The sequence below is a fragment of the Salvelinus alpinus genome, chromosome 1 (genome assembly GCF_045679555.1).
Source record: "Salvelinus alpinus chromosome 1, SLU_Salpinus.1, whole genome shotgun sequence".
Taxonomy (NCBI): domain Eukaryota; kingdom Metazoa; phylum Chordata; class Actinopteri; order Salmoniformes; family Salmonidae; genus Salvelinus; species Salvelinus alpinus.
The window spans coordinates 68,815,412-69,392,127 of record NC_092086.1 but is presented as its reverse complement, the minus strand read 5'-3'; the positions used below and the strand labels follow the sequence as shown (position 1 = coordinate 69,392,127).

Sequence of the window (576,716 nt, the reverse complement as noted above, 5' to 3'; positions counted from 1 at the left end):
TGTGGAAGTTCACGTTATATATAGGCTTCAGTTCTCAACATGGTCTCCGATCCATGTCCATTACTCATACCAATGTGCTTGTGAGGGACGCTGTCAATATCCTCTCCGTCAGCATCAGGTTTCCCAGGACACTCATTCCCTTCCCAGGCAGAGCCGACCGGATCAGTGTGTCGGCTCAAACCACAGAGCATGTGAATCTGATCACACGGCCAATTACCACCCTATTCACACCCCTAGCGTCCCAAATAGCACCCTACTCCCAATGTAGTGCAGTACATTTGACAAGGGCAGGGTCGAAGTAGTGCACTATATAGGAAAGAGGGTGCCATTTGGGGCGCATCCCGCCACCATCTCCCAGGATTCCAAACATCACCAGGATAGAACTCTTCGATCCATCATGCAGTCTTCCAGGCTCTCCTGGGAAAAGTTGGCAATGAGATTGTGATGGTCCCAGGGAAAAAGAAGTAAATGTTTCATCACAATAAGAACTTTGAGATGATGTGAAGAAAATATGTGAAAATACTGGATTTGTAGTGGATGCTTGGCAAAGCTCCAATTATGTGTGAGTGGTAGGTAGGGATAGTTATGCAGACCATTTTCAATATGTTTTTGTCTGCCTGGCATTTTGTACAGGAGTTTCATATTAATATGTTTAATATACTTAATTATAATGAGTTGTTTGGGAACATGAGGCTATGGTGTGATGTAATTCTGACAATGTACAAAGACACACTGCATAGCCTGGTCACCATATCTATAGCATTTGTGACTATATGGACTGACAACGAACAATAGATTTGTTTTCTAAAGCAAAAACAGACAGGGCGCCCAGGCTAGGTATAGCAATTTGCAGTTCCCTTTCAGTCGGTACTCTCGGTAGGGGAGAGTGGGGTAAGTTGAGATAAAGGGTTAGTTGAGTCACCCCTTGTTTCGAGGAAACCATACACAAAATTCACAATTTGACCAAATATTTAGGAAAAGGTCATCATTTCTGTGAAGGAAGAAACCACATGGAAAAAGTGGTAAGCATCTTATGTCCAAAAAACTGTTTTTCACCAAGTCAAATTCTCACACCCTGATCTATTTCACCTGTCTTGTGCTTGTCTCAACCCCCCTCCAGGTGTCATCCATTTTCCCCATTATCCCATGTGCATTTATACCTGTGTTCTCTGTTTGTCTGTTGCCAGTTCGAGTTGTCTCGTAAAGCCTACCAGCGTGTTTTTCCCGTACTGTTTCTCTCTAGCCCTTGTTTTCTAGATTTTCCAGTTTTGACCACTCTGCCTGCCCTGACCCTGAGCCTGCCTGCCGTTCTGTACCTGTCTGACACTGCCCTGGATTACTGACCTTTGCCTGCCCTGACCCTGACTGCCGTTCTGTACCTTACTGACTCTGCCCTGGATTACGGACCTCTGACTGCCCTTGACCTGTCTTTTGTCTGCCCCCCGTTTGGACAATAAACATCTGTGATTCGAACTGTCTGCATCTGGGTCTTATCATGAGTCGTGATAGTACGAACTAGCCATAAGTACCAATCAGACTCGGACCAGCTCCGCAATGCAGTCTCCTCCCAAGTAGCCACCATTGGGAGACACGACGAGTTACTTCGAGGTCTTATGGAAGGACTCCAGACCTTGGCGGAACGCCACGACCGTGCTTAAAATACATTGCTGGAGCAAGTCCGCGGATTGTCTATTAGACAGCCAGCCACTATTGTAACCTCCCAGCCTCTCAGTAACCCCACTGTCAGCAGCGTATCCCCACCACCCACCCCGGCTTCCCGAGAACCCTGCTTACCTCCTCCGGAATGCTTCGCTAGAGATTCAGGGACCTGTCAGGCATTTTTCGGTCAGTGCCTCCTCATCTTTGACCTACAGCCCTCTTCTTTTCCCTCAGACTGCTCTAAGGTAGCGTACCTTATAACACTGGTGCCCAGGAGGGCTCTCGTCTGGGCTACGGCGGTGTGGCAGCAACAAGCCACCGTGTGTTTCAGTCTAGAGGAGTTTATGGCGGTGGTGAAGAAAGTGTTTAATTATCTGTTGTCAAAGAGAGAGGCTGCTCGGAAGCTACTCCGGCTACGCCAAGACTCCCGTAGTGTGGAAGACTATGCGGTCGATTTCTGCACGTTGGCCGTCGAGAGTGCCTGGAACCCGGGAGCCCTGCTCAACACATTCCTTCACGGGTTATCGGAGGAGGTGAAAGACGAGCTCGCAGCCCGGGAGCTGCCCATCGATCTCGACTCTCTCATCGCCTTGACCATCCGGATCGATGGGCGACTACAGGAACATAGAAGAGGTCTGTTCCACTCCCCCTCGCTCGTCCATGGATCCCAACTCGACTTCCGAGGAATCCCGGAAGTCCTCGGTGTCTACATTGCCGAGAGAATCCAAGGTTACCCGAGTTCCCCAACCAACCAATCCTCCGGAGCGTATGCAACTTGGCAGAACTAGATTGCCTCCTGCCGAACAGGTACACAGACTGAACACCAACAGCTGTGTGTATTGTGGGACTACAGGCCATGACATTTCTACCTGTCATGTAAAAAGACCTGGTTCATCAGGAGCTGCGAGTAGGCTGATGGGCATTACAAAGAATGTACCCGTACCCCTCTCCATGTCATCCTGCTGTGGGGTGACTGGTCCAAATATCTCCGGGTGCTCATTGACTCTGGGGCCGACGAGAGTTTTATGGACGCTACCCTGGTGTCTGAGCTAGGAATCCCCATTCAACCCCTCTCCATTCCCATGGACGTCAGAGTGCTGGATGGGCGATCATTTGGCAGAGTCACCTACAACACGGTTCGTATCAACCTGCGAGTGTCAGACAACCACAGCGAGTCGATCCAGTTTCTACTCATCGAATCCCCTCAGGTACACGTTGTGTTGGGGTTTTCAGGTCTCCAGACACAATCCCCTTATTGACTGGACTGTGAGTTTGATAAAGGTTTGGAGCACGTTCTGCCTCGCTCATTGCCTGAAGTCGGCACAGCCTGCCCGGGATATCTTCCTGCGCGCTTGGGAAAAGCCTCTCCACCGTCCCCGCAGAATACCAGGACCTCTGGGAGGTTTTCAGCAAGATCTATGTCACCTCGCTTCCTCCACATTGGTCCTATGACTGCACCATCGACCTTCTCCCGGGAACTACACCACCGCGGGGGCGGCTTTATTCCCTGTCGGGTCCGGAGACCAAGGCGATGGAGATGTACACTGAGGACTCCCTGACTCAATTGGGTATCTATCCGCCAGCGGGGGAGAAGGACAAAACCCTGGGCCTGTGTGTCAACTACCGTGGCCTGAATGACATCACGGTTAAAAAACTTTACCCGCTTCCACTCATCGCCTCAGCTTTCGAGCCTCTCCAGGGGGCTACCATCTTCTCCAAGTTGGACCTCCGGAACGCCTACCATCTGGTACAGATACGGAAAGGGGACAAGTGGAAGACCTTCATTGACACGGCTAGCGGGAACTACGAATACTTGCTGATGCCATTCAGACTGACGCTCCTGCTGTGTTCCAGGTCCTGGTTAAAGACATTCTCTGTGACATGTTGAACCGGTTCGTGTTCGTCTACCTCAATGACATCCTCGCTCAAGAACATGTCTGACATGTCCGACAAGTCCTCCAGCTTCTTCTGGAGAACCAGCTGTTCGTCAAAGCGGCGAAATACGAATTCCATCGCTCCACCATCTCCTTCCTATTATACATCATAGCTGCAGGCAACATACAGATGGATCCTGGAGCCAACTCCTCCTGCGTTGGGATCTGTTGTCCCAGGCATGGTTTGGCACCCTCGGCCAGAGATTTTGGATCAGTGGGCTTAGCCCTCGAAGGTCCAATCTGACGGCTAGAGGGGATTGCTACTACTCAGTTCACAAGGGCATATAAGTGGCAGGCATGCAAGCTTTGGTGCCAACATAGTTTCTCTGGGAGACATTTTAATGTTCCTACAGGATTCTCCACTTTGAAAGTGTACATGGCGGCTATTTCAGACTGTCATGTAGGAACTGAAGGTGCCACTCCAGGGCCTCATGCCCTGGTGGTGCGGTTCATAAAAGGTGTGAGCCAATTTCTAAACCTATTGCTCCCTCTTGCGATATAGCTTTGGTTTTGGATGCTCTGTGTGAGGCCCCCTTTGAAACACTGGAGGCTGTGGATCTGAAGATCCTCTCCTACAAGACGTCCCTGCTCGTGGCTTTGGCCACGGCTAAACATGTTGGGGACCTCCGCGCGTTATCCGTACACCCTTCCTCCACTCAGTTCACCCCTGGAGACCCATAGTTGACATTGCGTCCTATGGCAACCTTTGCCCCGAAAGTCCTATGTCCATCAGATCATTAGCTTTTGAGCTGTTTGCTTTTTCTCCTCCTACGATTGCTCAACGGGGGTTGCATGCCTACATTGAGTGGATCTGGAATATCCGTTTGGGTGACCAGAGCCTATACTATAAATGTAGTTTGAAGAGTTAGCAAGGTAACTTTGGTCAACTCTTAGTTAAACTTGGGATAACCGGTACCACGAAAGTGTCTCACCATTTAGCCAGGTACATTTGTATAGCAACGAATCCTTCAGATCTAACCTGCTCCGGGTAGTCTAACTAAGGGCTAACTACATTTAGGACCAATTAAATCAGATTCCCTCCCTCTAGGAAAGATTGCATCACCATCCACTTCATCTCAGGAAGATATCTGATTAAATTTTGTATTAATGAAATGTGTTTTTGTGTGTTAAATACCTATCACATTACACATTTAGTAATGACAAATGCATTTCAAACTTTACGCACAGTAAACTTCATGAATTTATTTTGGTGGGATAAGAGGTGCTCATGCATTGATAACCACACCAAAGTAATAAAATAAAGATGGCACTTCTGAAAGTATTTTTAACACGATAGCCTGCTGAATTTGCAAGATAACTTTTCTTTCATTTTGATTTCGACACAACTGAAAATGTGGCACTGGATTGATGTTTCAGCATTGTCTCTACGAAGAGTTCGTCCTGATTAACTATCCACGTGCGACATGCATGAGTGGTTACAGGCCTGCTAGAGTTAGCAGCAGGCAGACAAGTAACAGGAGATTGTCATTAGGCAGCACGCAGTTTGCGCGTTACCAATGCTACCACTTTTTGCGGGTTGGAGGTCTGGGCAGTCTGCCATGGACCATTTCATTTGGTATCTGTTGGGGTCGGCTTTGGGCCAAGAGTGATGTGTTTCACCGAGAGTATCGACTGAAAGGGAACATACTGGTATGAGTATAACTACAGTTCCCTGAAAGAGGAAAATGAGGTACAACACCTGTTTGGACCCGCCCTGCTCGGTTCTGGGCTTGGTGAAGAGCGGTACTGACTTTAAGGAATGAATCCAATCCTCAGGGTTATGACCTTGAAAGGCAAGGCTTCCACCGAGGTACGGTTTTCATTGGCCTTCTCAGGTGTAAATGTAGTTCTTCAGTCGAAGTCGCACGAATGCGACTCCCCCATAGTGATGTGTCGTACATCGTTGCCCTCCTTCAGGGAACAGTATAATCAGAACGGTACGTTATGATGAATGTGTTCCATGACAGAACATGGTTTGGTTCCAGCAACCTATCTCTGCTCTCGCGTGGCTGAAACCAAGTTATGCTTATTAGAGGAGACACATAGAGCTGCACCTAGTTCGGATTTGATCATTACTGCGGCCGTTGTTGCCTCTCTCTCTCTGGCTTTCTGGTCATGGTGAGGGATATGATTAGACAGCCATGTTTTCTGAGAATACAGCCGGAATTAAATAGGTCTACCTTTCTGTCTGTCTCTGTCTCTCTCTGTCTCTCTCTGTCTCTCTCTGTCTCTCTCTGTCTCTCTCTGTCTCTCTCTGTCTCTCTCTGTCTCTCTCTGTCTCTCTCTGTCTCTCTCTGTGTCTGTGTCTGTGTCTGTGTCTGTGTCTGTCTGTCTTTCTCTGTCTCTCTCTTTCTCTCTCGGTCTCTCTTTCTCTTGGTCTCTGTCTTTCTCTGTCTGTCTGTCTTTCTTTCTATATCTCTGTCTATCTCTGTCTTTGTCTCTCTCACTCGCTGTCTCTGTCTGTCTATGTCTCTCTCTCTCTCTGTCCCTCTCGGTCTCGCTCTCTGTATTTCACTGTCTCTCTCTGTATCTCTCTCTCGCTCTCTTTCTACCTGTCTGTCTCTCTCTGTCTGTCTCTCTGTGTCTCTCTCTGACAATAGTAATAATAAGCAGACAGCAATCACAAACAAGTCAGAATGAGAATGATGCTGCCTCTCCATTACACTTAGGACAAGCATGGTCCTCTAATGTGTATGTTGGATATGGCATATACTTCTGAGTTTAGAAACACCAGCAGGGCAGCGTTTGAACAGTGTGCCTGTATTCCTCTCCAAGTCTGCTGAAGGACCATTGATCTGGCTTTTGAAGACACCAACCATACTTCATTCTAAAGGTAACTATTTCATGCTGAGGTCAAGTGAATTGGATGAAGTCTAAACCTGTGACGTTGACATGGATTATTGTCCACTGGTTTTATTTGTTTGGAATCGTGCTCTGTTTCTGAAGGACAATGGACACATTTTCCTGGAAATATCAGAGAACTAAGGAACGAGTGCTAGATGTAGGCTTCCGAGCAGCAGTAAAGCAGCATGCTACCTAATGACACATTATATCTTCATTAGGACCATAGAAGGGTATATGGATGTCCCCATTTCCATAGACATCCAAGACTAACATCAACATAAGCTCAAGCCCTCTAAGTAGTTCTGCAGAAAGCATTACTCTTATGTTATTCTTAAAAGGAAATAGAGGAGGGTCAGTCGATGTATTAACACTAATGCCATTATACGTGGTAAATGACTGTGATAACAAAACAAGTCACCTTATCTCTTAGAGCAAGCAACAAAATCCGATTGCAATGTGCTATGCTACTGTAGCTGTCAATAAGTTGGCCACAAAAAGGCTCAACGTTAAATCGACAAGCAATGTTCATACTGTAGACCCCTCAAACTCAACTCTGGACCTCAAAGCCCGTTCTACTGCATTTTTTCATGGTTGCCCACTAATCAGGGCTGATTTGGACCTGTAACACCAGGTATGTGTAATTTATTATCAGGTAGAACAGAAAACCAGCAGGTTCCGGACCTCATAGGGTAAGAATTGAATACCCCTTTGGTAGACCATAAAAAGAACATAAGGTCATATTTTAACCAATACTGTAAATCAGTTCAAACCAGTAAAAGAGCAGCCATATTAAAACAGACAGTATAGCAGCCCCAGCGATGTCCTGAGCTGTGGCTCTGATACAGGATCATTGTGAGTTGCTGAGCGGTTTGGCTTCTTCCCCTTCAACAGGCAATCATCCAGGGAATAGCCATTACAAACCAGCACTGCTCTGCATGTGGGATTGGAGGAGCTAAAACTGTCTAATTACAAATGCTTAGACATTAGATTGTATTCAGCCAGAGTATTAGGTATACAGGGCCTTCATATAGTATTCATAACCCTTGACTGTTTCAATTTTTTTTGTAATACAGCCTGAATTTAACATTTACTAAATTGAGATGTTTGGTCACTGGCCTACACACAATAGCCCATTATGTCAAAATGGAATTATGTTTTTTGACATTTTTACAAATTACTTTTTTTTTTTAAGCTACAAATGTCTTGAGTCAATAAGTACTCAACCCCTTTGTTATGGCAAGCCTAAATAAGTTCAGGAGTAAAGATGTGCTTAACAAGTCACATAACTTGCATGGAATCACTGTGTGGAATAATAGTGCAAACACCTTAGTCACATAATTAAAAAAATACCCATGAAAATCTGTCAATTTAACCTAGAGATGTCGGCATCCGCCGATGTCGCACTTCCACGTCTGCGGTGAAAGGTGACAGAGCTAGAGTGGTGTTTGTCAGACCATGAGACATCCCGAAAATCGGTCCTCTTACGAAACTGTCTGTAGCGTCCGAACAGTCTGTCCTACATTATGGAAAGGGGATACTCTCTCGAACACGATGGAGGTCTCCATTTTGCTCTACGACCCCCACAAGTGTCAGGGTACTCCTCTGAAGTCGTTACCATCAATGTGCCAACTTCTGTTTGTGGCTTCCAAACCGTTTGGGCTACAAACTAATGTGACGCCGCTGTGGAAAGGGGAGATTCTCACGAACACGATGACTGGAAGTTTGAAGGTAGTTTTGTGCCTACCCAAAAAAAGGGGTTAAATATGAGTAGAAAAATATATATACAGTATACAGTATACTGAGCAAAAATATAAAATCAACATGTAAAGTGCTGGTCCCATGTTACATGAGCTGAAATAAAAGATCCCAGAAATGTTACAATTTGTGCACAAATTTGTTTACATCCTTGTGCACATTTCTCCTTTGCAAAGATAATCAATCCACCTGACAGGAGTAGCATATCAAGAAGCTGAGATCAGCCGCCCGGACAGCTGTCTGTAATAATGCCCTTTTGTGGAGAAAAACACGTTCTGATTGGCTGGGCCTGGCTCCACAGTGGGTGGGCCTGTCTCCCCCTTTACGCCTTTACATGTTGCCCAGTCATGTGAAATCCATAGATTGGGGTCTATTTAATTTACTTAAACTGACTGATTTCCTTATATGAACTGTAACTCAGTAAAATTGTTGAAATTGTTGCATGTTGCACTTATATTTTTGTTTAGTATATATATTCCTAAACATTTCTTATGATTTATTTTGACTGTCTTTTTGCCATTTATGAATGCGTTATTCAATGCGTTTCTCTGGGCTATAGTACGGCTAGAGGCCAAAAGGGGTACTAAACCCCCCCCCCCCCCCCCAAACAGCTTAGACTTTTAAGAATAAACATGATTTTTGAATGACCACCACGTCAATGTACCCCACATAAAACATGCAGTTCTAGATATTATGAAGGTTTAATCCATGGTCTTGCTGCTACTGTCATCCTCAAGAACTATATTATGACTTTATTTTTTAACAGATGGCTTAAATGTTTAATGAACAGATTCATGTTCTCTTTTCTACTCAATTAAATCTTTGAGTTATAGAATTTAATAAGGATTACAGCCCCCGTTGCATATTGCTATTCAAATCGGTTTGTGTAAATGAGTTCTAAAGTGACTAAGTTCGAGAAGACTTCATTCTTCAGCGGAGTGAGGCTGAGCCGAGAACGAACACTTATAATATCAACAAACTTAATTTCCATTGTTGTTTTCCCCTGCATATGTTTTATTGATGCAAGCGTCAGATATGGCTGCCATGGGGTAAGTGATCAATGAGCAGAGAAGGATTCTCTCCTGGCCCCTCCTTCACCGGCTGTCGTACGCTAATCAAGTCAGAGGCTCATTATCTGACACTCCCCAATAAACACCACGTTAATCCTTATGAAGGAGAGACGGAAGGGAAATTAGTATTGAGAGAAATTTGTAAATCAAATTTTAACAAGGCCGGCTGTGGTAATATAATGGGGCCTAATGAAAATAATGTTTTGCCGCAGCGCTGACAGCATGGCTTTTACCCAGCTGTGCCTGGGCCTGGTGAATAAAGGGAAGGGGAGGGGTGTTGAGCGAGCAGGAGGGTAGAGGCACTAATAGGAGGGGGGGGGTTCATTGATGGATTTAGTGAACAAAATCCCATTTTGGAGCTGCTGAGGTGTTGCATTGAGGCATCCCGAAGGGGGCAGCCAAAGATTGAAAACCTTGACCCTTGATTCCACTCTGCCAGTGCCGAGTCACAGTGCATTGACTTGATGCATGAATGCCGCCAAAAGAGGAAATTAAAGGGAAGTTTAAGCTAAAGTGGGTGGACTTTGAACTGACAGACACTTATTGTCATCACCAATTCATTTGGGTATTGGGGGAGGAAGAAAGGGAGCAAATGAGGACACAATAAAGCTGGAGGTAAGTGAGTACAGTGTAATAGAGGTGTAATAGATATGTAATTGCATGTTAATTACACCAGTGGGTGATATAAATGTACGTAATGAAGTCATTGTCCCCTATTTACTTTCTTTCCTCATCTAATTGACCTGGTACAATTGTGTGAACGAGTAAACTCTGGAAAATGTGGATATATTTGTTCTGGATATCAGACTTTTCTGGTTTAGCGCGCACTTCACAATAGTCCTAAAGCCTAAGGCATTCCAGGTCGGGAGTTAATTGTATTCTCACAATTTGAAATAAATCCATTGAATCAAAAATCCTCTGAAGGACTGACATATTATCCTTTTCACACTGTGGTTAATCATAATACAGTCAAAAGTACAACTGTGTGAGTAATTCCTCAAAGGAGTTGAAAAAAAACCCACAAGAAGCTACTGTACTCTGGAGCTAAAATCCTCCCCAAAATATTTTCTGAGAAGCTATAGATAATTGATGAGGGCTCTTATTTTCTGACAGGGTTGCTCTCGTGCTGCTGGAATAACCTGTTCTAAAATGGGGATAAAGTGGCGTTAAAGTGCTGCAGAGTTTGTCAGATGTGTTCCGACAAAAGCACCTGCCAAATAGTTGACAACCTAACTCCATCTCTCCGCTGCGGCGCTGCTGCTGCAGTAGCTGCCTCTGTGTGTCAGGATAGACTCGCGGTTCAACCGTGTAATTTCAGCTAGACAGACAATGCTGCATAAGCAGGTGTAATCTTCAAAGAAAATCCTCCACCAATTACCCCTCAGAGCTGGCAGGCAGTCTTCTTTGGATTGCCAGGTAGGACGTGAAAGTAACGGGAGGGGAAACATACAGACAACACAAAGTTCATCAGCTAACTCTGTTTCCTTGAAAGTATCAAAAAGCGGAAGGAACTCTCTGCTTGACTCTAGAAAAGGGTCACGACAGGGTAGCTCGGATGGCACGGAGCAGAGCATTTTGAACGGGTGCTGTGTCTTACATGTAGGGAAAGTTGCAGAGCCGAAAGGATTCGAGGATCTTTTCCTGCAGATCTTAAAACACGAAGACACTTAGGCCTAGATTCATACTGGACCGCGGATGATCGGCGTCGCAGCTCAATCAACATTCCAAGGAAAAGTTCCCACCTTCGCGGAGACCGCGTTCATTGTGAACGCCGCATATAATCGGCTCAATCAGATAAATATCTTTAAATGTATATTGCGCTCTAATGCAGATCTTCCACGGTCCAGATTAAATATAGCCGTTAGAAATACAGCAAATGTGAGCATTTATATGAAAACAGTGTTATGAGATCAATTGTACTTAATTGTTATTCTAAACCCATTTAGACCTACAGGTAACTGCAAAAACAAAGGAAACACCAACATAACGGGTCTTAATAGGGCGTTGGGCCACCACGAGCTGCCAGAACATCTTCAATGCGCCTTCCATAGATTCTACAAGTGTCTGGAACTCTTTTGGAATGACGCAACACCATTCTTTCACGAGAAACTCCATCATTTGGTGTTTTGTTGATGGAGATGGAAACACGGCCTCAGGTGCCGCTCCAGAATCAACTGGGTTGAGATCTGGTGACTGAGACACACAGCATTTTTATTCATGACCCTAAGCATGATGGGATGTTTTAATTGCTTGATTAACTCAGGAACCACACCTGTGTGGAAACACCTGCTTTCAATATACTTTGTGTCCCTCATTTACTCAAGTGTTTCCTTTATTTTGGCAGTTACCTGCTTTTCAAATGATGTCAACGTATCTCATATGGAGACACATTAACACCTGAGTACCCTATACAAGGTGTTAACACGGGTGCTTTCACAGGTCGCATTTAGAAAGCCAAATGTAATCGGGCATGTTAAGTCGAAGGTGCTAATAGGTGCAGGATACAGCCTTGTTGACAGCAGGCAGGCAGAATGGATCGTGTCTCAGTGAATATGTTATGAAAAGGCTCCTCAGCCTGTTCATTATCAGGGCCGTCAGACAGGCAGGTATTTGTTTGCTCATCGACAGAAACAACTTGTCCCTCACACTTAAGATACTGACGCTCTTGTGTTCTGTTAGGAAATCGCAGAAAGTGTTCTGTGATGCAAGCTCGTGATTTCTTGTCTCTGACTTTTCTTCATTTATCATCTAGGCTATCTATCTGCCTACGTTCACATAGGTTGTTCAACCACTCTGACCAGAGTGATGAAATGTCACTTCCTTATGCTATAAAATACATTTAACAGAGATACCCTTGTTTTTTCAAATGAATATAAAAGCATATTCTAAAATATGGAAATACTACATGCATTGTCTCAGGGCTCATCACGTATTTCTTGTCTGGACAAAAACATAATATGCTTAATCCTTTAAATTCTCTCATATGACGCTGTCACTAGTTTGACAAGGTACATGCACCATATTGAGTCCAAGGCTGAGTGAAAGAAATGAGAAACCACTCTCCGATATCGGTTTATCAATGCTAGGACAAATAGTCAGGGAGAGAAGGTGAAATGATTGGAAAACAAGACAATATACCCTGAGAACTTGAGTGCACAGATAATATTGAGTGATGGCACCGACATAGGAAACCTGTCTATGATGCCTTTTCACCTCTTTTTCCTGTGTAAATGAATTAAAGCTGAGACAATATGGCTGTGCATTTTACTTTTCAATTAGAGACGGCGCTGAGACTTGGAGTTTCCAGACTAAACGTTGTAGCACTTTTTAGGCCATTCACCACCGAGGCTGTGATCAATAGGTCATCAGCTACAGCAGCACACAAAAACAAAGAGGCAATCATCTGTGAATGAAGCAGTACAGCGCAGCGCTACATTTTGGCAAGAACTCTTCTGCCACAACAATCTCATCCAGTGCGCGATGTACTCATCCTCTCAATCTCATCCTCTCACCACCGCGTGTGCAAACACGGAGAAACGTCTGTTGGCAATATGAAAGCTACCAGGTAAAAGGCGATCTAGTAAAATACAAAAATGTCTAAGATGTATTTTTGTTTTGATGAAATGGCTGCTAGCTTTATTATGATAATGTGTTTTCGTTTTATCAACAAAAACAGACCACTTGACTTTTTCCACATTACAACCTTGTTACATTACAACCTTGTGCTTAAATGGATTAAATAAAAACATTTCCTCATCAATCTACACGCAATACCCCATAATGAAAAAGTGAAAACAGTTTTTTGAATTTTTTAGTAACATAAGTATTCAGACCCTTGATTGGAATCCACCTGTGGTAAATTCAATTGATTGGACATGATTTGGAAAGACTCTGTCTATCTGTCTATATAAGGTCCCACAGTTGACATTGCATGTCAGAGTGAAAACCAAGCCATGAGGTCGAAGGAATTGTCCGTAGAGCTCTTAGACAGGATTGTGTCGAGGCACAGATCTAGGGAAGTGTACCAAAAAATGTCTGCAGCATTCCATTCTTAAATGGAAGAAGTTTGGAACCACCAAGACTCCTCCAAGAGCTGGCCGCCCGTACAACTGAGCAATAGGGGAAGAAGGGCCTTGGTCAGGGAGGTGACAAAGAACCCGATGGTCACTATGACAGAGCTCCAGAGTTTCTCTGTAGAGATGGTTGTCCTTCTGGAAGGTTCTCGCATCTCTGCAGCACTCCACCAATCAGGCCTTTATGGTATAGTGGCCAGACGGAAGCCACTCCTCAGTAAAAGGCACATGACAGCCAGATTGGATTTTGCCAAAAGGCACCTAAAGGACTCTCAGACCATGAGAAACAAGATTCCCTGGTCTGATGAAATCAAGATTGAACTTTCTGGCCTGAATAACAAGTTCCAAGTTGGGAGGAACCTGGCACCATCCCTACGGTGAAGCATGGTGGTGACAGCATCATGCTGTGGGTATGTTTTTCAGCTGCAGGGACTTGGAGACTAGTTTGGAGCAAGGAAAAAAAGTGACAGAGCATAGTTCAGAGAGATCCTTGATGAAAACCTGCTCCAGAGTGCTCAGGACCTCAGACTGGGGCCTCACCTTCCAACAGGACAACAACCCTAAGCACACAGCCAAGACAACGCAGGAGTTTATGAATGTCCTTGAATGGCCTAGCCAGAGCCCAGACTTGAACCCGATCTAACATCTCTGGAGGGACCTGAAAGTAGCTGTGCAGCGACGCTCCCCATCCTACCTGACAGAGCTTGAGAGGATCTGCAGAGAAGAACGGGAGAAACTCCCCAAGTAGGTGTCCCAAGCTTGTAGCGTCAGACCCAAGAACACTCGAGGCTGTAATCGCTACCAAAGGTGCTTCCACAAAGTACTGAGCAAAGGTTCTGAATACTTTTGTAAATGGGATATTTCAGTGTTTTTTAAATTCATTTTAGAATAAGGATCTAATGTGGAAAAAGTCAAGGCGTCTGAATACTTTCCGAACGCACTGTATGTAAAGGCCAGATCTACTTTCTAAAAATAGAAGTGAATGTTCTGTAAGCTTAATTCTAATCAATCATCTGAACACAATAAGAAGCCCATCGACAGGGGTGTAAGTACTTAAAAATACTTGGAAGTACTACTTCAATAGTTTGTTGGGTTAATTATACTTTAATAATTATATTTTTGACAACTTTTACTTTTACTCCACTACATTCCTAAAGAAAATAATGTACTTTTTACTCCATACATTTTCCCTGACACCCAAAAGTGTTCGTTACTTTTTGAATGCTTAGCTGGACAGGAAAAATGTTCACACACTTAAAGAGAAAATCCTAGGTCATCTCTACTGCATCTAAACTGGCGGACTCACTAAACACAAAGGCTTTGTTTGTAAATGATGTCTGAGTGTTGGAATGTGCCCCTGGCTATCCGTATTTTTTTTAATAAAGAACATTGTGCTGTCTGGCTTGCTTAATATAAGGATTTGAATTTGAAATCCTTTATACTTGAAATGAAATGATTTAAACTTTTACTTTAACTTTAGATGCTTAAGTATATTTTAGCAATAACATTTACTTTTGATACTTAAGTATATTTTCAACCAAATACTTTTACTCAAGTAGTATTTTACTGGGTGACTCACTTTTACTTTAGTCATTTTCTATAAAGGTATCCTTACTTTTACACAAGTATGACAATTGGGTACTTTTTCCACCACTGCCCACCAAAACCTGATTGGCCATCAGTGGGACAACAGTCTCTATGATGTTTTGTCGGCAGCCGTTTAGTGCACTATTTATCAGCGATTTATCAATGATCACGTCACCAAAATGATGTATGCAATTGCAAAATTGAATGCTTCAATAAGTTAACCAAAAGTCACCTTAACTTGACGAATCATTAATGTGGTTTTTCACATAGCCGCGGAAAGTAGGGGTGCTGGGGGTACAGCAGCCCTAACGGATGAATACCCTGGGCCTGCTGCATCTAGGACTTGAAGGATGAAAAGAGTGTCATGTAGAAAACAGGAGCAAAAACCAGGGGACTGCACAAATATGCACTCAATGGAAGAACCAACTTCGGCACACTGTTCGGGCCCTGTGAGACAGTGGCCAAGACCCTACAGAGCACCAAGGCGAGTGCACACGGCGCCCTCGAATGTGCCAATGTGCTTAGGGAACAGGTCAGGGCATTGAGAGATGATCGCGTTGTGGAGGAGATAATGGCCAAAGTTCGTAACAAAATACAATTTAATTAAATGAATGACACACATGGACCACACAAGGTTAAAAAACGTTCAAGACAAACACTACCGTTCAAAAGTTTGGGGTCACTTAGAAATGTCCTTGTTTTCGAAAAAGAAAAGCTACTTTGTTTGTTCATTAAAATAACATCAAATTGTTCATAAATACAGTGTAGACATTGTTAATGTTGTAAATGACTATTTTAGCTGAAAATGGCAGATTTTTTATGGAATATCTACATAGGTGTACAGAGGCCCATTATCAGCAACCATCACTCCTGTGTTCCAATGGCCCGTTGTGTTAGCTAATCCAAGTTGATCATTTTCAAAGGCTAATTGATCATTGGAAACCCCTTTTGCAATTACAGTTGAAGTCGGAAGTTTACAAACACTTAGGTTGGAGTCATTAAAACTCGTTTTTCAACCACTCCACAAATTTCTTGTTAACAAACTATAGTTTTGGCAAGTCGGTTAGGACATCTACTTTGTGAATGACACAAGTAATTTTTCCAACAATTTTTTACAGACAGATTATTTCACTTCTAATTCACTGTATCACAATTCCAGTGGGTCAGAAGATTACATACACTAAGTTGACTGTGCTTTTAAACAGCTTGGAAAATTCCAGAAATGTCATGGCTTTAGAAGCTTCTGATAGGCTTTGCTTGACATCATGGGAAACTCAAAAGAAATCAGCTAAGACCTTCCATCCTTGGGGGCAAATGCCTGAAGGTACCACGTTCATCTTGTTAGGGTTGCGTAAGTTCAACTGAGATAGGAACAATAGGACACTTGAACTTGATTAAAATAATTGTTTAATTCAAAAGTTAATAAATGGCAAATGCATTTTTCGTATATACGGGTCCACTGCCCCACCCTGCAGGGTGGAAACAGAGAAGACACTTGTTACTGACAAAGACATTATAATAAATACTCATGACAGAGATAGTTCCCACTTCCGAGCCGGCCTGTCAGAGTAGAGACTGGGCGTGGTTTAGACTTACCCAGCCTATCGTTGATGTTGGCACATAAGCTAGTCCTAGCCCCTTTGCGCTCTCTGTTGTCCCGTCGCTGTTGCTGTGTAGATTACGCTTCTTCACCCCAAAGACTGGGGTCAGACAGCTCTGTAATATTGTCTGAGCTATTCACACCTGTTATACAATGTCCACTGTTCTCGCTCAAGGCTAACTACAGCTTCCCAGCTTCTTATCTGAGCTAACTGTTACTTTCGGCACACACACACAGACACCCAGGCGCCCAGACCAACAGTTAGCTAATATTCAATCACGTTTGTTGTAGTATTCAATCACATATCATACAGTTGCTAATATTCAATCATGTTTGTTATAGTATTGGGTTATAGTGCATGACTCAGAACCTCACATATGTTTTTCGTGTGTATAGTTTATCTGTTATTGTCTGGTCAGCAGTCTCCTGATTCACCCCCCTCCTGTGTCTCTCTAAGATTAGCACAGTCTCGGCCACACAGTACAGCTTCACACTACTGATACATTTGTTGCTTCTCTCCTTTTAACACACACACATTTCAGGCTGATATTCATGGTTAGGCCCTGAGCACTGGTAAGAGTGAGAACAATGGAAAATGCAGGTTCACAAGAGTCAGCAATTCAAACTTTAATGCATAAGAAGCCCTACTAGCTTATAGTTAGTTAAGCATGTCAAAAAACCTTTATAAAACCCCACAATCTGTACAAACAATAGTACGCAAGCATAAACACCATGGGACCACGCAACCGTCATACCGCTCAGGAAGGAGACACGTTCTGTCTCCTAGAGATGAACGTACTCTGGTGCGAAAAGTGCAAATCAATCCCAGAACAACTGCAAAGGACTTGTGAAGATGTTGGAGGAAACAGGTACAAAATTATCTATATTCACGTGTCCTATAACGACATAACCTGAAAGGCCGCTCAGCAAGGAAGAAACCACTGCTCCAAAACAGCCATAAAAAAGCCAGACTACGGTTTGCAACTGCACATGGGGACAAAGATCGTACTTTTTGGAGATATGTCCTTTGGTCTGATGAAACAAAAATAGAACTGTTCGGCCATAATGACCATCGTTATGTTTGGAGGAAAAAGGGGGAGGCTTGCAAGCCGAAGAACACCATCCCAACCGTGAAGCACAGGGGTGGCAGCATCATGTTGTGGGGGTGCTTTGCTGCAGGAGGGACTGGTGCACTTCACAAAATAGATGACATCATGAGGGAGGAAAATTATGTGGATCTATTGAAGCAACACCTCAAGACATCAGTCAGGAAGTTAATGCTTGGTCGCAAATGGGTCTTCCAAATGGACAATGACTTCAAGCATACTTCCAAAGTTGAAGCAAAATGGCTTAAGGACAACAAAGTCAAGGTATTGGAGTGGCCATCTCAAAGCCCTGACCTCAACCCTATAGAAAATGTGTGGGCAGAACTGAAAAAGCACGTGCGAGCAAGGAGGCCTACAAACCTGACTCAGTTACACCAGCTCTGCCAGGAGGAATGGGCCAAAATTCACCCAACTTATTGTGGTAAGCTTGTGGAAGGCTACCCGAAACGTTTGACCCGAGTTAAACAATTTAAAGGCAATGCTACCAAATACTAATTGAGTGTATGTAAACTTCTGACCCACTGGGAATGTGATGAAAGAAATAAAAGCTGAAATAAATAATTCTCTCTACTATTATTCTGACATTTCACATTCTTAAAATAGTGGTGATCCTAACTGACCTAATTCAGGGAATTTTTACTAGGTTTAAATGTCAGGAATTGTGAAAAACTGAGTTTAAATGTATTTGGCTAAGGTGTACGTAAACTTCCAACTTCAACTGTATGTAAGCTCAGCTGAAAACGGTGGTCCTGATTAAAGAAGCAATAAAACTGGCCTTCTTTGGACTAGTTGAGTATCTGGAGCATCAGCATTTGTGGGTTAGATTACAGACTCAAAATGGCCAGAAACAATTAACTTTCTTCTGAAACTCGTCAGTCTATTCTTGTTCTGAGAAATGAAGGCTATTCCATGCGAGAAATTGCCAAGAAACTGAAGATCTCGTACAACGCTGTGTACTACTTCCTTCACAGAACAGCGCAAACTGGCTCTAACCAGAAACAGACGCCTCACCATTCCTCAACTGGCAGCTTCATTAAATTGTACCCGCAAAACACCAGTCTCAACGTCAACAATAAAAGGTGACTCTAGGATGCTGCCCTTCAAGGCAGAGTTCCTCTGTCCAGTCTTTGCTATTTTGCCCATTATAATCGTTTATTTTTATTGACCAGTCTGAGATATGGCTTTTTGCAACTCTGCCAAGAAGGACAGCATCCCGGAGTCGCCTCTTCACTGTTGACGTTGAGACTGGTGTTTTGCGAGTACTATTTAATGAAGCTGCCAGTGCAATTAGAAGTGGAGAGACGATTCGAGGATATCAGCAAGATGCAGCATAAGGAAGCACATTTCAACTGGATGCACAGTCCCTTGACTTCCTCCACCTCCCCATGAAGCTAGACACAAGCCGCCTGCTGCGCCAACTCCACATGTTGGGAGACATCACCAAAATACCCCATGCAGCTGTCCCAGATGTTACTTCAACTCTGGCCAAAGTTTACCCACAAACGAGAGGTCTCTTCAGAGAAGGAGAAACCCTAATCAAACAGTGCCTCTGTCTTCCGATCTCTGTCATGTCCTAGGAGAGGACTTTCGCAACCCTTCGCCGGCTAAATACGTGGGTACACAGTACAATGAGTCAGAAAAGGCTGAAACACCTGACCCTTATCCAAGTTCACTGAGAAATTCTGGACACATTGGACTTACATGCCCTGATGAGGTCCTTCATCAGCGGCACCCTGGAGCACAAGGCCACTTTTGTTGTTTTATGAGTGCTGGTACACCTGGCCCTGCAGCATGCGGTAAGACCAATGGTTTAATAAGCTTTATTTAATTTTCTTTATTCAATGCATTTTGGGGATGTATTAATAGTTTTTTTCTGTGTTACAAAATGCCATATTAATGCATTGTTAATGTATTGGATGATGGCCGAACTCCGGTTCGTCAAGCCATACTAGCCAGATGAAGCTAGCTTGGGTCATCAGGGATAGGTCACTATTTTGTATATATTTTTCAATCTAAATCTTTAATTTTGCATTGTTAGAAGCATTTCGCTGTTAGTCTACACCTTTAGTTTACGAAGCATGTGACAAATAAAACGAGATTTGATTTTGAGGTAGCTGGCTAGCTTGTTTAGTTCGTTATTGAGCTAGCTACGTAGGTAGCTAGTTATTTTCATGAACTGAAGTTTCATTTCAATAGGAGAACAACAAGTGTCTGCCTAGATAATACTTAGTCACATGGATTCCTAAATTATTGCAAAGAATATTGATAATGATTGCAGTTTCTGGTCATTGTTTTCAGGCTGGTTGCATTGGTGCTAGGCTAGCTACTGTAGGTACCAAGCTAAACCTAGCTAGATACGCCAGAAGCTGCTAATATCATCTGTATCAAAGCTGTCATACTGCAAGCCAAAGTCAACTTAATATGGGGAGATAGCTTACCTCCAGATTCTAAGCCGTCATGGATGTTGACAAAATTCTTGATTATTATTATGTGGTTTTTACTAGCTAGAGAGAATCAGGTGCAGCTGCCTGGGATGTGGCTGGCTGGCTGGCAGAAGCAACAGGATCACCATTCAGTCAAACAAATTATGGTTTATTACCAACGCAGTACTGTAAACACATCATGGCCATTGTTTGTACTTGTTTGCGGACCTTTTTTAGGGCTTTGACAATGCTACTGAACATAGTGGTGGCGCTTGGCTTGCGCATGCAAATTCAGAGCACCTCAGCATATTGTGGAATACACATATAAACAATAGGCTAAATGTAGGCATATTTTTCTGGGGGGCAATGGGGAGATTTGGGATGGAGACGCAGGTGGGAAAACTGTGTAATCTTTTTACTTCATGCGATCTTGGCTGAGCTCCTATGTCAAGCACCGGGAGATGCTCTAGATCAGCCCTAAAATCACTACGAGTGGTGCGGTGCAGACCAATTTATTGGATGCTCACGACAGCTCCCAGAATGCTCTGACTTCTGCGGAGGCCGCATCGCAGTAAATGCTGTACGGCCACTGCAGAGGTCAGATTGACCATGCAGGGTAATAGCAGCCATGATACAAGTCAGTATTCGACCTTCATCCATGTTTGAGGACGTCGGGAGATGACGTGGAAACCGGTCACTATTGGCAACAGTGAACGCTGTTAGATTTAAGTAGGTTTAGGTTTTGTTAGGGCATGGAGATGGTGAATGCATAAGCATCTGTATCTAGTGCCAAATCTTGCGTGTTTGAATCCAGCCATACAAAGTTGTTTTTGAGATTTTTGTTTTAGCCTTTGCCAAACCTTAACCCTTACCGTAACCATTTGGAGTTATTAGCTAACGTTAAGATTTTTGCGTTTTAACCCGAACTTTAAAAGTTTGGAGATAATGCCTAAATTTAACCTTAAACACTTTGAAATTTGACGTTTGGAACAACTTAGAAATTTTACATTTGAGGATCAAAGATAAACATCTAATTCTGATGTGAGACTGTTGTAGCTAGCCCACTAGCACGCAACACAGGGCGTGGCCCTGCCGGTGCTGGGTAGAGGTGAGGTCTTTTCTCTGACGGCTCCCATCGCTGTCCAAGGTCCTCAAACCATTTATTTTTGTGCTCAGTTTTATCTTCTTTTACTTGTCTTCTTTACTTATTTAGCTACAACACCCCTCTCGTTTTCTCTCGCGCTCTCTCTCACACTCTCTCTTACACACCCTTTGTAATATGCAGTAGGCTACAAAGAAATGTGCACACTGTGTATTCAGACCTTTCTTGCAAACAGCCATGAGTTAAATTAAATTAGGCTGCAGTAATACTGTTACCGGATCGTGTTCTACGCTTAGGCTACTTATCACATTAGGAATTGTATTGTTAGTCTGCATAGATGCATGAAATGCTTTATTATAAAAGGTCATTTTTTTCGGTCAGTACATACTCAAACCAACTTCCCATGCATGTGGTTTTTATAGTAATTATGCAGTTGGTGGCCAGCTGTTTAGTCAGGCCTACATAGTTATATTGTCATCAGCTGATTCAGTACATCATTTTCTGAATGACAGTCAAGTGATTAAAAGTGCTATTGTCTGCTTTATGTTCAGAAGGATCTTGTAAGAAAAATTCAAAGTATTGAGTTAACGTCCACTGTGCGCAATTGTGTATAGGCTATCGCACAACACCCAACAATAGTTTGCTTTCCAATATTCAGGACATTTAGAATGCCATTTCATGAAAAAGAAACATTCAATTATAGCCCTAGATAAATGTTGTTAGACCCAATGTGTCTCTCCTCACTGATGTAAATGGGAAAAAATGGTAGGCGATCTAATTGTACAGGTGACTTGGTTGAATTGCAATTATATGAATAGTCTAATGATGATGATGATGATGGTGTAAGCCCAGTAACAAATTGACTGCAGCCCCTTTAATGATAGGCTATTGTTACTTTGTGTCTCCAAAATCACAATGCTTCCATTTACATAGTTGTCTGACAAATAGTCACATTTTTATAGAAGAAATGCCAGCCTTTTACCAGATATGAATATTTTCACATGAACTGTATATTTCCTTAACTGATCAAATGTCTGTAGGCTATTGGCCTATATCTAAGCCTAATATTCTGCAAAAATTAACAAATGTATTTTCTATCCCATAGCCTAAGAAACAGCATACATGATTTAATGAAAAGCACCAAAACAGACATAACATTGTTTCACATTCTTTAACAACAGACTCAAACACACACACGCAATAGGCTACAGCTCCTTCACAGCTGTTTCCCACCCAAATACAGGGAAATTCAAAGTATTATACAACGCATACACTGAGTGCGCAGAGGGGTCTGTACACAGTGTTGTACCTTCGTTTTACTCGACAAAAAGATACTTACGCATCTGCGAACACGGAAACCAGAAACTTACCTCAGACAGCCAGGTGTGTCTCAGACTGTAGGATTAGCTGGCCACCGCGGCGAGTGACATTGGCAGCCTTGGGACAATCCTGGAAGATGTTGTTCAAATGGGACCTGCAGAGTAAAGAAGCATCTTACTGTTAACCTAACAGACACCATATATGGGGCATTGTACACATAACTGTGTTTAACATTGCATGTACACACTCTATAATATGATCCCACTGACAAATAAAGATTTAGATAGATAGAAATGTAAAAAAATATTCAGAAATAGACTTACAGGAACTGTCCTCAGAAGAACTGTTAATTTATACATTGCTATAAATTAAGCTGCTTCATCAGTCACCTTCCAAATGTCTGACTTTATCACGTCGCCACATTATGTTAATTTCCAATTTTCCTCATTGACTTTCCAATTACCAGTCTGGCTGTGCAACCACAGGACTGAGAACTTCTCTGATCGCTCAATACACACGAAGTGCATTCGGCAAGTACTCAGAACCCTTCACTTTTTCCACATGTTGTTACGTTACAGCATTATACTAAAATGGATGAAATAGTTTTTTCCCCTCAATCTACACACAATACCCCATAATGATGAAGCAAAAAACGGTTTATTTTTTATTTTAGCAAATGTATATACAAAAAAAAATGAAATATCACATTTACATAAGTATTCAGACCCCTTACTCAGTACTTTGTTGAAGTACCTTTGGCAGGGATTACAGCCTTCTTGGGTATGACGCTACAAGCTTGGCACACCTGTATTTGAGGAGTTTCTCCCATTCTTCTCTGCAGATCCTTTCAAGCTCTGTCAGGTTGTATGGGGAGCATTGCTGTACAGCTATTTTCAGGTCTCTCCAGAGATGTTCAATCGGGTTCAAGTCCGGGCTCTGGCTGGGCCACTCAAGAACATTCAGAGACTTGTCCCGAAGCCACTTGTCTTGGCTGTGTGCTTAGGGTTGTTGTCCTGTTGGAAGGTGAACGTTTTCCCCAGTCTGAGGTCCTGAGCACTCTGGAGCAGGTTTTCATCAAGGACCTCACTGTACTTTGCTCTGTTCAACTTTCCCTTGATCTTGACTAGTCTCTCAGTCCCTGCAGCTGAAAACATCCCCACAGCATGATGCTGCCACCACCATGCTTCACCGTAGACGTGTAGCATTCAGGCCAAAGTGCTCAATCTTGGTTTCATCAGACCAGAGAATCTTGTTTCTCATGGTCTGAGAGTCCTTTAGGTGCCTTTGGGCAAACTTCAAGCGAGCTGTCATGTGCCTTTACTGAGGAGTGGCTTCCGTCTGGCCACTATACCATAAAGGCCTGATTGGTGGTGTGCTGCAAAGATGGTTGTCCTTCTGGAAGGTTCTCCCATCTCCACAGAGGAACTCTGAAGCTCAGTCAGAGTGACCATCGGGTTCTTTGTCACCTCCCTGACCAAGGCCCTTCTCCCCCGATTGCTCAGTTTGGCCGGGCGGCCAGCTCTAGGAAGAGTCTTGGTGGTTCCAAACTTCTTCCATTTAAGAATGATGGAGACCACTTTGTTCTTGGGGACCTTCAATGCTGCAGAAATGTTTTGGTACCCTTCCCCAGATCTGTGCCTCGACACAATCCTGTCTCGGAGCTCTACGGACAATTCCTTCGACCTCATGGCTTGGTTTTTGCTCTGACATCCAATGTCAACTGTGGGACGTTATATAGACAGGTGTGTGCCTTTCCAAATCATGCCCAATCAATTGAATTTACCACAGGTGGAGTCCAATTAAGTTGTAGAAACATCTCAAGGATGATCAATGGAAACAGGATGCACCTAAGCTCAATTTTGAGTCTCATATCAAATGGTCTGAATACTGATGTAAATAAGGTATTTCTGTTTTGTATTTTTAATAAATTAGCAAAAATGTCTAAAAACCTGTTTTCGCATTGTCATTATGGGGCATTTTATGTAGATTGATGAGGAAAACATGTATTTAATCCATTTTAGAAAAAGGCTGTAACATAACAAAATGTGGAAAAAGGGAAGGGGTCTGAATACTTTCCGAATGCACTGTACGCATGTTGAATGTCAAAAATGGTAAATTAACAGGTTGCACCTCAGGTAAATAGTTAATGCTGGTATCTTTTGACAACATTTAACAAGATACACACAACCAACTGTGTTTTGATGATTAGGAAAAAGTTAAAAGAGGGTGTCTTCTAAGCAAGTAAATTACGTCATCATTAACATGGAGTCATGTTGATCATTGTCTGACTCACAGAATTCTGTTATATAACCTAGACTGTATTGCTTTGAAATCCTCATAGCCCACAGTCAGTACGGGAAGCACTCAGGTTAGTGCAGAGAGTAGAGGGACTATTCTTTCATCTGTATTTGAGGCCTTACCCTTAAGCCTCTCAAATCCTGCTCTTAAGAGAAACCAAACACACACTGGAGTAGGAGAGAATCACAGGTGTCTGAGTGAAGTACAAACAGGATCCGTGTGCTAGTACTGCTCAGCACTGCTTACTGCCCAGCCTCACTTCATGTGACAAAAACTTTGCATTGAAAGAATCGATAACATTTGAACGTGCTTGCTTTGTTTGCAGTGTTTGAAGATGATGCACTTGTTTGCATTTACCTGTATATAAAATATGCCGAAAATAAGTCTTCCCAACGCACATTTTCATCAATTTTTTTGTTGTTGTCTTTGTTGAAGAAATGTGTTCGAGTCCATGAATTATAAGTAGTAAGAGCTAATCCACTACTAAGGATAGATATGGGTGTCAGCTGGCTTGTCTGGGGGAACATGATATACAGACCTTTCTGCCTGTTATCGGGTTTCATTTCGGTGATGGCTTCTTTGAGCTTTAATATGGTTTCTGAATGATGTATGCCAAGGCCGCTTCTCAGCAATCTCTGTATTCTTAAAATTTTGTGAAGGCAATGAACTGGACACAGACGTCGATTTAACGTCTATTCTACGTTGTTTCAGCGGGATTTCATTGAAATGATGTGGAAACAGTGTTGATTCAACCAGTGTGTGTGTGCCAAGCGGGAAGCTAATGGGTCATCCACAAAATGAGTCCTTTTTGTGTCCCTTTGATATTTTAAGTAGAAATTGTGCACCAATATGGAATTTTAAAAGCCTGTTATATTAAAAAAAGTGCCCTTTAATAAAGATCACATGTAAAATTCAATCAGTCTTTTTAATATGAATAAGGACTTGCTAAAGTGCAAAAATTATGCATTCTCTGTGACTTATAGGAGGATTTTAACCCACTTAACCTCAAAAAGTTTTCACCATCATTGTAAAGCCTTGGATATTTTGTTCCTTCGACAAAGTCATTTCCTAGAGATTATTATTTATTTCATTTTTATTTCATTTCATTAGTGATTCATTTTAAGGTAATAAAAAAAAAAACCTGTCCCTCATTTTAAGGTCAACCCTGTAACACGAACAGAACTCTCCTTTTAATATGGTGAAACTATAATTGTTTTATAAATTTTTTCAAAAGAAACGTTGAACATCTAATAGCAAAATCATAGGGTAAGAGAGAGAGAGAACACACACTCACACCTTCCCTCCTAACTTGTCTGTGTAGCTTAACACATCTCTCTGGATCTGACATATCTGTTGAAACATGAGCAGTCATCTGTAGACCCTGCTCTACTACCTCCCACTAATGAGACAGTCACACTTCCCTCAACTCAAGAGGAAATAGAACACGTTGTATTGTCTTTGCTCAGTTCAGGGGCACAATGGCGACTACAACAATAGCGAGTACATTAAACGGCGTCACGGATAGCACCCATCTGTCGATTTCTAGTTTAGACTAAGAAAAATTAATGAGCGGGATCATAAACTACAATAGTCTGAAGAGAGCGAGGGAAAAATCTGTGAAGATTTAGCCAGAAGGGTTCTTCCATTTGTTTTGCTACTCTGAGGTTTCAATGAGAGGATGTCATCCTTGATCTTCTGCACTGTATGATCTCTGTCGTGTCAGTTAGCTTCCTTATCCTTATTGCTTGACGTCTGTTCAGTTAGCAAGTTCTTAATTGGCATAAGATGTTATCTTTCTTCTGGTACTCAGTGTCTACATAAGGGCACAGGTTGTGAACACTCACAAAAGCTCTGACGAAGGCCTCGAGGCCGACACGTAAAGCTTAAAAATGAGCAGTGATACTCGCAAGAGCAGTGTGCGGGATTCTTCTTTTTTTCCTCATCTTATTCAACTGTTACCATGCACCTGCAACAAAGCGAGCTCAGATGTGCGAGTGCCTTTTGAATTTTTACTCTTGAACTATCCCAAAGCCACAGACATGGAGTGATATTCAAAGAGGCAATCAGCAGTTGCTACAACCTTGTAGAGTCCATGCCCTAACGAATCGAGGCTGTTCTGACAAACACTGTATAGCCTCAAGACATGGTTAAAACTATACTTTTTGAGATCATGGATGCTCAGACCTTGCATCCAAAGCTCTGTTTATGAATTTGAGATTGATCACGTTTCTCCAGCCCCATCCCTCAGCTTTTTACCGAAACAGTGGCGGGGGAAATGCTTGGTTATTGCTTCTACTGCTGAGTTAAAGTACATGATGATTATATAAGAAGTGCATGAATAAAAATGAGACCATTTTCTAGGTCAGTCTGTTCAGTCAGTGTTCCTAAAACAACAACGAGTGGCAACGGGATTGAGCGATCTGACGCAAAGCCAGATCATGTGCAGTGTGTGCAGCACTCACATCCCTCAAAATGCGACTCGTCGCCAAACTGAGTCAGGCACCCACTCTGTGTAAGATGTCATCGCTCTGTGGCCAATTGTCCTGCCTCCAGGAGATTAGTGGTGAAGGATGGAGAAGCTGATCTAAACCCACAGGCAGGCAGGCCGCAGCCATGCCCTCTGCTTTGTGCCAGTCTCCCAGCCAGGCAGCTAAGGTCCAGACTGACAGAGACAGAGGGATGGGGAGACACGAGGCCCCGGCTAGCATTGTCCTGGGCTGTCCCCCAAATGGCACCCTATTCCCTATATTGTCCTCTACTTTCGACCAAAGTATTTCACTACATAGGGAATAGGGTGCCATTTGGGACACTGCCCTGGTCTCCCTCTGCCCAGGTCCGCCTGGGTATCTCTGGACATTAGTCTCTGACTGAGGGAAGACAGTGAAGAGCAGGCCAGAGCACAGAGCAGATGTACTTTCATCCTAGAGAATGGGATTGGTCTCAGATGAAATTGTATTGACACAGATTTTAGGTTGGGGGATAAATAACACTCATGGGATATTGAGATGATATTCCCCACAAATATTGAGTTGTGAGCTTCATTCAAACTTAACAGAAATGGTCAAAAGTATAGAAAATGTAAACAAACTTGCTAACCCCCCAAAGTGTAAAATGAATAATTTCCTCTGCAGTTTATGTGAATCAATATAAGACCTGATCATCTCAGATAATCTGCGGACACTAATAAATCATTTTTTGGAATACACTAAAACCAAAACACAGAGTGGAAAACAGAGCGACCCTCTAGAAGTCTCATTTTACGATTGATTGATTGAAATACCATCAATTGTGGAATCTTCCCACACCCAGTGTCAACCAACAGACGTTCCATCTATGGCCTTTTGGAGGGAAATGTCAGATCAACAGAGGGAGGGAGGGAGGGAGGGTAGGGTCCGACGAGCAGAGCAGTCGATGGGCAATTCAGCATACTGACAAACTATCACCAGTTCTCCTTTCCTATGAAGTGGCTGAGGCAGCACATCGCTTACATACAAGTCAAGTACCATCTACTATACTGTCTAAACACAGATTCAGACATAACTCAATTATGAGAGCCAGATGTGAGGAGCATTGTGACTGCAGTATATTAAAAAAAACACAGCACATACTGTTACTCTATTGTGCATTTTGATGATCAGGAAACAGTGGTGCACAGAGATTAAACCGATTCATGGTTTGATTCACAAACTGCGTATATAAAGAACTGTTGCTATGGCAGCAGGCTCTCAAACAAATTAGATGTAGCTTTTACATTCCAGGTCCGTGTGCAGATAAGACAGTTAATTACTAACATAAACATTAGAAAATGAAATGGAATGACAACCTATAACTTTAATGTATGAGCTGTCATCAAGAACGTGTAGCCACTCTTGGAAAACAACTTCCATTGTTCTCCAAGAGTGGTTACATGGCCTACCTCTCTCATAACAAATTGTTTCTCAATTATTGCACATTGGTTGGACTGCAAGGTATTAAATACTGATTCCTTATCCTAAGAATGTAAGCCATGTACATTGGACATGACAGTGGCACATTAAACCCATCCATACTACAGTACATGCATCAGGGATAGTTCCAGACTCCACCGCAGCAGCTCAATGTGTCACTGCACAGTCTGCTAGACCACCCAAGCCAAGTGCCTTCGGAAAGTATTCACACCCCTTTACTTTTTTCCTAATTGTGTTGTGTTCCAACCAGAATTGAACATGTATTCAATTTAGATGCTTTGTCACTGGCTAACACACAACACCCTATAATGTCAAAGTGGAATGATGTTTTTTATGATATCTTTTACAAATTAATACAAAATTGAAAGCTGAAATACCTTGAATCAATAAGTATTCAACCCCTTTGTTATGGCACGCCTAAATAAGCTCAGGAGTGGAAAATATGCTTAACAAGTGTGCAATAAAAGTGTTTAACATGATTTTTGAATGACTACCTCATCTCTGTACCTCACACGTACAAAAAAGGTCCCTCAGTCGAGCAGTGAATTTCAAACACAGACATGGGAGGTTTTCCAATGCCTTGCAAAGAAGGGAACCTATTGGTAGATATTTTTAAAAAGCAGACACTGAATATCCCTTTGAGCAAGGTGAAGTTGTTAATTTCCCGTTGGATGGTGTATCAATACACCCATTCACTACAAAGATGCAAGCATCCTTCCTAACTCAGTTGCCGGACAGAAAGGAAACCGCTTAGGGATTTCGCTATGAGGCCAATAGTGACTTTAAAACACTTCAAGTTTAATGGCTGTGATAGGAGAAAACTGAAGATGGATCAACAACATTCACAACAAGATGGATCCACAATACTAACCTAATTGACAGAGTGAAAAGAAGGACGCCTGTACAGAATACAAATATTCCCAAAACATGCATCCTGTTTGCAACAATGCACTAAAGTAATACTGCAAAGAAAATAGGCAAAGCAATTAACTTTGTCCTGAATACAAAGTGCAAATCCAATACAACACATTGCTGAGTACCACTCTCCAAATGTTCAAATAGCGGTGGCTGCATCATGTTATGGGTATACGTGTAATCATTAAGGACTGGGGAGTTTTTCAAGATAAAAAAAATACATGGAATTGAGCTAAGCACACGCAAAAGCCTAGAGGAAAACCTGGTTCGTTCTGCTTTGCACCAAACACTGGGAGATGAATTCACTTTTCAGCAGGACAATAACCGAAAACACGAGGCCAAATCTACGCTGGAGTTGCTTACCAGGAAGACAGTGAATGTTCCTGAGTGGGCATTCATACTTTCTGAAGGCACTGTATATTCCCATGTTGACCTGAATCGTTCCCTCTACTTCAATATGAAAGAAGAAACAAGCAACAGCATTTGAAAGTCTTTCGTTTATCACGGGTGCCTTTGGAGAAAGACATATATTAAAAAGAGAGTCAACTGCTGTTGGTACGCAACAACTACCTACATCTAATTAAACAAAACGCAATCAAAACTTTTCATTTTCAGCTGGTGGCAAAACGGTAAGTTTTAGAACTCGTCCAAATTTAAATAAATAAATAAATGTTGTGATGGCCAACAGCCAGGAGTTGTAGAGCTTTCTCCTGAATTATGCCATTTGTTTTCCAATTCTAAAAGCCTCCAAGGGCCGCTTTCAACATATTTCAGAAGCTCTGCAAAGTGAGAGGGAGGAGGAGCGGGAGAAGAAAAGAGGAGAGGATAGGGGAAGAGGTAGAGGGAAAGGAGAGAGAGAGAGAGAGAAGATGAGGGAGAGAGAGAGAGAGAGAGAAAAGGCGGTAGAGGGAGCAGAGGGGTTGTGGGGCATCATGTATTCCTAATAGAGCTGGCTTCAGAGGGTATTGCATCCTTCTGTGGAAAGAGAGAGAGAGGAAGACTGAGTGTGTTGCCCATGCAGCCTTCCTCTCTCCCCTTCTTCCCTCAACACAGAGCCCAGACAGACACACATTTCATGGTTTGATGGCTTCTCTGTGTGATGCCACCGCCTGATAGCTTATCTGCAGGGTTCTTTGGTTGGAGTTCAGTCCAGTAATCAGAGGGGCGAGGGGGGGGGGGGGGGACAGCCATTGACAAAGGCCCGCCGATGAGGAGATCAGATCAGGTGATAGAGAACACTGGCACAAACATGGGAGGTACAGGCTGGGATGGTATTGTCCGGGAGGATGGCCCGGCATTAGAAAAGAGTTGGGCGTTCATGGTAAACGTGATCTAAATGTGCCATAATTGAGCGTTACCTGTCCCAGTGGCCCAATGTATGAGTCACAATGTGAGCCTTATCTCTCTCAACACATGGCTGCACTCGGGAATCAAATCTGCAGCCAATCACTCCCCTCAAAATAAAGAGAAACACGGCATCAGGCAAGCAGGCAGCCTATAAGCCTCGAGTCAACCGCTCCAGCATCCAGCAGCTCGCCTTCAGCCGGCTTCGCCTCCCTCACACAACTATCGCCCTCCTCTCCTCATGGTGCAATAAGTCCCTGTGCCAGAGTGGAGCTTCTCTGGACGGTATTGTTGAAACACGCGGCGGCAGCCTGAGCCTTTCCTCTGATTAAGTCATTACAGGCCAGGGGAAGAATGAGCAGAGCAGGCCCTGGGTGGAGGAAGAAAGCCCTGATAGGGATTATGACTGCACCCTAGTGGCCACAGATGGATTTAAAGAGGCCCGGGCCTGCAGGGATTTGTTTTACATCTCCTATCATGCTCTCAAGTTGTATTGTCTGTGACTTTGAGATTGGGATTTTCTATTGACTTTGAGTCGCTTAAGAAGGCTTGACATATACTCACCATTCCCGCCAATGCGAGACACAATCACACACACACACACACGAAACAAAGCAATACAAGCAAAACAACAAATTCTGAGACCTTGACTAATGAAGGCAATTGTGTTGATGTTTGTAGCTCTGAGGGCCAAGAGAATGTACAGCACAGCGTGTTTTACCTTGTTTAGCCCATTGTACCATTTGAAATGGAGTTAGGAGAAATAGCCATTTTCGTCCGGCGCACAACAGCCCATGTTTTTTTATGAATGTTAATGCCCTCCCAGAGCACACAAAGTAGTCCGGGGGCTTCCAGGGAGGGAAGGCTGGTGCCTGATCGAAAATAAGGCCCAAGAAGAAAATAATCCAGCTTTTCTATAAAATCCTTTTTTCCTAAATGTCACGTTGAATCCGGACAAAGCCTTTACATGGCAACGTGTAACAACGTAGCATTGTTTTCCAGTTAAGATGTCAAGGGAGTGATTTAGTTGTTGGCCAAGTGGATTTGGAGCATGATTCACACACCCTTTCTGTCGGAGTGGAATGAACAGCATGTTTACAAGGCAGGTATCGACCCAGTCCACTGGGATGAGCTTGTTTGATGCTTGTCTGGTCTGGAGCATTTGACTCAGATTACTGTTCATTTGATTGATACGGGGAGAGAATTCCATGTAATGTCCTGAGGAACAAAAAATATAATTATATAACAGGTAAGACAAAATTGATCACAGGATTTAGAGTCACTGCTACGGTCCCCGCAATCAATTTACTTGCACGTGATCGAACGTTACATTATAGTTGGTTTCATCAGATAACTTGGCACATTAGACTTAACCTTACCAATTGACAACACATTTTGCATCAGCCTATCAAAGAGTCTTTATATCCACCAAACAATGGCATTTCTTAAAGGTGCAATATGCAGAAATCGTTCTGCCATTTCCTGGTTGCTAAAAGAAGAAAAAGATTAAACTTAAGAACGGGAAGCACAGAAATAGCGCACATAGAACATATCTGCCACTTCTTAGACTTGCTTTCAATGAGAATGACAGATCTATAACTCACATTACTATGTGAATTTGGTCAGGTCACACACAAAATGACATACAGCAGATTTAAAATAGGTCAACCCTGGCCACAAGAGGGATATTTTAAACAAAGGTTTACTTTTGTTCCGTGGGTCTGTAATAAAACATTGTGTGCCAATATTGCATTGATACATCCTTGACTAAGCTACTAGTACTAACATTAGACAAAATGTTCACGTTTTCACATATATAACAAAATCCCACGTTTCTGCTTGCCATAACCATTGCTTCAAGGTGGCACACACTGCTAAAGTGGTTGACTTGGGTTTGAGCCCCCTTGCGTCAAGCGTTCACTGCTGGTACTCGATGCTCGATTCAAAACGCATATGTGACAAAGTAGATGATTATAATAACGCATACTAAGAGTTGTACATTTACACTGAGTATACAAAACATTACGAACACCTGCTCTTTCCATGACATAGTCTGACCAGGTGAATCCAGGTGAAAGCTATGATCCCTTATTGATGTCACTTGTTAAATCCACTTCAGTCAGTGTAGATGAAGGGGAGGAGACGGGTTAAAGGGGGATTTTGAACCCTTGAAACAATTGAGACAGACTGTGTATGTGTGCCATTTAGAAAGTGGAGCATGCAAGAAAAAAAATGGAAGGGCCTTTGAATAGGGTACGGTAGTAGGTGCCAGGCGTACTGGTTTGTGTCAAGAACAGCAACGCTGCTGGGTTGTTCATGCTCAACAGTTTCCTGTGTGTATATCAAGAATGGTCCGCCATCAGCCACCAGCCAAAAATGGACATCTAGCCATTCAGCATTGCTTGATACATCCAGCCAACTTGATACAACTGTGGGAAGCATTGTAGACAACATGGGCCAGCATCCCTGTGGAGCGCTTTCGACACCTTGCAGAGTCCATGCCCTGACGAATTGCGACTGTTTCGAGGGCAAGCGAGAGGGTGGGGTGCAACTCCAAAAGTATTAGGAAGGTGTTCCTAATGTTTGGTGTACTCAGTGTAAGTTTAGCCTACATAAGAAATGAAGCTGTGTTTTTGGTCTAACAGTGTTGTTAGCATAGGGTTAAGTTTACCAGGTTATCTGATGGGAAAAGCGAACAAGTGGCGTTTTATCACGGGAACTACACCAACGATTTTAATTGGCTGATGTGGATTTTGAGGCTGAGAAACAGTAAACTGTTGCTAATGTTCCCAGTATATTTTGACAGCAATTTTATGCACCATAAACTAAACCATATCATCCAAGCACCTCACATTAACATAATCTCCCATTTTATATGACTGGTTTTACCTCAGCAGCCAGCGTAACAGTCAAATGTTTGATGCCCAAGGTTATTGCCTGTATGAGATGTGCAGTATGAAACCAGGGAAAGCTCTGTCAATCATCACTGTGTTAGCCATATATTGTACATTGAGACTTTATTCAGCTAAGCATAGTCTTACAGGGGGGGGTGGTCGGTCTCTGTCTGACTAGTCCTCTGGGTCTTTCAACAGTAGCGCACATTTCTCCTCCTGTGCTCCCGAGACCATGGGAGAGAGTGAAATTAACATTTCATTATACAAGTATTGATTTGTAGCTTTTCATGTTGCCAATGTACATTTTCTCAAGGTGATGGAGATGATCATATGAAGATGACGTCTGGAAGAAAAATAAAATATATATTTTCAAATCAAGGAGGTGTTGAATGGAGAGAGGTGAACAAACACCCACACATCAGGTCAGAGAGAAAACAGAGGAAAGAGAGTCCCAGGGGAAAAGACAGAGAAACATACAGTATACTCAGTTCCTGTCTTCATTTTATATCAGTGTTTCACATACTCAGGTCAGTAAAGTGTAGAAGTGGTCATTATGAAGCCCATGCTGCCTATTTTTCATCCCTAAAACACTGGTTGTCACTGGTTTGAGAGGTAAGTGTCAAGAACAGATAGCATGGCTTCATGTTGCTGCGGCAGAGACTGCCAATCAAACACACAAGCAGAATGACCATGAGATCCCAAGTGGATGGAGTGGCTACTTGAAAGGCTGCAATGGAAGATGAGAAAAAACAAAGACTCCGCCTGTCCAGCCTTCTCTCTCTCTCTCTCTCTCTCGTGGTTTGACAGAAGACCTCTGTTTTTATCCTCAGACATTGCCTACATATTACATCGAGAGGAACACAAATGAACAGACTTTCATAAATGGGCTTCCCTGTAAAAGGTTTCACGATGACGACGATTCTGACTAAGGATGATGAGAGTGAGGAACATGGTTCTCTTTTGCATCCTCCAAAACTCTAATCCTGCCATTCAGTCAAAGTAATACAGCCTCTCTTTAGGGATCACAAGTTAGAGCAGGACAGAGAGGAACTTCAATTGTCACTACCACATCGCCCCAAATAATGCATTGAGTCCTTTCCTAGACAGATAATCGGTTACAATTTGTTCAAGCCCCTCTTGACAAACTGCTCCATTTCTCCTGTTTAGAGCAGTGTGTAGTGTTGTAGTCGAGCCTGGCACTCCTCAGCGACTATCATTGTTTTCCATTTGTGACGAAAGCACCACCGCCTCCACTCAGGCAGCACACTCCGGGGAGACGAGGCTTCGAGATCTGCCGCCGATCTGCCGTGCTGCCGCACTGCTCCAGCGGCCTGGGAGTGGAGTCAATCTGCCTCCCGAACTCCATCTCCATATGCAGCAGGAGGAGGGAGCGACAGACACCATTGCGGCACTGTTCGAGACTGAGAGCGCCCAGTGTGAAACTGCTGTACCGTGCCACGCTACCGGTGCTTACAGGAGTGGCCCTGCTGTGCATAGAATTCAATTTATTTTCCTTTTTTACATTCAGGGGAAGTCTACTTTACGCTTGCACATACTCTGTTCCACTAGTAGACCTTGATTTTGCCAGGAAACCTCTCTGATAATGTAAGAAAGTGTGTACTGTGTGATCAACTGTGAAATCCTAGCACTAGTTTGATCTTAATGTGCCTCTTTTCAAACAACTGCCTCAGAGTTTTGGTATGAAAGATAGAGATGATGGACCATCACACACATACACACATAGGGGAACTCAATTATAAAGCCTTTAATGGGTCATATGTCCTATGATGGAGTCTATATGATGTATTGGGCAATCTCTGCACTGCACTGCCCCGAGCCCTCAATCCTCCCCCTTTCAAAACATTCACATGATCTAATTCCACCTGCAGCGCTGGGAAGAGTGTGTGATGCATGCCTGTGCCAGCCTAATGTTGTTGCAGAGGGCTCAATAACCCTGTACCAGACTCCCTGGATGACACAAGACCCCAAAACTGCAGGCTTTACAGCCTCATGCTCTCCACTAGGCTCTGGCCATCAGTCATCTTATTGAGGTGTGATTCCCAGGTAATGGTCTTATTTGGGTGTGTGCCTCAGCAGTCACACTTAGCTTTCAGTAGGGGTCTGTGATGATGCCGGTTACCTCTGCTCTCTCTCCAGCTCGAAAATAACAGAAGGGACACTGCAGGCCACTGTGTAGGGTGGAGACAGGAAAGAGGTCGAGGTATAACAAAGATTATTTACTTCTATTTACCAAGTCTAGTGAACGCTAAACATGTTGAAATACAATAACTATTAGTTCAAAGTGACTTGTAACCTGGACATCAATCATCATAAATGGAACATACAGTGTAGAACGGAAGGTTAGAATGTAGAATGTGTGTACTGTAATTCATACCTCCGGTGTAGAATGGAAGGTTAGAATGTAGAATGTGTGTACTGTAGTTCATACCTCCGGTGTAGAATGGAAGGTTAGAACGTAGAATGTGTGTACTGTAATTCATACCTCCGGTGTAGAATGGAAGGTTAGAATGTAGAATGTGTGTACTGTAGTTCATACCTCCGGTGTAGAATGGAAGTTACAGCATGAAGTTAGTATCGCCAACAGCCATCCCAGAGACAGCCAGACACTTTCACGGTTCCAGTATCATGGGCACCTTGCAGGGTTGTGCACCATATTACCTCAGTCCCACCTCGTCTATACTTTTAAACAAACTAGGACGTGGCTAATCACTTGGTTAATCAGGAAGTGATAACATGCGTATTCTGAATATGCACATGTTCATAGCGTACTTAGCATGCTGTAGCTTTAAAGCAAACACATAGAGATAGAAATAGACATTTGCGCTGAGCTCAGTCAGACATAAGGGTTTAGCCTGACAGATTGACCACACATGCACTCAGTGGGCCATTAGTGCTAGGTCAGCACAAGAAGACTCAGCGTATCTACAGATAAAGACTCGACTAGTAACTACCCCAGTAAGAAACACAGTGGATACGTCCCAAATGGCTCCCTATTCCCTATATAGAGCACTACTGTTGACCAGGGCCCATATGCTGTAGGGTGACATTTAGGACAAGTACTCAGTGAATGGTGGAGGGATTATACAACAGCAAGCATCCACCGCAAGTTGGGCTTTTAAACGCACCATAGATATATAAAAATAGAAAGGATTCCATGTGTAATGATCTAAACCTAACCCAGCCGGTGACTAAGCCTACTATCCTTCAAAGTCAACTCTGATTGATTGATCTTATTTTAACGAATACACCAGAGAAATATTGTTCTACCGGTGTCTTCGCCCCCTGAGATATTCGTTAAGATTGCCCAGTTTCTTTGTGTTAGAGATGTAAGAATACAAAAATCTAAGTCTTGTGGTGTCATCACAAGGAGGAACTTTAAAAACTTCAGTGAACAGGCTTTTTTACATGATCTTTATTTTAGTGACCTTGATTGTACTTCAGCTGTCCCTGAACCGGATTTAGCTATCAGCCTTTTTGCAGGTGTCTTCAATACTATTGTGGATAATCATGCACCCTTCAAAAAATTAAGGATTAAAGGTAGATCGAATGCCTGGTACACTCCGGAATTATCAGAAGTCATTCATAAAAGAGACAGCACTTGGGTCAAGGCCAGGAACACCGGTTTAGACCTGGACTGGCAAGCTTTTAAGCAACTGAGGAGTCATTGTGTAAGACAAATCAGAAAATCTGAATCGGATTATTATGTAACCGCTCTTTTGGATTGTATTGGGTATATGGCTAAATTCTGGAAAACTGTCAAATGCCTGAAGGGTTCTACTTCCTCCTCTCTGCCACAACAAATTAATTCAGACTCTGGCCTCATTACAGAAAAAAATATGTAATTGAAACAACTTTGAAAGAACTTCTAAACCTATTCACAATGATATTGGGCTTGATGCTGATATGGGAAACTTGCTGAATGACCAGATAAATTAGAGTTGAAGCTTTTCTTTAGTAGATAGTAGTGATCAAAAATAATTACCGCCTCATTTCAAGGCATCCTTATCTAGCTAAGATTCTTGAGTCCTTGGTAAATGTACAACTTTGCTCATTTTTATCTGAGAAATGTATTTTGAATGTAAACCAATCAGGGTTTAGGCCTGGGCATAGCACTATCACAGCAACCACTTTAGTTGTTAATGATCTTGTCAATTCCTTAGACACTAAAATGAAATGTGCTGCTTTGTTTGAGAACCTGTCAAAAGCTTTTGATACTGTTGATCATGCTATTTTATTGAATAAGTTGTCCTCGATAGGCCTGAGCTCTGACGCCTGTTCGTGGTTCATGATTATCTTAGTGACAGAACTCAGGCCATCGTGATTGATGGGTTTAAGTCTGAATTTCTTGATGTACATAAAGGTGTACCAAAGGGGTTGATTTTGACCTGTTCTCTTCACTATTTATATAAAACACCATTGGTCAATCTGTTTAATATTGTAAAGTTAACCTATATGCGGATGATACTATTATGTATGCACTACAGATGGCTATATCTATATTGGTGTGCTAATACAGGACCAGTAAAGTCCCAGTGCACTACGAACAAAACAAACCCCTCAAAAATATTCAGATTTTTCAGGGGGTGCTGCAGTATCCTCAGCACCTCTACTTTCCACGGCCATGTACGCAGGAACCCCTTGCTGATTTTAAACTTGTGCTTAATACCAGTAAAACGAAATACATGGTTTTTAAACGCTTGTAAGAATGTTTCCGATGCACTACATACTCAAATCATTAGATGGTTCTCCAATCGAATGTGTTCCCGCATATAAATACTTTTGAGCATTTGGATTGATACGGATTTGACGTTTTATAGATGAGCTGGTTCAGTGTTCCTACGGAAACAGATTTTTCACTAAGCACTAGAAAGGAAGCAGATGATTCAGTCAACCTATTTACCTGTTCTTGATTACGGTGACATTACTTATCAAAGCGCAGCTGCTACTACTTTCAAACCTTTGGATGCCATTTACCATAGTGCCCTTCGTTTTGTTACAGGTGGAAAAGTTGACACTCATCACTGCATCCTGCACCAAACGTTAGGCTGGACTTCACCAAAGACCCTTAGATCTCTACATTACTCCCTTTCTGTTTACATGGCCCTACGTCATAAAACGTACGCCTTATCTAAATTTGTTGTTGAAGTATAGACACCTGATTTGCCTAAACCACTCACATGATTGGTTAACTCATGGGGCTCCTAGGGTCTCCACCGAGCTAGGTAAATCTGCATTTAGTTTTAATGTACCGTATTGCTGGAACAAAATTTTAAATGCATTTAATCTTGATATTCTGGTGCCGTTCTGGCAATTGAATGTATTGATTGGGGACATATTTGTGGAGGAATGTACGTGCTTTTCTGGGTGTTTTGTGATGTTTTACTTGTGCTTCAAATGACTGCGTTTATATATACTGTATATATACATACAAAAATAATATACACCCTATAGATACAAAAGTATGTGGACACCCTTCAAATTACTGGATTTGGCTATTTCAACCACACCCGTTGCTGACAGGTGTATAAAATCGAGCACACAGCCATGCACTCTCCATAGACAAACATTGGCAGTAGAATGTCCTTACTGAAGAGCTCAGTGACTTTCAACGTGGCACTGTCATAGGACGCCACCTTTCCATCAACTCAGTCAAATTTCTGCCCTGCTAGAGCTGGCCCTGTCAACTTAAAGTGCTGTTATTGTGAAGTGGAAAAATCTAGGAGCAACAACGGATCAGCCGCAAAGTAGTAGGCCACACAAGCTCACAGAACGTGACCACCGAGTGCTGAAGTGCGTAGCATGTAAAAAACACTCTCTACCGGGTTCCAAACTGCCTTTGGAAGCAACGTCAGCACAAGAACTGTTCGTTGGGAGCTTCATGAAATGGGTTTACATGGCAGAGCAGTCGCACACAAGCCAAAGATCACTATGAGCAATGCCAAGTGTCGGCTAGAGTGGTGTAAAGCTCTTCGCCATTGGAGTCTGGAGCAGAGGAAACGTGGTCAATCGTGATTCATCACATCACATCACATCACACATCTGGCAGTCCGACGAACAAATCTGGATTTGGCGGATGCCAGGAGAACGCTACCTGCCCCAATGCATATTGCCAACTGTAAAGTTTGGTGGAGGAGGTCTGGGCTCCTTTGTCATGATTCAGGCTAGGCCCCTTCGTTCCAGTGAAGGGAAATCTTAACACTACAGCATACAAGGACATTCTAGACACTTCTGTGCTTCCAACTATGTGGCAACCGTTTGGGTAAGGCCTTTTCCTGTTTCAGCATGACAATGCACCCGTGCACAACGCGAGGTCCATAAAGCAATGGTTTGTCGAGATCGTTGTGGAAGAACACCTTTGGGATGAATTGGAAAGCCGACTGCGAGCCAGGCCTAATCGCCAAACATCAGTGCCCGACCTCACTAATGCTCTTGTGGCTGAATGAAAGCAATGTTCCAACATCCAGTGGATAGCCTTCTCAGAAGATTGGAGGCTGTTACAGCAGCAAAGAGGGGACAAACTCCAAATGAATGCACATCATTTTGGAATGAGATATTCGACGAGCATGTGTCCACATACGTTTGGTCATCTGGTGTATGGATGTTTTATTTAATATATTTTATAATAAGGCTGTAATGTAACAAAATGTGGAAAAAGGGAAGGGGTCTGAATACTTTCCGAATGAACTGTATGTACAGTTGAAGTCGGAAGTTTACATACACCTTAGCCAAATACATTTAAACTCAGTTTTTCACAATTCTTGACATTTAAAAATTCCCTGTCTTAGGTCAGTTAGGATCACCACTTTATTTTAAGAATGTGAAATGTCAGAATAATAGTAGAGAGAATGATTAATTTCAGCTTTTATTTCTTCCATCACATTCCCATTGGGTAGAGAAGTTTATATACAATCAATTAGCATTGCCATTAAATTGTTTAACTTGGGTCAAACGTTTTGGGTAGCCTTCCACAAGCTCCCCACAATAAGTTGGGGGGAAATTGGGCCCATTCCTTCTGACAGAGCTGGTGTAACTGAGTCAGGTTTGTAGGCCTCCTTACTCACACATGCTTTTTCAGTTCTGCCCACAAATGTTCTACAGGATTGAGGTCAAGGCTTTGTCATGGCCACTCCAATACCTTGACTTTGTTGTCCTTAAGCCATTTTGCCACAACTTTGGAAGTATGCTTGGGGTCATTGTCCATTTGGAAGACCCATTTGCAACCAAGCTTTAACCTCCTGACTGATGTCTTGAGATGTTGCATCAATATATCCACAACCTTTTCCTACCTCATGATGCCATCTGTTTTGTGAAGTCCACCAGTCCCTCCTGCAGCTTTTTATTGCGGTTATGGAGCAGTGGCTTCTTCCTTACTGAGCAGCCTTTCAGGTTATGTCGATATACGACTCGTTTTACTGTGGATATAGATACTTTTGTACCGGTTTCCTCCAGCATCTTCACAAGGTCCTTTGCTGTTGTTCTGGGATTGATTTTCACATTTCGCACCAAAGTACGTTCATCTCCAGGCGACAGAACGCGTCTCCTTCCTGAGCGGTATGACGGCTGCGTGGTCCCATGGTGTTTATACTTGCGTACTCTTCACGACTTCCGCCGAAGTCGGCTCCTCTCCTTGTTCGGGCGGCGTTCGGCGATCGACGTCACCGGCTTTCTAGCCATCGCCGCTCCATTTGTCATGTATCCATTTGTTTTGTCTTGTTCCCTTCACACCTGGTTTTCATTCCCCAATGAATCCATATGTATTTATTCCACTGTTCCCCATCATGTCTTTGTGTAAGATTGTTTGTGTTACGTGTATTTTGGAATTGTGGATATTGTTACGCGCATTACTTTTTGTCTATGTTCCGTGTTTGGGCATATTTTATGTTACTTTGTGCTGTCATTATGGACCAGAATAAAAAGTACGCCTGTTCACTACACTCTGCTCTCCTGCACCTGACTTCGCCTCCGATACACACTCCTAACAGTACTATTGTTTGTACAGAAAGAACGTGATACCTTCAGACGTTTGGAAATTACTTGTGTAATGCACAAAGTAGATGTCCTAACCGACTTGCCAAAACTGTAGTGCGTTAACAAGACATTTGTGGACTCCAACCTAATTGTATGTAAACTTCCACCTTCAACTGAACATCCCTTTAAAGAAAAAACGTTTCTATGTACCAGAGGAAACGATGGGGGATTAAAACATAAGTTTTACGATTAGAAGGCACATTTGCGCAACATATTCTCTGTCAATTTGAGCCATTTGCTCAACAATGAAACAATACTCGTATCAGTGCCAAAAATGCTTAGAATAATCTGGAGGATAGAAATACACTTCAGTATCATGGGGTGGCAGGTAGCCTAGTGGTTAGAGTGTTGGGCCAGTAAACGGGAGATTGCTGGATTGAATCCCAAAACTGACAAGGTAAAAATCTTAACAGTTAACCCACTATTACTCGGTAGGTCATCATTCTAAATAATAATTTGTCTTAACTGACCTAGTTAAATAAAGGCACAAAACATTCTCAGGGTGATGCTATGCACCAATATTGACTTTTGGGCAGATTCTGCATTTTAAAACAAAGGGAAATGGTCTGAGGATATTGAGAACAGAACATTGTGTTTGAAAAGCAGAACATTGTTTGCTGAAATATTGTGTCACAATGCTGCTTAATTTAACAATGACAACTAGTACAACTAGTACTACTCATTGCTATTAGCTATACAGTTCAATGAGCCAAATCATGCTGTCTCTTTTGTTCAAGGTCACAAATTAGCTTGAATGGTTTGAGCCCTTGTCATGTTTTTCAGTGAATGAAACCAATTGTGACAATTCTGTCCTCAATTTACAGACAAGACATGACTTGCAATCCAACAATTTGCAGGACGTTGATGGAGGAAATCCTTTTACATCCATGGTGGTTGGTGTTTAAGATGAGGGAGGACAATTCTTTTTTTTAATGAGCATGGCCTTATTTCTATTACAGCATTCTATGCCAGCATGACTGGCATTCGTATTCCATTCACCCACCACAATGTAACATCGATAGGTTAAGGCTACTACATGATACTCAAATTTTCCCTATACCCATCCTAGCCTATGAATTAATAAGGTTTACAACGCAGGTGCACAGGTCGAAAGACGTTTTAGTAAATCAATACCGCCTTGCACACTCTTGCCTGCATCTAGCTGATCTAGGGCGTTATCATTAGTCCAACAGTTGCAAACGAGAGTTCCTATTGGACAAATTGGACAAGTTTGGTTCCGTTTAAGAAACATTTTTCAACTGAATCGGCCGAATGAATACATCCCTGTATCACACGCAAACACAGTTCACTTTTAGAGCAGCCACATACAAACAGCATGATCCCTTTGATAGTTGTATAATTCCATTTTGCATCTACGCACTCTCCTCCTCTCACCTTTTCCCTTCGCTTGTGGATTTCAGTGCACAACACATCAGTTGTCTGTGACCAGGTGAAAAAATCTTTCCAAGCCAAGTCTTCATATCATAACTGCTAAGCGCAACACACAGGCTACATCGTAGTCACCACAGTCAACATAGCTACTAGAACTAAAACGTTAGTAATACCCGATACAATCATGCAGTAAGGTATGCAGTTTAGCAGCTACACCTGTGGGCCTCAGTGGCAAAAAAATTATAAAACCAAAAGCTTACCTTGACTTGGATTAGTTCCAGTGTTAAATAGCTATAGCCAGCTATCTAATATAGCATCACTCTCTATTTGAGTTGGGTGTTTGAGAAGGCTAAACTAGCTAGCTGCATTCACTAGCTAAGTAAGTGAAAGTGAAAGAAATACAAAATATAGCTAGCTCTCTTTCTCTCTATTGCTTCTTCATTTTTGAAGAAATGAATATGTTCAAAACTGTTCAACTATTGTCTTTCTCTCTCTTTGAGTCAACTACTCACCACATGTTATGCGCTGCAGTGCTAGCTGTAGCGTATGCTTTCAGTACTAGATTCATTCTCTGATCCTTTGATTGGGTGGACACCATAATCAGTTCATGCTACAAGAGCTCTGATAGGTTGGCGGATGTCCTCTAGAAGTTGTCATAATAATTACTGTGTAAGTCTATGGAAGGGGGTGAGAACCACGAGCCTCCAAGGTTTTTTGAGGAAGTCAATGTACCCAGAGGAGGCCGGAAACTAGCTGTCCTCCGGCTACACCATGGTGTTGCCCTACAGAGTGCTGTTTTAATTTAAATTGTATTAAGATCCCCATTAGCTGTTGCGAAAGCAGCAGCTACTCTTCATAGAGTCCACACAAAACATCAAACATTACATAATACAGAACATGAATAGACAAGAACAGCTCAGAGACAGAACTGTTGAGAGTACTGTAGACCTCAAATCAAATCAAAGTTTGCCACGTGCGCCGAATACAACAGTTGTAGACCTTACAGTGAAATGCTTACTTACAGGCTCTAACCAATAGTGCAAAAAAGGTATTAGGTGAACAATAGGTAAGTAAAGAAATAAAACAATAGTAAAAAGACAGGCTATATACGGTAGCGAGGCTATAAAAGTAGCGAGGCTACATACAGACACCGGTTAGTCAGGCTGATTGAGGTAGTATATACATGTAGATATGGTTAAAGTGACTAATGGTTAAAGTGACTATGCATATATGATGAACAGAGTAGCAACAGCGTAAAAGAGGGGTTGGCGGGTGGCGGGACACAATGCAGATAGCCCGGTTAGCCAATGTGAGGGAGCACTGGTTGGTCGGGCCAATTGAGGTAGTATGTACATGAGTGTATAGTTTAAGTGACTATGCATGTATGATAAACAGAGAGTAGGAGCAGCGTAAAAGACGGGTTGGGGGGGGGCACACAATGCAAGTAGTCCGGGTAGCCATTTGATTACCTGTTCAGGAGTCTTATGGCTTGGGGGTAAAAACTGTTGAGAAGCCTTTTTGTCCTAGACTTGACACTCCGGTACCGCTTGCCATGTGGTAGTAGACAGAACAGTCTATGACTGGGGTGGCTGGGGTCTTTGACAATTTTTAGGGCCTTCCTCTGACACCGCCTGGTGTAGAGGTCCTGGATGGCAGGCAGCTTTGCCCCAGTGATGTACTGGGCCCTACGCACTACCCTCTGTAGAGCCTCGCGGTCAGAGGCCGAGCAATTGCCGTACCAGGCAGTGATGCAACCAGTCAGGATGCTCTCAATGTTGCAGCTGTAGAACTTTTTGAGGATCTCAGGACCCATGCCAAATCTTTTTAGTTTCCTGAAGGGTTTCCTGAAGGCTTTGTCGTGCCCTCTTCACGACTGTCTTGGTGTGTTTGGATCATTCTAGTTTGTTGTTGATGTGGACACCAAGGAACTTGAAGCTCTCAACCTGCTCCACTACAGCCCCGTCAATGAGAATAGGGGCGTGCTCGGTCCTCCTTTTCCTGTAGTCCACAATCATGTCCTTAGTCTTGGTTACATTGAGGGATAGGTTGTTATTCTGGCACCACCCGGCCAGGTCTCTGACCTCCTCCCTATAGGCTGTCTCGTCATTGTCGGTGATCAGGCCTACCACTGTTGTGTCGTCCCCAAACTTAATGATGGTGTTGGAGTCGTGCCTGGCCATGCAGTCGTGGGTGAACAGGGAGTACAGGAGGGGGCTGAGCACGCACCCCTGGGGAGCTCCAGTGTTGAGGATCAGCGTGGCAGAAATGTTGCTACCTACCCTCATCACCTCACCATTCTTAGCTTAGTGATGAGCTTTGAGGGTGCTATGGTGTTGAACGCTGAGCTGTAGTCAATGAATAGCATTCTCACATAAGTGTTCCTTTTGTGCAGATGGGAAAGGGCAGTGTGGAGTGCAATAGGGATTGCATCATCTGTGGATCTGTTTGGGCGGTATGCAAATTGGAGTGGGTCTAGGGTTTCTGGGATAATGGTGTTGATGTGAGCCATTACCAGCCTTTCAAAGCACTTCATGGCTATGGACGTGAGTGCTACGGGTCTGTAGTCATTTAGGCAGGTTGCCTTCGTGTTCTTGGGCACAAGAAACATGTTGGTATTACAGACTCAATCAGGGACATGTTGAAAATGTCAGTGAAGACACCTGCCAGTTGGTCAGCACATGCCCTTCATTGCAAAACAGTGTGTTTTAATCAATTATTTGGTGAGTGAATACATTTAGTATCGTTTTATCTAAAAATGATAACTTTTCATATTTTTCACTATTTTCATTTTGATTAAATTCACTGAGGAGGATGGTCCTCCACTTCTTCTGAGGAGGCTCCACTAATACATTGGTGCAATGCATTCTCACCAGCAGAGCTGTAGTTGCTAGTTGGAAAATCACTTTCTAAACTGTGAAATGCCTTTGTATAGGAATGGAATACCACACTGGGATTCACCACAAGATTTTGGTACTGTGACAGAAGATACGGCTGCATCTATGGTCCACTCAGCATAAGGCCTGTCCAGCCAACTCCCCCACCCTACCTCTCCTCCTCCTCACCCATCTCCCCCCTAGCCTTACCGTCTTCAACTGTGGGGAGGAGACTTTCTCTTCCTTCCTCCCACCCTCCCTCCTCCCTCTTGCTTTATGTGCCTTTAAAAAGAGGGGCCTGGGCAGAAAAATCTAATTATTTGTTAGCTAATAGCAGCCTCCATCTCTGGTTCACCCATCACTCTGCTGGTCAATGACCAGACATAAATCCCGAAGGGCATTCAAACATGTTTACCACAGCTTCTATACTGCACAGACTGTTGTCACTAGAATACTGAGATAATATGTCACTCTAAGGGGTCACATGGTCAGCCGCAGTGACATCACACAGTAAATTACAGCGATCGTAGCAGCAGCTACTGTATACTAAACCACTGACACTGTACAGTAAGACACGTCAGTATCGGTGATGATTTCGTCCAGAAGAAACTGGGAAGATCATTACAATTTTTTCCCCCTGGTATTTAAGTCTAGATTTTCACAGAATCCTTAAATCCAGGTAAAACGCCATAATCACCTTTTCATCAATGTGTACCTGATATCTCATCCCTCTCATACCCTGAGGCCTTCTCATCTAATGAGAGCTGGTAATTCCTTCCATAGGCCCAGCTAGCCCAGAGTGCAGTATCAAGACATCAATATCCACTAAACTACTATAATTTAAGTCAAAATGGATTGTGGAGAGGACCGTTCCCAAAAGTGGATTCTCATTGGCTTGTCTAAAAGATGTAATGGTTTCTCTCAACGGACCAGAACATCCCAGTTTACACATGATCAGTTGAAAGAAGTTATATAGACATCTGAAACAGCTGAGTAATATGGCCGCATCCCAAATTGCACTCTTTACAGTGCACTACTTTTGATCTGGGCCCATAGGCCTCTGGTAAAAAGTAGTGCACTATGCAGGGAACAGGGTACCATTTGGGGATGCCGCCTATCTGTTCTCATTGAGAAAGACTGTAGTTTATAAATGTGTTGTGCGTGACCTCTAAACAATGATCAGACCTCCAGTTGTAATGGCTATGCCCTGGAGAGGTTAATTAACACAGAATAGAACATTTTCAAAGTGAGAAAACAGCAAACTATTGTCTATTCTGCAGTACATCAAAGACAACTAATGCACTATTGGAGGCATTATCAGGGCGGCGCGGCAGAAAGTACGAGCATACAAGCATGGTATGCTGAGGCAATTACTTTAGGATCACGTTTGTTCTGGTGTCAAAACATTTAAATTAATCTAGTTCGTACTGCTGCGCAGCTTAATTCATGTTTGTCTCTCTTCTGAACACGATGTCTGCAGCTGCAGAGTCTCAGTAAATACTCAGTCAGAGACAGAGTACAGAAGCTAGCAGCACTCCACCCATGCCTCCCGTCTCTGTCAATTCCATTCACGGTAGGGAGACATGTACAGAAGGAGGCATCATCCAATACTGCTGTGTCATAACCACAAACATCCAGACTGAAGTGTAACCACACTGAGTTTAAAAAGAAAAATCACACTCACTTTAATTTTTTTAATTGATAGAATAGGCATGGAAGGAAGAAGGAGGTCTCTTTTGATCCCATGGCGGTAGAAGGCAGACAGCTTCAGGAGAGTGCGTGGGAGGGAAAGATTAGATGAGTGGAGGGGAGGGAAGGAGGGATGAGGAGTGGATGGGGAGGGAGGAAGAGATGCCCTGACTTATTAGAGAATGGTACATCTCTTGGCCTGATTTCCATGTGTTGGGTGCGGAAGGAATGGAGGGATGACAGAAAATAAGTGGGGAAATTAGGGAAAAGAGGGATGAAGGGAACAGATGGAGGGAAAGGAATGATGCAGTGGGGGCTTGTGGTAGGGGAGATCTGCATGGGCTATTGATATCCCTCTGGTGGTGTGGGGACAGTGTTTTGGCCAAGTGTGTGGGGTCATGTCCTGCCTGATTGGCTCTGTCTGGGGGTATCGTCAGGGAGGGTCAGGGCCCAGTCTGTCTCAATCTCCAGTATCTATGCTGCATTAGTCTATGTGCTGTGGGGCTAGGGTCAGTCTGTTATATCTGGTGTAATTCTCCTGTCTTATCTGGTGTCCTGTGTGATCTTAAGTATGCTCCCTTTAATCCTCCCATCTCGCTCTCGCTCTCCCTCTCCCCTCCCGGAGGACCTGAGCCCTATGACCATCCCTCAGGACTACCAGACTTGAGGACTCCTGGCTGTCCCCATCCAAAGTCCATCTGGTTGTGCTGCTTATTCATTTCTGTTGTTCTGCCTGACGTCAGAGTGCGCAGCTGGACACTATGCTGGAAAGACTTGGTTTGTTGTTTTTAACTAAAACATAACCAATATTTGTTCAACATAAATACCAAACTTGTTTTTGCATGGATTCCGCAACGCGGGTAGCTTTTAACAGCTAGGACCGCTATTTCTTGTCCCGCTATTTCTTGTCCCGGAATCCCGCTTAACTGAGAGGTTAAAGTCCGCTTGAAACAGCCGCTAGCCATCAAGCTAACGAAATTAGTCCCAGATGAGTTTTCCAATGGAGACCTCCAAGTCTGGAGAAGTCAATGAACGGTTCCAGGGCTGTAGGAGCTGTATCTACTGTGCTTTGTTTTGGGACAAACTGTATCATTCAGATTTACAATGCGGCATTTGTTTGCTTGCCGAGGATTATAGGCTTGAGATGGCTTCCTTGATCACACAGGTCGTCAGCCTACGTAAGGAACTGGGGAAAACGCAGAGTGGAATGTTTACCTTTTCTACACCGGTGGTTGAGCGCCGTTCTCGCTTGTTGGATGCATCTCCGCCTTGTTGTTCGTCTTTATCCGACTGGCCAGTGTTTCCCGGTGTTCGTTTGCCAAGGGAGCCATCTCCTGCCTCTCCTCCCCCATCTGATAACGGAGTTGAAGGAGCACAGCAAGAGGAGCATGGCAAATCAATGATGGTCGCATGTAGGAATGCGGCAGTCATGAAATTTCGTCAGCCGGTGATTGTCAAGCAAATAACTGTCGGTCTCACGGTAATTTACCATTGATTAACATAAACGCATTTAGCAACTCCTGGCTTCCATACATAGCCTACAAGCCACTGATGCAGACCTTTGGAACATCTACATTTTAAAAAGTCTAATAAATCTATGGTGGCAAGAAAAAGTATGTGAACCCTTTGGAAATACCTGGATTTCTGAATAAAATTGTATCTGATTTTCATCTAGGTCACAACGATAGACAAACACAGTCTGCTTAAACTAATAACACACAATGAATTATACGTTTTCATGTCTTTATTGAACACACCGTGTAAACATTCACAGTGCAGGGTGGGAAAAGTATGTGAATCCTTAGATTTAAAAACCGGTTGACCCTCCTTTGGCAGCAATAACCTCAACCAAACACTTTCTGTAGTTGTGGATCAGACCTGCACAACGGTCAGGAGGAATTTTGGACCATTCCTGTTATGGCCATGAAAAGAAGAGGACCAAGGTGCAGCGTGGTCAGCGTACATTTTCTTTTATTAATACAAATGACGCCGAACAAAACAATAAACACTACAAAAACAAACCGTGAAACTAAAGGCTATAGTGCCAACAACATAGACAACTTCCCACAAACACAGGTGGGAAAAAGGGCAGCCTAAGTATGGTTCTCAATCAGAGACAACGATAGACAGCTGTCCCTGATTGAGAACCCTACCCGGCCAAAACAGAACTACAAAACATAGAACAGAATACCCACCTCAACTCATGCCTTGACCAAACCAAAATAGAGACATAAAAAGGATCTCTAAGGTCAGGGCGTGACAATTCCTCTTTACAAAACTGTTTCAGTTCAACAATATTCTTGGGATGTCTGGCGGGAACTGCTCCCTTGAGGTCATGCCACAGCATCTCAATCGGGTTGAGGTCAGGACTCTGACTGGGCCACTCCAGAAGACGTATTTTCTTCGGTTGTTGTCCTGTTGCATCACCCAACTTCTGTTGAGCTTCAATTGGTGGACAGATAGTCTAACATTCTTCTGCAAAATGTCTTGATAACATTGGTAATTCATTTTTCTGTTGATGATAGCAAGCTGTCCAGGCCCTGAGGCAGCCCCAAACCATGATGATCCCTCCACCATACTTTACAGTTGGGATGAGGTTTTGATGTTGGTGTGCTGTACCTTTTTCTATCCACAAATACTGTTGTGTATTCTCCAAACAACTCATCTGTTCACAGAATATTTTGCCAGTAGCGCTGTGGAACATCCAGGTGCACTTTTGCTTCAGACATGCAGCAATGTTTTTTTGGACAGCAGTGGCTTCTTCCATGGTGTCCTCCCGAGAACACCATTCTTGGTTAGTGTTTTACGTATCGTAGACTCGTCAACAGAGATGTTAGCATATTCCAGAAATTTCTGTAAGTCTTTAGCTGACACTCTAGGATTCTTCTTAAACTCATTGAGCATTCTGAGCTGTGCTCTTGCAGTCATCTTTCCAGGAAGGCCACTCCTAGGGAGAGTAGCAACAGTGCTTAACTTTCTCCATTTATAGACAATTTGTCTTACCGTGGAATGGTGAACATCGAGGCTTTTAGAAATACTTTTGTAACCCTTTCCAGTTTTATGCAAGTCAACACTTCTTAATCTTAGGTCTTCCGAGATCTCTTTTGTTCGAGGCATGGTTCGCATCAGGCAATGCTTCTTGTGAATAGCAAACTCAAATTTTGTGAGTGTTTTTTATAGGGCAAGGCAGCTCTAACCAACATCTCCAATCTCATCTCATTGATTGGACTCCAGGTTAGCTGACTGCAATTAGCTTTTGGAGAAGTCATACATTTTTAGGGATAGGGGGCAGTATTCAGAGGTTTGGATGACTGAGGTGCCCAAAGTAAACTGCCTGTTACTCAGGCCCAGAAGCTAGGATATGCATATGGTAGTATTGGATTGAAAACACTCTAAAGTTTCCAAAACTGTTAAAATAATGTCGGTGAGTATAACAGAACTGATATAGCAGGTGAAAACCCGAGGAGAATCCATCCAGGATTTATTTTTGGAGCTCACCACTCATTATAATGGCTGTCTTTGGGAATATCAATGGAATACCTCCCAGATTGCAGTTCCTAGGGCTTCCAGTAGATGTCAACAGTCTTTAGAAAGAGTTTCAGGCTTGTTTTTTGAAAAATGAGCTAGAATTTGTAGTTTTTTTTTTACTTCTTATGGCTGCAGAGGCAGTATTGAGTAGCTTGGATGAAAAGTGCCCAGAGGTGCCCATAGTAAACTGCCTGCTCCTCAGTCCCAGTTGCTAATATATGCATATTATTATTAGTATTGGATAGAAAACACTCTAAGGTTTCTAAAACTGTTTGAATGATGTCTGTGAGTATAACAGAACTCATATGGCAGGCAAAAACCTGAGAAAGAATCCAAACAGGAAGTGGGAAATCTGAGGTTGGTCGATTTTCAACCCAGCCCCTATTGAATACACAGTGGGATATGGATGAGTTTGCACTTCCTGCGGCTTCCACTAGATGTCAACAGTCTGTAGAACCTTGTCTGATGCCTCTACTGTGAAGTGGGGCCGAAGGAGACAGGAATTAGTCAGGTCTACCATGACCTGACCATGCTCTGACTGTGCGCGTTCACATGAGAGGGAGCTCTGTTCCATCGCACATCTGAAGTCAATGTAATTCTCTAGTTAGAACGTTACTGAAGATTTATGTTAAAAACATTCTAAAGATTGATTCAATACATCGTTTGACATGTTTCTACTGACTGTTACGGAACTTTTTGACATTTCGTCTGCTTTTAGTGAACGCGCTTCCTGACTTTGGATTTGTTTACCAAACACGTTAACAAAAATAGCTATTTGGACATAAATGATGGACATTACCGAACAAAACAAAAATGTATTGTGGAAGTGGGAGTCCTGGGAGTGCATTCCGACGAAGATCAGCAAAGGTATGTGAAGATTTATAATGCTTTTTATGAGTTTTGTTGACTGCACAATTTGGCGGGTAACTGTATGGCTTCCTTTTGTGGCTGAACGCTGTTCTCAGATTATTGAATATTGTGCTTTTGCCGTAAAGCTTTTTGAAATCTGACACAGCGGTTGCATTAAGAACAAGTGTATCTTTAATTCTATGTAAAACATGTATCTTTCATCAAAGTTTATGATGAGTATTTATGTTATTTGACGTGGCTCTCTGCAATTTCTACGGATATTTTGGAGGCATTTCTGAACATGGCGCCAATGTAAACTGAGGTTTTTGGATATAAATATGAACTTTATCGAACAAAACATATATGTATTGTGTAACATGAAGTCCTATGAGTGTCATCGGATGAAGATCATCAAAGGTTAGTGATTAATTTTCTCTTTCTGCTTTTTGTGACTCCTGTCTTTGGCTGGAAAAATGACTGTTTTTCTGTGATTTTGCGGTGACCTAACATAATCGTTTGTGGTGCTTTCGCTGTAAAGCCTATTTGCAATCGGACACTTTGGTGGGATTAACAACAAGATTACCTTTAAAATGGTATAAAATACATATATGTTTGAGGAATTTTTATTATGAGATTTCTGTTGTTTGAATTTGGCGCCCTGCACTTTCACTGGCTGTTGTCATATCATCCCGTTAACGGGATTACATCCATAAGACGTTTAAGTGGCTCCCATTTTGCCTGTAGTGTTGTGGCGCGCATCGGTGAGTGCGTGCACTTTGTTATTTATCTCTGGTAATGAACATACTATTCTCCGTCTTAAATGTTGTCGTTTATTTACATATTAGGGTACCTGAGGATTGATTAGAAACGTTGTTTGACTTGTTCGGTCGAAGTTTATTGGTAACTTTCGGGATTCATTTGTATGCATTTTGAACGAGGGAAACCGGTGGATTACTGAGTAAAGCGCGCCAACTAAACTGACTTTTTTTGGATAAAAAGAAGGACTTTATCAAACAAAAGGACCATTTGTTATGTAGCTGGGACCCTTGGGATTGCAAAAAGAGGAAGATCTTCAATGGTAAGTGATTTATTTTATCGCTATTTCTGACTTTCGTGACGCCTTTGCTTGGTTGGAAAATGTTTGTAATGCTTTTGTTTGCGAGGCACTGTCCTCAGATAATCGCATGGTGTGCTTTCGTCGTAAAGCCTTTTTTGAAATCTGACAAAGCGGCTGGATTAATAAGAAGTTAAGCTTTTAAACGATGTAAGACACTTGTATAATCATGAATGTTTAATATTACGAATTTTGTATTTTTGAATTTCGCTCTCTGCAATTTCACTGGATGTTGTCGAAGTGGGGCGCTAGCAGTATGCCTATCCCTAGGGGTTCACATACTTTTTCCAACCTACACTATGAATGTTTAAATGATGTGTTCAATATAGACAAAGAAAATACAATAATTTGTGTGTTATTAGTTTAAGCACACTATGTTTGTCTATTGTTGTGACTTAGATGAAGATCAGATCAAATTTGATGACCAATTTATACAGAATTCCAGGTAAATCCAAAGGGTTCACATACTTTTTCTTGCCACTGTAGGCTTATGGGCTAGGCTACATGAGGTGTGCAACTATGACTAGAAAAAGTCAACAAAAAAAGGCATTGTTTATTGCCTTAAATTGGGCATCATTCACAAGTGATAATATATAATTCACATGAGATAAGCTAATATTGTCACCCATCAGACTATTCTTGATTTAATCTGGTCTTTACATATATTATTTAGTCTTTGTGTGAAATTCGTTTTGATTTAGAATGGGACATTATCATGCATCTGTCTCAAAACAGAGGCAGGGGGGGAACATTTTCAAATAGCGAATGGAGGACGCTTTCCCTGTGGTTCGTTTTCATGCCAGCCAGGTAGGCTATACTTGGTTCATCCTGACCCGTCCCGTCAGTTCGTGGATGAGACCGTTGCTTCGGATGTCGGAGTGGGGGCTCTCCTGTCCCAGCGTTCTGCCCTGGACCTCAAGTTACATCCCTGCACCGCCTTCTCCCATCACCTCAACGCCATGGAGAGGAATTACAATGTGGGAAATCGTGAGCTCACAGTGAAGATGGAGTTGGAGGAGTGGAGACACTGGTTGGAGGGGGCGGAACAACCGTACATTGTGTGGACGGATCACAAGAACCTGGAATATCTCCGCACAGTCCAGCGTCTCAAGTCCAGGCAAGCTAGGTGGGCCCTGCTTTTCACCCGGTTGAATTTTTCCCTCTCCTACTGACCAGGATCTAAGAATATCAAGCTGGATGCGCTGTCAAGCCTCTATAGCCCGTGGCTACACCCTCAGCCCCGAGACCATTCTTCCTACCTCGTGCCTGGTGACGGCACTCAGCTGGGGAATAGAAAAGCAGGTCAATGAGGAGCAGCGTTCCCAGCCAAACCCCGGAGGGGGGGTGGGGGGGCTCAGATAACCGGATGTTTGTTCCTGACGCTGTCTGCTCTTCGGGCCTGGCGTGGGCCCACTCCTCCAGGTTTGCCTGACACCTGGACTCCCATCAGACCCTGGCCTTTGTGTGGCAACACTTTTGTTGGCCAACCATGGTCCCAGACATCTCCGTGTTTGTCACCACCTGCACGGTCTGTGCGCAGAACAAGACTCCTCAGCAAGCTCTGGCTGGTCTCCTTCAACCACTGCCTGTCCTTCACCAACCCTGGTCTCACATATCCTTGGACTTCGTCACGGGTCTTCCACCATCTGATGGTAACACCGCCATCCAGACAGTAGTGGACCGGTTTTCCAAAGGCGCCCACTTCAATCCTCTCCCCAAGCTACCCTCTGCCAGAGATGGCCCAGCTCATGGTACAACATGTCTTCCGGATCCATGGACTCCCAGTGGACATGGTCTCCGACCAGGGATCTCAGTTCTCGTCCTGGAAGGCGTTCTGCTCGCTCATTGGGTCATCGGCCAGCCAGTCCTCCGTGTTCCACCCTCAGTCCAACAGCCAGTCGGAGCGAGCCAATCAAGACCTGGAGACGACTCTTCACTGCCTTGCCTCCCCCAACACCACCACCTAGAACCAGCAAGTCATGTGGGTTGAAGTCGCCCGCAACACTCTCCCTCGCTCTGCCACTGGGCTCTTTCGAGTGTTCCCTAGGTTATCAGCCCCCGCTCTTTCCGCAGCAAGAGGTCAGCATACCCTCTGCCCAGATGTTTGTCCGCCGCTGTCACCGTACCTGGAAGAGAGCCCAGTCGTCTCTTCTCAAGACGACCGCCAGGTATCGACGCCAAGCGGACCACCACCGGACCCCGGCTCCCCGGTTTCATTTCGGGCAGGCTGTTCACTCGGGATCTGCCCCTCCGGGTGGAGTCCCGCAAACTCTTTCCCCCCCGTTTTATCGGCCCTTTCCCCCCCATCTCCAAGATTATTAGCCCCTCTGCTGTTTGTCTTCTGTTGCCCCGTACCCTCCGTATACATCCCACTTTTCATGTGTTTAGGATTAAACCTATGTCTCACAGCCCTTTGTCTCCTGTTTCTAGGCCCACCCCTCTTTCCCGTCTCATCGGCAGCCAACCGGAGTACACGGTGAGGCGCCTTCTGATGGTTTGACCGTGGGGCAGGGGATTCCAATACCTGGTTGACTGGGAGGGTTATGGGCCGGAGGAGAGGTGCTGTGTCCCCGCTAGGGACATCCTGGACCCAGGCTTATCGCTGAGTTCCAACACCGGCACCCCGGTCAACAAGGTATGCGCCCAGGTAGGACACCAGGTGGCGCCCCTAGGGGGGGTTACTGTCACACTCTGTTCTCTGTCTGTCTGTTGCCAGTTCGTTTTGTTTCGTCAAGCCTACCAGCGTTTTTCCCCCCGTGCTTCTGTCTCTAGTTCCTGTTTTCTAGCTTTCCCGGTTTTTGACCATTCTGCCTACCCTGAGCCTGCCTGTCGTTCTGTACCTTGTCACACCACCCTGGACTATTGACCTCTGCCTGCCATTGCCCCCGTTTTTGTAATAAACTTTTGCTACTTCAAAACTGTCTGCATCTGGGTCTTCTCCTGAGCCGTGACAGACATTCATATTCTGACTATCTCTGAAACTCACTTAGACAATACATTTGATGATACAGTGGGAGAGGTTATAACATTTACAGAAAACACAGAAATGCCAGTGGTGGGGGTGTTGCTGTTTATATTCAGAACCACATTCCTGTAAAGATTAGAAAGGATCTCTTGTTAAATACTGTTGACGTTAAATGGCTACAGGTTCATCTGCCTCACCTAAAGCCCATTCTTGTGAGAAGCTGCTATAGACCACAAAGTGCAGTCAGTATCTGGATAACATATGTGAAATGCTTGATAATGTATGTAATATCAACAGAGGTATATTTTCTGGGTGATTTAAATATTGACTTGCTTTTATCAAGCTGTCCACTCAAGAAAAAGCTTCAAACGGTAACCAGTGCCTGCAACCTGGTTCAGGTTATCAGTCAGCCTACCAAGGTAGTTACAAACAGCACAGGAATGAAATCAACATGTATTGATCACGTCTTTACTAATGCTGCAGGAATGTGCTTGGAAGCAGTATCCAGCTCCATCGGATGTAGTGATCACATTATAGTAGCCATATCTAGGAAAACCAAAGTTCTAAAGGCTGGGCCTAATATAGTGTATAAGAGGTCAAACAACAAGTTTTGTAGTGATTCCTATGTTGTTGATGGTGTGTAATGAGGAGCAAAAGTGTCACGACATTCTACTTCTTCCTCCTCCGACGAGGAGAGGAGAGAGGGATCGGAAGACCAATTTGCAGCGAGGTATGATGACATGATTATCTTTATTAACAAGACGAAACTAAACACACGAAGAACACTTGATAATTTTACAAAACAACAAAACGACGTAGACAGACCTGAACGAGAGAACTTACATAAAACATGAAGAACGCACGAACAGGAACAGACTACATATACTAACGACAACGAAACAGTCCCGTGTGGTGCGAACATACACTGACACGGAAGACAATCACCCACAAACAAACAATGTGAAACCACCTACCTTAATATGGTTCTCAATCAGAGGAGATGAAAACCACCTGCCTCTAATTGAGAACCATATCAGGTCACCCATTTACCAACATAGAAACACATAACATAGAAATGCCCACCCACACTCACGCCCTGACCGACTAACACATACAAAACAACAGAAAACAGGTCAGGAACGTGACAAAAAGAGACATTCCACTTGACACATTTCTGAAATTGTTTTTCCCACTTACTAATAAGCATGCACCCATTAAGAAAATGACTGTAAAACTGTTAAATCCCAGGGGATTGAGGAGGAATTGAAAAATTGTATGGTTGAGAGGGATGAGGCAAAAGGAATGGCAAATAAGTGTGGCTGCACAACCGATTGGCAAACGTACTGCAAATTCAGAAATGTGACTAAACTGAATAAAAAAAGAAACTACACTATTAAACAAAGATAAATGACATAAAGAATGATAGTAAAAAGCTTTGGAGCACCTTCGATTACATTTTAGGGAAAAAAGCCAGCTCAGCTCCATCATTCATTGAATCAGATGGCTCATTTATCCCAAAACCCACTGATATTGCCAACTATTTTAATACTTTTTTCATTAGCAAGATTAGCAAACTTAGCCATGACATGCCACCAACAAACGCTGACACTACACATCCAAGTATATCTGACCAAATTATGAAAGAAAATAATTGTCACTTTGAATTCCGTAAAGCGAGTGTGGAAGAGGGGGATTTTTTTTGCCTATCAACAATAACAAGCCACAGGGGTCTGACAACTTGGATGGAAAATTACTCAGGATAATAGCGGACGATAATGTCACTCCTATTTGCCATATCTTCAAATTAAGCCTACTAGAAAGTGTGTGCCCTCAGGCATGGAGGGAAGCAAAAGTCAATCCGCTACCTAAGAATAGTAAAGCCCCCTTTACTGGCTCAAATAGCTGACCAATCAGCCTGTTACCAACCCTTAGTAAAGTTTTTGAAAAAATGTAGTTTCACCAGATACAATGATATTTTACAGTAAACAAATTGACAGACTTTTAGCATGCTTATTTTGTATTTATCCGTTATTTTACCAGGTAAATTGACTGAGAACACGTTCTCATTTACAGCAACGACCTGGGGAATAGTTACAGGGGAGAACACTCAACAAGCACAGCACTTACACAAATGACTGATGATTGGCTGTTTTGTTAGACATTATTGATCATAATCTGCTGCTGGAAAAACGTATGTGTTATGGCTTTAAAAATATTGTATTATTTCAAAAATTAATAGCATTGTATTTGGGACAAATCATTCACTAAACCTCAACTAAATCTTGTAATAAATAATGTAGAAATTGAGCAAGTTGAGGTCACTAAACTGCTTGGATTAACCGTGGATTGTAAACTGTCATGGTCATATTGATACAACAGTAGCTAAAATAGGGAGAAGTCTGTCCATAATAAAGCGTTGCTCTACCTTCTTAACAGCACTATCAACAAGGCAGGTCCTAAAGCCTCTAGTTTTGTCGCACCTGGACTAATGTTCAGTCGTGTGGTCAGGTGCCACAAAGAGGGACATAGGAAAATTGCAATTGGCTCAGAACAGGGCGGCACGCCTGGCCCGTGGATGTACACAGAGAGCAAACATTAATATGCATGTCAATCTCTCCTGGCTCAAAGTGGAGGAGAGACTGACTTCGTCACTACTTGTATTTGTGAGAGGTATTGACATGTTGAAAGCACCAAGCTGTCAGTTTAAACGACTAGCAGACAGCTCGGATACCCATGCATACCCCACAAGACATGCCACCAGAGGTCTCTTCACAGTCCCCAAGTCAAGAACAGACTATGGGAGGCGCACAATAATACATAGAGCCATGGCTACATGGAACTCTATTCCACATCAGGTAACTGATGCAAGCAGTAGAATCAGATTTTTTAAAAACAGAAGAAAAAAACAACTTATGGAACAGCAGGGACTGAGAAGCAACACAAACATAGGCACAGACGCATGCACTCACACACAATAACATACGCACTATACACACGTACACATGGATTTTGTGTTGTAGGTATGTGGTAGTGGAGTAGGGTCCTGAGGGAACACACTTAGTGTGTTGTGAAATCTGTTATGAATGTATTGTAATGTTTTGAAAAATTGTATAACTGCCTTAATTTTGCCTGACCCCAGGAAGAGTAGCAGCAGCTAATGGGGATCCATAATAAATACAGTACATTACAATGGAACTCTGACCTGTTCACCAGACCTGCGCTCCCTCGCTCTCTGCCTCTCTCTCTGTCACAACCTGACCTGTTTCACCTGTCTTTGTGCTCGTCTCCGCTCCACCCTGATCCGTTTCACCTGTCTTTGTGCTTGTCTCCGCCCCCCTCCAGGTGTCGCCCATCTTCCCCATTAGCCACTGTGTCTCAACATCTGCATTGCTTGCTCTTTGAGGTTTTAGGTTGGGTTTCTGTATAATACTTTGTATAAGCATCCACCAGCCCAGGGTTTAGAGTTCACACGGTTATACTTTATGGATTACATATGCACACATGCCATTTACACATTACACTAGAGTCCCTCCTACGCTCCATTCTCTTTTTCCTATCTATTTCTAGCACTATTTTCCAGCAGTACATCTGGTGACCTTTATAAGTCATGAAACCTGTCTCTACGCATGTGAACCTAAAGGTTTCCATTTAAGCTTCTTCCCTTTTCTGTCCTCCACTCTTTTCCCACTACATAGATTGGAAAGCTAGCTTTTTGAACCATTTCATTCACACAGAAAAGAGGAGGACACACATGCCATTGTGGATAAGACTAAATAAGCCATATACACTTCCTGCTCATGGAGACCTTGTGAAGAGCTTGTGGAGACCTTGGGAAGGGCTTATGGAGACCTTGTGAAGGGATTATGGAGACCTTGTTAAGCCAACACAAAATGACTGGGGGTGCGTCCCAAATGGCACCCTATCCCCTTTATAGTGCACTACTTTTTATCGGGGCCCATAGGGCAGTGGTCAAAAGTAGTGCACTACATGGCGAAAAGGGTTCCATTTGCGATTTGGTCTGTATGCCTAGGTTTATGCTGTACATCTCTGGTCCTAATCTAATGGTCCCTGGCTGCCCCACACTGAGTCACCCCTCATCTGGCAGTGTCACACACAGAGGTACAGCAGGACAGGAGATAACGGGGGTCCACACCTGAACAGCACCCACACACATACATACACATAATGAAGCACAGGCGAGAAACAGATGAATGCAAAGAGAAACATATGACCCACACACTTCATCCAATCATTACATTCCCATTTCACCCTCTCAGCAAATCAGGATGCATGACAGATTCCAGGAGACATGTGGCAGCAGTTTTATGAGCGCCCAACCAATTGTGCTATAATGTGTTTTTTTTTGCGTTATTTGTAACTTATTTTGTACATAATGTTTCTGCCACCGCATCTTACAGCAAAAAAGAGCTTCTGGATATCAGGACAGCGATCACTCACCTCGGATTAGAAAAATATTTTTTCTTCAACAAGCAGGACATTCTCCAAACACCCGACAGGGCCAACATCCCCGTTAATTGCAAGAGGAAGAGACACAGGTACAGAGGACACAGAGCGGGATGCCTCGTGAGGACCCGCAGAAGGCGAGTGGGAAAGCTGCCGTTACCGTCAATATTACTCGCCAACGTGCAATCATTGGACAATAAATTAGACGAGGTACGATCATGAATATCCTACCAACGGGACATCAAAAACTGTAATATCCTATGATTCACGGAAACGTGGCTGAATGACGACATGGATATTCAGCTAGCGGGATATATGCTGCACCGGCAAGATAGAACAGCACACTCCGGTAAGAAGAGGGGGGGGGGGGGGGGGTGTCTGTGCATATTTTGTAAAGAACATCTGGTGCACAAAATCTGAGGAATTCTCTAGATTTTGCTCACCTGAAGTAGAGTACATTGTGATAAATTGCAGGCCACACTACTTGCCTAGAGAGTTTTCAGCTATTCTTTTCGTGGCTGTTTATTTACCACCACAAACAGATGCTGGCACTAAGACTGCACTTAGTCAGCTGTATAAGGAAATAAGCAAACAGGAAACCACTCACCCAGAGGCGGCGCACCTAGCGGCCGGAGACTTTAATGCAGGGAAACTTAAATCAGTTCTACCAAATTTCTATCAACATGTTAAATGTGCAACCAGAGGGAAAAAAATTCTAGATCACATGTACTCCACACACAGAGACGCATACAAAGCTCTCCCTTGCCCTCCATTTGGTAAATCCAACCACAACTCTTTCCTCCTGATTCCTGCTTACAAGCAAAAATTAAAGCAGGAAGCACCAGTGACTCGGTCTATAAAAAAAGTGGTCAGATGAAGCAGATGCTACACTACAGGACTGTTTTGCTATCACAGACTGGAACATGTTCCGGGATTTTTCCGATGGCATTGAGGAGTATACACCACATCAGTCACTGGCTTTATCAATAAGTGCATCGAGGACGTCGTCCCCACAGTGACTGTACGTACATACCCCAACCAGAAGCCATGGATTACAGGCAACATTCGCACTGAGCTAAAGGGCAGTTTCAAGGTGCGGGACTCTAACCCAGAAGCTTACGAGAAATCCTGCTATGCCCTGCGACGAACCCTCAAACAGGCAAAGCGTCAATACAGGGCTAAGATTGAATCATACTACACCTGCTCCGACACTCGTCTTATGTGGCAGGGCTTGCAAACTATTACAGACTACAAAAGGGAAGCACAGCCGTGAGCTGCCCAGTGACACGAGCCTACCAGACAAGCTAAATCACTTCTATGTTTGCTTCAAGGCAAGCAACACTGAGGCATGCATGAGAGCATCAGCTGTTCCGGATGACTTTGTGATCATGCTCTCCATAGCCGACATGAGTAAGACCTTTAACAGGTCAACATACACAAGGATGTGGGGCCAGACAGATTACCAGGACGTGTGCTCCGGGCATGTGCTGACCAACTGGCAGGTGTCTTCACTGACATTTTCAACATGTCCCTGATTGAGTCTGTAATACCAACATGTTTCAAGCAGACCACCATAGTCCCTGTGCCCAAGAACACAAAGGCAACCTGCCTAAATGACTACAGACCCGTAGCACTCACGTCCATAGCCATGAAGTGCTTTGAAAGGCTGGTAATGGCTCACATCAACACCATTATCCCAGAAACCCTAGACCCACTCCAATTTGCATACCGCACAAACAGATCCATAGATGATGCAATCTCTATTGCACTCCACACTGCCCTTTCCCACCTGGACAAAAGGAACACTTATGTGAGAATGCTATTCATTGACTACAGCTCAGCGTTCAACACCATAGCACCCTCAAAGCTCATCACTAATCTAAAGATCCTGGGACTAAACACCTCCCTCTGCAACTGGATTCTGGACTTCCTGACGTGCCGCCCCCAGGTGGTGAGGGTAGATAGCAACACATGTCGCATGTCTCGTATTCAAGATCCTAAATGGCCTGGCTCCCCCTCCACTCAGTATTTTTGTTAAACAGAAACCCAAACATATGTCAGCAGATCCACAAGGTCTGCCATGAGAGGTGACTGTATAGTTCCCTTAAGGAAAAACACCTTTAGTAAATCCGCTTTCTCTGTGAGAGCTTCCCATGTCTGGAATACACTGCCATCAGACACACATAACTGCACCACATATCACACTTTCACAAAATGCATGGCTAAAGGTCAATCAGATTTATGAACATAATCCCTAGCTGTGTATTACCACTTTCCATGTTGTCTGTTGTCTGTAGCTTGTGAGGTGGGGAAACACTTTGTTGCTTTTATGAATTTTGTCTTGCTGCTTTTTGTTCTATGTTGCTCTGTCTGTATGCTACGTCTTGCTTGTCCTATGTTGCCCTGTCCGTATGCTATGTCTTGCTTGCCTTATGTTGCTCTGCGTGTGCTCACTGCTCAATGATTGTCTATATTGTAATTGTTTTTAATAACCTGCCCAGGGACTGCGGTTGAAAATTAGCCGGCTGTCACGGCTGTTGAAGGAACTGGACCAAGGTGCAGTGTGGTGAGCGTACATTTTCTTTTATTAATAGAAATGACGCCGAACAAAACAATAAACACTACAAAAACAAACCGTGAAGCTAAAGGCTATGTGCCCTAAACAAAGTCAACTTCCCACAAACACAGGTGGGAAAAAGGGCAGCCTAAGTATGGTTCTCAATCAGAGACAACGATAGACAGCTGTCCCTGATTGAGAACCCTACCCGGCCAAAACATAGAACTACAAAACATAGAACATAGAATACCCACCCTAACTCACGCACTGACCAAACCAAAATAGAGACATAAAAAGGATCTCTAAGGTCAGGGCGTGACACCGGCTGACTAAAACCGGCACTTTTACTGAATCGTTGATTAATGTGCACTGTCCCTGTAAAAATAAAATAAATAAACTAAACATCTGCCACGCTGATCCCTAACACTGTAGCTCCCCAGGGGTGCATGCTCAGTCCCCTCCTGTACTCCCTGTTCACCCACGACTGCATGGCCAAGCATGACTCCAACACCATCATTAAGTTTGCAGACGACACAACAGTGGTAGGCCTGATCACCGACAATGACGAGACAGCCTATAGGGAGGAGGTCAGAGACCTGGCCGGGTGGTGCCAGAATAACAACCCATCCCTCAACGTAACCAAGACTAAGGAGATGATTGTGGACTACAGGAAAAGGAGGACCGAGCACGCCGCCATTCTCATCGACAGGGCTGTAGCGGAGCAGGTTGAGAGCTTCAAGTTCCTTGGTGTCCACATCACCAACAAACTAGAATGGTCCAAACACACCAAGACAGTCGAGAAGAGGGCACGACAAAGCCTATTCCCCCTCAGGAAACTAAAAAGATTTGGCATGGGTCCTAAGATCCTCAAAAGGTTCTACAGCTGCAACATCGAGAGCATCCTGACTGGTTGCATCACTGCCTGGTACGGCAATTGCTCGGCCTCTGACCGGAAGGCACTACAGAGGGTAGTGCATACGGCCCAGGACATCACTGGGGCCAAGCTTCCTGCCATCCAGGACCTCTATACCAGGCGGTGTCAGAGGAAGGCCCTAAAAATTGTCAAAGACCCCAGCCACCCAAGTCATAGACTGTTCTGTCTACTACCACATGGCAAGCGGTACCGGAGTGTCAAGTCTAGGACAAAAAGGCTTCTCAACAGTTTTTACCCCCAAGCCATAAGACTCCTGAACAGGTAATCAAATGGCTACCCGGACTATTTGCATTGTGTGCCCCCCCCCCCCCCCAACCCAACCCCCTTTTATGCTGCTGCTACTCTCTGTTTATCATATATGCACAGTCACTTTAACTATACATTCATGTACATATGTGTCAGGTTTTGGCCAAGACTGTTCGGGTTTTAGATGTCCCCATTGCACCTTTTTTGTACCTTTTGTTTTTTCTTGCTCTAATTATTGTTTGCACCTGTGGGTCGTTCCCTTGTTAGTATTTAAACCCTGTGTGTTCCTCAGTTCCTTGCTCAGTGTTTGTAAGTTAGCACCCAGCCCCAGCCCAAGCCTTGTTTTATACAGATATTTCTCTTGTTGGATTTTCCAGAGGTTCTCTAGTTTAGTTCTTGTGTATTATTTGAGTAGTCTTTTAAGGTTTGTTTTTCCCTGCTGTTTTTTACCACTTTGTGGAGTTTCTTTTGTATTTTGGAGGATTTCCATTTTGTGCCTCTTGGCTTTATTTTTGGACATTGTGGATTTAGTTTCTTTGCCTGAAGATTTTGTTCTTTAATTAAACCACCATCTCTAGTACTGCTGTGTCTGCCTCATCTTCTGGGTTCTGACGATTATTAGTGACTGTTTCTCGCACCGGGTCCTGACAGAAACACTGAGCCATTATAATGAACCCAGAGGCAGCCAGTACCCAGGATTTTTTTTCCATGCTGTCCCACCACGAGGGGACTGTCCAACGCCACGAAGCTGCTCTGGTTCAGCAATAGGCCTTAATGGCTAGACATTCTCAACTTCTGTCAGAGATGCTGACTTCCATAAAGCAGATTTTGGATCGACTTTCCCCGGCAACCGCTTCTGCTCCAGTTCATCCGATTCAAGTGCCCCTGGCAGTTAACCCCCTGGCTGAACCTCGTCTGCCGCCTCCCCAACGGTTCTCAGGGGATCCGAGTGTTTGTAAGGGGTTTTTCACCCAATGTTCTCTCTCCTTTGAGCTGCAACCATCGTCGTTTCCCACCGACCGGTCCAAGATAGCATATATCATCACCCTGCTGTCGGAAAAAGCCCTAGCCTGGGCTACTGCTGTGTGGGATGCCCAAAGTCCCTGCTGTGCCAGCTACTCTACCTTTGCTGAAGAATTCAAGCGAGTGTTTCAAGGTCCTACCAACGGCCCTGACTCAGCCAAACAGCTCCTGACTCTCCGCCAAGGTCGGCGCAGCGTGACGGACTATGCCATCCAGTTCCGCACTGTGGCAGCAGCAAGTGGCTGGAACGACGAGGCGCTCACAGTGTGTTTTTTGAAGGGTCTTTCTGACACCATCCAAGATGAACTGGCCACTCGGGAACCACCGGACAACCTCGAGTCCCTGATCAAGTTGGCTTCACGCATAGGCCAGCGTCTGAGAGAGAGAGAACTCAACCGTAGACCGCTCACCCTAGCTCCTATCGGTTCCAGCTCCGAGTCTCCACCTTTATCCTCGCAACGATTAAAACATTCCCAAACCAGAAACCGTGGATTGACGGCAGCATTCGCGTGAAACTGAAAGCGCGAACCACTGCTTTTAACCAGGGCAAGGTGACCGGAAACATGACCGAATACAAACAGTGTAGCTATTCTCTCCGCAAGGCAATCAAACAGGCTAAGTCCCAGTACAGAGACAAAATAGAGTCGCAATTCAACAGCTCAGACACAAGAGGTATGTGGCAGGGTCTACAGTCTATCACGGATTACAAAAAGAAAACCAGCCCCGTCGCGGACCAGGATGTCTTGCTCCCAGACAGGCTAAATAACTTTTTTGCCCGCTTTGAGGACAATACAGTGCCACTGACACGGCCCGCTACCAAAACCTGCGGGCTCTCCTTCACTGCAGCCGAGGTGAGTAAAACATTTAAACGTGTTAACCCTCGCAAGGCTGCAGGCCCAGACGGCATTCCCAGCCGCGTCCTCAGAGCATGCGCAGACCAGCTGGCTGGTGTGTTTACGGACATATTCAATCAATCCTTATCCCAGTCTGCTGTTCCCACATGCTTCAAGAGGGCCACCATTGTTCCTGTTCCCAAGAAAGCTAAGGTAACTGAGCTAAACGACTACCGCCCCGTAGCACTCACTTCCGTCATCATGAAGTGCTTTGAGAGACTAGTCAAGGACCATATCACCTCCACCCTACCGGACACCCTAGACCCACTCCAATTTGCTTACCGACCCAATAGGTCCACAGACGACGCAATCGCAACCACACTGCACACTGCCCTAACCCATCTGGACAAGAGGAATACCTATGTGAGAATGCTGTTCATCGATTACAGCTCAGCATTTAACACCATAGTACCCTCCAAACTCGTCATCAAGCTCGAGACCCTGGGTCTCGACCCCGCCCTGTGCAACTGGGTCCTGGACTTCCTGACGGGCCGCCCCCAGGTGGTGAGGGTAGGTAACAACATCTCCACCCCGCTGATCCTCAACACTGGGGCCCCACAAGGGTGCGTTCTGAGCCCTCTCCTGTACTCCCTGTTCACCCACGACTGCGTGGCCATGCACGCCTCCAACTCAATCATCAAGTTTGCGGATGACACTACAGTGGTAGGCTTGATTACCAACAACGACGAGACGGCCTACAGGGAGGAGGTGAGGGCCCTCGGAGTGTGGTGTCAGGAAAATAACCTCACACTCAACGTCAACAAAACAAAGGAGATGATTGTGGACTTCAGGAAACAGCAGAGGGAGCACCCCCCTATCCACATCGACGGGTCAGTAGTGGAGAAGGTGGAAAGTTTTAAGTTCCTCGGTGTACACATCACGGACAAACTGAATTGGTCCACCCACACAGACAGCGTTGTGAAGAAGGCGCAGCAGCGCCTCTTCAACCTCAGGAGGCTGAAGAAATTCGGCTTGTCACCAAAAGCACTCACAAACTTCTACAGATGCACAATCGAGAGCATCCTGTCGGGCTGTATCACCGCCTGGTACGGCAACTGCTCCGCCCACAACCGTAAGGCTCTCCAGAGGGTAGTGAGGTCTGCAGAACGCATCACCGGGGGCAAACTACCTGCCCTCCAGGACACCTACACCACCCGATGTCACAGGAAGGCCATAAAGATCATCAAGGACAACCACCCAAGCCACTGCCTGTTCACCCCGCTATCATCCAGAAGGCGAGGTCAGTACAGGTGCATCAAAGCAGGGACCGAGAGACTGAAAAACAGCTTCTATCTCAAGGCCATCAGACTGTTAAACAGCCACCACTAACATTTAGCGGCCGCTGCCAACATACTGACTCAACTCCAGCCACTTTAAAAATGGGAATTGATGGAAATTATGTAAAAATGTACCACTAGCCACTTTAAACAATGCCACTTAATATAATGTTTACATACCCTACATTACCCATCTCATATGTATATGTATATACTGTACTCTATATCATCTACTGCATCTTGCCATCTTTATGTAATACATGTACCACTAGCCACTTTAAACTATGCCACTTTATGTTTACATACCCTACAGTACTCATCTCATATGTATATACCGTACTCTATACCATCTACTGCATCTTGCCTATGCCGTTCTGTACCATCACTCATTCATATATCTTTATGTACATATTCTTTATCCCTTTACACTTGTGTGTATAAGGTAGTAGTTGTGGAATTGTTAGGTTAGATTACTTGTCGTTATTACTGCATTGTCGGAACTAGAAGCACAAGCATTTCGCTACACTCGCATTAACATCTGCTAACCATGTGTATGTGACTAATAAAATTAGATTTGATTTGATTTGGCTCCACCAGAACCCATGCAGGTTGGACGCATCTCCCAGGCTGAGAGAGACCGCCGGATGAGGGAGCGATGCTGTCTATATTGCGGCAAACCGGGCCATTTCCGCTCCACGTGTCCCGGGCTCCAGGGAAACGCACTCTCCCGTGCAGGCCTCGGAGGACTGTAACGGGAAACATAACCTCCTCCCATCCATCCAACTCCCGCCTGCTCATTCCAGTTACCCTTTCCTGGGACGACCACGAGTTTTCTCTTCAAGCCTTGGTAGACTCTGGAGCCGCAGGTAACTTCATGGATGGGGTCTGGGCGAAGGAGAATGGCGTTCCTTCTGAACCTCTAAGTGACCCCATAAGGGTTACTACGTTGGATAGAAGCCCTTTGGGATCTGGACATGTCACTCGTGCCACTACCCCCTTGCGACTTTCAGTTTCCCAACACCAGGAAGTGATGAACTTTCATCTGATCTCCTGTTCCGAGTTCCCTCTCGTCCTTGGTTATCCCTGGCTTCACAGCCATAACCCTCACATCGACTGGTCTGTGGGCACTATCAAGCAGTGGGGTCCTACGTGCCAAGCCACTTGTATCTTCCCGAGTTCCCAGAGTTCCCCTTCCGAGTCTCTAGAATCCATCGACCTGTCCCGAGTTCCCGAGTGTTACCATGACCTCAAACTGGTATTTAGCAAACAGAGGGCCACCAAACTACCACCCCATAGACCTTACGATTGCACCATCGACCTGTTTCCGGGGACCTGCCCTCCCAGGGGTCGGATCTTTTCCCTTTCTCCTCCCGAACGAGCTGCTATGGATACCTACATCAAGGACGCTCTGGCAGCAGGCCTCATGCGTCCATCTACCTCGCCGGCGGGAGCAGGGTTTTTCTTTGTGGCCAAGAAAGACGGTGGATTACGACCTTGCATTGACTACCGGGGACTCAATGCCATAACCGTCCGTAACCGCTACCCGCTACCCCTTATGGCCACAGCCTTTGAGCTGCTCCAGGAAGCAGTTGTCTTCACTAAGCTTGACCTGCGGAACGCATACCATCTTGTGCGGATCAAACCCGGGGACGAGTGGAAGACCGCTTTCAACACGCCTACTGGTCACTACGAATACTCGGTGATGCCCTTCGGCCTGACCAACGCCCCGGCTGTGTTCCAAGCGCTCATAAACGATGTGCTTAGGGATATGCTTAACATCTTCGTGTTTGTTTACTTGGATGACATCCTCATCTTTTCGAGCTCCCTTCAAGAACACACTAAGCATGTCAGACAAGTGCTCAAACGCCTCCTAGACAGCCATTTGTACGTTAAGCCGGAAAAGTGTGAATTCCATTCCTCTCGAGTACAATTCCTGGGATTTATAGTGGAACCCGGTCGAGTCCAGATGGACCCCAAGAAGGTAGGGGCGGTAGCGGATTGGCCCACCCCCAAGTCCGTTAAGGAAGTTCAGCGTTTCCTGGGCTTCACCAACTTTTATCGCAAGTTCATCAAGAACTTCAGCTCGGTGGCAGCCCCTCTCTCAGCTGTAACCAAGGGTGGCAACACAAGGTTTCTGTGGGGAAGAGAGGCTGAGACGGCCTTCCAAGGACTCAAGCAGCGCATCCTCTCTGCTCCCATCCTGACACTACCAACGGCGGATGAACCTTTTGTGGTGGAGGTAGACGCATCAGAGGTTGGGGTTGGAGCTGTCCTGTCTCAGAGGGGTGAAGACAAGAAGCTTCATCCTTGCGCCTTCTTCTCTCACTGGCTTACCCCGGCCGAGAGGAATTACGACGTGGGGGATCGTGAACTCCTAGCGGTTAAGATGGCATTGAAGGAATGGAGACACTGGCTCGAGGGGGCTTCTCAACCGTTTCAAGTGCTTACGGACCACAAAAATCTGGAGTATATCCAGCAGGCGAAGCGGTTGAACTCCAGACAAGCTCGATGGTCTCTTTTCTTCAGCCGATTTCAGTTTATCCTCACCTATAGACCCGGGTCGAAGAATCTCAAACCGGACGCCTTGTCACGAATCTACTCTCCTGCCATTCGAGAAGATACTGACATGACTGTCCTTCCGGCCGCTAAGATCGTGGCTCCGATCTCGTGGCAAGTGGAGGATACCGTGAAACAAGCTCAAGCCATCGAACCGGGTCCTGGAGGAGGTCCGGCCAATCGGTTGTTTGTTCCCAAGGCAGCAAGGTCCCAAGTCCTTCTGTGGGGGCACTCCTCTCGCCTCACCTGTCACCCGGGCGTAGGTCGCACCTTGGAGTTCATCCAGCGTAAGTTCTGGTGGCCCACCATAAAGGACGACGTTGCCACTTTCGTCAAGGCCTGTTCCGTGTGCTGCCAGGGCAAATCTTCTCACCTCCGCCCTCAAGGACTCCTTCACCCTTTATCTATTCCCCACCGACCCTGGTCCCATATCTCGTTGGACTTTATTACTGGCCTTCCTCCGTCCCATGGTAATACTACGATCCTAGTCATCATCGACAGGTTTTCTAAGGCGGCCAGGTTTGTTCCCTTGACCAAATTACCTTCTGCCAAGGAAACAGCTGAGTTGGTGATTAACCATGTGTTCCGAGTCTTTGGCATTCCGCAAGATATGGTTTCCGACAGAGGTCCACAGTTCGCCTCAAGGTTTTGGAAGGCCTTCTGCCAACTCATAGGGGCCACGGCCAGTTTATCTTCAGGGTACCATCCGGAGTCCAATGGCCAAACTGAGAGGATGAATCAGGAGCTGGAAACCACCCTCAGATGTATGGTTTCCAACAACCCGTCCACATGGTCATCCTTCATTGTTTGGGCCGAGTACGCGCACAACACCTTGTGCTCCTCCTCCACTGGTATATCCCCGCATGAGTGTCAGTTTGGCTATGCTCCTCTATTGTTCCCGGACCAGGAGGCAGAAGTCAGAGTGCCTTCAGTCTCGAGGTTCATCAGACGCTGTCGGCTTACGTGGAAGAAGGCACGTCTTAATCTTCTGCGTTCCTCTCAGCAGTACCAACGACAAGCCAACAGACGTCGCCGTCCCGGTCCTACCCTGTACCCCGGCCAGAGAGTATGGCTCTCAACAAAGAACTTACCACTACGGGTGGAGTCTCGCAAGCTGTCCCAGAGATTCATCGGTCCCTTTAAGATTGCCAGGAGAGTCAATCCCGTTACTTTTCGCCTGCACTTACCCAGATCCCTTAAGATCAATCCGACATTTCACATTTCTTTATTAAAACCTGTTGTTTTTTCTCCCCTTATCCCGGCAGGCAGACCTCCCCCTCCGCCCCGTGTCATCGGTGGCCAGTCGGCTTATACCGTCCACCGGATACTGGATTCCCGCCGGGTGCAGCGGTCCTGGCAGTATCTGGTGGACTGGGAAGGCTACGGTCCCGAGGAGCGCTCCTGGGTTCCTGCCAAGGACATACTGGACCCTGACCTCATTCGTCAGTTCAGGACCCTCCACCCTGAGAAGGCTGGTAGGAACGTCAGGAGCCGTTCCTAGGAGGGGGATTCTGTCAGGTTTTGGCCAAGACTGTTCGGGTTTTGGTCACTAGATGTCCCCATTGCACCTTTTTTGTACCTTTTGTTTTTTCTTGCTCTAATTATTGTTTGCACCTGTGGGTCGTTCCCTTGTTAGTATTTAAACCCTGTGTGTTCCTTGCTCAGTGTTTGTAAGTTAGCACCCAGCCCCAGCCCAAGCCTTGTTTTATATAGATATTTCTCTTGTTGGATTTTCCAGAGGTTCTCTGGTTTAGTTCTTGTGTATTATTTGAGTAGTCTTTTGAGGTTTGTTTTTCCCTGCTGTTTTTTACCACTTTGTTGAGTTTCTTTTGTATTTTGGAGGATTTTCATTTTGTGCCTCTTGGCTTTATTTTTGGACATTGTGGATTTAGTTTCTTTGCCTGAAGATTTTGTTCTTTAATTAAACCACCATCTCTAGTACTGCTGTGTCTGCCTCATCTTCTGGGTTCTGACGATTATTAGTGACTGTTTCTCGCACCGGGTCCTGACACATATGTACATACTACCTCAATTGGCCCGGCCAATAAGTGCTCCCGCACATTGGCTAACCAGGCTATCAGAATTGTGTCCCACCACCCACCACCACCTGCCAACCCCTCTTTACGCTACTGCTACTCTCTGTTCATCATATATGCATAGTCACTTTAACCATATCTACATGTACATACTACTTCAATCAGACTGACTAACCGGTGTCGGTATGTAGCCTCGCTACTGTTTTTCTGTTTCTGTCTTTTTACTGTTGTTTTATTTCTTTACCTACCTATTGTTCACCTAATACCTTTTTTGCACTATTGGTTAGAGCCTGTAAGTAAGCATTTCACTGTAAGGCCTGTTGTATTCGGCGCACGTGACAAATCAACTTTGATTTGATTTGAATCACTTTTATTCAAATGTAATTCATGTGTTGGCTTCCTTGTGGCGGCAATCGCGGAGAAAAGCGCACACAGGCCGCTCTCTTGAAAGCAGTATTACCCTTGCTTAACCACCAAACATCATAATGTAAAAGTAGATCATAATGCTCAGCAGACTATGAAACAAGCGATGTTGTAGGCGAGATGTTGATAGGATGTTTTTTGAACGAGGGCTCCTTTTGGCACTGAACAGCAGATATTTTGCAGGGTTGCTTTTGCAGATTTCTTTTACACTAAACTAAAAATATAAGCGCAACTTGCAAAAATGTCAAAGATTTGACTGAGTTACAGTTCATATTAGGAAATCAGTCAATTTAAATAAATTAATTAGGCCCTAATCTATGGATTCCACATGACTTGGCAGCCAGGCCCACACACTTGGGAGCCAGGCCAAGCCAATCAAAATGAGTTTTTCCCCACAAACGGGATTTATTACAGACAGAAATACTTTTAAGCACCCACCCCACCACAAACACCCCTCTCAGACGATCCCACAGGTAAAGAAGCCGGATGTGGAGGTCCTGGGCTGGCGTGGTTACACGTGGTCTGCGGTTGTGAGGCCGGTTGGACGTACTGCCAAATTCTCTAAAACAACGTTGGAGGCGGCTTATGGTAGAGAAATTAGCATTCAATTCTTTGGCAACAGCTCTGGTAGACATTCCTGCAGTCAGCATGCCAAATGAACGCTACCTCAAAACTTAAGACATCTATGGCATGGTGTTGTGTGACAAAACTGCACATTTTAAAGTGGCCTTTTATTGTCCCCAGCACAAGGTGCACCTGTGTAATGATCATGCTGTTTAATCAGCTTCTTTATATGCCCCAACTGTCAGGTGGATGGATTATCTTGGTAAAAGAGAAATGCTCACTAACAGGTATGTAAAATTTGTGCACAACATTTGAGAGAAATAGGCTTTTTGTGCATATGGAACATTTCTGGAAGTTTTTATTTCAGCTCATGAAACGTAAGACCAATACTTTACATGTTGCATTTATATTTTTATTGAGTGTATTAATGTTCAGAATTGATCTAAGGGCCATTCTAAATTGATAAAGGGGCCGGATCTGGCCCGCGGGCCACCAGTTGAATAGTCCTTCTGTATGGCATATACCAGCCAGATGCAGTGTTCAGGGTCGAGTTCAAGGTGTCCGAGTGGGTTTCAATTTCTGTTGATGCTCCAAATCTCAGTGAAGTATGATGCTCGATACGCTCCCCCACAAATGATGTAAAACCCAGCTGCAAAGAAACTGATCTGAGATGATGTTCAGGCATCACGATCATCATAACCATCATCATTACCACTATGGCTTTTAATTGGCAGAGGCTGTCCTCTTTTGGCTGGGGGCTTTTGTAGAATCTGTGAAAAAGCCAGAATGAGCCAGCTGAAATATGGCAGTGGGCTTACAGGCAGATCGAGCAGCAGTCTACTAGGACACAAACTCCTGACCCTACCTCATGAATCCGGAGCCATCACCATGACTCCAGACAGAGTGTCCTTGAAATGGCTTTGGCACGCTGTTTTGACCAGCGCTATAGGCTTGCTACAGCGACATGTTTTTATCCTCTTCTCTCTGCTGACAGAATGTAGCCATCCATGAATGACTCTCTCCATTCACAGACTGACCTACCTGACCCACTTTACTACCAGCAAGACATTTTGTTCTCCTAAAACAAACACACGCACACATGCATGGTTGATTGCAAGCACTAATGCACCCACATGCACATGCACATGCGCACACACACACACACACACACACACACACACATGTTTGTTGTACTATCCTTGTGGGGACCAAAAAATGTATTCCCATTCAAAATCCTATTTTCCCTAACGCCTAACCACTAACCCTAAACCTAACCCTAACCTTAAACCTAAAACTGTCCTTTGATGCGTTGTCAATTTGAAGGTGCTTTGTCCTGTCCTGATATCGGTAATAGGTTAGTAACTTTAGCCGCCTGAGCAGTTCATCCTTTCATTGAAATTAAGATACAGTGCGTGTCCTAAATGACAACCTATTCCCTATGTAGCGCACTACTTTTGACCAGGTCTCTCCCTACACCCAAACAAGGGCACTGCGTTCATCCACCTCTGGCCTGCTCGCCTCCCTACCTCTGAGGAAGTACAGTTCCCGCTCAGCCCAGTCAAAACTGTTCGCTGCTCTGGCACCCCAATGGTGGAACAAACTCCCTCACGACGCCAGGTCAGCGGAGTCAATCACCACCTTCCGGAGACACCTGAAACCCCACCTCTTTAAGGAATACCTAGGATAGGATAAAGTAATCCTTCTAACCCCCCCCCCTTAAAAGAGTTAGATGCACTATTGTAAAGTGGTTGTTCCACTGGATATCATAAGGTGAATGCACCAATTTGTAAGTCGCTCTGGATAAGAGCGTCTGCTAAATGACTTAAATGTAAATGTAATTTGGGAAGCACACTGCATAACGTCAAGGTGAGGGCGTTCAGAGGAAATATAACTTCTGAAGGCGTTTGGGCTAGGACATGAACTGATAAATGCACCCGAGCCAGCAATAAACTGATGCTTTCACTGTACTACTATTTGAAACTCAGTGGCATCAGTCTCCATTTCCCCCTGAAGTGTCTAAAAGCTTTGACATTCCCATAAGAGTTGGCTCTCGGGGAGGAAGCCTTTTTTATAAACCTCTCACTAACCCATGAGATATTACGTTGACATATAGGGAACCATCGAGGCCTTTACAAGCCAAACAAGCCCCTGACAGAGAGTGTCCGTTTCCCATCAGGTCCGGGGCGAGCCGAACGCTTCCGTACTGCGCCGTATGTAAATGACAGAGGGTCTCAGTGGAGCACGGAGAGCATTGACACGCTGGTCACAGGCTTTTTAATGTCCATTAAAAGCAGCAGCGTGACAGGCTCTCCATAAAGTAACAGCTCCATGACAGAGGAGCGAACCTCTCCCCCCCGAGCAGAGCAGGATATGGGCCCTGGATGAGTTATGATAATGGGTGCTCTTCAGCCCATGGCGAAACCAAACGTTACTTTGCATACTCCCCTTTGGCTCCTTCCATTGATTTTTTTTCCGCTGAAGAGGGAAGTTGATTGGATTGACAGTTTATTGGATTGATGCTTCATGACATCTGCAATGGAAATGTAATTTCCTTGGTCTCTCAAATTCGATTGGCACCAATCGCCTAACTGCTGAAGGTACACTTATTACATTTAAGCAGCAGAATGCGATCGACATTTTTTTTTTTATGTAAAAAGCATCGTATGTGACTTTTAGAAAATGTCTTGATACTATTACGCAAGTCGATTGATGTCATTCCGGCGATACAAATAAATTCAAAAGTTGCCATAAAGGTACGTATTACATTGAAACGTTGCGTAACGGCTTTATGAACCCCTACTGCAACGCTCTGGCTGATAAGGACCCGTTGCATTTGCTGATATAATATGGCATGCTTAGTCTCTAACAGCAGGCCTGAGTACACCAGACTCTCACCAGGCAGTGATGCTGAATGGCAAGCCAAAGCACTCTGAGACTCGTATCATTTATATTCATTAGCACATGTTGCTGCCAGACCTCCAGATCTCCCTCCATCCCGCGCCCTCCAAGAAACGTCCGTCAAGCGGAGATAGTGTTACTCCCCATCCACTAGGGAGGGGAAAATAAAGCAGACACATTCACACCTGCATTGTTCAAAGACATACCTAGACACTGGTGGTGCATAGCGGAGGCAGCTGTTGGGATTCATGCCAAATACTGTAGGCGAACTCATCCAGTGGCCTAGGAAATAGCATTGTGCCTCACTGCAGGGCATAGGCTTACTCCTGCTACACATCCAACACACAACTTAAAATAGCTGGCGAAGAAGCAGACAAACTAACAATCAATTTATTTGGTCTGTGTGGCTATTTCCAGCGGATCAAATCAGATGTACACGCATGGCGTCCCCAGCCAGGCTACAGCCCATCTTCTAAGCCTCCGAGCCCCGGCCGCCCGACACGGTCTCAAATGGACACAGAGATGGACGCAAAGTGAAGCAGATCCAAACGTCTATGGTTCTGTGGCAGCTGCACAGTGGCCAACGCCATCCCAGCCTTGACAGGACCAAACTAAAAGCATTATCCTGCAGCAACACGGTCCCGCCATCTGCTCATGAGAAAGGACTACGGCTGCGTCCCAAATGGCACCCTATTCCCCAAATAGTGCTCTACGTTTGACCAGAGCCCAATGGGGGAAAGCACTACATAGGGAATAGGGTGCCATTTGGGATTCAACCTGACTGTTCCTCCTCACTGAAGGCAATCTCTGAGAGATAATCAGCATGTAATAGGAGCAGGAGACTCTCCACTTCAAACAAACAGAAGCACGACAACATAGCCTTATAGAGATGTGGATTTATCAGATGGTACATGTTTCAAACCCATTTATTTCCTTTTGTACAATACCAGATGAGATTGGCCTCCACGGGACAGGCCAGCCTCTCTGAAGGAAGAAAGAGAGAATCAAAGAGAGATTGGTTCCTCTCCTATGAGGGCTGCAGATAGGCCTTTCTCTCTGTTCAGAGGAGATTACTACTCAACACATAAAGCAGCTATTGAGACATAGCCACATAGAGGACATGCACTGGTGTACGCTAGTCTTCAGAATCGACTAATTTGGCACGATCAAAGAACTTTCCAGACAGACAAGCGGAAATGTTACGCAAGAGTACAAATCCAGAATCAGTGAACAAGTGCTTCTCAGAACAGCAAGAGGGGGAGGCAGAACAGATGCATTGTGTGATGCTCTAGGTGTCCAACAAAGATTTATTGTGGTGCTGCAGCTATTTACAATATAATTAGGGGAGAATTTATGCAGCTGCTCTTCTTCAGCCTTGCCCAGAACCCAAAGTTTTTCCTGTGGCTAGTTTGATGCCCTTGCAGAAGGGCTGGGTGCCATCACACCTGGCACAGCTGGGGAAACAGATTAGGCAGGCATATGCAGTGGATGCCCGTTGGGTTTTCGAAACGCCGCACGGGGACCAGCAGTAAAAATAGTAATTCAATCACCCTTACTCTCCTTCCTCTCCTTCAACCACCCTCACTCCTTCCCTCCTCACCCCCCTCTTCTCCTCGTTAGCCAGCGTGTGCCAAGTGTTGGAGATCAGTCAAAGATACGACTGCACACAAAACCCGCCAAGCCCATTAAAGCGGGGTCCTCCATGTTAATAAAGTGGAGTTCATGGAGTAAGGAGCTATCATTTACGTCTCATCTGAGCTAGCCTAGCTGTGTGTAGAGCTCTATGCTGTGGTGTGGTTTGTCCACCGGCCAACCCCTAGCTCCCCCCCCCTCTCCTCTGGACCTCTCCCTGTTCTCTTTAGAAGTAATAGCCCTGGTCTTAAACCTCCTCATAGACATGACCTTTTCACTGTCTCAATGTGCAAATTATTCTTCATTGCCAAGTACTTTCCCGCATCAGAAATGGGCAGTGCACGAGTCATTCCATGGCCAACCAGTCATATATCACATTTGTAATCTGGGGGTTGTATGGATTTCTAATATCCCGCTACAGCGGTTGTACAGATATGGGTTCTGAGCACAAAAAAACGATTTCTGTCTGGGAAATCCAAATAGCCTACGGTATATACAAGAGATATTAGATTAAACATTTTGTAGTTTAGAGGACCTTGGTATACATTTTGGGATTTAAAATGTACTCGAACAAGCTACTACTGCATTGTGTGGGATACAGGGCTCTATTTTCGGCTGGCGTTAAGCCAGCGCAATTGTCAAACGCGTGCTCGTTTCCAATTACCTCTTCTATTTTTTAACCTTAGTGCCAGGATTGGTAATTTACCTGTATTATATGAGCTTGCTTGCGCTGAGGTGGGAGGGGTGGCAATATCTGAGCTGTGTCCTTAAAAACGTGCGCCAAAGTGTCAATTTCAGTATGAGATGGTGGAGATATTTAAGACCAACCGAAAGCTGGTCTTAGCGGTAAAGTGGTTGGTTATGGCATGTATTTGGACAACGGAAGCGCAGCCTATCCAGCCGTGACATGGAACAAGTGCTTTTTGTGCCTTAAATCTCGTATTTAGAAACATGGCTTGTGAGACCACTTTGAAATAAATCTTAAACACCAAAGCTTTATTGAAAGATTAAGTTTGGCAGCAGCAAAACAGTGAGCAGACACCCATTTTTATGTAAAACAGTAAGCGAACGTCCCCTTTTTATCTACAGAGCTTTCGGAAAGTATTCAGACCCCTTGACTTTTTCCACATTTTGTTACGTTACAGCCTTATTCTAACATTTATTAAATACAATTTCTTCAGCAATCTACACACAATACCCCATAATGACAAAGAGAAAACAGTTTTTTTAGACATTTTTGCTAATGTATTAAAAACAAAAAACAGAAATACCTTATTTACATAAGTATTCAGACCCTTTGATATGAGACTCGAAATCGAGCTCAGGTCAATCCTGTTTCCATTAATCACCCTTGAAATGTTTCTACAACTTGATTGGAGTCCACCTGTGGTAATATCAATTGATTGGGCATGATTTGAAAAGGCACACACCTGTCTATATAAGGTTCCACAGTTAACAGTCGAATAAATTGTCCGTAGAGCTCTGAGACAGGGTTGTGTTGAGGCACAGATCTTGGGAAGGGTACCAAAAGAATTCTGCAGCGTTGAAGGTCCCCAAGAACACAGTGGCCTCCATCATTCTAAATGGAAGAAGTTTGGAACCCCCAAGACTCTTCCTAGAGCTGGCTGCCCGGCCAAACTGAGCAATCGGGGGAGAAGGGCCTTGTTCAGGGAGGTGACCAAGAACCCGGTGGTCACACTGACAGAGCTCCAGAGTTCCTCTGTAGAGATGGGAGAACCTTCCAGAAGGACAACCATCTCGGCAGCACTCTACCAATTAGGCCTTTATGGTAAACTGACCAGACGGAAGCCTTGGAGTTTGCCAAAAGGCACCTAAAGACTCTCAGACCATGAGAAACAAGTTTCTCTGGTCTGATGAAACCAAAATGGAATTATTTGGCCTAAATGCCAAGCGTCACGTCTGGAGGAAACCTTGCACCATCCCTACAGTGAAGCATGGTGGTGGCAGTATCATGCTGCGGGAATGTTTTTCAGCGCGAGGGACTGGAAGACTAGTTAGGATTGAAGCAAAGATTAACATAGCAAAGTACAGAGAGATCATTGATGAAAACCTGCTCCAGATCGCTCAGGACCTCAGACTGGGGTGAAGGTCCACCTTCCAACGGCCCTAAGCACACAGCCAAGACAGCGCAGGAGTGGCTTCGGGACAAGTCTCTGAATGTCCTTGAGTGGCCCAGCCAGAGCCCGGAATTGACCCCAATCAACCATCTCTGGAGAGACCTGAAAATAGCTGTGCAGCAACGCTCCCCATCCAACCTGACAGAGCTTGAGAGGATCTGCAGAAAAGAAATGGGAGAAACTCCCCAAGTACAGGTGCGCCAAGCTTGTAGCGTCATAACCAAGAAGACTCGAGGATGTAATCGCTGCCAAAGGTGCTTCAACAAAGTACTTCGTAAAGGGGTTGAGTACTTCTGGAAATGTAATATTGCATTTGAGGTTTTTTATTAGCAAAAAATTAAAAAAATTAATGTTGCTTTGTCATTATGGGCTATTGTCTGTAGATTGACGAGGGGAAAAACATTTAATCTATTTTAGAATAAGGCTGTAACCTAACAAAATGTGGAAAAAGTCAAGGGGTCTGAATACTTTCCGAAGGCACTGTATGTAGGCAATTACATTATTTTAGCGATCTCTTGTTTTTACTTTGGATGTGAGTAAAAATGTGCAAAAAAATTCTCATCATAGAACGAGAGATGAGATAATTTGGTGACACTCATATTTAGAAACATTTAAGTTATTTTCCTGCAACAATTGCTTGTTTTCCGTTTAGTTTTATTAAAAAACAAGCCCTTAGCAAAACCGTGCGACCATTTTATTCGCATATGCTCCCAAACATTTTGTTGTGCTACCTGGAAGGATCGAACCCTTTTTTCAATTTTTGCCTAAAATGACTGCCTGTAGCTCAGGACCTGAAGGATATGCATGTTATTGATACCGTTTGAAAGGAAACACTTTGAAGTTTGTGGAAATGTGAAATTAATGTAGGAGAATATAACACATTTGATCTGGTAAAAGATAATGCAAACAAAAAACATGCGTTGTATTTATCTTTGAAATGCAAGAGAAAGGCCATAATGTATTATTGCAGTTTAGGCGCAACTTAGATTTTGGCCACTAGATGGCAGCAGTGTGTGTGCAAGTGCAAAGTTTCAGATTGATCCGGTGAAGCATGGCAATGCTGGACAATATTTTGTATCAAGTCTGCCCAAATGTGCCGAATTGGTCAATTGATACATTTTCAAGTACTGTACACAACTATAGAGATCATACATAAATGATATGCTAATACAAAATGTAAGTTTACACACACCTAGAATGTCATACATGATGTATCATTAGCTTATACACTAACTTTCACACATCTAGATAACCGGGCGGGGTGGGTGTGGAGCCAGAGACAGCAGGGGTTCAAACTATAGAACCCAGTTCCTACATTTTAATATGAAAATAGATTTTATCAAACAAAACTATGCTACATCTTATCTCTGGGACCCTCGGGATGACAAATCAGAGTAAGATTACCGAATGTAAAAAAAGTAAAGATTTTACCTTCAGAGGTGAATGTATCAAACCAGTTGCCTTGATAAAAGTTGTTTGTTGTTGTGCACTCTCCTCAAACAATAGCATGGTATTTTTTTCACTGTAATAGCACTGTAAATTGGACAGTGCAGTTAGATTAACAAGAATTTAAGCTTTCTGCCCATATAAGACATGTCTATGTCCTGGAAAGTTTGCTGTTACTTACAACTGTCATGCTAATCACATTAGCGCACGTTAGTTCAACCAACCCAGTATAGGGACACCCATCCTGTAGAGGTTTAATTTAGGAGTGCCTAGAAAAAGTAAGGATTCTAGCTTTATTATCTCAAATATTTTTCATTGTGCTCCTACATAAATGTCTTTGTGTGTGCATACATTTTTCAACTTTGGCACACCTGTGCTCCTAGTAAAGAAAATTCAGCGTTGAGCCCTGCTTTAGCCAAGTATCCATAAAAGACATGCTTTGCATTATTCACAATTCACATAGGCCTACCTGCAATAGTCCATTCGGCTTGTATCCATCCACATTTTCAAAGAGCGCCTCTTGTCCAGTTGCCTAAGACGTGCTCCTCCAAACGTAGGCTATTCACATTTTTCAGTCCTATAATGCCATATCAACGGTAGGCCTAGGCTATATCTTGCTTATTGAGAACCTGCCTCACACATACAATACAGTTTATGGGAGCCTAGTCCTAGCACTTAATGCCATGCATTAAGAACTATACTCGTGGAAGCCAATTACAACAATGATGACTGTCAAAACAAATTGAGCAAACACTGGACATTTGTATTTTTCTGTTGCTATCACGTGTTACTGTGGCCTATGCGATTTAATAAGCCGTAGACTCAATCCACAATGAACTAGGACAAGACTATTCGGGAGTTGATGACAAAGCAAAGACCGTCAATAACCAACAGAACTTGAGACAAACGCATGCAGTATTAAGCCATGGAACGCCTTGATTGGCCTGTGAGTGTCCAAGCCCTCATCAAACCTACAACCTATTTATTCATAAAACCCCAGGTCTTTCGCACCACCACCAGCTATTGCGCTCATAACCACTTTAAAATTACCAATCCTGGCGCTAGGGTTTGAAAATAGAAGAGTGAAATTGCAAACAAGCCGTGCGTTTGACACTTGCACTATGATCGTGAGGATGTTCCATTTTTATGTCACCTAGCAATAAAAACACAGGACGTTGCAAAAATGAATCTCTCTCAACAAGTTGAGGTCAGAAAGGTACAAATCTAACATTTCAGAAGAGAAAAACTAAAATAACACCTTTATTCTCAGGCCTTTCACTGAGAGGTGTGAGAGAGTGATTAGATTCCTTTCTCCTCCAGACAGCCAGACAGTCGCTGATCTGCTCTGCACCACCATTCATTTGATCTACTGTTCTCTCACCTCAAACACCAGGGCTGCGTCCTTAATAGCACCCTATTCTCTGGTCAAAAGTAGTGCACGATAAAGGGAACAGGATGCTATTTGGGACGTATCCCTACTCAGCCCACTGGGCACAAACTGGTTGAATCAACATTGTTTCAAAGTAATCTGTCAACATATTGTGATGGGATCTATGTGTAAAATACATAGTATTTTTTTTTAAAGTTATCAACGTAAACTGTTGTTTTGAGGGTGAAATTTCCTCCACAAGATTATGTCATCATGGTAACCAATTTTCAACATAAACAAACCTTGTATAACATGTGTTGAATCTGTACCATCAGATCTTCAAAATTGTATCCACTGTCAGTATAAAATCAATAGACTGGGCTGCACCTCCTACTTCAGAGTTAATCTACAGATTTTTGGTCTCCCATCTAGGGTTTTAAGCAATCCCAGTCCTGCTTAGCTTTGATGTATGTCACTGACTACTATCAAATCAAATCAAATTTCATTAGTCACATACGCCAAATACAACAGTGAAATGCTTACTTACGAGCCCCTAACCAACAATGCAGTTTAAAAAAATACAGATAAGAATAAGAAATAAAAGTAACAAGTTATTAAAGAGCAGCAGTAAAATAACAATAGTGAGACTATATACAGGCGGATACCGGTACAGAGTCAATGTGCGGTGGCACCGGTTAGTTGAGGAAATATGTACCTGAAGGTAGAGTTATTAAAGTGACTATGCATAGATGATAACAACAGAGAGTAGCAGCGGCGTAAAAGAAGGGGGGGGGGCAATGCAAATAGTCTGGGTAGCCATTTGATTAGGTGTTCAGGAGTTATGGCTTGGGGGTAGAAGCTGTTTAGAAGGCTATTGTACCTAGACTTGGTGCTCCGGTACCGCTTGCCGTGGGGTAGCAGAGAGAACAGTCTATGACTAGGGTGGCTGGAGTATTTGACAATTTTTAGGGCCTTCCTCTGACACCGCCTGTGATGTACTGGGCCGTTCGCACTACCCTCTGTAGTGCCTTGCGGTCTTCACGACTGTCTTGGTGTGCTTGGACCATGTTAGTTTGTTGGTGATGTGGACACCAAGGAACTTGAAGCTCTCAACCTGCTCCATTGCAGCCCCGTTGATGACAATGGGGGCGTGCTCGGTCCTCTTTTTCCTGTAGTCCACAATCATCTCCTTTGTCTTGATCACGTTAAGGGAGAGATTGTTCTCCTGGGACCACATGGCCAGGTCTCTGACCTCCTCCCTATAGGGTGTCTCGTCGTTGTCGGAGATCAGGCCTACCACTGTTGTGTCGTCTGCAAACTTAATGATGGTGTTGGAGTCATGCCTAGCCATGCAGTCATGAGTGAACAGGGAGTACAGGAGGGGACTGGGCACGCACCCCTGAGGGGCCCCTGTGTTGAGGATCAGCGCGGTGGATGTGTTGTTACCTACCCTTACCACCTGGAGGCAGCCCGTCAGGAAGTTCTCACATAGGTGTTACTTTGTCCAGGTGGGAAACGGCAGTGTGGAGTGCAATAGAGATTACATCATCTGTGGATATGTTGGGACGGTATGCAAATTGGAGTGGGTCTAGGGTTTCTGGGATAATGGTGTTGATGTGATCCATTATCAGCCTTTCCAGGCACTTCATGGCTACAGACGTGAGTGCTACGGGTCAGAAGTCATTTAGGCAGGTTACCTTAGTGTTCTTGGGCACAGGCACTGTGGTGGTCTGCTTTAAACATGTTGGTATTACAGACTCGGACAGGGAGAGGTTGAAAATGTCAGCGAAGACAGTTGCCAGATGGTCAGCACATGCTCGGAGTACACGTCCTGGTAATCCGTCTGGCCCTGCAGCCTTGTGAATGTTAACCTGTTTAAAAGGTAGATAGTGTGGTCTATAGCTTATCATGAGATACTCTACCTCAGGCGAGCATTAGCTTGAGACTTCCTTAGATTTTGTGGACCAGCTGTTATTTACAAAAATACATAGTCTGCCGTCCCTTGTCTTACCAGACGCCGCTGTTCTATCCTGCCGGTGCAGCGTATAACCAGCCATTTGTATCTTGATAGTGTCATCGTTCAGCCACGACTTCGTGAAGCATAAGATATTACAGTTTTGAATGTACCGTTGGCAGTTTAATCTTCTGCGTAGGTCATCTATTTTATTGTCCAAAGATTGCACATTTGCTAGCAGAATGGAAGGAAGTGGGGGTTTATTCGATCGTCTAGGAATTTTCAGGAGGCAGCCCGCCCTCTGGCCCCTTTTTCTCCACAATACCTCATAATATGAAATTGGAATTATGTTTATATATATACAGTTGAAGTCGGAAGTTTACATACACTTAGGTTGGAGTCAGTAAAACTAGTTTTTCAACCACTCCACAAAGTTCTTGTTAACAAACTATAGTTTTTGCAAGTCAGTTAGGACATCTATATTGTGCATGACACAAGTCATTTTTCCAACAACAGATTATTTCACTTATAATTCACTGTATCACAAATCCAGTGGGTCAGAAGTTTACATACACTAAGTTGACTGTGCCTGTAAACAGCTTGGAAAAGTCCAGAAAATTATGTCATGGCTTTAGAAGTTCTGATAGGCTAATTGACATCATTTGAGTCAATTGGAGGTGTACCTGTGGATGTATTTCAAGGCCTACCTTCAAACTCAATGCCTCTTTACTTGACATCATGAGAAAATCTAAAGAAATCTAAATATCAGGAATTGTCACGGCCGTCAACAGAAGTAGACAAAGGTGCAGCGTGGTGAGCGTACATAATCCTTTATTTATTATGACGCCGGCCAAAAACAATAAACAATCCAAAACAACCGTGACGCTAAAGGGCTATGTGCCACAAACAAAGTTAACTTCCCACAAAGACAGGTGGGAAAAAGGGATACCTAAGTATGGTTCTCAATCAGAGACAACGATAGACAGCTGTCCCTGATTGAGAAGCCTACCCGGCCAAAACATAGAAATACAAATAATAGAACATAGAATACCCACCCCAAATCACACCCTGACCAAACCAAATAGAGACATAAAAAGGATCTCTAAGGTCAGGGCGTAACAGGAATTGTGATGTATTTGGCTAAGGTGTGTGTAAACTTCCGACTTCAACTGTATATATATATAAACTATTTTCAGGACCCTGACTTTCAAGGATAATTTGTAAAAATTCTAATAACTTCACAGATCTTCATTGTTAATGGTTTAAACACTCTTTGTTCAACGAACCATAAACAATTAATGAACATGCACCTGTGGAACGGTCGTTAAGATACTAACAGCTTACAGATGGTAGGCAATTAATGTCACAGTTATGAAAACTTAGGACACTAAAGAGGCCTTTCTACTGACTCTGAAAAACACCAAAAGAAAGATGCCTAGGTTCCCTACTCACTCTGCGTGAAGGTGCCTTAGGCATGCTACAAGGAGGCATGAGGACTGCAGATGTTGCCAGGGTAATACATTGCAATGTACGTACTGTGAGATGCCTAAACGCTAAGCGCTACAGGGAGACAGGATGGACAGCTGATCATCCTTGCAGTGGCAGATCACGTGTAACACCTGTACAGGATCGGTACATCCGAACATCACACCTGCGGGACAGGTACAGGATGGCAAAAACAACTGCCCGAGTTACACCAGGCACGCACAATCCCTCCATCAGTGCTCACACTGTCCGCAATAGGCTGAGAGAGGCTGGACTGAGGGCTTGTAGGCGTGTTGTAAGGCAGGTCCTCACCAGATATCACCGGCAACAACGTCGCCTATGGGCACAAACCCACCGTCGCTGGACCAAACAGGACTGGCAAAAAGTGCTCTTCACTGACGAGTCGCGGTTTTGTCTCACCAGGGGTGATGGTCGGATTCGCGTTTATCGTCGAAGGAATGAGCGTTACACCGAGGCCTGTACTCTGGAGCGGGATCAATTTGGAGGTGGAGGGTCTGTCATGATTTGGGGTGGTGTGTCACAGCATCATCGGACTGAGCTTGTTGTCATTGCAGGCAATCTCAACACTGTGCGTTACAGGCAAGACATCCTCCTCCCTCATGTAGTACCCTTCCTGCAGGCTCATCCTGACATGACTCTCCAGCACGACAATGCTACCATCCATACTGCTCGTTCTGTGCGTGATTTCCTGCAAGACAGGAATGTCAGTGTTCTGCCATGGCCAGTGAAGAGCCCAGATCTCAATCCCATTGAGCACGTCTGGGACCTGTTGGATCGGAGAGTGAGGGCTAGGGCCATTCCCCCCAGAAATGTCCGGGAACTTGCAGGTGCCTTGGTGGAAGAGTGGGGTAACATCTCACATCAAGAACGGGCAAATCTGATGCAGTCCATGAGGAGGAGATGCACTGCAGTACTTAATGCATCTGGTGGCCACACCAGATACTGACTGTTATTTTTTATTTTGACCCCCCCTTTGTTCAGGGACACATTATTCCATTTCTGTTAGTCACATGTCTGTGGAACTTGTTCAGTTTACACATGTTAACTTTGCTGAAAATAAACGCAGTTGACAGTGAGTGGATGTTTCTTTTTTTGCTGAGTTAATATATATTAATTAAAAATGAAAAGCTGAAATGTCTTTAGTCAATAAGTATTCAACCCCTTTGTTATTGCAAGCCTAAATAACTTCAGGAGTAAACAATTTCTTAGGAAGTCACATAATAAGTTACATGGACTCACTCGATGTGCAATAATAGTGGTTAACATAATTTTTTTAATGACTACCTCATCTCTGTACACAACACATACAAATAAGGTCCCTCAGTCGATCAGTGAATTTCAAACACAGATTCAACCACAAAGACCAGGGAGGTTTTCCAATGGCTCGTGAAGAAGGGCACCTATTGGTAGATGGGTAAAGAAAATGTGCTTAACAAGTTGCATAATAAGTTGCATGGACTCATTCTGTGTGCAAATAATAGTGTTTAACATTATTTTTTTATGAAGTTATTAATTACACTATGGATGGCGTATCACTGCACCCAGTCACTACAAAGATACAGGCGTCCTTCCTTCTTTACTACAAAGATACAGGCGTCCCTGAGCGGATGACTTCACCATGAGGCTAATGGCGACTTCAAAACAGATACAGAGTTTAATGGCTGTGACAGGAGAAAACTGAGGATTGATCAACAACATTGTAGTTACTCCACAATACTAACCTAAATGACAGCGTGAAAAGAAGGACGTGTCAAACTCATTCCATGGAGGGCCAAGTGTCTGGGTTTTTTCGCTCCACTCTTGCACTTGATGAATTTAGGTCGCTAATTATTAAGGAACTCCCCTCAACTGGTTGTCTATGTCTTAATTGAAAGTAAAATCCAAACCCCGCAGACACTCGGCCCTCCATGGAGTGAGTTTGACACCCCTGCTGTACAGAATAAAAATATTCCAAAACGCATCCTGTTTGCAACAAGGTACTAAAGTAAAACTGCAACTGTTTGTTCTGAATACAAAGCATTATGTTTGTGGCAAATCGAACACAACACATCACTGAGTTCCACTCTTCATATTTTCAAGCATGGTGGTGGCTCCATCATGTTTTTTTTTAATGTTTTTTTTATCCCCTTTTCTCCCCAATTTTCGTGGTATCCAATCGCTAGTAATTACTATCTTGTCTCATCGCTACAACTCCCGTACGGGCTCGGGAGAGACGGAGGTCGAAGGAGGAAACACCGTGCACCTGGCTCCCTTGGTTAGCGCGCACTGCGCCCGGCCCGCCACGGAGGAAACACCGTGCACCTGGCTCCCTTGGTTAGCGCGCACTGCGCCCGGCCCGCCACAGGAGTCGCTGGAGCGCGATGAGACAAGGATATCCCTACCGGCCAAACCCTCCCTAACCCGGACGACACTAGCCCAATTATGCGTCGCCCCACGGACCTCCCGGTCGCGGCCGGCTGCGACAGAGCCTGGGCGCGAACCCAGAGACTCTGGTGGCGCAGCTAGCACTGCGATGCAGTGCCCTAGACCACTGCGCCACCCGGGAGGCCGGCTCCATCATGTTATGGGTATGCTTGTCATTGGTAAGGACTAGGGAGTTTTTTAGGATAAAAAATAAAAATAAATGGAATAGAGCTAAGCACAGGAAAAATCCTAGAGTAATGCCTGGTTCAGTCTGCTTTCCAAAAAACACTGGGAGATGAATTCACCTTTCAGCAGAACAATAACTGAAAACACAAGGCCAAATATACACAGGAGTTGCTTTCCAAGATGACAGTGAATGTACTTGAGTGGCCTAGTTTTAAAAAATCTATGGAAAGTCTTGAAAATGGCTGTATACCAATGAACAACAACCAACTTGACAGTTTGAATAATTTTTTAAAGAATTATGTGCAAATATTCTACAATCCAGGTGTGCAAAGCTCTTAGAGACTTACAGCTGTAATCGCTGCCAAAGATGTATTGACTCAGGAGTTTGAATACTTATTTATGTAAATGGTGATGTCTACATTTCATTTTCAATAAATGTACTAACATTTCTAAAAACATGCTTTCACTTTGTCATTATGGGGTATTGTTTGTAGATGGATGAGAGAAAAAACTATTTAATGCATTTTGAATTCAGGCTGTAACACAACAAAATGTCATGTAAGTAAGGGGTATGAATACTTTCTGAAGGTATTTGGTATTTTATTAGGATCCTCATCAGCTGTTGAAAAATCTGCAGCTACTCTTCCTGGGGTCCACACAAAACACGGCATAATTGTCACGTTCCTGACCTTATTTCCTTTGTTTAGTCTTTGTTTAGTTGGTCAGGACGTGAGCTGGGTGGGTGTAGTCTATGTTATGTGTTTCTTTGTTTAGGTTTGTCTTATTGGCCTGATATGGTTCTCAATCAGAGGCAGGTGTTTTACGTTGTCTCTGATTGGGAACCATATTAAGGTAGCCTGTTTTCACTGTTGGTTTGTGGGTGATTGTTCCTGTTCTTGCGTTCATCTGTTTTTGTGTTCTCTAGTTCGGGACTGTAGCTTCGTTGGGTTTTCGTCTGTTTATTGTTTTGTTCATTATAGAAAAAGTATTCTAATAAATATGGATACATACCACGCTGCGCTTTGGTCCTCCTCTCCTTCTACCGACGGAAGCCATTACAATAATACAGAACATTAATAGACAAGAACAGCTCAAGGACAGAACTACATCAATTTAAAAAAGGAACAGGTAGCCTACATATCAATACATACACACGACTATCTAGATCAAATAGGGGAGAGGCGTTGTGCCGTGAGGTGTTTCTTTACCATTTAAAAAAAAAAACAGGTTTGCTGTTCATTTGAGCAATATGAGATGGAACGGAGTTCCATGCAATAATGGCTATATATAATACTGTACGCTTTCTTGAATCTTTTCTGGAATTTGGGGACTGTGAGAAGACCCCTGGTGGCATTTCTGGTGGGGTAAGTGTGTATGTCAGAGCTGAATGTAAGTTGACTATGCAAGCAATTTGGGATTTTCAACACATTAATGCTTCTTATAAAAAGAAGTGATGCAGTCAGTCTCTCCTCAACTCTTATCCAAGAGAGACTGGCATGCATTGTATTTATATCAGCCCTCTGATTACAATGAAGAGCAAGATGTGCCGCTCTGTTCTGGGCCAGCTGAAGCTTAACAAGGTATTTCCTTGTAGCAATCGTCCACACGACTGGACAATAATCAAGATAAGACAAAACTAGAGCCTGCAGGACTTGCGTTTTGGAGTGTGGTGTCAAAAAAGCAGAGGATCTCTTTATTACGGGCAGACCTCTCCCCATATTTACAACCATTGAATCTATATGCTTTGACCATAATAGTTTACAATCTAAGGTTACACCAAGTAATTAAGTCTCCTCAACTTGTTCAACAGCCACACCATTCATTACCAGATTCAGCTGAGGTCTAGAACTTACGGAATGATTTGCTCCAAATACAATGCTCTTAGGTTAGGGTTAGGGTTATATACGCATCAGCAACCCCTGCATCTAAACCTAACCCTGTCGATGCAGGGGTTGCTGATGCGTATATGGTTGAATCATCAGCATACATGGACACACATGCTTTGTTTAATACCAGTAGCAGGTCATTGATAAAAATAGAAAAAAGTAGGGGGCCTAGAGAGCTGCCGTGCGGTATACCACACATTACATGTTTACATTAGAGAAGCTTCCATTAAAGAAAACCCTTGGAGTTATATTAGATAGATAGCTCTGAATCCATGATATGGAAGAGGTTGAAAAGCCATAACACATACGTTTTTTCAAAAACAGGTTATAGTCAATAATATCGAAGGCTGCACTTAAATCTAACAGTACAGCTCCCACAATCATCAATTTATTTAAACTAATCATCAGTCATTTGTGTCAGTGCAGTACATGTTGAGTGCCCTTCTCTATAAGCATACTGAAAGTATGTGGTTAATTTGTTTACAGAGAAATAGCCTTTTATGTGGTCAAACACAAGTTTTTCCAACAGTTTGCTAAGAGCTGGCAGCAAGCTGATAGGTCTGCTGTTAGAACCAGTAAAGACCGCTTTACCACTCTTGGGTAGCGGAATTACTTTGGCTTCCCTCCAGGCCTGAGGAAAAAATACTATCCCCCTGGCTCATATTAAATATATGACAGGTAGCAGTGGCTATAGAGTCAGCTACCATCCTCAGTAGCGTTCCATCTAAGTTGTCAATGCCAGGACGTTTGTCATTATTGAACGACACTAACTTAACAAAATTCAAACTTGCAATGATTAAGACTAAATCAAATTAAATCAAACTTTAAATGCACTTTAAATAAAGTTTGATTTGATTTAGTACTATTCTTTAACTTGAAATTCTGTCATGGAACTTTGTCATCAAAGTCTGGTATTCTCTGGATTTATGTGGCTTTCAAGACAATTGGGAACTCTGAAAAAAAACAAGGTTGAATCATGATGTCAGTGATCTTCCGGTTGGAGCTCTAGAAAGAGGCCTGAGTTCCCGACTTGGAATTCCGAGTTGGATGACCGTTCAAAACGTATTTTCCCAGTTGGAGCTCGTTTTTTCCCCCGTGTTCCCAGTTGTCTTGAACTCACTGAAGTCTGACATTTCCCAATTCCAAGTTTCCAGTTGTTTTGAATGCAGCAGAATTCATGCTGGATTGACAGCATGGCCAATGTATTTAACCTTTTCTGGCCCATGGCATGTGAATGTTTATCTGTTTAAGCTTGGAAAAGAGACCATTAAACCCAGAAATGGGACCACACACCCACTCCACTGAATAGCAGACTAGTGATTGCTTTGCAGAGCTTGCAGTTAGCCACTGATTCCTTCCAAACCACTCATTTCCAAACCACAATTTCTACCTTGTTGTGTAATGTTTATGTCCAATGGGCGATTGAGCACCGATACCTTTTATTTATAATTTAACTTCATATGACAAGGATGGAAAAAGATTTGCCAGTAGATTGTCAACTTGATTCATGTTGACGACTGCTTGGCTAACTTGTCTAGCTTGCTAGCTAATATTTTGAAAGTGTGATGTTGACATGATCAGTCCAATAAAAGCTATGGTAGATATAACATGATTTGACGTAATTTTATCTGTGGCCAATGACCTTGAGCCTTCTTGGATGGGCACTTCTAACGTAACTCTATTGCAGCACCCAAGAGGCTTGAATTTCGGAGCTCTCCCAGTAGATAGAACACTGAGCCAATCACGGCGCAACTCATATTTTCCGCTGGCTGCCCCACCACCACAGAAAGCACTGAGCTAGGCTGAAACACCTGCATTGTGAAGCTGCCTTAAGAAAGCAAAAAAGAGACCATGTTTGTATGAGGCTCAACATTTTTTTTATTTTTTTTATTTTGCAAACTGATATATGACACGTATTAATGCCAAAATAAGATGCAAAACAGGCAACAACAAATAATATATATATATATATATATATATACAGTTCCAGTCAAAAGTTTGGACACACCCACTCATTCAGGGGTTTTTCTTTATTTTTACAATTTTCTACATTGTAGAATAATAGTGAAGACAACAAAACTATGAAATAACACATATGGAATCATGTAGTAACCAAAAAAGTGTTAAACAAATCAAAATATATTTTATATTTAAGATTCTTCAAAGTAGTCACCCTTTGCCTTGATGACAGCTTTGCACACTCATGGCATTCTATCAACCAGATTCATGAGGTAGTCACCTGGAAAGCATTTCAATTAACAGGTGTGCCTTGTTAAAAGTAAAAATAAAATCTTGAACAGCATTGATCACTTGTGCCATGTACTTTTTATGTAATCTCAACTGCAATCCAGGTCATTTGGTTGTGCTACTAGATGAAGCGCAGTGATAACACATGAAGTTGTATAAATACAAAATATCTGACATTGTATTCCCATTTGTTCTTATAAATGAATCCACTTGGTGCAATGTCAGCTGATGCGATCAGCCGATGCCACCACACTCGGGTTTCCCTTCTGAACCGGCTTCGCTTTATTTGGAAGCTCAGTGATGACACATTTAGATGACAACTTAACCAAAAATCAGACTTTGTTTTTCCATTGGAATTTGGCTGTGCTTTTAGACGGTTGAAAGCATAGTGAGAACGCATTGGGAATTCAACAAACTTCTGGCTGTCCTTTTTGAGCGGGTGAATGAAGGGTGAAATCTCATTGATCAACATCCCAACCAAATATTACCCACATTTCCACGTTGAAATGACATGGCGTGCCCAGTGGGAGGAGCCTTCTGTGCTTCACATCAGCTCTGTGCCATTTATATCTACATGCCATCGTCACCGCTGGAGAAAAAAGAAAAGGTACAGACCGCCGGGACGTCCTTGGTTACGGCAAACTCAGGTCATTTGCCTTCCCTCTAAATAGCAACTTCCCTGGCTGATGATAGACCGCCCCGGGTGACATGGAATGCTGCATACTACATTACTGAAATGTTTGCCTTAGCACGGGGCTATGATCCAACACCACTCCTCCCCGGAACATAATTGCTGTTGAAGGAGCAGTTGTAAAAGAGGGCCGCCCAGGCTTGCAGAGTGAGAGTAATAGAGAGGTCTCAGAGAGTGAAGGACGCCACCCTTTTCCAGTAAGGTATTCATGTTTGAGGGAACTCTATTAACAAAGATGAAAAAGCCATTGTGGTAACAGCTTGTGATCTTACCTAAATCACAGGCTCTCATTTCACGCGCAATCCGTCAATCTCCATTTTGTGATGAGCAAGGCCTGATCGGGACGACCTTCTAGACCTCAGTGGCTCTTTAATCTCCATTATGAGAGTTGGCCACTGCACCTGCCTGCCTCCCTATGGCTCCTTCTAAACAGTCACAGCTCGTAGGGAAGCTGGTTTAACCTCACACTTTCAGGCTATTACACTCTGCTGATATTCGATAATGTATGGCTGCAACAATTTAGTTGGTCTGATGATGCTGACAGTGTGAATATAAAATAGAGACTGGATGGAGCACTAATGGATGGCTTATATTTAGGAATAAGTGTTATGCACCTTTCATAGCTCTCGGAGCACAGAGCAATTTGAATATTTTGGGTTCATCGCAGCGTGGTGTGCTGCACGGAAGAGAGAAAGATATCTGATCCTCCGGCATGAAATTGTACATCGAGGTTAACATCAGGAGAGTCGCAATGTGCTCAGCAGCTACATAACTGAGACGTCACCGAGGCCTACTGGAATACCATCACACTGAAATGCTGTCATGACAAATCAGAAATATCTCACACAAAAAAAGAGCCATGCAAACATGTTCTACATTCCGCTGAAGTCCGGTTCCCTTCTACCCTCAACATGGACAACATCAAACCGTTGGAGGCCCTTTCTGTTTTAGTCAAATATTGATCTTGGCTGCCAATACACAGAGAGGGAGTAATTGGGTTTTATCTTGATGGCTGCATGTTTAATTATGTTGGCGCTGGACATCGATCCTGAGGCTCAGCGCTGCAGTGGAGGCCTTGGAAGACAACGCATGCCAAATACAGTTTGCCCAAGCCCAGAATAATGGCCGGGACATACACGCTGCTGGCTGGCAAGATGGTGGGGAATGATCATGACCATTATTATGATTATAACTCACCCACTCTGTCACATCTGTATTGCCATCACAATTGTTTTGTTTGTCTGAGTGCGGCAGGCGAACGGGCTGCGATGCCAGACAACCTCTGAGATTTCAAATGAATCCTTCAACTGCCAGGGATAGAATGTAAACATGTATTAGGGACTGGGAGAGGGAGCCGGTTTATTTATTCTATGGATGCGTCCCAAATGGCCCCCGATTCCCCTCTAGAAGGCCCTTTGGGCCCTGTTAAAAAGAAGTGCACTATATAGGGAATAGGGTGTAATCTGGGATGCAGTAGGTGGGAAGCAGTAGGCAGATTATAGCAGACTGTTTACCTTCCCTTTATAGGCTAGGATCCTGTTGACATCTCCTCGCTATAGAGTTAGTCATATGCAGTACACACATGGGAAAACCCAGGTTTATATATCCAACTGTTTGTCCTGGGATTGGATATTATTTGATCTGCCCCTGCGTAATGCCAGATCTTTATGTCCAGCTTCCATTTTACCTGACAACTTGGCTAGGTACGGCATGACACGAATGTTTGCACTCAAGAACATAGTAGTGATGTGTTCAGCTATACAGTATACAGTACAGGAGTTGAGGTGAAAGGTGATGAACTGAAGGCAGGGCTGGCTCCAGGCCAGTCAGGGTCTCAACTTACTGTTGAGAGTTAGAATAGTAGAATACACAAGGTATAAGTTCGACATTTGGTTGTGCTCAGCAGTCTCTTATGTCAGTCACTGACAGTGACTCAATTAGCAATGTCAGCTAACAATTTTTAGATTAATTTACCAATCTAGCCAGCTACTGTATCTAAACTTGTAATAATCATGGCCAAATACCGACCGGGCACTCAGGACACATGCCCAGGGGCCCTGACCACCAAGGGGCCCCCATTGTTAGTCACCTTTACTTAGATATCATTAACATGGCATAAGTCATGGCAAAATGTGTAGAATTACAGGAAATGTACTTAAAAACTGCAAAAATGTATCTCCACCCCATGGCAAAATGGGTAGAATTGCAAGAATTGAGCGTTATATTTTTTATATTTTTATTCAGCTGCATGACAAAATTAATAGAATCGCCAAAAAATTGCTCTAAAATGGCAACATTTTCTCCACCCCATGGAAAAATGTGTAGAATTGCAGTGCGGCCAAACATTTTGGGGCCCACGAGGTGGGGTAGGCAACCGAATCTTGCTTAGGGCCCCCAAAAGGCTAGGGCCGGCCCTGGCTGAAGTTGTCTCCCATCAGAAAAAGATAACATGTCTGGCATGGAGAATCTCTGGAGATTGGCTGTGTGGAGCTGAATCTCCCTGATGGAAATGAAGAGATGTGGAGCTGAATCTCCCTGATGGAAATGAAGAGATGTGTAGAGTTCCTATAATGGAGCCGGAGGTTGCCAGTGATCCACCATGCATAGAAATGTCTCATATCCAGCCATCGTCACTCCGCCCACCTCTCAGAGGACAAAGTCACCAGAGGGCCGTGTCATTTAAAGGTGACAGCAGTCAGAATTACCCACTCCAAATATTACTTTTATCAATGAACTCCCCTAATGATTGAAAATGTCAACCGACTGTAGTCTAGACACTGGGGTGTCGATGTTCAATCACAAATTTATAACAAGTTTATAGCTTGAAGTGAAAATAGGATCTACCGTCCGGCACAGACACAGATGCCACAGACACACTCGCCTGCCCACACAAAAACATGCACATGTATACACACACACACACACACACACACACACACACACACACACACACACACACACACACACACACACACTTGCCCGCAAACCCTCATACATGTCCACAAACGCACACACACGCACACATTAGTTTCAATCCAAACTTTGAAAACAGAGCATGCTCTATCCCCAGGGGTCTGTCTCTGACCACACCACAGTGAGGGGTAAAATAATGAGGTGAAAGTAATCTAAATGGTGTGGAGCGTGGAGAGTGGTCGTGGTGTCCAGAGAGAGGACTCTCTCCCCTCAGTACTGTGTAGGATCCCCAGTGTGGTGCTGAGGATTTTCCTGAGGACATGGACACTCACGGGGGGCTGTTTGTTGAAAATGAGTTGAACCCTACAGAGAGGGGAGGTCACTGTGTTTCACTACTTGTCTCAAGGTCAGTAATTGAGCAGCGAAATTGGTAAATTGCCATGAGTAGAAACACAGTCACTAAACAACTTTATTTCACAACCCACATGATGATGTGAGAGGGAGACTGGGAACAAATGAGAAGAACGAATGTGTTTTATTTGGTTATTTATTTGTGTTTTGTCCTGTCTTTGGTCGTCTGAAGTAATGTCCTCTGTCAGTTATGGTTGTGTTAGTAAAGACATCCTCTAAGTCCCCGAGCTGTTTATGTAGAGCAAGCTTCTCTAGACATCTCCTTCACTAAGTGCATCTTGTTTTCAAGGACAAGGTGACCCAATAGCCAATGGGACAAAAATGAATTGAGTTCACCAAATCTTAAGGGAATGTCAGTGGAGAGGAGCAATTTAGAAATGTCCACAAAATGGTCTAGACCTATACATTTGCAAATTATTTCATTTGTATGATTGTTTAGCTAGTTAGAGAACCAGGTAAGGCTAGGTCATAATAATTAACTTTACGTTTCAGCTAGGTTATGATGTTTCAATATTTGTCCACATCTTCTCTTAACTTAAAGTGGAACAAATAGGTATTAGGTTAAATTATCCATAGAAATGACAGATAAAAGTTCCAAATTATATCTAGTGTATTAGTGCCGTTTTTTGAAGCAATGGAGCTGTTTCATTTGAGGCTTACAACTTCATTTTTGCCTTTTTAAAAGAACATTTCCATGTTGCTTTCTTTTCATCCTTTGCTTGCTGATATATTAAAAAATAAAATAAAAATGATACCTCAGATGCATAAGATCCTGTCCCAGCGATCTCATTCCTTTGGCTTTGTATCCATAGAAACGTAATCTATGTCTATATTCAAATTCATGGAGACTGGAGACACTTTCATCAAAATCATAGTGTGAAAAACCTCCAATGAAAACCTTAAATGCCGATCCAACTTTCAAAACGAGTCATTTTTGGCTAACCACAACAGTCAACAAGCTAGTTGCTAACTTTGCTAACTACCCACTTGGCACACATTGGTTGAATCAACGTTGTTTCCACGTCATTTCAATGAAATTGCGTTGAACCAACGTGGAATAGATGTTGAATTGACGTGTTTAGCTTGCTGAAACACTCACTAAATAGTTTGTACCCACAAACAAGTTAACACACGATCTTGTCAAACTGTCAACAAAGTAGCTAGCAATTGATAATATATGACAAATAACAGACTAGAATCGATTCACCTCATCAGGGCGGGACAAGGGTTGGGGCATTTGGGGCAGAGCTTGATCAGGTACGTGCCAGTGGGCATGGGGCAATGGGGGTGGCATGTCCAGACCTGTATCTCTCTGAGGGCATGGAGAGGTGCCACCTGTGTGGACGACTTACTCCAAAATAATCTTAACCGTCCCGGGAGTCACTCTGGACCCTTTTTTAATTTTTAATTTTATTTTTTTCTAGTTTGATTCATTACCATTGACCCTCCATTACCTCCAAAGCAACGTGGTGTCTGCTGTCATTCATTACAACGGGACTAGGTTGTGTTGTTTGTGTCTGAACCACACACACTGCTCACTGTGCAAAAACTAGTTGAATCAACATTGTTGCCACTTCAATCCAACCCCAAAAAATCTATGTGATAACATTTTGTCTTTACACTGCTACTACTCGCTGTTTAACATCTATGCACAGTCACTTTACCCCTACCTACACTACCGTTCAAAAGTTTGGGGTCAGAAATGTCCTTGTTTTCCATGAAAACATACATGAAATGAGTTGCAAAATGAATAGGAAATATAGTCAAGAGGTTGACAAGGTGATAAATAATGATTTCTAATTGAAATAATAATTGTGTCCTTCAAACTTTGCTTTCGTCAAAGGATTCTCCATTTGCAGCAATTACAGCCTTGCAGACCTTTGGCATTCTAGTTGTCACTTTTTTCCAATCTTCCTCTGTCCAGTGTCTGTGTTCTTTTGCCCATCTTAGTCTTTTCTTTTTATTGGTCAGTCTGAGATATGCCTTTTTCTTGGCAACTCTGCCTAGAAGGCCAGCATCCCGGAGTCACCTCTTCACTGTTGACATTGAGATGGGTGTTTTGCGGGTACTACTACTGTATTTAATTAAGCTGCCAGTTGAGGACTTGTGAGGCGTCTGTTTCTCAAACTAGACACTAATGTACTTGTCCTCTTGCTGAGTTGTGCACCGGGGCCTCCCACTCCTCTTTCTATTCTGGTTAGTGCCAGTTTGCGCTGTTCTGTGAAGGGAGTAGTACACAGCGTTGTACGAGATCTTCAGTTTCTTGGCAATTTCTCGCATGGAATAGCCTTCATTTCTCAGAAAAATAATAGACTGACGAGATTCAGAAGGAAATACTTTGTTTCTGGCCATTTTGAGCCTGTAGTTGAACCCACAAATGCTGATGCTCCAGATACTCAACTAGTCTAAAGGACAGTTTTATTGCTTCTTCAAACAGCACAACAGTTTTCAGCTGTGCTAACAATTGAAAAAAGGTTTTCCAATGATCAATTAGCCTTTTAAAATGATAAACTTGGATTAGCTAACACAACGTGCCATTGGAACACAGGAGTGGTGGTTGCTGATAATGCTGCTATACAGCCTGATCTCTGTGTGAACGAGGTCCTGTTCCCCAGTCTGGCTGCACTTAACAGTGGAGGTGATTGAGTGAGCCGATTGGAAGCTCTGACTGGTGCGATACTTGCGACCTGCTAGCGGGTCAATAATCAACTAATCACGATCTTCAGTTTAGAATGCAATTAATTTAAATCAGCTGTGTTTGCTAGGGATGGGGGGAAAGTGTGACACCAATCAGGCCCCCGAGGAAGGGAATTGCCCAGGCCTGTGCTAGCCCAAAGCCACACTGTAAGTTTCATAGGGCCTACCCCCATCTTCTGGCCCCCCTCTTCTAGCCCCCACGTACCCCTTTCCTCCCTCTCCCTACCCTCTCCTCCCATGGTTGCCAGGACTGCAGTTAGTGGCCCTTCATACAGTACAGAACCATACAGCCAAACTAAACCTATTTAGACATTCCATAAAAAATCAGTTTCGAGCTACAATAGTCATTTACAACATTAACAATGTCTACACTGTATTTCTAATCAATTTGATGTTATTTTAAATGGACAAAAAAATTGATTTTCTTTCAAAAAGAAGGACATTTCTAAGTGACCCCAAACTTTTGAACGGTAGTGTACATGTACAAATTACCTCGACTAACCTGTACCCCCACACATTGACTCTGTACCCCCACACATTGACTCTGTACCCCCGCACATTGACGGTACCGGTACCCCCTGTATATAGACTCGTTATTGTTATTTTATTGTGTTACGTTTCATAGAATGTTTTACTTTCGTTTATTTAGTCAATCTTTTCTTAACTCTATTTCTTGAACTGCATTGTTGGTTCAGGGCTCGTAAGTAAGCATTTCATGGCTAATTTGATTTGAACATGGAAAACGGGTTGGATTTGCAAAAGGTCATCAACTTAAGGGCATTTTTTTCACCCAACTTGTAACCTAAATCCAATGACATGGTGACATGTGTTGTTGATTTCCCTTTGAATTCACATTAGTTGACAATTCAACCAAATACAAATCAAAACTAGATGTTGAACTGATGTCTGTGCCCAATGGGTTGGGGGAGACTGTTACATGTTGACATCGCATTGTCTCTCAGGTGTCATTTTTACACCATGATGAGATATTAATCTCCTCCTGCTTCCTGCCATCCTGCTTATTTGTTGGCTGATAAATATCTGATTACTGTTGATGAGGTTCTTTGTGCAAATACAAGAGAGAGATAGAGACAGGGGGGAGAGAAAATGACAGAGGGGGATACATAAATAGGGAGAGAGAGAAAGACAGAGAGAGAGAGAGCGCGAGAGAGACAGAGGCATGAGAAATAGGAACAGACAGAGAGGTAGAGCTAATGTGGTCACATGTACAAAAGTCTTATCAGGGGGGTCTCAGCACAGGATTGGAGCAGAGACAGCACTCTCTTTGAACAGTCTGCCAGTTGAACAGCTGCATACACCTCAGCTACGACTGTGTGACAGACAGCCTCTGAGCCTTGGAGGGATATTAAGACGGCATGCATCCTCTCTCCTTCGTCTGTTTCCATCTGGGGTTATACATTAATCTGAGGCAGGAGGAAATCACACAGACCAATGTCCTCAGGGGTATAAAGGGCTGCATCCCTTTCATATTTAAGTGCCTTTCAAACGCATTATGTTGCGGTTACACGCTTCGTTTGTTGAATCAGAGAGATGTCGTCGACATCTCTGTCTTGGCGCTGTTTGTGTGGAGATCAAATTAGGTAATGGTCTGTCTTTGCCTACCTGATGCCACTAGCTAGGTTACCTGTATCTGACTGCCTCACAGCAACATAACTGTACTAGAGATCTGGATTCTCACTATTGCTCAAGGTGAGATTTTCCACCTCCACCCCACCATTCTTTAGATGAGGTAACACAGAAGTACCAGTACTCTACAGCAGAAGAGTTTCCCAACTTGGTCCTCCAGTACCCCAACAGTACACATTTCTGTGCTGTTGGGAGCACTCGAGGACTGGAGATGGGAAAAACAGCTATACAGCCTGATCTCCGTGTGAACGAGGTCCTGTTCCCCAGTCTGGCTGCACATAACAGTGGAGGTGATTGAGTGAGCCGATTGGAAGCTCTGACTGGTGCGATACTTGCGACCTGCTAGCGGGTCAATAATCAACTAATCACGATCTTCAGTTTAGAATGCAATTAGTTTAAATCAGCTGTGTTCGCTAGGGATGGGGGGAAAGTGTGACACCAATCAGGCCCCCGAGGAAGGGAATTGCCCAGGCCTGTGCTAGCCCAAAGCCACACTGAGTTTCATAGGGCCTGCCCCCATCATCTGGCTCCCCTCTTCTAGCCCCCGCTTACCTCTTTCCTCCCTCTCCCTCTCCTCCCCTGGTTGCCAGGACTGCAGTTAGTGGTCCTTCATACAGTACAGTACAGAACCGTCGAGTGCAGGGAGAGTCATCAATCACATTGACAACGCGATTGACCGCAAGCACCTCCAGTAATCTCATCAGGAATATTGATTGATATGGAGGTTAAGGACTCTGTATCATAATGCATCGATTGATTTGGAAGGAACCAGTTTGGGAAATCTCAAGTGAGTTGCACCTCAGTGACCTCTTGAGCAGCATTTGAATACCTGGCAACCATTCTGCCCGGCTCAAATAATACCATTTTATTAAGCAGTTGGGAATTTAAACCCATCTGGCATTAAGTAATTGTCTCATTCCCTGAAGCAGCCTACAGTTTATGTTTGTGTTAAGAAATATATTACAACGTGTGAAGTGAAATACAATTAATCATATTTTCAGTCAAATTGTAGTGAGGATGTCTCAACTTTTTATATTCAGCAATATATATTAGACTAGTCTGCAGTGGTCCCTCAGACTGATTATGTACAGACTAGTAGGACTACTATCCCACCTTTACTCAGTCAGACAGACAGAGTAGCCCTTCTGCAGCCTGAGTCATGCTGTGTATTCTGGGAGGGAGGGAGGGAGGGAGGGAGGGAGGGAGGGAGGGACTGAAAGACTAAATAGCCCTCAGTCAGTCTCGGTCTAGACAAAAAAGATCAACGGAGACAAATTTGGGCATCTGGTGAACCTTGCTCCCTCTCTCACTGAGATGTGTTTCATCCATTCTCCCTGCATGACCAGAGCTGCAAGCCCCAGCGTGTTGCCCTTCGCAGGGGAAGGACAAAGTGAAGCCCATTAATCCAGCCTGATTGCAGGCTCTTTACTGGGAGGGACACGTAAGTAGAGGAAGAGGGGGAGAAATCTATATGTCAGGATGCATCACTTCCATCCCTGAACAGGCCTATCAATCAAGCCCATCTGGAGCAGCTTAACTCCTTTATTTATCAGCCCCTGGTGCACTCCTGTAAATAAAACACCACCACGTATGGAGAGGAGGCCAGAGAGAGAACTTCCCAGCAGCACTTCCTGGGTGAGAGTCGGGAGATGGAGGGGAATCATTAATAGGTGTGTGTGTGTGTGTGTGTGTGTGTGTGTGTGTGTGTGAGAATTGACACACACACACAGACAGAGAGCAAAGCTAAGCATCGTGATTTGTCCCTTTCCTATTACGTAGGTCTGTAGCTAGCTTGAACGTGCATTACACACCGTATCAACACATTTCCAAGGTGACTCCGAACGAAAGCCTTTAAATCGACTTCTATTTCGATCAGTCACTGAAAACCTGCACAGTGGTTAGAGCCGCTCGACGGTTCTCGTTTTCCATAGACCTCGTTACAGATCCGTCTCTCCTGGCTGCTTGTCACAGGTCTTCTCTCTCTCACTCGCACAATAATAATTGTGCACTGTATAGGGGATAGGGTGCATTTGGGATACAGATATACTTTGGGACTGGGTGTATTCCCTGCTGTGGCATGTAACAGAGGCAGAATGCTCATTACCTGCTAAATTACACCTGTACCGTGGGGAGGCTGTCCCTCTGTCACCGTCTGTACTGCTCCACCAACACCATGGCTCAAGAACTGACTGCAGACCGCACATAGCAGAGAGAGAGCGCATGACAGAGAAAGAAATTAGAGAGATTGTACCGATATACAGCACCAGTCAAAAGTTTGGACACGCCTACTCATTCAAGGGTTTTTCTTTATTTTTTTACTATTTTCTACATAGTAGAATAATAGTGAAGCCATCAAAACTATGAAATAACACATATGGAATCATGTGGTAACCAAAAAAGTGTTAAACAAAAATCAAGGTATGTTTTAGATTTTAGATTCTTCAAAGTAGCCATCATGGGTGTCTGGTTGGCTGGGTGTGCTGAGGAGCAGAGAGGGCTGTCCTATCCAGGGCTGTCTCAATCAGGCCAAGCCGAGCAGGACGGTCCTTCACCCTCACCTGTTCCACTCAGCCATTTTGGATCTACTGGGGGTTTTATGTCCATGTCAAACTCAGTAAGGTGAAATGCCGCTCAACTCTCTCCCCACCTCACGCTCCATTGCAGCCAAAACATGCACGCGCGCACACACACATACATGCACGCACACACACAGAAGCTCACACAAACGCGCTTTTCTAGGGTGTGGCTCATCAGTGTAGCAGGTCGCCAAGAGAGCCCATCAAAGAGCACTGTTCCACAGAGCCACGCCTGGTGCCAGCTCTGTCAGCCCAGCAGTCACACACGGGCTGTCTTTCTCTTGTCTTTCTCTTCAAAGTCTGCGCCTGAAATTAGGTTTCACATCCTGTCCTTTAAAAAGGGAGCGAGGGAAAAAAAAGGGAGCGAGAAATAGAAAACAGGAAGTAGGAATCCATTCATTTTTATCTCTGGTCCGAGCTCCACTGTAAACACAGCTACATCAATCAGTCCAGTAATCCGTTGTCACTCCAGCTGCACACTGACAGATGTCTGCACAGACTGCGTGCTCCATGGGCACCGGGCAGGAGCAGAGAGCTAACTCAAGCAGATACTAAACATATCCACATTCAAGAGGAAAGCTGCATATGAAGACCACAGCACACCCATCCGATAGAAACCATTTGCCTTTACGATATAGAGACCCATATCAATGGTGAGGTTTGCTGTCAAATGAAGCCGGGTTCAAGCTTCATTTAACAGACATAGTTTACACCTCCTAAAATCATTTACTTGCTGAGCTGTAAACTGTTTATCCCAGTCACTAAAATACCCACGGTTTCACTGCTTAAAATGCCATTTGAGTTTACGGATTGTGGATTCGAATGGTAATTTCAGCAAATAGCATTTATGGTTTCCACTTAATTTCCTTCAACCTGAATTCGTAATCTACTGGTAAGTGAGCACTTTCGCTTTTATGGAAGGTTATTTAAATCAGGTGAGAGAGAGTAGACCAAGAGAGAGAAACAGAAAGTGAGTGAAATAGAGAGACAGCACGAAAGCCTGGTATCACCACCATTCCCTTACCTCGCCACGGAGCCAGTCCAGAGCAGCAATGTACAGAACACTTTGCCAATAGAACCAGGCTGTCAGACTGTAGGTAGCCCCCATATCCTATCCTATATTACAAAACCCAGACAGAACCTAAGCTGCCTCCCAAAAGGCACCTACACATTCCCTACATTGTGCACTACTTTCGACCCAATCCCTACTGACAGAACCTAAGCTGCCTCCCAAAAGGCACCTACACATTCCCTACATTGTGGACTACTTTCGACCCAATCCCTACAGACAGAACCTAAACAACTTAAATTAGACACTGTAGCTTGCAGACTAAATGTGTTATACCTTTGAACAGAGGCAGTCCAAACAGAAGCTGTTGCTGCCACTTTTTGAATGCCAGACAAACTCCTGCTTCCCTTTGCTCATGTACTGGATAAATCATTAGACCTGGGCAATCAGCAGCCCGGGCAGACTGACAGTTGTGACTAATGTGCCCGTGTATCATACTGTAGCCTGGGCAACACAGCAGAGACTGAAAATATTGCACATTCACACTAGACGTAACATAGTAAACATAAATCCGGTAGGATAGGAGTAGGATATATTACATTTGGTATGGTTACAGAAGACTGTTGGTTGGTTACTTAAGTCAAAAATAAAAGTAGGGTGGTTGGAGTGTACGGGTGGGTGTATAAAGTGAACGTCTAGCAAACCCAAAGGTTGAGAGTTCGAATCTCAATACGGACAACTTTAGCATTTTTGCTCATTAGGAACTTTTCAACTACTCACTACTTTTTAGCTAATTTGCAACTACTAAGCATGTTAGCTAATCCTTCCCCTAAACTTAACCCTTTTAGCTAACCCTTCCCCTAACACTTTAAACAAACTCCTAATATTAACCCTAACCCCTAGCCTAGCTATTATTAGCCAGGTATCTAATGTTAGCCACCTAGCTAGAAATGGTAACATACTGTATCATACGTTTTGCATATTCGTAACATATAGTGCAATTTGTGAACTTGTAGCATATAACACAAATTGTCATTCGTAACATATCATATGAAATGGGTGATGAACATCCACAAATGAATACATACCATTCTCTTGGATTTACGTACAGAATAATACAAAATGCTCTGAGACCAGGTTGTGTGCACATACACACACACACACACACACACACACACACACACACACACACACACACACACACACACACACACACACACACACACACACACACACACACACACACACACACACACACACACACACACACACACACACACACACACACACACACACACACACACTTAAAGTAAACATGCTGAATGTCACGCAGTGGTGTGAACAAGAAGGAGTTCTTTGAAAACACATGAACGTAACAGTCAACTCCAGGCATTAGTCCTTATATTCCATAATCACACTCAGATCTCATCACTGTGTGTGGGAGTAGAAAGAGCAGACCTAACTCACACTAAATTAATCAAAACAGGAACATTTTACATTTGGCTAGAAATTCAAAAGGAAATGATCTCAACAGAGAAAAATGTCCTCCTGTGTGCTACCTATATCCCCCCATAATTTAATGAAGACAGCTTCTCCATCCTGGATGGGTAAATCAATCATTTCCAGGCCCAGGGACATGTACTAGTCTGTGGTGACCTAAATGCCAGAACTGGACAAGAACCTGACAACCTCAGCACACAGGGAGACAAACACCTACCTGGAGGTGACAGCATTCCCTCCCCCATATGCCCCCCTAGGCACAACTACGACGACATAACCAACAATAACAGGTCACAACTCCTGCAGCTCTGTCACACGCTGGGTATGTACATAGTCAATGGTAGGCTTCAAGGGGACTCCTATGGTAGGTACACCTATAGCACATCTCTTGGCAGTAGTACTGTAGACTACTTTATCACTGACCTCAACCCAGATTCTCTCAGAGCATTCACAGTCAGCCCACTGACACCCTTATCAGATCACAGCAAGTCTACTTGAACAGAGCAATACTCAATCATGAGGCATCAAAGCCAAAGGAACTGAATAATATTAAGAAATGCTATAGATGGAAGGAAAGTAGTGTGGAAACCCACCAAAAAACAATTACGCAACAACAAATTCAATCCCTTTATGACAACTTCCTGGACAAAATGTTCCACTGTAATAGTGAAGGTGTAAACTTGGCAGTAGAAAACTTAAATAGTATATTTGACCGCTTCCCTATCAAACCTAATGATGTCAAACAGAAAACCGAACAAAATGAACAATGGCAAACGGTATGATGAAGAAAGCAAAAACCTAAGAAAGAAATTGAGAAACCTATCCAACCAAAGACATAGAGACCCAGAAAACCTGAGCCTACGCCTTCACTATGGTGAATCACTAAAACAATACAGAAATACACTTCAGAAAAAGAAGGAACAGTATGTCAGAAATCAACTCAATGTAATTGAAGAATCCATAGACTCTAACCACTTCTGGCAAAATTGAAAAACACTAAACAAACACGACATTATGTACACAAATGTACACAAATAACAAGTGTGCAGTTAAAATTGGCAAAAAACACACACATTTCTTTCCACCGGGTCATAGGGTGAGACAGGGATGCAGCTTAAGCCCCAACCTCTTCAACATATATGTCAACAAATTGGCAAGGGCACTAGAACAGTCTGCAGCACCCGGCCTCACCCTACTATAATCTGAAGTCAAATGTCTACTGTTTGCTGATGATCTGGTGCTTCTGTCATCAACCAAAGAGGGTCTACAGCAGCACCTAGATCTTCTGCACAGATTCTGTCAGACCTAGGCCCTGACAGTAAATCTCAGTAAGACAAAAATAATGGTGTTCTGAAAAAGGTCCAGTTGCCAGGACCACAAATAAAAATTCCATCTAGACACCTTTGCCCTAGAACACACACAAAACTATACATACCTCGGCCTAAACATCAGCGCCACAGGTAATTTCCACAAAGCTGTGAACGATCTGAGAGACAAGGCATGAAGGACCTTCTCCGCTATCAAAAGGAACATAACATTCGATATACCAATTAGGATCTGGCTAAAAATACTTGAATCAATTATAGAACCCATTGCCCTTTATGGTTGTGAGGTTTAGGGTCCGCTCACAAACCAAGAATTCACAAAATGGGACAAACACCAAATTGAGACTGCATGCAGAATTCTGCAAACATATCCTCTGTGTACAATGTAAAATACCAAATAATGCATGAAGAGCAGAATTAGGCTGATACCAGCTAATTATCAAAATCCAGAAAAGAGCTGTTAAATTCTACAACCACCTAAAGGGAAGTGATTCCCAAACCTTCCATAACAAAGTCATCACCTACAGAGAGATGAACCTGGAGAAGAGTCCCTTAAGTAGCTGGTCCTGGGGCTCTGTTCACAAACACAAACCACAGAGCCCCAGGACAGCAACACAATTAGACCCAACCAAATCATGAGGAAACTAAAAGACAATTACTTGACACATTGGAAAGAAACAGAGCAAACTAGAATGCTATTTGGCCCTAAACAGAGAGTACACAGCAGCAGAATACCTGACCACTGTGACGGACACAAAATTAAGGAAAGCTTTGACTATGTACAGACTCAGTGAGCATAGCCTTGCTTTTGAGAAAGGCCACCGTAGGCAGACCTGGCTCTCAAGAGAAGACCGGCTATGTGCACACTGCCCACAAAATGAGGTGGAAACGGAGCTGCACTTCCTGCCGAATGTATGACCATATTAGAGACACATATTTCCTTCAGATTACACAGATCCACAAAGAATTCAAAAACAAACCCAATTTTGATAAACTCCCATATCTACTGGGTGAAATACCACAGTGTGCTATCACAGCAGCAAGATGTGCGACCTGTTGCCACAAGAAAAGGGCAACCAGTGAAGAACAAACACCATTGTAAATACAACCCATATTTATGTTTATTTATTTTCCCTTTTGTACTTTAACTATTTGCACATAATATGACATTTTAAATGTTTTTATTCTTTTGGAACTTTTGTGATTGTAATGTTTAATGTTAATTTTTATTGTTTATTTCACTTTTGTTTATCTACTTCACATGATTTGGCAATGTTAGCATGCCAATAAAGCCCTTAAATTGAATGAGGATGAGAAGGAAGGGAAGAGTGAATCTGAATCTACATCTCAACCACATAGGCCCTTTATATCCCTGTCCACAGCTCCGGTGTCAACACCACTGAGATGGGCTGAGACGAGTTGTAAGGTCCTCGCATGGTGCCACGCGCCGCCATCTTATCTCATGTTTCAAAAGAATAACTTCTGATAGATCTCATGAAGGTTCGTGTGTTCTACCCACCACACTCTCAAATTGCCTTTGCGCTGAATATTTTTTACACCGTCCGAGGTAAAATAAATGTGTGTTAGCTTAAGGGATAAAGACGGAGGTTTGAGAGGAAAGGGTAATGAAAGGGGAAATGAAAAAATCAGCGGGGATGTAACATCCACAGGCGTGACAATCACAATGGGAATTGTTGGAATAGAAAACTAACAAACAGGTTTTAAAACAGAAACATTCATCTCTTTATATATCAGATAAAGTGTGACTATTCCTGTAAAATACTGTGAAATAGACCAAGGTAGCTTCTGGCAAAAAAAAACTTTGTAAAATACAATGAAATAAACACTGACAGTGGTAAGGACCACAAGAACAGTATTCTTTGCAAAACAGGAAAATGACACAGGTGTCATCTCAACCACCATCTTAGCCTACCAATGCATACTGTATGCATCTTTCAGACTCAACCCTCCAAACACACTCTACCTAGACAGACGGCTTACTTCCGAGCTGTTCTCAGCCCAACGACACTACCTCGTGTCACTTTAACAAATCACATGGCGCTTTAATCTAGCTCTGCTCTAATGTAATGCATCACTTCCTTTCACGCGTAAATGAAGTGCATCCTCCTCTGGAGACAGATCAAAGCCCTGTTTCCTGCTGGGCCAAGCTGGGGGCACAGAGGGCTTCACACTGAGTCAGAGACCTCTTCTCCTTCCTCTCATCCGCTTTCTCTCACACTCCGTTTCTCTCCTCTTCCAGCACCGCCTCTGATCCCTCAGGTGAAGGACTGCCGGGCAGAGAGTGTGTGTGGTGTGTGGTGTGTGTGTAGGGGGGAAGCAGTTGGAGTTAAGGCAGTTAAGAAAGTGAGAGAGGGAGAAAGAGAGAGAGAAAAGAGCACCTTTTCTTTTCCATGCGACCACCCTTCAGCCCTCACTCTCTCGCAACCCGCCTGACCCCCCTCATTATTGAAACGCGGTGTAAGGCAACCCCCCCACACCCTCTTAGTCATGGGTGGTGTTCTGGAGCCACACACACTTGGTGTGCTCTTTGATTAACCTTCCACTGAGTGAAGTGTATTTCTTCGTCGGAGACCAAGACAGAACTAATCACGTCAGGAGATGAGAGATTTACTGTGTAGGCCCTACAGCTCCCACAACGCTAACTACGCAATATCTTTGTGTGTATTTAGCAAAGGACCTCCCTGTGATTATATCCTGTATCATTTAACACTGGATAATTGGCATTCTGTGGGAGGGACCTGGGAACAGTTAAGATGCCCTATGATGCTGCTGACTGTGTATACTAACTTTTGTTTTGAAGTTAGGGCCATAGCTGCACTCCCTAAATGAAAGTGATGGTTCTCGTTAGGGGAATGATATAGGTGCTCCCCATTATCAGGTCTATTATGTGCTGCTCTGACCACCTCTGTATGGCTGAGGAGGGAAGATTATAATGGATGATGGCTTCTCTGTTCACTTCAGTGCTGCACTGATGAGCGGAGCCATACACTCTCAAATAAATACACAAACAGAAACAATTGCGCACACACAGGATCACACACACGCACACACGTTCACATAATTACACAATGTCAAATGCACCTCAATGCCCATTAATAGCAATGACTAAAATGACTGTGTGGAGGACAGGGCCATTTCCCTGGAGTCAACGTTGACTTGTATTGGGAGAAAACCCCACAAAGGGCAAAGACAATTGTGACAAATATAATCACTGGCTCGACAAAGTCAGAATGGAATTGTTTCAACACAAACCAATTTTGGCAATTTGTACCTTAATGGGAAGGGCAATCTCCCACGGAAAATATGTTTTCCAAATTGTCCTCCTACACAAATCTTCTTGATTAAAACGTGAGTTTCAGTTTTAGTGGCAGACAAGCTGATAATCAGAGAGCTGGGCATCTGCAGAGGAGGACCACTGCCCCCTGGTGGAGGACAGATGGTTTTATCCCATCAACTCCAGGCAAATCAGATGATGAACTACCCTTTAAGCTTTGTTTGAACCTCTTCTTGCCTGGCGACTGTGCCCGGGCAGCTACTGTGGGGAACAACGTTGTTCAGGATGTGGTAATTATGAGGCAGATCTCAACTATAGCCTTAAAGCTGCACTAACAGCACAGGAGAAGCCTTGTCCGAGCCAGAATGTTGCACAGGGCAGGAGCCTATCTCCTGTTTCTGTACCGTGAAGAAGCTTAATGTACAAGACAAGTACACTCCCTGTACAGGACGCTAGGAGGAAGAGGTCCAAGGCTGTTCGCAGCACAGGACAAGGAGGTGAAAAGGGACAAGGACAACCTTGGCACCTGACATGGCCGGTGAAGAACGTCACGCTCAGAGTAGAACTTGTACTCTGGAACACTGGGCTGTCTGGACAGTCATTGATCACCAAGCTGCCCTCTGCTCCGGATACAGGCCAGAATCACCCTGTCCCCTTCCTTCTTTCCACACTAGTCTACAGTCAGGACATAAATAGCACTGTCCAGACAGCAGGGAGGCTAGGGGCCAAAGGCTGGAACACACAAAGGACACTCACTACCTCCACCTTCTCTCAGGAATTGCAAAGGTCAATCCTGCAGACAGACCCAGCACAAGGTTAAAGGCCCACACCTGTAGAAGTCCACTTTTTCCGAGCTGAAAGACAATGGCCAGAGCTTACATGATCAAACGATTTAAGTCAATAAGTCATCGTTATAGTCCAAGTATGATATGTTTGGGCTTGAAGTGACAAATCTGAACTGCCCACTTCGTGCAAATCCGTGTGAATGTGGTGTCTTTTCCTATGATATGACATACAAATTATTTTTGGCTTACGTTTCATCAAAGATAGAACAATGAGACAGATATTTCACCGGATGTATAAATGTGATGCATTCGGTTGCCGTTTCCACTCAGTACCAAATATGGTGATAAGAGGAAGCCCAGTGGACGGCAGTGGGAGAAGATGGAGAGAGATGGATTTTGGCAGATATTCTGCTAATTTTCTCGTCAATTAAATATTTGATCTCCATACAATTTTCTGTTTCCAAAATTAGAATCTGTAACAGAGTGGACTGCATTTTGTAGACTTTACCCGTTGGCAAAGTTTCCAAAAACTGTGTTGTTTAGAAGGAGTGAAAGGGCGAATGTAGTTATTGCACAAGGGCGCTTCACAGAGTAGGTGTTCCCTAACGGAAATATGTAAATAAATGCTAGAAAGCGCCAATAGGATCTCACTAACTTGTGCTTGGCACCTCCTTGCTTGTTCTGCCCACCATGATTCATTTGCTCCCATTGGAAACGGCAGGATCTGGTCTATCTTGGGTTAGTTATAAATATCTTTGGTTTTGTTTCAGGGCTGGGTTTTATTTGAATGTTACCAGCATGGCATTGTTTATTAACCAGAAACAGCTGCAAAGTTATTCCTATTTGTGACAAAGCTGAACCAAACAGCCTTGTGTCCACTTGCTGCCTGAGCCATGGAGAATATTTATTTATTTATCAAATCAAAAACAATTCACATTTATTGGTCACATACACATGTTTAGCAGATGTTATTGTGGGTGTAGCGAAATGCTTGTGTTTCTAGCTCCAACAGTTCAGTACTATCTAACAAGTAAGATCTAACAATTTCACAACAATACACACAAATCAAAGTAAAGGAATGTTATTAAGAATATATAAATATACGGACGAGCAATAACAGAGCGGCATAGACTAAGATACAGTAGAATAGAATAGAGCATATACAAATGAGATGAGTAATGCCAAATATGTAAATGTTTATTAAAATGACTAGTTTTCCATATTTACCAGAAATAAAATAATAACAGCAGAACATGTTCATAATCCATTGGATAATTTGTCCATTTTGACTTATTTCTGAGCCAGGTTGTATTAATGATATGACAACTTTATAAGTGGTATAATTGCGTGATACGATAGCATTTTGCAAACCCGCTCCAAGATGAGTGGTTTTGACCACCAAAGTTTTGCTTCACTAGACGCTCCACTGCTTTGATTGATGCAACGTTAGCTAGAAACCACAAGTGTCTATCCAGATAATGAAAAGGCACCAGCGAAATAACATTCGAGGAACTTATAGTTACGTGTTATTTGCGACGTGCATGACCATGAGCAAAGTCATTGTAGCCTATCATTTCACTTCCCCGTGAGAACCATGAGCACAGTCTTCCTTGTTTTGCTCTAGCGCAGCCAAAGCCTGTCTGCAGCCTACCAAAGGTTGCACTGTGTTCATTGCAATGTAGAAAATACACATATCTGCTATCTTCCAATAGTTATACATATTACCTGAGCGTAATCTTTATTTTTTATTATTTCTATGGGGGATTTGCGGCCGCAATTTATGGCCACAATTTATGGAAGATGGCAAAACTTGAGATAACAATAGATGGCAAAGTCAAAGACAGGACAGTGGTTTCCATCTGTGGCAAAGTTTTCCCTAAATCAATGCTTATGACAAATCTAGCTCCACATCCAGCCGGCTAATATTTTGAAAACTGTGTAGTAAAAAGAAACCCAGCAACAACATAACATTAGCTAGCTAGATAAGGTTAGCAAGATAGCTAGCTAGCTAGATAAGTAGCAACGGTCATTTCAATTGTTAAAATGTTTTAAAAACAAATTCTAATAAATACAACAGCTGGACAATGAAGATAATTTTCTTATAAAAATCCATCTGATATTGACCGAATTAAAGCACAAAATATTTTACTGGCACGGACAAATAATGAACGGAGTTCAGGGATTTTTTTGTATGGGAATTCAGGTATTCAATTTGTCAAATGTATTTATTTATATTTTTAGAACACACATTACATTTCTATTTTAGTCGTTTAGCAGACACTTATATACATTTTCTTATTGTATCAGAGATTTTTTTATACAGTATGTTGTGTTAAAATAAATTATAATATGTGCCTAATTTCCTTAAATACACAGGTGTATTTGCATATATGAAACCTTAACATAAAGGGGTGGAACAGAACTTCAACCACCAAACACTTGCTCTGTCTACATTACCACCTGTGCAGTTTAGACTGCCTCATTGATTACTGTTGTTGTCACGTTCTCTTGCATAATTCTACAGGTATGTCAATATCAGGATACCCTCAAATTAAAAATCAACACGCTTGGCTCTAAATTCCACCTATCTAAACATACTTTACATCGTTTGCGAGATCACACATAATATCACTATAATCCGAGTGTTCATTTTCAGAAGTTGCTTTCATTTCAGCAAATCTAATTGGCAAACATTTCAACTGTACTAAATAACACCTTTTTTCAATTCTTCTCCTTCTTGTGATGTAAATTTCCTGATGAAGCTTTAGCATTCTTATAGATTCAACGGACAGACAATGTATTCCATTGATCCCATTTCAGCCATTACCGGGGTGTGTTTGACAGGTCATTACAAACATTTCCGTGGTCGTAACATTAACGGGGGAAAACGAAAGGCACAAGCAAGAGTATGAAAGGGTTGCAGGAGCAAAATTAAAGCAATCAATTCAGTGAGATTTAAGTGACAAGTGGATTTTGAACCCCTCAAACACAGGAAATATATGGCTGAAGAAGACAGATCCTGAGGTGGGCGGGGCATGCGTGTTGCTAAAATAAGGTTAGCATGTTAGCTAGTTACACTGATGGCCATCAGTGCCTTATTTCGTGATGTTTATCAACTCCACGTGGAAATTCCCATACCCAATTTGTGAATATCTGTAAGAAGCCTTTGTCATTCTTCGGAGGTGGAACCTAAACATGCATTTCATCTCTAGGAAAGGAAATTATGGGGGGGGGGGGGGAGGGGTCAGGTAGATCTGATAGAAGTAAGTAAGGAAGTAATGTACAGTGCAGACACCAAATGTATGGCGAGTCGAACTGAATAGAAGTTAAGAGCTTTGCTTGACATACCAATTGTTTCATACAACCGCTCTCAACACGCAGCAGAGAGGCAGAAGGACATAGAGAGGAGCGGCTACATCTATGAGCCTCCAACCGAACTCCATCCCTGGGCCCGGCTCCATGAGGGGGCTAAAGGTGGTCTTAGCCCACTCAGTTGATACTGTTTTATGTCCCTAAAGTTAAAATGTTTGAGTGACAGGTTGGCGCAAAATCTATATCTAAGCTGCACTTAGTCAGCACAATGGACAGAGCGTCCCCCCTCCTCCCTCTCTGCTGATGACTTCGTCAACCATTTTGAAAAGAAGGTCGACGACATCCGATCCTCGTTTGCTAAGTCAAACGACACCGCTGGTTCTGCTCACACTGCCCTACCCTGTGCTTTGACCTCTTTCTCCCCTCTCTCTCCAGATGAAATCTCGCGTCTTGTGACGGCCGGCCGCCCAACAACCTGCCCGCTTGACCCTATCCCCTCCTCTCTTCTCCAGACCATTTCCGGAGACCTTCTCCCTTACCTCACCTCGCTCATCAACTCATCCTTGACCGCTGGCTACGTCCCTTCCGTCTTCAAGAGAGCGAGAGTTGCACCCCTTCTGAAAAAACCTACACTCGATCCCTCCGATGTCAACAACTACAGACCAGTATCCCTTCTTTCTTTTCTCTCCAAAACTCTTGAACGTGCCGTCCTTGGCCAGCTCTCCTGCTATCTCTCTCAGAATGACCTTCTTGATCCAAATCAGTCAGGTTTCAAGACTAGTCATTCAACTGAGACTGCTCTTCTCTGTGTCACGGAGGCGCTCCGCACTGCTAAAGCTAACTCTCTCTCCTCTGCTCTCATCCTTCTAGACCTATCGGCTGCCTTTGATACTGTGAACCATCAGATCCTCCTCTCCACCCTCTCCGAGCTGGGCATCTCCGGCGCGGCCCACGCTTGGATTGCGTCCTACCTGACAGGTCGCTCCTACCAGGTGGCGTGGCGAGAATCTGTCTCCGCACCACGTGCTCTCACCACTGGTGTCCCCCAGGGCTCTGTTCTAGGCCCTCTCCTATTCTCGCTATACACCAAGTCACTTGGCTCTGTCATATCCTCACATGGTCTCTCCTATCATTGCTATGCAGACGACACACAATTAATCTTCTCCTTTCCCCCCTCTGATAACCAGGTGGTGAATCGCATCTCTGCATGTCTGGCAGACATATCAGTGTGGATGACGGATCACCACCTCAAGCTGAACCTCGGCAAGACGGAGCTGCTCTTCCTCCCGGGGAAGGACTGCCCGTTCCATGATCTCGCCATCACGGTTGACAACTCCATTGTGTCCTCCTCCCAGAGTGCTAAGAACCTTGGCGTGATCCTGGACAACACCCTGTCGTTCTCAACTAACATGAAGGCGGTGACCCGTTCCTGTAGGTTCATGCTCTACAACATTTGCAGAGTACGACCCTGCCTCACGCAGGAAGCGGCGCAGGTCCTAATCCAGGCACTTGTCATCTCCCGTCGGGATTACTGCAACTCGCTGTTGGCTGGGCTCCCTGCCTGTGCCATTAAACCCCTACAACTCATCCAGAACGCCGCAGCCCGTCTGGTGTTCAACTTTCCCAAGTTCTCTCACGTCACCCCGCTCCTCCGCTCTCTCCACTGGCTTCCAGTTGAAGCTCGCATCCGCTACAAGACCATGGTGCTTGCCTACGGAGCTGTGAGGGGAACGGCACCTCCGTACCTTCAGGCTCTGATCAGGCCCTACACCCAAACAAGGGCACTGCGTTCATCCACCTCTGGCCTGCTCGCCTCCCTACCTCTGAGGAAGTACAGTTCCCGCTCAGCCCAGTCAAAACTGTTCGCTGCTCTGGCACCCCAATGGTGGAACAAACTCCCTCACGACGCCAGGTCAGCGGAGTCAATCACCACCTTCCGGAGACACCTGAAACCCCACCTCTTTAAGGAATACCTAGGATAGGATAAAGTAATCCTTCTAACCCCCCCCCCTTAAAAGAGTTAGATGCACTATTGTAAAGTGGTTGTTCCACTGGATATCATAAGGTGAATGCACCAATTTGTAAGTCGCTCTGGATAAGAGCGTCTGCTAAATGACTTAAATGTAAATGTTAAATGTGCGTAGGGGGGCTATGGAAAGCCATAAAAAGTGGGATAAAATGCTTCACATCTGTGGTATGCTAAGTGAATAATGTGATACACCTCCGCCTGTAATATTTGATTTTTTATGAGGGGGGGGGGGTCAAGTTTACCATTGAAGGTGCTTCATTCAACGCTGCTTCACACCCCTCCACTACAGAGTTTAGGTAGCTTCTTAGCCTATTTAGCTAGCTGGAACCAACTAATCTGCCACTGCCACGATTGATATCAGAAATTGGCTTCGCCAAAGTACCCAAACAAAGCCAAAGGAGAAGGGGACATCTGGCTAGTTGTTGTTAAAAGTTGTGACAGCATTTTGAAGTTCCTCTTTGACATAGAACACACGCCTTTCGTACAACACAGAAGTAAGACTCGAGGCCACAGGGCTGTTGAAGGCGTTGATGGACCCCGGCTTTAAGTTTACAGTCACCATGGTGCACAGAATCATCATCTCAATCCTCCAAACAAATTTCTCCAGTCAAAAGCAACGTGTCTTTACACTGGAGTCAAAGTGGTCCACAGTGCATTGGAGTGCATCAAGAAGCTGAGGTGTGACATCGAGTCACAGAAAAGCCAAGAAGATCATCAAGGACCTCAGCCACCCGAGCCACGGCCCGTTCACCCCGTTACTATCTAAAAGGCGAGGTCAGTACAGGTGCATCAAAGCTGGGATCGAGACACTAAAAAACAGCATCTATCTCCAGGCCATCAGACTGTTAAATAGTCACCAGTAGCCGGCCTCCACCCAGTACCCTGCCCTGAACGTAGTCACTGTTACTAGCTGGCTACCACCCGGTACTCTACCCTGCACATTAGAGACTGCGAACTGCCCTATGTACATAGTCATTGAACACTGGCCACTTTAACAATGTTTACATATTGTTTTACACACCTCATATGTACTACTGCTGTACATTAGAACGAGCAATGTCGGAGGCCGGGATATAAATATATATGTACAGTACCAGTCAAAGGTTTGGACACACCTACTCATTCCAGGGTTTTTCTATATTTTTAGTATTTTCTACATTGCATGTATTTATATCCTGGCCTCTGACATTGCTCGTTCTAAATGTTGCTTAATTTCGCTGCACCTGCTGTAACATGTATATAACAAAATATGTGTACACAATTTCTTGTTAACAAACTATAGTTTTGGCAAGTCGGTTAGGACATCTACTTTGTGCATGACACAAGTAATTTTTCCAACAATTGTTTACAGACAGAATATTTCACTTATTATTCACTGTATCACAATTCCAAAGGGTCAGAAGTTTACATACACTAAGTTGACTGTGCCTTTAAACAGCTTGGAAAATTCCAGAAAATTATGTCATGGCTTTAGAAGCTTCTGATAGGCTAATTGACATAATTTGAGTCAATTGGAGGTGTACCTGTGGATGTATTTCAAGGCCTACCTTCAAACTCAGTGCCTCTTTGCTTGACATCATGGGAAAATCAAAACAAATCAGCCAAAACCTCAGCAAAAAATTGTAGACCACAAGTCTGGTTCATCCTTGGGAGCAATTTCCAAATCCCTGAAGGTAACACGTTCATCTGCACAAACAATAGTACGCAAATATAAACACCATGGAACCACGCAGCCATCATACCACTCAGGAAGGAGACACGTTCCGTCTCCTAGAAATAAACGTACTTTGGTGAGAGAAGTGCAAATCAATCCCAGAACAACAGCAAAGGACCATGTGAAGATGGTGGAGGAAACAGGTACAAAAGTATCTATATTCACAGTAAAACAAGTCCTATATCAACATAACCTGAAAGGCCGCTCAGCAAGGAAGAAGCCACTGCTCCAAAACCGCCATAGAAAAGCCAGACTACGGTTTGCAACTGCACATGGGGACAAAGAACGTACTTTTTCGAGAAATGTCCTCTGGTCTGATGAAACAAAAATATAACTGTTTGGCTATAATCACCATCGTTAGGTTTGGAGGGAAAAGGGGGAGGCTTGCAAGCCAAAGAACACTATCCGAACCGTGAAGCACGGGGGTGGCAGCATCATGGTGTGGGGGTGCTTTGCTGCAGGAGGGACTGGTGCACTTCACAAAATAGATGGCATCACGAGGGAGGAAAATTATGTCGATATATTGAAGCAACATCTCAAGACGTCAGTCAGGAAGTTAAAGCTTGGTCACAAATGTGTCTTCCAAGTGGACAATGACCCCAAGCATACTTCCAAAGTTGTGACAAAATGGCTTAAGGACAACAAAGTCAAGGTATTGGAGTGGCCATCACAAAGCCCTGACCTCTATCCTATAGAACATTTGTGGGCAGAGCTGAAAAAGCGTGTGCGAGCAAGGAGGCCTACAAACCTGACTCGGTTACACCAGCACTGTCAGGAGGAATGGGCCAAAATTCACCCAACTTATTGTGGTAAGCTTGTGGAAGGCTACTTGAAATGTTTGACCCAAGTTAAACAATTTAAAGGCAATGCTACCAAATACTAATTGACTGTATGTAAACTTCTGACTCACTGGGAATATGATGAAAGAAATAAAAGCTTAAATAAATCATTCTCTCTACCATTATTCTGACATTTCACATTCTTAAATAAAGTGGTGATCCTAACTGGCCTAAGACAGGGAATTTTTACTAGGATTAAATGTCAGGAATTGTGGAAAAACTGAGTTTAAATGTATTTGGCTAAGGTTTATGTAAACTTCCGACTTCAACTGTAATTCCAATGCAAGAACACAAATGACACCCCTGGGCATAACTACATATCAGTATGTTTCATCATAGAAATAGATACATTCTATTATGGTGTTCGTGGTTGTAAGTGGAACTGTACGTATTGGAAACGTGTTTATATTAGGCTGTCATTGTTTAATTGAAGTGTATTGAAGCCATTTCAAGACGTGTTGCTGAACTCATGAGCACCTTGATTTTTCATTTTTGAAGCGGACCTATCGGCCTATTTAATTGGCATGACAGCTGTGCATGGCTGCATCTCACTGTAGTAGGCTATAGGCTGTTTTGGATCTCCGTTCGCCTTTTGTTTACTGTTAATGTAACTAGCCTAAATATAGATTGTGTCATGCCTTTATCAATCAAATGTTTCGCTTACTAGGCCTACAGTACTTGGTACCGCTGTTTTGTTCTGTTTGCATTCATTCGGTCGCATTTCTCAGTTGTGTCGGTATTCTAAGCCAAACTGCTATTCAGTGTTTTCGTTCAGTGTTTTTGTTCATGCATGAATATCTAGGCTACTACTTACAGCATTTCGTTTACATTATTTTGGGAAGACAGCTGTGTGTACAGCTGCATTCTCATAGGCTGTTTGTAATAGGTGAATTGCCTCATCTTGTAGTCTATATTCTTTACCAAAACAACCTTGCTCAGGGCGCAGTCCATTGTGCTGATACATTGCAGCTGAGACAGGCTACAGATTTCACGCCAACCTGTCACTTCAAAAGCACTTAATCAATGGTCTCAGAGTATTTAAACTTTATGTTAAGCAGAATTCAATATAAATCCAATGTAAGAACTCCTAAAAAATGTGGCCCCATCACCGATTTCAACTGCCCCCTTAAAGGATCCTGGACTTCCTGACGGGACTCCCCCAGACTGGAGAGGGTAGGCAACAGCACATCCGCCACGCTGATTCCGCCCCAACAGATCCACTGATGACACCATCTCTATTGCACTCCACATTGCCCTCTCCCACCTGGACAAAAGGAACGCCTATGTGAGATTGCTATTCATTGACAACAGCTCAGCGGTCAACACCATAGTGCCCTCAAAGCTCATCACTAAGCTAAGGACCCTGGGACTAAACACCTCCCTGTGCAACTGGATCCTGGACTTCCTGACGGGCCACCCCCAGGTGGTAACGGTAGGTAACAACACATCTGCCACGCTGATCCTCAACACGTGGGCCCCTCAAGGGTGCATTCTCAGTCCCCTTCTGTACTTTCTGTTCACCCATGACTGCATGGCCAAGCATGACTCCAACACCATCATTAAGTTTGCCGACGACACAACAGTGGTAGGCCTGATCACCTACAACGATGAGACAGCCTATATGGAGGAGGTCAGAGACCTGGCAGTGTGGTGCCAGAATAACAGCCTCTCCCTCAACGAGATCAAGACAAAGGAGATGATCGTGGACTACCGCCTGATATGGCAACTGCTCGGCTTCCGACCGCAAGGCACTACAGGCTTCCTTCTTTTAACTCTGTCAATTACATTAGTATTGTGGAGTATTTGGAACCATCCTCAGTTCTCTCATCACAGCCAATAAACTCTGTTTTAATGTCACTGTTGGCCTCATGGTGAAATCCCTGAGTGGTTTCCTTCCTCTCCGGCAACTGAGTTAGGAAGGATGCCTGTGTCTTTGCAGAGACTGGTTGTATTGATACAACATCCAAAGTGTGATTAATAACTTCACCATGCTCAAAGGGATATTCAATACCTGCTTTTTTTTTACCCATCTACCAATAGGTGCCCTTCTTTGTGAGGCATTTGAGACTGAGGGACCTTACAGATCACAGAATGAATCCATGCAACTTATTATGTGACTTGTTAAGAACATTTTTACTCCCTATCTTATTTAGCCTTGCCATAACAAAGAGTTTCGAATACTTATTGACTCAATCAAGCCATTTCAGCTTATAAGTTAATTCATTTAAAACAATTTCTCTCAACAACAAAAAAATATTACACTTTAACATTATGAGGTATTGTGTGCAGGCCAGTGAAAATAAATCTAAATTTAATCCAAATAAGATAACAACAACAAATAAGTCAAGCGGTGTGAATACTTTCTGAAGACACGCTGTCTATCTCAGTTAGCTCGTATCAAGCATGTGAAAAAAATACAATTTGATTTTGATATGACTTTATCCTAGCGCTGGGTCTGTCCATCTATTCTTCAGTCGAGAGTTACACACGTGTGTCAGGGCAGCAGCAACACAGGTAGTCTACACTCTAGCTAACTACCATCTACTAAAATATCTACACAAGACATTGGCCAGACAGCCATATATAATGAGTTAGATTATTATGGATGTTAGATGATGAAGTTATTATTTAAGAGCATTAAAGATAAATCACAATCAGTGAAAATAACAAAAGAATTTAGCCATGTAAGGCTGGTATATGTGATTTTCCCTCCACTTCCCAACGTAACTCAGAGAGACAAAGTTAAACTTTGTGATGTATAATTCATTTTTGTGTGTAATTTTCAGGGAATCATTTCCAGCCAACTCAACTGGGATGTGAACTTTTACTCTCCGTTCTGATCAATTCTCTGTGAACTCCATCCTTTGAATGTGCTGCTTAACATGCCGGTAGCCACCAACACAGAGAATAGTGAGGCGCTGGACAAAGGCAGACTCAATGCTCCGACATTGTTTTGAGAATACTGATTGGAATATGTTCAAAGATTCATGCACCCCGGACTCATCAATCAACATTGAGGAATATACGTAGTCAGTCACAGGCATCATTAGGAAATGTGTTGATGGCGTACCCACAATCCCGACATACCCCAACCAAAAGCTCTGGACGAGCTGCGATATTTGTACAATGCTGAGAGCCCGTACCGCAGCATTCGATGTCAGCAGAACGAACCCTGATGACTCGGTGGCACGTGACACATACAAGGCAAGGCAAGGCAAGGCAAGGCCTGTAAATCTATTAGGGCCGCAAAAAGACAAATACAGACTCAAACTTGAATAGATGTTCGACAACTCAGACTCGCTGCGCGTGTGGAAAGGACTACAGACTACAAAAGGCAAATCCATCTGTGCGGCGCCCACCAAAACCTCCCTTCCAGACTAGCTTAACAAATTCTATGCTCGCTTTGAGGCAGAAAATACTGAGCCATCCAGGAACACTCTCGCTCCCCCGGATGACCTGGTGTTTTCACTCTCCAAGGCTGACATGAGGAAAACTCTCAAAATAGAGAATACTTCCATTCCAGCCATTACAATGAGCCCATTCTCCTGTAGCTCCTCCCACCAGCTTCTACACTGACTCTTAACACAGGGGCTCCCCAGGGGTGTGTCCTCAGTCCTCTGCTGTACTCCCTGTTCATCCACGATACCAACTCCATCATCAAGTTCGCTGACAACACCACGGTTGTAGGCCTGATAACCATCGACGGGTCAGCCTATAGGGAGGTAAATGAACTGGCATTGTGGTGCCAGGTCAACAACCTCTCCCTCAATATCAGCAAAACAAAGGAGTTGATTGTTGATTTCAGAAAGCAAAGGAGGGAACATGCCCCGATCAACGGGACTGCAGTAAAGAGAGTCAGACTTGTTATTGACCAACAACACCCCTGCTCTTGTCAAGAGGGCGCAACAGCGTCTCTACTTCCTAAGGCGGCTGAAGAAATTCGGCATGCCTCCTCGGGTCCTCTCCAAATACTACTGCTGCACCATCGAGAGCGTCCTGACCGGTTGCATCACGGCCTAGTATGGGAATTGCAAGGTACGCAGCATCATCAAGGATGCCACACACCCCAGCCACGAGCTGTTCTCTCCCTTACCGTCGGGCAGACGGTATCGGAGCATGAGGTCTGATAGAAACTCTCTGAGCCTGTTATCATTCACAAGCCATCAGACTGCTGAACACTTGAACTGGAGTGACCACCTGCTCTGATTCTCCACACATGCACGCACCCACACTGAGTGTACAAAACATGAGGAACACCTGCTCTTTCCATGACATAGACTGACCAGGTGAATCCAGGTGAAAGCTATAATGCCTTATTGACGTCACCTGTTAAATACTCTTCAATCAGTGTAAATGAAGGGAAGGAGACGGGTTAAAGGATTTTTAAGCCTCGAGACATGGATTGTGCATGTGTGCCATTCAGAGGGTGAATGGGCAAGACAAAAGATTTAAGTCCCTTTGAACGGGGTATGGTAGTAAGTGCCAGGCTCACTGGTTTGAGTGTGTCAAGAACTGCAACGCTCCTGGGTTTATCACGCTCAACTGTTTCCTGTGTGTATCAAGAATGGTTCACCACGCAAATGACATTCAGTCAACTTGACTCAACTGTGGGAAGCATTGGAGTCAACATGGGCCAGCATCCCTGTGGAACGCTTTCGACACCTTGTAGAGTCCATCATGACCGACTGAATTGAGGCTGTTCTGAGGGTGAGTGAGGGAGGGAGGGAGGGAGGGGATATTTTAGGAACGTGTTCCTAATGCTTGGTATACTCAGTGTAGATGTACATCTATTTTTCTGATTTCTCTTCAAAGGTGATGGTGAACAATGATACTACAGTGGGTGCTGTATTGTATATAGGATTCTGAGGAGGAATGTGCAAAGGTGAGTGGAATAGAACCTTTCAATATCATTCTATGATAGAACCCTCCAGCCCTGTAGATCATCGGTAGGGATATCAGCTCTGAGAAAGAGAGGATGTTGCCACACTTGTGTGAAAGCAGCAGACACTGATAAAAATCACTGTTCCTGGTTGCGCTCAGTGGGATGCAACATCACAGAACCCCCAGATAGAAATATATTACGTAGAACAGACGTGCTTCTTTCCAGTGTGTAGTAAGAACGGTCCACCACCCAAAGGACATCTGGGAAGCATTGGAGTCAACATGGGCCAGCATCCCAGTGGAACGCTTTCGACACCTTGTAGAGTCCATACCCAGACGAATTGAGGCTGTTCTGAGGGCAAAAGGGGTGCAACTAAATATTAGGAAGGTGTTTCCCTCATGCTACATACATACACACACACACGCTAAAATGTTTATTCTATTCTACTGCTGCTTACTTTAAGTTCGTATACTTATCTTTTATTTCTTGTTGTTGTTGCATTGTCGAGATGGAACCTGCATGTAAGCATTCCGTTGGAGTATGTATACTGTAATGACCTGACTAGATCATAAATGAACAATTGTCCAGACATAGAATTGAGTTTGCGAATCGACGGTTTATTAAACCAACTTTACACAGGCTACTGTTTGGCCGTAACCCACGCCAAATAAATGACAGATAACCCACAAGCCAATCGTGACCTTCTCTTGTGAAGCCCAGACGTAAAAAGAGAGAGAACAAAGGCCAAACTGGGTCTTAACCTCCAATGCTCCATCCCCCTGCCCAACCCCCCTCCACGTCACTCCGCCAACCGCCAGGATGCCCGGCATCAGACATTCCAGGCATTACCGTGATTGGCAGATAGCAGGTTGATTGACATGTCGGACCCCGCGAACACTGGGCACTGGTCAGTACAACACAACCACCTCCTAGCCTAACACATAACACACAGCTGTCTGTGCGGGTCGCTACAATACTATGTGTATCCCGTACATACGACTAATACAACTTGTGTGACTAACAAACTCTGAGCACAGCGAGCCACACACACGCCTTGCCTCTCCCTCTGACTCAGGCAATAAACCATTAACGACTTTAAAAAATAAATAAAAAACTGACTGACCTTGAAAACAGCATGCGCGCCAAATGATTTTCTCCCAGCTCAACACCTGATCCAAACAGATATTGAGCATTGCAGGAGGGGGCCCATTTTGGAAAGAGGGATGATTTCCAAACGCCGGTGTTTGCCTTCCTCCGTGTAAATACTATAACAACATTGATGTGAGCGTATCTGTTTTCTCATGAGAATAATATAGATTAGATGCTGTAAATACCAAGCATCAAAATTACATCTCTGAACAGAGAAAACGATGCATTGATTAGTAATATTCAAAGCACACATGATTGAATAGGAGGCTAAAGGGTGAGAGTGAGCTGCTCGCATTATTCTGATACACATAATTAGCTATTCACTGCAGGTGCAAACAGACAAAAGAACAACGTTTACCAGTTTATTATTGTCCAAATTCATATCAGTAGACTTGGAGAAATAAAATTAACTTTTGCTTTTAAACATTCTCTTAAACAAAAATAGAATAAGTATTTACAATCACTGGTGAAAATACAAAGAAGCATACAAGCAAATAATTGTCTTTCTAAAAGACATAAGTTACAACAGCTATGAAAATGGTCAACCAAAGTAAGCCACAGACCAAATAATATCTTTGTAACCGACACTGTGCAGTACAATTGCTACAGTCAAGCTTACAATTGTGCAGTTCTGCTAAATGCCTATATGTTTTGAGTTACATAACATTTCACATCTCACTTATTGCATTCCGGGTAATATGACAGAACCAGAAGCCAGCGGTTAGCGAGCGGTTTATTTAATAATGCCTACGGAGAAAGCCACAGTGTTGTCAGGGGCAACCTTACGGGAATTAGCTTTTGGATGAATTCCTACTAACGTGACATAATCGCTTCTATCTGTGTGGTCCATTACAGATCTATCTGGAGTGGGATTGGCTTTAGCCCCAAAAACTGTTATGATAACAACTGCTATAATAACATTGGAGTGGATGCAACTGATGCAGGGAAAATATCATTCCGATATAAAGTCAGAGTACCGTCGGCAATGGTGAAGGTGATCAGCCAATCGAATCTCGACACAGGGAAACTGAACGTACTGATTGAGAAGGGGCCGTTTCAAAGCAAAACTGTTCTAATTGACTGCAGGGGGTGTTTTAGTTTTCCCAATGTGCACGGCATGCTATTTATTCAGTCTAGTAGTGGGTAAACAGAGGATTGGTAGGGTTTGGCATCAATCAATAAAGTGTTCCCTGATCAATATGACCAGCTGACCTGAAGGGCAGAGAGGAGCACAGTGAGCCGGGCCATGCAGAGGCAAGCCACACAGTCAGAGGGAAAACACAAGTCAGAACAATATCATCATCCATCGACAAAATTGATGACTTCTCTAGTCTACGGTAAAGCAAATGTCTTGACATTTACACAGCTCTACAGCTGTATACTTAAATAAGGCAACTTATTTAAAATACGAGGGAACATTCCCATATACACTGAGTATAGAAAACATTAACACCTGCTCCTTCCATGACATAGACTGATCAGGTGAATCCAGGTGAAAGGTATGATCCCTTATTGATATCACTTTTTAAATCCACTTTAAATCAGTGTAAATGAAGGGAAGGAGACGGGTGAAAGGATATTTACGCTTTGAGACATGGCTTGTGTATGTGTGCTTTAAGTGCCTTTGAACGGGGTATGGCAGTAGGTGCCACGGGTTTTTGTCAAGAACTGCAACGCTGCTGGGATTTTCACGCTCAACAGTTTCCTGTGTGTATCAAGAATGGTCCGCCACCCAAAGGACATCCAGACAACTTGTGGGAAGTATTGGAGTCAACATGGGCCAGCATCCCTGTGGAACGCTTTCGACACCTTGTAGAGTCCATCATGACCGAATTAATTGAGGCTGTTCTGAGGGCGAGGGAGGGAGGGAGGGAGGGGGGTATTTTAGGAAGGTGTTCCTAATGCTTGGTATACTCAGTGTAGATGTACATCTATTTTTCGGATTTCTCTTCAAAGGTGATGGTGAACAATTACACTAAAGTGGGTGCTGTATATAGGATTCTGAGGAGGAATGTGCAAAGGTGAGTGGAATAGAACCATTCAATATCATTGTAATTCTATGATAGAACCCTCCAGCCCTGTAGATCATGGGTAGGGATATCAACGCTGAGGAAGAGAGGATGTTGCCACACTTGTGTGAAAGCAGCAGACACTGATAAAATCACTGCTCCTGGTTGCGCTCAGTGGGATGCAACATCACAGAACCCCCAGATAGAAATATATTATGCAGAACAGACGTGCTTCTTTAACATGTAGACAAGTGAATACTGTCAGCTCTGCACCTGACATTTCTATCTGAGAAAGTGAATGTTGTCCCCTCCAGAAAGTGACCCTGCTCACAGTGTGTGGGCTAGTTAGGGGCGGGTGGCAGGGGCTTAGGGCATGTTCAGGGGAACTCTTTCAGCGCAGAAGGCAACTAGGCCACAGCCAGTGATGGACCTGGGTCCATCTGTGCGCCATAGGGAACGTGCGTCTTAAATGGCCCTCTATATTCCCTACATAGTACACTACTTTCGTGTCAAAAGTAGTGCACTACAGCCAGAGGCTCTGGTCAAAGTAGTGCACTAGAGCCCTGGGCTCTGGTCAAAAGTAGTGTACTATATAAGGAATGGGGTGCCATTTGGGACGCGGCCGAGGTGTGTGTGAGACAAGGAGGCAGTGATTGCAATGAAACAGGTGAGGGCGGCAGAGTCAATACATACAATAACACCTATACAACAACGTATCAGAAGGAGTCAAATCAAAAACAAAGCAGCATATAGATATATACAGAGATGGCAGCAAAAACAAAGAGAGAGAAAAAAAAATTCCTTAAAAGATTCCTGCCCAATGACAGAAAAGGGGGAATCACAATCTTGGATTTTATTATAACAAAATATTAAAAATAGTCTTTATAGAGGACTCTCTTTTCATCTATACATGATCAGTAACATTCATTTATGACAAACCAAAAATATATGTATGCACTGTATATATCGCCATTAATATTTTCAAGTCTTTGTATGGCAAAAACATTTTTTAAACAAGCATCACGTACAAACAGCCAAAGAAAAAGATCTAGATGAGATACTCCAGTTATATCCATAATTACAATACCATTCTGCAGTTTAACCCTCAACCCTAGAGGGTAAAACCTGTTCAGACTGTACAAATAATTAGCCTTCGCTTGCAATAAGAACAATTAAAGCAAATTCTTTAAAATACTCTACAAAATGTACTCTTCTTCAAAGTGTGGCTACATTTTGAACAAGGAATGTAGATGCATTGCAAACCTGGCGTTTAAATACATTTTGCCTTGACGAGCATTGCTTTTTCTTTTGTTGCCCTGACTATAAAACAAGAAATGGGATAGATCACACACACTTAATAGCCAAGATGGAAGAGGTACATTAAAACAAAACACACCAAATGTGTTGTTTAAGCTGCATCCACATATTCCTATCGCATACAAAAAGACTTTACATATCAAATTAACCTGAAATCATAATGTTTTTACATTTTAGCCTGTAATTTAATAGACAACTGTTAGTCTAACAAACAAACAAACACTGTAAACAAGTTTGTAAGCATCTTTGTAAACAACTTGGGCTGTTGGCTGCATGCCTAGCATTTAACACTTGCCAACTCTAATGTTTGTACAGTGCTAATACATTGTTTTACTGTACTGCAATAAAGTAACGACATGTTGTGCTATTTTACAGCAGTGAGCCTTTTTGTTCGTCAACTCATTAAAAACTTATAAAACCATTTATTAAACATAAACGTGGCAGCATGACACTAAAGTACCTCATGTTACTGTGGGTTCACAAGAGACAACAAGAGTTAACAAGAGAGAGAGCCTCAATGGATGAGGGTGCCTCATACACAATGATATGAGATGCGCACTCATTCACTCCCCCCCTCACTCACTCACTGCCCCCCTTACTCACTCACTGCCCCCCTCACTCACTCACTGCCCCCCTCACTCACTCACTGCCCCCCTCACTCACTCACTGCCCCCCTCACTCACTCACTGCCCCCCTCACTCACTCACTGCCCCCCTCACTCACTCACTTCCCCCCTCATTCACTCACTTCCCCCCTCATTCACTCACTTCCTCTCACTCACTGACCCCTCACTCACTCACTTCCCCCCTCACTCACTCACTTCCCCCCTCATTCACTTACTTCCCCTCACTCACTCACTTCCCCCCTCATTCACTCACTTCCCCCCTCATTCACTCACTTCCCCCCTCATTCACTCACTTCCCCTCACTCACTCACTTCCCCTCACTCACTGCCCTCACAATAAAAATATTTGTGGAGAGTTTCTGCAGCTTGCTTGATCTCTGCTTCATCAACTAACGAGAAGAAACACGATTGTTCAGATTTTCTCCCTTCCTGGATATTCTCATTGTGTCCGCATGCCATTTAGAACTGAGAGCTTCAAGCAAACGGCTAAAAAACAACAACAAAAAAACACTTTCAAGCAACGACTGAGGAAAAACTAATTCAAAACACCTGGGACAAGAGAGCACAAAAGCAAATGGAGGTACTGTTAAAAAGACAACAGCGGGCATCGTCCATCCCTTCTTCATCCTCAGCACAGCGTCCCCAAATGCCTGAGCCATATGCCGCGACGTCACACCACATCTCAGTCTGTATACAGTTATGTTTCAGGGGTGTGGGAGTCTAAAACTTGGGAGCTTCTAAACCAATTTTAAAATGGAGTAAAACAGATGATTGTACAAGTTCTGTGGGGCGTCGTTGGTTTAGCATTGAGCAGCTGTCAGCCGAGCCGGGGAGGGCCTAGAGAGGGGCGTGAACCCAGAGGAGAGGCAGCAAGGAAGCTGCTGTAGCTTAGACCACCCCTCCCTCCCTCTCCAACGGCCTGCGGTGTCCGTTCAGGCGTCCAGCCAGCTCTACACCGCGGACACCTGCTCATCTGCAACAGACCAGAGAGGAGAGAGTTAACCCCATGACTGACACAATGATTTCAGACCAAAAAATCTAGGAGGATCTTACAGCGGTGTCATAGACACTATGACACGCTAACTTAGCAGCTCGCATGAGATCGTGTCACTCTAGTTTGACCAGAAACATGAGAAATACTACCGTTCTATACTGTGACCTCTTCTTTTTTTTTTTGATAACAGACAGAGAAGAACCAAGAAGCTGAGACTCAGATTACAGATAGCATGAACAGTAGGCCAGGTACATCCAAAACTGAGCCCTTCAATGGTGAACCATCTGCCAGGAACCCAACTCTGACAGTAAGGTAACTACAGCACTCCAGCAGCATCACATAGACCCCTGAGCTATAGTCTAGTCTAGTACGACATGGCTGGCGCTATAGTCCTCCATGTTAACCTTGGCTGGGGCTGGTCTCTGTCGTTCTCCACGTACCATCCTCACTATCCCCTAGGCCCTGTAGGCAGACGCTGGCCGGCCGGGACTGGCCCTGGGATTCGTGGTGGAGGAGGTTCACCCCCAGTCTCCGGGCCTCCACCAGGCCTCCGGGGCTATGTAGCAGCTTAGACCTCTGCAGGGCCACGCTATAGTCGGGCGGCCGCAAGTGGGGTGGTCGCAGGGGAGCTCCATCCTGTCCATCGACCAGGGTGAGGCCCTGGTATCCCGGAGGGGTGGGGGGAGGCCCCCTGTACCTATCGTCCTTGGTGGGGGAGGTTACACAGTACACTGGCCGCCGGGAATGAGGGAGGAGACGGGAGGGGGTGTGACGGTGGATGAATGGGGGAGGAGACGGGAAGGGGGTGTGACGGTGGATGAATGGGGGAGGAGACGGGAGGGAGGGTGACGGTGGATGAATGGAGGGGGGTGTGACGGTGGATGAATGGGGGAGGAGACGGGAGGGGTGTGTGACGGTGGATGAATGGGGGAGGAGACGGGAGGGGGGTTGACGGTGGATGAATGGGGGAGGAGACGGGAAGGGGGTGTGACGGTGGATGAATGGGGGAGGAGACGGGAGGGGGGTGTGACGGTGGATGAATGGGGGAGGAGACGGGAGGGGGGTGTGACGGTGGATGAATGGGGGAGGAGACGGGAGGGGGGTGTGACGGTGGATGAATGGGGGAGGAGACGGGAGGGGGGGTGACGGTGGATGAATGGAGGGGGGTGTGACGGTGGATGAATGGGGGAGGAGACGGGAGGGGGGTGTGACGGTGGATGAATGGGGGAGGAGACGGGAGGGGGGTGTGACGGTGGATGAATGGGGGAGGAGACGGGAGGGGGGGGGTGACGGTGGATGAATGGGGAGGAGATGGGAGGAGGGTGACGGGAGGGGGGGGGTGACGGTGGATGAATTGGGGAGGAGACGGAGACGGGAGGGGGGTGTGACGGTGGATGATTGGGGGAGGAAGGGAAAGAGGGAGAAAAGAAACAAAAATGGAGAAAATAAATCAATGAGATGTTTCACCAGCACCATGTAGCAACTAAACCACTCACATAAAGAGATACTTAGGCGTGGCGGGTGAGATAAATGGCAGCAGCAGATTTGGCCCGTACTGTACAGTACTGCACTTCTCTTTTTAATCCTTCTGTCCATCCAGTCAGAGGACAATACATTGGCTACGTCCCAAGTGGACTCTGGTCAAATGTAGTGCACTATCTAGGGAATAGGGTGCCATTTGGGACGCATCCATTATCTCGGTTCTCTGCTCCATTACCAGAGCACTGTGCTCCATTAACAGAACACTGTCTGTGCTCCATTAACAGAACACTGTGCTCCATTAACAGAAGATTACTGAAACAGGAAAAGCCTGATTGACAGGTTAGATAATGGACCAGCTGAAGAATTAAGTATGTGAGCGAGTAATAGTACATGCTTATGATGAAACTACAGCTGTGCAAATAGCAGAAGCACAAGCAGGGGACCCCCACTGTACTGCACTTCCAACGACAGTCTCACGCAGCATGAGTGAAAAAACAGAAGCATTTGAGACTAGTGGCCAGGCACAGCAAGTGCATCCAAAACAACAGAATCTGCTTTTGTCATTCCTCCACACACACCACACCATAGCACGTCACAAGTGGGGTTCACAGTTACACTAACACAACATCACAGTAGCGCTGATGGGAGAGACACACAGAAGACCCTCACCTATGAGGCCTTTCTCTGTGCTTGAGGTGACCATTTTGTAGACGGGATCTGTGCTTTGGGGTGCGTCAGGGCCCTCCCCAGGGGCGGCGGAGACGCCTTCGGCAGTGCGGCGTTTGATGGTGCCGTAGTTCCCCTCGTAGGTGTCTGACAGCGAGGAGGATGAGGCCCAGCTCTGCCGTGATTGGTTTAGCTCTGAACTGTCTCTGGAGAGCCTCTTGGCGTCCTCTCCTCCCCCGGACCCCGCCCCCGGTCCTCCCGCTACCCCAACCCAGGCCGGCCCAGCCTCAACCTCCACTATAGGCCCTGCTAGCTGGGTGTGGCGGAAGCCCCCAGGCACTAGGTGGTCCCAGGTGGGGGGTCGGCCCAGCAGGGGGACAGGCAAGCTCTGAAAGCTGTCGTGGGAGTTGGAGGAGCAGGAGGTCCAGCTGCCCCGCCCGCTGTCGGCCACACTGTCCAGGGAGACGTGGTCGGGAGTCAGCTCCTCTGTGGAGGTGGAGGAGGTGAAGGTGGAACCCCGCATCACCTGGCCCCGCGCCAACGAACTGACCAGGAGAGAGGAAGAAACACAATGAAACAGAGAAGAACGATGAACCCAACAGAGAAACAAGTATCAATAACTGACCAGGAGAGAAAACACAATGAAACAGAGAAGGAAGCAAGAGTAAACAAGAGTTCATTTCCTGTCACCTTGGAGGACAAAGCAACAAGGTGAACGATTCCTGTTTAATATGTCCTGCTGCCTCCACCCTCCATCCCAATTCCTCTCAGTCTCACAACACTGCAGAGCGCAAGGTGTTTCTAGGATTTTATCACTGTACCCGCCATATAGTAAAGTTGTGCTCCTCTCCTTTCTTTCATTAACCAGACAGCGTTTCATTCACTGAAATGTTTATTACGAAGCGTAAAAAATAAAATTGATTTAATGAACCGACTGACGCCGCAGCAGGTTCCCAGGTAATGAAATATTGCACAAAATAATAATATAATATAATAAGTGTGGTCAAGAAGTAAATGGTTTATTTATTTATGTCAGGGATGCCTCGTCGTGGAGGGACAGTAAAAGGCGGTTGTTGACCTGTTGGAGTTTTAAAAAGCTGTGCACATAAAATGAGCAACACAGTTCATTTGGGACAGAGAGTAAACATGTGATGCTGATAAACAGTGGCCCCTTTATGATTCCCTGTTCACAGTGTGAACGAGGACATAATTAGAACCCCTTATTGGAACTCCTTTGAGGAAGTATATTGCGTGTGTGTGTGTGTGTGTGTGTGAGTGTGTTAGCGAATGAGTGAGTGTGTGTGTGTTGGTTCTTCTATCCTTGTGGGGTAGATAGTAAAACAAAGAAAATTCTCCCTTGTGGGGACATTTCCCTCATCCCAATGAGGACAACGGCTATTTTAAGCTTAGGGGTTAGGTTACAATTAGGGTTAGTGTGAAGGAACATTTTATGTTTGTGCTTTACTAATAACCAATTTGACTGGGTTCATACAAGTGACTGATTAAACGTGCCTGGGAGGAATCCTCACGATCAGTATCTGACATTTGGCAGTATGGCCAGAACATTGTTTTGAGAACGGAAAGGGATATCTCAGTTTCAAGGTCTCAGCTTGGAGAGGCGAAGCCTCGTGAGGTATTGGTCGGTCACACGCACAAACCAAACGTTGATGATGAATTATTTATGAATAAGCTAAATCAGGCAAATATAAATTGTTTGTGTAAGTAGTATATAAGACATCTAACGGGACTGCCCCAACGGAGCTCACTTCAGACTGGTACTTTATGCATTTAAGATTGAATGTGACCTCTCCAGCTTGCTGTTAATAAAGAATAACTCATTTAAGATTGACTTCAGGTGTCCCTAGTGGTAATTTCCACAACAATTCTGGTGGTAATTTCCACGACATTAGGGTAAAGGGTTAGGAGTTAGGTTTAAAGTTAGGATTTTTTTATGGAAATACATTTTAGGTCCCCATGAGGATAGAAGAACAAAACGTGTGTGTGTGTGTGTGTGTGTGTGTGTGTGTGTGTGTGTGTGTGTGTGAGAGAGTCTAATACTATGTGTATTACCTGGTGCTGGGCTGGCTGCAGTCAGAGTCGGTGTGTGTGAGCTGCGTGGTGGTGCCTGGGGACTCAGTGGTGTCCCTGGCCTTGGTGCCTTGGCGCTCCTCTGCAGGGCCAGCAGGCATCGAGTCCACAGAGCAGTTACTGACGATGCTGGAGCGGGACGAGATCTCACTGTGGCTGGAGTCGGACAGGTTGTCGGACTTCACTGCAGGCATCAGGGCATAGCCTGGGGAGAGAGGGCGAGACGATCAGCCTGGAGTCGTGTTCATCCACACACAGCCTGTAACAAACTAGATGGGAGACACTGCTTTGTACTACAGGCTCACTATATAGGTAGGCCAGCAGCATGTCCAACACTGATCCTGACTAGTTCAATGAAAATCTTTTATTAAATCGTTCAAAAAATGAGTCATTGTAAATAAGAATTTGTTCTTAACTGACTTGTTTAGTAAAATAAAGGTAAAAAAAAAAAATATATATATATATATATATAGTTGAAGTCGGAAGTTTACATACATTTAGGTTGGAGTCATTAAAACCTGTTTTTCAATCACTCCACACATTTCTTGTTAACAAACTATAGTTTTGGCAAGTCGGTTAGGACATCTACTTTGTGCATGACACGAGTAGTTTTTCCAACAATTGTTTATGGACAGATTATTTCTCTTCTAATTCACTGTATCACAATTCCAGTGGGTCAGAAGTTTACATACACTAAGTTGACTGTGCCTTCAAACAGCTTGGAGAATTCCAGAAAAGGATGTCGTGGCTTTAGAAGCTTGATAGGCTAATTGACATAATTTGAGTCAATTGGAGGTGTACATGTGGATGTATTTCAAGGCCAACCTTCAAACTCAGTGCCTCTTTGCTTGACATCATGGGAAAATCTAAAGAAATCAGCCAATTTTTTTTGGTTTAGCCCTCCACAAGTCTGGTTCATCCTTGAGAGAAAATTCCAAACGCCTGAAGGTACCACGTTCATTTGTACCAACAATACTGCGCAAGTATAAACACCACGCAGCCGTCATACCGCTCAGGAAGGAGACGCGTTCTGTCTCCTAGAGATGAACGTACTTTGATGCGAAAAATGCAAATCAATCCCAGAACAACAGCAAAGGACCTTGTGAAGATGCTGGAGGAAACAGGTACAAAAGTATCTATATCCACAGTAAAACGAGTCCTTTATCGACATAACCTGAAAGGCCGCTCAGCAAGGAAGAAGCCACTGCTCCAAAACCGCCATAAAAAAGCCAGACTACGGTTTGTAACTGCACATGGGGACAAAGATCGTACTTTTTGGAGAAATGTCCTCTGGTCTGATGAAACAAAAATAGAACTGTTTGGCCTGTTTGGAGGAAAAAGTGGGAGGCTTGCAAGCCGAAGAACACCATCCCAACCGTGAAGCACGGGGGTGGCAGCATCATGTTGTGGGGGTGCTTTGCTGCAGGAGGGACTTGTGCACTTCACAAAATAGATGGCATCATGAGGGAGGAAAATTATGTGGATATAGTGAAGCAACATCTCAAGATATCAGTCACGAAGTTAAAGCTTGGTCGCAAATGGGTCTTCGAAATGGACAATAACCCCAAGCATACTTCCAAAGTTGTGGCAAAATGGCTTAAGGACAACAAAGTCAAGGTATTGGAGTGGCCATCACTAAGCCCTGACCTCAATCCCATAGAAAATGTGTGGGCAGAACTGAAAAAGCGTGTGCGAGCAAGGAGGCCTACAAACCTGACTCAGTTACACCAGCTCTGTCAGGAGGAATGGGACAAAATCCACCCAATTTATTGTGGGAAGCTTGTGGAAGGCATCCCAAAACGTATGACCCAAGTTAAACAATTTAAAGGCAATGCTACCAAATACTAATTGAGTGTATGTTAACTTCTGACCCACTGGGAATGTGATGAAAGAAATAAAAGCTGAAATAAATTATTAAATCACTATTATTCTGACATTTCACATTCTTAAAATAAAGTGGTGATCCTAACTGACCTAAGACAGGGCATTTTTACTAGGATTAAATGTCAGGAATTGTGAAAAAACTGAGTTTAAATGTATTTGGCTAAGGTGTATGTAAACTTCCGACTTCAACTGTATATTAAAAAAAATCCAGTGTTTCTTCCATCTTCATCAAAAACAACAACGAATAATCAACATTGAAACAATAGAAAACGGGAGCTCCCTTATAATCACATTGCCGTTGACCTGTGAAGTCTCTCAAACACAACCTACTGACCCTAAAACTTTTTTCTATCCTGTGAATGTAATAAATACAGTCCAATATCTCAGAATCAGTTATTACATATTGGAATAGTGACATTTTGAATGAACAAATTATTAAAACGGAAGATCGTACTTCATATTAAATTGAGCTGCATTTTATGAATAGCTATGCATAGGTTGTCACATTGTTGTAGATCTACTTGGACTGAACCTGAACCAACATGTACCATACAGTACATGAACACGTTCACCATCTTTCAATGGACTGCTGAAAACTCATGACAAAACTTCAAGTACACACATAGAATATTTCCTCAGTTCCCTTCGCACAGAATGTACTTTCTCAGTCTATCTCGGTACTCTAAGCCAACTTGTGTTCCGTATTCTGCACAGGGAGTATTGTAGTCTCAGTCTGTCTGTCAGATAGTTTTTCTCCTCTTGTGTCTGTCTCTGCAGAGCCATGCAAAGGCCCTGCTGGGGCTGGCTGACCTCCTGGCCTGACCTTTAGCCTGCTCAGCACGTCCCTGTCCTGGGCTACCCTCCTGGGCCTTAGAGCACCCTGTCTGCCCCTGATCCTCCACTGGTGGCCTAACCATCACCAACGCAGCCAACTTCTCCCTAGACTGACTCCTCTCCCTCAGCATCCTGAATGGGGAAAGCTCCCTCAACCTCTTCTTCAATGGAGAATCTGGAGGTTTGGGCCTGGGGGGGGTTGCAGGCACTGGCCCTTTCTGGTTCTCTGTCTGGGGAGTGGGCGTCCCTCGCCTGGTGGCCTTTGCGGACCCTGATCCTGGGTCTCCATGGGGCCCGGAGTGGAGTGGAGCCCTGAGAGGGCTCATCATCCCTGACCTGGGGCTGAACGCTGGACCTGCCTGGGGGCCTTGGGAGCTCCATCTCCCTAGCGCTGCCTGCTCTGTCTCCACCTCTCTGTCCCTGTCTTCCTCCCTGTCTCTGCTGTGCTGCCTGGTCATCTGCAGTAACCTCTTGTGGAGGAGAGCCCCACCTATGCCGTAGCTGCGGGTGCCCGCCGTGCCTGCCTTGGTGCTGGCCTCGCTGGTCAGAGAGGACGACGAGCCAGACATGTTCATCTGGCTGTTGGAGTTATGCTGGGGCTTGGCCATGCCACCCACTGTAGACAAACAGGAGAGACAGGGAGAATGATTGAGGAGCTTGATGGTAAAGATTACACTAAATTACAGTATGGATAGGTGAGAGGAGGGGAAAATAAGATGCTTGAGTGTATGGGCAGTGTATGTATGTGTGTGTATTTTGGGTGTGAGGGATGTTGGTTTTGAGGTGCTGATACAGAGGGTGCCAACTGTGAGGTACAAACCTTGAGGTATGGGTACGAGATGGGTTATGTTTAGTTGTGAGATGAATGAATGGATTTGAGTAGATTCTGATGTGAGAGGTAATGTGCAGTAGCCAGGATGAAAGCGGTGCAAGTTACGTTACGTAGCCAGGATGTAGACGTTTGGGGATGCAAGGTAATAATGTCAGCTGTAATGTAAATGTGCAGCAGCCAGCAGGGTTTGGGTCAATTGTATTTAAATTGTAGTCAATTCAGCAAGTAAACCAAATTCCAATGACACATTTTCCTCATTTAAATAAAGCATTGAAGAGAATTGGAATCGGTGTACTTCCTGGATTGACAGGAATTGACCCCAACCTTGGTAGCCAGGATGGTCATGTTTTAAGGGGTAGGTAATGTAATATGCAGTAACCAGGATGTAGACCTTTGCGCGGGGAGCCCTGTGGCGAGATGGTGGGGCTGGAGTGCAGGGAGGACACGATGGACACGGTGTCTTCAGCAGACCTCTTCCCACTCCAGGGACTGTCCTCTGATTGGCAGAGCTGGGAGCTGGGAGGCTTCTTTATCACTAGGGGAGAGCTGGAGTCTGGGAACGGGAGAGAGACAGAGATATACACTGTTGGAGTCTGGCACAGACAGGGACATACACTGTTAGAGAGTGAGCCATACAGCGGGTGTGGCACCATTAGTGTACTACAGAATATTATCCATTTGGCCACGTCTCCCTTGTAAAAGAGGTCTCCTGGCCTCAATTGGACTTCCTGGATAAATAAAAAGATCACCCACAAGACATCACAATTTCATTTTTAACAATGACTCACTATAAATGAACTCACTAATACACAACATGTTTACAGTGACAAAGAAATAGTGTAGTCAAACTCGATTGTCCTGGAATTGAATACCATATCTTCTGATGCTATTTCTAGGGACCAATATATTGTCAGTATACTGTAACTAACAATTCATTTGGAGAAAAAAAAATGAATGAAGGGATACTTAGTCAGTTGCACAACTGAATGCATTCAACCGAAATGTGTCTTCTGCAATTCGGTAAAATCCTGGGTAACTTTTCCCAAATTCCCATATTTTACCTGAAATCCTGGTCGAAAGATTCCTGATTTCATGCTTATTCCATCCTGATCCCAAGGATCTTCCAACCTCGATTTCTGGAAAACCTGGGCATTTTGTGAAAGGCACCAGGTATTTCGCAACACTAGAAGAGTGTGACAGTTCCAGTGACTCACTGTGTGCGGCGTGAATGTCCTTGGCGGTGCTCTTCCTCCGTTGGGGGTAGAGGGGTACCTGGATCTGTAGCACCTGGGACACGCGGTTCTGGGCCTTCCCCCCGGGCAGCGCCGAGCGCAGCGACACAGGCGAGATGTCCGACTTGGTGGACCGTCGCTCGCTCAGGTTCTTGGACACTGCAGTCATGGAAACAGGAAATTATTCATCTTGCACCAGGCATCGCAAGATTATTATGTTCCCGACAGTAATAACAGAAACCGCAGCGCTTATCAATGGCCTGACCAGGAGATGAGTTACTTCAGAGGGTTGGTGTTTAAATATAGTAAACACAGAGAGAGGAAAATTAAGAAGGTAAGTCACGCAGACAGGAAATTGAAATGTATCTTACACATTTATAGGAAGATTAATGAAATGGGTATATCTGCATGAAAAACATTTATTTGTAAACTTGACTCATTTCTAAACAACAAGGCATAACCTCCTCTCTCAATAGGGCAACGCAGAAGGTTCTTCTCAACTGTGAAACATCGGACGCCCACTAGGTGGCAGTGTTGGGCAAGTAAAACACCCATGTGAAAAACACAACTTCATTACAAGTGCATTGAGGAATTGTTGTCCCCCAGCTCTCTCCCCTGAAATTACTATTAAAGTGTGCCTTTTGTAGGAGAGTAAAATAACCTTCAGTTCAGTGAGAGTAGAGCTCTGCGGGAGGCTGGGAGCATCAGAGTTGAGAGAATACCCAACCCTGCCACAGTCCATGACGGCAAGGGGACGACATAGCCTAGTAACACTAAGTGATTCTAGGTGACTCTAAGTGTCATACGGGGTTGCATTTGGCCACCGACATTGTGGTCACGGTGTAGACTCACAGGTGCTGTAAACGGGCTCGCACTGTAGAGACATAATCTGGTGTTTCTCCTCGTCCGTCTCCACCGCCAGGTTGGACAGGTACTGCTTGACCTTACGGGCCATCTGAGCGTCCTCGTACAGCTTCTTAGCGTTGAGCAGCGAGCTGCGACGCACACGCTTCTTGTGGGCCCCGCCCTGCACGTCCAACATGTTGGAGTTGGTGCTGCCCTGACTCAGAGACCTGGAGAGAGGGAGGGACAGATGGATGGAGGGAGGAGAGGAGAAGCGGATGGAATGAGGAATGGAGGGAGGGAGCCAGGGTTGAGAGGAAGGTAGGGGTGAAGTGAAGAACGGAGGGAATAAGAGAGGAAGGGAGGGAGACGGGTCAGTTCTCCAGGACGCCAGTGGTGACACTTAATAGACATGCTGCGGGTTATGGTGATCGTGCAGCCTCTCAGTATCAACCCCAGCACTACCTTGTTAAACAGTCACTGTGGCATACACTCTGGACATTCAGAGAGAACACTTTATAACGGATGGGCAGGTCACTAAAACCCCATTCTGCTGCCGACTGTATACAGAGCACTGGAGCGCAGCAGGTTATAACAACCATGCAACAAGACCGTCTCACGCGGATGCACCGTGCTTAAACATGGGTCGATAAATAACAAAAATAACATTCTGTTGGACGAGGTCAGTCGAAAAAGGGTTAGAAAATGAAATGAATGAAAAATCAAAGTCAGGAGAAAATGGCAGGATGCACACACACACACAACGCAAAACGGACTCAAGAGTCAATGGTGACCTTTGGGAAAGGATGGACACAGGCGCACACTGTGAATGAAAGGGTTAGGGACTGAATGATACATGTAGGGGGGCATGCGGTTTGGGAGGACACTGGCCATGTGGGGGGGGGGGGGGGGGGGTGCATAGTGACTGGATGACTGGACCATTACCAGGGGACTTACCCTAAACTCTTCCACCTCTTCTTCCTGCAAGCAAGACCCAATGACATTGAAGCAACGTGGCTTACAGAGACAGTACAGTCAAGGAAGGACAGGGGCACAGTGACCACATGAGGAGATTGGGACAGAGCACGGGGACACACCAGGAACTCTCCACATTCCCCATATCAACTGTGTGTGTGTGGGACATTTCGTGCCGAATGTAACTCTGTGAATCCACCTTGTGTTTTGACATTATGTCCAGTAGCAGTGAGAAGTGTGAGAGATGGGTGTGTGTACTTTCTGTTTTGAGAATGGATGTACAGTGCATTATGAAAGTATTCAGACCCCTTGACTTTTTCCACATTTTGTTACATTACAGCCTTATTCTAAAATGGATTAACTTGTTTTTTCCCCCATCAATCTACACACAGTACCCCATAATGACAAAGCGATAACAGATTTCTACTATTTTTTTCACATTTATGACAATATAAAAAACAAATATCGTATTCAGACCCTTTGCTATGAGACTCGAAATTTAGCTCAGGTGCATCCTGTTTCCATTGATCATCCTTGAGATGTTTCTACAACTTGACTGGAGTACAACTGTGGTAAATTCAATTGATTGGACATGATTTGGAAAGACTCACACCTGTCTATATAAAGGTGCCACAGTTGACAGTGCATGTCAGAGCAAAAACCAAGCCATGAGGTCGAATGATTTGTCCGTAGAGCTCAGAGACAGGATTGTGTCGAGGTGCAGATTTGGGGAAGGGTACCAAAATATTTCTGCAGCATTTATGAGTAATCGGGGGATAAGGGCCTTGGTCAGGGAGGTGACCAAGAACCCGATGGTCACTCTGACAGCACTCCAGAGTTCCTCTGCGGAGATGGGAGAACCTTCCAGAAGGACAACCATCTCTGCAACACTCCACCAATCAGGCCTTTATGTTAGTGGCCAGACGGAAGCCACTCCTCAGTAAAAGGCACATGACAACCTGCTTGGAGTTTCTATAAAGACACCTAAAGGACAAAGACCATGAGAAACAAGATTCTCTGGTCTGATGAAACCAAGATTTAACTATTTGGCCTGAATGCCAAGCGTCACGTCTGGAGGAAACCTTGCACCATCCCTACGGTGAAGCATGATGGTGGCAGCATCATGCCTGAGGAGATGTTTTTCAGGGGCAGGGACTTGGAAACTAGTCAGGATCGAGGGAAAGATGAACGAGGGAAAGATGAACGGAGCAAAGTACGGAGAGATCCTTGATGAAAACCTGCTCCAGAGCGCTCAGGTCCTCAGACTGGGGCGAAGGTTCACCTTCCAACAGGACAACGACACTAAGCACACAGCCAAAACAACACAGGAGTGGCTTTGGGACAAGGTTCTGAATGTCCTTGAGTGGCCAAACCAGAGCCTGGACTTGAACCCGATCAAATAAGCTCTGGAGAGACCTGAAAATAGCTGTGCAGTGACACTCCCCATCCAACCTGACAGCGCTTGAGAGGATCTGCAGAGAAGAATGGGAGAAACTCCCCAAAGCTTGTAGCATCATTCCCAAGGAGACTCAAGGCTGTAATCGTGTGTCAAAGGTGCTTCAACAAAGTACTGAGTAAAGGGTCTGAATACTTGTGTAAATGTGATATTTCCTGTTTTTTTTATATTTTTTATATATACACTTGCAAACATTTCTAAAAAACATTTTTTCTTTGTCATTACGGGGTATTGGGTGTAAATTGATGAGGATTTTGTTTTGTTTTGAATCCATTTTAGAATAAGGCTGTAACGTAAAACAAAAAGTGGGTAAAAGTCAGGGTTTCTGAATGCTTTCCGAATGCACTGTATAGGGGGACACTGGTGCTGCTTGGTGTGGAGGGAGCCTGAAGGGGGCAGGCATGCACTGTCTGTGACAGGCTGGACTGTAGGACACACTGGGTAGTACAGGGGGCGGAGAGTAGGCAGATGACACCTGATCAGCTATTATTTCATCCCCCTAATGGTTAAGGGTAGGATTGGGAGAGGGCCCATACTCATAAAGCATCTAACTGATCCTAGATCTGTGTTTAAGGGCAGTAAATGTAGCCAGGGGAGCGAGCACCCACCTCTGTCGGAACATAAGCGCTGGGTCCATGTTGGCTGAGGTCATACGGACAACGTGACGGATCTCCTTGGCGATCATCCTCAGCTTCTCAAAGTTAACCAGACCGTCTACTTTAGAGTCATTACCTGCGGGGAAAACAGTCAGGTGAGCTTTTCTTCAACTTCATTAAATGTGCAATCTGGGTTTTCGAAAAACAACAAAGCGTTCACCCCATCACTTGTTTCGGTAAATATCTGAGGGATGGGGCTGGAGATATGTAACACTCAAACACTAATGATTGGTTCCCTCCTTCAGCCTGTTTAATTGGGTTACATTTAAGAGTCGAGCACTGGTTTTTGAACCAGAAGGGAGTGTGTGCCACTTAATGTGTAGCTGTTGATGTGTTCTCACAGCTTTTCGCATTAGATGGGAGTGATTGATTTACTTCTCACATTATCATGCATCATCTGCACTTCTGTTAACACTGTGTGATAACAATGGGTTCCCTGGCCTGTGCAACACATCTCACTGTGAGGAGATAACGGCAAACACACACTAATGGGGAAATCACAATAAATGTCATTAACGTCTTCCATCTGTCATCCCAATCACCAAACGATCCGTTTCCTGTTTGAGTACTACACAATTTTTGGACTTTTTAAAAACTTTGCATAATACCGAAATCTCTGTGGTTGTTCTAACTTGGTCTCACACGGGATGCCGAAGCAGAAAGGGAAGCAGAAGTAAAACCCCCTGAGCAAGCTTGAGAGTGACCTCAGTTTCAGCTGAGCCAGGGGGAAGTGGAAAACCAAAGGCCCATATGGAAACCGCCCGGAAACAACATGTCAATGACCCCAATATGGTACGAAAGCTTTTTCCATCTTAAACAGCAAGTCTGTGAAATGCTAATGTGGCTAATGGACAGAAGATTAGTCCTTTGTCTAATGAGTGCCTGAGCTAGGCATGATTCACTGTATACAGTGGGGAGAACAAGTATTTGATACACTGCCGATTTTGCAGGTTTTCCTACTTACAAAACATGTAGAGGTCTGTAATTTTTATCATAGGTACACTTCAACTGTGAGAGACGGAATCTAAAACAAAAATCCAGAAAATCACTGTATGATTTTTAAGTAATTAATTTGCATTTTATTGCATGACATAAGTATTTGATACATCAGAAAAGCAGAACTTAATATTTGGTACAGAAACCTTTGTTTGAAATTACAGAGATCATACGTTTCCTGTAGTTCTTGACCAGGTTTGCACACACTGCAGCAGGGATTTTGGCCCACTCCTCCATACAGACCTTCTCCAGATCCTTCAGGTTTCGGGGCTGTCGCTGGGCAATACGGACTTTCAGCTCCCTCCAAAGATTTTCTATTGGGTTCAGGTCTGGAGACTGGCTAGGCCACTCCAGGACCTTGAGATACTCCTTAGTTGCCCTGGCTGTGTGTTTCGGGTCGTTGTCATGCTGGAAGACCCAGCCACGACCCATCTTCAATGCTATTACTGAGGGAAGGAGGTTGTTGGCCAAGATCTCGCGATACATGGCCACATCCATCCTTCCCTCAATACGGTGCAGTCGTCCTGTCCCCTTTGCAGAAAAGCATCCCCAAAGAATGATGTTTCCACCTCCATGCTTCACGGTTGGGATGTTGTTCTTGGGGTTGTACTCATCCTTCTTCTTCCTCCAAACACGGCGAGTGGAGTTTAGAACAAAAAGCTCTATTTTTGTCTCATCATGACCTTCTCCCATTCCTCCTCTGGATCATCCAGATGGTCATTGGCAAACTTCAGACGGGCCGGGACATGCGCTGGCTTGAGCAGGGGGACCTTGCGTGCGCTGCAGGATTTTAATCCATGACGGCGTAGTGTGTTACTAATGGTTTTCTTTGAGACTGTGGTCCCGGCTCTCTTCAGGTCATTGACCAGGTCCTGCCGTGTAGTTCTGGGCTGATCCCTCACCTTCCTCATGATCATTGATGCCCCACGAGGTGAGATCTTGCATGGAGCCCCAGACCGAGGGTGATTAACCGTCATCTTGAACTTCTTCCATTTTCTAATAATTGCGCCAACAGTTGTTGCCTTCTTACCAAGCTGCTTGCCTATTGTCCTGTAGCCCATCCCAGCCTTGTGCAGGTCTAAAATTTAACCCTGATGTCCTTACACAGCTCTCTGGTCTTAGCCATTGTGGAGAGGTTGGAGTCTGTTTGATTGAGTGTGTGGACAGGTGTCTTTTATACAGGTAACGAGTTCAAACAGGTGCAGTTAATACATGTAATGAGTTGAGAACAGGAGGGCTTCTTAAAGAAAAACTAACAGGTCTGTGAGAGCCGGAATTCTTACTGGTTGGTAGGTGATCAAATACTTATGTCATGCAATAAAATGCAAATTAATGACTTAAAAATCATACAACGTGATTTTCTGGATTTTTGTTTTAGATTCCGTCTCTCACAGTTGAAGTGTACCTGTGATAAAAATTACAGACCTCTACATGCTTTGTAAGTAGGAAAACCTGCAAAATCGGCAGTGTATCAAATACTTGTTCTCCCCACTGTATATGCTAATACAGTATATGCCAATAGGAGTATACTGGTGCAAGGTGCAACATTCTAGATGTAAAAACACTGGACTTTAAGTAGCTAAGAACTCAACATGATGAGGTTTCGGTCAAAACAATGACCTTAAAACACCGTGACAGGTCGCTCATGCAAAATATATTGTATAACATCTTAATCCGACAAGCGTGTATAAATAAAGGTTAGATAAACAGGTAACACTTTATTTGGATAGTCCCGAGCAGATGGTTTATAGATGTTCAGTCGATGTCCAATAACTGTCAACAACATTTCTACTAACCATCTACTTAACCCCTATCCTAACCCTAATCTTGACCTTATTACCCTAACCTAACCCTTTTTCTAACCTTAGCAAGCAGTTGCTTATCAACAGATGGTTTGTTGACAGTATGACCATCTGTAGAGCATCTTTATGGGACTATCCAAGTAAAGAGTGACCAATAAGTTAATCCGATATGGTTTCCAATGGACAAGATGAAGGCATTTTAGGCGGACACTGAGAAAGGCATCCATACCTTCATGTAGGAAGGTGAGGTCCTTCTTGACGACGGGGAACAGGGGGATGATGGGCGGCTGCATGCTCTGGCTGCTCAGGACGTTGCGGTACTTGGCCATGTTCCTGGACGGGTCGAAGATGTCCTGCAGGTCGCGGAACAGCTTGTCGTACTTACTGGGCAGCTTCTCCCACGACGACCTGAGACGAGCTATTGGAGCCAGATTTAGGCCACTGTAGGGCAGGAGACAAGGAGGAGAGGTCAGGGGTTAGGGTTCGGACCACTGTAGAGGAAGAGACAAGGAGGAGAGGTCAGGGGTTAGGGTTCGGACCACTGTAGAGGAAATGACAAGGAGGAGAGGTCAGGGGTTAGGGTTCGAACCACTGTAGAGGAAATGACAAGGAGGAGAGGTCAGGGGTTAGGGTTCGGACCACTGTAGGGCAGGAGACAAGGAGGAGAGGTCAGGGGTTAGGGTTCGGACCACTGTAGAGGAAGAGACAAGGAGGAGAGGTCAGGGGTTAGGGTTCGGACCACTGTAGAGGAAATGACAAGGAGGAGAGGTCAGGGGTTAGGGTTCGGACCACTGTAGAGGAAATGACAAGGAGGAGAGGTCAGGGGTTAGGGTTCGGACCACTGTAGAGGAAAAGACAAGGAGGAGAGGTCAGGGGTTAGGGTTCGGACCACTGTAGAGGAAATGACAAGGAGGAGAGGTCAGGGGTTAGGGTTCGGACCACTGTAGAGGAAATGACAAGGAGGAGAGGTCAGGGGTTTGGGTTCGGACCACTGTAGAGGAAATGACAAGGAGGAGAGGTCAGGGGTTAGGGTTCGGACCACTGTTGGGAAGAAGACAAGGAAGACAAGGAAGAGTTCAGGGGTTAGGGTTCAGACCACTGCTATAGAGGAGAAGCTAGAATGGCCTATAAGGCAACAACAGCCCATCTCCTGTTTCTGTAGCGTGAGAGTGAGGCTGCTTGATGTACACCCTGGACAGAACGCTAGAGAGATTGGTTAGGGCTCAAAACTTTCCTTCAGTGGTTTTCTAGTGGTTTTCTGCCCTGGTCTACTTTCCTTCATCCACACTTATCCAAATGTAGTGGACAAGTGAGAGGCAGCCCACTGTTAGACCTCACCCTCCTCTTACCCTCTCAGTCTTTTCACATCAACGCAGATGAAAGAGAGGAAGCAAGGAAAGGAAACGACATGAGAGTATTGGAGACACCCAGAGGCTAGGAAAAGGTGAGTCCGCTCTGAGCTGAACGGGAGAGGAGTGGGGAAGCGGGGCAAGCTAGCCAGATGACCACTCCACTGCCCAGACCAGCCCAGACACAACATGCACACAGCACAGAGACACACTTCAGGGAATACAGAAGTGAAAGCTGAAAGCAATGTGTACCACTTAGGGGATGATGCACATTATCACAATTGAGGAGTACTCTCTTTCTTGAATGTACACCCATTCACTCGCTAGGGTTGGGCGGTATGCAGATTTTCATACCGTTCCTGTACCATACTGGTGTATAAAGCTGTATTGCATACATTTCTGCCGTACCTTACATCATTGTTAACCTATAGATGTATAGGATGCTGGACCCGGGCTCAGGGACGGCCAACTCTGGAGATCCGTTCCATCTCTACTGAGATGAGTCGATCTGCTTTTAGTTTTTTTTTGCACCTTAAGTGTGGAATGATCTACTACCGGAAGTGCACACAGGGGGCGCTATTTCTTTCCAAATATATATAAAACAACGTCAGGCAGCAGGGATCTTGATCCAGGGGGGGATTGATTATCTCTGGTGAAACCATGAAGCTTGGTCTTGCAAGCTAGCCACTTAGCTAGCAAGTTAGCAAACTAAATCCATAGCTTGAGCCCTGAGCTGGAGATCATTTATTTGGCACATCTGAGATAGTCAACGTATAATTAGTTATAAGCAGTGGCGTAGCACTCCCCCCTGCATTGTTTTTATTATATATAATTCATTTTTACAGTATTGAAAATCATACCGTCTGTATTTCAAAAAAACCCGGTATACATAGTATACTGCCCAAGCCTATGACTCATTCGCTCACAACAAAACACGCCATTCAAAAACGATGCATCTTCAGTGTTTGTTTTCCCATTTCCTCAATGAAGTCCTGTGGCTTTGTGACCTCAGAGCAGATTCATTTAGAGAGCTGCAAATTATGACTGGTGTTTCCTCTTTCCTCTCCTCCCTCCCCCCAACCCCCTCCTTTCCCCCTCCCTCTCCTGACAGACCTGGCAGCGCTGCTCTAGAATTATCCTCCTCATTGTTCTCTGCTCTGAAGTGGAGTCTCCAGCCAGCCAGCCAGCCAGCCAAGCCCATCAGCCAGCAGGGGTACTGACTGATCTGACTGCTCTAAAGAGGGCTTGAGACAGAGGGCCTCGTTACACATTGGATGACAGACAGTAGGGAACACACACGACACAGACACGCACACATGCAGAGTCAGGCAAACACGCACCCGCTCCGGCAGCCAGGCCGTTCCATGGCTGAGTGAGGAGACCACAGCGAGCCTAACTAGATTCCCATTGTCAGAAAGCTCTCAGAGGACATCCTCTGCCTCACACACACACACACACACACACACACACACACACACACACACACACACACACACACACACACACACACACACACACACACACACACACACACACAACAGTTCCCTGAAGATTCATGTCAAAGTAATAGCACAACGGACAACAGAAGCTCAATGTAGCCAAACCATAGAAGGCAGAGTTAACAACATAACAAAGCAGAAATGACATAACTGCTTTTGGACTCAATTTGGACAGGCAATAAGTCGTAGGGACAGATGTAGGATTGCGGGGCACGCTGATGCAACGAACTGCTTCGAATGGGAACAGATAGGAGGACAGAACAGGGAGTGATGCCTTGGGAGGGAGGAACTGGTCTCCTGGTCTCCAGCCCCCAACTAACTCACCTGATGATGGCGAACATGGAGTTGAAGTTCTTGCACTCTCTACAGTTCAGAGCGATCTTGATGAAGTGTTTGATGGTCTTCATCCTTTTCATGGCGTTGGGCTCCCTCAGGATCTCCGTGGCGACCCAGAAAGTCTCCTGGTTGATGACCTCCTCAAACTGCTTGAGGCGCGTCTGCTGGACTCCCCCCGACGAGTCGAGTAGCTTGAAGAGGTCGTCCACGTACTCGGTGGACTCGATGTTACGGAACAGCTCAAAGTCCCTCATGGAGAGCTGGGCGGCCACCTGAAGAACAACACGGCGACTTTATTAACGCATGCGAGACGGGGGAACGTGTCTTCTGCTGTACGGTCTTCAACCCCTCCGTTAAAACACACAGAAATACACAAACACACACACACACAAGCACGTAAATACACCAGATACACACACCTCCACGGTGCTGAGCTGGAGCAGGGTGATGTGACTCTCCTTCAGCAGCTCCTGGGCGTCATCGTCTGAACACAACGTCTCCGTATCCATGTTGTTCTTCAGGTAGTACCTGGGGACAGGGGGGGGAGGGGGGGGAGGGGACACACACACGGTAATAATGAAGGTTTGTACCGGTAAAACGACGTGTTGATTACAAAGCAGACATAACATCAAGACCACGTCTAGAAACGATACGGGATCTTTATTTTTTTCCACGACAAATGAGTTATTATGAGCCCTGAATGATGATTGGCTGAAAGCCTGAATGATGATTGGCTGAAAGCCTGAATGATGATTGGCTGAAAGCCATGGGATATCACGGAAATGACAGAAAATGACTAACTATGTTGGTAACCAGTTTATAGTAGCAATAAGGCACCTCTGGGGTTTGTGGTATATGGCCAATATACCACGGCTAAGGGCTGTTCGTAGGGACGACGCAACGCAGAGTGGTACGTTGGTCATGCACCACAAACCCCAGAGGTATCTTATTGCTTAATTATAAAATGCATCATTATCATTAGAAAATATATAACCACATGAATAAACATGCCGGCGTTATTGTATGTATTGTCTGTATACTATGTCAACTCCCTGGTCGACACCACCAGGGCAGCAGCAAACAGCAGCAGTATTAAGATGTGTTGGGGGGAGAGAGAGAGAGAGGCCCTGACAGTGGTGATCCATTACAGCCATACATTTTCCCATGGGTGGGTGAGAGAGAGAGAGAGAGAGAGAGACACATTTCTCCCCGATGCCCTTTTCTGGGAGAGCGTCCAAGAGCAGCACATTAGACTAGCGCTTCTTAATGGAGCCAAAATGTGTCTACAGCTAAACCTAGAATGCAACGCAGCGGCCAGCAATACATTTACAGTGTGCCACTTTTCAGGGGCAACGTCCGGGCGCCCGTTATTGTACTTGATGTGTACTTAAAATGCCCTGGCCGACGCTGCCAACTCAAGGCATCAGGGATGGGGATCTGAATAAGTGATGGGTACAGTAGAGGGGGCCAGGTCTCTGCTGCTTGGCCCCCTGGAAGGAGGCCTGCTGCTGCTTCTAGCCGTCTGTGGCTGACTGGAGGGCCACTGGGGCTGATGCTGGGCCAGGGGCTGATGCTGGAGCTGGTTGGGGAGACTCCCCTGGCTAGATGAGTGTATGGGCTTGTCAGGAGTGAAGACTGGAGGGTTTCTGCTGGCTAAGCTTGTGTATCACCCACCAAGTCAGATCGAGGGTCAGTTACTCAACGCATAGAGAAGTCCCAACAGGTCGAACAGGCACAGCTCTATTTTCATGGATAAGGGGGGCAACAAAGAGAGGGATGGTGGAAAGAGGGACATGTATAATACAACACCAAACAGATGTTGAATGTAACACGGTGGGCACCCGAGTGGCGCAGCGGACAAAGGCACTGCGTCTCAGTGCTAGAGGCGTCACTACAGACCCTGGTTCGATCCCGGGCTGTAACACAACCGGCCGTGATCGGATGTCCCATAGGGCGGCGCACAATTGGCCCAGCATCGTCCGGGTTAGGGGAGGGTTTGGCCGGGGTAGGCCATCATTGTAAAATAAGAATTTATTCTTAACTGACTTGCCAAGTTAAAGGTTAAATACTATATATATTAACTTGGCAAGTCAGATGCTGGGCCAATATATATATATATATATAGTTGAAGTTTGAAGTTTACATAAACCTTAGCCAAATACATTTAATCTCAGTTTTTCCACAATTCCTGACATTTAATCCTAGTAAAAATTCCCCGTCTTAGGTCAGTTAGGATCACCACTATTTTAAGAATGTGAAATGTCAGAATAATAGTAGAGAGAATGATTTATTTCAGCTTTTATTTATTTCATCACATTCCCAGTGGGTCAGAAGTTTACATACACTCAATTAGTATTTTGGTAGCATTGCCTTTAAATTGTTAAACTTGGGTCAAACGTTTCAGGTAGCCTTCCACAAGCTTCGCACAATAAGTTGGGTGAATTTTGGCCCATTCCGCCTGACAGAGCTGGTGTAACGGAGTCAGGTTTGTAGGCCTCCTTAATCGCACACGCTTTTTCAGTTCTGCCCACACATTTTCTATAGGATTGAGGTCAGGGCTTTGTGCTGGCCCCTCCAATACCTTGACTTCGTTGTCCTTAAGCCATTTTGCCGCAACTTTGAAAGTATGCTTGGGGTCATGGTCCTTCTGGAAGACCCATTTGTGACCAAGCTTTAACTTCCTGTCTGATGTCTTGAGATGTTGCTTCAATATATCCACATAATTTTCCTCCCTCATGATGCCATCTATTTTGTGAAGTGCACCAGTCCCTCCTGCAGCAAAGCACCCCCACAACATGATGCTGCCACCCCCGTGCTGCACAGTTGGGATGGTATTCTTCGGCTTGCAAGCATCCCCTTTTTTCCTCCAAACATAACGATGGTCAATATGGCCAAACAGTTATATTTTTGTTTCATCAGACCAGAGGACATTTCTCCAAAAAGTACGATCTTTGTCCACATGTGCAGTTCCAAACCGTAGTCTGGATTTTTTATGGCAGTTTCAGAGCAGTGGCTTCTTCCTTGCTGAGCGGCCTTTCAGGTTATGTCGATACAGGACTCGTTTTACTAAGAATATAGATACTTTTGTACCTGTTTCCTCCAGCATCTTCACAAGGTCCTTTGCTGTTGTTCTGGGATTGATTTGCACTTTTCGCACCAAAGTACGTTCATCTCAAGGAGACAGAACACGTCTCCTTCCTGAGCGGTATGACGGCTGTGTGGTCCCATGGTGTTTATACTTGGGTACTACTGTTTGTACAGATGAACGTGGTACCTTCAGGCATTTGGAAATTGCTCCCAAGGATGTATCAGACTTGTGGAGGTCTACACATTTCTTTCTGAGGTCTTGACTGATTTATTTAGATTTTCTCATGATGTCAAGCAAAGAGGCACTGAGTTTGGAGGTAGGCCTTGCAATACATCCACAGGTACACCTCCAATTGACTCAAATGATGTCAATTAGCCTATCAGAAGCTTCTAAAGCCATTACATCCTTTTCTGGAATATTCCAAGCTGTTTAAAGGCACAGTCAACTTAGTGTATGCAAACTGCTGACCCACTGGAATTGTGATACAGTGAATTATAAGAGAAATAATCTTTCTGTAAACAATTGTTGGAAAAATTACTTGTGTCATGCACAAAGTAGATGTCCTAACCGACTTGCCAAAACTATAGTTTGTTAACAAGAAATGTGTGGAGTGGTTGAAAAACTAGTTTTAATGACTCCAACCTAAGTGTATGTAAACTTCGGACTTTTTTTATTTTTATATACTGTTGTTTACACAGGCTATCTGTACGCTAACTAGACAAGAATGTCTTTCGATTTCCATTGTCTAGCCTAGGCTGCTCTATTTTGGCCGCTACCCGCCGCCAAGGGGCTGTCTATTACCCGTAAGGCACCAGGGCTCTTTGTGCTGCCGCTGGCTGTGTATGTATGAATTATTCCAAGCGTGCAGTCAGTCTGCAGAGAGAGGCACACACACAGTGACAGAGGATCAAATATTCATGCTAACCTAGTTGGGATGAGTCTGATGTGGGACGAGAGGAGCAGGGGCAGAGACGGAGAGCGGCGGCAGAGAGGGAGAGCGGCGGCAGAGAGGGAGAGAGGCGGCAGAAAGGGGGTGCGGCGGCAGAGAGGGAGAGCGGACGCAGAGAGGGAGAGTGGCGGCAGAGAGGGAGAGCGGCGGCAGAGAGGGAGAGCGGCGGCAGAGAGTGGTGGCGGCGGCAGAGAGGGGGAGCGGCGGCAGAAAGGGGGTGCGGCGGCAGAGAGGGAGGGCGGCGGCAGAAAGGGGGTGCGGCGGCAGAGAAGGAGAGCGGACGCAGAGAGGGAGAGTGGCGGCAGAGAGGGGGAGCGGCGGCAGAGAGGGAGAGCGGACGCAGAGAGGGAGAGTGGCGGCAGAGAGGCGGCAGAGAGGGAGAGCGGCGGCAGAGAGGGGGAGCGGCGGCAGAGAGGGAGAGCGGCGGCAGAAAGGGGGAGCGGCGGCAGAGAGGGGGAGCGGCGGCAGAGAGTGGTGGCAGAGAGGGAGAGCGGCGGCAGAGAGTGGTGGCAGAGAGGGGGAGCGGCGGCAGAGAGGGAGAGCGGACGCAGAGAGTGGTGGCAGAGAGGGAGAGCGGCGGCAGAGAGGGGGAGCGGCGGCAGAGAGCGGTGGCAGAGAGGGTGAGCGGCGGCAGAGAGCGGCGGCAGAGAGGGAGAGCGGACGCAGAGAGGGAGAGCGGACGCAAAGAGGGCAGACATTTTAACTGACGAGGGCATTTCTGGGAATGAAGAGGAGAGGATGGGGAGGAAGGAGGAGGGGAGGCTTAGCAGTCCCTCCGTCTCACTACAATCTAACTAATTTTCAGACCTGATGGGAACCAACTGGGAAGAAGTTTCACCAAACAACTGATACAGGGTCAGATCATATTATCCCAATTTGTATCCCTTTAAGGTTAAAAGATAGGATTGGGGTGGGGTAATCTGATCCCAGACCTGTATTTAAGACCACAGTCCAGTGTCTTACCTGCCGTTGAGCTGGATGCGGTCAGCCAGCTTGGAGAGCTGGTCAGGTAGCCTGCGTTGTTTGATGACGCCCTCGGGGCTGACCGACACTTCACAGAGGGAGTAGTTCTCCGGGGCCGCGCTCAGGCCAAACTCGTTGACCACGTGACTGACCACGTCCTTGGCCGTGGTGTCCTTGCTGATGATGATGTAACAGCTCTGCTGGTCGGCCTTGAACACCCGGATCACCTGGTCTGGAATGTCTGACGAGCGGAGGAGAAGAGCTTCGAAGACTTAGGATGGACGGAATACCAGAATGCACCGGATGCGTCCCAAACGGCACCCTATTCCCTACAGAGCGCACTCCTTTTTGACCAGGACCCAAAGAGCTCTGGTCAAAAAGTAGTGCACTATAATATAGGAAACAGGGTACCATTTGGGACGCAGTCCTCTTTCATACAGAAGCGTAAATATAGTGACCCAAAATAAAAGTCTCCAGCAACAACAAAAAAAGTTTACAATTTCCATGGTAACCCAAAAGTTAAAAATAAGGAAGCAAACCGCCCTCGTGGCTAAAGGATACGCACGCGAGATGCATTTCCCAATATGCCAAAGGGAAGAAGCACTTCAGACTTTCTCTGCTTGCACATGAAAGTGCTTGTGGTCCATTACACACACATCAGCAGGGTAAAACAACGAGACATGAATAGCGGAGGACGCTAAGCGGTATGGGTGGAGGGGAAGAGCGTGGATAAAGGTATGACATTGGAGGGAGTGAGGACGGGGGGGGCGGAGAGGGATCGCGTGCCTGGGAGCAGTCATGCAGGGAGCCTAATGACTTCAAGAGGAAAACATAAATAAAAGGGGGAATGGGCTTGGCTGACAGATGACCGTATTGAACACGCCACTGCTCCCTCCGTGTTTCCCAGGGAGTAGAGTGAAGCGTGCTCAACGGACTGTGAGGCCACAGCCATTATGGAAGCTATGTGCTCCTCTCTGGCCTCGTCTCTCACTATGGCTGAGCCCATAACTAGAAACCCCATTCATTATTCCCATTACAGCAGCAAGATCGGGCAGAAACAAATCACTGAGCCACACCAATAACACTGCTGCAGATGAGTCTAAATACAGTGCAGTGGCTAAGCCATAATCAACCATTTCAACCTACTTAAACTAAAAGTGAGGGGCGATTTGTGCCGAGGGTCTAGACTAGAGCAATCATATACCCTCCAATCATATCTAATAATTATCTAGACACCTCCTTGACAGGACTAATGCCGCCCTAAACGAATGAAAACGATTTACAAAACCAATTATTTATTGTATCGTGAGAAAGATGGCGGCCACACAGGAAAAGCCCGTTTTCCACTGAGAAAAGACTCCTGGCTCTTGGGCGGTGATCTTCGGAAGTTTCTGCTGACGCAACGCTATTAGGGTTCCTACCACCCCCCCCAACAGCTAACGCCCCCCTAGGCCTGCCTGCTAAGCCTTTTTCCTGTTCCCTCTGTCACAGAACCACGAGATTTAAATCCCACCTAAAGCAGCATTAGCAGACAGGGGAGGAGCAACAGAGCTGGGAGGAAAGCACAGGGCCAGACGCACAGGGCCAGACGCACAGGGCACTTTAACACAAAGCTCCTTTAACATAAAAATAGTCAAACACATTCAGCCATCGCGAAGGATAGGTCCCAATTAGTTGCACTACATTTGACCAGGTCCCATAGGTCTCTTTTCAAATGTAGCGCACTATGTAAGGGAACAGTGTGCTATTTGGAACGAGGCCCAAGACCTCCACGCAGAGCCCAACTTAGACTGGGGTCCATGACGTATGACACAGAGAGAGAAGGAACTCGAAAGCTCATGAATGAAGAGGGGAAAAAATGACGGGAGGGGAAACTTGGAAGCATAAACTGAATGTTGCCAAAACGAACACAGCCCCGGTCGTCCACTGAGACTGGGAAGAGAGCACGTAGATACTTACAGTAGAAGCCCACGGCTGGGGAAGCAGACAGAGGAAAGAGAGAGAGAGAGAGAGGGAGGGAGTGAACAGTGGTTGGAAACATGGAAGAGAAAGAGAGGACTTTGAACGACAGCTTTCCCGTTGTGGGAGGACGGAGAACGTCAGCGGGGCAGAGGGACTTTCACTAAAGCATCTGTTTATAATCAGATCAGTGTAATGGAGAGAGGGAAGGCACAGTGTGTGTGGGACAGAGAGCTGGGATCTGAGTCTGCCGCAGTGACACACACACACACACACACACACACACACACACACACACACACACACACACACACACACACACACACACACACACACACACACACACACACACACACACACACACACACACACACACACACACACACACACACACACACACACACACACACACACGCCTTCTTACACCCAATCAAAGGCCTAGATGAATAACACCGTACTTAACTCCAAACTCCAGTTTCTCTGATCCCCCCCTTAATCTAATTTGAGGCCAGGATTTGTGAGGGATTACTCCCCACACTGAGAGGGCCGCTTTGAAATGAGTGGTTGGGGGGGTCTACTGGGGTGGTGGGGGGGTCTGCACTTGTCGCTGAACATCCCCCCCCCTACCTACCCGTCAGTCACAGTGAAAGAGCCAGAGCGCGGTCGGTGGAGAAGAGAAATGGCACTAATAGAAGATGATTCATCTCCTATCTCAGTGGGCTTGGCGGAAGGGGGGGGGGGGGGGGGGGCAGTCCTTTACAGGCGTGCGTGATATATTGGGGCTGCAGACTGGACCCTCTGACTGCGGGCTGCGCTGAATGACAAATGATTGGGAGGATAAATCAAAAGCATATTCCCCCCGCCACTCCCCTCTCTCCTCGGGGAGGCCGCTTAGTTGTTTCAATAATTATGGGCTCTGAAATCTGTCAGCGTTTAATCCCTTTCATATGGCTCTAATTTGGTTTCATGTCCGAGCTCTTGAAATGGAAATGCTTGAGACACAGAGGAGAAACGGAACACCAGTGTGTGTGTGTGTGTCTATGTGTCTATATGTGTGTGGCGTGCTCATAATGATCAATTCTGTGATTAACCCGAGGGCCTGCGGGGCAGAGCAGTGTGAGGAGTTTCTCCAAGCAGGAAGTGCTTTCACTCTCTGTGAGAAGTATTCCTCCCTGAGTAATTACTGCTGTTTTCCCACCGCACAGCTCCACTGTTACGCCTATTGCCAACATAACCGGGTCTGAAGAGGGCCACGCGCTTGAAAAATGAACAAGATAAACACTTGTGTAAAGTGCGCCCATCTTCAGTTGGTAATTGTCTCAGTGGAGTAGTGCGCAGTCTTCACTACCAAGCAGTGATCGCCGTGTGGCGAGCACGAGAGTGAATGGTCAGATGTTGGCCTAGCGCCAGTGAGTGCTTCTGCCTCTGTGTTTTTATCTCACCCTTATTTAACCAAGAAAATAGTGTGTGTGTGTGTGTGTGTGTGTGTGTGTGTGTGTGTGTGTGTGTGTGTGTGTGTGTGTGTGTGTGTGCGCGCACGTCTTTCACCTGCTGGATTGGAGAAGTCCAACACATTAGTGGCTGGCTGCAGCAGGTCAGGGCTGCTGGATGAGAGGCTGCCAGGGATGGGCATGATGGCCACGCTGTGCCTGCACTGCTTAGTGCCCACGATGCTGTCATCCTGAGACTGACCCACGCCACCATCACTGTGGCACAAGAGAGACAGAGAGAGGGAGATGAGAGGGGATGTCAGATCACTTACGATAATGGGCTCGAGTTTCCCCTAGTCAGGAACTCCTGGCCCCGGAGCCATATTCAATCACGCCACATTCAAATAAACAGTTAAAAGAAGCATTCCTGGTCTTCTTGATAGCTCTACAGCGCACCGCAATCACAGCAATCCTTTCATAGGTAGTGATGGATACTCAAGGGGTTGGCAAAGATCCATCCATGAAAGATCACATGAATGATGCGGCTGACGAGCAGGGCGCACCGAAACCCAACACAAACCGGGCCCAGGAATGATGGTGACAGCCCAGTGAGCACACATACACACATCAACAAGACACGCACAGACACCCAAACAAACACTATGCATGATTGATGGCAAGGATGAGGAGCCTTTGTACAGACACCGAGAAAAAACAACCTTTATGCGTGACATTCAATCTAAGACAGACATTTCAATGGGTCTGGGATGAGAGGTCTGCTTGCCTGGCCTGCCTCTCGGTGAGTATGTCTAGAGTCAACTCTCGAGGGTAAACAGGGACAGAGAGAGACATCAGCATTAAAAGGGTCTGATATGCAAATAGAATCCTTTTGACGAATGGTCTCATTACGATGGGGGGGATGCGGTGGTGTCTTTGTGGCTGGATGCCACTCCCCTGACAGTGTCAGAACACCAACACACCATCATCAGGCCTCCAGGCTATAGCTCTAATTGACTGTGTCCGTACTAAACGGCCCTCACAGCTGCTGGAGACGGAAGGGGACGTGGCTGACGTGTAAAGCGATACTTCAGCCTAGGCCTAATTTCCCGAATTGGTTAAAATTAGGTTACGGTCAGTAAGAATTTGGCTTATGGTTAAGGTAAAGGTCCGTTTTAGATTTTGGGATGCTGGTCCACACACAGGTGGACTAACTGATTGACACTTCCAAGGCCCCTCCTCCCCCAAATGACAAACACAGACTGATACGGGACCAACATAGCCTGCTGGTCCCAGATCCTTTTGTGCGGTCTTGCCGACTCCAATGGTTTGGCGTGACGATGACCATAGGGCTTGACAAGACAGTACAAAGAGACCAGGGACCAGGCTAGCGCGGTTAGCAGAGCGCACATAACAACTTACCGACATAGACACACCATAAAACCAAGACAACACATATCAGACATAACAACTTACCGACATAGACACACCATAAAACCAAGACAACACATATCAGACATAACAACTTACCGACATAGACACACCATAAAACCAAGACAACACATATCAGACATAACAACTTACCGACATAGACACACAGAAACATACACGCGTCACAGATAGGAATCTATCATATGTACTACCGCAGAAAGTCCTAATGCCAATCACATTCCTCAGTAACTTGTGATTCAACCAAACGTTTAAACTCTACTTCCTCATACCTCAAAACTCAGTCTTAGCGCTACACGGCCCAAGGTGATTCAGATGTCTACATTACGCCTAGGTTAGGTACGTGAGCACTTTTCAGAATACTATTATAGGCAAGCACCTTATGTTACACTCCAATCCCAATCAAATTCATACATGCCATGTCCTTAATACTACGGTGTGTTGCATGCATGAAGCACTATGGGATGTGAAGCCGACAGATGAGAAGAAAGCTGCACATGGAGGCACAAACGAGTGTAGAATCGCATCACCCTGAACTCGACACAATACTTCACCGCATTCTCAAGCTCTACTCTAACCGACCGTGAAGCTGCAGAGAATGCTACAGAGGGGAATAAACTGGTACGGTAGGAACAGCAGAGAACGTCTACACGTTTCACGGAGCGCTTGAATCTGCCTCGGTAGCATCAGGAATGCGTGCAGAGATTCGGAAGGATTTTTTCTCCGCATGAAGATCCCAATGCAGTCCTCCGGGCTTTCCGTTAAAAAGGTCATTGCTGAATTCCTCCCTGCCTACAATGACTATGTGCGCCCGCGTCAGATATGGCACCCTATGCCCTACGTAGTGCACTGAATGCCCAGGGCCCATATAGGGAAAAGGGTCCCATTTGGAACACATACTGCGTTTTCTCCACATTGCCAGTGAATGAGGGAACTAAATTACACAACAAGTGTCTTACCCAAAGAGTCCCCTGTGCAGGTGAGGCAGTTAGAGGAGGAACAGAGGACAGTGAAGAGCATGAGAACAACAGAACAACAAGGCTGCAGTACAGTGTGCCAGCGGCATGTTAGCACTGAGCAGCAACAACACAGACAGGCAGATAATGAGACGACGGGCAAGGCCACAGTATCCAGACACTGCACGTTAGACAGACAGACAGACAGACAGACAGACAGACAGACAGACAGACAGACAGACAGACAGACAGACAGACAGACAGACAGACAGAGACAGACAGAGACAGACAGACAGACAGACAGAGAGACAGACAGAGAGACAGACAGAGAGACAGACAGAGAGACAGACAGACAGAAACAGACAGAGACAGAGAGACAGACAGACAGACAGACAGAGACAGACAGAGACAGACAGAGACAGACAGACAGAGAGACAGACAGAGAGACAGACAGAGAGACAGACAGAGAGACAGAGACAGACAGACAGAGACAGACAGAGACAGACAGACAGACAGAGACAGACAGAGAGAGACAGACAGACAGACAGACAGTAAATGTACCTCAGTGGAGGCTGCGGAGGGGAGGACGGCTCATAATAACGGCTGGAACAGAGCAAAGGGAATGGCAGCAAACCAGGTGCTTGATACCATTCCACGGATTCCGCTCCAGCCGTTACCACGAGTCCATCCTCCTGCCAATTAAGGTGCCACCAACCTCCTGTGATGTACCTACACACATCTCAGTCAAACACACACACGGACACAAAAGTAGTGAAAAACGATTGTTTCCTTATTTAGTTGAACCAATCATCATTGACCTAACTGATAACCTCACACTAATCAGATATACTAAAAGTATTGAATATACATTTACACATCCAATATACACTGAGTGTACAAAACATAGAATGACCAGGTGAATCCAGGTGAAAGCAATGTTCCCTTATTGATGTGACCTGCTAAATCCACTTCAATCAGTGTAGATGAAGGGGAGGAGACAAGTTAAAGAAGAATTTGTAAGCCTCGAGACAATTGAGACATGGATTGTGGAAGTGTGCCATTCAGAGGGTGAATGAGCAAGACAAAAGATTGAAGTGCCTTTGAACGGGGTATGGCAGTAGGTGGCAGGCGCACCAGTTTAAGTGTCAAGAACTGCAACGCTGCTGGGTTATTCACGCTCAACAGTTTCCCGTGTGTATCAAGAATGGTCCGCCACCCAAAGGACACCCAGCCAACCTGACACAACTGTGGGAAGCATTGGAGTCAACATGGGCCAGCATCCCTGTGGAACGCTTTTGACACCTTGTCCATGCTCAGACGAATTGAGGCTGTTCTGAGGGTAAAATAGGGTGCAACTCAATATTATATCGTAAATGTTTTGTACACTCAGTGCACATTTACATCAGGAAACCCACAGGACAGCCTGCTTTTGACAAATGGCTGATATATCTACTTATACACTTTTAAACACAGATAATGAGTATAAGAATGAGAGTTTAAGAGGTTAGATGATACATACCCTGGCTATCCCTTGCAGTCGTCTCGTCAAATCCCCACCATTCATGTCCAGCTCAAACTACCTAGTCTATTGGCTGCCAATGGAATCCCAGTAAATCAACTGGTTGATCAATATATGACCCAGCAGCAAAGCCAGGCAGTCATGTGACTTGCCTACTGTAGAATACTGCAGGGAGTAGCCTACATTATTATTTTTTTTATATATATTTATTTTACCTTCATTTAACTAGGCAAGTCAGTAAAGAACAAATTCTTATTTTCAACGACGGCCTAGGAACAGTGGGTTAACTGCCTTGTTCAGGGGCAGAACGACAGATTTTTATACCTCGTCAGCTCGGGGATTCGATCTTGTAACCTTCCCGGTTACTAGTCCAACGCTCTAACCACTAGGCTACCTGCCGCCACTAGGCTACCTTCCCTGACCTGTCCATCCTCCTGCTACCATCGCCATCAGAAAAGGCACATGACTCAAGTATCACACAAGTGGAATAAAGTTGGAGACCTGTGCTTGCCCTTTGTACGGTCTTCACCACTGTTTATTACACTACGCCTGGGTCCCAAACGGTTCACCATTCCCCTATGGGCCCGGGTCAAAACAAAACGCACGGAATAGGGTGCCGTTTGGGACACAGCCTAAGTAGAGAGAAGAGGACATGTTCCATCACATCAGCAGCCCAATGAGTTGACAGCATAAGGCCAAGCATCAGAAGTGACTGACGTCTTAAATCATACACTGACTTCATTACCCCAGCACGAAGAACAACCACACACAAAGCTGTTGATGACGTGTACCGTAATCGCTAGCTACTAGCATCCGCCGCGGTGCGCTACTACCACGTTCTATCACATTATTGGTCTATAATAGATAGACTACTAAAGAAGCGTGATGCTCCCCAATCAGTCTCTCATTTCCACTCTCTCTAAGTCCTCGCAGAGTAAATGGAATGAAACATGAATGAAAGCAATGTGATTTAGATACAGTTGTTGGTTGGCTATGGCAGATCAACGGCTCAATGACACTAAATTAAATGAAATGCAGGTTGATTACACTAGAGCTGACGGAGCAGAGCGTGCGTCGAGGGGAAAGGCAGAACTTTACGTGAGAGCGTTGCCAACGTCTCCCTGGGCAAGTAACACAGTTTCGTTCTCACCCTGCACTGAAACAGTACGGATCATAATGAGTCCAATGGAAGGTATGAAGGACTAATATTTCATGTTTATGTTTTCAAAGAACAGACCCTCCCCAAAAAAGCTTTTCCTTTAATCTACAATAACTTTAAAAGCTTTTAAGGGTAGAGCGAATGAAAATGGTCCAGCTGTCGCTGATATGGAGCGAAATCGAGGATGATGACGATGACTCCCTTTTACCTTAAAGCCCAGTGAATACAAACAAATACAACACAATACTCTCCTACCTGAAGGGTTTAGGTGGTAGGATGCTGAAGCGGGTCTTCTCTAGCATCTTCCTGATCTTGTTCCGTCCCCCAGAAACAGTGTTGGCCTTCATCTTCTTGGTGGCCTTGTGGTCTGTGGGGAACTCCATGTCTCCAGGCAGGTCAGGGATGGAGAAGCGGTTGCCCTTCTTCTCCTGGATCTTGGGGATGTGCGGAACGCCATTCTTCTTCTCGTGAACGATCCGGCTCAGCAGCTCTTTGAACACTGGGGAGAGGAGAGGAGGGTTAGTGGGTGAATGGCAAGACGCAGGTCACAGAACTAGGGTTGTAAAATCCTGGTAACGTTTGCCAAATTCCCAGGTTTTCCAGAAAGTACGGTTGGAAGACTTGGGAAACTTGAGAAAGTTACAAGCATTTTGCAACCCAACACACGACCGGCCACAGATACAGACACAGACACAGACCCAGGTACAGACTACTGTTGACATCTGGCATTTTAATTGCAGATGGTCCTGCATCGTTAATGAAATAATCCTAGTTATGGTAAGAGGGCAGATTGTACTAACCGAAGATGTTGGTCTTGACTGTGAGGGAGAGGTGTGTGTTGTTCCTCAGGAAGTCCATAGCTTTGACGTAGGAGATGTTCTCAAAGTTCTGACCATTGATCTCCATTATCTGACCGAGGAAAACACAAGAGAGCTTCGAGTCAACTGCACTTGTTACTGAAACTACACCCACAAAGGGCATCTGAACAGCAATCTAAACCGTATGAAATGGAAGAAAAAAACATGGACTTCAAAAAGCAAAAGCAACACCGTTTTCTTTGAATATTAAAAGTACAACATAAAAACATTACAACACGAGTAAACACTTCCCCTACCTGGTCTCCCCGTTTGAGTCCAGCCTCCGCGGCCTTGCTGCCCCCCTCCACCGACTCCACGAAGATGCCGAAGCCCCTCTCGCTGCCCCCATGCAGGCTGAAGTAGAGCGGGGACTCTCTGGACGGTTTCTGCAGAGTGATCTGCCTCCACTTGGCCTTGGCTGCACACGCTATGTTCAGTAGCCTCAGGTGACCCTTCATTTTCTAAAAGGAACAGAACAGGCTTCAACACCTACTCACTCACTCACTCACTCAACTGATCTGGGCTAACAGCTAACACATCTGGCTCAACCGCAGAGTTGTTACACCCACAGACAGAAGCTCCGTACGTCTGTCTGACCACAGAGTGAAGCTGAAGGTGTGAGGCTTTAGTTCAGTGACGGTGTGAACACCTATTCATTATATAGTGCACTACTTTTGACCAGGGCTCAATAGTGCTTTGGCCAATAGTAGTGCACTATAGGGAATAGAGTGCCATTTGGGACGCACCGTTAAGTATAGACACAATATGGGAAAGGTGATCTTACTGTGGTTTCCAGCAGCTTCTCAAAGTCTTCAAGGAACCTTGTCATGGCTGGGTCACCTTCAAAGTCGTTGAAATGGTTGTTCACCCATAACAACACTATGCGTGTCACCTGCACAGCGAAACAAGGCTGTCAAAGCTTAGTCAACAAAATTCATAGAGAATCCTGTATATTTTCTGAAAAGCAGCAAACTCCAAACTTGAAACATTCAATTTTAGCAGAGGCTAAAGATACCTCTTGACTTATTCCACACTTTGTTGTGTTACAGCCCGAATTCAAAATGGGTTAAATATATGTTTCACTCACCAATCTACACACAATACTCCATAATGACAAAGTGAAAACACGTTTCTAGAAATATTAGCAAATGTATTGAAAATTAAATACAGAACGATTTCACTTACATTTAAGTTTTCACATCCATTTCTACTATGCTACTCCAAATCGAGCTCGGGTGCACAGAATTTATTTTGATCGTGCGTGAGATTTCACGGCAACTTGATTAGAAAGAAAAACACATGTCTATATAAGATCCTACAGCTGACAGTGCATGCCAGAGAAGAATCTATACCATGAAGTCCGAGGAACTGTCCATAGATCTCCGAGATAGAATTGTGGGAAAGGGTATGAAAACATTTCTAGTGTTGAAAGTTTCCAAGAGCCCAGTGGTCTCCATCATTGGGAAGTGGAAAAAATATGGAACTACACAGACTCTGCCTAGAGCTGGCCGTCTGACCAAATTTAGCAACTGGGAAAGAAGGACCTTGGTCAAGGAGGTAACCAAGAATCAAATGACCACTCTGACAGAACTACAGAGTTCCTTGACTGAGATGGGAGATCCTCTCCAGCACTTCACCAAACTGGGTTTTATGGGAATGTGGCCAGATGGAAGCCACTCCTGAGAAAAAGGCACCGTTTGTAAAAAGGCACGTGAAAGACTGAGATCATACGGCAAAACATTCTGTGGTCTGATAAAACAAAATCTTTGGCCTGAACGCAGAAAACCAGGCACAGCTCATCACACATCTAACACCATCCCCACCGTGAAGCATGGCGGTGGCAGCATCATGTTATGGGGATGCATTTCAGCGGCAAGGACTGGGAGACTGGTAAGGATAGGGGGAACAATGAACGGAGCCAAATACAGGTCAATCCTGGATGAGAATCTGCTTCAGAGAGCAAACAACCTTAGACTGGGGCGAAGATTCTAACAAGACAATGACCGTAAGCATAGATACAAAGCAATGCTGTAATGGCTTCAGAACAAGAATGTGAAAGTCCTTGAGTGGTCCAGCCAAAGCCCAGACTTTAATCCCATTGAAAATCTGTGAAAAGACTTGAAGATTGCTGTTAACTGCCACTCCCCATCTAACTTAACAGAGTTTGAGAAAATCTGAAAGGAAGAACGGGAGAAAATCCACAAATCCAGATGTGCAAAGCTGATACAGACATACCCAAGACGACTCAAAGCTGTAATCACCGCCAAATGCGCTTCTACAAAGTACTAACACACAGGGGAATGAATAGTAGATATATCTGCATTTAATTTTCACTAAACTTGCAAACATTTCAAAAAACATGTTTTCACTTTGTCATTATGGGGTATTTGTGTGTAGATGGGTGAGAGAAAAAAAGACATGACATCTATTTTGAATTCAGGCTGTAACACAAACATTTTTGGAATAAGTCAAGGGGTCATAGAGAACTGCAAGAGTTCGGAAATATGCAGTGGCTGAAAAAAAAATAAGAGTAGCATTGTTCCAATCTAAGCAAAGGTCATCTTCGCACACAATGAAGCAACCACACCGCAGACAGAGCTACAAACAGCGACTCTCTCTTTGAAGGGAAGGGCCCCTTTAAGAGGAAGAATGATTACACGACAAATTACATGCCAATACAGACTATTGACAGCACAAGACTAATCTTATGTTAAATCATTTATGCACTATGAGAGTATCTGGACGGGACAAATCCCCCGTACAACCAAGAACGCTGACCTGGCACAAGTTGTATTGATTACTGTGTAGTATACCCACGCCTTCACATAAGGAAGGAGGCACAACACACACACATGTACACGCTCACACGCACACACAGTACTGTACACACCGTGTCTCTGAGGCTGTCGACTTTGAACCACTCGAGCAGCTTCTTGCCGACTTCCATGGGGCTGGAGAGGAAGGTGCGGTAGGTGAGGAGGAAGTCTTCGATGTAGGTGGGGTCGACCACCGATGGCTCCTCCACCAGGTGCAATATCAAACGCTCTGGGGTGCCCTGAGTGGACAGACACACATTAAATCACGACTGCATTCCAACTCTCAATTCAATCCAATACAACTTTATAAGTCCCCTCGGCAGCAATTAAGACAGTATTTTCACCAAGGAGATCAAAGTCATTTTGGATATACTTTAAGAAAAAATGGAATTGGGTGAAAGGATAGCACTTCAAAGCAAACCTTGTGTGAGCAGTCACCTGACAAGAAGAGATCGCCACGGAAACCGAGTGTGTTTTTAGGGCAATAGTAATTAAAGTGAGCCGTTTTCAAATGATTGAAAGACGAGAATATAGAAGTGAGGATCAGATCAGCCACCCATCTGTACTGTATGTGTTTGGGGGAATGAAGGAGTCTTAGGAGATGAAGACAAGGAAAGCAGTCTAGTCCATCAGTAGATCAATAGCTGGCTGTTTACGGAGTCTTGGAGACCGATTAAGGGGCTGGACAATAGGCCGCACGCAAAAACAATAGCGTCTACAGGAGCGACAGCAGAACACGGTGGCAGTCACAGGTAGGTAGTCTCTGCATACATTCAAACAAAGCCAATTATGAACATTTTAAGACGATTTCTCAGACAGATTACACCCTAAACCTAGACTGACATGTAAACTCAATGGGGGGGGGGGGGGGGGGATCATCATTCAGGACTAGGGATTGCCTAATCTGTGTCCGGGAAAAAGGCCTTTTAACTCTTATATTTTGTTCCTCACCTTGATGACGATGTGTCCCTTCCTGGTGCCGCTGCGGTCCAGCTCGCGATGTTCCTTCACCATGACGATCTCTCCCTCCTCCTCCACCTTGTGTGTGTTCTTCTCCACATGGTTGAGGATCCGCCAGTAGTCCTCTTGGGCGATGCACACAAACTGGTCCACAATGACATGGGGACAGCGGGTGAACTTATAGTACAGGAGCCTGGTGCTCAGCACTAGAGCTGGGTACTCAAACAGTAACACGGAAGAACCCCGGGAGCAGGAGAGAGGCATGGCAGGGATGGATGACTGGTGGCTAGTGCTACTGGTCCAGCAATGCTAGTCTACAAGCGAACAGACTAGCTCCACTCCCTTGGCAACTGGTCCATCTATGATAGCATACTGCGGCTAGTGTTTACTATCTTGGTCCTGCTACTCTCCCCTAGCTAACATTCACCTGGCTGAAAGGTCAAGCTACACACCCCTGGCTGGCGTTCACCTTTCTGCCTGCGGCCGTCTCACTGAGCTGTCGTTCCGGGTGTGAAACAGTGACAGAAAACAACGCTTCTGGTGAAAGAGCTCTTCACGGAACTAGACATTGTTCGTGTAGAAACTGGGTAGTGACGGAGAGAGTAGCTCAAACCACTTCTCGAGCGGCAGGCTACTTTTACAACTGCTGTCTCCCATCTCTATATTAAGACCTGGTTCCCCTTCTGTATGACTAAGCAACAGCTCTTCAACCTAGCCCTCCTTTTGCTTGTGAAAGTCAACACCGTTTTAAAAGAGATTAAACACTATCTTAAGCACTTACGAATTGGAATTTCCTAACATATCATATGAATTGCAGATTGTAATATTTCTATTGCAGGACGTGACGTATCATAGAAATGGAATACGTCGTACACAATTGTGCTCAATTGCAGGGGACCCATTTTGGCTCTTGGGTGCTACTTTGAAAACTACTGGCTGAAATGATACAAAACCTCTGTAGCATCACTTACATTTACACCATAGATCCCAACACTACGTTTATACCACCCATCTCTGTATTCGCAAGGAATACAAGAACACCGCCTTCTTAATCATCATACCCTATTGTCAAAAGGGAATGAAAAGTTCCCATTTCATTTCTCGATGAGGCTGCTCCTTGCTCAGTATAATGGAGTTATCAGTCTGACAAGAGGTCGAGCGGGCCGCCTCGACCATTCACAGTGAAATGAAAGTCAGCGCCCCCAAACCGCAACCCTAATCACGATATAGTGTACTGCTTTTGAGCAGGATCCATTAGGGTCCCAGGGCCCGTAGTGCACTATACAGGAAATAGGGTGCGATTTGAGACTCAGGCCTAGGAGTCCAGACGCTAGGAGTCCAAATATCTCTGTGAGAGAAGAGCAACTCACCTGGCAGTCGTCCCCCTTGGTGCGCACCACTCCGCTCATGTACTGCTTGTCCAGGGAGGGGGAGATGCCGAAGCTGTTGCCCATGCAGAGGGTCTCCATGCGGCTGTCTGGGTGGCTGATCTCCACCGCCCCGTTCAGGATCACATACCACAGGTCCAGCTGGGAGGGAGGGGGGGGGGGGCACAGTGATGACAGCAGCAGTGCCAAACACCATCACTAAAACAGGGACTGACTGACTGGCTGACAGGATGACTGACTGACTGGCTGAACCTCATAATAGAGCAGACGCTTTTATGTACCTTCACTCAAAGTAATCATTGTTGCCTGGTATTATCATGTGTCTCTGGATGTGGTATACAGAGCTTGAGCGAACCGAAGACGTTCTCCAAAAGCGAAAGTGTGTTTTCCAACCTTGTGAATCTCGGCACGAACGTGCGTGGAACAGAAGACACCGGAGTCCCATATCAGACTGCAGACTAAGGGTGAGGTGTGTGTGTGCAGAACTCTGCAGGCGGGGAAGTGCTCGTCTAAGAGAGGAACATCTAGCTTATGTCCACAGTAACTCTGAGACGGCTGAACATGGCTTTTTCAACCATGAAGGCGATGACGGCTTTTTAAAAGCGGAACGCAGACAGGCAGAGCGCTATCACAGGGAAGCATTGTGAAGGACGGAGACGGAGGAAATGTGATGAGCTGCCTTGACCTTTCCCCCCCCCACCCTCCCTCTAGTATTTATTTCCTCTCCCCCTCATTGTCTCGTAGCAGCGTTAAGGATCCTGCAGTGCAGTGATGGCTGACTGATTCCCCCTTGATCTTCACACCAGCCCACAGCGGACCAGGCCAGGCAGCGGGTCTAGGAAACCTAGCATCGCCAACCTGTCTATCATACTGAACTCACATACCTCGTGTAGCTGTCCCCTGCTTTACACACATGCGCGTGTGTGTGTGTGTGTGTGTGTGTGTGTGTGTGTGTGTGTGTGTGTGTGTGTGTGTGTGTGTGTGTGTGTGTATATATATATATATATATAGACACCTGCTGCCTCACTTTAATAACGCAGATCCCATCCACTTGTGCTAAAGTAAGCGGTGAGGCCATTCAATGTAATATACTATGCTGTCGGCTGGGCACCGCCTTTTGCAGACAGCCGTGAACGATTCCCTTTTTCCCCGGGATGTAGCGTCATTCATTCGTTCTGTAAGTCTGGTTAAATGACTGAAGGCTGCTGCTCTGCTACATACTGTACATCCCATTCACTGGGAGATGAAACCTTGTGACTACAGGGTGAAACGTGGTGCTTTCGAGATGCGGTTGTGATCACTGGTGGCTGCTGTCATAGGCCGGAATAACGTTACCACGTAACCAGACCAGGGAAAACTCTGGGCCCTAGCTACAGCCCGTATAACTTCAACCCCGGTAAACGTCACATGGTCAGGGAAAACTCCCAGCTGTAGTGAGGTGGAGTGGTTGATCGGGGAGGTGTGTGTTCTGTCTATGGCCCCGTACCTCCTGTTTGTCCTTTAGGATCGTGGTCCCCGCCTGCTCCACCACCTCAAACACCATGACAGTACACAGGTCCCGCCGGACCGACATGGTCATGTTGGCAAAGGCTGGCAGCTGGTGCATGAACTCCAACAGTTGTTCTGGATGGGGGAGGGGGGGGGGGGGAGAGAACATGAGAGGAGAGAGCAGGGTCAAAAATGGGCTTAGCGGCGTGGCAGGGTGCTCGGTCGGCGCAGCTGAATTTGAGAGAACATTCTAGAGGCCCCCCCCCCCCATCGTGGCGGTGTAGATTTGTATTTTTTTGCATTTAAGCCAATTTCCTGCAATTCTACCAATTTCTCCATGCAGCGGTGAGAAAACGTTGCCGTTCTAAAGCTAATTTGGCCATGGCTAATGCTGTGCTCTTTTGCTCAAACACAATAACAAAATCTATACTGCTAAGTTCATTGTCTTGGGAATTTTCATTTCTCCCTGACTGTCTAACTTTTATTTTGGTGATTGTTAGTTCTCAAAGATGACATACAAAACATTGTAGGCCCGTTATCATTTCTACATACTTTATATCTGGTTTTGGTCTTTAAGTTTCCATCACCTTTTTAGGCGACCTGAAAAAAACGCTTAGGCGGCCCGCCCAATGATTTCAATGGCAGAAAAATCCCCAGAGAGAGAGTAAGAAATGGAGAGAAGATATGTGCCTACTGCCTAACAAGCCAACAGCAAAGGAGACTTTCAACCCATGCATCCCACAGCCTCCCAGGAAGGCCTCTCTCTGGGTCCTCTGATGTGTGGCCATGCAGCTTTCCCCCTCCCCCAGGAGGTCCCCTGGACTGGTCTGCTAATGAGGTGGCCCAGCTGATTGCCCGCGCAAACATAAAAATTAAAAAGGGAAGGCCCCGAGTGAGTGAGAGTGAGAGAGAGTGTGAGTGAGTGAGTGAGAGAGAGAGAGAGGAAGTGTGAGAGAGGGAGAGAGACCGCGAATGAGTAAAAGGGGGCATTCAGTGGAGAGTGTGGCGTGCAGCTCACCGATGTCGTCATCGTTGCGGTCCACGGGGTCCTTCTCCAGACACTCCCGGACAAGGTCTCTACCCAGTAGGGTGTCCGACGTCCTCTCCAGGTCTTCGTCCTCTTCCTCCTCCTCCTCAGAGTCCACCGCTGCCTCCGGGAGCCCAGACAGATCCACGTCACCCATCTCGCTCTCCGTGGCCTGCAGAGGTGACAGACATAACCATGGTTATTGTTTTAACTTACACAACAACAAAAAACATAACGTCAGAACAGACACCCTGTGCAAAAAAACAAGAGATTGCCAAACACGTCGCTAAGCATTACGCATACGCTAATTATTCATATTGCCCATTTTCTCCATGCTGTTTGGCCAGATGGTTGGGAGGGTTGAAAGGAGCTGGTTCTGAGGCCTACGGTCATTTCAGATCAACTGGGATTTGAACCCACAACCCCAGGTTAGGAGACTAGCTCTCCAGTCACTGTAGCAATATTGCATGCCATCTGTCTGCCCCCTAGGAGACAGTAACAGAGACTACACCTAGCTGCTCTGCTCAACTCAACAGCTTCCCTTAACACTAGAACCGCTAAAGCAGTCATTTTCACTGCTCATCAATACATTTTTTACACCGCCATTTTTAAAGTCATTCCCCCCTCCATCCATTACTTTGTCTAAATAAGTCTATATAAGACACTGCCGTTGTAAGAATCGTAGTATCACAAGCAGAACTGGAGTTATAACCCCGTTTTAGAAGGGCATTGCATTTTTTCCTGCGCTGCCCCTCCTTCTCCCGATAGTAGGATCTGCTCCGCTCCTTCTCCCGACAGTAGGGTTTGCTCCGCTCCTTCTCCCGACAGTAGGATATTCTCCGCTCCTTCTCCCGACAGTAGGATCTGCTCCGCTCCTTCTCCCGACAGTAGGGTCTGCTCCGCTCCTTCTCCCGACAGTAGGGTCTGTTCCGCTCCTTCTCCCGACAGTAGGGTCTGCTCCGCTCCTTCTCCCGACAGTAGGGTCTGCTCCGCTCCTTCTCCCGACAGTAGGGTCTGCTCCGCTCCTTCTCCCGACAGTATGGTCTGCTCCGCTCCTTCTCCCGACAGTATGGTCTGCTCCGCTCCTTCTCCCGACAGTAGGGTCTGCTCCGCTCCTTCTCCCGACAGTAGGGTCTGCTCCGCTCCTTCTCCCGACAGTAGAGTCTGCTCCGCTCCTTCTCCCGACAGTAGGGTTTGCTCCGCTCCTTCTCCCGACAGTAGGATCTTCTCCGCTCCTTCTCCCGACAGTAGGATCTGCTCCGCTCCTTCTCCCGACAGTAGGATCTGCTCCGCTCCTTCTCCCGACAGTAGGGCCTGCTCCGCTCCTTCTCCCGACAGTAGGGTCTGCTCCGCTCCTTCTCCCGACAGTAGGGTCTGCTCCGCTCCTTCTCCCGACAGTAGGGTCTGCTCCGCTCCTTCTCCCGACAGTAGGGTCTGCTCCGCTCCTTCTCCCGACAGCAGGGTTTGCTCCGCTCCTTCTCCCGACAGTAGGATCTTCTCCGCTCCTTCTCCCGACAGTAGGATCTGCTCCGCTCCTTCTCCCGACAGTAGGATCTGCTCCGCTCCTTCTCCCGACAGTAGGATCTGCTCCGCTCCTTCTCCCGACAGTAGGGTCTGCTCCGCTCCTACTCCCGACAGTAGGGCCTGCTCCGCTCCTTCTCCCGAAAGTAGGGTCTGCTCCGCTCCTTCTCCCGACAGTATGGTCTGCTCCGCTCCTTCTCCCGACAGTATGGTCTGCTCCGCTCCTTCTCCCGACAGTATGGTCTGCTCCGCTCCTTCTCCCGACAGTAGGGTCTGCTCCGCTCCTTCTCCCGACAGTAGGGTCTGCTCCGCTCCTTCTCCCGACAGTAGGGTCTGCTCCGCTCCTTCTCCCGACAGTAGGGTCTGCTCCGCTCCTTCTCCCGACAGTAGGGTCTGCTCCGCTCCTTCTCCCGACAGTAGGGTCTGCTCCGCTCCGCTCCCGACAGTAGGGTCTGCTCCGCTCCTTCTCCCGACAGTAGGGTCTGCTCCGCTCCTTCTCCCGACAGTAGGGTCTGCTCCGCTCCTTCTCCCGACAGTAGGGTCTGCTCCGCTCCTTCTCCCGACAGTAGGGTCTGCTCCGCTCCTTCTCCCGACAGTAGGGTCTGCTCCGCTCCTTCTCCCGACAGTAGGGTCTGCTCCGCTCCTTCTCCCGACAGTAGGGTCTGCTCCGCTCCTTCTCCCGACAGTAGGGTCTGCTCCGCTCCTTCTCCCGACAGTAGGGTCTGCTCCGCTCCTTCTCCCGACAGTAGGGTCTGCTCCGCTCCTTCTCCCGACAGTGCCCAGTTGATAATCACCCTGATAATTGCCTCGAAAACTGAACCTTAACCGAAACAACTTTTGTGCATATAACAAGTAAAGTATGATGGGGGAGAATGGGTGAGTTGATGAGCGAGGGGAAGCCAACGACGCATAATTATTTAACCAATTGTGACTGAAGAACAGTGCGGCCATTCAATTGTATTGGTACATTCTAATTCTAATCTCTAAATGGTTTGTACCCTGTATCAGTTCACTGAATCAAAGCAGTCTCATAAGTCTACTCTGGCCTCCTTGGAGTACACAGTGAGAGCGTGCATCATTTACAAATGGCAAGAAGACCAAGACAAATGGATGCGCGTGCTGCGTCAGCGCTGCTACACGATCTGATGAACGCGACTCCGACGGTGGGGGAAGAAATGAATCGCGACATGTCAGCACGGACGACAACTTCACTTCACCGTCACCGGCGAACAAGTTGCTGGCAAATAAAACAAGCACCGTGAACAAAGCGAGACGGGGGCTCCCTCTCCCTCTGCGCAAAACAAGGCGCCTGCACAGCCGCTGTACTCCACAGCGGTGCTGAGGAACGACCGGAAAACAGTCGCGCACCGGACAGTTGCCATCAACTAGGATACAGTACATTTATGCAACGCCTTATGCTCTTCTGTATAACACGTGCCGTTTTTCCTACGGGAAAACAATCCTAATGATTTCTACTCTATTCTGTTCCATAGGTTGGCGTGGACGTTCAAGATCAGACGACACGGCGAGAAGGAAGGCGCCCGCCGCTGGCCTGTCGCTGCTCGACTTGGCTGCTGTCAACGCACACGTGTTGTCCAAGCAGTGCATCGACAACACCCTGCCCATCAAGAGTTTGGCACACGGGCTACGTGGAGGGCCAAGGCAGTAGCAAAGATTCCACGTGCCAAATTGCGCGCAAAGCTCCCGGGGAGGAGACAGTGCCAGGTGGCCAGATGCACTAAGAGCCCAAGACACTTGTGTCACCTGCAAGCGACGTGTTTGTGGGAAGCGTGTTTTCAAGCCATTGAAAGTGGCAGGGATTTGTGTCGACTCTTAGGTCAAGGCCTAACTGCTAAATGAAATCCAGCTGATGCCATTGCGTGAAAATGCACACCTTGGTAGCATGAGCAGATAATAACTCACTATTTTGGACCGCTGTTCATAGAGACACTTTTGATCTGATTTCCACAATTTAATCAAGCACACTTGGCGCTTACAATTCCGTTTAAGCTACTGATGTTCTCATTTTTACATATAGCCTACAGTAACATAAACTAATGAAAACACTAATGTCTTATTTGAAATAAACAAAACCTGCACCTGCATTCAACCTTCATAAACACTACCAGATTATTATTTTAGCAATAGCATATAGGAAACGTATTCAAGTACATTGCTGACTGAATGACTGCTCATTAGCTTGAAGGTGGAGGGAGGGGGGGGGGGTCCCTCGAGGCCCAGCAGTTCTAGTGTTAAGGTCCAGGTATGAGTCTAAACACAGTCCTAGGTTGGATGATTGACAGCACGGTGAGGGTGCACGACTCAAGTCTTTATCTGGGTCAAGCCCTCCTATGATCTACTTACAACCAAAGTAGCCCTATTGAAAACGATCCATATATCCCCCAGTTTGACTGAAGGTAGACAGTGCTTCCTGAGAAGCACAAAAACGGTAGCGCACCGTTTTTTGAGATCTTACAACTGCCTTACAAGAGTTTACAATGGCCAAGTAGAGGCAGACAAGAACTAGGCTAAAGAAAGACTGTCTGTACAGACGGTGTGAAACCCTGAGAGGATCAGTGTCCTCTTCGCCTCTCTCCTCATCTCTGGATCCCTTGTGCTTTTGTCTGGGTGTCAGACTTTAGAGCAGCTCGGTTCTTTCAGCATGTGGAGGAGGAGGGAGAGCGAGAGAGACCCAGAGAGAGACCCAGAGAGAGACAGAAACAGAGTGAGAGAAAGAGACAGAAACAGAAAGAGAGAAACAGAGAGAGAGAGAGAGAGAGAGAGAGAGACACACACAGAGACAGAAAGCGAGAGGGAGGGAGGGTTTGGGCCCATGCAGGTCTCAGAACAGTTACCGGGGCAGCTCTAAACTGACAGGGACATCAGTTCCTGCTTGTGCAGGAGACTGAGCCAGAGCCATCACATCCGCCAGAGAGAGAGGAGAGCGAGGAGAGGTGGGGTAGAGGTACGGCTGGGTTAAAAGTATATGTAATGATGAGGGTTGGGGTGGACTGGAGTTAAAGGTAAGGGTGGGTGGGGTTAGCAATGATGATGCAGTAGGAGTAGGGCGGGGTCCTGTGTGCTCTGACCTTTAGCACACAGCGCTACAGGAGGGACAGAGGGGCCCCTCAGAACCACAGGAAGCCCAGCCAACACACACTATAATTAACAAACCTGGACGGAAGGGAGAGGAGGAGAGGACGTGTTCTTTCCACCATCGCTGCCATTGAGCTGGAGAGGCAGGGGGTAGCCGGGGAAGGGTGGGGAGAGGGATGAGGAGTGGCAACAAGAGGGCTAGGGAGAGCGCTTGGGGAGAGCTGGGTCAGTCATGCTGGGGAAGCCTCTGAGATGGCAAAGTCAACACCTTTTCTTCCTTCCTGCTTCACATGCAGATCCAGTACATTCACCAAGAAAGCATTGACTGACTTCAAAGTCATACAGTATTGAGAGAACAAAAAGGCTAGGAGCATTACTTAAAAATAATGGAACTTCAAAAGCTTTTGAAATGGGATGTTACAGGCCTACAACCAGGGTGGGAAATTAACTTTTGGGTCCACCAGCCACTCAGATTAAAAACTCTACAAGCCTTAATTACACCAAAAATGTAATTTAAATAACGATGAGCATGCTTTCTAATGTTTCAAAAACAAGAAACGTATAACTAGTAAGAAGTAAACAGGGTATATAGCTTCATTTCATTTACTTTTTGAAACCAATGTATGTTAAAATAAATCATTTACATCCAATAATAAAAACAGATAAATACTCCTACAACTGAGCATCAAGTCCTACAACAGAACATCAAGTGTTCTACAACAGAACATCAAGTGTTCTACAACAGAACATCAAGTGTTCTACAACAGAACATCAAGTGTTCTACAACAGAACATCAAGTGTTCTACAACAGAACATCAAGTGTTCTACAACAGAACATCACGTGTTCTACAACAGAACATCAAGAGCCCTGCTACAAGGAGTACATGATGTGCTCCTAAGTAGAAATGTAGAAGCACACAAATACATCTAGGAGAACGACAAAGTGAGTAAATTCAAGTTTTTGGGCGTGTTCCATGCTCAATCAAGCACAATCATTAGGCAAGACAAAAAATGTCAACTGGCCCTTTAAGGAACGGGCCGTTACCGTGGTAACTTGGGCACTAGCTTGTGATGAAAAAAATATCGGACTGCAATGTCTTCCAAGCAGCAGACAGTTGCAGCCAACACAAACTAACATTGTAGTGCTGAGCGATTAATTCTTTTTGAGGTCGTTTCGTTGGATTATACTTTGATTTTTAAATAAGAAATTATTATATATTTTTTTGTTGTTGTTGAAACATTACATTCACAATGCATTATGTGGGTTGAATGCTGTAACAACACCGAATAAAACAATGAATACAAGTCCCATGATGTTAGTGACTGCCCATTACTGCTTATCACTTACTAACCATCATTTATTCACATGACTTTATTTAATTAAATATTGAATTTGTTATGTATATTTGTTTTATTTGATGACTTTATGATTTCATTCTAAGTCGTCTCATCTCTACAGAGCTGCTGTCTGAAAGAAATCACTATTTTAGTAGTTGTTCAAAGTAAATAAGGCATACTTTTATGACTACTGAATACCAACTATCAATCACTTAGATCATGTATTTTCAGGTAGAGATACCTCGAAGCAACTGCTCTCTATGTATCCCATCTTGATCGCGCGTTCTTCTGTCTCTTAAGTAGCAGGCGTAAAAGAAACACAGACCGGACAAGTAGGCTGCAATGGATTATGGTCATTGTAGATAACTATCACGTTTTGTGTGCTAAACTATGTAGAACATTGGCCTGTTGGAAACTACAACTCCCTACTACATCGCAGAGTTCATGCAGCGCATTAAGCTCAGAGGGAGAGAAAAAAACGAACGAAACGGAATTCAAATAATTGAAGTGATTGTCAGAAAAATAACTGACACTTCGGATAATTGTTCAGCACTATAACATTGAAAAACAACCTAGAATGTGAACAAAACGATGCAACCGGCCAAGAAACACGAGGACAAAGTCACACTTTCTAGCCTTTCTTGTCAATTCGACCAACTTCTACATGTGGGCAAAACAAACTTAAGCGTTCCCAAACACTCCGTGTGACAACCCGCCAACGTGGCTGCTGAAATATGCATTCTTACCCCACTAATGACAAAATCTACCCGCATTTGGCGGATGATCATTTTAAACCCTGCCTACAACATCAGCTCAGTTGGTGAATGGTGAATTACATAATGTGTGTATAGACCTGGTAGATGTCTGATAGGCTACTGCTCCCCGAATCACTGGCGATGCTGCATCCTGATTGGCTGGGCGGCACATGCATCCCCTGGCTGTGGGGGTGGTCTGTAAGGTGCATCTTGTTGAGGTCTCCGGGAAGCTGCTCAGACACACAGACAGGAAGAGAGGACAGCTGTTAATACCACAGGACACACACAGATGAACACGCGCACACAAATACACACACAGACACACATAGACACACATAGACACACGTGTGTTGTTGCAGCTGCCTTTGTGCGGTCGACTTGGCAGCATGAAGCTTGATACAAGATTTTTTATTTCATCAAAATAAAGGAGGGGGACGGAGACAAAACTTGAGAGGATTATAAATAATGGGGAGCGCGGGCGGCACTGACCCTCAGTGAAAGGTCATACTTCTTGATGGTTTGAGGGGGAAAAAAGAGTGTTATGGTTGCCGGATGACCTTAGGGAGACTGAGACAGAGTTGTGACAGTAAATCTGGACCAGTGACTGTGCCACAAATGGCACCCTATTCCCTGTTTAGTGCACTACTTTACACCAGGGTGCCATTTGGCATGCACACACTGCCTGGCCTCCCAAACTCCTCTTTCTTACATTACCTACCCAGGCCCACTGTCTGTCTGTCACAATGTCGGTCATACCGTTTGTCATAGCTCAACAGGCACTGATCAGCCGCTATGATACAGCCCTATCAATATGACAGGCAGCAGCTCACTGAATGACTTAGTGCCTGGATGCTTTCTCTCACAAACAAACACACACACACACACACACTCAAAGAAACACTAAGCAGTTTGATCTCGTTCAAGCTTGGCGACTTCGCTTGGAAGCTAAACGTAAGAACGCTCTTAATTAAAAAACAGAGAAGAAATCTATTTGTCGTGAAAACATTTAGTCGGTTATTCCTTTCATAACAAAGACAGTAAACCAATTTGTCCCCTGGCGAAATGAGAAGGGGATAAAAAAAAAAGATAAGCTGTAATTGAAAGAAAAATGTATCACTGTCGTCGTTCTCTTTCAGGACGCAGATTTGTTCTCTGAGATGGTATATAAACAAACAATCATCAAAGCCATAAGCTAACAACACAACACATCAATACTGATCACCTCACAAAGACTGGAGGACAAGATAAACTGCCAATCAACCTGAATAACGCCACAACAGCCCCGTGTTTCATCAACCAACCAAGCAAACCATCCCACCTATGAGAGACTCAAGAAACACACTAGTCCACAAAGGCCAATCAATCCAAAAGAGACAAAGAGCGGTCACCAATGCCTTGCTAGCAACCAAACCACACACATCCAACGTGACCCAGTTCAGCTTCTATATTCCATTGATCAGGTATTCTACCAGCTCCAGTCCAGCGTGCCCAGGTCTTACCAGTCCGCAGCGGGTGAGGGAGCTGGTCCGGTTGCGTCGACAGCGGGTGAACCTGCAGCACACTTCCTCCATAACCTCTGCAAGCTTGGCGCTGCCGGCCGGCCAGACAACAAGACACTCACCCAACGCTGGCGCCGGAGCCATCGCCGTGCCACCATGCAATATTAAACAAGTTAAGTCTACGGTATGTACGGGTGGGGGCTGGGCTGCCCCACTACCTCTACAACCCATCTCCCACAGGGCTGAGGAGTAGGGCTGTGACGACAACGGCATTTGGGGTAAAGATTCAGTGTCATGCAAATGTCCGCGATTCATGTCAGAATTGTCTTCTTTTTTTTTTTAAATAACTTTTTAAAAATAATTTCATAATGCATATTTGCAAATTCGCTGTGGTACACCTACACCTAACGAATACAACACAGCTTTGGTGACAACCACGTCTTCAAAAAAGAATAGTTTTGACCACTTGGAACGTTTGAAAAAGAAGCTTCTCCTCCCATCTGTGCCGTTCTGCTCTTAAAATGATTACCAACTTTACCCTATTCATGTAATAATGAAAACAGATCATGGGTAAAGTACATCTACTTGACTATAAAGTTAAATCTCCCCTTCACCAAAAAATGAATGTATTTAGATGGTTATACTGCAAAAAAATGTTTTGTTATTGTCGGTTATACGATTATACGATAATTGTGGGGGCCCTACTGGGGAGAGCCCATCCTCCAACCATGAACCAGCAAACATCTCCAACACACACTTTCCAACACACCGCCTGTACAAGGAGAGAGGAGAACCAGTTGCAATCATGAGAACAACACTCTACTCAATAACACCTAGTTGGAGCTGCAGAAATCATACACTGACCAGAAGGTTAGACAAATGGTCATTGACCAGACAGACAGGAGACAGACAAATAGGTCTCCTGGATGGGCTGGGCTCTCCCACCTCAGTCCTATGTAAAGAGACAGGCTAGTGGGGTGAAGAGGTCCAGACGGGGCTGTCAGAGTAGCCTAACTATTAAAAGTGTTGCCAGCCAAACAGGGGCCGGTTAGAACGGACTCTTTCTCAGTGTCTCTATCAGCGCTAGAGGGGCGGTCCATTCTGTTTATTCCACAGCCAGGTGGGTCAATATTGATTCCTTTATGATGGGGTCAGGTTTACGACAATGGCCAATCTCCCCCCCTGCATCCATTAAACAAATCTATCCGATTCCCAGAGGACAAAATTAATGTATGCATCCATCCTCCATGGCCTCCAACCCATGGAAGTACATATGGAACATATAGGATCTCTATGCGCCAACCACTCAGGTTAAAACTCACACCGTCAAACCACAGCAATAACAATGCTAAAAATATCTACAATCAGGAGCATTAGTGGTGACACCAGAGCGGGTGTTGATGTCACGGGGCACGGCAGCCAGAGTCTCTTATCCTGTGGATGAAGTCTGATGACATGTGGGCGGGTGGGATTGGCTAATGAGGGTGCCAGGAGGACAAACGGACCAATGGAAAGGGAAGACCTCGGTAATAGCTGCAGCCTCGTAGAGCTCATTTACATTTCACACCAACAGCAACTTAAATCGCACTCCAGTCCCCTCCCACATACCACCGGCTGGGGAGGGGCTCTCCTCCCATTCTGCTCATGAATTAATGACGGCCGTGTGGGGTGATTAAAAATGAATGATTGCCTCCTGCTGTATGAATTCATCACATCAACGAGGGGACGCGAGTCGAGCCAGGACCGATCCTTTAACGCTCATCTCCAAACATCCAAACATAGTCTGAAGAGTCACAACAGAGAATATGTCATTTATTCACTCGTGTTCTAACCTTTTCTTGAAAATACGACTATTATACTGAACTCATTTCATCTCCGTAGACTGGCTACAGTAATTAACTGTCGCGGGGTTGAACCTGCAGTCGCCTTGTTCCCGTGAGACCTCGCCTACGTCCCAAATGGCACCCTAATTCCCTTCATGGCGCACTACTTTCTGAACAGGTCCCTGTTAGGCACTATAAAAGGGAATCGGGCGCCATTTGGGACGCAGGGATGGTATAAAGCAGTGAGAAGCCGTTTGGGTGTGATGCTAGTAATGGCTCTGGTTCACACAGACAGGCTAACGGTCCAGAATAGGCCGCTCCATCAGAGGCAGGGGAGTTAAGGCACCGCTACAGGATCCCAGCAGGGGCTCCGTCATTAAAACATAGTGGAGCTTGCCAACTACCAACTAACTGCCTTACTGCTCCAGCTCACCACAGCAAGGGAGGGCTAGCGTTAGCCTATTTACAGAGACTGCTGGGCGCGTAGCGCATTCAACATGCACGGATCCACTCCATTTCTTTTCCAGTTTTCATCCGGGGGGGGGGGTTCAAAACATCATATTCGGTTTGATAGGAGAAAAATCCTCCCATCCCAAAATGAAAGACATAGGCTGAGAGAGATAAGCCAAAGGGAGAGGCTGTCTTCCTTTTATCACAGAGCCAAGCAGTCCACGGAGACAGAGACACGTTGGCCTGAAGGGTTGGCTGTGCTCGGGGGTTGAGAGAGGTAGGACTTCTGATGATGTCACCGGAGCCATCATCATCTGTCTAAATGATTCACTCCGGCCCCCTCCCCCTAGCGTCAATTACACTCCCAGACAAACATTTGTCACCCGGAGGATTGGACTGTCCCTCCTCCTCCCACATGGCGGCAGGGCGGGCACGTTAACCCTGGGCTGACTTTGAGCTGCCGCAGAGGGTGGGGGGGATGAGATGGATCCATTTTAGATGTAGAGACTGAGAACACTGGTTACCACTGATCTGATCTCCATTTCCTATGTATCAAGACAAGAGGTAACCAGTGTTGACGCTGTATTCATTTCGCAGCAGCGCACTTAAAGTATACACTTAAATGACTAAAACCAGAGAAAGTTTGTAGAAAATATTATTGACCTACATATAAATAATATCATCTTTGAAAACTAGAAATCGCCAAAATAAAAGTTAATGCGATGAAACCAATAAAATAAAACAATGAATTTAGGAGTACTTTTGGAATAGCTGGATTACCAACCGGGATCGCAGGGCACATGCCCAGGTTCCCCAATTGAATTTGTTATAATGTTTAAGCACAAGAACACAGGATGCCAGTGACATCCCCCACCCCCCTTCCAAGACCCTTGCTAAAAGAATCTAGGGGAAACACTGAAGAAGTACTGGTTTAAGATACCAACAAACTGTCCCAAAGCCACTTCGTCTCAGCCATAGCTATTTGTATTTATTATGGATCCCCATAATAAACGCCCCTCTTCCTGGGGTCCAGCAAAATTAAGGCAGTTTATACAATTTTAAAAACATTACAATACACTCACAGATTTCACAACACACTGTGTGCCCTCAGGCCCCTACTCCACCACTACCACATATCTACAGTACTAAATCTATGTGTATGTGTGTGTATAGCGCATATGTTATCGTGTGTGTGTGTGTGTGTGTGTGTGTGTGTGTGTGTGTGTGTGTTTTTTATTTGATCTTTCACTTTTATTTAACCAGGTAGGCCAGTTGAGAACAAGTTCTCAATTACAACTGCAACCTGGCCAAGATAAAGCAAAGCAGTGTGACACAAACAACAACACAGAGTTAAACAAACGTACAGTCAATAACACAATAGAAAAGTCTATATACAGTGTGTGCAAATTAGGTAAGATTAGAGAGGTAAGGCAATAAATAGGCCATAGTGGCGGAAATAATTACAATTTAGCAATTTAACACTGGAGTGATAGATGTGCAGAAGATGAATGTGTAAGTAGAGATACTGGGGTGCAAAGGAGCTAAATAAATAAAAATATGGGGATGAAGTAGTTGGGTGGGCTATTCTACAGATGGGCTATGTACAGGTGCAATGATCTGTAAGCTGCTCTGATGCTTAAAGTTAGTGTGGGAGATATGAGTCTACAGCTTCAGTGATTTTTGCAATTCGTTCCAGTCATTGGCAGCAGAGAACAGGAAGGAAAGGCGGCCAAAGAGGAATTGGCTTTGGGGGTGACCAGTGAGTGCGTGCTACGGGTGTGTGCTGCTATGGTGACCAGTGAGCTGAGATAAGGCAGGGCTTTACCTAGCAAAGACTTATAGATGACCTGGAGCCAGTGGGTTTGGCGTTGAATATGAAGCGAGGGCCAGCCAACAAGAGCATACGGGTCGCAGTGGTGGGTATTATATGGGGCTTTGGTGACAAAGTGTGATGGACTGCATCCAATTTGCTTAGTAGAGTGTTGGAGGCTATTTTGTAAATGACATTGCCGAAGTCAAGGATCGGCAGGATAGTCAGTTTTACGAGGGTATGTTTGGCAGCATGAGTGAAAGATGCTTTGTTCCGAAATAGGAAGCCAATTCTAGATTTAATTTTGGACTGGAGATGCTTAATGTGAGTCTGGAAGGAGAGTCCACAGTCTAAACAGACACCTAGGTATTTGTAGTTGTCCACATATTCTAAGTCGGAACCGTCTAGAGTAGTGATGCTAGACGGGTGGGTAGGTGCGGGCAGCAATCAGTTGAAGAGCATACATTTAGTTTTACTTGCATTTAAGAACAGTTGGAGGCCACGGAAGGATGGCATTGTATGGCATTGAAGCTCGTCTGGAGGTTAGTTAACACAGTGTCCAAAGAAGGGCCAGAAGTATACAGAATGGTGTCGTCTGCGTAGAGGTGGATCAGAGAATCACCCGCAGCAAGAGCGACATAATTGATGTATACAGACAAAAGAGTCGGCCCAAGAATTGAACCCTGTGGCACCCCCATAGAGACTGCCAGAGGTCCGGACAACAGGCCCTCCAATTTGACACACTGAACTCTGTCGGAGAAGTAGTTGGTGAACCAGGCGAGGTTGTCATTTGAGAAACCAAGGTTGTTGAGTCTGCCGATAAGAATGCGGTGATTGACAGAGTAAAAAAAAGCCTTGTCCAGGTCAATGAATACGGCTACACAGTATTGTCTTTTATCGATGGCGGTTATGATATCATTTAGGACCTTGAGCGTGGCTGAGGTGCACCCATGACCAGCTCGGAAACCAGATTGCATAGCGGAGAAGGTACGATGGGATTCAAAATGGTCGGTGATCTGTTTGTTAACTTGGCTTTCGAAGACTTTAGAAAGGCAGGGTAGGATAGATATAGGTTTCTAACAGTTTGGGTCTAGAGTGTCTCCCCCTTTGAAGAGGGGGATGACCGCAGCAGCTTTCCAATCTTTGGGGATCTCAGACGATTCGAGAGGTTGAACAGGCTAGTAATAGGGGTTGCAACAATTGTGGCGGATAATTTTAGAAAGAGAGGGTCCAGATTGTCTAGCCTAGCTGATATGTAGGGGTCCAGATTTTGCAGCTCTTTCAGAACATCAGCTATCTGGATTTGGGTGAAGGAGAAATGGGGGAGACTTGGCAAGTTGCTGTGGGGGGTGCAGAGCTGTTGACCGGTGTAGGGGTAGCCAGGTGGAAAGCATGGCCAGCCGTAGAAAAATGCTTATTGAAATTCTCAATTATCGTGGATTTATCGGTGGTGACAGTGTTTCCTAGCCTCAGTGCAGTGGGCAGCCGGGAGGAGGTGATCTTATTCTCCATGGACTTTACAGAGTCCCAGAACTTTTTGGAGTTTGTGCTACAGGATGCAAATTTCTGTTTGAAAAAGCTAGCCTTTGCTTTCCTAACTGCCTGTGTATATTGGTTCCTAACTTCACTGAAAAGTTGCATATCGCAGGGGCTATTCGATGCTAATGCAGTACGCCACAGGTTTTTGTGCTGGTCGAGGGCAGTCAGATCTGCAGTGAACCAAGGGCTATATCTGTTCCTGGTTCAATTTTTTTTTGAATGGGGCATGCTTATTTAATATGGTGAGGAAAGCACTTTTAAAGAATAACCAGGCATCCTCTACTGACGGAATGAGGTCAATATCCTTCCAGGATACAACGGGCCAGGTCGATTAGAAAGGCCTGCTCGCTGAAGTGTTTTAGGGAGCGTTTGACAGTGATGAGGGGTGGTCGTTTGACCGCGGACCCATTACGGACGCAGGCAATGAGGCAGTGATCGCTGAGATCCTGGTTGAAGACAGCAGAGGTGTATTTAGAGGGCCGGTTGGTCAGGATGATATCTATGAGGGTGCCCATGTTTACGGATTTGGGGTTGTACCTGGTAGGTTCCATGATAATTTGGGTGAGATTGAGGGCATCTAGCTTAGATTGTAGGACGGCCGGGGTGTTAAGCATATCCCAGTTTAGGTCACCTAACAGTACAAACTCTGAAGATAAATGGGTGGCAATTAATTCACATATGGTGTCCAGGGTGTGTGTGTGTGTGTGTGTGTGTGTGTGTGTGTGTGTGTGTGTGTGTGTGTGTGTGTGTGTGTGTGTGTGTGTGTGTGTGTGTGTGTGTGTGTGTGTGTGTGTGTTTGCCAAATGGTTGGCACATGCAGTTGTGCCCGTATATCATGCAGTTGTGCCCGTTTAGCTTAAATCCCCCCAACCTAAATCAGGTGGGTTAGAATAGAGTGGATCTCTAGAGGTGTCTGCTAGTCAGTGACGCGAGGGCAGCCATCGGACACACGTGATGAGTGTTGTTGTAGGTAACAGGCTTGCCAGTTTTAGGACCGGGCAGCAGGGCGGAGCGTTGCAGGGCAGAGCACTCAGAGTGAAAGATCAGATTATTGATATACAGTCGATTTACTCCACTAGCCTGTCAGCTTTCCATCCCTTCCACGAGACCCAAACACCTAAAGCAGTGCTGGTAACAGAAAGAAAATGAGCGTCAATCCTGGCTGCCACCCCCTCTCATTAGGCTAACCTTTAATGGCCCAATAGACGGATGCACCGGAGGTAGAGTCGCGACGTAGCAGAGGACGGAAGGTGGAGACTAAACACTGAGCTGAGTCTCAAACACTGGGGCCCCTGCAACACAAGAGTCATTATGCATTCTATTTGGGTGGCGGAGAGTCTTGCTAATTAGCAGCTTATTATGGACCATTGACTGCTGAGTTCTACTGGAGGACAGAAATGAGTACACACTAAAACAAAGAGGTTGTAGAAATGGATTGGCCAGAGGAGCCATTTAAATAAAAAATAGCCTGTAGAAGTTGTCATTCTCTCGGGAATTGGAACGTCCGAATAATGACGCCACCACAACGTTAGAAAGGGACACGACATGAACGTCAATGGCACGCCAGTACCCATGAACCCAAAAACCAGAGTCCAGCGTGTGCCAACCACTTGGCAAACAGTGTCATTGTTAACGTCATCATCTCAATTACAAACCACGCAAACATACTGAGAAAGAGAACAAATCTCCAGTATTTCAACATGTTACACAACTGTTATAAAGCCAACCTAAGTTGAGAAAACAGTACAAGGCACACGCTGTCGTTCTCCTTTGATGTCGGTCAATTCTGCTCCAGAGTGGCGCAGCGGTCTAAGACACTGCACCTCGGGGCAAGAGGCGTCTTAACTGACTTGCCTAGTTAAATAACGGTTCAATAAAATATATATTCATTCCATCTTTATTTAGAGATCGCCCTCTTCCACTCACGGCATCACAGCCAAATGGAGCTAAATGCTAAATAAGTGTAGTCAGAAGTCAGGTGTGAGCAGTGCCGAGAAGGCGCACACACGCTCCGAGAAACGCACACACACACTCGGAGAAACGCACACACACTCCGAAGAGCACACGCGCACACACACACAGTCGGAAATTAGCCCTGCGGCTACAGACCGCTTCGGTTGGCTCAATGGTGTTACAGAGGTACAGTGGACCGAGCGCCGGTATGACGTCTCACACGTTAAACTCTCTGTGAACCAGCCTGCCCTGAGAGCATCCCGACCCTCCGCTTCCTACCACCCTGACCTTTTCCCCCGCTCCCAAAACACCTGCTGCACTCTCACACAACAGAGCTATAGAGCGAACTAAAGTCTAGATTAAGATACAGTAGAGGGAGTAAGAGAGAGCGAGAGAGAGAGAGAGAGAGAGGGAGAAGGGGTGGTAGTATTCTCTTTTAAGAACCCCCTTTCCTCCTCCCCCGCTCCCTCTGAAGTGAACACACGGGGCTTCGGCAGAGAAGAGACTGCGGGTGAGAGAGAGGTGTAATGAATTGAACTTGGAATTGGAGGTGACGCGTGCGAAGACAGGCGAGGCGGGCAGGGCTGGGCGAGGGGGAGGAATAGACAGCGAGAGAAACAGAGCGAGAGAGCAGGGGCCGTGCCACACGGGGAGACGAGAGGAGAGTAGGAAAAGGCCGTCAGGAGAAGACCCTCACATCTCTCATTCATCTCTCTCCCTCACCCCCCGACGTAATGAGGACTGAATCAAAGGGGTGGGTAGTTACTCTCTGTGCCCCTTTGGTTTTACGCCAACGCACAAATCAGAGCCAGCAGCATAAGCATGACAATCAAAATAGTGTCACATTTCATATCACAGCCTGGTCATCATAATATCGCATTTAACTCTCATCTCGAGAGGCTGCTCCTTGCCTAGCACGAGTGTCACAGTCCGCCTGGCCCCAAAACAGGAAACAGTAACACCAAAATAGTAATTATCCTATCTTAGGGATGATGTTCCTGGTCCTAAAGAGATTCCAGGGAGCTGAATCATCCCCTTCCTGTGTTGTAACAGAACAGAGTCAGAGGAGGAAGGGTTGGCTTCACTTTGGAGCGGGCACGGCCAGCATTGTGATAGCCAGGATGTTAAGTGGCGGCCTGGTGTTGATTCTGGCCCCGCCAGCTAAGGGCTTTGACTTTTGCCCAAGGTAGAGCCTGGAGTCAGTCAGAGTGGCAGCCAGAACTGACTAACAGACAGACAGACAGACACAGCGACAGTCTACGGGTGACGCTGTCTCTGTCTCAGGTGTGACAACAGTGACTAATAGTGTAAGGGCCATCCATGTTTAATCACCCAGCTGGAATTACACTACACAATGGAATACCAGGTTGTGTGTGTGTGTGTGTGTGTGTGTGTGTGTGTGTGTGTGTGTGTGTGTGTGTGTGTGTGTGTGTGTGTGTGTGTGTGTGTGTGTGTGTGTGTGTGTGTGTGTGTGTGTGTGTGTGTGTGTGTGTGTACAGGTTTAAAGGCATTGCGTAATCACTCATTTCATTTACCCTCTTCTGCTGGTCAGTGAGAAAATGACATGAGGTCAAAACTTTAAAGCGAAGTGTTCCTGTATCATCCCTCTTCAGGAATGGTTACATATTAAAATCTCCTGGTTCATTTACATCAGTGTGGGGGTGAGGCTGTGCTCTGTCTCAGAGGGATGGGTCCAGTTCCCTGCCAGGGAGGTTTGATGTGTCTGTCTCCAACATGAATATTCATAATGTGGCATGGCTGAGACCTATCGCAAACCTCCTCCCTCCTCTCGCCCTGGCCTGTGTCCCATACTCAAACAGCACTGGAAGGGAGAGAGAGAGAGAAAGAGGAGAGAGAGAAGATGTGAGGGAGGGAGGGAGGGAGGGAGGGAGGGAGGGAGGGAGGGAGGGAGGGAGGGAGGGAGGGAGAGAGAGGGAGGATGTGAGAGAGAGCAGCAAGATGTGTGACCCGTTGCCACAAAAAAAGGGCGACCAGTGAAGAACAACCACCATTGTAAATACAACCCATATTTATGTTTATTTATTTTCCCTTTTGTATTTTAACAATTTGTACATCGTCAAAACACTGTACTTAGCCGTAATATGACATTTGAAATGTCTATTCCTTTTGAGAGTGTAATGTTTCCGGTAAATTTTTTATTTCACTTTTGTTTATTATCCATTTCACTTCATTTGGTAATGTAAACATATGTTTCCCATGATAATAAAGCCCTTAAAATGAAATTGAGAGAGAGAACAAGAGCGATAGAGCACGGGCCCCAGACCGCCTCAATGTGTTGTGTGTTGTGTGTGTGTGTGTGTGTGTGTGTGTGTGTGTGTAAGAGAGAAACAAGAAGGTGGGAGTCTGGGCCTCTCAGGAAAGGCGGCCATGGACAGTGCTACCCGTATGAAGGACACAGGAGGCTAAACACGGCCCAATCCGTCCGGCCGCCCAGCCAAACCCAGCGAGAGGTCACTCCAGAGCCCCCTCCTAACCCCCTCTCCTCCCAGATGCTTCCTGCCCTCGTACCCCCCTCCACCCCCTGCCAGGCACAACCACAATAACAACAACAGGCCCAGGGAGGGACCACCGGACTAAAACAAGGGGACCAGCCTGCAGGACAGTCAGCCACACCCTTCTGTTCTCGTGTTGTTGCTGGAGCTGGACCCTGTTCTCCACAGTTGGTACAGTCCTCACGGCCCTCCAGATGGTGGAAAACACCGCAGAGGAGTGAGTCCTGTCTGACAGCTTAGTGTGGAGTCCTAACTAACAGAGTGGATCGTGTGGATAGCAATACAGTCCACACAAACACACTTCACAAACATCCTTCCTCAGTGGGAAGAAATCCTACTATACTACCAAATCAAATCAAATTTTACTTGTCACATACACATGGTTAGCAGGTGTTAATGCGAGTGTAGCGAAATGCTTGTTGGGGGTTTAACTGGGTGTTGTTGGTCGAACCGACACCGGGCTGTATGCGGGGGTTGGGTATACAGGCTCACACAGGCCCAAGGATCACAGTCAATTAGTACTGTATGTGAACTCCTGTAGGAGCAAGCAGACAAAGACAGGTCTAAACTCAATCTGCCTGGAAGGACAGGCACACAGCGCTCGCATTTTTGTATTTATAAATGCCCTTGAAAATGATCCAGAGAGAGAAGGGCCTGCTATGTATAGGCCTACCCAGTGGCGGAGAGAAATCAATAGCACTAAGATAATGGAAACAGCTGGAATGGGTGAAGCTACTCTGGCTGAAATATCATCAGCGCCTGGGTCTGGTGTGGGGGGGGGGGGGGGGGGGGGGGCACATGGATGACAGAGCTGTGGGACTGTGGAGGGGGCTCTCTCTCTCTGTCTGTGTGTGTGTCTGTGTGTGTGTGTGTGTATGTGTGTGTGTGTGTCAGGGGGACGGCTAAGTAATGGGATCATCTGCAGTTAGCATGTCTTTGAGGCTCCACTAGTAGTCTGAGGTCATTTGGTCCTATAATGGCAGCACTAGCAGCACAGTGGGCATACCAATGAAGAGGGGGGCCAGGGATGCATCCAAAATTGCACCCTATTCCCAATGTAGGGGACTACTTTTGACCAGGGCCCATATGAGTCTGGTCAAAAGTAGTGGACTATATAGGATACAGGAAGCCATTCGGGACGCAGGCCTAGATCAGAGTACTCAACAACGCTCATCATCACATTTATTGGACAGCAATTACACAGGCCAGAGAGCTAGACAGTGTTTCTCATCACGATACCAAATCTCTTCCACTTGTACAAAAAAAAATGAAACACAAAAGCAGAGCTGTAGGTATAACGCTTTCAAATGATACGTCGCTTCAATATTGCAGAGTAGTGCATTATCAAGATCTTACGCATCGTACTGGCAAGGAGGATGCGTTCATGCATGGTTCGAACAAGATTATGCAAGGCGAGAGTAGCTTACAAAGTCCAAATAGGCACACGGTTTCTGAAACAGCACAACTACGACACTTTAACTTTTTTTGTGGGACCAAATCTCATATTTTTTTTTGGGGGGGGGGGGATGTTATAGATTTGTCCAGATACCTTTTTGTGTGATTTGACTTGGTTTTGAGAAACTTACCCCACCACCAAGAGTTTCTCATTGCTCGTTCTGCAGTATGGGGACCACAGATACATTTCCATGTCCGAGCATGCGCGGTTTCTCGTATCATAGCATAACATGCTATTTACATAAAAAAAGAGAGCGACTTGTCATTTAAGGTAGCCAAATGCCTCGTCATCTAATCAGTGGCGTGCGTGAACGGATGAACGAGAGGCATAATTCGAATAATAATACGGATGAATAATAATACGAAAATAATAAAAAGGACAATTTCAGGCTAGTTCTTTTGTTGTTGTTGTTACTTGAAACATCTTAATATTCGACTGACAACAGCAGACGGAGAGAAGCTCTGGTCTGGGCTGGTAGACAGCTTTCTGTGTCCAGGGAGGTCTAGGGTGTCATCTGGACAGGAAGGCGATAAGGATCGATACGCCATGCATTAGGCTTTTCAATAGTTCCACAGCCAAAAATTCTAAAATGATCATAAAATATTCATGAAAACAAATATTTGCTATTCGGTCTTCATTTAAGATTAGCATTAGGCATGAGGTTAGCGGTGAGTGTTAAGGTTAGGTTTAACATTGGATTGTTAAGAAATGAAATTGAAGAAATAAAAAAGGCAGGGTTTCGCCATAATTATGACCATGCATTAGGCCTCCGGCCCATCCCTCGTAAATAACCATTCACAACATGGTTGTGATTTTGACAACTTTAGTCAAATTTAGTAGCCTCGCAAAGCCGCCTGATCCCGCGAGCTTACATTGAATGTTGCTCCACAGATATCAGCAACATTCATGTAAGGTCGCGGGATCAGGTGGCTTTGCGAGGCTACTAAAGTAGTCCACCGTAGGGAATAGGGTGTTATTTTTGACACACCCCGTCTCTCTGCTGTGTGTGTTGTGAGTCTGAAAAGGCCCTATGCAGTGTACAAAACATTAGGAACACCTTTCCATGACAGACTGACAAGGTGAATCCAGGTGAAAGCTATGATCCCTTATTGATGTCGCCTGTCAAAACCACTTCAATCAGTGTAGATGAAGGGGAGGAGACAGATGAAATATTATTTTTTTTAAAGACAATTGAGACAATCGAGACAATCGAGACAATTGAGACATGGAGTGTAGGGTGTAAGTGTGCCATTCAGAGGGTGAATTGGCAAGACAAAAGATTAAAGTGCCTTTGAACGGGGTACGGCAGCAAGTACAAGTTCAATGCGTATTCCTCTAGACACAAGTAAGTATAAGGGTCAATCAATGTACAGTAATCAAGTATTTGTGAATTAGGATCATCTTTTGCACATTGCGGCTTCACAATGAACTTCCATGTTATTGAAAATGATTAATTGTACCAAACAAGTGTTTAACAATCTTCCATGGCCAATACATCACAGCGGCAAAGATGTATATAGATTTTTCACATTTTGATTTCCAATACTTTCCCCCTCATCTAAACCTACCTAGAATACTCTTATATAATACCTCGGATAGGATCTAATGCTTCACATCGGACTTCATCCGTCCTGATAATAATAGAATATGATTGGATGAGGTCCACATCCAGTGAGAGCCAGAGCCCGGTCTCATAGACTAGACGTAACCTAGTAAATGTAAATCCGGAACACTCAAATTAGTATGTGTTACATTTGGTATGGTTACCTAAGACAGACGGTTACTTAAGGCAAAAAAACTAAAGTAGGATGGTGGGTCGGGGTGGGTGGGCGTATAACGGGAACTTCTAGCGTCCCAGAAGGTTGTAAGTTCGAATCTCAACCCGGACAACTAACGTTTTAGCAACTTTGAAACGGTTTACTACTTTTTAGCTACTTTGCAACTACTTAGCATGTTAGCTAACCCTTCTCCTAACCTTAACCATTTAACCTAACTCCTAAACTTAACCCTAGCTAACTTTAGCCTGGTAGCTAACCCATGCCACCCTAGCCACCTAGCTAGAATTCGTAACATATCATACATTTCCGCAAATTCAGAACATATTGTACATTTTTGCAAATTCGGAACGTATAATATGATTTGTAATTCTTAACATATCATACAAAACGGGTGATGGACATCTCCAAATTAATACATACCAAACGAAACGTAACATATCATGCTAGGACACCTGTAGCACCCGATGTCACAGGAAGGCCAAAAAGATAATCAACGACAACAACCACTCGAGCCACTGCCTGTTCACCGCGCTATCACCCAGAAGGTGAGGTCAGTACAGGTGCTTCAAAGCTGGGACCGAGAGACTGGAAAATAGCTTCTATCTCCAGGCCATCAGACTGTTAAATAGCCCTCACTAGCACCTTAGAGGCTGAAATCACTGAGCACTTTAATATGGGAACATTGGTCACTTTAATGTTTACATATTTTGCATTACTCATCTCATATGTAAATACTGTATTCTATTATATTCTACTGTATCTGAGTCTATGCCGCTCCAACATTGCTAGTACAAATATTTATATATTCTTAATTCCATTCCTTTAGATGTGTGTGTGTATTGTTGTGAAATTGTTAGATATTACTTTTTAGGTATTACTGCACTGTTGGAGCTAGAAGCACATGCATTTCGCTAAACCTGCAAATGTGACCAATATAATTGTATTTGATTTAAATGGAGTACCTTGGATTTACGTACAAAATAATACGAAATGCACTGAGACCAGGCTGGGCTGAGAGACAGTTACCCCACCAAGAGAGCCTGTCGATTGGGCACCCTCCCTACCTGACTGCCCTGGATCCATTTCACTGCAGATATTTCTCCCCTCCGCTTCCATTACTATTCAAAGGGGCATCAATCCAAAGTTCTGCAAGCCCATTGATTGCGGAGGTAGCAAGACTAAGCACTCTGCACTTGAGCAGGGAAACACTCTCCCCTGAGGGTAGGAAAGGCATTCGGTGGCCAAGTAGATAATAAACACCTCAACGCAGCAGAACAGAACAAGGCAACAAGCCTTATCAACCCGCTGACAGCTGTCCTGATCCCAGAGCAGAGCCGTCAACAGGGGACAATGGATGGACGCTAAAAGCTAACGCGCTCCAGGCTCCATTAATAACCCTCGACCAAGCCTGCGCCCCAAATGGCACCCTATTCCCTAATACAGTGCACCACGTCCGAACAGGTCCCATAGGGGACAGGCTGCCATTTTGGGACACAGCACAAGTTACAGGAGATGTCCAGACGGGATGGCCAATAGTAAACAGGAGGAGGCTTAAAGATGCAGGGGAGCAGCACCCCACAGCAGCAGCAGTCCCCATTACTGTGGCCCTGGCCGGAATTGTATGATTGGAGACCATTGGTCTCTCTCGGGAACCCATCAAAACAAACTACAGCCTCAGGCAGTCAGACCAGGAAGTTTACAGTGACACAGAGGGATGGAGACAGGCTCCAGGGAGGTTCACGGGGTTCAGGCCAGGGAAAACAGTGGGCCGGATATTGGCTTCTGTCATCCGAAGCCATCCACAGTGAATCAGTGGCACTTTCTACTTGCGTCGCTCACTTGTTAATCTTATTCCAGCGTGTTTGAGTATTCATTAAGGCATGACCTGCTATGTCAACATTGAAAACCAACTCATGAGCTGTTGAGCAGCCAATAGTGCTGTTTTTGCATGCTCCAGTTTGGAAGTAGCTAATTCATTCGCAATAGCATTCACATAGTAGTCTAATACGTGAAAAGAGTTTGTCCAGCACTGCCACAGATGAGAAGGACTCCGGTCGATGAATGCTGGCAGTGACCATCTTGTTCAGAGGAAAAATGGAACGGCGTAACACGACCACTTCCCAACCACATAACAGTAGATCAAAAGAGATGGGAGTCAATACCCCGGACGGCCAACCGTAAGTGAGGGTCAGAAACTCGCTCCTCAGAAAGAGGTAGACATGAATTCATCAGCTTCCTCCTTGGCTCGGGCACAACACAAATGATCATGACCTTCATGCTATTTCTGTCCATACTGTAGCTTCCGTTAGTCTTGTGCTCGGGCTGATGGGCTCGCAGGGAAACTTCATTAACCTTTCTCCTCAGGTCCGCTCGTCTCATCAACGACGGGCGGCACACGTCGACTCTCATTAGCCACGTCTTCAAACAGGCTGCTTCTCGTCTCAAACAGACGGATGATACACAAGACTCCACTGTGGATGGAGAGGTCTTGTGCGCGATGACGGGATGTGTGATCTCTTATCTCCGATCATAGACGTGTCTTAGTTAGCAGTATAAATGCAGCCATTCCAAGTTCTTTTATCAAAAAAAGCAGTGGATAAGATACTTTACTAGGCCCCACACGAGTTGGAAATTTGTCTTCTGCGTTTTCCCAACCCCCTCCAAGAAACACACACACACGTTAGCGCAAATGGTGTGCGCCTAAGGTCAAATGTTTTTCACAACACCGCGCTCAGAACTTGTGGTGCGCAGACCGAAATTAAAGGGCAAAGGCCTAACATGATCTACCCTTTCCATAAATCACACAGACATTGATTTCGGAGCATTAGCTTGTGGTTTAGGCTATGGAGCCATTTATTCATTTCAATCAACGCAAACATTTAGTCAATCTTTCGCAAATTCTGAAGAACCACAGAGCCTAAAAACACAAAATGTCGAGAACCCATAACTTGGTCAAAAGGAGTTCAGCGGAAAATGGAGTAACTTGGAACGCAGACCTGGAGTGACAAGAGATTGGCATTAACGTGTCAACCATCTTCACACCCCTCCCTCATTAAGACAGTTCTCATAACGAAGACAAGCAATCTTGGAAGCTCTCAACACCAAGATGTCTGGTCCCTTGGCGACACTGTGATTTTACTGTCAGTTGTCTGTCAGGACGCCTGAGTAACCTGTGATTAGGGGCCCTACTTGGCCCTCAGGCTGGATGGATGGACACCTTAGCACAGGAGAGAGAGACAGACAGCCACCGGTCCTGCAGCTCAGGTGGGCAAAATGTTGTCAGACAGTCAAGTAAGAGGAGAATCAACCAGCCCAGAAGAGCCCAACCAGCATAGTGACAGAGCCATAGACACTCACTCGCATTTACCTTTCATGCTGTGCTTTCCAAATTCAACCTCATCATGCATAGCGTAAAGACTCATTTCATCATTCACACCATTCAAAATAGGACATGGGCTCTACCACACAAACCTGTCATTCGGTATTTTTTTTTTTAGCAGAACGCATTGTGAAATCTGAATGTCCAATTAATAAATACACGCCCATAATCTAAATAATGCATTTGAATTTACAGCAAAGCATGCATGAATAAATGATAAAAGCAGCGGTTGATTGAGGGCTGTACAGTTCACACCTAAACGCAGAGCATCACACACACAGCATCCTAACCCAGCAGAGTGCGCTGGCCACAGAAGGGATTACGACATCGCTTACTTTGGAGGACCACGGCTGCAAGCAGTTGGCATAGCAACGGACAAGGAAAGCCATGTTCAGAGCGAGAGCAGGGAGGCAAAGTTTCCCCTTTCGACACCAACAGACAGGGGGGAAAAGGAAAAGAAGGAAAAGAAAGCAGACGCCGATAAGACTGAGGCTTCTTTCGAAGGGGCGAAAGGAAATCCAATCCTCAACGTTGTCCAAATGTCCTCGGGCGTTAGTTGTCAGTTTGCTATTGTTCATTCAGGTTCTGGCAGTGACTGTCACACGTCAATCAAGAGGGAAGCCAATGCCAATGACGAGAGAGGCATTTAGAGGATCACTAGTGACCCTCCACATTCAAATTAAGAAATGTATTTAAAAAGCTGGACTCAGAAACAATTATCCATTCGACATCTCCAGAGTGCTAAATGCATTAAATCCCAAAGACATAGCAGGTCGCATGGCCACAGCCTCAACGATCAGCGATCCTGCAAACTTGCTCAAGTTCAGTCGTGTTGTAAAACTGCAGACAGGAGGATCCTTAGAGAGAAGTCAAAGGGTTGAGGAAAAGTCATTTAAAGTCCCTGGTAGTTTTCTTTCCAACCTGTTTGTAACTATGGCTGACAGACAGCCTGTTCTCCAGGGCTGAGCCAGCGGTGCTGTCACTAGTCAATAGTCCCAGAGAGAGAGAGAGACCACTAGCAGGACTTCCAGTCAGTCAGCATGCACTCATCTGTGTCTATTTCCCTCCTCACACCGCCTGGCTCACTGCAGCTCTCTTCCTCCCTCTCTAGCTCTCTCTGTCTAGAGCGCTCCGACAGCACGTGTGTGTGTGTGTGTGAGTGTGCGCGTGCGTGCCCGTCCGTCTCCAGAGGGGCCAGACTGCCTGCTCCCGTTCCCCAACTCAGAGTGCACAGACCCAGGCTAGCGCACTGCTCCCCCCCCCCCCCCACCCGGAGAACCTCCCATCGATTTGACGGTTCACCGCAAAGAGCCAACAGCTAATAGGCGGAGGGAGGGAGGGGGGAGGGGAGCCCGGCTGAAAAAGAATGACATCACCTGGGCAGGGAGAGGGATGGGAGGAGGGATAGATGGAGGGAGGAAGAGGAGGAGAGCGCGAGTGCCAGGGGGAAACTGCATTAGACCGATTGGCTGGGAGCGGAGAGAGGGAGACCAGAAAGAAGAGGAGCGGGAGCATCTTTATTGATCAGGCAGCAACATAAAGCCTTGTGCATTCAGCCACCTCCACTCCTTTAAATAAATGGCAAAATAACTAAGGGGGAAAAAAAACATAAATCACAGCACGTTATCTGAACCCAGAACAGAGGGCGGCAGCACACAGCACGCGTCTGCTTGGGAAATATGCTAATGCCTTTCACAAACGCCCCAAATCAACGGCCTGGTTGTGAAATAGGATTTGAAATAGAGTAAATGGCTTTGATTTTGCAGCGCAGGCGCATTATCCCAGTTGCACTGTGAAGCACACTGAATTATACCTGGGCCAGAGACTGCGGTACCAAAGCGAGATACGCGAAAATGTGTACTACTAAAAGGAAGAGTACTAAAACCTTTCGCTGTAACAAAGAAACGCAAACCTATACAACCACTACTCCCTTATGGAGAGATGCAGAATGCAGCCGGCGGTGAGGGAGGAGGATGTGAAACTTTGTAAATCATTAGGTTCTCTGCTTCAGTCTGCTGTCGAGTAAATGTGTCCATGTCGGAAAGTCTTCTCTCCCTGCACCACTGTGCTGAAGAGAGGAATAACTCAAGCCCGTTTCCCCGCTCCGCGCGCTACCGCGTGCTGCTAAAGGATGACATCATTCTTTTAGAGAGCAGCCAATAGGAGGCCAGCACATAGAGCCTTTCTGGGAGCGCTGTTCGTAAAGAGGAGAGATATTTTTCTTGGGGATCTCTCCCTCCACACCCACTCCTACCTGACCCCAGCCCCTCAGCGTGAATAAAATGACCTTTCATTTAATTGATTAGAGGTTGGTAGACGAAGGAGGGGAGGGAGGGAGGGAGACAGCGAGCGGGAGCGTGTGTGACGGTGAAAGCCAGCTGCAGCCTCGTTTAGAATTGTGTGGGGGCTCTCCCCTCCTTTTTTTTATATTTTTTTTATAGGAGGCACAAACACACCTCAGCAAAGCCTGTTTTACCATCCACGACTCAAAACACAAAAACAAAGGGAGGCATTCTGCTAATCACTGAATTCCTTCTCAAACAGTCACAGAGGAACCTTGAGGAGTGCCTTTTCATGCAAATCCTTCCAACCCCCCCCCCCCCACCACAAACACAGTCATCAGTTGCATCTACTAGTTAGTAGACCAACACCATTTCACAGCCTTTTCTCTGATTCTGAGGCAGTCAAAAGGCGGCAGAGAGAGAGAGTTCAGGCAGGATGTACATCCTGTGTGTGTGTGTGTGTAAGAGAGAGTAATTTGAACAGATAAGCCTAAGCCTAGCAAGATAATGAACAATACCAACATGTCCATGATCTAAAACTGCCAACGCAGGCAGGCAGCCCCAAGGAGACACTTATTGCATCATTCCACAGGCCAGTCATCAGGGGACTTCAGTCAAACAACTGGTCTCCAGCTGCAACAGCGCTGCTTGTGAACACTCCATTAGAGTATGTATTGAGAACCATGAAGGAAGCTATATGCAGTTGAAGTCGGAAGTTAGCCAAGTACATTTAAACTCTGTTTTTTACAATTCCTGACATTTAATCCTAGGACAGTTAGGATCACCACTTTATTTTAAGAATGTGAAATGTCAAAATAATAGTAGAAGGAATGATTTACTTCAGCTTTTATTTCTTTCATCACATTCCCAGTGGGTCAGACGTTTACATACAGTCAATTAGTATTTGGTAGCATTGCCTTTAAATTGTTTAACTTGGGTAAAACGTTTTGGGTAGCCTTCCACAAGCTTCCCACAATAAGTTGGGTGAATTTTGGCCCATTCCTCCTGACAGAGCTGGTGTAACTGAGTCAGGTTTGTAGGCCTCCTTGCTCGCACACGCTTTTTCAGTTCTGCCCACAAATTTTCTATAGAATTGAAGTCAGGGCTTTGTGTTGGCCACTAAAATACCTTGATTTTGTTGTCCTTAAGCCATTTTGCCACAACTTTAGAAGTATGCTTGGGGTCATTGTCCATTTGGAAGACCCATTTGTGAACAGGCTTTAACTTCCTGACTGATATCTTTAGATGTTGCTTCAATAAATCCACAAAATAGATGGCATCTTGAGGAAGGAAAATTAGGTGAAGTGCACCAGTCCCTCCTGCAGCAAAGCACCCCCACAACATGATGCTGCCTCCCCCATTTTCCACCAAATCTAACAGATGGTTAGGCCAAACAGTTCTATTTTTGTTTCATCAGACCAGAGGACATTTCTCCAAAAAGTACAATCTTTGTCCCCGTGTGCAGTTGCAAACCGTATTCTGGCTTTTTGATGGCGGTTTTGGAGCAGTGGCTTCTCCTTGCTGAGCGGCCTTTCAGGTTATGTCGATATAGGAATCGTTTTACTGTGGATATAGATACTTTTGTACCTGTTTCCTCCAGCATCTTCACAAGGTCCTTTGCTGTTGTTCTAGGATTGATTTGTACTTTTCACACCAAAGTACGTTCATCTCTAGGAGACAGAACGCGTCTCCTTCCTGAGCGCTATGACGGCAGCGTGGTCCCATGGTGTTAATAGTTGTGTACTATTGTTTGTACAGATGAGCGTGGTACCTTCAGGCATTTGGAAATTGCTCCCAAGGATTAACCAGACTTGTGGAGGTCTACAATTTTATTTCCTGAGGTCTTGGCTGATTTATTTTGATTTTCCCATGATGTCAAGCAAAGACGCACTGAGTTTGAAGGTAGGCCTTGAAATACATCCACAGGTCCACCCCCAATTGACTCAAATGATGTCAATTAGCCTATCAGAAGCTTCTAAAGCCATGACATCCTTTTCTGGAATTTTCCAGGCTGTTTAAAGGCACAGTCAACATAGTGTATGCAAACTGCTGACCCACTGGAATTGTGATACAGTGAATTATAAGAGAAATAATCTGTCTGTAAACAATTGTTGGAAAAATTACTTGTGTAGATGTCCTAACCGACTTGCCAAAACTATAGTTTGTTCACAAGAAATTTGTGGAGTGGTTGGAAAACCTAGTTTTAATGACTCCAACCGAAGTGTATGTAAACTTCCAACTTCAACTGTATATATTGTACAATGGCCATCCCTGCTCTGATGAACAAGATTGTGACTCTAATTGTAATGTATAGAGAATGTGTGTGTGTTGGGATTTCTCCCATGGGACTCATTGTCCCTGCAGTGCTCAGGAGAATGACAGTGGCGAGACGGGATCTTTCGATATCCCTGAGCCATAGCAAGGCTCAGTGAACACTGAACAATAACACACACTAGGCCGCCTCTGTCTGTCTGTGTGTGTGTGTGTGTGTGTGTGTGTGTGTGTGTGTGTGTCTGTGTGTGTGTGTGTGTGTGTGTGTGTGTGTGTCTGTGTGTGTCTGTGTGTGTGTGTGTGTGTGTGTGTGTGTGTGTGTGTGTGTGTGTGTGTGACCATCAAGCTATATTGGGTATGCTATCACAGACAAAAGTGCCGCGCGTGTGTGTGGGGCACCGGGCTTACATTCACAGCTAATCAGTTGTGTGCGGAAAATTAGAATGTGTGAGCTGCCGAAAGCCCCTCCAGCCTGTTCAAAATAAATGGCCAGCAAAGCAGAATGCTGAGTTCTGTGAAAAGCTGTACAACTTCCACACAGATAAGGTTTTTTTCTTTCTTCACCAGCCACTTGCATATATTTTGGACCACTGCCTATTTCATTAAATGCAACAACAACAAAAAAATAATGAATACAATTGGTTCTCCCCAACTAATCTTCCCCTACCAAATACCTCCTGCAACAGTGAACGCAGAAAGTTGCTATTCTAATAATTGGTGTTACACATTTCTTTTTTTTTAAGAGCTTAGACCAGTAAAATGAAACATGCCTTTGGTCTACAGCTCTTTATAGAATCCGTATTATACAAAATAATCCCACGCTTGAGAGTCCAGACCACCGTCCCTCAAATTATTTGGGGTACTGAGCAAATGTTTGGTCTTGTGAGCGGAAACTTGAACGTTGTGAGAATTTTGTGCAACTTCCAGCGCGCGTTTACAGTGAGGCCGTACCCTTACAATTTTAGACAGTAGCCAATTGTGGTTATTTCTGCATAATGTAGACCTACCAACAAAACCAATGGAGCAAATCCCAGAACATTTTCACATGGAAATAGCTTCTATGATATAGTCTACAGTAGCCTGTATGTGGTGGTCAATGCAGGTCTACATTGCATAAGACTTCATTATTATTACGGGTTTTCTCCCCAATTTCGTGGTATCCAATTGGTAGTTACAGTCTTGTCTCATCGCTGCAACTCCCCTACGGACTTGGGAGAGGCAAAGGTCGAGAGCCGTGAGTCCACCGAAGCTTCTTGACACACTGCTCATTTCACCCGGAAGCCAGCCACAATGTGTCGGACTGTGTCAGTGTGCACAAGGACTGGCCGGCCAAACCCTCCCCCTAACCCGGACGACGCTGGAACAATTGTGCGCCGCCACCGGGTCTCCCGGTCGCGGCTTGTTGCGACACAGCCCGGGATCAAACCCGGATCTGTAGTGATGCCTCAAGCACTGCAGTGCCTTAGACCACTGCGCCACTCGGGAGGCCCGTTTTGACATTATGAAGAGCTTGACATGAATTCATGATTTTTTACTTGGTCTGTAACAACATGGGCCAAATAGGTGACTGTAAATTGTATTTTGTTGTGTTGAATGATGCAACAAACCACTTTACAAAATAAAATCTCTTATTATTACAATACAGAGAATTATACAATGTAGGCTATCACTCTGCATATTGGCTCATTTGCATATTCAAGACTGTCTCTAAATAGAACACTGCCCCTTTAATTAATACATACACTTTTTACCTGACTGGCTTTTCAAAGACAGCTTAAAATGTAGCCTACACGTTGTAGGAAGCAGTAACTCCCCATTGCTGACCTATACTTATCTATAACTGGGCTAATAACTCGCTAACTAGCAAAGAATATCAACAAATGTGCACACACACGGCTCTGAACAGAAAGACCGCTCATGGGCTACCCCCGCCGATAGAACTCTACTCCATTGTACGCCGTCTCTGCCTACAACAAAATCACAGTCTCAGTCTTGCAAAGTTAGATTTGTGTTGGTTTGTTGCATTGAAAAGGGGCTGATATAATGTTGATTCGATCACAGAGAAAACGTTGATCTATACAGTGCAAACTAATGGGGGGGGGGAACTCAGCCAAGTTCAATGTCTTGCGTCTGTGCACGGCCTGGCATTTCTTCTGCGTGGCAGTCCTGGAGGAGCTTAGAGGGAACATTGGTCCAGACCACCAATACTCCCTCGGTTTAAACAGGCAAGCCCCTTTGGCCATATGAATAGCTGATGAAGGCGCCATCATCTTGTACTTGGCCGTCACAATGCTTTCCTGCTCCACTACCCACACAAAGTGCTCCAGCAGACCGCTGTGCTGTGGTATGGTGTACTGTACTGAGTACAGGTCTACGGCTCGGAGCCCACTTCTCTCCTGCAGGACAGGAATTCCTTCCTTTTAACAGGGCCTTCCCTTCCCACCCAGTCCCTGTAGGGAGAGTGGGGAGATGAGAGGGAAGAGAGGGGGGGAGGAGAGGGAAGAGAGGGGGGAGGAGAAGGAAGAGAGGGAAGAGGAGAAGGAAGAGAGGGAAGAGGAGAAGGAAGAGAGGGAAGAGGAGAAGGAAGTGGGAAGAGAGCGGAGAGGGAAGAGAGCGGAGAGGGAAGAGAGCGGAGAGGGAAGGAGAGCGGAGAGGGAAGAGAGCGGAGATGGAAGAGAGCGGAGATGGAAGAGAGCGGAGATGGAAGAGAGCGGGGAGGAGAGGTAAGAAAAGAGAGGGGGAGAGGGAAGAAAAGAGAAGGTGAGGGGGCAGTGAGAGGGGAAGAGGAGAGAGGAGAGAGCAACGAGAGAAGGATAGGAGAGAGAGGGGAAAGAGAGGGGAGGAGGCCTGGAGGGAATGTGTTGCCTGCGTGTGAGGGTGCATGTCTTGGACTGGTGATCCCCGAAGCCCCATGGTAGAGTGCTAGCCTGGCTTGAGCAGAACAGTCCGGCTCCATAGCACTCCAAGTACTATGAAAATAAGAGCCTTTCCCTGGAGGGAGGGAGGGAGGGGAGGTTCAGCAAGGCTGTCATCTTAGCTACGATGATGTAATCACTAAAATTAGCTCCAGAGGCAGTGGCGGGCAGCAGCGGTACAAGCAGCACAGAAGGAATGACGTTAACATTTAGATGTAGGTCTGGCCTGGATCGTAGCCTGCGGTATCCTCTCAGGTCCCAGATCCACTCGCCCTGGTCTGCTTGTTCCCACTGCTTCTCACCGGTTTCACATGGCACACCATCTCCAGGGCTTTCACTTGTATATACCGGTAGTCAAAGTGCCTGGCCTGATAACAGTGTTTCACAGTGTTGTTGCTACAGCTGCTGTGCTCTTATTATGGAATATCAGAGCAGTTAATTACAGCGTTGTTAAAAGCCTTGTAGTGTTTGTATAATGGTACATCAGCGCAGGCTGGTGTTGTGTGTGTTTGCCTGGTGTGCTGGGGCTGGGAGGCTGAGGGGTGGTGGCTGGGTGTTGGGGGGCTGGTTCCAGAGGGGAAAGACATGATAAATCACCCAGCAGCCTCAGGCCTCAGTAAAGGGGGGGAGCATGGAAGTGAAAACCCCCAGAGGTCTCCTCTGCTCCCAAACCCCTCTCCCCCTTCCTCCTCTCACCACTGGCCAACATCCCTGCTCTATCCCTCACCCCAGGGGCCATTTGGCTCTGACAGAGGGGCACACTACGACCCCTGCCGCTCGGGGGTTAAATGTGCATTTTGATAGGACGAGACGGGATAGCGCTAGATGGAGAGATGGAGCGAAGTGGACGTGTGCCACAACACGTCACATCCCAGACAAGGTCGCGGAGAGTAGGGGGGGACAAGACAGAGAACATCAAGCTCACCTCTAAAAGATGACACGAGGGTCTCTGTGACAACAAGTCAGCGAGCAGCCATTTGCAGCACGACGCCATGAGACACATCCCAATGTCATCATGACCTACAGTATCTACAGAGCCCGGCGGAGATGTGGAGCTGACGTGTAAATTAGCACTGGGATCAGGGTACAGACTGACAGCCCTCTATGTAATGCAACCCAGCCAGCAGCGCACTGACTCATCTCTAATGGCTGAACACCTCAGACTCTGTGATGATCGTGAGACCGAAATACACAGAGATACAATATCCGCTGAGACCTGAGGATTAGTCACTAACCAACGAGCGACTAGCGTTGAAGCGACGCTAAAGCGAGGCTGCGTTCCATTAGCCGTGAATGTTTCCACACACGTAGATGCTAACGCTAGCTACGTGACTGGTGGAGGTGCTGGTGCCGGAGAGGTTAGAGGACAGGAAGGGTAAGAGGAAGAGAGGCACAGCCTGCAGCAGACGTCTTGCAGACTGACAGGAAGTGAAATACCGCAGACCGTTGACTAGCCTAGCGACCTGCTTCTGCTACTAGCTGGGTGTCATGCGCCAAGACAAAGCAGAGACGTGCAGACGAGTGATCATCTCTCTCCAACATGAATGCAGCCTAGTCATTCTATTCAGGCCAAGTTGAGACATTCATGGGTCAGTTACCGGGTAGACCAGGTCTCGTAGAAACGTAATGATCCATGTAATAGTGTCTTGGCTAGGAAAGCACTTAGTACATAATTCTGAAGGCCAAGTGAGGTGGTGTCCTTTTAAGGCATTGTGTGTGTGTGTGTGTGTGTGTGTGTGTGTGTGTGTGTGTGTGTGTGTGTGTGTGTGTGTGTGTGTGTGTGTGTGTGTGTGTGTGTGTGTGTGTGTGTGTGTGTGTGTGTGTGTGTGTGTAATTGAGTAAGGCAAGTAGGCAATTGATGTCCTAATAAAGTGGGGCAACGGAGTCATCCTTCCGTTCATTCGTCAGCATCCGTATATTAAATCCCATGGTGCATCATGCTAGTAATGCACCCCAGGTCTCCAGGGGGCTAGCCTGGAGGAGGGTGATATTTCTGGATCAATGGCAGTCAATGTCAACAGCACGTCATAGGGATACTCATCAATTAGGGCCAGGCGTAGACACAAAGACACTGCTTTTGTCTGGTATACACAACATAGCCTGACGGTCCAGTTTGTTGGCGCTTTAGCCAAGTCCTCTCAAAATCTATCCTGGCGGACCTTAGGGGTCCTTGAGGCAAATTTGTTCAGCATGAGGAAAGACACCTAGACACACAGTTTCAAGTATCTAGGTCAAACGGGCAGCGGATGTGAGCGTGTAAGAGAGACATGCGTAGATTTCTTCCCCCCTGTGTTGTACAACAGCTGATGAAACATTTTGTCAGTGTTATTTCCTGTCGATGGTTGAAAACACAATCTACAATGGATCTTCTAATCAGCAGGTTTTCATACGTTTTCGGGTTTTTCCCCTCCCCACTCACAGACAATCCTAGCAAAATTCTTGTTTGAGAAATAGTTTTTAAATAGAAATAGCTTTTGCGCCCATTTTAATAGAAAACAATTACAGTAAGGTACTTAATTGTTACCCAGAAATGACTTGATATCTGCATTGGGCCTTTAACATACACCGCCACACTCAGTGAAGAAGTCAAGCTTCCAACGTACCTGGTTATACGCATAATCCTAAAGGACGACCACAGCAAGCATCAGGGATGGAGAGGGAGAGATGGAGGGACGGAGAGGGAGAGATGGAGGGATGGAGAGAGAAAGACAAGACATCAGGAGGATGAACAGAGGGACAAAAACATAACTTGAGTTAAATGCCTTAACAGTGAAGTCATAAGTTATCAGTTTGGCTCTGTGATCAGGTGGCTGGTGGTGGGAGGAAGGGAGGCTATGTTTAAGCCAGACTTTATTGACTTTCCCTGGACATCCTTCCGGAAGGGCTGGGCTTCAACAATCCCAGCAGGAGAGGGGATGGGAAGGCGCGGAGATGGGGACGTCAACCGCCTTGTCAGGGGGCGTGATGGAGCATGGGCCGGGGTGATTACTGAGAACAGCAACTGAAACACGGCAGTGCCTGCGCCCAGCGATACTATCAGCAGCATGAGGGAAACTCCCCCGTCTGACAGGAGGGGAAACCAGGGAGCTGACACACACAGATGCAGATGTATCACCCACACAGGTGTAACAGACACACATGGACACAGAAACACACACACACACTCACTCATATGCTGCACTCACACGCAACACACACACCCCAACAGTTCCCACACTACTTGTCAAACACAGTGTAAAGTACTCACACCCCTTGACTTTTTCCAATTTTTCCCCCCACATTTTGTTACGTTACAGCCTTATTCTAAAACTAATTAAATCGTTTTTCCTCAGCAATCTCCACACAATACCCCATAATGACAAAACAAAAACAGGGTTTAAGAAATTTTTGCAAATTATAAAAATAAACATAAAAAATACCTTATTTACATAAGTATTCAGATCAGTTGTATGAGACTCCAAATTGAGCTCAGGTGCATCCTGTTTCCATTGATCATCCTTGAGATGTTTCTACAACTTGATTGGAGTCCACCTGTGGTAAATTAAATTCATTATACCTGTCTGTATAAGGTCCCACAGTTGACAGTGCATGTCAGAGTATAAACCAAGCCATGAGGTCGAAGAAATTGTCTGTAGAGCTTCGAGACAGAATTGTGTCGATCCACAGATCTGGGGAAGGGTACCAAAACATTTCTGCAGCGTTGAAGATCCCTAAGAACACAGTGGCCTCCATCATGCTTAAACAGAAGAAGTGTGGAACCACTAAGACCTTTCCTAGAGCTGGCCGCCCGATCAAACTGAGCTATCGGGAGAGAAGGACCTTGGTCAGAGAGGTGACCAAGAACCTGATGGTCACTCTGACAGGGCTCCAGAGTTCCTCTGTGGAGATGGTTGTCCTTCTGGAATGTTCTCCCATCTCTGCAGCACTCCACCAGTTAGGCCTTTATGGTAGAGTGGCCAGACGGAAGACACTCCTCAGTAAAAAGGCACATGACAGCCAGCTGGGAGTTTGACAAAAGGCACCTAAATGACTCTCAGAACATGAGAAACAACATTCTCTAGTCTGATGAAACCTAGATTGAACTCTTTGGCCTGAATGCCAAGCGTCACGTCTAGAGGAAACCTAGCACCATCCCTACGGTGAAGCATGCTGGTGGCAGCATCATGCTGTGGGGATGTTTTTCAGCGGCAGGGACTGGGAGACTAGTCAGGATTGAGGAAAAGATGAACAGAGCAAAGTACAGAGAGATCCTTGATGAAAACCTGCTCCACAGCACTCAGGACCTCAGACTGGGTGAAGGTTCACCTTCCAACAGGACAACGACCCTAAGCACACAGCCAAGTCCTTCAGTGGCCAAGCCAGAGCCCGGACTTGAAACCGATCAAACATCTCTAGAGACATCTGAAAATAGCTGTGCAGCAACGCTCCCCATCCAACCTGACAGATCTTGAGAGGATCTGCAGAGAATAAATGGGAGAAACTCCCCAAATACAGGTGTGCCAAGCTTGTAGCGTCATACCCAAGAAGAAGTGAAGCTGTAATCATTGCCAAAGGTTCTTCAACAAAGTACTGAGTAGAGGGTCTGAATACTTATGTAAATGTGATATTTCAGTTTATTTGGAATAAATTAAGGCAAATTTCAACAAACAAAAAAATTTGCTGTGTCATTATGAGGTATTTTGTGTAGATTGATTAAATTCTGTTAAATACAATTTTAGAATAAGGCTGTAACGTAAAAATGTGGGAAAAGTCAAGGGGTCTGAATACTTTCCGAAGGCACTGTACTTTCCTCACAGCACACATACCCCATTTCATACTGACACGAATAGCAAGCAAGCCCCCTGCAGATCATGGAACAGGCTTTATATAGCCGCGATAGTTCAGCGTAGATTAAAATGTAGAATACAGGCATGAAATCTACAAAACAATCATTCCTACGTATGTATCCTGGACACATTGGAAGCTGTAGACCAACATCTCAACCACAAACTGCTCTTTAACCTTTAACTACAACATAACAAGCAATACTTCGTTAAGCCGTGTGTCCAACCTTCATAACAGCAGTCAACTCTACTTACTCCACACAGAGACCTAAGTACACCGACACCTTGGCTTTTCCACACTGCTGTCAATGGTATCGTCCTGTCTGAGCCTAGTAGACGTCCTTTAACTTCAGCAACTGTGATAGTGAGTAAGCTATACATTAGCGTTAGTCCTTACCGTGGGCTCCTGGCCGTCAGTGATCAGTTCCCGCTCTCCCCGGGGGTTGACTTTGCGAAAGCGTCGGCGGGAACGTCTCTGGGACGCCTCCCTCTGCAACGCCCTCTCCTCGACCTCGCTGGCATTGTCCACCTGAAACACATGACCAAGCTGGGCCTCAGCGCTAGAGCTCTGGGTCGGGAGCGCACAGCCTCCACCACTACTAGACTGTCCCTGTTCTGAGCTCAGCGTCAGCTTTTCTGACTGATCACAGTTCTGACTGGCTGCTGGTTCTGAGATCTGATTCTGGATCTGGTCCTGTTCAGGCTCCTGGTTGAACATCCAGTTCTTCCACAGCACAGAGAGCCTGTGCAAGCGCAGCGTCATGGGGACGGCATCCACAAGACAGGCGAGAGAAGAGACGATATAGACGAGGACGGTATGAGGCGCTCTCTCTAGCTCTCTTCGAGGCTGTGACGAGAAGAGCTCTAGTCATTCTGTCTCGGTCTGCTGTCTAGAGTCGGGAGGCTGTTGCTGTACAACAGAACTCACAGTGAGGCCACAGTTTCCTGCAGGAAACAGTCAATATACAAATATCCTCTCTGAGCAGAACAGAGAAAAAAAAAAGAAAAGAAAAAAGATTCCGTCCATACAATTAATTCCTGTGCGCTTTGTACTACTTCGCTGTTGTTATTGCTGGGGAATTTGTTTCATTTTCACGTTATACACTGTGTACAAAACATTATGAACACCTGCTCTTTCCATGACAGACTGACCAGGTGAATCCAGGTGAAAGCTATGATCCCTTATTGATGTCACCTGTTAAATCCTCTTCAATCAGTGTAGAAAGGGAGGAGACAAGGTTAAAGAAGGATTTTTAAGCCTTGAGACATGGATTGTTGTGTATGTGTGCCATTTAGAGAGTGAATGGGCAAGGCAAAAGATTGAAGTTCCTTTGAACGGGGTATGGTAATAGATGCCAGGCGCACTGGTTTGTGTCAAGAACTGCAACGCTGCTGGGATTTTCACGCTCAACAGTTTTCCGTGTGTATCAAGAATGGTCTGCCACCCAAAGGACATCCAGCGAACCTGACCACTGTTGGAAGCATTGGAGTCAACATGGGCCAGCATCCCTGTGGAACGCTTTCGACACCTTGTAGAGTCCATGCCCCAACGAATTGAGGCTGTTCTGAGGGTAAAAGAGGGCACTCAATATTAGGAAGGTGTTCTTAATGTTTTGTACACTCAGTGTATAACCAAAGCTGAGCAAATAGTTTACATTTGTGAGGTGATTTGTGAAACGGAACTATTGAAAAACATTGAAACTATAAAAAAAAATTGAGGAAGAATGCTTCAACTGTTTAAGAGTCACATATTTTAAGAGAGTTTTTTCACTAGAACAACAAAGCTTTTTTGACGGTCATTGACATTAGGTGGGGTTTTGACCCCACCGAATTTTTTAAGTCAGTGTTGTCAGTTTTTAAAAAAGTCAGTTTTTAAGTCAGTGTTGACTTTTTTAAGTCAGTGTTGTTTGAGAGGAGGCTTTACGAGGCCAGAGAGCGGGTTTATCGGGACAGTGGAGGAGCTGATGTAACCTTCCAGTCTCTGTGGTGTGTTTGTAAACCCATCAAATTCTGCTCGTTTGGACACAGTGAGGGCCAAATGCCTCCGCCGACCTAGCTGGAGGAAAGCTGGAGCCAAAAAAAATAAAAATAAATTAAACTCAGTTAACAGAAAACATCTGCACTCGTCTGAACAATGCTGGGCTTCCCCCCCCAACTCCTCCCTCTCTCGCTTTCTCTTTCCTTCTCCGAGTCGTGAAATCCCTGCTTACGCAAATCAACTTTTTCCACTGTATTTTACGCATCACGGGTGGACAATTACGTACGCAAGAACACTTTTTATTGCCGACTGTTTCGCTACGCTCAATGACTTAGATGACATTTCTAGTTCATATAGGAGTGGGTGGGTAAAACCTCTGAGCCTGGAGTAGAGTGGGATTGAGGAGGAGGATCAGAGAGGGGAGGGTAGTCTACAATATACAAACCCAACCCAGAGAATCTGTGTGTGTGTGTGTGTGTGTGTGTGTGTGTGTGTGTGTGTGTGTGTGTGTGTGTGTGTGTGTGTGTGTGTGTGTGTGTGTGTGTGTGTGTGTGTGTGTGTGTACAGACTGCAGGGCTGTCATCTCTGTGAGCTCCAGTCATCCATCAGGATGTAATGAAACACATGATGGGCACAGAGGATGAGAAGAGATGGGAGAGGCATGACAAGGGTATGGCCCCGGACCCCTCTCATCGGCTCAGCTGGCCGGGACAGACGGTAGAGACTATATGGACACTGCTGACCTGCAAAACGACTAACCACAATCTGAAACTGACCCTTAACCCTTAACCCCAACCAAAACCTTAAAGGACAAGTCTGCCATTAATAACCAGTTATTATGCTGGTAGTATTTATGCACTACTGTAAGTGCACTACTGCACAATTCCTTGTTATTGTCATTTTGAAAAAGCCTGTATTGCCGTCGTCTACAGCATACACCGATTCCCAGGGTGCATTCCGTCTCCCATGACACAATTCTCTGCCTAGTTAGCCTGCAGTTAGCTGTCAGGCCCGGACGACACTTAGTCTAAATATATTGCTCATGTCATAAGTTATGAGCGGACTTCACATTACTTTTGGGTTGTAAATATATTATAATGCTTGCATGAACGTCTTGCTGAACAGATATGTTCATGTCATTACCATTACAATGGTGCAATACACCATTTATTTAAATGTTTATGCAGCGACGCTCCGCATCCAACCTGACAGAGCTTTTGCTTTGTCATTATGGGGTATTGTGTGTAGATTGATTAAGGGGGCAAAAAACAGGTTAATACATTTTAGAGTAAGGCTGTAACGTAACAAAATGTGGAAAAAGTCAAGGGGTCTGATTACTTCCCGAATGCACTGTATATTTCTCGAGCGGGTAAAGCTACGCGTGTTGTGTCGCGGGACTCAAGCATCTTCGGCTTTGTTTAGGCTACAGAGAAAGGCATTAAAGGAGATAAATGGACTCTGACAATAGGCCTACAGTAAAAGGCACGTTGTGTTGGGCGATGTGGTAAAGTCCGTTGCATTTTGAAAAGTAGACGGTGACAGCGTTGTGTGTGTGTGGCGTTCCCTTGTGCGTGTTGTCGCGCGCGCAGGAGGCCCACGGCTGTCGTTTCCTGCTTGCTTGGCAGAGTTCGCAGAAAAGGTCAAATTGGGAACCCCGTGACCCAAATTGATCACATATCGACTGGGCTCGCCGAATTTAGTACGTTGGCAGTGACAGAATGCTTATTTTTCGTCGTCGTAGATTTGCAGCATTCCACAAAGTTCTATCTGGCGCTGTAGCGGGGGGGAGGGGTGGATAACCTTCTGACCTCGCTCTCGCTCTACCTCCCTCTCCCTTAGTGAGACAGGTGCACACTTTGACAGACAGTCCAACACGAAGTCAGAGAGGCCTTTTCCTGCAGAGACCACTCCCATTTGTGCGTGCGTTAGCCACTAACGCGCGTGTGCGACAGCAAGGGAGAGGAAAGCCCACACGTCAGGGCCGTGCTGTAAAAGCCTGGCCATTTTGCCTGTCACTAGAGATTAACAGAGAAACGGACCCCGCTGTCACAGATACGAGGCGCAAAGATTTTCTGTCATGGTTGAAATGTACTGAATAACAACTCTAGGAGGGTTTGGTTTATGGAACAGCACATACTGCTGTAATGAAAAACCAACCAGACTGACGGCCTAACAGTGTTATCACTGCAACGTCATCAACAGAAGACTGACTGAGCATCTCAACCTAACATTAAAAACACTCTAAAGACTAATAACTGTAATGACACACATACTAGTAAACAGAACGTCTCAACTGTGAACAGTGTTGTTCACAAAGAGTCTGTCCACGTGGAGATATTTCCTGCTTGGACCATTAACAAGTTATCTCCTGGATGAGCCGACAGAGACAGAGACTGACGAACAGACACAGAGACAGAGGATGGGTAAAATGCCATACATCGCCAACGAGTCCAACCACTGGCCTGGCTACGCAAATTACGTGAGCAGTTAGTCTGTGATAATTCCCCAGGCCTCAATTAGCTAATTGGTTGGAATGTGAGTGATTTGACTGTGGTGCAGCAGCCTGAGTGAGTGAGTGAGTGAGTGAGTGAGTGAGTGAGTGAGTGAGTGAGTGAGTGAGTAAGTGAGTGAGTGAGTGAGTGAATGAGAGAATGTGTTTGTGTGTGTGTCTGCGTGTCTGCAGTGGCTCAGGTTCCCTCCATTACTACCCCTGGAATATTAAATGGGAACAAATTTCCTTTTCAGTCATGCAACATAGCTTCATTTGAACACACATGCAGTGGCTAAGCAGTAGGCACGGCTAGGCTGTTCAGGAACGCACTGAGGCCCCAATTGGGTGTGGGAATGATGCAAAACGCATGTCCATTAAAATAGTCAGTCATGTAAAAGGTACTTGATTGACACCTTTGTCAGTTTAGAACTCAAGTGATTATTCTCCAATAACTTTGCTACGACGCCATCAATGAAGGGTCATTCCCAACAGTCCCTGTCTCATTTCATTCTCTCTCTCTCTCTGCTGCCCGTGTGGACCGATCCAACAGCACCCACAACACTGCCTGTGGTTATTATCAGTCCTATGGACGATAGGGTGAGGAAATGGGCGGATAGGAACAACAAACAAACAAGCAGCTTACGTAATGGCCATTCCCCCCAGCCTACCCCCCCCCCCCACGTCCTCCCAGGCACAGGTAATCAGCCAGTCCATCTGCACACGGTGAAGACTTTCATTCCCCCCCCCCCCCCCCCCCCATACCCCTCCTCTAGTGGATGATAACCAGCGGACGGACAGAGGACTTAGGCCAGCAGGCCAAATCTAATAGAGGAGCTCATTTCCTGCTTCCTCCCTCCCTCCCTCCCTGCCTCTGCTTCAGAAGCAGCGGTGCGCCGTGCTCGCTGGGCAGGCCTGCTCAGGGAGATGGCTCTAGTAGATTTGCTGTACCTGCCCCGGCCTCGGTGTGCTGGAACTATGACGAGCTGTAGCTGCCTTGCGGACAGACAGACACACGTCAACGTAGGCCTACGCACTGATCGGGTGACTTTGTGGGCATCGCATCGAGTTGTATTATTGTCTTCCTAAGATCAAGGCTATAAGGCCTCGTTCAGACGAAGCTGATAAACTCCTGGAGAGGAGAGCTTCGGGACAACAATCTAATTCTCTAGGAGCTGTGTGCATTTCCTCTGCCTGGCGACCCAGACTCCTCGCTCCGGCCAAACGCTACGCCACGCGCCCATGGATGTTCATTTCTTTCCCGCAATGAGTCCGGATCCGAGAACGCCCCCCCCTCCCCCAATGATTTCTAGACCGCACGTGGGTAAAGCGGCTTCCTACCGCCACAAGTCACTGTTTTTGTTCTTGTCTTTCTGTACTGAGTCGGTAGATATGGAGAAAGGGAGAGAGAGAAAGAAGAGAGAGAAAAGAGAGAGAGAGAGAGAGAGCAAGAGGGACAAAGCGGCGGCTCAACTCACCACGATCATTTCTGTCGGCTCTAAAGTGATGCATTCACAGCCTCGCCTGCCCCCCAGCTGCTTGCCAAAGCTGTGGGGAGAGAGAACACACAGCACAGAGGACACAGAGTGTTAAACCAAGAGGCAGAGAGACATCTGTACATGGCCAAGGTTGCACCCACCCACGTCCTGTACTACACTGAATACACTTTGACAGCAAATTAGAGATGCTGTTTTTTAGTGGCAGTTTCAATGTATTTTGCAGATTCAGTCAATACTGATGTCTGTGTCCACGGATGCAAAGTTCCAAAACTTCCAATTCAAGCAACAATAGGCCTATTTCTAATAGTGATCCAGAGAATTCAACAATCATTCTCCGCTAAGGCATTGAGTTGAACTGGAATTTGTCATTTAGTGCCAGGCTAAAGTTGAAAAAAATGTATTCACCTTTAACTAGACAAGTCAGTTATGAACAAATTCATATTTACAATGACAGCCTACCAGGGAACAGTGGGGCTAACTGCCTTGTTCAGGGGCAGAAAGACAGAGTTTTACCTCCTCAGCTCGGGGATTCGATCCAGCAACCTCTCGGTTACTGGCCCAACGCTCTAACCACTAGGCTACCTGCCGCCCGCTCTCTCAGTGGGATGTTTTTTTAAACAAACAGAGTTAATGCTTGTTAACAAATAAATAATTGGTAGAAGGAAAGGTTCACAGTGAGTCAACAGCTCCCCTCTGGACAACAAGCTCATGTTCGACTAGGATCACAAATTAGCTTATTGATCTCCACACAGCACTGGGCAGCGTCCCAAATAGCCCGCCAAATTCCCAATATAGTACACCACTTTTGACCAAGGCCCATCGTGCACTACTTTTGACCAGAGCCTACGTAGGGAACAGGGTTGCCATTTGGGACAAACGACAGGACTCAACCGTTTTGCTGGTTGCGCAACACCAATACACAACAGGCTGGCCTGGATGGCATCCACACTTCTCCTTTCAGATCAAACCACACGGTATAATAGTATCACATTAGACAGCCAAGTCACTTCCCCATTCACAGGAACGGAGCGGTCCTCTGTACCATGAGATACCAAACCAGTCACTAACTAATTCAACCCAACGGGAAGTGTGCGAGGAGAGGAGATAGAACACAATCCATCTGCAATCAGAAAGAAGCAGATTGCGCCGAAAATAACTGCACTCCAATTAAGAGCGAAAGCAAGGACTCAGCACTGTGAAGCTACTGCTCTGTGAGACTCACTGATTCTAATTACGAGACGTGTGCTGAGCAAGGACAGTCCCGTATCGTACCTTCCTACTCTCCTTGTCGTGGACTGTGGGCCGATGTGATAAGTCATTTAAGCGTGTTCTCCCTAACCCAGTCTGTTGTCCTCACTTGCTACAAGATGTCCACTCCTGTACCCAAGAAAGCAAAAGGTAACTGAACTAAATGACTATCGCCCAGTACCACTCACTTCTTTCATCGTGAAGCGTTTTGAGAGGCTAGTTAAGGATCATATCACCTCCACCTTACCAGGCACTCTTGACCCACTACAATACGCATATCGCCCCAACAGATCCACAGACGACACAATCGCCATCGCACTGCACACTGCCCTATCCCACCTGGACAAGAGAAATACCTACGTAAGAATGCCGTTCATTGACTACAGCTCAGCCTTCAACCCCATAGTGCCCTCCAAGCCCTGGTTCTGAACCTCTGACCCCAAGTGGTTGGGCGTTATCCAGATTTTCATATCGTCATACCATCCTTCTCTCATCCCGGGATTTAGGGTATTACCAGCTGAGTACACAAGGGGGCACCATTTTTTTTTTTTTTACGCAAAAAAGCCCATTGGGCGTCTATTACCAGAATGCTAACAAAATTCTATAGCGAATTTCTATAGAGGCTGCTAGCTTAGTATGCCAATGAGCGCAAACAAAAATAAACTAAATTGCAAAGACAGCCACAAGAGCATTTTAAAAAAAAAGTGTAAATAAGAATAGGATGTTTCAAACCACTTCTACATTAATATGGATGCGGTCATGATTACGAATAGTCCTGAATGAATTGTGAATAATGATTTGTGAGGAAGTCAGAAGCACAAATATCGTACCTCCCACGCTATTGTAATGGTGAGAGGTGAAAGGGGGGGATAACTAGTCAGTTGTACAACTGAATGCATTCAACTGAAATGTGTCTTCCGCATTTAACACAACCCCAAAGGTTAGCATGTCTTGGGGATATGATATTTATGCCTCTAACTTCCTCACTCATCATTATTCACGATTCATTCAGTACTGTACGTAATCATTGCAACATCCAGATTGATGTAGAAGTGTTTGAAAACATTCTATTCGTGTTTACAATAAAAGTGACTCCAAAATGACAATACATTATTTACCATTCATTTCTATTGGGCACAAAATCATCTGAAACGCAAACCAAAACAAACGACAAAAAGCATCCGACAAGTGTGTAGAGTCACAAGCCTGATGTAATCATCGCGTGCTAGGAATCTGGGACCGAATTATACACTTTTGACTACTTTAATACACATAAGTGAATTTGTCCCAATACTTTCATTCCCCTAAAATGGGAGAACTATGTACAAAAAGTGCTGTAATTTCTAAAGGGTTCAACCGATATGGGATGAAAATACCCTCAAATTAAAGCTGACAGTCTGCACTTTAACCTCAAAGTCATTGTATCATTTCAAATCCAAAGTGCTGGAGTACAGAGCCAAAACAATACAAAACATTTTCACTGTGCCAATAATTACGGAGGGTACTTCATATAAAGTTTCTTTATATTCCAGTCTCTGACACTGCTCTTTCTGAATTTCTTCATTTTTTTTTATTTCGTGACCAATAAACTTTGATTTTGATTCGATTTGCCTGCGTACCAAAACGGCATCTTATTTTCTACATAGTGCACTACTTTTGACCAAAACGTTTCACTACACAAAAACGTTCAAACGTTCTAATGTCTGAGAATGGAATCCAGCCATCGCAGTGCACACACACACAACCACAAAGGAACGATTACGTAAACATTGGGAAATATCAAAGCTTGTGTGTAAACTAATTTGCCAGGTGAAATGGTAGGTTTCTAACTAAGCCACGGGTCTGGTAGCCTGACGTCATCAACATGGGCAGTGTGTGAGAGACTGAAACTTCCACTGTTGCAATATGGCCCAGAATCCTGGGCATCATATCGTGCCGGGGGGCACGACTTAAGGCTCTTTCTTATACAGTCAAACATATGTTTACATTGCCAAAGCAAGTGAAATAGATAATAAGCAAAAGTGAAATAAACAATAAAAAATGTAAAGTAAACATCACACTCACAAAGGTTTTTGGGAATAAAGACATTTCAAATGTCATATTATGGCTATGTACAGTGTTATAACGACATGCAAATAAAAAAATAAAGCACAAAAGGGGAAAATAAATAAGCATAAATATGGGTTGTATTTACAATGGTGTTTGTTCTTCACTGTTTGCCCTTTTCTTGTGGCAACAGGTCACACATCTTGCTGCTTTCTCACTCTTTCTCAATAGCAAGGCTATGCTCACTGAGTTTGGACTTTCTTTAATTTAGGGTCTCTCTCTGTGCACACACATCTCTCTGTGTGTGTGTGTGTGTGTGTGCGCGCATCTCTCTCTCTCTCTCTCTCTCTGTATGCGCATGCATCTCTCTCTCTCTGTGTGTGTGCGCATGCATCTCTCTCTCTCTGTGTGTGAGCGAGCATCTCTCTCTCTCTGTGTGTGTGCGCGTGCATCTCTCTCTCTGTGTGTGTGTGTGAGCGCACATCTCTCTCTCTCTCTCTGTGTGTGTGAGCGCGCATCTCTCTCTCTCTGTGTGTGTGAGCGCGCATCTCTCTCTCTCTGTGTGTGCGCGTGCATCTCTCTCTCTGTGTGTGTGTGTGAGCGCGCATCTCTCTCTCTGTGTGTGTGTGTGAGCGCGCATCTCTCTCTCTGTGTGTGTGTGTGAGCGCGCATCTCTCTCTCTGTGTGTGTGTGTGTGTGTGAGCGCGCATCTCTCTCTCTGTGTGTGTGAGTGAGGACCCATCTCTCTCTGTGTGTGTGTGAGCGCGCATCTCTCTATTTTCTATGGTGGAAGGTTAATGCACTATTTGTTTTTGGTATCCACAGGTTTTTTCAAAGTTAGGATGGAAGAGGACAGAGTTCGTTTCCTGGAGTTTGGAAGGTGTGGTGTGCGCGATGGCTTCTCAGCCTAGCGAGGAGGAGACGTTGTCGACACGGCATGGATTCAGGTGTGTTCCTGAGAATGGAGTTAAAGTGGAGGAGGTTCTCTCCGCAGTCGGTGAACAGGTAGGAGCTGAATTTATACATTCCGCTTCCAGAACGAACAAAGCTGTGGTTGTGTTCATGAAAAGAGCAAATTTGGTTGGTAGGCTAATTGTTAGTGGAATACTTGTAAGGGGTGTGTTGGTGCCATTTTTGCCTCTTTCTACCCATTCGACAAGGGTGGGAGTTGCAAATTTGCCTCTGTTTATTACGGATGGTCAAATCAGGAAAGAGCTGAGTGGTTTTGGGAAGTTTGCTAGTGGTTTTCATGTACTGTCGGCAGGTTTTCAGGCAGATGCCGTTAAGCACGTTGTTTCATTCCGGAGGCAAGTGTTCATGTTTTTGAATAACAATGAGCAACAGCTAAATGTGCATTTTAAAGTGAGGCATGGGTAGGGGCTCTACGCAGGGTTTTCCAGCACAGATTTTTGTTTTGAGTGTGGGGATTTGGGGCATAAGAGCTTTGCGTGCCCACATAAAGGCCTTAAACAAGGTGAGGGTACAAGCGCCAGTTGGGGAAATTGAGGTCAACATGCAGGGGGCAATGAAACGCAGACAGCAGAGGCTGGGCCTAGTCATGCCAGAGATGGTGGTGTAGATGAGGCTGGGCCTAGTCATGCCAGTGATGGTGGGTTAGCTGAGCCTGGGACTAGTCATGCCAGAGATGGTGGTGTAGATGAGGCTGGGCCTAGTCATGCCAGTGATGGTGGGTTAGCTGAGCCTGGGACTAGTCATGCCAGAGATGGTGGTGTAGATGAGGCTGGGCCTAGTCATGCCAGAGATGGTGGGTTAGGTGAGCCTGGGACTAGTCATGCCAGAGATGGTGGTGTAGATGAGGCTGGGCCTAGTCATGCCAGAGATGGTGGGTTAGGTGAGCCTGGGACTAGTCATGCCAGTGATGGTGGGTTAGCTGAGCCTGGGACTAGTCATGCCAGAGATGGTGGTGTAGATGAGGCTGGGCCTAGTCATGCCAGAGATGGTGGGTTAGGTGAGCCTGGGACTAGTCATGCCAGAGATGGTGGTGTAGATGAGGCTGGGCCTAGTTATGCCAGTGATGGCGGGTTAGCTGAGCCTGGGACTAGTCATGCCAGAGATGGTGGTGTAGATGAGGCTGGGCCTAGTCATGCCAGAGATGGTGGGTTAGGTGAGGCTGGGCCTAGTCATGCCAGAGATGGTGGTGTAGATGAGGCTGGGCCTAGTCATGCCAGTGATGGTGGGTTAGGTGAGGCTGGGCCTAGTCATGCCAGAGATGGTGGTGTAGATGAGGCTGGGCCTAGTCATGCCAGAGATGGTGGTGTAGATGAGGCTGGGCCTAGTCATGCCAGAGATGGTGGTGTAGATGAGGCTGGGCCTAGTCATGCCAGAGATGGTGGTGTAGATGAGGCTGGGCCTAGTCATGGGGGGGAGCCCTGACCAGAGAGGAAGGCTAGAGGTGGTCAGGATGGGAGATGGAGATGAGGAGGAATGTGAGTCTGAGGAAGAGGAGGGCATTTTTTCAGACTCCTCTTCAATGGGTCAGGAGCTGACAGCCAGTCAAGCAGAGGGTCAAAGAACACGTTGGAGGGAACTGACAAAGTTCCTGAATGAGACCAAGGAGAAAAAAGTTCATCTTGAGGCTTTTTTTTCTGATCTGAGAAAGTTGGTAAGATCAGTACAACATGCTATGAAAAATGAGGGGCATGGTGTCCTCTCACCCAGGAAACGGTTTAGGTTGAGGAAGTGGGTCACCACAGTGCGTAAGGGTCTACCTTCAGACACTGTTTAGATGTATAGTTTCGTTCTGACACTGTGGCTTTTTGAGCTTTGCTATTGGTCTCTTTCTTTGCTGGCTTTTCTCCCACTTCTTATGGAGACTCTTCGGGTAGGATCGCTCAATATAAATGGCTCCAGAGACGCGGGAAAGAGGAGTGTGTCGGGTGAATATGTAAAACCCCAAAAAGTACAGGTGTTGTTTCTGCAAGAGACGCATAGTGACGTGGTGAATGAAGTCGATTGGGGGCTCTGGTGGAAAGGGGCAAGTGTGTTGAGCCTTGGGACAAATTTTAGAGCAGTCCTTTTTGCATCAGGTCTGTCTGTAAAAATGTGCTCCTCAAAGGAGGTGTGTAGGGGTAGGCTGCTTGTTGTAAAAGCAGAAATGAACAACATGGGTTTTGTCTTTATAATTGTGTATGCGCCTAACACAGGGAGAGAGAGAGGGGTTCTATTTAGGTGTCTTAGACAGGAACTCTCACAGGTAGCGCCTGAGGAGACGCTGGTGGTCGGTGGGGACTGGAACTGTACAATGGACTTAACGAAAGACAGAAAAGGGGAAGAGCCTCATTCAGTGTCAGTGGGAGTGGTAAGGGACTGTCATTAATCAGTTCCACTTAGTGGATGTTTGGAGAACTAAACATCCCAACACAAGACAGTATACATGGGTGAAGGTTTTTGGGGCTAGGGTGAGTACAGCCCGAATTGATCGTTTTTACATGTCCAGGAATCAGAGCAATAGGCTGTTGGGCGCTACCATTCTCCCGTGGGGTTTTCGGATCACCACATGGCCTCGGCAGGCATCCTATTGGAAGATTAATGTAAAGCATTTTGACCAGGTTTCCAGACTTTTTGGGAAAGGTGGGGGCAGCGAAGAGAGGCTCTCTCTCTCTCCATGCCTAACTCTCTCCGCGCCTCCCCCTCTCTCTCTCTCTCTGCGCCTCTCTCATTCTCTCCGCGCCTCTCTCTGCGCCTCTCTCTCATTCTCTCTGCGCCTCTCTCTCTCAGCGCCTCTCTCAATTCAATTGAATTTGCTTTATTGGCATGACGTTACAATGTACATATTGCCAAAGCTTACTTTGGAGATATACAATATTAACATCATTAAAATAACTATAATCAATATTGTCAACGGGACAACAGTAAGAACACTAATCAAGGGTCAAATTAACCATACAATGAACAATAACAATAACATTGGCACAGAAGACAATATTAGGTAGGTTGGTCTCTGACACTGTCCCTCAATTTATTCTCTCTCTCTCTCTCAATTTCAATTCAATTCAATTGAAGACTTTGACATGGCAAGTTCATTATTACTTACATTGTCAAAGTACACATATAGAAAAAATAAACATGTATATCTATATAAAATATCTCTATATATATTTATAGATAAATAAATGGTGGGACCAATAGCAGTAATAATAGTAGTAGTGGACATGGGATTACCATTAACAACAACAACAATATTAATGAGAACAACAATACATTAAAGCAATGGTGGTAGACCAGTGTCAACGGGACTGAGAAGACATGACATGGTATGAAAGACAATACAAGAAGGGAAATATTATCAACATTACATTGCACTTTTCACTGGCTGTCCCTCAGGTTGGGGCAGGAGGACACATATTTGGCTGCACATTTTGGAAAAACTGCACATTTTGGCTTTTCACCGAATAAATATTAGATTTTTTCTTCATCTTTTATAGTTTCAAATTCTTTGTATTGAATTATAATTTTGGGAAAGAAATATTCTCTTAGGTCTGAGTATTTGTCACAGTGTAATAGGAAATGCAGCTCTGTCTCTACCTCTCCCCTGGAGCAGAGTGAGCACAGCCTGTCCTCTCTGGGTAGCCAGGTTTGTCTGTGACGACCGGTCTCTATAGCCAGACGGTGCTCACTGAGCACGTCTCACTCACTCACTCTCTCTATGCGCCTCTCTCTCTCTATGCGCCTCTCTCTCTCTCTCTCTCTCTCCATGCGCCTCTCTCTCTCTCTCTCCATGCGCCTCTCTCTCTCCATGCGCCTCTCTCTCTCTCTCTCTCCATGCGCCTCTCTCTCTCTCTCTCTCCATGCGCCTCTCTCTCTCTCTCTCCATGCGCCTCTCTCTCTCTCTCTCCATGCGCCTCTCTCTCTCTCTCTCCATGCGCCTCTCTCTCTCTCTCTCTCTCTCAAATTCAATTCAAGGGGCTATATTGGCATGGGAAACATATGTTAACATTGCCAAAGCAAGTGAGGTAGATCATTTTTATTGTTTATTTCACTTTTGTATATTAACAGTAAACATTTAACATACAGAAGTTTCAAAAGAATAAAGACATTTCAAATGTTGTAACGATGTACAAATGGTTAATGTACAAAAGGGAAAATAAATAAGCATAAAAATGGGTTGTATTTACAATGGTGTTGTTCTTCACTGGTTTACCTTTTCTTGTCGCAACAGGTCACAAATCTTGCTGCTGTGATGGCACACTGTGGTATTTCACCCAGTAGATAAGGGAGTTTATCAAAATCTGCTTTGTTTTCGAATTCTTTGTAGATCTGTGTAATCTGAGGAAAATATGTGTCTCTAATATGGTCATACATGGTGCAGGAGGTTAGGAAGTGCAGCTCAGTTTCCACCTCATTTTGTGGGCAGTGTGCACATAGCCTGTCTTCTCCTGAGAGCCATGTCTGCCTACGGCGGCCTTTCTCAATAGCAAGGCTATGCTCACTGAGCCTGTACAGTCAAAACTTTCCTTAAGTTTGGGTCAGTCACAGTGGTCAGGTATTCTGCATGCAGTCTCAATTTGGTGTTTGTCCCATTTTGTGAATTCTTGGTTGGTGAGCAGACCCCAGACCTCACAACCATAAAGGGCAATGGGGTCTACAACTGATTCAAGTATTTTTAGCCAGATCCTAATTGATATGTTGAATTTTATGTTCCTTTCGATGGCATAGAATGCCTATCTTGCCTTCTCTCAGATCGTTCACAGCTTTGTGGAAGTTACCTGTGGCGCTGATGTTTAGGCCAAGGTATGTATCGTTTTGTGAGTTCTAGGGCAAAGGTGACTAGATGGAATTTGTATTTGTGGTCCTGGCGACTGGACCTTTTTTGGAACACCATTATTTTGGTCTTACTGAGATTTACTGTCAGGGCCCAGGTCTGGCAGAATCTGAGCAGAATATTTAGGTGGTGATGTAGGCCCTCCTTGGTTGGTGACAGAAGCACCAGATCATCAGCAAACAGTAGACATTTGACTTCAGATTCTAGTAGGGTGAGGCCGGGTGCTGCAGACTTCTAGTGCCCGCGCCATTCGTTGATATATATGTTGAAGAGGGTGGGGCTTACGCTGCATCCCTGTCTCACCCCACGGCCCTGTGGGAATAAATGTGTGTGTATTTTGCCTATTTTAACCGCACACTTGTTTGTGTACATGGATTTTATAATGTCTTATGTTTTTCCCCCAACACCACTTTCCAACAATTTGTATAGCAGACCCTCATGCCAAATTGAGTTGAAGGCTTTTTTGAAATCAACAAAGCATGAGAAGACTTTGCCTTTGTTTTGGTTTGTTTGTTTGTCAATTAGGGTGTGTAGGGTGAATACGTGGTATTTTGTACGGTAATTTAGTAAAAAGCCAATTTGACATTTGCTCAGTACATTGTTTTCACTGAGGAAATGTACGAGTCTGCTGTTAATGATAATGCAGAGGATTTTTCCAAGGTTGCTGTTGACGCATATCCTACAGTAGTTATTGGGGTCAAATTTGTCTCCACTTTTGTGGATTGGGGTGATCAGTCCTTGGTTCCAAATATTGGGGAAGATGCCAGAGCTAAGGATGATGTTAAAGAGTTTTAGTATAACCAATTGGAATTTGTTGTCTGTATATTTGATCATTTCATTGAGGATACCATCAACACCACATGCCTTTTTGGGTTGGAGGGTTTTTATTTTGTCCTGTAGCTCATTCAAGGTAATTGGAGAATCCAGTGGGTTCTGGTAGTCTTTAATAGTTTATTCTAAGATTTGTTTTGATCATGTATGTTTCTGCTATTTGTTCTTTGTTATAAAGCCAAAAAGATTGGAGAAGTTGTTTACCCATACATCTCCATTTTGGATAGATAATTCTTCGTGTTGTTGTTTGTTTAGTGTTTTCCAATTTTCCCAGAAGTGGTTAGAGTCTATGGATTCTTCAATTACATTGAGCTGATTTCTGACATGCTGTTCCTTCTTTTTTCATAGCGTATTTCTGTATTGTTTTAGTGATTCACCATAGTGAAGGTGTAGACTCATGTTTTCTGGGTCTCCATGTTTTTGGTTGGACAGGTTTCTCAATTTCTTTTAGATTTTTGCATTCTTCATCAAACCATTTGTCATTGTTGTTCATTTTCTTCGGTTTTCTATTTGAGATTTTTAGATTTGATAGGCATGCTGAGGGGTCAAATATACTGTTAAGATTTTCTATTTTCTCTCTCCCCCTCCGCGCGCCCCTCTCTCTCCCCCTCTCAAATTCAAGCTGCTTTATTGGCATGAAAAACATTGTTGCTTTGGCAATAGACACAATGTGTACATTGGAATAAAAGTATAAACAATAACAAATAATAATATAAAATGGTAGTAAATAATAACACAAAATTAAATACAAAAATAACAACAATATAGTAGAATGTAATAAATATAAATCTCTCTATCCCTCACCACGCCCCTCTCTCCCTCCCCGCTCCCCTCCCCGTCCCGCTTCTCCGCGCCTCTCCCTCCCCGCCCCTCTCCGTCCCGCCTCTCCATGCCCCTCTCCCTCTGCGCACCCCTCTCCATCTTTCTGCGCCCCTCTCCCACCCGCCTCCCTCTCCGTACCCCTCTCCCCGCACCCCTCTCCATCTTTCTGCATCTCCCTCCGCACCCCTCTCCGTCCCGCCTCTCCCTCCCCGCGCCCCTCTCCGTCCCGCTTCTCCGCGCCTCTCCCTCCGCGCCCCTCTCCTCCTCTCTCCACGCCCCTCTCCTCCTCTCTCCACGCCCCTCTCCCTCTTTCTGCGCCCCTCTCCCACCCGCCTCTCCGCGCCCCTCTCCCTCTCTGTACCCCTCTCCCCGCGCCCCTCTCCGCACCTCTCCATCTTTCAGCGTCCCACTCTGCGCCCCTCTCCGTCCCACCTCTCCCTCCGCACCCCTCTCCGTCCCGCCTCTCCACGCCCCTCTCCCTCTTTCTGCGTCCCTCTCCGCGCCCCTCTCCCTCTCGCCTCTCCGCGCCCCTCTCCCTCCCGCCTCTCCCTCACCTCTGCGCCCCCCCTCTCTTTTTGTCTCTGCGTGGATTTGTGATTTCGTATATTTTTCCCCCAACACCACTTTCCATCAATTTGTATAGCAGACAATCATGCCAAATTGAGTCTAAAGCTTTTTTGAAGTCAACAAAGCATGAGAAGACGTGTCCTTGTTCGGTTTGTTTGTTTGTCAGTTAGGGTGTGCAGGGTGAATACGTGGTCTCTCGTATGGTCATTTGGTAAAAAGCCAATTGTACATTTGCTCAGTACATTGTTTTCACTGAGGAAATGAACTAGTCTGCTGTTAATGATAATGCAGAGGTTTTTCCCAAGGTTGCTGTTGAGGCATATCCCACGGTAGTTATTGGGGTCAAAATGAGGATGATGTTAAAGAGTTTAAGTATACTTAAAAATAAAGGAGAGCCGCACACTCTAGGAGCTCAGATGCAAAAATATTTAATTTACCAATGTTTCGACAGGCAAGCTGTCTTCATCAGGGTACAATGACCTTGATAATTTATTGTTAAAACGAGAGGCTGCTTGGATATTTAACTTAAAGACCCTTGCTCCCTTCGGTCTTAACGTGGACTTTGATCTGAAGCCATTCTTGTGATTGTTGTGACTTTGCCATTGTGGTTGTTTGTAGGCTTGTGTGGTCTTTAGTGAGTCTATGATCGTATGCCATCCATTTGTATTTATTGTATGCTGCTCTTTGTATGCTGCCATTTTAATATTTGAGAAATTAACCAATGATATTAGGCCACTCTTGGCCATGATTACAGACACCTGTGTGTCTTGACACTATATATATAAACGAGTCATCCCGCAGTGTCTGTGATTGTACCCTGATGAAGACAGCTTGCCTGTCGAAACGTTGGTAAATTAAATAGTTTTGCATCCGAGCTCCTAGAGTGTGCGGCTCTCCTTTATTTTTAAGTTTTCTACTCCGCTAGCCAGCACCTCGCCTAAATAGGTGTGCGTTTCTTTTTCTTCTAAAGAGTTTAAGTATAGCCAATTGGAATTTGTGGTCTGTATATTTTATCATTTCATTTAGGATGCCATCAACACACTCTCTCAATGTCTCTCTGCTCAGATAGGGTTGGAGGGCTGCTTGGCTTAATCAGCTGTGAGAGCCGGAGGTCAGCCTCGCTTTGACTCCTCTCTCCACACTCCAGTGAGGCTGGGCCTGGCCTTGTGCAGCCTGTCAGCTGATGGGAAATGCTGCCTGCCAAGCCTTTCTGCATGCCTGCCTAACTCCCTCCATCTCATCCCCCAGGAGCTAATATATGCCTACGCCTCACTCCAGCCCTCCATTATCTCCCCCTATCTGACACTACAGCGCCCCCACCACAGCAAAGGCATCAGCAGCTCTGGCCCCTCGGGCGAGACAAGAGTGACTGGAACACATAGATCCTATTTTTCTCTCAAACCGTTGTTATCAAAACAGTTCTGTGGTAAAATAACTGGATTACGGCAAATCTAAAAAGTCCTAACTCTGTGCAGTAAACAGTTTGGGGGTTTTAGGTGTTGAGGGGTTTCTCTCTCCAGAAGATGTCCAGTAAGAGAAGAGGTTCAACCCAAACCTCCTGACAGCTGCAAAGCCTAAGGCCCTCGGTGAGATACTAAAGCCACACACACACACACACACACACACACGTCTTTAAGCCAAATATAGACACTTCTTGAGGTAGTCATATTACCCTCCTGGTAACCAAGCCCGGTCAATAAGTAAACTCAGTTCGGGAACAGCCTGGTTAGAAACTTAAAAAAAAAAAACAGAAGTTGTTTAAAAAGACGTTGAAACAGAAGTTGTTTAGCGCCCGTGTCTCCACGGTAACGATGACTAACAGTGAAGAGAGAGAGAGAGCGACCACACACCACTGTCGAGCTGGAGCCGAGCATCTTGCTCTTAGCTCAGACTGTTCTGCTCTCTTGGACAAAACGCCACACAGTCATTAACACTACAGCCAAGACCATGTTGGCTAGCAATAAATTGACCGACATGAAAATATCACAATGCACTGAACCACCAGATAGGCCTAGTTCTCACAACATTTAGAAATACTCATCAACTAGACTAACCCATTTTAGTTACTAGAAATGCATGACTGCTACGTTACAACTACGTAAAAACGTACTATTGTTACTACGCCCAGCAGCAACAATCACAAAATAGCATCAATGTAAAGGGGGGGGGGTCGATGAAATTCAAGAAAGTATTTAGGTGAAATTGAGTGTAATTCTATCAAACTCAAGCCACAGGGTTGAATATTGACATTGACAGAAAGGACAGAGGCGTTTTGTTACCCACGACATACTATTTATATATTTATTTCACCTTTATTTAACCAGGTAGCCCAGTTGAGAACAAGTTCTCGTTTACAACTGCGACCTGGCCAAGATAAAGCAAAGCAGTGCGACAAAAACAACACAGTGTTACACATGGGATAAACAAACGTGCAATCAATAACACAATAGAAAATCTGTATACAGTGTGTGCAAATGAAGTAAGGAGGTAAGGCAATAAATAGGCCATAGTGGCGAAGTAATTACAATTTAGCAATTAACACCCCCATTGATATATGTGCAGATGAGGATGTGCAAGTATAAATACTGGTGTGCAAAAGAGCAGAAAAAAACAAAAACAAATATGGGGATGAGGTAGGTAGTTGGATGGGCTATTTACAGATGGGCTGTCTACAGCTGCAGCGATCAGTATGCTGCTCTGACAGCCGATGCTTGAAGTTAGTGAGGGAGATATGAGTCTCCAACTTCAGTGGTTTTTGCAATTCGTTCCAGTCATTGGCAGCAGAGAACTGGAAGGAAAGGTGGCCAAAGGAGGTGTTGGCGAAGGGGGTGACCAGTGAAATATACCTGCTGGAGCGCGTGCTACGGGTGGGTGCTGCTATGGTGACCAGTGAGCTGAGATAAGGCGGGGCTTTACCTAGCAAAGACTTATAGATGACCTGGAGCCAGTGGGTTTGGCGACAAATATGTAGTGAGGACCAGCCAACGAGAGCATACAAGTCGCAGTGGTGGGTAGTATATGGGGCTTTGGTGACAAAATGGATGGCACTGTGATAGACTACATCCACTTTGCTGAGTAGAGTGTTGGAGGCTATTTTGCAGTAAACAAATTAGTCAATAAAACCACTAGTCTACATTACTGAGCAAGAATACGAATGATGTTTACATTAGAAAAACACAAACAAATGCATGAGATTCTAAGGAACCTGCTCCAGTGTCAGATAATCAACAACCTCCGTACATGAGAAGGGCTGTGGTTTGACCAGAATCAAAACATGGAAAGACATGAGAAGACATGCACATCAGGTATAGGATCACGTAGTCTCGTGTTCATCGAGGCTGTGGTTAAGTTAAGATGAATCCGTTTATAAGTGAAACTGTGAGTAGAAAGAGACACTTCCAATGGGCTGTCGCTGGCTCGGTAATTTCTTGCTCAATGTGCCTTTCCCTCAGTAGTAGCAGGCTTGTCTTTCAGATGTTGAGAGTAGATTTAAATCGACATAGTACGGTATCATTTCAAACCACACAGGCCCGATGGCATCCTGCCAACGTGTGCCTTACCGCAGGGAATTCCAAAACATTTAATACATGGGTTCAAGTTCCCGTTCCCAACCTTCCTTGATTTGAGGGGTAAATAATTTTTATAATTTTTTTACAATTCGTGATTGGTATAAACAATCTTTAGGATAAAAACAAAGTGGTAAAATGTCAGCAGGAAGACGCGACTCGGATGCTGCACATGGGAATATCTTTGGTTTGTCATTCAGAAGCCGAGCTGTGTCCTAAAGTAGACGAGTCAAAGACATCTGACTTTCCTTGGGAATAATCTGATTCAAATGTGAGGATCTGTCGCTATCAATTTATCAAATCACTTTCTTTAAAATATGTATCATCCAATTTAGGTTTCATATAAATGACCATAAAAAAAACATTTGGTAGCGGAATAACATTTGGGGAAATCGGTTTACTTTATTTTGTATTTAATATAGGCTCTTAATTAACCAACCATTCAAATTAAAGGGAGGGAAAAACAGGTTGGGAATCACTGATTTCGCCCATAGCAGCATTTAGATTCCCAAGCCGGCTTCAGTCCACAAGCAGAGAGGGGGGAGTTAAACTCCTTAATGACTTACTAAGGCATACATCCACGACTCCAAGTCCTAGGGCTCAACTCCTAACAGAACGATTAACAGAACGAGGAACACGTAAACACCAACCTGACAAACAGCTACGTACAGATCTGCTTCTCTGGGTCTCTGAGGGGAGATGATATCCAGCATATCCTCAATTGTTTTGGAAGTAAATAGAATGGTACAGGTCTCGACCCAAACTGTTGTAAATCCAAGTCCAGTCTGTTTAGAGATCCAGTGGGAAGAGAAGGCGAGTCATTGTGGGCTTGAGTCTTTTCTAAGGGACGGAGTGCGTTTCTCTCTCTGGTCTGTGTGTCCGATGGCTCCAGGGCTTGTGTGTTTTGTGTGTGTGCTCATTTCCTGCCTGGATATGCTTCTGGGCTACATGCTGCTCAGGAACACATGGCCATTCCCAGTCCTGCCAGGAGTTCCGCATTCCCCACCGCCCCCTTCCCTTCCCCCTGCCCTCCTAACCCCCCCTCCGCCCCAACAACCCCATGGACCCCTGCAGAGGCAGCACCCCAACCCCAACGCTCTGCTCCGTCTGTCATCAACTGCCCTGCACATGAACGCGCCCAGACGCCATGTTCACAGTCACGCATAGTCCTACATGCACCGTCACACACACACGCATACACATTCCCACGCGCGGGCATAAACACACAGACACACACACACACTTCAATATCTCTTCAAGGCAGCCGTGGTTGCCCACCTTCTCCTTCTGCACTGAAGCACATGGCGGTCACCTCATGTGCGCCCAATTGCTGCCAGTATGCAGATTCAGCTTCACACAGAGTGTTTTCCAATGCTTTTTGTCCCCATTTCCCATTTGTTTCATCCTCAATGCTTCAAATCTGATATATGCTGTGCAGTAGGGTAGAGGAAGTGGTACCATGTGCAAATTATCTTTCAAAAGCTTTGTGTTTCATGGCTGGGCAGGAGGGGGGGATGACGGCTGTGTTGGAGAGACCGACCAGGGCAGGCAGACGAACATCATTAATAAAGCGGTGAAAATGGGCCTGGCTGGTGTGTCTGTGTCCGAGACATCTGTACTCAAATCAGCAACACACACACACACACACACACACCCCTCATTATCATTGGCTGTAGTTATTATAGCCATGTGGTGCTAGAGGAATCTCACACTTGCCTCAAAGGTGCACTGCATCAAAAAGACACGATCCCTACTTTACGTGTGTGTGTGAGACAGTGAGAGTGAGACCATGAGAAAGTGTGCATGTGTGTGTTAGAGACGTGTGCCTGTCCGGCTCTCCCGCTCCCCTCGCTCTGACAGACGAGCCAGTGAACTGTAGCAGAAGCCCACTCGGTTCAGAGCTCACTCCTTGCTCTATAAAACAGACACTTCATCACAAGCCATCTTATCAAAGCCCACACAGATCTGAAGCACACCGCCGCTTGCTGCTGCTTTCGTCCAGACAGGCCGGGGTCTATCTCCTACCTGGCAGCATCCCAAATGTCACCCTGTTCCCTATATAGTGAACTACTTTTCACCAGCACCCTATGGAACCTGGTCAAAAGTAGTGCACTACATAGGGACTAGGGTGACATTCGGGACGTCCACAGCCTCTCTCTCCTTACCCCGTCCAGTCAGTCTGTGTCTGTGTGAAGAGGCTGTGTGCTGATCAATGGACGATAGATGGTACCTACCAGCATCTAGCCAAGTACATGTGCTCCTTGACGAAGACGGAGCCGGAGAGGAGGATGTACCAACATGTGGCGAGGCTGTCTTGGCTGTAGGGGGAGACAAGATTACAAGAAACATTGTGTTAGTCTACATCAGGGTTCCCCAACTGGTGGCCCCCGCGGGTGGTTTTATTTGGCCCCCAAGTTTTCTGAGCAAATTTAAATAAAATAAAAATTTCCGGGGTGTGGAACTTTCATTTCTTAGACATAAGAAATCTGTTCCCAAGTATTCCCATGCATAATAGAGACAGTGATCGTATACAAATGCAAGCAAAGGTTTGAAATGATTCGGTTTTAGTCAAACATATGTTTGGGCTTCTTACGGTCAATTTGCAGAGGACAAATTATTTGTAATTATGTTCCGACCGCCCGACCATCCCCTCCAGAAAATAAATTCACCCACGTCTGAATCTAGCTGATGATCCCTGGTCTACATATCGCCGTTTATGGACACGTCTGCATGGTGACATCACATGTGCATTATATTTGAAAAGGATAGGCCGTGAAGTTTTCCTCAACCGGGTAAAAAAATAAAATAATCTGGGCCCTACAAACAAGTCTTGAATGTTGCTTGAGGTGGTACAGTAGATGCATTAGCGTCGTTTAAGTAGAGGCTGAATTGCCTTGGAGAAATCCACTTGCACGGCTTCGATAGTCCTGTTGATATTCTGTCCAAACAGGGTACTTCATTAGCCGTCAACCATGAGGAGAGGCAGTAGCGTCTCCGTCTCCTCAGAGAGGGCATATGCAGCCGGGGCAGCCTTATTAACAGATGCAATATGGACGGAGGAGGGTAAAGTTTAATTACAATAAAAGGTACATATACGTTGGTAGCCTAGTGTATAAACCAAATACATTAGCAGGTTCACATGGGCTTTAGTATTTCATAAGGAATCCAGATTTTTTTCCCATATGCTGTTTACTACCTCCAGTATGTACAGTATTAGAACGTTGTGTCAAGAAGCAGTGCGGCTTGGTTGGGTTGTGTTTCAGAGGACGCATGGCTCTCGACCTTCGACCTTCGCCTCTCCCGAGTCCGTACGGGGGATGCAGCGATGAGACAAGACGGTAACTACTACCAATTGGATAGCACGAAATTAGGGAGAAAAAAAAAGAAAATGAGGGAAAAATTCAACAACAACAAAAAATAAATGGCCAGAGTCGCCCCTCCTCAAGAAACTGCAGACCGGTATCTTTACTTTTCTGTTCAACAACCCTTAAGCATGCTGTCCCTGACCAACTCTCTCGCTATCTCGCTCAGAACCATCTTCTTGACCCTAACCAGTCAGGCTTCAAGACGGGGTCACTCAACCGACTGCTCTCCTCTTCGTCACAGAGGCACTGCCAAAGCTGACTCTCTCTTATCTGTTCTCATCCTCCTAGATCTATCCGCTCCCTTCAACACCGTGAACCATCAGTTCTTCATCTCCACCCTCTTTGGGCTGGCCGTCTCAGGCGCTGCACACTCTTGGATTGCATCCTACCTGGCAGACTGCTCCTTGCAGGTGGCGTGGAGAGAATCTGTGTCTGCACCACGTACTCACACTACTGGTGCCCCCCACGGCTCTGTTAGTAAATCAATTCACTCGACTCATTTCCTCATCTGGTCTATCCTATCATTGCTATGCGGATGACACTCAACTGCTTTTCTCCCCCCCCTTCTGACACCCAGGTGGCGACACGCTTCTCTGCGTGCCTGGCAGATATCTCAGCTTGGATGTCGGTCCACCACCTTAAGCTCAACCTCAACAAGACGGAGATGCTCCTCCTCTTGGGGAAGGCAGGCCAGCTCCACGACCTCTCCATCACAGTTGACAATTACGGTGTCCCCCTCCCAGCTTGCAAAGAACCTTGGCGTGACCCTGGACAACAACCTGTCGTTCTCTACAAACTTCAAAGCAGTGACTCAATTCAGCAGGTTCACGCTGAACGTAGAGTACAACCCTATCTCACACAGGAAGCAACACAGGTCCTAATCCAGGCACTTGTCATCTCCCATCTGGACAATTGCAACTCGCTTTTGGCTGGGCTCCTTGTGCCATCAAAACACCTGCAACTTATACAGAACGCTGCAGCCCACCTGGGGTTCAACCTTCCCAAGTTCTCCCATGTCACCCCGCTCCTCCGCACACTCCACTGGCTTTAGAGTCGAAGCTAGCATCCACTACAAGACCGTGGTACTTTTCTACGGAGCAGCAAGAGGAAACTGCCCCGCCCTACCTTCAGGCTATGCTAAAACCCTTCTGCACTCCGTTCTGCCACCTCTGGTCTCTTAGCCCTCACACCCCTACGGGAGGGCAGCTCCCGCACAGTCCAAGCTCTTCTCTGTCCTGGCACCCCAATGGTGGAACTAGCTTCCCCCTGAAGCTAGGACAGCAGAGACCATTTCTGAAACCCTACCTCTTCATAGAGTATCTTAAATAATCCCACAGCACATGGTGTTTTCTTCCGACACATTGGTGCGGCTGGCGTCCAGGTTAAGTGGGCATTGTGTAAAGAATCAGTGCGGCTTGGCTGGGTTGTGTTTGAGGACGCACGGCTCTCGACCTTCGCCTCAGGAGTTGCAGCGGTGAGACAAGACTAACTACCAACTGGACACCACAGAATTGGGGAGAAAAAGGGGTGAATAAAAAATGTAATTAAAAAATTTTAAATAAATCCGCAGGACATAAAATTAGAGGAAAGATGGATATAAATTGAGACGTAGTATTTTCATACTTTAGTATACACTTTTCATATTAATATGAAACTCCTGTTATTTTTCTTAGACTTTCACAAAAACAAGTGTAACTCTGAAATGTCAACGGACCACTTAAATGTTAAAGTAAGACCCCTCTGAATGATTCAGAACATGAAGAATCTTATTTGCCTTGGTAAAAAATCTATTTTATAACATAAGTGAAATTTCATCACCAGGGCAGAAGTGGGTGGACACTACCATCATCAAAACTGGGTACGCGACCAATAAATGTATTTGATGCTGCAGACAAACAGAAAAGGAAAGCAATGTTCTTCAAGAGAAGCAAAGCAGATGTTTAGGTTTTCCTGTACGTGTGTGTGTGTGTGTGTGTGTGTGTGTGTGTGTGTGTGTGTGTGTGTGTGTGTGTGTGTGTGTGTGTGTGTGTGTGTGTACTTACTAGAACAGGACGTGGTTAGCTTCGTGTCTCTCATACCTGGCTGAGGTACACATCGACCTGCACAACAACAAAACATCATCTTTATTATGACTACCAGTGCATACATTATCAGTTTCATACATTACCAGTTTTATAAATTATACGCGTATACATTATCAGTTCATATATTATCAGTGTCATAGATTATACGTTTACACACACAGGACAGGTTTTTTCTGGAGGTGTAGATAACTTCTTGCAATTTTAAACCAATTTCCTGCAATTCTGAATTTCTCCATGGAGCTGTGAGACATTTTTGCAGTTTAAAAGCTAATATCCTACAATTCTACACATTTTGCCATGGATAATGCTGTGTTCTTTTGCTCAAACATAATAACAAAATCAATACTGCTAATTTCATTGATTTTGGAATTTTCAATTCTCCTTGACTATGTAGCTTTTATTTTGGTGATTGTTGATTCTCAAAGATTATATTGCTGAAAAAGATGTAGGCCCGTTATCATTTCTACATACTTTATATCTGGTTTTAGTCGTTTCAATTTACACTGAAATAATGTCCAATCAGTGGAGAGAAAGAAAAAAAGATATATATGTGTGTGTGTGTGTATGTGTGTACACACACACATATATATTTTTTCTTTCTCTCCACTGATTGGACATTAGCGACGTGAAAAAACACTTAGCTCAGACACTACTAGTTCATACGTTATCAGTCCATACATACATTTCCTACATTATCAGCTTTATATATTACACATTTATGCATCATCAGTTCAGATTAGTGATGGGTGAAACAAATTACATAGTTACAATATATTGTTAAAAATAATATCACGCACCAGAGTCTCTGGGTTCACGCCCAGGCTCTGTCGCAGCCGGCCGCGACCGGGAGATCCGTGGGGCGATGCACAATTGGCCTAGCGTCGTCCGGGTTAGGGAGGGTTTGGCCGGTAGGGATATCCTTGTCTCATCGCGCTCCAGCGACTCCTATGGCGGGCCGGGCGCAGTGCGCGTTAACCGAGGGGGCCAGGTGCACGGTGTTTCCTCCGACACATTGGTGCGGCTGGCTTCCGGATTGGAGGCGCGCTGTGTTAAGAAGCAGTGCGGCTTGGTTGGGTTGTGCTTCGGAGTACGCATGGCTTTCGACCTTCGTCTCTCCAGAGCCCGTACGGGAGTTGTAGCGATGAGACAAGATAGTAATTACTAGCGATTGGATACCACGAAAAATTGGGGAGAAAAGGGGGTAAAATTTAAAAAAAATTATTATAATAATAATAATAATAATAATATCACGATATGTATCGTTTTGACAATATCACAATATTATTTTGGCACTAGTTGGATGTACTTGCACCAAAACTCTGCATAGATTGTTCTCCGTCTTTTTAAATAAGGAGCCAAATCGTCTTCAGCACATTTATTTCCATGACTGATCAAAACTCTCGTCCCTCTGCAGCAGACATACGGTGAGCAATATGTTTGAAAGATCGAATCGCAATAAAAAAAAATCACAGTATCAAATCACAATACATATAGAATCGTAAGAAATCGCAATACATATCTTATCGTGAGTAGTGTTGCCTGGTATACCAGCACCACGGTAATATCACGGTGCCAAACTGTCATGAAACTTATGACGCCAACATTTTAGAATACTGTAGTACCATTTCATACGACACCACCAACTTTTTCAGCCCTACCGATCAAAAGAAATATTCATAAAGTTAGTTCTGTTTATAAATTCAGTTGAATTTAAGCAACAGCCACTGGTCTATTTTATGCGGATTAGGGCTGAGAAATGCCTGGGACCTCACAATACAATATTATCACAATACTTTGGTGCCGATACGATATGTATTGCGATTTAATACTGTGATTTTATTGCAATTCGATGTTCCAAACACATTACTCACCATATCTGCTAACAAGGGACAAGAGAGAGCCATGATAAAACTAGTTTGAATCAGTCGGAGAAATAAATGTGCTGAAAACAATTTGGCTCCCTATTTAAAAAGATGGAGAACAAGCTATGAAGGAGAAAAAAAAACGCTGGAGTTTTGGCGCAGGTACAGCCGATTAGCGGGAAAATAATATTGCGATATTGTCAAAACAATACATCGTCAAAAAGAATATCCCGATATGTAACTGCATTTTTTCTCCCATCACTAGTTCAGACACATACATGACCACAACCAGACTGACAGCTCTCATATCCGAGTGTTGATTACGCGGAATGGTTGTGGTTAATGTCTCAGTGGTGTATGGCTGCGTGGCCTGGCCTGCACACCGTCCCCAGTGTGCGCAAGTCAACTCTGTCCTATGTATGAACAGGAGATTGGACTGGAAAGGTCAAGTGGATGAGTCACAGAACACTAGTTGCAGCTTCCACACCTGGGCCTGTATTCATAATGCCTCTCATCAGAGAAGGAGTGCTGATCTAGAATCAGGTCCCCCCCTCCCGACCATGTAGAAAAGCCCAATCTCATTCATGATGTTTTAAAAAAGGACAAACTGATCCTAGATCAGCGCTCCTACTCGAAGATGTGGTGTAGGCAGCTTTAGCAGGGTGGGTGTTTTGGTGTAATGGTTGGACGGAGAAGTAAATCTGACCTGAGCTGGTGCTCCCTGAGGTGGGACAGGACATCCATGTGGTAGAGGTGACAGTAAACGGTGTGCAGGTCCTGGAGGGGGCGAGATAAAAAAATACACTTAAAAAAAGGTTCAAAACAGACATCTCACCTCACCCAGAGGCAAGGCAACACAGGTTGATTGACAATTGAAAGACTTGAGAAATGCAGCTCAGGGTCAGGCTGTGGTTGGTTTGCCAAAAAGGTCTCTTACTCTAAAGCAGGAACTGGAGACCTAAAAGCGTAAGTCACATGTACACTATAGGCCTAATACTCTCAGATATGTATTGAATGACGGCGCAACATGTTTGGGCACGCAGGCTCTCAGTCAGGATTGACCAAAGAGTCTCAAAACGCTGGAGGATTTGTACGGATTACCAAATGACTGTCAATCAACCGTTTTTCACAAGACACACAGAACACACATACAGCCATCCCATATCAGAGCAGCACAACGCTCGTAAAAGATTAACCTCTGGCTGCTTAACTAGGGAATAAATTAACCTTTGTACATGATTTTTGTGTCAACTCAGCACTATGCAAACCAGACCAAGGGCACGAGCGAATGTCCATTTTCCTTGAGGAATTTAGGCCCATTGCGTAAAAACATGTTTCCTATCAAATTGACAAATTTAATCCGGAGCGACAAACACTCACTGACACACAAAGCCCTTAAAAACAGAGTCCTATCAAACACAGCTGTTCAAACATTAAGAGCAGAAAGCCTGAAGAACGCATGTGGAAACTTCCATGCGACCATATGGTGTGGTAGGACAAGAGGAGCTATTGAGCCTACGGGCAACTAACATTAACAGGTGTGGCACACTCCCTCAGTGACTTCAGCCAAGCGCGCGCACACACACACACACACACACACACACACCGATGTGTGTGGCAGCAAAACAGCAAGTGCTAGTTAGCTGAGACTGCTGAGGGACAAATTCATTAATAGTATTAAACCTCTGAGTTTTTGTCTTTGTGGACATCCTAGCGTATTTGCTGAGCGAGTCATGGTGTACCGTACTCAGATGTGTGTGTGTCTGCGCGCGCGCGCGCAGTGTAATACAGCTGGGACGATAAACCGAAAAATATCGGACACAGGCCATACCGATCACTTATCGCAGGCCTTTTGCTAATATTAGGTGATTGTTAAATGGGACACTGGATGGCTACAACCATTACAGTTGTAGTAGTAGTTTAAAGGATAATAACAAACTAAAGAATGTTATAAACATATCGTTTTATTCATCATTATCACAGCAATTCGGCCAATTTAAATCGCAATAGGGATTTTTGTCCATATCGCCCAGCTCCTCCGTGGACACAAAATAATTTCTCAGTGTTGAATAGACAGATCCTGCAGAAAACACACAAGAGTCAGTAAAAAGGAAAACACCAGGCAAAGCTGGAATGTGACACAGGAGACTGTAATAAATACAGGGAGGGGTAGAAGTGAGTGACTGTGTGTGTGGGTGTACAGCATAGACCTCCTGTCCGTGTGCGTGGGGTTTAACCATGAATAACAACAACAACATCAGAGCCATGGCAGGCTGGGCTCCTCAGCATTTAGCCTCTCCTTCCGCTAACGCTTCCTGGGAGAGCTCATCTGGCCTCAAAACCAGAGGCCAGCTAGGATTTGCTGATAGAAACCCTCTGACTGTCGGTCACTCTATACTCCTTCCTTCTACTTCACACAAAGGAAAAATCAGGAAGAACAGGTGGAGGGAGTCCACCTATTGCAGGGGTAGGTAACTAGACTCAGCCGCGGGCCAATTTTAGTCGGAGCAGATGGCTGGAACATAATTATAATAATTTGTACACAACAAATTGACCACAACTATGCCCAAAAAGAGATTGTATTTTCTATACAGTACCAGTTAAAAGTTTGGACACACCTACTCATTCAAGGGTTTTTCTTTATTTTTACTATTTTCTACATTGTAGAATAATAGTGAAGACATCAAAACTATGAAATAACACATATGGGATATATTTTATATTTGAGATTCTTCAAAGTAGCCACCCTTTGCCTTGATGACAGCTTAGCACACTCTTGACATTCTCTCAACCAGCTTCATTAGGAAGTAACCTGGAATGCATTTCAATTAACAGGTGTGCTTGTTAAAAGTTCATTTGTGGAATTTCTTTCCTTCTTAATGCGTTTGAGCTAATCAGTTGTGTTGTAACAAGGTAGGGGTGGTAAACAGAAGATAGCCCTATTTTGTAAAATACCAAGTACATAATATGGCAAGAACAGCCCAAATAAGCAAAGAGAAATGACAGTCCATCATTACTTTAAGACATGAAGGTCAGTCAATCCAGAAAATGTCAAGAACTTTGAATGTTTCTTCAAGTGCAGTCGCAAAAACCATCAAGCGCTATGATGAAACTGGCTCTCATGAGGACCGCCACATGAGGACCCAGAGTTACCTCTGCAGCGGAGGATAAGTTCATTAGAGTTAACTGCACCTCAGATTGCAGCCCAAATAAATGCTTCACAGAATTCAAGTAACAGACACATCTCAATATCAACTGTTCAGAGGAGACTGCGTGAATTATGCATTCATGGTCGAATTGCTGCAAAGAAACCACTACTAAAGGACACCAATAAGAAGAAGAGACTTGCTTGGGCCAAGAAACACATTTGACCGGTGGAAATCTGTCCTTTGGTCTGATGAGTCCAAATTGGAGATTTTTGGTTCCAACCTCTGTGTCTTTGTGAGAGGCAGAGAAGGCGAATGGATGATCTCTGCATGTGTGGTTCCCACCATGAAGCATGGAGGAGGAGGTGTGATGGTGCTTTGCTGGTGACACGGTCAGTGATTTATTTAGAATTCAAGGCACACCTAACCAGCATGGCTACCACAGCATTCTGCAGCGATACATCATCCCATCTGGTTTGCGCTTAGTGGGACTATGACCCAAAACAATGACCCAAAACACACCTCCAGGCTGTGTAAGGGCTATTTGACAAAGAAAGAGAGTGATGGAGTGCTGCATCAGATGTCCTGGCCTCCACAATCACCCGACCTCAACCCAATTGAGATGGTTATGGGATGAGTTGGACCGCAGAGTGAAGAAAAGTGCTCAGCATATGTGGGAACTCCTTCAAGACTATTGGAAAAGCATTCCTCATGAAGCTCGTTGAGAGAATGCCAAGAGTGTGCAACTCTGTCATCAAGGAAAAGAGTGGCTACTTTGAAGAATCTCAAATATAAAATATATTTTGATTTGTTTAACACTTTTTTGGTTACGACATGATTTCATATGTGTTATTTCATAGTTTTGATGTCTTCACTATTATTCTACAATGTAGAAAATAGTAAAAATAAAGAAAAACCCTTGAATGAGTAGCAGTAGCTGTCTAAACTTTACTGGTACTGTAAGTATTTTTTTTTAACTAAAAACTGTTGGGTAAAAAATAAAGTTGCGGGCCGGTTTTGGCCTGTTACCGACCCCTGACCTACAGTGTGACTGAGCCCCAACCCTCCTCCTGATAGTCTGTACATGGAGTAATCTGGACACAAGTCTGTCATCAACTCAGTCATAGTCTGGATAGAAAAATACTTCTTCCAGACAGGGCTGTACTTGGCTATTCTTTAGAAGTTAGGCTTATTTCCTGACCATGTGACCTGACCAGTGAAAAACCCCTGGCCCTATATTATCTAGTAAGATCTGTGTTCCTTATGAGGGTCTTGTTCAAGGAAACTGCTAGGAGGGGTTCCCGGTCTTCCTCCTATAACCCTTATGACCAGAGATTTACAGGCAAGCCTGTATTTTTAGACTATATTACCTCATGTTGAAAAGTAGACCTCTTCATCCATCGGCTTTAAAACACAAGCACCACTGAATTGGATAGGGAGAAGATGCCAAATGACGACCTGAAAACGCACACCACGGTACAATACATTCGCAGCACTGTCTGTATGAAATAGCCCTAGGCCTGCCCCACTTATAGCTCGGAAGAAAACTACAATTCTTGAAAACACTGGCAGCAGCATACTTACTGTACACCGACGTCTTCGAGCTACTAAAACCGTATTGACTTTCCCTCAGAGCTAACTGGGTTAGCGAGAGCAGCTTCTGCTGTGGCAAGCACTATTCTTTCTGAGGCCAGAGGAGTCGGCCGGGTGAGCGCAGCGGTTGAGTTCCAATTTGGACCCTACTCCCTAAGTAGGAAACTACTTTTTAACAGGGCCCATATGGATCTGGTCAAAAGTAGTGCACTATATAGGGAACGGGGTACCATTTGGAACAAGGCCAGTGAGTGCAGTATGGGGCCGGCCGGGCCAGGACCCAGAGGTGACTGAGGCCAGTAGTGTGTTCAGGTCATGCCAGACAGACCCCTGTCCCCTACAGTCAATGTGTCCCACATGACCTGGGGCAGGGATAGGGGTCCACTCAATATGCAGGCGCCACTTTGCGCTTCCTCTCACTGGGGGGGGGGGGGGGCAAGGCAAGGCCAATGGTCGCCTACATTTAAAACACTGATGTCTATAGGCTTAGGTCTACAACTGGCCTCCTTTCCAGAGTCCACCCCATCTCATCATGGCAAAAAAAATAAAAACATAAACTCTGCTCCCCTTCAGTCATTGATCAGACTGAAACTGATCATCAATAGCCCCAGACAGGATGTCAGAATCACCAGCGTGAACCTTTTCAATAAAATTGTCTGTCTCCCCCATGGAGTGCTGTAACTCAATCACACTACAGTCAAAGTCCAGCTCTCCTGTACTGACAAGGCTGCTTTGCAGGGTGAGGGGGTTAATTATGTTTCAATTAGCCTAATCTAAATAAATTCATGCAATAGACACATTCCAATTCTGTAGGTTATTTAAATGTAACTCACCCCCACCCTGCTTCTTTGACTTTAACTGTGTTGGCGTAAGAAGCACTCTAGGATGACCTTTGACCTATCGTCTCCCTAGAGGTTCACAAAGTGGCCTGACCCCATCTGTGACATGTGACATCATCAGAGTGTTGAACCATCCATTAAAACACATCACCAGCTAACTACAGACAAATAGCGTATCACAAACTGCACATACGATCATCTGAACTGTCAAAACATACCATTTTCCAACATGTTAGTTTACACTAAATCAAATGTACAACGATAACAAAATAATGTTCTTCATTTCACTTAGGCCTATGCTTGACAAAAATGATGTGGTAAAAGATTAGGATTGCCTATTTAATTATTTTTCATCAATCAAAGTGGGCCTAAACATAAAACACAAGAAGCTGCAAAAGGACAGCAGCAATCTTGCAAATGGGATCATACAATTGAACAGCAAATGTAAGCAATGTCCTTTTGTTTCTATGTGTAGAACAGAGTGACATGCAGGTACAGTGTTGCTGCCACCTTCTGGCACATAGGCTGCCTGCTCCTCAGGTGACCCTGTGCAATAATTACAAGCAAGCTCTTTCTCGCTACAGAAGCACCACCCTGGTCTGTAGACTAGAGTTCAAATGGTCTTCCAAGCCTACATAAAATGTACAGTATGTAGACCTTACAGAGGAGGGCATTGTACATAACACCACAGCACAGCCATTCAGGTTGCAGAATAAACATCCTCCTGGACATTTCCATAGACTTCTAAAACTTCTATCAACAGTATAAGAATAACACATCTGAAGACTTCACACATTCACTGCAATTCACCCCGGTATCTTAAACACGACGGGAACACAGCAGACTCTTTATACCTCATTTCATAATACACACATTATTTGAGGCTTGGAGTACGCCCAGGCAGAAACGAGCGTAGGCTAAGGCAGTGAATTAGAGGTCTGTGGACTCGGGAAGGCAACACGTGACCGCTTCACTGTATTATAGGGCCGACTGAAGAGATCTACACACCCGTTCAGGCATTTAAGCATTTCAGATCAAAACTCTAAAACCAGGGACGATGCAGTAGCACTATAAATCTCCTTACTTGACATTAAGAAGGCTTAACTTCTGTGAGAAAAAAAAATATGTTTCCATTAACGGTTTGACATGCACGCCTGTAAGGTCAGATTTGATTTTATTCCCGCTTAAGACCGTTGGTCATAAAGCAGCAAAGTGCTCGGGTTAAATCCTCTCTCCTGTTAGCGCTTCATCAAGGAGTCCCGAGTGGCGCAGCGGTCTAAGGTATTGCATCTTAGTGCTAGAGGAGTCACTACAGACCCGGTTTTGATTCCAGGCTGTATCACAACCGGTCCGTGATTGGGAGTCCCATAGGGCGGCGCACAATTGGCCCAGCATCGTCCGGGTTTGGCCTTCATTGTAAAATAAGAATTTGTTTTTAACTGACTTGCCTAGTAAAAAAATAATCTATTTTTTTATAAGAGTCAGAATCATGCTTGGCTTTCAGGTAGGAGTACAGCACTTACATTTTGCCATGGTACGGCGCGTCAAACTAATCAAATGATACTTAGCCTAGCCTTTATGCAGTGGTATAAAATACTAAATTAAGTATAAATACTTTTAAGTAGTATCTGTACATAATTGACAACTTTTGGATTACTACATAATCTACTTTTTACATTTTCCCTGACACCCAAAAGTACTCGTTACATTTTGAATGCTTAGCAGGACATGAAAATGGTCCAATTCACACACTTAAGAGAACATCCCAAGTCATCCATACCGAGTGATCTGGCAGACTCATTAAACACAAATGCTCCATTTGTAAATTATGTCCGAGTGTTGGAGTGTGCCCTTGACTATCCGTAAATGTAAAAATAAAAAAAATATATATAAAAAAAAGACTATTTTGCCATTTGGATTGCCTAATAGAAGTCATTTAAAATGATTTATACTTTTGACACTTAAGTATCAAAAGTAAATGTAATCGCAAAAATATACCTAAGTATATTTAAAAGCAAATACTTTTACTCAAGTAGTATTTTACTGGGTGACTTTCACTTGAGTCAGTTTCAAATAATCCATCTTCACTATACTCAAGTATGACAATTGGGTACTTTTCCCCACCACTGCCTGTATGTGCAGTATGGCGCTTTTAGAATGGGGCAGTCAGGTTCCTTGGCCCCCCCCCAAAGTCGATACTTTCAACGCGGTTGATCCCTTACGGTGTCAAAATAAAAGTGGGGCTTTAGTGAAATCCTTAAAAGCCTGTGGGAAAAAAAACAAGAAGTTTATAGAAAGCCCAGGGTAGTAATGTGGCATCATGGAAAAAAGGTAGAGTGCTCCTGTACCACCGCCACACTACAGTACAGCTGTCATCTATCCACCAGCCCCTGTGTCAGACAACACAGCCAAAAGCTCGGCTGGAAAACACAAATCCTGACGTTGGATTTTTTTTTGCCATTATGTAATCTTAACTAATTCGGCAGAGATTGATATTTTAGACTCGACGACGGCTGAAGAGAACAGCAAAGTTATGACAGCAACTTAGGATGTCAAACTTGAGCAAAGGCTCTAACTCCAAGTCATAATCCAAGCTATGAAAAAAAAACTCTGGGTTTACTCTTTATTCAAAAAAAGTTAAGGGCTACGGTTGTTCTCTCTACCCATAAGCCTGGAAGACACCTTGTGGGAGAAGCAAAAAGTGGTTCAACTACAACAACAAAAAAAGAAGAAGGTTGAGAGAGAGCAGAGGGCTGAGCTCACTTTGGTGAGGCTGTCGTCTCTCTGCTGCCAGCCCGAAAATAAGTGTTTGAGGGTGGGCGGCTGGGCTTACAGTGTCTACAAAGCATTCACACCCCTTGACTTTTTCCACATTTTGTTATGTTAGAGTACGCATTTGAAAATGGCTTACATTCAGATGTTGCGTCACTGGCCTAGACACAGTACCACAATGTCAAAGTGGAATTAAGTTCTTTGAAATGTTTACAAATGAATACAAAATGAATGGCTGAAAGGTGTGGGAGTCAATAAGTATTAAACCCCATTCGTTATGGCAAGCCAAAATAAGTTCAGGAGTAAAAATGAGCTTAACAAATCACATAATGAGTTGCATGGGCTCACTCGGTGTGCAATAAAATGATTTGTGAATGACTACCTCATCTCTGTACACCACACATACAATTATCTGTACGGTCCCTCAATCGAGCAGTGAATTTCTGACACAGATTCAACCACAAAGACCAGGGAGGTTTTCCAATGCTTTGGAATGAAGGGCACTTATTGGGAGACATTGAATATCTCTTTGAGCATGGTGATGTTATTAATTACACGTTGGATGGTGTATCAATAGACCCAGTCACTACAAAGATACAGGCGTCCTTCCCGGAGAGGAAGGAAGCCACTCAGGGATTTCACCTTGAGGCCAGTGGTGTAACTTACAACAGTTACAGAGTTTAATGGGTGTGATAGGAGAAAACTGAGGATGGGTCAACAACATTGTAGTTACTCCACAATACTAACCTAAATGACAGAGTGAAAAGAAGGAAGCCTGTACAGAATACAAATATTTTTTTAAATGCATCCTGTTTGCAACAAGACACTAAAGTAAAACTGCCAAAAATGTGGCAAATAAATGTACTTATGTACTGAATAGAGGTCAACCGGTTATGATTTTTCAACGCCGATACCGATACCGATTATTGGAGGACCAAAATAAGCCGATTAATCGTACGATTTTTTTGGTTTATTTGTAATAATGACAATTACAACAATACTGAATGAACACTTATTTTAACTTAATATAATACACCAATAAAATCAATTTAGCCTCAAATAAATAATGAAACATGTTCAATTTGGATTAAATAATGCAAAAACAAAGTGTTGGAGAAGAAAGTAAAAGTGCAATATGTGCCATGTAAGAAAGCTAACGTTTAAGTTCCTTGCTCAGAACATGAGAACATATGAAAGCTGGTGGTTCCTTTTAACATGAGTCTTCAATATTCCCAGGTAAGACGTTTTAGGTTGTAGTTATTATAGGACTATTTCTCTCTATGCCATTTGTATTTCATATACCTTTGACTATTGGATGTTCTTATAGGCACTTTAGTATTGCCAGTAACAGTAGCTTCCATCCCTCTCCTCGCCGCTACCTGGGATCGAACCAGGAACACATCGACAACAGCCACCCTCGAAGTAGCGTTACCCAAGGGGAACAACTACTCCAAGTTTCAGAGCGAGTGACGTTTGAAACGCTATTAGCGCGCACCCCGCTAACTAGCTAGCCATTTTACATCGGTTACACCAGCCTAATCTCGGGAGTTGATAGGCTTGAATTCATAAACAGCAGAGCTGCTGGCAAAACGCACGAAAGTGCTGTTTGAATGAATGCTTACGAGCCTGCTGGTGCCCACCATCGCTCAGTCAGACTGCTCTATCAAATCATAGACTTAATTATAACATAATAACACACAGGAATACGAGCCCTTAGGTCATTAATATGGTCGAATCCGGAAACTATCATCTCGAAAACAAAACATTTATTCTTTCAGTGAAATACGGAACTGTTCCGTATTTTATCTAACGGGTGGCATCCATCAGTCTAAATATTCCTGTTACATTGCACAACCTTCAATGTTATGTCAATTACGTAAAATTCAGGCAAATTAGTTCGCAATGAGCCAGACGGCCCAAACTGTTGCATATACGATGACTCTGCGTGCAATGAACGGAAGAGAAGTGACACAATTTCACCTGGTTAATATTGCCTGCTAACCTGGATTTCTTTTAGCTAAATATGCAGGTTTAAAAATATATACTTCTGTGTATTGATTTTAAGAAAGGCATTGATGTTTATGGTTAGGTACACGTTAGAGGAACGACAGTCCTTTTTCGCGAATGCGCAATGCATCGATTATATGCAACGCAGGACATGCTAGATAAACTAGTAATATCATCAACCATGTGTAGTTATAACTAGTGATTATGATTGATTGATTGTTTTTTATAAGATAAGTTTAATGCTAGCTAGCAACTTACCTTGGCTTCTTACTGCATTAGCATAACAGGCGGGCTCCTCATGAGGCAGATGGTTAGAGCGTTGGACTAGTTAACCGTAAGGTTGCAAGATTGAATCCCTGACAAGGTAAAAATCTGTCGTTCTGCCCCTGAACAAGGCAGTTAACCCACCGTTCCTAGGTCGTCATTGAAAATAAGAATGTGTTCTTAACTGACTTAGTTAAATAAAGGTGTAAAAAAAAAAAAATCCAACACATCACGGAGTACCACTGACATTTTCAAGAATGGTGGTGGCTGCATCGTGTTATGGATATGCTTGTCATTGGCAAGGACTAGGGAGACTTTTAGGATAATAAGAAACAGAATAGAGCTAAGCACAGGCAAAATCCTAGAGGAAAACCTGGTTCAGCAGGACAATTACCTAAAACACAAGGACAAATATACACTGGAGTAGCTTACCAAGACAAGATGTTCCTGATGTTCCAAGATGTTCAAGATGTCCAAGATGTTCAAGATGTTCCAAGATGTTCCTAGTTACAGTTTTGACTTTTAAAATCGGCTTGAAAATCTATGCCAAGAAAATGGCAGTCTAGCAATGATCAACAACCAACTTGACAGAGCTTGAATCATTTCGAAAAGAATATTGTGCAAATATTGTAGTCCAGGTGTGCAACGGTCTTAGAGAAGTACCCAGAAAGAGTCACAGCTGTAATCACTGCCAGAGGTGATTCTAACATGTATTGACTCGGGGGGTGTGAATACTCACGTAAATTCGATGTCTGTATTTCATTTTCAATCAAATGTGCAAAACTTTCTAAAAACATGTTTTCACCGTCATTATGGGGTATTGTGTGTAGATTGGTTAGAGAGAAAAAAATATTTAATAAAATGTTAAAATTCAGGCTGTAACACAACAAAATGTGGAATAAGTCAAGGGGTAGGAACACTTTCTGAAGGCATACAATACTGTAGCTAGCTACATAGATCAGTGACAGAGGCAAACGACAGGTTCTGTGAGGCTGTGTCCTACATGCTTTTACTTGTCTGAGTCCACAGGCTGCCTGCAAGGCCTAGCTAGGTGTTTAACTTGAAGGCAAATACGCTTCTGTTAAGACATTTAGTCAATAAGTCAAGTACAATAAGATTTTTCCAGACAACCGTGTGGGTGGTGGATATTAAATACACAGAAAAGGACACTTTTTAAAAACAGGGAACGGGGGATACCTAGTCAGTTGCACAACTGAATGCATTCAACTGATATGCGTCTTCCTCATTTAACCCAACCCCTCTGAATCAGAGAGGTGCGGGGGACTGCCTTAAAAATTGACGTCATCGGCATCCGGGGAGCAGTTGTTTGGTGGTTAACTGCCTTGCCAGCTCGGGGATTCAAACCAGCGACCTTTCAGTTACTGGCCCAACGCGCTTAACGGCTAGGCTACCTGCCACCCGAAATGAACTGCGGTGATATTATAAAAAGGGACGTCACAATAGGGATTAGCCCAAAATTTAAAGAAGAAGAGCCCTCAACCACATCCCCCGGTTTGAATACATTTGCATGGGAAATAAGATGGTATGTTGACTGAACATGGCTCCCGTGATGGTGACAACAGTGTCACTTATCACCTTGGCAGCACAAACATGTCGGTAGCCCTGGGGGAATGGCATCTTATCAGGGGGACATAACAGCATTTGGTGTACTGGGAAGGGACACGCAGAACAACATATTGTACTTCGAGTGCATCTATCGCTTGCTGCTTACTCTTTTGTTCAAGTCCCAAGCAATACATTCTCTGTGCAGGACTGATAGAAGTTCAAGCGCTGAGAATTCTGGAATTGTGATCTTGACACATTGTTACTACTAACATGATAACTGGCCAAGGGTGACGGTTAGAACACAAGGCCCCTTGAAGTCTGTTTAGTTAAGAAATATGAACAATTCAAAAGGCAAACAAACTATACTGAGCAAAAACAAAACGCAACAATTTCAAAGATTTCACAGTTCATATAAGGAAATCAGTAAATTAAAATAAATTAATTAGGACCTAATCTATGGATTTCACATGACTGGACAAGTGTACAGCCATGGGTGGGCCTGGGAGGGTATAGGCCCACCTACTTGGCAGCAAGGCCCACCCAAAGGGGGGCCAGGTCCAGCCAATTAGAATGAGTTTACCCCACCAAAAAAAGGGCTTTATTGCAGACAGTAATGTATCATCGAGGCACAGATCTGGGGGAAGGGTACCAAAACATTTCTGCAGCATTGAAGGTCCCCAAGAACACAGTGGCCTCCATCATTCTTAAATGGAAGATTGGAACCACCGTGACTCTTCCTAGAGCTGGTCGCCCGGCAAAAATGAGCAATCGGGGGAAAGGGCCTTGGTCAGGGAGGTGACCAATAACCAGATGGTAAATCAGACAGAGCACTAGATTTCCCTCTGTGGCGTTTTTTATTTATTTATTTAGGTTTTTAGGCAACAGATATTGTTGTCATTTTGTCACTCAAATATGACATGAATACACATTAGAAATGGCAAAATGTATAGAACAGCAACAAAATGTGCTTTTAAAAAAACTGCTAAATGTTCTTTGCACCCCATGACAAAGTCTGTAGAATTGTAGGAAATAAGCTTTTAAACCTGCAACATTCTCTCATGAACAGTGCTTGTGCACAAATGTTCCCCAATGCTGGAAGGGGGGGCCCCCAAGTGAAAGTTTGGAAACCCCTGTTCTACACTATACACATTGCTTGTTTTGTCATAAACTGAAATTAGGCGAACTATTCCAATTTCAGCAACCAGGAAATGCTGGAGCGATTTCTGCATATTGCACGTTTAATGTTGTTGAAATATCATAGCTCTTTTGTCATGTCTATCGCATTAACAAATATGTATTTATCATTGTCGTTACACTTTTTTTCAATTTGTCTCAACAGATGTCCCAGACTGTTTCATTCCTGACCACGTCAGTAGTGGTTCACCTGATTAGAAGAAGAGCTGGCTGCATGCCTGTGTCACAAATCGTGGACAGATGTGTCATGTTTGGTGACATCGCTGACATTGCAACCGGCGTCAGAAATACATCCAGGGGCCAACCTCTACAGAGGAAGCATCTGCCATGTCACATTTTCCAAGTTGCAGAAATGTCTACACATACAGCAAAGCAAAATAGAACCATCAGAAAAAACTATTCAGTGTCAGATGCAAGCAGGGGTGTAATCATTATGCCGATTCTGTTTTTAAAAAATGTAGTCTGTTGCAAAACCGTTTACTCCAAACAGAAAACACAAACAAGAGTTTCTATTGGACAAATTCAGGTAGGTCCCTCACCTTTTTAGTTTCTCCATTTGCTTCTGTTTGGTTCTTAAATGGTAAACGGTTTCTGTAATGAATACACTCTGGCCTAGTGAGGGTAAAAAAAAAAACGAAAAAAACATACTGAGGCGAGACTGAGCTTTGGCTTCTTCCTGTCCAACATGCAGGATGCAGTACAGGAGGGAGATGTTGAGGTTATACATTGTAGCTCTGTTGTTCTACAATGCCTATGGTCATAGCCAATATCCCCACTAGCTGGCTACTAGAAAAACAATATAACAGTTGGCCCTAAAGCTTTTTGTAGGGAGCTAAGAAAAGCAACTACTGCATGTATCAGTGATGGACACTAGCTAGAATGTGGTCCAATGCTTTTACAGCAATATAGCTAGCTACTAATACAAAAGCCCAACTTCTTGCACAACACATAAGGTTGTCACTTGGTCAAATCATAAATAATACTATATACACACACCAAATAAATTGACCAACAATAAATATATAACAAGGTATACATAATGTATTTATACTGTATGTTCCTTATCATTTACTTAGTATTATCAAACCTCATGCAGGTACTGCACTACATTGTCGATCTGCATGGAATGCAAAATTACTATTTAGCTTGTATTCTCCAAACAAAAACAGCAGTATACCTGTAACAGATTGTGTATTCTTTAATATACAGTGCATATTCAGACCCCTTGCCCTTTTCACATTTTGTTACATTACAGCCTTATTCTATATTGATTAAATAAATAAAATCCTCAATCTACACACAATACCCCATAATGACAAAGCAAAAAACTTTTTTTTCTTTCGTTTTTTTTTGCAAATGTATTAAAATACATAACTATTCAGACCCTTTGCTATGGGACTTGAATTTAGATGCAGGTGTATCCTGTTTCCATTGATCATCTTTAAGATGTTTCTACAACTTGATTGGAGTCCACTTGTGGTAAATTCAATTGATTGAACATGATTTAGAAAAAGGCACACCTGCCTATTTCCCACAGTTGACAGTGCATGTCAGAACAAAAACCAAGGTATAGCCATAAGACAAGAATGTATCATCGGGGCACAGATCTGGGGAAGGGTACCAAAACATTTCTGCAGCATTGAAGGTCCCCAAGAACACAGTGGCCTCCATCATTCTTAAATGGAAGAAGATTGGAACCACCAAGACACTTCCTAGAGCTGGCCGCCTGGCCAAACTGAGCAATCGGGGGAAAGGGCCTTGGGCAGGGAGGTGACCAATAACCAGATGGTCACTCAGGCAGAGCTTTAGATTTCTTCTGTGGCGATGGGAGAACCTTCCAGAAGGACAACCATCTCTGCAACAATCCAGCAATCAGGCCTTTATGGTAGAGTGGCCAGACGGCAGCCACTCTTCAGTAAAAGGCACATGACAGCCCGCTTGGAGTTTGCCAAAAGGCAGCTCAGACCATGAGAAACAAGATTCTCTGGTCTGATGAAACCTAGATTCAGATTTTTTATAAAATTTGTTAAAACAATTCTGAAAACATAATTCCACTGACATTATGGGATATTGTGTGTAGGTCAGTGACAAAAGAAAAAAGAAAAGAAAAAAATGGGGAAAAAGTCACGGGATGTGAATACTTTCTGAAGGCTCTGTACGTCAAGTTAACATTTGATTATTTGTGTATGGAGGTTGTTATTATAGGCTATTGGTTCCTTACTCAGCCCGCAAAGGAAAGATAAAAATCATCCGCTATTGAAATACTGCATGCATCATCAGCTTTTCTGAAAGATCTTGGCCCGGGACAGTATTTTTATTTTATTTGGGCCAGCAACTTTCGTTTGGCACTGGCAAATTTACCTACATTTCAAGGTCTGCAAAGCATGTCAACCTGGGCCCTGCATGACCCAAATGCATTTATAAACTTGTCCGGGCCAGCGAGAGAAAAAAAAGTTAACGTTGGACACCGCAGGGGTGTGCTCTCTTTTCTCAACGGCTTGAATCAACAGACCAGCCTTCTCCATTGAATCGCAGCATTGAAAGAAAAAAAAAACTGATTTCCTCCTCAAGAATGGGAAGACACTTGGGCTGGGCCCCACATGACAGGGCAGGAAGGGGGAGCACTAAGTCACTTCCCAGGTCACAACCTCCGCTCTATGTAGCCCATAGCGACAGGGTCAGTGCTTATGAGGAGCTCAATAGGATCCACATAACGCTCCCTGTTGCCGCTCCCATCCTCCTCGTTACCATCCAGCAGCACCAACTAAACAAGGGGCTCCAAAGGATGCGCAGTGGGCTAACTGGAGTCTAAACACAGGAGGACTGAAACCGACCTCATAACTCACACAGCATGGGCAGAGCCTCTGAGCCAGGAGAGGCATAAAGCACGCCGCTGGCTGCATGTAGTGTGTGCTGCTGCTGCTATTTTCTGATAAGAAGATAAAAATGTTAACAAGCATTGGGAAATACATTTGTGTAATCCTTAACTATGTGAGGTATCGCGTGGACTTTTACAATACGTCTGAACATCCTGCAGTAAGGTTAGCCTAGGTGACTTCCTTGCTGGCAAAATCATTCCAGTTCACTTTCAACTAGACATTGCATTCAACTTGAGGCACACCTTCATAACAAAAGGTACAAAGCCATGACAACACAAAAGACAACCCAATGTTTTACATGTCTCCATGTACATGTCTATTTAACAGTCTTGGGGGAAAGGTGTGCCGATGCCAAACAATCCAAAGCTAATGGGATTCCCAAACATATAAAGGGTCAACCAAATGACTGTATATGAATGGACTAAAAAAACATTGATCACGTGACACAATTAATTCCTCCCCTTCAGGAGGATGAAAAGATTTGGCATGGGACCAAAGATCCTCAAAAGATTATATAGCTGCACCATCAAGAGCATCGTGACAGGTTGCATCACCTAGACTTGGTGCTCCGGTACGGCTTGCCTTGCGATAGGAGAGAGAACAGTCTATGACTAGAGTGGCTGGAGTCTTTGACATTTTGTAGGTGCTTCCTTTGACACTGCCTGGTATAGAGGTCCTGGATTGCAGGAAGCTTGGCCCCAATGATGTACTTGGCTGTACGCACTACCCTCTGTAGTGCCTTGCGGTCGGATGCCGAGCAGTTGCCATACCAACAGTGATGCAAGCAGTCAGGATGCTCTCAGTGGTGCAGCTGTAGAACTTTGATGATCTGAGGATCTATGGCAAATCTTTTCAGTCTCCTGAGGGGGAATAGGCGTTGTTGTGGCAACTTCACAACTGTCTTGGTGTGTTTGGCCTATGACAGTTTGTTAGTGGTGTGGACGCCAAGGAACTTGAAGCTCTCAACCTGCTCCACTGCAGCCCCGTCAACGTGAATGGGGGCGTGCTTGGCCCCCCTTTTCCTGTAGTCCGCGGTCAGCTATTTTGTCTTGCTCCCGTTAAGGGAGAGGTTGATGTCCCGACACCACACTGCCAGGTCTTTGACCTCCTTGCTGTAGGCTGTTCACCCAGACGTGGGTGAACAGGGAGCACAGGAAGGGACTAAGCACGCAACCCTGAGGGGCCACCATGTTGAGGATCAGCGTGGCAGGTGCATGTTGCCTACCCTTACCACCTGGAGGCGGCCCTTCAGGAAGTCCAGGATCCAGTTGCAGAGGGAGGTGTTCAGTCCCAGGGTCTTTAGCTTAGTGAGGGCACTATGGTGTTGAAAGCTGAGCTGTAGTCAACTAACAGCCTTCTCACATAGGTGCTCCTTTTGTCCAGGTGGGAAAAGGCACTGTGGAGTGCAATGGAGATTGTGTCATCTGTGGATCTGTTGGGGCGATATGCAAATTGTAGTATTGTTAAGAGAATTTTGTTCTCAGTGGTTCATAATACCCAATTGAATTAATTACTCAGCCCGAAACCCAGAATTTGTAAGAAACTGGTTAAAATGAATCAAGCGTAGGCCCAGCTACAATTGTCAGGAATGTTTATTTAGAGAGCTCTGCTTATCATTTCCGGTACATTGGTCTATATACCTCACATTTCGTCATAAACGTCCCTCCTCCTCTCAGATACAATGGCAACATAGTTCACAAGTCTTACATTGTATAACAGGTGGCGGACAATCTACTACAAGCCCAAGGTCTCTCCCCTCCCCGTTATCAGTTTCACAGTGGTCACAAGTTGTCTGCCACAGTTCCTTGCCTACCAACAGTCCCTCTTTCTTATGGACAAACATGATTCCTCAGACAGGATATAATTCTGTTAGTTATAATTCTACGTTAAATGTATACATCATTTAGTCATTATTCATAAAAATTCCCATAACAAGTGTGTCTAGGGTTTCTGGGATGATGGTGTTGATGTGAGCCATGACCAGCCTTTTAAAGCACTTCATGGCTACAGACGTGAGTGCTACAAGCAGTAGTCATTTAGGCAGGTTACCTTCGCTTCCTTGGGCACAGGGACTATGGTGGTCTGCTTGAAACATGTAGGTATTACAGACTCGGTCAGGCAGAGTTTGAAAATGTCAGTGAAGACACTTGCCAGTTGGTAAGCACATGCTCAGAGTACGCGTCCTGGCAATCCGTCTGGCCCTGCGGTCTTGTGAATGTTGACCTGTTTAAAGGTCTTATGCACATCATCCACGGAGAACATGATCACACAGTCATCTGGTACATCTGCTGCTCTCATGCATGGTTCAGTGTTGCTTGCCTCGAAGCGAGCATAGAAGGCATTTAGCTTGTCTGGTAGGCTAGCATCACTGGGCACTTCCTGCTTGAGTGTTTGCTTGTAAGCAGGAATCAGGAGGGTAGAATTATGGTCAGATTTTCCAAATGAATGGCGAGGGAGAGCTTTGTATGCATCTCTATGCGCACGCGATATGCTGATGGAAATTAGGTAAAACAGATTTCAGTTTTTCTGCATTCAAGTCCCCAGCTACTTGGAGTGCTGCTTCTGGGTGAGAATTCTTATTTACTTATGGCCTTACATAGCTCGTTGAGTGCGGTCTAAGAGCCTGATTCGGTTTGTGGTGGTAAATAGACAGCTACGAAAAATATAGATGAAAACTCTACCTCAGGCGAGAAAAACCTCAAGACTTCCTTAAATATTAGAGATCGCGCACTCCTGTTGTTGAAAAATAGACAGACCACCACCCCTCGTCTTACCAGAGGTTGCTGTTCTGTCTTGCCGATGCACGAGAAACCCAGCCAACTGTATATTATCCATGTCCTCGATCAGCCACGACTTGGTGAAACATAAGATATTAAATGTCCCGTTGGAAGGATAGTCTCGAACGGAGCTCATCCAGTTTATTCTCCAGTGATTAGACATTCACCAGTAGGACGGATGGTAAAGGTGGATTATCCACTCGCTGTTGAATTCTCACCCCTGTATCGGCATCTCCCCTTCATGCGAATGACAGGATTTGGGCCTCATCTGGGAGGAGCCGTACATTTTTGCCCTCCGATTCGTTAAAGAAAAAAAATCTTCATCCAGTCCGAGGTGAGTAATTGCTGTTCTGATGTCCAAAAACTATTTTCAGTCATAAGAGACATATCAGAAACATTATGTACAGAAAAAGTTACGAACACAATAACACATACACAGAACAGCACGATTGGTTAGGAGCCTGGAAACCGGAACCCATACCCACCAGTGCCATAATGTCCTTATAACCTTTTCTGTGTGTGATTGTTTTTAAATTGGTTCAAGGACATAGTGCATTCGTAAGGTATTCAGACCCCTTCACTTTTTCCACTGTCAGGTTACAGCCTTATTCTTATTTTTTCCTTTCACCAATCTACACACAATACCCCATTATGACAAAGTGAAAACAGTTTAGAAATGTTAGCTCATTTATTAAAAATAATAAACCTGAAATACCGTATTTACAGAAGTATTCAAACCCTTTACTGAGACTTCAAATTGAGCTCAGGGCCATCCTGATTCCATTGATCATCCTTGAGATGTTTCTACAAATTTTTGGGAGTCTACTTGTGGTAAATTCAACAGATTTGGACAGGATTTAGAAAAGGCACACACCTGTCGATATAAAAGTTCCACAGTTGACAGTGCATGTCAGAGCAAAAACCAAGCCATGAGGTCGAGGGAAATGTCAGTAGAGCTCCGAAACAGGATTGTGTTGAGGCACAGATCTGGGGAAAGATACCAAAAAATGTCTGAAGGTCCCCAAGAACACAGTGGCCTCCATCATTCTTAAATGGAAGACGTTTGGAACCACCAAGACTCTTCCTAGAGCTGGATGCCCAGCCAAACTCAGCAATTGGGGGAGAAGGGCCTTGGTCAGGGATTTCAAAGATAGAGTGGCCATACGGAAGCCACTCCTCAGTAAAAGGCACAACAGCCCTCTTGGAGTTTGCCAAAAGGCACCTAAAGGACTCTCAGACCATGAGAAACAAGATTATTTGGTCTGATGAAACCAAGATTGAACTCTTTGGCCTGAATGTCAAGCGTGACGTCTGGAGGAAACCAGGCACCGCTCATCACCTGGCCAATACCATTCCTACGGTGAAGCATGGTGGTGGCAGTATCATGTTGTGGGGATTTTTTTCAGCGGCAGGGATTGGGAGACTAGTCAGGATCAAGGGAAAGATGAACAGAGCAAAGTACAGAGAGATCCTGCTCCAGAGTGCTCAGCACCTCAGACTGGAGCGAATGTTCCCTTTCCAACAGGACAGCGACCCTAAGCACAAAGCCAAGACAACACAGGAGTGGCTTGAGTACACGTCTCTGAATGTCCTTGATTGGCCCAGCCAGTGCCCGGACTGGAACCCGTTCGAACATCTCTGGAGAGACCTGAAAAAAGCTGTGCATAGAAGCTCCCCATCCAACCTGACAGAGCTTGAGAGGATCTGCAGAGAAGAATGAGAGAAACTCCCCAAATACAGGTGTGCCAAGCTTGTAGCGTCATACCCAAGAAGACTCGATGCTGTAGTCGCTGCCAAAGGTGCTTCAACAAAGTACTGAGTAAAGGGTCTGAATACTTATGTAAATGTAATATTTCAGTTTTAGGCTATTGTGTGTAGATGGATGAGGTGAAAAAACTATTTAATCCATTTTAGAATAAGGCTGTAACGTAACAAAATGTGGAAAAAGGGGTCTGAATACTTTCTGAATGCACTGTTCATCTGGTGTATTAGAAGCAATTATTGGTACCATGATTGTCTTCTAAACTTTTTTTTTTTACATTAAAAATCCTGTTTTCCCATTACCTATAATGGGGGATCCTGTTTTCTGCAAACAATGCCAGCAGTACAGTGATCAGCCTTTAAATTCTGTGGCTTCAATGAGGGGGCAGTTGTTCTCCTTTGGGCCAAACCATAGACATGAAAACCAGTAGATACTGATAGCGCTGCCTTACTTAGTCACCAGCAGCTCCAGGCCTGATAACTTCCATCACAATGAGTGAACAGCCTGAGGGGTGGGCACTTCACGGAACCAGCTCATATTCCCGGCATGCAAGAGGTGTGCACGTTGCATTCTTGTCGCACGCGTCAGCTAAGTTAGGGATTTAAAGAGTCAGTTCCGGTCCAGCTTCATTCTTTCATGTTAGTGCTCTGAGGTGGACTGCCAGTAGAGTCAATGTTCAGAATCGGCGCACAATCTGTGGGTGTGTGCGTCAAGTTGTCAAAATTACCACTTGTAAAGGTATTTTAAACGAGTGTTTTGAAGCAATGCCACAAAAAAAATATTTTGGTGTCTTGCCCGTCCGTATTTGTGTCCGAAAATAGTATTTTGGAGATGACAAAAGAACGTGTGAGAGGGGGCGGGTGCATAGCCTTGCAATTAAACCAAGAAACAGATGTTCCACTTCCAGAGCATTGTTTAGAGGAGGACCAGATCGAGAGGAAATGTGGGACTGACTGCAATAAGGTATTGTGTTGTACTGAGTGACTCAGCTTTTCCATAGTACCATTAAAAAGGGGGGGGGGGGGGGGGGGGGTCGCAACATTGGTCTTAAGACAGTACCATTCTGTCAATGACAGTACATAAAATTGAACCCTAAACAAGATCACTTCAAATAAAAAAGTGCCAATATATGAATTGAAGGGAAAATAAAGGCATCATGGCTCATCAGCTCAGGAAACTGTGGTTGTTTAGACTTGCTGCATGAGCAGTGTTCTACTCCAAATTGTCCAGATCTCAAATATATATATATTTTTTTAATATTTAAACTTTATTTAACTAGGCAAGTCAGTTAAGAACAAATTCTTATTTACAACGGCGGCCTACCCCGGCCGAACCCTAAACCCCGGACGACGCTGGGCCAATTGTGCGCCGCCCTATGGGACTCCCAGTAACGGGCAGTTGTGATACAGCCTGGAATCGAACCAGGGTCTGTAGTGACACCTCTTGCACTGAGTTGCAGTGCCTTAGACCGCTGCGCCACTCGGGAGCCCTATCACTAGCTTTTTTAATATAGCCTAACTTCTTAAAGGGAACACAATGCAAAAGAATGGACAAAGCCCAATGTAGACTTCTATGTCCAAAGATACTCAAATAAACTTCACATTTTCCAGGTCCTTCTCTAGTGTACCTGCGCAAGGCTTTTGAGTGGAATGTAATTGTGCTAAATTAAGTCTCATTGGGTTGTACGCAGGATGTTTGTGACCTATATATTTGAGCTGCCTTGAAAGAATAGGAGAGGAGTCGCGCCTCGATCAGACCGACAGCGTCATTGCATCAATGCCGTGTACCAAACTCTGCAGTCAAACTGTTTTCATTACGTAATCCACAGTTTTTACTGGATATGTATGCAACAGAAGTTCAACATTCACCTTCTGCTACCATTTCTGTCAAGTCTGCACATATATCCAACGTATGCGTCAAATTGTATCTAACCTACGCACCAAAAAGAACACAGAACGCACTGCAACTGCAACGCTGCAAGACAAACGCAGCATTCCATTGGAAATCAGTGTACTTCTGGTGTACCAAAAACGCAATGACGCTGTCGGTGGGAGAGAGGCGTTACAAGGCCCACTTTCCTTTTCTATAACTCACACAGAGGGGAGTCAAACTGACAGACAGGGATTCCAGACCAGTTTCGCAAAGTAATAAATACACTTTAATAAGACTACCATGGCGACAGTTTTAAAAGCAAGAGCTTGTAGTCTACTTCTCTGGTAGCCCCTATAGAGGGATAAGAACAATAATAGAGACAAACATCAAAATGACTGTCTTTTGTTGGTCCCAAAGTGTTGGTCCCATGTTTCATGAGCTGAAATAAAATACCCCACAAAAAGCTTATTTCTCTCAAATATGGTGAACAAATCAGTTTACATCTCTGTTAGTGAGCATTTCTCCTTTGCCAAGATAATCCATCCACCTGACAGGTGTGGCATATCAAGAAGCTCATTAAACAGCATGATCATTACACAGGTGCACCTTGAGCTGAGGACAATAAAAGGCCACTCTAAAATGTACAGTAGTGTCACACAACACAATGCCTCATGTTGAGAAGGAGCGTGCAATTGGCTTGCTGACTGCAGGAATGTCCACCAGAGCGATTGCCAGAGAATACAATTTTAATTTCTCTACCATAAGCCGCCTCCAACGTCGTTTTAAATAATTTGGCAGTACGTCCAACCGGCCTCACAACCACGTGTAACCACGCCAGCCCAGGACCTCCGCATCCGGCTTATTCACCTGCGGGATCGTCTGAGAACAGACACCCGGACAGCTGATGAAACTGAGGAGTATTTCTATCTGTAATAAAAGCCTTTTTGTTGGGAAAAACTCATTCTGATTGGCTGGAGCTGGCTCCCAGTGGGTGGGCCTGGCTCCCAAGTGTGTGGGCATATGTCCTCCCAGGTCCACTCATAGCTGCGCCCCTGCCCAGTGATGTGAAATCCATAGGTTAAGGCCTAATGAATTTATTTTAAATTGACTGATTTCCTATATGAACTGTAAACTCTGTGAATTTGTTGAAATTGTTGCATGTTGCGTTTACATTTTTGTTCCGTATAAAATAACAAAACCTTGCAAAGCGTCTACAATTTACTTTCAGGGTGTGTTGTTTTCAGGAATTCAACAGGAATTCCCATTGCTTCACCAGGGTGAAACGTTGACCTTTGTGACTAATGTAGCCTGCCTACTTCAGAGTGGCCCTGCAGCGTCTGCTTTCACTATCAGTACTGGCTCTGAGGGAATATGCCTCTTCACGCCCTGAGTACTGCATGGAATGCTGCTTTACATGCAGGCAGCCTTCACACAACACAGCCATTACAGGCTGGAAATATGTGCTTGTCTTGTACCAATACAAATTTTGAAAATAAATTATATCTGCTTCTTGTTTTGTTTCCTTACTACAATTCTTCCGAGTAGCGCGGTACTGATATCGTAACAACCCTACAGTAAATCATACAGTAGTGGGCACCTCTACCGACACAGCCTCTTAGTGGATAGAGCAGGATGATTAACAGGAAACTCAGGACACGGACATCATTGTGCATCACAAATGGCACCCTGTTCCCTAGCGCACTACTTTTGATCAGTAGTTTATTATGTAATATGTAGGGAAAAGGGCACCATTCTGGATGCAGCCCATACCTGCAGCATAAAAGTCACTCATAACGCCCTACATCTGAGAACAACGCGTGCAATGCCTATGTCTGCCTACAAGATAAGCACCAAGACCACATTTTCATTCATATCACTCACCTGACAAACTTACCTTCCTCAATAGTAGTTTTACACAGCTGTTTTGTTTATGTTTGAGGACCAACACATGTTGCTTAGAGTGTGTTGTCACTTTGTATTATGCACTCGCCCTCTCTCAAAAAGGTGCAAAGAGGGGTTTCTGTTCAGTGAGTGAAAACAAAACCGTGGATCAGTCTAAGAAATTGGCTTTTGAACTAGGTTGTAGGTAGGATTTAGCCAATTGTGCCTTGAAAAGTGCTTGCAATTCAAAATGTTCTGCAGCTGAACAGAGTAGGCTATTTGGGGGAAATCGTATGGCAATTCCACAGTAACAGAGTGATGCTGAGACTCCGATTTGTACACTTTTATGTGAAATGTATGTATGTGAAACAAAAACGAAAGACTGCAGAGTTAAACAAACCCTGCACAAGGACTACATTTTACAAAAACATTTACTTGTAGAACAGTGCAAATTAAAAGTTTGGTAACAGAATGATGGCACAAACAGTCATTCTGTTATAAAACTGCGCATCTGAAAATGTTTTTCAAGTATATCTGTTTTAGGTACATTTTCACTCAGTTACTGTGGAATTGCCTTATGGCAAAAGCAATGCCAATTAAACTGGGCTGAGGTTTGGATTGTCAGAGAAGAGCAGTTAATTTAAGCTGAGGTTTAGATAAATAACTTCTGCATCTCTGTGGGATGACAGGGGAAGGAACGAATCATGGATTATAATAGTATTCTTAAAGTAGAATCAAACAAGCACATTCAGAAGTCAGAGAATTTGGAAAAGTTCTATCAAATGGTACATCATATAAAGGCTACTGTTTATAAAGGATGATTGTGTGTGAATGGGGGGGGGGGGGGGGGTGTAGTTGCCTTTTTGAAACAGCTGAATATCCTCAGATGATAGATCCCTTGTAATGATGACAGTCCCACAAAACCCTTAACAGTAATGATAGCCAGAGAGAGATACTATTGAACATATGACCGGAGGCCCCCATAATAGAACAGGACAACAATTGCATTATCGTTTAATCTTGAAACTGCAACTTTTCAGAAAACTTAAAAGGGAAACCGTACTGAATGATATTTATGACGTCATCTAAATAAGATTGACAACTCACTTTCCATTGCAGTAGTTAGCAAACTTTCTCTCAGGTTGGATAGCTAGCTAGAGTAACTTCAGTGTGTGTGTGTATATATATATATATATATATATATATATATATATATATATATATATATATATATATAAAACACACAAAAGTGGTTCATTCTCACTTTCCTGGAAATAAAACCAACTGAGTGACTGGCTGGGTGAATGGATAACACATTGCTCCTCGTCAACTAGTGCGTTAGAATGCTAGCTAGCAAGATAATTATTCCAGCTAGCTAGCTAACTTTTTTGACATGAGAAATTCAAACCAAGAACACATAGCTAACGTTAGCTTGCTTACCTCTGTTGTCCTTTGTGATGGAGGTTTCTTTAAAGCTTGTTTGAAAGAAGTTTCCATCGATCCAGTCATTGTCACAACTTCACACCAGAAACAAATCCCCAAGAAATCAATGCATTGATCCCATCTCACTTTAGGCCGATGCCGCTATACACCCATCCCGTTGCTATCCCGTTTCTTCGCCCGAGCATGGAGGGAAAAGTCCTTGTTAAAATGAGAACAAAACTAACCTCAATAACGCAACTGGTTCACATCAAATTGACCGAAAGTACATAATACAAAAATGGATATGTGAAAATCCTAGTGAAGAACGATATACATGTTTAGCATCCAGTTAGAAAGTTGCCTCCCTCTGATCAATTCTTCATTTGGGAAGAATTGACTGCTGACACTACTATTCTGCTAGCAGCACTAACGATGATGTCACTTTCCTATGGTAATGTACCTTCGAAATAAAAGCCCGCATTTCAAAACATTGCAAAGAGTATAACTCATTCAAAAGATACTACATGTTAATCGATTTGTATTATGCTTACAATGAAATGCAAGAAGGAATTTATTTTGAAATATGTTTTTAAAACATTATTTTAAGACCACTGTTGACAAATACAATGTTCAGACTGGTATGTTGACAATATAGGGCTTATAGTGAAAAAACGATTATTTGTGCCAATATAAAAGTGGGGTTTGGAGTACTCAGTAGGGTCTGTAGAATCTATCAGTTGAGGCTCCTCAGAGTAGGAAGGAGAGGACCATCCTCCAAAGCGAATTTCATTTTTTTTTTAAACAGACCATTTAAAAAGTTATCCTTTTTAGATAAAACTATACTAAATATAATCACGTCACCTAATAATTGATTAAAACACACAATTTTGCAATGAAGGTCTACAGTAGCCTTAACAGCACTCTGTAGGGTAGCCCCATGGTGTAGCCAGAGGACAGCAAGCTTCCATCCTCCTCTGGGTACATTGACTTCCAAACAAAACTCAAGTATTTTTGTTCACCCAACTTAGAATACCTCACAATCAAATGCCGACCGTATTACCTCTCGAGAGAATTCTCTTCGGTTATAGTCACAGCCGTGTATATTCCCCCTCAAACCGATACCACGACTGCCCTCAAAGAACTTCACCGGGCTTTATGCAAACTAGAAACCACATATCCTGAGGACACAGTTATTGTAGCTGGGGATTTGAACCTCTATTAGATCGGTGTCCACCCGCGGGACGGTTGAGCTAATGTGCGCTAATGTGATTAGCATGACGTTGTAAGTAACAAGAACATTTCCCAGGACATAGCCATATCTGATATGGGCAGAAAGCTTATATTCTTGTTAATCTAACGGCACTGTCCAATTTACAGTAGCTATAACCATGCTATTGTTTGAGGAGAGTGCACAGTTATGTACTTGAAAATGTATCAATAAACCAATTAGGCACATTTGGGCAGACTTGATACAACATTTTGAACAGTAATTCAATGGTTCATTGGATCAGTCACAAAAAATGCACATACACTGCTGCCATCTAGTGGTCCAAATCTAAATTGTGCCTAAACTGGAGTAATACAGTGGCCTTTCTCTCGCATTTCAAAGATGATGAAAAAAAACAATATGCATATCCTTGCTTCAGGCCCTGAGCTACAAGCAGTTAGATATGGTATGTCATTTTAGGCAAAAATTGGAAAAAAAGGGTACGATCCTTAAGAGGTTTTAACAAAGCATATGAGTTAAACGCTACGGAAGTTCTATCAACACATTGACAGTAATACTCACAATGGAAAAACATTGAACCACTGCTACTCAACTTTCTAAATGCCTACAAGGGCCTCCCTTTGGCAAATCTGATCACGACCAATAACATTTGATTTGAAAGTGAACTGTGTTTACATTCCGCTGATTCTGTTGAAAAACTTGTCATAAACGGAAGCAAACGGAACAAAACAGGGATGAAGTTAACTGAATATGTCCAATAGAAACTCTCGTTTGCAACTGTTGGACTAATGATTACAACCTATATCAGCTAGATGCAGGCAAGAGTGTGCAAGGCGGTGACTGTCTGGCCTAGGTTGTAGCAACCTCATGATGGGTATAGAGAAAATTTGATACTTACGTATATTTATAGTGTTCCACAATTGTTTACACATGTTTGCTGAATCTTTGGCCCATTTTCCCCAAAACTCTATCTCTAACAAAAGCAAACATGTTTGGTTTTTTTTGCAGCAAAATGGCACACGCATCATATGAATAGATCTGTCTACGAACCAACACTGATGTGCTCAACACAAAACACTACTATGAATATCCCATCAGTAGGTTCATGCCTTTTCAGTGTTGCACTGTAGCCGGTTGTAAAAGATTACAGTAATCTACTCAAATATACATAAACACACAAATGCAATTCAGTAACAAAAACATTTCCAAAATGCTGTGTTTTGTATCTAACACTTTCCATACCCAACAAGAGAAAACCTAGAAAAAAATTCAGTAAGATAAAGGGTTTTCTGTACAAAAATAAGTAGCTCATTCTTTCAAAACAGACAAAAACAAATGCAAAATGTAAGAAAAAAATGACATTAGGCTGCATCCTATTATGGTCTGGCCACAGCACCTCATTTACATCACAAGCGATGTTTCTCCCTGGCTAAACAGCTTGGAAAGAATCTTCTGGAGTGACGGCTCCAGCCGCCGAAAGTCCCCACATCAACTTCACCACATGCATCTGCCATTGCCTGGAGAAGAAGCATGCGTGCGAGGGGATGGCGGTCATACACCTTCCATCGCCATGCCGAAAAAAACTTCTTCAATTGGGTTTAGGAATGGGGAATATGGTGGGAGGTATAGAACAATAAATTGTTTGTGGTCAATGAACCAGTTGCGGACCAGAGCAGCCCGGTGGAAACTCATGTTGTCCCAGATGACAACATACCTGGGCTGCTCTGGTCCACCCCTCTGTTCGGCTAGAATGAGGATGCCATGTAGTGTGTTCAGGAATCTGATGAGAAAGGCGGTGTTGTAGGGACCATGGTTGGCATGGTGATGGAGGACACCTTGCTGGCTAACGGCTGCGCACATGGTGAGATTCCCTCCACGCTGTCCAGGGATATTCACAATGGCCAATAATGTTCCATCCCCTTCTTTTGGCTAGGCCAGCCTCTATGTAAATATAAGCGTGCTGATGCAGTGGCATCCAGCTCCAAGACTCTGAAACAGACAAGACAATATGTGACAGACCTAGAGCAGTCAATACGGTGAGGCACAATACACGGGATTACAGTACTGTGCCTATACAGTGCTGATATGATAGTAAATTCACAGTATAGTACTTACTTGCACATATTCACAGCGCTGTTCTTTAACCCTCCGACTTTCGCTCAAATAGCACCCTGTAGACCCGTTTCATCCAGATTCGGTTGCGCTGTAATACACGGTCCAATGTAGACAAGCCCACCTGGTGAATGTTATTGAATATTGTGTTTGTCTGCAATTATGTGGTTCTGGATTTCTCATAGTCTAATGCTATCGTTTGCCACCACCATGTTCAGAAAACAAGTCTCCTGTTCTGGTGTGAACAGCCGCCATGGCGTGTCTTCCACCATGGCCTGGCCATCTCAGTTCTGCAGAAGATCAACAAATATGATTGGTTACAGTAAGCTAAAATAATCAATTTTCTTTCAATATGACATTACAGTAACATTGGTCAACAATCACTGAGTAACATATGCCTAGTAATATGTCAGACTGCAGTATACATACATAAAGAGCATAGAGTAGATGGTAGGTAACTTACCGGTTCTCATTTCTGGATATACGAATGATAGATGCAACCATGTAGCGGTTCAGGTTGGGCTGAACTCTGCCCAGCCTCCCTCATACTCAATCCATGGTTGAGCACATGGTCAACCAACGTGGCCCTGATCTCATCTCAGCCAGCCAGCCAGCCAACCAACCAACCAACCAACCAACCGTTCCTCTCTCTCCTTCACATCTAGCTCTTGCTTCACCATTGATTTCCTTTTATACTGCTAAAGCTCTGATTTCTAAGTGAACAATTCAGCAACTAGTGTTTACACCTGTGAGGAGTGGGTGTTGCCAATTGGTGTATATAGCTTGGCATTGTGATTGGCGTTGCTTTCCAAAGGGACTAAAGAGGTTTTAATGTTGAATGTTGTGCCTAATGTAGAGAACTGTGTGTAGTGTTTTGCAAAAAAATGTGATATAGAATTGAAAGCTGAGTGTAAAGCAGGAATTGTGCTTGCAATTTTGCAGACTTGGTTTAGGGATTTGGTACATGAGTTTCAGGTTTCGGTGATTGCGTTTCAAGTTCCAATTTTAGTGTGTAAACAATTGGGGAAAAACTGTAAAACCAAATACTTTTACTCAAGTAGTATTTCCGTGCGAGACTTTTACTTGAGTAATTTTCTATTAAGGTTTCTTTACTATTACTCAAGTATGACAATTGGGTACTTTTTCCACCACTGATAGTATACTGCTGCCAGGAGAACGGCAATCTTACGCCACCGTGTGATAATGCGAGCGTTTTTGCAAAGAGCGCTCCATAAACCACACCCCAGTGGGCGGATCTAGGCATGGTTGTACTGGGACACGTTTTAATACAATTGTAGGCCTCTCGTTTTAAAATGTTATGAGTCCGCAGTGGTTCTGTGTAGTTACGCTAATCATATTTGCCATATACACATGGTTAGCAGATGTTAATGCGAGTGTAGCGAAATGCTTGTTTGAGACAAGTGTATTGCAGTTATTTTTGTCTTAGACTTAATAAGTCAAATATGTTTGAGTAACAAATTGGGAAATAACGAGTTATTTGGATTTTAGTTACCACTAGTACTTGGATAAATTCGTGCTCGTTGACATTAAATTCACATTATTGTCATTGACCCGTGTCCGATCTCTGTACACTTTGGCTGCGTATTGACCAGGGGAGAACAACTGCCCACCCTCATCGAAGCCACGGAAGTTAAAGGCCGACCGAGGTACTGCATTGTTAGCAAAAAACAGGATCCCCTATTACAGTGAATGGAAATGGTCAATCTTCGTGTAAATCAAATAAAAATGGAAGACAATCATGGTACAAATAGTTTATTCTAAAACAAGAGATGTATGTCCTATAAACAATTATTTTAAAATTGCACACAGAAGAAGTTATTTTAGATGCTAATGTCAGCCTGCAGTACCCTGGTCGTCCTTCAATTTGAGTTAAGGTGTCTACATAGTAGGTTCGGTTTGCTCCAAACAGAACTCAGCTAGGCGAAGTGAACGTCTTTGCCTCGCATACGCCCTTAAAACACCGCTTGAAAAAAAGAGGCAATAGTACTTTATGTCCCTCTTGAGACGCCTTAGCCAGTATAGATTTAATCAAAATAGTCTGAGGTAATCTATGATAACTCAATAAATCTGTCATTAATTTAGACGTTTTTGCTGAGGTCTTAATCATGCAATTGTACATCTAACTATGATGTTTGGTGCAGTATTTCTCAAGTGGAAAAATGTGCATGAGAACAAGTCGTCTCGTTGAATGATAGACTTCATTGAATAATCCCTACTGTTGACCAATCACCGAACGAAGGGGTGTAGACTTCGGCTACCGAATTTCGCCTTGCCTCAAGGGAAACAAGATGTGTGTACGAACAGCCCCCCAAAACTAACAAAAACGGCACAAAATGTCATAATATATGCACCAATTGTTTTGGATGGGAAGCATGTAGACGCCTTTAGTCACTGAGAGAAGGCAGCACTGAGCTAGCATGCAAAGTCACTCCCTGGAGTAGCTCAAACTGCGCATTTTATCAGAGAGAAAGAGACGAAGCGAGAGGTTTTACTCCTCCCAAAATCTGTTCACGAAAATGAACCCTGTGAGGAACGTTTGTATGGCGGTCATTGAGAGAGTAGAATTTGGTCAACAAAAAATGTAATTGCTCATTTGCTACGTGAGGCTTATTTGATCTAACATCCGTTTCGTAATGGTTAGGTTGTTACGAATGCACTGTTACGAATCTATATGACAACAGTTACAGCTCCAATACAAAGTCGCTTTTTTTCCAAAGTTGCCAAAATGTCACGTGCGTCCACTTATGTAGTGGACGCACGTGACATTTTGGCAAGTTTGGGAAAAAAGCGACTTTGTATTGGAGCTGTAACTGTTGTCATATAGATATATTGAGAACTCATCATGGATATAACCAATCCACGCCCAGCCATCTAGATGTGTGAAAGTTAGTGTTAGTTAAGGAACCATCATGTATGACATTCCTGGGAGTGTGTAAACTTACATTTTATATCACCATTTTTGTATGTTCTCTATAGTTATGTACTTGGAAATGTATCAATTGACCAATTCGGCACATTTGGGCAGACTTTATTGTCCAGTATTGTAATTCTTCACTGGATCAATCTGAAACTTTGCACACACACTGCTGCCAGCTAGTGGCCAAAATCTAAATTGCACCTAAACTGCAATATATCAGGGCCTTTCTCTTGCATTTTAAAGATGATGAACAAAAAACACTAGAAAACACTTTTTTTTTAAATGATCTTTTACCAGATCTAATGTGTTATATATATTCTCCAACATTAATTTCACATTTTCACAAACTTCAAAGTGTTTCCTTTCAAATGGTATCAAGAATATGCATATCCTTGCTTCAGGTCCTGAGCTACAAGCAGTTAGATTTGGGTATGTATTTTTAAGCGAAAATTGAAAAAAAGGGTCCGATCCTTAAGAGTTTTTTTAAACAGACAGCCCAATTCAGAATTTTTTTCCACTCCTTGTGGCATTTTGCCACTGATTATAGCACTGGTATGTATAGCATCCGTTTTACGGGCTCCTGACCAATTCTGCTTTTTTTACTGATCATAACCTTTTTTTTTTTTTACATAATGTTTCCGCCACCGTTTTCTATGACCAAAAAGAGCTTCTGGACATCAGAACAGCGATCACTAACCTCAATTTGGATGAATATTTCTACTTCAATTAATTGGCAGCACAGGACATACTGCTCACCCCAGACCAGGTCTAATCCCTGACACTCATAAGAGAAAGAGACCGCAATACAGAGGCCGACGTGCCGGTGTCCTGATGAAACTACGGCAGTGAGTAAATAATCCGCCTCTACCCTCTGTTCTATTGGCGAATGTACAATCACTGGAGAACAAACTGAACGAGCTCTGTTCGAGACAATCCTATCAACAGGGCCTGAAGAACTGTAATATCCTATGTTTCTCTGAACAAGGACATGGATAATATTGTACCTGGTTTTTCTGTGCTTTGGCAAGACAGAACGGCAGCATTGGGTAAACTCAAGGGGGGTGGAGTGTGTCTCTTTGTTAACAACAGCTGCTGCACAATCTCTAATATTAAGGAAGTCTCAAGGTTCTGCTCACCTTTTACTTCCTCATCAATCTTTTAAAAACATTTTTGGGGAAATCTTTACCCCTTTTTCAGTCTAGTCCCATTGCTGCAACTCCTGTACGGACTCGGATGATGCGAAGGTCGAGAGCCCTGCGTCCTGCGAAACACTACCCTACCAAGCCGCACTGCTTCTTGACACACTGCTCGCTTAACAATCCTGTCTCAGAGCTACACAGACAATTCCTTCGATCTCATCGCTTGGTTTTTACTCTGACATGCATGGTCAACTGTGGGACCGTATATAGACAATATAGACAGTTGTGTGCCTTTCCAAATCATGTCCAATCAATAGAATTTACCACCAATCCAGTTGTAGAAACATCTCAAGAATGATCAATGGAAACAAGCATTCCCGAAAGGCCCCAGAGTCTGCAACACCACTAAGCAAGGGGCACCACCAAGCAAGTGGCCCATGAAGACCAAGGAGCTCTCCAAACAGGTCAGGGACAAAGTTGTGGAGAAGTACAGATCAGGGTTGGGTTATAAAAAATATATGAAACTTTGAACATCCCGCTGAGCACCATTTAAATCCATTATTAAAACATGGGAAGAATATGGCACCATAACAAACCTGCCAAGAGAGGGCCACCCACCAAAACTCACGGACCAGGCAAGGAGGGCATGAATCAGAGAGGCAACAAAGAGACCAAAGATAACCCTGAAGGAGCTGCAAAGATGCACAGTGGAGATTGGAGTATTTGTCCATAAGACCACTTTAAGCCGTACACTCCACAGAGCTGGGCTTTACTGAAGAGTGGCCAGAAAAAAAGCCATTGCTTAAAGAACGCATGTGGGAGAATCCCCAAACATATGGAAGAAGGTACTCTGGTCAGATGAGACTAAAATTGAGCTTTTTGGTCTCCAAGGAAAACGCTATGTCTAGCACAAACCCAACACCTCTCATCGCCCGAGAACACCATCCCCACAGTGAAGCATGGTGGTAGCAGCATCATGCTGTGGGGATGTTTTTCATCGACAATTTATAATTCATAAAGGTCATGTTAACTGAGAGTAAGGGTTAAGAGTTAAGGTTTGGGATAGGGTTAAAACCAGTGTCCACGACTTGGATTGAATGTACAACCTGATCCAGAGTCATAGGATTACGCCCTTTCACCACTCCGTCCACAACGCCTTAGCAAAACGCAAGCCTACTTGATGATAATAGCACTCACTGTTGCCCCTAGTGGACAATTTAAGGCATTTCCCGACATCCTCCAATTTCAATGTTAATCTTGAACGACCTGGCGGAGCTAGCGAGTTCTTCTGTAAGAAATGACATTATACTACACGTGTTAAGCTCCTGCATAAATTAAATATTAGTATACAGTATTAGCATCAGGTAGCCGAGTGTCGTTTTTTGTTACACATTGAAAAGGTAAAACCTTGATTGCATAACTTCGTTCATTTCCAAAATATTGTGAGAAAAACGTATTCCACTAATTGCATCCCTGACAACGGCCATTTCTATACCGGTGCAGATCAGGTATAAATAAATGAGTTAATCAAGAATATAGTACAGTATTTCAAGTCAGTAATTTTTTGACGTGCAATTATTTGTAAAACTGCAGTGTAGAGATGCTGCATCAGTACATCTGAAAAACTTCCACCTTTCCTTGATCGAAAATAATAACCCAGCAGCATCCCTAGTAGTTTGTTTGATAATCCATTATGAAAATCCATTAGTCTATAGTGGCTAAGTCAGGCATGAGAGACCATGAGTAAAAACACCTTGAGTATATTAGTTGTTTAGTAGTGATTTGGCACGTTGAAAACCCTCAATATAAAAGTTAACTGATAATATAAAGGTGGTTTTGTATACCAGGCTATGACAAAACTCCCAAGGCACTTCCCCAGGTTAAAAGGTAACGCAGTAAGTTGCAGTAGCTTACTGTATAGTTATGTATGCATGTACAGTGCCTTCGGAAAGTATTCAGACCCCTTGACTTTTTCCACATTTTGTTACGTTACAGCCTTATTCTAAAATGGATTTAAAACAAATCCTCAGCAATCTACACACAATACCCCTTAATGACAAAGCGAAAACCGGTTTTTGGATTAAAAAAAAAACATTAAAATAAAAAAACAGAAATACCTTATTTACATAAGTATTCAGCCCCTTTGCTATAAGACTCAAAATTGAGCTCAGGTGCATCCCGTTTCCATTGATCATCCTTAAGATGTTTCTACAACTTGATTGGCGTCCACCTGTGGTAAATTCTATTGATTGGACATGATTTGGAAAGGCACACACCTGTCTATATAAGGTCCCACAGTTGACAGTGCATGTCAGAGCAAAAGCCAGCCGATGAGGTTGAAGGAATTGTTGAGACAGGATGGTGTCGAGGCAGAAAAGATTCTGCAGCATTGAAGGTCCCCAAGAACACAGTGTTCTCCTTCATTCTTAAATGGAAGAAGTTTGGAACCACCAAGAGTATTCCTAGAGCTGGCCGCCCGGCCAAACTGAGCAATCGGGGGAGAAGGGCCTTGGTCAGGGAGGTGACCAAGAACCCAATGGTCACTCTGACAGAGCTTCAGAGTTCCTCTGTGGAGATGGGAGAACCTTCCAGAAGGACAACCATCTCTGCAGCACACTACCAATCAGGCCTTTATGGTAGAGTGGCCAGACGGAAGCCTCTCCTCAGTAAGACACATGACAGCCCGCTTGGAGTTTGCCAAAAGGCACCTAAAGGACTCTCAGACCATGAGAAATAAGATTCTCTGTTCTGATGAAACCAAGATTTAACTATTTGGCCTGAATGCTAAGCGTCACGTCTGGAGGAAACCTGGCACCATCCCTAAGGTGAAGCATGGTGGTGGCAGCATCGTGCTGTCAGGATGTTTTTCAGCAGCAGAGACTGGGAGACTAGTCAGGATCGAGGCAAAGATGAACGGAGCCAAGTACAGAGAGGTCTTTGATGAAAACCTGCTCCAAAGCGCTCAGGACCTCAGACTGGGGCAAAGCTTCACCTTCCAACAGGACAACAACCCTAAGCACAGCCAAGACAACACAGAAGTGGCTTTGGGACAAGTCTCTGAATATCCTTCAGTTGCCCAGCCAGAGCCCGGACTTGAACCCGATCGAACATCTCTGGAGACCTGAAAATAGCTGTGGAGCAACGCTCCCCATCAAACCTGACAGAGCTTGAGGATCTGCAGAGAAGAATGTAACTCCCCAAATACAGGTGTGCCAAGCTTGTAGCGTCATACCCAAGACTCAAGGCTGTAATCGCTGCCAAAGGGTCTGAATACTTAGGTAAATTATGTTTTTTATGATTAATATATTAGCAAAAAATTGTTTTTGCGTTGTCATTATGGGGTAGTGTGTGTAGATTGATGGGGGAAAAACAATTTCATCCATTTTAGAATAAGGCTGTAACGTAACAAAATGTGGAAAAAGTCAAGGGGTCTGAATACTTTCCTTAGTTTGCACTGAAATGAAACATGAATTTGAAATGAAAAATGTATACTGAAAGTATTTACTGAGACACTTGCATCTATAACATTGGCATCTTTATTGCACAACATTCCCATAAAATTGGGAAAGGATAATTTGAGAAACAATTCATATTGAAATAAAATTAATATGTACAGTTTACATTAATCATTACACACCATACTAAATTATTTATTCATATTCATGTATAAAGAGAAAAGTAGATATAAAGTCATACCTCCGAGAAATAATCAGGGGTTTCACAAAATGCAATAAGTACAACATATCCTGCAGTGGCCTAGCATCTTACATGATAAGCATGTCAAAAAAATGTTTACAGCAAAATAAATTCTTCAGAAGCCCCTGATCCATTCACACTACATGTCCATTAAAGGTAGACTCAGCGATATGACGTAGATGCATTAAGTAAACAGCATAGCGGGTCAATTTCCACAACAACTAAGAGTGTTGAAGTGCGAAGCTCAACTTCTCAGCTGTTTTTGTGCCATGGCTACCATGCTGTGAACAGCAAGAAGCGAACCTGGGCAGATACTGTGTGTGACTGTGTGAAAGCTAAGTCTTGCATCTCAATATCTCCAGTGCTGCTCTTTCGCTGAGACTCCATTGTATGGCATTCTCTCTCCAGACAAAGTACTTCAAATGCAACATCAATTTTTTGGTTGGTAAAAATATTTGTAGAAAACAACAATAAAACTGATTTGTGGTTTCACCTCTTGCTTTTGTAAAATCAAACGCAGTGTTTTTAGTTAGCCATAATTAAATATTGGAGTATAGTGTAATGAACTGATACACATATTGCTAACATATATTCCACAAACTCTCCCTTTGTAGCATTCAATACAGCCGTAAACATGGTATAATGGTGGCAAAGCGGTAAAAAAGTTTTAAACCGTGAAAATATTTCAGTTTGAAAATATATGTAGATCATTGTTTCGTTTTTTTCAACATACCGCAGTAGAAATGGGCTCTCATTGTACTCAAGAGAAATACAATAGTTTTCCCATTTTCAGGAATTCAATTAACATCCCTTTTTCAATAAAGCACAGCATTGTGTTCGCACAGTTTTATTTCCTACGATTAAAAACAACAAAATATTTTTTCCCTCAGGCATTTCTAGTGGGTAACTATAAAAAGCAGATCTGAGGTAGTGTTGTACCTGTGATAAAGTATGTCAAAGCCACATTAAGCATTTTTCAACCTTAGCTAATAATTAAAATGACTATCGATTACCCAGATATGACCTCTAGGCCTATGTTTATAATTAGTGAAAAGATGTAGTTCATTTTCAAATGAAATCCAATGAATTATGGATCATTTAGAGAGACATTTTAGGGCAAGTACACTTGTAAACAAATACATGAAGAACACAAACATAATTGGCATAAAGTGACAATATTCTCTATGATATTTACAACAAAAAAAATGCATCCTATCCATCTCCGGAGTCCGTTGCTTCCTATGACCTGGTTAAAGATTGTACAGAAACAAAGTACATGAAAAAAAAACTATTTTAGTATCGCTGTCTTTATTATTCATACTCAACAGAAAATGTCTGACTTTGGCTTTCTTGTCCTTTAACAGGGTTAAAATAGTCTGGATGCAGAGGTGGGGAAAAAAACATTCAAAAAGAAGAGAACGATTTAGGGACGCCTCCTTGGCCTGGAGTTAGCCAGCAGAGCTTCAGCACTTACTAGCGGAGAGTAGACTGTGGGCTAGGCTGCCCCCTTGTGGCAGTGTGTTTGTATGCCCAGTGGCAGCAACAGCAGTATCCACCGAGGTCTCGCATCCATCGAGGTGGCCCTTTCTTCATCCCAAATGACACCATATTCCCTACATAGTACACAAATTATGAATAGGATGCCATTTTGGATGCACACCTTGTCCAGGAGACCCTCTCTGAGAACGTCAGCAGGGCGTTGGCGGACAGGGTCAAGCCGCCATGTTAGGCCAGGGCAGAGCACAGTATCAGTCATACTCCATCTCTGGCTTTGGTTTCATCTATTATAGCAGTATTTGGGCCACATAGGGAGAGTGAGTGCTCGCCACGGCTGCCAGCAGTGGAAGGTCGCTGGACTCAATACTGAAATGATAAGAAAAGCCATACTTAGATTATTGTACATAGCTGAGCAAAAAGCCATGGGTATATTCTAACTCCGTTACTGTGAATGTTATTCAGATGTAAATAACAAAGTGGAGTATGTTAAGAACAGAAGGAACATTGATCACAACATTTATATTTGACAATAAATGGCACCCTATCCCCTTATATAGTGCACTACTTTGGACCAGGGCCCATAGAGCGCTGGTCCAAAGTAGTGCAATATATAGGGGAATAGGTGCAATTTGGAACGGAATGCCATTGTATAAGAACGGTTTAGCTGCTCACCCCAGGACCATCCCCAGCTCCTTGACGTGCACTCTAGTCTGTCCCTTCAGGTACTCTGCCAGCATTTTACTCTTGAAGTAGATCTCCTGGAGTCTGTCCTCAAGGTGCATTATGCACTGAGGAGAGTTATAATCTTGTTAGATGTTTGTGATACCGAGTAGCCAAAGTAGGGAGTACTCACACTGCTAATCACTGCATGCTAATTTGGCATTTGTATGAACTTACAAAGTTGGGGGAGACGTTCATTTTGTAGAGCTGGTGGGTGGACTGGAGGAGGCTGGACACGAGGCTGGACACCAGGACTTCCTTCCCCAGTTTGTTGTTGTCCGTCGCTCGTCTCTGGCTGCTGGCTACCTGCACTGTCCACTTATCAGTGTCTGCGATAATGCAGACAGCCTCCGCAATGGGCTCATCCAACACTGGATGCTGCAAGAAAAAAAATAGGAGAATACTTTGGGCTCAGACGGCTGCAGATCAGATACAGCATGTAAAGGATTAAGTGAGTTAGACTTTAGGGTCTCACGAAGCCTCACAATCCAGCTGTTTAGTGCTTGAGGTATATAGCAGCCTTTTACCTGTACAGCGTGGGCCAATTCTGACATGAGGCCCTGCCTTAACTTGTCATCGTTGGGCATCCCCTGCAGAACAAAGTCCGGCACGTTGGTCGGACAGTACCCTCCGAACAGGGACCTCCCAAAGTTGGCAATGCTCGGTTTGGAGAAATTCTCCACTAGCTTTGACCTGTTGATTTAAGACATGGCATAGACGACATCAGAACATATTCTGACACATAAGTCACAGAGGTTGAGTTGAAAACAATGTTTTTAATGTTGACATCAATACGCCTTGTAAAACTCAAGACGTATACTGTGTGAAAGTGGCCAAGCCATTGGTTCAGACCAGTGTGTATCTCACCCAGGGAAGGGGACCTCCACCTCCTCCTGCCACTCGTCTGGTTCCTGATCCTCTCTGTAGTAGATGTCGCTCTCGCTCTGCCTGTGGATGTCCTGCCCTGCGTCTTCGCTCTCGCTGTCCCCCAACGCACTGTCCGAACTCTCGTTCCGGGGGATCTCCCAGTCATTAAGCGGGGCCACCTTCTTTTGTTGGTCCTCTATGTTGTCCCCTTTGCGGACAGTTACTGAAATCACAATGCCCTTGTCCTGCTCAGCAGAACAGCTCCTACAGGAGCCTGCCTCCGACGTGTCTGTGGAGCCACACCTACACCTGGTCTGGACGTCTGCCCCCCCTCCACCCCCACCTACCTGTCCCATAACGCCCTGTCCCGTACCCTCCTGTCCCTTAGTGCTACTGCTGCTTTGGACTCCCGAAGGGTCCAGCAGCTCTTTCTGGGTTTTGTCCGTGCCGCTCGACAACTCTAGGCGTTTCGCCACGTCGTCTATAGTTCTGGTCTCGACAGGGTTGTCGTCACTGAAGTATTCGTCGAACAGCTCCGAGCACTCCTCCTCGCTGACAGGGTTCCACTGGGGCATCTTACTGGAGACGCGTATCAGAGTCTTCTCCCCCCCACCGTTGGTCTTGGTTTGGTCCGCTGATGTGCCGGTTGTGGACTTCACCCGTTGATCACCACCGTTACCGCTCCCACTCTGCTGCTGCTGTTGTTGATGTTGTTTTTGTTGCAGTAGCTGTTGTAGTAGTAACTGTTGCTGCTGTAGTAGTAACTGTTGCTGCTGTTGTTGTCGTCGTAGTTTCTGTTGATGTTGTTGTTGTAGCAGCTGTTGTTGCGCTTGATGTAGTAGCTGCTGCTGCCTCTGTTTCTCCATGATGTATTTCTTGTGCTTCTTAATGTCCTCCTCCACCTTCTTCCTCCTGTTCTCGGTGTCTGACCCTGGGGACTGGGGGTCGCCGATAAGAAACAGCACTTTGGTGGCAGGCTCTTCCTGGTGGTTTGACAGAAAGGGGCCGGGTACAGGTACAGGTACGGTCTTGTCAGGGGGCTTCTTCTCCAGTGGTATCCCTGAGGAGTGGAACACCTTGATGGGCATCTCCTCTGTCACCTCCTCCTGGCTGGCCTTGACCTCCAGCTCTGCCTCGGTCTCCAGGAGCACACAGGCTTGCTCCCCGGGGGAGGCTGAGCCCACACGCACCAGCGTCTCCAGCTTGGCATCCACACAGGAGGTTGGTGACTCCTTCAGCGGCGCGGGCTCACTATCATCCTCCGTGTGGACGATGATGGGCACAGCGTTGGTGTTGTGGCTGGAGTGGGCCAGGGCCTGCAGGACGCTGCTCTTGGAGCCCTGACTGTTCTTATTACTGTCCCCCTCCTCCTCGTCGTCGTCCTCCTCCTCCTCCTCCTCAGGCCCATTGCCAGCCTCAGTGTCTGTGTAGGTGCTACTCTGCAGGCTGTTGTTGCTGTCTGAGGGGTAGCTGCTGTCCTCTCGGGACTCGGGACCCTGGCTCAGGTAGTCTCCGCTAGGCTTGTGCATGGTGACCAGCACATAGTCGGACTCCTCCACCTCCCCGCGCCGCAGTGAGGTGGTGATGAGGGAGCCGGGGATGACGATAGCCTCGTCCTCAGCGCTGTCCAGCATGTGGGTCTCCAGCAGCTCCGAGCAACGGATGAAGTAAGTGAGCACGTAGAGGAGTCTCTGGACTAGCTCCTGTCTCCGACCCACCACTACCGTCCTGGACAGACGCACCGGGGAGCCGATGGCCCCGTACAAGTCACCTATAGGCACAAAACAAACACCACAGTTAACTACAGTTCATCCCAATTAACTACATATTTCTAATTTTGACTTTGTTACATATGTACAGCTACAATTCAAATGTGGTCAAAAGTGTAGAACTTATTCTTTCCCTTTTACATTTGGGAGAGTGAGGGAATCGGCGCTCTGTGCTGTGTTTGATCCTTTTCAGCCACTAGGAGGAGCTGTACACTAAAGTTGCATGTGCTAAAATGAAGCCCACTATTTGGTATTTACAGCTAGTTACTGTTAAGTATAGGAGCGTCTTTTAACAGTCGACTAAACAGAGATATTTCTGCCATGTTATTTAACATGAAGTGAGTGATGATGACTTTCATACCATTTAACAGCTTACAAAAAAATGGATCCTGACAAATATGCATGCCACGATGGGATGGAATTTAAGGATTGTGAGCACTGGCCAGCCGATTTAGTAGACCGCGATTTCTACTAACCCAGGTAACATTCGGTCTGTCCTTACCGAGCTGGGCCCACAGTGGGTTGTAGGGGTGGGTCTTGGCCAGCATATCCACGCTCTGAGAGGAGTGTTTCTCCAGAAAGATCTTGATTGGCGGCTGTCCGTTGGGCATGACGGTGGGCACCCAGGCCAGGTGGTTGGTGAGGATGGCTGTGAGGAGAGCAGGGAGGAACCTGGGAGAAGAGGAAGAGAGAATTATTTAGTGCTCTACTTTTGACCATGGTTCATAGGGCTCTGGTCAAAAGTAGTGCACTACATAGGGAATAGGGTGACATTTTGGACACAGTCACTGTCTACCGCTTCCACTCTCTGTCTGACTCATTTTTCTCAATCTCCACCCCCTCTGCAGCCTCGTGTTTCCCCTCTTCTCGAACTCATGATCATTCCGAGATACATCATAGTGGTCACTGGTCAGTCTAAATCATGTGGCAGTAGACTACTGCATCCTAATACAGTGAGTTCTATGGATGTCTTGCTACATTGGCAAATGATTAAGCTTGGTTTTGTAACCTCGACAAAAACAAGCTAAAGATTGGCAGGGATTCCTGACTTTTCAGCTCGTTCACTATTGCACACGTACAGCACTCACACAGACAGACAGACAGGAGCACTCAACTGGTTCTTTGAAGCCTGCTCAATGAGCAGGGAGAGCTCCCTCATGAACTGTCCACAGAGCTGGTTCTTCTCGGGGGCTCCAGACATCATGGTGAGCCAAACGGGCTCGGCCACGCGGGGCATGGTGTAAAGGTTGACGATGGTCGTCCTGGAGAGGGGGAGGGAGAAACACAAGCCATCATTGTCTCGGGGTGAACAAGAGGGTCACAGTTCTCAGTCCAGTCCTTGCTTACAAGGGAGACCCTCTGAGGCAATTCAGCGTCTGGAAATTTCACAGCGGGAAGCAGTTCAGAGTTTTACACAGAACTGAGGGCATCTCTGAGAATGGAGGAATGTGCGGCATTATAGTTTTAGATCCCAGATGTTTGCTGATGAGCAGGGGAAACAAGTAGTATAACTATCGAACAACAGCTATAGGTAATAGGAAGGAGATGACAGGTAGTGAGGAGATCGATGATTTGTAAAAGGTCTTTCCCTGAATGAAGTTCACAGAAACTAAAAGATGAACACAAATAACATATAGGCATATTGTGTCTCCTTTTACAACAGTAGTGTTGTTAAACATCAGATTTTGGTTTCAACTGACTGGGATCATTTTGACACACTGCTAGGAAATATGCAGACATCGCGTAACTAATAACCCTTCAACCCCACTCTACCTTATGTTATTATTCAACGAACACATAAATTCAGAACCTTTTGCTAAAGTTCATCACAGCAACACTTCTCAGCCGCTATTGTGAAGAACCCTATTAAAAGCCCATGGCGTGGGTAGTGAGGTTTTTTCCTTGACGTGGGGAAGCCAGCCCACGGTCTAGCCTTACGGCCCGTCTGACCAGCTGTCCAGGTGAACTTTAAGGCACCGACGGACGTGAAGGAACGTCAAGTCGACTGGACATTTATAAAACCGACTGAGTCTAAGTTTATACTTCATTCATTCCATGTGACCTCAATACCACTGTTGTGCGGGCAGAGCATTTTAAGTCCGTCAATCCCAATCCTACTAGATATACAATTGGCATCGTATGTGTGTTTCCATGTTGCTTCCGTGGGTATGGGTGTGTATTATACCAGACTGCGTCAATTTACACCTGACTTCGTCATCAAGCAGCATTTCTTCCATTTTGCGCCATTATGTTTCCATGACCTCAGAGACCTAAAGGTCAAACACAAATAGCCAACTATATTGGCCTTCCTGCTGATGGCACTGACATTATTTACTCTTCTGGTAGCCCGGACACTGTCTGAGGGAGATCGTGTTTCCTCAGCGCGGGGGCTTGGGTTGCCATGGCACAGCGCCAGCAGGCATATGACTGCAGCAACGGGAAGCCTTCACACTGTGCCCAACACGTCTCTCCCTCCCCTCCCACCGCGTCAGTGGCTCTGCAGCAGGGAATTTCCCAGCATGCACTGGGAGCAGCAGGGGTGTAGCTGGCCTGTCGTCACCGTGTGCGAGTGTGGACAGGACAGGTAGGGACTGCATGCTCCCTCTCTGCTTACAGTGCAGATTATTAATGAGCTTATTTTGGCCGTGCTTGTGAGAACACCCTGTGGGGACGCTGCCCAATGTTAGGAAGGTCAGAAGCTATCTACGTCACACTAACTTAAACTAAGGTATGGATTAATGATCTACTGCTCCCCGACACTTTGATATATGTTAGATAAAAGGAAATATACAGAGTCCCTATGGCAACAAATTATGCCTCCACCTGTCCTCCCTCCTTGCCCAGGCTCCTAGCTAACAAGCTAAGGGATTTGCCTCTGCTACATTGTCAGTGTGGTTTGCTTCAGTCTCAGTAAACACATGACAGTAACAGTAACTCACCTGAATTCATTGAGGCCATCCACCATGCGGCTGTAAGCCAGAGCCCTCTGACTGGCATCAGCTGATCGCCGGCTCATTTTCATGGCCTTGTAAATGAGAACAGAGGCATGTTTAGAGGCATGTACTTAGAGAGGGAGAAGATAGAGCAGGGACCCCCCCTGAGACTACACACACTGACAAGAACAGAGACTGGATACAGTGCCTTCAGAAAGTGTTCACACCCTTTTACTTTTTCCACAGTGTTGTGTTGCATAGTGGTATTAAAAATGATTTGTCCATTTTTGTCAACGATCTACACAAAAAAACGCTAATGTCAAAGTAGAAGAACAATTTTAACATTTGTAAAACATTTATGAAAAATAAAACATTAATATATCTTGATTAGATAAAAATTCATACAATTCATACATTAATACATGTTAGAATCACTTTTGGCAGCGATAACAGCTGTGAGTCTTTCTGGGTAAGTCTCGAAGAGCTTTCCACACCTGGATTGTGAAAGATTTGCCCATTATTCTTTCAAACATTATTTTTTTTGTTGATCATTGCTAGATAACTAGGTTTTGCCATAGATTTTCAAGCAGATTTAAGTCAAAACTGTAACTCGGCCACACAGGAAAATTCACTGTCTTCTTGGTAAGCGATTCCAGTATAGATTTGGCCTTGTGTTTTAGGGTATTGTCCTGTTGAAATGTGAATTAATCTCCCAGTGTCTGTTGGAAAGCAGACTGAACCCGGTTTTCCTCTTGGATTTTGCCTGTGAAAAACTCTCCAGTCCTTAACGATTACAAGCATACCCATAACATGATGCAGCCACCACTATGGATAGTGGTACTCAGTAATGTGTTGTATTGGATTTGCCCCACACACTTTGTATTCAGCACAAAAATAAAACTCTTTTAAAAAGTTACCATTTGCCTCAGCGGTTTCCTTCATCTCCGACAACTAAGTAAGGAAGGACGCCTGTATTTTTGTAGTGACTGGGTGTATTGATACGCCATCCAAAGTGTAATTAATCATTTCACTAGTCTCAATGGGATATTCAGTCTTATTTTGTTTTACCCATCTACCCATAGGTGCCCTTCTTTGCAAGGTGGGGTACAGATGGGTGGGGTACAGAGATGAGGCAGTCATTCAAAAATCATGTTAAAACTATTATTGCACATAGTCAGTCCCATGCAACTTATTACGTTAAGCACATTTTAGGCTTGTCATAACAAAGGGTCTGAATACTTAAGACTCAAGACATATCAGCTTTTTATTTTTGAATAATTTGTCAATTTCAAAAAACATAATTCCCCTTTGACATTATGGGGTATTGTGTGTAGGCCAGTGAGAAAAACTCACTTTAATCCATTTTAAAGTCAGACTGTGACAACAAAATGTGGGAAAAAGGGGTGTGAATACTTTCTGAAGGCACTGTAAAAAAAAAAACACATGGCGCTGACAGATCTAACAGAAGTCGAGATTTAACACAAGATGGTTTTTACTTTTCCATCTCAGGCCCACATACATTGTATATGTTTAACACACTGAGCAAGTCTGATTGAAAGCCTCCCCCTCTCCGTTCACAACATATCATTTTGTATATCTACCATCACTGTCAAATATGCCAGGGAGACTTCTCCACACACCGACAACAATATCTATGGGAGCAGCTCCTCACCTGTTCAATGGCACTTTTGAGTTTGTTCATGTGGCTCTCGAAGAGGGGGAAGTGGGAGAAGAAGAAGTCCTGGAACTTGCTGTTCTCCTCCTCGTCCTGGGAGAGGAGGAAGATGACGCCGATGGCTATCTTCTTCTTTCTCGCCACGCCCAAGCTAGGACCGCCGCTCTCGTCCGACATGTTAAAGCTCTCCTCCACAGACCTGGGGCAGGGGGGGAAAAAAACAGACATAATTTCTACGGGGGACACAGAGACATCGTGACTATGAAGTGAACGCCAGTATTCTTAACAGGCAAATGTCAAAGGAGAGAGGTAAATGATGCCTTGACATAAGATCTCAACCTGGAAAAGGGGGAGAACAATAGACTATAGTACTCACTCACTAATCAGGATAGATAGAACACCAAGAGTAGTTGATACTCTTCAACAGGGACAACTCCCAGAATAAACGATACGATGAAATACCTAAATGTAATTTGTAACTGGTCATGTACTATTAAGCCAACACCAGTGACAGTGCGTTTGGTGTCCTGTAATTGATAGGTGTAGATAGAATTCAGGGAGGGGCCAGTGGTCCCACACAGTATTATGATCCTCCAGTCCAGTCATTTGTATATACAGTAGCGATGCCTGCTGGAATTTGAGGAAGTCCTCAGGGGCTCCACTTCACATGGGCGTTCGAGAGGCCCTGGTGGGGGGTGGGGGGGGGACACCAGAAGGGGAATGTGTGTCATTGTGTTGAGCCGCTGTCTCACCATCTTGGGAAGACCCCGTTTTCCAGACTGGTGGTCTGGCTGCGGAGCCAGCGTCTCTGGTAGCTACTGGCCTGGCTGCTGGTGAGGGAGGAGCCCGGGGAGGGGAACGGAGTGATCAAGAGACTGCTCAGAGACGCTGTGGAGGGAGGGAGGCATGGATAGAGCGAGTAAGAGAAGAGGAATGACAGAGGGGAAAATGGGAGTAACAGAGAGCCATAGAAGTGTAGAGAGCAAAAGAGAGGAGTTGAGGAATGAGAAAGGAGAGAACAAAAGGAGAGAATAGAAGAGAGGGGGAGGGTAACAGAGAAAAGAGGGAGAGTGAGTCAGTCAGGAAGGTTACTCATACACAACAGAACAGGGGAAACTCACATAGCAGACATCTGCACTGCATTCGTTCAGCTTCCCACAGCCCTCCCTGATTATTACAGCATGGCTGGGACATTCAATATCACCTCACAGTCACAAGGAAAGCTGACCCAATACCAGGCACCACGTAGGCATAGATCAATGGAGGCATGCCAAATGTTTGTGATTGAGGACTAGGGAGGTGTATGGGTGTAGGAGAAGGGGAGCTTTTGTGTGTGTGTGTGTGTGTGTGTGTGTGTGTGTGTGTGTGGTAGAGGGGACCAAATTAGAACCTCATTTACTAGTACCAGGTTTTGGGAGGTGCTATATTTAAGCATCTGCCTGTGACGCGGGTGGTTGACAGAAAGTGAGATTCCTCTCATGCTGGCAATGCCAGGGCTGGGGGTCAGTTTCCACTGCACAAGATTTTCCAGCATCTCTCTCTCCTCCACACCCCCATGAAGGATGGCTACATGGTGGCAGTGGGGGTCAATGAATGGAAAAAAAGGGTGGCCGTTAACATCTGCGCCATGCCTCCATTAGAAAGGCCCTGGTCAAACGTAGTGCACTGTGTAGGGCACAGGGTGCCATTTGGGATGCAGCCGTGGTGACACTATCAATCCAGTTTGACCTTGAAGAGAAAGAAATGCTGTGTGGAGCTGACTGGTCTACAGCCGTGACCCAGAGGAATGTGGCTTCATCTAAACCCATTAGTTGTAAGAGCACTCTTGTTTAGAGATGGTTCAGCGAGAGAGGACACACCAGTGAGGTGAATCTAGTACTAAAACCAAGTAACCGAGGCGCAACATCTCAGAGAGACATATAAGGCTTCGGATCAGTGCAGGGTGTCTAGCAAGGCTAATCCTGGATTTAGTTAATAGGCATTACCTGATCTGGCGATTCCACTGTCTCTCTCGTCGTACAGGTTTCTGCCCGGCATATCCATGGGGTTACTGTGGCCTGCAGGAGAGAGAGAGAGGGAGAGAGAGAAGGGGAAAGACTGAGAAACAGACCAGGTCGACTCGGCCCACTGAGGAGCGCAAGCCGGGAGGGGTGCCAGTGCTTTACCCACCACCGCTCTCAAAGCAAGGGGCAACCTTCGCTACCACAGAACATTCATTTCCCAATGACCAAGTCCACCAATTACATACCGCCACAGTGCAAGACACTTGCTACAGGGCCCTCTACTAGGGTACTGTGGTTTGTGTTCACTCTAACCCCACTCTGTGTTGAAGCAGGTGCAGCAGCAGTAGCATCGGAGATACACAACAAACAACATGTACGTTCGCAGAGGTTAACCTCGGCGTGAACACAATAGGCTAAATGACAAAGGGAAAGTTCACGCCATAGTTTACGAGTGCAGAAAAATGTGGTGGCCAAGGCATTGTTTAGTGTGGTGCTGTTGATATGATTTACGGTCAAATCAACACAAGCTTTGCTGCAACGCGCCGTTGCCCCCCGCCCACCGTGGCCTGCACCTTATGAACATTCCACTATAGCATAGCTAGGGAGCAACATGCCGTGCCACCTAGCAGTGGCTTACAGAGGGTCACAAGGAGGCTATTTATACGTAAATCACCACAAGGGGAGAGGTTTCGGCGGTTCAGAGAAGGAGGGAGGAAAAGGAGGAGGGGGGATGGAGAGGTTATGGTTCAGAGGGTAGGAGGGAGTGAGGAAAGTGAGGGGTACAACAACCATAAAGCAGATATTGACCATGCCCCGTAATACACTTGCTGACACATGCGGCGTACGTACACATGCATGCAACTGCACACAAGCACATCGCAAACCTGAAAAGAAAGAGGCACTCTTGATGAGGCGGAGAGGGCCCTGCTCAGAGAAGGCCCGCCGCGGGCTGCAGAGCTGAGATAAACCTGCGCAGCACAAAACGAACAGGGAGAAGAGACAAAACAAAACCGGACATGAACCACTGTTAGTAGAGAAGCAGGAGGCCGACTACCATGTAGGCACTCTAACCCCGACGGAGACAGACAACCTGGAGCAGTCCGGGACCACAATGTGACCACAACGGAACCGCAACGTCCGTCGGATATATTTAGTTGCCACGGAGAGTAGTCGGTCAGGTGGACCAAGATCCCGCACAGAAAATACAACCTCACAGCGAAATACTTTTTAGAAAACATTCCGAAATTGTAGAGGAGAGTGTATTTTCTGTGGGGATGACAGAGAGAAAACAAGAGATGAATTTGCCAAAAGATCTGTGTTTGCATCATAAATCTCTAGAGGCACAGGCTCCAGTGGAGAACTCTTGGCAAATTCAAGTCAGCCTGTTTTAAACTGTCCTGAAATGGACGTTCAAGGAAAGGGAACAAACAGTTTGCCTGGAGAATACACATCAATTCAGGTAAAGTCAATTTACATGTGACACACGTAAAAAGAGAGCCAGTGTCTGATAAAGATTTGCAACACAGATCACATACAGTTAACTGCCCAAATAAAGGAAACACTTGAGGAAATGAGGGATACAAAGTATATTGAAAGCAGGTGCTTCCACACAATTGTGGTTCCTGAGTTAATTAAGCAATTAACATTCAAATCAGTCTTAGGGTAATGTATAAAAATGCCAAGTGGCCCATTCATTTTGGCTACCATAGAAGAAGAGTTCTCAGTGACTTTGAAAGAGGAGTCTCAAAGGAGCATAGGGGTTTTCAAGGGTGTGTCTGTGTCTCAAGTCACCAGATCGCAACCCAAGTTAACAGGTATGGGAGGTTCTGGCGCGGTGCCTGAGACTGTGTTTTCCATCGCCATCAACAAAACACCAAATTATGGAACTTCTTGTGGAAGAATGGTGTCGCATCCCTCCAATGGAGTTCCAGACACTTGTAGAATCTATGCCAAGGCGCAGTGAAGCTGTTCTGGCGGCTTGCGGTGGCCCAACGCCCTATTAAGACACTTCATGTTGGCGTTTCCTTTATTTTGGAAGTTAACTGTGTCTATGCATGGATAAAACGATAAACAAAGACATGATAGATAAACGGAGATAAACAAAACAGTGCTTCAGCACAACCAAAATAAAATAAAACCCATAGGTGTCGATATTAACAGTATACATCCATTCATGTGTGAGACATCGTAGGTGCCAGACCAGTCAGTTGTACTGTGGTTGTGGTTACCTATGTTCCCCAGTAGACCGTTGGCCACAGTGTTCTGATCCGGCCTCAGAGCGTTGGGGTCCTGACCGATGAACTCCAGGCTGTCTTGCAGTCTGCCAGGAGCACACAGACAATGGCACAGGTTCAAAGGGCATCAGTAGAAGAGATCGAGATAGATGGAGCAAGTATAGAAAAGAGGAGGAAGAGAAAGACAGGAGAGAGACAGATACATGAGGGAAGGTGGTAGTAGGGCTTACGTGTTAAGGCTGCCATAGACACTGCTCCCTGTTCGGGCTGTAAACACTTTACTCAACATCAGCTGATGGGGCGACCTGTGAACAGACAAGGGAGAAAGGGCGAGAAAAATAGGGGGGGGGGAGGATTCATGATGACTTAGTGCTCCTGACGTGTGATGTACAGTACCAATCAAAAGTTTGAACTCATTCAATGGTTTTCCTTTACTTTCACAAGTTTCTACATTGTAGAATAATATTGAGGACATGCCAAGAGTGTGCAAAGCTGTCATCAAGGCAAAGGGTGGTTACTTTGACGAATCTAAAATCTAAAATTTATTGTGATTTGTTTAAAACTTTTTGGGTTACTACATGATTCCATATGTGTTATTTGATAGTTATGTCTTCACTATTATTACACTATTCAATAATGACAACACATCAAGACAGCTGCTGTGTACATTTCTTAGAGCTCCAGTTCAAAGTGCTGTGGGACACAATCTCTCCCCCCCCGCCTGGATCTCACCGTATCTGATGGATTTTGAGTGTGGAGCCCTTGTAGCTCATGGCCACAGAGCCAAACATCATCTCCCCCAACATGTTGGCGTCAGAGGAGCACCGTGACCCCTGAGAGACAGGAGAGGAGAAGGGGAGAGAGGGAAAGGAGAACAGAGAGGGCAAGTAAATTGCATGGTTTTCTGCAGTCAAGACTGAAACATAATACATTGGATTGACATTAAAGTCTGAAAGACATTTATTTTTTGGTTGCCCAAACACTTTGATCACTTGCCCTCAAATGTAAATGAGCTATTCATGCAGAGAACCATATATTGCCTGCCTTTCACCAACACATAGGGGACAAATAAGAAATGATCCGTAAAACAATTCTCAGAGCAGGCTCAACTTGCATGACTGCCATAAATGGTCTGCCTTTCACTCAAATGGGGAGGAACCAGAAATATCAGTTGTAGGCTACTGGAAGTCGTTGCAGTTTGGTTATTTTCGCAATCACACACACCTTAGCCAAATACATTTAAAACTCAGTTTCATAATTCCTGACATTTAATCCTAGTAAAAATTCCCTATTTTAGGTCAGTTAGGATCACCACTTTATTTTAGGAATGTGAAATTTTATTTCTTTTATTTCTTTCATCACATCCCAGTGGGTCAGAAGTTTACATACACTCAATTAGTATTTGGTAGCATTGCCATTAAATTGTTTAACTTAGGTCAAACGTTTTGGGTAGCTGTCCACAAGCTTCCCACAATAAGTTGGGTGCAATTTGGCCCATTCCTCCTGACAGAGCTGGTGTAACTGAGTCAGGTTTGTAGGCCTCTTTGCTCGCACATGCTTTTTCAGTTCTGCCCACACAGTGGCTTTGGAGTGGCTTTGTGATGGCCACTCCAATACCTTGATTTTGTTGTCCTTAAGCCATTTACCACAACTTTGGAAGTATGCTTGGGGTCATTGTCCATTTGGAAGACCCATTACCGACCAAGCTTTAAATTCCTGACTGATGTCTTGAGATGTTGTTTCAATATATCCACATAATTTTCCTCCTCATGATGCCATCTATTTTGTGAAGTGCACCAGTGCCTTCTGCAGCAAAGCACCCCCACAACATGATGTTGCCACCACCATGCTTCAAACCGTAGTCTGGAGTTTTGATGGCGGTTTTGGAGCAGTGGCTTCTTCCTTGCTGAGCGGCCTTTCAGGTTATGTCGATATAGGACTCGTTTTACTATGAATATAGATACTTTTGTACCCGTTTCCTCCAGCATCTTCACAAGGTCCTTTGCTGTTGTTCTGGGATTGATTTGCACTTTTCGCACCAAAGTACGTTAATCTCTAGGAGACAGAACGCGTCTCCTTCCTGAGCGGTATGACGGCTGCGTACAGATGAACATGGTACCTTCAGACATTTGGAAATTGCTCCCAAGGATGAACCAGACTTGTGGAGGTCTAGTCAGAGGTCTTGGCTGATTTATTTTGATTTTCTCATGATGTCAAGCAAAGAGGCACTGAGTTTGAAGGTAGACCTTGAAATACATCCACAGGTACAACTCCAATTGACTCAAATGATGTCAATTAGCCTATCAGAAGCTTCTAAAGCCATGGCATAATTTTCTGGAATTTTCCAAGCCTTTTAAAGGCACAGACAACAGTGTATGTAAACTTCTGACCCACTGGAATTGTGATAGTGAATTATAAGTGAAATAATCTCTGTAAACAATTGTTGGAAAAATTACTTGTGTCATGCACAAAGTAGCTGTCCTAACCGACTTGCCAAAAATATAGTTTGTTAACAAGATATTTGTGGAGCGGTTGAAAAACTAGTTTTATTGACTCCAATCTAAGTGTATGTAAACTTCCGACTTCAACTGTATGTATGTATGTATGTATGTATATAAAAAACATATGTCCATGAGTGACTGTTCAGTTTACTTGCCTCAGGCAATAGGGAAACACTTTATGTCAAACTATTAGGGTTCAAGTCAGTGTCTTTTGATCATGAAATAGCTCTCAGTGGTATGCTTTGAGGAGCTGTGGCCCATCTATCCAAACAGCGTGTGAGGTGTCAGAGGGACCATTCTTAACCATAGAGATGTACTAGAGAGTTAAATCTCCTTTCCAATGGTGTTTCGCATGCCAAAACAGGCCTCGAGTCAAGTACGCCTCTCTGTCCAACAGTATGTTCTCACCTGGAAGCGCAGGCCCTGTTCCCTGGGTTCCCGGGGCTCGGAGGCGCAGGAGGAGGAGCTGTCTAGAGAGCTGGAGCTGCCCCCTGTAGGCCTCAGCTGGCAGCACTTCCCAAACACCTTCATCTGGGCCTCACTACTGCACATCTTCTGCTGGGGGAGGACCAAACAAATAATACATACATATACATATACATATATATATACATATACATATACATATATATATATATATACACACAAAATTATGTGGATACCTCTTCAAATTAGTAGATTTGGCAATTTCAGCCACACATGTTGCTGACGGGTGTATAAAATCAAGTCGTAAAATGTTTGCCCTGCTAGAAATGTAAGTGCTGTTATTGTGAAGTGGAAATGTCTAGGAACAACAACGGCTCAGCGGCAACATGGCAGGCCACACAAGCTCACAGAACGTGACCGCCGAGTGCTGAAGCGTGTAAAAAAAGAAAGAATCGCCTGTCCACGATTGCAACGCTCACTACCGAGTTCCAAATTGCCTCTGGAAGCAACGTCAGCACAATAACTGTTCGTCGGGAGCTTCATGAAATGGGGTTGCATGGCCGAGCAGCCGAACAAAAGCCTAAGATCACCATGCGCAAAGCCAAGCGTCGGCTGGAGTGGTGTAAAGTTCGTCGCCATTGGACTCTGGAGTAGTGGAAACGCATTCTCTGGAGTGATGAATCACGCATCACCATCTGGTAGTCCGATGGACGAATCTGGGTTGGCGGATGCCAGGAGAACGCTTCCTTCCTCAATGTCAACTGTAAAGTTTGGTGGAGGAATAATGGCTGTTTTTCATGGTTCAGGCCCCTTAGTTCCAGTGAAGGGAAATCTTAACGCTACAGCATACAATGACATTCCAGATGATTCTGTGCTTCCAACTTTGTGGCAACAGTTTAAGGAAGGCATTTTCCTGCTTCAGCATGACAATGCTCCTTTGCACAAAGCGAGGGCCATAAAGAATGGTTTGTCGATATCAGTGTGAAAGAACATGACTGGCCTGCACAGAGACCTGACCTCAAACACTTTTGGGATGAATTGGAACGCAGACTGCGAGCCAGGCCTAATCGCCCAACATCAGTGCCTGACCTCACTAATGTTCTTGTGGCTAAATGGAAGCAAGTCCCCGCAGCAATGCTCCAACATCTAGTGGAAAGCTTTCCAAGAAAAGTGGAGGCTGTTATAGCCGCAAAGGTTGGGACCAACTCCATATTAATGGCCATGATTTTAGAATGAGATGTTTGAGCAGGTGTCCACATACTTTTGGTCATGTAATGTATGTAGTAGTATTGTAGAATAAAATAAGGCCCTGGTCCTTTGAGTTTCTCGCATACACCCCCCCCCCCCCCCAAAAACAACACTAGTATTTGTCATGGCCTTTCACATAAATAAGAAGCATACTGCCTGTCTTAGGTTTGATGAGCTTCTGACTGATCTTTAAACATAAACGCTGGATATCTTTTGCACAGAGGGCACATTTATAGGAATTGTCTGACAGTATAATTACACATATACACACCCGGATGGAATTCAATAGTTTAGCGGTACAATCGTTCCCCCCAAAAATATGCACGTAGAGCGACAAAAATGTTCTTCTGTTCATGTTTGAATGATTGATGTTTATAGACATACATTGCTTAAATAATGATAATAACAAATACAGTGCATTGAGGAATTTCCTAAGAAACCAAAGTGTTAGTGACGTTAAATGTAAATAAAAAAAATAAAGAATCAAGCCTTTATCAAAGCTTTATCTCGTATTTCTACGCAAACACAACCAACAAAGAGGCTTTCTGTATCTCACGAAATGAGATTGATGTCAGAGCATTCAAAGTTATTTCTGTTCGTCTTAAATCCATACAGATTAAAACACAAATCTTATCCCCCCCCATGTGATGTGACTTAATTTGTCAGCAGAGAATGGCACCCTATTATACTGGACTGCGTGTGTTGCTTTGCTTTAGTAATGGCTCACATCAAACAAATGTCTCGCCACACCCTGATAGAGTACACAAAGGCTTGGTACATGTGAGTGCCTGTCATATGACTTCCTCAGGAACTCGTGAGCTGGAGCTGCAACCGCACTCTTGCTCTCCCTCCCTCCCTCCCCCTCTCTCTTGCTCCCCCTCCCTCTCTGCAGCACCCACTCCCTCCCCCTCTCGCACTCACTCACTGCTCACCCTCTTTCTAGCTTGTACAACCTCGTTACTCCCCCTCCCTCCCTCTCTAGCTCTCAAGCTAACTCACTCAAACTTGCTCTCCACCTCTCTAGGGAGAAACAATATCCTCAGGCAAAAAACCATCATGTGACAGGGGTCACACAGGAGCAAACTAAACCTTAATCATGCTGCAGAATGCATTGAATGGCAATGACTAACATAGTACCCACACTTGTTGCATAGACAGGCCTAGCTAATTGTGGCCATTATCCAATAAACTCATATTGCTTTTTATTACAAACATTTACAATAGGTTGTTAAAGTAAATACACATGTTCTATTTGGACACAAGGGTGATACAGGTCAAGCAGTTGGGGTGTTGTCAACACCAAAGTACATTGCAGCAACCCATGACAGCGCAATGCCAAAAGGGCTGAAGATGTGTGATAGAGACTCAGACTGGTCATGTGAGTCTGGAGGAATGTTTACACATCGGTGGCGGGTGTCAGTTGATATTATTATTATTGGAGATAAGAGGTCCAGTTCAAACCGGTCAAGCCCTCTCTAATACAGCCACAGGAGCTTTAGACAGCATTACCCATTTCCCCCACACTATGGTGTACAGCCTCATAAAACATCTTCCCCAGACAAGACAGACACATCGCCCCCCATATCCCTCACCAAAGTGTCACTCACCGAGGCAGGGGCTTCCTCTGCACTCCTCTTTTTGGCACTGGAGTCGAAGAGGACATTTCTCCCCCGTCGCTCACAGTCTTGGTACACTATCAATCTGATCTGGCTAGGGTCCAGCTGTGGGGATGACCAGCTAGAGAAAGAGAGAGAGATGGGGGGGGGGGGGACAAGCATGAAGCATATGAGCATGCTGGCACTACTAGCAATAAATGTAGACCTGTTACTCAAACTATCAAACTGACTCACAAAATATCAGCAGCACGTAAAGACAGACATTCCTTAGTCAGACCTGTCTTCACCCAGTCAGAATACCAGAACCAAGCAGAGGTCCATAATGGCCCAGGTAAACTCCATCAAATAAAGGATAAATTATAATAAAAAAGTAAAACAGTTTCACAGTGATGGACTGACAGTTGGTTAATAAGTCCTCTTAAGCGGTCAGCCCTTTCGGTCGGTGGGCATGCCCGTCGTGCCATTGCGGCCATTCCTCCCCTCATTCTGCCGCCTCCCTGATGGGGAGCAGAGACAGCTATGGCCACCCCCCAGCCTCCACCACAGGGCCTGTTTGGTTTGGAGGGCCGAAAAAAAAAAGTGATGGACAGAGACGAAACAGAGGAGGATTTTTCTCAAATCTGAGGGATGGGAAGCAGGGAGTGGATAGGCCTATTTCTAGCTGTTTATTGGAGAGTCTGTGAGGGGTCCTCTTAAATGCCACTGTTTTGAGGGGGGGTGAGGGAGCTTAGCTGTCCTAACTCCCTGTCAATACCATTAGTCACAGCCCACTGGTATTTGTGTTCTCTGCATTACTGTGGTCCTTCAGGGCCAGGGATGTGTACTGGTCTGGGCTAAGTGCGTGTGTGTGACATGCTGTTTACCAAAACACTGGTGTCAGTCACAGTATAACCTACATACCTCATTCACTTGGGGGGGGGGGGGGGGGGGGGGTTAGTTCTTAAGCCTCTAATCTAAAGGAACTTTTAATCAAGTTATCCATTGCTCATCTCAAGTCATTTGATAATTTATATCGTTGGTATTAGGGGCTTGGGTGGTACACTATATATACAGTGGGGAGAACAAGTATTTGATACACTGCCGATTTTGCAGGTTTTCCTACTTACAAAGCATGTAGAGGTCTGTCATTTTTATCATAGGTACACTTCAACTGTGAGAGACGGAATCTAAAACAAAAATCCAGAAAATCACATTGTATGATTTTTAAGTAATTAATTAGCATTTTATTGCATGACATAAGTATTTGATACATCAGAAAAGCAGAACTTAATATTTAGTACAGAAACCTTTGTTTGCAATTACAGAGATCATACGTTTCCTGTAGTTCTTGACCAGGTTTGCACACACTGCAGCAGGGATTTTGGCCCACTCCTCCATACAGACCTTCTCCAGATCCTTCAGGTTTCGGGGCTGTCGCTGGGCAATACGGACTTTCAGCTCCCTCCAAAGATTTTCTATTGGGTTCAGGTCTGGAGACTGGCTAGGCCACTCCGGGACCTTGAGATGCTTCTTACGGAGCCACTCCTTAGTTGCCCTGGCTGTGTGTTGCGGGTCGTTGTCATGCTGGAAGACCCAGCCACGACCCATCTTCAATGCTCTTACTGAGGGAAGGAGGTTGTTGGCCAAGATCTCGCGATACATGGCCCCATCCATCCTCCCCTCAATACGGTGCAGTCGTCCTGTCCCCTTTGCAGAAAAGCATCCCCAAAGAATGATGTTTCCACCTCCATGCTTCACGATTGGGATGGTGTTCTTGGGGCTGTACTCATCCTTCTTCTTCCTCCAAACACGGCGAGTGGAGTTTAGACCAAAAAGCTCTATTTTTGTCTCATCAGACCACATGACCTTCACCCATTCCTCCTCTGGATCATCCAGATGGTCATTGGCAAACTTCAGACGGGCCTGGACATGCGCTGGCTTGAGCAGGGGGACCTTGCGTGCGCTACAGTATTTTAATCCATGACGGCGTAATGTGTTACTAATGGTTTTCTTTGAGACTGTGGTCCCAGCTCTCTTCAGGTCATTGACCAGGTCCTGCCGTGTAGTTCTGGGCTGATCCCTCACCTTCCTCATGATCATTGATGCCCCACGAGGTGAGATCTTGCATGGAGCCCCAGACCGAGGGTGATTGACCGTCATCTTGAACTTCTTCCATTTTCTAATAATTGCGCCAACAGTTGTTGCCTTCTCACCAAGCTGCTTGCCTATTGTCCTGTAGCCCATCCCAGCCTTGTGCAGGTCTACAATTTTATCCCTGATGTCCTTACACAGCTTTCTGGTCTTGGCCATTGTGGAGAGGTTGGAGTCTGTTTGATTGAGTGTGTGGACAGGTGTCTTTTATACAGGTAATGAGTTCAAACAGGTGCAGTTAATACAGGTAATGAGTGGAGAACAGGAGGGCTTCTTAAAGTAAAACTAACAGGTCTGTGAGAGCCGGAATTCTTACTGGTTGGTAGGTGATCAAATACTTATGTCATGCAATAAAATGCAAATTAATTACTTAAAAATCATACAATGTGATTTTCTGGATTTTTGTTTTAGATTCCGCCTCTCACAGTTGAAGTGTACCTATGATAAAAATGACAGACCTCTACATGCTTTGTAAGTAGGAAAACCTGCAAAATCGGCAGTGTATCAAATACTTGTTCTCCCCACTGTATATATATATATATATATACACACACAAAACACACACCGCATACCGGGGTATTTGGAAAAAGCCAATGGATGTTTTTTCAACACCGTCAAAATTATTTCTTTGAAGTTTAATACAATTGAATATTTACAGATACTTTTTAAGTAAATACTTGCAGTCAACTTGTGCAGTACCTCAGAAGATAAAGAAGATAGTGTTCTTCATTTCACCTGTCACCATTTTTTATTAGAAGGCTTACCTGCAGTCCCCAGGTAAGTCCTCACGTGGTGTTTGTTTACAAGCACACGACGAAAGACCGGAGCCTTGTTTGTCACCCACTGTTGTGCTGCATGCGCCAGGTGATCTAGTTACAGTATGGAATTCACAACTAAATGTTTGCCAGCCAGGTATCATATTACTATTAAGTTAACGGTCTAAAATATGCCAAATTTTCCGCAGTTGTGCATTTGGTTTGCTAATTTAGTAGCTAGTTAGCTATCTAGCTAAGTGGTTAGCTACAGTACTTCCAAAATCAAGCTTTGCTTGGTAACAGCAGAGAATCCGCTCCTGGACCAAGAGCCTTGCTGTTTAATATTTGTTTTGTATGTGCAGCTAACTTTGAGTAGTATTTTTTTGTTACTTGTATAGTTTAGGTCAGAAACTATACAATGTTAGCAATGCCTTTGTTTGAATTTAGTTAGCATTCTTTACGGGATTTTACATGTACTTGTTAGCATTGATAACCTTCGGATTAGAGCCTCGGTGGGGTTGAAAACAGTGTCCCTTGTGTTCAACGCCAATATTACCGAATATCCCAGTGTGGTACAAGGTTGGTAGGAAAGTATGACACTGGATACTGCCCAAGCCTAGCTCGTATGACATTGGCCGAACATAACGTCTATCATTGAAATAGATTCATTATCGGTGTCCTCACAATAATTGCTACGTCCGAGTACAATATTCCCTTTATGTGCCCATCAAACCTTCACTCAATGACAGCACTAATCGAGTAGGTCGGGTAAACGAAAAACAACATTCAAGAAAAGAAACCTTGAAAGTGAATGAGGTGATGGTACACGAATCCTATAAAGTAATCATCCTTGGACTCATTCATGGAGTGCAAAAGTTGTCCATTTTGAAAGCAAGGCCTACCCTGGCGAGAATCAGCATTCCATGGCAGGCCAAGAATACTCCCCTACCCATTGCAGAGCATAGGAAAGAGCAGACTAGTCAAACTTACTGTGCCTTTGTCCTAAATGGCACCCTATTCGCTACATAGGGCACTACTTGTTCCACAGGGTTATGGTCAAAAGTAGTGCACTATATAGGGATTAGGGTGCCATTTGGGATGCAAAGAGCCTGTTACACCCCAGGCTCTCCATAGCTGGCCTATATATTCTGTTCAGAAACATCCAATTCCCCTCAGACAACCAAGTCATCAATGATGTTGGCTCCGAGTTACGCACGAGGCATTCGCTTTTTCTCATTGGGGCAAAAGTCGGTCCGCTCTCCTTCCTGTGTCGTCGTGTAGTTGAGAAGTGTCAATTTGTTAGTAGGTGAACGGAAGTGTCCTATAAATTGGACTAAATGATAGGATCATACCGTATGGACTAAATGATAGGATCAAATGACAGTAGCGCAGGCCTACAGCCTGTCAATATGTTTTAAGCACCATGGCATTACTCCTTAGCATGATACATTTACATATAGGCTAGGCCTAGCTAAAGCTAGTAATAGGATTCATTCAGCCTAACAAACAGAAGGGAGTACAAAAACTAAAACATAATATGAGCTTGGCAAATCATTTCAGCAGAGGACAACAGACAACGCAGCTCTCCATCTTATCAGAACAGAAGTCAGCAGACGAGAGAAAGTGGAGCAGTTTTAAGAACACTGTGTCCATCAACCAGTGACAGAGAGCGAGCGGGGAGAAACAAGGAAACAGACCCTATGACAGTTGGCTATTAGGAGCCATTCATAAAAGCAGCAGCACACAAGACTGTTACATACAGCAGCACAGTGCTGACCCCAATTCAGACTGAGCCTATAAAATAGCCTACAAAAAAAAGGCCTATAAACATCATATTAATTTCCTTGCAGTATCCACCTCTTAATGTGTTTCTCTATCCCCCAGTCTATGAATGTTTCAAATGTACTATTTAGACTAGGGCATTTGTAATAACAACAACATTTTGCGTATAGCTCAGCTGTATCAATCAGAGCATACAATCTACAAAGAAGCATTGTGTGAGCCGGAGCCCTGCAGTGCCAAAGTAAACTCCCTAAAAATTACAGAAGACGGACAGCCTTTGACTGAAAGGCGGTAAACACTGCATCCACACTGGTTCCAAATAGAGAAGCAACTGCAAGCTGTCAGAGCACTAATCACCACATTACATAACACAGCAGCACACTGTCACCACAATTATAGTGAAAATATATAGCCTTGCGCCACTTAAAAACAAGTAGATTCAAGCACCGCGACACACAGCTGCAGCTCTCTCCGTGAAGCTGAAAGTAACCTTGAGTTAGGTATTCTAACCACATTCAAATCCAACACGGTCAAATCCTGAACAGTATCACAAACACCTGGCAATAATCATACACACAAGCAGCAAGCTGTTTGAAATATTACTAGGTACCTGGGCATCATTGTGCATCTGCCAGTCTTTCCCCCAGCCCTCTCTTTGCCCTCTCATCCACTGCGTGGCTAAGAATAGCTCTGAACTAAATTCACACAACAACATGAGACTGTCAGGTGATCTTTGCGCTGTGCTGGACAGCGCCTGGACAAAGGCATCCCGGCACTGCCGCTGCCCACTGGGCGGGAGTCTAGTCCCCCTCTGAAACTAAAGAAAGTGACAGGCACAGCCATCCACTGGAGGTCTTCACAGGGAATAATATGTCCTCCTCGCTGTGACCGCAGAACAGCCCTCCCAGCCACCAGAAAGGCACACGCTGCAGAGGCCATTGGGACACTGTGTGTGTGTGTGTGTGTGTGGTGGGCAGCCAAGTGGGGTGAACACGCATGTTACATAAACAGTCAACCTAAGCTGTGACGCTTTTCCTCTGTCTGATAATGGGGGTTGTTTTTGAATACACAGAGGGTACTTTTCCAGATAAGCATTCTGGTGAACCAGTCCAGCCAGGCTATATTATAAAACTCTGGGCTGAAAATGAAACCCTGCTTCAGGACGCTGGGTGCTAGAATAACCTAATCACACTTTCTTATGAGTGAAAGAGGACACCTGCTTACCGACTCCAACACACAAACACCATCTCACACACACACACACACAAACTGGATCTGTGGGCAACACACACATACCCTCCCTGCTAAAACTAAAAACACAGTGACTGTGTCTGAACTGGGGAAGGGTCAGTGGGAGCTGGAGGAAGGGGGAATCCTTTCTCCAATCTCTCTCAACAGCCCCAGAGAAGCCACAAGATGCTAATGCAGGGGAGCTTGAAAGCTCCAAGTCCCCACCACGGCTGACTCACTTGGACACCTGACCCACAACCTGTTGTGTTTCCTTGGTTTCAGCCAGGTGACCGCTCACTTCTGCATTCCACTCCATGAGTCATATGATCCATGAGTGTGTGGATCACATCCACATTCTCGTCAAACCAAGTTCAACCCCTGATTGTTCAATGGAAAGGATGCCAGAGGAAACCACAAACCCAGGGGCAGTGTGTCTATGACTGAGTGGATCATGCTGCATCACACATGTGTAAGAACGGTGTAAAGTTGTGGAATGCTATTGCTGTTACATGATTGCCAAACTCGCGTTATCTCTGGGGAAAATAGTTATTCTACTTTAAGTCAAGCTGAGTGCAAGGGGACTATGCCTAATTCTGAGCTTCAGTTCTAGACCAAAGGCTGTCTGAAAGCCCCCACAATACTGAGTGTCTCTGTTTTGCCAGACTGTACCGAAAGTAGGTAGTCAGGTGATATGGGATACATCACTGATATGGGACTCTCAACTAAATAGGCTAGACCTAGATTACATTCCGAGAGGCCTTTAAGTGTTCATATCAGTTTATGGTGTAACATTACACATGAACATGATTGACAAAAGCATATTTCTCTCAAATGTTGTGCACAAATTTATTTACATCCCTAATTAAATTAGCATTTCCTCTTTGCCAAGATAATTAATCCACCTGACAGGTGTGGCATCAAGAAGCTGATGATAAACAGTATGATTATTAAACAGGTGCACCTTGTGCTGGGGACAATAAAAGGCCACTAAAATGTGCAGTTTTTTCACACCATAATTCCACAGATATCTCAAGTTTTGTGGGAGTGTGCAATTGTCATACTGACTGCAGGAATGTCCCCCAGAGCTGTTGCCAGATAATTTAATGTTCTTTTCTCTACCATAAGCCGCCTGCAATATGATTTTATTGAATTTGTCAGTACGTCCAACTGACCTCAACCACAGACCACATGTATGGCCTTGTGTGGGTGAGAGGTTTGTTGATGTCAACGTTGAAAGTGCCCCATGGTGGAGGTGGGGTTATAGTATGGTCAGGCATAAGCTACGGACAATGAACACAATTGCATTTAAAATCGATGGCAATTGGAATGCACAGAGATACCGTGATGAGATTCTGAGGCCCATTGTAAGGCATCTGTAACCAACAGATTTATTTTAATTGAATGATTTCCTTATATGAACTGTAACTCAGTAAAATCTTAAACATTACTGATACCACAAGCCCAGTTCCATGACTCACGGCAACCCAAATAGCACCCTATTCCCTATATAGTGCATTACTTCTGACCAGGACACATTGGGTTCTAGTTAAAAAGTAGTGCACTAACCTATATAGGGAATAGGGTGCCATTTGGGACAAGCTCTGACTGCCAATTCTGAGAAACAGCAAAAAGGGTTTCTGGCAAAGTTGGTATTGTAGTCAGGGTTAGAATTCTGAGGGGAGTTAAGCCATCAGCATGCTTCAGTTCAGCTGGCGCCTTGCTGAACTCGGCTAGGCAAAACGAACGAGTGTGCGTCCGCATACTCCCTTAAAAGATCAATAGTACTGTTTGTCCATTCTGAGAGAACTTCCTCAAAAAGTCTAAATTAATCTAAGATAAGAAATGTGTCATTAATTGACTGAGTTAAGGAGATCTAAGTTGCGCAATTTTCCATCAAAGATGTTTGATGCAGTATTTCAAGTTTTTTTTAAAGTGCATGAAAACATTTTGTTGAATGACAAATTTAAGAATCCCTACTATTGACCAATCACAGACGAAGGCACATAGTCGGCTGCCAACCTCAGCTTGCCTCGAGAAAAAATATAATGTGCGTGAACAACCGGGAAAAAAAACTTGCCGAAGACCAAATTAAGACAAAATGTGTCATAATATACGCACAAACTGTTACGAACTGTTATCAGCTGGGAAACATGCGGACGCTTTTAGGCCTGCATATTAAAATCTAGGATAAATGCCGGTAGGCCTACACCATTCAAACACCAGCTTTTCAAAGGCTTTGATGTGGTTTATGAGGAAGCATTGATTGTGCTGCTAACTAAGAGAGCATGGAAGAGTTCAAGAAATAGGCCTAGTTGGCTACATATATTTACATTTGATAGCCTAAATCTCACACAAATAGGCTATTCTGTTTCCATTAAGACATAGGCAACTATTAGTACTTACCAGTACCATAGGTAAAGACAGGGTGGGGTCCTTTACACAAAATATATATCTTTACCATGACCCTGCTGTTCTCAGAACTCTTGAGTCACTTAAAATAGCACTGATAGGAAGAACATGTCGACAAGCTGTCTTACAGACCACTGGCCTGCCTGATGAGATGCAACACACTCACTAGACCAACTCAATAAAAAAGAAAAACCACAAAGTAGCCAAACCACAACTCAAGACGGGGAAGCAGGAGATTGGATGTAAACAATTTTTTTTTTTTTTTTTAAAGCAACAACTTTCCCTCATCTAACCTGGCAGCTACTTTTACAGGTTGTGACTGACTAGGGAATAGAAGTGATACTGTGACAGACGTTATGATTGATGATCCCGCACATGACACACACACACACTGTTATGAAACTATGTGCAGAGGGAACTTGAGCCTAGATTTCACCTCTCTCAACCATTCCACTACTACATCTTAAAGTATCTGTCCAGTGTTCGAGAATGTTTATGAAATATTACCTACAATTAATTACAACATTAATTAAATAGATGTCCTTCCCCAAAAATATAACTAAGGACGTTAAAAAGCAGCTTTTCTCTGTGCCTCTGCTTGGCCTGTTAGGAAAGAGTGGTTTGGGAGTAAACTGCTTTGACAGCTCATCCAATGAAACTTGCATACAGCTGGATATTCAAATTAGCTTCCATGTGGGGGCACTGGGGCAGTCTGCCTGAGCCCGAAAGGACCAAGTCAAATAGTTTGGATAGATTCAGGATTTGGAAACACACGATGGAACTACTAGTGCACTTTACCATAACAGCAATAAATGCAGACAGATAATTTCACAAGTGTGAGTCGTTTCTGTCCTTTGCTTTGTCACTATATTCCTTTGCTTGAAAAACAAGAAAAAAAGCGGTCCGTGTACTGTTTGTCCATCTTTACACTTCCTCAAAATATTCAGAATTAATCGGAGATAACTTAAGAAATCTGTCATGAATTTACACCTTTTTGCAGAAGAAATCATGATGGTACAATTTTACATTAAGATGTTTGGTGCACTATTTCTCAAGTAATCTTTTGTTGCATATAAAGTGTAATTGAATGACAAACACTTCATTGAAGAATCCCTACTGTTGACAAATCACTGACGAAGGAGTGTAAAGTTTGGCTTCCCTCGAGAAAAACATTTCTGTGCACGAAGCTGCTTGCCTAATCACATAAGGGCACATCTTATCCAAAGAGGATGATGTCATTATCTAAGCAAATTTCAAGCATTTTTTAAAAAACGGTTTGCTTCAAAAACAAGTGTACTGAGTAGGGATGCACGATATATCGGTGAACATATCGGAATTGGACGATAATTGCTAAAAAATGCAAACATCGGATGTCTAGTTTAACGCCACGATGTGCAAAACCCGATGTCAAAGGTACCGTGCATACATATAACGTAGGTACATGACCGCAACTTAACCCTGTTGCCCAAAGCTAACGTTATAAGCAGCCAGCTAGCTTCATCTGGCTAGTAAGGCTCGACCGCACAGGGTTGTGTTGTGAAGCTAGCCACAATAAGGATTAGGCACAATAGTGGAATTTACGGTTTGCCTTCAAAATAAAATATATGTCATTGACAGTAATGCAAATGAATACAAATAGTAGAATTATGCCATACTTTTATTTTGAAGGCTAACTGCAAACTCCACCATTGTGGCTAATCCTTATTGCGGCTAGCTTCACATAGATGGGTCCGACCACAATTAATCAAACAAGAACTGTCTTATAAATTAGGGTTATTTTAGATGACACCTAGCTATATAGTTAGCTAGCTAACTAACTATAGCTACTGAAACAGAAGTCATGTTATTTGACACATCAAAGTGTTATTTGACGTGTATCTTTTTTGACACGCAAAGACCTGAACGGCATTCCATAGAAGTACTGGTTGAGAATGAAACAACTGAACAAGCACAGCAAGTAAATCAGCACAGCAAGTAAATGAAAGAAATAGGTTATGACAATGTTTTACTGGTAATGGGAACATACATAACTGCCAACAAAATAACTTTTTGGTCAGTGTGGTGTGTGTGTAACATTTATTTAACTAGGCAAGTCAGTTAAGAACAAATTCTTATTTACAATGATGGCCCGGAAGATGCTGGGCCAATTGTGCGCCGCACTATGGGAATCCCAATCATGGCCGGATGTGATACAGCCTGGATTCGAACCAGGGACTGTAGTGATGCCTCTTGCACTGAGAAGCAGTGCCTTAGACCGCTGCGTCCATGTGGGTGTGTTAACTATTTAACTGTACTAGCATGCTTAAAAAGCCACTAAAATTATAAATACCGGTTATCAGTTTCGCTTTTTTTGGCAAGGAAAATATCGGAAATCGGTATCAGCCAAAAATGTCATATCAGTGCATCACTAGAACTGAGTGTTTTTTCTCTAATGTATGCTTTGGCTAATAAGTAAATGGTGAGTCAACAACATTATTTGGTTATGAGCAACCAGGTTTTCATCTAGATGTTTTTTATTTTTTTTTACATGAGGCAGCCACCAACATGCTTGAAAATACGAAGTGTAGCACTTAGTGATGTGTTGTCCCGAACATAATGCTTTGTATTCAGGACATTAAGTTAATTTCTTCACTGCCTTATTGCAAACAGGATGCATGGAATATTTTGGAATATTTTTTTATTCTGTACATGCTTCCTTCTTTTCACTCTGTCATTTAGTTTAGTATTGTGGAGTAAATACAATGTTGATCCATCCTCAGTTTTTTCCTATCAAAGCCATTCAACTCTGTAACTGTTTTAATGTCACCATTGGCCTCATGGTGAAATCCCAGAGCGGTTTCCTTCCTCTCCGGCAAGTGAGGTAGGAAGGACACCTGTATCTTTGTAGTGACTGGGTGTATTGATACGCCATCCAAGTGTAATGAATAACTTCACTATGTCCAAAGGGATATTGAATGTCCGTATTTTTATTATTATTTTTTACCCATCTACCAATAGGTGCCCTTCTTTGCGAGGCATTGGAAAACCTTCCTGGTCTTTCTGGTTGAATCTGTGTTTGAAATTCATTGATCGACTGCGACCTTACAGATAATTGAATGTGTGGGGTACAGAGATTAGGTAGTCATTCAAAAATTGTGTTAAACACTATTACTGCACACAGAGTGAGTCCATGCAACTTGTGAAGCAGATTTTTACTCCTGAACTGATTTAGGCTTGCCATAACAAAGGGGTTGAACACTTGACTCAAGACATTTCTTTCCATTAAATTGGAGAATATTATTATTTTTTAAACACAATTCCACTTTGCCATTATGGGGTATTGTGTGTAGATCAGTGACACACAATCTCAATTTAATCAATTTTAAATTCAGGCTCTAACACAACAAAATGTGGAATAAGTAAAAGGGGTGTGAATACTTTCTGCCTGGGGAAGGAGCAGTGTGTTTTGAGTTCTGACTCAAGGCTGTGTGTGTTGTTCTGTGGTACAGGAAGGAAGCTGTTTGCATTCGGGGCAGGCCGGGAAGCAAACAAAGCCTTTGGCAGGTATCTCTCAGCGATATACAGTATAATGCCCTTGGTCACACGTAGCCAGGGAGTCAGGGTAATATGAGCTCTGTCAAGGGTTTTCCTCAGAGTGTCAACCAACCTGCTGCCCTGCCTGGTATTCTTATAGTCAGTCCAGTGTCAGTATCTGAGTAGTTTTACTGTCAGATAAGCAAATCAATAATTTTGTAGTAGGAGACACCAACATGCTTGAGAGTGTGTGTTAAAGTGAACTATCAGTCATGTGTGTCTGATGAATGAAGCCTGGGTGCAAAGAAATGTACTTAAGTGCGGGCCAGAAAGGGAATAGTAACCCATGCCACGATGGGGGCCAGTGCGAAATGAACTCTGCTGCATCTCTCTCTCAGCCTGGACATCTTTATGAATGTGGATTTGACACATATAGGGGAGGGTATTTAGTATCATGGGTTCTCATGAGTGACAGATATAAATGGAATCCACCTGAATTCATTGACATTTCTCTTAAAATGATAGGCCTATAATTCATAAGATCTATATTTTTAAAGGATGTTTAAAAGGATTTCCCAATGCGCAGTAACAGAAGATAAATATCAAACGGTTTGTAATTTCATAGTAATCAGAGAAACTAAGGCACAACTAATGTATTTTCTGAGCATTCACAGAGCAGCTTCAGCTTGCCAGCCATCCATTTGTCATAGGCCCATTGAACTGTCACGTGCACAGAGCACATACTGTCCCTGGTTGACTGGCTGGCTTGTGACCACATCTCAATGCCTGCTACTGTACAATGATGTATATATATATATATACACACACACACACACACACACACACACACATCATTGGGGTAGTAGCATGTATGCAGCGCCGTTGTACATTGCACCGAGTGTTGATAATAATCTGGAATTGTAACAAACTAGTTATGAATAGTTATGCATTCTAAAAATCGATCATTTATTCCACGGAAACACACCCCAATTATGAACACCCTATCCAGCCCAAATTGGTAACATTAGCATTAGAAGTTAACACTTGCTTTGTCTCGTGTTACCGAAACGTCTTCAAGTAATTGCCACCAAGAGTGGCGGCATTGCCTTATTTTCTACAAAGACCCAACATGTTCCTCGAGCGAGTTCACAAGGTGGGTTAACGTTAGCTTGCCGGTGGCAACAATAAGGGCCGCATTCAGCTGCTGTCATCAGACATTAGTTATGCTAATACGGATTGCATAGCAGTATCCTAATACAAGGCTCCGGACCTTTTGCTCACCTCTTTCACAAGATGAGCTGCTCAACTAACGTTAGCTAGCTAGTTTATTACGGATAGCATGCGCACGTACCTGAACGCGGGATCCTCTTTGTTGCATCTTGGGGGCGGCGAAAAGGCATTTCTTTTATTAAAAAGTTTATGGAAAAGAGTTGGAGGCATTTTGTACCAAATATTTAGGTACAGAACGTCTCAATTTCTTTTAAATCCAAGAGCAACGCTAGTTCCTTGAAACTAATTCCATTTGTGTCGGAGTCATATGACAAGCATTAGTCACACGAGCTGCATGGAAACCCACTACATGTTTCTGATTGGACGATGATCCACTGCTCCTTGTCGAAAATACTTGATTGGCTGATATTTTTGGCCAAGCACCACGTGGTCAATAGAAATGCTGTGTTGATGTTTTGGCTTAAAGTTACCATCTGGTCGAGATACGAAATAAAATGTACATTAAAAACTCCTAAAACATAATAAAGAATCCATATATATCCCAGGCCAGGACACCGTAGGAGATTACATATTTTGATAAGTTAAATATGGTTCATATTCAATTCCTAGCCTGAAACATACTGTATGTCACATGTCAAATAGCTCAAATACCAGCTCTTCAACAGGGTGGTAATATTATCAATGTATTTAGTTAAACAAAATCAATGTACATTATGTATTACAGCAACAGAATTTCATACATGTTTATTTTCTATTTAAAAAAACAGACAACCTGTACATGGACTGTGAAAACATTCTCTTTTTCTTTACAGAATTGTCCTAAAATAAATAATTAAAAAACAAATGTACAAACTGCCTTTTCATTAGTGTTGTATAGCTTCACAATTGTGTATTGAATTACAAGTTTGCAAAACTATTTCAAAACATGCTTACAGGGCCTTGTGAGATGAATGTGTTGTGAAAATGTCAGGTAAAATAAGGTTATATATGAGCTTCAGCCAATGTGGTTTGTTTGCTTTCTCACCTCGATTGATGACAGCATTAACAAGTTGTGGTAGCTTTCCTTCCCGGAGGGGTGGAACCGGCACACCTTGCACAGCTGGTTCTGGAACTGCAGAGTGAATAAAGCACAATATTCAATAAAAACAATAGAAAATGAACAGATGTAGCAGCAGATTAATCCTACTCAATAACCATCACTATAAATTATTATGACAAAACAGTATGTTTCATGGATAGGGTGGCAGGAATTGAGCCCAATTTGAGCCCAATTTACAGCCAATAAATAGAGACAAGTTTTTCCTGGTCCAGTCACAATAGTCGGGCCCTCCTGGCCCTACTCATGGAAATGCTTGAAAGGACATGATGAAAGGTCTCATGAGAAAGGCATGACCTCTAATGGACATTTTGAGTAATGACATATTTCTGCAAGACATTTCAGTGCAGGGTAAATAGAGTCCGAGGATGTGGAATTTACAGTTTTTTTAGAACAAAAATCTGCAAGACTTCCTGTGTAGAAATTGTGAGCATACCAAACAGCTTCACCCTCATCTTCAAATGCATCTGTCGAAGGTACACCAACATTGGCGAATATCATCTGGTGGCGAAAAACACCAGGCCCATGGTCAGTCAAACAACATTCTATGACAGCAACTCATCCAGATTGACCATTCAGAGAGAATGCTTACCCTCAGGGAGGAGCACCTCTGCCACACTTTTTTGAAATAATGTGTCCTTTTCTTTCTCGTCTGCAAAGTCAAAGAACCTGGTTTGCTCCGGGGAGTGTTGTGTGGGTCTTTTCTGGACTTTTGGGGCTTCTTCAGGGGCAGCCGTCTCTCTGTCGCCCCCTGTGTTTCCGGTCCTCTCAGTGATTTCAATGGCCGTGTGGCCACTGACAGGCTCACATTGTTCACTACCATCTTCTCAGTGGTAACAGAGTCACTGAATGTTACTCTCTTCCTGCATTTTGATCTTCCTGGGTCTAATCATCACTGACTTTGAGAGAAAGATTTCATTACTAACTGACATTCATACACTATTTTTTGTGTGTGTTTTTTTGAACCTTTATTCAACCAGGAAAAGCCCATTGATACTCAGAGTCTCTTTTTCAGATGATTCACAATTTCTCTTGAGAATGAAACAATTTCTCTTTAAATGCCACTGAGATACAGCCAGAATCTGAGAAATACAAAAAGACAGGGGAGTGTTTTCATACTCGTGGTGTTTTCTTGGGGACTGAGGGCACAGTTACTCCTCCAGGCAAGGGTGATCTTTCAATGGAAAAATAGGCATTGTACATACAGCTTGTCTACAAATACATGGAAAATAAATAATCAGTTCGATATGTGTTCTCCTGCTTTTGTTAGGTGTTTGACAGAAATAAGTCAATTATATATTACAAACAAAAAATATAAATGATAAACAAATCCCTAAAAATGTGTGTCTAATGGGCAGTGCTAAATGGCTGTGAACAAAGAAATGTCATTTGTTAGGATATACTGTTTCATTCTATGAAAAAATGAATGTGACATCTAATACATTGAATCCAATTGACCTCTTTTCCTGATGTTTTCCATCATTCATTTGGGAGATATCTGCAAAGATACAAATAACATTGTGCACACATAAAGAAGCATGGAATACTTTATATCCCAGGTTGGCAAGGTTTCACTTTCCTTTTAAAAACGACACATTTGCTGTGTCCCATGGCAACCTATTAGCTAGATAGTGCATGGCTGACATCTAGGATAGTTGAGTTCTTCACATGCAGGTCCAAAAGCTCCTCACCGGGAAAGGCCACTGTCTCTTCTAAACCGCAAGAACGATGGGATTGAATTAGTGTTGTAACGATACATTACCAAGTATCACGATACTGAGTAGTAGGGTCTGCATCCCCGCTCAGCATGACAGATAAATTATATTTTGATGGAGGAATAGAAGAGCGAACAGAGAGAAGCAGGTGAGTGAGGGCTGGTTGGGGATGTGGAGAGAAACAGGTGAGTGAGGGTCGGTAGGGGATGCGGAGAGAAACAGGTGAGTGACGGCCGGTAGGGGATGCGGAGAGAAGCAGGTGAGTGACGGCCGGTAGGGGATGCGGAGAGAAGCAGGTGAGTGAGGGCTGGTTGGGGATGCAGAGAGAAACAGGTGAGTGAGGGCCGGTAGGGGATGCGGGGAGAAGCAGGTGAGTGAGGGCTGGTAAGGGATGCGGAGAGAAGCAGGTGAGTGAGTGCTGGTAGAGGATGCAGAGAGAAGCAGGTGAGTGAGGGCTGGTAGGGGATGCGGAGAGAAGCAGGTGAGTGAGGGCTGGTGGAGGATGCAGAGAGAAGCAGGTGAGTGAGGGCTGGTAGAGGATGCGGAGAGAAGCAGGTGAGTGAGGGCTGGTAGAGGATGCGGAGAGAAGCAGGTGAGTGAGGGCTGGTAGAGGATGCGGAGAGAAGCAGGTGAGTGAGCGCTGGTAGAGGATGCGGAGAGAAGCAGGTGAGTGAGCGCTGGTAAGGGATGCTGGGAGGGGCAGGTGAGTGAGGGCTGGTAGGGGATGCAGCTGGTTGATTACAGCTGCCACACGTGATATGAGCATGAAAGTGAAGTGGATATTATTGAACCTGTGCATACAAGAGACCAGTGCCTGTTGCTTAAATTCAACTGAATTTATAAACCAAACTAACTTTATAACTACATTTTATAACAGGCGCCAGCAGGTTCTTTAGATTGGTAGGGTTGAAAACTTCAGTAGTATCACATGAAACTGTACTATGGTATTCTAAAAATGTTGGTGTCATAAGTATCATGACGTTTTGGTATCGTGATATTACCATGGTACCGGTATACCATGCGACACTAGATTTAATAATTTAATATTCAGATTTAATAATCAACAATCAACTTCTTACAGCATAGGCTGTCAGCCAGGTCTTTTTTACAGTGCCTGCTCAGTCCTAGACCAACATACACATACACACATACACACCATAGACTTCCTCTCTGCGGAACACCTCAGGTGAGATCAGACTGCTGGTGCTGGTATCGCTGGAGATAATATCATCTGTCAGTTTCATCACAATCCAACAGGAGGGAGTAAACATCCATTGGCGAAACTGCACCTAGAAAATGCATTACGTTCAGTGGTCAACTTTCTGACCCAATTACAATCCAAAACATCACAGACCAAAAGGAGCAAAGGCCCTCCATCCCTTCACTCACTCACTGACAAAAAACCCCAACATGTTCCAAACTCAACTTGCACGGTCTTCTGTGCTTGAATTGATTGTGCTCTCCTGAAAAAAAAATGGAGAGTGATAAGCTAGAGTAAATCGGAGGTGAAGCAAACTGGTTTAATTGAATGTTTTCACTCATCAGGGGAGCAGTTGACGAGACAGATCTGTTGAGGTAAGCATTGTAATGGGATGTCAAAGGGATGATCAGTCACTTTATTGGAGCTACAAATATTATCCGACTGCATCCCAAATGGCAACCGATTCCCCATTTAAAGCACTACTTTTGATCAGGGCCCATATGGCTCTGCTCAAAAATATTGCACAATATAGGGAATAGGGTACCATTTGGTACTCAGACCTTATGACTGCTATTACTTGTTAAGCAGATGAAGCAGCTCACCTGTGGTTAGCGCATATTGACTCATTTATGGGTGTCAGGACCTTTTTGCTGTGCACAGAGGGGTTTAACGAAGAGTCACTTCAGTTCTGAGAATTAAACAAAAGATGTGCTTGATGATCAGTTTGTCTGGCATCCAATTTGCTTCTGCCAGACAAGTGAACAGCAACCATAGTGTGAAAACCTACTGATCAGCTATGAGCAGGACTTAACTTCATCTGCAAGGTAGAAAACTAGTTTGGTAATGAGTACACTGGGCTTGGGTTCTTTTTTTGTCTACCCGTTGTGCTGTAGGTAAATGTGTGTAGCTGGTTGTCAGAAATTGTTCATCTAATAATGTTATAGATGGCTACTGTATATCTTTTCTGTGTAGGAATACATTAAAATAAGTCTAGGGAGATATGGCCTTCAGGTATAATCATAGTAGCTCATACTGTAATTGTTCAAACAAAACACGAATGCGAGCTAGCAAACGTGTTTGAGTGACCAGGGAATGACCCCTGCTAAACTAGTTACTGCTAGCTAGGCAACATAATTTTTTTGTTTGAACAAACTATTCTTAATAAAATTATAAAAATATTGTAATTGCCCATAGCGAGTATTTCAATTCTGGATCTTCAGCAACTTGAATGAGCTTGAGCCTCTCGAGCTATTCAGAAATTATTTTGAATGGCGGTGTTCCCCCCAAAAATGTATTTTTGCGACCCCTGCTGGTCATAAAAGTGAGATGCAAAAATAGAGTACACTTGCGCCAAAGAGTTTTTTATAACTAACCCATTTTATAACTAACTCATTGTTCTATCTGTGCTAACGCTGTACCAGGTTTGAAACATGACCTCACCTGGAGTCATGTCATTAGTCAAAGAAGGAAAAACACGGACTATTCAAATATCCAACATGTACAGCTTTATTCCTCTCCTGCCCATCATTTAGGTTTACTATAAAACATACTATTATTTATATATTTTTAAACATACTACATGATTATTTATATTCTGCCCTGTTTACATTCATCAGTTGGAATTTGACTATACATTTTTTATTGATTTCTCACCAGTCGCATGGTTTCACATGCAAAGAAAAATTGTATACCTTTAATACTTTACATTAATTTACATAAGTGCTGTACAAGCATGCTTGTTCTGCCAGATGCAATGTACACAATCCTCGTACTCTCCCCTACATATATCAATCACATCTTATCTGTGAAGTGGATTCATGTTATCCTCTGAACAGCTTGTTTGTAAGCAGAGACTTGTGATTGTGACTCAGGATAAAAAACTTTTTTTTTTATTCTGGTTAGATATTTATGTGACAGGTGTATTTGTCCAGGCAGAAATTACTGAGAGCGGCCTCAACTGGTGCAAACTTGAAATAAGTGAGATGGAGGAGGACTACCGTCAACGGCCTATGGTCCTTATAGGAGCCAAGAGCTTAAGTCAAGTATTTTTTAATAAAATGAGCTGGATGTTGCAAATGTATTATATTAATCTGTGTGATGGACGCCACGATTTGAGCCCTGGCTGACTGTGTGTCACAGCACTGTGTTAGCCTGCAGAACTAAATCATGTAGGCATGTACTTTGTGGGCTAGTCTTCAGGCTTCAGTTCACTCAAAACCCACTAAAATTACAATTGTTAGCTGTAACAGACAATGTGAGGTTCTACTGCTCACGAGCATATTTCAGAGGCTCTGTAAGTGCAGCCTTTCCCCCACTAAAATCAGACATCAAATATGATGATGAAACATCTGAGGTACTTGAAGAAAATACACCATATAGACCTTCAGCACTCAACATTGTGGTTGTTGGCTGCTGAGAAGAAGCAGGCACTAGCATTTAGTGCCTGCTTGTTGTGCCATAGTAAACTTCAACCAATCACACAGCCACGTTAACTGTGTAAAGCTCAATAGACTCCAAAAACACAGGATGAACACTTCTATGGAGACTGTGCCACCTGTCCAACTGTGTGCATGCTCATATTACCCTATATCACTATCGTGATCATAGTTAACACTTTGTCTATATCGCCCAGCCATATGAGTCAGTGTTGCAATGCAAAGGTAATCCTGTTTTAGTTTGATTGAGCATCGCTTGACATGGAAAGTAAATAAATAAAAATTATTCCAGAATTTATTTTATTTTTCTCTGCCCCATCCCTACCCCAACACACCCCTAATCCTTATTGCTGCACTCATTCAATACAAGGATATGGTGATGATTCCATATGACAGAAAATTCAATAAAAGTTACAATTCATCTCACTACAAGCAAAAAAATCCATTCATATGCTTACATCTACATCTACATAGTGATACTTTGCGACCAGAATTAACTCAAAAGCCTATACATTTGTACTATGTAAACCCAAAATGTCACTGTCCATTTTGTTCTAACCTCCGTCAATGGATGGAGCTTGTCGATATCGACTACATGAGAAAGCCTTAGAGTTTGACTGTCGACGACCAGAAAATCCCAGGACAAATTTTGAAGTATCATGTAACAACAGTCCCAGCAATGCAGAGCACACTGCATGCACTGCCCTTAGCCCATGTATGTATGTTCTTACCAGGCAAACTCTGAGCACATCATGTAGGAAAAAAAACTGATGCAATCTTTAAGTTATGTTTTGATAGGCCTACAAAGGAAAGAGGAACGTGCAGGCTATGTTGACTGTCTGTTGCTGCCGTTTCAAGATGGAGAGGAGGCTGATTTGGTTGTAGATCTACATTGGCTGCCGTGGGGCAGCGGGCAACACTCGGTCAGCGGGTGTCAAAAGAGAAATCGATTATTCCTTCCTGAACCACAGTCAGTAACTTGTTTGGCTGATTTGAGTCTGTTTTTGTGGTTTCATAGGGGTGAAGTGGAGTGAAGGAAAAATGTGCATGAGGAGTGATGTTGCTGAGAACCAGGCTTTTAGTTTGTGGTCGTGGTAGTGTTTCACATGGAGATGTTTTCGTACAGGTCTTCAATCTTCTCCTTGAAAAACTCCCTCAGCTCAGGTCTCTTTGCTTTTAGTGTCGGAGTCAACAGGCCATTCTGAATGGAGAATTGCTCATTATGGACGTAGATGTTTTTCACCTTAGGAGAAAATGAAGACATTATAAAATGTAGACAGGATCCTGTGTCATCATCGAGTTCTCTTTCAGATACTTGTCATTTGTTGAAACTGAGTGTCAGTTGCCCCCACCAATGAACACCTCACAATTGACACACCCACCTGCTCAAACGAGTGGAGGCCGCTCGCCTTGCCCAGTCGCTGCAAGTCTTCCATGATGGCTTTCTTCAGGACCTTTACACAAACAGAGACACAACACCCCCACACTATGACTCTCGAAGATGATACCATGTGTTGTGCCAACCTTTTCAACAAAGGGCCCAACTCTTAACAAAAAGGGGTTCAACAGGGCACCCTTTCATTTTGTTTAATCAGTTTACTGAGAATCTAGGGCTATTTCTCTATTCACATAACACATAGTTGACACCTTTCATCATGGCAACAAATGGAACAAACACACCATTGAATGTAGAATAATTTAAAATCACATACAGTATTTTTACAGAGGTCCCGATAGCTCCCCTCCATGCCTTTCTTCAGGGCCCAAGCAGGCATTGTCTCTGGGTCAGGAACAACTATGGCAACCAGACAGGACTGGAAGAGTAACAGACCATATAGTATATGAACATTAGAAGTTAGAAAGGGGAGAAAATAAATATATACAGCACCAGTCAAAAGTGTGGACACACCTATCGATCAAATGTTTTTATAAAGCCCTTTTTACATAATTTACTCATTCAAGGGTTTTTCTTAATTTTTTTACTATTTTCTACATTGTAGGATAATAGCAAAGACATCAAAACAATGAAATAACACATATAGAATCATGTAGTAACCAAAAAAAGTTAGTAGTAACCAAAAAAGTTTTGACTCAAACGCAAAGGAAAGGCTAGCAATTATAATTTTAGTGGTGGTTGAGTGAAAAGTTAAAAAAGTTAAGTGTTAAATCAAAATATATTTTAGATTTTAGATTCTTCAAAGTAGCCATCCTTTGCCTTGATGACAGCGTTGCACACTCTTGGCATTCTCTCAACCAGCTTCACCTAGAATGCTTTTCCAACAGTCTTGAAAGAGTTCCCACATATGCTGAGCACTTGTTGGGTGCTTTTCCTTTATTCTGCGGTCCAACTCATCCCAAACAATCTCAATTGGGTTGAGGTCAGGTGATTGTGGAGGCCAGGAGATCTGTGGTAGTGGGTCTAATTTCAAACCAGACAGGATGGCATATCGCTACAGAATTCAGTGGTAGCCATGCTGGTTGAGTGTGCCTTGAATTCTAAATAAGTCACAGACAGTGTCAATAGCAAAGCACCCCCACACATCACACCTCCTCCTCCATGCTTCACGGTGGGAACCACACATGCGGAGATAATCCGTTCACCTACTCTGCGTCTCACAAAGACATGGCGGTTGCAATCAAACATTTGGCCTCATCAGACCAAAGGACAGATTTCCACCGGTCTAATGTCCATTGCTCGTGTTTCTTGGCCCGAGCAAGTCTCTTCTTATTGGTGTCCTCTAGTAGTGGTTTCTTTGCAGCAATTCGACCATGAAGGCCTGATTCACAGTCTCCTCTGAACAGTTGTTGAGATGTGTCTGTTACTTGAACTCTGTAAAGCATTTATTTGGGCTGCAATCTGAGGTGCAGTTAACTCTAATGAACATATCCTCTGCAGCAGAGGTAACTCTGGGTCTTCCTTTCCTGTGGCGGTCCTCATGAGACCCAGTTTCATCATAGTGCTTGATGGTTTTTGCGACTGCACTTGAAGAAACTTTCAAAGTTCTTGTCATTTTCTGGATTGACTGACCTTCATGTCTTAAAGTAATGATGGACTGTCGTTTTTGTTTGCTTATTTGAGCTGTTCTTGCCATAGTATGGACTTGGTCTTTTACCAAATAGTGCTATCTTCTGCATACCACCCCTACCTTGTCATAACACAACTGATTGTCTCAAACGCATTAAGGAAATAAATTACACAAATTAACTTTTAACAAGGCACACCTGTTAATTGAAATGCATTCCAGGTGACCACCTCATGAAGCTGGTTGAGAGAATGCCAAGAGCGTGCAAAGCTGTCATCAAGGCAAAGGGTGGCTACTTTGAAGAATCTCAAATATAAAATCTATTTTTATTTTTTTAACACTTTTTTGGTTACTACATTATTCTATGTCTTCACTATTATTCTGCAATGTAGAAAATAGTAAAATAAAGAAAAACCCTTGAATGAGAAGATGTGTCCAAACATACATATCTATATACACTACCGTTCAAAAGTTTGGAGTCACTTAGAAATTTTATTTGAAAACATACACGAAATGAGTTGCAAAATGAATAGGAAATATAGTCGAGGTTGACAAGGTTATAAATAATGATTTATTTTGCACTGGGGCCTCCCACTCCTCTTTCTATTCTGGTTAGAGCCAGTTTGCGCTGTTCTGTGAAGCGAGAGGTACACAGCGTTGTACGACATCTTCAGTTTCTTGGCAATTTCTCGCATGGAATAGCCTTCATCTCTCAGAACAAGAATAAACTGACGAGTTTCAGAAGAAAGTGCTTTGTTTCTGGCCCTTTTGAGCCTGTAATTGAACCCAACAAATCCTGATGCTCCAGATACTCAACTAGTCTAATGAAGGCCAGTTTTATTGCTTCTTTAATCAAAACAAACGTTTTCAGCTGTGCTAACATAATTTCAAAAGGGTTTTCTAATGATCAATTAGCCTTTTAAAATTATAAACTTGGAATAGCTAACTCAACGTGCCATTGGAAAACTGGAGTGATGGTTGCTGATAATGGGCCTCTGTACGCCTATGTAGATATTCCATGAAATAAAAAATAAAAATCAGAAGTTTCCAGCTACAATAGTCATTTACAACATTAACAATGTCTACACTCTATTTCTGATCAATTTGATGTTATTTTAATGGACAAAAAAGTGATTTTCTTTCAAAAACAAGGACATTTCTAAGTGACCCCAAACTTTAGAACGGTAGTGTATATATCATTTAATATGTTTTTTTCTTCTGGATTATGGAAATTCTCCTGTGACTCCATTTTCATACATACATCTCTCTATGTACACACACACACACACACACACACACACACACACACACACACACACACACACACACACACACACACACACACACACACACACACACACACACACACACATACACACACACACACACACACACACAAAACCATCACGGGAGGGAATGAGCTGGTGAAGACTGACTAGAACTGGGTGCGTTCAAGTCGTCGATGGCCAATGATCACAAAGGAGCTACAGTATGGGCCTAAGTAAATCTGTGTCTCTATGAAACTAGCTGTACATAAACAGTGTCAAGCATAAACTGTGGCATTAAGAAAAGCCACTACTGACTTGACTGGATAAGGGGTTTATAAACAAATTGAGCGACATATATAATGAATTGGCTTGACCCGATTATCTATGTCCTCTGGCAACAAACAGAAAAACTAAAACTGCATGGGTTTGGTTTAGAGCACATGGGTACATGTACAGTCTGGACACAGAGATGTCTAGGTATCCTTAGGTGGTTCTGGGTCCAGTGACCATCTCTCATCATAATGCTCAAACAACGAACCACGTGCTGTGATGTGATACGGAAGAGAGGTGGTTAGGGAGGTAGGTTAGTTCACCTGTAGACTGTCACCATGGACGTAGAGCTGGGTCACAGGCTCACAGCGGATGTAAATGTTCTCTATCTTCTCAGGGGAGATGTACTCTCCCTGGGCCAGCTTAAAGATGTGCTTCTTCCGGTCAATGATCTTTAGTGTACCGTTCTGAGGAGTGTAGAGGACAGGAGAGAAGAGGGCAGATGTCATAAGGAGATAGCGGGAAACAGGTCTGAATCCTGTCTTGAAATACGCTCATACCATACATTTTAACTGAGATACTTGTGGATCGGATTCAACCATAAAATAGGATATTGTACAAGGATGGCAAAGAGATGTTTGAGGAATTGTCTTTGCAAGTGAAGGGTCATAGACAAGCGTTGGTACGTACAGGTAACCATTTCCCTATGTCTCCGGTGTGGAGCCAACCGTCTGTGTCTAGCGTTTCAGCCGTCCTCCCTGGGTCTTTAAGGTAGCCCTTAAAAACATTGGGCCCTTTCACACACACCTAATGGATGATTGGAGGGAGGGAGGGAGAGAAAAACAAAGTGATAATTAAGGAGAATATGTTCAGCACCCAACTATCATTTTGACGAATGCTAACATATTTTACATACAGTGGCTATCAGAAGTATTCACCCCCATTGTATTGTTTCACATTTTGTTGCGTTTCAAAGTAGGATTGAAATGAATTCAGCCCCCACTATGCTTGAAAATAAGGAGGGAGTTACTCATTGACGTGTTGTGTTGGATTTTCCCCAAACCTAAGGCTTTGAATTAAACCTAAGGCTTTGAATTAAACCTAAGGCTTTGCATTAAACCTAAGGCTTTGAATTAAACCTAAGGCTTTGCATTAAGGCCAAAAAGTGTATTCCTTTGCCGTTTTTTTCCCCCTTCTTCAGTATTACTTTAGTGCCTTCTTTCATACAGAATGCATGTTTTGGAATATTTGTTACTCTGTATATTTTCATTCTTTTCACTCTGTCATTTAGGCAATTATTGTGGACTTCAATGTTGTTGATCCACCCTCAGTTCTTCCTTCACAGCCATTGAACCCTGTAGCAGTTAAATACAAAAATACAAATTCACCAATGGCCTCAAGGTGACATCCCTGACATCCTTTTTCCTGCAGCAGATCAGGAGGATGATTGTATATGTGTTGTGTCTGGGTGCTTTAATACATAATCCACGGCATAATTATTAACTTGACCATTCTTAAAAAGAGATATTCAATGTCTGATATGTTATGGTTACCCATCACTGCCCTTCTTTATGAGGCTTTTGAAAAGCTCCCTGGTCTTTGTAGTTCACTGAGGGACCTTACATATGTTGTATGTACATATGGAGGACAGAGGAAGGGATAGTCAATCAAAAATCATGTCAACCCCATTTATTTCACACAGAGGGAGTCTTATTTTGTGATTTGTTAAGCCTAATTCTACGCCTGAAATAATAAAGGCTTACCCAAACAAAAGGGGTGAACACTTTGGCAACTATATTTTAGTTATTACATTTGTCTTAGTTTGTTAACATTTGTAGAATTTTCTTTTCACTTTGACATTGAGTACTTTGTGTAGGTTTATTACAACAACAAAACAAATCATCAAAAAGAGAGGAGGACCAAGGCACTCTTCATATAATTAATTAAAATGCCTTTATTAGTATGGCATGTTCAATTGAAACAAAGTTCTTTAAAAAATGACGAGGTTCGGCTGCATGGCCTTTGTCAGTTTGTCAGGGAGTACAAAAAAATCACAACAAAATCAATTTTAATCCTACTGTCACGGAACAAAATGTGAACAAATCCATGGTGGGGTGAATAATTATGATACCTATTATAGCCTCAATGACCAACTGTCTGTGACCCTGTTCAAGTACAGATTATCAAAAAAATATCCTTGATGTTTCATTCAACTCACCTCTCCTTCTCCTTTGGCAGCAAAGTAGTTCTTTTCAGCCACATCCACCAGCTTGATGAGGTTACATGGCAGTGGTGCCCCCACATGACCTAGAGTTAGTCATCAAAATAAGGACAAATATGAGCAAAAATCGAGTTTACAGACAGCACTAACTGATGTCTTCATTTGTTTGATTCAAGTCATTACACAGTAAACTGGCTGCCACTGAAAAGTATGGAATACAGTATAATGCCCCAAAAAAGCATATATTAAGCTGAAAATACAAAAACGTAGCCCTCTTGTTTATTTTCCAATACCTAACACACAGGTGTCATACTCATTCCACGGAGGGCCCCGCGCCATTTGCACACACTGTATATAGACTTTATTTTTTTCTATTGTGTTATTGACTGTACGCTTGTTTATACCATGTGTAACTAACTCTGTGTTGTTGTTTGTGTCGCACTGCTTTGCTTTATCTTGGCCAGGTCGCAGTTGTAAATGAGAACTTGTTCTCAACTAGCTTACCTGGTTAAATAAAGGTGAAATAAAATATAAATAAAATAGTGTCTGCAGGTTTTTGATCCTCCCTTGTACTTGATTGATGAATTAAGGTCACTAATTAGTAAGGAACTCCACACACCTGGTTGTCTAGGGTTTAATTGAAAGGAAAAACCTGCAGACACTAGGCACTCCATGGAATGTGTTTGATACCCCTGACATATAACATATTCAACATGTATTCTATAGTAATGGTTTTACATCTATTATATCAACTGCAGTTGAAATATGCTCACCTTTTCTTTCCAATTGTTTAACTGTTTCCTTTTCTGGTATTTTACCACTGTCAACTGTGTTTATTTTCAGCAAACTTAACATGTGTAAATATTTGTATGAACATAACAAGAATCAACAACTGAGACATAAACTGAACAAGTTCCACAGACATGTGTCTAACAGAAATTGAATAATGTGTCCCTTAACAAAGGGGGGGTCAAAATCAAAAGTAACAGTCAGTATCTGGTGTGGCCACCAGCTGCATTAAGTACTGCAGTGCATCTCCTCCTCATGGACTGCACCAGATTTGCCAGTTCTTGCTGTGAGATGTTACCCCACTCTTCCACCAAGGCACCTGCAATTTCCCGGACATATCTGGGGGGAATGGCCCTAGCCCTCACCCTCCGATCCAAGAGGTCCCAGACGTGCTCAATGGGATTGAGATCCGAGCTCTTCGCTGGCCATGGCAGAACACTGACATTCCTGTCTTGCAGGAAATCACGTACAGAACGAGCAGTATGGCTGGTGGCATTGTCATGCTGGAGGGTCATGTCAGGATGAGCCTGCAGGAAGGGTACCACATGAGGGAGAAGGATGTCTTCCCTGTAACGCACAGCGTTGAGATTGCCTGCAATGACAACAAGCTCAGTCCGATAATGCTGTGACACACCGTCCCAGACCATGACGGACCCTCCACCTTCAAATCGGTCCCGCTCCAGAGTACAGGCCTCGGTGTAATGCTCATTCCTTCAACGATAAACGCGAATCCGACTATCACCCCTGGTGAGACAAAACCGCGACTTGTCAGTGAAGAGCACTTTTTGCCAGTCCTGTCTGGTCGAGCGACGGTGGTTTTGTGCCCATAGGCGAAGTTGTTGCCGGTGATGTCTGGTGAGAACCTGCCTTACAACAGGCCTACAAGCCCTCAGTCAGCCTCTCTCAGCCTATTGCGGACAGTCTGACCACTGATGGAGGGATTGTGCATTCCTGGTGTAACTCGGGCAGTTGTTGCTATCCTGTACCTGTCCCGCAGGTGTGATGTTCGGATGTACCAATCCTGTGCAGGTGTTGTTACACATGATCTGCCACTGTGAGGATGATCAGCTGTCCGTCCTGTCTCCCTGTAGCGCTGTCTTAGGCGTCTCACAGTACGGACATTGCAATTTATTGCCCTGGCCACATCTGCAGTCCTTATGCCTCCTTGCAGCATGCCTAAGGCACATTCACACAGATGATTAGGGACCCTGGGCATCTTTATTTTGGTGTTTTTCAGAGTCAGTAGAAAGGCCTCTTTAGTGTCCTAAGTTTTCATAACAGTGACCTTAATTGCCTACCATCTGTAAGCTGTTAGTGTCTTAACGATCGTTCCACAGGTGCATGTTCATTAATTTCATTCCTTCCATTTCCTAGCTGAACTCATGAGGTTGGTGGTCACCAAATACTACTTGAAGTTTGACGATGCCTACTTCCTGCAGTGTAGCATGACCGCCATGGGCACAAGGATGGCAACCAACTTCACTAAACTGCACCTCGGATAAGTGGAAAAAAGTTCATTCTAAACTAGACCAACTCTTTTTTTGAGAGCCTGATTTCTGAGAGCCTCCCTCATCTATTCAGAACGAGCACCGACAAACAACTTCCTCCATGCTCAAAGTTAACAACATAGGGTCAAAGCTTCTGCTTCCGTCAAAGTGCATTCGACAGAAGATTACAGATTTAGAGCAAAGGGCTACAATCACACATGGATAAACCAAGCTGAAAGTAAACTCGTGGAAATTCCTATAGCACAGCTACTGAGCAAGCCCTAGACCTAGATCCTCCATCCAAATGGTCACTACCGCCATCCAAATGGTCACTACCTACACCGAGCAAAGTCCAGAACTCCTAGGCATCATCAAAAAACTTTGGCATATTCTCTGCTTAGACCCAGCTCTAGGCAATACATTTCAGCAGCCTCCCATGCAGCTTAACATTGCGCTAAAAACATTTAAGACAATATTGTTCGATCCGATGTCAGCCAAAGCGCAAACAAGACCAGCATCCTGCCAATTCCTCCCGGCAACTACACGTGTGGCAATTGTACCCAATGCCAGTAACACCAAACGTATGATAAGTTTCCTGCACCCCAGATTGGATCGTGACCCCAAGTTCAAAGGTACCATCAACTGCAATTCTCGCAGTGTGATCTATGTGATTTGCTGCCTGTGCAACTTATTTAACGTAGGCGAGACCTCAAGGAGGTTGCGCACTAGAATGTGTGAGCGCCGAAGTGCCATTCGAAGTGATGACCCCAACAGCCCAGTACCCCTCTGTTTAAAAAAGAGAGGACACTCGCTTTGTGAGTTATTTTGGAATTGAACGAGTTAGCAAAAACAAACGCTGTAGCGACGTTGACAAACACCGACAGCCCAGAGAGATGTTCTAGATCAATCCCTTAGATACTTTAGTCCCCAGAGGTCTTAACCTAGAGAAGGACTTTAGTATGTTTTTGGGAATTTCCCCCCCCCCCCTCCCCCTTAAACAAAGTGATACTTTGGCTATTGGAGGCATTTGTACTTCATATACATTCAGGAGAAAAGCTCACTAGTGTGCTATTGTTAGAACCAGTTAGTCCTTTTTGCTTTTGATGTTCTCCCTAGTTTTGTTTAACCCTCATTTCCCCCCCCTCAAAACCAAACATTTTCTATAGTCGTGGTTTTACATCAATTATATTTACTGCAGTTGAAATATGCTCCCCTTCCAATTTACTGTTTGCTGTTCTGTATTTTACCACTAGGTGGAGACATTGACCACAGTACCCCTCACCCTGTATAGTCTCCCCTCTTGTTAGCACCACCGGTTGAAGAGTTTTCTACCTAATTGGGAAAGGGATACCTAGTCAGTTGTACAACTGAATGCATTCAACTGAAATGTGTCTTCCGCATTTAACCCAACCCCTCTGAATCAGGTTGCCTTAATCGACATCCACGTCTTCTGCGCCCGGGGAGCAATGGGTTAACTGCCTTGCTTCAGCACCAACAAAAATTTTCACACATCAACATATGTGAAAATTACGCATTTCTAGGTTTTGTAGTAAAAAAGAGACACCATTTCCAATGACATCATTGGTGTGCGTCGTGATTTTAGTAGGCATTGCCTACTGATTGGTTGATGTCATTGGAAATACTTATCTTACTCTCGTTTTTTACTACAAAACATAGAAACGTACCACTTTCACATGTTGATGTTATGGATGGGACACGAGCTATATTACTTTTACAACATCTGAGCCACAACATTATTTTGTGGAAATAGGCAATACTTCGTGTGGTTTGACAATCAGGCCTGCACAATAGTTGAAGTCATACGTCTATCCACACTTGCTAAACATTTTAAAAAAACGCATGGCACAAAACCAAAGACCAATTCTCGGGCATTTGACGATCTTGACTTGTCATTCCCCCCCGACACCCCTGATTCAGTTTTGTCTGATGTCGTTTCACACATTCAGTTGCCTGATCCAAACTAACACTGAGCTAGCCCACTGATTAGGTACTGTAAGAGCACAGGGCCTTATTATGAGCGTGAACTGATTTGCTTTTTGAATAACATGATCCACTCCTGCCCTGTGAAGAAAGGATCTATCTGCTGGTAACCGCAACAGCCTCGTGAAATAATAAGAGGCAGACAGGAGACGATTGACATCCGCGTTCGAAAATGGCTCCCTGTTCCCTATGTAGTGCATGGTTTAAAGTAGTGCACTATATAGGGAATACGGTTCTGTTTGGGACGCACAGAGGGTTTAATGGGTTGATGTCTGGGTTAGGCGTTTCAGTTCCTTTAACAACCATTAAACCACAAGTACTGCAGCTCATTACTTTCCCAGTGTAACCTTTGGCCATGGCTGTTTCACCGACGTAATAAAGTGCATACGTTATCATACAGCAACTGTGAACCTGTTGTAAAACACAGAACAACAACATGGTGCGTGGGTAAATACTGTATGTGATCCACAGGCCTTTGACCCCAATCTGGTCAGGTCTACCGACACGTCACCCCTGTTCTCAAACGTTACAGAGGGGAAATGGTTGTGGTCCTATTTGGGCGTCCGAGCGGCACGCTGCAGAAAGGTGGCACCTGCATCCCATAGCCACAGAGCTCAAAACCTAAAACCTCAAAGGTTGTGTGAGGCTGAAAGCATGTGACTCTGACTAATAACACTATCTCCCGAGGGGTGATCTCCCGAGGGGTGATACGATAATGTGTTCCCAACACGCAGCATGTTATCTCTGTGTGATTTTGTTTCCACCATAGTCAAATTGGAGACTTTCACCCAGTGGTGCAGGATAAGGTGTTTATATTTTACAGAAAACAAATGAACATCGGACTTTCAGCATGCTTATAAGGAAGGGCACTCAACATGCTTGGCACTGACACAAATGACTGATGATTGGCTGAAAGAAATTGATAGTAAGAAGATTGTGGGAGCTGTTTTGTTAGACTTAGAATAGAACACAGAGGGTTTTCTTTATTGGAAGACTCTCTCATGTAAATTCTGTTGAGAGTGGTGTACCGCAGGTCAGCCGACTTTGGACATGATTGTTTTCTGTTTTTACGAATGACCTTGCACTGACCTTGAATAAAGCCTGTGTGTCTATGTACGCTGACGACTCATCAGTATACACGTCGGCTGCAACAGTAAAATGAATAACTAAGACATTTAACATAGAGCTTCAGTCAGTTTTAGAATGGTAACTAGCAATAGGCTGGTGTAAAATATCTCAAAAACCAAAAGCATCATTTCTGGGACAAATCACTCGCTCAACGCTAAACCTCGTTTATATCTATTATTGAAAAATGTTGCTATTGAGCAAGTTGAGGAGACTAAACTGCTGGGTGTAACCCTAGATGGAAAGCTGTCATGGTCAAAACATATAGACTCAATGGTTGCTCCAATGGGAAGAGGTGTGTGCACGATAGGGCGTTGTTCTGCCTTCTTGACATCTCAGTCGACCAGACATGGAGGGAAAGTGTCAGTAACAGGCATGTCAGTCCCTCCTGGCTCAAAGTTGAGGAGAGATTGACTGCATCACTATTGGTCTTTGTGCGAGGTATTGATGTGTTGAAGGTACCGAACTGTTCAAGCAGTTGGCACACAGATTGGACACTCATCGGTACCACACAAGACATGAAGCCAGAGGTCTCTTCACAGTCCCCAGGTCCAGAACAGAGGCTGGGAAATGCACAGTATTAAATAGAGCCATGACTACATGGTTCTCTCTGCCACCCCAGGTAACTCAAGCTAGCAATAAAACCATTTTCAAAAAACAGATAAAAGAACACCTTACTGCACAAAGAGGACTGTTAAGAGCCATTTTATATATCTTGTATTGTAATTTGCACTGTACTATGTACTAGACCTAGATATTGTGTGTATGTACTGGTATGTACTGATACGTAGGCTATGTGTGACATTTTCAATGTATGTATTTTTGTCCTTGACTAATAATGTCCTGTACAATGTATTATGTCATGTTTCATGTGGACCTCAGGAAGAGTAGCTGATGCTTTTGCAGCAGCTAATGGGGATCCTAATAAATACCAAATACAGGCGTCGGTTAGAACTGACTGTAAGCTGATGTCATCCAGCAGGAATGTGCAGCTGGAACTCAGTCGTGGTCTCAACTTACTGTTGCGAGTTAGAATAGTAGAATACACAAGGTGCAATTTAGAAATGTGGCTGTGCATCAGCAGGTGATCTCTTCTGTCAGTCACTAAGCCCATGTCAGCTAAATATTTTTAGATTGCTAAATTAGTTTAGCGGCCAACTTTCTAAACTTGTTATCATGGTCGAATTACTGTCCGGGGCGGCCTCCATTGATTTTGCTAGTCTCACTCAGATATCATATAAAAAAAACTGCAAACATTTCTCTCTACCCTATGGAAAAATCTGAAGAATTGCAGGAAATTAGCTGTAAAACAGCTAATTTTCCTCTCTGCCACAAGGCAAAACGTGTAGTAAAGTTGCAGCAAACTTGGGTTAAAACTACAACAGCGACTCTCAACTCGTGGGTTGCGACCCAAATTTTGGTTGCAGGAGGATTTGAATAGGTTGCGGGTCATTTGAGTAATTTATTTGTATTCTTTTTATGAAAAAATACTCCAGTCTGAACATAAACAAGTAAAAGCAGCTAGAAAGTGTGTAAAGAAATATAACTGAACCTACATTTTTTAAATAATTTAATCACAGTTTTTTAATATAAAGTTACAGTATTAGCAGTGCTATTTAGCGGATTTGGTTTATTTAATGGTCTCAAACCAGGTTGCTTATTAACATTCTACATCAAGAATACGGGCAAAATCTAATTATTGACAATTTAAAAAGTGGGAATAATTTTCCAGATTGCATTTTGGCCCCCCAAAAATTGGGATGCGAATATTGGGTAGCAACTGAGACAAGCTGGTTCAATATGAGTCCCGAAGCACAACCTGTTGAGAACCACTGCTTCATACCCCATGATAAAAATGTGTTAGAATTGCACTAAATTAACAAAAAAGTTATCAGCTGTCAAGATGGGGGGCCACTAAAATGTTAGAATTTTTTGTTGCCCTCACCCCCATCAAAGTTGCCCACCCCTGTCGTAGAGGTATTCTTGCTCCCTGGTCTACAGTAGGGGTGTGTCCCAAACGGCTCCCTTCATATGCACTATGTTTGTCCAGGGCCCGATTCCCTATATAGTGCACTTCTTTTGACCATGGCCCATAGGGCTCTGGTCAAAAGTAATGCACTATATAGGGAATAAGGTGCCATTTGGGATGCGTCCCATATTATAAGGTTTGTTGGGTGAAGTGGGAGTGGAGCATCTGGAGAAGAAGAGGAGAGGGAAGATAAGCTAACCTGAGGTCCAGTCTCCAGGAGTGGTGAAAGTACAACCAGCAGTACACTCCGTCTGGCCATACGCCTCATACACCTACAGCCAGCAAGGATAGACAGCATGTTAGGAGGTTGTGATTTGCGTGGTTTGTCTGTGTGCACACATCCTCAGGTGTTTGTGTATGTGTGCCTTCTTGTGTGTGTCTGTTTGTGTGGGTTTAAGCACTCATACATGTTTGTGTGTGTGTGTGTGTGTCACTCACCTGACAACCCAGTGCTGCCCTGAGAAATCCCAGTACGGTGGGGGAGGCCGGAGCAGCTCCAGTTACAATCATACGTAACCTCCCACCCAGGCTGGCCTGCCAACAGAACACAATATTATCACAACCCAAACTCCAACAACACACCAAACATTGAGTCTTTCTTGGAATACAGTGGATTCTGCCTGCCAAAGGGTCACACTGGGGACATACACAGTGCGTATTCCCCCTTTATTGTCTGAACACACACACAGCACACATCTATGTATCAATCTTCACATCCGTCCGTCCCTCCGTCCATCCATCCATCAACCGTGTCAGGCCACTCATAGGAAGGAGAGGACAAGAGGAGGAGGTGAGGTGGATACCTGTATCTTACTGAAGAATATCTTATCCCACAGGCTGTCCATGCGGATGATCCCACGGCTGACCTCTGACCCTTTTCTCTTGGCTGCAAAGTTCAGCAGCCAGCGCTTCAATGGGGTGTTGGCCTGGCTGAAGATCTGTGGAACACACACACACACACACACACACACACACACACACACACACACACACACACACACACACACACACACACACACACACACACACACACACACACACACACACACACGAGAGAGAGAGGGGGAGTTGATATAAGATATGGAGAATGAGGGGAGGTGTGTGCGCGTCTATGCGTGCGCATGTGTGGGTAGGTGGTTCTCTCACCTTGTCGTACATGCGGTTGAGCAATCGAGGCACCACGGGGAAGATGGTGGGCCGTAAGGCCTTCATGTCATCAGACAGCAGGCGGATGTCACCTTGGAAAAAGCCGATCCGGCCACCGTGACAATACACCACAGACTGGGGAAATAGAGAGAAAGAAGACAAAACAGTGACCGTTGATTCAAAAAGCACTTATTGCATACAGTTGGGGAGAGTGGGGTAAGTTGAGCCAAAGGGATAAGTAGAGCCACCCTTGTTTCTAGGAAACCATACACAAAATTAATAATTTGAGTCCGTGGAGGAAGAAACCACATGGAAAAAGTGGTAAGCAAGTTAGGACTTAAAAACATTTTCACCAAGTCAAATGAATTTATTGTGTTAGCGATTTCATGATGCTTGTATGTAAACCAAAGTAGATCATTTCAAGATTGTTCTATACATCAGTTGGGGTCTCTATAAGCTTCAATATGAGGTCCTAAACCTAGCATGAAAGTGCATCCTTGTAGCTGTGTGGGATAATATAGTCAACGTGTTTGCTTTGGGGTATGTTGAGCTAATGGTTAAGCATATGGCAAGTTAAGAAAACTGAAGTGTTTTCTTCCCATGTGTAATGCAAGGCATTATAGCTGGGATATGAGGTAACAACAGGGCCTGGCCTATGTTAAAAGTGATTTAAAAAAGTACAAAGTGTTTGTTAGGTGTTAAGCCTGTGTTAAAAGATTATAACAATTATTAAAAGACAAAAAAAAGTGATTGTGATTGTGTTGAATTGTGTTTGGAAAATAAAGATAGACATCATTTTAAAAAGGAAGTGGTAATATTTCATTCAGTACAGAAATGTGTAGGTGGCTTAATTTACCCAATCCTGCGGCTCAATTTACACCATATAAGCCATGTTTTCAAAACTGTAATGTTTACATGAATTCTGATTATTTCCAGGAATGCGCAACATCCTGAAATATATGTAGATATTTTTGTTGGAAAGAATATTATAAACGCAACATGCAACAATTTCATTGTATTTACTGAGTTAGTTCATATGAAGAAATCAGTCAATTTAAATAAATTCATTAGCCCCTAATCTATGGATTTCACATGACTGGGAACACAGATATGCATCTGTTGGTCACAGATACCTTAAAAAAATGGGCCTCACAATGAGCCTCAGGATCTCGTTACGGTATTTCTGTGCATTCAAATTGCCATCAATAAAATGCAGTTGTGTTCGTTGTCCGTAGCTTATGCCTGCCCATACCATAACCTCACGGACACCATGGGGCACTCTGTTCACAAAGTTGACATCAGCAAACCGCTCGTCCACACGACGCCATAGACGTGGTTTGCAGTTGTGAGGCCGGTTGGACGTACTGCTAAATTCTCTGAAACGACGTTGGGGGTGGTTTATGGTAGAGAAATTAACATTACATTCTGTGGCAACAGCTTTGGTAGACATTCCTGCAGTCAACATGCCAATTGCACGCTCCCTCAAAACTTAAGACATCTGTGGCCTTTTATTGTCCCCAGCACAAGTTGCACCTGTGTAATGATCATGCTGTTTAATCATATTATTGATATGCCACACCTGTCAGGTGGATGGATTATTTTGACAAAGGAAAAATGCTCACTAACAGGGATGTAAACAAATTTGTGCACAAAATTTGAGAAAAAAGCTTGTGCGCATGAAACATTTCTGGGATCCTTTATTTCAGCTCATGAAACATGAAACACTTTACATGTTTATATTTTTGTTCAGTGTACAGTATATTTCCCTTGACGGAGTGATGCTGAATGTATTTTTTTTAATAACATGATACTTGGTTACAGAGCAATTAAATAGAGCAATTTGTCACGATCTTCTTTAGGTGAATGAGAGGACCAAGGCGCAGCGTGATACGAATACATCTTCCTTTTTATTGACGAAGATGAACACGAAACGAAACACTTTTACAAACTAACAAAAGACCGTGAAGCTACAAAACGAAAGTGCAGACACACGCTACTAACATTTAAACATAGACAATTACCCACAACCTGTCTAATGCCCATGGCTGCCTTAAATATGGCTCCCAATCAGAGACAACGATAGACAGCTGTCTCTGATTGAGAACCACTCAGGCAACCATAGACATACCTAGACACCTACACTGAACACAACCCCATAAACTCTACCAAAACCACCTAGACACTACAAACACCCTTGACTAGACAAAAACACACAAACATCCCACACAATTGAATAGCCCAATGAATAGTGTGGGCATTGTGTACTTTTTTGGCCTAGTTGTTTCAGATTTGTTTATACACTTTAGAAGTACCTTTTTATCCTTCCTAAAAACCAAATGGCTGATAGTAACTTATAACCTCCACACTCCTCTCTGTTTCTTAACAATTAGACATTTGGTTAAAAGGGGATCTGACCTAATACATGGTCATGGTTAGAAGGGATACAGCTTTTATCAAATAAACGTCAAAAGTGGAAATGTTTAGCATTTTAGCTAACCCTAACCCCTTGTCTAACCTTAAGCTAATTCTCCTAACCTGCTATGTTAATTCTCCTAACCTGCTACTCCCTTCTAGCCATGACCCTAATTCAATCCCATCTTTGGAACATTTCCTACTTTGGAGGAAAGGCTCTGCAGGGACCGCCTTTTCTCTTCTTCTCCGTGTTGACAGACGTGATTTGCATAATAAGACTGCAGCACCCTGGCAGGTATCATAACACTGCATGTGGCATAAATGTTTTATTGTCACATCTACAGTGTTGCAGTGAAATGTGTTGTTTTATAGGGTCAACCATAGCAGTACTTCATCCCTGGAGCAATTATGGTTAAGTGCCAGGCTCAAGTGCACATCGACAGATTTTTCACCTTATCGGCTCGGGTGTTTAATCCAGCGACCTTTCGGTTACTGGCCCAACGCTCTAAGCGCCAGGCCACCTGCTGCCCTAGGAATATCACAGCATAGGCATAGCCTACTCACGGAGTTCTACACAGAACATGAGGTGTTCCTTCTGAGGATTAACTCGTGGGTATCTGCATTGCTGCATAGAAGTCCCACACATTAACACTGTCTGGGTGTGTGTCTTCTCGTGAACGTGAAGAACATGTCTGGGAGGTGGTTTCCTGTGTTTGTCCATAGCTACAGGAAACAACAGACCAAGCTTGTGGTCCAAATGGCTCCCTATTTTCTTTGTAGTGCGATATATAACATAGGGTGCCAATCGGGACTCAAGTTTCCTGTAGCTGTGAGAAACGGATGAAATAAAGCACACACCCGTAACTGTATGAGCCAGCTTTTACAGAGGCAGCAGATAGGGTATCAGTAAAGAGCTGACGGGCTATGGCAAAGTTAACATCCCAGATAGCAAGGTCAATTGCGGCCGAGGACCAGGTCAATTGCGGCCGAGGACCAGGGCAATTGCCAAGATCCTTCAGGTCTGGAAACGCACGCACACACACACACACACACACCAACTATAATAATACAACTCAAAGCCTTGTGTGGACTTTGTTTGGGACATTACCTCAATGAGTCTCTCAAACATGTGAGCCAAAGGCAGGAAGGAGATGAGAACATCGTCTTGGTTTGGGAATATGACTTTCTGTGGCACGCCAGACAAGCATGGGGGAGAGAAGCGGTGGTTAGACAGGTTCAGAACCATTTGTTTCCCACCACTAAACTGTCAAATATGATACTAATGAGAAACATAAATGAAAATAAATAAATAAATAAATAAATAAATAAATACATCTGTGTCTTATTGTCCCATGTAAGATATTGGACTTGAAGCAATTTAGTGAGCCTTGCCTCTAATAGAGTTACAGAAATGGGAGAAAAGTACCTACTAAAGATAAATGCAAGGCAAATTTCCCCAAAGAAAGGGTCTGTGACACCATAGTCTGTTTGAACTCACATCTGTGACTTTGAGGAAGCCTGAGAAATCAGCCACTACATTCCCGTGTGTCAGCATGACTCCCTTTGGGTTTCCTACGGAGGAGGGATTCAGAAAAAACTCAATGAACTTCTCCCCCTATAGCTGCTCTCAACAATGAGCATTAGCTCTGTCCCAAATGGTACACGATTCCCTTTATAGTGCACTACTGGTCAAAAGTAGTGCACTATATAGAGAAAAGGGTGCCGCATACAGTATCAATCCATGGAAAACAACCAAGGTAGATATACACTGAACAAAGATATTAACGCAAAATGCAACAATTTCTGAGATTTTACTGAGTTACAGTTCATATAAGAAAATCAGTCAATTGAAATAAATGCATTAGGCCCTAATCTATGGATTTCACATGACTGGGAATACAGATATGCATCTGTTGGTCAAAGATACCTTAAAAAAAGGTAGGGATGTGGATCAGAAAACCAGTCAGTATCTTGTGTGACCACTATTTGCCTCATTTAGCGCAGCACATCTCCTTCGCATAGAGTTCACATCTCCTTCGCATAGAGTTCACATCTCCTTCGCATAGAGTTCACATCTCCTTCGCATAGAGTTCACATCTCCTTCGCATAGAGTTCACATCTCCTTCGCATAGATCAAGCTGTTGATTGTGGCCTGTGGAATATTGTCCCACTCCTCTTCAATGGCTGTGCGAAGTTGCTGGATATTGGCAGGAACTGGAATACTCTGTTGTACGCGTCGATCCAGAGCATCCCAAACATGCTCAATGGGTGACATGTCTGTTGAGTATGCAAGCCATGGAAAAACTGGGACATTTTAAGCTTCCAGGAATTGTGTACAGATACTTGCGACATGGCATGCTGAAACATGAAATGATGGCGGCGGATGAATGACACGACAATGGGCCTCAGGATCTCGTTACGGTATCTCTGTGCATTCAAATTGCCATTGTAAAAATGCAATTGTATTTGTTGTCTGTAGCTTATGCCTGCCCATACCATAACCCCACCGCCCCCATGGGGCACTCTGTTCACAACGTCGACATCAGCAAACCGCTCACTGTCTGCCATCTCCCGGTACAGTTGAAACCGGGATTCATCCGTGAAGAGCACACTTCTCCATCGTGCCAGTGGCCATTGAAGGTGAGCATTTGCCCACAGTTTGTGCAGAAATCCTTCAGTTGTGCAAACCCACAGTTTCATCAGCTGTCCGGGTGGTTGGTCTCAGACGATCCCGCAGGTAAAGAAGACGGACGTGGAGGTTCTGGGCTGGTGTGGTTACACATGGTCTGCGGTTTTCAGGCCGGTTGGACGTACTGCCAAATTCTCTAAAACGACGTTGGAGGCGGCTTATGGTAAAGAACTTAACTTTAAATTCTCTGGCAAACGCTCTGGTGGACATTTCTGAAGTCAGCATGCCAATTACATGGATGGATTATCTTGGCAAAGGACAAATGCTCAAAAACAGGGATGTAAACAAATGTGTGCACAACATTTGAGAGAAATAAGATTTGTGCTTATGGAACATTTCTGGGATCATTTATTTCAGCTCATGAAACATGGGACCAACAATTTACATATCGCGTTTATATTTTTGTTCAGTGTATATGGAAAAACAAACAGTTAGCTATTAGCAGCCTAGGAACTAACAGAACAATAATATTGTGCCACCTGTTTTTTCAAATTACACATTCACTTTAAAAAATATATGTATTTGCCATGGTGGAAAATGCCTGAGTTATACCACCCTGTAACAACTTTTGGAACACACTCAGAGACAGACCACAGGAGATAAGAGGGCACCAGCAGAGACATCCACCAGGGGGAAACAGGCTTCAGGCTAATGGAAGTTACACTGAAAGACCAACAGGTGGCACTCTTTCCACTACTGCAGTGGGCCGCTTCGCTGCCTGTGACTAAAGCTGTGGTTTCCACCCTCGTTGGAAAATATCTGGATTCTCCTAATCTTACTCCTGATCTTCTTTGTGACTGTGTTTGTGGCCAGACTGTAATAACAGGTTAAGATTCCAGACAACTCCTCTTTTATGTCTAAATGTCTTTCCCTCAGAAGTCTAACAGTGTTAGGAGCCCTACCATGACCATACTATTAACTCTGACACATGGCATTGGCCCTGGTCTGAAATGGTCGGGGGGGGGGTGGTCTCTTCCTGTTAATAATATCTCACGCACAATGAGAGAAGCAATAGACACACGCCACCACTGTGATAATACACATTAACACTGCGATAATACACATTAACACTGTGATAATACACATTAACACTGCGATAATACACATTAACACTGCATTCAGCTTGAAAGAATAAGCCCCTTTGGGGTGTCTGGTGGCTGGTGGCTGGATGACCATACCTGTGGTACCACTGGTGAAGCACACGATGGACAGGTCTTCTGGTGTAGGTGGCTGTGGGGGAACAAACGTTCAGTCAGGATATAGCCCTGAAGGAGATCTTTAACACATTGACATCATCTTTAGACAATAATCACCATCACAATGGCCCATCTCTGGCATTTTAAGCAAGGTGTGACTGTAGAGAAGACAGCAAAGAGAGATAAAGTAATGACTCAAGTAGTGTTTTCAGGGTGACTTTCTACTTTAATTGAGTCCTTTTCTATTAAGGTACCTTTACTTTTATTCGAGTCAAGTAGGACTGACAATTGGGTACTTTTTCCACCATTGAAGAGCACAAGCACTCAAAGTGCTCTTTGAGATCAAAGGTACGTATTTCAAGCAGCGGTTACTACGGGAAAAAGACAACTAAAGAATGTTCGCAAGACCTTACGTCTGCTGTGTGATCTCAATTCTTACATAATAGCACACATAGTTCAGTGCTCCATATGGCGATCAAAGGAAACCAATTGGTTTGTACTCGAAAATAACAAATGTTCGATGGAGAAAAAGTAAACATATTCAAATACTCTCTCCGCAAACACAAATAGGTCTAGGCGGAAGAACTGTCACCAGGCCAGAGATATGTAGTCTGCAATATAACCAAAACAAAACATAGTCGGCACGACACTGATTTCTTCCTGCATTCTGCCTGTTAATACAGGGACAGATAATATCCATCTCAAGGCTATTCGAAGATGCTAATTTGTGTTCTGTGCTCCCTAACCACAAAGTTGCATCACGCACTCTTCTCCAGTGTGTGAGATTAGACAATAATTACAGAGAGACAAGATTACAGCGAAGACCTCGATGTGAACTTTTCTCAACTAATTAATTATTTCCCTAGCTGGGTAGGTTATGACTGTGTGGATGTGATGCAGCTAATGATACAGAGATGCTTACTCAGTCAAACAATCAAACCAGACACACAGACTGCACTTACCATGGGATTTCTATGCTTCTCTCTGCCCAGTGCCTAGATGGGACGACAGCATGCAAAGAAGCACAACACCTTGTGTTAAATAATCATTAGAAGAATCATAAAATACAATTTACAGCCATGATGAAGTAGAGGGGCTTGAATATCTGAACAACTGTAATGTCCCAACAAAAGAGAGGCTTGCATAGTTTCACGCTGGAATAATTTTGTTATAAAAAGTGCATGCCGAAGCAGTCCTCAACTGGCAACTTCATTTAAACAGTACACGCAAAACACCAGTCTCAACGTCAACGGTGAAGAGGTGACTCCGGGATGCTGTCCTTCTAGGCAGAGTTCCTCTGTCCAGTGTCTATGTTCTTTTGCCCATCTTAATCTTTTCTTTTTATTGGCCAGTCTGAGAGATGTCTTTTTCTTTGCAAACTAAATGTCAGGGGTGTTTACGTTTCTATCTTTACCGCTTCTGAACCATGATGATGTAACCGATCTTTGCCTCATATTTCTGAAGATCTCGTACAATGCTGTGTACCTCTCCCTTCACAGAACAGCGCAAACTGGCCCTAACCAGAATAGAAAGAGGAGTGGGAGGCCCCGGTGCACAACTGAGCAAGAGAACAAGTACATTAGAGTGTCTAGTTTGAGAAACAGACGCTTCACAAGTCCTCAACTGGCAGCTTCATTAAATAGTACCTGCAAAACACCAGTCTCAACATCAACAGTGAAGAGGTGACTCCGGGATGCTGGCCTTCTAGGCAGAGTTCCTCTGTCCAGTGTCTGTGTTCTTTTGCCCATCTTAATCTTTTCTTTTTATTGGCCAGTCTGAGATATTGCTTTATCTTTGCAACTCTGCCTAGAAGGCCAGCATCCCGGAGTCGCCTCTTCACTCTTAGGTGTAGGCAGGGCTATAATTATGTGTAGGCAGGGCTATAATTAAATAAGTAAACTGGGGTATGACTAAATAGTTAATCAGGGTGATAGACGTTCTATCAAATAGACGTTCTATTAAAATGTATTGCAGTGAGATTATTTATTTATTTTGGGATATGAAATCCGAGTATGTCCACCTCACCGTCGGACCATTTTATTGGTAAACTACACAGTAATTTAAAAGTTGTATTTTTTTTTTGATCCAATACGTAATATGGTGCACTTATCATCATTCGATTTTAATCCAGAGAGATTAGAAAAAATATCTAGATCCTCTATGTGGCTGTGCAGGGATCCAAATTGTGGATTTAAAAGACAACATGAATCGTCATCGTACAATGACACATTTGTTTTCTAGCCCTGGATTTCTAGCCCTTTGATATTATTGCTGGATCTGATTTTAATAGCTAACATTTCGATGGCCATAATAAATAGATATGCCAATAGTGGACAACCTTGTTTCACTCCTTTTGACAATGTAAAACTTTCTGAGAAAGTACTTTCTCATACCTTTAACCCATTGTACGAAATTAAATTCCAATTGTACTTTATCAAAGGGATTTTCAAAGTCATCTATGAATACCAGGCCTGGTTTCCCCGATTGTTCATAGTGTTCCCTTGTTTCCTGTACTTGTTTTATATAATCTCCAATGTAATGTCCATGTAAAAAACCTGTCTGAATAGGACGAATAATATCTGACAATACCTTTGTAATTCTACGCGTTATGCATTTTGCTAGGCTTTGAAGTGTAAGGTCTCTCCAGTTTTTTAGGTGTACTGGATCTTTATATTTACCACCTGGGTCCTGTTTCAGTAATAGTGAAATCAAATCTTCTTGCTGAGTATATGATAGTCTACCATTTTTGTAGGAGTGGTTAAAACACATTAATAATGGAACTTTGAGTACATCGAAAAATATTTGCTATACCTCAACTGGTATGCCATCTAGCCCTGGAGTTTTCCCAGACTTGAAGGCTTTAATTGCATCTAGAAATTCTTTGTCTGTAATTAGGCCTTCACTTGACTCTTTCTGTATTGCTGTTAATTTTACACTATTAATGGAAAAAAAATCCTTACAATTAACTTCAGTTAGTGGAGATGGAGAAGACTGAAATGAAAACATATGCTTAAAGCACTTTGCCTCCTCTTTCAAAATATAGTTTGGTGAATCATCTTTATATTCTTAGGCTAATCTTTATAGTTGCTGCCATATTTTAGCCACTAGCCAGTTCCTGTAAAAAAGAATGTAACTCCCAACTTGAGTTTTGCATTGGGGAAAAAAACAATCTGTGTTTTAACCACATATAGACACTACTAACTGCTATTTTGCATCTCAATGATCATGCAAGTACCGCACGAGTAAGCTACCTAGCTGTTCCACCTCTGGCCAGCCGAACGTTCTAGGCAACCCGAGCATGTGTATCCAGACCGGTAAACAAAGTCTGATAATGGGCGAGCTTGTTTTGCATCGCCTGGCACCCGGTGAGGTATTATTCCTCACATCGTTTGTCAACTACTACTTTCGGCTGCCTACTATTTCCAATGATAATGGTCATAATTATGCTGCCATATCGTAGCGGGTGTTGCTTTAGTGTACAACATAAAGTTTCCCCCTTCATGTCAAGGAGGCGGAAGCGGCAGCGGAGCAGTGGGAACACTGAGCAGAAGCTAAGTAGGCAGCAGAGTGGGTAGCAGCTAGGTACAGAAAATAATACTGCACCTGCGCAGAAATCTGTATCAATAGCCACAAAATCTGGAACTGTAGCCACTCCGTAAAGTACATTAGCTGGGCTGAGTCCCCTCTCCCTCCCTACCTGAGGTCCCTCCCTCCCATCTCCATCTGCCCCTACTCTCCCCACTCCCTCCCTCCTCTCTCCCTACCCTCTTACACTACTCCCCCATCCCCCCTGCCCCCTTACACTCTCCCTACGTACCTCAACGTCTTGCATGGACTGGACGATGACCCCGCAGCCTTCCCCCTGCTCCAGCAGGGCAGGGTCAAAGGGGTCCATGAGGATGATCCTCTTCAGCCCGGGGGTGTCCTGCCTCTCCACGTTACCCAGCAGCACCTGGGCCTTCTCAGGCTTGTCGCAGATCACTGTGATGATGTCGGCTGAAAGACAGCACACGAGATCCTTTTGTAACAACTAGAACACACATACATGATCCAATCAGCTAGTAAACACACAGCTAACTAACTACTGCTCTACAAACAGATTGCCCTTCTACGGCCTTGGAGCAGAGATAAATCCTGTTGGGGCACTGGGCCAAAACCAACGCACTATGACACTGAGGGGCAATTGGAAATGATGAATAACATGATGAAAGTGAGTTAATGTTATCTGTCTGACTAGTGTGAGGATGGAAAGCCCTGAGGTCATGGGAGAAAGAAGGAGAGTGTAACGACAGATCTCAAGACCTGCTCCCTCCCAAACCCACTGAGCTGAGCTCATTACCTGCAGCATAAGGCGAAGGTGAGCCCTTGCCTGATTCCTGTGAGTGAGTATGCGGAGTTAAGGGGATTGTGTAACTTAAACACGACCAAACACAATTCTCTGGTCAAGGTAAAACTGTTATTCAGGAAGGGAAGGCTGAGTGTCAAAGTTTTTGATCTTTTCAGACACATCTATAGGTAGTATGTGTTTCATGATATCGCCAACGCAACTTGATCAAGAAAATAATTAAAAGAACTGGGCCATGAAACCAAAAGGAACATTCTAAGATCTATTGGTTTGGGCGAATAGAGTAGACAGCAGTACACTTACAGCAAGTTTCAGTCCCAAATGGCTCCCTGTTCCCTGTGTAGTGCACTACTTTTGACCAGGGCCCATAGGTGAACAGTGTAGGGAATAGGGTGCCACTTGGGACACACACCTCAGAAAGCTGCTAGTCTTACCAGTGTTAATGATGTACCGTATGGCATCAGGCCCTAGTGTGTCATACAGAGGCACCACCACCATAGAGTAGGTGTAGCAGGCCAGCTCCGAAATGATCCACTGCAAGTACAGACAGACAGGTCAAGAGGAGGTCAGCGTCGCCATAAAGAGAATAAAAAAGCCTCTACATGAGCAGTCGGGGCTGTTAGACTGTACGTCACGTCAAAACATTTGTGAATCAGATGTCATCCCAAATGGCACCCTATTCCCTATATAGTGCATTATGTGGAGAATAGGGTGCCATTTGAGACGCACAAACAGTGTCTCGCCGTGATGATGACCTCACCTCTGGCCTGTTCTGTGCAAACACTCCGATGAACTGATCTGGGCTCGGCGTGCAGCCCTGGCTCAGCAGCCCCGACCCCAAGTGCTCCGCCCGGGTCGTGACCTGGAAGTGAAAAATAAATAGCAGCTGAGCATATTGGGAAACGAGAAATATGCCAGTATAAAAGAGAAACATACTATCCTCTGTTCAATTCTCATGATGTCATAGATTCAAATTTGGAGCAGAATCCATCCAGCTGCAGCATTCCAATGCTGAAGCGTTTATAAGCCTCCTAAATAAATCCCTTTCAGTAACATCGAGGAGAAAATACTATTAAAGAATTCCATACACAGAATGCTGAAAATGAATTCCTCACTTTTGATTGTGTTTGGAAGCCAAAATCCCTTCAAATGTGTGTGTAAAAAGGACAGTATTTCAGTAGTTGTACAGAAAGCTTTAGTGTAAATCAACTTCAAATTCAACTCTGTGTTACTACAGAGGTTTGAGTAGTAGCAGACGTCTCTCCTTGAGGTAGGGGAGACTGTAAACTGAACCTGTGGATCTGTCGAGACGCCATATGCCACACCTCCAAATGCAATACAAACCACAAGGAGTGAGTTACACACAGAGCTATAGATTACACTAGCCCTATGAAGGAATAGACCACACAGAGCCTGTATGCAAAGCAGAGAGCTGCTCTTGTGCTTCAGTGTTCTGTACAAAAGGTAGTTCTACTGTGTGCTTACCTCTTTATAAGACAGCCACTTGTAAGGCTGGTCGGGTAGCCGGGAGCCTAAACAAGGTCCATCACCTAGAGACAATACAACAACAGGATGAGTCAGGGGAAAAAAACGAAAACACAGAAACCCCCAAACGATCACATGAAAACACAGAAGTTCTTGACTGACACCTATGTTGTATCGCATGTACAGTACATTTTGATTCCGCTATCTATTCTTTTTATTTTGTTCTCTTCAGCAATCTCTTCACTGTGTACTAACAATAACATGACTGTTGGACCTCAGCATTGGTCATTCAGCCCATTCAGAACCAGATATAGAGAGATACTATCTACTTTATATACGGTCTAGTCTGTCTGCAGTTTAACTTTAGGCCTCACACACTAATTCCCACACGCTCGGTTGACATGATAACCTAGATGGCACTTTTTCACTCACACAGACAGACCACACAGGCAGGCCACCATCACTTTGTCGGACCACAATGTCAATGTCTGGGTATATTACTCAGACCACATGCACACAAAAAAAACATGTTTGTGTGCATGTACCGTATGTGACATTCATGCAGACACTGTGGTCTGAGTAAGTGCTAGTGTGTGTGCATGTGTGCACACATGCTGTCTGTCTGTCTGCGACTGTGTCTGCACATGTAAGAGTATGTGTGTTTGTGTGTGTGTGCGCGCGCGTGTGCATGCGTGCGTGCGTGCGTGCGTGCGTGGGTGTGTGCGTGCGTGCGTGCGTGCGTGTGTGTGTGTGTGCTTGTGTGTACACACCGGCTATGTGGAGGCCTCTCTGGAACACCTCGTACATGGTCTTGGCATCCTCATGGTAGTGTGCCAGCAGCTTATTGGGGCTGTCCCCCAGCATGGACCTGCGACCCCCATCTTCATGCTAGAGACCGACAGGGGGAGATAGACACAATGAGGCTAGGGAACACACACACACACACACACACACACACAGACACACACCAAAGTAAAAACATTACTATTTCTGAATGTGGTCCAAATATACAGTAGGTTCGATGACCAAAATGTTACCCTTTATTCTCTTACTTACGTGAGGATGTGATGATGTGTGTATGAGGGTAAATGGAGTGGGTGTAACAGTGGTATTGTGTTAACCCTCAGGTAAACCTCTGTGGGGTTTTATGTCTTAGTCAGCCCCCTTTGTTGTGTGCTGCCCTGGTGTACACACAAGCACACACACACCACTGAGGAAGTACAGTTCCCGCTCAGCCCAGTCAAAACTGTTCGCTGCTCTGGCCCCCCAATGGTGGAACAAACTCCCTCACGACGCCAGGACAGCGGAGTCAATCACCACCTTCCGGAGACACCTGAAACTCCACCTCTTTAAGGAATACCTAGGATAGGATAAAGTAATCCTTCTGACCCCCCCCCCCCCTTAAAAGATTTAGATGCACTATTGTAAAGTGGCTGTTCCACTGGATGTCATAAGGTGAATGCACCAATTTGTAAGTCGCTCTGGATAAGAGCGTCTGCTAACTTAAATGTAAATGTAATGTAAATGTGCCCAGAGCCTATATTCACAAAGTGTCTCAGATTGCTGATCTAGGATCAGGTACATCCTGTATTATTCCTTATGATCTAAAAGGCAAAACTGACCCGAGATCAGCACACCTTCTCTGAGACACTTTGTGAATACGGGCCGAGGTGGAGTATCGCATCCAGAGGAGGCTGGTGGGAGAAGCTATATGAGGACCGGCTCATTGTAACAGCTGTAATGGAATACATGGAATGGTACGAAACACATCAAACGCTTGGAAAGAATGTTTGACTCCATTCCAGCCATTACACTGAGCCAGTCATCCTATAGCTCCTCCCACCAGCCTCCTCTGATCGCATCGTATCTCTGGCTTACCAGCACTTCCTCAGACTGGTGCCGGAGGTTGCAGGGAGGAGAGATGGCGCGTGGCCGTGTGGCCAGCCAGTAGGCCAGCACAGCAGTCAGAGCACCAATTCCCACCAGCGTGGAGGTGGGCAGGGAGCGGAAGAACTGGGTTAACTCGTCCAGCTCAGGCAGCCGTAGATTGCTCATTAGCTCCTGGGCCTGCATCCTCTCTATCAGGGTGGAACTCAACTCTGGGGTGGGAGAGGAGGGGGGGGGGGGGGGGGGGGGGACAGAAGGGTCGAGAGGAGAGTAAGTGAAAAGGAAAGGCAGAGAGAGTCGTCCAGGTCCTGAGGCAGCAAAGCATCCCCAAACCATCACACTACCACCACCATGCTGGACCTTTGGTATTACTGTGGAATGCAGTGTTTGGTTTTTGCCAGGCATTATGGGACTCATCTGTCCATAGAACATTCTTCCAAGAGTCTTGATGATCATCCAGGTGCTTCCAGGTGAATTTTGGGCAAACTTGAGAACTTTTTGGACGAGATTGGTCCCATTATGTGTGGCGAATACAAAACACTGTATTCCACAGTAAGAACCTCGTACCAACGGTCAAGCATGGTGGTGGTAGTGTGATGGTTTGGGGATGCTTTGCTGCCTCAGGACCTGGACAACTTACCTTAATAGAAGGAACCATAAATTCTGGTCTGTATCAGAAAATTCTACAGGAGAATGTCAGGCCATCCGTCTGTGTGCTGTAGCTGAAGTGTAGCTGGGTCATGCAGCAAGACAATGACCCAAAACACACAATCAAGTCTACATGAAAATGGTTAAAAAGCAATAAATTTGAATTTTTGGATTAGATCTAGACCTAATCCCAATTGAGTTGTTGTGGCAGGACTTGAAATATGCAGTTCATGCTTGAAACCGCACAAATATTGCTGAGTTAATGCAGTTCTGCATGCAAGAGTGGGCCAAAATTCCTCCACAGTAATGTGAGACTGATCAACAACTACAGGAAGCATTTGGTTGCCGTCATTGCAGCTAAAGGTGGCACAACCAGTTATTGAGTGTAAGGAGGCAATTACTTTTTCACACAGGGAAATTGGGTGTCGTTTGTTAATTAAATATGTAAAATAAGTACACCCTTTTTTGTTATTTGTAAACTCAGATTCCCTTTATCTAATATTAGGTTTTGGTTGAAGATCTGATTACTATCAGAATCAAAAATATGCAAAAATAGAGAAAATCAGAAAGGGGGCAAATACTTTTTCACTGCACTTTATATAAAGTATTTATCGTATAGTGCAGCACTAGAAGTCAACTACTTTTCTCCTTCCCCCTTTCTGACATCCAGGTGGCGACACGCATCTCTGCATACCAGGCAGATATATCAGCCTGGAAGTCAGCCCAGCTTGGATGAGCAGCAAGAGGAACTGCCCCTCCCTAACTTCAGGCTATGCTTAAAGCCTACCCAACCCGAGCACTCCATCCTGCCACGTCTGGTATCTTGCCCCCCCTACACACATTTACAGGAGGACAGCTCCCGCCTAGCCCAGTCAAAGCTCTTCTCTGTCCTGGCACCCCAATAGTGGAACCAGCTTCCCCCTGAACCAGCTTCCGAAAACATCTGAAACCCTACCTCTTCAAAGAGTATCTTAAATAATCCGACAGCACCCCTCCCATCACACCCTCTCTTTACCCCTTTCGTGAACTAACACTCGCAGTTGACTTTTTGCTGACTTTGCTGATAGCTACCTTATTGAGGAAAAATGTACTTACTATTACTTAGGCATGTTTTTGTCCCACCTAGCTATCTTAAGATATACATTACTGAATAACACTGAATCATATACATTATTCTGTATGGTTGGTTGGTAGACAGTTGAAATGCTGAATTTGTGTTTCTTCCCTAATGGTATGAGTCACACAGAACCACAAGCCCAGCCAATCACAATCACTTCCTCCTCGTTCTTGGTTCACGATGCAGCAGAGAGAGACATCAGAAATGACAGTTACAGTAGCCACCATGTGAATCAACCATCTACCAGAACAGAACAGGCCACACTTCCTCTTCTGTCACTACAAAACTGACACATTCACACACGTAGACTCTACATATCCTGTGAGTGTTTTTAACTACATCCCTATGGTTCAGTACCATCTCTATTGAAAGGCCACAGCAAGTTTGCAGTGATGAGTCATGTGCAACATTATGGTAATACTAGTATTGCTCATAGTGGTATGTGGTACATGGTGCTTTTTATGGCAATTTATTTGACAGACATTGCAATTCTATACAATCCTGACCTTCCTTGTTTCAGTTGCTGTGTTAGTATTAGGCTAGAACTCTGTCTCTGTCCGATATCTATCTCTGGTGGGGGTTTTTCAGCCTTGATGAGGGTGAATTATACTGCCAGGCAGTTGTGGGAAAAGTACCCAATTGTTATACTTGAGTAAAATTCTAAAAGTATTTGGTTCTAAATGTACTGAAGTATCAAAAGTAAATGTAATTGCTCAAATATACTTAAGGATCAAAAGTACCACTAGAGATATCCCTCTAGTGGTGCGGGGGCTGTGCTTTGGCAAAGTGGGTGGGGTTATATCCTTCCTGTTTGGCCCTGTCCGGGGGTATCATCGGATGGGGCCACAGTGTCTCCTGACCCCTCCTGTCTCAGCCTCCAGTATTTAAGCTGCAGTAGTTTATGTGTCGGGGGGCTAGGGTCAGTTGGTTATACCTGGAGTACTTCTCCTGTCTTATCCAGTGTCCTGTGTGAATTTAAGTATGCTCTCTCTAATTCTCTCGTTCTCTCTTTCTTTCTCTCTCTCTCGGAGAACCTGAGCCCTAGGACCATACGTCACGGCAAACCGGGCATGATGACTCCTTGCTGTCCCCAGTCCACCTGGCCTTGCTGCTGTTCCAGTTTCAACTGTTCTGCCTACGGTTATGGAACCCCTACCTGTCCCAGACCTGCTGTTTTCAACTCTTAATGATCGGCTATGAAAAGCCAACTGAAAATTATTAATGATTATTATTTGACCATGCTTGTCACTTGTGAACATTTTGAACATCTTGGCATAGTTCTGTTATAATCTCCACCCGGCACAGCCAGAAGAGGACTGGCCACCCCTCATAGCCTGGTTCCTCTCTAGGTTTCTTCCTAGGTTTTGGCCTTTCTAGGGAGTTTTTCCTAGCCACCGTGCTTCTACACCTGCATTGCTTGCTGTTTGGGGTTTTAGGCTGGGTGTCTGTACAAAAAGTCATGACCCCAGTTGGAGAGTAAGAACGCTTGGTTGTAAACCAGGGGGATAACAGTTGTAGACCCTTCCATTATTGATGGCAGCCCATCACCAGATTGCATCTGTCTCATTGTTAGAGGGTTAGCCTATCCTCTCATCCAAGAGGCAGTGTCCCTTCTCTGCACTCTTTGTCCTATTGTAACCTGTCCCTATGCTAGGCTAGCAGAGGATCACTCACACACAGGTCAGAGCCAGCTATCTTTAGCCTAGGAAGAGTACTACTGGGCAGAGGACAGTGGAAGAGCTGCTCAGGCAACCACCACTTCCCGATCCACCACATCGTCATCATCAACAATAATGACCTTGATCAGATGGACCAATCACATAAGTCGTCTAACACAGCCTAATTTGGGTCATTAGGGACACAGTGAGCTCATGATATTTGTGGTTGGAGGGGTACACAGACAGCAAGATATACACTGAGTATACCAAACATTAGGAACACCAGTGGTGTAGAGTACTTTTAAGCCAAAATACTTTAATGTACTACTTAAGTCGTAAAAATAATGTACTTTTTACTCCATATGTTTTCCCTGAAACCCAAAAGCACTTGTTACATTTAGAATGCTTAGCAGGACAGGAAAACTGTCAAATTCATGCACATATCAAGAGAACACCTGGTCATCCCTACTGCCTCTGATCTGGCAGACTCACTAAACACAAATGCATCATTTGTAAAAGATGTCTGAGTGTGTGCCCCTGGCTATCCGTACATTTTCAAAACAACAAAATGGTGCCGTCTGCTTTGCGTAATATAAGGAATTAGAAATGATGTATACTTTTACTTTTCATACTGAAGTATATTTTTGAAATTACATTTACTTTTGATTCTTAAGCAAATTTAGAACCAAATACTTTGACTTTTACTCAAGTAGTATTTTACTGGGTGACTTTAACTTTTACTTGAGTCATTTTCTATTAAGATATCTATACTTTTACTCAAGTATGACAACTGGGAACTTTTTCCACCACTGATTTTCCCAAGATGTACTGTTTCTTTCCATATGTAGGCCTACTGTGTCTATTCTGAATCCTTGGATACAGTACATGTAACCTACCGGTAGCGTAAGGGTTGGGAACGGAAGGTATTGGCTGACCACACTAACCTCAGAGGCCTGAGTCCCGCCCCCTCTCCCCATCTGCAGAGCGTCACCAGCAATTAGGCTATTCTGCCATGAGATTATGGCCTATTAGTATAGAGACGGATACACACAAGTACCCCCCCCCCCCCCCCCCCTCCCCCGGCTCTGCCTTTTCTATTTAAAGTCACCTCGCTCTCTCTTTTCTGTCTGTCTGTCTGTCTGTCTGTCTGTCTGTCTGTCTGTCTGTCTGTCTGTCTGTCTGTCTGTCTGTCTGTCTGTCTGTCTGTCTGTCTGTCTGTCTGTCTGTCTGTCTGTCTGTCTGTCTGTCTGTCTGTCTGTCTGTCTGTCTGTCTGTCTCTCTCTCTCTCTCTCTCTCTCTCTCTCTCTCTCTCTCTCTCTCTCTCTCTCTCTCTCTCTCTCTCTCTCTCTCTCTCACTCACTCACTCACTCACTCACTCACTCACTCACTCACTCACTCACTCACTCTCTCTCACTCTCTCTCTCTCTAGCTGTGCGACCATCCAGTCATTTTATCTCAACAGTGTCACCTCCGCAAACCCACAGTCACATTAAGCCCATGTTCTATGCGTGCTGCGCACATCCACGCACTCCATGTGAGTGCACTGGCTGCGTTCTAGGCTAACGACACATGGAGAATCCCGTTGATTAAGACAAAGGCAAGTGTGGAGGATGCTTTAAAAGGGGTTAGGGTTCAACATCAATGCACAGGAAAGCAGCTGCATTAATAAGGAAGCAAGGCACACTAGACTCTGGTAGTGAAGACTTACAAGGCAGCGCAGTAACCCGTCAGTCTGTGTGTGTGTCTGTGGTGTCTGGGCCCCCGGGCAGATCTTACTTTGCCCTCTACAAACCTTTGATTACCTCCCACCGCTGGGAGATTATGCTCAGCAAGGGAAGCGATGGGGGGAAAGGAGAAGCGCATTTGGCTTAGTTTGTGCCTGGCTGGCCACCGTATCACACCACCTTCAGCAAACGTTCCAGCTATTCTATCTCACTCCCCCCCCCCCTTCTCTCTCCTCCGCCCTCCCTAAACCCACAGGGCTTCCGTTCCTCCAGCAAATGATAAATATTGTATGTACCATACACACACACACACACACACACACACACACACACACACACACACACACACACACACACACACACACACACACACACACACACACACACACACATACACACACACACACACACACGGAGACCTCAGCACAAAAACAAACACACACATGCAAGTTTAAAAGCTAACATAATTTTTTTTTTCAATTTAACCTTTATTTAACTAGTTAGTCAGTTAAGAACAAATTGTTATTTACAATGACGGCCTACCCTGGCTAAACCCTCCACTAACCCGGGCGACGCTGGGCCAATAGTGCGCCGCGCTATGGGACTCACGGCCGGTTGTGATACAGCCCAGGATCAAACTCGGGTCTGTAGTGAGGCCTCTAGCAGACCGCTGTGCCACTCAGGATCCCAAAACATACACGCACATACAGTGCAGACTCAATCAAACACATTAACATACGAACATACAGGACTGAGTCATACAGTGAGCAGATCAATGAGTCATTTTAAAAGAGATGGGGGATGTCAGGCAATGGTTTTTCTAGTTAATGGTCCAATGCTGTAACGGCTTTCTTCCTGGGGTGAAGGAGAGGACCAAAATGCAGCGCGGCTAGTGTTCAACATGATTTAATAAAGAAGAGACAATAACGTGAACACTATACAAAATACAAAAATAACAAATGTGAAAACCGAGACAGTCCTATCTGGTGCAGAACACAAAGACAGAAGACAACCACCCACAATCCCCAACACAAAACAAGCCACCTATATATGATTCTCAATCAGGGACAACGATTGACAGCTGCCTCTGATTGAGAACCATATCAGGCTGAACACAGAAACAGACAAACTAGACACACAACATAGAATGCCCACCCAGCTCACGTCCTGACCAACACTAAACAAGCAAAACACACAAGAACTATGGTCAGGACGTGACAAATGCAGACGTTTTTATCTAAATATTAAATTGTTTCTTGGTAACAATTGAGTACGTTTTTTTTTTCACTTAAAATGGTCAAAAAGAAACAACAATAGCTTCTTAGCAAAGAGTAATTTCTCAAGCAAGAATTTAGCTAGGACTGTCTTTGTGGTTGTGGTCGGAGCGGGGTAAACTAGCTGTTATTGGCAGAGAAGTTTGGAACTCTCTTTCTTATTGGTCTATTAACTAATTGACCACCTAGTGATGTCACCCAGGCAGGCTAAAACTCCATCCCACCAAAACAGGCGGAAAATTCAGGCCGTCTTTTCAAACCACTCGTCATCATTTTCACAATTTCGTGGTATTATTCCAACCTCATAGTGTTGAAATATATATAATACACAAGAAAATCACGTTTTTGAGTGCCTTTAAGACTGATCTAAAGATACCTAGTAAAGCATGCGGTGCATCAGGAGAGGACGTAACCCTTGTTCAGCACTTTCCATTTTGCCAATGCAGTCCAATAACCGACATTAAAGCAATGGGAATGCTTGGGATGCTGGAACATCCACACCATCCACCCCTACTCTTCATAACACTCACAACTGTCTGCGTGAGGCAATATCCATCCATTAATATAATTAATGTGATGGATTATATGAGATTCCAGCATGTAAATATCATATCATTTCCTCTCTTTAAACTTGGAATGCACTTACATACTGTAAATATGAACCTGTAAATGAACACCTCACACATGTACAGTAGCATAGCCTACTGTACAGGGGCCAAATCTAGCTGATAGGGTAACGGCTAAAGGTTTTATGCTTGATATTATCCCCACTCTTCTCATGCAATGTTTCTAAATAACACTAAACTACCACTGGTATAGTATAACATTCACTAAATAGGCTATAGCCTAGCTAGGTTCCATGAAGACATAAAAAGTAATTCAATTGTAGGCTGATTTACAAATGTAGTCTACAATGTTCAGAAAGATACTGCATTTTTGCCAAACTTTTCAACTGAGAAGCACTCATATACGCTTTCTCAGTCTGTAACTCTGTGATGGGCTCATCCTCTGAATTATTAAGAGGGGGGAAAATAATAGGTTTACCTGTTAGTCCATGAGCCAGGGGGGTTGGTCGGTCTCACTTGGGGTGACGATGTCTCATCTCTCATTCATCCCTCCATCCCATTCATTTTTCCCATAGGAATTTTACCCAATAACGAAACAATTGAATATACAACAAGTTCTTGCTCACTTATACCCTTTAATCATATATATTTGGAAAGATAGCTATCCATCCAGACACATTTTTCTTCATGTTCAGGTCAACAGAACTTTGACCATCGGCCTCTAGGGTACATATCAGAATTACCTGTAAAAATTGCTTTAAAAAGGAAACCTGTAAATATTTTTAAACTTTGTTTGACACGTGGTTCTGAAAGGTCATGAAATTACCTTTCAAATTATATATACCATAACCAACGTTGGAAGCATCAGCTGCTAGAAAATCGGCATCAACATTAGACATCAACATCAACATTATTGTGCCATCAACATTAGACATCAACATCAACATTATTGTGCCATCAACATTAGAATGTTGGAAACTTAGAATTCCATGTAATGGGGCAGCTATGTTTTTGGATTCTAACTTTGGTGATAGAGGCACCAAATTACACACACACAGCTAGAACAGGGTTTAAAAAATATCACAGAATTCATGTATCAACCGCACAGAAGCATTTTCCCAATATGGCTGCCAAACAACTCAATGGGCTCTTATTGGACAATTTCGCATGGCCATGTCTGTATGAAATAATTGTAGTATTCCCAATTATATCTTAAAGGTCCAGTGCAGTTCGAAATGGGATTTTACTGTGTTTTATATATATTTCCACACTATGAGTTTGGAATAATACTGTGAAATTGTGAAAAATTTATTTTATTGTAAGAGCTGTTTGAAAAGACTGCCTGAAATTTCAGCCTGGTTTGGTTGGATGGAGTTTTGGCCTTCCATGGTGACATCACCATGCGATACATTTGTTAATAGACCAACAAGAAAGAGAGTTCCAAACCTCTCTGCCAATAACAGCTAATTTTCAGTTTCCCCTCTCCACTCAAACCACTCCCAGACAGTCGTAGCAACATTTCTGCTTGAGAAATTGCCCTTTGCTAAGAAGCTAAATGTTTTATTTTTGATCGTTTTAATTTAAAACAATCACAATAAGGTACTTAAATGTTACCAAGAAATGATTTGATATGGTGATTAAAACGGCTACATTTGACCTTTAAAGTGTTCATAGTGATGTAGAATACACATCCAAATGAGCCAGGTGTGCCAGATATTTTACATCACTATGAACATGTTAAGATATTTTGGGGCATGCTACAATTAAATTTCATACAGGTATGGTCATGCGAAATTGTCCAATAAGATCCCATTGAGTTGTTTGGCGGCCATATTGGAAAAAAGTTTATGTAGGGTTAGTGTGTGTGTGTGTGTGTGTGTGTGTGTGTGTGTGTGTGTGTGTGTGTGTGTGTGTGTGTGTGTGTGTGTGTGTGTGTGTGTGTGTGTGTGCAATTTGGTGCCTCTATCACCCAATTACATGGAATTCTATGGCCAAGCTTCCAACATTCTTATTTCAATGGCACAATATGGGCTATTTAAACAATAGTTGTATCTGGTGCTTTATATCATTTGAAAGGTAATTTCATGATCTTTCAGAACCACTTGTCAAACAAAGTTTAAAATGTGTCAGGGTTTCCTTTGTAAAGGAATTTGTACAGGTAATTCTGATATGTACCCTAGAGGTCCAAGGTCAGAGTTCTGTTGACCTGAACATTCCCGAAATGTGTCTGATGGATAGCTGTGAATCTAAGCTTTCCAATGATATATGATTACAGGGTATAACTGAGCAATAACTTGTTGTATATTGACATTGTTTGTCATGGGGTAAAATCCCTATGGGAAAAATTTCTGGGATGGAGGGATGAAAGAAAGAGTGATAACACACAGAAAGCTGTCATTCCTGCACTGCTATTGCACATTTTCCAACTCTAGGGACATAGACCTTCATAAAAGTTACTATGAAACATCGTCGCCCTAAGTGAACCCAATAGACCAAATCCGGGGGGTCTGGCTCATGGACTATGTTTAGTAGCCTACCTCAGATGTTAAAACAATGCATTACGCATGACGATGACTTTTGACAGCGCACAATGGCTGTAAAGCAAATGTTGACAACCCAACAGTTTAACGGGCCCTAGGCTACTTTATCTTTTGCAGTCGAGGTTACTATAGATCAAACATGCTGATATGTGGAATATGTGCCTAATGTTGATTAATATAAAACGTTTTTTAAATTGTCACATTTTCCCCCACACCCCTGACTGGCGGAATAAAATAGTGTTTTACAGAGCATTACCCAAGAAACTGCTAATACACTCGAGCTGGCTGCAGTGATTCAGGACCCCTCACCACTGGACAGCTCCTACCAATCAGACATGCCCTCTTCAGCGCGTGAAGTCGCACGTCATACTACCCACTATGGCGTGGGTAGATTCTGAAGACATCCATCGGCAACCACTATGCCACGTTGCTATATAGGCCTATCCTGCAATTGTTTAGCAAAATGTATATGTTTTGTTGATCTAGCTAGCTACGTGTTATCTGGCTGTCTGACAATAGCTTACATTTACGCTGATGCATGTTAGCAGCTGTCACTGAGCCATTGGCAAGCGACATACAGTTGCTAAATGGTTGAGAGATTAGCGTTTTCATTTACGTGTTTCCGGTTTAGGCATATATCCTACAGTATCTGGCACGACCTTAATAACCTGCAGACACGAATTTCTCCCACTGAAGCCTGTCATGTGGAATAACTTAGCATAAAAATACCGGAAATGTGTATAACTCGCTGTAACACAAAACAATATATATGTTCAGAAAAAACTGTATCGACCCAGTTGTCCTATGCACATTGGTTATTGCATTATGTTGCGCTATGCGCTTTCCGAAGCCATGCCATATGGCTGTAATTACAAGGCCCGCTTAGAATAAAATCGTTATTCCGTGAAAATGTCTCAACAACTGGTTATTATTATAAATGACATCAAATAGGTTATGCTATAATTGTGCACTAACTGCCAGGCCGGCAGATACGCACATAAAGAGAACCTTTCCCAGATGCATTCGGTGTAGGCCGCACGCGAATAAATGTATCCTGAAAATGTATCATCCAGGCCACTCTATAGGCTATTCTAAATATGGAAGCGGCACCTGTAAAAAGAACGCATCCTATTCTATATGAATTCTAAATCAATAACATGTCTCACAATTTCAGAGAGGCTGCGCCCATACAATAAATGGCACTTGCTATTCTATGGTGAACACAACGAATGAAAATATATGAAACTCACCTAATATTATCCAGACAGACCCAGAGACCAGAACGAAGGAAAGCATGTCTTTCTCATTGAGTTTGCGGTCGCAGCACACAGCCCGGTGCAAGAGCCTAAAACTGCAGCATCGACTGCAGTAACTCGCCGACAATCCGGGAGATTATAAGAATAACGGAGTAATAGCCTACTAGTCTATTTACTGCTAGCCAGTCAATTCAGATTGCAACGTCCAACCGGTTACAGCCTAGGCTATACCTATTTGCATTGGAGTACATACATAGCTATAGGTGCGCACGAGATAGAAAAAAATGCATCCTCAAATATGAACGAATATAGCCTACCATCCCTCCTGGACTATGTATTTTATTTCACCTCTAGGTAGACTATAGGCTTCCCTGCGTTTCCCTGAGCAGCGGCATACCGACTGAAATAAAGCGGTTTACCGACGTCGCAAGTGAGATGCGCGGAGAGCAAGGTTACGCAGAGATAACTGTACTGGGTGACGTGCACTATTAGGATATAGCGATATTGTAGTGGCTCTATTTCTTTTTATTTCTTTTTTTATTCTATACAAAAATGCATTCGAATTACCAACATGCATGACAGCATAGATGCTGGGTATAAATGAGTTAACAGATCAAACGTATGTTGGATAATGGTACATGGTTAGGTTAGATTTGTGGATTCGTACACTAATAGCTCTATATACCGGCATTTTATTATCAGGGAATGCACAGTTGAAGTCCTAAGTTTACATACACCTTAGCCAAATACATTTAAACTCAGTTTTTCACAATTCGTGACATTTATTCATCCAAGTAAAAATGCCCTGTCTTAGGTCAATTAGGATCACCACTTCATTTTAAGAATGTGAAATGTCAGAAAAATTGTTGAGAGAATGATTTATTTCAGCTCTTACTTCTTTCATCACATTCCCAGTGGGTTGGAAGTTGACATATACTCAATTAGTATTTGGTAGCATTGCCTTTAAATTGTTTAACTTGGGTCAAACTTTGCAGGTAGCCTTCCACAAGCTTCCCAAAATAAGTTTGGGGAATTTTGGCCCATTCCTCCTCACAGAGCTGGTGTAACTGAGTTAGTTTTGTAGGCCGCCTTGCTCGCACACGCTTTTTCAGTTCTGTCCACAAATTTTCTATGGGATTGAGGTCAGGGCTTTGTGATGGCCACTCCAATACCTTGACTTTGTTGTCCTTAAGCCATTTTGCTTCAACTTTGGAAGTATGCTTGAAGTCATTGTCCATTTGGAAGACCCATTACCGACTAAGCTTTAACTTCCTGACTGATGTCTTGAGATGTTGCTTCAATATATCCACATAATTTTCCTCCTCATGATGCCTTCTGTTTTGTGAAGTGCACCAGTCCCTCCTCCAGCAAAGCACCCCAACAACATGATGCTGCCACCCCCGTGCTTCATGGTTGGGAGGGTGTTCTTCGGCTTGCAAGGATCCCCCTTTTTCCTCAAAACATAACGATGGTCATTATGGCCAAACAGTTCTATTTTTGTTTCATCAGACCAGAAGACATTTCTCTAAAAAGTACAATCTTTGTACCCATGTGCAGTTGTAAACCGTAGTCTGGCTTTTTTATGGCGGTTTTGGAGCAGTGGCTTCTTCCTTGCTGAGCGACCTTTCAGGTTATGTCGATATAGGACTCGTTTTACTGTGGATATAGATACTTTTGTACCTGTTTCCTCCAACATCTTCACAGGGTCCTTTGCTGTTGTTCTGGGATTGATTTGCACTTTTCTCATCAAAGTACGTTCATCTCTAGGAGACAGAATGCGTCTCATTTCTGAGCGGTATGACGGCTGCATGGTCCCATGGTGTTTATACTTGCATACTATTGTTTGTACAGATGAACGTGGTACCTTCAGGCGTTTGGAAATTGCTCCCAAGGATGAACCAGACTTGTGGAGGTCTACCATTTTTTTCTGAGGTCTTGGCTGATTTCTTTTGATTTTCCCATGATGTCAAGCAAAGAGGCACTGAGTTTGAAGGTAGGCCTTGAAATACATCCACAGGTACACCTCCAATTGACTCAAATTATGTCAATTAGCCTATCAGAAGCTTCTAAAGCCATGACATCATTTTCTGGAATTTTCCAAGCTGTTTGAAGGCACAGTCAACTTAGTGTATGTAAACTTCTGACCCACTGGACTTGTGATACAGTGAGTTATAAGTGAAAAAATCTGTCTGTAAACAATTGTTGGAAAAATTACTTGTGTCATGCATAAAGTAGATGTCCTAACCGACTTGCCAAAACTATAGTTTGTTAACAAGAAATTTGTGGAGTGGTTGAAAAATGAGTTTTAATGACTCCAACCTAAGTGTATGGAAACTTCCGACTTCAACTGTATATCGTAAACCTACAGTATATAGGCTATGCGAGTTACAGTGGATTCTAGAGTTGGGTTTAGTACATTTCAGTGGCTCTCCATGGGGAATGTTTGTGTCCTGCCGATTCACATTTTCCCAAGAGGGAGATGGGTTGGAGATACACTCCTCACGTGACATGACACATCACCTTGAAAATTGCTCCCTCCTAAGCAAGGGGACCGCCCATTGCTGCTACTGCAACCATAATATTTTTGTGATAATTTAAAAGGACATACAGAGATAATTTTATATTTATTGGTTTGTCATACATATATCATATTGCACCTTAAATGTCAAGCCTACTGTAGCATATTTTATGCAACGGTTAATCTGGAGTCTGGACACATCTTAAGTAACCCTAGCCTACTTACAGTGGGGAGAACAAGTATTTGATACACTGACGATTTTGCAGGTTTTCCTACTTACAAAGCATGTAGAGGTCTGTAATTTTTATCATAGGTACACTTCAACTGTGAGAGAAGGAATCTAAAACAAAAATCCAGAAAATCACATTGTATGATTTTTAATTAATTAATTTGCATTTTATTGCATGACATAAGTATTTGATACATCAGAAAAGCAGAACTGAATATTTGGTACAGAAACCTTAGTTTGCAATTACAGAGATCATACGTTTCCTGTAGTTCTTGACCAGGTTTGCACACACTGCAGCAGGGATTTTGGCCCACTCCTCCATACAGACCTTCTCCAGATCCTTCAGGTTTCGGGGCTGTCGCTGGGCAATACGGACTTTCGGCTCCCTCCAAAGATTTTCTATTGGGTTCAGGTCTGGAGACTGGCTAGGCCACTCCAGGACCTTGAGATGCTTCTTACGGAGCCACTCCTTAGTTGCCCTGGCTGTGTGTTTCGGGTCGTTGTCATGCTGGAAGACCCAGCCACGACCCATCTTCAATGCTCTTACTGAGGGAAGGAGGTTGTTGGTCAAGATCTCGCGATACATGGCCCCATCCATCCTCCCTTCAATACGGTGCAGTCGTCCTGTCCCCTTTGCAGAAAAGCATCCCCAAAGAATGATGTTTCCACCTCCATGCTTCACGGTTGGGATGGTGTTCTTGGGGTTGTACTCATCCTTCTATTCCTCCAAACACGGCGAGTGGAGTTTAGAGCAAAAAGCTCTATTTTTGTCTCATCAGACCACATGACCTTCTCCCATTCCTCCTCTGGATCATCCAGATGGTCATTGGCAAACTTCAGACGGGCCTGGACATGCGCTGGCTTGAGCAGGGGGACCTTGCGTGCGCTGCAGGATTTTAATCCATGACGGCGTAGTGTGTTACTAATGGTTTTCTTTGAGACTGTGGTCCCAGCTCTCTTCAGGTCATTGACCAGGTCCTGCCGTGTAGTTCTGGGCTGATGCCTCACATTCCTCATGATCATTGATGCCCCACGAGGTGAGATCTTGCATGGAGCCCCAGACCGAGGGTGATTGACCGTCATCTTGAACTTCTTCCATTTTCTAATAATTGTGCCAACAGTTGTTGCCTTCTCACCAAGCTGCTTGCCTATTGTCCTGTAGCCCATCCCAGCCTTGTACAGGTCTACAATTTATCCCTGATGTCCTTACACAGCTCTCTGGTCTTGGCCATTGTGGAGAGGTTGGAGTCTGTTTGATTGAGTGTGTGGACAGGTGTCTTTTATACAGGTAACGAGTTCAAACAGGTGCAGTTAATACAGGTAATGAGTGGAGAACAGGAGGGCTTCTTAAAGAAAAACTAACAGGTCTGTGAGAGCCGGAATTCTTACTGGTTGGTAGGTGATCAAATACTTATGTCATGCAATAAAATGCAAATTAATTACTTAAAAATCATACAATGTGATTTTCTGGATTTTTGTTTTAGATTCCGTCTCTCACAGTTGAAGTGTACCTATGATAAAAATGACAGACCTCTACATGCTTTGTAAGTAGGAAAACCTGCAAAATCGGCAGTGTATCAAATACTTGTTCTCCCCACTGTATGTCCCCATTGTATTTTTTTCTGAAACATTTTGAGCAGCCTAAAACACTTCCTGGAGGCAGTCTCCTGAGGTAGCCAGGGAGGGCGCCAGCGAGGGGAGGAGTGCTCCTCTGCAGGTAGGCATGGAAAATTAGGCCTAATTGTGTTATTGTAGTGTCAGCATCACATGACTGACCTAATCAAGTGGGTCATTGTCAGGACCTCCCCATCTGTCACTTCCTGTCCTGCCACCAGTCACATCTTCCTCCTCCTGCTGCAGAAAAGACAAACATGGCCACGATAAACATGTTAAACAGAGGCAGGCAGTCAGGGGCGTATTCATTACGCCGATTCTGTTTGCGAAACGTTTCTTAAAGTGAAGCAAACGTAACTAAACGGGGAGGGACCGACCTGAATTTGTCCAATAAAAACTCTTGTTTTGCAACTGTTTGGCTAATGATTACACCCCAGATCACACAGGTGGATGCAAATGGCACCCTATTCCCTTTATAGTGCACTACTCTCCATATGGCTGGTATACAGTAATGCACTATATAGGGAATTTGGGACGCACCCACAGACTGTGGAGGGAATTCAGGGAGGTCATGCAAGAGTTGCAAGAGAAAAAAACCTACTGATGGACAATAGGGATTTCGTTGCATGATTGCAATGCCCCTTGCATAGATGTTAGGGTACACAACACACACATGGCATTAAGTGATAACAGAGTGAAAGGGATATTTCCTTCAAAAGGTGACATGTGTCTTGTACTACAAAGACAGCATGCCTTTTCCCCACCCGAAGCTTGTTCTGTCCATGTGATTTCAAAGCTCCACACATAAAACCTCTTCCCATACACTATTCCTCTTCCCCCTCCCCTATCCTCCATGTCCATAAAGAATGTCAGGTTATCTATTGCATCTTCAGGCTTGCCTATCTCACCGCTCAACATGTATATGGGGAGGGTTGTGGCCATGGTGGAAGGGGGAGAGGTAGAGGGAAAGTAAGGAAAAGGAGGAAGTAGAGAACCGTTGCAGAGCAGCTGTTAAAGGGGGGCAGGGCCGCCACCATGAAGTATCAGCAGTGGCTTTGATTTGATCCAATGTCACAGAGCTGTCAAAGCAGATTTGTATTTATTTAACCTTTATTTTATCAGGGAGTCAAACTGAGACCAAGGTCTCTTTTACAGATGAGCCCTGAATTACATAAATTACAGAAAATACACACATCAAAATATAAATACAAAATGCAAGCAGATAGAAAAACACGATCATAAAAAACACACACATTCATCAGTAAAAGGTCCTCGTTCAGCCTTCTGAATTGCCCTAGAGGCATCCAAATATCAAATTTTGTTCCACAAATAACATGCAAGGCTTTCCTTACTTCGTGGAGACCAAAAACATTTCCAGAGTTAACCATCCTTGAGACCGGGTGTGGTAACTTGTGTCTAAAGTTTAGTAAAGACGTTAGGTACAGTGGGACTTTCTGTAAAAGGACTTAATAAATGAAAACATAGCAATGCATCAACCAACTTTCTGATAGAGAATGCAGCGATGATACAAAAATTGTCTCCTGTAATAAAGCGCATGATAAACTGCTACTAACGGCTTTAATGAAGTGGCAGCTGCATTCATGAAGTGGCAGCTGCATTCATATCGATGATGTCGCCACAGTCTAGGACCAATAGGAACGTCAACTGAATAATCTGTCCTTAAGCTGTTCTTGTCTATTAATGTTCTGTATTATGTCATGTTTCATGTTTTGTGTGAACCCTAGTAAGAGTAGCTGCTGCTTGGGGATCCTAATAAAATACAAAAAAATACAAAATCTGCATTTGACTATTTAACGAGAGGCCGTTGCAGAGCAGCTATCTCTATAGAAGAAGCACATTTTTATTCTCACCTTTACTAACTAATCAATATGCTTTTTAAAATACAGCTTTTCATCTATTCAGATGCCCAGACATTTGTAAGCAGGGACATGATCAATATGGACACCAGCCAAAGTACATATGTTTAAATCATCAGAGTTATTTTTATGCGCTCTAGTGAACAACATATACTTAGTTGTACCTGCATTCAATACTAATTTCAGGTCAATACAGTTTTTCTGTAATGCTATGAAGGCAGACTGTAGTTCAGGTAGAGCCTGGTCAACCGGCGGGATAATTGTCAAGCTTGCTCCCGCTTCCCCTCACTCGCGCACGAGGGCGCCAGGCTGCTCATCATTATGCACACCTGTCACCATCATTACGCGCATCAGCACTCATTGGACTCACATAGACTCCTTCACTTTGTTTGACCTTCCCCTCTATATCTGTCTGTTCCTCAGTTGGTTCCCCGTGTCAGCATTATTGTTATCATGTTGTTTTGTTCCCCCCGTCCAGACGCTGTTCTTGTTTTGTTTTGTTTTCCATTAAATGTTCACTCCCTGTACTTGCTTCTCGTCTCCAGCATCGGTCCTTACAGTAATAGCATACACAACAGTATCATCGGCATACAAGTGCAGGTTAACGTTTTTTTACAGACAAGTCGATATTGTTAATGTAAACAGTACAAAGTACAGGACCCAGAATCGACCTCTGTGGGACACCTTTCATAATATCCAGGAAACCTGATTTAACACCATCAGTAGATACACATCGAGTTATATCTGTCAAGTAATTTTTAAATCAGTTACATGCAGCCTGGTCTAAGCCAATTGAGGAAAGCCTCTGAATTAGAGATGAGTGATTAACAGTATTGAAAGTCAAGGACAGGATAATGAAAGGGTCTGGCACAATATTGCCTTTTATCTATACAGTTAATCACATCATTTATAACTAGGAATGCAGCAGAGATAGTGCTATGACCTGGTCTAAAATCCGACTGATGTACATTTAGAATACATTTCAAAGATAAGAAAGATCTTAGCTGAGAATGAATTAAGGATTCTAAAATTTTAGCTAGGTGAGAAAGTTTAGAAATAGGGCGATAATTATGTAGGTCACAAGAGTCACCACCTTTGTGAAGGGAGAGTACATGGGCAGATTTCCAAACCTTGGGGATAGTAGCAGATCTAATCGTCAGGTTAGACATATGGGTTAATGATTCAGCAATCAGGGGGGCAGAGAGCTGCAGCAAAAATGGATCAAGCATATCAGTCCCAGTGGATTTTTTTTTTTTTACATCAATCTTAAGCAAGGCATCTTGCACCTCACAGATGCCAACTATTGAAATGAAATGTAAAACTCAATAGAAGTTGACGTTGAGTCAGCTCGAATCTGGCAGAGGAAAGATCAGTCGATTGACTGACGTGGGTAAATTTAACCACAGTTTCTCTCAAATAAAAAGCCTCCCGGGATAAAACGATGATTAAAATGATCACTTATTGCATTATTTTAAGTTATGATGCCAGAGTCAGACAGAACTTGCTTAGGCAGAGAAGAAGAGGAATTTGCACACTTCAGTGCATTTTCTGTTTTCCAAAATTTTGAAGGGTCACCAGGAGAGTCAGAGATAGTGCTTAAAAAATAGCTTAATTTAAGCTTTCTTAATCAAGATAGTACATATGTTCCTCAATTCTCTGAAAGAATGCCAGTCCACTACAGACTCAGTTCTCCTTGCTTTGGCCCAGGCCTGATTTCTCATATGACTGACCTCAGAAGGCTCAGAAGAAAACCAAGGGTTAGATCTATCTTTGACTCTGAATTGTTTAAAAGGGGCGTGTTTATCTGCCAGAGGAATAAATATGGAGGAGAAATGTTCTAGAGCCAACTCAGGGTCAGGAATACAGAAGATAGTGGCTAAATCAGATTAGAACAGGTCATGTAAAAACCTTGAGGAGAAAACGTTAAAATATATCTTCTTAATTAAACAAGGATTAGTATTTAACTTTTTCGTATCTCTAATACATACTATGGGACAATGATAACTGAGATCATATGCAAATACTCCACTAGACAAATATTTATGGGGGTTATTAGTAAGAATTTGTCATACCCTGATCTGTTTCACCTATCTTTATGCTTGTCTTCACCCCCCCTCCAGGTGTCGTCCATCTTCCCCATTATCCCTTGTGTATTTATACCTGTGTTCTCTGTTTGTCTGTTGCCAGTTCGTCTTGCCTTGTCAGGTCTTAACAGCGTTCTTTCCCACCTTCCTATTTCTGTAGTTCCGTTTCCTAGTTTTCCCGGTTCTGACCACTCTGCCTGCCCTGACCCCGAGCCTGCCTGCCGTCCTGTACCTGCCTGACTCTGACCTGATAACGAACCTCGACCTGCCCTTTGCCTGCTAGTGTTTAATAAATAATCGGAGAACTAAACTATCCACCTCCCGTGTCTGCATCTGAGTCGTGATAGTACGAGCTGGCCATGACTGACCCAGCAGCTCTGCAACGCCGTCTCCTCCCAGGTTGCCACCATTAGAAGACACGAGGAGTTACTTCAAGGTTTTATGGAAGGATTCCAGACCTTGGTGGGAAGCCAGGACCATGCCTTCAACACATTGCTGGAAAAATTCTGCAGATTTTCTGTGAGGCAGCCCGCCACTACAGTAACCCCCCAGACTGTCAATTACCCTGCTACCAGCGGCGTTTCTCCCAAATATACCACAGCTTCCCAAAAACCATGCTTACCTCCTACGGAGAGCTGGAGATCCCGGATCCTGCTGGGTGTTTCTCTCTCATTGTTCTTTCATCTTTGAGCTGCAGCCCTCTTCATTTCCCTCAGATTCCTGGAGGATAAAGTACATAATAATGCTGTTGTCCGTGGGGCTCTTGCCTGGGCTACGACGATGTGGTAGCAACAATCCACCGTTTGCCTCAGATTGGAGGAGTTCGTGGCGGAGTTACGGAAAGTGTTCGATTCTCCATTGTCCAGGCGAGGCGGCTCGTAAGATGCTCCAACTACGTCAGGATTCCCGTAGTGTGGCAGACTTCGCTGTGGATTTTTGCACATTGGCGGCTGAGAGTGCCTGGAACCTGGAAGCCCTATTTGACGCTTTCCTTCACAGATTGTCGGAGGTGATTAAAGACAAGCTCGCAGCCCGGGAGCTGCCCCTGAACCTCGACTCCCTCATATCCTTGACCAGGGAGAGGGAGTCTGTTCCCTGTTGCCGACACTCGTCCTCGATTTACACCTCGCCTCCGAGGAATTCCAGAAATCCCCAAAGGCCACAATTTCCGAGTGGAGCCAATATCGGCCGAAATCTCTCGGATCCTGCGGGGCGGCCAAGTCGTCTCCTCCGGAGCCCATGCAACTGGGCAGGGCTAGATTGTCTCCTGCTGAGCGCTTACGCAGACTTAACACACAGAGCTATCTGTATTGTGAAGCTACGGGACATGTTTTATCTACCTGCCCATGAAAGAACCAGGCTCATCAAGGAGGTACTAGTACCTTGTTGTGGGGTGATCGGTCCAAATCCCTCCGGGTGCTCATAGACTCTGGGGACGATGAGAGCTTTATGGACGCTACCCTGGTGTCGGAATTGGAAATCCCCACACAACCCCTCTCCATTCCCATGGACGTCAGAGCGTTGGATGGGCGCTCTATTGGCAGAGTCACCCACACCACGTGTCCCATAAACCTGAGAGTGTCGGGTAATCATGGAGGCACTGGTTAGAGGGCGCGGAACACCCATTCATAGTATGGACAGATCACAAGAACCTGGAATATCTCTGCACAGCCAAGTGCCTCAACTCCAGACAAGCTCGATGGGCCCTGCTATTCAACCGAATTAACGTCACAATCTCCTACTACTACTTCCGGTGGACATGGTCTCCGACCGGGGTCTTCAGTTCTCATCCCAGTTCTGGAAGGCGTTCTGCACGCTCATTGGGTTGTCGGCCAGCCTGTCCTCCAGGTTCCACCCCCAGTCTAACGGCCAGTCGGAACAAGCCAATCAGGACCTGGAGAGGACTCTTCACTACCTGCTCTCCGCTAATCCCACCATCTGGAGCCAGCAGCTCGTGTGGGTAGAGTACGCCCGCAACACCCTCCCTTGCTCAGCCACTGGTCTCTCACCTTTTAAATGCTCCCTGGGATATCAGCCCCAAGAGGTAAAAAAAAACCTCGCCCAGATGTTCGTCCGCCGCTGTCGTCATACCTGGAAGAGAGCCTGGTCAGCCTTCTCAAGACCACCTCCAGGTATCGACGACAGGCGGTCGGACCGCCACCGGACCCCGGCTCCCCGTTATCGTCTGTCCACTCGGCATCTGCCCCTCCGGGTAGAGTCCCGCAAACTGTCCCCGTTTTATCGTCCCTTTCCCCATCTCGAAGATCCTTAGCCCCTATGCTGTTGGTCTTCTGTTGCCCCTTACCTTTCGTATACATCCCACTTTTCATGTGTCTAGGATTAAACCTATGTCTCACAGCCCTTTGTCTCCTGTTTCCTGACCCCGAGCCTGCCTGCCGTCCTGTACCTGCCTGACTCTGACCTGATCACGAATAGTCAAGACATCAAAACTATGAAATAACACATAAGGAATCATGTAGTAACCAAACAAGTGTTAAACAAACCAAAATATATTTGAGATTCTTCAAAGTAGCCACCCTTTGCCTTGATGACAGATTTGCACACTCATGGCATTGTCTCAACCAGCTTCATGAGGTAGTCACTTCGAATGCATTTCAATTAACAGGTGTGACTTGTTAAAAGTTAATTTGTGGAATTTCTTTCCTTCTTAATGTGTTTGAACCAATGTTAATTGTTGTGTTGTGACAAGGTAGGGGTGGTAATGTATACAGAAAATAGCCCTATTTGGTAAAAGACCAGGTCCATATTATGGCAAGAACAGCTCAAATAAGCAAAGAGAAACAACAGTCCATCATTACTTTAAGACACGAAGGTCAGTCAATTCGGAACATTTCAAGAACATTGAAAGTTTCTTCAAGTGCAGTCGCAAAAACCATCAAGCGCCATGATGAAACTTAGTCTCATAAGGACCGCCACAGGAAAGGAAGACCCAGAGTTACCTCTGCTAAAGAGGATAAGTCCATTAGTGTTACCAGCCTCAGAAATTGCAGCCCAAATAAATGCTTCACAGAGTTCAAGTAGCAGACACATCTCAACATCAACTGTTCAGAGGAGACTGCGTGAATCGGGCCTTCATGGTCGAATTGCTGCAAAGATACCAGTACCAAAGGACACCAATAATAATAAGAGACTTGCTCGGGCCAAGAAACACGAGCAATTGACATTAGACCGGTGGAAATCTGTCCTTTGGTCTGATGAGTCCAAATTTTTTATTTTTGGTTCCAACTGCCGTGTCTTTGTGAGACGCAGAGTAGGTGAACTGATGATCTCCGCATGTGTGGTTCCCACTGTGAAGCATGGAGGAGGAGGTGTGATGATGTGGGGGTGCTTTGCTGGTGACACTGTCTGTGATTTATTTAGAATTCAAGGCACACTTAACCAACATGGCTACCACAGCATTCTGCAGTGATACGCCATCCCATCTGGTTTGAGCTAAGTGGGACTATCATTTGTTTTTCAACAGGACAATGACCCAAAACACACCTCCAGGCTGTGTAAGGGCTATTTGACCAAGGAGAGTGATGGAGTGCTGCATCAGATGACCTGGCCTCCACAATCACCCCACTTCAACCCAATTGAGATGGGTTGGGATGCTTGGACCGCAGAGTGAAGGAAAAGCAGCCAACAAATGCTCAGCATATGTGGGAGCTCCTTCAAGACTGTTGGAAAAGCATTCCAGATGAAGCTGGTTGAGAGAATGCCAAGAGTGTGCAAAGCTGTCGTCAATGCAAAGGGTGGCTACTTTGAAGAATCTCAAATAAAACATATATTTTGATTTGTTTAACACTTTTTGTGTTATTTCTTAGTTTTCATGTCTTCACTAATATTATACAATGTAGAAAATAGTAAAAATAAAGAAAACCCTTGAATGAGTAGGTGTGTCAAAACTTTGACTGGTACTGCATATGGCCACTACTCCCCCTTTCTGTAATCTGTCACATCTAAATACATTAAAATAATTTACTTCAACGTCTTTATCAGATACATAACCCTTTAACCATGTTTCTGAAAGAACCAGAATGTCAGGACACGAGTCCTGTACCCAAACATCAATTGTGTCCATTTTGAAACAATAGTTTGCACATTAAGGTGCATTAGCCTAAGCCCCCAGCTCAGTTCCATAAGAGCTAACAGGCATAGGGTCATCTGCAGCTATTTGTTGAGTGAACTGGGACTATGCCAAGGTCCCTGGTCAACCACATGAGAGCAGAGCAGACTGAACACTTTACAGACCTCCCTCGAGTCGCTGGATGCAGCGGCGAGAGCGGGAACTGGGAGAGAGCAGTGTTGGCAGATTTCAGTCCACCCTGATGAAGTACCTGCCAAATGAGTGGAGCTGCTGCAGGGGATCAGAGTGGCTGCCAATGCTCCATTCTGGGTGTGCACAGGAGGCCTTGGTGTAGCTCCTGTTGCATGGTTGGGTCTGCCATAGCGGGCAGGAGTGTCCCAGGCCTGTCCTGGTGATGGGAGTAGGGAGGGTAACCAAAACTAACCAGCAACATTGTTTAAGGTGGGGACTGCCTCTTTGTACAGGTATACATTGTCGTAAAGACAGTTCAAGCTGAAGGTGGGATGGTGGGCCAGGTGTAGATTTGGCCATAGCACACAGTCCGAGACAGGCTGGCATTTACCCTCTGGATGGTATCAGGGTGGAAATCTCTGGAGCAGGGTAGATAGGACTTTTTCACAAGATGATGGCTGAGGGGAGATTGTGTAGTACAAGCCGATTCATCTAAAGCCCACAAGCTGCTGTTCTTCACTGGAGACAGCCAGACAGGGACAATACAGTATATTTACTCACTCTAGTAGTATGACCTCTGTCGGAGGAGCTTTAGATGCCCATTTGAGGGAATTTCTCCTTGCAAACAGACTATTTATTATTCTCGGTTCCTTCATCTCCAAAGCATGGCACGGAGGCTACTTTTTCCTCAGCAGTTTAACATTCAGACAATTATTATATTATACATCTAATCTGTCTTTAATGTGAGTTTTTGATTTATAAAGACCCAGAGGCTTCAGTGTAGATTTCTGACATATGTTCTGTGACTGATTTAACAGTCAATAGAGCACAGTAGTAACGGCGTCTTTATGTAGGCAATAACAGAGGCTAACTCCACCATGGCTCGTTGGCAAAAGCCTATTGGAATAAAACATTGTTGTAGGGGGTTTTGGATAAAAGCCAAAAATAAGGTCTGGTAAACACAGGCTTAGGATATCTTATATGTTTTGTTCTATGAGATATTCGTCATCAGTCACTTGTTTTACATTTTGAAGTGTTTATGTAATCAAAATAAGCACATGAAGAACAAAAAGGCTTCATAATTCATAAAGGTTATGTTAACTGACAGATGTTAGTTCATAGAGAACAAAAAATATAAAATCTAAGCCTGTGTTAACCTCAGACCATACTTTCGGCGTTTATTACCAAACCCTATTCTTTCCCCATTCATTTCCCCGATTGGAATGTCTGAATGAACCAGAGGTGTTCATTTCCGGTTTTTAGGACTACAAGCTGGCGAGCTCTATAGACATACTGGACGCTTCGCAAGGCCTTTAAATGAATCAACCAACATTTTTATTAATGCATTATATGCCCCATGCCCTCAGAAGAGTCACAATTAAATATGTTAAGAAGTCTGCTGTCTATATTTCCTCTTCAGACAGATTTGTGGTGAGTTGCAATTTGAGAAGTAGTGAAATTAAAGCACTATACAAATGCAAGGATTGTCTTACTAAGCATCCAAGTTGGGATTTAGCAAGCATGTAAAACATATTGAGGTACTAGGCTACCCATTGCATGTGAGAAGCCTCCTGGATACGATATACCAAATAGTTAATTATACACACATTGGGTTGGTGGTAATTCAAATAATTTGTATAAAGGAGAAATAATATTGACCACCATTAAAAGAGAGATATCCTTTTTTTCTATTGGGAAAACCCTGGGCTTTTTTAACGGAGCAAAAACTCCGCAGCAGGAAAATACCCTGCTTTTCCTCATAGGACTGGGACACACCCACACACTGTAATACACAACTCCCCCGCGCGCTCCGAGCTCAAACATGACAGTCATTTTATGGAAAAAATGGGGACGTGTTCCTGCTTGACGAAGGGTTTCCTGGCGGATTAACCTCTGCACTGTAAATCAGAACACTGTTAAATACGCGTTTCTGTATTTATGCAATATGAGACAATTGAGATTAAAGCAGATCACTCCAAGTCCTTATAATAAAGTGCATGGCAGTTTCATGCTGTTAACATTCGAACATGGGCAATTCTTGAATAGTAATACATAACATGATATGCTTAACTTTGTAGCAGTTGGCAATTGGTATAAGCTCTTTCTTTTGTAAACAAGCAGCTCGTGTCAGCAGTGACTTACATGAAGTCTGACTGGAGTCTGGGGCACCCTGTACCAATTGAACAAGTCAACACTACCCCTGTCGGTGCTTTTAATAACTACACCATTTCCCGGAAAAGCGCGACTTCTCAGTTCGGCTGCGATTTATTTAAAAAGGACTTGCCTATGCCTGGGCTATTGATGCTTTGCGGGACATAATTGCACCAATAACAGAGAATGCATAGGCCACTCACCCACTGCTTGCATTTGGCATAGTTATGCAATTAAATAATGGATTCGTATTCTCTAATATTGTCTCATTATTGGGGATAATCGACTGCATTCAATTAAATTATAGGAATACGTGTGGGATGATTACTTAACTGATAAAATAGCCTATGTGTACTATACATCATCTCTATATATTCTATAAGCACAAGTTAAATGAATAAACTATCAATGGTCATGCAGAATTATTAATTTTCACTGAAAACAATAAGACATAAAAAGCCTAGATGTTGTAAATTATACTTCATGATACTGCTACGATCAACATGCATGGCTATTTTATTGGGTCTGTTCACGCCTTTTCACGACGACCATAGCTTCGCTCACAACAGCATGATTTCTCGGAAATCAGGTTGCCTGTAGTTTGAGCGCGCCGTCCTTGTTGTGACATTCGGCGCAGACGCGGACAGCTGCCAAAACCGTATGCATGCTACTAAGTGGGGAAGTCCCAGCATCTCTGTATAAAAACCACCGTTCCTTCAGCAGTGTACACACTGTCAATGAAGACCAGAGTGGATATTACAAGGAATAACAGAGGAACAACATCTCGCTCCATCTTTACAAAAGAGAATACCTGCTTTTAGGCTACATTTCTAATCAATCGGATTAAGCGACATCATATTGCAGCTGTAAGTGATTTTCTTTTCTTATTGCATGCACTACTAGGCTACATATAAACTGTGCTCATAGTTCTCTTTGTACATATTTATAGACGATATAGTTTGTATTTATAGTAGGCCTATAGGCATTTTTTTTTAAATATTGACTCGCATTTGTTTTAACGCGTGTGCAGCAGCGTGCGTCTTGTCATTGGGCATAGCCCACATATTTTGACAGATAATATTACACTGACACGAACGCGCCTAAAAGCAAAGGGGTTTGGCGGTACGGTCAACCAACCTGTTCGCGAATGAACCTAGCCGAAGTAATGCAAGTAGCTAATACAACATTGCAGTAGTATATTATGACTTTTCAAGAGTTCTAGTTAAAATATAAATAATTGCACGTTTTAGTCGGTCTAGGTGTAACACGGTTTGTAACGTATCTAGGCACTGTAATGCATTGGTTTTAATCCGTTCGCTTGTTCAGTGCATGATCAGAGTGTGCATACTTGTTATTGGTTGAATATGAATGTCCATCGTGTTCTTTTTAAGTACTTCTAAAGAACTTGCTCCATTTAACCTGGGATGCACCAGATATAACCAAACTCTTTATCTGCTTGAATAAGACAATGAAAAATTATTTTAAAGACGTTCAATGTAGTCCTATTAAATGCACATGACAGACATACTAGTACTGCGTAATTTGACACTCGTTGGCAATGGTCATGGCTACATCACACTTCCTGTTCATGACTAGATTAGGCATCCGATAGTGGGCGCTAGGGCTGCATATCGTCTAGAATTGAAATGCATTCCCGATACTAAACTTGTGCTTCTCCTGGACCGGCATCCTCCATTCAGACTGTAAAGGCACAATTCCCGTCCTTAACTATCTTTAATGGCGAACCCCCGGAAAATATGTGTTCTGTTTTAATAAAACACAATTTGCCACGACCATTTTCGTATTTTCGGGCAATTTAGGATGTTGTACACCCTTCGCTGAACGCGTTGTGCAACATCCTAAATTGTTCTAAAATACGAAATGGTAATATAAAATGGTGTTTTATTAAGACAGTACACATATTTTCCGGCAGCTCGCCGTTAATGATAGTTACGGAAATAAATCATGCCTTTGCAGCCTGAATGGAGGATGCTTGATGTATGAGCCGGTCCAAGGGGGACAGGAGTGTTAACTGGGAATGCACATTAATCTCAGACTATAGTGCAGGTCTAGTTCCCACTATCGTCTGCCAAGGCTAGGTCATGAGCTTCACTGCACTAAACATCTGCACTAACTGAGAAGGGCAGTGGGAGGGCCTGAGTAACATGCTTGTACATCCACCTCACATCTCACAAGCCATGTGGCTAAAACGGAGCTAATCTATTCTCCTTGCTCTCCCAGGAACCATGCCTGTGTCTAGGATGAGAATGAGGCCTTGGTTGGAGGAAAAGATTGAGTCCAACTCCATCAGTGGATTGGTGTGGATGGACAAGGTAAGACTCATCAGACTCTACTAATGCATTTTTATGAACAATGGAAATAAATACTCCCTGAAACATTGCAGTGGCGGACACTCATTGTAAGAAGAGAACTTAGTCCAGACATTGACAGCTCAAAGCATATTAAGCACTATTACCCATGAGAAGGACTACTCAAAACTAAGCATGTAGAGGAGAAGCTGGGGGGAGAGATAGGAGGCGCTCATTTGAAACCTATTGCTTTGTGGTTTTTGTCCAGGACAATAAGATTTTCTCCATCCCTTGGAAGCATGCTGCACGTCACGGATGGGACTTGAACAAGGACGCGTGTCTGTTCAAGCAATGGGCCATGCACACAGGTGAGCAAAAAACACATACCTAGACTACCTACTATAGCCCCACTCATAATAAAATGTAATTTTATGCATCATATGCTCTGCGCAATATGCACTTCAGGACCTTAAGGTTTTTCAATATACTTACTGCATCGTAATAACAATGATGTTACTTGTCTGTGGATGCAGGGAAATTCATACAAGGCGAGACTAAACCAGACCCTAAGACGTGGAAGGCTAATTTCCGCTGTGCAATGAACTCCCTTCCTGACATAGAGGAAGTGAAAGACAAAAGCATCAACAGAGGGAGTGGAGCGGTGCGCGTCTACAAAATGAAGAACGTCCACTCTAAGCCAAATAACAAGAGGTCAAAAGCGAACAATGTAAAGAAAAATAACAAGGTACGGTTATATTCCTTTTTAACTGCAACCCGCTTTAGAATCCCTTCAACCCGCTTTAGAATCCCTTCAACCCGCTTTAGAATCCCTTCAACCCACTTCAGAATCCCTATCATCATTGTAGTAATGTATTCCCTCTGCTATATAAAGACCTGTGCATGTCTATTTAGCTGGCTGTATCCAAGCCAGTGTCAACAGAGATTAGCATTATAATCTTACTTCATGTTTTGCTATTGCCTCTTCTAGGGGTCACAGATCAAGCCAGAGGGAATGGCGTACAGCGAAACCAATTGCCCCAAGGACCTCAATACCAACACACACCTGCAGGAGGACAGTATGACACAGGAAAGCATAGTAGACAGCACAGACAACCTAGGTGATTTTACATTTGCTCCAGAGTGTTCCAGCAGTGTGGAAATAGGCCCAGACAGCACCAACAACTTCTACACATCTTTCCAAGTGTCGCCAGACCACCCCACAGGTAAGATTAACCTTGCTAGATGTTTGGGTTTGACGAAACTCTTTGTGTTTGAGTGTGGGATGCAAATGTAAATTGAGGTTTGCACAATGCTCATGTCAATTGTCCTTCTTCAACTTTACAGACTATGAAGACGGTCACCAGGAAACCCTTATTGAGGTAAGTTTGTCTCTACCACTACAAGTTCAGTGTGCTTTTTTCATTATCAGGAATAGCCGTGTTTGCCAGATATTCTGTATTGAATACTAAAAATTCTAACACAGTTAAACCTAACAAGCATTCAACCAGGCTCATCACCTGTGTTTTGCTCATTTAGATGACACAGCATTGGGAGCAAGGCAGTGTAAACGACAAGGGGTTCCTGACCAATGAAGCAGGCACAGCAGAGTCCTTCGACACTGCAGAGTCTTACCACAGTCCAGAGAGCCAATGGAGTGATAACTCAGGTAAATCACGCTGGATGCAATCCAGGCTGTTAATTACACTGTAGTATTCAACGGCAGGATTTAGTCCTGTCTGCATGCATTGTCTTTGTAAAACATTTGTTAGTCAAAATGAAAGACTACGACAGGAAAAGGAATAGGAAAACTCTGGATTCCGTAGGCAATTGGAAACATATTTGTTAAACAAAACTGTCATATGTAAAACACTGAGACAATTGAGGCCAGTCCTTCAATCAATAATATTTCCTTCTCATATGCATAAGGTGTGAAACATGATAATGCATATATGGTAAATAGATGGCAGACATAGAAGTGAATGATTACACCAGAGTCTAAGCTTGAGTTTTTGTCATTGCATCAACAATCATCTGACAAGGCTGCTGTCAATATTGCGAAAACATAAGAAGAAGTCTGTACCATCTTACAGCTGTGTTTCTCTTGCATCCCTGACCTCCTTTGTTTTGTTTTGTCCGACAGGGGCGGAAATAGAGCTGCGGCTGTACACAGAACTCATCTCAGGACTACCGATCATTGACGACATCCTCTCTTACACCGACTACTGTTCACTGAACAGCAACACATCCAGTTATCACCAACAGATCACGTGCCCACTCTGAGCCCCGCTCTCTCAGACCCCGAACAGAACCAAAAAGACTTCACTCCCGACTTTTTCTTTATCTCCTGACCTCAAGCTACACCATCTTTGCCATTTGACGAATGCTGCTCTGTGACAAGCTCTGTGACAATTGGAGGATCTCTACAACCTTAGGTAGCATTTTTGAAAGGAAGTATGTCCGGTACTCTCTACTGTGTTTCCACTCTTTGTTAAATCGCGCTCATAGCTGTATTGTACTCAGTGTGAATAGCTCATTTACAAAATCCATAGTTGATATGAGGGCACCTAGTCCGTTGCCAAAACATCATATCAACTCTCCGCTTGGATGAGCAACATCAGGTTTTTCTGTTTCACTGTGACAAAATGTTCCGTTATTTACACACTATATGATATGCAGCAGTATATTTACGGGCGATAATAACGAACTATTATGAGAAAATGTCTGTTCATTTGGTGAAAGGTGTTTAAGATGTCATTTTGTGTATATTTGTATATATATTTTTAAGTCATTTTTTTTTTGTACAAAATAAATTAAATGCCAACCTATTGTGAGTTGTGTGTATACTGTATAGTTCATATATTGTATACTATACTTAATATATAAAAAATATTTATATCTGACATGACATACTTCTAGAGAGGTTTTGATGAGGGGAGAACAGGCTGTATAACCTGATGAGTTAGCTATCTTAGACATGGGGAGCTGAGTGTCCAATGCATCACTGCGCAACAGGCAACAGCCTGATGCAAGGTTATAGTAACATTGTAAATTACAATGTAATAATTGTAAAATAACAATTTATTGGAAACAGATTAGTTTTGAAGGGAGTCTTATTGCCATTCTTCAAAGTGGCAGGGCTTTTAACAGAGCATAAAAGTTTTTTTTTAATGCTGAAGGGGATTTAACACAGCATTGTGTGTAAATAACATGATTATTCCCAGCTGTTGTAAACTACACTACTATATAAATTAGAGAGGAATTACTTTCTCAGACTCAAGCATATAAAACACTTTTGAATACCGATGCACATTTTTTCATGTCAGGTTTGTAACGTTTCTCGGAAACGGGTCAAACTACTTTTGCAACTGCTTTCCACAGAAGATATAAGGGCACAGGGCGAGACCCAGATGCAGACACGGGAGGCAGATGGTTCGAGTCTCTGATATTTATTATAATCCAAGGGGCAGGCAAGAGAATGGTCGTGGACAGGCAAAAGATCATAACAAGGTCAGAGTCCAGGAGGTACAGAGTAGCAGGCAGGTTCAAAATCAGGGCAGGCAGTATGTCAGGCAGGTGGGTTCAGAGTCAAGACAGGCAAGCAGACAAACAGGTGGGTGGAGACAATCCATGTTTCATAATTGTTCTCATTTCCTATTTAGGTAGTTTGTCAAATCATCTCAGTGTACTTAATACAAGGTATACATTTTATTGTCCATTGTATTATACAGTCGTGGCCAAAAGTTTTGAGAATGACACAAATATACATTTTCACAAAGTCTGCTGCCTCAGTTTGTATGATGGCAATTTGCATATACTCCAGAATGTTATGAAGAGTGATCAGATGAATTGCAATTAATTGCAAAGTCCCTCTTTGCCATTCAAATGAACTGAATCCCCCAAAACATTTCCACTGCATTTCAGCCCTGCCACAAAAGGACCAGCTGACATCATGTCAGTGATTCTCTTGTTAACACAGGTGCGAGTGTTGATGAGGACAAGGCTGGAGATCCCTCTGTCATGCTGATTGAGTTCGAATAACAGACTGGAAGCTTCAAAAGGAGGGTGGTGCTTGGAATCATTGCTCTTCCTCTGTCAAACATGGTTACCTGCAAGGAAACACGTGCCGTCATCATTGCTTTGCACAAAAAGGGCTTCACAGGCAAGGATATAGCTGCCAGTAAGATTTCACCTACCGCAACCATTTATCGGATCATCAAGAACTTCAAGGAGAGTGGTTCAATTGTTGTGAAGAAGGCCTCAGGGCGCCCATGAAAGTCCAGCAAGCGCCAGGACCGTCTCCTAAAGTTGATTCAGCTGCGGGATCGGGGCACCACCAGTACAGAGCTTGCTCAGGAATGGCAGCAGGCAGCATACTTTTGGAGGATGCCCTGGTGTCAAGAAGGGCAGCAAAGAAGCCACTTCTCTCCAGGAGAAACATCAGGGACAGACTGATATTCTGCAAAAGGTACAGGGATTGGACTGCTGAGGACTGGGGTAAAGTCCTTTTCTCTTATGAATCCCCTTTCCGATTGAATAGGGGCATCCGGAAAAAAGCTTGTCCAGAGAAGACAAGGTGGGTGCTAACATCAGTCCTGTGTCATGCCAACAGTAAAGCATCCTGAGACCATTCATGTGTGGGGTTGCTTCTCAGCCAAGGGAGTGGGCTCACTCACAATTTTGCCTAACACAGCCATGAATAAAGAATGTTACCAACACATCCCCGAGAGCAACTTCTCCCAACTATCCAGGAACAGTTTGGTGACGAACAATGCCTTTTCCAGCATGATGGAGCACCTTGCCATAATGCAAAAGTGATAACTAAATGGCTTGGGGAACAAAACATCGATATTTTGGGTCCATGGCCAGGAAACTCCCCAGACCTTAATCCCATTGAGAACTTGTGGTCAATCCTCAAGAGGCGGGTAGACAAACAAAACCCACAAATTCTGACAAACTCCAAGCATTGATTATGCAAGAATGCGCTGCCATCAGTCAGGATGTGGCACAGAAGTTAATTGACAGCATGCCAGGGCAGATTGCAGAGGTCTTGAAAAAGAAGGGTCAATACTGCAAATATTGACTCTTTGCATCAACTTCATGTAATTGTCAATAAAAATCCTTTGACACTTATGAAATGCTTGTAATTATACTTCAGTATTCCATAGTAACATCTGACAAAAATATCTAAAGACAGCAGCAAACTTCGTGAAAATTAATATTTGTGTCATTCTCAAAACGTTTGGCCACGACTGTATTGAACCATCTTGTCGACATTCTAAAACTGGAGCTGAAAGAACTGTGCTGAATTTGAGCTAGTCTAGAAATACAGAATCATAATAAAATGTGTATATAGTATATATAGTATAGTTGTTTAAACATTTCATTTTTTATTCAAATACTCGTGCAATAATGCTAATGGAGTTTGAGATATTTTCCTCGTAAGTAGTGACCTGTCCAGAATACTTAACAAGGATGGAATTCGTACAGAGAAATCACCACACTTTCTCTAGGCAACTGTTAGCACGGCAACAGGAGCCTTATCCATACATCAAATCAAATCAACTTTTTTTTTTCTTTTTTTTTCACATGCTTCCTGGACAACAGGTGTAGACTAACAGTGAAATGCTTGCTTACCAGTCCTTTTCCAACAATGCAGAGCTAAAGATAAGGTCCCAAAAAAAATCAAAATAAATGAAATAGTGACACAAGAATAAAACAAGGAGTAGAAAATAACATGGTTATATACAGGGAGTACCGGTACAGTAATTATATACAGTGCATTCGGAAAGTATTCAGATCCCTTGACTTAATCCACATTTTGTTACGTTATAGCCTTATTCTAAAACGTTAAATTGTTTTCCCCCCTCATCAATCTACACACAATACCCCATAATGTCAAAGCAAAAATAGTTTATTAGAATTTTTTGCTAATGTATAAAACATTTAAAAAACTGAAATATTACATTTACATAAGTATTCAGACCCTTTACTCAGTACTTTGTTGAAGCACATTTGGCAGCGTTTACAGCCTCGAGTCTTCTTGGGTATGAGGCTACAAGCTTGGCACACCTGTATTTGGGGAGTTTCTCCCATTCTTCTCTGAAGATCCTCTCAAGCTCTGTCAGGTTGGATGGAGAGCGTCGCCGCAGATCTATCTTCAAGTCTCTCTAGAGATGTTCGATCGGGTTCAATTCCGGGCGTCTGGCTGGGTCACAAGGATATTCAGAGACTTTTCCCAAAGCCACTCCTGCATTGTCTTGACTGTACTTAGGGTCGTTGTCCTGTTGGAAGGTGAACCTTCACCTCAGTCTGACGTCCTGGGCGCTCTGGAGCAGGTTTTCATTAAGGGTATCTCTGTACTTTGCTCCGTTCATCTTTGCCTCAATCCTGACTAGTCTCCCAGTCCCTGCAGATGAAAAACATACCAAAAGCATGGTGCCAGGTTTCCTCCAGACATGACGCTTGGCATACATGCCAAAGAGTTCAATCTTGGTTTCATTAGACCAGAGAATCTTGTTTTCTCACGGGCTGTCATCTGTATTTTACTGAGGAGTGGCTTCAGTCTGGCCACTCTACCATAAAGGCCTGATTGGTGGAGTGCTGCAGAGATGGTTGTCCTTCTGGAAGGTTCTCCCATCTCCACAGAGGAACTCTGGAGCTCTGTCAGAGTGACCATTGGGTTCTTGGTTACATCCCTGACCAAGGCCCTTCTCCCCCGATTACTCAGTTTGGCCGGGCGGCCAGCTCTAGGAAGAGTCTTGGTGGTTCCAAACTTCTTCCATTTAAGAATGATGAAGGCAACTGTGTTCTTGGGGACCTTCAAGGCTGCAGAAATGTTTTGGTACCCTTCCCCAAATCTGTGCCTTGACACCATCCTGTCGCAGAGCTCTATGGACAAATTCTTCGACCTCATGGACTTGTTTTTGCTTTGACATGTACTGTCAACTGTGGGACCTTATATAGACAGGTGTGTGCCTTTCCAAATAATACAATTTAATTTATCACAGGTGGAGTCCAATCAAGTTCTAGAAACATCAATGGATGGATGATCAATGGAAACAGGATGCACCTGAGCTCAATTTCGAGTCTCGTAGCAAAGGGTATTTCTAAAAACCTGTTTTCACTTTGTCATTATGGGGTATTGTGTGTACAATAATGAGGAACATTTTTAATTGAATCCATTTTAGAATAAGGCTGCAACGTAACAAAATGTGGAACAAGTCAAGAGGTCTGAATACTTTCCGAATGCACTGTATGTTAAAGCAGCTTTACATAGACAGGATCACAGTATTGTTTTCAATAATTAAATTAGCAATATCAAAAATTGGTTTCTCCATTGAATCCTATGGGGAAATATTGATATCAAATTCTATGCATTTTTGTTAAAACGGATGTCCATACATGCAGTGGAGTTGGTGTTAGAGGTATCAAAACGATACTTTTACAGTTTTTTTCACAGTGCATGGTCCAGCCGGTTTTCCTTCATAAAGTCATAATTTGACCGGACTTATACTTATAAATGGGGCCCTGAGTTTTTCCTGGTCATTTGAGTTTATTATATTGCTTCAAACTCCATGCATGTTCAGCTGCTTCTCAATAAATTGGGTCTAGTTTCTAAATGTACATGTGGCTTAGCTGATTCATGTCAGAAACATTCTCCCTAACTTGTCATTTTCTCGTATACTGTACTCTGGGGCGGCAGGTAGCCTAGTGGCTAGAGCATTGGACTAGTCACTGAAAGGTTGCAAGATCAAATCCCTGAGCTGACAAGGTAAAAATCTGTTGTTCTGTCCCTGAACAAGGCAGTTAACCCACTGTTCCTAGGCTGTCATTGAAAATAAGAATATTCTTAACTGACTTGCCTAGTTAAATAAAGGTTTAAAAAAATCACAACTCCACCACTGTCTTTGAGAGGGAGATTCATTTCTATGGTTCCGTTTGCCCTTGAGGACAAGTCTCCCACACATTTTGTTTCAGCTTGTAGACTTTATTCTGCATGGGAATATATAAAAATAAGGAACCCCTCAGCATTAATAAATTGGTATGGAAACCAGTGTATGCAGTTTTGGATGGGCATCTTCAATATACCCATGGCAAACCAAGGAGGATGTATGTATCCCTTTGATGTTACAAGACAACATTGCATTTTGGATTGTTAGACATTATACAACGGCTGGGTCTAATCCTGAATGCTGATTGGTTAAAACCGCATTCCAGCTGGTGTCTAATCGACAAGTTGCCACTGGCTAAATCTATGATGTTAAAATGCCTATTTACTCTGTTCCATCTGACTGCGCAATCCACTGTCTCATCAGCCCAGCCAGGCAATTTATAAACTTGATTTCGACTATAAAAAGCATCTGGACATTATCTGACATTTCTTTTAGACTAACATTTAGTTACCAACAGCAGAGATTTGTATAAACCTTGTTGTCTGTCTCTCCGACCCTCGAAGCCTATGTTTGGAGGATATATTGGCACGGTTTGCCAGCCCTTGACTTCGTTTAGGGCTTAACAACACCCGTGCCAATGTTGTATATTGATAGGTTTGGTTTCTGAGCTTGAACTATTATTAATCATTTGTTCTAAAAGAGACATGAGGGGTGCCATAAGGAAGCTTGGGAGGGGCTGAGTGCAGGGAAAACGGTCACCTTTGGCAGTACTGATAAGGGGCGGCAGGTAGCCTAGTGTTTAGAACATTGGGCCAGTAACCAAAAGGTTGATAGATCAAATCACCTAGCTGACAAGGTAAACATCTGTTGTTCTGCCCCTGCACAAGGCAGTTAACCCACTGTTGCTAGGCAGTCATTGTGAATAAGAATTTGTTCTTAACTGACTGGCCTAGTTAAATAAAGGTTAAATAAAAAAAGGGGAGGAACCGTTTAAGTCCCGTATCACTCAGCTCCCTGCCTAGCAATAAAGATGCAATGTTTAGTGATAAGGAGGAGACTCCATCCAAGGTGGGGTATGTATACTACCACAGGTGAAACCTTGTCTGATGCAGCTGTATTAGCCTCCTGGGAAGAATAAACTTGGTTCAAGCTTTCATAGAGTCCGTTGAGTTTGTGCTCTGAAAATGAGAACTTAACAATATGCTCCAAACACCGGCTTCTATGGAAATCTCTCTTAATTATCATCTGTATACATAACTTTTACACGGCTTCATTTTTTTTTATTTCAAGCATGTATATTATAATAGACTTAATCCATGATCCATCCTGCCCATGCAAAGAACTAGTAAGCTCTGTCACACTAGCTCATATGTAACCACAAACACACAAAGAGAGGGAGGGAGGAAAGGAGGGAGTGTACCAACATCATGTGACAGAGGAAAAACAGAGGTGCTTTCCAATCCACACACGCTGTAGTGTACATATAATGTCTATCTGATACATAGGCTGTCCCATAAGAACAGAATTTCCATGACAAAAACAGAACCCTCTAACCTATGTGACTGTATTTCTCATTGACCAAAGGGGCTATTCTTCATATCTATAATGAGATCATTTTACTGTTATCATTAAGATGCTATCCAGCAAAGTGGTGCTGGTAGTCCGTTTCACCTGCAGTATCAGGTACAGATGAACAGTATCTTAGTTGACAATTACAGTACCCTACCCGAAGACGTATTGTCATAAAAGTATGCACCTTCATATTTTGTTGAAGATATACACTTTACCACTTTAAAGTGCTGATTTATTGCTTCTGAACAAGCAGAAGTTTAAAATTAGTTGTTTTGACCGTTGTGAAATGAGACGGGCAACACAACCTCACCGCAGCACAGCAGCATGGGTAACTTCCCTTCTCACGTGGAGAGAAAAGTCTGTTTGGTATTTCCAAAACTTTCAGCCCTAATGACCCAGCATGGCTGTACATACTGACTCTCCACCAAGGGAGAGCTTATGCTGCAACTCTGGTCTTCTGCAAACATTACCCAGAGAGAATATAAATGATATATGAGTGTAAGAGCATAATGTGTTGACGTAAATGTTTTAGTAGGTCTAGTACTGTAATATTGACTCATACTGGCACATATCAAGCACACAAAGCATGTGACAGAAAGGGTGAGAGCTGAAATATTAACCACCCATGTCACTCATTAACAAGCAAAACGTATAGTCCTTATTGGGGGGGGGGGTCAAGGATATCAGGGTGAAGACTCTCAATGACACATGTAAAACAAACATAGCGAGCGACAGACAAGGTGAGAAGTGTGATCGTGTGTGTGTGTGTGTGTGTGTGTGTACGTGTGTATGTGCAGGTTCTGAATTGAATTAGCAAGTATCTAATCTCAGAACACTGAGGGTGAGGTTGTCACTTCAACAATATCAACAATGGGCTTTTGAATTGTATTTCAAAGTGATGAATTATCTTTTGTTCTCGCTCAATCAAAGCCAAGGGTTACCAAGGAAACAATAACTCAGATGTTTGATGATAATCGGAGATTATCAGAGATAATCAGATGATACGTTTTTCTGCTCACCTGGGAAAAGAGTGAGGAGGAGGAAGGGGGATTTGGCAATGTCCAATGCCTTTCATTTAAATTAAGTCCCTTTTACTGGAAAGCCAGACTCGACAAACACACATTGGCTTTATCACCTGTCTTTGCACCAGATAGTGTGAAAAAGCCAACAGGATTGATAATAACTACAGGCTTTTCAGAATGACAGGATGTCAATAGGCATAGATAAAGTAGAGTAGAGAGCATTAGGACGATTTAGGGCAGTGATTCTGAATACCAATGCTCAGCAATGGAATGCATTTATGAGTCATAGTCAAGACTCAACTGATATGCATGCCTTTTGAACATATGTAAATGTGCTCCTATTAAACTCAGTTCTGTCTATGCAAACTCTGCTATTATAGATGAATTATTACACTATGGCCTATAATCAAATTGGATGGACATGTAGCAACGGAAGTGCCATAATCATTGTGGTATGGTGGTAATATTACTGTCGATGAGATGTTGCATGATCTTGTTGAACATAACACCATCACCACCACTTTAAACCCCTCTGTTTAAATCCCTTCCTTTACCACTAAATCCCTCCTCAAACTCACCTGCTCAAACGAATAATCAAACTAACAACATATGATACGTCAAGGCAAAATGATTGAAATGAATGCAAGGAATCACAACAAAGGCCAAACAAAACAACGTAATAGAGCCCAGCTGGGGTAGGTTGATTTTCAGGTTTAGTTTCTGTGTTTACTGTGTCTTTAGACTTTGATGCTTTTGTTTGGCTTCTCTGGAAACCCTTCTGCGGGCAGGCACACACACCTACCCACTGGCAGCTACTCCTCCCAATGATGACTCAGGGTACTAATGCACTACAATACAACACAACATTACTACAGTACCACAATACACCCACGACACAGAAGTATGAATACTGACTAACAGAATGATCTGATATGATCTGATGTGGCACGGTCGTATGTTGCGTCCCAACTGGCACCCTATTTAGTGCACTACTTTTGACCAGGGCCCTATGGCTGAGAGCAGGCTGAGAAGGAGGAAGAGATCCCCGAGTGACTCAGGCTCTAAGCTTCCCTATGTCTGTCTGCTGATTTACTAGAAAGACCAGAGCTTCTCTGAAACACACAGAGACCAGGAATGCCTGGCATGGCGTCTACCATGTAGTCGGAGGGTGTGGGTTGATAAAAAAACAAAACAACAGATGAATCAAGGTACATTGCATCTGTTAGAATATTGTTATTTAGCTAGATAGCTCATGGTTAGCTATACATTTTTTACATTACATTTACGTCATTTAGCAGACGCTCTTATCCAGAGCGACTTACAGTAGAGTGCATACATTTTATAAAAATTTTTACATACTGAGACAAGGATATCCCTACCGGCCAAACCCTCCCTAACCCGGACGACGCTATGCCAATTGTGCGTCGCCCCACGGACTTCCCGGTTGCGGCCGGCTGCGACAGAGCCTGGGCGTGAACCCACTGCGCCACCCGGGAGGCTGCACTACACAACACTAAATTACCAAAAGGGGTCAAATTTGTGGATTTGGCTATTTCAGCCACACCCGTTGCTGACAGGTGTATAAAATCGAGCACAGTCATGCAATCTCCATAGACAAACATTGGCAGTAGAATGGCCTGTACTGAAGAGCTCAGTGACTTTCAACGTGGCACCGTCATAGGACGCCACCTTTCCAAGAAGTCAGTTCGTCAAATTTCTGCCCTGCTAGAGTTGCCCCGGTGAACTTGAAGTGCTGTTGTGCTGCACACAAGCTCACAGAATGGGACCGCAGAGTGCTGAAGCGCCTGTCCTCGGTTGCAACACTCACTACCAAGTTCCAAACTGCCTCTGGAAGCAACGTCAGCACAAGAACTGTTTGTCGGGAGCTTCATGAAATTAGTTTCCGTGGCCGAGCAGCCGCACACAAGCCTAAGATCACCATGCGCAATGCCAAGCGTCGGCTTGTGTGGTGTAAAGCTCGCCGCCATTGGACACCTGAGCAATGGAAACGCTTTCTCTGGAGTGATGAATCACGCTTCACCATTTGGCAGTCCGTTGGACAAATCTTGTTTTGGTGGATGCCAGTAGAACGCTACCTGCCCGAATGCATAGTGCCAACTGTAATGTTTGGTGGAGGAGGAATAATGGCCTGGGCTGTTTTTCATGGTTCGGGCGAGGCGCCTTAGTTCCAGTGAAGGGGTTTGATTCTGTGCTTCCAACTTTGTGGCAACAGGCCCTTTCCTGTTTCAGCATGACAATGCCCCCGTGCACAAAGCGAGGTCCATACAGAAATGGTTTGTCGAGATCGGTGGTAAAGAACTTGACTGGACAGAGCCCTGACCTCAACCCATCAAATACCTTTGGGATGAATTGTAATGCCGACTGTGAGCCTGGCCTAATCGCCCAACATCAGTGCCCAACCTCACTACTTCTCTTGCAGCTGAATTGAAACAAGTCTGTGCCCTAATGTTCCAACATCTAGTGGAAAGCCTTCCTAGAAAATGTTTTACACAAATTTGTTTATATTCATGCTAGTGAGCATTTCTCCTTTGACAAGATAATCCATCCACCTAACAGGTGTGGCATATCAAAAAGTTGATTAAATAGCATAATTACACAGGTGCACCTTGTGCCGGGGACAATAAAGGGCCCCTCTAAAATGTGCAGTTTTGCCACACAACAAAATGACACAGGAGCGTGAAATTGGCATGCTGACTGCAGGAATGTCCACCAGAGCCTTTGCCAAAGAATTGAATGTTCATTTCTGTTCCATACGCTGCCTTAGAGAGTACGTCCAACTGGCCTCACAATCGCAGACCACGTGTAACCACGCCAGCCCAGGACCTCCACATCTGTCTTCTTCACCTTCGGGATCATCTGAGACCAGCCACTCAGACAGCTGATGGTTTGCAAAACCAAAGAATTTCGATGCAAACTCAGGGAAGCTCATCTGCATGCTCGTCGTCCTCACCAGGGTCTTGACCTGACTGCAGTTTGGCGTCGTAACTGACTTCAGAGGGCAAATGCTCACCTTCGATGGAACCTGGCACGCTGAAGAAGTGTGTTCTCCACGGATTAATTCCGGTTTCAACTGTACCGGGCAGATGTAAGACAGCGTGTATGAATTTGTGTGGGCGAGCGGTATGGTGATGTCAATGTTGTGAACAGAGTGCCTCATGGTGGCGGTGGGGTTATGGTATATGGACAGGCATAAGCTATGGACAACGAACACAATAGTATTTTATCGATGGCAATTTGAATGCACAGAGATACAATGACGAGATCATGAGGCCCATTGTCGTGCCATTCATCCGCCGCCATCCCTCATGTTTCAGCATGATAATGCACGGCCCCATGTCGCAAGGATCTGTACACAATTCCTGGAAGCAGAAACGTCCCAGTTCTTCCATGGCCTGCATACTCACCAGACATGTCACCCATTGAGCATGTTTGTGTGGCTCTGGATTGCCGTGTATGACAGCGTTATGCAGTTCCCGCCAATATCCAGGCACTTCTCACAGAAGAGGAGTGGGACAACATTCCACAGGCCACAATCAACAGCCTTATCAACTCTATGGGAAAGTGGTGGTCACACCAGATACTGGTCCACGTCGATACCTTTTTTTTTAAAGGTATCAGACTGTGACCAACAGTCCAGTGATGTGAAATCAATAGATTAGGGGTGAATAATTTTTTTTCAATTGAGTGATTTCCTTATGAAATGTAACTCAGTAAAATCTTTGAAATTGTTGCATGTTGCTTTTATATTTTTGTTCAGGGGCCATAAGCCATAAGGAAAATTCTCATCCAGAGGAAAAACAGAGAAAAAGACAGTCAAAAATAAATAAATAAAGAACAAGGTTTTGAAGTGTCTGTCCTATACTGTATCTTGGAGTTAACAAAAGCTAATTTGTCTTTTTTTGGACACATATTTAACCTGTTATTTATGTTGGCACAAAACTACAGTACATTCGGAAAGTATTCAGACCCCTTGACTTTTTCCATATTTTGTTACGTTACAGCCTTAGTCTAAAATGGATCCCCAAAAAATTATCCTCATCAGTCTACACACTGTACCCCATAATGACAAAACTAAAACTGTTTTTTAAACATAAAAAAACAGAAATACCTTATTTACATAAGTATTCACACGCTTTGCTATGTGACTCAAAATTGAGCTCAGGTGCAGCCTGTTTCCAGTGATCGTCCTTGAGATGTTTCTACAACTTGATTGGAGTCCACCTGAGGTAAATTAAATTGATTGGACACACCTGTCTATATAAGGTCCCACAGTTGACAGTGCATGTCAGAGCAAAAACAAAGCCATGAGGTCGAAGGAATTGTCTGTAGATCTCCGAGACAGGATTGTGTCGAGGCACAAATCTGGGGAAGGGTATCAAAAAATGTCTGCAGCATTGAAGGTCCCCAAGAACACAGTGGCCTCCATGAAAAAGGTTGGAACCACCAAGACTCTTCCTAGAGCTGGCCGCCTGTCCAAACTGAGCAATCGGGGGAGAAGGGCCTTGGTCAGGCAGTTGACCAAGCACCCGATGGTCACTCTGACAGAGCTCCAGAGATGTGGAGATAGGCGAACTTTCCAGAAGGACAACCATCTCTGCAGCACTCCACCAATCAGGCCTTTATGGTAGAGTGGCCAGACGGAAGCCACTCCTCAGTAAAAGACACATGACAGCTCACTTGGAAGATGCCAAAAAGGCACCTTAAGGACTCTCAGACAATGATAAACAAGATTCTCTGGTCTGATTAAACCAAGATTGAACTCTTTGGCTTGAATGCCAAGAATCATGTGCGGAAGAAACCTGGCACCATCCCTTCGGTGAAGCATGAGGGTGGGAGCATCATGCAGTGGGGATGTTTTTCAGCAGCAGGGACTGGGAGACTAGTCAGGATCGTAAAAAAAATTAAAGGAGCAAAGTACAGAGAGCCTTGATGAAAACCTGATCCAGAGTGCTCAGAACCTCAGACTGGGTTGAAGATTCACCTTCCAACAGGACAATGACCCTAAGCACACTGTCAAGACAGCACAGGAGTGGCTTTGGGACAAGTCTCTGAATATCCTTCAGTTGCCCAGCCAGAGCCTGGACTTGAACCAGATTGAACATCTCTGGAGAGACCTGAAAACAGCTGTGCAGCGACGCTCTCCATCCAACCTGACAGAGCTTGAGAGGATCTGCAGAGAATAATGGCAGAAACTCGCCACATACAGGTGTGCCAAGCTCGTAGTGTCATACCCAAGAAGACTCAAGGCTGTAATCGCTGCCAAAGGTGCTTAAACAAAGTACTGGGTAAAGGGTCTGAATACTTATGTAAATGTGATATTTCAGTTTTTTATTTGATACATTTGTTAAAATGTATAAAAACCTGTTTTTGCTTTGTCATGATGGAGTATTGTGTGTAGATTGATGAGGGAAAAAAACAAATGTAAACATTTTTAGAACAAGGCTGTAACGTAACAAAACGTGGAAAAAGTCAAGGGGTCTGAATACTTTCCGAATGCACTGTATCTCAATACTTCCATTTGTTTGTATGGGTCACCTTCAGACGAGTCCCGTGTCATTTGTGGGGGTTGTAGAGAAAACGGAGAACACCATTGTGTTCGTAACAGTCTCCACTTTCCATAGTGAGTTCATATTAGTGTGTAGCTGAACTGGTTAAAAAGCTACAGACAGAAGCTGGCACATCAGCGTTACCGACTTCAGACGAGTCTTGTGTGGGGGCCTAGCGCAAAACAGAGAACACTATCGTGTTTGTGAGAGTCTCCCCTTTCCATAGAGTGGTCATAATAGTTTTTAGGCCGTTCGAACGCTGTGGACGTTTTTGTGAGAAGACCCATTTTTAAGATGTCTCATGGTCTGACACACACCTCTGTCGCTCGGCCATCTTCCACCGCAGAGGCGGAAGGGCGACATAGGCGGATGCGATGGATTGAGACGCAGCCTATGCAAAAAAACTTGCTATCTTTTTAAAAATAATGTTACTTAGATTGACGCACATGTGCTTCAAGAGCCTTTTAAGAATAAAAAAAATGGATGAATAAGATAATTGGCTACAGAAGTGCAATTTTTTTACCAATCTTTATAGCTTTTTCCCTCAAAAACAAATCCAAAAACCTACAGGAGGAGTTACAGGCTAGCTACAAGTGGCTAGCTTAAACCGCGTTCATGTGCTAGTCGGAACTAGGGAACTCAGAAATTTCCGACTTGCTAACTGGTTGAACACGGCACATGCATAACTACAACCAGTTAGCATGTCGGAAATTTTGGAGTTAACCAGTTCCGACTAGCACGTGATTGCGGCATTAGTTAACGAACTAACTACCATGGTCATGGCATGAATGACCAGAATGACACATTGATAAACCACCAAAGACAAACCCCATTTCTGTTTGAAAATTGAGAAAGAGGAGGAGTTGTACTGTTTTGCTGCCCAAAGGGGGAATTTCCCCCATCCTTGTGGTAATTTAGCCAATGATGCATATAAACTTTGCTAAACAACCAAAATAACTCTAGCTCTGCAGAGGGCAATTTCAACCCAGAAATTCCTACATTTACCTAGTCTTTGGTCAAAACATGCTTAAGTTTTGAAACATCAGAATCACGTGCAGAAACCAGAATGACGAGTTACAGTAGGAGCAGTGAAAGACAAAACCATAAATAAACTATTTTTGTATAAGCAAGATATTATAAAAGGTATCCAAATTACAACCTTGAACTTTGCTTCACTCTCCCTCTAACTTGATAAATCGAAGGTTGGACTGAGAGTAATAAAATACAATCGTCATACAGGATGCTGCTACAAAACAATCTCAGTGGACAGGCTCAAACATCTGCAATTGTTGTTGTCTGTAGCAGGCTGTGGCTCTGAGCTGCAGGTCCGATTTCTTGGAAATCACGTGACTTTTCCTAGGGCTGCAGTGTGGGCCTCTGGCCAGGGAGTGTCACTACTGAGAAGAGGAGTGTCCCCACTGAGAAAGGAGAAAAGCATTTACAGGAAACTATGAGTCCTGTCATGGATCCACATCCATTACCTGTGCACACATATTTAAATTGTCCAGGCTCTGGCTTGCCAAAATATCTTAAGGCTAAGTTCATCGTTAGAACCAACCACAACAATTGATATAATAAACCTAAGTCAGATAATTACTGCAATTACTACGATTTACACAATACACAACATTGACAAATACCAGGTTACATAAGAACTAGGCTACATACCGGTGGCTGACTTGACACAAGTACCAGAGAAATGCCATTATCTCTGCATCAGCAGCATTAAACCAGATTTTATTGAATGATTTGATCCTTAATGTGAATCTCAATGGGCATTTAAGCACTGTAGTTTGTTTTCTGTAGGTTAATTGTTTGAGGTGAATACTTGTAGACTGCTACACATCAGGATTACTCCAGTACTAGGCCTCACATTATTTGGAATTCTGGCTCATAAGCAGTGGTGTAAAGTAGTTCAGTAAAAATACTTTAAAGTACTACTTAAGTAGTTTTTTGGGGTATTTGTACTTGACTTTTTACAATTTAGATTTTTGACTACTTTTACTTTTACTTCACTAGAATTCCTAAAGAAAATGATGTACTTTTTAGTCAACATATTTTCCCTGACACCCAAAAGTTCTCGTTAAATTTTGAATGCTTAGCAGGACAGAAAATTGACCAATTCACACACTTATCAAGAGAACATACCTGGTCATCCCTACTGCCTCTGATCTGGTGGACTCACTAAACACAAATGCTTTGTTTGTAAATGATGAGTGTGACCCTGGCTATCCGCAATTTTTTTTTTAACTATTCAATTGTGCCGCGTGGTTTCCTTAATATAAGGAATTTGAAATCATTCATACTTTAACTTTTGATAATTAAGTATATTTTAGCAACTACATTTACTTTTGATTGTTAAGTATATTTAAAACACAATACTTTTAGACTTTTACTCAAGTCGTATTTTACTGGGAGACTTTCACTTTTATTTGAGTCATTTTCTATTAAGTTATCTTCACTTTTACTCAAGTATGACAATTTAGTACTTTTTCCACCACTGCATAAAAGTCTGGGTGCATTGCGTTTTCTGACCTAGTTCACAATTTCCTTGATCACTATCACTGTCTTACAATTGAGAGAGAAAAAATATTGCTTGGCAGCATTCCACATCCAAAACACTATAAAAAAACACATCTGTTCTGGCTCTGTCATGAAAATAGCCTGAGAGATCATCATCCTGACTTTGATACATTCAGTAGGCCTTTATTTAGAATTCTGCATGTTTAATACTAGAGAATTACCTGCATGCACAAAGGCCTACCAGTGCATTGTAGACAAGCATGCCATTTCTAACTAACTTTAGGCTTTGTGACAAAACTCTTCACAATCATGAAAATACCTCACACATTGCTTCACATTAACAGTACTGTCATAGTAAAAACCATATGACACATGGTTAAAAGATGAGTTTATACTTTTATTGTTATAAACTGTGAGAGTAACGAGAGTAACCGAGTCCTCGCATGAACATGTTTTAGGACAATCAATGTTTTTGCAGTATACTCTTGGCGACATCTTGTGGTCTTCTATCAAACTTTTGAAGTGTGAAGTGATGCATTTTTTTTGTGCCAATAAAGCTCGTGTTGTGGTATCAATCACTTGTCACAAGGAAAGAAAGAGAAGCAGTGATGTAATCAATTCTTCAATGGGCCAGCCAAATAGAATATTTGGAAATGTATAAAATGGCATCTGACACATTTCACTTAAACCCTACCAGTGACAATTTGCCTAGGGCTCCAATATACACAAACTCTGACACCAAAGAGACATTAAAGAACAGAAATACAAATGTTCTTTAAAGATATTCACATTTATCTGCAAATTGTACACACACAGGCACGGACACACGTACGCAAGCACAACCCCCCCCCCCCCCCCCCCCCCCCCCACACACACACAAAACACACACACATCTATACATTCTAAAACTGAGGTCCATCAAAATTGATCAGTTATAAACAGCCGGAATGAATCTATGCTGCTTACGTGGTACAGCAATTCAAGGTATGGGTGGACGAGTTTCAAAAAGAGCATAGAAGCCTACGTAAGACAAGGGCATTTCATTTTTCTTTACAGTCCCTCACTTCCACTTTCTCACATAGCATGTCGGTAACAGATTATATGAAACTATGGAGCAAGTCAATAAATGCTTTATTACCAATACACACATTTGAGTGTATTTAGTATTACATTCTTACATGAACAACAGAAATACACAACCATGTTTTGACCAATCTTCTGTGAAAACATTGCTTTGGCAATCCCTAAGGCCTAAGTAATAGTTGTATCATATCCTTGGACATCTACATGCAAACTCACCTTCAATGCAGTGAGAAGATCATATTCCATAGTAAAACGCATTTCAGTGAATACATCCATAAATATACAGAAAATATCCTTAACATAAATAAAGATTGAGGGACCCAAGGATAGCAGGCTTTCGCTGTGTTTTCATGGCAGTCAGTTTTACTTTCACTTTTTGTTTGTATCCGTTGGGGGGGAGGGCTCTGGCATGGAAACTCTGCTTCTATATAACCAGCTGTATATTTGATCCGCTCAGGAAATGTAGATGTAAGGATATTAGTGATGATATTGCAAATTCAGTGCCTTCAGAAAGTAGTCGGACCCCTTGACTTTTTCCATATTTTGTAAGGTTACAGCCTTATTTTAAAATTGATTAAATCGTTTTTTCCCCTCCATCACAATGCCCCATGATGAAAAAGCAAAAACAGGTTTTTAGAAATTGTAGCAAATGTATAAAAAAAACTGAAACATCACATTTACATAGGTAGTTTTTTTGGTTGTGACACTCCAAGCTTGGCACACGTATATTTGGTGAGTTTCTCCCAGTCTTCTCTACAGATCCTCTCAAATTCAGTCAGGTTAGATTATGAGCGTCACTGCACAGCTGTTTTCAGGTCTCTCTAGAGATGTTCAATCTGGTTCAAGTCCCGGCTCTGGCTGGGCCACTCAAGGACATTCAGAGACTTGTCCCGGAGCCACTCCTGCGTTGTCTTGGCTGTGTGCTTAGGGTCGTTGTCGTGTTGGAAGGTGAACCTTTACCCCAGTCTGAGGTCCTGAGCGCTCTGGAGCAGGTTTTCATCAAGGATCTCTCTGTACTCCTTTCATCTTTGCCTCGATCCTGACTAGTCTCCTAGTCCCTGCTGCTGAAAAACATCCCCGCAGCATGATGCTGCCACCACCATGCTTCACCATAGGTATGGTGCCAGGTTTCCTCCAGATGTGACACTTGGCATTCAGGCCAAAGAGTTCAATCTTGGTTTCATCAGACGAGACAATCTTGTTTCTATTGGTCTGAGAGCCTTTAGGTGCCTTTTGGCAAACTCCAAGCGGACTGTCATGTGTCTTTTACTGAGGAGTGGTTTTCGTCTGGCCACTCTAACATAAAGGCCTGATTGGTGGAGTGCTGCAGAGATGCTTGTCCTTCTGGAAGGTCCCATCTCCACAGAGGAACTCTAAAGCTCTGTCAGAGTGACCATCGGGTTCTTGGTCAACTCCCTGACCAAGGCCCTTCTCCCCCGATTGCTCAGTTTGGCCAGGCGGCCAGCTCTGGGAAGGGTCTTGGTCGTTCCAAACTTCTTCCATTTAAGAATGATGGAGGCCACTGTGTTCTTGGGGACCTTCAATGATTCAGACATTTTTTGGTACCCTTCCCCAGATCTGTGCCTCGAACCACAATCCCGTCTTGGACCATTCCTTCGACCTCATGGCTTGGTTTTTGCTCTGACATTCACCGTCAACTGTGGGAACTTATATAGACAGGTGTGTGACTTTTCAAATCATGTCCAATCAATTGAATTTGCCACAGACGGACTCCAATCAAGTTGTGGGAACATCTCAAGGATGATGGGACAGCATTTAGCCTAGGGGCGGCAGGTAGCCTAGTGGTTAGAGCGTTGGACCAGTAACCGAAAGGTGACAAGGTAAAAATCTGTTGTTCTGCCCCTGAACAAGGCAGTTAATCCACTGTTCCCCTGTAGGCCGTCATTGTAAATAAAAAATGTGTTCTTAACTGACTTGCCAAGTTAAGTAAAGGTTAAATAAAAATAAATAAATGATCAATGGAAGTCTCATAGCAAAGGGTCTGAATACTTATGTAAATAAGGTATTTCTGTTTTTAATTTTTAATGCATTTGCAAAAGTTTATAAAACCTATTTTCACTTTGTCACTATGGGGTATTGTGTGTGGATTGCTGAGGAGATGTATTTATTTAATCCGTTTTAGAATTAGGCTGTAATGTAACAAAATGTTGAAAAAGTCAAGGGGTCTGAATACTTTCCAAAGGCACTGTATATGCACGGAGTGTACAAAACATTAGGAACACCTGCTCTTTCCATGACATAGACTGACCAGGTGAATCCAGGTGAAAGCTAAGTTCCTTTATTGATGTCACCTGTTAAATCCACTTCAATCAGTGTAGATGAAGGGGAGGAGACAGGTTAAAGAATGATTTTTAAGACTTGAGACAACTGAGACTTGGATTGTGAATGTGTGACATTCAAATAAAATGTTATTAGTCACATGCGCCTAATACAACAGGTGTAGACCTTACAGTGAAATGCTTACTTATGAGCCGCTAACTGACAGTGCAGTTAAAAAAAATATGGATAAGAATAAGAGATAAAAGTAACAAGTAATTAAAGAGCAGCAGTAAAAAATAACAGTATATACAGGGCAGTGCCCGGTACAGAGTCAATGTGCTGGGGCCCCGGTTAGTTGAGGTAGTATGTACATGTAGGTAGAGTTAATTAAAGTGAATATGCATAGATGACAACAGAGAGTGGCAGTGGTGTGGAGAGGGAAGGGGGAGTGCAATGCGAATTATCTGGATAGCCATTTGATTAGATGTTCAGCCGTCTTATGGCGTGGGGGTAGAAGCTGTTTAGAAGCCTCTTGGACCTAGACTTGGCGCTCCAGTACCGCTTACCGTGCAGTAGCAGAGAGAACAGTCTATGACTAGGATGGCTGGAGTCTTTGACAATTTTTAGGGCCTTCCTCTGACACCGCCTGGTATAGAGGTCCTAGATGGCAGGACGCTTGGCCCCAGTGATGTACTGAGCCATTCGCACTACCCTCTGTAGTGCCTTGCGGTCGGAGGCCGAGCAGTTGCCATACCAGGCAGTGATGCAACCAGTCAGGATGCTCTCGATGGTGCAGCTGTAGAACCTTTTGAGGATCTGAGTACCCATGCCAAATCTTTTCAGTCTCCTGATGGGGAATAGGTTTTGTCGTGCCCGCTTCACGACTGTCATGGTGCGCTTGGACCATGTTAGTTTGTTGGTTATGTGGATGCCAAGAAACTTGAAGCTCTCAACCTGCTCCACTGCAGCCCCATCGATGACAATGGGGGCGTGCTCGGTCCTCTTTTTCCTGTAGTCCACAATCATCTTCTTTGTCTTGATCACGTTGAGGGAGAGGTTGTTGTCCTGGCACCACACGGCCAGGTCTCTGACCTCCTCCCTATAGGCTGTCTCACTGTTGTCGGTGATCAGGACTACCACTGTTGTGTCATCGGCAAATTTAATGAGGGTGTTGGAGTCGTGCTTGGCCGTGCAGTCATGAGTGAACAGGGAGTACAGGAGGGGGCTGAGCACGCAACCCTGAGGGGACCCTGTGTTGAGGATCAGCGTGGCGGATGTGTTATTACCTACCCTTACCACCTGGGGGGCGGTCCGTCAGGAAGTCCAGGATCCAGTTGCAGAGGAATGTGTTTAGTCTCAGGGTCCTTAGTTTATCGATGAGCTTTGAGGGCACTATGGTGTTAAACGCTGAGATGTAGTCAACGAATAGCATTCTCACATGGGTGTTCCTTTTGTCCAGGTGGGAAAGGGCAGTGTGGAGTGCATCTGTGGATCTGTTGGGGCGACATGCAAATTGGAGTGGGTCTAGGGTTTCTGGGATGATGGTGTAGATGTGAGCCATGACCAGCCTTTCAAAGTACTTCATGGCTACAGACGTGAGTGCTACAGGTCGGTAGTCATTTAGGCGGGTTACCTTAGTGTTCTTGGGCACAGGCACTATGGTGGTCTGCTTAAAACATGTTGGTATTACAGACTCGGACAGGGAGAGGTTGAAAATGTCAGCTGCTAGTTGGTCAGCGCATGCTCTCAGTACACGTCCGGGTAATCCATCTGGCCCTGCGGCCTTGTGAATGTTGACCTGTCTAAAGGTCTTACTCACATTGGCTGCGGAGAGCGTGATCACACTGTCTTCCGGTACAGCTGGTGCTCTCATGCCTGTTTCAGTGTTATTTGCCTCGAAGCGAGCATAGAAGTAGTTTAGCTCGTCCGGTAGGCTCGTGTCACTGGTTAGCGCTCGGCTGTGCTTCCCTTTGTAGTCTGTAATGGTTTGCAAGCCCTGCCACATCCGACGAGCGTCAGAGCCGGTGTAGTATGATTCGATCTTAGTCCTGTATTGATGCTTTGCCTTTTTGATGGTTCGTCGGAGGGCATAGCGGGATTTCTTATAAGCTCCTGGGTTAGAGTCCCGCTCCTTGAAAGTGACAACTCTAGCCTTTAGCTCAGTGCGGATGCTGCCTGTAATCCATGGCTTCTGGTTGGGGTATGTACGTATGGTCACTGTGGGGATGACGTCATCGATGCACTTATTGATGAAGCCATTAGAATTCTACGTAATTCCATGCCAGAGCCCTCCCCCCAACTGATCACAACAAAAAGTGAAAGTAAAACTGACTGCCATGAAAACACAGCGCAAGCCTGCTATCCTTGGGTCCCTCAATCTCTATTTATGTTAAGGATATTTTCTGTATATTTATGGATGTATTCACTGAAATGCGTTTTACTATGGAATAGGATCTTCTCACTGCATCGAAGGTGAGTTTGCATGTAGATGTCCAAGGATATGATACAACTATTACTTAGGCCTTAGGGATTGCCAAAGCAATGTTTTCACAGAAGATTGGTCAAAACATGGTTGTGTATTTCTGTTGTTCATGTAAGAATGTAATACTAAATACACTCAAATGTGTGTATTGGTAATAAAGCATTTATTGACTTGCTCCATAGTTTCATATAATCTGTTACCGACGTGCTATGTGAGAAAGTGGAAGTGAGGGACTGTAAAGAAAAATGAAATGCCCTTGTCTTACGTAGGCTTCTATGCTCTTTTTGAAACTCGTCCACCCATTCCTTAAATTGCTGTACCACGTAAGCAGCATAGATTCATTCCGGTTGTTTATAACTGATCAATTTTGATGGACCTCAGTTTTAGAATGTATAGATGTGTGTGTGTGTTTTGTGTGTGTGTGTGTGTGTGTGTGTGTGCTTGCGTACGTGTGTCCGTGCCTGTGTGTGTACAATTTGCAGATAAATGTGAATATCTTTAAAGAACATTTGTATTTCTGTTCTTTAATGTCTCTTTGGTGTCAGAGTTTGTGTATATTGGAGCCCTAGGCAAATTGTCACTGGTAGGGGTTAAGTGAAATGTGTCAGATGCCATTTTATACATTTCCAAATATTCTATTTGGCTGGCCCATTGAAGAATTGATTACATCACTGCCTCTCTTTCTTTCCTTGTGACAAGTGATTGATACCACAACACGAGCTTTATTGGCACAAAAAAAATGCATCACTTCACACTTCAAAAGTTTGATAGAAGACCACAAGATGTCGCCAAGAGTATACTGCAAAAACATTGATTGTCCTAAGACGGGTTCATGCGAGGACTCGGTTACTCTCGTTACTCTCACAGTTTATAACAATAAAAGTATAAACTCATCTTTTAACCAGGTGTCATATGGTTTTTACTATGACAGTACTGTTAATGTGAAGCAATGTGTGAGGTATTTGCATGATTGTGAAGAGTTTTGTCACAACGCCTAAAGTTAGTTAGAAATGGCATGCTTGTATACAATGCACTGGTAGGCCTTTGTGCATGCAGGTAATTCTCTAGTATTAAACAGTCAAAATTCTAATAGGTGGTCCAGGGTTATTTTCCCTCTGGTTGCACATTGAACATGCTGATAGAAATTTGGTAAAACTGATTTAAGTTTCTCATTCAATGCTATCTTAGTGCCAGCCTCTGAATGTGGTGGTATGTAAATAGCTACAAAGAATATAGATGAAAACCCTCTCGGTAGGTAATGTGGTCTGCAGCTTATCATGAGAAACTCTACCCCAGACGAGCAGTAGGTCGAGACTTCCTGAGATATCGTGCACCAGCTGTTGTTTACAAAAATACATAGACCGCCGCCCCTTGTCTTACCAGACGCCGCTGTTCTATCCTGCCGGTACATCGTAAGATGTTACAGTTTTTAATGTCCCGTTGGTAGTTTAATCTTCCCAATAACTTGTCAATTTTATTGTCCAAAGATTGCATATTTGCTAGCAGAATTGAGGGGAGTGGGGGTTTATTCAATTGCCTCCGACTCCTCAGAAGGCAGCTCACCTTCCGGCCTCTCTTTCTCCGCCTCCTCTTCACACAGATCACTGGGGTCGGGGCCTGTTCCCGAGGGAGCCGTATATCCTCCGCCTCGGGCTTGTCAGAGTCGTGATAGAAGAAAAATGATTCTACTAGTCCGTGGTGAGTAATCGCAGTCCTGATTTCTAGTTATTTTAGGTCATAAGAGGCGGCAGCAGCAACATTATGTACAAAAATAGTAAAGAAATAAGTTACAAACAATGCAGATAAACAAACAAAAAAACACAATCAGTTGGGGGTGCGTAAAATGTCTGCCTTCTGCTCCGGCGCCATGTACAGTGCCCATTCAGAGGGTGAATGGGCAAGACAAAAGATGTGCCTTTGAAAGATGTGGCTTTGAAAGATGTGCCTTTGAATGGGGTATGGTGGTAGTTGTTGCCAGCCACACCGATTTGAGTGTGTCAAGAACTCCAACACTGCTGGGTTTTTCAAGCTCAACAGTTGCCTGTGTGTGTCAAGAATGGTCCACCACCCAAAGGACATCCAGCCAACCACAACAGTGGGAAGCAATGGAGTCAACATGGGCCAGCATCCCTGTGGAACGTTTTCGACACCTTGTGAAGTCCATGCTCTGACGAATTGAGGCTGCTCTGAGGGCAAAAGGGGGTGTTTTGTACACTCAGTGTATATGAACAATGACATATGAGATACAAATATAAATTAAAACATGTTCATTAAAAACCTTTATTCATGTACAGTGTCTTGTGGGAAGTAACAACGTGAGTCAGTTAAAATCTTTGTTCTTTTTCTACAACGGGATTGTTACTTGTATTTGCAGTTTTCTTCTTACTTCCGAACCTATTGCAAAATGAGAGACGTATAAGTGTAGCACATTATACAACATATACTTGCAATGTACTACTAGTACTACTGCTATTATAATTCTAATACTATTCCTAATGATAATTGCTGTAATTATGATACTAATAAACATTGTTGTTTTCATTATTGTGGCTATTATCATTATGCCATCATAAGAACAAGCTATGAAACGTTACCACATGCTATTAACTATTATAACACCTATGAAATACATGAATTACCCTCTAAGCTTCTGCATCTGTGGTATTGTCTCAGGGAGAACCTTTCCAAAACTCTCTGGTAGAACGAAACAAAGTAGGCTGGATAACACAGCCAGACTCCCAATCAAAATATATGGCAGGTACTTGTAATGATTACCTGGTAAAAGAGGGCAAGATTATATAGATACACTTTATTAACAGTCCAATGTTGACATTGATTGATTCATTAACTGTTTGATTAACTGATTGATTGGTCTTACCGAGGTAGATGATGAAGGGGGAGATGATATTGCCGATGCGTGCTGCCATGGAGCACGTCCCCATGGCCATGTTCCTCACCACAGTGGGGAAGAGCTCCGACGTGACGGCGTACACCACACAGAACGCTGTGGTGATGCCAAACTTCCCCACCATCTCCAGGAAGAGGGCCACTCCTGGGAGATCTGAGTGGCGACGTCAATCAGGGGTTAATATCTTGTATCGGAGCTCTGACAAGACATTCTTGACCTTCACACACGCATATCAAATGGACATCAAGAGCTCATGTTTTCACACAAATGAAACAGTATTTGATTATGTGCAGTAGGAAACGCTTATGGGTTTTACATTGCTTTGTTCATAATGAACTGAACATAAAATAGTGGATCCCCTAGACTAGAAATGACATTTTAACATTACCTGCTGGGATCATCTGGATGAAGAGAATAACAGAACCGCCAAAAAACAGAGTGGATGACTGGCAGAATCTTCGATAGCAAAATTTCAGCAGTAACATAGCGAGTATATAGGCTGGCACTTCTACAACTGCAGACAGGAAGAAGTTGATATAGGAATTCCCATGCAGGTTAGTGGTATTGAATAGCAGTGCATAGTAGGCCATGGTGATGACCATCCTAAAGGGACAATAGGAAAATAACATAAATACTGCAATCAGTAGTCATCATACATTATTTATAGCTCTCTAAGATTGCAAATACTGGTTGTAGTACATGTAACCCAGGTCAAGTAATGGGTCTGATATTAATAACAGTGTGATGATTGATAATAGTCTGATATTAATAAAATGATGAGAGACCAACAAGTCACAAATTGCTGTGAAATAAATGTCTGAATAACCAACCTACAACTAGCCAATCGGAATCCAGTCCTTGGATTTGGTCACACCCACAAGGCCAATCTGACATGCCAGTACAAACTACCACGAAGGTATGGAGAAAAGCTACATGCAATTTTCTGAAGATGACACAAAGAAAAGCGGAATAAACTCGACCAAAATCCTCTTACAAATGCAAAATATACACTTGTGTTAAAACTGTACACTGTTTTAACACAGTTGCAGCCGACAGTATTTTTCAGTTACAATATTTTCCGTTAAAACACTTTTCTGGCATCCTTCTTCCGTGACACACAGGTGTTCAGAGACGTTACATAGCTAATTGGAACAGGTGGTCGCCTCTCTCTTCCATAAACACACTGAAACATGGAAATAAGGCCACGAAGGAATTGTGTTATAAAGGTGTGAGGTAATTTAACCTTTTTTTTTTTTTAATTCTAGACAATTTGGAAGGTAAGTTCCAGATGTTTCTAAAACCGTATTGCAACCAAGGCATATTAACATTTAGACAGAGCGTTGGGGCAGTGTCGGAGCATCGGGGCATTTCCCTCACACTTCAGATACAGTATGTGACCTGTTTCAGGAAACTAGTCATATGTTGCACTTCAATACTTCACAGGAGAGGCATTTGAACATACAACTTATATATTTTTTGGGGGGGGGGGGTAGAAATGCCGTCTGGAACATGTGAACTTTCACGTGCCTTAAAAAACAAACTTGTATGCCATCTGTAAATACGAATTCAATTGTTAAATTAAGAGCCGAGTTGGTTTAGCCACGGAAAAGGCAGGAACCTTCCCGCTAGCCATGATTGGCTGAGATAATTAATGGATGAGGCTGGACATGCTGAGCGATGAGTTCGGATTGGTCTGCCATGTAGCTCGCATCTGTGTATAACATGAGCTGGTCAGTATGTGTAGGTAATCCTTTCTAACGCAGCTTTAAAAAAAAGATTTCACATAGTACAACTGCAAAAGTGTTCCTCTCCACTTTCTGGAGGACCGAGTTTTGAAATCAGTGGAATGCCCAGTGGAATTAGAGTATGATAGCGAAAGAAATTGAGAACATTCTGGCGTTTGTTTTCAAATATGCAGAGGGAGTCGAAAAGAGAACACACAGAAGGCTACTGTTGTATAAAACACCTTTCTCCGGATTACATCTTCAAACTAAGGGCAACCATGACATCCGTGACAGAGAGGGATTATGGTTAATTGTTTAGATAGCTAGTTAGATGTCTAAACAAAAGACTCCACCAAGTAACCATTTCACTGTACTGTTTACAACTCTGTATGTGACAAATAAACTTTTGTTTTATTTGACATACTATGTGTTTACCAGAGACAGTAATGTGAAAAACAACATGACCTCTATCAAAGTCAAATTACGATATAACGTTAGGCCAAAGAGACAGTGTCCAAATCATAAAGTTCTCCGGTAGAATGCCCTGTTTAATTTCATCACACTCACCACAGCAAGCTATTTTCTGTAATTAGCTTGCCATTAACTTGTAAATAATGATCTTGTTGTGAATTTATTTTCTTGCAACAAAGAATACAAATTAGTTAAAGTGAAGACATTGGGGGCTACTGTATATGACGTGGTCATTATTTGAACTGGACTGAACATTATTTCTAGCTAGCTAACAAGCTAGAAAGAACCAAAACATTTTGAAAGTTGGTTTTAGTTGCCTGGTTTGACATATACTGAATTGTTTTTTAAACAGGTGGGTTTATTGGTGTTAAAATACACCAGTTATGCTATTTTAGACCACCAGGCTGCTGATGTCATGCAGTCTGTAGTTTTTGTGTTCATACTTTTTCATAACGACAATGACAAGTTTGATGTCGGACGACAACAGAATGTTCATGATGTCACGGCGACAACTGTTGATAGATGTAGTATAAACAAGCCTTTAGTCTTGAAATCTTTTGTTGTTTAGTACATGGCCTTACATGGGAATCTTTAAAGAGATGGGGGGGGGGGGGGGGGGGGCTAAGGCTTAAGTGAACGATGCTGAATGGGTGTAGACAAAGAAGAGCTCTCAAGTAGGTGTACCAAAACATTCAAGGGCCATTTTCTCAAAAGTGGGGTTACAAGTTGATCAGCTTTCAAAGTAGAATTACTTAACCATTGTTCATCAACTGTAATGTACTGTATGACATGCCATTTTATATCTCTGAGTCTCTATTTTTATCCAAAGTAAAAAACACAATTTCAAATTTTGCTACATAAGACCTAATCGAGCCGGTCAGTCACATATGTATGTGAAAACACTCTAACGCACTAGCATTACTGTCTATGAATTGGCAAGGCTAGCTCATGCTAGCTTCTTGAACTGCACTGTTGGTTAAGGGCTTGTAAGTAAGTATTTCACGGTAAAGTCTACACTTGTTGTATTCAGCGCATGTGACAAATAAAGTTTGAATTTGATTTGATTTTGAAGCAGCCCATTGGATTCCACAACACTTCCCGCAGCTACTATATCATGTTAGGTCATGGAATCCAACGGGCTGCTAAAGCATAAGCTAGCCTAGCATGCTGACTAAAAAGACACTAGTGCACATGCATAGATAATCAATCAATCAATCAAATGTATTTATAAAGCCCTTTTTACATACTCTGTGTGACTGTGAGAGCCTTGCATCATGATCATCTCAAAATGTGCGGTGCTGCTCGTGGCAACATCATAAAGGAGAGTCTATCTTTAATGAGTGATAAGACTCTGGTATTTTAAGCATATCTTGGAATACAACTATAATGCAATGGAGAGCACAACTTACCACAAAAGAGAACAAATTAGTATAACTGAGACCATGTTACAGTTCTGTAGGATGTCCAAGAAATTATATTTCTTGTCCATATTTTTGCAGGCATCCTCAATCTATTGTAGGGCAGAAATACTGTAAGTTTAAAAACTTCCAAGTTTGCAATGCACATTCTCCTTCCACTTTAGGATTTTCCCCCTTCCAACCTAAATTTTTCTGTATTTTTGAGGTGTCGTCCAAGTTCACTTGTCACATAGGTGTAATTGTCGCTGTATCCATTTTTTTCTTTGTAGCTATAGTGTAAGTGTGACCTATTCTGTTACCCTCAAATCTAGACCTATTCACTAAAGGTAACTGCTTACCTCAATGGGAGTGAAGATGACCTCTGGTGCTTCAACTCCGTTCCTCCTGGCAGCGTCTCTCAGTATGGCCTCAGCCTCCTCAACTCTTCCCTGAGAGAGCAGCCATCTGGGAGACTCTGGGATTAACCTGTGCCAATCAAACATACAGTAGGTAGTACAGTTAGACCATGTCCTCAACTAGACAGTGTTGAGGGTCCTCAATTCATCAACTCACCACCAGAGGGGGATGTACATCAGTCCAGAACCAGCCATGGGTACCAGAAGCCACCTCCAATCACGGATGAAGTAGGCCACCGCTGGCATGAACATTTGGCCCAAACCAGATCCCATGAACACGCCCAGGGAGCAAAACACTACGCGTGTCCCAGGGCTCAGAATCTCGGATCCTGCAGACACCAACCAGCACACAGGTCAAAGGTGTATTATGTCATGTGTTCTTAATGGATAAATCTGAAGTTGAGCTGTTACGAATTAATGGAAGTTAATTTTTTTATTAAAGTTTGTCACAAACCTAACACATAAGCTACCACATAGTTGGAGAATCCACCAAAGCCCACAAAGAAGAAGATGGCGCTGAATGCCTCCCAGTTTGGGGAGAATATCTGGGCGAATATAGCTACAGTCTGTAACACCATCATGGAAAAGAGCACTGGCCTTCTTCCGAACCTGTCAAAAGTTATGAACAACTCTAATTGGATTATTATTTAGCCCAGGGATGGGCAACTCCAGTCCTCGTGGGCCGGAGTGGTGTCAAACTCTTCCCCAATCCCTAGCAAAGCTGAACAAACGAATTACATTCTAAACTGAAGATCCTGATTAGTTGATTAGTTGATCAGATGTGTTAGCTGGGGATGGGGAAAAAGTGTGACACCAATCAGGAGATGCCTATCCCTGATTTAGCCTATTAATGGAATTTAAAAGATGCACAGTGAAGATATGGCAGTAAGACGATATGGCATTAAGAAAAGTATTTATTGTGAACTGCTCCAATCCAAATGTAATCTATGAACTGTTAAGTCATAACATCTTTTGTGTTGCACGATTTTAATGGGGTTGTTTTAGATCACTGAAGTTCATATTCACTTTAGAGTGATTAACACAATGCTTAGCATATGAATATATTCTCAATGTTTGAAATACACATGATTTCTAGTGTTTGTGACACTCAAGGTACAGGTTGATGGACACTGATTGTTAAGTAAGTATTATTCTCCTATATGTTGATAGTGGTTGTATAATGACCAAGGACACACTAATTGTTCACTGTTGTATTTTATGAGATCCTGTGAACACTGTGGGATTCTGTAGCAGCAGACAAAGACACTGCATTTTGTTTTGACTTCCTGCAAGCCTCTTACAATTAGAATTATATTTTCACAACTGTAACGTCGTTCCTCTCTCTCTTCATACGAAGAGGAGGGGCAGGAATTAAACCAAGGTGCAGCGTGTTGAAATGACATGACGTAATTTATTTAAACCAGAACAAAACGAACTATACTTAAAGAGAATACAAAATAACAAAACGAAAGTAGACAGACTTAGAACGACGAACTTACAATACACACGCAGAACGAACAAGTACTTACTACAAAAACAGACGAACGAACGACACAGTCCCGTATGGTGCAAAACAAACACAAACACAGGAGACAACCACCCACAACGAACACTGTGAAAACACCTACCTAAATATGACTCTTAATTAGAGGAACGCCAAACACATGCCTCTAATTAAGAGCCATACCAGGCAACCCATAAACCAACATAGAAACAGAAAACATAGAAATGCCCACCCAAACTCACGCCCTGACCATCACACACATACAAAACAACAGAAAACAGGTCAGGAACGTGACAGAACCCCCCCCTCAAGGTGCGAACGCCGGGCGCACCAGCACAAAGTCCAGGGGAGGGTCTGGGTGGGCATCTGACCACGGTGGTGGCTCAGGCTCCGGACGCTGTCCCCACCCCACCATAGTCACTCCCCGCTTCTGTATCCCCCTCCCAATGACCACCCTCCAACTAACACCACCTAAATGAAGGGGCAGCACCGGGATAAGGGGCAGCACCGGGATAAGGGGCAGCACCGGGATAAGGGGCAGCACCGGGATAAGGGGCGGCAGGTCCTGGCTGAGGGACTCCGGCAGGTCCGGGCTGAGGGACACCGGCAGGTCCGGGCTGAGGGACTCCGGCAGCTCATGACTGTAGGGCAGCTCATGACTGTAGGGCAGCTCATGACTGTAGGGCAGCTCATGACTGTAGGGCAGCTCATGACTGTAGGGCAGCTCATGACTGTAGGGCAGCTCATGACTGTAGGGCAGCTCATGACTGTAGGGCAGCTCATAACTGTAGGGCAGCTCATGACTGTAGGGCAGCTCCTGACTGTAGGGCAGCTCCTGACTGGCTGGCGGCTCTGGCAGATCCTGACTGGCTGGCGGCTCTGGCAGATCCTGACTGGCTGGCGGCTCTGGCAGCTCCTGACTGGCTGGCGGCTCTGGCAGCTCCTGACTGGCTGGCGGCTCTGGCAGCTCCTGACTGGCTGGCGGCTCTGGCAGCCCCTGACTGGCTGGCGGCTCTGGCAGCCCCTGACTGGCTGGCGGCTCTGGCAGCTCCTGACTGACGGGCGGCTCTAATGGCTCGGGACAGACGGGCGGCTCAGAAGGCGCTGGGCAGAAGGATGGCTCAGAAGGCGCTGGGCAGACGGATGGCTCAGAAAGCGCTGGGCAGACGGATGGCTCAGAAAGCGCTGGGCAGACGGATGGCTCAGACGGCGCTGGGCAGACAGATGGCTCAGACGGCGCTGGGCAGACAGATGGCTCATACGGCGCTGGGCAGACAGATGGCTCATACGGAGCTGGGCAGACAGATGGCTCAGACGGAGCTGGGCAGACAGATGGCTCAGACGGAGCTGGGCAGACAGGCAGTGCAGAAAGCGTTGGGCAGACGGCCGACTCTGCCCTGCTGAGGCGCACAGTAGGCCTGGTGCGTGGTGCCGGAACTGGAGGTACCGGGAGGACGGCACGCACTTCAAGGCTAGTGCGGGGAGCAGGAACAGGGCACACTGACCTCTCGACGCGCACTATAGGCCTGGTGCGTGGTACCGGAACTGGAGGTACCGGGCTGAGGGCACGCACCTCAGGGCGAGTGCGGGGAGAAGGAACAGTGCGTACAGGGCTCTGGAGACGCACAGATGGCTTAGTGCGTGGTGCCGGAACTGGAGGCACTGGGCTGGAGACACGCACCATAGGGAGAGTGCGTGGAGGAGGAACAGGGCTCTGGAGACGCACAGGTGGCTTAGTGCGTGGTGCTGGAACTGGTGGTACTGGGCTGGGGCGAGGAGGTAGTGCCGGAAATACCGGACCGTGTAGGCTTACTGGCTCTCTTGAGCATGGAGCCTGCCCAACCTTACCTGGTTGAATGCTCCCGGTCGCCCGACCAGTGCGGGGAGGTGGAATAACCCGCACCGGGCTATGTAGGAGAACCGGGGAAACCATGCGAAAGGCAGGTGCCATGTATGCCGGCCCGAGGAGACGCACTGGAGACCAGACGCGTTGAGCCGGCCTCATGACACCTGGCTCAATGCCCAATCTAGCCCTACCAGTGCGGGGAGGTGGAATAACCCGCACTGGGCTATGCACTCGTACAGGAGACACCGTGCGCTCTACTGCGTAACACGGCGTCTGCCCGTACTCCCGCTCTCCACGGTTAGCCTGAGAAGTGGGCGCAGGTCTCCTACCTGCCCTTGGCCCACTACCTCTTAGCCCCCCCCAAGAAATTTTTGGGTGTTACTCTCGGGTTTCCAGCCACTCTGCCTTGCAAGCGCCTCATAATGCCGCCTCTCCGCTTTCGCTGCCTCCAGCTCCGCTTTGGGGCGGCGACACTCCACTGGCTGTGCCCAGGGTCCTTTACCGTCCAGAATCTCCTCCCATGTCCATTCCTCCTTATACTGCTGCTGCTGTTGCTGCTGCCCGTTGCCACGCTGCTTGGTTCTGGATTGGTGGGTGGTTCTGTAACGTCGTTCCTCTCTCTCTTCATACGAAGAGGGGCAGGAATTAAACCAAGGTGCAGCGTGTTGAAATGACATGACGTAATTTATTTAAACCAGAACAAAACAAACTATACTTAAAGAGAATACAAAATAACAAAACGAAAGTAGACAGACTTAGAACGACGAACTTACAATACACACGCAGAACGAACAAGTACTTACTACAAAAACAGACGAACGAACGACACAGTCCCGTATGGTGCAAAGCAAACACAAACACAGGAGACAACCACCCACAACGAACACTGTGAAAACACCTACCTAAATATGACTCTTAATTAGAGGAACGCCAAACACCTGCCTCTAATTAAGAGCCATACCAGGCAACCCATAAACCAACATAGAAACAGAAAACATAGAAATGCCCACCCAAACTCACGCCCTGACCATCACACACATACAAAACAACAGAAAACAGGTCAGGAACGTGACAACAACTCAATGTAAGAACCACAGAAGTCCTTATGGATATGATGTTCTTCATTCTTTCCAAACTTGTCTCTGTCATACACACCTGTCGGACAGCTGTCCTGTGATAAAGGTTCCCACCAGAACACCAAGGAAGTATATTGAGGATGTCAGAGGCTCTTTGAACTCATTGTCACATACCAGGTCCCACTGCAAAACAAACCATTAGTGACAGACAGATCAGCTACTAATCAGTGTAGAAGATGGAACCCTTTGTATATTTGGAGGAATCCTCGACTATGGATCTATAGGTCTGTGTTGCTCCCAGCCCAGCATGAGGGTAGCCACTTCATTTAATTCTGGGAGCAAAAGTGTCAAAATCAGAACTAGTAGAAACAGAAGATTTGTCACCTCGTCACCACAGAAGCACCACAAACTGTCCGGTTAAAAACCTTAAAATCTCTGCCTCCACTTCAAGCACGATTCGTCTAAGGAATCAGTGCACTAAATAATGATTTGTCAAAAGAATCATTGACACTGTGCTCTTCAACAGAAGACTGTTTTCCCCGACCGCAGACGGTTAATATTTGATACAGGTCATTTTAGCTCTCTTCAAAAGTTGACATGAAATGTGAAAATGTCAAGTTAAGCTGACTGCATATGCCATTGAGGGCTTGTGGACTTTATCTCGACACCCTTCAAGGAAACTCATTCTTGAACTTTAAAAACAAAGTTCCTTGTTGTATAGATATCATTCCATATTTACCCATTTTCCTGGATTACAAGGTGTGTACATATGATTTTAGACAATTGTTTTGTACTGTAAAATGTGTGATATTTTACATGTTACAATGAAAGTAGAATGTATATTGTGAATATTCCTGACTCACCTCAGTGACAATTGTTGACTGGTAGACCTCTTTGCTGTATTTCCAACCATCCAAGCAACTCTCCAGCTCAATTTCACTCACGTTGATATCCACATTTGGGACGATGTTAAGGTTAGAGTAGTTTCTAACGGTCTCCAATTTGAGCCTTAAGCAAGAGCTAAGCTGTGACACACCATTCATTGTAACCATGGGGATTGTCACATTTTTCCACGTCTCACTGACGTTATACTCCTCAGGAATATAGCATTGGTGTGGTGGTGTATCACCTACAAACACAATATAAATACCAACAAACCCATTTGGGAGGATGCTGGCAGCCAATGCAAAGAAAATCGTCCGCTGAAAGGGTCCCCATGTTCCCAAGAAAGACGTAATTTCATCATAATCACGAACTTGGCTACTCCCGCTCACAAGGTTTTTCAGTTGCTTGCACATTGCACACATGTGGAGCAGCAGCCACTCATAAGGCTCGAGAGGTTATGGGACTCTTTATACATAACTCAGCAGTTACGCAGTTATGAAATGTCAGCCGGGCACCCAAGTTAAAATTCAAGAGGATCTTCCTTTATCTTTTAACCTGTGCGAGGTTAAAGTCCAAATGCTGAGATAAGTTTTGTAGCTTAACCATTAATTTTGTCTGCTGGTTGTATGAAGATTAGATGTGCAGTACAGTAAAGTCATATTTATATTACGTTTACATAGAATTACAAAGGGGTGTAATTCCAACAACTCCTCTGTACCTTATCTACCTCAAGACAATTTCCACACATGCCCACTAAAACCTAAAGGAAGTGTATATTAATTGACCTTATCTCACAAATCTGGAGGATCACATTTTACACAGTAGTAAACCACCTGGCTTGAATAATACTTGAATAGGAGAAATCTGCATATTGCATATTAAATACAATATAATATAATAGTCACTGATTCTTCACCAAAGTGGTGCTTGGAAGTGAAGTCATGAAAATGAATTCAACGCAATGTAAAAAATATATGAACTTACCACACATTGTTTTACCTTCCTGACATTCAAATATGATATCAGCATATGGCCTCTAGATGTCACAGTACATCATCACTTTGTCACATTATGTCATCAGACACAGATGACATGAATCTAGAAAAAGCCTCTGCCCTCAAATTATTCATACACTTTTACAAAGGACCCAAACAAAATACTTGAGCATTAGTCACCTCAATAGGATCTAATTGATAATCTAAGTAACCTGCAACGATCTTTATGCATAGAATTCAATACAATCTGCTCTACGGAAAACAAATATGATCATAAAAGTGCATATTTCAATTCAAATAAGAATGATTGTCATTTAACTTAAATACATGACGTAACCTCAAAACCAACATAAGGCACAGGAGAAGTGTTCAATTCAAAACAAATGGGATTTGTCACAACAGGTGTGGACTAACAGTGAAATACTTTGATGGGCCCTCCCCAACAATGCAGAGAGAAAGAAAATAGAGCAATAATAGAAAAGTCAAACACAATAAGGAGTAACAATATATGCCATGTGGCAGACGATTTTACCCAATAGAAACACAATGAGTAAGGTTAACTTGGCTATATATACTGAACAAAAATTGCAATGCAACATGCAACAATTTCAAAGATTTTACTGAGTTCACATAAGGAAATCAGTCAATTGAAATAAATTCACGAGGCCCTACTCTATGGATTTCACATGACTGGGAATACAAATATGCACCTCTTGGTCACAGATAACTTTAAAAAAGGTAGTTGCGTGTATATGAAAACCAGTCAGTATGTGGTGTGACCACCATTTGCCTAATGCAGCTCGACACATCTCCTTCACATAGAGTTGATCAAGCTGTTGATTGTGGCATGTGTAATGTTGTCCCACTCCTCTTCAATGGCTGTGCGAAATACCTGGATATTGGCAGGAACTGGAACACGCTATTGTACACATCGATCCAGAGCAACCCAAACACGCTCAATGGGGGATATGTCTGGTGAGTATGCAGGCCAGAAAAGGACTGGGACACTTTCAGCTTCCAGGAATTGTGTACAGATCCTTGAAACACGTGGCCAGGCATTATCATGCTGAAACCTGAGGTGATGGCGGCGGATGAATGGCACGACAATGGGCCTCAGGATCTTGTCATGGTATCTCTGTGCATTCAAATTGCCATCGATAAAATGCAATAGTGTTTGTTGTCCGTACAGTAGCTTATGCCTGCACATACCATAACCCTACCATGGAGCACTCTGTTCACAACGTTTACATCAGCAAACCGCTCTCCCTGGCGACGCCATGCACTTGGTCTGCGGTTGTGAGGCTGGTTGGACGTACTGCCAAATTCTCTAAAACAACATTGGAGGAGGCTTATGGTAGAGAATACAACATAAAAGTATCTAGCAACAGCTCTGGTGGACATTCCTGCAGTCAGCATGACAATTGTATGCTCCCTCAAAACTTGAGACATCTGTGGCATTATGTTGTGTGACAAAACTGCACATTTTAGAGTGGCCTGTTATTGTCCCCAGCACAAGGTGCACCTGTGTAATTATCATGCTGTTTAATCAGCATCTTGTTATGCCACACCTGTCATGTGGATGGATTATCTTGGCAAAAGAGAACTGCTTACTAACCGGGATGTAAACACATTTGTGTATACAATTTGATATAAATAAGCTTTTTGTGCATATGGAATCAATCTACACACAATATCCCATAATGACAAAGCGAAACAGGTTTAGAAATTTTTGCTAATTTATAAAAAATAAAAAAACTGTTATACCTTATTACATAAGTATCCAGAAAGTTTGCTATGAGACTTTAAACTGAGCTCAGGTGCATTCTGTTTCCATTGATCATCCTTGAGATTTTTCTATATTGGTTGGAGTCCACCTGTGGTAAATTCAATTGATTGGACATGATTTGGAAAGGCACACACCTGTCTATATAAGATCCCACAGTTGACAGTGCATGTCAGAGCAAAAACCAAGTCATGAGGTCGAAGGAACTGTCCATAGAGCTTGGAACCACCAAGACTTCCTAGAGCTGGCCGCCTGGCCAAACTAAGCAATCAGGGGAGAAGGGCCTTGGTCAAGGAGGTGACCAAGAACCTGAAGGCCACTCTGACAGAGCTCCAGAGTGCCTCTGTGGAGATGGAAGAAACTTCCAGAAGGACAATCATCTCTACAGCATTCCACCAATCAGGCTTTTATGGTAGAGTGGCCAGAGGGAAACCACTCCTCAGTAAAAGGCACATGACAGCCCACTTGGAGTTTGCCAAAAGGCACCTAAAGAACTCTCAGACCAAACAAGATTATCTGGTCTGAGGAAACCAAGATTGAGCTCTTTGGCCTGAATGCCTAAAGTCACGTCTGGAGGATACCTGGCACCATTCCTACGGTGAAGCATAGTGGTGGCACCATCATGTTGTGGGGATGTTTTTCAGCGGCAGGGACTGGACGACTAGTCAGGATTAAAGGGAAAGATGAACAGAGCAAAGTACAGACCGATTCTTGATGATAACCTTTGCCAGAGCGCTCAGGACCTCAGACTGGGGCGAATGTTCACCTTCCAACAGGACAATGACCCTAAGCACACAGCCAAGATAACGCAGGAGTGGCTTCGGAACAACTCTTGGAATGACCTTGAGTGGCCCAGCCAGAACCCGGACTTGAACACGATCGAACATCTCTGGAGAGACCTGAAAATATCTGTGCAGCGACGCTCAACCTGACAGATCTTGAGAGGATCTGCAGAGAAGAATGGGAGAAACTCCCCAAATACAGGTGTGCCAAGATTGTAGTATCATATCCAAGAAGACTTACGTCTGTAATCGCTGCCAAAGGTGCTTCAACATAGTACTGTGTAAAGGTTCTGAATACTTATGTAGATATCATATTTCAGTATATGTTGATATCTTTTTCAACAACAACAAAAAAACTGTTTTTGCTTTGTCATTATGGGGTGTTGTGTGTTGATTGATGAGGGAAAAAAACAATTTAATCAATTTTAGAATAAGGCTGTAATGTAGCAAAATGTGGAAAAGTCAAGGGGTCTGAATACTTTCCGAATGCACTGTACAATTTCATAAAGAAAAAGATAGCTAATAATTACAAACCAGAATACTGTTTTGTAGTTTTAATACACCACAAGAGAAAAAAATTGTATAGTAGAACAAGATTCACAATTTAGACTCCTTCCGAAACTCAGATTTGCTATCAATGTTTTTGGTGTCTTGGTCTGTGTTGCATCGACACCTGTAGAAAAGACAAAAACACGTATTTGAAACAATTCTTCATTCATATATATACGGATGGACATAAAGAAGGACGGACAGTCAAACTCACCCTTTGATTTGTTGCATCTGTGAGATGGTTTCTGGCAACACCCTCCCGTAACTCTCAGGTAAAATGAAGCAGAACAGCCCCCCAAATATTGCCAGGCTACCAATCAATATGTATGGGAGGTACTTGTAGTAATTTCCTGCAAAAAAATAAATTAAGACGTTTTCAGTACCAAGGGAGGGGTCTGAATATCAGCAAAGCAAATTCACAGTGAGAGACATTGTCAATTTACGTCCGCTCAATCTTGTTCATCTCCACTGAACAAAGAAAGTGACCGTGAGTCAGGTCTTACCGAGGTAGATGATGAAGGGGGAGAGGATGGTGACTATGCGTGCTGCCATGGAGCACGTCCCCATAGCCATGTTCCTAACCACGGTGGGGAAGAGCTCCGACGTGACGGCGTACACCACACAGAATGCTGTGGTGATGGCAAACTTCCCCACCATTTCCAGAAAGATGGCCACTCCTGGGAGATCTGAAACATAGAGAGTCAGCCATGTGTAAATTGGGTGATGTCTATAAATATCTGTCAATGAGACTCCCTCTGAGACTGTCTATTAATTTTACCTGTTGGGACAATGTTAATGAAGAGAATAACAGTGCCACCTAGGAAGAGAGTGGAGGACTGGCATAAGTGTCTGGAACAGTATCTGAGCAGCACCAGGGCGATGAAATAGGCTGGCACTTCTACAACTCCAGACAGGAAGCAGTTGATATAGGGATTTCCATTGAGGTTGGTGGTGTTCAAAATCAGGGCAAAGTAACCACAGGAGATTATCATCCTGCAGAGAAGGGAAATCAAAGATACAGATCCTACTGAGCATGATGAACAGGCACAAACAAAGTCACATTCAGAGTCATTGAGATTGTTGAGGACTTCAGATGCTAGGACTTACCACAGAAGGGAACACAGAACTGTGACTGAGAGCATGTTGCTGTTCCTCATGACATCCAGAATGTTGTGTTTCATGTCCTTCATGGCCAGAGCATCTTCTACCTGGTGATATGTGGGTAAGTCATCATCAGGATACATCATTTAGAAAAGCAAAAAAAAATAATGGTCGACATTTGTTAAGAGTAAATTCATACCCAGCCATCCCGTTTCTCAAGATGTCTTGAGTCATCTTAAAACACATTTCTAAGACTTGTCTTGAGACACGGATTGTGTCTGTAGACACACCATGACATTTTGTGCCATGTCATGAAGACATGCAATGGAAAGCGCTTGACAACATTTTAACAAGCATACATACATACATACATACATACATACATACATACATACATACATACATACATACATACATACATACATACATATACAGTTGAAGTCAGAAGTTTACATACACCTTAGCCAAATACATTAAAACTCAGTTTCACAATTCTTGACATTTAATCCAAGTAAAAAATAATTTGTCTTAGGTCAGTTAGGATCACCACTTTATTTTAAGAATGTGAAATGTCAGAATAATAGTAGAGAGAGTTATTTATTTATTATTTTACTTTTATTTCTTTCATCACATTCCCAGTGGGTCAGAAGTTTACATACACTCAATTAGTATTTGATAGCATTGCCTTTAAATTGTTTAACTTGGGTCAAACATTTTGGGTAGCCTTCCACAAGCTTCCCACAATAAGTTGGGTGAATTTTGGCCCATTTCTCCTGACAGAGCTGGTGTAACTGAGTCAGGTTTGTAGGCCTCCTTGCTCGCACACGCTTTTTCAGTTCTGCCCACAAATTTTCTATCGGATTGAGGTCAAGGCTTAGTGATGGCCACTCCAATACCTTTGTTGTCCTTAAGCCATTTTGCCACAACTTTGGCAGTATTCTTGGGGTCATTGTCCAAAAGCACCCCACAACATGATGCTGCCACCCCTGTGCTTCACGGTTTGGATGGTGTTCTTCGGCTTGCAAGCCTTCCCCTTTTTCCTCCAAACATAACGATGGTCATTATGGCCAAACAATAGTCTGGATTATGGCGGTTATGGAGCAGTGGCTTCTTCCTTGCTGAGCGGCCTTTCAGGTAATGTCGATATAGGACTTGTTTTACTGTGGATATAGATACTTTTGTACCTGTTTCCTCCAGCATCTTCACAAAGTCATTTGCTGTTGTTCTGGGATTGATTTGCACTTTTCGCACCAAAGTACGTTCATTTCTCGGAGACAGAACGCGTCCCATGGTGTTTATACTTGCGTACTATTGTTTGTACAGATGAACATGGTACCTTCAGGCATTTGGAAATTGCTCCCAAGGATGAACCAGACTTGTGCATGTCTACAATCTTTTTCTGAGGTCTTGGCTGATTTCTTTTGATTTTCCCATGATGTCAAGCAAAGAGGCACTGAGTTTGAAGGTAGGCCTTGAAGTACATCCACAGGTCCACCTCCAATTGACTCAAATTACGTCAATTAGCCTATCAGAAGCTTCTAAAGCCATGGCATCATTTTCTGGAATTTTCCAAGCTGTTTAATGGCACAGACAACAGTGTATGTAAACTTCTGACCCGATGGAATTGTGATACAGTGAATTATAAGAGAAATAATCTGTCTGTAAACAATTGTTGGAAAAATTACTCGTGTGATGCACAAAGTAGATGTCCTAACCGACTTGCCAAAACTATAGTTTGATAACAAGAAATTTGTGGAGTGGTTGAAAAACGAGTTTTAATGACTCCAACCTAAGTGTATGTAAACTTCTGACTTCAACAGTGTATATATATATATATATATATATATATATATATATATACACACTGAGTGTCGAAGCATTAGATGCTTTTTCCTAATATTGAGTTGCACCCCCTTTTGCCCTCAGAATAGCCTCAATTCGTCGTGGCATGGACTCTTCAAGGAGTCGAAAGCTTTCCACCGGGATGTTGACTCCAATGCTTCCCACAGTTGTGTCAAGTTGGCTTGGTGTTTTTTATTTTGCTTTACATACTTTAATGTCCCCATGGGGAAATGTTGTTGCAGTATCATGTACATGTTTGAAGTGGAGTTTAAATACAATAGAAAATAAATTGAAAATACAAATTCATAACTGTAACACACAGTACATACCAATGAAAGGGACTAGCCTGCTGGGCTTGCTTGTTGGATTTGAACTTCAGCCCGAGCTGTTTAGGAGGGATATCACACTTGGTACAAATGATTGCCTAGTTTTTTTTTTCCTGTCGGGGAGGGGGAGGGGTGCCATATACCTGCACCCAGAGGCGAGTAGTTCAAAGTCCAGGTACAGGGGGCGGTTTTGGTCTAAAAGGATTGTGTGAGCCTTGCTGAGGGCCCTGACCTTAAAGATATTATCCAAGCCTCTCAGTTTGACTCCAAGTACCTTGCTTGCTTTAGGAATAATCATTCTCAGCATATTTTCCTGGCTGACAGTGGCATTGCCAAACCAACGAACAATATAAACAGTTTAAATGCTCTGAAAGATTCATAGAACAGAGTCACTGTAGTACAGTCAACTTTAAAAGATCCCAGCTTTTCGAGGAAGTACAGTGTCTGCTGACTCTTTTTGTAGATCAGGTCTGTGTATCTACTTCACTGAAGCTTATTGTCCAAGAGGACACCCAGATATTTGTATCCCTCTACAATCTCTATGATCTGACTTCTGATACAGTAGATGTTGCAGAGGTGGGTGTTGTTCGCTTCCTGAAGTCTATGCACATCTCTTTGGTCTTGTTGGTATTGAGGACCAAGTGTGATTCATCACACCACTCTACAAAGTCCGTTGAGCTTAAATAAAAACAGCAACGTTGCAGTTCTTGAAACAAACTGGTACCCCTGGCACCTACCACCTTACCCCATTCAAAGGCACTTACATTTTTATTTATTTCACCTTTATTTAACCAGGTAGAACAGTTGAGAACAAGTTCTCATTTACAACTGCGACCTGGCCAAGATAAAGCTAAGCAGTGCGACAAAAACAACAACACAGAGTTACACATGGGACAAACAAACGTACAGTCAAAAACACAATAGAAAAATCTATGTACGGTGTGTGCAAATGTAGTAAGGTTAGGGAGGTAAGGCAATAAATAGGCCATAGTGGCGAAATAATTACAATTTAGCATTAACACTGGAGTGATAGATGTACAGATGATGATGTGCAAGTAGAGATACTGGGGTGGAAAAGAGCAACAAAAAATCCAATATGGGGATGAGGTAGTTGGGTGTGCTATTTACAGATGGGCTGTGTACAGGTATAGTGATCGGTAAGCTGCTCTGACAGCTGATGCTTAAAGTTAGTGAGGGAGATATAAGTCTTCAGCTTCAGTGATTTGTCAATTCGTTCCAGTCATTGGCAGCAGAGAACTGGAAGGAAAGATGGCCAAATAGGTGTTGGCTTTGGGGATGACCATTGAAGTATACCTGCTGGAGCGCGTGCTACAGGTGGGTGTTGCTATGGTGACCAGTGAGCTGAGATAAGGCAGGGCTTTACCTAGCAAAGACTTATAGATGACCTGGAGCCAGTGGGTTTGGCGACGAATATGTAGCAAGGGCCAACCAACGAGAGCATACAGGTCGCAGTGGTGGGTAGTATATGGGGCTTTGGTGACAAAACGGATGGCACTGTGATAGACTATATCCAATTTGCTGAGTAGAGTGTTGGAGGCTATTTTGTAAATGACATCGCCAAAGTCAAGGATCGGTAGGATAGTCAGTTTTATGAGGGTATGTTTGGCAGCATGAGTGAAGGAGGCTTTGTTGCGGAATAGGAAGCTGATTCTAGATTTTGGAATGGAGATGCTTAATATGAGTCTGGAAGGAGAGTTTACAGTCTAACCAGACACCTAGGTATTTGTAATTGTCCACATATTCTAAGTCAGAACCGTCCAGAGTAGTGATGCTAGGAGGGCGGGCAGGTGTGGGCAGCAATCGGTTGAAGAGCATGCATTTAGTTTTACTTGCATTTAAGAGCAGTTGGAGGCCACGGAAGGAGTGTTGTATGGCATTGAAGCTCATTTGGAGGTTTGTTAACACTGTGTCCAAGAAAGGGCCAGATGTATACAGAATGGTGTCATCTACATAGAGGTGGATCAGAGAATCACCAACAGCAAGAGCGACATCATTGATATATACAGAAAAAAGAGTAGGTCCAAGAATTGAACCCTGTGGCACCCCCATAGAGACTGGCAGAGGTCCAGACAACAGGCTCTCCGATTTGCCACACTGAACTATCTGAGAAAGAGTTGGTGAACCAGGCGAGGCAGTCATTTTGGGTTGGCCATTCACCTTCTGAATGGCACAAATACACAATCCATGTCTCAATTGTCTCAAGGCTTAAAAATCCTTCTTAAACCTGTCTCCTCCCCTTCATCTAGACTGAATGAAGTGGATTTAACAAGTGACTTTAATAAGGGATCATAGCTTTCACCTGGATTCACCATGTCATGGAAAGAGCAGCGGTTCTTAATGTTTTGTACAATCAGTATGTATCTATTTTTATAATGATAATAACAAGATAAAAAAATAACACATTTTTATTAAAACAAATAAAGTTATGAAAAACCCCTGATTGAGAATTTGTATATTGATATTGAATAGAGCAGTGTTTCCCAAACTAGGTCCTCGGGACCCCAAGGGGTGTACATTTTGGTGTTTGCCCCAGCACTACACAGCTGATTCCAATAATCAACTAAGCACTGATAAGAAGCCTATTTTATGACGTTTCCACTGGATCAGAGCATGCCATTTTTCCCTTTCACGCTGAGTGGCTATCAAAAGGGAGAGAGCTGGAAAGATTGTTCTAATACATTGAGGAATTATTGTAAATCGCAACATTGGTTTTAGATGTGGGGGGACATACAATTTTACCTGACTGCTCAGAGGCATCCGCATGGTCCAAAAGCACTGCGTTGCCTCGTTTTGTATCACATTCAAATGATACAACTGTTGGGGACAAAAATGCAATTTCAGATTGTGGGGAGGACATGTCACCCCTACCCCCAGTGAAAGTTGCGCCCCTGGTAAAAACACACGTTGTTTGCTTGCTGTTTGAGGTGAAGAAAACCTTACCTTGAGAAGCTCCACAGGTCATTAGTGGTGGTGCGTTAAGCCAATCAGAAATACTATCAGATCCCCAAATGGGTACGTGTATATATACCTAAATTTGCCCACGGGCCAGGTACTGTAGCCTATAGGCCTAGTTCTATGCGTCTGTGTTTCTCAACATTGACAGGAGCGCTCCAAACAAAGACAATGACTAAATTGACAGAACTCATAAATGGAATGAAATAAACCAAAACTTTCTCACAAGTGTAACATAGTTTGTGCACTCTGCAAACAATGTGTCCACTCCGACAATGAGAACAGGAAGACTGGAATAATAATATTGAACAAATTGAAACTAAACCGTAACCAAAGTAAGAAACATTGTAGACTAGAAATTATATGAATTAACTGTGAATGTACTACTGGTGATATAGAGTGTGTCACGGGGAATTGATAGACACTAACAATCAAATGCAAACAATTCACACAATGCAGTTATGAAACAATGAATGTGCACAGATTGGCGGGAGAGCACGCATTCTGGAGAGAGAAGTGCATTGTGCATCTGGATGTATGGTCAATCTGACGTCTGCATTGGCCATGCTGCATTTAGGGTGATATGGCCTCATTAGAAGTCAGGGCAAGAATTGAAAATCAGAGGCAAGGTTGAATTATTGCTGTCCATCAATGATTCCCAACCAAATGTAATGGGCAGATGACAGCCCTGAGCCAAACCATCCGAGAAGAGCTACGAGGACTCCGAACCTCAGCAAGATCGAGCTGTGAGTGTAGAGCCAGTGGGCGTATGGATGAGGAAAGTGTCAATAAAGCAACTGAGCAGCCTTTAAACTACTAAGCCCAGTCACCACGGGCCAGGTGACTGGAGAAGGCTTGAAGGGCCCAAGCAAGACTGTACCTAAAGGCCAAGTTTGGTAGGCACATGCCCTGAAGTTGAACTCATTCAAATGGAAGAAATGTGAACCTTTTAATCAATACTTGATCTCAACTTACCCTGATGACAGAAGCTTGTTTTAACATCCTCACAGGAGATTGGCCCCAAGGAGGACCTTGAACGTTGAGTGCAGAAAATGGTTTGCAAATCCCCTATGTATAGGGTATGTGCTGGCAGAGGTAAAGGTGGTGACCTTGGTGTTGAGGAACAGAGAAATTGTGATTTCAAGAAATTAAATTCATAACCCTGGAAATCTATCCATATTATGAATGAATGTCAATGGATTGTGTTGGGATGCTCTGGTACCTCTCATTTGTCAAACAGAACCAACCATGGTGAACATTGTCCAAATGGGCCAGGACCCTGAGCACTGGGAGGAGTGACAAGAACGAGATCCCACCCTCAGATGTCTACACCCATATTTTGCCCAAGAGGCAAGACCTGCCGGTGAAGAAAATAACTGGGAGACTGCAGCTGTGCGCCGCCTCCTATTGGAGTGGGCTAGTCTAGAGCTCAAAGATGGGATACTCACTTGTCGGGTTTTGGACCCAGAAAAGCATCAGTATGCAGGCAAATCCATGGGAGAAATGGCCATGTTGGAATGGCCAAGATGCTGTCGGCCCTCAGTCGACGCTACTACTGGTCCCAGATGGAAAAGGATCTATGGGTGTGGGCCTCAGCATGTAGAAGATGTGTGCGGCAGAAGACACTCCCTGAAGGCAGGGCATCTTGCAAGAAGGGACGCAAACCCTACCACACACAGAAAAGGAAAGGGCAGTCGAGGTGGGTGTAACATCTTAACCTGAACATGTGTGCAATAAAACTTTTCATACATCCATAGAAGACCTGGTGAGTCTACCCACTGAAAAATCTACCTCTGCCTGTGGAAAAGTGGGGAAGGATGCCCAGAGGAAGACTATGCCATTGTGCTCTGAAGGGAAATATGGTCAAATCTGGAACAGAGGAAGGTACTCCAGAGCATGCCCCCGACGAGAGACCCCGGTGGAAAACCAGGGGCAGACAGATGTCCAACGCCCCAGACGGTCACCAAGGAGGAACATGGGAAGACACCCCTCCCAACTCCAATAGTGAGAAAAATAAATGGGCCTAAAGCAGTTGCAAAGTGCACCCGAGGACAGGCAGCGAAAAGTGGAGGAGAGTATGACTAAATAAATTGTTTTGAATTCTACCAGGAAATGGCTTGCTCTCACTCTTTTTTTTGTGTGCGCATTTTGTGTGATTTCACTTACGGTTTGCTTTGGATTGTCACTGAGTGGATTCACAGGACTGTAACAACGGGAGAAAACCGCAGTAACTCACATCTGATTTCCCCCCCTTTGCGAGAATGCAAGTAAAGTAATTTAGGGGTATTCCCATTGGTTCACTGCAGATTGAAACCTGTATTTAAAGCCTTTCAGAAGCAGCATGGCGGCAGAGAATGACGGTGGTGTTTGTTTTGAAGCCAGAAATAAAATTTTTCATTATGGGGTCAGGGGAAACATGAGTCCCGAGAAAAAGCAGGTACAAGATGGGTGTCAGGGATCGAGCGGCAGTATTATCTTCAGGAGACGTGTACTTGGAAAATGGAGGAGGAATGGAGGGAAAAAGAGAGGGAGAACAGGTCTAAGAGAGTGAGGGAAGAAGACGGTGAGCGTGAGTCGGATAAAAATTGTGGAAAAAAGGAAGATGGTTTGTCAAAGAAGAATGGTAGAAAGTGTAAGCAGAGGGAGCTGAAGACAGGAGGAGAAATGGAAGTGAATGAGGGTGAAGTATTGGAGGTGGTAGGTGAGTTAAAGTTATCGGAGACCGAGGTATGCACCGAGGATAAGGATGAAGAAGAGTCTGTGACAGTAGGAGTGAAGTTGATGGAAAAAGTGGACTCTTGCCTTTTGGCTGATCCATTTGTGGTTTCACAGTGGGTGAAAAAAGAGTTGAGTCATGTGGAATCGGTGAGGATAACTAGAAGTGGTCTGGTAATAATTGTTTGTGTTGGGCAGAGGAAGAATGCGCTCGAAGTCAAACGAATGGGGGAAAGAAAAGGGAACCAATGAAAGATAACTGGGGTAGCAGTAGATATAAACGTTGACCAGCTGAGGGCAAAGATTCCCGGTGTATGTGATACTCGTCGTTTGATGTGACACAGACAGGGTGGCGAGAGTGGGGAAACAGAAGAGTCATTGTCTGTTCTTTTGAGTTTTTAAGTTGTCTTTGCCTGACAAGGTGAAGTTGGGATATAAGTTATCCTATACGAGCGTATGTGCCGAATACATTACGATGTTACAGGTGTCAAGCGTATGGGCATGTGGCAGCAGTGTGTAGGAGGGAGGGTCCAAGGTGTGAGAAATGTGCAGAAGGGCATGAGACAAAGGAATGTGTAGTATTGGGGAAAGTAGTGGAATGTGTTAATTGTAGGGGTGCCCATGGGGCTGGGGATCAGAAATGTCTCGTGCGAGAGAGGCAGGTTGAGGTTTCCAGGGTTAGAGTAGAGCAGAAGTTGTCATATGCTGAGGCAGTGAAGAAAGTAGAGGAAGGTGGGTTAAAGGGAGGATCTCAGAAACTGGAAAAGGGGCGGAGCTCTGGCCCACATCATCGATGGAAAACACAGACTGGAGTAACAGGGACGTTCACAGTTGAACTATTTTCCATTGGACTGGATTTTAATGAATGGATTTCTCATTTTAATGAGCAGACTCTGGTTTATTGTAACCATATATTCAAAGTTAAATGTGTGGCATTGTACTGCACATCATTTATTTGTGCTACAGGCCTAACCCACAGGGGGTGGATCTGGAATGGACAGAGCAGAAGGAAAACCATGAATGGATTTCCCCACCCCCTAAACTGGAGAAAGACCTTTTTTTCTTTTTGTTGAATAAAATTCCACTTTCGGCCATTAGTGGGTGGCCTAAATTTGTACCTACCTCTGTTCCCCCCCAAAATCTATACTGTTTGTTGAAGCTCTTCCACACTGGCCACTCTGATTGAACCTGAATCTTAAGAGTCCTGGTGCGCAAACTTTCCACCAGGTGGCAGTGTCGGTTACTTTATGACACATTCACGGGTCACTACAGAGGAGTTTTGGTTCCTGACTCAAAGGGAATACCCTGCCGTCTCCTTGTGAGCATTAAAAGTCCTGGTACCCTTCGTCAGCTCATACAGTATCTGTGTGAAGCTGGATTCAGTGCTCTCGTCTGCATTAAAAACAAATATCAATCCAGGTTGAATGGGAATTGGATTGAAGCAGAGATGAGGTGCGTACTGTCGACCACGCCCCCTTACTTTGAGAAGCTCCGACCCGACATGCATCAAACACACCCATCTCATTAGTGGTGGTGAGATAAGAGACATTATGTCAGATTAATTTGCAATTGACTGTCTTAGCCCCAAATAAAAAGTATGTGATAGTGAGTTGAGAAGACAGAAATACTGTTTTTTCAATTGACTGCCATAGCCCTAAATAAAAAATGTAACTGAGTTAGTGTCTTAATGTCTTATTTCTAAGATGTCTTATATATTTAAGACATTTTGATTTATCTAACCTTTATATTGACAGGGAGTCAACGCTGAGACCAAGGTCTCTATTCCAGATAAGCCCTGTATAGCACCGCAATACACATAAAAATACAATGTACACATTAAACTACACATTCATATACACAAAATACATGTAATTACACACAATATACAAAAAACAAAACACAATCATAAAAAAAACAGACACATTCTTCAAGATAAAAGGTCCCCCAACAGCTTTCTGAAACGCCCTAGAGGCACCAATTCCTAACATGTTTAAGAACGTTGGAGATCATTCCACACATGATGCAAAAAAAATTAACTAAGAGCAGATATACCAAACTCATTGGAAATCAAAGGGGATCTCCAGAGTTAGTCATCCCTGAGACCGGGTCTGGTATCCTGTACAGAACGTCTTTAAGTTTAACAATGAAGAAAGTTAAGGCAGAAGTTTATGCAGGAGGGCTTCATAAACAAAAACAGTTTGATGCATCAGTCTATGAGACTTCAAAAGAGGGCCAGCCAACATATCGCTCGTAATAAGGCGCAGTGCACTATGATACACTGCGTACAATGTCTTCGATACAGTGGCAGCTGCATTCATACGTCTCAAGACATGTCTTAATAAGACATCGCAAAAGATGGTGATGGCTGGACATGTCCACCATCTATCTCACTTTTGTTATTCTGCAGTGATTCACTGCATTGGTTAAAACACATCAGAAACCTTAACTAGAGAATTCTGATGAATGACCTGGATTACGCCATAAAACAGGAAGGAATGCATTAGTCTCTCAAATGATTTACCATTGGTTGATCTACTTCATTCAGGTTATGTACTGCAGCAAAATGGACTGTGACTTAAACTGGATTAGTACCTAAAATATATATTTTACATCAGATTCAAAGACATAGACACCTTTGTAATTCTTCTGTGGATGGTTTTTGTTACTCCATATCCTTAGGAAGTTTATTTTATGAAATGACGTAAGCTAAACTGTAGCTAAGCTAAGCTAGCTCACCTCTGAGGGAGTGAAGATGACCTCTGGTGCTTCAACTCCGTTCCTCCTGGCAGCGTCTCTCAGTATGGCCTCAGCCTCCTCAACTCTTCCCTGAGAGAGCAGCCATCTGGGAGACTCTGGGATGACCCTATACCAAATCATACACAGTCATAAAAAACTTAACTGAAGCCCTTTGAGCAATCAGGCTAATGAAGTATGCAAGAAGTAATGTACCTTGTTAAAAGAAGAGGCCACAGATCATTGACTCAGTAGAAGGTTTTGCGGGAAAAACATTGTGCTTACCACCATAGGGGGATGTATATGAGTCCAGAGCCTGCCATGGGCACCAGCAACCACCTCCACTCACGGATGAAGTATGCCACAGGTGGCATTAACATGTAGCCGATCGCAGAGCTTAGGAACACTCCAAGAGAGGAGAATACCACACGAACTCCAGGGCTCAGTATTTCTGTCCCTAGGACCAGATATGCAAGTTAAGTAAATTTACCAAATGCATAAGAGATACTGTAGTTACAAGGAATGCTTATTTTCAACCTACCAAGAACATACGCTATGACATAGTTGGAGACTGATCCAGCGCCAACAAAGAAGAAAATAATACTGAATACCTCCCAGTTTGGGGAGAATATTTGTGCGAATGTGGCCACAATCTGGATTACTATTGTAGTGAAGAGTGCTGGCTTTCTTCCAAACCTGTTGATGAAAAAGAACGCAAGGTCACGCCTCACATGATTCTCCATTAGCACTGAGGGTCACAGTATAACAGGATACAGTACTGACCTGTCGGACATCTGGCCAGAGATGAATGTTCCCACCAGCGCACCAAAGTAGTGAATTGATGTGGTCAAAGGAACTTTGTACGCGTTATCACACACCACATCCCACTGCAAAATACACATATTTCCTAATTTACACAAATGTATTTTCTCTACTCTTTACAAAAAGTGAAAGTAACTTGCAGTAACTTTTATTCTGAATTCCAGTAATTGTTATATGCTGTAACTGCAAAATAACCACAGTAGAATTGCAAAATGACGACAAGACAACATCGTAACACAGCAGTTAGTTTCTGGATGCAGTAATTGCAGTACAACTTCAACATACACTGCCTGTCACGTTGTATAAATGATTAGGAGACAGGCGCAGAAATTCCTAATAGGGGGGTTTAATACTCCACCCAAAATATACAACATGCCATGAAAAGGGACGGGACGGGACGAAGCCCAATAAACGCGGCATCGTTGGACGGGCCAGTTGCAGCTGCCGAAGTTGTGTCAGCTTCAGTCAGACAGGCCAGTTGCAGCTGCCGAAGTTGCAGCGGTGTCGGACGGGCCAGTTGCAGTGGAATGTCACGGATTCCCCCAGTACTGCTGCTCATTCCATGCACTAGTTCCGGAGGTCTACGTCACCGGCCTCGGGGATGACCACATGGTCGTGGTGCGGGTCGGTCAGGGTGCCGATGGTGAAAATCCCTGGTCAGCGAAGTGTCCAGGATGTCCACTGCAGGAACCCAGCACTGCTCCTCTGGGCCGTACCCCTCCCCTGACGGGCTGCACCAGCAGCGGGACGACACCGGTCTCGAGGACGACCACAGGAACGTTGTGCGTGTTGGTCAGGGCCAGTTGCAACTGCCGAAGTTGCGGCGTCGTCGGACTGGCCAGTTGCAGCTGCCGAAGTTGTGGCGGTGTCGGACGGGCCAATTGCAGCGGATTCGGAGGGGCCAGTTACAGCTACCGAAGTTGCGGCAGCTTCGGATGGGCCAGTTGCAGCTGCCGAAGTTGCGGCGGCGTCGGATTCCAGCTGTCTTCATTTAGGGTCGGTTAACCTTTCAGTGATACCCATCCCGGATCCGGGAGCATCCTCATCAAAAAAGCTGACTAGCATAGCCTAGCCTAACGGGACAGGGATATCATATAATATAATTTTCATGAAATCACAAGTCCAATACAGCAAATGAAAGATAAACATCTTGTGAATCCAGCCATCATTTCCGATTTTTTAAATGTTTTACAGCGAAAACACAATATGTATTTATATTAGCTAACCACAATAGCCAAAGACTCAACCGCATATTTTCACCATGTTTCTACCGCATAGGTAGCTATCACAAAACCGACCAAATAGAGATATAATTAGTCACTAACCAAGAAACAACTTCATCAGATGACAGTCTTATAACATGTTATACAATACATTTATGTTTTGTTTGAAAAATGTGCATATTTGAGGTATAAATCATAGTTTTACATTGCAGCTACCATCACAAATAGCACCGAAGCAGCCAGAATAATTACAGAGAGCAATGTGAAATACATAAATACTCCTCATAAAACATTTATGAAAAATACATGGTGTACAGCAAATGAAAGATAAACATCTTGTGAATCCAGGCAATATTTCCGATCTTTTAAGTGTTTTACAGCGAAAACACAATATAGAATTATATTAGCTTACCACAATAGCCAAACACACAAATGCATTTATTCACCGCAAAAGGTAGCTATCGCAAAAACCAGCAAAAGATGTAAAATTAATCACTAACCTTGAACAACTTCATCAGATGACAGTCTTATAACATCAGGTTATACAATACACTTATGTTTTGTTCGAAAATGTGCATATTTAGAGCTGCAAACCGTGGTTATACATTGTGAATATGTAGCAACATTTCCCCAGAATGTCCGGAGCTATTTTGGACACTCACCTAATCTGACCAAAGAACTCATCATAAACTTTACATAAAAATACTTGTTGTATGGCAAATGAAAGATTTTACATTTTACATTTTACATTTACATTTTAGTCATTTAGCAGACGCTCTTATCCAGAGCGACTTACTAGAGTGCATACATTTTATTACATTTTTACATACTGAGACAAGGATATCCCTACCGGCCAAGAGCAGACGCTCTTATCCAGAGCGACTTACAGTAGAGTGCATACATTTTATTATTATTATTATTATTTATTTTTTTACATACTGAGACAAGGATATCCTTACCGGCCAAACCCTCCTTAACCCGGACGACGCTATGCCAATTGTGCGTCGCCCCACGGATCTCCCGGTTGCGGCCGGCTGCGACAGAGCCTGGGCGCGAACCCAGAGACTCTGGTGGCGCAGCTAGCACTGCGATGCAGTGCCCTAGACCACTGCGCCACCCGGGAGACCCAGGTACACAAAGATACACTGGTTCTTAATGCAACCGCCGTGTTCGATTTTTAAAAATAACTTTACCATAACATACAGCTTGCGTTATTACGAGACAGCGCTCACCAAAACGGCGGAGAATAGGAATCAACATTTTCCACAGAAATACGAAATAACATCATAAATTGTTCTTACTTTTGCTGAGCTTCCATCAGAATCTTGTACAAGGAGTCCTTGGTCCAGAATAAATCGTTGTTTGGTTTTAGAATGTCCTTTTCTTCTGTTGAATTCGCGCCACAATGCTAGCCAAGGTTGATAACGTTCCCACCCTCTCTTGACGCAAAGAATGGAAAACTCCAAAAGTCCCAATAAACGTTGAATAAACTGATAAAACTCGGTTGAAAAAACCTACTTTACGATGTTATTATCACATGTATCAAATCAAATCAGAGCCGGAGATATTCGCCGTGTAAACCGAAAGCTTTTCAGAAGCTAATGTCGAGCTCCGCCTCGCGTCTTGGTTGACAAAGGAAATTCCTGACCTGCCACTCCAAAAGCTCTCATTTGACCTCAGATCAAGCTAGACACCCCATTCCACCTTCCACTGCCTGTTGACATCTAGTGGAAGGCGTATGAAGTGCATGTATATCGATAACTATAAGCCAGTTGAATAGGCAGGCCCTGAAACAGAGCCCCATTTTCAGAATTTTCACTTCCTGTCTGGAAGTTTGCTGCCAAATGAGTTCTGTTTTACTCACAGATATAATTCAAACAGTTTTAGAAACTTGAGAGTGTTTTCTATCCAATAGTAATAATAATATGCATATTGTATGATCTAGATTAGAGTACGAGGCCGTTTAAATTGGCACGATTTTTTCCAAAGTGAAAACAGCGCCCCCTATTGACAATAAGTTTTAAGCTGTCACGTTGTATAAATGATTGGAGACAGGCGCAGGAATTCGTAATAGTGTTTTGGGGGGGAAACTGACTAATTGACTTGAAAAAGTATGTTTATAACTTTATGTTTATAACTTTATAAGTGGCCGAGCAGTTGTGATTAACGTGTTATGGGTTAGATGGAATGATCTTTGCTCCCGAGTGGAGCAGCGGTCTAAGGCAGTGCATCTCAGTGCTAGAGGCGTCACTACAGACACCATGGTTTGAATCCAGGCTGTATCACATCCGGCCGTGATTGGAAGTCCCATAGGGCGGCGCACAATTGGCCCAGCGCCGTCCTGGTTTGACCGGTGTAGGCCTTCATTGTACGTAAGAATTTGTTCTTAAGTGATTTTTTTCCGTGTGCGAGCATGCGCGTGCTTTCTCTTTCCCATTGTGATGATACGAGAAACAAAAAAGCATGCTCATGTTTGCATACAGAAAATATCAAAACAAAATGGGCGTAACCTTAAAATATTAATGTAAACACTGTTTCAAATGTCTATATTATAGGTTACACCTCTGATTTCTGGATTTAAGGTATTTCTTGCTAGTTTATTGGTGGTAGCTACAACATTGGAATATTATTTACACTGCTGTCATATTGTCAGTCATGTAGAAGCCAGGAGAGATGTGATCATATGGTTTAAATATCAAATATGTGCGTTGAAATTATTGCATTGTATAGAAACATTGTAAATAACAGTACCCATTTTAAATTCAGACAATTATTTTTAATTATCAGTCTCTGTTGCCGTTTTGAATTGAATTACAAGCACTTTCTAAACCAGTGCTTTCATCCCTGTGTGTGTCAAGCAGGATCAAGAAATGGATAACCAGGACAAGAGCTTAGATGGAGGTGAAGAGGGAAGCTTCTCGGTTAACGCAGGCAGTTCCAAGTCCACCACATTAACTTCCGTGATGCATTTGCCTGGCTCCACACCCCAGCCTCCAGCCAGAGACTCCTCTAACGGACTGAATGTCACTAAGATTCAGGGTGAGCTCTCCACAGCAGGGACAGCCTCCATTGGACTCTCTATAGAGGAGGCTGAAGTGAAGTTAATGGGCAAGGCCCTGAGAATGCAGAACGCACAGAAACAGCAGCAGAATCATCAACAGCAGCAACTGTTTGAGAACTTTGCTCTGTTGGAGGAGAGCATTTCAGATTTAAATCGATCCTACACCCCAGGGAGCTCCGTACTTGGATGTTCTAATTACCTTTTCCCTCTGAAAACTGAGGACTTTTCACCAATGATAAGGACAGGCTTGACATGGGGACAGTCAGCTTTGGACAGTCACTGAAGGACTTGGATGTCAATGAGAGGCTCCTTGGTGACAATACGCTGGACATTCTGCGGGATTTGGACTTGCCTGGCTCTCTGTCAGACCTGAATGAGTTTTACCTGGCTGACGAGGCCGCTTTCCTTTCCTCCCTGTCAGTGGATGATGCCCTGCTCGGTGACGGCAACATGGAAACCGAGCCCATAGTCAGTAGCAGTGGGGGAAACTGTAAAAATGTGAAGGGTGCGGACCAGATTCGGCAGCAACTGGGCCCAGGGATCTCCATGCCTGTCATCAAGACAGAGAAGGACGCTGACACCTCCTTCATCCAGCTTTACACCCCAGGTGTAATCAAGCAGGAGAACGAGCGCCAGAGCTACTGTCAGATATCCAGCCTGGACATACCTGGTACCCACAGCTCGGTGGGCTCCATGAGTGGGCTGAGTTACCACTACGGCGCAAACACATCGATGGCAGTGCGCGTACAACAGGATCAGAAGCCTGTCTTTGGCCTGTATCCGCCACTGCCCTCAGTCAGTGATGGCTGGAACAGAGGCCAGGAATTTGGGGATGGATCAGGGATGTCAACTCCATCCAGCTCATCTTTTCCTGTCAGCTTCAGCAGGTAAGTCACTTATTACACATGGTTTAATGTACTGTGTGCACGTTTGAATGATTTAACATTGCATGATTTATGAATAAGGAATTATTTTAGGAATATAAATAGATTTTTATTTGAACATTCCTGAATCTGAAACATCCTTGCTTTGTTGTTGCTTTGTGAATTTTAAAATGGAAGCACTGTCTGAATGTGTATGGGTGAACCTGTTACATAATTTTTTTATCTGAATTGATCTGGCACACGTCAACCTCTCAATTTGTTGCAGTTGCCCTTTTCCAAATGCACTCATTTGTCAATATGAGTCAGAGTAGACGGGGTGCGTTGTCAGCTGGGAGGCCATGTTTCCAGATCTGCTTTGGTGCGCTGCCTTGACTCATCAAACCTCCTTCATTACAAACACATGGTCCCCTCTGAGTACTCCTTGCTCCCAAAAGGCGCATACAAATTCCTCAGGAGTTTGACGCTTTCTTCCTTTTCTATCCTTACTGTGGATCAGGAGCAATAATACTAGGGAGAGGAAGGATGTGACAGTACATCACTGCAAATGTCTGGGTTGATTGACTCTGTGTGTAGGCTTACAGCAGCAGATGCTAGAATTAACGGAGTAACCTGTCATTAAGCCCTTGAGCAAACAAGTTTATCTGTGTTTGCTCCAGCTGCTGCTCATTCAGAGATTAAAATGGACACACTACCGTAGTTTTACTGTTAATCCCCATACATCTCTCTCTCATCCAAGGTCACATTGACCTTGGATGAGGGCTCATTGTACTTTCTCAGCAAAGTGCTTTGGCATCCACCACATCTGACTGAGATATACAGTTGAAGTCGGAAGTTCACGTATACCTTAGCCAAATACATTCAAACTCAGTTTTTCACAATTCCTGACATTTTAATCCTAGTAAAAATTCCCTGTTTTAGGTCAGTTAGGATCACCACTTTATTTTAAGAATGTGAAATGTCAGAATAATAGTAGAGAATTATTTATTTCAGCTTATATTTCTTTCATCACATTCCCAGCGGGACAGAAGTTTACATACAATCAATTAGTATTTGATAGCATTGCCTTTAAATTGTTTAACTTGGGTCAAATGTTTCGGGTAGCCTTCCACAAGCTTCCCACAATAAGTTGGGTGAATTTTGGCCCATTCCTCCTCACAGAGCTGGTGTAACTGAGTCAGGTTTGTAGGTCTCCTTGCTCGCACACGCTTTTTTCAGTTCTGCCCACACATTTTCTATGGAATTGAGGCCAGGGCTTTGTGATGGCCACTCCAATACCTTGACTTTGTTGTCCTTAAGCCGTTTTGCCACAACTTTGGAAGTATACTTGGGGTCATTGTCCATTTGGAAGACCCATTTGTGAATAAGCTTTAACTTCCTGACTGATGTCTTGAGATGTCGCTTCAATATATCCACACAATTGTCCTGCCTCATGATGCCATCTATTTTGTGAAGTGCACCAGTCCCTCCTGCAGCAAAGCACCCCCACATGATGCTGCCACCCCCGTGCTTCACAGTTGGGATGGTGTTCTTCAGCTTGCAAGCCTCCCCCTTTTTCCTCCAAACATAACAATGGTCATTATGGCCAAACAGTTCTATTTTTGTTTCATCAGACCAGAGGACATTTCTCCAAAGAGTACGATCTTTGTCCCCATGTGCAGTTGCAAACCATAGTCAGGCTTATTTTCGGCGCTTTTGGAGCAGTGTCTTCTTCCTTGCTTTCAGGTTATGTCGATATAGAACTCGGTTTTACTGTGGATATAGATATTTTTCTAAAGTTTCCTCCAGCATCTTCACAAGGTCCTTTTGCTGTTGTTCTGGGATTGATTTGCACTTTTCGCACCAAAGTACGTTCATCGCTAGGAGACAGAACGTGTCTCCTTCCTGAGCTGAATGACGGCTGCGTGGTCCCATGGTGTTTATACTTACATACTATTGTTTGTACAGATGAACGTTGTACCTTCAGGCATTTGGAAATTGCTCCAAAGGATGAACCAGACTTGTGGAGGTCTACATTTGTTTTCTGAGGTCTTGGCTGATTTCCTTTGATTTTTCCATGATGTCAAGCGAAGAAGCACTGCGTTTGAAGGTAAGCCTTGAAATACATCCACAGGTACACCACCAATTGACTCAAATTATGTCAATTAGCCTATCAGAAGCTTCTAAAGCCATGACATCATTTTTGGGAATTTTCCAAGCTGTTTAAAGGCACAGTCAACTTAGTGTATGTTAACTTCTGACCCAATGGATTATGGGCAGTGTTAGTGGTAGCAGGGTTTACCTTGTTAGCATTGCTGGGATATCCCCTTCTGAAGGCGTTGATGTGGAAACGTGTATGCAGTGCTGATTTACCTCAAGATGAGGTCCAGTTGATAAAGGCCATCGCACATGTACTGTATATCGGGTGGCCATGGAGGGAGAAGGAGGAGACGGGGGCTGAGTTAGGATGATATGGCGTGGGAACACCTTTTGTAAACCTGCAGCCTGAAGAGGAAGTCTGGGTACAAGCATGGGCTGTATAGAGCCTTCATTTTTGTGGAGCCCAGCAGAACAGTATCCCAAAGGCATAAAGTCAGGCTAAGGGAGTGTGGGAATCATCATGTTATCAAACTTCATTTTTTGCCATATATGTTTATGCATGGCTTAACGCATTACTAATACTTGTCATGTTTTGTGTTTTTATTTTCTTTTGCTTTTCAAGTCTTTTGTTATCACTCTCTTAGGAACCTGAAGCAGGAAGAGAAAGTCAAACGCTCCAGCTGAAATGTCATTATCAGTTGTATGAAAGGAGGGGAATAAGAGTGTACATCGTGTGATTGTCAAGTGTCAGTGTGCAGCGGTTAGGATGGAGGCCGGCGCAGGACACAGAACTGAGTAAAATATGTACTTTACTCGAAAAGAAACAACAATAATTTCCACGCAGGGAAAACAAACCAGCTCACAGAAGTCTTGGACACTAAACAAAGAACAAACACGCACAAAACCCTGTGGGAACCAGAGGGTTAAATAGGGAATAAATTATAACGTAATGGGAACCAGGTGTGTACAATCAAGACAAAACATATGGAAAAAGAAACGTAGATCGGTGGCAGCTAGAAAGCCGGTGACGACGACCGCCGAACGCCGCCCGAACAAGGAGAGGCACCAACTTCTGCGGAAGTCGTGACAGTACCCCCCCCCCCCCCCTCTTGATGCGCGGCTCCAGCAGCGCGCCGACACCGGCCTCGGAACGACCCGGAGGACGAGGCGCAGGGCATTCCGGGTGGAGACGGTGAAAGTTCTGCAGTTAGGAAGGGTCCAGGATGTCCTCCACCGGCACCCATCATCTCTCCTCCGGACCATACCCCTCCCACTCCACGAGGTACTGAAGGCCCCTCGCCCGACGCCTTGAGTCCATGATGGCTCGCACAGTATACGCCGGGGCCCCCTCGATGTCCAGATGGGGCGGAGGAAACTCCCGCACCTCAGACTGCTGGAGCGGACCAGCCACCACCGGCCTGAGGAGAGACACATGGAACGAGGGGTTAATACGATAATCAGGGGGAAGCTGTAACATATAACATACCTCGTTCAGTCTCCTCGGGTCTTTAAATGGCCCCACAAACCGCGGATCCAGCTTCCGACAGGGCAGGCGAAGGGACAGGTTTCGGGTCGAGAGCCAGACCTGGTTCCCCGGTGCATACACCGGGGCCTCACTGCGGTGGCGGTCGACGCTCAACCTTCTGTCGCCTGATGGCCCGTTGCAGGCGCACATGGGCAGCGTCCCATGTCTCCTCCGAGCGCCGAAACCATTCATCCACCGCAGGTGCCTCGATCTGGCTCTGATGCCACAGTGCCAGGACCGGCTGATAATCTAGTACACACTGAAACGGAGACAGGTTAGTGGAAGAGTGGCGGAGTTTTGGGCCATCTCTGCCCAGGGGATGAAAGCCGCCCACTCCCCCGGCCGGTCCTGGCAATAGGACTGCAGAAACCTACCCACATCCTGGTTAACTCTCTCCACCTGCCCATTACTCTCGGGGTGAAACACTGAGGTCAGGCTGACCGAGACCCCCAGACGTTCCATGAATGCCCTCCAGACCCTCGATGTGAACTGGGGACCCCGATCAGACACTATATACTCAGGCAACCCGTAGTGCCGGAAGACGTGTGTAAACAGGGCCTCCGCAGTCTGTAGGGCCGTAGGGAGACCGGGCAAAGGAAGGAGACGGCAGGACTTAGAAAACCGATCCACAACGACCAGAATCGTGGTGTTTCCTTGTGACGGAAGAAGATCCGTCACGAAATCCACCGATAGGTGTGACCACGGCCGTTGTGGAATGGGTAAGGGTTGTAATTTCCTCTGTGCAGGTGTCTAGGTGCCTTGCACTGGGCGCACACCGAGCAGGAGGAAACATAAACTCTCACGTCCTTAGCTAAAGTGGGCCACCAGTACTTCCCACTAAGACAGCGCACTGTCCGACCGATGCCAGGATGACCAGAGGAGGGTGACGTGTGGGCCCAACAGATCAATCAATCACGGACATCAGACGGAACGTACAGATGCACAACTGGACACTGGGTGGGAGTGGGCTCCGCACGTAACGCCCGCTCGATGTCTGCGTCAACCTCCCATACCACCGGTGCCACCAGGCATGATGCCGTAAATATGGGAGTGGGATCCGTGGACCGCTCCTCTGTGTCATACATCCGGGACAGTGCGCCTGCCTTAGCGTTCTGGGAACCTGGTCTATAGGATAGGGTGAAAACAAAACGGGTGAAAAACATGGCCCACCTTGCCTGGCGAGGGTTCATTCTCCTCGCTGCCCTCCAGATTGCGGTGGTCAGTCCAAATGAGAAAAGGGTGTTTAGCCCCCTCAAGCAAATGCCTCCACGCCTTCAGAGCATTGATAACAGCCAACAGCTCCCGGTCCCCCACATCATAGTTTCGCTCCGCCGGGCTGAGCTTCTTCGAAAAGAAAGCACAGGGGCGGAGCTTTGGTGGCGTACCCGAGCGCTGAGACAGCACTACCCCTATCCCAGCCTCGGACGCGTCCACCTCTACTATGAATGCCAAAGAGGGATCAGGATGAGCCAGCACGGGAGCCGAGGTAAACAGAGCCTTCAGGTGACCAAAAGCCCTGTCTGCCCCAGCTGACCACTGCAGTTGCACCGGTCCCCCCTTCAGCAAGGAGGTAATGGGAGCCGCTACCTGACCAAAGCCCCGGATAAACCTCCGGTAGTAGTTGGCAAACCCTAAGAACCACTGCACCTCCTTTACCGTGGTTGGAGTCGGCCAATTACGCACGGCTGAAATGCGGTCATTCTCCATCTCCACCCCTGACACGGACAGGCGGTACCCTAGGAAGGAGACAGACTGTTGGAAGAACAGACATTTCTCATTCTTGAAGTACAGGTCATGCTCTAACAGTCAACCAAGCACCTTGTGCACCAGGGACACATGCTCTGCGCGTGTAGCGGAGTATATTAGAATGTCATCTATATACACCACTACATCCTGCCCGTGCAGGTCCCTGAAAATCTCATCTACAAAGGATTGGAAGACTGATGGAGCATTCATCAACCCGTACGACATCACGAGGTACTCATAGTGCCCAGAGGTGGTACTAAATGCCGTCTTCCACTCATCCTCCTCCCGGATACGCACCAGGTTGTAAGCGCTCCTGAGATCCAATTTGGTGAAGGAGCGCGCCCCGTGCAATGACTCACACTGGCTATGAGAGGCAGCGGGTAACTATACTTCACCGTGATCTGATTTATACCTCTATAGTCAATGCACGGGCGTAAACCTGCATTCTTCTTCTTCACAAAAAATAAACTCGAGGAGGCAGGTGAAGTGGAAGGCCGAATGTATCCCTGTCCCAGAGATTCGGAGACATATGTTTCCATAGCCGCCGTCTCCTCCTGTGACAGAGGATACACGTGACTCCTGGAAGGTGCTGCGTCTACCAGGAGATTTATCACACAATCCCCCCGTCGATGGAGTGGTAGTTGAGTCGCCTTCTTTTTACAGAAGGCGAGAGCCAAATCGGCATATTCAGGGGGGATGTGCATGGTGGAGACCTGGTTTGGACTCTCCACCGTAGTTGCACCTATGGATACACCTATACACCTCCCTGAGCACTGATGTGACCATCCCTTGAGAGCCCTTTGTTGCCACGAACTTGTTGGGTCATGATAGGCCAACCAGGGAAGCCCCAACACCACAGGAAACGCAGGAGAATCGATCAGGAAGAGAGTAATTCTCTCCTCATGACCCTCCTGCGTTATCATACATAGTGGAGCTGTGACCTCCCTAATCAGGCCCGGCCCTAAAGGACGACTATCTATGGCATGTACAGGGAAGGGCACATCAACAGGAACAATAGGGATCCCTAATTTAAGTGCAAATGAACGATCAATAAAGTTCCCAGCTGCACCTGAATCTACTAGCGCCTTATGCTGGGAATGCGTGGAAAACTCAGGAAATTCTATACATACACACATGTGCGCAACAAGGAGCTCTGGGTGAGTCGGGTGCCTACTCACCTGGGATGATCCACCAGTGCCCTGCCTAATGCCTCAACTCCCTTGGTTACCTCCCCAGCACCGGCCAGCAGTGTGTCCTCTGCGGCCACAGGTGGTGCAGGAAACGGACCCTCCTCCGGTCACCCATAGAGCAGCACCTCCGAGCTCCATAGGTGTAGGATCGGAGGTGCTGGGGGATGGAATGGACGGACCCCGATCCGAACGTCCGCAGGTGGCCAACAGGTTATCCAGCCGGATGGATAAATCCACCAGCTGGTCGAGGGTAAGGGTGGTGTCCCTGCAGGCCAGCTCCCAACGAACGTCCTCATGTAGAATACACCGGTAATGGTCGATCAGGGCCCTCTCATTCCATCCCGCGCTGGCAGCCAGGGTTCTGAAGTCCAGTGCGAAGTCCTGTGCACTCCTCATCCCCTGTCTGAGATGGAACAAGCGTTCCCCCGCCGCTCTCCCCTTAGGTGGATGATTGAAGATCGCTAGGAAGCGGCGGGTGAAATCCTCATAGCGGACCAACGCCGAATCCCACTGGGTCCAGGTGACAGAGGGGTGGACAGCGGTGTGGGTTGGGGTGAAGTTGATAGGGGTATGGGAAAAACCCCTCTCTCCCATCGCTCCATGGTGTGCAGCATGCGATACATGGCTGTGCCAAGATTTTGGAGCATTGTCGCGTGCTGCTGGATGCGCTCCTCCACTGGTAACGGAGGACTGGGTGCACCTGCTGACTCCATATGCTGTGCGTGTTTCTGTCAAGTGTCAGTGTGCAGCGGTTAGGATGGAGGCAGGCGCAGGACACAGAACTGAATAAAATATGTACTTTACACGAAAAGAAACAACAATAATTTCCACACAGGGAAAACAAACCAGCTCACAGAAGTCTTGGACACTAAACAAAGAACAAACACGCACAAAACCCTGTGGGAACCAGAGGGTTAAATAGTGAATAAATTATAACGTAATGGTAACCAGGAGTGTACAATCAAGACAAAACAAATGGAAAAAGAAACGTAGATCAGTGGCAGCTAGAAAGCCGGTGACGACGACCGCCGAACGCAGCCCGAACAAGGAGAGGTACCAACTTTGGCGGAAGTCGTGACAGTGATAGGTCATAGGCTATAAGTCTCGGCGGTGTAAACATACAAATCAACTGAGAATATGGTTTATTTTTTCAAAGTTTCGAAGTTTATATATAGTTGAACAGTATGGAGTTACTATTAAAAAAGGAGGTACTGTTGGGTTCTAGCTTGAAATGGACTAATTCATGTTATCATACTAGAATGTATTGATTACTTTACATGTACAAGGAATGTATATGTTGGGGTCAAGTGAGGGTGGATAACAACTAGGTGTATGGAAAGTTACTGAGTGAGACAAGGGGGAGTGCAGAAAGTTTTAACTTCTGTCAAAACATGTTATTGTTAAATCTCATGGCTCCTAAGGAGGGAGGCAAAGGGCAACAGTCTGGTTTCAGTCACTGATAAGGTAGGACATTTGTGGATTAGGGAGGAGTGAGGAATTCGACCCGAGGTCAGGTCAAATGAAGTAGGAAGGAACAGTTCTATTTCCCACACATACAGTATACTTCCACGCCCATGAAGGTTCTAGCATCAGGCAGGGCCATGACTACACCAGTGAGAGTAACCAATTAAGTTCCTGACTAGCAACAGAGATGTATTGGCTGTCTAGATGTGCAAGAAGTTGACTCCGCCTAGTAGGAGGGTTTAAATATATGTAATTGTGTAAACATGTCTTTGTCTTTGCAGCTGTATGACCCAGTGGATGAATAAAGTTGGTTTGAGATTTTCCTAGTTGTCAGTTTGAGTTTTTACTCTGTTTGTTCAGAACCTAACAACGGATAACCATGAATTAATTGTGAGTAATGATAAGTGTGAAATTGACAGAAGTATAAATATCATACACTCCCACCAAATGCTAACCTCCCCTGTTATCGGTAATGGTAATAGGTTAGCATGTCTTGGGGGTATGATCTTTGTGCCTCTGTAACTTTCTCACTCATCATTATTCACGATTTATTCATAATATCCATAATCATGGTAGCATCCACATTAATGTAGAAGTGTTCAGAAACATATTCTACTCTTATTTACAATAAATGTGACTCTGAAACACAACCAAAACAAACTGCAAATGCCTCCAACAAGTGTGTAGAGTCATAAGCGGGATGTAGTCATTGCGTGCTAGGAAAATTTCAAGCTGGTCAAGCAGGTCTGACTAGCAAGGTCTAGCTGGTCAAACCTCTCTGACCAGCATGGTCTAGCTGGTTTTTGCTGGTGACCAGACTTTGTTGTGATTTTGCTGGCGACCAGCATTCGCTGTGTTTTGGACAAGCTAAAGCAAAACCAGCATCAAGTTTTGATGTGCAGTTCACAAACGATTTGTTATTTTTGAACGACTCTGTTTACTGACTCAAGAGTTATGATACATTTTATCCGAGTGAGTTGTTAATTTTTGTTTTTCGTTTGACCTGGCCGCAATTAATTATACAGCAGGATTAATAGATGCTCCTCATGCTCACCGGCGCCGGAGTTGTGCTCCGACCAGGAAATGTCTATCATGCGTGTGCAGAAAGTACAGCATGTTGCAGCTAACATAGTGAAGAAAAAGATACATTTATAACTGATAATTTCTCATATGGTACAAGAATATATGCAATGAATTGATTATTTAATGTTATCAATATTGTATAGCTTTGTAGAAACATACACTGTCAGCCGTTTGGGGGCTTGCTGCATGACGTTACTTTAGCTAATATTGTGACAACGATGTAGACTGTGTGTAGCGGTTTGGCTTGGAAAGTTTTTTTTCTCCTGGTCACATACAGCTGATGTCTTGTGCATTGAAGTCCACAAGCGAAGAGAAGAGGTGAAAGGAGGAGAGTGCATAACATAGATGCGAGAAGGAATACAACGTGGCTGCTATGAAACTGTGAACTGTGTTTACGCTCGACCCCTGTATTCATTCCGCCAATTCTGTTGAAAAATGTTTCTTAAACAGAAGCAAACGGAACAAAGCGGGGATTAACATACCTGAATTTGTCCAGTAGAAACTATTGTTTGCAACTGTTGGACTAATGATTACACCCACTATCAGCTAGATGCAGGCAAGTGTATGCAAGGTGGTATTGAATGTCACTGTCTGTCACATCAAATTTGTTTCTCGACCTGTGGGTACCTACATACAAACTTTCATTCATAGGCTAGGTTATAGCAACCTCATGATGGGTATAGGGAAAATTGGAGTATTATGTAGTAGCCTGAACCTATCGCTGTTACATTAAACTGGGTGAATGGAATATGAATGACAGTCATCCAATATGCTGTCAGGATGAGCCTACAGGAAGGGAGGGAGGAGGATGTCTTCCCTGTAACGCACAGCATTGAGTTTGGCTGCAATGACAACAAGCTCAGTCCGATGCTGCTGTGACACACTGCCCCAGACCATGATGGACCCTCCACCTCAATCCCACTTCAGAGTACAGGCCTCGGTGTAACGCTCATTCCTTCGACGATAAACGTGAATCCGACCATCATCCCTGCAGAGACAAAAACGCGACTCGTCAGTGAAGAGCACTTTTTGCCAGTCCTGTCTGGTCCAGAGACGGTGGGTTTGTGCCCATAGACGACATTGTTGCCGGTGATGTCTGGTGAGGACCTGCCTTACAACAGGCCTACAAGCCCTCAATCCAGCCTCTCTCAGCCTATTGCGGACAGTCTGAGCACTGATGGAGGGATTGTGTGTTCCTGGTGTAACTCGGGCAGTTGTTGTTGCCATCCTGTACCTGTCCCGCAGGTGTGATGTTCGGGTGTACCGATCCTGTGCAGGTGTTGTTACACGTGGTCTGCCACTGCAAGGACAATCAACTGTCCGCCCTGTCTCCCTGTAGCTCTGTCTTAGGCATCTCACAGTACGGACTGTCAGGACCCGGTTACGAACTCGGGTCTATGGTGTGAGGAACAGTCACTTAGCAAACTGAGCCACTAATAGTCGGCAGAACCCAGAAGATGAGGCAGACACAGCAGTACTTGAGACGGTGTTTTAATAAAGTAAAAAGGAAAGTTCTTCAGGCAAAAATATACATTAAAGGGAAACGAGGCACAGGTGCAAATAATAACTGGAAACAAGGGAAAACAAAAGGGTCAAAAAAGCACAATGGGGGCATCTAGTGGCCAAAATCAGAACAATCCTGGCCAAATCCTGACAACGGACATTGCAATTTATTGCCCTGGCCACATTTGCAGTCCTCATGCCTCCGTCCAGCATGCCTAAGGCACGTTCACGCAGATGAGCAGGGACCCTGGGCATCTTTCTTTTGGTGTTTTTCAAAGTCAGTAGAAAGGCCTTTTTAGTGTCCTAAGTTTTCATAACTGTGACCTTAATTGTCTACCGTCTGTAAGCTGTTAGTGTCTTAACGACCGTTCCACAAGTGCATGTTCATTAATTGTTTATGGTTCATTGAACAAGCATGGGAAACAGAGCCCTGCAAAATGTGGTCTGCTGGAGGTCATTTTGCAGGGCTCTGGCAGTGCACCTCCTTGCACAAAGGCGGAGGTAGCGGTCCTGCTGCTGGGTTGTTGCCCTCCTACGGCCTCCTCCACGTCTCCTGATGTACTGGCCTGTCTCCTGGTAGCGCCTCCATGCTCTGGACACTACGCTGACAGACACAGCAAACCTTTTTGCCACAGCTCGCATTGATGTGCCATCCTGGATGAACTGCACTACCTGAGCCACTTGTGTGGGTTGTAGACTCCGTCTCATGCTACCACTAGAGTGAGAGCACCGCCAGCATTCAAAAGTGACCAAAACATCAGCCAGGAAGCATAGGAACTGAGAAGTGGTCTGTGGTCACCACCTGCAGAATCACTCCTTTTTTGGGGGTGTCTTGCTAATTGCCTATAATTTCCACCTTTTGTCTATTCCATTTGCACAACAGCATGTGAAATTTATTGTCAATCAGTGTTGCTTCCTAAGTGGACAGTTTGATTTCATAGAAGTGTGATTGACTTGGAGTTACATTGTGTTGTTTAAGTGTTCCCTTTATTTTTTTGAGCAGTGTATTTTCTAAGAAAAATACATTTAAAAAACAGTCTTTCCAACAACAAAAATAATTATACATATAAACATTTATTGGGTGGTAATCTGTAATATTGTGTAATAATAATATGTGTGATTTATTTAAATGTTTAGGAAATAAAACATTGGTGTTGCCATTTAATATTGCATAGTAAAGTTTAATAATTGCAATATGCATGTTTAAATGACTGTAGTAAAGGTTTTGAAGAAAATACAAGTTTTAAATTAAATGTAATTTACCATTAATGGAAGCTGTCTCCCTGATCTGTTTATCTCGCCCTACACAAGAGTCATTGGGTCCTTGGGATGTGTGCATGTGTGTGTGCATGTGGAGCTTGGTGGCAATAAATCGCTCTCTCCTCCTCTCTAAGTGTCTAACAGTTAACGCCTTAATGCGGTTCAATATTATGAACCTAGGGTGACCCTAGGTTCACAACATGCTTAGTGACTTGGGTCCCCCAAGTGTCTTTGAACCAAATGTTTTCTGCTTATGAAGCAATAAATGATTGACAGGCTAAAGACCACCTACAAAATGTCCTTGTACCCTTTAATGACGTGCCCATTACTAATGACTTAAACAGATCATTTTACCCCTTAACCTTTTACTGCAGTGGGCTAAATCAGGGTCACACAGAGTGTTTCTTGGTAGACAAACAAATCTACTTTGAAACAAAAGTATACACCTAACACATGGTTATGGGCTTAAGAAAATAACACACCTCTACCATGTCAGATATAGAGTTGAAATGTATTCAATTTTGAGTTTGCATCCCAATTTGACAGTTGAAATACATCACAGAACACTGAAATGTAACAAAACACCAAGTGTGTTTATTGAGCTGTATACTGAGATGCTCAGTTGGTCAACATTCCCCTTCAGTGATTACCCAACATTGTGTCCCCATGTGCCCTTCAAATGGAGCAGATATCATATACCAAGCTATTTGTATAAACGTTTGTCCATAACAAGGCCTAGGCGTCCCCTATAGTGTCCAGAAATATCTCAAACATGTCACATTTTAAAGCATCTTTATTTTCATGCCTATAAATTAGCAAATGCAATTATTATCTTTAACCAAATTCACATTCTTAAGTGTAGACAATATTTTCTACATGTTTTCATGAGTGTTTGAGATTAGGTCCCTGAATGGTCAAAAACCTCTTCACAACATGTTTATAGCACTATTCACAACATACTGTATCTTCTCTCATCATGTCACAACCTGACAGGCTCCGAAAGGCAGGGCCATGAAAGGTCTCAGATCACTCAACTGCCCTTCCTGTTTTAATTCATACTTATTCTATATATATTCTATACCTCTTAAGTTCAATTTGACCTTCTTCATATATCAAAACCTCTAGAAAATATGATTAGAAACTATGACCATCTATGAAGTCATGTGTGAGTGTTGATCTCTCTCTCAATTCAATTCAATTCAAGGGGCTTTATTGGCATGGGAAACACGTGATTACATTGCCAAAGCAAGTGAAATGGATAAACAAAAGTGAAATAAACAATAAAAAGTGAACAGTACATATTACATATTGGAACACAAGTTCCAAAAGAATAAAGCCATTTCAAATGTCATATTATGTATATACAGTGTTGTAACGATGTCCAAAAAGTTAAAGTAAAAAAGGGAAAATAAATAAACATAAATATGGATTCTATTTACAATGATGTTTGTTCTTCAGTGGATGCCATTTTCTTGTGGCAACAGGTCGCACATCTTGCTGCTGTGATGGCACACTGTGGTATTTCCCCCAACACATATGGGAGTTTATCAAAATTTGATTTGTTTTTTAAATTCTTTGTGAGTCCGTGTAATCTGAGGGAAATATGTGTTTCTAATATGATCATACATTTGGCAGGAGGTTAGGAAGTGCAGCTCAGTTTTCAGCTCATTTTGTGGGCACATAGCCTGTCTTCCTTTGAGAGCCAGGTCTGCCTACGGCGACCTTTCTCAATAGCAAGACTATGCTCACAACACATGATGTGAGCTGAAATTTAAAGATAGAATGTTTGAAGGATGGACAAGTACCATTTACATTTATAACACCTATGATATTGGCCAGCAGTATTGCTGATGACAGCAGACTCTTGACTGTGCTGGATGGCTCTAACGTTAGCTAAGCGGCAGGCAAGCCTTGCACAATCGTATAATTACCTTTAACATCGTGGATCTATTGCTCGATCCAATTGCTGTATCCTTTAGTCTAGACCAATTTTGGAATTCGGAGGTCTTCAGCAGCCCATTTGTCAATAGACGCGACTGTAATTGGTGCTAGTATCTGCAGGTTGTTTGTCCATTTGCCTGCCGTTGTTTTGAAGGAGATGCTTCTGTATTTTCCCACCCTAGCCTCGTTTTCGTTGCCGACGTCATTCAGTATGGCCGCTAGCTGAATGCGATATATTGACGTGTCAACCTCATGACACTCATCTTTTCCTATTGACTGCAAATGTATTCATGTACGCGTCAATTGGTTGAGACTTTTCCCATTGAATGCAATGTATTGACATAAGCATCAATTGGATGATGCTCATCTTTTCCCATTGACTGGAATGTATTGACATAAGCATCAACACTGTGTTAATCATCTTTTCCCATTGACTGCAATGTATTGACATAAGCATCAACTAGCACCGCAAAGCCTGCTAGAAGCATGCCCAATTGACAGAAGCTTCAATAGGTTGATGCCTTACATTTAGCAAAAAAACATGACAGGATTAAGTTTTCCTACGATATGATGTTGGTCATGAAGAACCATCCGGTTACAGAGTTCTGTCATTTGTTCCTTTGGGCGAACCCTTTTGGGTGCCTCGTAGAATCCTTTGATTTGTACCTGTAGGGCAGTGGTAGTCTGTAATATTTTTGAGGGAGCCACTTTTGTAAAACAATATCACTGGGTGAGCCGCCATACCCTTCGGAGAAGGGGGGTTGAGGGGTCACAAAGTCAAATTGATTCATATTTAAGATACTATTAACATAGTCAAGCTCTTTGAATATCTGATTTTCTATTTTAGGACACTTGGGGGTATCAGAAACAAATGTGTAAAATAATTTGACAAATCTTTAGAATCTGACTTTATTACTGTCACGCCCTGACCTTAGTTATATATGTTTTCTGTATTATTTTGGTCAGGTCAGGGTGTGACGTGGGTGGGTATGTGTGTTTTGTGTTGTCTAGGTTATTGTAGGTCTATGGTGGCCTGAATTGGTTCCCAATCAGAGGCAGCTGTTTATCGTTATCTCTGATTGGGTATCCTATTTAGGTTGCCATTCCCATTTAGGTTTTGTGGGTTATTGTCTATGTGAAGTTGCATGTCTGCACTCGTTGTATTATAGCGTTCACGTTAGTTTTGTTATTTTGTTTAGTTTGTTCAGTGTTATTTCTTTATTAAAAGAAGTATGTATTCACATCACGCTGCGCCTTGGTCTCCTCACTACGACGAACGTGACAATTGCTATTATCTCAATAAAAGTTATAGCACCAGATACTGTATGTCAAATCAGGTAATGGCAAATGTGAGCCTGAAGGAAGTTTGCTTTGGTATGATTTGCATCAGAAAGGTATTAGAAAGTTCAGGAAAACCTCAGGGATGATCATCAAACAATCTTGTTAAGCCCATGATCGTTTGTGGAGAATCAATTCATTTCCCTTAGTTATTCTATGCAGATTCATCACTCTCTCTTTAAACGTGTCCTGCACAGATTGTGTTGCGTCATATGAAACTTAAAATTAAATTAAACTTTTTAGCTTCACTGTCCAAATAAATATGTTAGGGGAGTGTAACTACAATGCACTGTGCTATAACAGTATTTCTGTTACATTGAATTTAAATACATATTTAAAATTACATTTGATTATTTTGTCATTGTATTTCACTGGCCTGAACTACAATCCAATGTATTTTGAAACAAGATACTTTCGAGACCTGTAATTTTGTATTTTGAAAAGACATCATCATTTTCTATACCATTTATTTTTTTGTGATTCACAATTTTGTGACCCCTTTTCACCCTGCATTGGTATCAGAAGTCTGATAGCACCATGATGTGATAAGAGTCAATAATAATACCCAGTGCGCAATTGTACATTTTTACATTTACATTTTGGTCATAGCAGAATGTCACCATGTCATTGGTTTTAGGTTAAAGAGTTGGGTGAAAAAAAGACAAATTCCCTTTATGTTGATGATTTTTGCAAATCCAATCAGTTTCCCACATTGATACAACATCCTCACATTGATTTTATAGGTGAAATCACCAGTTTTTAGCCCAGTGGGTCTTAAGGGTCTTAAGCAGTGTGACTAACAGTCAGTGCATTCAACTAAGGTAGATATACAAGCACATTTCACAGTCATAGCAAATAAAAAGTTTATTTTAATTTTTTTACTGTTACTGAGAATGTTGCTGTAGTGAATGCGTGGCACTCGCAAATGTATTTTGTGGTTTCAAAATGACAAAATACCTCAATATACCTGTATTTTATGTACATACAATACTTTGCGAAAGTATTTTGTGTTTTGGTTGAATACAAATGGCATTTCGAGTATCTTGTATTTGTAACAAGATGCATTTTAATGTATACTTTGCCCATTTCTGACTGTAACTGCAATTATTTGTTGATGTAAGCATTGGAAGTTTATCAATCACATATTTGATTTTCATTCTCTTTTTTATCATACACACATTTTTTAGGTGCTTGGTAATAGTCAATCATGTTTGCAGTGATTTGCAATACATTTCTCTCACCTCAGTGACAAATGTTGACTGGTAGACCTCTTTGCTGTATTTCCAACCGTCCAAGCAACTCTCCAGCTCAATTTCACTCACGTTGATATCCACATTTGGAATGATATTCAGGCTAGAGAAGTTTTTAACTGTCTCCAGTTTGAGTCTTGAGCACGAACTACGCTGTGACACACCATTCGTTGTCACCATGGGGATGGTCACATTTCTCCACATGTCACTGACATTATAATCCTCAGGAATAAAACACTCATGTGGCGGGGTATCACCTACAAACAGTATATAAATACCAGTAAATCCATTGGGCAGGATGCTGATGGCCAATGCCAAAAATATTGTCCGCTGAAAGGGTCCCCATGTTCCCAAGAAAGCTGTAATTCCATCGTAATCTCTCATATTGGTGCTGTGTTCAGTTAACCTTTATTTATAGTCAAGTAACTTCTTTACTTGAAGAAAACTGCCTGAACTGTATAGCTGCTCCGGAGGTTGTTGTAGAGTTGTTGGATAGCATCTGTCCCCATCTGACATTGACAACAAACAGCAGAGCTCTCTCCTTTTATGGGCCATCCCCTCAATTGGAGGCGATAAGATATTACACAGTATTAACGCATCTTGAATTACCCCACTCCGTAGTGCTAATGTATTGGAAGGCCATTAAAAGTGAAGGTTAATCATTACAATTTCCTCTCTGAACTGTGTTAAAGTGTGGTTCACAGAATCCCGGTCAATAGTGAATCAGAGGACAATACCTGTAACTAGATGGCTGTATGGTTATGCCTTTGAAGATTTGTTTTACACCCTCGGAAATGGACTGAAATTACCAATTAGAATGTAAGGGCTGGAAAAAAAGGAGCTATGTGCTGGAGCTCAAATTGGTTAAACCTATAAAAAAAAGAAAAACAGCAGGACAAACGTATGTCATAAAATATCGACTACACCACCTGGTGGAGGGTTTGAGCACCTAGGCTCTTAATAACTTCAGGTTCATTTAGCAGTGACCAGTTGGGAACCACTGTAATCATAAAACACGAAGTTGCAAGATTCCAACAAAAAGGATGGACATTTATTTTGGAAATGTATCAAAATGATGGTAGATTGGAAATTTAGCAAAATTATGTAGGTCATCCACTAAAGGGTTTAGGGTGGAAATCAATTCCACAAAAAGGGAAAATTGTGTTTCTCCTGTTTAGGGGTTGGGGGATCTCAGGCAGCCTGCCCATTCAGCTCCGCTCCACGTTTTACTCTGGTTCTGTCTACTCCTCTGAGTGGGCCTGATAGTGACCAGTCAACCGAGAAAAATTGTTTGAAAAGAAATGTGCTTCATAATTAAACAATGAGGGGTGGTACACATAGTTAGGCCTGATGTCCAGTGAAATTGTCACGTTCTGACCTTAGTTAATTTATTATGTCTTTATTTTAGTTTGGTCAGGGCGTGAGTTGGGGTGGGCATTCTATGTTGTTTTTCTATGTTTTGTTCTGTACGTTATATTTCTATGTGTTTGGCCTAGTATGGTTCTCAATCAGAGGCAGGTGTCGATCGTTGTCTCTGATTGAGAATCATACTTAGGTAGCCTGTTTTCCCACTATGGGTTGTGGGTAGTTATTTTCTGTTTCAGTGTTAGCACCATACGGGACTGTGTCGGTTTTCATTTATTCTCTTGTTCTTTTTTTGTATTTTGTATTAATTCTCGATTAAACGATATTATGGATACGTACCACGCTGCATTTTGGTCCTCCTCTCCTTCCACCAATGAAAGCCATTACAGAAATGTTGATTTTTAAGGCCCTTTTTAATGGGTCAAAGGTCAAATATGGTGAAAATGGACAAAATGGAAATACTAAAAGATTTAGGTTAAATAACCTGAAATTCTCAACAAAAACAGAGTGGATTATCAAAAATAAAAATGTACACTATGGAAAGGATGCATTAATAGTTACTTTACATACAGTTATTATGCTTTAATGCAGATGTGTAAATTAACCAAATATAAATGTACAGTACCAGTCAAAAGTTTGGACACACCTAGTCATTTAAGGGTTTTTCTTTATTTTTACTATTTTCTACATTGTAGAATAATAATGAATGCATCAAAACAATGAAATAACACATATGTAATCATGTAGTAACCAAAAAAGTCCAAAAATATTTTATATTATAGATTCTTTAAAGGAGCCCCCTTTGCCTTGATGACAGCTTTGCACACTCTTGGCATTCTCTCAAGCAGCTTCATGAGGTAGTCACCTGGAATGCATTTCAATTAGCAGGTGTGCCTTCTTAAAAGTAATTTTTTTAGCCAATCGGTTGTGTTGTGACAAGGTAGGGGTGGTATACAGAAGATAGTCCTGTTTGGTGAAACACCAAGCCCATAATGACCAGAAGAGCTCAAATAAGCAAAGACAAATGACAGTCCATCATTGCTTTAAGATATGAAGGTCAGTCAAACTTTGAAAGTTTCTTCAAGTGCAGTCGCAAAAACCATCAAGCGCTATGATGAAACTGCCACAGGAAAGGAAGACCCAGAGTTACCTCTGCTGCAGAGGATACGTTCATTAGAGTTAACTGCACCTCAGATTGCAGCCCAAATAATTGCAAGTAACAGACACATCTCAACATCAACTGTTCAGAGGAGACTGCGTGAATCAGGCCTACGTTGTCAGATTGCTGCAAAAAAAAAACACTACTAAAGGACACCAATAATAATAAGAGACTTGCTTGGGCCAAGAAAGACGAGTAATGGACATTAGACTGGTGGAAATCTGTCCTTTGGTCTGATGAGTCCAAATGTAAGATTTTTGGTCCCAACCGTTGTGTCTTTGTAAGACGCAGAGTAGGTGAATGGATAATCTCAGCATGTATGGTTCCCACCGTGGAGCATCGAGGAGGAGGTGTGATGGTGTGGGGGTGCTTTGCTGGTAACACTGTCTGTGATTTATGTAGAATTCAAGGCACACTTAACCAGCATGGCTTCCACAGCATTCTGCAGCGATACGCCATCCCATCTGGTTTGCACTTAGTGGTACTATCATATGTTTTTCAACAGGACAATGACCCAAAACACACCTCTGAGGCGGTGTACGGCCTATTTGACCAAGAAGGAGAGTGATGGAGTGTGTCATCAGATGACCTGGCTTCCACAATCACCTAACCTCAACCAAAATGAGATGGTTTGGGATGAGATGGACTGCAGAGGGATGGAAAAGCAGCCAACAAGTGCTCAGCATATGTGGGAAGTCCTTCAAAACTCTGAAAAGCATTCCTTATCAAAGTGGTTGAGAGAATGCGAAGAGTGTGCAAAGAACTGTCATCAAGGCAAAGGGTGGCTACTTTGAAGAATCTAAAATACAACACTTTTCTGGTTACTTCATGATTCCATATGTGTTATTCTAACAGCTGACATTTCAGCAAACTGATAGTTTGGCTGTTAGAATATGTAAAGGCCGCTTTGGAACCACCAAGACTCCTCCTAAGAGCTGGCCGCCCGGCCAAACTAAGCAATCGGTGGAGAAGGGCCTTGGTCAGGGAGGTGACCAAGAACTTGATGGTCACTTTGACAGAGCTCCAGAGTTCCTCTGTGGAGATGGGAGAACCTTCCAGAAGGATGACCATCTATGCAATTAGCCATCTATGCAACCACCACCAATTAGGAACCACCATCTATACAACCACCACCAATTAGACCTTTATGGTTTAGTGGACACTCCTCAGTAAAAGGCACATGACAGCCTGCTTGGAGTTTGCCAAAAGGCACCTAAAGGACTCTCAGACCATGAGAAACAAGATTCTCTGGTCTGATGAAACCAAGATTGAACTCTTCGGCCTGAATGCCAAGCGTCACGTCTGGAGGAAACTTGGCACCATCCCTACAGTGAAGCATGGTGGTGGCAGCATCATGCTGTGGGGATATTCTTCAGTGGCAGGGACTAGGAGACAAGTTAGTATCGAGGGAAGATGATTGGAGCAAAGTACAGAGAGATCCTAGACGAAAACCTGCTCCAGAGCGCTCAGGACCTCAGACTCGGGCGAAGGTTCGCCTTCCAACAGGACAACAACCCTATGCACATAGCCAAGACAACACAGGAGTGGCTTAGGGACAAGTCTCTGAATGTCCTTGAGTGGCCCAGCCAGAGCCCAGAACCTGATCAAACATCTCTGGAGAGGCCTGAAAATACTGAGTAAAGGGTCTAAATACTTATGTAAATGTAATATATATATGTATTTATATACATGTATATACATTTTCTAAAATTGTTGCTTTGTCACTATATGGTATTGCGTGTAGATTTGAAGGAAACAACGAATCAATTTCAGAATAAGGCTGTAACTTAACAAAATGTGGGAAAAGTCAAGGTGTCTGTATACTTTCCGAATGCCCTTTACTACTAGAGTCTTCCTCGGGCACCATTTAGTGGCCTACCTTCCCACTTCCCTCATCTCACCTGTGAGTCAGAGATACACATTTTATCTGTGATTATCATTAAATACCACCAATTTAACAGAACTGGAGTATTGTAGTACTTACAAGATCAAATGCCTGTGCTAAGATCTGAATAGCAGTTTGGAGGTTGTGTGGGTATGTGGAAGGTATGGAAAATATATTCCATTGCCATTATGTTGTGAAATGAATGCAATCAAGCTTTTAGTGTATGTGAGCAGCAGTACAGACTACATATTCCTTTGTTACGGTATCAATCTAGCTACTTGTACTCGGAAATGCTACTAACGTGATACTTTACTCAATGTTATTTTTAACGTTGTGGCATTATTACTATGCACACAAGAAAATATAAACCTGAGATAAAAAACACTGATATATTTTGTGAAAATTGACAAAACCATATCCAGGTGTTTATGTTTACTATATCGACACACAATATAAAAATGCTAATATTTGGCCATACATAATACATGTCTTGTCTTGGATTAAGTGTTTTTATCCTGACTTTAGAGGGTGGCTAAATTCCCATAGAATGCTTTAGAAATTATGTGCATTTCCTTTTGTGTCATAAATGTATGTAATCATCTTTAATAATATGCCATCATGGTTTCCGAGTATATATATGATATATAATTTTTTTGTATTTACACTACCGTTCAAAAGTTTGGGGTCACTTAGAAATGTCCTTGTTTTTGAAAGAAAAGCTATTTTTTTGTCCGTTAAAATAGCATCAAATTGATCAGAAATACAGTGTAGACATTGCTAATGTTGTAAATGACTTTTGTAGCTGGAAAAGGCAGATTTTTAATGGACTATCTACATAGCTGTACAGAGGCCAATTATCAACAACCATCACTCCTATGTTCCAATGGCACGTTGTGTTAGCTAATCCAAGTTTATCATTTTAAAAGGCTAATTGATCATTAGAAAACCCTTTTGCAATTATGTTAGCACAGCTGAAAACTGTCGTACTGATTAAAGAAGCAATAAAACGGGCCTTCCTTAGACTAGTTGAGTATTTGGAGCATCAGCATTTGTGGGTTCAATTACAGGCTCAAAATGGCCAGAAACAAATAACTTTCTTCTGAAACTCGTCAGGCTATTCTTGTTCTGAGAAATGAAGGCTATTCCATGCTAGATTGGACCTTCCACAGTCCAATAGCATTAACAACGTTTCACTTCCCTCTGTTCCAGTCCGGGTTTTGCCAGTGGACTGTTGTATTTGCTGCCAAAACTGCCCCCTTTTCCAAGCTCTGCTGCCAGTTGTCCCGGTCAGTTTTCATCGAGTCCCGAACCAATTTGGCACACTTTGCTTTCATGGTCTTTAAATACACACCTCAATCTTGTCAAGCATCAAAGGGAATGTACGTATATAGAATTACTGATACTTGCATTTATCACAGGGGAGATGACATTCTCATGAGAGGTTGAGAATTCTGGGAAGCGATGTTCCTGTTTGTACCCTTACAAAAAAGTCCCACAGGAATCTTGCAGGATTGACAAATCCTGCAGGAAAAGTCCCTGATGCTCCTGCAGGACTCCTGCATTAGTATGACTTGTCCTGCAGAATTTTTGAAAATCTTGTACACCATGACAATCCCTGCAGGAATCATGCAGGACCGAAACCTGCAGGATTTTGATATTTCCTGCATGATTTGGCAATTCCTGCAGGATATGAGAATTCCTGCAGGACCTGACAATTGCTGCACAACCAAGTAAATTCCAGCACGAATCCTGCAGGATATGGCAATTCCTGCAGGACCAATTCCAGCACAAATCCTGCAGAACTTTGATATTCCTAGGGACATATCGGGTAGTCAAACTACTGAAGGAGGAGATGAAGGTGGGTGCACATAATTTTATATATAGCTAGCTAGTTTTTTTAATGAAAAATAGTGTCTTGAACTCTCCTTTACAATTTATAACAAGAAGATGAATGATCATGTGACATATTGTTCACCATAGCAACAGTCAGCCTGGCTCAGAGCCATATGAAACATAGCCTACTGTATGTATTTCTGAGCACCTCCAAGACGTATTATACCTACTAATAGGCTAGTGGTAAGGCCCTCCATTTTTTTTGACACCCCTACTGGAGTCAGAACATAAAACACAATCATGGCTACTATTTATTAAATTAATGGTTGTGTAAAAATATTTTTGGGGAAAAGTGGTTAATTTTATAGATATTGTGACACACCCCATCAACTTAAAAACTGAAGAAAAATGTCTGAATGTATATGCTTCTGTTTTTCAACACCAAACCCACCAGTGGTGTTCGTGGCCAAAGAGCTCTATTTTCATGTCATCTGACCATAGCTTCCGGGTTCCAATCCAAGTGCTAATGCCATTTATCAAACTCCAGGTGGTGCTATGGTCAGATGACATGAAAATAGAGCTCTTGGCCAAGCAGAAGCATAAGCAGAAAAGTACCTCATACTGTACCTATGGTAAAAGATGGGGGTGCATTGGCTATTTTGATTCCAATGGTCTTGTGGTCCTTGTTAAGGTCAACGGCATCATGATCTTTATCAAGTACTAGGATACTTTAGCCACAAACCTGGTTGCCTCTGCTAGGAGGCTGACACTTGGCTGCAAGTGGCTCTTCCAGCAAGGCAATAACCCCAAGCACACATCAAAATCGTCAAAGAAATGGTTAATAACTGTAAGAGTCTTGCATGGAGGAATGGTCTAAGATGCCTTCCAATGTGTTCTCCAATCTCATAAAACATTTTTGAAAAAGGCTCAGTGTCGTTATCCTCGCAAGGGGAGGGTGCTGGAGTCCTGAAAAAAAGGGTGGCAATAATTTTGACCCCTATAATTTTGACCCCTATTGTTAAATAAAACATCTTTCTCTGAGCAATTTATTTGACCATGCAATACTGTATAACTCAGTGTTTTTATAGCTCAGTATTTATTTTATATGGTATTTTTGCTCATGTTTGTCAAAGGTGCCAATAATTATTTGGCTATTGTAATTGGCATTAAGGAAAACAAGTGGGCTCAGATATATAAATTACATTTTTGGGGGTCCAAGGTTATGGTTGAAGGATTTTGCATCTAACCCCTACTCTTGCAATTAAGTCAGGGGGACACCACAGTTTGTCTTCGGGGCCACCCTGGATTTTGCCCCAAATCCAATATGGAGTCCAAAAGCCAATATGGTTGCCATAATACCATTTGATGGAGGTTAAATCAAGTGTAAATAGGAATTTTGTAGATGAGGCATTTTTTCAGAATTGTGTACACTGCCCTCCCATAAAGACTGCTTTGGTGTAAATAAATTGTATTCTGAATCCAATTTGACCAACATGATTACACTCAAACACCTTCACCTAGTGAAAGTTTACACACCCCTTGCACAGTTTTTAAATTTTGCTGCCAAAAATTGTAACAATTTTTCAAATGTTTTCCTAATGATCAATACAACCTACTCCACATTTTTTTTTTTTTGAAAACTCTGTTTATTAAGTTTTACACACACAGACAAGACAAAGCAATATAAATAATATACCTAACTAGAAAAAATACAAATAATACATATAAAAAAAATTACTTTAAAGATACCATACTTTAGACAAGTTAAACACACCAGGCAGAAGGCTACAAAAGGTTAAAGGGCAATCTATAGTATAGGGACAGAGCAAACACCTCACCATTGTTCCTGTAAACAGTCAAGGGATGGGGTGGAGAAATGCAACCACTCCCAGACAGTCAAGGCCACAGACCAACCATCCACTGGACCAAAAATAAAAAGTTTACAATGCTTTAAAATAAAAAATGAATAATAATAATTTTATGTAGGCGTGAACAGAATTAAACAATAAAAATAACTGGGAAAAACAAGCTCACACCTTAGTCTCTGCCCGGGCAAGATGAACAAGGCATCCACAGGTCACAATCAATAAGCACATCAACCTTAATGCCCCCCAGCCCCACCCCAGAAAAAACACAGAGAAATGCTCATCCAACCTCTAAGTCACAGGGGGGTCAAATACAGACTTATTTTGGTTTTAATAGGAATGCCATCCGAGGATGGACTGTTTAAAGTAAGACCGGAATGGAGCCCAAGCCTCATTAAACAGTTTGGGGTTCCCACGTGAATTGAATTGAATTTTTTCTAGTTTCAGAGAGCACAGCACATCTCTCACCCAATATTTATAAGATGGGGGAGCTGCCATCTTCCAGTTCTGTAGTATTAGCCGTCTAGCTAAAAGAGTTGTATAAGCAACAGTGTCCGACTGGATTCTTGACAGGGGGGTACCTATGGGCAGTACTCCAAAAAGGGCTGTAAGGGGAGAGGGATCTATAACAGTGTTATATATATCAGAGAAACATTTAAATATTAATTCCCAGAAACCTGACAGTTTATGACAGCCCCAGAACATATGCAACAGTGTGGCTGGTTCAATTTTACATCTGACACAGGTAGGATCAAAATCAGAGAATATTCTTCCAAGTCTGGCCCCAGACCAGTGGATACGGTGAACCACCTTGAATTGAATGAGGCTGTGTCTAGTGCTAAAAGAGGACGAATGCACCCTGCGCAGCACAGATTCCCAGGTGTCTTCCCCAAGTTCCTCCCCCAAATCCTTTTCCCATCGAGTCTTTAAAGGCACCAAAGAAGGGTTCTGTAAGTCATGAATGATTGCATATACATCTGAAATTGCGCCCCTAGGAAGCTTGTTCAGCTCCAGGATGCTCTCTATAGCTGTATTCGCAGGCCTATGGGGAAATTCAGGTGTGTTAGCTCTGACAAAGTTCCTAGTCTGGAGATAGCGGAAAAAGTGGGATTGGGGGAGGTTGAACCTTTCCTGTAGCTGAGCAAAAGAGGCAAATGTATCATCAAAGAATAATTGGACTAGTGAGGAGAGGCCTAGTGAGTGCCAGATGCCAAAAGCCCCATCATTCAAAGATGGAGGAAATAAAATGTTCTGATTGATTGGGCCTGATAGAGAAAAGCCTCGGAGGCCAAAGGCTAAACGGAACTGATTCCAAATTTTAAGAGACTGCTTTACAATTGGGTTGACACACCTTTTGCCTAGGGACACTGGGAGAGACGAGCACAACACAGAAGAAAGTGCAGCAGGTTTACACGATTCAGACTCCATCTGGACCCAGATTGGTCTAGGGCCAGTAGGATCAGTCTGCAGCCAGTACAGAAGGGCTCTGAAATTTGCAGCCCAATAGTATGTCTGAAAATTTGGTAGAGCTAAACCCCCCAATGACTTAGGCTTCTGTAAATGTTTTCTACCAATCCGTGGTACCTTGCCATCCCAAATAAAATGCATAAATGTTTGATCCAGTGAAATAAAAAAAGATTTTGGAATAAAAATGGGTAAACATTGAAATAAATATAGAAATTTGGGCAACACACTCATTTTAATGACATTAATCCTTCCGATAAGAGAAAGAGGTAGCGCATTCCAAAAAGTAAAAGATTGTTTCAAACTGTCTGCTAGAGCAACCAAGTTTTCCTGAAACAGATTTGAATATTTCCTTGTCACTTTAACTCCCAAGTAGGTGAATTGATCCCGGACAATCCTAAACTGAGAACTTGTAAAAGAGCACTTTAAAGCAGCCTTGTTTACAGGAAAAAGCTCACTCTTGCCTAGATTCAGCTTGTACCCTGAGATTGATCCAAACCTTTTAAGACCAGATAAGGCGCGTGGCAATGAGGTATCAGGGTTAGAGATAAACAAAAGGAGGTCATCCGCATATAGCGAGACTTTCTGCTCTGAGCCCGTCCTGCTTATTCCTTGAATGGCATCATTAGAGCGTAGTGCAATGGCGAGAGGTTCGATTGCCAAAGCAAACAACAAGGGGGAGAGTGGACAGCCCTGTCTGGATCCGCGGTGCAAGGGAAAATAGTCAGAGGACAAGTTGTTAGTCCGTACCAAAGCCATGGGGGAAAAATAAAGAATCTTTATCCACGCAATGAATTTTGGGCCAAAGCCAAATTTATAAAGGGTAGCTGTTAGGTAATCCCACTCAACGCGGTCAAACGCTTTTTCTGCATCAAGTGAGACCACCACCTCTGGGTCCTTCGACGCTGGGGAGTACAGTATATTCATAAGGCGCCTAATATTGAAAAACAAATGCCTATTTCTCACAAAGCCAGTCTGGTCAGAGTGTATTACTTGATGCAGCGAGCCTTCCATACGGATGGCTAAAAGCTTGGCTAGGATTTTGTAATCACAGTTTAAAAGCGAGATTGGGCGATAGGATCCACATTCCAGGGGGTCTTTGTTTTTCTTTAATAGTAATGAAATTGAAGCCTGATAAAGACTAGGCGGTAGCTTTGAGGTATTAAGGCACTCTGCAAATAGTCGAGACAAGAATGGGCAAAGCAGACCAGAAAACGTCCTGTAAAATTCGGTTGGAAAACCATCCGGACCCGGTGATTTACCACTTTTCATTGTGGACACTGCTGTTGCAATCTCCTCAGGTGTAAATTCTTCTTCTAGACAGTCATGGGTGTCTGTATCAATTGAAGGCATATTCAGGCCGTATTCAGGAATCAATCAGCAAAGGGTCTTGAGGGGATTCAGAGGTGTATAGCGCAGAGTAAAATTGTTTGAATTGATCATTGATCTCTTTATGTATAACTGTGGTGGCACCAGACGGGGTCCTTATTTGTGGGATTAAACGTGAGGCCTCAGATTTACGGATCTGATGTGCAAGGAGTTTACTGGCCTTGTCGCCTTGTTCATACACTCTGTACCGAGCTCGCAAGAGTAACTGTTCAGCTTGCCTGGTAGAAAGCTCATCAAATTCAGATTGGAGTAGTTGGCGCTCTTTATGCAGATCAGAGGAAGGAACCGTAGCATACTTCTCATCCAATGTGGCTATGGATTCGCTCAGGTCCCGAAGTCGCTGAGAGCGAACTCTGTTTTGGTTGGCTGTATAAGAAATAATTTGGCCACGTAGGTATGCTTTGAGAGACTCCCATATGGTAGAGCAGGACATACCTGGTGTTGAATTAGTTTCTAGGAATAAGGTGATTTCAGAAGAAATCTGAGAGTAAAATGGGGTAAAATGGGGTAAAATGGGGTTAAGACGCCATTGATAACACATAGGAGGTCGCTGGGGAAACTCTAGTTCAAGCACTAATGGTGAATGGTCAGAAATAACAATACTCTTGTAAGTACACTGCCGAAGGTTAGGCAGAAGTTTTTTGTCCAAAAAGAAGTAATCAATCCGGGAGTATGTTTGATGAACATGAGAATAAAAGGAATACTGTCTATCTGTAGGATGTAGGAAACGCCAGGCCTCAAACATGGCATATTTCTGAAGAAAGGCTTGAATAAGTAGGGCACATTTAGATGGGCCTGTAGTTGTTCGTGAGGACTTGTCAAGAACTGGGGACATTTTGCAGTTGAAATCCCCCCCTAAAATCAACAAATGAGAATCTAAATTGGGTATAGCAGACAAAAAGGAAGAAATGAAACTTGTGTCATCCCAATTGGGAGCGTAAAACACTAGCCAAAACAAGAGGGGTAGAAAACAGTTTACCGGTTACTATGACGTATCGTCCCTTAGGATCAGTGATAACCTCAGAAGCTACAAAGGGAGTGGCTTTATCAACCAAAATGGCAGCCCCTCTTGATTTACTATGAAAGTTAGAGTGGAACACTTGACCAACCCAATCCCTACGCATCCTAAAGTGCTCACCAGTCCTCAAGTGAGTCTCTTGTAGAAATGCAACATTTGCATTCAAACCCTTTAAGTGTGTCAACACCCTCTTACGCTTCACTGGGTTATTAACCCCTTTGGTGTTCCACGAAATGTACTTGATCGCATTGTTTCGGCCCCTCTGGGCATTCCCGTTATACAACCCTGTCATTAGAGCATAGAATGGAAAAGCAATGAGCGCCCAAAAACCCCAGAATGACTTGTCTCAGAGTAATAATGTACGGTGGTAGATGTTTGGAAAAAGTACAGAAAAAAAAAAAAAAGACAGAATGACAACATTAGAACTGAACAATTCAACCCCTCCCCCCACCCCAGACAATACCTCCCCAAACGAGGTACAAGCCTAAATAGAACATGTTCTCTTCGCACAGTATGTCTGTGAGAGTGCGGTCTTAAACCTAAACCCACAGTCCCGCTCTTTAAAGTCGCGTTTTGTTAGTGGATCAAACAGCAAAAAGAGATAATCATTTTTTAAATAAAAAATAATAAAAGTGAATCCCTTGTGCAGACGAAATTACAAAAGCACCACTTGCAGATGTATATAATTATATTCCCAGTCTTATAACAGGCATTTGAGAGAGAAAATAAAATAAAAAAATAAAATGTACAAAGGCTCTCAGCCGAAAACCTAATTTGAAGTAAGGAAATCGTAGTAAGATAGCTTACAACCAAGACCAAAAAACTACGTGTGCGCAACGTTGAACGCTTGCTGGGCATAAATGACGCTCAGAACTTTTAAAATTTAAGTGAAGACCCCAAAAAACGTGTCGCCTCGGGAAGCATTTACTGTTTACTGGGTCAATGCAAACGGATGCAGTAAGCAAATAACCAAGAATATTTTGAGTCACTGAGACGCTATGTAAACAAACTGAATAGGTGAGCAAGACAGCCTAGAAAACACATGAGTATAGTAAAACCTCAATACAATGAAATTAAAATGACTGAATGCTTGTAAGGCAAGCACACTAGATGATCAAAACATTAGATCACATCAAATAAGCCTGAATGGGTTCGCCAACTCCCCAACTATACAAAATTAGCATGTTGTGGCTAAACATAATTGTACCACAGGTGGGTTACTTACTATCCACAGTTTGCAAGCAACAGTTGCTGAACTATGACCAAGTTCAAGACTTCTTGATGTGACGTTGAATGTGAGAGAGAGCCTCATCCGGAGATTCAAATGTGTAGTCTTTACCATCATGAGATAGCCATAAACGGGCCGGTAATCGCAGTCCGTACTTCACACCTGGATGGTCCCGAAGTAGTCGTTTGGCCTGTCCGAAAGCTGCGCGCTGCCTGGAAACAGTGGGGCAGTAGTCCTGGTAGATGGAGAAGCTCTGTCCTTGAAAGCTCAGAGTGGTATTGCGGGCTCGTCGGAGAATCTCCATCTTCTCATGGAAAAAGTGCACTCGAAGAATTATGTCACGGGGCCTCTCCCCATCCCGGGACTTTGGGCGCAGCGACCGGTGGGCACGATCAATCAGGGGCTTTTCATCTAAGGCAAGAACATCCTTCAGCAGCCCAGAAACGAAATCCGTGGCGCGAGGCATTTCCGCTGACTCTTGGACTGATACAAGTCTCAGGTTATTGCGGCGAGAGAATCCCTCTAAACTTACACAGCTCTCCCTCACCTTTTTCAAATCCGCAGCTAGGCGTTTCACGTCAGCCTTCAGGGATGTAGTTAAGTCGGAGACATTTGTAGCGAAGGTCTCCAGTGCTGCAATCGTTGTAGTGTGCGACGCCATTGTTGTTTTGAGTGATGTGATTGCTGGCACCGTCTCGTTCCGCAGGATGGTTAGATCTGCTTTTAAAGTATCCGAAACCTCCTTTATTCGGGCCTCAATCGTAGCAACCACCTCCGTTTTCATTTCAACTATCTCAGAGCGTAGTAGTTTGATGGCCTCGAGAATGTTCACTTCAGCGCCGCCAGGCCAAGCCGCCCCCCCGGGTAAAGTATCAGTCCCCGGGCCGTCAGGCTCAGGGGAGGGCGGTGATGAGAGTGTGTCTTGTAGGCCGGGTTTTCTCAAAGTCATGCTTTTGGCCTTATGTTTCGTCGACATGCTGACATTTGGAAGTAAAGTAGTCTTGGTTTTTACGGGAAGGGATCACCAAAATAATATATGAAAATAAATACGGTTCTGCTGCAAAATTCACATAAACTTTAAAAATACCACGGGAGCAAACGGAAAACACGTCAGTCGCACATGGCGTCCCTCCAATCCCCCCCTACTCCACATTTTTAAAGTAAAATAAAATGTATAGAAAATATCTAAAATGAATAAAAATGTAAAACAAAGATATCTTGATTGCATAGGTCTTCACACCCCAGAGTTAATACTTGGTGGAAGCACCATTGGCAGCAATTACAGCTGTGAATGATTTTTATAAGATTCCACCAACTTATTCCACCAGCTTTGTACAACATTTTGGGCCACATACACTATATATACAGTACAAACGTATGTGAACACTCCTTCAAATTAGTAGATTCGGCTATTTCATCCACACCTGTTGCTGACAGGTGTATAAAATCCACCACACAGTCATGCAATCTGCATAGACAAACATTGGCAGTAGAATGGCCTACTGAAAGCTCATTGACTTTCAACGTGGCTCTGTCATAGGATGCCACCTTTCCAACAAGTCAGTGTGTCCAATTTCTGCCCTGCTAGAGCTGCCCTTGTCAACTGTAAGTGCTGTTATTGTAAAGCGGAAACGTCTAGGAGCAACAACGGCTCAGCCGCGAAGTGATAGGTCACACAAGCTCACAGAACGGGACCGCCAAGTGCTGAAGCGTGTAATGCATAAAAATCGTCTGTCCTCGGTTGCAACACTCACTACGGAGTTCCAAACTGCCTCTGGAAGCAACGTTTGCACAAGAACTGTTCGTCGGGAGCTGCATGAAATGGGTTTCCATGGTCGAGCAGCCGCACACAAGCCCAAGCTCACCATGCGTAATGTCAAGCGTCGGCTGGAGTGGTGTAAAGCTTGCTGCCATTGGACTCTGGAACAGTGGAAACGCGTTCTCTGGAGTGATGAATCACAGTTCACCATTCGGCAGTCCGATGGACGAATCTGGGATTGGCGGATGCCAGGAGAACGCTACCTGCCCCAATGCATAGTGCCAACTGTAAAGTTTGGTGGTGGAAGAGGAATATTGGTCTAGGGCTGTTTTTCATGGTTCATGGCTAGGCCCCTTAGTTCAAGTGAAGGGAAATCTTCATGCTACAGCATACAATGACATTCTATGCTGGGAAGGCCCTTTTCTGTATCAGCATGACAATAACTCCGTGCACAAAGCGAGATACTGAAATGGTTTTTCGGGTTTGGTGTGGAAGAACTTGACTGGCCTACACAGAACCCTGATCTCAACCCCATCGAATACCTTTGGGATGAATTGGGCCAGGCCTAATTGCCCAACATCAGTGCCCGACCTCACTAATGCTCTTGTTACTGAATGGAAGCAAGGCCCCGCAGCAATGTTCCAACATCTAGTGGAAAACCTTTCCAGAAGAGTGAAGCAAAGGGGCTGTAACTGGTCATTCTGGGCAAGCTGTAGAGACAAGTGCAGTATCCTTCATGTTTGACTGGATTTTTGGGCCGTGGGTTGATCTGTTTCCAACAGCTACAGCAGGGTTTTCCAAACTTGTTCCTGGGATCCACCCTGGGTGCACGTTTTGGCTTAACCCTAGCACCTCACAGATAATTCAAATAACCATCTCATTATCAAGCTTTGGTTATTTGAATCAGCTGTGTAGTGCTAGGGTCCAGGGGTGGCCCCAGGACCGAGTTTGGGAAACCCCGAGCTACACTATGGGTGGTAGCATCATAGGTACGTACATGTATGAGGGCAATGTAGGCCTACTCTTTCCAGATGGCATTTTGGCTGTTGAATGGCCTCCTGACAAGTGGCAGTCCAGTTCCATGGTGTCTCTGTCTCTAGTAACTGCAAGAGTGGAGAACTAATGGTGGAGTGGTCCTATCGATGACAGTCCTGGGAGATTAAGGATGGCATTAAAAGCAGAGAGGTGAAATTCCTATGACGTGAAGGCCTACTAAGGGCAATTCCACTGTAACGGAAAGCTTTACACAGAAATCTATAAGTACGGATATGAATGTCATTCCCTTCATGGTGATGTATCCTAAATAGGTACACAAAGGTAGAAATATGCAATACCCTCCTTTGGACCGGATCAAATCTGAACCAATCAAAGACATCAAATTTTAACACGTTTGGACAGTACAGTACAGTACAGAGTACAGTACAATACATCACAGAAGAGTACAGGACAGTAGAGTATAGTCAAGTGGAGTTTAGTTTAAGACAGTACAGTACATTAGAGTTTAGTACAGTACAGTAAAGCATACTGTGCCGTACTGTGTACTGAACTCTACTCCACTCCACTCTATTCTGTACTGTATAGTACAGTACAGGACACTGAGTATACAAAATATTAAGAAGCCGGGGACTTTAATGCAGGCAAACTTAAATCGGTCTTACCAAATTTCTATCAACATGTTAAATGTGCAACTAGAGTGAAAAAAACAAGAAACCACCTTTACTCCACACACAGAGACGCATACATAGCTCTCCCTCGCCCTCCATTTGGCAAATCTGACCATAACTCTATCCTCCTGATTCCTGCTTACAAGCAAAAACTAAAGCAGGAAGCACCAGTGACTCGGTCAATAAAAAAGTGGTCAGATGAAGCAGATGCTAAGCTACAGGACTGTTTTGCTAGCCCAGACTGGAATATGTTCTGTGATTCTTCCGATGTCATTGAGGAGTCCACCAAATCAGTCACTGGCTTCAATAAGTCCCCACAGTGACTGTACGTACACACACCAACCAAAATCCATGGGTTACAGGCAACATCCTCCCTGAGCTAAAGGGTAGAGCTGCTGCTTTCAAGGAGCGGGACTCTAACCCGGAAGCTCATAAGAAATTCCGCTATGCCCTCCGACGAATCATCAAACAGGCAAAGAGTTAATACAGGACTTAGATCGAATCGTACTACACCGGCTCCGACGCTCGTCGGAGGTGGCAGGGCTTGCAAACTATTACAGACTACAAAGAGAAGCACAGCCGCGAGCTGCCCAGTGACGCGAGCCTACCAGACGAGCTAAATTACTTCTATGCTCGCTTCGAGGCAAGTAAAACTGAAACATGCATGACAGCATCAGCTGTTCTGGACGACTGTGTGATCACGCTCTCTGTAGCCAATGTGAGTAAGACCTTTAAACAGGTCAACATTTACAAGGCTGCAGGGCCAGACGGATTACCAGGACGTGTACTCTGAGCATGCGCTGACCAACTGGCAAGTGTCTTCACTGACATTTTCAATCTCTCCTTTTCTGAGTCTGTAATACCAACATATCTAAATGACTACCAACCCATAGCACTCACGTCTGTAGCCATGAAGTGCTTTGAAAGGCTGGTCATGGCTCACTTCAACACCATTATCCCAGAAACCATAGACCCACTCCAATTTGCATACCACCCCAACAAATCCACAGATGTTTTAATGTCCATTGCACTCCACACTGCCCTTTCACACCTGGACAAAATGAAAACCTGTGAGAATGCTATTCATTACCTATAACTCAGTGTTCAACATCATAGTGCCCTCAAAGCTCACCACTAAGCTAAGAACCCTAGGACTAAACACCTCCCTCTCCAACTTCCTGACGGGCCACCCCAAGGTGGTAAAGGTAGGTAACAACACATCCGTCACGCTGATCCTCAACACTGGGCCCCCTGAGGGGTGCATGCTCAGTCCCCTCCTGTACTCCCTGTTCACTCATGACTGCATGGCCAGGCACCACTCCAACACCATCCTTAAGTTTGCCAATGACACAACAGTGTCATCGACAATGACGAGACAGCCTATAGGGAGGAGGTCAGAGACCTGTCCATGTGGTGCCAGGACAACAACCTTTCCCTCAACATGGTCAAGACAAAGGAGATGATTGTGGACTACATGAAAAGGAGGACCGAACAAGCCCCCATTCTCATCGATGGGGCTGTTGTGGAGCAGGTTGAGAGCTTCAAGTTCCTTGGTGTCCACATCACCAACAAACTAACATGGTCCAAGTACACCAAGACAGTCATGAAGAGGGCACGACAAAACCTATTCCCCCTCAGGAGACTGAAAATATTTGGTATGGGTCCTCAGATCCTCAACAGGTTCTACAGCTGCACCATCGAGAGCATCCTGACTGGTTGCATCACTGCCTGGTATGGCAACTGCTCGGCCTCCTACCGCAAGGCACTACAGAGGGTAGTGCATACGGCCCAGGACATCACTGGGGCCAAGCTTCCTGCCATTCAGGACCTCTATACCAGGCGGTGTCAGAGGAAGGCCCTAAAAATTGTCAAAGACTCCAGCCACCCTAGTCATAGACTGTTCTCTCTGCTACTGCACGGTAAGCGGTACCGGAGCGCCAAGTTTAGGTCCAAGAGGCTTCTAAACAGCTTCTACCCCCACGCCATAAGACTCCTGAACATCTAATCAAATCGCTACCCAGACTACTTGCATTAACCCCCACCCCCTGTTACGCTGCTGCAACTCTCTCTTTATTATCTATGCGCACACTTTAATAACTCTACCTACATGTACATATTACCTCAATTTCCTTGACTAACCGGTGCCCCCGCACATTCACTCTTTACCGGTACCGCCTGTATATAGCCTCGCTACTGTTATTTTACTGCTGCTCTTTAATTATTTGTTACTTAAAAAATATTGTTTTTGTATTTTTCTTAAAACTGCATTGTTGGTTAAGGGCTTGTAAGTAAGCATTTCACTGTATTCAACGCATGTGACAAATACAATTTGATTTGACCTGCTCTTGCCATGACAAACAGTAGACTGACCAGGTGAATCCAGTTGAAAGCTTTGATCCTAATTGATGTCACATGTTAAATTCACTTCAATCAGTGTAGATGAAGGGGAGGAGACAGGTTAAATAATTATTTTTAAGCCTTGAGACAGTTGAGACATGGATTGTTGTAACAATGTACGCTGAGAGTCGGGAAGCAAGTTCAGGGAGTGAGTGTTTTAATCAACTAAACGGAACATAATACAAAACAAGAAACACTAACAGCACACAGACATGAAACAGAAACAATGAGGAGTAGGGAAGAAACCAAAGGGAGTGACATATAAAGGGCAGGTAATCAAGGAGGTGATGGAGTCCAGGTTTATGTCATAATGCGCGTAACGCTGGTGACAAGTGTGCGTCATAACGAGCAGCCTGGAGACCTAGAGGCCGGAGAGGGAGCACACGTGACAATTGTGTTTGTGTGCCGTTTGGCAAGACAAAAGATTGAAGTGCCTTTGAACGGGGTACAGTGTGGTAGTAGGTGCCAGTCGCACTGGTTTGTCTCAAGAACTGCAAAGTTGCTGGGTTTCCCGTGTGTATCAAGAATGGTCTACCACCCGAAGGACATCCAGCCAACTTGACACAACTGTGGGAAGCATTGGTGTCAACATGAGCCAGCATCCCTGTGGAAGGCTTTTGACATCGTGTCGAGTCCATGCCCGACGAATTGAGGTTGTTTTTAGGGCAAAAGCGAGGGGTGCAACTCAATATTAGGAAGGTGTTCCTAATGTTTTGTACACTGTGTATATGGAAGTAGTTTAGTGGGGAAAAAGGGGTTAAATATGGGTAAATATGGGTAACCTCACCTCCCTCCTCAAATTGGTTGTTGATAATTGCTAGACAACCATTTTCAGGTCTTGACATAGATTTTCAAGCTCGGCCACTCAGGAACGTTCACTGTCTTCTTGGTATGCAACTCCAGTGTAGAGTTGGCCTTGTTTTAGGTTTTTGTCCTGCTGAAAGGTAAATTCATCTCCCAGTGTTTGGTGGAAAGCAGACTGAACCAGATTTTCCTCTAAGATTTTGCCATTCCGTTTCTTTCTTTATCCAGAAAAAACTCCCCAGTCCTTAACAGTTACAAGCATACCCATACCATGATGGAGCCTGAGCCACCACCATGCTTGAAAATATAGAGAGCGGTATTGACTAATGTATTGGATTTTGTAACGAACATTGTTGGAAGGATTGGACCAAGGTGCAGCGTGGAAGGCGTTCATCATGTTTATTAATGTGAACCAGCAACAAAACAATAAAGAGTAACAAAACGAACGTGCAGCTTTGTAGTGCAAAAGGCTACAATACAAAAACAAGATCCCACAACAAACAGGTGGGAAAAGGCTGCCTAAATATGATCCCCAATCAGAGACAACGATAGACAGCTGCCTCTGATTGGGAACCTACCAGTCCAACATAGAAATAACAAAACTAGAATGCCCACCCTAGTCACACCCCGACCTAACCCAAAATAGAGAATAAAGGATCTCTAAGGTCAGGGCGTGACAGATTTGCCCCAAACTTTTTATTCAGGACATATTTTGCAGTGTTACTTTAGTGCCTTGTTGCAAACAGTATGCATATTTTGGAATATTTTTATTCTGTACTTCCTTCTTTTCACTCTGTATGCTACCATTAGGTGCCCTTCTTTGCAAGGCATTGGAAAACCTCCCTGGTCTTTGTGTTTGAATCTGTGTTTGAAATTCACTGCTCGACTGAGGCACCTTACAGATAATTGTATGTCTGGGGTACAGAGATGAGGTAGTCATTCAAAAATCATGCTAACACTACATTATTAGTCCATGCAACTTATTATGTGACTTGTTAAGCACATTTTTTCTCCTGAAGTAAACATAACATAACAAAGGGGTTAAATACTTATTGACTCAAGACATTTCAGCTTTTCATTTTTTATTAATTTGTAAACTTTTCTAAAAACATAATTCCACTTTGAGGGGAAAACTGAAAACAAACTATTATTGGCAGAGGGGTTTGGAACTTTAACGTATATATCGCCTGGCCAAAACTCCACCATGCAAACCTGCTGATTAGAAGGTCCAGCGTAGATTGCATTTTCAACTAGTAAAACTATTAGGAAATTACACGGATCACATTTTTTCACACCTTAACAGTGTTAGGGCCAGAATCAATCAAAACCGCTTTAGTCGACATCTGCATAGCAGATTTATTTTATGGTATCGGAGGTAGAACTGCATTAGAGCTGTCAAATCCACAAGCGGCTCCCGGCATTATACTTAAAGCGGACATTGCCATTGGCTACACAGAGTCACGTTAAGAGAAATCCTATGCTGGAATGTGAGATGTAATCTTCACCTCGATTAAGATGATAGAAATCCTCATTATTATTCAATTTGAGTGTAATTATTTCTATTCAGCCTACACTTTCTCCTTCAGAACTTCTAACTGCGAGTGGGGTGGGTGTCGCTTTGTGAAAATGATTGCAAGAGCAGCTGCTCACTGATTTGATGGCTCCAATGCAGTTCCACCTACAACACCGCCAAAACATCCGCTATGCGGGTGTCTGCTATCACCGGTTAATGCTTGATCTGATTGAATCTAGGCCTTAGTTTCATCAGCTGTTGTAAATATGGGACAAAACACAGGAAAAATTTAATTTGGACTGCACTGGACTCTGGATATACCTGAGGTCATCCTGCTCTTTTAAAACATAATCCATTGTAAATGAATCAGTAACTTGAGCAGTGCTTTGTTACATCCCCATAGACTCTTACTGCCCTAGCCAACTTCAGCAGCAGCTTATAGAGAGAGAATTTGTTTACACTGACCTCAGTGTCTATGGTGGACTGGAAGATGTAATTGCTGTAGGTCCATCATTCCACACAGCGCTCCTGCTCCACCACAGTGAGGTTGACATGCAGGCTGGGGATGTAGCCCAGAGCAGACAGGATTCTGACCAAGTCCAGGCTGTAACTTCTGCACTTGCTCTCCTCCTCCTGTCCATTCACCATTTTTATGGGGATGGTAGGGTACTATCGTACATTCTGTAAGATTTTCTCGACGGTAGTAGCTCCCCTTTCATCTTTGCTTAGTCCCAAGGTACCATTTAGTTGGTCCAAGGACTGTAACCATGCTTTTGAGTCCGCTAAAGCGCTACTTTGTAGTGCCCCAGTGCTTGCCGCCCCCAACTTTGACAAACCTTTTAAGTTGGAGGTTGACGCTAGTATAGTGGGGGTGAGTGCGGTTCTCTTACAGGAAGATGAAGATGGAGTGGATCGGCCCGTCAGTTTCTTCTCCCGTAAGTTCAACTCGTGTCAGTCAAGGTATTCCACTATTGAACAAGAGACGCTGGCTTTATTGCTAGCCTTACAGTTATTTGAAGTATATGTGGGATCCAGTGCCTTGCCTGTTATGGTCTTCACGGACCATAATCCTTTAGTGTTCTTGAAACAAATGTACAATCAGAACCGCCGCCTTATGCGGTGGGCTCTGATTGTACAAGGATATAATGTACAGATAGCCTATGTCAAGGGCTCAGCGAATGTGGTTGCTGACGCTCTATCACGGGTTTACTAACTGGGGAAGCGTTGGGTTTTGTTATTACAAACTATGTTTGCAATTTTTGTGGTGGGCGTGTTACGTTCCCCAGTTTCTGTGTTCTGGTTTGTATTTGAGTGTGTGTGTTTCAGGAGAAATTCCTGTAAACTCCCCAAGCAGCTGATTGGTCGGCCCCAATTGATAAGTGGAGAGCTGACCCCGCCCCCTCGTCAGGATACAGCTGTTTCTAATCACCATTGCCACCTGAAGCTATAAAAGCCAGTGTTCTGTTCAGGAAGGAGAGATCATAGATGAGAGAGATCATAGGCAGGCTGAGATCCTTGCTGGAGAATTAGATTGTGATATAGTGTTGGTTGTTTAACAGAAAGTGTGGTATGTACTGTGTTGTTGTTGGTAGCAGCTTTGCTATGTTCTGTGTTTGTTGCTTTGTCAGAGCTTCTTTAGTGACCTGAGTTAGTTTTCTCAGTTTTGTTGTGAAGTGGATTGTTTGTTATTCTGTTTCATTTGTTCCCAGGGGGGAAGGAGAAGGCACTTTGGGAGTGCTTAGGCATGAGGCCCGCGGGCATACATATACCCGTAGTATATTCACTGTCTAGGCACACTAGGTAAGACCTGGGCGGACCACCCCCTGTATTTTGGTTAGGGCACCAGGTGGTGCTAAGATGGGTAGTAGTGGGTAGGCAGGTTAGATAGGAAAGGGGGAAGCTTTGATATTTACTTTCTTTGCTTTGGTTCCGTCCAGCCTCTTTTCCCCATATTACCGTGTAAGGAAATAAATCCTAGTAAACGGTAAATTCTGCCTTTGTCGTCCTTTCTCGCACCTACAGTTCATACCTCTTTTGCTTCACGGGGAGTTGAGTTGCAGCAGGGTGTTGCGTTCCTTCTTCTCAGAGGCGTGTGTAACAACGGCCTTCATCCATGCCTCGCTCAGGTTGCCTGAGTCTGGGATAAAACAGCGCTGAATCCATTGTGAATGGTGCTGGCACGGAGCAGGAAGAAAGTCTATGGAAAGCATCCCCACTGCCCCAGGAAGGCTGTGGAGTAAAGCTTCAACCTAGTAACCACTTCCTGACTTCTTCACCTTACCTCAGCTGATCTCTAGGATGGTAATAGGAGTATATGGCAGCAAAGGAGCACTCTGTACATTCTCTGTTCTGGCCTTTGTGTACACATTAACCCCATCACACTAATGATTCACAGCCTCTAGCATTGGCAACCTGTCTATGTCTGCGTGATTGATTGACTAGCACTCGCTCAGACACATTTCAGACTGGGACCAAAACATCCACAATCTTCCAACCTCCAACCAGTGGTGGAAAAAGTATCTAATTGTCATAACTGAACAAAGGTATAGAAACCTTAATAGAAAGTTCAAGTAAAAGTCACCACAGTAAAATACTACTTGAGTAAAAACCTACAAGTATTTGGTTCTAAATATACTTAAGTATCAAAAGTAAAAGTATAAATCATTTAAAATTCCTTCTATTAAGCAAAGCAGGCGGCACCATTTTGTATTTTTAAAATGTATGGATAGCCAGGGGCACACTCCAAAAATCAGACATCAGTCTTTGTCCCTATTTAATTACCTAGTAAATAAATAATTAAACCAATTTGTGTAGTACTGAATCACAAGTAAGGCTCAGGTTTTTGCAGATGCAAGGAGGTTATGACGGTTCAGAATGATGATATGATATGAGGTTGTGATTAATAAGTTGACTGTTTGTAGATGTGAAAGTTAAAGACCTTTTAGAGTTTAATTCGGGAGATGGTAACTTTTTAAAAAACCGCTCTCGTGGTGCCCCAGATCCTAATGAGTTACTTGTTACATGATTAATTTAATCGATAATAATTAGTTAATTAGATAATAACAGTCTTTAGAATAATGTTAAAGTCAAGTCAGGACATATTGGTGCTGCCGTGCAAGGAATTTAAGACAAAATTAGGATTTACTGTTGAATTCAGTCTACAGGAATTGTGTAGCAAATTATACCCCAAAGACTAGTAGGCAGGATTATCGTTGTGGTGTGTGTGTGTGTGTGTGCGTTTCCTTTTGACTCAGATACCAGCAGAGATTGTCTCCGGTGTTGTATACCTGACAAAGGGACAAAGTGTGTAGGGTGAATTATTAATTTCCAGAGCTAGGACATAAGTGCCAGCCGATTTAAGGAAATTTGAGAAGATATATTAGTTTGGCCGAAGCAAAGTACTCTCTCTGTCTCTCGCGCATCAGGAGCGTGAGTAGACACGGCAAGTATTTCTTTATGTTACCGCATGTTCGGGTAACATTGCTAGCAAGAAACGCCGATTGGGTTGAATGTGAGACGTCGTTAGTAAACCCCCGTTTCCAAATTGAAGGGGACCTTTATGTGCTTGAAGTGAACATTCTTGTGCAAGAACGGCTAGCTTAGCGTTAGAAGCTAAGCTAACAAAGAAAGAGAAACCATTTTCTTTGTTTACAGCGAAATCCTGCGCTTTTGGTGACGGAAGTCCCGCCTTTGCTGGAATCCCGTGTGATTTTAGTTTTCATGGTCAGTGAACCATTGTAGTGAAGAATAGGCATTTTTTAAATAATTTTTTTAAACTAGTAAATTCAGTGTGAGGGCAAAACTTCTTTTCACATCTAAGAACTGGTTACACTTTATAGTATCCAACCGATCTCAACTGATTGTATATCGTTGTCTCATTTGATTTAAAATGAAGTTAAATACATTTTTTTTACCAGGTTGATCATTCGGCTAAGGACCAAATACATTTCTTCCAACCAATTAGCCATTTTAAACTTGTCAATCTTAACCTAGATACAGCAACACTTTCAGGTTAATTAAAGTTTAATTCCCATATAGCCTATACATGTATGATTAATCCTTAACATTGCTAAATCAATTAAATTTGCTTTTGCAAGTTCATTGAAGTCCAACTCCAACATTATACAGCTTCCAACCAGTCAAAACCCAAACTTTACAAAACAAAATAATAATAATAATAATAATGAGCAAGCTATCAGAGGGGGTGCCCCCCATCCCCCTGCTAATAAGTGAACCCTCACCCATGGAAATTTTGATTGCTGACCTCAGCAGCGATGGAAACCCAAACCTAAAGGGCTGAGTATGTTAAATCCCAATTCCATAAGTGAAAAACTGCAGAGATTGCGACAGACGCCCTCCACAATAGACCATCAGGCACATGCCTTGTAAAGGTTCTCTCCAGTTTAGCCCTGAACTATGGCCTCCAGCAGAGATTGACAATTAAAAACCTGTAAAAATTTTATGACGAAGAACGAGCACAAAACCGTCTTCTACAGGAACAACTCGATTTAGCCCAAAAAATTATATTTCAAAACCTGCAGACCAAAGATTATCAGTTAATGAAGATAATGACCAAGTTGGATGACAAAACAGCGGAACTCATTGAAGTCACTGTTCAAATGAATGATGAGAGAACCCAGGTGAGGAAGGTGGAAAAATTATATCTAAGCAAGCGGAGGAAATTTCATCACTGAATCTCTCGCTCTGCACTCAATACCTTACCATGCAAACCATGACAGATAAGTATGAGGCCGAACGGAGCAAGTGCGACACTCACGTATCCAAAATGATGCAGCAGAATATCACCCTTAGGTAGCATTTGGAGGAACTCCAGAACAGTCATGCGCTACAGCGTTACTACCCAACCAAGCAACCGGAGCTCGGTACACAAAGGAGTGAAGACACAGAATGTTTCAGACTTTTCCTCTCTCAGTTGTCCCTTAGTCTTTTCCTCTTGCCCATTCGACAGAGTAATATGATGCCTCTTCACCAAAAGAACCTAAGCTTGGCTTCTCCTCTTGGCCTTTCGGCCCAAAATTCCCCATAGGTTGAAGCCAACCCTCTCCACGCTCTTTGCGCAGAATGCCTTGACAAAATCATTGAAAACTTCCGCACCTTTGGCCCCATTCCAGGGAAGCTAAATGACACTGAGACCTTCTTAGCAGATATAGAGGAAGCCTTGGATGGCTACCCGAACGCTACGGATACTGACAGGCTTTACCTGTTGAAGCAAACGCCGAATAGATGCAGCCACCAAGGGGATGATAATCTGTTGACGATGTGCTCATGAGGAGAGAGACATGGTCATACCACCTCAAGGAGATGGATCACGTTCCTACCCAACTACTGTAGGTGCAGCCAGGGCTAAATTGTTAGTCATGAAAGGACAGTCGTGCAGGACCAAAGTAAACTATGTTGGACTTCTGGTGGGTGTTGAGGGCATCCTGTCACAATCTCGCAGAACCCAGGCAGTCCGCAACATCAAAACACCAACAAACCTTCATGAGGTGCACCTTTGACCCGTCTTCTTCAGAAAGATACCTCATTAGTTTGGGATGCCACTCACGACGAAGCTGTGACTTCCTTGAAAATCTTGCATTTTGAGGCACCCTGCCTGGTATACCCCAACAAAGACAATACTTTATTTTTGGAAGTAGATGTCTCAGAACACTGCCTTAATGCTGGGTTGTACCAAGAATACGACCAAGACTTACACGAGAAAAACACTGAACCCTGCTGAACATAAATACTCACACTGTTAAAAAGCACTGCTGTCGACAGTCTGGGCAGTCAAGCACTTCACCAGTTAAGTCGGCGGACACAAATGGATCATAGAAACATGTCACCAACCGGTGAAATTTCTGACGAGCCAACAACTCCAGGAGGGAGCGGTACACAACAGCAGGATAGCGGATTTGGCTAATGATACTGCAGAGACATGATGTGATAGTAAACTACGCAAAAGGGAAAAACCTGCCTTTGGGTGGGGCTTTGGCGGTGTGACAAAGCTGTGGTGACGATGACACCGACTTCAAACCGTCCCCATGTGACGTAGCTCCGGCGTTGCCTTCGAACCATCACTACTTCGAAGAGAACATACTGTACCAGTCAAAAGTTTGGACACACCTACCCATTCAAAGGTTTTTCTTTATTTTTACTATTTTCTACATTGTAGAATAATAGTGGACATCAAAACTATGAAATAACACATATGTTATGTCATGCAGTAACCAAAAAAGTGTCAAACTAATCAAAATCTATTTTATATTTGAGGCTTTTTTATTTGTGATTCTTCAAAGTAACCTTTTCTTTGATGACAGCTTTGCACACTCTTGGCATTCTCTAAACCAGCTTCATGAGGTAGTCACCTGGAATGCATTTCAATTAACAGGTGTGCCTTGTTAAAAGCTAATTCGTGGAATTGCTTTCCTTTAATTCCTTTATTTGAGCCAATCAGTTGTGTTGTGACAAGGTAGGGGTGGTATATAGAAGATAGCCTTATTTGGTTAAAGACCAAGTCCATATTATGGCAAAAACAGCTCAAATAAGCAAAGAGAAATGATAGCCCATCATTACAGGAAGGTCTGTGAATCCAGAACATTTCAAGAACTTTGAAAGTTTCTTCAAGTGCAGTCGCAAAAAACATCAAGCACAATGACGAAACTGGTTCTCATGAGGACCACCACAGGAAAGGAAGACCCAGAATTTCCCCTGCTGCAGAGGATAAGTTCATTGGAGTTACCAGCTTCATAAATCGGCAATTAGCTGCACCTCAGATTGCACCTTTTAATTTTATTGATTTATTTCACCTTTATTTAACCAGGTAAGCTAGTTGAGAACAAGTTCTCATTTACAACAGCGACCTGGCCAAGATAAAGCAAAGCAGTGCCACACACACAACAACACAGAGTTACACATGGAATTAACAAGCGTACAGTCAATAACACAATTGAAAAAAAGAAAGTCTATATACAGTGTGTGCAAATGGTGTGAGGAGGTAACGCAATAAATAGGCTATAGTAGCGAAGCAATTACAGTTTAGCAAATTAACACTGGAGTGATAGATGAGCAGATGATGATGTGCAAGTAGAAATACTGGTGTGCAAAAGAGCAGAAAAGTAAATAAAAACAATATGGAGATGAGGTAGGTAGATTGGGTGGGCTCACAGAGTTCAAGTTACAGACACATCTCAACATAAACTGTTCAGAGGAGACTGCGTGAATCCTGCCTTCATGGTTGAATTGCTGCAAAGAAACCACTTCTAAAGACACCAATAATAAGAAGAGACTGGCTTGGGAGACGTGCTCCATGCAAACCATTTCAATTTCAGCTAGGCAAAAAGACCAGCCAATATGCAGAAGTTACTGTTGTACTTATCACCCTGCAAACTGCTGTGGAACACGACTTGTCAGAACTTGCAATCTGCACTGACTCAAACTATGCCGGACTCACCTTCTTATGCCACTTGCTGTTTTGGAAACAAAAGCACATGACTACTTGAAGTGGCGAATGAGTAAAGAACAAAGAGCTCCTTCTAGCTTGTGACGACCTAATAACCAAACACGACCTACAGGTGCATTAGAAGAAAGTCAAAGGACACTCCAAATCACCTGGTTGTGACAAACTTGGCAACGACCATACCGATAGCTTGCCGAAATCTGGTGCAATTCACAGCACTCCTTGGGTGTTTGATGCTCAGGACACATTGATCACTGGTGCCCCGCGTAGCTATGTACTGTAGCACTGCGGGAAACATCTTCATACGAACATAACGTGTTGCTAAGTCATTCATTCCAGAATGGTGACCTGCTTCCCCAATGCAACCCCAAGATGAGACCCTTGCCACTGATGGCTTTCTTGTCTGATCCTGTCAATCACCCAGTGACCGAGCTGGCTTTGGCAGGCTCACAGAACTTGCGTTGGCTGTACACCACTTAACAGCACCTCACACTTGTAGATTACCTACTGGTATATGTTTCGGAAACCAATGCCACACAAAGGTGGGTAGTTCCCAAAACACACAGGTGGATAATGAAAGCTCATGCCCACAACAATTCATGCAGAGGCCATAGGGAGGTCAAGGCTAAATGCGAAGCATTTGGAAAGGTGGCCCACTGGCCTCACATGGAGCAAGACGTGGTACAATGTGTGAGGGGGTGTCCAGTTTGCTGACAGTTTCAACCTTCCAAGCCACTTCACAGAGTATCTTACCCTTGGAGCTTGATCCAGATCGACTGGTTCGGCCCAGTTGCCAGGTCGGCAGGAGGCAACAAGTATCTCTTCACTGTGACTCTTCACAAAGTGGGTGGAGTCCCTGCCAGCAACCAGTGACACAGCGTAAACCACGGCCATTCTCTTGCTGAACCACGTTTTCAGTCATTTCATCCTGCCAGGAGAAACCGTGGACAGCAACCGAGGAAGCTATTTTTTCGGCTGCTGCAATGACTGAACTATGGAAGGCTTCTGGTAGTCAAATCCAAACTTCACATCGCGTACCACCCTAGGAGCTCCAGCAGAGTAGAAAGGAGCAATCAGACAATCGTCAGAATCCTGAGGAAATATGTGACAGCCAACAACAAAAATTGGGACCTCAAACTCCCACTGGTATTGATGGCAATCAGAGCCACACACAATAGGTCTACAGGAATAACATACTTCGAGATGACGCTTCCACTGCATTTAATGTACCAACCGGGAGATGTTGCCGCAGCCGCCGCATACACGGCTCATCAATAAGTGGCTGACTTGCAAACCCATCTCCAGACTACCTTTGTGTTGGCTCAAGGAAAGATGGAAAGAGGTGCAGAATTATGACAAAAAGGCCTCACACCAGGAGTTTGAGGTCGGGGATAAGGTCTGATACTACATATACACTAAACTCGTTGGCGTCGCCAAAATGTTCCTGCCCCACTGGACCACACGAGATTGTGTTCAAGCATGTGGGAAGGTCTCTCCAGAACACTATTCTGGTGGTAAATACACACGCTACTCTCATGAACAAAACCCTCCTGTCGGTAGGAAACTAGTAGAGGTCATGAACCATGTCTATGCCCATGTCCAAATCGTTCGCTTGTTGTTGGAGGATTTTCTCTGTGAAGTTAGCTCTTCTATGGATCACCTGGCAATGAATAGAATTCCCTCATATCTAGTGCCCCTTTCAATGGTGCACAATATATTGACCTCAGCTACCACAACCACAATAAAGCCATTAGTCACACCTGGTCTATAGTCTGGGGTCTGCAATTCCAATACACGTTGATGTTAATCGTAAGGAAGTGTGATTTTTACTGACGCTACCGATTGTTGAACTAGAGAACATCTATAGGTTGAAAGGGTTCTAAATGTAGGATTTTGGCACGACAACACCCACGTGAAAATCCCCACACCCCCAGTCATAGCTTATCAGGAAAACAATCCAGATTTCTATCTCACCCCATGCCTGCCTGTGTACTCCAACCAAAGACGTCCACTACCTTTGCCATAGCAAACCATTCGTCAGGGATAACACTTTGTGGCCTTAAGCCTATCACCAGCGAAGAACGCTGTAGAGCGAAACTAACAGCAAGAGATGGGGTCACCACCACACAAGTGGAGGTGGTAGGGAATCAACGGCTAGTTAATTTAGCCCCTTTTTAAAAATGTGTTTTGCCTAAAATGACACCCAAATCTAACTGCCTGTAGCTCAGCCTGTGAAGCAAGGATATGCATATTCTTGGTACCATTTGAAAGGAAACACTTCGAAGTTTGTGGAACTGTGAAAGGAATGTAGGAGAATATACCTCATTTGTTTATTAGTAACTTTTCATGTTCAAAATTGTGCTCTTTCCTCAAACAATAGCAGGGTATTCTTTCACTGTGAAAGCTACTGTAAATTGGACAGTGCAGTTAGATTAACAACAATTTAAGCTTTCTGCCAATATCAGCTACAGTTGAAGTCGGAAGTTCACATACACCTTAGCCAAATACATTTAAACTCAGTTTTTCACAATTCCTGACATTTAATCCTTGTAAAAATTCCCTGTCTTAGGTCAGTTAGGATCACCACTTTATTTTAAGAATGTGAAATGTCAGAATAATAGTAGAGAATTATTTATTTCAGCTTTTATTTCTTTCATCATCATTAGTATTTGTATTTTATTTTATTAGTATTTGGTAGCATTGCCTTTAAATTGTTAAACTTGGGTCAAACGTTTCAGGTAGCCTTCCACAAGCTTCCCACAATGTTGGGTGAATTTTGGCCCATTCCTCCTGACAGAGCTGGTGCAACTGAGTCAGGTTCGTAGGCCGCCTTGCTTGCGCACATTTTTTTCAGTTCTGCCCACACATTTTCTATAGGATAGAGGTCAGGGCTTTGTGATGGCCACTCCAATACCTTGACTTTGTTGTCCTTAAGCCATTTTGTCACAACTTTGGAATTATTCTTGGGGTCATTGTCCATTTGGAAGACCCATTTGTGACCAAGCTTTAACTTCCTGACTGATGTCTTGAGATGTTGCTTCAATATATCCACATAATTTTCTTGCCTCATGATGCCATCTATTTTGTGAAGTGCACCAGTCCCTCTTGCAGCGAAGCACCCCCACAACATGATGCTGCCACCCCCGTGCGTCACGGTTGGGATGGTGTTCTTCGGCTTGCAAGCTTCCCTCTTTATCCTCCAAAACATAACGATGGTCATTATGGCCAAACAGTTCTATTTTTGTTTCATCAGACTAGAGGACATTTCTCCAAAAAATGCAATCTTTGTCCCCATGTGCAGTTGCAAATCGTAGTCTGGCTTTTTTATGGCAGTTTTGGAGCAGTGGCTTCTTCCCTGGTGAGCGGCCTTTCAGGTTATGTCGATATAGGACTCCTTATACTGTGGATATAGATACTTTTGTACCTGTTTCCTCCAGCATCTTCACAATGTCCTTTGCTGTTGTTCTGGGATTTATTTCCACTTTTTGCACCAAAGTACGTTCATCTCTAGGAGACAGAACACATCTCCTTCCTGAGCGGTATGATGGGTGCGTGGTCCCATGGTGTTTATATTTGCGTACTATTGTTTGTACAGATGAACATGGTGTCTTCAGGCGTTTGGAAATTGCTCCAAAGGATGAACCAGACTTGTGGAGGTCTACTATTTTTTTCTGAGGTCTTGGCTCATTTCTTTTGATATTTCCATGATGTCAAGCAAAGAGGCACTGAGTCTGAAGGTAGGCCTTGAAATACATCCACAGGTACACCTCCAATTGACTCAAATGATGTCAATTAGCCTATCAGAAGCTTCTAAAGCCATGACATCATTTTCTGGAATTTTCCAAGCTGTTTAAAGGCACAGTCAACTTAGTGTATGTACACTTCTGACCCACTGGAATTGTGATACATTGAATTATAAGTGAAATAATCTGTCCGTAAACAATTGTTGGAAGAATTACATGTGTCATGCACGAAGTAGATGTCCTAACCGACTTGCCAAAACTATAGTTTGTGAACAAGACATTTTTGGAGTGGTTGAAAAACTAGTTTTAATGACTCCAACCTAAGTGTATGTAAACTTCCGACTTCAACTGTATGTATGCGGATGACTCAACACTATACATGTCAGACACTACAGCGACTGAAATGACTGCAACACTTAACAAAGAGCTGCAGTTAGTTTCAGAATAGGTGGCAAGGAATAAGTTAGTCTTAAATATTTCAAATATTTGGGACAAATCATTCACTTAACCCTTAACCTCAACTAAATCTTGTAATGAATAATGTGGATATTGAGCAAGTTGAGGTGACTAAACTGCTTGGAGTAACCCTGGATTGTAAACTGTCATGGTCAAAACATTGGGAGAAGTCTGTCCATAGTAAAGCGCTACTCTGCCTTCTTAACAACACTACCAACAAGGCCCTAGTTTTGTCGCACCTGGACTTCTGTTCAGTCATGTGGTCAGGTGTCACAAAGAGGGACTAAGGAAAATTACAATTGGCTCAGAACAGGGCAGGACGGCTGGCCCTTAAAAGTACACAGGGAGCTAACATTAATAATATGCATACCAATCTCCCATGGCTCAAAGTGGAGGAGGGATTGTCTTCATCACAACCTGTTTTTGTAAAAAGTGTTGACAAGTTGAACGCACCAAGCTGTCTGTTTAAACTACTAGCACACAGCTCGGACACCCATGCATACCCCTCAAGACATGCCACCAGACACCTCTTAATTTCCCCAAAGTCCAGAACAGACTATGGGAGGTGCACAGTACTACATTGATAAATTTTTTACCTTTATTTAGCTAGGCAAGTCAGTTAAGAACAAATTCTTATTTACAATGACAGCCTAGGAACAGTGGGTTAACTGCCTTGTTCAGGGGCAAAATGACAGATTTTTACCTTGTCAGCTCGGGGATTCAATCTTGCAAACTTTCGGTTACTAGTCCAACGCTCCAACCACTAGGCTACCTGCCGCCCTGTAACTGCACAGAACTCTATTCCACATCATGTAAATGATAACAAGCAGTAGAATCAGATTTAAAATGCAGATAAAGATATGTGAAACAGCGGGGGCTGTGAAGAGACACACACAAAGGTACAGACACACGCATACGCACACAAGCCCTAGCACAAAAACTCCACACTCATACGTTCTAATATTGTTGCATGGTGGTATTATACATTTTCTATTGTAGATATGTAGTGGTGTAATAATATTATATGATGTACTGTTTTGTCTTTTGTTTTATATGTAATGTAAGTGCCTTTATGTGTTTGGACCCCATGAAGAGTAGCTGCTGCCTTGGCAAATACTGTACATATTTTTTCTTCTTCTCGCAACTTCAAAGTATACAGTATCTCCATGTGGTTATTCACGTGCACTATTCATCTGGAATGTGTCGTGTGTGTGTGCTCTGGCATGTGTGAAAGGGAAGAGTTCAACTTGTAGGCCTGCATATAAATCTAGGAACCTGTTTCCACCAACTCAACACACCTGTGCCCAGGGCGAATCCACGGCCAAGCGAAAACGCGACAATGTCTCTAATCGCCAAGTGATTCTAGAGAGAAAATCAGTGCATGGTGACATAATGTCCTTGTTGGTGTGTTTTACAGCTGAACCACAACCACAGATAACAAGACCATGCTTCTTAGAGATGCTGACGAGCCAGGTGATATTTGTAACAGCACACACTCTCCACTAGATGGCGATCGTGATCCAGAAGTGAGTTGGGAGGGGAGTACTAGCCAACAGCACAAGAGCATGATGAGACAATGAGCAATGATGACAATCACAATATAATGTAAGAATGGAATCATATCAGATCCAACGCCTGCACACTTCTTATGTCATCCTCTGGTAACTGTTTATTTCCTTTTGAGATCACATTGGGAATGACTTGCCAAATTACAAATAAAGATATCATTGCACCCTTACTGTGAAACAAAGCGATGTTATCTCATCAATACATGACGATGTCTCAACAACGTCCTCCTGGGAAAGTACTAGTTAAGCATTTAGAATGAACCAGGATGGACAATCCCTACTGAGTTATCAGATGCCTTCTTAAAACCCTACAGCAGGGCTATTCATTTCAGTTCCTGGAGGGCGGAAACGTTTCTGGTTTTGGATTTTTGTATGGTTCTTCAAAGAATCTATTACTGAGACGAGAATTGTATTGGATTCACTGTTTGTCTGCTATGTCTCCTAAAGGTCTAAACCAAAGGTTTAATGTCAAAGCATTTGTTACATGAATATGTAGATTTGTTCTGCAGTCCTAGTATCCACTGGGTCAGGTTGTATGTATGTATGTATGTATGTATATATTAGATATATTTTCTGTAAATACTACATGTGTTAGTTGTTTTTGAAACAGGTCACTATAATTATATCTACAGCCACCACGTGTCCTGTGCATAATGGTTATATGCGTCGGTATTCCAACAGTTTCCAAAGCATTATATATTTTTTTACTGTTGCCTAGGTCTTAACTTGGACCAAATTGTACGTACACTACATGGCCAAAAGTATGTGGATATCTGCTCGTCGAACATCTAATTCCAAATCATGGGCATTAATATGGAGTTGGTCTCCCCTTTGCTGCTGGGAAGTCTTTCCACGAGATGTTGGAGCATTGCTGTGGGGACTTGCTTCCATTCAGCCACAAGTGCACTAGTGAGGTCGGGTACTGATGTTGGGCGATTAGGCCTGGCTCAAATCGTCATTACAATTGATCCCAAAGGTGTTCGATGGGGTTGAGGTCAGGTCTCTGTGCAGGCCAATCAAGTTATTCCACACCGATCTCGACAAAGCCTTTCTGTATGGACCTCGCTTTGTGGGCAGGGGCATTGTGAGGGGAATTGTCATGCTGAAAAAGGAAAGGGCCCTCCCCAAACTGTTGCCACAATGTTGGAAGCACAGAATCTTCTAGAATGTCATTGTATGCTGTAGCGTTAAGATTTCCATTCACTGGAACTAAGAGGCCTAGCCCGAACCATGAAAAACAGCCCAGACCATTATTTATCATCCACCAAACTTTACAGTTGGCACTTTGCATTCGGCAAGTAGCATTCTCCTGGCATCCGCCAAACCCAGAAATGTATATATTCTGGGATGTGAGCACATAGTCTGTTTGACTTGACAAATAAAGCAGTGAATTGGGAGCATAAACAGTGTGCTGGCCTTCCTGTTCTTCACAAGTCTTCAAAGAACAATCCCATTTAGGGTTCTTCAGAGGCACTAAAATGGTTCCCATATGACACTGGTGTCAAACTCATTCCATAGGAGGGCTGAGTGTCTGCGGGTTTTTGCTCCTCCCTTGTACTTGATTGATGAATTAAGGTCACTAATTAGGTAGGAACTCCCCACACCTGGTTGTCTAGGGCTTAATTGAAAGGAAAAAACAAAAACCTGCAGACGCTAAGCCCTCCATGGAATGAGTTTGACACCCGTGCCCTATGACATTGCAATCAATAACCTTGTTTGGTTCCAACTTGCACCTTTATTTTAAAATATATTGGAGGATATATCTGGAGGATTTTGCTAACATACATAGAATGTTCCCGTAACAAACGGAAAACTGGACACTCAAACATCTGGGGAACATTACTGGTAACATGACAAAAATATTCTCTCTCCCTAGAAAAGTTTGCTGGGAATAGGGTGCCATTTGGGAAACAGACTAAGGCTTTGTAGGAAAGGCCTCTGATTGAATCAACGTCCAAATAGTCTTGTGGTACAATGGATATGGGGCAATAGCCAATCGGCAGAGAGCAGGAGCAACTTTGTTGATTTGCCTCTCTCCTCTGAAACCATGGAGCTGACTAGAAAACAAGTAGTGCCCACATTCACAGGCTTCTTCTGTCTGACATCAGCCTCTAAGTTCTGCTGCTGTGTCAGTGTTTATGATGAAAACACCACAGTAACTTTAAAGTGTTCGGTAGAGCACAACGTTCAGATGACCAAGGACAAGTCAGGCATTATACATTGATGTTCCTTTTTGGCTCACAGATGGTTATGTTGAATCAGGGAACTTCAATCAACTTTGGTTGAAGTGGGCATGGAAGGGGGGTAGATAGGGTGTGGATGTTGGTTATACACACATGCTTTACAAGAAACACGAAGAAACAGTTTCCACACACACACACAAACGCTTGTTTTACAATCCTTGTTGGGACCAAACAATGAATTTCCATTCTAAATCCTATTTTCCCTAACCCTTCACCTAACCCTAACCTTAACCCTAACCCCACCCTAACCTTAAACTCCAAACCTAAACCTAATACCTAACGCAGAACTTAACCCCTTTGCCTAAAATAGCCTTATTCCTTGTGGGAACAGGCGAAATGTCTGTCCTTCTCCGAATTTTCCTTAATTTACTATCCTTGTGAGGACTTCTGGTCTCCACAAGGATGGTAAAACCAAACACACACACACATCGCAACTGTGTTGGTGTGTGAGGACCATGATGGATCCTTAGTGAAGTGGAAACAGAGGAACTTGAATCTCTCAAGCCACTCCACTACTGCCCAGTCGATGTGAATGGGGATTTGCTCGGCCCTCCATTTCCTGTAGTCCACAATCAGATCCTTTGTCTTGCTGACATTAATGGAGCGTTTGTTGTCCTGGCACCACACTGCCACGCGTCGGATCTTCTTCCTAAAGGCTGCATCATCGCCGTCGGTGATCAGGCCTACCACTATTGTGTCGTCAGCAAACTTAATGATGGTGTTGGAGTTGTGTGCGGCCAGATGAATAGAGAGTACAGGAGGGGACTAAGCACGCACCCCTGAGGGGCCCCCGTGTTGAGGACTAGTGTGGCGAATGTGTTGTTGCCTATCCTGCATCCTCACATAGGTGTTCCACTTGCCCAGGTGGGAGAGGGAAGTGTGAAGCTCAATATTGATTGCATCATCTGTGGATCTGTTAGGTCGTTATGTGAATTGGAGTGGGTCCAGGGTGTCTAGGATGATGGTGTTGATGTGATCCATGACCATCCTTCATGGCTGTGGGTAGATTGATGGTAGATAGAGATTCGCCTGGCTTTTTTATACACAACACACGCAATATTTATTTTTTTACGTTCTTTCAGAACTGTCCTTAATCTAGTCTACTAGCTAATTGTATATACAACCATCTGGTGTAGACTTGCTAACACAATGCTTGACCATATAAAAAGCACAATGCAAAAAATACACGGGCCCTGTTTTTTTATTTAGGTGAATAAGTTAATTGGTAAAATAATGTCGGCCAACACAAAAATACATTCTGCCCCTTCTGGGAAAGAAAGCCATGGACCAAGTATTCATTTGACTCTTTAAATAGTAGCATAGCGGAATGTCTTTACCATTGTAAGCAGCAAGGCTACATAAGCAGCACTGGGGGGAGATGGGGTTAGAGGGGGTGATGGTAAAAATGACATGTCTCTCAGCGATGCCCTTCCTGGGCAGGATGTTGATTCGTAGCAGATATGAACAATGTGGCACCAGGATATGTCGACATATGAACCAGTGTGTGGAACACCTGCGGTAACAGGTGGAGCCTGGCTGGGTGCTCCTCAGGGCTCAGTACAGGGTCCCATGCCAGGAGTTTGGAGCGGTAAGTGAAAGCACCTCAAGGACATCAATCAGCAGAGCTCCTCTGTGCCCTAGCAGCATGTCTGGATCCCTGCCTTCATGCTCTGGTTCTGGTTCTATTAATCCAGCCACCTCATAATTACCCTGCAGGGTATTGCAGCATCCTCTCTACTGGCATGCCATGATTTGTGCATTCTCACAATAACAGCTCATTGTTTCAGCAAACTCTCCCTCTCCCTCTTGCTCAATGTTCACATTTTCAGCCTCCCAGGGCTGCGATTCTCATTTTGCCATTGGCTGGTAATGACTTCATGCTTTCTAACAACATAATATACTGACTTGGTTTTACTCAGGCTGTCTTTAGGAAACCCCAGCACATCTGCGGAGGGCTCGGCCATTATGTCATATTAACTCATCTATAATTACACCACTCATGTCATTTCGAAGAGTAGCACTATGGATGAGAAGTATTGGGGATTTTTGTGTTCTGGATGTGCGTCCAAGAGGTTATTTTCTTTTCATGAACTTCATATTGTGGTCAGTGTTTTAGTTGCTGCAAAAGCAGGAAGAGAGAGAAAAACGTAGTAGTCATACCAAGAACGAATAATGATGTTGGCAAAACCTTATGGAAGCTGCATACATTCCACGTAAAAAGACTATGCTCATTCTTATCGGTAGTGTGCAGCTTGGAAATCTCATGAATAAAAAGCAAGGCTAAATTAGACTAAGGCCTAGAGTCAATCCGTAGCGCTGAAGATACACAGTATAGAGAGATTGAAATGTAAAGACAATGTTTCCGCATTCGCGGAGACTGCATTCATGGTAAACGCTGCATATGTCCGCTCAATCAGAAATTACCTTCAAATGTAAATTGCCCTGACTGAATCTAGCCCTTACTCTTCAAGTACGCGAAGTCGGAACTTGTCCAATTGTGTGATGCTCGGAGCAACAGTCTCAACAGGGGCTAAATGACAAAGGCATGCATATCATTCTTTCTCTTTCCTCTGTCTTTAAGATCGAAGACACTCCCTGCTGTACTTTTATTTATGTATTTAACTAGGCAAGTCAGTTAAGAACAAATAATTATTTACATTGACGGCCTACCCTGGCCAAACCTGGATGACGCTGGGGTAAATGTGCGCCACCCTATGGGACTCCCAATCACGGCCGGATGTGGTACAGCCTGGATTCGAACCAGGGACTGTAGTGACGCCTCTTGCACTGAGATGCAGTGCCTTAGACAGCTACGCCACTCAAAAGCCCAGACATACTTAGTCCAGACATGACCGCTCAGGCAATTGTATCACGGCTATCTTCTTTTATGAAGTTGATGCCAAGTTGTTGATGAAAAAGGAAGCCTTGTCTCTTTTCTCACAGTGGCAGAGAGGCCAAGGTGGCAGTCCCACGGTTGGCCTGTTAATTTCAGTGCCCGCTGGTGTTGCACTTTTCATGCAGTTGCTATGGACACCACTAAAACACTTCACCCGCTGCTCTGAGAGAGAGAAAGGGAGAGGAGGAGGGGTAGAGGCAGAGTGTATGAGCGTGAAAGAAAAAACTGAAAGGGGGGGGTGCAAGCAGAGAGAGAGAGAGAGAGAGCTTGTACAATAAATAGTCAGAGAGAGAGAGAGCTTGTACAAGAAATAGTCAGAGCGAGAGAGAGAGAGAGTGAGAGCTTGTACAATAAATAGTCAGAGAGAGAGAGATTGAAAGAGACACATGTCACTTATACCATCACCCCCTCTAACCCCATCTCCCCCAATCAGTCCTCGAGGGCCTGATTGCTGTCACAGTTTTGCCCCAGCCCCAGTTAACACACCTGACTCCAAAAATCACCTAATCATGATCTTCAGTTTAGAATGCAATTTGGTTCATCAGCTGTGTTTGCTAGGGATGGAGAAAAAGTGTGACACGAATCAGGCCCTCGAGGACTGGAGTTGCCCATCCCTGCTCTATACACAAGTATTTAGATGAATTCATCTGAAATCAGAATACATTTATCTTCTCTTTTATGGACCACATTATGAAAAGCCCCCACTTCCACTGTGCTAAATCAGGTATCTCTGGCAGCAGAGATCACGGTACACAACTTTTTTTTATTTTTAGAGAGAGAGAGCTTGTACAAGAAATAGTCAGAAAGAGAGAGAGAGAGAGCTTGTACAATAAATAGTCAGAGAGAGAGATTGAAAGAGAGGGCAAGCGAGCTGGTACAGGAAAGAGTCAGAGAAAGAAAGACATACAGAGAGAGAGAATTATAGAGAGAGAGAAGCTCCTGCCAGTATTGTTCTTGAGAGGGGACCTCCGGCCGTACAGTCTTTTCTGGCCTAATGTTTGGGACAGCTGAGCTTGTCTTTCCTGTTTCCTGTCTCCATCAGTCCATCCCTAACTGGCCACCCCCTCAGACAATCTGCAGGAATTTGAGGAAAATACTGACTCATACTCTAACAATAATGACCAAAAAAGATAGAAGGAAAGTCTGCCCTGGTAGCTGTTTCAAAGGTTAATGAAAGTATCTATGCTCTGTAATGTGTATGTTTGACCAGGGATCAGACTGCACATTGTCACTGATAAATGTACAACTTCGATACCAACATATTAAATGATTCTCTAATTACAGTGAATTTAAATGTGAATATTTGGGATATATTGTACTTGTTTGAGAGCACTTGGATGATGGCTTACTCTATCTAGCAGTGTTGTCATAGATTGGGAAAGGAGAAACAACAAGTGGGATGATCTATGAGAATGGGATTTTTTTGGTGAAAGGTACTCCACAGGAGAGGATGTGTTCGGTGTCATCCCATTTGACAAATTTCCTCGAATTTTAGCCAAGTTTGGTGGAGCTGACATGTTTCTCAAACCTAAAGCCATCTGTTTGGTTTTTATATCCAGTTTTATGTACATAACTATAAGAAGGTGCATATTTACTGTATTGCATGTGTTTATAAACACACGGCTCATCTCATAGATGGATCTCAGCCACTCTCAGACCTTGGCTGCTCGCGCTGGATGTAAACAAACTCCCAAGGATAGATTCCCTCTGTGTCAAATTAACCACAGGGCAATGGATGATCAGCGTGTCCTTAAACAATGCCAAAATACCGTATGCATTCATGCTTGTTCCACTGATGGACAGCATTCCTTTCTATTATTCTTCTCTGGTAATGTAGTTTCTTTTCCCAGGCGTTAAGGGAGGTCAAGATCCCCCGGCCTGTGAATGTTTCCAAACCCAAGACATTCTTTATTCTCAATCCCGTTTTGATGAGTCTACGAGCACAGCTCCCCCCAATAAGAACTAGCCAAACATTTGGAGGTTCAAGGGATCCTTCATAAATCCTCATAAAGCAGTGGGTGGAATAAACATGGTTACAAAACCAAGCCAAACGCACAAGATGGGGCATGATGCTCCTCTAGCCTTGTTATTATTGCGTTCTTGCACTGCACAATAATGCAATCTAAACTGAAGTGTTATTTGCAAGGCGTGTAAGTATCAAATAAGCCAGTGCTCTCTTGTGTTGTGTGACAGAGGCATATTGGAATGGAATTTGGTTGCATCTCAGAAATGTCCTCTGATACTGAAAAGAGAGAGAAATAGTTCATATCTACAACCTCTCTCTTCATCAACCAAACTATGTTTACACACCATTACATTACTGTACGTGTTCACTTGAAACATTTTGGAAATTGAACTATTTCAAAGAATGATCATAGATGATGATAATTCCACCTCATTAGAAACGCTTTCATCTTTCAAGTTTTGCTGCATCTTTCAAATCAAATCAAAATCAAATCAAATCAAAGATTATTTGTCACGTGCTACGAATACTACAGTGAAATGCTTACTTACAGGCTCTAACCAATAGTGCGGGAAAAAAAGGTGTGTGTGTGTGTGTGTGTGAGTGTGTGTGTGTGTGGACGTGTTTAACTATTCTTGTGGGGACCAGAAGTCCCTACAAGAATAGTAAACAAAGTAAAAATTGACCAACTGGGGACATTTTGTGAGTCCCCACAAGGTCAAATGCTATTTCTAGGGGGTTTAGGGTTAAGGTTAGAATTAGTGTTAGAATTAAGTTGAGGTTTTTGGGTTAGGGTTAGGTTTAGGGTTAGGGTTAAGGTAAGAGTACGGGTTAGGATTAGGGTTAGGTTTAGGGTAAGGGGTTAGGGAAAATAGGATTTTGAATGGGACTGAATTGTATGTCCCCACAAGGTTAGCTGTACAAGAGTGTGTGTGTGTGTGTGTGTGTGTGTGTGTGTGTGTGTGTGTGTGTGTGTGTGTGTGTGTGTGTGTGTGTGTGTGTGTAAAGAAATTAAACAACAGTAAAAAGACATTTGAAAATAACAGTAGCAAGGCTATATACAGACATAGGTTAGTCAGGCTTATTGAGGTAGTATGTACATGTGGGTATGGTTAAAGTGACTATGCATATATGATGAACAGAGAGTAGCAGTAGCGTAAAAAGAGGGGTTGGCGGGTGGTGGGACACAATGCAGATAGCCCGGTTAGCCAATGTGCGGGAGCACTGATTGGTCGGGCCAATTGAGTTAGTATGTACATGAATGTATAGTTAAAGTGACTATGCATATAACATAGACAGAGTAGCAGCAGCGTAAAAGAGGGGTTGGGGGGAGGCACACAATGCAAATAGTCTGGGTAACCATCTGGTTACCTGTTCAGGAGTCTTATGGCTTGGGGGTAAAAACTGTTGAGAAGCCTTTTTGTCCTAGACTTGGCACTCCGGTACCGCTTGCCATGCGATAGTAGAGAGAACAGTCTATGACTGGGGTGGCTGGGGTCTTTGACAATTTTCAGGGCCTTCCTCTGAGGTCCTGGATGGCAGGCAGCTTTGCCCCAGTGATGTACTGGGCCGTACACACTACCCTCTGTAGTGCCTTGCGGTCGGAGGCCGAGCAATTGCCGTACCAGGCAGTGATGCAACCGGTCAGGATGCTCTCGATGTTGCAGCTGTAGAATCTTTTGAGGATCTCAGGACCCATGCCAAATCTTTTTAGTTTCCTGAGGGGGAATAGGCTTTGTCGTGCCCTCTTCACGACTGTCTTGGTGTGTTTGGACCATTCTAGTTTGTTGTTGATGTAGACACCAAGGAATTTGAAGCTCTCAACCTGCTCCACTACAGCCACGTCGATGAGAATGGGGACGTGCTCGGTGTTCCTTTTCCTGTAGTCTACAATCCTCTCCTTAGTCTTGGTTACATTGAGGGATAGGTTGTTATTCTGGCACCACCCAGCCAGGTCTCTGACCTCCTCCTTATAGGCTGTCTCGCCTGTTGTCACTGTTGTGTAGTCTGTAAAATTAATGATGGTGTTGGAGTCGTGCCTGGCCATGCATTTGTGGGTGAACAGGGAGTACAGGAGGGGGTTGAGCACGCAGCCCTGGGGAGCTCCAGTGTTGAGGATCAGCGTGGCAGATGTGTTGCTACCTACCCTCACCACCTGGGGGCGGCCCGTCAGGAAGTCCAGGATCCAGTTGCAGAGGGAGGTGTTTAGTCCCAGGTTTCTTAGCTTAGTGATGAGCTTTGAGGGTACTATGGTGTTGAACGCTGAGCTATAGTCAAGTAATAGCATTCTCACATAGGTGTTCCTTTTGTCCAGGTGGGAAAGGGCAGTGTGGAGTGCAATAGAGATTGCATCATCTGTGGATCTGTTTGGGCAGTATGCAAATTGGAGTGGGTCTAGGGTTTCTGGGATAATGGTGTTGATGTGAGCCATTACCAGCCTTTCAAAGCACTTCATGGCTACGGACGTGAGTGCTACGGGTCTGTAGTCATTTAGGCAGGTTGCCTTTGTGTTCTTGGGCACAGGGACTATGGTGGTCTGCTTGAAACATGTTGGTATTACAGACTCAATCAGGGACATGATGAAATGTCAGTGAAGACACCTGCCAGTTGGTCAGCACATTCCCGGAGCACACGTCCTGGTAATCCATCTAGCCCCGCAGCCTTGTGAATGTTGACCTGTTTAAAGGTCTTACTCACGTCGGCTATGGAGAGCGTGATCACACAGTCGTCCGGAACAGCTGATGCTCTCATGCATGCCTCAGTGTTGCTTGCCTCGAAGCGAGCATATAAGTGATTTAGCTCGTCTGGTAGGCTCGTGTCACTGGGCAGCTCGCGGCTGTGCTTCCCTTTGTAGTCTGTAATAGTTTGCAAGCCCTGCCACATCCGACGAACGTCGGAGCCGGTGTAGTATGATCCTCGATGCACTTATTGATAAAGCCAGTGACTGATGTGGTGTACTCCTCAATGTCATCGGAAGAATTCCGGAACATGTTCCAGTCTGTGATAGCAAAACAGTCCTGTAGTTTAGCATCTGCTTCATCTAACATTTTTTTTTATAGACGAGTCCCTGGTGCTTCATGCTTAAATTTTTGCTTGTAAGCAGGAATCAGGAGGATAGAGTTGTGGTCGAATTTACCAAATGGAGGGCGAGGGAGAGCTCTGTACGCTTTGTACTCTGTGTGTGGAGTACAGGTGATCTAGAATTTTTTTCCCTCTGGTTGCACATTTAACATGTTGATAGAGATTTGGTAGAACTGATTTAAGTTTCTCTGCATTAAAGTCTCCGGCCACTAGGAGCGCCGCCTCTGGGTGAGTGGTTTCCTGTTTGCTTATTTCCTTATACAGCTGGCTGAGTGTGGTCTTAGTGCCGGCATCTGTCTGTGGTGGTAAATAAACAGCCACGAAAAGTATAGCTGAGAACTCTCTAGGCAAGTAGTGTGGCCTGCAATTTATCACAATATACTCTACTTCAGGCGAGCAAAATCTAGAGACTTCCTTAGATTTCATGCACCAGCTGTTGTTAACAAATATGCACAGACCGCCCCCCCCCTGGTCTTACCGGAGTGTGCTGTTCTATCCTGCCGGTGCAGCGTGTATCCCGCTAGCTGAAAATCCATGTCGTGATTCCGTGAAACATAGGATATTACAGTGTTTGATGTCCCGTTGGTAGGATATTCGTGATCGTACCTCGTCTAGTTTATTGTCCAATGATTGCACGTTGGCGAGTAATATTGACGGTAACGGCAGCTTTCCTAGTTGCCTTCTGCGGGTCCAGACGAGACATCCGGCTCTTCTTCCTCTGTGTCGCTTCCTTTTGCGAATAATTGGGATGTCTGCCCTGTGGGGTGTTTGGAGAATATCTTGTGAGTCCTGCTTGCTGTTGTTGTTGTTGAAAAAATCTTTGTCTAATCCGAGGTGAGTGATCGCTGTCCTGATATCTAGAAGCTCTTTTCTGCCATAAGATATGGTTGCAGAAACATTATGTACAAAATCATTAACAAATATCACATAATAGCACAATTGGTTAGGAGACCGTAAAACGGCGGCCATCTCCTCCGGCGCCATTTTCTCAAGCTGCATTGTTCTGAAGGTGGATTGGGAATAACAAACATACCACTCTTTAATACCCTAGTATCTAAAGCGATTAACGCCAGGTTTCACAGCAATGTGATCTCAGGGCAATTCGTATTATTCTGTATGTAAATCTGTGACAATCCGTTTAATATAATATTTTACATTAGGTTACCTTATGAAGGGAATAGCGGTCATACAAAATCATACAAATTAGAGGACTTACAGTATCATACGTCTGACCCGGTCGTAGAATATCATACGAATTGGATGATGCAATTTATCATAGCTCTTGGAGGATGTATAGTAATGCATGTCTTTATCTGAGACCAGGTTGCTTGTTGCCCTGTAGCAACAAAGGAGAATTACTAATGGACACAGACACATAACGAAAGGATACACAACAAAAGTTGAATTTACGTGAATTTACGCAACATGTTAGTTGAATTGGGTTACATTTAGAATAAGGGTTAGGGGAAGGGTTAGATAAAATGCTACAGTTGAGCCAATTGCAACTCGAACATGCAACCTTTGGATTGCTAGACTGTCACGGATTACGCCCAGCCATCCTCTTAGACCAACCACCCTACCTTAGTTTCTGTCTCAAGTAACTACACCATCAGTAGGTACAGTGTCATACGTCTTGGAGGTGCTCAGAAATAGGTCAAGTATATTTTGTATGGCTCTGAGGCCAGGCTGTTCACAGGCACCCATCCAATAACTCACTACAAATCACAACTGTTAGAAAAAAACAGGTTGGTACCATATGGAAAGGGAGGAGAGGAATGGACTGAAGAAAAGGAGAGATGAAGTGACTGAGTGAATGATTGAGGCCTGGTTTCAGACACTAAATGGAACAAAGCCCAACAGTGGGCTCCATAAGCACAATGGACTGAAAGGAATCCTGCACATCAAGTGAATGAGCCTCGTTCCTATTTGATCCTGCTCATCAATTACACCAGGGGAATGTGGAGGAAGAGGACAGGGAACCACACTCCTAATGCTTTCCAGATACAGCACTTTAATCTCCCTCTGAGCCTTGGAAGAATATATTTATTTGTTTAGGTGTTAGAAGTTAGAACCCTCCAGCGGAATCAATCTAAGACAATATCACTTGATTCAATGAAAGATAATTAGCTTAGATGTTGTATATGCATCAAATCAACATGTTATTGGTCACATACACGTGTTTAGCAGATGTTATTGTGGGTGTAGCGAAATGTTTGTGTTTCCAGATCCAGCAGTACAGTAATATCTGACAAGTGATATCCAACAGTTTCACAACAATACACACATCTAAAGTAAAGGAATGGAATTAAGAATATATAAATATTTGGACGAGCAATGTTGGAGCAGCAAAGACTAAGACACAGTAGAATAGAATATAATACAGTATATACATATGAGATGAGTAATGCAAAATATGTCAAACATTTCAAAGTAACTAGTGTTCCATTATTAAAGTGGCCAGTGATTTCAAGTCCATGTATGTAGGGTAGCAGCCTCGAAGGTACTACTGATGGCTATTTAACAGTTTGATGGCCTTGAGATAGAAGCAGTTTTTCAGTCTCTCGGTCCCAGCTTTGATGCACCTGTACTGACCTCACCTTCTGGATGGTAGCGGGGTGAACAGGCAGTGGCTCGGGTGGTTGTTGTCCTTGATGATCTTTTTGGCCTTCCTGTGACATCGGGTTCAGTAGGTGTCAGTAGGGCCGGTAGTTTGCCCCCGGTGAAGTGTGGATTCCGATTGGTCAGACCAGCATTGAACAGTCCTTGCTTGAGTTTTTGCCTATAGGAAGGGAGGAGCAAAATTGAGCTGTGATCAGATTTGCAGAAGGGAGGGCAGGGGAGGGCCTTGAAGGCATCCTGAAAGTTGGAGTAGCAGTGGTCGAGTGTTTTAGCATCGTGAGTACTACAGTCAATGTGTTGATAGAACTTCTGTAGCGTTTTATACAAATTTGCTTTGTTTAAAAGCCCCAGCTACAATAAATTCGGCCACAGGATATGTGGTTTCCAGTTTGCATAAAGTCCAGTGAAGTTCTTTGAGGGCTGTCGTGGTAACGGCTTGAGGGGCAATATACACAGCTGTGACTATAACCGGAGAGAATTCTCTTGGGAGATAATGCGGTCGATTGTGAGGTATTCTAGGTCGGGTGAACAAAAGGACTTCAGTTCCTGTATGTTATCACAATCACACCATGAGTAGTTAATCATGAAACACACACCCTCGCCCTTCTTCTTCCCGGAGAGATATTTATTCATGCGATGAACTGAGAACCCAACTGGCTGTACAGATTCAGACAGTATGTCCCGAAAGAGCCATGTTTCTGTGAAACAGAGTATGTTACAATCCCTGATGTCTCTCTGGAAGGAAATCGTTGCCCTGAGCTCGTCAACTTTATGATCCAGAGACTGAACATTTAGCTTTCTTCCCAGCTGTATGTAATAACACAAGATTTTTGGGACAATAATGTAAGAAATAAAACATAAAAAAACTAAACACTGCAAAGTTGCCTAGGAGCTAGAGGCACGGCTGCCCTGTCTGTTGGCGCCATTTTCAGGCGTTTTGTTGGCGCCAAGCGCCAAGCCGGACAATTTGTCGCTAGGTTTGAAGCTCTCACAACACACTCCTCACATCAAGTTTATTCTGATGGACAGTCAGCTAGCTGATGCTGAAGTAGTGACGTTGGCCACAATACACAATACAGACGGTTACTGAGAGACATGAAGTGTTTATTTTCAGCTCAGGCTCAGTGTTTAGAGTAGAACTGAGATGAGTTGAAACACTGGAGCTCAGAATTATTTCCATGGAGTAAAGGTCTCTCACTCTGTGTCTCTCCCTCTCTCTCTGTCACGTAAAGTAACTTCATCACTACATACAGTGCCTTCGGAAAGTATTCAGACCCCTCAACTTTTTCCAAATTTTGTTACGTTACAGCCTTATTCTAAAATTGATTTTTTAAATAAATCCTCAGCAATCTACACATAATACACCACAATAATAAAGCAAAAACAAGTTTAGACATTTTTGCAAATGTATGCAAAAACCTTATTTACATAAGTATTCTGACCCTTTGCTATGAGACTCGAAATTGAGCTCAGGTGCATCCTGTTTCCATTTATCATCCTTGACGTGTTTCTACAACTAGATACCTATGGTAAATTCAATTGATTCTACATGATTTGGAAACCCACACACCTGTCAATTTCCAAGATGGCGTAGCAGTACAGACATCTTTGTCTTGTCGTGCCTCGTGTATATACAGTGGGGAGAACAAGTATTTGAAACACTGCCGATTTTGCAGGTTTTCCTACTTACAAAGCATGTAGAGGTCTGTAATTTTTTATCATAGGTACACTTCAACTGTGAGAGACGGAATCTAAAAAAATCCAGAAATCACATTTTAATTTTAAGTAATGAATTTGCATTTTATTGCATGACATAAGTATTTGATCACCTACCAACCAGTAAGAACTCACAGTCTCAAAGAAAACCATTAGTAACACACTACGCCGTCATGGATTACGCACCGGAGACACAGCGCCGGCGCAGGATATCCCGGGCCGTAGAGACGTACTGGCGGCCAGATGCGCTGAGCCGGCATCCTCTGACCTAGCTGGATGCCCACTCTAGCCCGGCTGATTCGGGGAGCTAGAAGGTAGCGCACCGGGCTGTGCACGCGCACTGGAGACACCGTGCGCTCCACCGCATAACACGGTGCCCGACCAGTATGACGCTCGCCACGGTAAGCACGGGGAGTTGGCTCAGGTCTCCAACCTGACTCAGCCACACTCCCCGTGTGCCCCCCAAAAATGTTTTTTTGGAGCTTCCTCTCGGGCTTCCTTGCTAGCCGAGTCCCTTCGTAACGCTGGACTGATTAAACCAAGATGGAACTCTTTTGCCTGAATGGAAAGCGTCACGTCTGTAGGAAACCTGGAACCATCCCTACGTTGAAGCATGATGGTGGCAGCATCATGTCGTGGGGATGTTTTTCAGTGGCAGATACTGGGATACTAGTCAGGATCGAGGCAAAGATGAATGGAGCAAAGTACAAAGAGATCCTTGATGAAAACCTGCTCCAGAGCACTCCAGACCTCAGACTGGGGCAAAGGTTCACCTTCCAACAGGACAACAACCCTAAGCACATAGCCTAGACAACGCAGGAGTGGCTTTGGGAGGCGTGAAAATAGCTGTGCAGCAACAATCCCCATCCAAACTGACAGAGCTTGAGAGGATCTGCAGAGAATAATGGGCGAAACTCCCAAAATACAGGTGTGCCAAGCTGGTAGCATTATACCCAAGAAGACTCGAGGCTGTAATCGCTGCCAAAGGTGCTTTAACAAAGTACTGAGTAAAGGGTCTGAATACTTATGTAAATGTGTTATTTTAGTTTTTTATTTGAATATATTAGCAAACATTTCTAAAAACCTGTTTTTGCTTTGTCATTATGGGGTATTGTGTGTACTGTAGACTGATGAGGGGAAAAAACGATTTAATACATTTTAGAATAATTCTGTACCTTAACAAATTGTGTAAAAAGTCAAGGGGTCTGAATACTTTCCGAAGTTAGTGTTTATGTGCCTCTGGTAATTTTTTAATATTTGTTTTATTTAACCTGTATTTAACTAGGCAAGTCAGTTAAGAACAAATTCTTACTTACAATGACAAAAAGACAAAAGGTGCCTCTACAAAAAGACAAAAGGTGTCATGCCCTGACCATAGTTTGCTTTGTATGTTTTATGTTTTGTTTGGTCAGGGTGTGATCTGAGTGGGCATTCTATGTTGTATGTCTGGTTTGTCTATTTCTATGTGTTTGGCCTGATATGGTTCTCAATCAGAGACAGGTGTTTTGCGTTGTCTCTGATTGGGAACCATATTTAGGTAGCCTGTTTTGTATTGTGGGTTATTGTCTATGTGTTAGTTGCTTGTGTCTGCACTATTATATATAGCGTCACGTTCGTTTTGTTGTTTGTATTAGTTTGGTTAGGTTTTCTTCATAAATAAATAGAAGAATGTATTTACTTCACGCTCCGCCTTGGTCCTCCTCTCTTCCACATTACGATGAACGTGACAGAATAACCCACCCTCAATGGACCAAGCAGCGTGAAATGGAGGAACAGTGCTTTGTAGAGAAATGGACAGGAGATTCTGGACGGTAAGGGACCCTGGGCACAGGCTGGTGAATATCGCCGCCCAAAAGCTGAGCTGGAGGCCGCGAAAGCGGAGAGGCGGCGGTATGAGGAGGCTGCACGTAAGCGCGGCTGGAAGCCAGAGAGGCAGCCCCAAAATTTTCTTGGGGGGGGGCACACGGGGAGTGTGGCTAAGCCAGGTAGGAGACCTGAGCCAACTCCCCGTGCTTACTGTGGAGAGAGAGCGACCGAGCAGGCACCGTGTTATGCAGAGATGCGCATGGTGTCCCCGGTGCGCAGGCATAGCACAGTGCGGTTCATAACAGCACCTCGTATCGGCCGGGCTAGATTGGGCATCGAGCCAGGTGCCATGAAACCGGCTCTACGCATCTGGTCATCAGTGCGTCTCCTTGGGCCGGGGTACATGGCACCAGCCCTACGCATGGTGTCCCCGGTTCGCCAGCACAGCCCAGTGCGGGCTATTCCACCTCGCCGCACTGGCATGGCTACGGGTATCATTCAGCCAGGTAGGGTTGGGCAGGCTCGGTGCTCGAGACCTGTAGTGCGCCTCCACGGTCCGGTTTATCCAGTGCCTTCTCCACGCACCAGTCCGCCTGTGACAGCCACTCGCACCAGCCCAGTACCACCAGTGCCTACACCACGCACCAGGTTTCCTGTGCATCTCCAGAGCCCTGTATGACCTGTTTCTCCTCCACACACTCGCCCGGAGGTGCGTGTCCCCAGCCCAGTACCACCAGTGCCGGCACCACGCACCAGGCTTATAGTGCGCCTCGGCAGTCCAGTATGCCCTGTTCCTTCTCCCCGCACTCACCTTGAGGTGCGTGTCCCCAGCCCGGTACCACCAGTTCCGGCACCACGCACCAGGCCTACAGTGCGCCTCGGCACGCCTGAGCTGCCCGTCTGTCCAGCGCCGCCTGAGCCGCCCGTCTGTCCAGCGCCGCCTGAGCCGCCCGTCTGTCCAGCGCCGCCTGAGCCGCCCGTCTGTCCAGCGCCGCCTGAGCCGCCCGTCTGTCCAGCGCCGCCTGAGCCGCCCGTCAGTCGGGAGCCGCCTGAGCCGCCCGCCAGTCGGGAGCCGCCAGAGCCGCCCGCCAGTCGGGAGCCGCCAGAGCCGCCCGCCAGCCGGGAGCCGCCAGAGCCGCCCGCCAGCCGGGAGCCGCCAGAGCCGCCCGCCAGTCGGGAGCCGCCAGAGCCGCCCGCCAGTCGGGAGCCGCCAGAGCCGCCCGCCAGTCGGGAGCCGCCCGCCAGTCGGGAGCCGCCCGCCAGTCGGGAGCCGCCAGAGCCGCCCGCCAGTCCGGAGCTGCCCCTCAGTCCGGAGCTGCCCGTCAGTCCGGAGCTGCCCCTCAGTCCGGAGCTGCCCCTCAGTCCGGAGCTGCCCCTCAGTCCGGAGCTGCCCCTCAGTCCGGAGCTGCCCCTCCGTCCAGTGGCACCCTCTAGGATGGTCTTCAGTCCGAGACCCGCTGCAAGGGTCCCCGCTCCAGAGGCGCCACCAAAGAGGGTTATGACTATGGTGGAGTGGGGTCCACGTCCCGTGCCGGAGCCGCCACCGCGGACAGATGCGTTTAGGTTTGCGGCCGGAGTCTGCACCTTGAGGGGGGGGGGGGTACTGTCACGCCCTGACCATAGTTTGCTTTGTATGTTTTATGTTTTGTTTGGTCAGGGTGTGATCTGAGTGGGCATTCTATGTTGTGTGTCTGGTTTGTCTATTTCTATGTGTTTGGCCTGATATGGTTCTCAATCAGAGACAGGTGTTTTGCGTTGTCTCTGATTGGGAACCATATTTAGGTAGCCTGTTTTGTATTGTGGGTTATTGTCTATGTGTTAGTTGCTTGTGTCTGCACTATTATATATAGCGTCACGTTCGTTTTGTTGTTTGTATTAGTTTGGTTAGGTTTTCTTCTTATATAAATAGAAGAATGTATTCACTTCACGCTGCGCCTTGGTCCTCCTCTCTTCCACATTACGACAAACGTGACAAAAGGCCTCCTCCGGGAACGTGGGTTGGGACTAAAATATAGGACAAAACACATATCACAACAAGAGAGACACCACTACCTATTTGTACAAATGACCTTGACTAACCTGTACCCCCGCACATTGACTCGGTACCAGTACCCCCTGTATCTAGCCTCGTTATTGTTATTAATATTGTGTTTATTTTTATTTAGTAAATATTTTCTTAACTCTATTTCTTGAACTGCATTGTTGGTTAAAGGCTTGTAAGTAAGGTCTACTACACCTGTTGTATTCGGCGCATGAAACAAATCAAATTTGAGTTGAAAACTACATCAAGAGAGACCTAAGACAACACAGCATGGCGGAAATACATGACAACAAAGCATGGTAGCAACACAACATGGCAGCAGCACAACATGGTAGCAGCACAAAAGATGGTACAAACATTATTGGGCACAAACAACAGCACAAAGGCAAGAATGTAGAGACAATAATACATCACGTGAAGCAGCCACAGCTGTCAGTAAGTGTCCATGATTGAGTCTTTGAATGAAGAGATGGAGATAAAACTGTCCAGTTTGAGTGTTTTTTGCAGCTCGTTCCAGTCGCTAGCTGCAGTGAACTGAAAGATGAGCGACCCAGGGATGTGTGTGCTTTGGGGACCTTTAACAGAATGTGACTGGGAGAACGGGTGTTGTATGTGGAGGATGAGGGCTGCAGTATGTATCTCAGCTAGGGGGGAGGGTTTTATAAATAAGCATCAACCAGTGGGTCTGTGACGGGTATACAGAGCTGACCAGTATCTCTATTATTAAAATAGATTCCACTTAAATTGTACATGCTACTGTGCATTGCAAATATATGAATGAAAAGAGTAATGCATTTGAACTGTAATGGTGAAATGTTTTAAGCTTCTGTGAAAGCTTTCTTTTATACAAAGTTGGAGGTCTTTATCATGTTATCCATGCTTGATTAAAGTATGAGACGACTTCCTAAACGCCATGTTCCTTGCTGCAGCTGTTTGGGGATTGACTTGTGACCAGCAGCATAACATATGTGTCACCAATGTGGAAAATGTTACCGTATGCCTGTTAAGATGTGTTCAAAGCCTTGGATTAGTCACTAACTGTTGGCCACGTTGCTAAACCACATCACTCTTATATTGACTGAATCATTTAAATTAATGACTGGGACTACAAAACAGACCAATTTCTCTTCCTTCTCTCTCCCTCCCCCTGTATCTCTTCCCCTCTTTTTCGCTCTCTCCCCTTTTGCTCTCTCTCTCCCTCTCTCTCCCCTTTTGCACGCTCTCTCTCTTTCTCCCCTTTTGCGCTCTCTCTCCCCCCCATTTTGCTCTCTCTCTCAAGGCGTTAAGACATATTTATTGGGGTATGAAGGGCTCCCCTGCCTTCTGTTTCTGATTATAGTTAACCATTGAATCTCAGCCATACATCACAACTGTATGGTAAACTTGACATTCGATCTTAAACGAACCACAAACTTCTCATATTACATCAAGTGCCACACAATTTTCTCCAAAAACATTTTGTGGGGGTAAAATGTGAAAAATCATTATGTGTAGGTTTTGGATGACACAATTTGAACATAATCCAAAAAGGCAGTTTTGTGTTCAAAGTCTGCTTGTAACAAATTGAAACATGGAGTACTTGTTGTCACAGGCCCTAGGAAGTGGATGTCTCTGGGTTTGGATCAGTCAATTTGTGTTCATCCAAAATGGCACCAACCCACTGGGCACACACTGTTTGAATCAATGTTGTTTTCACGTCATGTCAATGAAATTACGTTGCACCAACGTGAAATAGAAGTGCAATTGACATCTGTGACCAGTGGGGATAGCAGTGCACTCACTATGTAAGAAATAGTGTGCCATTTGGAACGCAAGGCGTTGACTCCGAGCTGTAGGTCTGAATACATGCTGTGGGTAGAGTGCCTTGTCACAGCCAGGATATACAAATCCACAAAATGGAACCCTATATCTATGTAGTGTGTCCACAGGCAAGCTAAAGTACTACTCTCCAAACATTTCACAATAAATACAGCATGCCTGTAAAATAAATTCTCAATCATGGGTATGATTTTAATACTTTTTTCACTTTATTATATCTTAAAAAAGAAATAGAAGAAACCAGAACAAAATGTGTCGACAAAACAATAAGTTAAAAATTAGAGGATTCTGTGACTAAACACGGTAAGCACTTAAATGACACAGACGTGTGAAGGCAGAGTGACAGGTTATGTTTGTTAAACAGCCATGACGAAACAAATATGTACAATTAGAACTAAAACACCAACATCATGACAACATAATTTCACATAATTTACAAAGAACTACTGTCCTAGTTGACATTGCAGTAGCTAAACATTAGGGTCACGGTGGATATCGAAGAGCAATCACTTTGAGATGGAGTTTTTCATTCAAATTAAAATAGCACTTTTCATGCAACTATTTCAGTTCACCGTTTGCTGTCCCTAAGGCTGCATGATTATGTACATGGCCACATATGTAAGTGATCATAATTCATCCAACACTTTCAGGGGTAGATACTTTTTGCTCCTAAAACAGATATTTTTGTCACTTCCAAAAGCACATACAGTACCAGTCAAAAGTTTGAACACACCTTCTTATTCAAGGGTTTTTCTTTAATTTTGACGTTTTTTTAACATTGTAGAATAGTATTGACGACATCAAAACTATGAAATAACACATATGGAATCATGTAGTAACCAAAAAAGTGTTAAACAAATATTCTTCAAAGTAGCCACCCTTTGCCTTGATGACAGCATTGCACACTTTTGGCATTCTCTCAACAAGCTTTACCTGGAATGCTTTTCCAACAGTTTTGAAGGAGCTCCCACATATGCTGAGCACTTGTTGGTTGCTTTTCCTTCACTCTGCGGTCCAACTCATCCCAAACCATCTCAATTGGGTTGAAGTCGGGTGATTATAGAGGCTAGGTCATCTGATGCAGCACTCCATCACTCTCCTTCTTGGTCAAATAGCCCTTACACAGCCTGGAGGTGTGTTTTGGGTCATTGTCCTGTTGAAAAACAAATGATAGTCCCACTAAGCGCAAACCAGATGGGATGGCGTATCGCTGCAGAATGCTGTGGTAGCCACGCTGGTTAAGTGTGCCTTGAATTATAAATAAATCACAGACAGTGTCAACAGCAAAGCAACCCACACCATCACACCACTTCCATGCTTCACGGTGGGATCCACACGTGAAGATCATCCGTTCACCTACCCTGCGTCTCACAAAGTCACGGAGGTTGGAACCAAAAATATTTAATTTGGACTCATCAGAACAAAGGACAGATTTCCACCAGTCTAATGCCCTTTGCTCGTGTTTCTTGGCCCAAGCAAGTCTCTTCTTCTTATTAGTAGGGGTTTCTTTGCAGCAATTTGACCATGAAGGCCTGATTCACACAGTCTCGTCTGAACAGTTGATGTTGAGATTTGTCTGTTACTTGAACTCTGTGAAGCATTTCATTTCTGAGGCAGGTAACTCTAATGAACTTATCCTCTGCAGCATAGGTAACTCTGGGTCTTCCTTTCCTGTGGCAGTCCTCATGAGAGCCAGTTTCATCAAAGCGCTTGATGGTTTTTGTGACTGCACTCGAAGAAACTTTAAAAAGTTATTGGATTGACTGACCTTCATGTCTTAAAGTAATGATGGACTATTATTTCTCTTTGCTTATTGGAGCTGTTCTTGCCACAATATGGACCTGGTCTTTTACCAAATAGGGATGTCTTCTGTATACCACCCCTACCTTGTCACTACATAACTGATTGGCTCAAAAAAGGAATTCCGGGGCCTCCCGGGTGGCGCAGTGGTCTAGGGCACTGCATCGCAGTGCTAACTGCGCCACCAGAGTCTCTGGGTTCGCGCCCAGGCTCTGTCGCAGCCGGCCGCGACCGGGAGGTCCGTGGGGCGACGCACAATTGGGCTAGCGTCGTCCGGGGTAGGGAGGGTTTGGCCGGTAGGGATATCCTTGTCTCATCGCGCTCCAGCGACTCCTGTGGCGGGCCGGGCGCAGTGCGCGCTAACCAAGGGGGCCAGGTGCACGGTGTTTCCTCCGACACATTGGTGTGGCTGGCTTCCGGGTTGGAGGCGCGCTGTGTTAAAGAAGCAGTGCGGCTTGGTTGGGTTGTGCTTCGGAGGACGCATGGCTTTCGACCTTCGTCTCTCCCGAGCCCGTACGGGAGTTGTAGCGATGAGACAAGATAGTAATTACTAGCGATTGGATACCACGAAAATTGGGGAGAAAAGGTGATAAAAATTTAAAAAAATAAAAATAAAAATAAAAAAATAAATAAGGAATTCCACAAATGAACTTAACAAGGCACACCTGTTAATTGAAATGCATTCCAGGTGACTGCCTCATGAAGCTGGATGAGAGAAGGCCAAGAGTGTGCAAAGCTGTCATCAAGGCAAAGGGTGCCTACTTTGAAGAATCTATGATATAAAATATATTTAGATTTGTTCAACACTTTTTTGGTTACTACATGACTCCATATGTGTTATTTCATAGTTTTGATGTCTTCACTATTATTCTACTATGTAGAAAATAGTAAAAATAAAGAAAACCCTGGAATTAGTAGATGTGTCCAAACGGTTTACTGGTACTGTAAATCCCATACCTCCCTGGAAATGTAGAAGTATGATTCATTCAGTGGCCTGGCTGTGACTAAATATATATTAAAATCAAACAAGAAAAAACGACACACTCTTTCAAATACGTTCCCTTAGCCAACAATCACTGTCTATTTCAACAAAATGTGCCAAAAAAACACTAAACAATTGTATATTATTCCCATATGTTTCTAGATTCACCAGCTGGATTTCAATATTTTCCATGGCCTTGTCCTGCGTCTTTGCTCCCCACAGCTTTTTAAAAGCTGCTTACAGTGGAGAGACAAAAGGCTTTCTCGTGTGGCACTGGGTTGCACCTCAACAGATGTAATAAAGCCGGGGTTCTTTAATTGTAGCAGTAACAGTATGAGAAGCAGTGAAAGGTGAATTCCATTCTCAGTCAGGTGCTTGACCCGATTCCATTCCGCTAACTGCATTGTAGTCGGCAGAGTTAAAAATAGAAAACCATCCCAAGATGTGAGAGGTCATTCGGTTGAATATTGCTTATGTTTCAACATAGTCTAAAAGTGCTATTGACACAAAGAAAAGCCCCCCAATTTTAGTAAAATAGGTTGAATAAAACATCGTTTTTTTTTACTCAGCAGGTGTAAAATCCGTCCGAAATAGGAATAGTATGCTGTAAGTGTGAAAGAATTAAAGAGAGACTTAAAACCTTTGGAAACTCCATTTTCCCCACTCTCTAGTATCCAACTCTAAACTGATATTTCCTGGCAACAGCTTGGACATGTAGTGCATTGGAAATGGAGCACATTTATACGGGCTGGGAGCTGTGGATAAGACTGCAGGCACATGTCTGAGGGGGGACTGTGTGAGAGACAGACACGTTCAGACCAGTTCAACCTTGGAGTTGGGGTAGACGGCGACCACGTCATATCCCTCAGGCGGCTGTACGCGGGCCATAGCGTGGGTCTCACAGTACAAGTTCTCCTCGATGAAGAAGTAGCCCCTCTGTTTGAGGTTCATGCCGCAGTCATCACACATGAAGCACTCTGTGTGGTACAGTTTGTCTCTGGCCTTCACGATGGTTCCCCTATACGGACAGAACATAACCAGGTTGTTAGTGTCATGTCAAAGATAAGTGGTTCAAGGTTATATAAATAAAGAGCTATTTGATTAGCATTCATTTTCTTATTTAACTATGTCACTGTGCATTCAAGTGACCAGTAATTCTATTCATGGACGTGGGTATTTGCATTACCAATAAGGATTACTTAGCTTCACAACGGCCAGAGCTCATTGGTTGAATTTGAATATCCCCTGTATCCGGGCCTTTATCCTAACCACTACCGCCTATAACAGTAGGTAAATGCTTTAGTGCCCAGCCTAAAAACCCCTGTGTAAACAGTCTATATAACAGATCCATGGTACTAAGCCTCCACAGCAGTCCCTTGTTCAAATGACATCGCTGTTTACCCATGGTGCTTTAACAGTGTGGGGATTACCGGCATCTCTGGGTTCCTGAGGAGGAGGGCGTGGCACAGAGGTTTATTCATTCAAAGCGATATATGGAGATCCTTTTCCCTCTCTGTTATTAGCTTGGGCCTGTTGGAGCAGGACTAGATAGCATCCCAAATGGCACCCTATCCCCTGTAGTCTATGGTCAAAAGTAGTGCATTATATAGGGACTACGGTGCTATTTGTGACACACCCCTATTGTGCAGCGTCATCTCTGTTTTTTGTGACTTACACTATGCCGTTGCCACAGCGCGTGCACTGGGGGAGTTTCTGTAGGCCGGGCATGGGGCCCATGTGGCCGGGGATGGGGCTGCCCAGTTTAGGGACTGGGGATCGGTCCGGGGACCTAAGGCCTCTCACTCCAGACATGTCAGTGGGGGACACACCTGTGGACACAGACACACAAAATAGCACCTCAGTTAATTTTTTAAAACATAATTAGCATGATTATTTATTCAACTTATATAGCGCAGTTAAGACACGTTTAGATATTGTAAATCAACGTAGTTCCCCCAGGGATATGTTTCCTCTAGGTACAGATCTAGGATCAGCTTCCTGTCCCCCAATCCTAATCCACGATATCAGTTGGATAAAATGCAAAACTGACCCAAGATTTAGGGGCAACTTCACCCTATACCAGTATATGAGAGCTAGAAAGGCAGCAGTCAGCCATGGGTGAAAGCATGGAGATGGAAGAATGAATGGTGTTCACACTTGGCTCAGGGAGGCACCTAGGTCAGCTACTGTCCACAACAGACATCACTCCTCAGTAAGCACTCCCTTCACTGGTGTGTGTTAACCTCAGAGGGCATGGCAGGGGTATAGGCAGAGGGCCAGGGTGGTGCTCACACGCTGTCAGCCTCTCTACCTCTTTCTCTCTACCATACCCTCCCCTCTCTCTCTGTACTGTATTACCTACAGTATCATTACCCCTCCCCATACCTCTATCTTCCTTTCCCTATCTCTACCTCTCACTCCCTATCCATCTCCCTCCATTCACATTTCAGGGATGCCAGGGCTGATGTGAGATCCTGGCACACAGCAGGAACACATCAATTAGGAGAGGAGAGAGAGGCTGCTGCCTGGCAGAGCAAATATTTCACATTAAGGAGCAGATCATCATCACACCAGAGTGTCACAATCACACTCTCCCTGAACCACGGAGTGATGAGGTGCCAGCAGGCCCCATTGACCCAGCACGCCACTGCCTCTGGCTCTGGCATGGCCTACCCATCACACTGGTGAACTACCTGGCACAAAGAAGTTTACAACACTCCAACACTAATACTGTGACTGTTTAAAAGGTTGGAGTAATAACGGTGTCTATTTTTACTGTAATAATTGCTGTATTCAGCCTGGTCTCATAGCCTAGACGTAACATAGTAAATGTAAATCCGGAACACTCAAATTAGCATATGTTATATTTGGTATGGTTACATAAGACAGATGCTTACTTTAGGCAAAAATGGAAGTAGGGTGGTTGGTCGGGGGGGATGGGTAGACGAATAACACATATGTCTAGCAAAACAAAGGTTGTATGTTTGAATCTCATCATGGATAACTTTAGCATTAGCAACTTTACAACTACTTAGTACTTTGTAGATACTTCGCAACTACATTGTTAATAAATTAATGATAAAAAAAATATTCTTTCAAAATGAAGATGTTGATTTAGTTATGGATCCATAACAAATTATTATCGAAATACAGTTGAGTTTGGAAGTTTACATTCACCTTAGGCAAATACATTTAAACTCAGATTTTCACAATCCCTGCCATTTAATCCTTGTAAAAAGTCCCTGTCATAGGTCAGTTAGGATCACCACTATATTTTAAGAATGTGAAATGTCAGATTAATAGCAGAGAGAAGGATTTATTTCAGCTTTTATTTCTTTCATCACATTCCCAGTGGGTCAGAAGTTTACATACACTCAATTAGTATTTGGTAGCATTTCCGTTAAATTGTTTAACTTGGGTCAAACATTTTGGGTAGCCTTCCACAAGCTTCCCACAATAAGTTGGGTAAATTTTGGCCCCGGCACTTTTCGCACCAAAGTACGTTCATCTCTAGGAAACAGAACACGTCTCCTTCCTGAGCAGTATGACGGCTGCGTGGTCCCATGGTGTTTATACTTGCGTACTATTGTTTGTACAGATGAACGTGGTACCTTCAGGCATTTGGAAATTGCTCCCAAGGATGAACCAGACTTGTGGAGGTCTACAACTTTATTTCTGAGGTCTTGGCTGATTTCTTTTGATTTTCCCATGATTTCAAGCAAAGAGGCACTGAGTTTGAAAGTAGGCTTTGAAATACATCCACAGGTATACCTCAAATAGGCTAATTAAAATAATTTGAGTTAATCAGAAGCTTCTAAAGCCATGACATCATTTTCTGGAGTTTTCCAAGCTGTTTAAAGGCACAGTCAACTTAGTATGTAAACTTCTGACGCACTGGAATTGTGATACAGTGAATTATAAGTTAAATAATCTGTCTGTAAACAATTGTCCTAACCGACTTGCCAAAACTATAGTTTGTTAACAAGATATTTCTGGAAAGGTTGAAAAAAAGAGATTTAATGACTCCAACCTAAGTGTATGTAAACTTCCGACTTCAACTGTATACTGGACTAAGATTGAATCCTACTAAACCGGCTCTGACCCTCGTCGGGTGTGGCAGGGCTTGCAAACTATTACGGTCTACAAAGGGAATCCCAGCCGCGAGCTGCCCAGTGACGCGAGCCTACCAGACGGGTTAATTGCTTTTTATGCTCGCTTTGAGGCAAGCAACACTGATGCAGGCATGAGAGCACCAGCTGTTCCAGATGACTGTGTGATCATGCTCTTCGTAGCAGATGTGAGTAAGATCTTAAAACAGGTCAACATTCACTCGGCCGCGGGGCAAGACAGATTACCAGGAAGCGTACTCAGAGCATCCGTGGACCAACAGGCAAGTGTCTTCCCTGACATTTTCAACCTCTCCCTGACCGACTCTGTAATACCTACATGTTTCAAGCAGACAACTATAGTGCCTATGCCCAAGAACACCAAGGTAACCTGCCTAACCTTCCTAAATGACTACCGCCCCATAGTACTCACGTCTATAGCCATGAAGTGCTTTGAAAGGCTGGTCATGGCTCACATCAACACCATTATCCAATTCACATACCACCCCAATAGACCACAGACGATGCAATCTCAATTGCACTCCACATTGCCCTTTCCCACATGGACAAAAGGAATACCTACGTAAGAATGCTGTTCATTGGCTACAGCTCAGCGTTCAACACCATAGTGCCCACAAAGCTCATCACTGAGCTAAAGAACCTGGTACTAAACACCTCCCTCCGCAACTACATCCTGGACTTCCTGACGGGCCGCCCCCAGGTGGTAAGGGTAGGCAACAACACATCTGCCATGCAGTTCCTCAACACGTGTGCCCCTCAGGGGTGTGTGCTTAGTTCCCCCCTGTACTCCCTGTTCACCCACGACTGCGTGGCCAAGCACGAATCTAGCACGATCATTAAGTTTGCTGAAGAGACAACGGTGGTAGGCCTGATCACCGACAACGATGAGACAACAGGGGGTTCAACTACAGGCAGTACAATGTGTTCGTCACATCTGCTCATCCTCAAAAGTAAAGTACATTATAAATACATGATCGCTTCCCTCCCATGTCTGTCTTCGACCATTATATGTATACAGTATCTTTGACCACAATAAGTGGTGGATTCTTCAGTGATTGGTATACCTGGGGAGTTCAGTGTTATAATAAGCTGAGAATCTCGTCATGCAAACGTCTCCTCTCCTCTTGTTTTCACCCTCCGCACTGTCTGACACCACAGATGGTCAAATCAGAGCCTGTGGGGCTACATCATAACAGCGCCTCGTGTTTGCGCTCCATTGAAATCCCAGGGATGCCGACATTTTCAAAACAAGAGCGTATTCCTTTTAAAGGATGAGGATGACAATATCACACGCAGTCAAATGCTCCTCTCCATCTAAAGGTCAAAGCTGAGCTGGGAAATAGAAAAAAAATCCTTCAGCAGAAGATAATGCAAGCATTCCCACAGACAGAGAGCAACAACCAGAAACAGGCAGACAGAGCTTTAGGGCGAGTCTTGTATAAGCCCCAAGGTGTGTAAGCATCGCACCAGAAGCTTAAACCCAGTGTCCATGACGCCTTTTGCGGTCGTGAAAAAAAAGAACAACTGTGCAGGAGGCGAATCGGTGCCGATTAATCTAATTCTGTTAAAACCATTATTGACTTTTCGTTCTTCCTTAATCCCTTTTCACACCTGCAAGTGATTAGCACCAAATTCAAAGAATAACATGGGACTGGTGTTGATACAAAACCATCTCAATGATCTCCAACAGACAGCATGACTTGCTCCTGGGGATAAGCCTGTCTGTTTGGGTTCTCCTTGAAGAGGTGAGATCTGGCCACAACACTGACGAAAACACAACGCATTACTTCTAAGGAAAACAGTGAAAAAAGTTTGAAAGAAACACCAGGAAGTCATACTTCTCTGTTTATTGTCTTTCATAAGGCTGTGTTGCGGTAAACTTTCTCCCCCCTCTTTATCATTTGACTTTCAGCTCTCTCGGCCTATAAAAGGAAAACTATGCCAACGCTCCCTCTCCTCTCAGGGACAACACGTGCTACAGTGCACATACAGTCATGTGGCTGGAAAAGATCACACGCTCCACTTGCAGAAGAAAACAATTTAGCTCAAATATACAAACATATATCTAACATACATAAACAGGCACATTGTTTAGGTAAACTGTAGGGTGAATAGAGACTCATATAGAGCAACAAATGAGGGTACCTCCATCCTCTGCCTCCAATATGCCTTGTAGGTATTTGAAGGAGCCGGATTGTTTGGGTGCGGAGACTGGCTCCTCTGTGTCTTGCAGCATCTTGTACACATCTGACTCTGTGGTGACTTCAAAACTATGACCGTTTCCATTACGGCCCATTGGAGAACGCATCGGAGGCTCAGGGCTGAAAGAGACGAAGACAAACAAATAAAGTTGTTTTCAGTTTGAATTCAGTGTGACCAACAGCTTCTGTGACTGAAATGTCGCCACTAACTGTTGCACTGTTCGTCGATTTCATTTGTGAATGCTGTGACTTATTTTGGGGGTAAAATAAATGCAGTTTTAAGAAGGGAAAAGGGGATGCCTAGTCAGTTGTACTGAAATCTAGAGTACAACACATGAAAACATGACACAACACTTATTTCCTAATGTGGTCCTCACACTGACATATTCACATTGACATGGTGCATCTACCAGAATATCTTGAAATGACTCTAGTCTAAGGTCCTTTCTTCCATTGAAGTAAACTACGCTGAAGGTTCATCCATTCCACCTTGGTATTCCTAGTCCAAACAGGAGATGGACCCCATTTGCTGTTCAGTCTTTCCACACAACCCACCAGAGAGAATCCTCAAGCTCCATTATGCCAATAGTGCATAACATTAAGCACTGCTCTGTGAATATCAGCACGGCTGATCTATCTTTTCTGATCCTGTCAAGATACAGTGCACTTGGTCTTCCTCCACTCCGGAGGGACCCTACAAGGTGAACTTCACTGTGAGGCCCTTGGAGGCCTTGGGGAGGGGGAAACGTGTGCAGTCAGCACAAACAGCAGGGCCCAGAGGACATCTCTGGGCGCTGTAGGTTGTAGCCTAGGAGAACACACACATTTATCACACATCCGAGAGACCACGCGATAACAAATGGATTTTCCACTCCACATGCCTTACCTGTGAGGGGAACTCAGGCTCAGGCCGCCCATTTGTTTTGGCAAGACCCTGTCTCTGTCTCCGTTGCTGCCGTTGTTGTGTGCGTACATGCTGGCTGGGTTGTTGTACTGCGCGTGGTTGGACTGCTTGGAGGTGCCGTTGTTGAGGTGCGGCAGCTCGGGAGTGTAGGACGGTTTTCGGCTGTAACCGCTGCTGTTGTTCCCCTTGCTGTAGCTGCTGCTGTAACCACTGGTGTAACCACTGGTCATTGGTCCAGTGCTAATGGGTCGGAAATTCTAGAGAAGGAAAGAGCAGAGGAGTCATTAAGAAAAGTATGGTTATTCCCAATGCACTTCTATGTCGTTGTCATAGTCTATTCATGGCAACATTAAGGTGAGTGTTTGCACAGAGGCAAACACATTTTGCATGGACCTGCGTCAACTCTCCAATGACGTAACCAAATATTAACTGCAGACTTCCACGAACTACACTGATAATCGACAGTATATTGCGTGTGACATGCGTGTTCATCTCTCCAGCCAAGCCACAGATAAGGATGGCTTGCAATATTGTGTTAACGTCATCACTTTTCTAATGGCTGGTTTTAGTGGTATGACTGTCATGCAAAATATAGTGACTTAAAGGCTGTTGTGGGCTGCACACAATCTTAGATCCTCTGTAAATATGTAATCTAAACTGGAGTGACTTGTTTAACGGTTGTGCAATAAGAGTACTGGAGACAAAGTTGTCATCCCTCACAGCTTGCCTGTTGATTAACCTGTGTGTGCACATTGAGTGGTGGGTTAGTTTGAGTGGTTGGCCCCAGGAAGCGGAGGTTCACAGACTCTCCAGGCAGGCAGGCAGCAGATGTGGCCTGGTCTTTGTTCCCTGGCCCAGACCACCCATGCCTGGGCCATCGCTAATCACCACTCGGCTGAGCCCTCGATCCCACACCCCACATCCCTACCCCAAGCTGCTTCGCCAACCCTGGGCTTGGTCCATACCTCCAAGCCGTCTCCCCTCTCGGCAACAACAGTAAAAGAGGCAGAGCAAACATTTGAGTGTATTGTATTACCAAGTGTTCCTGGAGCGACAGTAAACTTGGCCTTTTTACGACGTGTGGATGGATACCAGCGCCTCCTTCAAACAGTTACAATAGAAGCCACAGGAGCCCTGAGATCACCAAGAGGAAGAGTGACAGGACTGCTGAAAGGCTTGGCAAACACTTTGGCTATACCATACCCTAATGAGAGTGAGTGATGATTTACTGTATCAAGCACGGCAAATGAACACAAAAGTTTTGATGTTGCCTATTTACAGTAGAGTGGTCGTTTTCACATAAACAGATGGAGCGAGGGAGAGGTAGAGAGAAAAGCCTGCTTCAAATCCTTGGCACAAGGGCCGGCGCCAGAACGAATCAGTTGGACGGCTTTTTGATTTCCATAGGGGGCATGTTTTTTTCACTGGACTTCCTATGTGTGCATGCGCTTGCTTGTGCACACATTTTTTAAATACCATAGGCAGAGTTTCAAGTTTGGGAAAGCTTACAACTTATACTACAATTTCTACCGATCTGCGTGCCAATTATGGTTTTCACATGTGCATTTTCGTTTCAATAACAACTTTTAAGTTTTTCAAAATCATTGTCAAGTGGTTAATCATAATCTGAATTAAAATGATAAAAATCTAAAAGTAAAACTTAAACTAATGTGAGAGCACCAGACTCTGCCATATGGGCCCATTGATAAACCCGTGATCCATTGGCGGCTAAAGAAATGGAACTCTATCCTGGGCCCTCTATCCTGGGCCCTCTATCCTGGGCCCTCTATCCTGGGCCCTCTATCCTGGGCCCTCTATCCTGGGCCCTCTATCCTGGGCCCTCAGAGTTCTCTCACCAGTGAGCTCAGGACAGACAGCTGTTTTTGTGCAAGGGAAACATGTTCAGGTATTTTATGACTTTGACTGGATATAGGTATATGATCATCAGATCATGATATTTTGGTCTTTCACACCGATGCTTGGTGATTATCGAGGCCAGGAAAGTGTTGGAAAGATTTTTCAAATACTGTGAGGAACTATTATCATACGCACTGGATGTATAAAAAAACAGACTTCGTTGACTTACTGTGTGAGGTAAATAAAAAATGACTTACGAAGCTCAGCTTATTAGTGGTGGAAGTAGGGAGTTTAGCTTACAATTCCGGCGCCCCCGCAGAAATCTAGTTAACATAAAAAAAAGCCCCATCAAAATCTGTCTGTTTAAGCTAAAGATTTGTCATTTTTTTTGCACGGGCTGCATTTCAATCCTCCGCATCCGCCGATATCGCCCTTCCGCATCCGCGATGAAAGGTGGCAGAGCTAGAGTAGTGTTTGTCAGACCATGAGACATCCTGAAAATCTATCTTCTCACAAAAACACCTGTAGCGTCCGAACAGTCTACAAAGTCTTATGGACACTCTGTTGAAATATGAGACTCTTATGAACACGATGACGTTCTCCGTTTTGTTCTAGGATGCCTAGAAGCCTCACAAGACTTGTCTAAAGTCGGTACAGCCTCTTCTGCTAACTTCTGCCTGTAGTGTCCGAATGGTTTGGGCTACAAAGTATTATGACCATTCTATTGAAAGTTGACTCTTACGAACACGATGTCATTCTCTGTTTTGCTCTAGGGCGCCCACAAGCCTCAGAAGCCCCAAACATTACTATCTGTTGGACTGACGATGTATGTTATAGAGCTTACTGTCTCACGTGAGAAAACGTCCCACCTCCGCGTTATTGTGCTGCTTGTTGCGACTTGGCTACCTGCCAAACTTAGTTTTTTACTGTTAACTGTTTAATCAAAACTCTTCATTTACCAACGTCTTAGTTTTTCCACCCTCAACTTTTTTCATTCAACTTTTTCACCCCGGATGCTTTAGTACCTGGATACCAACAACCGAGCCAGGCTACCAAGAGCTCAACTCATACAACGGTCTCTATAGAACTACTATAGAACTAAGTCCTTACTTCCAGTGTGTGAGTGTGACTCCAATTATTGGCCCGTACATACTGTAACTGTATGTTTTGTATCTCCCAAGACTACATATCCTCCCGACACAGCTCCGAGAGGCTACAAAAAATGCTAACACGCAGCCGGCCGGTGTGTAGCAAGGAACAGCCGGCAACCTGTTGTCACGGGGAAAGGTTCGATGGATACCTTCATTTGTGAAAAATGTATTGATCTTGATGCAGCTAAAGAAATAATTATTACTCTTCAGGAAGAAAAAAAACATTTGACCAAGCACCTGGAAGGGAATAAGGATTCCATGAGACTATCGGCATCTTGTCCGCTACTGCACTCCTCTACTAGCTTGAACCAGAAAATGGCTGCTCATTGTTAGACTCCAGGTGAGCGTAAATGGATGCGTGTTGGAACCAGAAAGAAGAAGAAGAATCATTCTTGGCGCGCCTGCCTTCTTCCCCCGTGTCCGGACTTAAGACTTTCAAATCGCTTTGAGCCCCTGTACCAGCTGTCTTCTGCCAGGGACTTGGGTGTTCCCTCCATGGCTGTGGATATCCCTTCAGCTACCTCTCCCTATCCTAGTCAATCAATTGCCTGGGCACAGCCTGGACCACCGTGGCCCCCCTCCGCTGGGCCCTGCTCTCTGGATCAGAGCTCTGTCCCTTTGGCTGTTGTGGCCTGCACGCAGCCGGCATCTCAGCAGCCTTCTCAGGTGAGTTCTGTGGCTCTGGCCTCATAATCAGCTTCGAGACACGGGAGAGGCCAGATCATTCTGGCTATTGTGATCGGGAGTTCGATAGTGAGGCATATACCTGTACCTTTGTGTTTTCCTGGGACAAAAGTTCATGATATCAACAGGTTGCTTCCCGAGGCTATGCGTCAGTCACCGGGGGCTGATACTGTCATGGTTCATGTGGAGTCTAATTACTTTATGAGGAGCAGCTCATAATCATATGCCTATGAACCAGAGTTATACTGTTAGCATGGAGGTGGTGTGCCATAGCAGGACATCCACTGTGTGCAGCTCACCCTGCACTAACATAAATAACCTGTGCATGTCTACCTCTGCTAAGCCTCCCAGCAAAACAAGAAAAGCAATTAAGAATCCCAGAAAAGTGTTACAAATTGCCCACGTTAACATATGTAGCTTAAGAAACAAGTTCATGAAATCAATCATTTGCTAGTAACAGATGACATTCATATTCTGACAATCTCTGAAACTCACTTAGATAATACCTGTAACGGCAGTCTATTTCGTCCTCCTCATCGGACGAGGAGAGGCGAGAAGGATCGGAGGACCAATGTACAGCGTGGTAAGTTTCCATGATTTAATAACATGAAAACAATATACAATTACAAAATAACAAAACAAACTAACCGTCACAGTCCCGTGTGGCACAAACACTGACACAGAAAACAACCACCCACAAAATCCCAACACAAAACAAGCCACCTATATATGATTCTCAATCAGGGACAACGATTGACAGCTGCCTCTGATTGAGAACCATATTAGGCTGAAAACAGAAACAGACAAACTAGACACACAACATAGAATGTCCACCCAGCTCCCGTCCTGACCAACACTAAAACAAGCAAAACACATAAGCACTATGGTCAGGACGTGACAATACCTTTGATGATACAGTGGTAGCAATACATGGTTATGAGATCTACAGAAAATACAGAAATGCTAAAGGTGGAGATGTGGCTGTTTATATTCAGAACCATATTCCTGTAAAGCGTAGAGAGGATCTAATGTTAAATACCGTTGAAGGAAAATGGCTACAGGTTAATCTGCCTCACCTAAAGCCCATTCTGATGCTGCTATAGACCCCCAAGTGCTGACAGTCAGCATCTGGATAACATGTGTGAAATGCTTGTATGTGATATCAATAGAGAGGTGTATTTTCTGGGTGATTGAAATATTGACTGGCTTTCATCAGGCTGCCCACTCAAGAGAAAGCTTCAAACATTAGCTAGTGCCTGCAACCTGGTTCAGGTTTTCCTACCAGGGTTGTTACAAACAGCACAGCAATGAAATCATCAACATGTATTGATCACATCTTTACTAATTCTGCAGAAATTTGATTGAAAGCAGTATCCAAATCCATCGGATATATTGATCACAATATAGTAGCTTAGGAAAACCAAAGATCCAAAAGCTGGGCCTAATATAGTGTATAAGAGGTCATACAATAAGTTTTGTAAATAAAATAAAAATGTACCTTTATTTAACTAGACAAGTCAGTGGGATATGTGGGACGCTTGCGTCCCACTTGGCCAATAGCCAGGGAAAATGTAGGGCGCCAAATTTAAAAGAAAATGATATAAAATCAAACTTCCAATTTGCGCAACGTTACTACAAAATATCTCAAAAATGACCTCTAAACTTTGCCAAAACATTTCAAACTACTTTTGTAATACAACTTAAGGTATTTGTAAACGTTAATAATCGATCAAATTGAATACGGGTCTATCTGTTTTCAATACAGGATGACAACAAAGTAACGATACTTTTCTAGTCTTGCGCAACTCTCAAACCGTACACATAACGTTACACTGATTCCAGATGGCCGTTCTTCTTCATTGCACAAAGGAATAACCTCAACCTATTTCCAAAGACTGGTGACATCCAGTGGAAGCGGTAGGAACTGCATAGATTAGAAATCTAGTATGACCTCAAAAAGAAATCTGAATGGTTAGTCCTCAGGGTTTTGCCTGCTACATAAGTTCTGTGATACTCACAGACATGATTCAAACAGTTTTAGAAACTTGTGTTTTCTATCCAAATCTACTAATAATATGCATATCTTATTTTCTGGGGATGAGTAGAAGGAAGTTGAAATTGGGCACGCTATTTATCCAAAAGTGAAAATGCTGCCCCCTATCCTGGAGAAGTTAAGAACAAATTCTTATTAACAATGACGGCCTAGGAACAGTTAACTGCCTTGTTCAGTGGCAGAACGACAGATTTTTACCTTCTCAGCTCGGGGATTCGATCCAGCAACCTGTTGGTTACTGGCCCAGTGCTCTAACCACTATGCTACCTGCCATGGTGTGTAATGGGGAGCAACCAGACTCTGCACTTGACACTTATGAAATTGCTTATCCCAGTTGCTAATAAGCATGCACCCATTCAGAAAATGACTATATAAACTGTTAAATCCCCATGTATTGATGAGGAATTGAAAAACTGTATGGACGAGGCAAAATAAATGTCAAATAGGTCTGGCTGTACAACCGATTGGCAAACGTACTGCAAATTGAGAAATCCTGTGACTAAACTGAATAAAAAGAAGAAGAAACTACACTATGAAACAAAGATAAATTACAAAGAATGATAGTAAAAAGCTTTGTAGCACCTTCAATTACATTTTAGGAAAAAAGGCAAACTCAGCTCCATCATTCATTGAATCAGATGGCTCATTCATCACAAAACCCACTGATATTGCTAACTACTTTAATGATTTTTTCAAACTTAGGCATGACATGCCAGCAACAAATGCTGACACTACACATCCAAGTATATCTGACCAAATTATGAAAGACAAGCATTGTAATTTTGAATTCCGTGAATTAACCTGATGAGGACCGAGGCCGCTGTTGTCACTTTGGGGGAAAAACGTGCCCAATTTAAACGGCCTCGTACTCAATTCTTGCTCGTACAATATGCATATTATTATTACTATTGGATAGAAAACACTCTCTAGTTTCTAAAACCGTTTGAATTTTGTCTGTGAGTAAAACAGAACTCATTTGGCAGCACACTTTCTGACCAGGAAGTGGAAAGTCTGAAAATGATGCTCTGTTCAAGGGCCTGCCTATAAATGGGCATGATACGTATGAGTATACATGCACGTCATACACCTTCCCCTAGATGTCAAGAGGAAGTGAGAGAAATAATGAAGTGTTTATCTTGGTCTGAGGTGGATAAAATCATCTTGCCACGACGAGTCATCCATTTCCTGTTTTCTGGTAAGCGCGAGGGTGGACCTGGAATTGCCTTCTGAAATGCTGTCGTTATAGGCGACTACTATCTCCGGCTTTGATTTTATTTGATACATGTCACAATATCATCGTAAAGTATGTTTTTTCAATATAGTTTTATTAGATTATTTAAATTTTTTCGGGACGTTAGGCGTGTTGCGTTGTCTGTGTTTGTTGACGATGGGGAGCTTCGCGCCACTTGGCCAGTGTGCTTGCTAATTCAAGAGGGAAAAACGATGTTCTAAATCCAAACAACGACTGTTCTGGACAAAGGACCCCTTGTCCAACATTCTGATGGAAGATCAGCAAAAGTAGGACCCATTTTGTGATGCTATTTCATATATCTGTCGAACTGTGTACTAGTAGTTTTGCGCACAGGTTTTGGCCACTCTCTCGCTATAACATAAGCCTATTGTCGTAATGAAGATATTTTTAGAATTCTAACACTGCGATTGCATTAAGAACTAGTGTATCTATCATTTCCTATACAACATGTATTTTTTTGTAATGTTTATGAATAGCTATTTGGTCAGAATAGGTGAGAGTCTAATAGAAATATCCGCACATTCTGGGAAAAAGAAGCTACGTTAGCATAATGGATAACCACTGATTTCAGCTCTAAATATGCACATTTTCGAACAAAACATAAGTGTATGTATAACCTGATGTTATAGGACTGTCATCTGAGGAAGGTTTATGAAGGTTAGTGAAAATTGATATCTTTTGCTGGTTTATTCGCTAACGCTAACGTGCATATTGCTATCGCTAACGTGCCTTGATGAATGAATGTGGTAGTGTGGTAGGCTATTGTAGTAAGCTAATATAATGCTATATTGTGTTTTCGCTGTAAAACACTTAAAAAATCTGAAATATTGGCTGGATTCACAAGATGCTTGTCTTTCATTTGCTGTACACAATGAATTTTTCAGAAATGTTTTATAATGAGTATTTAGGTATTCCACGTTGGTCTCTATAATTACTCTGGCTGCTTCGGTGCTATTTTTGACGGTAGCTGTGATGGTAGCTGCAATGTAAAACTGATTTATACCTCAAATATGCAAATTTTTCGAACAAAACATAGATTTATTGAATAACATGTTATAAGACTGTCATCTGATGAAGTTGTTTGTTGGTTAGTTTGGTTGGTTCTTGGTTAGTTAGGTTGGCTTTGTGCATGGTACCTGTGCTGTGAAAAATGTCTGTCCTTTTTTGTATTTGGTGGTGAGCTAACATAAATATACGTGCTGTTTTCGCTGTAAAACATTTTAAAAATCGGACATGTTGGCTGGATTCACAAGATGTGTACCTTTCATTTGCTGTATTGGACTTGTTAATGTGTGAAAGTTAAATATTTCTAAAAAATATCTTTTGAATTTCGCGCTCTGCCTTTTCAGTGGAATGTGGGAGGAGTTCCGCTGGCGGAACGCTAGAGTGGTAAAGGTTAAGTGTGGAAGAGGTGGAAAAAGAATTGTTTTTTTATCAACAATGACAAGCCACTAGGCTCTGACAACTTAGATGGAAAATTACTGAGGATAATAGAGGATGATATTGCCACTCCTATTTGCCATATCACCAATTTTAGCCTACTTGATAGTGTGTGCCCTCAAGCCTGGAGGGAAGCAAAAGTTATTCCCCTAGCTAAGGATAGTAAAGCCCCCTTTACTGGCTCAAATAACTGACCAATCAGCCTGTTATCAACCCTTTGTAAACTTTTGTAAAAAGTTTGACCAGATACAATGCTATTTTACAGTAAACAAATTGACAACAGACTTTCAGCACTTACACAAATGACTGATAATTGTCTGAGAGAAATTGATGATACAAAGATTGTGGGGGCTATTTTGTTAAACTTCAGCGAGGCTTTAGACATTGTCGATAGTCTGTTCTTGGAAAAACATATGTGTTATGGCTTTACACCCACTACTATATTGTGGATAAAGAGTTGCCTGTATAACAGAACACAGAGGGTGTTCTTTAATGGAAGCCTCTTCAACAAAATCCAGGTAGAATCAGGAATTCCCCAGGGCAGCTGTCTAGGCCCCTTACTGTTTTTTCAATATTTACTAATGACATGCCACTGACTTTGAGTAAAGCCAATGTATATATGTATGCGGATGACTCAACACCATACACGTCAGCTACCATAGCAACTGAAATGACTGCAACACTTAAGAGCTGAAGTTAGTTTCAGAATGGGTGGCAAGGAATAAATTAGTCCTAAATATTTCAAAAACTAAAAGCATTGTATTTGGGACAAATCATTCGCTAAACCCTAATCCTCAACTAAATCTTGCAATGAATAATGTGGTAATTGAGCAAGTTGAGGAGACTAATCTGCTTTGAGTGGTCCAAACATATTGATACCACAGTAGCTAAGATGGGGAGAAGTGTGTCCATAATAAAGCACTGCTCTGCATTCTTTTTTTTTAAATTTTAAATTTTATCCCATTTTCTCCCCAATTTTCGTGGTATCCAATCGCTAGTAATTACTACCTTGTCTCATCGCTACAACTCCCGTACGGGCTCGGGAGAGACGAAGGTCGAAAGCCATGCGTCCTCCGAAGCACAACCCAACCAGCCGTACTGCTTCTTAACACAGCGCGCCTCCAACCCGGAAGCCAGCCGCACCAATGTGTCGGAGGAAACACCGTGTACCTGGCCCCCTTGGTTGGCGCGCACTGCGCCCGGCCCGCCACAGGAGTCGCTGGAGCGCGATGAGACAAGGATATCCCTGCCGGCCAAACCCTCCCTAACCCGGACGACGCTATGCCAATTGTGCGTCGCCCCACGGACCTCCCGGTCGCGGCCGGCTGCGACAGAGCCTGGGCGCGAACCCAGAGACTCTGGTGGCGCAGTTAGCACTGCGATGCAGTGCCCTAGACCACTGCGCCACCCGGGAGGCCCTGCTCTGCATTCTTAACAGCACTATCAACAATGCAGGTCCTACAGGCCCTAGTTTTGTCGCACCTGGACTACTGTTCAGCCATTTGGTCAGGTACCACAAAGAGGGACTAGGAAATTGCAATTGGCTCAGAGCAGGGCAGCATGGCTGGCCCTTGGATGTACACAGAGAGCTAACATTAATAATATTCATGTCAATCTCTCCTGGCTAAAAGTGGAGGAGAGATTGACTTCATCACTACTTGTATTTGTGAGAGGTATTGACATGTTGAAAGTACCGAGCTGTCTGTTTTATCTACTGGCGCACAGCTCAGACACCAATGAATACCTCACAAGACATGACTATGTGGGCTCCCAAGTGGTGCAGCGGTCTAAGGCACTGCATCGCAGTGCTAGAGGCGTCACTACAGACCCGGGTTCAATCCAGGGCTGTGTCGCAGCCAGCTGTGACCGGAAGACCCACGAGGCAATGCACAATTGGCCCAGCGTCGTGTGGGTTAGGAGAAGGTTTGGCTGGCCTGGATGTCCTTGTCCCATCACGCTCTAGCAACTCCTTGTGGCAGGCCGGGAGCATGCACACTGACTTCGGTTGCCAGTTGTACGTTTCCTCTGACACATTGGTGCGGCTGGCTTTCGGGTTAAGCAAGCATTGTCTCAAGAAGCAGAGCAGCTTGGTATGGTCGTGTTTTGGAGGACGCACAGCTCTCGACCTTAGCCTTTCCCGAGTCCGTACGGGAGTTTCAGCGATAGGACAAGACTAACTACCAACTGGGGAGAAAAAGGGGTATAAAGTACAAAATAATAAATAAATAAAAATTATAGACCGTCATGGAACAGTGGGGACTGTGAAGCAAGACAAACATATGTGGTAGTAGAGTAGGGGCCCGAGGGCACACACTTAACATGTTGTGAAATCTGTTGTGAATTTATTGTAATGTTTTTAAAAATGTACAACTGCCTTAATTTTGCTGGACTCCATGAAGAGTAGCTGCTGCCTTGGCAGCTAATGGGGATCTATAATAAATAAATACAAATTTTATTGGCTAATAGCAGTAAAGTCAAATTCAATGTTTCATCCAATCTTTTTTTTATAGGTTAAGCGGTCTTAAAATTCCACATCAAATAGCTAAATTATCATTGTTATGACCATCTTAAAACAATTCCATATGTTAGCTTAGAACCCCCCCCCCCCTCCTCATCCCCTATCCCCTGACTTAGACAGGGCTTAGACTCTAGAGGGTTAAGACAATCAGAACTCAGACATCCCCAAATGGGCACCTTCCTACATTTGTGCGCAGGGCAGGTAGGCTACTTCCATGTGTGCTCAGGCGCGCATGCTCACATGGAGCACTCCAAACAAAAGACAATGAAAAAATTGACAAAACTCGTAAATTATGGTTATGAAATAAACCAAAATGTGTTTCTCACAAGTGTAGCAGGTTGTGAACTCTACAAACAATGTTTCCATTCCAAGAATGAGAAGGGTAAATGACTGTAGCCTAATTAATACATGCATTAACAGAAATGTATGTAACCAAATGACGGGGATTAATGATACACTTCATAGGCCTACTGGTGACATATGTAATGGGGAATTAATCAAAAATAAACAATCAAAAGGGCAACCAATTCACACAACAAAACAATGAATGGGCAAGAATTGGCGGGAGACAACTGAGGGCATTCTGGAGAGCTGAGTGCATGAAATCTGGAGAGCCGCAGCATATCTTCGCCAAAATTATACTCAAGACACATTATCTTCACACATATTTTAGATGCTTTTCACTGACAGTCACAAATAATCAGCTAGGTCTATTGCCACACGGGCTTCATGGGCCTATGCGTTTGGGAAACTATCCACAGCTATTTATTTTTTTAAAGAAGCTAATGATCCTCTGTGGCTATGTCATGCTGTCTGGCCAAGTATTTTTGATGATTTTATTTAGACAGGAGTAATTATATCATTTTGTCAAAACATGAATTCACTTTAGGGGAAGCCATGACCTGAACAGTGCTCTGTGCACATGTAAACTTTCCTTTCCAATTCGCAAGTGGCTGCCCTGAAACCAGAGATCTATATATAATGACGAGTTTCTCATGTCTCTGCCCTGACAATGGGAGTCGTTGTCCCAAAGGCGGGAAGGCAGGCGGGCAACCTTAGGTCTGCATATAAAGCCCATGGAAATGCATTGGGCTTATTATGGATACATTTTGGTGAGTGAGCCCTCCCGCTTCCTCTCTGCCGAAATGATCTCACTGAAGAAAGCATCCGAGTGAGCAAAACATCGCCCCTCTGTTTTACTACTGTATATGTAGCCCATGTATCTGATACTGTCTGGCTGAAGAGTACGACATGCCATACTATTTTTGTCCAAACATCATCACATACATGTTCTACACATACTGAGACGGAGGGGCGCCGTTCAATTTGCTCGGATGCTTGATCTGAGATTGATGCGTCTTTCTGTCGGTCCGCGTTTCGGTAAAATAAATTATCCATATTTCAAAACTTTATTTGGAAGGTTCCCCCATAAAGCCAGCCCTGCTTGGCACACATGTGTTGCATGTTTCTGTCTCAGTTGAACGCTGAGACTACTTTTCGATGGCACACTTTTCCATAATATGCACTGTTGGCCTTGTGTCTGCAGCAAATAGATACAGTATTTGCTTTCAGTGAATGGCAGATTTATAAGGCAGTACATCTGGTGAATAGCTTTTCAACTTTTCAAGTGCCAGTTTGGTAACATTCAGGACCTGTAAGTGCTTTCAAGTTGCTCTTAGGTATGTATGGAGGCTACCATTATTTTCATTAAATAAATCAAAGTAAGCAGACTGTCCCATTAAACTGATTTATCGTACCTATGCCGGTCTGAAGTGGTGATTTTAAAACAGCACACATAAAATATATTTCATGGAAACCGTAGCGACTGGTGACACTCCTTCCACATAGAGTGTGTGCTTTGTTAAATCATATCTAATCACCAGATAAATCACTTAGTAACCTTATCTTGTTTTTCAAACTAATGCAATCAAACCTAATGTTGCTATATTATGACCAGTCACTCTTTCAGTCTCTCACATACAGTTCCAAAATGGGAAAGACTGCTGAAGAAGATAATCGATTAAATACTCTCACATTCTTTGAGCCTTGACTACGACAAAAAAAAAATAAAGACTTGGAGAAAGCAGTATTTATGAGAAGCAGTTCTGTCTGCTCGTAAATTTAGACCGTCATTAGATTTCACTGACCTGTTTTACAATGGTGGCCAAGCATGGCCCTTGGTTCTGGGTGACTGGCTGCTGAGCCTGTGTGCCTAGCCAGGGGGGAGGAGCTGTGTTGGAGTTATGCCTTTAGACTGGGGCCCGTTTAGACAGAACCACAGGACTCCTGGGGAAATCAGCCCGACTTAAAGCTACTCGTATTAATAAGCACTGAGAAAGGAGGGGGGGGGGGGGGGATTTACTGCTGCTACCTCAGTCGACAGACTGCAGAATTTGGTCAGGGAGAGGTACAGGAGAGCAGGAGGAGGAGAAGGAGGAGGGGGGGAGGTAGAGGAGAGCAGGAGCAGGGGGAGGAAAAGCAGGAGGAGGAAGAGGAGCTTAATTGAAGCCATATGCTTGCTTCTGACTGGGCCCTCAGCTCCCCTCTCTCTCTCCGATTCAACTCCCCCTCCCCCTCTCACAGTAATCCCCAGGCCTGGGCAATTAAACTTTTCACATGGCGCTCTGCACCGCTAACCAAACAAACCAGCTCGTTATTGTCCCTGTTCCTATCCCAGAGTGCAGGGCTAAGAGACGCCCAGGGACGGTGGGTCCAGGGCTGGCTGGAGGCAAGCAGACAGATAAGGGGCTAGCTAGCTCTCTGCTCTCCATGGCCCCATCCGCTCCACAGCGTGCTGACAAGAGGGAGAGAGACACCTCTCTGGGCCAACCCAAATACAGATTTCTGGGGATTACCATCTGATTAGTACTACTTCACCCAGGACTGGAAACAAACAACAAAATAAGTTGGGTCACAAGTTTACGATCTGAAGTCCTGGATGAATGTGGTGCAGTGAATGTGAACTCTCAATGGCACTGTGTTGATTGGATTTTTTTAATTTTTTTTTACAGAGAACAAGGTTTTAATTGAACCGCTAAACATATTTGACAGAGGTAGAGTACGACCTCTATGGAAGAGCATAAAATCACTATTGAAAATAACCTATAAGCACGTCACAATTAGACTCTATTGTCAGGGTTCTGTAATTTGATTTATTAGGCAGACGATCTTATCTGACAGGTATACTGGAAGACCAGCGGACTTGTTCCATTCATAGAATAGATTCTGTAGCAAATGGATTCTATGAAGTGAAACGAATTCCAAGAAATGGAAAAATTACAGTCTCAAGTCATGTATCGCTGTCAGCTCTCATAAATTCCAGTAAGGATAATCCTCTCCCTCTTGCCAGCTTGGCAGTGCGGCTTGAGAATGGAACCTTAGTGACGTGAGTTCCAGCGTTTCCGCATTCTAAAGCGCCGGACTTTCCAAGGCCACTGCTAAAGACACAATGGTGATTTTATTTAGCCTGAAGAAAATATGCAGAATGGCATACAGTGGCTAGCTGTGGCCACCTGTAGACCTACTTCAACATACTGTAGACCACAGGCCTATTTTCCCTTATTTATTCTAATAATAATTTCAAAATTAGTCATTATCCTCTCTGGTAATCGTACAATATTCTTGTCTGTTGATGAGTAAGATAAGGTTATGGAAACAATCAATATCTTCCTCCTGTTTTTCACCTCTTTCCAGTACGAGGATGCCACAAATAGCTTTAGTTTCGTAACTGTTCATCATCTCTTTCAAGGTAAATTAAACGCCTGGAGGAGGAAACAACCATGGTCATTTATTTCAAAATCGAATCAAAATCAAATCAATGTTTATTGGTTGCGTACACAGTTTAGCAAATGTTATAGCAGATGCAATGAAATGCTTATGTTACTAGCTCCTAAATGCGGTCAAATGTGAAACGAGTACACAAATAATCAAAATAAATAAATCAAGTGTCGTAACGACCCCAATTAAAACCCCAAATAGCACTGTGACAGTAATCCAAATGTAATCTAAGTATATACACCATATTAATTTACACAAGAATGATATGTACCGAAGTAGATATATTAGAGCCATTTAGAGAATACAGTATATAAATACACAGTGAGAAACGGGAATGTCCAGTGGTTTAATGTCTCTACAATACGGGACAGCAGCGTTGGCTGTGTGTGACTGTGTGAGTGATGTGTGTTAGTGTATGTGCATGTGTTTATGAGTACGAGGTGTGTGTGTGTGCTAATTTGTGTGTTTTGTGTGAATGAGTGTGCATCACCTAGTGATGGCTGTTCAACAGTTTGATGGCCTGGAGATAGAAGCTGTTTTTTAGTCTCTCTGTCTTAGCTCTGATGCACCTGTATTGTCTCCATCTGCCAGACGGTAGCTGAGTGAACAGTCCGTGGCTAGGGAGACTGAGGTCCTTAATGATCTTCTTGCCCTTCCTTTGGCACTCTTGCTGGAGGGCAGGCAGCGGGCCCCCGGAGCTGCGCTGGCCGCACCATTCTCTGGATAGCCTTGCAGTTGAGGGTGGTGCAGTTGCCGTACCAGGTGGTGATGCAGCCCAACAGTATGCTCTCAATTGTGCATCTGTAGAAATTCATGAGGCTCTTTAGGGGCCATGCCAAATTTCTTCCGCCGCCTGAGGTTGTATAGGCGCTGTTGAGCATTCTTCACCACGGTCTTGGTGTGGTGAGACCATTTCAGGGCCTCATTTGGCCTAACTCAAGGGACCAACCAACAAACTGTTTCCCTTTCATGTTAACAAGCCTCCACCTAAAGCAAATTAAGCTAATGCTACTTACTCACTTTGCCGTTTTTAGCTCTCAACTTTAAGTCTATTAAAAAGGAGCCAGTCTTTCAGTAGAGAGTAGAGTGGATACAAGGTTTCCAAACCTCCCTCTTATCCAGGAGGTAGAGCAGCATTCTCCGATTATACACACACAGGAGACACTGCTAGCATGCCTGTCTCCGTTTATATACAGAGTTTGAGTTGATAGTTCCCCTTTGCTCAGACTTCAGCTTGTGTCGAGATGGTGAAATACAACATTCCCAATCCCCAGGACCCCTCTCATGGAATCTGCCTGTCTCATTGGATTGCCTGAAGGCTGTAATGGGGTGGTCTTTCACCTCCTTTATCACTAGAAAGATTTATATGTTATGACTACCATGTTTACAAGAGCAGTATATCAACCATGTACCCCAAGACCATTAGGAATATTTAGAATAAGGATCAGTGGCTTTGACTTAATAGATGTCACACGTGTTAAGCAATAAAATATCTATGCGGCTTTCTGAAGACAAAAAAAGACTATGTAAACTCAGTCGCAGCTACATGGAAAAAACATTCACCATATTCACCTCAGGGATAGAATTCACTTGTTCTGTATTGAACCTTTCACCATTCGTATAGCTCTTTCATTCAACATGTCCACCAGCCTGCCTACTGAAGCGGAACTCAATACATCTGTCTGCTGTGTATAGCGTCAACATTCAATTGATGAAGTCATGAAATAAGTTCAGGCCTTTGTGTGACCATTCAGCCCAGTTTACAGGGATCGCTACACTGAAGGGACTGGGACATGGGAAAGCGCCCCAACATGACAACCAACGGCAACAATAAAAGATGAATGGTCACTTCTCAGAATTCCCAGCCACAATACGCTCATTGTCTGCTTGTTTTGGTTACAATTTGCTTCACCCTCTGTTCAGTATCGGAAAACGCTGCAAAGTTCACCGGCAACGCCTCGGCTTGCATCTGGATAATTTATTTTGGGAACCATCGAGGCAGCAGTATATCAGAAGATAATCTACACTGAACAAAATGATAAACACAACATGTAAAGTGTTGGTCACAGGTTTTATGAGCTGAAATATAAGATCCCAGAAATGTTCCATACGCAAAAAAACGTATTTCTCTAAAGTTTCATGATAAAATTTGTTTACATCCCTGTTAATGAGCATTTGTCCTTTCCCAAGATAATCCATCCACCTGAGAGGTGTGGCATATCAAGAAGCTGATTAAATAGCATCATTACACAGGTGCACCTTGTGCTAGGGAAAAGAAAAGGCCACTAAAATGTGCAGTTTTGTCACACAACACGCTGCCACAGATGTCTTAAGTTTTGAGGGAGCGTGCAATTGGCATGCTGACTGCAGGAATGTCCATCAGAGCTGTTGCCAGAACATTTTATGTTAATTTCTCTACCTTAAGCCGCCTCCAATATCATTTAGAGAATTTAACAGTAGGTCCAACCGGCCTCAAACCGCAGAGCACGTGTAACCACGCTAGCCCAGGACCTCCACATCTGGCTTCTTCACCTGCGGGATATTCTGAGACCAGCCACCCAGACAGATGTTACAACTATGGGTTCGCACAACCAAAGAATTTCTGCACAAACTGTCAGAAACCGTCTCAGGGAAGCTCACCTGCGTGCTCATTGGGGTCTTGACCTGACTGCAGTTCGGTGTCGTAACAAACTTCAGTGGGAAAATGCTCATCTTTGATGGCCACTGGCATGCTGAAGAAATGTGCTATGCACGGATGAATCCTGGTTTCAACTCAGGCATTCTATGGGCGAGCGGTTTGCTGATGTCAACGTTGTGAACATAGTGCCCCATGGTGGCGGTGGGGTTATGGTATGGACAGGCATAAGCTACGGACAACGAACACAATTGCATTTTATCGATCACAATTTGAATGCAAAGATACCGTGGCGAGATCCTGAGGCCCATTGTCGTGCCATTCATCCATGCCACCCCCTAATGTTTTAGCCCCATGTTGCAAGGATCTGTACATAATTCCATACTCACCAGACATGTCACTCATTGAGCATGTTTGGGATGCTCTGGATCGACGTGTACGACAGCGTGTTTCAGTTTCCGCCAATATCCAGCAACTTTGCACAGCCATTGAAGAGGAGTGGGACAACATTCCACAATCGACAGCCTGATCAACTCTATGCGAAGGAGATGTGTCGCGCTACATGAGGCAAATAGTGGTCACACCAGATACTGACAAGTGATCCATCCATCTACCTTTTTTTAAGGTATCTGTGACCAACAGATCAATATTTTTATTCCCAGTCATGTGAAATCCATAGATTAGGGCCTAATGAATTTATTTCAATTGAGTTCCTTATATGAACTGTAACTCAGTAAAATCTTTGAAATTGTTGCATTTATATTTTGGTTCAGTGTATATAATCGTATCTATGGCTCTTATTTGCATGTAAACAAGTGCAGCTCATACCTGTGGTGACTCAGTCTCCAATGTGGCCATGTATGGACTTGTCTTGCCATCTTCAATAACATTTGGAGACCAGACTTTGTCTCCTGACCTGAAAGACAATACCCAGGAAAGAGAGGCTAGGGTTAGATAAACAAGGACTCTGTATCTATAAAATACTAAGGGGCTTTTAAAGCCGTCATATCTGCTCCTATCAATTTGTGTTCACAGGTTATTTGCTCACAGCAGTCACTAAGAAGATGCGATTAAATTCTGTTATTACTGGATATGATTATGCTAGAGTGGAATGAAAATGGACTAAACTCATGACACATACACCATAATACAGTTAAGTAAGCGAAAAAAGATGATGACTTGAACTTTCGTATTAAATATCACTAACCACTGCTAAATATTACCGGGATATGGTCCGGGGATGAAATATTTCACTGTGCTCCAAAATAAGCTTCACTTCTTAATTTTACACAGTATCAAGTGTCAGGTTTCTTCTCAGCATGTGTTTTTGTTTAGCAGGCGTAACACTGGCAGCTGAGTATGACCACATTCCAATACATTTTAGAGATAAAGTCATCTTTACTGCACATCAACAGGAAAACTATGGCATGAACTCACAACCCTTGGCAAAACTTTCTCATGATACCTTTTTTATTCACTTCAGTACCACTCAATATAACGGTCTGTGATTACATACTTTAGGACTGAACCAAGCCTAGACAGTCAAAAATATGATCTGTGCACACCAATCTTTACCTTGCAAAACATCCTGTGGCGTACTGGATTAGCATCGAATAGCCCCCGCAATTTGCAACTTTTCAGGGAAGTTATGAACCAATATACACAGGCAGTTTGAAAAAGCTAGCCTTTGCTTTCCTAACAGAAATTTGCATCCTGTAGCACTAACTCCAAACAGTTCTGGGACACTAAAGTCCATGGAGAATAAGAACACCTCCTCCCAGCTGCCCACTGCACTGAGGCTAGGAAACACTGTCACCACCGATAAATCTGCGATAATTGAGAATTTCGATAAGGATTTTTCTACGCCTGGCCATGCTTTCCACCTGGCTACACCCTACCCCTGTCAACCGCCCTGCGGTTGAGGGGGTCACTGGAACTTGCCCAAGCCTCCCACATTTATCCTTCACCCAAATCCTGACAGCTGATGTTCTGAAAGTGCTGCAAAATCTGGACCAATACAAATCAGCCGGGCCACAATCTGGACCCTCTCTTTCTAAAATTAACCGCAGAAATTGTTGCAACCCCTATTACTAGCCTGTTTAACCTCTCCTTCGTATCGTCTGTTCCCCAAAGATTGGAAAGCTGCCGCGGTCATCCCCCTCTTCAATGGGGGAAATAGTCTAGACCCAAACTGCTACAGACCTATATCTATCCTACCCTGCCTTTCTAAGGTCTTCGAAAGCCAAGTTAACAAACAAATCACCAACCATTTCGAATCCCACCGTACCTTCTCTGCTATGCAATCTGGTTTCCGAGCTGGTCATGGGTGCACCTCAGCCACACTCAAGGTCATAAACGATATGATAACCGCCATAGATAAGAGACAATACTGTGCAGCTGTATTCATCGACCTGGCCAAGGCTTTCGACACTGTCAACCACCACATTCTTATTGGTAGACTCAAAAGCCTTGGTTTCTCAAATGACTGCCTCGCCTGGTTCAGCAACTACTTCTCTGACAGAGTTCAGTGTGTCAAATCGAAGGGCATGTTGTCCGGACCTCTGGCAGTCTATGGGGGTGCCACAGGGTTCAATCCTCGGGACAACTTTTTTCTCTGTATATATCAATGATGTCGCTCTTGCTGCTGGTGATTCTCTAATCCACCTCTACGCAGAGGTGGATTCTGTATACTTCTGGCCCTTCTTTGGACAATGTGTTAACTAACCTCCAGACAAGCTTCAATGTCATACAACTCTCCTTCCGTGGCCTCCAACTGCTTTTAAATGCAAGCAAAACTAAACGCATGCTCTTCAACCGATCGCTGCCCGCACCTGCCCGCATCACTACTCTGGACAGTTCTGACTTAGAATATGTGGACAACTACAAATACCTAGGTGTCTGGTTAGACTGTAAACTCTCCTTCCAGACTCACATTAAGCATCTCCAATCCAAAATTAAATCCAGAATCGGCTTCCTATTTCGCAACAAAGCATCCTTCACTCATGCTGCCAAACACACCCTAGTAAAACTGACCATCCTAACGATCCTTGACTTCGGCGATGTCATTTACAAAATAGCCTCCAACACTCTCCTCAGCAAATTGGATGCCGTCCATCACAGTGCCATCCGTTTTGTCACCAAAGCCCCATATTTTACCCACAACTGCTACATGTATGCTCTCGTTGGCTGGCCCTCGGTTCATATCCATCGCCAAACCCACTGGCTCCAGGTCATCTAAGTCATTGCTAGGTAAAGCCCCATCTTATCACCATAGCAGCGCCCACCCGCAGCACATGCTCCAGCAGGTATATTTCACTGGTCACCCCCAAAGCCAATTTCTCTTTCGGCCGCATTTCCTTCCAGTTCTCTGCTGCGAATGACTGGAACCAACTGCAAAAATCACTGAAGCTGGAGACTCATATCTCCCTCACTAGCTTTAAGCACCAGCTGTCAGAGCAGCTCACAGATCACTGCACATAGCCAATCTGTAAATAGCCCATCCAACTACCTCAACACCATATTATTTATTTGCTCCTTTGCACCCCAGTACCGCTCCTTGCACACTCATCTTCTGCACATCTAACACCCCAGTGTTTAATTTGCCATACTGTAATAATTTTGCCACTATGGCCTATTTATTGCTTTGCTTTATCTTGGCCAGGTCACAGTTGTAAATGAGAACTTGTTCTCAACTAGCCTACCTGGTTAAATAAAGGTTAAATAAAAAATTAAATAAAATAGAATTCATAGACAGTGATGGTTGTACGCCGGTCTTTCGTCAAGCATGAAACTTGACTATAGATACTCGAGAGCTTGGGACTATAAGGTTCTATCTGCAAAACAATAATTCTAAAATGAGATAATTGGCTTTAAAGTTCCAAAACCATCATTGGTTTGAATGGTGTCAGCTATTTTTCTTGCATTCTTTTTAACATAAATTCAGGGATTTAGAGTACTACAGTGCCTTCAGAAAGTATTCATACCCCCCTTATTCCAAATGTTACAGCGTGATTTCAAAAGTGATTAAATATATGTTTCGCATCCATCTACACACAATAACCCATAATGACAAAGTTAAAATATGTTTAATATTTTTATTGAAAATGTAGTATCTCATATACATAATTATTTACACACGAGTCATCTTTGGGTTACCCGAGTCTTTCTGGTTAAGTTTGAGTTTCACACCAGGATTGTACAATATTTGCACAAATTCAAGCTGTCTAGTTCATTATTGCTAGACAGCCATTCAAGTCTTGCCATAGATTAAGCCGATTTAATTCAAAACCGTAAATAGGCCACTCTGGAATATTTAATGTCATCTTGGTAACCAACGCCAGTGTATATTTGGCCTTGTGTTTTAGGTTATTGTCCAGCTGAAAAGTGAATTAATCTCCCAGTGTCTGCAGACCAGGTTCTACTCTGAATTTGCCTGTGCTTAGCTCTATTACATTTATTTTTATCCTAAAAATCTCCATAGTCCTTGCTGATGACAAGCATACCCATAACATGAAAATATGAAGAGTGGTACTCAGTGATGTGTTGGCCCCAACATAACGCTTTGTATTCAGAACAGTGAATTTATTTGCTAAAGTTTTTGCAGTTTTACCTTAGTGCCTTATTGTAAACAGGATGTATGTTTTGGAATATTTATGTACAGGGTTCCTTTCTGTCATTTTGGCTAGTATTGTGAAGTAACTACAATGTTGAACCATCCTCAGTCCTGTCAATGCCATTAAACTCTGTTTAAGTCACCATTGGCCTCATGGTGAAATCCCTGAGTGGTTTCCTTCCTTTCCGGCAACTGTGTTAGGAAGAACGCTTGTATCATTGTAGTGACTGGGTGTATTGAGACACCATCCGAAGTGTGATTAATAACTTCACCATGCTCAAAGGGATATTCAATGTCTGATTTTTACCAATAGGTGCCCTTGTTTGTGAGGCATCGGAAAACCTCCCAGGGTCTTTGTGTTAGAAATTCACTTAGACTGAGGGACCTTACAGATAATTGAATGGGGTACAGAGATGTAGTCATTCAGAAAATTATGTTAAAAACCATAAATTCACACTGAGTGAGTCCCTGCAACTTAGAATTGTAATGAATACTCGGAGAAAAAGATGTAGATTCACATACAGGTGTTTATTTTTTCAGGTGAGTAACTAACACAGGTGATATCAATGAACAAAAATGAAAGACAGGACTATGTTCAAGAACAAAGAAACAGAACACAAGGTTGACTAAGAAAATAAATGCAGTACCCCCCCCATGAGTGAGTTCTGAGTGTATGCAGCCCAGGCCATATACCGACTCCAGTCATGTGGCGAGGCAGAACATTGTTGGTAGAGGTACTTCTCTATTTCTTGGTTCAGGCATTCCGTCTGCCTATTGGTCTGGGGATGGTACTTGGAGGAGAGGCTGAGGGCGACCCCCCAGTTAGTCACAGAAGGCTCTCCACACCTGGGAGACAAACTGGGGCCCACAGTCAGAGACGATGTCCTCCGGAATGCCATACGGACAGAACTCAGCCACATGGCGTTTGGTTCCTTATTTACCTGACACATTTTTGAAAAACGGTTTACCATGACAAGGATGGTGGTGTTACCAGAGGATTCAGGAAGGTCTGTGATTAAGTCAACAGCTATGTGGGACCAGGGTCTGTGAGGGATTGGCAAAGGTTGAAGCTTACCGGAAGGGAGATGGCGAGGGCTTTGGTTTGGGCGCAGACTGGACAGGAGTACATAATCCCTTACGACGGATGCCAGTGAGGACCACCAGAACTTATGAGCTAGAAGTTCGGTGGTTTGTGTAATGCCTGGAAGTCCTGACCCCAAGGACGTGACACCATTGCATCAGTTGGGGGTCTAACAGCTGCTAGTACGTAGCTCTTCCTAGCTGGTGTCTCAGGAGGAGCCATGTCTGAGGTTAGGGCTTCTTGTATGGCAGAGTGAATCTCCCACTGTATCAGTCCCATAATGCAAGAGGAAGGAAACATGGGTGTAGGGGCCGAGTTACTGGTCGGAAGGCCAAACTGGCAGGAGAGCGCATCAGCTTTTACATTTCTTTCCATTGATGTAACATGGAAATGGAAGCGTGTGAAGAGCCCAGCGAGCTTGTCTGGAGTTTAACCTCTTGGCCAACTTTACAATGATCTGTTAGGATGAAGTGATGTTCTGCACCCTCCAGTGGCGCCACTCCTTGAGGAACAGCTTGATGGCGAGGAGTTCTGTTCCCCACATCGTAATTCCTCTCAGCGGAGGATAACTTCCTGGAGAAGGCACAGGGATGTGATTTGAGGTGTTCCCACCCGCTGAGAGATTATGGCTCCTACGACAAAGGCATCCACCTTCAGGGTGAAAGGAAGGGTTGCATCAGGTTGGCGAAGGACAGGAGCTGAGGTGAAGAGGAGTTTCAAGTTGTCGAAAGCAGTCAATGCAGTATCAGTCCCTTGAAGGGTCCGGGGTATTTTGGCTGCTAAGGTCAGTGAGGGGAGCGGCAGTAGAACTGAAGTTCCGAATGAACCGGCGATAGTAGTTGAACCCAATGAAACGCTAGAGTTCCTTAACGGTGGAGAGTGTCGGCCAGTTACTGACAGCGGTGACTTTGTGCTCATCCATGCTGACCCCTCCAGGTGTCAGTACGAAACCGAGGAAGTTCACCGAGATACATGGAAGGTGCTCTTTTCAGTATTCAAAAGAATATGGTCAAGGAGCCGTTGAAGAACCTTTTGCACATGCTGCATGTGTTCCTTCAAGGAGTGGGAGTAAGTCAGGATGTCATCAATGTAGACGATGAGAAGGTGGTTGATCATATCCTGGAAAACCTTGTTCATAAAGGATTGGAAGACAGCGGGGGCGTTAGTAAGGCCGTAGGGCATGACCAGGTATTCATAGTGCGGTGATGAGGTCTTCCATTTGTCTCCTTCACGTATATGGACAAGATTATATGCCCGTCGCAGGTCGAGTTTTGTATAGATGTTGGCGCGGCCCACTTGTTCAAGGGTCGCTGGGATCAGAGGAAGAGGGAAATGGTTCTTGATCATGACGTCATTCAGGGAACGGTAATCAATACATGGACGGAGACCACTGTCCTTTTTTCCAACGAAGAAGCTGGACGCAGCCGGGAAAGGAGGACGAATGAAACCATTTGAGTGTGTCAATGTAGTTCTCCATTGCTTCCTTTTCCAGGATAGGGGGTAAACATAGCCCTTCGGTGGGGACACTCCAGGAAGTCAGTCAATAGCACAGTCCCCTGGACGATGTGGTGGCAGAGCGGAGGCCTTGATTTTGCTGTACTGGGTGGATTCAGATGGTATGGTGGGTGGCACTGCAGAGGCCTCAATGGTGGTGGCTCTGCAGGGTAGGTGAAGACAACTGGTGAAGCAGGTAGAAGACCAGGACAGTAGTTCACCTTGTCGCCACGAGATGGCAGGGTCGTGACGACAAAGCCAGGGGTGTACGAGGATGAGTGGCTGTTTGGGTGATGAGAGTTCCATGAGTTGAATTGTTTCGGAGAGGAAGACTCCCATCTGGAGGGTGACACTGTCAGGTGCATAATGAAGCCCGTGCCCAATGGCTGCCTGTCCAGGGTGTTAATCCTTAAGGGAGGGGTGGACAGGTGTTAGATCAATGTCAAGCTCTTGTACTAGCTGGTGATCGATAAAATTACCTGCTGCTCCAGAATAGATCAAGCCATCTACGTACTTAGTAACCCCCTTCATGTTTATCAATACTGGGATAGAGAATTGCTTCTGGGAGATATTTAGAAGTAAGGACACGCCTACCTGAATGGCAGCAGAGGGACCCTTCTCATCTCTGTTGGGGGGGGGGGGGGCAAACAGGGCAATGGCTGAGTAGATGATCTTACCCTCCACAGTATAGGCAGAGCCCTCCTTGGATCCGCCTTTGACGTTCAATATACGGGAGAGGAGCATGGCCCAACTGCATGGGCTCTGGAAGACTCAGACGGGATGGGGGAAATCACGGAAAGAGAAGGTTTCGGGTTCCTGGGTGGCAGAGTTCGTCGGCGATAAAGACACGAATGTATTGATTTAAATCCTGAAGGTCACCTCCACAGGCCAGCACCGCCCGAAGTTCCCTGTTGAGCTCTCGTCTTTAGACGGCAAGTAAAGCAGCCTCACTCCATCCACTCCCTGCAGCCATGGTGCGGAACGCGAGGGCATACTCGGCAGCTGAATTGCATCCTTGTTGAAGTTCTATGAGGAGGTCTCCTATAGGACGACCGGAGGGAGAGTGATCGAATACCTCTTTGAAGAGGGTGTGGAAATGGGTCTCGGATCCGAGTTCTGTGCTGTTGGCAGTCCATATGGCGGTGGCCCAATCCAGGGCTTTGCCTGTGAGTAGAGACACAACAAAATCCAACCTGCTCTTGTCGGTGACGAAGTTAGTTAGATCAGAAATCCCTGACATTTCCCAGGTGAACCGTCATATTTTCCAGGCATGGATATGAATGAAGGAGGGCTATGGGTTACGATACCTGGCATCGGAGGAGTAGGAATAGGCTGGCGGAGAAGACGGCAGATTTCCTCCATACGCTCCTCTTACTGGGTTAGGCGCCGCTGTAGCTCCGCTGAAACCATTCCGTTTTTAGGTGAGGTATTCTGTAATGAATACTCAGGGAGAAAAATGTGTAGATTCACGCACAGCGCGCGGGCAGGTGTTTATTTCACAGGAGGCAGGAATCGTGGTCACAGGCAGACAATGGTCCTATACAGGTAGGCAAACAGGCAGGGAATCAAAACTAGGACTGAAGGCTATAACTGGTTCTCACAAACGAGCTAAGAATGCTTAGTAGAGTCAAAACGAACAATACCTCATAAAGGCACAAACAGAATGAACTGAACTAAATAGGAGCTGAAGAGACCAGGTGAGTAACTAACACAGGTGAAATCAATGAGCAAAAATGAAAGACAGGGCTACGTTCAAGAACGCAAAGAAACAGAACACAAGGTTGACTAAGAAAATAAATACAGAACCTTACAATAATGTGACTTGTTAAGCACATTTTTACTCCTGAACTTATTTAGGCTTGCCATAACAAAGGGGTTGAATATTTATTGACTCAAGACATTTAGATTTTCATTTTTAAATAGTTTTTGAACATTTCTAAAAACATTATTCCACTTTGACATTATGAGGTATTGTGTGTAGGCCAGTGACCAAAAAAATGGCAATTTAATCTATTTTAAATTCAGGCTGAAACACAACAAAATCTGGAATAAGGCAAGGGGTGTGAATACTTTCTGAAGGCACTGAAGGTAGATAACACTGAACAGAACAAGACTATGACAATAACTCAATTTTGACAAAAATGCAGATAGAATCTTACAGTCCCAACCTCCTGTACTGTGTCTAACATGAATACAGGCACAGATATTGTAGTGTAATCCCACAGTATTCCTTGTTATTAGTTTAGTTCACCATGCTGAGACAGCCATCCGAGTGAACAGGAACAACAGGATGGTAAGGGGTCAAAAATGTATTGTGTGCTCTCTGTGTCAGGTGACTTTGTACAATAAACCCCATTGTCTTTCATTTATCACAAAGTATTTTGCCTATCATGGCTGGGCCCATCCATGTACTGTAAATACAAAATATTTTGCCATTCTTATACTGTATTGTTTTTCCTGTGTTAATACAATAGCCTAGTCTTAATTTATGGCCTGCGCTCCACACCCCAGACATGGAGAGAAAATTGCTTCAGCAAGATTTAGAACTTCCTATAAAACCATAGGGTAATAAAAACGTGGAATACAAATGAAATGGCATTATATAGCTTGTTTAATGGCACACCGTTGGGAAGGGGGGAGTAAATGACTATCGCCTTCACATAGAAAAACAGACTTCTGAGGGAGGAGTTTGTAATGCTTTTTGGAATTCCTGAATCATGTCGGGGGGGTCCCGTTGCTAGACCATTTGCTGTTACAGTATATGGGCCAACCGCAAAAGGGCAATGCCATGACATCACAATGGCCCCAGCGAGGCAGCAGAGTGCAATGTGCGTGTGTAGAGGAACAAAGACGTGTTTCCCCTCCACTCATTCTTCACCTGGTCAGTCGGTCAGTAGTCTCACCTACGTACGTGAACGCAGGCAGGCCTCTGGAGCAGGAGACAACAATGAGGCCTCTGAGTTCTCCACTAGTGGAAACTTCAAAACTGAAGGATGAGGTCACTCCGGATTCAGCTGGCATGGCTGTGGCGGGTGAGGCAATGCCTCAGAAGTGATCACAGAGGTGTTCGTATCAGGGCTGCTTTATGGGTAAGTGTTTGATGGATGAGCTGCAGACAGTGTGGGACGATCTATGCCTAGGACATCCATCCAACCCTCCCTCTTTTCCAAGGATACAACACTTTATATCCCAGGATGTTTGTTTCCTTGGATACATAATACGAAAGCTCTATTGAGCAAGCCAATTGGTGGCATATTACATTCGCTATAATACAAGGAACCATAGAACATGTCAAGGAGAACATACACTATATATCCAAAAGTATATGGACACCCCTTCAAATAAGTGGACCCGGCTATTTCAGCCACACCCGTTGCTGACAGGTGTATATAATTGAGCACACCGCCATGCAATCTCCATAGACAAACATTGGGAGTAGAATGGCCTTAAGAGCTCAGCGACTTTCATCGTGGCACCGTCATAGGATTCCACCTTTCCAACAAATCATGGCATCCTAGCTAGAGCTGCCCCGGTCAACTGTAAGTGCGGTTATTGTGAAGTGGAAAAATCGAAGGGAAAACAAGGGCTCAACTACGAAGTGGTAGGTGACACACGCTCACAGAACAGGACCGCCGAGTGCTGAAGCGCGTAAAAATCATCTGTCCTCGTTTGCAACACTCAGTACCAAGTTCCAAACTGCCTCTGGATGCAAGGTCAGCACAATACCTGTTCGTCGGGAGATTCATGAAGTGGGTTTCCATGGCTGAGCAGCCGCACACAAGCATAAGATCACCATGCGCAATTCCAAGCGTCTGCTGGAGTGGTGTAAAGCTCACCACTATTGGACTCCGAAGCAGTGGAAACAAGTTCTCTGGAGTGCTGAATGATGAGCAGGTGTCCACATACGTCTGGTCATGTAGTGTAGATTTATGAGTGGAAACTTTGAGAGAGAGGCAGAGAGACTGACGGAGTAGGCAGCAGACATTGTGATACGCACCAATAGGACAGGCACAATGGAGCATATTGTTTTTGGTGATCCAGTTTAGCGTGTCCCGCCAATATTGAGTCAGTGTGTGAGGGATTAGTGAAGACGGTCTGCGAGTGATCAGAGCCGTGCAGACCAACGGCCTTTCACTCTCTCCTCGCTGGCCTCCAGTGCCAAGAGACAACTGGTCAATGAGCGCGCTTTTATTTTCACGTCAAATTGCATATCCTTCTCCTACTCCCCTTGCTCGTAAATGAGTGTGTGCATATCGCTGTCAAATGAAGACGATAGAAGTCTCTGAAATGAAATGGCCCAGTGTCAGGGTATCATTATGAGTTTCGACAAACCTTCCCATCGGTCAGATTTTCCGCTGTCTGACTCTGCTGGGTTTTTAATTTCCTGATTTGGTTGAGGCGGTGGATGTGGATGGTTTATTTTGGCTGTGCAGGGATTTCATGCTGCATTGACTAAAGGGGAGAAACTACCCTCAGAACAAGACGCTGATCAACAGCATTACCTCTTGCCAGATTGAGGCCTTCCTGTTGCTATCAAATGCGTCTCAACTCCTCTTGATCCCTAACTGAAACCAGTTTTTTAATAACGCACTGTTATAAATCAAAACCATCAAGCTGCTACTTCGTTATTGGTGTAACATGAGACGAGATCAAATGTAGTCTCTGGTCTCGGAGACAAAGTGGTTTTTAAAACCACACCGTATGGGGTCTTCTCACCAGACCTGGGGGTCACTTAGTAGATTATTGGTCTGTGAGATGACAAGATCAATGACCGCAGCAGGGCTGTAGTCTCCCCTCCCAACTCCACCGGCTCCCTTGATGTGCCATTTACGACCACAACAGAAGTGGAGGACAGGGGAGGGATTTTCCCTATCTTTGGCTGTTTATTTTCTCTTTCCTAGTAGGAGTACTATATTAACAATCCCTGTCCCATTCATAATTCCTCAGCTCTGACTCACTGTCCAGACAGTCAGACCAGGAAAACAGAGGCACATCCACCAGGCTATCTTTGTCTCTCTGTTTCTCTCTCAAAATCAAATCAAATCTTAATTGTCACATGCACTGAATACAACAGGTGTAGGTAGACCTTACAGTAAAATGCTTACTTACAAGTCCTTAACCAACAATGCAGTTTAAAAAAAATACCGCCACAAAAGTAAGAGATAAGAATAACAAATAATTAGCGGCATTAGGGGCATTAAATAACAACTCTCCCTCGGTCTCACTCTCTCCGTACTCTCTCTCCTTCCTCAGGTCTCATTACTTCTCTATGTTGAACCTGCCAGCCCAGCAGGGCTCTTTCCACAGGCTCTGACCACTCGTTGTCGGTCTCGCAGCTCTTTGTAACCACCACTGCTTACTTCAAGGGAAAGAGGAGGGATCAGAGAGGAGGAGGGATCAGAGAGGAGGAGGGATCAGAGAGGAGGAGGGGGAGAGGAGGGAAGACTCAGGGGTTGGGAGGTGAGATTCGCCACAGCTGGTCCATGTCTTCATTGAGACTCAATAGGCAGAAGATATACAGGCCAGCTAAGGGAAACTTGACATGTTTCAATAAGACCCTGGCCTGCCGGGTTTCTGTCCGCCCGGCACTGACACCACAGTGAACTTGGAGCAGGGCCTGTTTAGAAACAACCTTTTGATCAGGCTGCTATAAATGCGGAACTAGCAGAGCCATTGTACCTCACAGCGCAGTCCCGAGGGAACCTGTCAGGGACTGGAAATGGAGCAGCATAGTTGGATGGGTTGAAGTGGTGACTCAGTGTCAAGCTCTACTAAAGCTGGCCTGTTGCTCTCTTCCTCCCCCTCTCTCCTTCCTTCCAACTGCTGTGTGACAAATGCATTATTGACACTATTTCTTGATTCAGAGGCAGTGTCATTTCCAAAAACAGATGCTCTTCCAAGCCCAGGTTTTTTGAACATTTATTTGTTTGACTCTTGCTTTCATGAGGCTCTCTGGTCAGCTACCAAGGGCTCATAGTTGCTTTAAAAACGGGTTATGATAAAAATATTTAAAGAAATAAGGTCATGAAAGTAATGAATTCAGTGGCATAAGTAAGACATTCTTGTACATAAGTGCCTCAAGCTCCACTGCAACCAATGTCATTTGGGTTCACAAGCAGACCTGTAGACTTATATACAGTATTTATCCAATGGCAGCACCAGAAAATTACAGGCCTCAGCAGCCTGACAGTTTGAGTCCTTTATAGCTGAGACTTTTAATGAGGGCTTGGTCTGTTGTTCTCAAAAATATAAACTTTCTGGGTAAGTCAACTTGGCCCCTGCCTCTTCTGGTCATTCCAAACAAAAATAGAACTTCATTTTGGTTGCACTAGTTCAATACTCTCCAGTAAACATTAACCAAGTCATTTTTCATAGAGCACAACATTCCTGTTGTCAAGAAATCAATCAAGTCAGCTTTATCCATATTGAGACACGCAAAATCTCCCCTCCCTTGTGCTTACTGTAAGTGTGAATGGAATTTCCCTTCCGTCTTCCAACTGACTGAGGTTACATGCAGTTAAAATATATATATTTTTTTACATGACATAAAGTGAAGGAGGCTAGGGGAGAAATCCAAAGCTAAGCTACATGATGCATGCAATCTATGTAATTGAATTTCCATCCACACACACAGTGAAAATCTGGGCCGTAAAATAACATTCTTACGCCCAAGTGGATTCTCTTGCTCCCTCACTCCCTTGCTCCCGTGTATGCTAGCAGCTCATTTCCTCTGGGGTTGGAGCAAAGGGTACATGCTCATCTGCGCAACACACACTCCCTGGATTCAGCAGCCCAGGCCAACAGCAATTACCCAACGGTGTAGTGAAAAAGGTCACATACCAGGAAATACCGGGGCTGCTGCTGTGTTCACCATGCCGTCATGTGACCTGAATTTCAAATGTTCTCATTACGCCGTGGAGAATAGTAAAGAATGCGAAAAAAGCATAAACCTTTTTTGCTCCTGCCGGAGTGGTTGGTTGGCATTTCATCTCTAGTCTACAGTTATGGTTTCCCTAATCATTTGCTCATGACTGATTGAAAAGTGCATGAATTTCATGAGGTAGAGGCTAATAAAATAAAGATAATTGTTTTTTAATGCAGGTTATGATTAAAAATCATTTTCTACAGCAGTGGACCTTTCAGTTCCCACTCGAGATTGCACTACACTCAACCTCGTGTATCCTTAAATAAATGTCCTACTCCTATGTGGATATACTGTACCACTTAACGCTCGTTCTGATTTACGGACCGCTTCACAGAGAGGCCGGAGCATTTCGAGGGAAAGCACATTCTGGATTCTACACAAAAACGGAAAGTTTCTTCTGACAGGATAAAACGTTGAGCTCAAACACAAATCCATGTCTCCTGCTCATCTGATGGATCAGGTTACCCATGGATGTGGAAATCAGGCTGATTCTCCTTTCCTTTCCATTGCATGTGCAAAGTCTGCTCCAGGCTGACGATTAGTTTCATTCTGGGTCTAATGTTCACTTCACTACCCTAGAAGGATAGAGGACATTTTCATACTGGATCTGTTGTCAACCCAAACATATTCCAAACCGCAGTAGGTTACTCTTCTCATCTGGGAATTTCAAAACGTCTATTGGAAAGCTGAGAAAAATACTAATCTTCCACTCTGCTTCATCCCCATTTCTGAGTTATCCCTTCTAAATGGCAACTGGCTGTTTAGACTGACGATTTCCATTGAAATAGAGAATTTGCTGTGTTGCATTACATCATAATGCTCCTGTCCTCTCCAATACCAAAGACTCATCCCCAATGTTCCTGAACTAAGAATTATGCATTGCTGTAAGCAGTGGAAAAAGCCATTTCACCCAACATAAACTGCTGAATATACAATATCAATCTAACTGTCCATTTAGGAGTCCATGCTCTGCCACAATGTGTATGCCTTACTGAATGTGATGCAAGGGTGCTCTGTTGGAGTAGAGAATTGATCACTTTGACTGGCTTCCACGAGTGATTGAAAAGAGCATTATACACTATATTTACAAAACTATGTGGACACCCCTTCAAATTAGTGGATTTGGCTATTTCAGCCACACCCATTGCTGACAGGTGTATAAAACCGAGCACACATCCATGCAATCTCCATAGACAAACACTGGCAGTATAATGGACTTACTGAAGAGCTCAGCGGCAGTGCGACAGACAAATCTGAGTTTGGCAGATGCCAAAAGAATTCTGCGTGCCCGAATGCATAGGGCCAACTAAGGTTTGGTGGAGAAGGAATAATGGTCTGGGTCTGTTTTTCATGGTTCGGGCTAGGCCCCTTAGTTCCTTTGAAGAGAAATCTTAACGCTACAGCATACAATGACATTCTAGACGATTCTGTGCTTCCAACTTTGTGACAACAGTTCGGGGAAGGCCCAATCCTGTTTCAGCATGACAATACCCATGTGCACCAAACAAGGTCCATACAGAAATTGTTTGTTGAGATCGGTGTGGAAGAACTTGACTGGCCAGAGCCCTGACCTTAACCCCGTTGAACACCTTTGGGATGACTTGGAACGCCGACTGCGAGCCAGGTACATTTTTTAAAATGTATTTTATTCTATTTAACCTTTTTTTAACTAGGCTTGTCAGTTAAGATCAAATTCCTAAATACAATGATGGCCTACCCCGGCCAAACCCTAACCCAGACGATGCTGGGCCATTTGTGCGCCGCCCTATGGGACTCACAATCACGGCCGGTTGTGATACAGCCTGGAATCGAACCAGGGTCTGTAGTGAAACCTCTAGCACTGTGATGCAGTGCCTTAGACCTCTAATCGCCCAACACCAGTGCCAAACCTTAATAATGCTCTTGTGGCTGAATGGAAGCCTGGCAGTAATGTTCCAACATCTAGTGGAATGCCTTCCCAGAAGAGTGGAGGCTGTTATAGCAGCAAAGGGGGGACCAACTCCATATTAATGCCCATGATTTTGGAATGAGACGTTCGACAAGCAGGTATCCACATACTTTTGGTAATATAGTGTATATAAACACACCATGCAACAATTTCAAAGATTTTACTGAGTTACAGTTCATATAAGTAAATTACTCAATTGAAATAAATTCATTAGGCCCTAATCTATGGATTTCACATGACTGGGAATACAAATATGAATCTGTTGGTCACAGATACCTGAAAAATAGGTAGGGGCTCGGAACAGACACAGCCTAGTGTATAGGTCCTGGATGGCAGGAAGCTTGGTCCCAGTGAATAATGGTGCCGGAGGGGATGGCTGCCGTTTTATGGATTCTTAACCAACTGTGCTACTTTGTTTGTTTTTCGCATTATTTGTAACTTATTTTGTACATAATATTGCTGCTACCGTCTCTTATGACCAAAAAGAGCTTCTGGATATCAGAACAGCGATTACTCCACCTCGAACTGGCCGATGATTTTTTCTTTAATGAGTCTGACGCGAAGAACTTACTGCTTCCCCGAGACCAGGCTCAAATCCCTGTCATTCGCGTGAATAAAATATGGAAATACAGGGGGCGGAGATTGGGGTGCAAGCTGTAGACCACACTATCTACCAAGAGAGTTTTCATCTATATGATTCGTAGCCGTCTATTTACCACCACAAACCGATGCTGGCAATAAAACTTCACTGAACGAGCTGTATAAGGCCATAAGCAAACAATAAAATGCTCATCCAAGCGGGGCTCATACTAGCCGGGGACTTTAATGCAGGCGAACTTAAATGAGTTTTACCTCATTTCTACCAGCATGTCACATGTGCAACCAAAGAAAAAAAAGACCACCATTACTCCACACACAGAGACAAATACAAAGCTCTCCCTCGCCCTCCATTTGGCAAATTTACATTTACATTTTAGTCATTTAGCAGACGCTCTTATCCAGAGCGACTTACAGTAGAGTGCATACATTTTATTACATTTTACATACTGAGACAAGGATATCCCTACCGGCCAAACCCTCCCTAACCCAGACGACGCTATGCCAATTGTGCGTCGCCCCACGGACCTCCCGGTTGCGGCCGGCTGCGACAGAGCCTGGGCGCGAACCCAGCCCAGCCTGGGCGCGAACCCAGAGACTCTGGTGGCGCAGCTAGCACTGCGATGCAGTGCCCTAGACCACTGCGCCACCCGGGAGGCTAAATCTGACCATAATTCTGTCCCCCTGATTCCTGCTTACAAGCAAAAGCTGAAGCAGGAAGTACAAGTCACTCACTCAATACGGAAGTGGTCAGATGATGCGGATGCTACGCTACAGGACTGTTTTGCTAGCACAGACTGGAATATGTTCCGGGATTCATCCAATGGCATTGAGGAGTATACCACCTTAGTCACCGGCTTCATCAAATCAGTGCATTGACGACGTCATCCCCACAGTGACCGTACGTACATATCCCAATCAGAAGCCATGGATTACAGGCAACATCCGCAACGAGCTAAAAGCTAGAGCTGCCGCTTTCAAGGAGTGGTACACTAATCCGGACGCTTATAAGAAATCGTGCCTTGCCCTCAGACGAAGCATCAAACAGGCAAAGCATCAATATAGGACCAAGATTGAATCCTACGACACCGGCTCTGATGCTCGTCGGATGTGGCAGGGCTTGCAGACTATTACGGACTACAAAGGGAAATCCAGCCGCGAGCTGCCCAGTGACGCGAGCCTACCAGATAAGCTAAATGCCTTTTATGATCGCTTCGAGGCAAGCAACGCTGAAGCATGCATGCGAGCACCAGCTGTTCCGGACGACTGTGTGATCACACTCTCCGTAGCAGATGTGAGTAAGACCTTTAAACATGTCAACATTCACAAGGCCGCAGGGCCAGACGGATTACCATGACATGTATTCAGAGCATGGGCGGACCAACTGCCAAGTGTCTTCACTGACATTTTCAACCTCTCCCTGACCGAGTCTGTAATACCTACATGTTTCAAACAGACCACCATAGTCCCTGTGCCCAAGAAAGTGAAGGTAACCTGCCTAAATGACTACTGCCCCGAGGCACTCACGTCAGTAGCCATGAAGTGCTTGAAAGGCTAGGGCTTCCGGGATGATCGTGTTTTATTTTTTAATTTTTTTTATTGAATATTCGAAACATACAATATACTTGCAGTGAAGCCTACATCATACCAGTCATCCAACAGATTCCCATTCAGAGCGACACACAGAAGCATCCAGGGTCAATGTCCTGCTCAAGGGCACGCTGACCGATCTACCACCAGGCCAAAAAACATGAACCCGAACCCTTCAAGATCCCCCCCACAGTTCCCCAATAGCTGTCCCTCAACCATTCGCGACCCCTCCCGCAGTCCCCCCCCCCCAAGAAGAAATAAAAAATTACAATTAATTCCATTCCCCACCCCCAAGAACCCCCCAATGCACCAACAACCAAGATAATGAACTAAAGAGAAAAAAGGAAAAGACAGAAGAAAACAGCAAACAAAAATGCAAGAAAATCATAAATAATACATTTAAAAGGATATCAAGGAGAACTAAAATCATAACAATGCCAACTGTATATGTTTGTGTGCATGTCTGGCAATATTACATGTATGTGTGTGTTCTTGTATGTGTTTATTTGAATGAGAGTATGTATATGCATGTGTACAAACACCTGCACGGTATCAGCCTCAGTAAAACCGGCATTAGTTGTATTCTATTCATTGACTACAGCTCAGTGTTCAACACCATAGTACCCTCAATGCTCATCACTAAGCTAAGGATCCTGGGACTAAACACCTCCCTCTGCAACTGGATCCTGGACTTCCTGACGGGCCGCCCCCAGGTGGTGAGGGTAGGTAGCAACACATCTGCCACGCTGATCCTCAACACTGGAGCCACCCAGGGGTGTGTGCTCAGTCCCCTCCTGTACTCCCTGTTCACCCACAACTGCATGGCCAGGCACGACTCCAACACCATCATTAAGTTTGCAGACTACACAACAGTGGTAGGCCTGATCACCGACAAGACAGCCTATAGGGAGGAGGTCAGAGAACTGCCCGGGTGGTGCCAGAATAACAACCTATCCTTCAACGTAACCAAGACTAAGGAGATGATTGTGGACTACAGGAAAAGGAGCACCGAGCACGCCCCCATTCTCATCGACGGGGCTGTAGTGGAGCAGGTTGAGAGCTTCAAGTTCCTTGGTGTCCACATCACCAACAAACTAGAATGGTCCAAACACAGTCATTAAGAGGGCACGACAAAGCCTATTCCCCCTCAGGAAACTAAAGACTTGGCATGGGTCCTGAGATCCTCAAAAGGTTCTACAGCTGCAACATCGAGAGCATCCTGACTGGTTACATCACTGCCTGGTACGGCAATTGCTCGACCTCAGACCGCAAGGCACTACAGAGGGTCTAGCCTATTTAAAACAAGTTGTTATTTCGTTTTGAATAGAATTTGATTAGAATTCTCTTTTTAGGCCTTATCAATAATTAATTTAACCTTGCTTATTGACAATGTTTGGCATGTCCATGCTCAGCCATAATGCAATTAACAGTAAGCATAGCCCCTATATCAGTGTGAATGCTATTGAAACCATGCAATTACTTAGAACAAAGTGGACTGCAAATGGGTTCAAGTTAACCTATTTAGCAAAAATGGAATAGATCTAGATTTTATTATTTCATTTCTTTAAGCCATTTAACAAACTATAACGGACTAACATTGGAATTGGAGTTGATTTCAACACCATACATAAAAGACCATAAATACACAACCTGAAGCAGCCACATATTTGGGCTCCCAAGTGGTGCAGCGGTCTAAGGCACTGCAACTCAGTGCTTGAGGTGTCACTCCAGACACCTCGACACCCTGGTTTGAATCCAGGCTCTATCACAACCGGCAGCGATTGAGTCCCATAGGGCGGAGCACAATTGGCCCAGCATCGACCGGGATTGGCCGTTGTAGGCCGTCATTGTAAATAAGAATGGGTTCTTAACTAACTTGCCTAGTTAAATAAAGGTTTTAAAATTAAAAAAAAGTGGAGCATGTTCTGATTGGCCAGTGAGGGGCCAAGCCTTGATTCACCCACAACTTGTTTATTCATTAAAACCCAGCCCTTTTGCACCAACACCAGCAAGTGCACCGATTATAGTAATAATAGACAAAAATATGTCTGCCCTGAACCTATAGTGCTACCGCGTACGCATAGATTTACCATGGCGTTATGTTTGTTCAAATAGAGCCCACAGTCACACTCCCATGTTGACGTACCTGATTATGGCCAGTGTGAGCTCCCCCATGCAGGCCTTGATCCTGTTCTGGGCCTCCATGTGTGTCATGGTCTCTGTGCTGTACCCATTGATGACCAGGATGGTGTCTCCAGGACACAGGTCCCCCTGTGCTGCCTTACTGCCCGGTGTCACCTTAACACCAAACAAAAGAGAAGATATTAGGGTGGAAGTGCCACACCCAGCCAAAATACAATAATACAGCCGGTCTATTCAGGGTGTAATGTGACCCCTCCCCAGAACTATAGGTTTACATTTTCTATTGCCAGTTGCAGTGAGTGACACAGCAAAATTAGAAAGCGGACATTTAAAGCGTTATTGGTAAGCCGGGCAGTTCGAACTCTTTGACGTTTGACTACATTGAAGTGAGTGTCAATACAGTGAAAGCAGTCAAGGCAGCAGGGCGGCAGTTGGTTAGAGCGTTGGGCCAGTAACCAAAAGGTTGCTGGACCGAATCCCCGAGCAGACAAGGTAAAAAATAATCTGTTGTTCTTCCCCTGAAGAAGGCCCACTGTTCCTCGGTAGGCAGTCATTGTAAATAAGAATTCATTTGTAACTGATTTGCCTAGTTAAATATAGGGTACTACTATGACCCATAGGGCTCTGGTCAAAAGTAGTGCATTATATACAAAATAGGGTGCCATTTGAGATGCACTAAGCCCATGAGTGCTGTCCATCAGAACACACACATAGCCTCTGTCTAATACTAGGAGATACATTGCAGGTTCCTTTCCGTCATCTCACTCCAGATATATAAAGCCCCTGTGGATGTCTTTCTGGGCCCCATAAGAGGGGCGGGGGAGAAAGAGAGAGAAAGGTGGGGGGGGGGGGGGGAGAAAGAGAGAGAGGGGGGGGGAGCGAGAGAGAGATTTCTACTCCTTCCTCTGGGTACATTTTACCTTTACAGAAACAATTGTTTACACATGACAGCAATTTTCCATAATGATCCTCCTCCCTCCCTGCATCCTCCCATCTCTTTCTATGCCTGCATCACCGGACATCTGGATTTGGCAGTTAAACAAAACCACCAAGCATCGCAATGTTCCGTCCCCTCATACAACCAGGCCAGTCTTACTCTATGACCTGCCCGTATGCATGGATTCTTTTACCTCCCCTGCAACGTGTAAACTTTGTTGGACCGAACCCAAACCAATCTATACATCAGGCCGAAGGAAGATGTTTAATAACCGGTCATAAAACTAATGGAGCTCCAGTTTGTTAAAATGTCAGACGCACTATTCTGTAATCAATGTCTTCAAGTGTTTCACAGCCATTAATCTTTTTAGAAGAGCAATCACAACGTGATCTCATAACAAATATGACCTATTACCCTGAATGCTGTCTGCAAGTTACATTAGGATGTATTATCATTGGAACCAATGGTTGAAAGACAACTTTGTGTTAAAAGAACATTTTGACAAAATAAATCAAATAAAATGGCAGCCAACTGTTTAATGATTTGAGTACATGAACTGTGAAAACAATGTTAATGTCTCACATTATGCAAATGAAATTGCATTTGAACAATGACCTGAAGGTTATCTACATCAGGGGAGCAGGCTGGCACACTGAGCAGTGCTTTGCTTTAAGAAGAAAAGCACGTAAATTCATTGTCCGTGAAAAACTAATCGCTGAGACGTGTTTCAGTGTTAAATGCAAAATGTACAGTCTGACTCCCTTCTCAGTCCCAGTTTCGGTAAACTGAGGGGTCACTGCCGTGGGATCTGAGTAAACAGAGCTACAGTTCATTCGGAAAGCATTCAGACCCGTTGACTTTTTCAATTTTTTGTTTACATCACAACCTTATTCTAAAATGTATTAAAATTGTTTTTTTCCTCATCAATCTACACACAATACCCAATAATGACGAAGCAAAAACACGTTTTTAGACATTTTTGCAAAATATGTAAATGATGTTATTGATATAAAAACAGTTTTGTTTTTGTACTAAGTACTAAGTACTTTGTTGAAGCACCTTCGGCAGCGATTACAGCCTCGAGTCTTCTTAGGTACGACGCTACAAGTTTTGCACACCTGTATTTGGTAAGTTTCTCTCATTCTTCTCTGCAGATCGTCTCAAGCTCTGTCAGATTGTATGGGGAGCGTTGCTGCACAGCTATTTTCAGGTCTCTCCAGAGCTGTTCGATCGGGTTCGGGCTCTGGCTGGGCCACTCAAGGACATTCAGAGACTTGTCCCGAAGCCAAATCTGCGTTGTCTTGACTGTGTGCTTAGGGTCATTGTCCTGTTGGAAGGTGAACCTTCACCCCAGTCCGTGGTCCTGAGCACTCTGGAGCAGGTTTTCATCAAGGATCTCTCTATACTTTGTCCATTCATTTTTCCCTCGATCCTGACTAGTCTCCCAGTCCCTGCTGCTGAACAACATCCCCACAGCATGATGCTGCCACCACCATGCTTCACCGTAGTGTGCCAGGTTTCCTCCAGACGTGACGCTTGACATGCAGGCCAAAGAGTTCAATCTTGGTTTCATCAGACCAGAGAATCTTGTTTCTCATGGTCTGAGTCATTTAAGTGTCTAATGGCACTCCAAGTGGGCTGTCATGTGCCTTTTACTGAAGAGTGGCTTCCGTCTGGGCACTCTACAATAAAGGCCTGATTGGTGGAGTGCTGCAGAGATGGTTGTCCTTCTGGAAGGTTCTCCCTTCTCCACAGAGGAACTCTAGAGCTCTGTCAGAGTGACCATCGGGTTCTTGGTCACCTCCCAGACCAAGGCCCTTCTCCCATGCACTGATAACTGTGGGACCTTATATAGACAGGTGTTTGCCATCGAGTCATGTCAAATCAATTGAATTTAACAAAGGTGGACTCCAATAAAGTTGTAGAAACATCTCAAGGATGATCAATGGAAACAGAATGCACCGGAGCTCAATTTCGAGTATCATAGGAAAGGGTTTGAATACTTATGTAAATAAGGTATTTCTGTTTTTAATTATTAATACATTTGCAAAAATGTCTAAAAACCAGTTTTCACTTTGTCACTATGGGGTAATGTGTGTCGATTGATGAGGACTTGATTTATTTAATCCATTTTAGAATAAGGCTGTAACGTAACAAAATGTGGAAAACGTCAAGGGGTCTGAATACTTTCCGAATGCACTGTATGTTGTGGATGATGTGGCTTTGCTGCTGTGTCACAGTGTAGGAGGTTGTGTTGTTATTGCAGAGAGACAAAGACCACCTAAGGGTCAGGCCATGAATGGCCATCCAGACGTGACTCACTCACGTTCCCTCACTAAATCTCCACGACAGGCCTTTAATTATCGCCAATACAAACCATTTCAGAGTCCAGGCCCCTTCTTAGGCATATTTAACTGACTTTGATTGCATCATGATCCAGTGCATTGCTGGAGCAATCTAAACAATCTGAGTCATTCTATGAGGTGGTCCCTTTACAGAATGACACAGTTAATCAGTAACACATTCTGTTGGTGGTTAGCATACGACATTATAATGTCACACAGATAAGCCATGGGGCTTGCCAAAGACTGAGCTCCTCCCCCAAAATACAGTATGTTCTTTTTAGGATACTGCAAGATTAACAGTTTTGGTGGGGTGTGAAAAGGAGCAGGGTCATAGTATTGTGTCGTGTCATCATCGTGTGCCAAAATACAGGCGAAATTCATCTGAACCGTTAACTCTGTGGTCCCGATTGGCTGTCAGGCAAGGTTACATACTTTGCTGTATACAGGCTCACATGGTGCAATAGAGGAATAATGCTGGCAACCGGACAAACAACCACTTTTGTTTGCTTGCTTGTTGGCTGATGGAAACGAAGGTTATTGCCTTGGCCTTGAGGACATTTGGGGAAAATCATTACTTTTTAGGTTACAAAATTCCCAACGCCGTTTGATTGTTGCACTCTAACAAAGAGGTTCAAATGTGCCAGTGCCATAAACAATGGAGCAGCTGTCGAGTAAATGCATTGGCTCTTTCTTTAATGAGAAGGCAAGGCCAGGGAGAGCCTGCTTGATCTTCAATGTAGCCGAGGAAAATGCCGTCGCCCATTATGCTGCGTGTATGACCGCGCGTTAGTCATTGAGTGTAATGTTCTGAATCTAATTTGTGTCGCTGAATGTCTGTTCCTTCCTTTGCAAGTGAAATTCCACTCCTTTGCGCTCCATTGACCAATATCCATCTCCTTTCTTTGTGACGCTTCACTGAGTAATACGGTAGTACGTGCCTGAATTGTATAAATTCATTTGCCATTTGTATGAAGGTAATTGAAACCATTTTGAACGCGTTAAGTGCTGATAGAAGTGGCAGCTATTTGTGCCTCGTTCTAGAGGTGCTCATGTCACGTCTTTCAAACCTGGAGGAAGTGGCGGCAGGAACGTCTTGGCCGACAATATGTAAGTAAATCTCATTTGGCTCTATGTCACATGGCTCTTGTTAGGTATGTGGCACAGTGACAGACAGAAAACTTTGGGGCACATGTTCCTGTGTTCAGCACTATGGTATTAGGGAAGCACAGATCATAAAACAGCAAGGGAACGAGAAAGGCCTGTAAATCTAATTTTAGGAGGAACTAGGAGGAGAAAGGAAGAATCTACTGTACAGTGGGGTCCAGAATTATTGACACCCTTGATAAAGATGAGCAAAAATGACTGTATAAAATATATATTTCAAATACTGAACTACTGTATACTCAACAAAAATATAAACACAACATGTAAAGTGTTGGTCCATGAGCTGAAATAAAAGATTCCATACATTTTCCATTGACACACAAAAAGCTTATTTCTTTCAAATGACGTGCACAAATTTGTTTACATCTCTGTTAGTGAGCATTTCTCCTTGCCAAGATAATCCATCCACCTGATAGGTGTGGCATATCAAGAACCTGATTAAACAGCATGATCCTTACACAGGTGAAACTTGTGCTGGGGACAATAAAAGTACTCTAAAATGTGGAGCTTTTTAACCCAACACAATACGTCTCAAGTTTTGAGGGAGCATGCAACTGGCATGCTGACTGCAGGAATGTCCACCAGAGCTGTTACCAGATAATTGACTATTCATATACCATAAGCCGCCTCCAACATCATTTTAGAGAATTTGGCCGTACGTCCAACCGGCCTCACAACCACAGACCACTTTAACCATGCCAGCCCAGGATCTCCACATCTGGCTTCTTCAAATCAAATCAAATCAAATTTTATTAGTCACATACACATGGTTAGCAGATGTTAATGCGAGTGTAGCGAAATGCTTGTGCTTCTAGTTCCGACAATGCAGTCATAACCAACAAGTAATCTAACCTAACAATTCCACAACTACTACCTTACACACACACACAAGTGTAAAGGGATAAAGAATATGTACATAAAGATATATGAATGAGTGGTGGTACAGAACGGCATGGCAGATGCAGTAGATGGTATAGAGTACGGTATATACATATGAGATGAGTACTGTAGGGTATGTAAACATAAAGTGGCATAGTTTAAAGTGGCTAGTGGTACATGTATTACATGAAGATGGCAAGATGCAGTAGATGATATAGAGTACAGTATATACATATGAGATGGGTAATGTAGGGTATGTAAACATTATATTAAGTGGCATTGTTTAAAGTGGCTAGTGGTACATTTTTACATAATTTCCATCAATTCCCATTTTTAAAGTGGCTGGAGTTGAGTCAGTATGTTGGCAGCGGCCGCTAAATGTTAGTGGTGGCTGTTTAACAGTCTGATGGCCTTGAGATAGAAGCTGTTTTTCAGTCTCTCGGTCCCTGCTTTGATGCACCTGTACTGACCTCGCCTTCTGGATGATAGCGGGGTGAACAGGCAGTGGCTTGGGTGGTTGTTGTCCTTGATGATCTTTATGGCCTTCCTGTGACATCGGGTGGTGTAGGTGTCCTGGAGGGCAGGTAGTTTGCCCCCGGTGATGCGTTCTGCAGACCTCACTACCCTCTGGAGAGCCTTACGGTTGTGGGCGGAGCAGTTGCCGTACCAGGCGGTGATACAGCCCGACAGGATGCTCTCGATTGTGCATCTGTAGAAGTTTGTGAGTGCTTTTGGTGACAAGCCGAATTTCTTCAGCCTCCTGAGGTTGAAGAGGCGCTGCTGCGCCTTCTTCACAACGCTGTCTGTGTGGGTGGACCAATTCAGTTTGTCCGTGATGTGTACACCGAGGAACTTAAAACTTTCCACCTTCTCCACTACTGACCCGTCGATGTGGATAGGGGGGTGCTCCCTCTGCTGTTTCCTGAAGTCCACAATCATCTCCTTTGTTTTGTTGACGTTGAGTGTGAGGTTATTTTCCTGACACCACACTCCGAGGGCCCTCACCTCCTCCCTGTAGGCCGTCTCGTCGTTGTTGGTAATCAAGCCTACCACTGTAGTGTCATCCGCAAACTTGATGATTGAGTTGGAGGCGTGCATGGCCACGCAGTCGTGGGTGAACAGGGAGTACAGGAGAGGGCTCAGAACGCACCCTTGTGGGGCCCCAGTGTTGAGGATCAGCGGGGTGGAGATGTTGTTACCTACCCTCACCACCTGGGGGCGGCCCGTCAGGAAGTCCAGGACCCAGTTGCACAGGGCGGGGTCGAGACCCAGGGTCTCGAGCTTGATGACGAGTTTGGAGGGTACTATGGTGTTAAATGCTGAGCTGTAATTGATGAACAGCATTCTCACATGGGTATTCCTCTTGTCCAGATGGGTTAGGGCAGTGTGCAGTGTGGTTGCGATTGCGTCGTCTGTGGACCTATTGGGTCGGTAAGCAAATTGGAGTGGGTCTAGGGTGTCCGGTAGGGTGGAGGTGATATGGTCCTTGACTAGTCTCTCAAAGCACTTCATGATGACGGAAGTGAGTGCTACGGGGCGGTAGTCGTTTAGCTCAGTTACCTTAGCTTTCTTGGGAACAGGAACAATGGTGGCCCTCTTGAAGCATGTGGGAACAGCAGACTGGGATAAGGATTGATTGAATATGTCCGTAAACACACCAGCCAGCTGGTCTGCGCATGCTCTGAGGACGCGGCTGGGAATGCCGTCTGGGCCTGCAGCCTTGCGAGGGTTAACACGTTTAAATGTTTTACTCACCTCGGCTGCAGTGAAGGAGAGGCCGCAGGTTTTGGTAGGGGGCCGTGTCAGTGGCACTGTATTGTCCTCAAAGCGGGCAAAAAAGTTGTTTAGCCTGTCTGGGAGCAAGACATCCTGGTCCGCGACGGGGCTGGTTTTCTTTTTGTAATCCGTGATTGACTGTAGACCCTGCCACATACCTCTTGTGTCTGAGCTGTTGAATTGCGACTCGATTTTGTCTCTGTACTGGGACTTAGCCTGTTTGATTGCCTTGCGGAGAGAATATAGCTACACTGTTTGTATTCGGTCATGCTTCCGGTCACCTTGCCCTGGTTAAAAGCAGTGGTTCGCGCTTTCAGTTTCACGCGAATGCTGCCGTCAATCCACGGTTTCTGGTTTGGGAATGTTTTAATCGTTGCTGTGGGTACGACATCGTCAATGCACTTCCTAATGAACTCGCTCACCGAATCAGCATATTCGTCAATATTGTTGTTGGACGCGATGCGGAACATATTCCAATCCGCGTGATCGAAGCAGTCTTGAAGCGTGGATTCAGATTGGTCGGACCAGCGTTGAACAGACCTGAGCGCGGGAGCTTGTTGTTTGAGTTTCTGTTTGTAGGCTGGAATCAACAAAATGGAGTCGTGGTCAGCTTTTCCGAAAGGGGGGCGGGGGAGGGCCTTATATGCGTCGCGGAAATTAGTATAACAATGATCTAGGGTTTTTCCAGCCCTGCAGGACCAGCCACCGGACAGCTGATGAAACTGAGGAGTAGTTCTGTCTGTAATAAAGCCCTTTTGTGTAGAAAAACTAATTCTGATTGGCTGGGTCTGGCTCCCCAGTGAGCGGGCATGGCTCCCAAGTGGGTGGACCTATGCCCTCCCAGGCCCACCCATGGCTGTGCCCCTGCCCAGTCTGGTGAAATCCATAGATTAGGGCCTATTGAATTTATTTCAATTGACTGATTTCCTTATATGAACTGTAACTTTAGTTGCTTTTATATTTTTGTTCAGTATATATTGAATGTTCAAATAATGGGGAAATTGCTCAGAGAATTTTTTATATTTTTTCTAGATTTTGTTTAACAAGAATAAACAATAAAAAAACATTCTCAAAACGGTAGGGATCAAAATGATTGACACCCCTGTTTTCAATAGCTTTAAATACTTAAATTGCGAGGATAATGGCACTGAGCCTTTTTCAAAAATGTTTAATGATTTGGAGAACACATTGGGAGGGATCTTAGACTATTCTTCCATACAAAATCCTGCCAGATTCTTGATATCCATTTTCTGCACATATGAACTGCCCTCTTCAATTCAAACCACAGGTTTTCAATAGGGTTTCAAGTCTGGAGATTAAGAAGGCCATCGCAAAATGTTTTGTGGCCAATTAACCATTTCTTTGTGGATTTTGAAGTGTTAATTGGGTTATTTTCTTGCTGGGAGATCCACTTGAGATCCAAGTTTCAGCCTCCTGGCAGAGGTAACCATGTTTTTGGCCAAAATGTCCTGGTACTGGGTAAAGTTCATTATGCAATTGACATTAAAACGGGCCCCAGGACCAGTGGAAGCAAAATAGCCCTAAAACAAGAAATATCCACCACAATATTTTACAGTAGTTATGGAGTTATTTTCTGCTCATGCATTCTCATTTCGACACCAAACTCACAACTGGTGTGCGTGGTCAAAGAGCTAGATTTTCATGTCATGTGACCAAAGCACCAGTTCCAATCCAAGTGCCAATGCCGTTTAGCAAATACCAGGCATTTACATTTGTTGGATGACATGAAAATAGAACTCTTTGGCCATGCACACAAGTACCAGATCTTGTTTTGAGGTGTTTTGACTGATGTAATGTCTATGCTAATATGGCTCAAATTAGCTATCTAGCTAACCAACAACTGAAACTTTGTATCTGAGAGACAATTGCTCATTGTGCAAATTGATATATGTTTTCAATAAACATTTAGAGACTAAATAGTTTAAATGTTGTCAACAGTCTAAGCCAACCCTGTCTGTTTTGTCCCATAGTTGCACCCACGTTGGTTTTGTTGCTAAACAACCAACCCATCTATTAAAACGGGAGTTTATTTCATGTAATAGGGTTGACCTTAAAATGAGAGACAGGGGGTTTTTTTAACCTTAAAATGAATCACTAATCACATGAAATAAAGAATAATCTTCAGAAATGACTTTGTCAACACAACAAAATAACTAGAGATTTACATTGATGGTGAAAACTCTGAGAAATGTTGTGGTTAAGTGGGTAAAATCTTCCTAGAAGTCACAGAGTATCCTTAGAGGGACACGTCAAAAGGCAGAATTTTGGCACTTCAGCAACTCTTTATTTAAACGGATTTATAGAATTTTCCATGTGGTCTATTTTAAAGGGCACTTAATTTAATACAGGGATTGGTAACTCCAGTCCTCAGGGGCCGGAGTGGTGTCACTTTTCCCCATCCCTAGCAAACAAAGCTGATTAAACTAATTGCGTCCTAAACTGAAGATCATGATTAGTTGATTATTGGAGTCAGGTGTGTTAGCTGGGGCTGGGGCAAAAAAGGGGGACACCAATCAGGCCCAAGGACTGGAGTTGATTTAATATAACATATTTGTGCACAAATTCTACCAAAAGGCACTCATTTCATGGAAGGATCCAGATACATTCCTATCTCTGATAAAAGATAACTTCAGAGGAAAGGAAAATATAACAGAGTCCAAATGTCGGTGAAGTTAATCTCTCCTTGCATTTGAAAGAAGGAAACTCAGACATTGGGTGTCAAATACAGAAGACTCCAGCCTTAACTGCTCAGATAATATTTATCTGATAAAGAAAACATCAGTGACCCCATTCAGTAGAGAAAATACATAAGAACATTGACTGAAATGTCAAATATATAGAAAAGGTTTGATAAACCTTATGCACAGGATCTGACCTTGGCATAAGTGTATAGACCTACTACTGTATAGCCTTCCTAGCTAATGTTGGTTCCCAGAACACTTTGGGAAACGTATTTGTCAAATGTCCAAAGGAGAATCTTTAGGGAAATCATCAATTTTCAGAACCACACAACATGACATACAGCTTGGACTGGAGCGTTTTAAAAGGAAACTCGTGAAAAATCCGTAACGACAAACACATTTTAGTTTTTATTTACATGACATGGAGTTGTGAACTACTGTCCAAGAGGAATTCTGTTCATGAATTAGCACCATTAGCTGGTCTTGACTTATGTCACCTCTTGCATGGGAGTTGAATTGACATTGATTTAACAAGGTTTTATCCCCTAACTGATATTTTCTGCACATCCCTTCAAAATGCTTTAACAATTACGTCAGAGATCTGGCTGGCTCCCTTGGTTGGCAATTTAGATGCATGAGTCCTACGGACTTCCCACTCACATCTCAAGCCTAATTAGCACCTTAGCTACAAACCAGCTATTGCAATCAGGACGGTGTACTGGGACCCAGAATTTCATTGTTTAAGAATGCAGGTGTTCTAGATCATTAACTCAGAGATATGCAAAGGCATATCTGCAGTCTGTGTAAAATAGAGGGCCGCCGAGGACCTGGATTGAAATTATTTACACCCTTAATAGAGATGAGCAATAATGACTCTATAAAATAAATTATTCAAATACTGAGCTATATGCCAAAAAAAACAGAAATGATATTATTTTATACTAATAGAATTGCTCAGAAGAAATATGAAGTAATACTTTTTTAATCAAAAAAGGTATGGGTCAAAATGATTGAAACCCCTAAAGATTCTTATAACTAAAGTAGTCATAAGTGTCGTATTTGGTCCCATATTCCTAACACGCAATGACTACAAGCTTGTGACTCTATAAACTTGTTGGGTGCATTTCCAGTTGGTTTTGGTTGTGTTTCAGATTATTTTGTGCCCAATAGCAGTGAATGGTAAAAAATGTATTGTGTCATTTTGGAGTCACTTTTATTGTAAATAAGAACAGAATATGTTTCTAAACACTTCTACATTCATGCGGATGCTACCATGATTAAGGGCAATCCAGAATAAATTGTGAATAATGTTGAGTGAGAAAGTTACAGAGGGTCAAAGATCATACCCCCAAGACCTGCTAACCTCCCCTGTTATTGTAATGTTGAGACGTCAGCATGTCTTGGGGGATATGATCTTTGACCCTCTGCAACTACTGTGGTTTATACAGTGTCTTCTGAATTTATTCAGACCGTTTGACTTCTCCACATATTGATACGTTACAGCCTTATTCTAAAATTAATTAAAACATGTTTCCCCATCAACCTACACACAATACCCCACAATGACAAAGAAAAAACAGTTGTTTTCTTTATTCAAATGTATTAAAAATAAAAACTGAAACATCACATTTACATAACTATTCATACCCTTCACTCAGTGCTTTGTTGAAGCACTTTTGGCAGCGATTACAGCATTGAGTCTTCTTGGGTATGATGCTACAAGCTTGGCACAGCTGTACTTGGGGAGTTTCTCCAATTCTTCTCTGCAGATCGTCTCAAGCTCTGTCCGGTTGGATGGGGAGCGTTGCTGCAAAGCATTTTTCACGTCTCTCCAGAGCTGTTCGATTGGGTTCATGTCCGGGCTCTGGCTGGGCCACTCAAGGACATTCAGAGACTTGTCCCGAAGCCACTCCTGCGTTGTCTTGGCTGTGTGCTTAGGGTCGTTGTCCTGTTGGAAGGTGAACCTTTGCACCAGTCGGAAGACGTGAGCGCTCTGGAGCAAGTTTTCATCAAGGATCTCTCTGTACTTTGCTCTGTTCATCTTTCCCTCGATCCTGACTAGTCTCCCAGTCCCTGCTGCTGAAAAACATCCTCACAGCATGATGCTGCCACCACCATCCTTCACCGTAGGGATGGTGTCAGGTTTCCTCCAGACGTGACGCTTGGCATTCAGGCCAAAGAGTTCAATCTTGGTTTCATCAGACCAGAGAATCTTGTTTCTCATGGTCTGAGAGTATTTAGGTGCCTTTTGGCAAACTCCAAGTGGGCTGTCATGTGCCTTTTACTGAGGAGTGACTACCGTTTAGCCACTCTACAATAAAGGTCTGATTGGTGGAGTGCTGCAGAGATGGTTGTCCTTCTGGAAGGTTCTCCCATCTCCACAGAGGAACTCTAGAGCTCTGTCAGAGTGACCATCGGGTTCTTGGTCACCTCCCTGACCAAGGCCCTTCTCCCCCGATTGCTCAGTTTTGTGGGGCGGCCATCTCTATGAGAAGTCTTGCTGGTTCCAAACGTCTTCCATTTAAGGATGATGGAGGCCACTGTGTTCTTGGGGACCTTCAATGCTGCAGACATTTTTTGGTACCATTCCCCCGAACTGTGCCTCGACACAATCCTGTCCTGGAGCTCTACAGACAATTCCTTCGACCTCATGGCTTGGTTTTTGCTCTGACATTCTCTGTCAACTGTGGGACCTTATATAGAAAAGGTCAGTGCCTTTCCAAATCATGTCCAATCAATTGAATTTAGCACAGGTGGACTCCATTTACATTACATTTACATTTAACTTTTTCATTTTTCATTTCATTTGACTCCAATCAAGTTGTAGAAACATCTAAGGATTATCAACTGAAACAGGATGCCCTCAAGCTCTATTTCGAGTCCCATAGCAAAAGGTCTGAATACTTATGCATATAAGGTATTTATGTTTAGATGTTTTTTTTTTTAAACATTTGCAAACATTTCTAAAAACCTGTTATTATGGGGTATTGTGTGTTGATTGCTGAGGATGATTTTTTAAATCCATTTTAGAATAAGGCTGTAACGTGCATATCCCACTCTTTAAACTTCATTCCTTGACAAGAGTCACTAGAGACTCAATGCAACAAGAGGATAGAACACATTTCAAACTTTGCTTGTTAGGGTGAGGTTGCAGAAACAATGGAATGGAGAGAGGGGTCTTGGGGGTTAAGTGCCTTGCTCAAGGGCACGTCGACAGATTTTTCACCTAGGGGAAACCTTTTGGTTACAGGCCCAATGCTCCTAATCGCTAGGCTACCTGCCACCCTGTGATTTGTCAGTGGGCACGTCCCAAATCACACCCTATTCCCATAGTGCACTAGTTTTGACCAGATCCCTATGGGCCCTGATCTTAAGCAGTGCACCACATAAGGAATAGAGTGTCATTTGGGATGCCACCAGTGACTTTTTATAGTGCCAGCAATGCAGTTTGGGTATTGGTCTAACTGGCCTAAGGAAGATTTTCTGAGAAAGCCTTGTCTAATAATGTCTTGGTACAATAAAATCCACAAGCATGATATCAGATGATCAGCACTTGCACTGCACAAAGTCATGGTACTGTAAACCCTTGAAAGCTATTTTTTTTTTTTACGTACGCTAAGCAAGGATGTCAATGGCCTAGAACAGTGGTCCCAAAATGTTTATAGTCCCGTACCCCTTCAAACATTCAACCTCCAGCTGCGTACCCCCTCTAGCAACAGGGTCAGCGCACACTCAAATGTTGTTTTGTTGCCATCATTGTAAGCCTGCCACACACACACTTTACGATACATTTATTAAACATAAGAATGAGTGTGAGTTTTTTGTCACAACCCGGCTCGTGGGACGTGACAAAGAGCTCTTATAGGACCAGGGCACAGATAACAAATAAATAATCATCAATCATTTTGCTCTTTATTTGACCATCTAACATATAAAACTTTATTTGTTCATCAATAATAGTGAATAACTCACCACAGGTTAATGAGAAGGGTGTGCTTGAAAGGATGCACATAACTCTGCAATGTTGGGTTGTATTGGAGAGTCTGTCATAAATCATTTTCCTCACACAGTCTGTGCCTGTATTTAGTTTTCATGTTAGTGAGGGCAGATAGGTACAGTGCGTGGTTGCAAAGGGCATCAGTGTCTTAACAGAGCGATTTGCCAAGGCAGGATACTCTGAGAGCAGCCTAAACCAGAAATCTGGCAGTGGCTTCTGATTAAATTAAAATTTCACAGAACCGCTTGTTGCAATATCAATGAGGCTCTCTTGTTATCGGTAAGTGGACTGGAGGCAGGACATGAAAGGGATAATGAATCCAGTTGTTTGGGTCATCCGTTTTGGGAAAGTACCTGCGTAATTGCACACCAAACTCACTCAGGTGCTTCTCTATATCACATTTGACATTGTCCGTCATCCAGCTATGACGCATAGAATTCACTGGCTTGTATGTGAGGCAGTAATTATTTAAAAAAAATCTCCTGCCATGTCACTGATGCGTCATGAAACAGTGTTGTTTGACGAAGACATTGTCTGTATCGTTTTTTTGGCCCTTTCCCCCAGCATTGTCCCAGCCATATCCGCAGCAGCAGGAAGAATTAAGTTCTCCACAATAGTCTGGGGCTTGCCTGTCCTAGCCACTTGGTAGTTCACCATATAAATCGCTTCTAGCCCCTTCTTATTAACGGTATCTGTTGCTTTATATACATGTCTTACTACTCGAAAATCGTCTTAATTCTCGCTCAAAAAACTCCCGTGGCTTATTTTTCAAATTGGCATGTTTTGTTTCTAAATGTCTGCACAAGAGTGAAGGTTTCATCGAGTTGTGAGATAGTACTTTTGCACATATAACACACTGTGGGTGAGGAAAGGCACTACTCTCAACATAAGTGAACCCCAATTCAATGTAGTTCTCATCCTATTTGCACCTCTTCATTGGTCCAATGTCCCTGTCTGTTGTTTGGTGCTTTCCCGGGTAAGTGGGCAGTAGCTCTTCGGCTGCATCAGATTCACAACTGTCAGTGTCCATGCTAGCTGGACTAACAACAAATGTAGAATTACTGATGCTAGCATTGGATGTGCTCGTGTTAGCAGAACAACTTGTGTCATCGACAGGTGCAGGTGTAATACCGCTGGTAGTAGCAGTACTACCAGTAGAGCTGGTATGTGTCTCTTTGGACACATTACTTTCTTTTTTTTTTTTTATCATTTATCCATTATCGAGCAATCGGAATAAGCAGCAGCTACGTTTGGCTACATACGGACCGTTAGTAGAATTCCAGCGAGCGAGTAACGGTTAATGCAATTGGATGTTAATTATTTGACCAGCCTACCTGTATTTGACATTGTGTTGTTATTTTTCTGAACACTAGATGGTTTAATTTGATTTTTTCCGGTGAAACGAGGCTAAATCAGGCGACAAAAAAACCTCACCCAAATGTCTAGCCCCGTTGGAAAATATAAATGGACGGTTTGAAAATGTGAAGATATTCCCAATTTGCGAATATCTGGCCTAGAACATGAAAGAGGCTACTTCAGGTGAACTTGAGTCAGTCTCCCCTTGTGAATCTAAAAATTACACCCCTGGTTGCAATGGTAGTTAAAGAGTCTGGCGGCTTGCAGCTGAGACAACACCTGGAATCCCTCAGTAGCACCACAATCTCTGATGAAAAACAAATGTCAACGCCCAGCACACTCCAGGACGCCACCACTGTTTACCCTGACTGACTATTGGCTACTGCCAAGTCCCCTGCTGGCCCCCTGACTCTTTCAGAACCTTAGAAATCGACCCATAGGACCCATATTTTGAGGTAAAGTAAGGTTGTTGATGAGCTGTTAGTCAGTTATGAAAAAAAAATATATATACTGTATAAATATATATATATTATTTATTGTATTATAAATTGATATTATACAGGATTATACAGGAGAAGCTTATTATATTGATATAATTTGACCCCCACAGTAAACTACTGTCTTGTTAGTATCCTCATCATAATGTGGGTGTTGAAAAAAGTACAACAGATATGCCAACATAGACAGCCTGTCCTGTGTCATGTAGCAAAATTGTAGCAGGTTTGTTTGGGACTTCTTGACAGAGCAGAATTATGTGGTAACGGTCACATTTCACAATGAAAGCATGGCAGCACGCTACACTTCATTCATTCAACACTACTTTCCCATGCGAGAGGGCCTCACCACTTCAAATTGTATAATAAATGGAAAGTGAACAGAACACCTAATAGATACAGACTTTGTGGGTGTTTGGGCTAACAAACAGCAGCCATAACGACACAAAGTGGTGAGTCTGGCACACTTGAATAAACTTTGAGGCATGAGCTGGTGGATAGTTGCAACACAATCTCACACTCAATTCGTGCAAATATGTACAAAAAGTATTTCAACAGATTTAGCGCATTTTTGTGTGGCTTAATTGGTGTGAAAAGACACACATTTTTGTCATTTGTCGAAAAATACACCAATTTTCATGCCACTTCATTCATAGGAAAATTATTTTGGGGGTGGCAAACTTCGGAACAATCTTTCAAAGGTTTTTAGAGCAATGCACGATATGCAATGGTCTTCTACAAACAAACGGGTTAACAGCCCAATATTGTTAATCAACCAGGTTGTCACCAAAATAATTATACTATAATAGTAGCAGTTTTGTATTTTTATTAATGCCAATACTGTTTTCTTTGCTTGTTTTCAGTTAATAGTTTGGGATACTGGGGCACTTGTAGTAGCCCTACATGATTTTCTTCATAATGCATTTCATTTTTCGTGGCGCCTACATTACACAATTTTCTTCTAAATGCATTTAATACAAGGCTCCACTTTTTAGTGTACATTACACCATTTCTTTCATAATGCATTTTATACAAGGCTATGTCGAGTTTTAAAAGGGTTGCCAGATTGGAAAAAAACAAACAGATACACTACAGGTCAAAAGTTTTAGAACACCTCCTCATTCAAGGGTTTTTCTTTATTTGTACTATTTTCTACATTGTAGAATAATAGTGAAGACATCAAACCTATGAAATAACCCACATGGAATCATGTAGTAACCAAAGAAGTGTTTTATATTTGAGATTTTTCAAAGTAGCCACCCTTTGCCTTGATGACACGCTCTTGGCAATCTCTCAACTAGCTTCATGAGGTAGCCACCTGGAATGATTTCAATTAACAGGTGTGCCTTGTTAAAAGTACATTTTTGAGCCAATCAGTTATGTTGTGAAAAGGTAGGGGTGGTATACAGAAGGGAAGTTAGGAACCAATATACACAGGCAGTTAGGAAAGCAAATGCTAGCTTTTTCAAACTGAAATTTGCATCCTGTAGCACAAACTCCAAAAGGTTCTGTGACACTGTAAAGTCCATGGAGAAAAAGAGCACCTCCTCCCAGCTGCCCACTGCACTGAGGCTAGGAAACACTTTTACCAACGATAAATTCAAGATAATTGAGAATATCAATAAGCATTTTTCTACGACTGGCCATGCTTTCAACCTGGCTACCCTTACCCCGGTCAACAGCAACTAGCCCAAACCTCCCCCATTTCTCCTTCGCCCAAATCAAGATAGCTGATGTTCTGAAAGAGCAGCAAAATCTGGACCCCTACAAATCAGCCGGGCTAGACAATCTGGACCCTTTCTTTCTAAAATTATCCGCAGAAATTGTTGCAACCCCTATTACTAGACTGTTCAACCTCTCTTTCATATCGTCTGAGATCCCCAAAGATTGGAAAGCTGCCGTGGTCATCCCCCTCTTCAAAGGTGAGACAGTCTAGACCCAAACTGCTACAGACCTATATCTATCCTACCCTGCCTTTCTAAGGTCTTCGAAAGCCAAGTTAACAAACAGATCACCGACCATTTTGAATCCCACCGTACCTTCTCCGCTATGCAATCTGGTTTCCGAGCTGGTCATGGGTGCACCTCAACCACGCTCAAGGTCCTAAACGATATGATAACCGCCATAGATAAGAGACAATACTGTGCAGCTGTATTCATCGACCTGGCCAAGGCTTTCGACACTGTCAACCACCACATTCTTATCGGCAGACTCAACAGCCTTGGTTTCTCAAATGACTGCCTTGCCTGGTTCACCAACTGCTTCTCAGACAGAGTTCAATGTTTCAAATCGGCGGGCCTGTTGTCCGGACCTCTGGCAGTCTCTATGGGGGTGCCACATGGTTCAATTCTTGGGCTGACTCTTTTCTTTGTATAGAGAAAAGAGGTCTTCTGTTTCTCCACATTTATTGATGAATTAATTTCCCATCATGAAAATGCATCCCCATTACCCAATCAAATATCTTCATCGTAACAAAAAAAAATCCAATCTGGCAACCCTCAAAATCCGACATAGCACCAGTATCCCAAAGTATTAAGCAAAAACAAGAATGGAAAAGCGCATTTGGCATTAGTTATCAAAAATAGAAACGTGAAGCTACTATTATATTATATGTATTTCAGTGACAACCTGGTTGATCAACAATATTGGGTTGTACACAGGCTTGTTTTTTTTATATAAATAAGTATGGGACACAAACAAAGAACACCATTGCCCAAAATGCGTTGCTCCAATAACTTTCAAAAGATTGTTCCGAAGTTTGCCCCCTTAATTTATTTTTGCCTCTGAATGAAGTCACACATAAATGTGTGTATTTTTCTACGAACTAAGTCACACAAAACGCACAAAATCTGCTGAAATACATTTTGTACACATTTGCAAGAATTGAGTGCGAGATTGTGTTGCAACAACAGGTGTCACTGTGCACACACACACCAAGTTTCCGCCTGGCAACTTCAGACTGCAGGCGTACACTTAAAACGGACATTGTACATGATGAGCACATCCAAATGAAGAAACTCTCTTGGCACTGTCACCGACCGTGAAGAGACCTGGGACTGAGCCCCTGTCAGTCTGCCCTCCAAATTCGCTGCAAAGTTCTGCTGCGTAGCCTCGACAAATACCTTGCATAGCCTACAGTAGCTTAACAAGTCTAACAGCTAGGTCTATATGACGAGAGGGACGCTCAGAATAGAGGGGAACAAAACATCTGTGTGTAAAAGAAACTGAGGACCTTATCCATGGTGCTTTATTAACAGTACCCCCCCCCCCCCACGGCAACTATCCTTCTAACGACTGTAGGTTAATAATCTTGCGATCCTGGAGACCAGGAGCTAGGAGTGTGTATATGTCCGATGTCGAGCTGCCCTCCAAATTCTCTACAACACTGCTATTTTGCAGCCCATTATAAACCAAGACTAAACCTACAGCCGTCCACTAGATTGAGTACCCATAACCCATTAACTAACAGTAGGTTAAAGTGGGCAAGTGAAAGTAAATTAGACTATAGCATGTCGGCATTATAGGCCTATCCAACAGCTGCGAGAGGAGAGAAGCAGGGATTTTAAGTGTCTGTGGAAGGAGAGGCAACTCAAGGATCACTCCTACAAAGCAGCATATAGGCGCCGTTTAAATATATTCATGGGTGGATTCTCCCATTCTTGAAATAATCATTGATCTAAATATACAGTATATATTAGATCAATGATGAGCAATGATCATAGTCTATAGAAATAATCACTGATCCGACATGACTTGGTTGGTAGCCTAGCGTAAAATCTCCTTTCACACGTCTATCGGTGATGTCTTCAAGGATGGGACGAATGGAGGACGCACAGGTTCTCTCAAAACAGGGGCATAGTCTCCATTATAGGCTTGCATTTGTCTCAGCTACACCGCAAACGTAGGCTACTTGATCATCGTATAGAGGCTAGTGTCAACTCTAGACCTATAACAGGCTATAATAATGGACCGTAAAATTGCTGTCTCAGACGTGGCTATGCAGGCTGCAAGGTGTCTTCCATCACAATGGTTCGGGGGTAGCCCGAGAGCTAGACAGGGACTCACAATTCTTCTCGATGCAATCTGTGCATTCGCTACATTAACAAGATAATAAACCTAGACCTATGAGGCTACTTCACTGGAAATGTACATAAAACACCATGCCATTTTGCACAGATTTGTAAATTAACCTTCCGTTTCAACATAATAGGCTAGGCCTAGCTGTTAGACTCTCTATGCAAAGTGTTGGCATAGGCACAGGGGATTAAGGAGAACGTTGTAGCGAATTTGAAGGGCAGCCTGCAGGGACTGATGCACACAACTCCATGTGTTCCCAGTCAGTGACAGTAAGAAGAGAGTAAACTCCATTTGGTGGCCTGACAACGCACCACGGCCGTTAGAATGGTATAGCATTACTTTGGGGATATCTGGTGTGTGTGTGTGTAACTTCGCCTCCAAGGACCACATTCATTTACCACTTTATTGTATAGTGTAGGCAAGGCTAATCTCCCCCCAAACTGAAGTGGTAGCGTCCAAATGAACCACATACTTAGAAAGCACCCGTTTCCCCAGCCACACCAATATAAAAAATATATATTTTACAAACGAATCAAAATAAATTAGAAAACGATTCAAATCTAAATTTTACAGTGTAGGAAAATGAATTTTAAAACAGTTTTCCATTATTAAATTTAAACAAGTGGATCAGAAAATGGAGAACTTGAGAAATGTAAACTAATATTATATTATTCAATTTGAAGGAGTGCATTAGATCATTAGACTGGAAAGCATTACATGGATCCCCATCTGTATACGTTTTGGTATTATTCCATGGCAAATAGCCATCTGAATTCACAATTAGGGTAGTAGACAGTAACTAGCCCCCTGGGAGTAACTGCCCCCTGGAATTCATATAAAGACCATAGGATGTCCCAAAATTACTGTTCTTGCTTATCAAAGAATGTCCTCTGTGTCATCACAACTTTTGGAGATATTTCAACAAAACGATGTGGTGATAAGTTGATCAAATTTTTTGTAGATATATTCCAATGAGGTTAGATTTATAATTTGTTTTTAATATACAAGGAAAGCCTTAAGATACAGTCCCCCCCCCCCCCCCCCCCCTTAACTAGCCCCTGTTTCTACCTGTCATTTAGAAAATGACTAGCCCAGTTAGTGCTAGTTTATGCTAACTTGCTAGCTAGCAACTTCACTAGCAGTAAATGCTAGCCAGCTAGCATAATATGCTAGGAGTACTAGCTAGCAATCTTACTACCAGATCGTCTGAGGTAAAATACATTAAAAAAGATAACTTAATTTCAGTTGTAATTGTTTCCACTAGTGACTGATAGCTTTACAGTTAATGCAACTTTATAGCCTTTTAGCTATTTTACAAAGTATTGTATGTCATATAGCTAGATAGCTACCTACATTTTTAAGAGAGCTTTTCAATTGGCATCTCTCCCCCTGTTTTCAGGCACAGGTGGGGACTGGATTAGGTGTGAGCAGTGCAGGATGTGGGTTGTGCTCCAGTTTTACTAGGGATAGCTTTATTTGTGACCTACAGATACAAATTACAATCGTGCAATAGCAGAGCATAAGAGAGTTGCCACATCAATTTTACACAGAGTTAAGTTATTGTTATTAAATGTTATATTCCAATGTCATTTAATGGTATTATTTATATTCCATTCCAATGATTTACCCCGGTAGAAGATTATGGCATAGGGTTTCACACAAGTGTGTTAAAATCAATTTAATCAGTTTCACTTAGAAATTCTTTTTTAAAAATGCCCATTTTCTAAAAACATTTCATGAAAAAACTAAGAAAGTGTAAACTGTAGCCATTTATTTCCCTTTATAGTTTATTTGCCTAACCACATACCATTTTTTTCCAAACGTTTCTTTTTTTTTTGTGTCAGCAATTAGACATTGTTCTTAGGTGGGGCTAGTTACCCCCTAGTACCCTATGCGGTGGTGCCAAATTAGGCTAGATGAAAGACATTAGACCAAACGCATCGTGAGGGTAAAGCAATCGTATTTCGACATGAGAATAAATACATGGGAACACATTTACATACCCTCGAAATAGTTAACGGTGTACTGAAGTCTCTTCCACCGACCAGTCGAAAACCCCAAGGTGAGGGTCCATTCAATGTCACGGTGTGGGGCATAGCTGATCTATAAAAATAATATCCGTAAGAACTGGGCGATAAACTGTGCGAAATAACTAGGTCCACTACCTAGGAGCTGCTTGGCAACACTGTCTGTCGCAAAACTTTCTTCCCTACTTGATTCAACCTTAAATAATGATGTCGTCTCTGACGTGTGATGGGGATTTGCGCTATGAAAACGCTTGACTGCCCGCTTCGTACAGAGTTGACTGAATGGGAGGGACGTGAGCGCAACGAAACGCTTGCCTGACGACTCACCCTGAATTTAATTCCGCTGCTCCATCGATCGTTACAAAGAAACGTCAGTTGACCAGAGTGATGTGGATGTGTAGCCAGGCAAACGCGACTCTATGGAAACAAGTCCACTCTTTATGGGTTGAGGATGACAGACACTCTAGTCTAGAAGTACCTACTGTATTTTTTTAACTAAAGAAAAGAAAAGTAAATGATTGGGATGGCTATTATAAAACAGTTCCCAGGGTCCAGTTAGGGGTGGTGTGTGTGTGTGTGTGTGTGTGTGTGTGTGTGTGTGTGTGTGTGTGTGTGTGTGTGTGTGTGTGTGTGTGTGTGTGTGTGTGTGTGTGTGTGTGTGTGTGTGTGTGTGTGTGTGTGTGTGTGTGAGTGAGAGTGAGAGTGAGGGACAGCATTATTTGTTCAAAACACCACCATTACCATTACTCAGACTACGGAGAGATAATCTATTGTGGACTATAACCTACCCAGATAAAGCAACTGAACAATAGATAGAACTGAAAAATGATCATGTCAGCAGCTGAGATTGATTGAAAAAATGACAATGTGGGTGCATTCAAAAACACACCATGTCAATTTATTATGGGATCCTCTGGTCTCTTCCCTCATTTCCTCAGGCAATTATACAGTGACTCGCAGAGTATGATTTCTGTGTGTGAGTCTATGACCTCATAGACATTCCAGCATGGCTAGGCTAGCCCTGTCTCCGAACAAAACAGACATGGGAAGTGAAGATGTGTCTGAGTGTATACTGGTGAATACTATTGAGTCAGAGTGAGTCAGAGGGAAACATATCTATACCTGCCTCAGAGTAGCCTGACTGATGTAACTGATGTCTAATGATAACATTTCGAATGGTATTGGAAAGTGTGTGTGTGCCTGCATGCGTACGGACGTGTGTGCATGCTTGCGTGTGCGTGAGTTTGTCTGTGATCACAATCGTTGGCGGCATTTTGCTGTTCTGTCTCTTTTCTCAATCAAATAGGATTCAATGGGTTTGAAAGGTATACACACTGATTAAAATGAATGTGATTGTCAATGAGAGCCTATCAAACCAGTGATATTTGAAGTGTCCTACATGCTAAGGAGCCATAGTAGACTTGTAGGAGACTGAGATGAGTCATTTGTGTTGCAACCTGGAGCTGTTCAGCTCTATTGCCATGCCAGTGTCTGGAGAATGACTTAATCTCTGTCAATGCAAGTGTTGCACAAACTATTGGTCATCAACCCTTCTGTTTCTAAACAATATGTAAATTATGCCCATTCTTCCTTTTAAACACAGTCGTAATGTCTCAACACCACTAGTTTAAGGCCTTGTGTATGGCCTGCAGGTGTACAATAGGTAACATTTTCGGTGAAGTGAAAAAATCGAAGGTTTGTCTTTGTGTCTCACAGCTTGTTTGAGAGATTCATGTCGCCAGCGTTGCAGATGCTTCGCGGTACAGTATGAGACAGTATTACAGACAGTGGGAACAATGGTGGCACTGCACATTCACTGTCTAAATGTCCCATAGGGAAATTAAAACATTTATGGAAATAATGCAGTTTAATTCATGTGGTTCGAAAATGTTGAGTGGAACATTAGAAGCAGATGTAATGGTTAGACAACCACAGAGCCAAATGATCTCTAGTTAACCTCAGTTTATAGAGCAGGCCTATACAATGTGCCCATCAGCCACGACTCATCGGGAGAGTGAGTTATGGTGATAGTGACAATGAATAGGAATGTGATGATGGTAAAGATGAAAAGGAACTATTTGCAGCTTTTCCCTGCCTGCTCAGGGTCAATTTACTTTGCTATCCGTCACTGTATTTGAAGAGTTTTATTCCAAAATGCTATGTATCAATTTTCAGAAATATTGGTAAATTAGCTTTTATTGTTTAAAGAAATTATGAAAGATGGGTGTGTTTTTTCATTATCTAATCATGGCATGGGGTTGATCAATGACAGGCATGTATTTGCTTAAAATCTATCACTTCCCACTGACAACACACTGGTTAAATCAATTTTGTTTCCACATCATTTCAACTAAATAATTAAGGAGATGATTTAGAACATCAATATTAGATATATTTTTTTACAACAATATGAAATCTGTTTGTAAAACATTTACATTTGACATTTTAATCATTTAGCAGATGCTCTTGTCCAGAGTGACTTACAGTAAGTGCATTCATCTTAAGATAGCTAGGTGAGACAGTGCATTCGGAAAGTATTCAGACCCCTTAACTTTTCCACATTTTGTTACGTTACAGCCTTTTTCTAAAAGTATTAAATCATTTTGTGTCACAGTGCCACAGTGTCTCCTGACCCCTCCTGTCTCAGCCTCCAGTATTTATGCTGCAGTAGTTTATGTGTCGGGGGGCAAGGGTCAGTCTGTTATATCTGGAGTATTTCTCCTGTCTTATCCGGTGTCCTGTGTGAACTTAAGTATGCTCTCTCTAATTCTCTCTTTCTCTCTTTCTTTCTTTCTCTCTCTCGGAGGACCTGAGCCCTAGGACCATGCCTCAGGACTACCTGGCATGATGACTCCTTGCTGTCCCCAGTCCACCTGGCCGTGCTGCTGCTCCAGTTTCAACTGTTCTGCTTGCGGCTATGGAACCCTGACCTGTTCACCGGACGTGCTACCTGTCCCAGACCTGCTGTTTTCAACTCTCTAAAGACAGCAGGAGCGGTAGAGATACTCTCAAAGATCGGCTATGAAAAGCCAACTGACATTTACTCCTGAGGTGCTGACTTGTTGCACCCTCGAACACTACTGTGATTATTATTATTTGACCATGCTGGTCATTTATGAACATTTGAACATCTTGGCCATGTTCTGTTATAATCTCCACCTGGCACAGCCAGAAGAGGACTGGCCACCCCTCATAGCCTGGTTCCTCTCTAGGTTTCTTCCTGGGTTTTGGCCTTTCTAGGGAGTTTTTCCTAGCCACTGTGCTTCTACACCTGCATTGCTTGCTGTTTGGGGTTTTAGGCTGGGTTTCTGTACAGCACTTTGATATATCAGCTGATGTAAGAAGGGCTATATAAATACATTTGATTTGATTTTGATTTTTATCCCTCATCAATCTAAACACAATACCCCATAATGACAAAGCCAAAACAGGTTTTTAGAAAATGTCGCTAATTTATATATATAAAAAACAGAAATACTTCATTTATATAAGTATTCAGACCCTTTGCTATGAGATTTAAAATTGAGCTCAGGTGCATTCTGTTTTCATTGATCATCCTTGAGATGTTTCTACAACTTGATTGGAGTCCACTTGTGGTAAATTCAATTAATTAGACATGATTTGGCAAGGCACATACCTGTCTATATAAGGTCCCTCAGTTGACAGTGCATGTCAGAGCAAAAACCAAGCCATGATGTCAAAGGAATTGTAATAGAGCTCCGAGACAGGATTGTGGTGAGGCCTAGATGTGGGGAATGGTACCAAAACATTTCTACAGCATTGAAGGTCTCCAAAAACACATTGGCCTCCATCATTCATATTTGGAAAAAGTCTGGAACCACCAAGACTCTTCCTAGAGCTGGCTGCCCGGCCAAACTGAGCAATCAGGGGAGAAGGGCCTTGGTCAGGAAGGTGACCAAGAACCTGATGGTCACTCTGACAGAGCTTTAGAGTTCCTCTATGGAGATGGGAGAACCTTCCAGAAGTACAACCATCTCTGCAGCACTCTACCAATCAGGCATTTATTGTAGAGTGGCCATACGGAAGCCACCCCTCAGTAAAAGGCACATGACAGCCCACGTGGAGTTTGCCAAAAGGCACCTAAAGACTCTCAGACCATGAGAAACAAGATTCTCTGGAGTGATGAAACCAAGATTGAACAGCCTGAATGCCAAGCGTCACATCTGCAGGAAACATGGTACCATCCCTACGGTGAAGCATGGTGGTTGCAGCATCATGTGGTGGGGATGTTTTTCAGCAGCAATGACTGAGAGACTAGTCAGAATCGAGGGAAAGCTGATCGGAGCAAAGTACAGAGAGATCCTTGATGAGAACCTGCTCCAGAGCGCTCAGGACCTCAGACTGGGGCGAAAGTTTACCTTCCAACAGGACAATGACCCTAAGCACACAGCCAAGACAACACAGGAGTGGTTTCGGGACAAGTCTCTGAATGTCCTTGAGTGGCCCAACTAGAGCTTGGACTTGAACCCGGTTGAACATCTCTGGAGATACCTGAAAATAGCTGTGCAGCGACACTTTCCATCCAACCTGACACCCAAATACAGGTGTGCCAAGCTTGTAGCGTCCTACCTAAGAAGACTCGAGGCTGTAATCACTGCCATAGGTGCTTCAACAAAGTACTGAGTAAAGGGTCTGAATACTTACAGTGGGGAGAACAAGTATTTGATACACTGCCGATTTTGCAGGTTTTCCTACTTACAAAGCATGTAGAGGTCTGTAATTTTTATCATAGGTACACTTCAACTGTGAGAGACGGAATCTAAAACAAAAATCCAGAAAATCACATTGTATGATTTTTAAGTAATTCCTTTGCATTTTATTGCATGACATAAGTATTTGATACATCAGAAAAGCAGAACTTAATATTTGGTACAGAAACCTTTGTTTGCAATTACAGAGATCATACGTTTCCTGTAGTTCTTGACCAGGTTTCCACACACTGCAGCAGGGATTTTGGCCCACTCCTCCATACAGACCTTCTCCAGATCCTTCAGGTTTCGGGGCTGTCGCTGGGCAATACGGAATTTCAGCTCCCTCCAAAGATTTTCTATTGGATTCAGGTCTGGAGACTGGCTAGACCACTCCAGGACCTTGAGATGCTTCTTACGGAGCCACTCCTTAGTTGCCCTGGCTGTGTGTTTCGGGTCGTTGTCATGCTGGAAGACCCAGCCACGACCCATCTTCAATGCTCTTACCGAGGGAAGGAGGTTGTTGGCCAAGATCTCGCGATACATGGCCCCATCCATCCTCCCCTCAATACGGTGCAGTCGTCCTGTCCCCTTTGCAGAAAAGCAGCCCCAAAGAATGATGTTTCCACCTCCATGCTTCACGTTTGGGATGGGTTCTTGGGGTTGTACTCATCCTTCTTCTTCCTCCAAACACAGCGAGTGGAGTTTAGACCAAAAAGTTATATTTTTGTCTCATCAGACCACATGACCTTCTCCCATTCCTCCTCTGGATCATCCAGATGGTCATTGGCAAACTTCAGACGGGCCTGGACATGCGCTGGCTTGAGCAGGGGGACCTTGCGTGCGCTGCAGGATTTTAATCCATGACGGCGTAGTGTGTTACTAATGGTTTTCTTTGAGACTGTGGTCCCAGCTCTCTTCAGGTCATTGACCAGGTCCTGCCGTGTAGTTCTGGGCTGATCCCTCACCTTCCTCATGATCATTGATGCCCCACGAGGTGATATCTTGCATGGAGCCCCAGACCGAGGGTGATTGACCGTCATCTTGAACTTCTTCCATTTTCTAATAATTGCGCCAACAGTTGTTGCCTTCTCACCAAGCTGCTTGCCTATTGTCCTGTAGCCCATCCCAGCCTTGTGCAGGTCTACAATTTACCCCTGATGTCCTTACACAGCTCTCTGGTCTTGGCCATTGTGGAGAGGTTGGAGTCTGTTTGATTGAGCGTGTGGACAGGTGTCTTTTATACAGGTAACGAGTTCAAACAGGTGCAGTTAATACAGGTAATGAGTGGAGAACAGGAGGGCTTCTTAAAGAAAAACTAACAGGTCTGTGAGAGCCGGAATTCTTACTGGTTGGTAGGTGATCAAATACTTATGTCATGCAATAAAATGCAAATTAATTATTTAAAAATCATACAATATGATTTTCTGGATTTTTGTTTTAGATTCCGTCTCTCACAGTTGAAGTGTACCTATGATAAAAATTACAGACCTCTACATGCTTTGTAAGTAGGAAAACCTGCAAAATCGGCAGTGTATCAAATACTTGTTCTCCCCACTGTATGTAAATGTTTTTTTATTTAAATTAATTTGCTAAAATTTCAAAAAAACAGTTTTTACTTTGTCATTATGGGCAATTATGTGTAGATTGATGAGGGGGAAAAATATTTCAATCAATTTTAGAATAAAGTTGTAATGTTACAACATTTGGAAAAAGCCAAGGGGTCTGAATACTGCACTGTGTCTGCCAAATATACAGTACAACATTCCATTCCAGCTAAAGAATGTATATGTAGCGTTTTGTAAAAAAAAAAATATATTTTACACACACACACGTGAAGGTACCGATAAGCAATCATTTTTGAGAAAAAAACAAATGTAAAACATTATGGATATAGCATTTTGGAAATAAACTCTTCATATGTAATCAAACAGTTGTGTTTTTTCAGTCACCCATACACACACCAGGTGTTCCAGTTGAATGTTTAACGTAGCGCTTAGTTAAGGTTCCCGGGACAATAAACAGGTGTGAGTGGATCTCTGAGCATGCACATTAATATTTGATTTAATCAAATGGAAGTAAGAGCAAGGTCATGCGTCAATGTGTTTGTTTTAACCCGAGGGTCAGGCATCACTGTACACACTACACACGCACACACACACTAGTTATACACAAACTAGTTATACATGCATAGTAAGATACGCTACTTTAATAGTCTACTAAAGAGTTCATTTGAACCCTGTGCTCTGATAACCTCTGTCTTGGCTTCAGCTGCATCTCTCCCGGGTCACCATATAAATGTTTAATGACACCAAGCCCTCTCATTACCTCCCGCTTGTGGATGCTTCAAATAAACCATGACCAAAATGATGGAGGGAGAATCATATAGACTAGACTAGACTTGGCTATGATGCAGGTTCTGGCTAACACACGCACACATGCACGCACGCATACATATACCACCCCTGGTGCTGGATTCTCGCTGCTTTGTTTTCCCCTCAAAACTATACAACTGAGTGCCACTGATGCCAGCTCTCTCCCTCGCTCGTCAACGGTGGCCATCTTGGATGAGTGGTCCAAACAGATTGTGTAGCAGCTGGTGGTCAAAGAGCTGTGGTTAATCATTTGATTAACAAACGCCACAGTAGGTCATTCATTGGATTGGGACTTTTATAATGTCCACTGAC

General features: G+C 44.0%; 8 protein-coding genes and 1 long non-coding RNA gene across 19 annotated transcripts; 3 read left to right on the top strand and 6 right to left on the bottom strand.

The window, feature by feature from the left end:
* Window positions 1-129,932: 129,932 nt before the first annotated feature.
* Window positions 129,933-263,390, bottom strand: LOC139584120 (rap guanine nucleotide exchange factor 6-like). 4 transcript variants are annotated; one of them, XM_071415636.1, is made up of 33 exons: window positions 262,953-263,390; window positions 237,667-237,737; window positions 235,057-235,113; window positions 231,884-231,967; window positions 214,767-214,836; window positions 209,220-209,351; window positions 206,603-206,620; window positions 178,430-178,561; window positions 171,613-171,793; window positions 170,593-170,729; window positions 169,089-169,247; window positions 167,710-167,862; window positions 166,833-166,997; window positions 164,727-164,834; window positions 164,200-164,403; window positions 163,886-163,994; window positions 163,341-163,584; window positions 158,124-158,281; window positions 156,576-156,590; window positions 154,617-154,857; window positions 150,036-150,144; window positions 149,605-149,888; window positions 146,662-146,873; window positions 143,587-143,710; window positions 141,505-141,528; window positions 140,557-140,777; window positions 139,687-139,863; window positions 138,864-139,025; window positions 138,131-138,256; window positions 134,905-135,127; window positions 132,838-133,379; window positions 131,127-131,417; window positions 129,934-130,665 (listed from the first exon to the last, which is right to left on the bottom strand). In XM_071415636.1, the coding sequence occupies exons 1-33, from the start codon at window positions 263,019-263,021 to the stop codon at window positions 130,643-130,645; spliced, it is 5,025 nt and encodes a 1,674-aa protein (XP_071271737.1). In that variant the 5' UTR covers window positions 263,022-263,390; the 3' UTR covers window positions 129,934-130,642. The 4 variants fall into 4 exon arrangements, with proteins under 4 accessions (XP_071271728.1, XP_071271737.1, XP_071271746.1 ...); XM_071415627.1 differs by lacking the exon at window positions 156,576-156,590 and having other exon boundaries at window positions 129,933-130,665; window positions 131,091-131,417; XM_071415645.1 differs by lacking the exons at window positions 141,505-141,528; window positions 156,576-156,590 and having other exon boundaries at window positions 131,091-131,417.
* A 10,479-nt stretch (window positions 263,391-273,869) lies between these two features.
* Window positions 273,870-307,628, bottom strand: LOC139584139 (folliculin-interacting protein 1-like). 5 transcript variants are annotated; one of them, XM_071415696.1, is made up of 18 exons: window positions 307,610-307,628; window positions 293,528-293,657; window positions 290,655-290,804; window positions 288,478-288,578; window positions 287,976-288,050; window positions 287,740-287,831; window positions 286,396-286,479; window positions 285,494-285,565; window positions 284,261-284,396; window positions 283,506-283,707; window positions 281,840-281,925; window positions 280,016-280,162; window positions 279,403-279,572; window positions 277,132-278,902; window positions 276,792-276,957; window positions 276,442-276,642; window positions 276,217-276,332; window positions 273,870-275,910 (listed from the first exon to the last, which is right to left on the bottom strand). In XM_071415696.1, exons 3-18 carry the CDS (start codon window positions 290,796-290,798, stop codon window positions 275,832-275,834), a joined length of 3,642 nt encoding a protein of 1,213 aa, XP_071271797.1. In that variant the 5' UTR covers window positions 290,799-290,804; window positions 293,528-293,657; window positions 307,610-307,628; the 3' UTR covers window positions 273,870-275,831. The 5 variants fall into 5 exon arrangements, with proteins under 5 accessions (XP_071271797.1, XP_071271765.1, XP_071271772.1 ...); XM_071415664.1 differs by lacking the exon at window positions 307,610-307,628 and adding an exon at window positions 306,707-306,912; XM_071415671.1 differs by lacking the exon at window positions 307,610-307,628 and adding an exon at window positions 306,707-306,912 and having other exon boundaries at window positions 290,655-290,801.
* A 4,457-nt stretch (window positions 307,629-312,085) lies between these two features.
* Window positions 312,086-390,259, bottom strand: LOC139584062 (long-chain-fatty-acid--CoA ligase 6-like). 4 transcript variants are annotated; one of them, XM_071415591.1, is made up of 22 exons: window positions 390,107-390,259; window positions 357,712-357,789; window positions 342,397-342,617; window positions 341,289-341,406; window positions 340,519-340,583; window positions 339,794-339,895; window positions 339,468-339,567; window positions 338,506-338,684; window positions 335,651-335,683; window positions 334,671-334,722; window positions 332,302-332,375; window positions 331,912-331,989; window positions 328,392-328,526; window positions 328,049-328,183; window positions 327,684-327,779; window positions 327,445-327,517; window positions 319,812-319,900; window positions 318,284-318,400; window positions 317,917-318,060; window positions 314,745-314,846; window positions 314,415-314,486; window positions 312,086-314,275 (listed from the first exon to the last, which is right to left on the bottom strand). In XM_071415591.1, exons 3-22 carry the CDS (start codon window positions 342,589-342,591, stop codon window positions 314,135-314,137), a joined length of 2,100 nt encoding a protein of 699 aa, XP_071271692.1. In that variant the 5' UTR covers window positions 342,592-342,617; window positions 357,712-357,789; window positions 390,107-390,259; the 3' UTR covers window positions 312,086-314,134. The 4 variants fall into 4 exon arrangements, with proteins under 4 accessions (XP_071271692.1, XP_071271699.1, XP_071271686.1 ...); XM_071415598.1 differs by lacking the exon at window positions 357,712-357,789; XM_071415585.1 differs by lacking the exons at window positions 357,712-357,789; window positions 390,107-390,259 and adding an exon at window positions 353,183-353,658.
* LOC139584050 (interferon regulatory factor 1-like) lies at window positions 368,619-373,056 on the top strand. The gene is made up of 8 exons (XM_071415581.1): window positions 368,619-368,788; window positions 370,164-370,255; window positions 370,500-370,599; window positions 370,765-370,976; window positions 371,220-371,454; window positions 371,576-371,610; window positions 371,768-371,897; window positions 372,372-373,056. Exons 2-8 carry the CDS (start codon window positions 370,169-370,171, stop codon window positions 372,509-372,511), a joined length of 939 nt encoding a protein of 312 aa, XP_071271682.1. The 5' UTR covers window positions 368,619-368,788; window positions 370,164-370,168; the 3' UTR covers window positions 372,512-373,056.
* A 4,241-nt stretch (window positions 390,260-394,500) lies between the features above and the next one.
* Window positions 394,501-398,351, top strand: LOC139584116 (uncharacterized). Its single transcript, XR_011676696.1, has 3 exons — window positions 394,501-394,642; window positions 396,253-396,350; window positions 397,539-398,351. It is a non-coding gene; the product is annotated as an uncharacterized lncRNA (long non-coding RNA).
* Window positions 396,906-407,333, bottom strand: LOC139584094 (solute carrier family 22 member 4-like). The gene is made up of 10 exons (XM_071415606.1): window positions 406,858-407,333; window positions 406,074-406,177; window positions 402,023-402,177; window positions 401,726-401,897; window positions 401,512-401,638; window positions 401,165-401,265; window positions 397,949-398,163; window positions 397,531-397,713; window positions 397,292-397,427; window positions 396,906-397,046 (listed from the first exon to the last, which is right to left on the bottom strand). Exons 1-10 carry the CDS (start codon window positions 407,299-407,301, stop codon window positions 396,977-396,979), a joined length of 1,707 nt encoding a protein of 568 aa, XP_071271707.1. The 5' UTR covers window positions 407,302-407,333; the 3' UTR covers window positions 396,906-396,976.
* A 3,645-nt stretch (window positions 407,334-410,978) lies between these two features.
* On the bottom strand, window positions 410,979-445,499 carry LOC139584105 (solute carrier family 22 member 4-like). Its single transcript, XM_071415616.1, has 10 exons — window positions 445,036-445,499; window positions 423,462-423,565; window positions 423,220-423,374; window positions 422,964-423,135; window positions 422,682-422,808; window positions 412,096-412,196; window positions 411,767-411,981; window positions 411,492-411,674; window positions 411,203-411,338; window positions 410,979-411,112 (listed from the first exon to the last, which is right to left on the bottom strand). The coding sequence occupies exons 1-10, from the start codon at window positions 445,426-445,428 to the stop codon at window positions 411,037-411,039; spliced, it is 1,662 nt and encodes a 553-aa protein (XP_071271717.1). The 5' UTR covers window positions 445,429-445,499; the 3' UTR covers window positions 410,979-411,036.
* On the top strand, window positions 427,588-431,428 carry LOC139539974 (glucocorticoid receptor-like). Its single transcript, XM_071343435.1, has 2 exons — window positions 427,588-428,671; window positions 431,389-431,428. The coding sequence occupies exons 1-2, from the start codon at window positions 428,037-428,039 to the stop codon at window positions 431,426-431,428; spliced, it is 675 nt and encodes a 224-aa protein (XP_071199536.1). The 5' UTR covers window positions 427,588-428,036.
* Window positions 445,500-499,983: 54,484 nt separating the features above from the next.
* LOC139584038 (PDZ and LIM domain protein 4-like) lies at window positions 499,984-569,606 on the bottom strand. Its single transcript, XM_071415577.1, has 7 exons — window positions 569,297-569,606; window positions 547,571-547,722; window positions 528,006-528,093; window positions 509,793-510,067; window positions 508,851-509,026; window positions 504,254-504,407; window positions 499,984-503,596 (listed from the first exon to the last, which is right to left on the bottom strand). The coding sequence occupies exons 1-7, from the start codon at window positions 569,387-569,389 to the stop codon at window positions 503,392-503,394; spliced, it is 1,143 nt and encodes a 380-aa protein (XP_071271678.1). The 5' UTR covers window positions 569,390-569,606; the 3' UTR covers window positions 499,984-503,391.
* Between the last annotated feature and the right edge of the window lie 7,110 nt (window positions 569,607-576,716).

What these genes read in the sequence shown, in the direction of transcription:
- LOC139584105 (XM_071415616.1), bottom strand. Translation starts at nt 445,428, where the DNA reads ATGAGAGATTACGATGGAATTACAGCTTTCTTGGGAACATGGGGACCC. An exon ending in TCATCTTCACTCCCTCAGAG is followed by an intron (nt 412,197 to 422,681) that starts GTGAGCTAGCTT and finishes ACATATCACCAG; the next exon opens with GTAGAAGATGCTCTGGCCAT. An exon ending in CCCCTTCATCATCTACCTCG is followed by an intron (nt 411,339 to 411,491) that starts GTAAGACCTGAC and finishes ATTTTTTTGCAG; the next exon opens with GAAATTACTACAAGTACCTC.
- LOC139539974 (XM_071343435.1), top strand. Translation starts at nt 428,037, where the DNA reads ATGGGGACAGTCAGCTTTGGACAGTCACTGAAGGACTTGGATGTCAAT. An exon ending in TTTCCTGTCAGCTTCAGCAG is followed by an intron (nt 428,672 to 431,388) that starts GTAAGTCACTTA and finishes TCACTCTCTTAG; the next exon opens with GAACCTGAAGCAGGAAGAGA.
- LOC139584062 (XM_071415585.1), bottom strand. Translation starts at nt 353,228, where the DNA reads ATGCTTTCCTTCGTTCTGGTCTCTGGGTCTGTCTGGATAATATTAG. An exon ending in GTCTGTCTGGATAATATTAG is followed by an intron (nt 342,618 to 353,182) that starts GTGAGTTTCATA and finishes CTCCCACCCCAG; the next exon opens with AGTTGAGTTCCACCCTGATA. An exon ending in AGAAGCATAGAAATCCCATG is followed by an intron (nt 334,723 to 335,650) that starts GTAAGTGCAGTC and finishes GTTCCCCCACAG; the next exon opens with CCACCTACACCAGAAGACCT.
- LOC139584094 (XM_071415606.1), bottom strand. Translation starts at nt 407,301, where the DNA reads ATGTGTGCAATGTGCAAGCAACTGAAAAACCTTGTGAGCGGGAGTAGC. An exon ending in AGTCAACAATTGTCACTGAG is followed by an intron (nt 406,178 to 406,857) that starts GTGAGTCAGGAA and finishes TTTGTTTTGCAG; the next exon opens with TGGGACCTGGTATGTGACAA. An exon ending in ATGTACATCCCCCTCTGGTG is followed by an intron (nt 401,639 to 401,725) that starts GTGAGTTGATGA and finishes TGATTGGCACAG; the next exon opens with GTTAATCCCAGAGTCTCCCA.
- LOC139584120 (XM_071415627.1), bottom strand. Translation starts at nt 263,021, where the DNA reads ATGACTGGATCGATGGAAACTTCTTTCAAACAAGCTTTAAAGAAACCT. An exon ending in AGCCGACAGAAATGATCGTG is followed by an intron (nt 209,352 to 214,766) that starts GTGAGTTGAGCC and finishes CATGTGTTTCAG; the next exon opens with GTGGACAATGCCAGCGAGGT. An exon ending in ACAGGGCTCCCCGCGCAAAG is followed by an intron (nt 138,257 to 138,863) that starts GTCTACATCCTG and finishes GTTTGTCTACAG; the next exon opens with TGGGTGGCATGGCCAAGCCC.
- LOC139584038 (XM_071415577.1), bottom strand. Translation starts at nt 569,389, where the DNA reads ATGCCCCACACCGTGACATTGAATGGACCCTCACCTTGGGGTTTTCGA. An exon ending in CTCACACTGGCCATAATCAG is followed by an intron (nt 528,094 to 547,570) that starts GTACGTCAACAT and finishes ATTGTCTTTCAG; the next exon opens with GTCAGGAGACAAAGTCTGGT. An exon ending in TGGAGACTGAGTCACCACAG is followed by an intron (nt 510,068 to 528,005) that starts GTATGAGCTGCA and finishes TTCCTTCTCTAG; the next exon opens with AATTTCCGACCCATTAGCAC.
- LOC139584050 (XM_071415581.1), top strand. Translation starts at nt 370,169, where the DNA reads ATGCCTGTGTCTAGGATGAGAATGAGGCCTTGGTTGGAGGAAAAGATT. An exon ending in GATTGGTGTGGATGGACAAG is followed by an intron (nt 370,256 to 370,499) that starts GTAAGACTCATC and finishes GTTTTTGTCCAG; the next exon opens with GACAATAAGATTTTCTCCAT. An exon ending in GCAATGGGCCATGCACACAG is followed by an intron (nt 370,600 to 370,764) that starts GTGAGCAAAAAA and finishes CTGTGGATGCAG; the next exon opens with GGAAATTCATACAAGGCGAG.
- LOC139584139 (XM_071415664.1), bottom strand. Translation starts at nt 306,795, where the DNA reads ATGCCTCCAACTCTTTTCCATAAACTTTTTAATAAAAGAAATGCCTTT. An exon ending in CAGTGGAATCGCCAGATCAG is followed by an intron (nt 284,397 to 285,493) that starts GTAATGCCTATT and finishes CTCCCTCCACAG; the next exon opens with CGTCTCTGAGCAGTCTCTTG. An exon ending in CCCACTGTGGGCCCAGCTCG is followed by an intron (nt 278,903 to 279,402) that starts GTAAGGACAGAC and finishes TTGTGCCTATAG; the next exon opens with GTGACTTGTACGGGGCCATC.